The sequence below is a fragment of the Mobula hypostoma genome, chromosome 12, assembly GCF_963921235.1.
Source record: "Mobula hypostoma chromosome 12, sMobHyp1.1, whole genome shotgun sequence".
In the NCBI taxonomy this organism is placed as follows: domain Eukaryota; kingdom Metazoa; phylum Chordata; class Chondrichthyes; order Myliobatiformes; family Myliobatidae; genus Mobula; species Mobula hypostoma.
The window spans coordinates 99,273,307-99,850,022 of record NC_086108.1 but is presented as its reverse complement, the minus strand read 5'-3'; positions in this window follow the sequence as shown (position 1 = coordinate 99,850,022).

Below are 576,716 nucleotides of genomic sequence, written 5' to 3'. Positions count from 1 at the left end.
GGGAGCTCTAAGTTTGATCCTTTTTACCTGTCGCAGAGGTGTCAAAACCAAAAGGGATAGATTCAAAGCAATTAGGACTGGAAGGCAAAAGGGCACTTTTCTCCACTCAGAGGGTGATACAGTCTGTAACTCACTGCTTAAGAGAAGAAAGAAGCAAAAATCCTCCTTGCATTCAAACAGGAGTATGTTAACAGGGTGCCGAATTCATAGTGTCCGCAAACTGATCCTTTACTTCCAGTTGAAGGGAGCTCAGCAAGCCCACAAGACCATAAGAGCATAAGACATAGAGGCAGAATTAGTCTATTCAGCCCATCAAGTCTGTTCCATCATTCCACCATGGCCAATTTATTATTTCTCTTAAATTTATTCTCCTTCCTTCTCCTTTTAATCTTTGATGCTCAGAATGATCAACATCCACTTTGAATATACTCAATGAATTGGACTCTACAGGCATCCATAACAATGAATTCCTCAGATACCCCACCCTCTGTCTAAAGAAATTCCTTCTCACTTCTGTTCTAAATGGATGTCCCTCAATTCTGAGGCTATGCCCTCTAGTCTTCAACTTAACCACCATAGGAAACATCCTCTTCAATTCCACTCTATCTAGGCCTTTCAATATTCAAAAGGTTTCAATGAGATCTCCCCTCATTCTTCTAACCTCCAGTGAGTACATAGCCATTAAACACGTCTTATACATTAACCCTTTCATTCTTGGATTCATTCTCCAATGGACTCTCTCCAATGCCTGCACATTTTTTCTTAGATAAGGGGCCCAAAACTGCTCACAATACTCCAAATGTGGTCTGACCAATGCCTTATAAAACCTCAGCATCATATTCTTGCTTTTGCATTCTAGTCCTCTCAAAATCCGGTTGGCTGCCTGTGATTAGGCCCCAATTGTTCCCACTCTTTGCCTCCTGCCTGTCAGCCAATCTATCCAAGATGGCATTTTTCCCATAATACTGGGCTCTTATCTTGTTAAGCAGCCTTATGTGCAGCACCTTGTCCAAGGCCTCTGAAAATCCAAAATAACAACATCCCTGATTCTCCTTTGTCTATCTTTCCTGTTATTTCCTCAAAGAATCCCATCAGATTTGTCAGGCAAGATTTCTCTGAAAGAAGCCATGCTAACTTTGGCCTACTTTAGCATGTGCCTCCAAATACTCTGAAAACTCATGCTTAATAATCAACTTCAACTCTTCCCAATCACTGCAGTCAGACTAACTGGCCTACAATTTCCTTTCTTCTCCCTTCCCCCCTTCTTAAAGAGTAGAGTGACATTTGCAATTTTCCACTCCTTAGGAATCATTCCAGAATCCAGTGATTCTTGAAAGATCATTACTAATGCATCCACAATCTGTTCAGCTACCTCTTTCAGAACCCTGGGGTGAAGTCCATCTGGTCCAGGTGACTTATCTACCTTCAGACCTTTCAGCTTCACGAGCACTTTCTCATTAGTAATAGCAACTACACTCACTTCTGCCCCCTGACATTCTCGAATTTCTGGCGTACTGCTAGTGTCTTTCCAAAGTGAAGACTGAAGCAAAGTATTTAATGTTCATCTGCCTTTTCTTTGCTCCCCCCCAATTACAATGTCTCCTGTGTCATTTTCTTGCGGTCTGATATCCACACTCACCATCCTTTTTGTCTTTATATGTTTGTTGCAGGAAAACAGCATCCATCATAAGGGTCCGCTCCACCACCCCACAACTCAGGACATACCCTTTCTCACTGCTGCCATCAGGAGGAAGGAGCAGAAGCCTCCTGACTTACACCACCAGGTTAGGGAACTGTACTTACCCCTCAAACATCAGGCTCTTGAACCAAAGGGGTAACTTCACTTAATTTTACTTGCCCCATCATTGAAATGAAATGTCCACAACCCACGGATTCACTCGTCATCTCATGTCCTTGATATTTATTGTTTATTTATTTATTATTATTATTTCTTTCTTTTTGTATTTGAACAGTTTGTTGTCTTGCACACTGGGTGAATGCCCAAGGTAGTGCAGTCTTCCATTGGCTCTATTATGGTTATTATTCTATTATGGATTAAATGAGTATGCCCACAAGAAAATGAATCTCAGGGTGGTATATAGTAACATATATGTACTTTGATAATAAATTTACTCAGAACTTTGAAAATACTTCTTGTATCCTCATTTATATTATAGACTATTTCATCTTCTTTTCTTAGGGCTTTTTAGTTGCCCTCTGTTGGTTTTTCAAAGCTTCCCAATTCTCTAATTTCCCACTAATTTTTGCTGTATTATATGCTCTCTTTTTGCTTTCATACTGTCTTTAACTTCATCTCCTTCTGAATTGCGTCCAGAAACTCCAGCCATTTCTGTTCTGCCATCATGCCCGATAGCGTCCCCTATCATGTGCCAACTTTTCTCTCATGCCTCTGTAATTCCCTTTACTCCACTGTAATACTGAGAAATCTGACTTTAGCTTCACCCTCTCAAACACAGGGTGAATTCGATCACATTATTATTACTCCTCCTAAGGGGTTCTTTACCTTAAGCTCCTTAATCAAATTTGTCTCATTACACAACAACACCCAATCCAGAATTGTCTTTCCCCTAGTGGACTCAACCACAAGCTGCTCTAAAAACCAGACTTCTAGGCATTCTATAAATTCATTCCCTTGGGGGTCCAGGGCCAATCTTATTTTCCAAATCTGATCACATATTGAAATCCACAATAACTATTGTAATATTTGCTTTTTACATGCCTTTTCTAGCTCCCATTGTAAATTATATCCCATATCCTGGCTACTGTTTGGCCTGTATATACAGTAACTCCCATTTGGGTCTTTTTACACTTGCGGTTTCTTAACTGAACTCACAAAGATTCTACATCTTACGATCCTACAGCACCTTTTTCAAAGGATTTGATTTCGTTTATCGACAACAGAGCCATACCACCCACTCAGTCTACCTGCCTGTCATTTCGATGCAATATGTATCTTTGGATATTAAGGTTCCAACTATGATCTTCTTTCAGCCATGATTCAGTGAAGCCCACAATGTCATACCTGCCAATCTCTAACGCTGCTACAAAATCTTCTACCTTATTCCAGATACTGCGTGCACTCAAATAAGTCCATAAGACGATAAGACATAGGAGCAGAATTAAGCCATTCAGCCCATCGAGTCTGCTCCGCCATTCCTTCAGGGCTGACCCTGGATCCCAGTCAGCCCCATACACCTGCCTTCTTGCCTTGCCATATCCTTTAATATCCTGAGTGATCAGGAAACGATCAACTTCCACCTTAAGTATACACACGGGCGTCACAGCAGTCTACAGCAGAGCATTCCACACATTTACTACTCCTTGGCTAAAAAAATTCCTCTTCCTCCTTACCTCTGTTCTAAAGGGTTGCTCCTCAATTCTGAGGCTATGCCCTTTAGTTTTGGACACCCCTACCACAGGAAACATCCTCTCCACATCCACCCTATCTAGTTCTCTTATCTAGTGATTTTGCCCCCATGTTACACTTCACTAATGTTGTCACGTCCTTTTCAGGGCGGTTAGTCCACCTTTGGTCCCCACCTGGCACGCAGCTCTCACCTGTGGCTCCCCGTAGCTGTTTGCATGCGACAGCGGCCACACCCCGGGCAACGGCTTCGACAAGCCAGTTAAACCAGGTGAGGGTAGCCGACGGGTCTCAAACCGTCACTGAGATAGGGAGTTGTCTATCCCAGCATGTGAAGACAGACTCCGGCGGATTGAGCGGACGAGACCAATGGAAGGTCCAACGGTCAAGAAGGCGGTCTCTGCAAGCGTCGTGGAACGTGTAGAGCAGGATAAGACACAGAAGACGTCCTGGTCATCCACTGCGCCTAGACACATCTCCAGCCGTCTAGACTCTGTCTTGCCACTGGATCCAGATGGGAATTGGGAAGAGAGAGTGAGGCTGACGCTGCGCAGCTCTCCCTCACTTAAATCCAAATCACGCGCTAGTCTCGACACCATCATAATGGTGTCGAGGTCCTCATCGACGTCAACGATGGACGAACAACCAACACTTCACTGACAGTAATTTTGCCCTATCATCAGCCTGTCCTTCCTCACAGCTTCACTACACAACATATCAACTTGTATACCAACTGTCCCATCCTCAGCCTCATCACTCCCATTCCTACACCCCTGCCAAATTAGTTTAAGACCTCCTGAACATTGTTAGCAAACCTGCCCGCAAGCTTAGGTTCAGTTATAACCCATCCTGGTACAGGTTATACCTTCCTCAGAAGAGATCCCAATGATCCCAAAATCTGTAACGCTGCCCCCTTCACCACTTCCTCAACCACTCATGCATCGGCCAAATCATCCGTTTCCTGCCCCTGGTGGGCAAAGGAAACGCTTCAAAGATAACATCAAAATCAGCTGGAAAAATTTAATGTTACATCTAAAAACTGGGAAGACATTGCACTTGATAGCTGCACTTGGAGGAAATCTGTTGAAGAGGGAGCTGCATTATATGAGAATGATCTCCGCTGTGCCACAGAGAACAAGTGGCAGCTGTGAAAGGAGAGACTGAACGACCAAAAGACTCAGTCACTGACCACAGCCACCACTTACTCATGTCCTACTGCATCGGAATAAGTGGACCCCGGATCAGCCACTACAGCCAACTGAGTGAGGAGTCACCAACAGACAACCCATTAGGAGAGCATCATTCTCGACTTGAGTGATTACACTACTATTTCTACTCATCTCCAGGTCCACAGTTTGCAGGGAGGATACAGATGGTGCTGACATGATGGTTAAAATAGCTCCCTGTGAAAATTCTATGATTCAAAGCAATTATTGGTGATCATTATTGCTGGTTTCGTAGTCAAAATTTTACCCCAATAATAAATAGATTTGTAATATGAAATGACAGCATGACAGTGCTCAAACGTTACTTCCGGTAATATAGGAATATTAATTTGCCTCTCAAAGTGCTCTTCTTGAAACATCAGACAGTGACACTGAGGGAAGTGAATGGGTGTTAGGACCAGCTCCGCGGGCTGGATTGACGAATTGCATTGTAGAAAACACCTCAAAGGAGAAGGGGTGGTGAGACATACGGATGAGAATTGCGATGAGGAGGAATTTATTTACCCTGAGCGAGGTGAATCTAAGCAATTCATTGCCACCGATGGCTAAGGAGGCCAAGTATTGTGCATAATTAAAGCAGAGGCTGATAGGTTCCTAGTTATTCATGGTGTTATTGGTTACCGGGAGAAGGCAAGAGAATGGGATTGAGAGGGATAATAAGTCAGCTATGATGAAATGGCACAGCAGACTCAATGGGCCGAATGGAGATTAGACCCTGAAATTTAGAGACTGACGCTGAAGGCACAATTGAGAATGGGCTTGGTCAAGTGTACAGAATTCAGAGCACCCCAGAAATAAAAACCTTGCTAAGCAAAATGCTTGAATTAAAATGGATTGCATGGGATTGAGAAGTGAGATTCACAGTTGAAGCATACAAAATTCATTGCATTTAAAAGAAATATCCATTGGGATGCTTCTGTAAAGTCATCAGTGAATGGTGCAAAATGCTAATTATATAGAGGTGAAAGGGTTTTTTTAGTTTTCAATCAGTAGCCTTCAGGAGAACAGATATTTTCTCACAGCCAGAATCTTCAATGCAACTGAAGGCTTTGTTTCGGCAAGTTGATCAATAGCTTGTTGTGGGTTCTGATAGGGTTTTATTACCTTCTGTATCCAGGTCAACAAGCACTTGTGATGAGCAGCTAAACTCTTGCAGTCGCAATACCGTAGCAAGAAATCCCGGTCTGTCACCTCCTGTTCTCGACAGATGAAGCACTCGAGGGGTTCGTCTGAAATTTTTTAAAAAGTGAAGGTTATAATGAAACAGCTTCACGGATTAGTCAGCATCAATCTAGCCAAATAATTAATACCTGTATCGTTGAAACAATAAAGACGCTTAAATAGGATTATGTCTGAGATATGCTAACCAAGGGCATGTGTATCTCATACTCATTGTATGCGTATTGCATAGCAATCAGATATGTAAGCACATTTATGTCACACAGGTATACTGCATGTCTAATTGGATGCTTGTAACGTGTATAACCTCATTAATTGAAAACAGGCTGGATCACCCTGGAAGCTAGTTATATGCAACAGTAACTTTCATTTCCCTGTCATAATGTACCTGAAGTTTTAAAAAAAAGGTGCAGTAATCTGCACTCTGCTTAACAATTCAGTGACTGTGAGCAAGCTAATTTTCCTGAAATGACCAAGTGGCAGAGAGAAATTTCTATCATGTCTGCTCAGAGGTATCCCAATCTATTGCTCAGTGGCACAGACATATTCTAAACTGGGAACACACACAGATTGCTGGAGGAACTCAGCAACTTAGGCAGCATCTATGAAGGGGAATAAATAGTTGCCGTTTCAGTTTGACACAGTTCTAGTCGAAGCATCAACTGTTTATCCCCCTCCACAGATGCTACCTGGCTTGTTGAGTTTCTCCGGCATTTTGTGTGTGTTACTCAAGATTTCCAGCACCTGCAGAATCTCTTGTGTTGATTCTAGACCAGCAAACACTTTCAACCAGAGGAGAAAAAAGTTTCACAAGCATGAGAAAATCTTCAGTGCTGGAAATTCAGGTAACACACACAAAATGCTGGAAGAACTCAGCAGGCCAGGCTCCATCTATCGAAAGGAGTAAACAGTCGACTTTTTGGGCTCAAAAAAAGACAAAACTTTGTTGTCTAAATTGAGGGGGGGGGAATTTCTCTGGATTTGAAATGAAGCACTATAAAAAGTGGGAAATTGCAAAAATGTGGATCGGTTCTAGTTTAACCAAGCTTAGTAGTTCAATGAGGCCTAGTTCCATCAGGCCCAGCTCTATCACTCCCTTTCTCATCTGACATTTAAAAATTGTAACAAAGGCTTTTTAATGACACTGAAAGGATGCAGCTGTCACTCCATTTTCTGGACTCCATGCAGAGCCTGATCTTGCTAGGATCCTCAGCATTTCATTCGGTTACTTCCTCCCTGATCATGTGCCAATCAGATTTGGCATGTCATCAAACAATCTCTTTGATATAAATGGAGATTCTGACAGGTTAAATGGGGAAAGGTAAGTACTTAGTTATTACATATTTTACTTTATTTTAAATTATACTTTTTAATTAATAAATCAGTTCTAAGAAATTAAAATGGGATCAAAAATATAAGTAATCGCAGATGCTGGAAATCGGAAATAAAATCAGATTTATCAGGAGGGAGGAGAGAGAGCAGCGCAACGAGCATGCTCAGCCCTCCGGTGAAAAATGATATTGTATCCATTAAATAGGGGCCGTGGACAATTCTGATTTGATGGAGATGGACGTGAAAGTACAGAGGAACATCTGGAGAAATTTCTGAAACGCTCGTTCACCACTGTCATTACTGCATGGTCGGGAATCTTTCGTAGGGTAGACCTCAAAATCCCCGACTTTGCCTGCCGTTGGCAACTGAGATTGAGGTCAAATCGTTTGGACAGAGATGGCACTCAGTACTCGGTGTTGGAGGGCTGATCAGGGTTCAAAGTTTTCGGATGACTCAGAGTCGGACTGTGGTCGGCACGACAGGGAGAGTTCTTCCTTCTCCCGTCTGCGTGAGATGTGGGACATTTGAGAGACTTTGAACTTTTACTGTGCTCATGGACTTCTTCATCAGGTTATGATATTGTTGCACTGTTGTAACTATATGTTATAATTATGTGGTTTTGTCAGTTTTTTCAGCCTTGGTCTGTCCTGTGTTTTGTGATATCACACTGGAGGAAATATTGTATCATTTCTTAATGCATGCATTACTAAATGACAATAAAAGAGGACTGCATGTCTCCATAATCTAAATCAAAAAGACTGCTGGAAAAATACAGCATATCATCCAGTATCTGTGGAAAGAGAAACAGGGCCATTGTTTCAGGTAACACACACAAAACTATGGAAGAAAGGATTAGATGCTGCTTGACTTGCTGAGTTCCTCCAGGATTTTGTGAAAGTTGTTCAATATTTCCAAGATCTGCAGAATCCCTTGTGTTGATGTGACTTTTAGGATGTGACTTTTCAGCAGAACTGGATTGCAGTGTTGCCTCTCCCAGGTAGCAGGTTTCACCTCAGAGATGTGTGCTACATTTGGTCTTCAACTGCGGGGTCAAGAATTTCAACCACTTGATTCCCCTGTCCATAGAGTCATAGAGTTATTCAACACAGAAACAAACCCATTGTGATGAAGGTGCGAGGCTGAGCTGTACTCCCATTCCCTACATTTGGCCCAAATCTCCTTAAACCTTTCCTATCTATTTGCCATTCCCAATGTCTTTTAAGCATTGGAATTATTCCTGACCCTACCATGTACTACATAAGAGCATAAGAACATCAGAAATAGGAGCAGGAGTAGGCCATCTGACCGGAGAAATAATAACGGGGGACAAGGAGATGGCTCATGAACTAAATGAGTATTTTGCATTAGTCTTCACTGTGGAAGACACTAGCAGTATGCCTGATGTTGTAGTGTGTGAAGGAAGAGAAGCGGATGCAGTTGCTATTACAAAGGAGAATGTGCTCGAAAAGCCAAAAGACATATAAGTACATAAGTCACCCATACCAGATGCAAGCTAGGGTTCTGAAAGGCGTAGTGTTAGAGATTGTGGCGGCATTAGAAATGATCTTTCAAAAATCATTGGACTCTGGCATTGTGCCAGAGGACTGGAAAATTGCAAATGTCACTCCACTCTTTAAGAATAGAGGAAAGGAATTTATAGACCAGTTAGCCTGACCTCAGTGGTTGGGAAGATGTTAGAGTCAATTGTTAAGGACAAGGTGATGGAGTACTTGGTGACACAGAACAAGATTGGAGAAAGTCAGCATGGTTTCCTTAAGGGAAAATCCTGCCTGATGAACCTGTTGGAATTCTTTGAGGAGATTACAAGTAGGATAGATAGAGGGGATGCGGTGGGTGTTGTACATTTGGACTTCCAGAAGGCCTTTGACAAGGTGCCACACATGAGGCTGCTTACCAAGTTAAGAGCCCATGGTATTATAGGAAAGTTACTAAGATGATCAGAGCATTGGCTGATTGGTAGGAGGCAGCGAGTGGGAATAAAAGGATCCACTTCTGGTTGGCTGTCAACGACTAGTGGTGTTCTGCAGGGGTCAGTGTTGGGATCACTTCTTTTATGCTGTATATCAATGATTTAGATGAAGGAACAGATAGCTTTGTTGCCAAGTTCGCTGATGATACGAAGGTTGCTGGAGAGGTAGGTGTTGAGGAAACAAATAAGATGCAGAAGGACTTAGATTGATTAGGAGAATGGGCAAGAAAGTGACAAATGAAATACGATGTTGAAAAATGCATTGTCATGCACTTTGGCAGTAGACGTAAATCTGCAGACTATTTTCTAAATGGAAAGAAAATCCAAAAATCTGGGATGCAAAGAGACTTGTGAGTCTTTGTGCAGAACACTAAAGGTTAACTTGCAGGTTGAGTTGGTGGTGAGGAAGGCAAATGTCATGTTAGCATTCATTGCAAGAGCAAGGATGTGATGCTGAGGCTTTAAAGGGCACTGGTAAGGCTTCACCTTGAGTATTGTGAACAGTTTTGTGCTGGCATTGAAGAGGGTCCAGAGGCGGTTCACAAGGATGATTCCAGGAATGAAAGTGTTTTCATACGAGGAACGTTTGATGGCTCTGGTTCTGTACATACTGGAATTCAGAAGGATGGGGGTTGGACTTCATTGAAACCTTTTGAATGTTGAAAGGCCTAGACAGAATAGATGTGGAAAGGATGCTTCCCATAGCGGGAGAGTCTAGGACAAGATGGCACACCCTCAGGATAAAGGGCATCCATTCAAATCAGAGATGCGGAGAAATTTCTTTAGTTAAAGGGTGGTGAATTTGTGGAATTTGTTGCCACATGCAGCTGTAGCAGCCAGGTCATTGAATATATTTAAGGCAGAGATTGATATTGATGGGGTCTCAAAGGTTACAGGACAAAGGTCAGGAAATGGGGTTGAGGAGAAAAAAAAGCAGATCAGCCATGATTGAATGGTGGAGCAGATTCGATGGGCCAAATGGCCTAATTCTGCTCCTATGTCTTCCGTTCTTATGGTCTTATGTGGTAGCTACCCCCCATGCATCAACCTTCCCAGGTTAAACAAAGTCTTACAGAGGTGTCTCCATTAAAGGAGAACTTCACACTCAACTCGAGGGATCACACTTCTCACACACTACTGCTCCTATATACATATTTACATTTTGTTTAGAGATACAGTGCAGAATAGGCTCTTCCAGTCCTTTGAGCCACACGAATTGCCTTTTATTCTCCTTATACAAGTAGATATTTTCCTTTTCCATGTCCATTCATACAACTCCTGCCAGATTCTAGCACTAAGCCTCACAATAAGAGAAATTTACAAGGGACCATTAACATACATGGGACATAGAACAGTACACCACAGGAACAGATCCTTTGGCCCACAGTGTCTGCGCTCAGCATGATGTTGATGTAAACTAGTTTTTTTCTGCCTGTACATGATCTATATCCCTCCATTCCCTGTATATTCAATGTGTCCGTCTAGCAGTCACTTACAGTATACACCATTATCATATCCTCTTCCACTACTACCTCCTGGCAGCCTGTTCTTGACACCTATCACTCTTAACATAAGTTAACTTGTCCCACACATCTATAATATTTTTAATATTTACTATTGATTTATAATCCAGGGAGCGGGAAGCGCAGAGTCAAATATCGCTGTGATGATTGTACGCTCTGGTATCAATTGTTTGGCGACAATAAAATATAAAGTATAAACATTTCGCCCTCACCTCAAGTTCATTTTTTTCATATTTGATCCAGGAAAATGATGCTGACTGTTTATCTTATTTATAAATCTCATAATTTCAGAAAATCCTGTTAAGTCTCCCATCAGCCTTTGATGTCAAAGTACAAAGTAAATTTAATTATCAAAGTACATATATGTCACCATATATAACCCTGAGATTCATTTTCCTGTGGACATACTCAATAAATCTATGGAATAATAACCATAACAGAATCAATGAAAGTCCGCACGACTAGGGCGTTTAACCAGAGTGCAGAAGACAATAAACTGTACAAATACAAAAAGAAGAAATACAGCAACAAACAAACAAATAAATAAATAATATCAAGAACAGGAGGTGAAGGGTCATTGTGGCGAAATGACTAAACTTCTCGCTGCTGCCATCACCTGCCATGGAAGGTGATACAGGATGCCTGGGACTTACACCACCAGGTTCAGGAACATTTATTACCCCTCAACCATCATGGTTCTGAACCATTGTGGAGAACTTCACCCACGTCAACATTGAAATGACTCTACAACCTATGGACTCTCTTTCAAGAATTCAAAAGCTCATATTCAAATATTTATTTATTTATTCGTTGCTTTTTTTTTGCATTTGCACTGATTGCGTTACTTTGCATCTTTGCTTAGGCGTAGTCTTTCATTGACTCTATTGTGTTTCTTTGTCCTACTATGACCGTCTGCAAGAAAATGAATCTCGGCGCAGTATATGGTAACGTGTACTATGATCAGAAATTTACTTTGAATTTTGAAAGAGGAAGTTACTGGAGTTAGATTAGGTGTTGCAGCATTGGGAAAAAAAGATGCTTCAGTTCCTTTGACAGTGAAGCATCAGATCCCAAGCTCGTACCAAGAAGAAAAAGTCTTCATTGCTGAAAGTCATTTCCCATTTATTAGCAACAAGATTGGTGTAGAATACAATTAATCTGCTGGGATGGTACCTTTACAGGAATCTACAGTGATAAAAAAAATATCACTGCACTCATGTAGTATAGCATGCAGAATCAGATTGAGTATAATTAAGAGATGCAAACCCAAACCAACGTGACAAAATATTTTCACTCAATGGAGAGTTTAATTTTGAAGGAATTTTAGGAACACGTAGAATGGGCACATCTGAAAATGTGGTTGTGGCCACGGTCTTTTGCTGAGCCCATGATTCCTTTGGGAGGTATTTTACTGTGGAATGCTATGACCATAGAACATTACAGTATAATACAGGCCCTTTGGCCTTTTAAGATCAATCTCACCTTTGCCTCCTACACAGCCCTCTATTTTTCTATCACAAGACCAGAAGACATAGGAGCGGAATTAGGCCATCTGGCCCATCAAGTCTGCTACGTTGTTCAATCATAGCTGATCCTTTTTTATCCCCCTCTTCAACCGCAGTTCCCAGCATTCTCCCCGTAACCTTTGATGCCATGTCCAATCAAGAACCTATCAAATCTCTGCCTTAAATACATCCAACAACCCACATTCCACAGCTTCATGTGGCAACAAATTCCACAAATTCACCACCCATTGGTTAAAGCAATTTCTCCTCATCTCTGTTTTGAATGGACGTCCCTCTATCCTGCGGCTGTGCCATCTGGCCCTAGATTCTCCCACCATGGGAAACATCCTTTCCACATCTACTCCGTCTAGGCCTTTCAACGTTCAAAAGGATTCAATGAGATCCCCCCTCATCCTTCTGAATTCCAGCGAGTACAGACCCAGAGCCATCAAACGTACCTTGTATGATAACCCTTTCATTCCTGGAATCATCCTTGTGAACCTCCTCTGGACCCTCTCCAATGCCAGTATATCCTTTCTAAGATGAGGGGCCCAAAACTGTTCACAATACTCAAGGTGAAGCCTTACTAGTGCCTTTTAAAGTCTCAGCATCACATCCTTGCTCTTGTATTCTAGACCTCTTGCAATGAATGCTAACATGGCATTTGCCTTCCTCACCACCAACTCAACCTGCAAGTTAACCTTTAGGGTGTTCGGCACAAGGACTCCCAAGTCCCTTTATGTCTCAGATTTTTGGATTTTCTTCCCATTTAGAAAATAGTCTGCAGACTTACGTCTACTACAAAGTGCATGACAATGCACTTTCAAACATTGTATTTCATTTGCCACTTTCTTGACCATACGCCTAATCTTCTACGTCCTACTTGTTTCCTCAACACCTACCCTTCCACCAATCCTCGTATCATCTGCAAACTTGGCAACAAAGCCATCTACTCCTTCATCTAAATCATTGATATACAGAATAAACGAAGTGATCCCAACACTGACCCCTGCAGAACACTAATAGTCACTGGCAGCCAACCAGGAAAGGATCCTTTTATTCCCACTCGCTGCCTCCTACCAATCAGCCAATGCTCTGATCATCTTAGTAACTTTCCTATAATACCATGGGCTCTTAACTTGGTAAGCAGCCTCAAGTGTGGCACCTTGTCAAAGGTTTTCTGAAAGTCCAAATATACAACATCCATTGCATCCCCTTTATCTATCCTACTTGTAATCTCCTCAAAGAATTCCACTGGTTCGTCAGGCAGGATTTTCCCTGAAGGAAACCATGCTGACTTTGTGCTATCTTGTCCTGTGTCACCAGGTACTTAACGATTGACCTTAACATCTTCCCATTCACTGAGGTCAGGCTATAGTTTCCTTTCTGCTGCCTTCCTCCTTTCTTAAAGAGCAGAGTGACATTTGCAATTTTCCAGTCCTCTGGAGCCATGCCAGAGTCCAATGATTCTTGGAAGATCATTACTAATGCCTCCACAATCTCTACTGCTACCTCTTTCAGAACCCTAGGGTGCAGATCATCTGGTCCAGGTACTTTTAGGTCTTTCAGCTTTTTGAGCACCTTGTAATTGTACCTGCACCCACTTGTGTTCCTTCACACACTACAACATCAGGCATACTGCTAGTGTCTTCCACAGTGAAGACTGATGCAAAATATTCATTTAGTTCATCAGCCATCTCCTTGTCTCCTGTTATTATTCCTCCTGCCTCATTTTCTGGTGTTCTTATATCCACTCTCATTTCTCTTTTATTTTTAACATACTTGAAAAAACTTTTACTCTCCGTCATCCATGTGCGTACCCAAGAGTCTCTTCAATGTCCCTAACGTATCTGCCTCTACGACCACTTCCAGCAGGCTATTCCTTGCATCCACCACTCCCTGTGTAAAGAACTTATGATGCATCATAAGTACATCGTTAACTGATTGTTTTATAGTCTTGGTTCAGTTTGGAGCTAAAAAAAATTAGCTTTAGGCAAAATGGATTCAGTTTGTATATGAGAGATACATCAAGTTTCGATCTCTATTAAGAGCAAATAAATTGCAATTAGTAAATACAAACTGATGAACAAGTGAATTCATGACAATATTGTGACATACCACAATCTACCAGATCACCATCTGGAGGGCTCATAAGCAGGCACAACTCACAAATGGGATTGCTCGGTGCATTTTGAAAATAATTTGTAGCATTCTTAAATCAATATGACAGTGTGCATTCTGCATGATCGATACATGAGTCTACCGAGTTTTATTGGTTAAAAAATATAGAAAACAATTGGTATTGGTTTATTAGTGTCATACATGAAATACAGTGAAAAGCTTGTCTTGCATACTGTTCATACAGATCAATTCATTACACAGTGCATTGAGTTAGAATAAGCTAAGACAATAAAAATGTGGAATAAACTGGAAAAGCTATCCATAAAATGCAAAGTAGGTAAACGATAAAGTTCAAGATCATAATGAGGTAGTTTGTGAGGCCAGGAATTCATATTATTGTAGGAGAGGTCTGTTCAAGAGTCTGATAACAGTGGAATAGAAGTTGTCTTTGAACCTGGGAGTGCACAATCTTGGGGTTTTGTATCTTCTGCTTGATGGGAGAAGGGAGAAGACAGAATGCCCAGGGTGGGTGAGGTATTTGATTCCACTGGCTACTTCACTGAGACAGCAAGCAGTCTAGACAGAGTTCATGTAGGGAAGCTGGTATCAGTAATGTGCTGAGTTGCATCCACAAATCTCTGTAGTTTCTTGCAATCACGTGCAATGCAGCTGCCATAACAAGCCATTATGCACCTTTCTATGGTGCATTGGTAAAAATTTGGTAAGAGTTGATGGGGACATGTCAAATTTCTTTAGTCTCCAAAGGAAGTAACCCTGTAACTGGATCTTGGACTTCTTGATGCTGAGGCTCAGGAAGTTCGTGCTGGCAGCAACATCTCTAGTTCCATCACACTTGGCACCATTGCTCTCAAGAACCGTATGTCAGTCAGTTGCTGTTCACACTTCTGACACACAACCGTACTACTAGATCCAGCTTTAACCATGTCATTAAATTCACTGATGACACAACAGTGGTTGGCCTCATAAGCAACAATGATAAGATAAGTCAGCAAACAGAGAGGAAGTAGGTTAGCTCGTGGACTAATGCAAACATAGGAACTTGAACCTTAACGTGGACAACACTAAAGAGATGATTGTGGACTTCAAGAAGATACAGGCTGATCATTTGCTACTGCACATCAACGGCTCTTCTGTGGAGACAGTTAACAATACCAAGTTCCTTGGACTGCACGTCACAGATGATCTCACTTGGTTCAGCAGTACCACCTCTTTAGTCAAGAAAGCACAACAGTGCCTCCACCTCCTGAAGAGGCTGAGGCAAGAAAGGCTCCTCATCTCCATTCTAACCACATTTTGCCGGAGAACCACGGAGAGTGTCTGCATCGCTGTCTAGTACGGGAGCTGCAGCTGCCCATCTGAACATAAGACCCTGCAACTGATTGTGAAGATTGCTGCACCATCAGGGCTTTCTCTCCCTTCCACTGAGTACGTACACCAGATCCACAGTGTTTGCAGAGCCCAGTGTTGTCAAGGACCCTTCCTATCCATTCCGTAATCTCTTCAACATCCTACCATCAATAGTCATAGTCATACTTTATTGATCCCGGGGGAAATTGGTTTTCATTACAGTTGCACCATAAATAATAAATAGTAATAAAACCATAAATAGTTAAATAGTAATATGTAAATTATGCCAGGAAATAAGTCCAGGACCAGCCTATTGGCTCAGGGTTTCTGACCCTCCAAGGGAGGAGTTGTAAAGTTTGACGGCCACAGGCAGGAATGACTTCCTATGACGCTCTGTGTTGCATCTCGGTGGAATGAGTCTCCGGCTGAATGTACTCCTGTGCCCAACCAGTACGTTATGTAGTGGATGGGTGACATTGTCCAAGATGGCATGCAACTTGGACAGCATCCTCTTTTCAGACACCACTGTCAGAGAGTCCAGTTCCATCCCCATAACATCAGAGGCCTTACGAATGAGTTTGTTGAATCTGTTAGTGTCTGCTACCCTCAGCCTGCTGCCCCAGCACACAACAGCAAACATGATAGCACTGGCCACCACAGACTTGTAGAACATCCTCAACGTCGTTCGGCAGATGTTAAAGGACCTCAGTCTCCTCAGGAAATAGAGACAGCTCTGACCCTTCTTGTAGACAGCCTCAGTGTTCTTTGACCAGTCCAGTTTATTGTCAATTCGTATCCCCAAGTATTTGTAATCCTCCACCATGTCCACACTGACCCCCTGGATGGAAACAGGGGTCACCGGTGCCTTAGCTCTCCTCAGGTCTACTAAGCTGTCAAGCTGCAGGTATCGCATTATAAGAACAAGGACTGCTCGGCTGGGTAACAGCTTGTTTCCTCCCAGACTGTGAGACTTCTGAACACCCTGCTACCACCCAGTACACATTATTTATGACAGCGCCAGTGGCAGTAATACTGCTGTATATTTCACCATATGTCGTACATGCACTTTATGACAACGTACATCTACAGAGTACTTTTTTATCTGTCAGTATTATTGTGTTAATATTATTTTATGTGCTGCGTGTGATATACTGCACACTCTGTGTTTTGCACCTTGGTCCCTGGAGAACTTTGCTTTGTTCAGCTGGATACGTGTGTGTGGCTGAAGGACAATAAACTTGAACTTGAGGTGTTGGTGAGTTTTCTCATTAATGTGGTTAGACCAAACCAGGCTACTGATGATGTTCACACTTAGGAACTTGAAGCTGTCAACCTCAACACCGCGATGTGGTAAGGAGCATGCGCTCTTCCGTCCCCACCACCTTTCTAAAATAAATGACCTGCACCCTGTGCTTTGCTGACTTTATTAGAAAGGTCGTTGTCATGACACCGTGTCACTATGTTTCTATAGGTGCAGGGTGGAGAGTAGCATGACTGGTTGCATCATGGCCTGGTATGGAAACTCCAATGTCCAAGCATAGAAAAGCCCACAGAAAGTGGTGGATGCAGCCCAGTTTATAATAGGAAAAACCCTCCCCCACCCACCACCCTCCCCCTCCGCCATTGAGCATATCTACAAAGAGCACTGCCATAGGAAAGCAGCATCCATCATCAAAGACTTTCACACCCATCTGGACAATGCTCTCTTCTTACTGAAAGCATAGGAAAGAGGTACAGGAGCCTTAGGTCCCTCATCACCAGGTTCAGGAATGATTATTACCCCTCAACCATCAGGCTCCTGAACCAACATGGAAAACATCACTCACCTCAACACTGAACTGATTCCGCAACCTGTGAACTCATTTTCAAAGACTCCACAACTCGTGTTCTCAGTATTACTTATCTATTTACTTATTTATAATTATTACTATTATTGTTATTTGCTTTCTTTGTATTTGCACAGATTGTCTCCTTTTGCACGTTGGTTGTCAGTCTTTGTGTGTAATTTTTCATTGATTCTATTGTATTTCTTTGTTCTACTGTGAATGCCTGCAAGAAAATGAACCTCTCAGTAGTATATGGTGACATATACAGAGGATTTCAGGTAATTGGGACATATTGGGACCCAATAGGGACCCCATTTTAGCCCCAATTAGCTGAATTTTCATGGAAAGAGTTAAAAGGACAAACTACTGTTTAACTGAGTAACAAACTATGAATATAAATGAAATACAGAACGTTAGAACACTACCAATACTACTGGAGGCTGTCTGATGTAGCCCATGGTAACAGGAAACCTATGTGGGAGAGTTTTTAAACTGGAGAAGCTGTTGCATGGGGCGGTTCCACTCTCTCAACCTTGGAAGGCTAGGTCCAGTAGTACGAGTAGATATCACAACTGGGGTTTTCCCTGGTTGCAAGGGATGGCTCCTGTCTTCTCCTGTCACTTCGGATCTCCCCCCCCATTTTCAAATCTCTTATTATCTCTTCTTTCAGTTAGTCCTGACGAAGGGTCTCGGCCCGAAATGTCGACTGTACCTCCTCCTATAGATGCTGCCTGGCCTGCTGCGTTCACCAGCAATTTTTATGTGTGTTGCTAAAATTTTAACGTATGTGTGCTGGAGAGTATTATATAGACTAGTTGCAACACAGCCTGGTATAGAAGGTCCTTGATTGGAAAATCCGACAAAAAGTAGTGAATTTGACCTAGGTCATCATGGCTAAAGCCCCCCCCCCCCACCATTGAACACATCTACATGGAGTGCTGTCGCAGGAAAGCAGCATCTATCCTCAGGGACCCCATGATACCAGTTTATGCTCTTTTCTCTCTGCTTCTATCAGGGAGACAGCACAGGAGTCTCAGGACTCATACCACCAGGCTCAAGAACAGATATTTACCCCTCACCCATCAGGCTCTTGAACAAGAGGGACAAATTCACTCAACTTCCAATGACCCATCACTGAACTGTTCCCACAGCCTATGGGCTCACTTCCAAGCACTCTTCATCTCATGTTCTCGATAGGCATTATTTATTTATTTATTACTATTTCCCTTTTTTCCTTAGTATTTGCACAGTTTGCTGCCTTTTGCACATTGGTTATTTGTCTATCCTGTTGGGCGAAATCTTTCATTGATTCTATTATGGTTCTTGGATCTACTGAGTATTCTTGCAAGAAACCAAAACTCAGAGTTGAATACGGTGATACATATGTACTTAGATAAATTTACTTTGAACTTGGAACTTTGAAATTCTGTGCATTGTCATGCTCTTCACTCTCTATGGAGTGCCGCAGAGCCGTCTTCCTGGGGTTGGATCTTACCGTGGATCTCAACCGGCCAGTTTGCCCAATCTCTTTTTGTACGTTAGATCAGGCATGTCCCTATCTCACCGGGGTATGAGATCTGTCAGCTACCCTCACCTGCCGCATAGAAACAGCTACTTAGAGCTAAAGATAAGGGATGTGCGTTTATTGGAGACTAAAGGTAGCATTCAAAATGATCGTTGATTCCTTCGAAGTCTTCGTAGTCCCTAACTTGTTGAAGTAAGGAAATTGTTTCATTGTCACTCCCGGCTCTTTCTGGAATTGCCAAGTCTCAATGCTTGAAACAGCAGTGAGCAAAACGGTTCTGAATTGTCTTACTGCTTATTTCTTGCCAACTACCAGTGACAAAGATCACTGCCTATTCAACACAAACGCACACAATTGACACTACTTAAAAGCAGATTGCTCTATGCATGGCGTAGCACCTAACAGCCACAAGAATGCAGACAACTGACACTAGTTGGAACTTGTTTGTCAAGTCTCCTGATCCAGTTAAGCCACATAGTATCCCAAATAAATAAACTGAAACCCGGCAATTTTCCTGATTTGTTTTTCTTAAGACCGTAAGATACATGAGGAGAATCAGGCCATTTGGCTTATCAAGTCAGCTCTGCCATTTCATCATGGCTGATCCATTTTCCTTCTCAGCCTCAATTTCCTGCCTTCTCCCTGTATCCCTTCATGCAATGACTAATCAAGAATCTATCAAACTCTGCCTTAAATATACTCAATGACTTGGCCTCCACAGCCACCTGTGGTAACATATTCCACAGATTCACCACTCACTGTCTAAAGAAATTCCTCCTCATCTGTTCTTTAAGAGTCGTCCCAGCTAAGTGGCTTCCCCAATTAACCGATGGCCCAATTAACTGGAATTCACGGTACATACTTTAATAATAAATTTACTTTGAGATTTGAACTCTATCTCCAATTTTTCTAAGTAATCCTTTAAGTTTTGATTAATAAAAGTGCAGGAAGCATCCTAGTTGTCTATAGGATCACAACCCTGTTCTCATCCCCCACCTACCTGCCATTTTTCTGACTGGTAAAAGTTAATGAATAGTGCTATTTAATGAGTCTTTTCTGTTTCAGCAACTATACTGTAGTTACTGAGTAAATATGGAAGATGGGATGGGGTAAAAACTTGAAAATGGCATCTGATTTACACGGTTTGGGAAATGAGACTTACAGTTAACCTTGATAAAGAGCAGGGGTTTCCTACCTGGTCTCCATGGGCCACTTGCTTAATGGCATAGGAAAATTTGGGAACCCTTGCTATAGAATCTTACAGAATGGGATCAGGCTCAACTCATCCATGCTGAATGTGTTGCCCAGTAAGCTAGCCCTCATCTCTCTGCATTTGATCCGTATTCTCTAAACCACTCCCTATGTACTTATCTCAATGGCTTTGAAGTATTGCAAATGTGCCCACCTCAACCACTATTTCTAGCAGCTCATTCCAAAGATGTGCCACGCTTTGTGTGAAGATGCTACCCCTGATGTCCCTCTTAAATCTCTTGCTTTGGACCTTAAACCTTTGCCCTCTTGGTTTTAGCACCCTCTTCCCAGGGGAAAAAATTACTACGGGCTTTCACTCTGCTAAGGCTTATATACTTCTATCAGGACACTCTTCAACCTCCCATGTTCCATGCAATAAAGCCCTTGTCTACACAATACCTCCTTGTAACATGGGCCCCAAAGACCAGGCAACTCATGCACTGAAGGCAGAAGATGGTCAAGGATAAAAATATTGCATTTGGGTCACATTCATCGACAAAGCGCAACAAAGACCATTTGCCCAAATGGAGAAGGTACAGGGGCCTGAAAACATGCAATTATTGTTTTAGGAAAAGCTTCTTCCACTCTGCCATCAGATTTCTGAATGATTCATGAACCCATGAACACTACATCTCTATTCTACTTTTGCACTATTTTTTTTTATTGTACTTATAGTAGTTTTTAAATGTCTTGCATGATACTACTGTGGCAAACCAACAAATTTCCAAACATATCTGAGTGATTATAAACCTGATTCTGATCCTGAAATTGAGAAAAAAGCACTAGGAATTATCCTTGGACAAAATGTCTTTCATTAGATCGTATTGTGCAGACTTTGGTCACCAACCATAAATCTTTCGGAGGAATTCTTGGTTTGCAGTCAACAATACTGATAAAAAAAGTGTGTCGAAGATGCCAAGGTAACCCATTTATAAATGGAGAGAAAATACAAAAAGCAGGTGCAAAGGGACGTAGGAGTCCTTGTGCAGGATTCCCTAAAGTTAATTTGAAGGTTGATCCTGTGGTACAGAAGGCAAATGCGATGTTAGCATTCATTTCAAGAAGAGTAAAGTATAAAAGCAAGGATATAGTGCTGAGACTGTTTAAAGCACTCGTGAGGCCTCACTTGGAGTATTGTGAGCAGTTTTGGGCCCCTCATTTTAGAAAGTATGTGCTGAAACTAGAGAGGGTTCAAAGCAATTCACAGAAATAATTCCAGGTTTGAATGGTTTGTCATATGAAGAGCGTTTGATGGCTCTGGGCCTATATTCACTAGAATTTGAAAGAATAAGGGGCGACCTCATTGAAACCTATCAAATGGTGAAAGGCCTTGATAGTGTGGATGAGGAGAGGATGTTTCCTGTGGTGGGAGAGTCTAAGACCAGAGTACATAGTCTCAGAATAGAGCTGCACCTTTTAGAACAAAGATGAGGAGGAATTACTTTAACCAGAGAGTGGTGGATCTGTGGAATTCTCTGCCACAGGCAGCTGTGGAGGTCAAGTCTTTCTGTATATTTTAGGCAGAGGTTGATAGATTCATGATTGGTCAGGGCACGAAGGGATATGGGGAGAAGGCAGGAGATTAGGGCCGAGAGGAAAATTGGATTAGTGTGATGAAATAGGCCAAATGGCCTAATTCTGCTCCCATGTCTTATGGTCTTATAGTAACCCATTCTCTTTTGTCAATATGATACCAATGCAGTCTCAAGCCAACAGTAACTCAGATAAGTTTATGTTACAACAATAGTGTGCAGAAGAGCATCTGTGAATGCTCACGTCAAACCTTGAAGTGGATGGTCTACAACAGCAGAAGACCATGTACGTACATTTAGTGGCCACTTTATTAGGCGCAGAAAATACCTAACCAGTTGACAACTGAATGTAGTTTGATGGCGTTCCAGGGTTCAAATGGCCTAATTCTGCTCCTGTATCTTATGGTCTTACGGTCTTAAAATTAAAAGCCTCTGCCATTGTAGGCAGAGCTTAGGAAGGATAATGTCACATAATGGTGACTGTTTTGCTTGCACCTTCTGAAACAGCTCTATTTCCACCTTTAATATCTCTATTTTTTCCTTTCAAGGCTCTTTTGAAGACCCTGACCTGGAGTTACACACAGACTTTAGCTCTTTGTGGGAGTGGGACCCATTCTCAGGGTTCCACGACTGGCCGTTATTTGACATGCTAAGGGTTCGGTCTGAGAGTCTCACTCGTGTTTGGAAGCCTCAGATCTCGGGGCTCTGGAGATATGCGGATCGAGGGTTGGTGTCATGGCAGGAAACTTGTGTGTCGTCAGGCAGGTCAGAAAATCTTTTGCTGTGGGCCTGAAGATCCGAGGTCTTTGCGATCTTTGGACGCAGCTCAAAAAAAGCGACAAAACAGACTTTTAACGTCATAAACCAGCGGGTTGTTGTTATGTCTCCCACTCGCTGTGAATATGAGGGACACCTCCCTCTCCCTTGCCAGGGAGAAAGAGAACCTGTGGTTTGTCGAATGTCGGATGAAATGCGAAGCCTTTGGGGTAACTTTGGTCTGTGTCTTTGCTATTGCTTAGCACACGCTTGGGCTCAGTGATGGTACTGATGCGCTTTTTTTTTTGCTGATGGGGGGAGGAGGGATCATTGTTTGCCGCCGCTAACGTGCGGGAGGAGGAAACTGGGGAGGGACTTTGGGGTTCGCACGTTTAACTGTCGTTCATTCTTTGGGGCACTTCTCTGTTTTCATGGATGTTTGTGAAGAAAAAGCATTTCAGGATGTATATTGTATACACTTCTCTGACATTAAATTGGACCTTTGCACCTTTGAACCTTTGAAAACCTACAGCCAGATGTTGATCTAGAGGTGACCACAGAAGAAAAAATAGTTGCTTCAACTATAGCAAGTTGAGAAATAGATATTGTGAGTTCCTTGGAGAAGATTAAAGAGAGAAATGGTCTGTAAATGGTATGATTTATACCTTTACTGGAAAGGGGAAAGCATCGTTGTGTATGTAAATGTATGTATACATGCCCAATGTAGATAGAGTGCTGAATAAGTCAGTTTCACATGCTTAAGCAGTTCAATATTACCTCCATTCAATATTACCGTTCAATATTACCTCCATTGTTCACAGTCACGGGTAAGAAACCTATAGCAGCGAGAACTCCTTCCTTAGAATGATGTCCTGGGATCATTGACATAATTCAAGGACATCTCATCTGAAGGACGGTTCAATACTCCCTCAAGCATTGGAGTGACTGCAGATATCTGCAGTCCAGGGACTCTGGAGTAAGACTTGAACTCACAACATTCAGATTCAGAGATCAACGTGACATTCACAAAACCACAGCCGAAACAAAGACAATTGCTTAATCAAGTCGCCACACAGCAGCTCCCATTTGAACACAGAACATAGAAAAGTACAGCACTGGAACTGGCCCTTCAGCCCACAATGTTGTGCTGAACTAATTCAGCTAGAAAACTTCATCACGTCTTTCCACACATGTCCATGTTCCTGCATTCATATTCATTTGCTTCAAACTAAGGCATAGGACTAGAATTAATCCACCTGGCCGATCAAGTCTACTGCACCATTTGATCATGGTTGTATGTTGCCACTCCATCCCATTTGCCCGCCTTCTCCCCACAACCTTTGACACCCTTACCAACTAAGTACCTATCAATCTCTGCTTTAAGTATACTCAATGATTTGCTCTCCACAGCCACATGTGGCAATCAATTCCACAGATTCACCACCCTCTGGCTAAAGAAACTCCTTCTCATCTTCATTCTAAAGGAACGTCCTTCTATTCTGAGGCTGTGCATCAAGGATCAAGGAACTTTATTCACCATACACTTTCACATGTGTAAGGAATTTGCTGTGGCGTGTTGGACAGAGAGCAACATACAACAAAAACAAAACCATTCAACAATTATAAAGAATGAAGGATTACATAAACAATAAAATTAGAGGCTAAAGGGCAGATAAAATGAGCATAAATACATAAATACCTGTATGTATTTACAACGTAAATAGTTTATAAAAAGTAGTGATAAGTATATCAAGATGAATGCCTTTAACAGGTGTAAGAATGTAATGAAATATGGAGCAAATGTTTTGAAATTGATACAGGATTTGCTATGTTATCACTGTAGCACCAAGACTGATTTGCACTGACCCCGCAGACTGCTGTTATAAAGGCACATATTAATGATTTGCAATGATTCAATGATTTGCACTTATATAGAAAGAGAAAGCACTTACAAAGCCTCAGTCTTTCTGTTTTGTTATTGAGCTATTTATGAGCAAAACTCACAAAGTTACGTTGCCACAGAGTTGCAACCCTGCCGGAACTCTGGCTTGACAAACGATCGGCTTCAGAGTGACTATGCACGGCAGTTTCTCCAGGGCAGGTTGCCTTTTGATGTAAATAGGTAGCTCCCTGGCAGTGCCAGAGATGGGGAATGGGCGCTTCCACTAAGCAGGGGCCACAGCCATATCAAGGAATATGTTGGGCAGAATATAACTCATGGACACACCCTACCAAAGAGTCAAAATAACCTTCAGAGTTTCGTGATTGACTTCAGCACATTAAGGGTCAATGTCACCCATCTGTAATGTTGAATATCTGGTTGTATTCCAAAAGAATGGAACTGAGTATAACTTCCTGCTTCTACTATTACCCCTTGTGAAAAATGCCTTAATGTTAGCAGTGGGTGTTGTCCAACAATGCTGTATAGAAATATTGTGAGAAAGGGCATACTAAACCATGTCATGGTACTTGGATAAGCAAATGTGATTTAGTGGTGTACTGAGAAGATAATCCAAAGTCGCTTTGGGCTGAAGTATACCTATTTCTTCTTCCTAGATATTGCTGGCGAGGACAGAATGTATCAGTTTTGCCAAGAGTCAATCTATCTGCTGTCACTTGTCGATCAGATCAGGGTGGTAGGTTTCATTCAGTAATGGACATAGGACAGCCAGCTGCACATGCATACTTAATACAACACACAAAGAGGCCATTCAACCCCCTGGGTCAATGCCAGCTCTGCAAAGATAAGGAACACACTCAAAATACTGGAGGACCTCAGCAGGCCAGGTAGCACCTATGGAAAAGAGTAAACCTTCGATTCCAGATTGTTTAATGTTATTTCCTGTACAGAAGTGCAATGGAGAATAAAATAATTGTTACTCCAGATCTAGAGCAGCACAAAAAATATACAATAAGATAAAGAACATAATAATAAAAACACAGTAAATATAAGTACATAAGATTATATATATATATATATATATATATATATATATATATATATAGATTGATTGTATGTTCATAAAGTGATGCTAGGCACATGAGTGTAAGATAGTAACTGGTTTTGGGTCTGGTGGTCTTGGCATGGTTGCTACACATCTTCCTCCCTAGTGAGAATGGGGCAAGCAGTCCATGAGCAGGGCGAGGTGGGATCATTCATGATGTTTCTAGTCCTTTTCTGGAACCTTTCTACTTATATGTCCTGACGGTGGGTAGGCTGATGCCGGTGGTGCTTTGGGCAGTTTTGACTACCCATTGTAGAGCCTCCCTGTCTGTTGCAGCGCAGTTTCCATACCATGCAGTGACACAACATGTTAGGATGCTCTCTGCTGCATGTATGTAGAAGGAAGTGAGTATGGATGTGCATAGTCCAGCTCCCTTCAGCCTCCTCAGAAAGCAGAGGCGTTGGTGCGCTTTCCTGATTGTGCAAGGACCATGAGAGGTTGTGTGAGATGTACACTCCCAGGAGTTTGAAACTGTTCGCATTTTCCACTACTGTGCCACCAATTTAAAGAGGGGTGTGAGTGGTGTGAGTTCTCCTGAAGTCGATAACCATCCCTTTTTTTCTTGTTCATATTGAAGAAGAGGTTGTTGGTTGGTATAGAAGTAGTGGGGCTGACTGATGTAAGATCAACAATCTTAAATGTGAACTGTTTATCTCTCCACATATGCTGCCTGACCTGCTGATTATTCTCTGTATCTTCAGTTTTTGTTTTATATTGTGCTGCCTTTCTCTGGTGCCATTGGTCACTGTCCCTTGGGACAGATAGACCAATAAATCTTCAGAATCATGAATCCAATATTCTTAGCAGTGTGGATGAACAGAGGGATCTTGGGTTTAAGTCCATACATCCCACAAAGTTGCCACACAAGTTGATAGAGTGGTTAAGAAGAGGTGTGGCATGTTGGCCTTCATTATTTGAAGGACTGAGCTTAAGAGCCACGAGGCAATGTTGCAGTTCTATGAACCTATGGTTAGACCATCGTTATAGTTCTGTGCTCAGTCTAGTTGCTTCATTATAGGAAGGATGTGGAAGCTTTAGAGAGGATGTAGAGGAGATTTACCAGGACGCCTCCTGGATAAGAGAACATGCCTTATGAGGGTAGGTGAGTGAGCTAGGGCTTTTCTCTTTGGAGAGAAGGAAGACATACAGTAACTTGATGGAGGTTGTGGATGCCTGAAATCAATTGCCAGGAATGATGGTGGAAGCTGATACATTAGGGATTTAAAAGACTATTAGACAGGCACATAGACGTAAGAAAAATAAAGCGTGATGAGTACTGTGCTGGACTGCTAATTATTTATTTTATTGAGACACTGTGCAGAATAGGCCCTTCGGCTTAATCCTAGACTAAGCACGGAACCATTTACAATGACCAATTAACCAACAAACTAGTACGTCTTTGGACTGGGGGGAGAAAACCAGAGCACCCAGAGGAAACCCACATGGTCACGGGGAGAACGTACAAACTCCTTACAGGGCAAGGGCAAGAACTGAACCTGGGTCACCTGTACTATGAAGTATTGTGCTAACTACTAGGCTACCGGGCACCTGTCCTGTTCTATGCTCTATTATATGTTCCAACAGACAAAGATAGCCTTGTAAAGTTACAATTTGCCTTCTGCTTCCTCTAGATTAACTGAGATTTTACCAGTTAGTGCAATCCTAGCCTATTACAAGCAGAGCAAAACCTACAAAAGGCTCTATTCTTTCACAGCATTGCTGCTTTGTTTCACACAGATTCATAGAACATAGAGGAGAACAGCAGAGGAAAAGGCCATTCAGCCCTCAATGTTGTGCTGAGCCAGCTAAAAAGCAAAATAAAAATGCCTAAACACAAATCCCTCCTACCTACATCTTGACCATATCCCTCCATCTTCCTTATGTTCATATGCCTATCCAGATGTCTCTTAAAAGCCTCTATTGTGTTTGCCTCTACCACCATACCAGGCAGCATATTCCGGACATCCAAGACTCTCTAAGTAAAAAAATGTACCCCTCCCATCCTTCTTGAACCCCTTCTCACCTTCAATGTATGCTATTAATGATTATGATATAGTTGGGATCACAGAGACATGGCTCCAGGATGATCAAGGATGGGAGCTCAACATTCAGGGATATTCAATATTCAGGAGGGATAGACATGAAAGAAAAGGAGGTGGGGTGGCATTGCTGGTTAGAGAGGAGATTAACGCAATAGAAAGGAAGGACATAAGCCGGGAGGATGTGGAATCGATATGGGTAGAGCTGCATAACACTAAGGGGCAGAAAACACTGGTGGGAGTTGTGTACAGGCCACCTAACAGTAGTAGTGAGGTTGGGGATGGTATTAAACAGGAAATTAGAAATGTGTGCAATAAAGGAACAGCAGTTATAATGGGTGACTTCAATCTACATGTAGATTGGGTGAACCAAATTGGTAAGGGTGCTGAGGAAGAGGATTTCTTGGAATGTATGCGGGATGGTTTTTTGAACCAACATATCGAGGAACCAACTAGAGAGCAGGCTATTCTAGACTGGGTATTGAGCAATGAGGAAGGGTTAATTAGCAATCTTGTCGTGAGAGGCCCCTTGGGTAAGAGTGACCATAATATGGTGGAATTCTTCATTAAGATGGAGAGTGACATAGTTAATTCAGAAACAAAGGTTCTGAACTTAAAGAAGGGTAACTTTGAAGGTATGAGACGTGAATTAGCTAAGATAGACTGGCAAATGACACTTAAAGGGTTGACAGTGGATATGCAATGGCAAGCATTTAAAGATTGCATGGATGAACTACAACAATTGTTCATCCCAGTTTGGCAAAAGAATAAATCAAGGAAGGTAGTGCACCCGTGGCTGACAAGGGAAATTAGGGATAGTATCAATTCCAAAGAAGAAGTATACAAATTAGCCAGAAAAAGTGGCTCACCTGAGGACTGGGAGACATTCAGAGTTCAGCAGAGGAGAACAAAGGGCTTAATTAGGAAGGGGAAAAAAGATTATGAGAGAAAACTGGCAGGGAACATAAAAACTGACTGTAAAAGCTTTTACAGATATGTGAAAAGAAAATGATTGGTTAAGAAAAATGTAGGTCCCCTACAGACAGAAACAGGTGAATTGATTATGGGGAGCAAGGACATGGCAGACCAATTGAATAATTACTTTGGTTCTGTCTTCACTAAGGAGGACATAAATAACCTTCCGGAAATAGTAGGGGACAGAGGGTCCAGTGAGATGGAGGAACTGAGGGAAATACATGTTAGTAGGGAAGTGGTGTTGGGTAAATTGAAGGGATTAAAGGCGGATAAATCCCCAGGGCCAGATGGTCTGCATCCCAGAGTGCTTAAGGAAGTAGCCCAAGAAATAGTGGATGCATTAGTGATAATTTTTCAAAACTCTTTAGATTCTGGACTAGTTCCTGAGGATTGGAAGGTGGCTAATGTAACCCCACTTTTTAAAAAAGGAGGGAGAGAGAAACCAGGGAATTATAGACTGGTTAGCCTAACATCAGTGGTGGGGAAACTGCTAGAGTCAGTTATCAAAGATGTGATAACAGCACATTTGGAAAGCGGTGAAATCATCGGACAAAGTCAGCATGGATTTGTGAAAGGAAAATCATGTCTGGTGAATCTCAGAATTTTTTGACGATGTAACTAGTAGAGTGGATAGGGGAGAACGAGTGGATATGGTATATTTGGATTTTCAAAAGGCTTTTGACAAGGTCCCACACAGGAGATTAGTGTGCAAACTTAAAGCACACGGTATTGGGGGTAAGGTATTGATGTGGATAGAGAATTGGTTGGCAGACAGGAAGCAAAGAGTGGGAATAAATGGGATCTTTTCAGAATGGCAGGCAGTGACTAGTGGGGTACCGCAAGGCTCAGTGCTGGGACCCCAGTTGTTTACAATATATGTTAATGACTTGGACAAGGGAATTAAATGCAACATCTCCAAGTTTGCAGATGACACGAAGCTGGGCAGCAGTGTTAGCTGTGAGGAGGATGCTAAGAGGATGCAGGGTGACTTGGATAGGTTAGGTGAGTGGGCAAATTCATGGCAGATGCAATTTAATGTGGATAAATGTGAAGTTATCCACTTTGGTGGCAAAAACAGGAAAACATATTATTATCTGAATGATAGCCGATTAGGAAAAGGGGAGGTGCAACGAGACCTGGGTGTCATTATACACCAGTCATTGAAAGTGGGCATGCAGGTACAGCAGGCGGTGAAAAAGGTGAATGGTATGCTGGCATTTATAGCAAGAGGATTTGAGATCAGGAGCAGGGATGTACTAATGCAGTTGTACAAAGCCTTGGTGAGACCACACCTGGAGTATTGTGTGTAGTTTTGGTCCCCTAATCTGAGGAAAGACATCCTTGCCATAGAGGGAGTACGAAGAAGGTTCACCAGATTGGTTCCTGGGATGGCAGGACTTTCATATGATGAGAGACTGGATGAACTAGGCTTATACTTGTTGGAATTTAGAAGATTGAGGGGGGATCTGATGGAAACGTATAAAATCCTAAAGGGATTGGACAGGCTGGATGCAGGAAGATTGTTCCCGATGTTGGGGAAGTCCAGAACGAGGGGCCACAGTTTGAGGATAAAGGGGAAGCCTTTTAGGACCGAGATTAGGAAAACTTCTTCACACAGAGAGTGGTGAATCTGTGGAATTCTCTGCCACAGGAAACAGTTGAGGCTAGTTCATTGGCTATATTTAAGAGGGAGTTAGATATGGCCCTTGTGGCTAAAGGGATCGGGGGTATGGAGGGAAGGCTGGTACAGGGTTCTGAGTTGGATGATCAGCCATGATCGTACTGAATGGCGGTGCAGGCTCGAAGGGCTGAATGGCCTACTCTTGCACTTATTTTCTATGTTTCTATATTTCTATGTCCTCTTGTATCAGACATTTCAACCCTGGGAAACAGACACTCTCTCTCCACTCTATCTCATAATCTTCTAAGCCTCTACATCAGATCTCCCCTCTGCCTCCGACGTTCCAGAGAAAACAACCCAAGTTTATCCAGCCTCTTATAATAGCATATACCCTCTAAACCATCCTGGTAAACCTCTTCTGCACCCTCTCCAATGGCCCAACATCCTTCCGAGAGTGGAGCAACTAGAACTGGGCGCAATACTCCAGATGTGGCCTAACCAGAGTTTTATAACGTTGCAACTTAGCCTCTTGACTTTTGAACTCAATGCCTCCACTCAGTGCTTCAACTTAGTGTCCCAATTCACACTGTCAAGTCCACCAACCTACCAATCACATTTCCATTCTTGTAAACTTTTAACATGAAAAGAATATATTTCAGAATACATACCATTTGTTAACTAACACTGTAAAGTGAGAGCAGTACCACAACGCTCTCTTTCTGCCTGTGATATGATATCCGTCTCAATTTAACATTATACTCAACAGAATGAGCCAAGACCATCTGGGTGTCACAATGAACAATAACAAGGCGTGCGTCATTGGGAGCTGCCCAATATATCATCAACACTTGACCTGTTGGAGTGGAACTCGTTTTAAGAGGCATGCATGCCTGACTGTGACACAAATAACTGCAGCTGTATGATCTAGTGTGAGGTTTTGAGAGATAGATTGTGAGAAACTGATTCTGGGATTTAAAGGTCTGCCATGTGAGGAGCATTTGATGGCTCTGGGCCTCTACTAGCTGGAATTCAGAAGAAAGAGGGGTAACCTCATATTGAATATTAAAAGGCCCTCAACAGAGAAAGGGTGTTTCTTATGGTGGGAGAGTCTAAGACACAGCCTAGGGATAGTGGGACACACTTTCAGAATAGAAATGAGGAGGTATTTCTTTAGTTTAGTCATGAGTGGTAAATCTGTGGAATTCATTGCACAGGCAACTGTGGTGACCAAGTCATTGGGTATATTTAAGGTAGAGGGGTACGTTTTTTATGCGGAGTGGTGAGTGCGTGGAATGGGCTGCCGGCGGCGGTGGTGGAGGTGAACATGATAAGGTATTTTAAGAGACTTCTGGATGGATACACGGAGCTTAGAAAAATAGAGGGCTATGGTAATAAGCCTAGGTAGTTCTTAGGTAAGGACATGTTCGGCACAGCTTTGTGGGCCGAAGGGCCTGTATTGTGCTGTAGGTGTTCGATGTTCTATGTTTCAGAGGTTGATAGATTCTTAACCAGTCATGGCATGAAGGAATATGAGGAGAAAGTATGAGACTGGGGCTGAGAGGGAAGATGGATCAGCCTTGATCAACTGACTTAATTCCGCACCTATATCTTATGGTCTAAACTGTTGTGTTAGGTGGAGTATCAGTAACCAGAGGCTTTAGATATATGATCACTTCTTAAGGAGCCAGAAGAGGATTAATTTTTCCGCTGGATTCACAATGATTGAGAATGCACTTGCTTGAACTAGTGGCTGAAGCAGGCTCCACAACACAATGAACTGAATAAAAATGGGGACGTCTGCAGGGTTGTGAAGAAAGAGGATGGGGGGGGGAGGGAGAGGGATTAATTAAACAGCTACTTCAATGGATAGTCACAAGTCTGCCATACGATCCTTGCGATCTGCATATTTCCTTTCAGAAGGTGAATTGATTGAGTGAAAGCCTAGTCTTCAATATGCGATTGTAAAAGAAATGTATATTGATCCCTCCATTTATTTTGTAATTAATTTTGTACGGCATTTGAGGTAATGTGATTAAAATCCACTATAATCATTTCCTTTGGACACTGACTCTTGCAAGAGTCACCATCCTTCTGAATTCTTTTGGAAGTTGCCCTCATTCAGACATGATCTCAGATACTGTGGTCCTAGGGTGGGACTGTTGCACGGTGACTAATGTGCAGAGTGGGTTTCTACTACCCTAAACCCAGCGTAGAGATACCTTTCCAAATGTAGGTATGGGGTTGGACACCACAGAATCTAGAAATTCCTTTTCAAATTTTTGATGGTGCTAAAATGGTAACAGTCTTTAAAAATCCCCATTAAGATTATCATCATCTAATGGCAGGTTCCCAGAATAGTGCTATTGACTTTCTTTAAGTAATACCATACTTCATCATTTTCAGAGTGCATTATTGTAATGATCTATTGCAAGGTCATGCAGCCAGCAGCACACAGAAAGGTCATTGACCTGCTAAGTTAATGCTGGTTCACTCTCTCTCTCTTCCCCTCTCCGCTCCACCCCCACCCCTCTCTCTCTCTCTCACACACACACACTCTCTCCCCCTCTCTCTGTATGGAGACTGCCTGACCAGCCAGGTACTTCCGAAGCCTTCTGGCTTTATGGAAGCTCGAAGGGTTCAACAGCTGAAGAGCACTGGAGAAAGCACACAATATTTCAATCACCGGCCTGCTCGAAGTTTCATATCCCACTTCAGAATCAGAATCAGGTTTATTATCACTGACATTTGTTGATTTGTGGCAGCACTGAAGTACAATACAGAACATGGACTATAAATTACATAAAAATACATAAGAGAAATAGAGAAATAACTGAGAGGCTGATAAAACAGGGACATTTAAGAGACTCTTTAGATAAGCAGATGAATGAAAGAAAAGTCAAGGATTATGGGCTATTTAGGAGGGAAGAGTTAGATTGACCGTGGAGAAGAGTAGGGTAGTGGGTTAGCACAACATCATGGGCCAAAGGGCCTGTACTGTGCTGTAATATTCCATGTTCTATGTTCTAGTTTTTATTCAAATCATTCTTCTGTGTGGGCAAGTTACTCACACTGAGATCAACATTTCCAGATAATCAATACTATTCCAGATTTTCATACAATCAAGGCACATTTTCAGTGCCTTCACACTTTTAGTATTTTACATTTATCACTGTCAAAGCCAGTATTTATTGCTTTGAGAAGGAGAGATGTACGTTGGGACCGATTGTTCAACTAAAGTTTGCTAGACCCTTGCTGGTAAATTGCAGCTATGATATGTGTTTGTCAAGCCTACGTTCTCCTGGTTGATCTGGCAAGCTGACATGGAAACTCCAAACTGTCAGAACATGAGTCAGTCTATTTCCCTTCAATACTGATTAAATGGAAATAATTGTTCCTCTTCCTAATCTGTCATAGGTTTTCTCTTTCGCTGTCTCCTCCACTCTTCTCCTCCTCTGCACCTGGTTTTTCTCCTTTCTCAGTTCTGATTTCCAAAATATTAATTCTAGAATTCTCCTTTTCTTTCCACAGATGTGACATTTTGTGCTTTTAATTCACAGCATAATACCAATGCTTCCAAGTCTCCTTGGATTGGCTAGTCAAAACCAATTCCTTGCTTAAGGTACATACAACTGCTCTGAATACCGTTAGGCTATCAAGGCATATATTCTGCCCAGTGGCCCATGCAGTAAAGTATACAATAGAATTTAATTTATTTATTCATGTTTGAAGAGCTTACTGTCAGTTAGGCCACAGTTGGAGTATTGTGTGCAATCCCTGTCATCAGAGTATAGGAAAGAGAGAGTGCAAAAGAATTTTCACAGGATGTTGCCTGGGTTAGAGGACTTCAATGATTTGATAGGCTGTACTTGCTTTCCCTGGAGAAGAGGTCCCTCAGGGATGACTTGATAGAAGTATGTAAGTTTATGAGAGACACATAGGGTAGACAGTCAAAATCTTTGTCCCCTGGTAGAGGTATAAAACATGAATGCATTGTTTTTAATTATTTCATTTAATTTTAAAGTTCAAAGTAAATTTATCAAAGTACATATACTGTATGTTACCATATACAACGTGAGATTCATTTTCCTGCAGACATACCCAGAAAATCTATAGAATAGTGATTATAACAGGATCAATGAAAGATCAACCAGAGTGTAGAAGACAACAAACAGTGCAAATGCAAATATAAATAAATAGCAATAAATAACAGGAAAGTGAAATAATGAGATAGAGTCTTTAAATGAGATCGTTGGTTGTGGGAACATTTCAATGATAGGGCAAGTGAATGCAGTTATTCCATTTTATTCAAGAGCCTGATGGTTCAGGGATAGTAACTGTTCTAGTTTTAATAATTTACTTTAATTATTCTCACATGTTTCGAGATAACATTAAACGCTTATCTTGCATATTGTTCGCACAGACGAAGTCATTACACAGTGCATTGAGGCAGAACAAGGTAAAATAATAACAATGCAGAACAAAGTGTGAATTTACTGAGAAAGTGCAGATGGAGGCATGATCTAAGGAGAAGGAGCTTTAATAATGATAACAAAAGTTTTAAGGAGGAAATCACACCAACGGTTATATTTTATTGGGGGTTTGAGGAAATTTGGTTTGCCATCAAAGACACCCACAAATTTCTACAGATGTAACATGAAGTGCAATCTCACTGGTTGCATAACTGTCTGATATGGAGGGGCCACCGCTCAGTTTAGGAAAAAGCTGCAGGAATTTGCAAACTCAGCCACCTCCATCATGGGTCCTTTAAGGACCCCCCCCCCCCCATCGCCCAGGACATGCCCTCTTCTCATTGCTACCATCAAAAAGGAGGCACAGGAGCCTGAAGACACACACTCAATGCTTCAGGACCAGATTCTTCCCCTCCACAATCAGATTTCGCAATGGACAATGAACACTTCCTTAGCATTTTCAATCTCTTTTTGCACTACCTATTTAATTTTTATATATATATACACTTCTTATTGTAATTTATAGATTTTATTGCTACATTTATTCTATCCTGACTCACAGAAGTGAATGCTGGACCATTTCTCCAGCAATGGAAAAGAGACTAGAAGCAGCTGAATTATGGTTCTACAGGAGAATGTTAAAAATATCATGGACCACAAACACCCATCAAATGAAGAAGTTCTCAGACGAGCCCAAGCAGTTCGATCACTCATACCAACAATAAGAGAAAGACAACTCAGATTCCTAGGACACATCATGGGGAAATATGAACTAGAAAAACTCATACTCTCTGGAAAGATTGAGGGGAGCAAACCTAGAGGAGGACCTCGGCTTATGTACATCAAAAGCATAGCCAGGTGGCTACACATCGAGGAAATGGAAGTCATCCAAAAAACGAAGGATAGATCTATATGGAAAACCATGGTCATCAAAGTCTGCATCGGATATGGTACCTAGACAGACAGACATTATACTGTATTGCAATGTACTGCTGCCACAAAACAACAAGTTTCATGACATGTGCCAAAGATATTAAACCTGATTCTGATTTTAAAACACAGAGAGCAGTTGACGTCCGGAATGTGCTGCCAGAGGGCTTGATGATGAAAAATTAGCTTTACTTATGTGATGCGTATATAGTACATTGAAACACTGAAAGATGCATTGATTTGTGTCAACAATCAACGTAGACCGAAGATTGTGCTGGGGGCAGCTCGCAAGTGTCGCCACACCTCTGGCACTAGAATAATATGTCCTTAACTCACTATCACTAACCATATGTCTTTGGAATATGGGAGGAAACCAGAGCACCTGGAGGAAACCCACGTGGTCACAGGGAGAACGTAGAATCCCCTGTCAGTTACCAGTGGGAATCAAATCCCGATCAGTGATCGCTGGCATTGGAAAGCAATCGTGCAAACCACAACACTACTATTGCCGCCTTGCATGCTAATGTGCCTCCACTTATGCGGCCCTGCCACCAGTTCCTATGGTGGAATCAGACACATTCGCTATGTTTTAGAGACACTTAGAGAAACAATTAAATAAGAAAGGCAGAGAAGGAAATCATCCTAATGATTTCAAATGAGATTAGCATAGAGGGGCAAATTAATCAGCATGAATGTGATGGGCTGAAGGGCTGCTTCTGTGCTGTACACTGTATGACTCTGTGAGCCCCTGTATAGAGTAGCCAAGGCATTGAACAATAAATTAGATCCAAGAAAAGGTAAATAGGTTAGGGAGAGGAATTATTTTATTTATTTTTAATTGATTTAGAGATACAGTGTGGAACAGACCTTTCCAGCCCGAAGAGCCGCATTGCCCAGCAACCCACCTATTTAACCCTAGCCTAATCACAATGACATCTTTGGACTGTGGGGGGAAACCAGAGCACCCAGAGGAAACCCTAGCACACATGGGAAGAACGTACAAACTTTCTCACAGAAGACGCTGGAATTGAACTCTGAACTCTGATACCCTGAGCTGTAATAAAGTCACACTAGCCACTACGCTGCCATGACAGATTGTAAAACTTGATGCACTTGGAGTTGGAGCTATGCTGGTTGGAGTAAATGATTCAGAGGGAAGAGGATGGGACAGAGGAGTTCCACTGCGCGACCAACTAACCCAGGTACGAGGGTGGATCCCTCTAAGCACTGAGCTGAATTGGAAAGGTCAAGAACAGCTTCTTCGGCAGTGAAATCCAAGTCCAAAGCGAATCGTTGGGGGGTGTGTTCAAAGCCCAGAGTGACTCACCTTGGCGAGGTCTAACACTAATGTGAGGTACAATCTGGTTTGGACAATCTAAATGCCTGCCCATATAGACTAGAAAGGCACGGTGTCGAGTATCAGATGAGTTTGGATCCCTCTAGGGAGCCAAACTAACTTGGAAAGGTCGAGAATGGCTCCTTTGGCAGTAAAATCTAGGCCCAGAGCGATTCGCCAGTGGCGGAGCCCAGGTCCTAGTGCGAGGCTTGGAAAATTTAAATGCCTGGAACAGATAACCTGGGGTCTTCTCCCTCCATGATGGTAAAGTGTGAGACTGCTCCAGGCTGCTGTGCTTTGTGTCTGCGACTTTGTGGTGATTTGCCCTGCTAATATGATGAACTGAATACCAAGGCTTCGGGCCTACACTGGGCTGCTCCGGGGATTTTGATCTAAGGATTCAATCTACTTCAGAATGCTGTTGTTGTTTCTTGCTTCTATTGTTGATATGATTTGTTTTGTGTTTTTTTCCCTCTCTTTGTCTGTGGGCACTTGTGGTTGGTCTTGTTTTTAAATTGGGTTCTTTCAATTTCCTTGCTTTGCGACTGCCTGTTAAGCCAACAAATCTCAAGTTCGTATAATTTATACATTCTTTGATAATAAATGCATTTTGAAGCTTTGTACTTTGAAAGTCAGCAAAATCTTATTTCTTCCCACTATCCACACTTTCAGGTTTAGAGTGTGATAGTGAAAACACACCCTGTCCTTCCAAAACTCCAATTAGGAAACAGTAATACTCAAAGCAGATATAAAAGTTTTGTGCCTACAATGTACCTCCCACATCAGACATATCATTTCAAAGTGTCATACCTTGTCGTAAATCTAAACCAGTCTTTAAAGAAAGAAAATCAATTATCAACACCAAGCCTGAAATTTATAAGCAGATACAATTACCCTCTCATTCATCTCAGGAGTTTAGAGGCAGAGTTAGTTAGCTGGGTTTAGTGGGTAAGGTATTGATTGGCTCTGCAGTGCTTACGATATTGGACAATTGTGCTTTAAATCCCAGCAGGGTGAGATGTTAAATTAATTTAATAAATCTAATTATTTTGTCAGCCCACTCCAACAACTGTTGGATAATCTTCCGGAAATGAATCAGAAATTGCATATGGTTTTAGTGCAAGACCCTCATGCATTCGGTTACCACTTCATTAGCAACAGGACATACCTAATAAAGTGGCCACTAAGCCTGTCAGTTGTCTTCTGCTGTAATCCATCTGCTGCAAGGTTCAACATATAGAGCATTCAGAGATGCTCTTCTGCATACCACTGTTGTAACTTATTGAGTTACTGTCACCTTCCTGTCAGCTTGAACCAATATAGCCATTCCCTCTGACCTCACTCATTAACAAGATGTTTTCACCCACAGAACTGCCACTGGGTGTTGTTTAGTTTTCACACCATTCTTTGTAAATGCTAGAGACCATTGTCTGTGAAAATCGCAGATCAGCAGTTTCTGAGATACTCAAACCAACCTGTCTGGCACCGATAATCATTCATTCCACAGTCAAAGTAACTTAGATCACATTTCTTCCAGATTCTGATGTTTGATTTGAACAATGATTGAACCTCATGCTTTTATCTATTGAGTTGCTGATTAGATATTTGCATTAACGAGCCCATGTGCAGGTGTACCTGTACCTAATAAAGTGACCAATGAGTACTTCTGCAACAGGTGGGGTCAAGTCTGACTCCAGTACCTAGGGGAATACACCAAGGAAGACATCTTGGTGCAAATTGAAGGGATGCTGTACAGCTGGAGGTGTAGACATCCCAACAGCACATTAAAAAGACGACTTGTTTACCCTACCTCTAGGATCAAGGATCAAATTTATTTATCATATGCATTTGGAATTTGCTGTGGTGTGCTTGTTAGAGTATGAGATGCAGCAAAAGAAAAAACAAAATGTTCATCATTGAAGAAGAATTATAAAAAACCAAGTTGGAGGTTAAAGTATGCATATGGAATAAAATGTACATAAATACATAAATACATAAATATCAGGATGTACTTACAAAGTAAACAGCATTATAACAAGTGGGTAAAAGCATTTGTAGTGCAGTGCAGTGACAGGGTTAATAGATAGAGCATTGTGGGGAGGTGGCTAACTAAAGTGGTTGAACAGATTAATTGCCTGGGGGAAGAAACTTTTAAAATGACTTGAAGATTTTTGCTTTAATAGTCTTAGAGCACTTTCCAGAAGGGAGCTGCTGGGAAAGGCAGTTTGCAGGATGGGGATTGTCTGCAATGATTTTTCCTGCCTATTTCTTTGTCTTGGAAGCATACAAGTTCCGCAATCACGGTAGACTGCATCGAGTGACCTTTCCAGCTGATCTGACAATTGGTTTGCAATTGGTTCCAAAGCTCTACATGGGCTCACAGCAAACACAACGTGTAAAGATCCTGCCTTGTGGCTCTTATAACTCTGTTCATTCCTGACCTCCACTGCTGTCTGCACGGTGTTTGCATGTTCTCCCTGAGACCTCAGGGGCGTCTTCTGGGTTGTCCGGTTTATTCCCAGAAGTGTCCTGGTTCATAGTTTAATTGGCTGCTGTAAATTGTCCCTAGTGTGTAGGTGAGTGGTACTGTCTGGGGGAAGTTGTCACTAGTGTGTAGGTGAGTGGTTCTGTCTGGGGGAATTTGTCACTAGTGTGTAGGTGAGTGGTTCTGTCTGGGGGAATTGATGTGAATGTGGGAAGCAAAAAATGGTACCAGCGTAAATGGATGGTAGATGATTAGTTAAGATTTGATGTGCTAAAAGGCCTATTTCAATGCTGTTTCTCTCTATGACTCTAAGCAAAGAGGGGTAGCAAATTTAACTTTGCATCGCTGCATTCTTTAATCCCAACAACATGAAAGTGGTGTTGTTCAAAGAGCTAATGCCTCCCAGCACCAGGGACCCTGTTCATTCCTGATGCCAACCATTGTTGGTAGAATCTTAGGTGGTGACGAGAGAGCGTACAGGAGTGAGATATGCCAACTAGTGGAGTGGTGCCACAGCAACAACCTGGCACTCAATGTCTGTAAGATGAAAGAGCTGATTGTGGACTTCAGGAAGGGTAAGATGAAGGAACTCATACCAATCCTCATAGAGAGATCAGAAGTTGAGAGAGTGAGCAGCTTCAAGTTCCTGGGTGTCAAGATCTCTCATATATCCTAACATATGGTTGTAGTTCTAAAGAAGGCAAGACAGAGGCTATACTTTATTAGGAGTTTGAAGAGCTTTGGCACGTCAACAAATACACCCAAAAACTTCTATACTTGCTCTGTGGAGAGCATTCTGACAGGCTGCATCACTGTCTAGTATGGAGGGGCTACTGCACAGGACCAAAAGAAGCTGCAGAAGGTTGTAAATCTAGTCAGCTCCATCTTGGGCACTAGCCTACAAAGTTCCCAGGGCATCTTAAGGGAGTGGTGCCTCAGAAAGGTGCGTCCATTTTTAAGTACCTCCAGCACACAGGGCATGCCCTTTTCTCACTTTTACCATCAGGTAGTAGGTACAAAAGCCTGAAGGCACAAACTCAGCGATTCAGGAACAGCTTCTTCCCCTCTGTGATCCAATTCCTAAATGGACATTGCATCTTTGGGCACTACCTCACTCTTTTTTAATAAACAGTATTTCTGTTTTTGCATGTTTTTAAAAAAATCTATTCAATATACATAACTGATTTACTTGTTTATTTATAATTATTATCAGTTTTATTTTATTTATTATTTTTTTCTCTCTGCTAGATTATGTATTGCATTGAACTGCTGCTGCTAAGTTAACAAATTTCACGTCACCTGTCGGTGACAATAAACCTGATTCTGATTCCGATTCTGTTGGCACATTCCCCATGTGACTGTCCGAGTTTCTTAAAGGGGCTCTGGTTTCCTCCTACGTACTAAAGCCTTGCGGGTGTCCATATGTTTCGTTGAATGGTAGAGTCGGGAGAGGGGGGCTCAATAGAAACATGGGGAGACTAATATAGGCTTAATTGCAGGGGGAGGGTAACCAGAGTGTTAGAGCAGATAGTGAGGTGGAGGAGGATAAAGGTCATGCGAGAACTGCAGGTATAGTGCATGGAGTAAAGCCAGATCTAACATACAAAGAGGCTTTGAGGAAAGAGAAGCAGAATAAAGGGTGTAAAGACAGTAAGGTAGACGGGCTGAAACGTGTCTACCTCAATGCAAGAAGCATCAGGAACAAAGGTGATGAACTGAGAGCTTGGATACATACATGGAATTATGATGTAGTCGCCATTACAGAGACTTGGCTGGCACCAGGGCAGGAATGGATTCTCAACATTCCTGGATTTCAGTGCTTTAAGAGGGATAGAGAGGGCAGAAAAAGGGGAGGAGGGGTGGTATTACTGGTCCGGGATACTATTACAGCTACAGAAAGGGTGGGTAATGTAGCAGGATCCTCTTTTGAGTCAGTATGGGTAGAAGTCAGGAACAGGAAGGGAGCAGTTACTCTATTGGTAGTATTCTATAGGTCCCCTGGTAGCAGCAGAGATACCAAGGAGCAGATTGGGAGGCAGATTTTGGAAAGGTGTAAAAATAAAAGGGTTATTATCATGGGTGACTTTAACTTCCCTAATGTTGATTGGCACCTGAATAGTTCCAATGGTTTAGACGGGGAAGAGTTTGTTTAGTGTGTCCAGGACGGATTCTTGTCACAGTATGTCGACAGGCTGACTGGGGGAGTGCCATACTAGATCTAGTATTAGTTAACCAACTGGGACAGGTCACAGATCTCTCAGTGGGTGAGCATCTGGGGGACAGTGACCACCACTCCCTGGTCTTTAACATTATCATGGAAAGGATAGGATCAGAGAGGACAGGAAAATTTTTAAATGGGGAAGGGCAATTTATGAGGCTATAAGGCTAGAACTTGTGGGTGTGAACTGGGATGATGTTTTTGCAGGGAAATGTACTATGGGCATGTGGTCGATGTTTAGAGATCTCTTGCAGGATGTTAGGGATAAATTTGTCCCGGTGAGGAAGTTAAAGAATGGTAGGGTGAAGGAACCATGGGTGACAAGTGAGGTGGAGAATCTAATCAGGTGGAAGAAGGCAGCATACATGAGGTTTAGGAAGCAAGGATCAGATGGGTCTATTGAGGAATATAGGGAAGCAAGAAAGGAGCTTAAGAAGGGGCTGAGGAGAGCAAGAAGGGGGCTTGAGAAGGCCTTGGCAAGTAGCGTGAAGGAAAACCCCAAGGCATTCTTCAATTATGTGAAGAACAAAAGGATGACAGGAGTGAAGATAGGATAGGACCGATTAGAGATAAAGGTGGGAAGATGGGCCTAGAGGCTGTGGAAGTGAGCGAGCTCTTCAATGAATACCTCTGTTTGGTATTCACCAATGAGAGGGAACTTGATGACAGTGAGGACAAGATGAGTGAGGTTGATGTTCTGGATCATGTTGATATTAAGGGAGAGGAGGTGTTGGAGTTGTTAAAATATATTAGGACAGATAAGTCCCCGGGGCCTGACGGAATATTCCCCAGGCTGCTCCATGAGGCGAGGGAAAAGATTGCTGAGCCTCTGGCTAGGATCTTCATGTCCTCGTTGTCCACGGGAATGGTACCGGAGGATTGGAGGGAGGCGAATGTTGTCCCCTTGTTCAAAAAAGGTAGTAGAGATAGTCCGGGTAATTATAGACCAGTGAGCCTTACGTCTGTGGTGGGAAAGCTGTTGGAAAAGGTTCTTAGAGGTAGGATCTCTGGGCATTTAGAGAATCATTGTCTGATCAGGGACAGTCAGCATGGCTTTGTGAAGGGCAGATCGTGTCTAACAAGCCTGATAGAGTTCTTTGAGGAGGTGACCAGGCATGTAGATGAGGGTAGTGCAGTGGATGTGATCTACATGGATTTTAGTAAGGCATTTGACAAGGTTCCACTCGGTAGGCTTATTCAGAAAGTCAGAAGGCATGGGATCCAGGGAAGATTGGCCAGGTGGATTCAGAATTGGCTTGCCTGCAGAAAGCAGAGGGTGGTGGTGGAGGGAGTACATTCGGATTGGAGGGTTGTGACTAGTGGTGTCCCACAAGGATCAGTTCTGGGACCTCTACTTTTCGTGATTTTTATTAACGATCTGGATGTGGGGGTAGAAGGGTGGGTTGGCAAGTTTGCAGACGATACAAAGGTTGGTGGTGTTGTGGATAGTGTAGAGGATTGTCGAAGATTGCAGAGATACATTGATAGGATGCAGAAGTGGGCTTCTCACGGCTGCTCCATCAAATCAGGATTGTGCACGGCCCCCTAGTTAACACATACGATATCATTCAGAACAGCAGCGTGCGCTGCGTTGCGCCGTCATCTTCTTCTCCCTCATAAGTCGAGGGATAGAGTTTAAGAGTCGCGGGGTAATGATGCAGCTCTATAAAACTCTGGTAAGGCCACGCTTGGAGTACTCTGTCCAGTTCTGGTCACCTCACTATCGGAAGGATGTGGAAGCATTGGAAAGGGTACAGAGGAAATTTACCAAGATGCTGCCGGGTTTAGAAAGTATGCAGTATGATCAGAGATTAAGGGAGCTAGGGCTTTTCTCTTTGGAGAGAAGGAGGACGAGAGGAGACGTGATAGAGGTATACAAGAAATTAAGAGGAATAGATAGAGTGGACAGCCAGCGCCTCTTCCTCAGGGCACCACTGCTCAATACAAGAGGACATGGCTTTAAAGTAAGGGGTGGGAAGTTCAAGAAGGATATTAGAGGAAGGTTTTTTACTCAGAGGGTGGTTGGTGCATGGAATACACTGCCTGAGTCAGTGGTGGAGGCAGATACACTAGTGAAATTTAAGAGACTACTAGACAGGTATATGGAGGAATTTAAGGTCGGGGGGCGGTTATATGGGAGGCAGGGTTTAAGGCTCGGCACAACATTGTGGGCCAAAAGGCCTGTACTGTGCTATTCGATGTTCTATTAATGTAAATGATTAGTATGGTCTCAATATACCAAGGTACTGGAGGATAAACTGGACTCTAGAAAAGATAAATCCTCCAAGAGGACCACTACCTTGTCGTGGTTTGGAGGCTTGTGTGCCTCAATGACCCGGAGAGCCATGCCGGCTGGAGTCAGGGCCTTGTGCTTTGGCTCTTGGTAGGGGCACCCATGTCAAACACTACTGACATGATGAAAGCTGTGAAGGACACCAGAGATGGAGGACCTTCATTGCTGCCAGAAGAAGAAGAAGAAGAAGAGATAGAAGAGATAAACATGTTAGGGAGAGAAATGGACTGTGAAGCCCATCAAACATTTACTTCCTCACACTGTCCACTTTCTCAAAATGGATTGCGATGGTCAAAATCCATTTGCAATCACACACCCTGTTCCTTTCAACAGCCTGATTGGGAAACACAGATATGAAATCTTTGTGTTTGCAACGTACCTCCCGCATCAGATATCACATTCCAGTGTGACATCTTTTTGCAAATCCAAAGCAGTCTTTAAAAAAATATCAGTTATCAGCACAGAGACTAAAATTTATAAGCAGATACAATTAACCTCTGATTGATTTCATGAATTCACAAAGTTACTTAGATGGATTCCAAGTGTGCAGTGCAAGGTACGTTTTCTGTTTGATTCTCTCTCTCCTCTCTGTCTCTCTCTCCCCCTCTCTCTCTCTCTTTATCTCTATCTCTATCTGTATCTGTCTCCCCTTTCGCTGTCCCACTCTTTCCCTCTCTACCCCCTTTCCCTCTCTCTCTCTCTATATAATATCATTATAATAGATTATTAACACAAAGAATTCTGCAGATGCTGGAAATCCAAAGTAACATATATAAAATGCTGGAGGAGCTCAGAAGGTCAGGCAGCATCTATGGAAAGGAATAAACAGTCAATGTTCATCAGGACTGAATGGTCTTTACCCAAAACGTCATTTGCTTATTCCTTTCCATTGATCCTGCCTGACCTGCTGAGTTCCGTCTGCATTTTGTGTGTGTTACACAAGAGCATTGTGTTACTTACTGCTTGTCAGAGCTTGCTGTATTAAAAATTAGTTCTGTCATTACAGAGGGAAGCAGGGTTGGCATTTCAGGTCGATGGCCTCTGCAATTCTGATGTTAAAGTCTAAAGATGACGTTAAGAAATTGGGAGAGTATTTATAGTCTCCATAAATACTCCCCAAACTGTTGACAATTTCCTGTTTGAAATCATGTGTTTTATTACCAAAATCGAGTGAACATGCTTTAGACAGGGGTCTTCATCCATTTTCATGCCATGGACCCCTACCATTCACTGAAAGGTTCATGAACCCCTGCTTTAGATGTAAAGTATCTCACTAAATCTTGAGTAGCACACAAATGCCCAGCCAATATGAAAATTAACTGCATTGATAGCATTGAAGTGAAAGGTTTCCGCTGTGCCTGGAGAATATTACCCAGGTTTTCTGCATTTTGGATATGGACTTGGACTATAGACTTTATTTCAGTCTTATAGTTTTTTTTATATTCTATGTTTTACACCAGATCTTCTCACGTTTGTGTGCAGGGAGGGGGATTGTGTGTCGATGTGCTTGTTCTGTTTTTGATTCTCTTTTGTGCGGGGAGGAGGGATTTGGGGGATTTCTGTTGTTTTCTTTCATGGATTCGTGGCTACCTGGAGAAGAAGAATTTCAGATTTGTATACTTTGATAATAAATGAAGCTTTGAACCTTTGATTGTTCAGAAGATTAAATCTTGCTTTTTGAGCAGCAGGCTGGGATTCAATATCTACAGGATAAATCGGTAAATTGGTTTATTATTGTCAAATGGACTAAGGTACAGTAAAAGTATTTGTTTTGCATGCCATTTTCATGGATCATTTCATCAGATTAGTACATCGATGAACTACAAGGGAAAACAAGAAAAGAATACAGCATAAAGTGTTATGATTGTAGCTGCAAAGAAGAGTCATCAGAACTGTCAGAGGCTGCTGAACAAGCCTCCAGATTGGTATGGATCAAGGGGTGCGACCCATGTACCATTGCTGCTGGGACTCAAGCCAGGGCCTGATCAACCCTGGCTGGGTCGCCTGGGTGACAGTGTCTGATGTCGAAAGACATGAAACTCTGGTAACCTCACGATACATCACTGATTATGTGTTGCGCATCCTAGGATGCATCTCAGCACCAAAAGAGGCAGCTTAAAAGATTCAAGGCCATGGTGAGTTAGCTGGCAAGGTTAAGAGTCCATCTTATCATACAGGGGACCATTCAATATCCTTCTAACTGCAGGAGAGAAGCTGCCCTTGAGCTTGGTGGTAAGTGCAATCAAGTGTTTTTGTCTTCTGCCCGACGGAAGCGGAGAGAAGAGGGAGTGTGCTGGGTGGGTGGGTTCATTGGCTATGCTGGCTGCTTTAGTTAGATTAGCCTTTGATTAAGCCAATCACCACATTCATGCTACATTCCTGCTAACAATCCTTTACAGATATGGGTAATGGAGAAATATTGCGGCAAATTTACCCTGGATTTTACTCAAGTAGCAGCCCATGATCTTTAATAACCACACTCAGGGTTCCTACTAAATGCATTTTGGATGAAGCACTGAGGTCCTTCCTTGTGCTCTCAGCTGGATGTAAAAGATTCCATGCAGAGGGGAGACACTCCCAAAATCTGGTCAATATTTCTCTCTCAGAATAAACCATTACATTCATCTCTTTGGAAGGGTGCCATATTAATATCATATGCCACAGATCCTATTTTGTAACCGGTTTGACAATTTGCAAGTACTTCATTGGTTCTGGCCTTGGATGGAATATACTGACAGCGGTGCCATATTTACATAATTGTTCCTTTGTATGCAATGAGATCGAGAAACGGGATTTAACGGAAGAGAATTTTGGACATGTTAGACACTTGGCTCCTCTCTATAAAGATATGCTGCAAGTGTGAGAGGAAATGGGATCCAGGTGGATTTGAATAGAACAGAACCTGGAAAAGAACACAGCAACAGACACAACATTCAAGGAGAGCTGAGCAGTTCAGGCAGCGTCTATGAAGAGGAATAAACAGTCGACATTTCAGATTAACACTCTTCATCAGGACAGTCCTGTCGCAGGGTCTCAGCCTAAGATGTTGACTGTTTATTCCTCCTCATAGATACTGCCTGACCTACTCAGTTCCACCAGCATTCTGAGTGTGCTGCCCAAGACTTTCAGCGCCTGCAGATCCTCTATGTGCGTCCGAGTTAACCATAGATTTGTGAGGAATTTGGGCTTCCTGAAACTGTTGGTCTTCCATTGTAACTGAACGTTGGGGAGAAGCCCAATCCAAGGTGCAGGGGTGACACAGTAGTGTAGTGGTTAGTGCAAAACTTAGCAGTGCCAGTGACCACCAGTCAGGGTTCAATTCCCGTCACTGTCTTTGAGGAGTTTCTATGTTCTCCCAGTGACTGTGTTGGTTTGAACATTCCAAAAATATATGGTTAGGGTCATTAAGCTGTGGGCCTGTTGTGGTGACACTGGCGGGCTGCCCCCAGTACAATTCTTGGACTGTGTTGGTTGTTGACACAAAGCGAAACATTTTACTATATGTTTCGCTGTTTCACAGTACATGTCACCAATAAAGCTAATCTATTCACCGGAGAACATGCAGAGGCACAGCAACTGTAAAGGCTCTGTGGGGAAAGGCTACATTCCAGCGTCCTCTTGCCACTGTACGCTGAGGGGCTGGGTCCTGAGTCAGAGCCTCACAAAATAACCGTTGAGAGGATATTTGAGATTAAAATAGTGAAAATATATTTACATACTATAAATATTGTAAATGTATATAATGATATGCTTGGCAGAGTGAATGAAGAAAATGCCCTGCCTGTGTTGTCGAACTGTATACTTTATGAATAACTGATGTTCTTGAAGGTAATCGGAGGAATTCCTGCAGTGTTTTGACCCTAATCATTTCCATTTTGGAATTAGAATCAGAATATTATGATCACATGTACCAAGATACAACAAAAAGCTTGTCTTGAGTACTGTTCACACAGATCAAATTACACAGTGCATTGAGATAGAACAAGTTAAAACTATGACAACGCAGAATAAAGTGTTACAGCGACAGAGGAAGTGACCATGAGATGCAACATCATAATGAGGTAGATTGTGTGGTCAATATTCCATTTTATCGTACTAAGGAACCATTCAATAGTCTTATGACGGCAGGTTCTGTATCTGTCCTTGAGACTGGTGGTGTGTGCAATCAGCTTTCATATCTTTTGCGCGGTGGGAGAGGAGAGAAGAGAAAATGTTGGAGTGGATGGGGGACTTTGATTATGTTTCTGCTTTACTGAAGTAGTGAGAAACGTAGACAGAGTCCATGGAAGGAGGTTGGTTTCCATATGATGTGCTGAGCTGTGTTTACAACTCTCTATAGTGTCTCGTAGTCATGGGTGGAGCAGTCACCTTTACCAAGCCGTTATGCATCCGGATAGGATGCTTTCTATAGTGCACCGATAAAAGTTGCTAAGGATTGACGAGGACGTATTAAGTTTCTTTGGCCTCCTGAGAAAGCAGAGACATTGCTGAGCTTTCTTGGCCATAGCATCTTCATGGTTGGGCCAAGACAGGCTATTGGTGATGTTTGTTTGCTGTTGTGTGCTGGGGCTGCAGGCTGAGGGTAGCAGACACCAACAGAATCAACAAACTCATTCGTAAAGCCAGTGATGTTGTGGGGATGGAACTGGACTCTCTCACAGTGGTGTCTGAAAAGAGGATGCTGTCCAAGTTGCATGCCATCTTGGACAATGTCTCCCATCCACTACATAATGTACTGGGTGGGCACAGGAGTACATTCAGCCAGAGACTCATTCCACCGAGATGCAACACAGAGCTTCATAGGAAGTCATTCCTGCCTGTGGCCATCAAACTTTACAACTCCTCCCTTGGAGGGTCAGACACCCTGAGCCAATAGGCTGGTTCTGGACTTATTTCCTGGCATAATTTATATATTACTACTTAACTATTTATGGTATTATTACTATTTATAACTTATGGTGCAACTGTAACGAAAACCAACTTCCCTTGGGATCAATAAAGTATGACTATGACTATCTTAATGCCCTCAACCTCAACACTTTCAATGTAGACAGGATTGTGTGCATTGTCCGTTTCCTTTTGTTTTGCTGACATTGAGGGAAAGGTTGTCATGACACCATGTTACTAAGCTTTCTATTTCCTTCCTTTATTCCAACTCAGCTTTCCTTGAGATGCAGCCAACCACACTGGTATCATCTGCAAATTTATAGATGGAATTAGAGCATAGCCTGCCCAATCATTTATGAGCGTATAGGGAATAGAGTGGGAGGCTGAGGACACAGCTTGTGGAGCACCAGTATAGAGGATAATCAATACTGGAGGATCCAGTTTTTGTTGGTCAGGAAGTCAAGGATCTAATTATTTGCAAATTTGTTGACATTGTGTACAAAAAAGGTGATATGGGTTTAATAAAAGTAAACTGTGAGAGAGCTTTTAGGGGAAAAATAATGGTTTCAAAAACAGTGACTAACAAACAGAATTCAGATCCACAAGTGGAATAGACATTCCTTCCTATATTACTCATGGTCTCAGCTAGAAATTCCTTTTGATTACAACACCGTACAATTTAAATTTCCTCAAGTTACTTGAGTAGTGTGACCACTTTAACCCTGGAAGATTATTTCAAACCTATATAATAACAATATTGCAGAGTGTGTTTTTGTTAATCATAATGGAATGGAGGGATTGCTGGCAAGGTCAGCATCTCTTAACCCTGAGCAAGTGTGGGAGAGTCAACTCCTTGAATCATTGTAACCCATCCAATGAAGGTGCACTTGGTGCGTGGTTGGGTGTGGATCTCCAGGAATTAGCCCCAGGATCAAGTCTGGACGGTGTGAGGTTTGGGATGTGTTGCAAATGGTGAGGTTCTCCTGTGCCAGTTGCCTTTGTCATTCTTGGTGATAGAGGGTGTGAGGTTCTCGAAGTGTAGATGGACAACTGGAAATCCGAAATAGGCTTACCAGAAAATCAAGCAATCCCAGAGCTGAGGTAAGGTGAGCAGGGAGGACATTTGCTGGAAAAGTGACCTTCAGTACCAGCTTGAAGCATGCTCATAAAGATGCATTGTGAAATCTTACCAGAGTATTGAGTGCCAACCAATTCTCCCCAAGTTATTAATTCAGAACTTCCACAACATGAGAGGAAAGGATCAAGTCTGCACACAATCATGTTCTTTAACCACGTATGATCATGTGCCTGCAATAGTGAGGCCACATGTGACAACCTCATTGGTGCCAGTGATGGTGTGACATACATCCCAACCTGCAAAAACTCACTTCAGGGAAGTAGCACCATCAATTTGCGGGAGACTTCCGGGAGAGGTGGAATGTCTGCAATAGAGTAGCTCCTTAGCAGCTAGCCAGCTAGTTTAAATAACATTAGCTATGCTAATGAACAAATGACACCTGTTAAACTCACCTCAACATGTCTTTTACAGTCTTAACCCACCATGGGCAATAGAAAAGTCACTGTTGCAAACAGTGCAGCTAGCAACACTGTCATTATTTTGACCCCTATTAGGCAGGGGTACACTTTAGTGTAGTCTGGGGCGACGTACATTTTATATTTTTTGGAACACTCTGCCATGGCGTGCTCTCGCACTCTCTCTTGCTCTCGTTTGCTTTTTCTCTTGCTCTCGTTTGCTTTTTCTCTTGTTCTCTCACGCTCTATTTCTCGCTTGTTTTCTCTCTCTCTCTCTCTCTCGCTTGCTTTCTCTCTCACGCTCTCTCTCTCGCTCGCGCACTCTCTCTTGCTTTCTCTCGCTTGCTCGCTCTCAAAAAAATTGATTTCCGTGATACTGTATATAATTTGCTGGCATCAGGAAATCACTATTCATATGTGGGAGACTTCCGGAACTTCCGGGAGAGGTGGGATGTCTGATGTGAAATGGAGAGCACCGTTGTTCCCCCTGCTGGTTCATCCCAAATGCAAATGGTTAGATTAATTGTCCACTGCGGTTTGTGTGTACACTGGAATCACTCGCTCAATGGATTCAATGGCATGGATGTTGTATTTAATACAATTGACATTGTCGTATGACCTCCTGCCAAAGGTGACAACAGGACCAAGGTCAACTGGCAAAAAATGGCAAATGGAATTTAACTCATACAATTGTGAAGTTATGCATTTTGGGAAATTAAACTCAGGCAGAAATTGGGCAGTAAATGACAGGGCACTGGGGAGAAATCCCCAGGGAAACAATCACATCAGGGCTACAGGTCATGCTCTACTTTCACTTTTACCTGTGGGCAGGAGGTACAGGAGCCTTAGGTCCCACACCACCAGGTTCAGAAACAGGTAGTTCCCTTCAACCTTCAGACCCCTGAACCAGCATGGATAACTTCACTCACCTCAACTCTGAACTGATTTCACAACTTACAGACTCACTTTCAAGGACTCTACAACTCAATGTTCTCAGTGTTATTTATTTGTTTGTTTGTTTGGTTATGCACAATTTGTCCTCTTTTGCACATTTGTTGTTAGTCTTCATTTGTGTATAATTTTCTTGTAAATTCGATTGTATTTCTTGATTTTCGTGTAAATGTCTGCAAAAAATGAATCTCAAGGTAGTATTTGGTGATATATATGTAATTTGATAATGAATTTACTTTGGCTTTGAAAGGGCAACACGGGTAGACAGGGTAGCGAAGAGAGGGAAAAAATACTGGAAGGGAAAATCAATGATCAAGCTATCAGGTTGGAGGCTACCGAGAAGGAATATAAGGTGTTATTTCTCCTCCCTGAGAGTGACCTCATCATGGCAAAAGAGGTGGCCGAGGACTGACATGTTGGAATGGGAATGGGGATAGGAATTAAAATGGTTGGCCACTGGGAAGTTCCACTTTTGGTGGATGGAGCGGAGGTGCTTGACAAAGCGGTTCCCCAATTTACGTCAGGTCTTACCTATGCAGAGGACACCACACTGGGAGCACTGGATACCAGAGACAACCCCAACAGATCACAGGTGAAGTGTTGTGTGTGTGTGTGTGTGTGTGTGTGTGTGTGTGTGCGTGCGTGTGTGTGTGTGTGTGTGTGTGTGTGTGTGTTTAAGAGATTGCTTCACATGGACATATCTTGTAATATTGTTTGTAGCAGTTCAAAATGGAGACAAACTGCCTCAGTAACAGTTGTTTTTGTTTAAAGCATCACGTCTAAATGAGTCAGTGACAGACAATGATAGTCTGCTCCAGAGGCCAGCTCGGAAAAGCTCACACCACACTACAAAGCCGTGCTAATGACTCGCTACAAAAGCACTTCTCTAAGGTCTTTTTGTTCCACTGATTCTGAGCTACAACTTAAAGCAGGACTGATGAAAGATCATTGACCTGGATCATTAACTGATTCCCCAGCCACAGATGCGGCTTGGTCTGCAACTTCTAGATCTTTCTGCACTTATTTCAGAAGAGAATGTTGTTGTCGCTACAGCACTGTGCACAAGTTGGCAAACGTCATGTTGCGAAATAACTTTCTGAGATGCTGAGTCATGCGTGAAGAAAGTGAAACAGCAGTTCAGCAGGGACTCTTTGCCAAGTAATCTCTGGTAAACAGTGCAGCCCATAAAAGATTCTATTCACCACCCAGGTGACTGTGCCTCTCTGCCCTGTTCTTGTTTAACTGTCCGATATGTTCCTGCCTTTTTTTTACCCATCCCCTCCTCCCCTCTTCACCCAAATCCTGAGTCACAGTGATCTGTGTTGCCTTAAACAGCCAGTCCTTAAACGCAAGGGACTGAAGAGGGTACTGGCCACAAGCCTCTCCATAACAAGTGCAGCCCACTCCACCACTGGACGAGACGCTGACTCAAGAAGGTGGCGTCTATCATTAAGGATCTTCACCATGCGAGGCATGACTTCTTGTTACTACAATTTGGCAGGGTATACATATATAAATAAACTTAAAATCCCACATCACCAGGTTCAGGAACAGCTAACTCCTCGCAACTACGAGGTTCTCAAACTGACCTGACCAATCCTAACCCTACCTCAGCAACAGAATAAAGACCATAGAACAGTAGAACACCATAAGGGTCTTTTTGCCAACCTTTAAGTTACTGTAAAATTAATCTGAGGGTGGCGGGGTGGAGATATGTCTCTACCAAAGGATGTGTAAGGCGCTCTTGCCCTTCACTAGACTGCAGGTCACACTTAGGCGAGACGTGGCACCTGCTTAGCCAACCCAAAACACCTATCCTGCCCTGGTTCAGGGCTATGGAAGCCATGGGAACAGGTAGTGGATAGCTGTATGAGCACTTGGCGCATATCACCTGGACTGGGGAGCATGTCGTATGAGAATAGGTTGAGTGAACTCGGCCTTTTTTCCTTGGAGTGACAGAGGATGAGAGGTGACCTAATAGAGGTGTTTAAGATGATGAGAGGCATTGATCATGTGGGTAATCAGAGGCGTTTTCCCCAGGGCTGAAATAGCTAGCATGAGAGGGCACAGTTTTCAGGTGCTTGGAAGTAGATACAGAGGAGATGTCAGGGGAAAGTTTTTTATGCAGAGAGAGGTGAGTGTGTGGAATGGGCTGCCAGTGACAGTAGTGGAGGTGGATATGATAGGGTCTTTTAAGAGACTCCTGGACAGGTACATGGAGCTCAGAAAAACAGAGAGCAATGGGTAACCCTAGGTAATTTCTAAGGTAAGGACATGTTCGGCACAGCTTTGTGGGCCGAAAGGCCTGTATTGTGCTGTAGGTTTTCTATGTTTCTATGTTTCTATAATCACAAATCCTGGTTATGTAACCACTGATACCAGGCAGACAATCTCTGAAGGGTATTGACAGTGGCTTGGCTCATCTGTTTTGTAATGTCACTGTCCAGGAGAAAGCAATGGCAAACCACATCTGCTGAAAAATTTGCCAAGAACAATCATGGTCATGGATGGAGCAACAGCATGAGGGGGTCTTCCTACAGGCAACAATCCCTCGTTCAGTAGACAGATGAAAGACTATGATCACTCACATCAAATGTCTCAACACATAATGATGATGATCATGATGAAGATTAATCTAACCCTTCCCTCCTGCAGTCCTTCACTTTTATTAACTATTGACTACCTCTTGCATGGCCACGGACATGTACAATGTCGTGTTTGTACAGTTCCCTCCCCCCACTCTCTCTTCATTGCAGAACAGAGAACAACGCAACACAGAAACAGGGCCTTCGGCCCAATGTTATGCCAAACTAATTAAACAGTAATTAAATGCCAAGCCGAAATAATTGCTCTGCTCACACAATGTCCTTATCTCTCCGTTCTTTTCACATTCATGTGCCTAGGAGCCTCTTAAACACCATCTTGTATAATTTATGCATAATCTATATTTGTAGAATTCTGTATACTTCTATATAGAATTCCATATAATTTATAGAATTAATGTCCTAGTTAGAACCCTCCCCCGCTCACTCTATCTGTGACCTCACTCACATTCTGTATTGTAAACACTTAAACTACTTTTTATAGTGTTGTTTACATTATATTGATGTAATGATGCTAATTTTATTCAAGATTCATACTTGTAACTTTATTTTTATGTAAATTCTTTATTCTTTTTAATTGTTGAATGTTGCTTTTTGTTGCATTGATCAACACATCACAACAAGTTCCTAATACATGTAAATCTACACTAAGTGACATTTTATTAGCCACCTCCTCTCAGCTTGCCAGTCTGGCCATTCTCCTCTGTCCTCTCTCATTAACGAAGTGTATTCATCCACAGAACTGCCACTCTGTGGAAAATACCAGGAGGGCAACATTTTCTAAGGTACTCAAAGCACCCTGTCTGGCACCAACAAATCATTCCACTGTCAAAGTCAGTTAGATCACATTTCTTCCCCAACCTGAAGTTTGGCCTGAACAACAACTGAACTTCATGACCATGTCTGCATGCTTTTATGCATTGGGTTGCTGCCACACAATTGGCTGCTTGGATAATTGCATTAACACGCTGGTGTACCTAATAAAGTGGCCACTGAGTGCATATGGCATATAAAGTTGATCGTTGGTTGTTGATCCATATTCAGTGTGCAGACTGAACCTACAAGCCTGTGACATTGCTCAATGTTTTTCTTTGTACTTGTACCTCATCATAATTATGTATAAGACGACAAATTTGACTGAAATCTCCACACGGCAGGCTATTCAACAATTGGTGGCATCACTATAACGTCGTCACGCAAAGTCAGCAGTTGTGGAGAAGGAAACTTGCCTGTATTTCTTCATCATCTTTCTCCGAACTCACAAAGCTAAAATCAGTTAGGCAATTTCTGACAAGTAACGGTTAAAGATCCGGCTTATCTCTGTTCAAAGGTAAATCCAGTCTCTGTTCTTCTGCTGTGTCATCTCTGATGCCATGACTTGGCAATTCGAAAAGGCTCAGCTACAGATAAGCAGAGGATTCCTGGAATTCAGTCTATCACTAAATGAAAATACTGTGGTGCTAGAAAGGTTATGAACCCTGTAGAATTTTCTCTATTTCTGCATAAAAAAACAACCTAAAATGTGATCAGATCTTCACATAAGTCCTAAAACTAGATAAAGAGAACCCAATTAAATAAATAACATAAAAACATTATACTTGTCCATTTATTTATTGAGAAAAATGACCCAATATTACATGTATTTGTTGGAAAAAGTATGTGAACCTCTGGGGTAATGCCTTCTACAAAAGCTATTTGGAGTCGTGTGTTCCAATCAATGAGATGAGATTGGAGGTGTGGGTCATATAAGGTGCTCTGCCCTATAAAAAAGACACACAAAGTCAGGTTACTGATAGAGCCTTCTCTTCTCAAGAAAGATCTGTTTATGTGCACCATTCTTCAATCAAACAACTTTCAGAGGATCCTAGAAAAAGAATTGTAGGGGTGTGTGGAGCTGGAAAAGGGTACAAAAGCATTTCTAAAAACCTGAGCATTCATCGGTCCACAGTAAGATGAATTGTCTACCAAATGCAGGAGCTCAGGACTGTTGCTACTCTCCCCAGGAGTGGGCATCCTGCAAAGATCACACCAAGAGCACAATGTAAAATGCTGAAGGAGATGAAAAAGAACCCAAGGAAAAAGCAAAAGACCTGCAGAAATCTCTAGAACTTGCTGAAGTGTCTGTTCATGTGTCCACTATAAGAAAAACGCTGAACAAGAACAGTGTTCATGAAAGAGCACCATGGAGGAAACCACTGCTCTCCAAAAAAAAAGTAGCTACATGTCTCAAGTTTGCAAAAGACCACCTGAATGTTCTACAATGCTTCTGGGACAATGTTCTGTGGACAGATGAGATAAAAGTTGAACTTTTCACGGGAAATGCACATTGCTATGTTTGGAGGGGAAAGGGCACTGCGCACCAATACCAAAATCTCATCCCAACTGTGAAGCATGGTGGAAGGACCATCTTGGTTTGGGGCTTCTTTGCTGCCTCAGGGCCTGGACAGCTTGCAATCGTTGAGGGAACAATGAGTTCAAAATTGTATCAGGACATTTTACAGGAGAATGCTAGGGTAGCAATTTGTCATCTGAAGCTTAATAGAAGTTGCTTAATCTGAAAGACAAGAGTAAATCAACAACAGAATGGTTTAAAAAGAAGAAAATTTGTGTTTTGGAATGGCTGAGTCAGTCCTGAACTTAATCCTATAGACATGCTGTGGAAGGAGTTCATGGAAGCAAGCAGTTCATGCACCAGCATCTCAGAGTTGAAGCAGTTTTGCAAGGAGGAATGGTCTAAGATTTCTCCAAGCCAGTGTGCAGGATTCATCAGCAGTTACTGAAAACGTTTGGTTGAAATTATTGCTGTACAAGGGGGTCACACCAGTTACTGAAAACAAAGGTTCACGTACTTTTTCCAACAAAAACATGAAATATTGGATAATTTTTCTCAATAAATAAATGAACAAGTATAATGTTTTTGTGTTTTTTATTTAATTCAGTTCTCTTTATCTAGTTTTGGGACTTATTTGAAGATATGATCACATTTGAGGTCATATTTATGTAGAAAAATTTATAGAGAATTCTCAAACTTACTAGCACCACTGTAACTTAGAACATAGAATATAACAGCATAGTACAAGCTCTTTGGCTCGTGATGTTAAGCTATATGTTTAACCTACTCTAAGATCAATCTAATCCTTCCATCACACATAACCCTCCATTTTTCTATCAGCTTTCCAAGTGGCTCTTACATGTCCCTAGTATATCTACCTCTATCACCAATCCTGACTGCAAGTTCCACAAACCCACCATTCGCTGTGTAAAAATAATTACCACTGACATTCCCTTTACAGTTTTCTACAATCACCTTTAAATTATGCCTCCTCGTATTAGCCACTTCTGCCCTGAGAAAAAGCATCTGGCTGTCCACTCCATCTGTGCCTCTTATCATCTTGTACACCTCTATCAAGTCACCTTTCATCCTCCTTTGCTCCAAAGAAAAAGCACTGGCTTACTCAACCTATCCTCATTAGGGAAGCTCTCTAGTCCAACATTCTCAGAATTCAGTCCACCAGTAAATGAGAATAAAGTGGTATTCATGGTGGTGTACATTGCTAGACATACTCAGTTGGTCAGGCAGCAGCTGTCAAAAAAGAAATAGCCAGTTCTTTTTTCTGCTTTGTGACTCCGTTCCATGATGAGATAGTTTGGGACATAAAGAATTCATCACTTAGTGAAGGCTTTGATAACAGAAGGACAGAAGTATTCCTTAAATCTGATGGTGCATGCCCTCAATCTTTTGTATCTTTGGTCTGATGGGAGAGAAGACTAGGATGGGTGGCATTTTCCTTTTTTATTTCAGGTTTCTAATATCAGCAGTTTAAAGTAAAATGGTTAATGTTCAGTACTTTTGCCTAACATCAAAATGCCTCACAATCTTTCTCAGAAGCCTGCGTGTTTTTCAAAGTATCCAGGGATTTAGGTATTGGTCCAGAACTAAGAATAACGTTATATCCATTTGAATAGAGATCTGCTCTGATACCTCCTCTGAAAAATACATGGAATCAGCAATGGATCAGCTGGGGTTGTCTACAATGTCCGGTGCTCCCAGTGCAGCCACCTCTACATTCGTGCGACTTGTCGTAAATTGGGGGGGGGGGCACTTAATTGAGCAAAACTGCTGCATCCATCCATCACAAGCAGGACTTCTGGGTGGCAAAGTATTTTAATTCCCAATCCCATTCTGCCATGTAGGTCCATGACCTCCTCTTCTGCCAAGATAAGGCCACCTTTAAGGTGGAGGAGCAACATATTCCATCTGGGTAGCATGAATTCCAACCTGATAACATGAATATTGATTTCCATTCCAGCAAAAAAAAATCTTTCCCCTCCTCCTTCCCTCTTCTTCTTTTCCCCATTCTGGTCTTTCATCTCTTCTTACCTCCCCATCAATTCCCCTGGGTCCCCTCTTCCTTCCCTTTCTCCCATGCTCCATTCAGTTCTCCTATCAGATTCCTTCTTCTCCAGCCCTTTACCTCTCCCACCCACCTGCTTCACTTATCGTTTGCTTGCTTTCCTCCTTCCCCTACCCCCAATTTTTTATTCTGGTGTCTTCCCCCTTTCTTTTCCGTCCTGAAGAAGGAATTCGGCCCAAAACGTTAACTGTTTATTCATTTCCATAGATGCTTCCTGACATGCTGAGTTCCTCCAGCATTTTGCTTGTGTTGCTTTGGAATCAGCACAGAAACAGGCCTATCAGCATACCCCGGGCCTGCCACCTATCATGCCTATCTATACTGATCGCATGTGCTGCATTAGTTCCACTAGGCCTTGCTCATCAGGTACCCTGTACAGATGCTTCTTAAATGTTGTTACTGCTCCTTCCTTTATCATCTCTACTGGCAGATCTTCACTGCCTCAGTAAAGCAGCCAGCATAATCATAAACACCTACCCTGGAAATTCTCTCTTTTCCCCCTCAGCCCATGAGCAAAAGACACCACAGCTGAAAGCACGAACCACAAGGCTCAACTGCTAGCCCACAGTTATAAGACTATTAAATGTTTCCCTAGTAAAATAAGTGGGTGGTGGGATGGAGCTACGTCTCTCCCAAGGTAGGTGCAAGGTGCTCCTTCCTTCCACTAGCCTGCAGGTCACCCTTGGGCAAGGTGTAGCACCTGCTTATCCCCCCGATCAGGGTCACGTGAAACCATGGGAACAGGCGGTGGATGGTCTTATGAGCAGCTGGTGCACATCACAAGTCCTGGCTATGCGACCACTGATGTCAGGTAGACAATCTCTGAAGAGTATTAATAATGGCTGAGGTTACCTGTTTTGTAAAGACACTGCTCAAAAGAAGGCAATAACAAGCCACTTCTGTTAAAAAAAATTGCCAAGAACATCCATGGTCATAGAAAGACCATGATCACCCATGTCATACAACAGGGCACATAACAAATGAATACAATAAGGTAGATGAACCCCACAATTACAGTTTATTCTGTTATTGTTATTGTTTTATCTTGTTTGATCTCAGTGCACTACGTAACAATTTGATTTTAGGAAGAGCATGCAACAGCAAACACAAGGCCTACAATCCAGGCGGCATCGCAGTAAATCTTTTCTGCCTTCTCCTTAGCTTAATCACATCCCAGAGGGTGCAGCTCTGGACATCTCACCCAAAATACCGTTCAAGGAAGGAATGGATTGTTAATGAGGAAGCTGCAGGAAGAGAGTAAGGTGATCCTTCAATTGCTGCCTCGTCAGACCTTGATTAGATGGGTCAGTTGAGTGCTGCATTTACCACGGTATACACTATATCAGTAAACCTGTACACCTACTCGTTAATACAAATGTCTAATCAGCCAATCATGTAGCAGCAACTCAATGCGTAAAATCATGAAGACATGGTCAAGAGGTTCAGCTGTTGTTCAGATCAATCATCAGGATGGAGAAGAAATGTGATCCAAGTGGTTTAACTGTGATATGATTGTTGATGCCAGTCAGGCTGGTTTGAGTATCTCAGAAACTGCTGATTTCCTGGGGGTTTCAGGCACTACAGTCTCCAGAGTTTACAATAAATGGTGTGAGAAACAGAAAGCATCCAGTGAATGCTAGCTCTGTGTGTGAAAATATCTTGTTCATGAGAGTGGTCAGAGAAGAATGACCCGACTGCTTCAAGCTGACAGGAAGGTGGCAGTAACTCAAATAACCATGCATTACAACAGTAGTGTCAGAAGAGCACACAATATGCTGAACCTTGACATAGATGGGCTGCAGCAACAGAAGACCATGCCAGGTTCTAATCCTGGACCTAAAACAGTGGACACTGAATGTATAAGTAAGATGATTCCACCATGATGCCTCAGGTTCAGGCCTGACAGGGACTATATGAATATAAAGACGCTGACAGGTTCGCGATCAGAATCGGATTGATTATCTCTGACATAGGTTGCGAAATGTGTTGTTTTGCAGCAGCAGTACAGTGCAATACATAAAAAAAATTACTCTAAGTTTCAAAAAGCTTACTGAATTACCTGTCACTGTGACTGTGGATTTCAAAGGCCCTCAGATTCACCGAAACACTGCTTTCTATGCACTAATGCTTTGCTACATCATTGCTCAAAGAAAGGTATTTGGATGGGGACATGGATAGGAAAGTCCTTGAGGGATATGAACCAAACATGGGTAATGTTTCTGGCATCTTCCCCCTTCTTTTCCGGTCCTGAAGAAGGGCCTTGGCCTGAAATGTCGACTGTTTCTGCATTTCCATAGGTGCTGCCTGACCTGCTGAGTTCCTCCCGCATTTTGTGTGTGTTGCATTGCATTTCCAGCATCTGCAGACCCTCATGTGTTTATGGGTAAAGCTTAGGTGGGCATGGACCAGTTGAGCTGAAGAGCCTGTTATTACGCTTTATGAGTCTCGGAATCTACAGCTCTATAAACCATTATTTCCTTCTCTAAACCCAGCTAAAAGATAACTTGTATACGCTTTTTTTTTTCGAGACACGAGAGAGATGTCCGATGCTGGAAATCTGAGTTAACGCACACAAAGCACTGAAGAAACTCAGAAGGTCAGGCCTATGGAGAACAATGAGAAGTCAATATTTCAGACCAAGAACCTTCAGGAGGATCTTTGTTGATCTAATTTTCTTTTAATCTCGTTGCATTATTGTACAAGTTAAGATTTTTCTTTGATATTTGTGTCCCTAATTACCTGTGCCTGAGCTATTGCTGCAAATAGGTTTCTCACTGCACCTGTGCATACGATAACAAACTTGACTTTGGCTCTGGAGCTGAATGTTTATACCATCAGAAAAGATGAAACGGGCTGGGCCTGAAGATGAAGAACTGATTCTGAAGGGGCTCGATGGGGTAGACATACAATTCTATTTGCAAGTGATACTAGATCTGGATGGTACTTATACAAGATTTTGGAAGTTACTTCACTAACCAAAGCCCGTGGAATTTGTTATCACAGGAAACTGTTAAGCAAAGGAAATTCTTTCATTTAAGTAAAAGATGAGTAAACAGGAAGCATAAAGGATGAGGGAGGGAGGGAGCGAAAGAGGAACCATGGATCATAATCTCTTGCATAGTTGATAGACCCAAAACCTGAGTGAAGTTTATTGTACATGTTCACATGGGTGCATTGAAAAACTTGCTTACAGCAGCATCACAGCCACTTAGCATTATATCAGCATTATATTACTCCATAGATTATACGTAGGCTTACCATGGGTGGGACGGTAGTGTCGTGGCTAGCATAATGCTTCTACAGTGCCAGGGTCGTGGGTTCAATTCCACCACAGTCTGTAAGGAGTTCGTACATTCTCCCCATGATCTCGTGGGTTTCCACCGGTGCTCTGGTTTCCTCCAAAGACGTACGGGTTACTAAGCATTAATAAGTTGTCGGCACGCTACGTTGGCAACACTTGCAGGCTGTGGACAGCGCATCCTTGTACAGTGTTGACCACTAATGCAAATGACACTTTTCACACTGTGTTTCAATGTACAAGTGACAAATAAAGCCAGTCTTTCATCTATTTTTTCACGTTTTGCAAGAGCCAATGACTAGTAGTTGTGCATTCCAAATAATGTACAAAATGATTTGAATTGTGAAATGATAATACACTGTTTAAGAATGAGACTGTGAAGTGTGGGGTGCTGGGAGGAGGGGTGGAAAAATCTGCTGAAATTCAGTGTGCCAATTCAACATCCTGTGTTTGGCAATAATCGTTGAGGGAGACCTCTTTCTAAAATGTTCTGAGACCACATTACCTGTAACAAGATCGTTCTGACCCCCCTCCCACTCTGCCAGATGATGACCATTTGTTTTTAATGACTCTTCATGGAGAACAGACACGGGTTTCTGGCATGCCCCCTCACAATGTGCTGTTGTACAGCTTTATATATCTGCTGTGTCATTCTGAGTTAACCTTCAGTTTCATGGCCAAAAATATTTCCAGAAGTGCCCTCCTTCAATGTCTAGTTCCAGTTCATTCCATTTGCTCTCATTACCAATTCCTTCCTCCATTTCTCCAGCTTGTTACTGTTTAGTTTAGTTTGTACAACAATAACAAATTGCATTTTTATAGCACCTTAATGAAGTCATAGAGTACTACAGAACAGAAACAGGCCCTGCCGTCCCAATCACCTTGCCTAATCCCATCGACCTCCAAGCACCTCCCGTCCACATACCTACTCAAACTTCTCTTAAATGTTACAATTTAATTTGGCAGCTCATGCCACACTCACACCACCCTCTGAGTGAAGAAGTTTTCCCTCAGATTCTCTGTGAAAATTTCACCTTTCACCCTAAACTTGACTTCTAGTCCTAGTCTGACCCAGCATGTCAAAGAAAAAGCTGGCATACTTTCCCCTATCTACACCCCTCACCCCAGCTAAATGTCCCGATGTGATTCCTAGACATCTGGTCCAACAGATTAAAAACTACACGACCACATAAAGGAGGTCAAGCAATGGTGGGCAATGGGCACAGCCAGAGACCTCGAGTCCAAGAGGGGAGGATTCTGGGGAGTGAATTCCCCAGGTTGAAAGCTCTTTGCCTGTTGGGGGGAGGGCAGGGTAATAAACAGCTGATTCGCTCTCTCACTGGCACGGGACCACCACTGTCGCTCCAGCTGCTTTTTGACCCATTAGACCATAGAACACAGAACAGTACTGATTCAGATTCAAATTAATCTATCACATGTGCATGGAAACATACACTGAAGTGTCTCGCTTGCAGTAACAACCAGCACAACGTAGGGATGTGATTGGGGCAGCTTGCAAGTGCGCCACACATTCCAGCGCTGACAATCCAGGCCAACCATTGAACCTACTCCAGGATCAGCCCAGTGCTTCCCTCCCACATAGCGCTCCAAGCTAAAAGTCTGTCTTAAAGTCTCTTAAATGTCTCTAATGTACCTGTCACTACCACTACCCCAGGCAGTGCAATCCATTCACCTATCATTGTGGAAAAAAATAACCTCTGACTTCCCTCCCTATACATTCCTCAATAATCTTAAATTCCTTTCTTTCTTTCTTTCTTTCTTCCTTTACTGAGATACAGCATGGAGCAGGGCTTTCAAGCCATGCAGCCCAGCAAACCCACAATTACAGCCTGAGCTTAATCACGAGACAATTTACAATAACCAATTAAACTATCAACCAGTAGATCTTTGGACTGTGGGAGGAAACCACAGCAATCGGAGGAAACCCACTCAGCTACATGGAGAACGAACGAACTCCTTACAGGCAGCAGTGGGAATTGAACCCAGTTTGCCTGCACTGTTATACATTGTGCTCACCACTATGCTACTATGCCACCTCATAATAGCCATTTCTGCTGCGGGGGGAGAAAGGTGAAAGCTGTCCACTCGACCTATGACTCTTATCATCCTGTACGCCTCTGTCAAATCCTTTTCCTCTGCCTTCGCTCTGAAGAGAAAAGCCCAAATTTAGCTTCTCCTGAGAACCCATCGCAGGGTAGGTTAAGTTGACAGGGGACCACTGCTTGTCTGCTTTAAGAATTCAGACATCCTCTCTCTGAGAGTAAACAAGAGCAACGAGCATGCTGTTAGTTAACAATGCAGGGTTACCTGGAGTCATGGCTGGTGCCACAGGGCTGTTGCTACAGGCTCTCTCCACTCCACTCCTCTTCTCCACCCTTTGACGCTAGTCACTTTCTTCTCAGGTTCTTGAAAGACCTGTCGTACCTCAGAGGGCAGAGGAGCGATCTGCTTGCTCTCCTCCCCACTTTCTCCGTTGTAAACTGAATTGAACTAGTTCTCACTCCAGAAACAGAAGTTGAAGTCACATTTCCAGTAAATCAGCAGTGTTTTCATAACTGATGGGGGGTGGGGGGGAGGAGAGGTGGCAGTGGTGTGCCCTGTGTATGTCTGTGAGTGTGTGTGCGGGAAAACAGGGAAGAATGACTATGGCAAGTCTGGACAATGATCAGTGTTGATGTTGTCACTCAAAACTACCAGAGAATCTGACCGCACACACTTAAAAGGGAAGGAAAGGGGGAAACCCATACGAGACGTTTATTTGTTTTGACAGGAAGTTCAAGCATATTAGCCAATCAGCTGATCAGAGTGAAATGAAAACAGGATATTCTGTAGTTTTAAACTGTAGGCTTCACAAGCAGGGCCCATTTAAGGGGTCCATGGGAATGCCTGACCAGCTAAAAAATCTCAACAGCTTTCCTGGATGAATAAATACAACTATTCTGTGTTTCTTTAATTTGCTTTGCTCCTGCTGTTTTTTTTCTCTTCTCCCTTTTTGGCCTTTTGCTGTGTGCCAGCCTCGAATGGACTGTACATCTGGAAGTCATTCCCACTGACATTCCTGGCAAGACAATCCACGATACTCACAAAACTTCAATATCCAAAGAAAACACAATAAAAACAAAAAACAAGTTATCGCACAGGCAGAAACCTCACCCTGATTTTTATCTGTCAATGTTATTGCGAGATCACACTTACTTTTTAACTTAATAACTTTGGAAGATTATTAAAAAAAAGCAAAAGGATTAGTTTGGTATTTAATTTGTTATTTAAGAAGGGGGCAAGGGAGCAAAAAGGAAATTATAGACCTGTTAGCTTGACATCGGTGGTTGGGAAGTTGTTGGAGTCAATTGTCAAGGATGAGGTTACAGAGTACCTGGAGGCATATGACAAGATAGGTAGAACTCAGCATGGAATTAACAAGATAAGAGCACATGGGATTATGGGAAAGTTACATACGTGGATAGAGCGTTGGCTGATTGGCAGGAAACAGAGAGTGGGAATAAAGGGATCCTATTCTGGTTGGCTGCCGGTTACCAGTGGTATTCCACAGGGGTCCGTGTTGGGGCCACTTCTTTTTAAGTTGTACATCAACGATTTGGATTATGGAATTGATGGCTTTGTGGCTAAGTTTGCTGACAATACAAAGATAGGTGGAGGGGCCGGTAGTGCTGAGGAAATGGAGAGTCTGCAGAGAGACCTGGACAGATTGGAAGAATGGGCAAAGAAGTGGCAAATGAAATACAATGTTGGAAAGAGTATGGTTATGCACTTTGGCAGAAGAAATAAACTGGCAGACTATTATTTAAATGGGGAGAGATTAAAGTTCAGAGATGCAACAGGATTTGGGAGTCCTCGTGCAGGATACCCTTAAGGTTAACCTTCAGGTTGAGTCGGTAGTGAAGAAGGCGAATGCAATGTTGGCATTCATTTCTAGAGGAATAGAGTATAGGAGCAGGGATATGATGTTGAGGCTCTATAAGGCACTGGTAAAGCCTCACTTGGAGTACTGTGGGCAGTTTTGGTCTCCTTATTTAAGAAAGGATGTGCTGACGTTGGAGAGGGTACAGAGAAGATTCACTAGAATGATTCCGGGAATGAGAAGGTTAACATATGAGGAACATTTGTCCGCTCTTGGACTGTATTCCTTGGAGTTTAGAAGAATGAGGGGGGACCTCATAGAAACATTTCGAATGTTGAAAGGCATGGACAGAGTCGATGTGGCAAAGTTGTTTCCCATGATGGGGGAGTCTAGTACGAGAGGGCATGACTTAAGGATTGAAGGGCGCCCATTCAGAACAGAAATGCGAAGAAATTGTTTTAGCCAGAGGGTGGTGAAGTTATGGAATTTGTTGCCACGGGCAGCAGTGGAGGCCAAGTCATTGGGTGTATTTAAGGCAGAGATTGACAGGTATCTGAGTAGCCAGGGCATCAAAGGTTATGATGAGAAGGCGGGGAGTGGGACTAAATGGGAGAATGGATCAGCTCATGATAAAATGGTGAAGCAGACTCGATGGGCTGAATGGCCGACCTGCTCCTTTGTCTTATGGTCTTATGGTCTAAAACTTACAGAGGATTTTGGCATTAGACACTAGACACCAAAATACTACAGCACAGTACAGGACCTTCGGCCCTCGATGTTGTGCCGACCCATATATTCCTTTAAAAAAACGTACTAAAACCACATTACCCCATAACCCTCTATTTTTCTTTCATCCACATGCCTGTCCAAGAGGCTCTTAAATACCCCTAATGTTTTAGCCTCCACCACCATCCCTGGCAAGTAATTCCAGGAACCTACAACCCTCTGTGTAAAAAAACTTACCCCTGATGTCTCCCCTAAACTTCCCTCCCTTAACTTTGTACATATGCCCTCTGGTGTTTGCTATTCGTGCCCTGAGAAACAGGTGCTGGCTATCCACCCTATCTATGCCTCTCATAATCTTCTAGACCTCTATCAAGTCCCCTCTCATCCTTCTACGCTCCAAAGAGAAAAGTCCCAGCTCTGCTAACCTAGCCTCATAAGACTTGTTTTCCAATCCAGGCAACATCCTGGTAAATCTCCTCTGCACCCTCTCCATAGCTTCCACGTCCTTCCTATAATGAGGTGACCAGAACTGAACACAACACTCTAAGTGTGGTCTCACCAGAAATTTATAGAGTTGCAACATGACCTCTCTACTCTTGAACTCAATCCCCCTATTAATGAAGCCTAGCATCCCATAGGCCTTTTTAACTATCCTATCAACCTGTGCAGCGACCTTGAGGGATTTATGGATTTGAACCCCAAGGTCCCTCTGTTCAATCACACTCTTAAGTAACCGACCATTATCCCTGTACTCAGCCTTCTGGTTTGTCCTTCCAAAATGCATCACCTCACACTTATCCGGATTGAACTCCATCTGCCACTTTTCTGCCCAACTCTGCATCCCGTCTATATCCTCTTGTAACCTTCAACAATCTATAGCTCCATCCACAATTCCTCCAGTCTTCATGTCATCTGCAAACTTACTCACCCATCCTTCCGCCTCTTCGTCCAAGTCATTTATAAAAATCACAAAGCGCAGTGGTCCCAGGACAGATCCTTGTGGCATTCCACTAGTAACTGACCTCCAGGCAGAATACTTTTCTTCCACAACTATCCTCTGCTTTCTTCCTTTAAGCCAATTTTTTATCCAAACAGCCAAGTTTCCACTGATCCCATGCCTCATGACTTTCTGGATGAGTCTCTCATGGGGGACCTTGTCAAATGCCTTGTTAAAATCCATGTAAACCACATCTACCGCCCAACCCTCATCAATTTCTTTTGTTACCTCCTCAAAAAACTCAATTGGGCTTGTGAGACATGACCTTCCCTTCACAAAGCCATGTTGACCATCCTTGAGTAGACTGTACTTCTCCAAGTGCTCGTAGATCCTATTCTTAAGAATCCTTTCCAATAGTTTGCAGACTCACCGGTCTATAGTTCCCAGGATTCTCCCTATTAACTTTTTTAAACAAGGGAACTACATCTGCCTTTCTCCAATCCTCCGGCACCTCCCCTGCAGCCAAAGAGGATTCAAAGATCATAGGTACTGCTCCAGCGATCTCTTCTCTCACTGCCCACAGCAACCTGAGGTATATCACGCCCGGCCCTGGGGACTTATCAATTTTGATGTTTTTAAGAAGATCCAACATTCCTTCTTCTTTAATCTCCACATTGTCCAGCACACAGGTCTGTTCCATGTTGACCTCACCCTGATCCTTTTCACTTGTGAATACTGAAGCAAAGTATTCATTTAGGACCTCCCCAACCTCCTCCGCCTCCAGGCACATGTTGCCTTATTTGTCCTTTAGCAGCCCAACCTTCATTCTTGTCATCCTTCTGTTCTTCACATACGCATAGAACGCCTTGGGATTCTCCTTAATCCTACATGCCAAGGCCTTCTCTTGCCCCCTTCGAGCTCTCCTGAGTCCTTTCTTAAGCTCCTTCCTGGCTGCCCTATATTTCTCATGAGCCCCTCCTGCTTCCTGCTTCTTATATCTAACATATGCTTCCCTCTTCCTCTTGACGAGTTGCTTCACGTGTTTCTTCAGCCACAGTTCCCTTTTCCTACCACTTTTTCCTTGTCTCAGTGTGGCAAACCTATCCTGAACCCAGCACAAGTAGTCCCTAAACTTCCTCCACATTACTTCTGTTCTTTCACCCTTGAACATCTGTTTCCAATTTACCCTCGTGAGTTCCTGCCTCATCCCTTCATAGTTAGCCCTTCCTCAGTTAAGCACTTTCCCATTTTGTCTGTTTTTATCCTTTTCCATAGCTATGCTGAAGCTAAGGGAGTTGTGGTCACTTTCACCAAAATGCTCCCCTACCAAGAGGTCTGCCACCTGACCAGGTTCATTACCCAGAACTAGATCCAGTATGGCCTCTCCTCTCGTCGGCTGGTCCACATACTGTGTCAGGAATCCTTCTTGAACACACCTGACAAATTCAGCCTCATCTATCCCCCTTGCAGTCAGGAGGTGCCAGTCAATATGAGGGAAGTTGAAATCACCCATAACTACAACCCTGTATTTCCTGCACCATTCTAAAATCTGCCTGCTTATCTGCACCTCGGTGTCCCGAGGGCTATTTGGGGGCCTATAGACTACTCCTAGCACAGTGATTGATCCTTTCCTATTTCTGACTTCCACCCACACCGACTCAGTGGACCCTCCCTCTGCAGCATCCTCCCTTTCTATAGCCATGATACTATCCCTGACCAGTAATGCTACTCCTCCCCCCTTTTCCACCTCCCATCCTATTCCTTTTAAAACACCTAAACCTCGGTACCTGCATCAGCCAATCCTGCCCTTCCTCCAGCCAAGTTTCGGTAACATCCACTACATCTTAGTTCCACGTACTGATCCATGCTCTAAGTTCATCCCCTTTATTCCTAATACTCCTAGCGTTGAAATAAACACATTTCAACCCTTCTAACTGGCTACATTTATGTTTTGTCCCCTGCCTGTCCTTCCTCACCAACTCAGAATGCATAGCATCATGCCCTTGTCCTTCTACCCTAATCTCTGCACTCACATTCTGGTTCCCACCCCCCTGCTAAACTAGTTTAAACCCTCCCCAACAGCTCTAGCAAACCTGCCCGCCAAGATATTGGTCCCTTTCCAGTTCAGATGCAGAAAATCCTTTTTGTACAGGTCAGACCTTCCCCAGAGGAGATCCCAATGATCCAGAAATCTGAACCCCTGCCCCCTGCACCAGCTCTTCAGCTACGCATTCATCTGCCATAACCTCCTGTTCCTACCCTCTGTCTTGTGGCACAGGCAGCAATCCCAAGATTACTACCCTTGAGGTCCTGCTTTTTAAATTCTTTCCTAACTCCCTATATTCCTTCTTCAGGACCTCATCCCTACTCCTATCTATGTCATTGGTCCCCACATGGACCACGACATCTGGCTGCTCACCCTCTCTCCTGTGAATACCGAGAACTCGATCTGAGATATCATGGACCCTGGCACCAGGGAGGCAACAGACCATCCGGGATTTTCGATCTCTCCCACAGAACCTCTTATCTGTCCCCCTAACTATCAAATCCCCTATCACAACTGCTCTCCTCTTTTCCCTCCTTCCTTTCTGAGCTGAGGGTCCAGTCTCGGTTCCAGAGACGCAACCACTACAACTTGTCCCTGGTAGGTCTTCCCCACCAACAATATCCAAAACAGTATACTTAATTGTGGATGGGAATGGCCACAGGGGTGCTCTGCTCATTCTGTCTATTCCTCTTCCCTCCACTGACAGTCACCCAGTTACCTATCTCCTGACTTTTAGGGGTGACTGTCTCCCTGAAACTCCAATCTATTACTGCCTCTGCCTCCCGAATGAGCCGAAGTTCATCCAGCTCCAGCTCCATTTCCCTAATTCAGTTTGACAGGAGCCTGCAGCTGGATGCACCTTTTGCAGGTGTAGTCATCAGAGACAATGTGCTGTCCCTGACTTCCCACACCCTACAATCAGAGCACTCGACTGCCCTATCTACTGCCTCCATTACCAACTCCTAAGTTAATGAAATTAATTAAAGAAACTTACCCGGCCTTACCTCTCTGGGAGCAAGTTCGTCCTCCGCCTCTTCTCGCCGAAGCCTCTCGAGCCAAAGCCTCAAAGCTCCACTCCTTCACTGACTCCAGACTTTCGAGGTCGAGAGAGTAAAACTGCCCCAATGCAACTGCTTTTCAACTTTAAAAACTTTACTGCACAGATTTCCTGTCATCCTCAGATACGATTAACAGCCACCAACAAAGATAACAAATTTAGCCAGTGTATTTGAATAAGTTCCCCTCAAAGTCTTCACACTGATCTGTGACAATTTGAACTATTGATTTGCAATGACTCTTCTCCAACAAAAACTGGTAAAAAAAAATTGGAAAACATATAATTAAATATACTTCATAATTAGAATAGAAATATGGACATCTGACTTACCTCATGACAATCCATTCTTGGAAAGGAAGAAATGGATAATACATTTTGAGCAAAAATGGGAGAATGCTGATGGTTTGCATAAGTACTGATATATTAAAGAACGAACAAGCTAACAGTTTTCACCTTGTACGGAGGAGAAATGTCTTGGAACTCTTCAGTACAATTTGTACTTTAAAAAACATTTTTATAAAGTTCTTTTCTCTATATAATTGTTGAATGTTGTTCCTTTCTGTTGTACGAGGGGTGATTGATAAGTTTGTGACCTAAGGTAGAAGGAGTCAATTTTAGAAAACCTAGCACATTTATTTTTCCTACATTTACACACTTAGTCCAGCGATCGTGGAGCATACGGATCCCCTTTTTGCAGAAGTCGGCATCTTGGACCTCCAGGAAGTGGTCCACAGCAGGGATGATTGGTAAGTTCGTGGCCTAAAGTAGAAGGAGATGAGGAGGAACTTCAAACTTTCTGCATTTTCACTCAAGAAGTTGAACTGCATGTGTATGTAACAAGAGCTGTATAACTCATCTCCTTCTACCTTAGGCCATGAACTTGTCAATCACCCCGGCTGTGGATCACTTCTACAAAGAAGGGATCTGTATGCTCCACGACCGCTGGACTAAGTGTGTACATGTAGGAGGGGACTATGTTGAAAAAATAAATGTGCAAGGTTTTCTAAAATTGAGTCCTTCTACCTTAGGCCACAAACTTATCAATCACCCCTCGTATGTTGCACCAACACAGCACAGCAAATCCCTAATTCATGTAAATGTGCAGTATATGACAAATTAAATGCACCCTTGATCCTTTCCAAGTAACCCATGTCGTACAATTTCAGTGGCCATTTTTTTCATGCAACCAGATCCCACAATAGCAGTCAAGGGAATGAATGGCTAACAAGAGAGAAACTGCAGATGCTGGAAATCCAAGTAACACACACAAAATGCTGGAGAAACTCAGCAGGCCAGGCAGCATCAATGGAAAAGAGTAAACCGTCGAAGTTTGGGCCGAGATCCTTCAGCAGGACTGGAGAGAAAAAGATGAAAAGTCAGAGTTAGAGGGTGGGGTGGGGGGGGGGTGCTGTCTAGACCCTAAAACACCTAAACCGGCATGGATAGCTTCAATCACCACACCTCTGAACTGAGTTCAAAACCTACTGGCTTACTTGCCAGGACTCCTCAACTCATGTTCTTTATATTATTTATTTTTATTTGCAGAATTAGTCCTCTTTTGCGCATTGCTTAGTTTAGTTTTTCATAAATACTATTGCAGTTCATTACTTTTTTGTAAATGCCTGCAAGACACTTAATCTCTAGTTAGTATATGGTAACAAAAGACCATAAGACATAGGAGCAGCATGAGGCCATTTGGCCCATCAAGTCTGCTGTCTACTCCATCATGGCTGATTTATTATCCCTTTCAATCTCATTCTCCTGCTTTCTCTCTGTAACCTTTGATGTCCTTACTGATGACAAACCATCAATCTCTGCTCTAAATATACCCAGTGTCTTGACCTTCACACCCATTTGTGGCAAAGTACTCAACAGATTCACTGTCCTCTAGCTAAAGAAATTCCTCCTCATCTCTTTCCTAAAAGGAAGTCCTTCTATTCTGAGACTGTGCCCTCTGGTCCTAGACTTCCCCACTTTAGGAAAAATCGACTCTATCTAGGCCTTTCAATACCTGATACATTTCAATAAGACCTCCCTCATTCTTCTAAACTCCAGCGGTCCAATCAGTAGTAAGAATAGAGCACTTCGAGGAGGTCACTTGCATCGTTGGCGAAGCTTGTATAAAAGAAGAGCTCCACGGGCGTTCAGACATTACGGAGGCCCAATCAGCGTCGGGAACAGAGCACGGCGAAGTAGATAAAAGTACAGAGGGCCTCTGCTGGGAGTGGGCCAGCAGTGAGAATAGGAGTGTCAGGCTTTGACTCAAGAGGCTTCGCCAAGAAAAGACTGAGGCCAAAGAAACAGGTTAGAAGATTTGGCCTTTGTTGCCCAGTGTACAGTGCAGGCAGGATGGCAGATATGGCAGTGGAATGCTCCTCCTGTAGGATGTGGGAATTCATAGAACCTGACTGTCTCCCTGAAGACTACACTTACAGGAAGTGTAGCCAATTCCAGCTCATGGAAGACTGCACTAAGGAATTGGAGCTGGAGGTGGATGAACTTAGGATCATATGGGAAGAAGAACGATTGATAGATGTGACTTTTGAGCAGTTGGTGACACCTAGAGTGCAGAATTCGGGAAGTAGATGGGCGAACACTGACAGAGGTAAAGGTCCCCCTGTGGCCATTCCCCTCAGCAACAGTATACCCTTTTGGATACTGCTGAGGGGGACGACCTATCTGGGCAAGGCAGTGGCAGCCAGACCAATAGAATTGTGGTCGGTTCTGAGCCTCAGAAGGGCAGGCTGAAGTCAGGCGGAGCAATAGTCATAGGGGACTCGATAGTTAGAGGGACCCAAACAGGAGATTCTACAGAGGCAAAAGAGATGCCAGGATAGTGTGTTGCTTCCCAGGTGCTAGGGTCCGGGATGTCTCAGACAGGTGGCAGAATATTCTTGAAGGGGAGGGCGAGGAGCCGGAGGTCGTGGTACATGTTAGTACCGATAACATAGACAGGATAGGGTAGAGGTCCCGCGCAGTAAGTTGAGGGAGTTAGGAAGGAGGCTGATGAACAGGACTTCCAAGGTGGTAATCTCTGGATTCCTCCCGGTGCCACAAGCAAGTGAAGGTCAGAACAGGAACATAGTGCAGATGAATGAATGGCTGAGGAGATGTTGCAGGGAGTAAGGCTGCAAGTTCTTGGATCATTGAATTTTTTCTGGGGAAGGGGTGACCTGTACAAATGGGACGGGCTGCACCTGAACTGGAGGGAAACCAATATCCTGGGAGGGAGGTTTGTTAATGCTATCAGGGAAGGTTTAACCTAGATTTGCTGGGGGTGGGAACCAAAGTGAAGAGGCTGGGAATGGAGCGGTTGGCGCACAAGTAGAGATAGCTTGTAAGGAGTTTGTGAGGAAGGATAGGCAGATGAGAGAGCAAAGATGCACTCAGCCTGATAGTTTGAGATGTGCCTATTTTAATGCAAGGAGTATCATAAGCAAGGCAGATGAACTTAGAGGGTGGATCAATGCATGGCACTATGACATTGTGGCCATTGCAGAGACTTGGATGTCTCAGGGGTAGGAATGGCTGCTGAGTGTGCCGGGCTTTAGATGTTTCATTAAGAACAGGGAGGGAGGCAAAAGAGGTGGGGGAGTGGCACTGCTAATCAGTGTTAGTATCACGGCTGCAGAAAAGGAGGAAATTATGGAAGGATTGTCTACTGAGTCATTGTGGGTGGAAGTCAGAAAAAGGAAGGAGGCAATGACTCTACTGCAAACACCAGGAATTCTGCAGATGCTGGAAATTCAAGCAACACACATCAAAGTTGCTGGTGAACACAGCAGGCCAGGCAGCATCTATAGGAAGAGGTGCAGTCGACGTTTCAGGCCGAGACCCTTCGTCAGGACTAACTGAAGGAAGAGTGAGTAAGGGATTTGAAAGTTGGAGGGGGAGGGGGAGATGCAAAATGATAGGAGAAGACAGGAGGGGGAGGGATGGAGCCGAGAGCCGGACAGGTGATAGGCAAAAGGGGATACGAGAGGATCATGGGACAGCAGGTCCGGGAAGAAAGACAGGGGGGGGGGACCCAGAGGATGGGCAAGAGGTATATTCAGAGGGACAGAGGGAGAAAAAGGAGAGTGAGAGAAAGAATATGTGCATAAAAATAAGTAACAGATGGGGTACGAGGGTGAGGTGGGGCCTAGCGGAAGTTAGAGAAGTCGATGTTCATGCCATCAGGTTGGAGGCTACCCAGACGGAATATAAGGTGTTGTTCCTCCAACCTGAGTATGGCTTCATCTTTACAGTAGAGGAGGCCGTGGATAGACATGTCAGAATGGGAATGGGATGTGGAATTAAAATGTGTGGCCACTGGGAGATCCTGCTTTCTCTGGCGGACAGAGCGTAGATGTTCAGCAAAGTGGTCTCACAGTCTGCGTCGGGTCTCGCCAATATATAAAAGGCCACATCAGGAGCACCGGACGCAGTATATCACCCCAGTCGACTCACAGGTGAAGTGATGCCTCACCTGGAAGGACTGTTTGGGGCCCTGAATGGTGGTAAGGGAGGAAGTGTAAGGGCATGTGTAACACTTGTTCCGCTTACACGGATAAGTGCCAGGAGGGAGATCAGTGGGGAGGGATGGGGGGGACGAATGGACAAGGAGGTTGTGTAGGGAGCGATCCCTGCGGAATGCAGGGAGAGGCGGGGAGGGAAAGATGTGCTTAGTGGTGGGATCCTGTTGGAGGTGCGGAAGTTACAGAGAATAATATGTTGGACCCAGAGGCTGGTGGGGTGGTAGGTGAGGACCAGGGGAACCCTATTCCTAGTGGGGTGGTGGGAGGATGGAGTGAGAGCAGATGCACGTGAAATGGGGGAGATGCGTTTAAGAGCAGAGTTGATAGTGGAGGAAGGGATGCCCCTTTCTTTAAAAAAGGAAGACATCTCCCTCGTCCTAGAATGAAAAGCCTCATCCTGAGAGCAGATGCGGCGGAGACGGAGGAATTGCGAGAAGGGGATGGCGTTTTTGCAAGAGACAGGGTGAGAAGAGGAATAGTCCAGATAGCTGTGAGAGTCAGTAGGCTTATAGTAGATATCAGTGGATAAGCTGTCTCCAGAGACAGAGACAGAAAGATCTAGAAAGGGGAGGGAGGTGTCGGAACTGGACCAGGTAAACTTGAGGGCAGGGTGAAAGTTGGAGGCAAAGTTAATAAAGTCAACGAGTTCTGCATGCGTGCAGGAAGCAGCGCCAATGCAGTCATCGATGTAGCGAAGGAAAAGTGGGGGACAGATACCAGAATAGGCACGGAACTTAGATTGTTCCACAAACCCAACAAAAAGGCAGGCATAGCTAGGACCCATACGGGTGCCCATAGCTACACCTTTAGTTTGGAGGAAGTGGGAGGAGCCAAAGGAGAAATTATTAAGAGTAAGGACTAATTCCGCTAGATGGAGCAGAGTGGTGGTAGAGGGGAACTGATTAGGTCTGGAATCCAAAAAGAAGCTTAGGGCTTTGAGACCTTCCTGATGGGGGATGGAAGTATATAAGGACTGGACATCCATGGTGAAAATAAAGCGGTGGGGGCCAGGGAACTTAAAATCATCGAAAAGTTTAAGAGCGTGAGAAGTGTCACGAACGTAGGTCGGAAGGGATTGAACAAGGGGTGATAAAACAGTGTCGAGGTATGCAGAAATGAGTTCGGTGGGGCAAGAGCAAGCTGAGACATTAGGTCTGCCAGGACAGGCAGGTTTGTGGATCTTGGGTAGGAGGTAGAAATGGGAAGTGTGGGGTGTGGGAACTATAAGGTTGGTAGCAGTGGATGGGAGATCCCCTGAGCGGATAAAGTCGGTGATAGTGTGGGAGACAATGGCCTGGTGCTCCTTAGTGGGGTCACGATCGAGGAGGTAAATAAGAGGAGGTATCCGCGAGTTGTCGCTGTGCCTCGGCAAGGTAGAGGTCAGTACACCAGACTATAACAGCACCCTCCTTATCGGCGGGTTTGATAATAAGGTTAGGATTAGTGCGGAGGGAGTGGAGAGCAGAGCGTTCCGAAGGAGTGAGGTTGGAATGGGGACAAGGTGCGGTAAAGTCGAGACGGTTGATGTCCCGTCGGCAGTTAGCGATAAAGAGATCCAGAGCAGGCAGAAGACCAGAGCGGGGTGTCCATGAAGAAGAGGAGGGTTGAAGACGGTAGAAGGGGTCATCGGTGGGGGTGGAATGACTCTACTGGGTGTTTTTTATAGAAACCCCAAGAGTAACAGAGTCATCAAGGAGCAGATAGGGAGGCAGATTCTGTAAAGGTGCAATAATAATAGGGTTGTTGTAACGGGTGATTTTAACTTTCCTAATATTGACTGGCATCTCCTTAGATCAAAGGGTTTAAATGGGGTGGAGTTTATTAGGTGTGCTCAGGAAGGTTTCCTGATGCAATATGTAGATAAGCCAACTAGAGGAGAGATGGTACTCGGTCTGGTATTGGCAAATGAACCTGGTCAGGTGTCAGATCTCTCGGTGGGAGAGTATTTTAGAGGTAGTGTTCACAACTCTATCTCCTTTACCATAGTGCAGGAACTTGGGAACTTAAACTGGAAGCAGTCATGTTTCGGGAAACGCATGGCAGAAATGTGGCAAATTTTCAGCAAACATTTGCATGGCGCTCTACATAGATGTGTTCCATTGAAGTAGCGAAAGGATGGTAGGGTAAAAGAACCATGGTGTACAAAGGATGTAGAAAATCTAGTTAAGAAGAAAAGAAAAGCTTATTAAAGGTTCGTTAAAGAAGGTACTGTTAGAGTTCTAGAAAATTACAAGGGTGCCAGGAAGGAGCACAAGAATGAAATTAGGAGAGCTAGAAGGGGACATGACAAGGCCTTGGTGAGCAGGATTAAGGAAAACCCCAAGGCATTTTACAAGTATGTGAAGAACAAGAGGATGAGCCTTGTGAGAATAGGACAAATCAGGCTCAGAGCTATCAAACGCTCCTGATGAGTTAACTCTTTCATTCCCAGAATCATTCTCGTTAACCTCCTCTGGACCATGGCCAATGCCAGCACATCTTTTCTTAGATAAAATTGCTCCCAGTACTCCAAGCGCCATCTGTCTAATGTCTTACAAAGCTTTAGCATTACATCCTTGCTCTTATATTCTAGTCCTCTCGAAATGAATGCTGACGTGGTATTTATTTTCCTCACCACCAACTCAACCTGAATGTTAACCTTTAGTTATCCTGCACAAGGACTACCAAGTCTCTTTGCACCACTGATTTCTGAAAATTCTCCCTATTTAGAAAATAGTCTATGTCTTTATTGCTTTTATCAGAGTGCATTACCATACACTTGACTACATTATATTACATTGCCTATTATCCTACTCTAAGTCTTTCTGCAGGCTACCTGCTTCCTTAACACCACCTGCCTCTCCACCTCTCTTTAACCAACTTAAACATATCATCAGCTCTCTGCTTGAAGTTTCGATTAACTTTAACACCTCTATTTTGAATGGTGATTGATCTTGCGAGTAAGGAATTCAAACATTTACAATTTGCAATAATCAATATCCATAACTGATAAGCCAACTCTGTATTAAGACGGCAGTTTTCTGCTCAGACTTCAGAAGAATGTGGGTGACAGGGCCCCATGCTGTTCTCCTCGTGCACAAGTAAAATAAAAACAAGAACGCTTGAGTCATAAGAATTTATCCGCTGTGGGCCCAGTTATTTTAGTTATTTTATTTTACTATCAATGACAATAATTACTTTGAAACCACCCCATGATCCTTGCACCCAATACATCATTTTCTGCAACTTCCATCATCTGCAATGGCATCATACTACCAAACATACTGTATCTTTACCTACACCTCATTCTCCACTTTCTGCAGGGGTTGTTCCCTTCTTTTCATTCATCCCTCCCTGCTAATCTTCCACTTGGCACATATTCCTGCCAGTGCCAGAACTGTGGCACCTGCGCATTCATCTCCTCCCTCACCTCCATTCAAGGCCCCGAGCAGTTCTTCTAGTTCAGGTAACACTTCAGCTTCAAACTTGTTGGGATCGTTTATTGCCTCCTGTGCTCCCAGTGCAGCCTCCTCATGATTGGTGAGACCCATTGTAAATTAGGGGACTGCTTCATCTACCAAAAGTGGAATTTCTGCTGGCCAAACATTTTAATTCTGATTCCCATTCTGCCATGGCTTCCTCCAATGCCACAATGAACCCAATATCAGGTTTGAGGAGAAACACTCAAATTCCAACTAAGTAATTTCCAACCTGATGGCATGAACACTGATTCCTCTTTCAGGTTTTTTTCCTTCTCCTTTCCCTTATCTTCTCTTCCCCACTCTGGCCTCTTACCTCTTCTCCTCACCTGCCTATCACCTTCCCTTAGTACATAGGACATAGAACCTGGAAATCTACAGCACAGTACAGGCCCTTTGGCCCACAATGTTGTGCTGACCATGTAACCTACTCTAGAAACTGCCTGGAATTTCCCTACTGCATAGCCCTCTATTTTTCTAAGCTCCATGTATCTATCGAAGAGTCTCTTCAAAGACCCTATCGTATCCACCTCTACCACTGTTGATGGCAGTGCATTCCATGCAACCAACACACTCTGTGTGAAAAACTTACCTCTGACATCCCTCTTGTACCTGCTTCTGAGCACCTTAAAACTATACCCTCTCATGTTTGCCATTTCAGCATTTCATTAGTGTTCCTCCTTCTTACCTTTCTTCCTTGGTTCATTCTTCTCTCCTGTCAGATTCCTTCTTCTTCACCCTTTTGCCTTTTCCACCCATCACCTCCCAACACCTCACTTCATCCCCCCGCCCCCACTCACCCGGCTTCACCTATTACCTTCCAAACTAGTCCTCCTTTCGCTACCCCCACCTTTTGATCCTGACATCTTCCCCATTCCTTTGATGTCTTGATGATGCATATTGGCCTGAAAAGTTGACTGTTTATTCATTTCCATAAATGCTGCCTAACCTGCTGATTTCCTCCAGCATTTTGTGTGTGTTGTTCTGGATTTCCAAAATCTGTAGCATCTCTTGTGTTTATGACATGCTTCTCTGCTGTCTTCACCCTTCCCCTCTCTGCAACTTAAAACACAATTGTCTCCAAACTTCTCCCGTTCTGAGGGAGAGTTGTTGACTTGAAACATGAATGCAGTTTCCCGATCCAGGGAAGTTGCCTGACCTCTGCAGTGTTTCCAGCATTCCCATGTTCCAAAAATGTACGGGTTTGGAAGTTGCCGGCATTTTACGTTGGCGCTGGAAGCATGATGACACTCGTGGGCTGCCCCCAGCACATACTTAGACAGTGTTGGTTGTTGACACAAATGATGCATTTCACCATGTGTTTCAATGTACAGGAGACAAATAAAGCCAATCTTTATCTTTAAAAGTGCAGGTTTGTGTAAGGATTCAGGACGGCACATTGTGCTAATGTAGGGAAGGGAAATAAACCAATATTGCAGATAGATGATTTGAAACAGAAGGGATGGCTTCTAATAGAGGCAGAAAATGCAGGTTGCCTGAAGTTGTTGGCCTAAGTAGTTTGCAATTGTTACAATGTGCTCAAACAGATGATCAGCTACTGAATGCTTCCAGAATGTTCTGTTTTTATCTGCAGTTTTCTTTCTTTTCAGCAGGATGCACACGTGTTTTTCATAAATGAAATTTTACACCTGCTCCATAATTATTAATGAAGGTATTATATATGCAAGAGATGGAGGTTTATTGATTCCTAAGCCAGAAACTCAAATCACCCCGTCAATTATTAAGAAATATAGAGATTCTACGAAATCAAGAGATAGAATAGTAGGTCTGAGTTTACAGATTTCTGGGATCATAATTGAAGATGTAATTCATCTTATGAAAGATATGAAAGGTTAGAGTTATCGGTTACCAGAGTCTCAATACTGGCTGCCAAACAGCTGATGATGGGGGCAGATAATGGCTGCCAGTGCATAGGTATGCCAAAATTAAAATGTGGTGTGTTGAAGAAATTCATTGATCTAGACAAAGCACATTTCTGATCCACGTCACTAACACAGAATCTTAAATCCTCTTAATCGGGGAGAAAAAAATCAGCACCGGTGTTAAATATCTTCAAAGGTATATGGTGGGTGGATGAAAAGTATGGGCAGACACAATTAAACAAAGAATAGACCATTGCTTAGTCTGTAGCATGGAAGGAGATACTGATTAGAAGACAGCTAAGCACACAGTGTTCTTAGGTGTAGCAGGGTCAGCATTTGTGTACAATACTGTATAATAACGTATTGGTTCAAGTACAGACAGGTTAACGAGGTACCCAATGGAAGTGGAATTAAGTGCATGAGTCACCCACAGCCTACGTGGCAAAGTTCTTTCTGGCCAGTAAAATTCTTGAGGTAGAGGAGAACAAAGAATGTGCATCCTTGAACGTTTATGTCAATAACTTTAAATTCCTTGGCATTATCATGTGTCCAGGGTCCCACATATAAATCCCATTACAAAGAAGGCACAACAGTGCCTTTACTTTCTTAGAAGTTTGTGTCAATTCAGCATGTCATCCCAAACCTTGACCAGCTTCTATTTCTTTCTATGCAGAGCGAAGAATGTCCTGACTGGTTGCACCACAGACTCGTATGGAAACACCAATGCCCAAAAACAGAAAAGCCCACAAAAAGTAGTGGATACAGCCCGGTCCATCACAGGAAAAGCCCTTACTACCACTGGGCACATCTACAAGGAGTGCTGCCACAAGATAGCAGCATCCATCATTATAGAACACTCACCGTCCAGGCTATGATCTCTTCTTGCAGCTGCCATCGGGAAGGAGGTACAGGAACCTTAGGACCCACACCACCGGGCTCAGGAACAGTTATTACCCTTCAGCCATTAAGCTCCTGAACCAGCTTGGATAACTCCAACACCTCAACACTAAAATGATTATACAATGCATGGACTCACTTTCAAGGACTCTACAACTCGTGATCGCAGTATTAGTAATTTATTTATTATTACTATTATCATTATTTGATCCTGCACAGTTTGTCTTCATGGGTTGTGCGTCAAAATTTGTATACTTGCTCTAATGATAAGCATCTAATTGTGTCAGCCTCCAGTGTTTAGACACTCTGATTTGCCGGAGTATGAATAGCTCGCACAATCCTTTTAAAGATGCTGGCTCTTTCCACTAATTGGTGGCCATGTTTTGGCACCAAGATTTGGATATTTAAAGAGCACCTGAACTCAGGTTCAGTGCTCACTCGTCAGCTCAACTTTGGTCCTGTCTGCAATTGTGTTTAGGACTTTTGTCTTGTTTGAATTCTTGTCTAGTCTCATCAGGTTCTCATCTAGCATCTGGTTAAGAAACCTGTTCTTCTCTCAGTCTTGAAATCATTTCTCAATTCTAATATTGGATACTACAGCATTTGGGTCCTTACCCATCCTCAACTCGCCTCTCGTCATATTTAAACCAAGCTGTTCCTCAGCCAGTGCTCCACCAAAAGTAATCCAAGTTTGTCCATCTTTTCCTTGCAGTTAATACTCTCCAATCCAGACAACATCCTGGTGACCTCTTCTGCACCCTCTCCAAATCCTCCACAGCCTCCTAGCTGCGTGGCAAACAGAAATGCACACAATACTCCAGATGTGGCCAAACAAAATTCTGTACAGCTGCAACATGATTTCCCCACTTTCATACTCAACGCCTTGATAAATGAAGGCAAACATGCCATATGCTCTCTTTGCTATCCATTCTACATGTCTTGCTACTTCCAGGGAGTAATAGACTTGCTCACCTGATCCCTCTGTACAGCAATACCATTTACTGAACATTTTCCTCATATTCTTCCAAGTTGATGGTGAATTATTGAATTTGAATTGAAATTGGTTTATTATTGGCACATGTATTGAGAAGCAGTGAAAAGCTTGTCTTGCATACTGTTTGTACTGATGAATAGATCACACAGTACTTTGAGGTAGAATAATAGCAGAATGTAGAATGAAGTGTAAGAGCTTCAGGGAAAGTGCAGTGCAGTAAACAATAAAGTGCAAGATCAGAACAAGTTACTTTGTGAGGTCAGTAATTCTGCCAAAGGATATGGACAGAAGAGAGGATGTCCGCGGTAAGTAGGGTCTTTGATTAGGCTACCTTATATTCTGTCTGGGTTACCTCCAACCTGATGGGATGAACATTGATTTCTCAAACTTATGCTAATGCCCCCTCCCTCACTGTTCCCCATTCCATTTTCCCTCTCTCACCTTATCTTCTTGCCTGCCCGTCACCTCCCTCTGGTTCTCCTCTGCCCCTTCTCTTTCTTCCATCCCTTCTGTCCTCTCCTATCAGATCCCCCCTTATACAGCCCTGAACCTCTTTCACCAATTGACTTCCCAGCTCTTTACTTCATCCTTCCCCCTCCTCTCGGTTTCCCCTATCACCTGCCACCATGTCCTTCTTCCTCCCCTCTCCCCACCTTATTATCAAAGAACATAGAAGTCTACAGCACATTAAAGGCCCTTTGGCCCACAAAGTTGTCCTGACTGTTTAACCAACTCTAGAAACTGCCTAGAATTTCCCTAGTGCTTAACCTTCTATTTTTCTAAGTTCCATGTCAGAGGCTCTTAAAAGACCCTGTTGCATCCACTTTCACCACTGCTGCTGGCAGCACATTCTACGCACTCTCCACTCTCTGTGTGACAAACTTACCCCTTGGTACCTATTTCCAAGCACCTTAAAATGATACCCCCCTCTTATCCTGACTTCTCTTCCTTTTTAGTCATAATGAAGGATCTTGGCCTGAAACGTCAACTGTTAACTCTTTAGATGCTGCCTAGCCTGCTGAGTTCCTTCAGCATTTTTGTGCATGTTGCTTTGATTCTGCTGGCTGCTTTATCGAGGCAGTGAGAAATATAGACAGAGTTCATAGAGGGGAGACTGGTCTCTGTAATGTGCAGCTTCTTGCGATCACGTACAGAGCAGTTACCATATCAAGCCATTTAGCATCAAGATTGGATGCTTTCTTTGGTGTATTGATAAAAATTGGTGAAGGTTGAAGGAGGAATGCCAAATTTCTTAAGCCTTGTGAGAAAGTAGAGCTATTGGTTAGCTCCCTCTATATTCAATCAGAATCAGAATCAGATTTAATATCATTGGCATATGTTTTGAAATTCATCAAGAACAAAGCAATACCTATACTACCACATGATCCACTCCAGAAGAGCTGTTAATGAAATATAGACTTCAAATGTTTTTTATTTTGCTGTGATCTAACTTGGAGAGGGGAGTGTGGTGTGTCAGCAGTTATAGCTAACACAATAACATGATTTACATCCATCTAATTCATTGGACAGAAGCAAAATGAAGGTGATGCAGTAAGCACGAGATGATGAATTAATATGGAGACTTTCTTTCTTTTTTTCTTTTCAAATCTTTTTATTATTATATTATTCAAAAAAAATAACACAAGTACATCGAAGTAACAACACTTACAATGTCTCAAGGAAAAAGCATTATCTTAAAGATTGAAAAATTTTGTGATAATTAAAAAAAACCCTACTAAGCAGAAAAAGTGGGGAAAAAAAACCCATTAGGTGTTCAACCTCGGAGCCATGCGTCATACAAGAAGCTTCTAAAAATAAACATCAAACTGCCAGCAAGAAAGAAAAATATACCAAAAAACTTACAATTAGATCATGGAGAAAATCTATCAATTAGCTCAAATGATAATAATGAGCAAATGAGCCCCATCTTTTCTCAAAATCAAATAAAGGTTCAAAGGTTCGACTTCTAATTTTCTCCAAACTAAGACATAGCATAAATATGGAGACTAATAGACCGCAGTGGATAGCCTCCTCTACTGTAAAGATGAAGCCACACTCAGGTTGGAGGAACAACACCTTATATTCCGTCTGGGTAGCCTCCAACCTGATGGCATGAACATCGACTTCTCTAACTTCCGCTAATGCCCCACCTCCCCCTCGTACCCCATCCGTTATTTATTTTTATACACACATTCTTTCTCTCACTCTCCTTTTTCTCCCTCTGTCCCTCTGACTATACCCCTTGCCCATCCTCTGATTCCACCCCACCCTTGTCTTTCTCCCCGGACCTCCTGTCCCATGATCCTCTCATATCCCCTTTGCCAATCACCTGTCCAGCTCTTGGCTCCATTCCTCCCCCTCCTGTCTTCTCCTATCATTTTGGATCTCCCCCTCCCCCTCCCACTTTCAAATCTCTTACTAGCTCTTCCTTCAGTTAGTCCCAACAATGGGTCTCGGCCCGAAACGTTGACTGTACCTCTTCCTGGAGATGCTGCCTGGCCTGCTGCGTTCACCAGCAACTTTGATGTGTGTTGGTTGAAGGAGAAATGGATATTGTTTAATTAGATTTCCAGAAGGCCTTTGACAAGGTGCCACACATGAGGCTGCTTAGGAAGGTAAGAGTCTATGGTATTACAGGAAAGGTTTTAGCATGGATTGGTTAACTGGCAGGTGGCAAAAAGTGGGAATAAAGGGGATCTTTTCTGGTTGGCTGCAGGTGACTAGTTGTGTGCTTCAGGGACTCATGTTGAGACTGATTCTTGTCATGTTATATTGTCAATGATTTGGATGAAGGAATTGATGGCTTTGTGGCCAAGTTTGCTGACAATACGAATATAGATGGAGGGCAGGTATTACTGATGAATCAGATGTCTGCAGAAGGACTTTTATTGGGAGAGTGGGCAAAGAAGCGGCAGATGAAATATAGTGCAGGAAAATGCATGGTCATGCACTTTGGTGGAAGGAGTAAAGGCGTGGACTATTTTCTAAACGTGGAGAAAATTAAAAAATCAGTGGTGCAAAGGGATTTGGGAATCATTGTGAAGGATAACCTAAAAGTTAACTTGCAGCTTAATTGGTGGTTAGGATGGCAAATGTAATGTTAACATTCATTTTGAGAATACTAGAATACAGAAGCAAGGAAGTAATGCTAAGGCTTTATAAGGCATGAGTCAGACTGCACCTGGAATACTGTGAGCAGTTTTAAGCCCCTTATCAAAGAAAAGGTGTGCTGGTATTGAAGAAGCTCCAAACGAGGTTCATGAGAATGATCCCAGGAATGAAAGGTTTAAAATAAAGTACGAAAACAACAGGAATTCTGCAGATGCTGGAAACTCAAGCAACACACATAAAGTTGCTGGTGAACGCAGCAGGCCAGGCAGCATCTCTAGGAATAGGTACAGTCGACGTTTCAGGCCGAGACCTTTTGTCAGGACTAACTGAAGGAAGCAAGTACAATAAAGTACGAGAAGCTTTTGATGGCTCTAGGCCTGTACTTGCTGGAGCTTAGAAGAATGAGGGGGCATCTCATTGAAACCTATCAAACATTGAAAGGTCTAGATAGAGTGGATGTGGAGAGGATGTTTCCTATAGTGGGGGAGTCTAGAACACAGGGCACAGCCTCAGAATAGAGGAATGACCATTTAGAACAGAGATAAAGAGGAATGTCTATAGTCAGAGGGAAATGAATCTGTGGAATTCATTGCCATAGTCGATCATGGAGGCCAAGTCATTGAGAATATTTAAGTTGGAGGTTGAATGGTTCTTGATTAATCAGGGCACCAAAGGTTTCTGGAAGAAGGCAAGAGAATGGGGTTGAGAGGGATAATAAATCTGCCATGATGGAATGGCGGGGTGGACAGAATGGCCTAATTTTGTTCCTATATCTTAAATTGGAGGCGAATTGAGATGTGTCCAATTAACCAAATGATTGCAGCAAGAAATACATCTGAATATGCAAAAGGAATATGTGATGTCAAACTTATGTAGCCTTAGAACCAACTACAGAGAAGAAGGCATGTCAACAGTGAGGCTTCAAGATGTAACACATTATCCATAGCATTAGCAGCAAGGCCTGAAAAGCAAACACAGTTAAGAAGAACAAGTCTTTGTGAAAGTAGGATAACTTATCCAACGTAGGACTGTTGAATGTTTGTAAAAAGTTCTCCCCACGCTTTTTTTTTTACTAAGGAACAGCTGGGTAATTTACCCATAAGTGAATATGTAAATATATCCCATACATATAGTACTGTGCAAGAGTCTTAGGCACATATTGTATATATAGCTAGGGTACCTACGACTTTGCACAGAGTTGTATTTGTCAATTGGAGAGCATTTGGAAATCTGGTGGGAGGAAAGGAGGTTTGGAATGCTGAATGTGGAGCCCTGCAGGAGGGATGTGGGACAGGTGGTAGAGAAGGAGTGCCGGGGCAGAGGGTAGCGCAGGTGTAGACACACCCAGCCCTGAAACACTAGGTAAGGTCATTAGATTCCAAACAATTGGTTTATTGATCATTACAGAATGTCTCTCTGATGCTTCCCTCTCTCTCCCTTCCCCTTTTGCCAACCATGATTACCTTCTCCCTGTCCTATTCCCACTTTCAGTCCACAATAGAGACCCGTATCAGAATCGGGTTTATGATCACTCACTTGTCATTTAATTTTTTTTTTGCGGCAGAGTACAGTGCAATAGATAAAATTTCTACAGGCACCCTAGTTGTACACTGGATGTGTGCCGAGGACTTCTGCACAGTACTGTATGTGCATGAATTATTTACAGCAGCTTCTCAGGCACATAGCATCTGATAATCAGCATTCACAAACAAACCGAAGTAAACATAAACTATACACACTTTTAACAAAAAAGAACACAAAATTAGAACAAAAAAAAAAGAGTCCCTTGTAGGGAAAAGTGGTCATAATTTTGCTGTAGCAGTAGTGATTTAGGGTTGTGTAGGTTGGTTCAAGAACAGAATGGTTGAAGGGAGGCAGCCATTCATGAACCAGGTTGATGTGATACTTCTTGCCTCTCTACCCCCTGCCGGACACATGATGGCAACTTTGGTGATGTAAGCACACTTGCTTTTTGCTGCTAGTCTGTAATAAATTCCACAATCTTGTCTTAAACATCTGGTACCTCTTGGAGATTATTGTAGTCAGAACTTAAGTAGGTCTTTAAGAATGGCTGACTGACCATCTGAAAATACATCTCACTTCCCATATAATGAGCCTATATTACCTATGACAACCACTTTGTGTGACAGGCCTATTTGTCTCACCACTCTCCATCTCCTCCTCATGTGCCTAATGCAAAGAGTGCAATCCACTTGATTAAAACACATCTCCCTTTCAGAAACTCTGCTGATCACTTTTTAAAATTATATCCTCTATCTTTTGAAGCTCAATCATCTCAGCTTTTTAGCAAAGGTTCTAATACCTTTTTCTACCATTAACTGGAAAATAAATGGTCATTGTTCCCTGGATTAGATCTATCTCCCTGTTTAAAGATGGGAAATGTAATCACAGTCTTTCACGGTCCTCAGGCACTGCTCTCTTCTCATTTGACTTTTATACATGAAAAATAGTGTCTCTGTGATCTCTCTCTCTCACTCTCTCTCTCTTTCTTTTAGCAGCTTGTGCACTTTGTATGAGGGCAGCTTACTGGTTAAGTTACTGAAATAGTATCCGGAAGCCTGGTCTATTGATCCATAGTTCAAATCCTACCAAATAATTACGGAGCTGAGAGGGGGGAAATGAGCTAGGCTCAGTAATGGGTCTCATGGGGATCATGGAATGGGGATCATGAAATAATTGGATTGTCTAGAAAATTCAGCAATCCTTGATCTGGCCTTTCTAGACTCCAGATAGTGTGCCTTTCTTCAGATATAATTAGGGATAGGCAAAGTGACACAATGCAGGGCTGTCATGTCTGGTACAGGAATTACAAGGCATCCGACCACAAGACCTTATGAAGAATTGTGAGGACTGCTGAGAGGTCTCTCATCCACCCATACAAGATATTTATCAGGAGTGCTGTGTACTCAGGGGCCTCACTATTGTGGGTGATCCCTACTATCCGTCCCACAACTTCTTTGACCCCCCCCCCCCCACCATCAGACTGGAGGTACCACAGCATTAGGACAAGGACTGTTAGGATGGGAAACAGCTTCTTCCCCTAGGCTGTAAGACTACTGAACTCCCTGCCACTACCCAGGTCTCATCACGTATGAAGCACCAATAGGATGTACTCTTTACAATTTTACTTCTGTCACAAATACACTTTATTATTTGTTAATTTATTTGCAGTAATATTACTTTAAGTGTTGTGTGTGAGTTATATGTACTGTGTTCTGCACCTTGGTCTGGAGAATCATCGTTTCATTTTGTGGTAAACATGTGTATGGCTGAATGATACTGAATTTGAACTTGAACTTTTTCACTTGAGATGGAATGAAGAAGAAATTTTTGTTCCAGAACATCATGAATATTTAGAATTTTCTATTTTATGGTTGAATCATTGAATAACTTCAGACTTTTTTTTAATTTTAGGGAATTTAAAAGTCAACAGACAGGAAAGAAAAGTTGAGGCTAATATCAAACCAAACGTGATCATTTTTAATGGCAGAATGGACTCAAACATCTGCACTAGCTCCTACAGCCTGACCTGGGGCAGCAGAGTAGTGCACCAGTCATCGTAATGCTTTTACAGCGCCAAAGCTTGGGAATCAGTTCCCATCACTGTCTGAAAGGAGGTTGTACACTCTCCCCATGATCTTGTGCTTTTTCTATGGGTGCTCTTGTTTCTTTTCATATTCCAGAGTTGTACAAGTTAGAATTAGTGAGTTGTAGGTATGCTATGTTGGCACCAGAAGTATGGTGGAACTCGAGGGCCACCCCCAGCACATCTTGGACTGGTTTGGCCTTTAATACAAACAATGGATTTCTCTTTATGTTTCAATGGAAATTTGCCAAATAAAGCTAATCTTTTTTTGTCTTTTTCCTACTTCTTTTTGATTTATTTGTTGAGATACAGTGAGGAATAGGCCCTTCCGGTCCTTCGAAACATTAGTGATAATTTTTCAAAACTCTTTAGATTCTGGGCTAGTTCCTGAGGATTGGAGGGTGGCTAATGTAACCCCACTTTTTAAAAAAGGAGGGAGAGAGAAACCGGGGAATTATAGACCGGTTAGCCTAACATCGGTGGTGGGGAAACTGCTGGAGTCAGTTATCAAGGATGTGATAACAGCACATTTGGAAAGCGGTGAAATGATCGGACAAAGTCAGCATGGATTTGTGAAAGGAAAATCATGTCTGACAAATCTCATAGAATTTTTTGAGGATGTAACTAGTAGAGTGGATAGGGGAGAACCAGTGGATGTGGTATATTTGGATTTTCAAAAGGCTTTTGACAAGGTCCCACACAGGAGATTAGTGTGCAAACTTAAAGCACACGGTATTGGGGGTAAGGTATTGGTGTGGGTGGAGAATTGGTTAGCAGACAGGAAGCAAAGAGTGGGAATAAACGGGACCTTTGCAGAATGGCAGGCGGTGACTGGGACCCCAGTTGTTTACAATATATATTAATGACTTGGATGAGGGAATTAAATGCAGCATCTCCAAGTTTGCAGATGACACGAAGCTGGGTGGCAGTGTTAGCAGTGAGGAGGATGCTAAGAGGATGCAGGGTGACTTGGATAGGTTGGGTGAGTGGGCAAATTCATGGCAGATGCAATTTAATGTGGATAAATGTGAAGTTATCCACTTTGGTGGCAAAAATAGGAAAACAGATTATTATCTGAATGGTGGCCGATTAGGAAAAAGGGAGGTGCAACGAGACCTGGGTGTCATTATACACCAGTCATTGAAAGTGGGCATGCAGGTACAGCAGGCGGTGAAAAAGGCATATGGTATGCTGGCATTTATAGCCAGAGGATTCGAGTACAGGAGCAGGGAGGTACTACTGCAGTTGTACAAGGCCTTGGTGAGACCACACCTGGAGTATTGTGTGCAGTTTTGGTCCCCTAATCTGAGGAAAGATATCTTTGCCATAGAGGGAGTACAAAGAAGGTTCACCAGATTGATTCCTGGGATGGCAGGTCTTTCATATGAAGAAAGACTGGATGAACTGGGCTTGTACTCGTTGGAATTTAGAAGATTGAGGGGGGATCTGATTGAAACGTGTAAGATCCTAAAGGGATTGGACAGGCTAGATGCAGGAAGATTGTTCCCGATGTTGGGGAAGTCCAGAACGAGGGGCCACCATTTGAGGATAGAGGGGAAGCCTTTTAGGACCGAGATTAGGAAAAACTTCTTCACACAGAGAGTGGTGAATCTGTGGAATTCTCTGCCACAGGAAACAGTTGAGCCCAGTTCATTGGCTATATTTAAGAGGGAGTTAGATATGGCCCTTGTGGCTACGGGGGTCAGGGGGTATGGAGGGAAGGCTGGGGCGGGGTTCTGAGTTGGATGATCAGCCATGATCATAATAAATGGCGGTGCAGGCTCGAAGGGCCGAATAGCCTACTCCTGCACCTATTTTCTATGTTTCTATGTTTCTATGAAACCACATTGGCCAGCAACCCCGATTTAACTCAAGCCTAACCACGGAGGCAAATACAATGACTAATTAACCTAACAACCAGTATGTCTTTGGAATGTGAGAGGAAACCAGAGCACCCAGAGGAAACCCACTCGGTCATGGGGAGAATGAACAGACTGCTCACGGACAACAGCAGGTATTGAACCCGGGTCACTGGTAATGTAAAGCATTATGTTAACCATTACGCTACTGTGTATCATGGTAGTAAAAAGCTCTTGACTTTTCCTACTCATCCATTGTATTCTAAACTGAGAAAATATTAATGAGAGGCAAAGTCTCAAAACAATTCTTCTGACTAATTTTGTAATGCAAACTGCTCACGTTGCATTTTAAGCTCAGTGGTCACATTGTGCAAACCAGGTCTCCAAAGAAGAACAAGGGAAATGGCAAGCTATTTGTTGTGTTTGTGAAGGTACTCTAGATTTTGAAATACTGGCTTGATAAACATTAATTGTGGAAACATTCACTTATTTTCTCAATAGAATAGCAGAACCTATGTCACATTGTGGAACAGATCACCCTCATTTCCACACAGTCCAGACATTTTCTCACTGGACACAAGATACAAAAACCTGAAAGCTGGTACCACCATTTCAAGAACAGATTTTATCCCGTTGTATGTTATACGACTATTGAATAGTTTCCTATCCTGAGTAGTGTTAGTAGATCCTGTGCAAGATTAAGGAAAGGTCTCTGAAGATCATGACCTACAGGTCTAAACAAAACTTCTAGTTTATAGAGCAGTCATTAATCCTATATTAATGTATGGAGTTGAATCATAGACCTCCTTCAGTAGGCACCTGAAAGCCCTTATGGAAGAGTTTCAGGAGCAGTTGGAAGGACAGACACAGTAACACCAGTAGAATGAGGAGGCCAGCATGGAACAAAATCTCCACCACAATACAGCAAAACCAACTCCAACGGAGAGGTGATGTCATTGAGATGCCTCACTCGCATCTCCCAAACTGATCCTTTACTCCCAGTTGAAGGAAAGTCAGCAGGCCCCTGGTGGACAAAGGTAATATCAAAATCAGCCTCCGGACAGGAACAAGGGAAATGGCCAGAAATTCATCATTACATCTAAAGAAATGGGAAGTCAGTGCACTTGGAGGAAATCTTCTTGAGGCAGAGCTACCCTACATGAGAGCAACTTCCGCTGTGCCACAGAGAACAAGCAGCAGCTAAGAATGTAAAGACTGAACAACCAAAAGACCCAACCGCTAATCACAGCTACCACACCTCTTAGCCACACTGCATCAGAATATATGGATCCAGATCGGTCTCTACAGCCACCTGAGGATCCACCAATAGACAATCCCTTAGGAGAACATCACACTCGTCTTGAGTGATTGTACTACTACTACTTCTTGTACAATGAAATGGAGTTTTGATCTCACAACCTACCTTATTGTAATCTTGCATCTTACTATCTACCTGCATTGCACTTCTTCTGTACTATAGCACTTTATTCTGTGTTCTCTTATTATCTTACATGCGCTGCATTGATGCATTGTTGTAATGAATTAATCCGTATAGTTGGTATGCAAGACAAGTTTTTCACTGTACCTCGGTACATCTGACAATAATAAATCAATTTAACGATTTACCATTCACAGTAAGACAAGGAACGTTTTCAACTATTGTCTTCCAAAGACCTTCAGAGAAGCCCAATGAGAACTAAAATCTGTGAAATAAAAACAGCATTATTATAGGATGAATTTCCTTGATCTGCATCTAAAGGTCATTTGATTCAGTTTGATTCCTACCACATCCACTCGGGAATTCAAAGCTTAATGTAATCAAATCACTCTGAAATAAAAAAGTCAGTGTCAGTAATTGTATCCACAAAATTACTGATTATCTTAACAACCCCTCCCTGAAGAATATTAGCAAATATCCTTTAGGGAAGGAAATTTGCCTTCCTTGCCCAGTCCAGCCTGTTTGACTCCAGAGATATCTAGCAATCGGCATCATAAGACCATAAGACATAGGAGCAGAATTAGGCCATTCTGTCCATTAGCTGCTCTTTGGACTCATCAGCAATACCTCATAGTTGAGTATGATTCTTCTCCTGGTGGTTGATCTGTTCACTTGTGGGTCTTGTGATGATTGAAGAGACCGAAACGTGATCCTCAAGTCCTATTACAGTGTTGGCAGGTGTAGGCCATTGAAGTGGTGGTGGATGTGGCCAGGTTGGGCCTTTCCCAGTCTCTCCTTACATTGAAGCCACCTAGTCTCACCAGCACAGTAGGACTATTCTTTGAGCTGATAGGCAGTCCTCCTCCAGCTTTCCCTGTCCTGAGCTAATTTCTCCCATCCATTCAGGTTGGTGTGGCACTTCCTCAGGTGGGTCCTGATATTGTCTTTGAACCGCTTTATCTGCCCTCCAGGAGCTGTTTCAAGAGGAGGGAGTCAGGCATACAGATGATGTGGCTGACCCTTTGATTTAAAAGTTCTGTACCACCTTCCTTGAGGATGTCTGCTGGAAATCCACAAGGTCCAGTGGCCTTGTTGTTCCTCAATTTCTTGCAAGCCATCTGCACCTCTTTGATACTAGAAGGCTCACTCATGTCCTCCTTCAGTTGTCGTTGTGGGAGCTGGTTTTTGACTTCAATGTCAACAGTGGTGTTATGATTAAGTAGCTCCTGAAAGTGTTCCTTTCATCAAGAGTAGATGACATTATTGTCCTTTAGCAGCCTTTGTCCACCTTTGGAGCGAAGGGGAGTTAGGCCACGATAGTTTGGGCCAGACACTGCCTTGGTGGCAATAAAGAAACCCCTGATATCACCAGAGTCAGCAAGCTGCTGTATTTTTAGGACCCCCTCAGATCACCACTGATTCTTTATTTTCCTTACTCTACTCCCAACCTTAGCTTGGGAGTGGGCTTCTCGTTTTGCCTTGCAGTTCATGTCCTTCTGCCAGGCACAGATAGCTTTCCTTTTGTTGATTAGTCCTTCTATTTCATTGTCATTTTCATCAAACCAAACTTTGTTTTGCATGTTCTTGTATCTAATGATGTCTTTACAAGTATCAAAGGTGGTGGTCTTCAGTGTAGTCCAGTGTGCTTCAAGGTCCTGCGGATACTGCTTTGGGATTCTTTCAGAAAGGGCAGCCTGGAGATATTGTACCTTTGCTGTGTCTTTTAGACTCTCGATGTTGAACCTGGGACAGCTCAGCTTCTTTTGCACTCTACTCTTCCGCATGATTTTGATGGTTGTTTGTGACTGCGTAAGCCGATGGTCTGTCCAGCCATAATCAGCACTGGTCATGGCTCTTGTATTCTTTATGTCTCTGTAATGTCTCTTCCGAACAATGAGATAACCTATAAGATACCAAGTCTTTGAACAGGGATGCATCCATGAAGTTTTCACCTTATTTCTCTGGCGGAACAGGGTGTTGGCTCCTGGAAAGGCACAACTGGGAAGGAAGATGTTGGCAGATCAACTCCCGTGGAGTGTTCTTGCTCACCAAGTGTGTTGAATGTTATCTGACCATCACCAACACCCTGGTTTGTCAGAGAAATAATATGAAAACTTCAGGTCCTATTCAGGATGGACAATAACAAGCAGCGATGTAAGAAAAGATTTTTCCAACTTTCATAAAACCTTAACAGATTGAGCCTTATCTTACTGGCCTTTGGAGTCATTAAATGTCACCCAGATCACTCACACCCCAGCCCACACGCAGACTTAGAGCAATGCGAGTACTAGAAAATAAGTTAAGCTCATTGTCTTTCTTTAAGGGCAAATTTTCCATAATTTAAACATAATTTGACCTTTCATGGCTTTCCTCAACTAATTATGGCTAATTGGTTTGGTGTCGTTAACTCTTTGCATGCGGTTGTTATAGATTTTTCTTGAATCGTTTGGCAGACGCCCCTTGAATGTTATTCCATTTTGTGACACCATTTAGGCAAGGCTCCTTTATGACTGTTTCAGTGGTGTGCAAGAACACACAAGAACACAGAAAACAGGAGGAGGAACATACTACCTGACTTCTTAATTGTGCTTCCCTATTCATTATGCTCATGATTGATCTGCCGAGGGTCTCATCTCCTCTCTTAAAGCAGTTTTTCACAGCACTCAGTTTCCTCAGTGCTGAAAAATATAACCACCTCCTCTTTAAATACCGCCAATGATCTGGACTCTGTACCTTTCCTTAGTAGAGAATTAAACGGGTTGATCACTCTCTGCAGGAAGAAATATCTCCACACCTCAGTTTTGATTGACAGTCTCTTTACATTGCAACTATGTCCCTTGATCAAGACTCTCTTGCATGTATTTGTGAACTAAAATGAAAACCTAAAAGGAATCCTTGCTCTTTACTGTGTCTTCTTTCCTGTCTCTTCAATCTTAATATTGTTAATCCCTGTAAACAGAAGAAATTGTATCAGCTATAAAACATTTCTTAAATCACCTCTCCTCTGTCCCTATGAACATCCATTAGCAATAGAATATCTTGCAGTTCACACCTTCTTTTTACTTATTTTCATAAGTCCAACCACATCCTTGACTTGTCCCAGTCGCTTGTCGCCTGTCTCCATATGACCCAATTTCCCACTAAAGTTCTTAGCAGGTCACACTGCATTAATAGGGTGCAGAGCTGTCATTTGATACAGAGACTCCTTGACATCTTTTCACTTCCAACATTTGTGGGTTTTTGTCCTGGATTTCCAGCATCTGTGAGGTTTTGTCCCAAATTTCCAGCATCTGCATTATTTTGTCTCATACTTACAGCATCTGCATTATCTTTAGCAATATTTCCATCATTTGTGTTATTTTGTCCCAAAGTTCCAGCATCTGCATTATTTTGTTCCAAATTTCCAGCATCTGCATTATTTTATCTCATATTTCCAGCATCTGCATTATTTTTTGCCATATTTCCAGCATCTGCATTTTTCTGTCCCAGATTTCCAACATCTGTGTTTTTCTGCCCAAGTTTCTTCTATCCACTGCTCACTGAATTGGGATGAGGTTCCTCTCCCCTGGTGTTGTTGCATTGGATTTTATATACCAAGACCAAGAGCCCCCTCAATAAGCCTACCACAACCCTTATTCAATATAACCACCCATCATAGGTCTGTGCATGGATATATGCAGCCAAACGCTGTTTTTTATTTGACTTTAAAATTCTTGAACAAGATGTCTCTTTTCTAAAAGGGTGCCAGTGTTGTGTCTCACTGGCTAAACGAGCCCAATCACTGTAAACAGCGCGAATACGATTCAGGAGCCAATAGTTTGCACTCTCCTCTGTTTTCTCAATAGCACCCTCATCCTCAGCCCCTGAACCCAATGACACTTTACTGCAACTGGCTTTGGTCAGAGCTTTGTGATAAAGTGAATAGAGAAAGTCCTAACAAAGAAGAATTAGAGTAATCAAAAGTGACATTTTAAGGCACAACCATGTCCAATGGCTAGAGGGAACCTACGGAGAAAATATGTGATTAATGGGTGAGGGGTAGGGTTGGGAATGAGGATGGGAATGGGAATGGGATTGGGACTGGGGATGGAAATGGGTTTGGATTGAGGAGAGGAATGAGGTTTGGATTGGGGATGGGAATGCGGTTGGATTGGGGATAGGAATGGGGATGGGGATGGGGATTTGGGATGGAAATAGGGACGGGAATGGGGATGGGAATGGGATTTGAATTGGGGATGGGGATTGAGGGTGGGAATGGGGTGAGAAAGGAGATAGGGAAGTGAGAAAGGAGTTGGGAATAGGGGTTGGAATGGGGATGATGGGGGAGGAGGGGGAAGTGTTGCATGAAGATGTACATTGGACTGAGAAGGTGAGGGAGAAATCTCCGAAGACTGATAGCTAGGGAGCTGAATTTTCCACTGCCCAAGAGAGGGCTTCGAGGAAAACTGCAGCCAACTCCGAAATGCAAATCAAAGTATCAGCTGGCACAAAAGGAGGCAAGTCAGTCTATTAAATCCCTGTTGGCTCCTCACTGAGTAATCTCTTTGGTTCTATTCCCCTGCCTCTTCCCCATAGACTTCACTGAGTGCCTACCTGTTTTCAGAGAGTTTTAACCAGCGAGTTTCTGATTATCAGCATTTTTTTTGAAAGAATTGTGGAAAATTAATGACCAATCCTTTGACGGTGGAACCAAAAGCTGGGGAGATAGTGCTGAATAATGGATTGCTCTCTTGTGATAGTATGAAGAATAATTTTTTTCTCTCAGAGTGGTGTTACAGCAACAACCTCATTCAACAGCAGCAAGACCAAAGAGCTGATTGTAAACTTCAGAAAAGATAGGACGAGGGATCATGAACCAATTCTCATAGAAGGATCAGAAGAGGAGAGAGTGAGCAATTTCAAGTTCCTGGGTATCAAGATCTCTGAGGATCATTATCAACGTCTAACATGGTCTTACGATCACAAGAGAAACGTCCAAGCTAATCACTTGCTGTTAGACTGCAGATCGTGTTCATGCTCTGGCACCTTTCTGTAGCAGGCAGCAACACAGTCTGCATCATGACCAGCTCCTCCAGCTCCCCCGCTATCACACAACTCATTCATGGGTAGACCTGCAGTACTTGACGTTCTTAATATCCAGCAATGCCCTTCAATTGTGAAGAAGATGTTTTAAAAGGACAATTACACCTTTTGTTGGACCCAGAGAGGCCACTGCATGTTACTGGAAGATTTGATATATTGGCCGCACAAAAGTTCATACAGTATTGACTTTGAAAATCCAACACAAATAAGTGATAAAGGAAGGGTTAAGAATGGAGGCAAAATTCAAGCTTCTTCCGTTCATTCACCAAGATAGAAACATAGAAAACCTACAGAACAATACAGACCCTTCAACCCACAATGCTGTGCCGAACATGTCCTTACTTTAGAAATTACCCAGGATTACCCATAGCCCTCTATTTTTCTAAGCCCCTAGCATGAGATGGTCAAAGTAAATTTATAATCAAAGTCACCATATACTGTACTACCTTGACATTCATTTTCTTGCAGGCATTTACAGGAAAATATAGAAATACAATAGAATTTATGAAAAACTATACAAAAATAAAGTGACAAACAGCCAATGTCCAAAATAAGACAAACTATGTAAATAATTAAATAAAATATCAACAAAATGAGTTGTAGAGTCCTTGAAAGTAAGTCTTTAGGCTGTCGAGTCAACGCACAGTTTAGGTGAATGAAGTTATCCGTGCCATTTCAGGAGCCTGCTGGGAATAACTGCTCCTCTACCTTAATGGCATGGGACATAAGGCTGTCGGGTCTGTACACGTAGGCTCCTCCCAGACTCTACCCAACTAACGAGAATCATCTGCCACTCATTTCCAGCTCATCACCTGCAGCCTATTTAAACCCAACTCTCATCCGTAATCCTTGTTCACTCATACGAACCAACTAGCCAGTCCTAGCCTTCAGTTACCTTGTTGAGTTAAGTATTTGTTCTCTCCTGTTTTGTGGCTCCTAGTGGCTTGTTATTTTGCAGTTTATTATTAAAGTTATTGATCACTGCTAAATCATCTCCACTGCTCTGCATTTGGTTCAAGCCTCCTCCACATTTCCTAACAAAGGCTGCTGTACCTCCGGTGTGGTTGTAGTAGCCAGAAGAGAGCATGGCCTGGATGGTGGGGGTCCATGATGATTTATAGAAGATGACCTATGACTCAGATTTTTGGGGTTATGAAAGATCAATTACAGAATTAAAATTGAACTTTGGGCTAGTCCAGACTGCTGCCTGCAGAAGAAATTTTAAACAACTTCTCTCTACATGAACAAATGCTTCCTAAGTGCACTCTTGAGGGACCTGGTTTTAACTTTGAAACCATGTTAATGGTTGGCAAATGAATCGATTCATGGCCCCAGAATGTGCATACAGGCTATTTACGCCTTTACACCCAAGACACAGAGCTAGATATATTCAGTGCTTCAAACCCTCAGTTTCCTGCTCATGACAGTGGCTGCAGAGTTAGCTCCTCTATCATGATGGTCATATTGTACAAAGTAGGTCTCCAAACCGGACCAAAGGAAATGACCAGAGAGTGGTGAGTGGTCGGAATGCGCTGCCTAGGGTGGTGGTAGAGACAGATACATTAGAGACTTTTAAGAGATGTTTCCATAGGTATATGAATGTGAGGCAAATAGAAGGATATGGACATTATGTAGGCAGAAGGAATTAGTTTAGTTAGCCACTTGATTCTTTATTTAATCGATTCTTCATAGACATTGTGGGCCAAATGGCTTGCTCCTGTGCTATACTGTTCTGTGTCATAGTCATAGTCATAGTCATAGTCATACTTTATTGATCCCGGGGGAAATTGGTTAAACAACCAATCCTGTGTTAGGTGTTCTAAAACTTGCAAGGTCTCTGTTCACAGTTTGTACTGTGCAGAATAACACTGCATAAATTCCCAAGCTTGCAGATGACAATAGGTGTTAACATGGACAGTGGAGAATGCCATCTGCATCTACTGCAGTATGTTGATTAGCTGCATAGTTGCACTGAGCAATAGCAAGTGGAGTTTAATTCAGATTAACTGTAATGTGTTGCCTTTTGGGAAGTCACACCATGTGATAAATCCTGAAGACTTCTGGTATTTACGGTGGATATTGATGTTGGTAGCATTGTTATACAAGGTGTCTGAGAATTTTATTATCTTCTCTTCTTTGCACTTTGTAGAGAATAAGTCCACATCCCAGGAGGTAGAGTCTATGATTGGAGTTGGTGTTGGTTTATTATTCTCAAATGTATCGAGATACAGTGAGTAGAATGACAGGTCATACCACACTTAAGTACAGCGAGATGGTAAAGAAGAAAACAGAATGTAGAATATAATGTTACTGTTACAGAGAAGTTGACAGATAAAGTGCAAGGGCCAATCTGTCTACGCTTTCCAACATATTGATGCAGTTACAAAGAAGCCATGACAGTGGCTATATTTCACGAGGAGTTTGAAGAGATTTGGTATGTCACCAAAGACATTTGCAAACTTCTAACATGTACTGTGGAGAGCATTCTAACCGGCTGCATCACCATCCAGTAAGGAGAGAACGGGCTACTGCACAGGATCGAAATAAGCCGCAGGAAGTTCTGACCTCAAGTCAGCTCCATCATGGGCACTAGCCTCCCCAGAATCCAGGACTTCCTCAAGCAGTAATGCCTCAAAGAGGTAGTGTCCATCACTGAGGACCTGATTCACCAAGGACATGCCCCCTTCTCATTGTTATCATCAGGAACGAAGTACAGGAGCCTGAAGGCACACACTCAGCAAATGAGGAACAACTTCTTCCCCTCTGCCCTCAGATTTCTGAATGGATATTGAACCCATAAACACTAACTCACCACGTTTTTGCACCACTTACTTAATTTAACTATTTAACATATATGCATATATATAAAACTATTTAATATATGTACTTACTGTAATTCTCAGTTTTCGTTATTGCGCATTGCATTGTACTGCTTCACTTTATACTTTATTGTCGCCAAACAATTGATACTAGAACATACAATCATCACAGCGATATTTGATTCTGCGCTTCCCGCTCCCTGGATTACAAATCGATAGTAAATATTAAAAATTTAAATTATAAATCGTAAATAGAAAGTAGAAAAATGGAAAGTAAGGTGTTGCAAAAAAAAACCGAGATGCAGGTCCGGATATTTGGAGGGTAAGGCCCAGATCTGGGTCTGGATCCGTTCAGCAGTCTTATCACAGTTGGAAAGAAGCTGTTCCCAAATCTGGCCGTACGAGTATTCAAGCTCCTGAGCCTTCTCCTGGAGGGAAGAGGGACGAAAAGTGTGTTGGCTGGGTGGGTCGTGTCCTTGATTATCCTGGCAGCACTGCTCCGACAGCGTATGGTGTAAAGTGAGTCCAAGGACGGAAGATTGGTTTGTGTGATGTGCTGGGCTCTGTTCATGATCTTCTGCAGCTTCTTCCGGTCTTGGACAGGACAACTTCCATACCAGGTTGTGATGCACCCTACTGCTGCTGCAAAATCAACAAATTACAAGACATATGCAAGTATTATTAAAACTGGTTCTGATTCTGACTTCCCTCTGCTTTGGGGAAGACTCCACTATTCCTGGACATATTCCCTTCTCTCCCCTCTTGTCAGGCAGAGAATACAAAAGTTTGAGGGCACGTACCACCAGGCTCAGGGGCAGCTTCTCTCCCACTGTTGTCAGCCTCTCAAATGGACCTCTCATACACGGTAGCACAGCTGATAGCATAATGCTATTACAGTGCTAGTGACCCAGGTTCAGTTCTGCCGCTGCTTGAAAGGAAATTGTACATTCTCCCTGTGACCGTGTTTGTTTCCTCCGAGTGCTCTGATTTTCTCTCACCTTCCAAAGACATGCAGTTTAGATAGATAGATAGATAGATATACTTTATTGATCCCGAGGGAAATTGGGTTTTGTTACAGCCGCACCAACCAAGAATAGAGCATAAATATAGCAATACAAAAACCACAAACAATCAAACAACAAAATGCAAACTATGCCAGATGGAAAATAAGTCCAGGACCAGCCTATTGGCTCAGGGTGTCTGACCCTCCACAGGAGGAGCTGCAAAGTTCGATGGCCACAGGCAGGAACGACCTCCCGTGCCGCCCAGTGTTGTATCTCGGTGGAATATGGCCGGAGTCCAACAGCAAAAAGTTCAATATCTGGTCTACAAACACGTTCCTCGATCGTAATATGACCCGGATTGCACTATCCGTTGTTAGCTAGTTAATTGGTCATGTGTGTGCAATTGGGTGGCCCAGGCTCATTGGGCCAAAAGGGCTTGTTATCGTGACACATCTCTAAATAAGATAAAAGATGAGCTGTTGATCTCCCAATCTAGTGAGGCTTCAGAATGATGGGTTGGTAAGCAGCTTGCTGCTGGCCTCTTGCGTCTACTCTCTGAGTCCCCTCATTACCAAAACAGTACAATGGCCACATTAATGGACTAATATCTAGAAGTCTGGACCCATTGTTTGAGTGACAGGTGTTCAAGACCTACAAGGGCTTTGGGAGTATTCTAATTCAATTAGATAAAAAATAAATTAGCAATTATGACCACTTCATTATCATAAAAACATTTTAGATTCACTAAGGTGCATTAGAAAAATGAAATATGACAACCATATCCCATCTGATCAATGTGCAACTCCAAAACCAGCAGAGTAGTTGACCCCTGCCTGGCTACAAGGATACCTGGAGATAGCCAATCAAAGCCAGTAACTTCCACATCTTTTGCGTCACAACTGAGGGCACTGCCGCGGAGTCTGGACGTTCTTGCAGGTGGGCAGCTGAAGGAAGGCGACAACCCTGCACCTGAGAGTGCACACATTCCAACCAATAGGGTTTTGTTGTAATTGTATTTCACTCTCTGCCTTTTGCTTCAGTCTTGTCAGACCTTGATCGAAGCACAGCGACAACAGCCCTCCTTAGTATACATTCCGGGAAAGAAGATAGGTGCTGTTTAAGGAGTGTTATTAAGTTAGTTCTAGGTCGCTGCTTTTAATCCACAGTGAAGGTATTGGTTTTTGGTTAGTTTAAGAGCTTTTAGGTAACGGCCCTGTTGGCCTAACATTTATTATTTTCCTTTGTTCTGAACAGTTCTTATTAAACCTGAGTGAATTGGCCATTCCATGTCTGTGTCTCTCGCTCTGCACTTGGGCAATCAGTAAACTCTTGTCCATTTGACTTACTAAAAAGGAATGGATCCAGTTATGATGTCTGCGGTGGGGAGGGTGATTTCATTGAGGTCGGAAGGAAGGTAGTGATGAAAATAAAGAGAGGCTGTTTTCACAGAAAGTACCACCAGCATTCCGAGGCCTCTGCTGGTCAGAGTCAACCTAGCTGTCTAGATACACAAGCCTGGGCAGTACGATGTGGACACCAAGCAAGCTCCCCCTCTCCATGCATCTGATAAACCCAAAGGAGCGTAGAGACCAATCCAATTTGGCATCAACAGCTTTGCAGGAGTTGCCAGTCAGTGTTGAACTCAACATAGGACTGCCTTAGGGACTCCAGTTTTGGATTTTTCCCTCGGGGTTTACTCCTGAAGCCTTCCCCATGCATCAGTATAACCGCAAGGCAGCGGAGGTTTGCGATCAGAGTTTTTCCTCCCCTAAATGAGCTGCCAACCATGGCTGAGGAGCCCCATCTGCCTGAATCGACTGGTTTTAAGGCGCCAGTAACCTACCTTTTGCTCCTTCTCCTGGCAATAGAAAAGATTCTGCCGTGCTTAGTGTCTAAGCCACACATGAAGGCCAGGAGCTGGACTGCTTTTCAGAGGCTATTTGAGGTGCACGCCATTAGGAGCATTTTATAGATAGTGGGAGCTTGTCCCCATAACCATCCCTGGCTATAACAACATTAAGGAACCAACCATCAGCAAAGATACAAGATAATTGGAAGTAAAAAGCAGAAGGAAAATGTGGTGAATTTTTTCTTTTATGCAACAAGTTTTATGATTTGGAATGTGCAGCAGGAAGGCAGTGGAATCAGATTCAATAGGAACTTATAACATGGAATTAGATAAATACATGAAGGGGAAAACTGTCCAAGGTTGTGGGAAAAATTGGAGGCGAGAATCAGGAAATTCTTTACGGTAACAGATAGACTGATAAATTATTAATTGGGAGCCAAAGCTGGAACAACTAACCATTCAGCTAGCTGATTTTAATGTAAATATTTCCTTTGTGCAGTGATATATGGTGACTAATGCTACATAAAATATATTCTTCTAAAACATGGGCCACCATTCAGGCCATGCTCTATTCTTAACCACAAAATACTCTGCAGATGCTGGGATCAAAGCAACACTCACAACACGCTGGAGGAACTCAGCAGGTCGGGCAGCATCCGTGGAAACGATCAGTCGACGATTCGGGCCGGAACCCTTCGTCAGGACTATAGAGGGAAGGGGCAGAGGCCCTATAAAGAAGGTGGGGGGAGGGTGGGAAGGAGAAGGCTGGTAGGTTCCAGGTGAAAAACCAGTAAGGGGGAAGATAAAGGGGTGGGGGAGAGGAAGCAGGGAGGTGACAGGCAGGAAAGGTGAAGAAGGAATAGGGGAAAACACAATGGGTAGTAGAAGGAGGCGGAACCATGAGGGAGGTGAAAGGCAGCTGGGGGAGGGGCAGAGTGAAATAGGTATAGAGGAAGGGAGGAGGAGGGAATTACCGGAAGTTGGAGAATTCTACGTTCATACCAAGGGGCTGGAGACTACCCAGACGGTATATGAGGTGTTGCTTCTCCAACCTGAGTTTAGCCTCATCATGGCAGTAGAGGAGGCCATGAATGGACATATCCGAATGGGAATGGGAAGCAGAGTTGAAGTGGGTGGCTACTGGGAGATCCTGTCTGATGTGGCATACGGAGCGGAGGTGCTCGATGAAGCGGTCCCCCAATCTGCAGTATCTCCCAGTATCCGCCTATCCCCTCCCTGCTTCTCCTCCCCCACCCCTTTATCTTTCCCCTTACTGGTTTTTCACCTGGAACCTACCAGCCTTCTCCTTCCCACCCTCCCCCCACCTTCTTTATAGGGCCTCTGCCCCTTCCCTCTACAGTGTTGACGAAGGGTTCCGGCCCGAAACGTCGACTGATCATTTCCACGGATGCTGCCCGACCTGCTGAGTTCCTCCAGCGTGTTGTGAGTCATGCTCTATTCTTGCTGTTGCCATTAGGAAGAAGGTACAGGAGCCACAGGACCTATACCATCAGCTTCAGGAACAGTTATTACCCCTCAAACATCAGTGTCCTGAACCAGCATGGATAACTTCACTCACCTCAACTCTGAACAACCGATGGACTCACTTTCAAGGACTCAACATCTCATGTTCTCAGTTTTAATTATTTTTTTATTTGCACAGATTGTCATCATTTCCACATAGGTTGTTAGTCAGTCTACGTGTGTAATTTTTCATTGATTTTATTGTATTTCTCTGTTTTATTGTGAATGCCTGCAAGAAAATTAATCTCAGAGTAGGATATGGTGACATATACGTACCTTGATAGTACATTTACTCTGAACTTTGTTTGAAATATTCACCTTAATCTAAACTTTAAACCCCAATGTTACCTCCTCCTTACAACCCCTTTGTCTGCATTCAGATATTCCTCTTCTCCACCCCCCATTCTCACTAAGATTACATATTATATGCCCTCCAACATTTGTTGCTTAAAAACAAGTCCAAAGTGCTCGTGCTTCATAAGCAAACCAGCAACTTCATCAACCTAGATCTAATCTTAAACTTCACTCCTCAGATTAATCATTAAATAATGAGCCCCCAATAAAATGACTTAGCTCCGTTTGCAGTGTTTCAGGCAAGATCATGCGACCAAATGGAGTTTCTCTCAGCTTGGCTGATCTGAATTCTTTAAAATGTGATTCAATGCTTCTGTCCAGCCAAATTCAGCAATTTACTTTTAGAGAATAGCTGACAAAAACTCTTTTGCTTATTGCAGTGAATTGGAGTGGTAATCACTATAATAAGCCCTGATAAAATGTAGACTGGTTATTTTAAAACTGAGGAATAACCACAAAATGCCAGAGGAACCTTTGACTCCGTTACTAAGTAAGAACCTGTCAATATTTGCTTTAAATATACCTAAATACTTGGCCTCCTCAGCTATCTGTGGTAATGAATTGTAGTTTCTCTGCCCTTTCACTCAAGAAATGCCTCCGCATACCTGCTCGAAGGGATCCCAGCCTGAAACGTTGACTGTTCATTCCTCTCCACAGATGCTGCCTGACCTGCTGATTTCCTCCAGGATTTTCTGTGTATTCCTCTGGATTTCCAGCAACTGCAGAATCTCTTGTGTGTATACTTTTAAACTGGAGCATTGTTTCTTTATTGCGAAAATTCCCGACTCATTAAAGGCTGAACAAGTTCCACTTTTTTGCAAATATCGTGGTGTCTCATGCATGCACGGACATTGATTGACAGCTCAGTCCCTGTTGCTTCCTTTGCTGATGTTAGTTCCGACCACATCCTCCTCCCAATCACTGCTGGCATTCCACACCCGATCCCTCTTCCTTCCACCTTCCTCTGGGTAGGAAAGACACACAGATTAGCATCACTTTCAAAATCCCAGCCCTCCAGCTTTTGGTCTTCTGCTGGTCACAACAGCCCTTGATTCATCCATCCATCTCTGATGCCTTAATTCCCAGTGATACCTTGACCTTTCCATCACTGCCCTATGGTCTGCATATAATGCCTAGCACAGAACCAGCCTTTCCCACCCAGGTATTCACTGCCAGGTTTATGCACGGCACAGGTTTCCTCACAATGAACAAGTCTTTCAGCATCACCCACCGAGTACTGAAAGACCGAGACAAAGTGGACGTGGAGAGAATGTCTCCAGCAGCAAGGGAAGTCTGGCACCAGCGAGAGCAGCCTGAAAATAGCAGGGCAAACCTTTAGAACAGAGATGAGGAGGAGATGGGGAAAAGGCAGGTAGGTGGAGATGAGTCCATGGCCATATCAGCCATGATCTTATTGAATGGTAGAGCAGACTGGACGAGCTGGATGTCCTGGTCATAGAAACATAGAAAACATACAGCACAATACATTGGTCCTGCTCCAATTTCTAATGTTCTTATGTTCATAATTACATTAACAGATAAAACAGAAGTGTTCTGTAGATGTGCAAGTTGGCATAATGTGCAGATATGACATATACAACAGTATAATGCTACTGGCACTGTCATAACTAAAGTGTACTGGGTGGTAGCAGGGTGTTCAGAAGTCTTACAGTCTTGGGGAAAAAGTGTCACCCAGCCTAAAGGTCCTTGTTCTTACACTGTGTTACCTTCTGCCTGATGGTAGGAGGGTAAAGAGATTGTGTGGCAGATAGGAGGGGTCCTTGACAATGTTGAGGGCCCTGTGAATGCGATGCATCCAGTGTATGACCTTAATGGGAGGGAGAGACCCAATGATTCTATCTGCAGTACTTACAATTCATTGCAGGGTCTTGTAGCCAGATGCCTTGCAATACCCATAGCAGATGGTGATAAGCTGGTCAGGGCACTCTCAAGGGTGCTCTGGTAGAGTGTGGTTAAAGTGAGAGTGAGGAGCTTCACTCTCCTCAATCTCTTCGAGAAGTGGAGATGCTGCTGTACTTCCTTGAATAAAGAGGCGGTTTTAAGGGACCAGGTGAGATCATCCACAACGTGCACTCCAAAAATCAGGTTGAGAGGAAAAGCAAGTCAGCCATGATTGATGGCAAAGTAGACTTAATGGGTTGAAAGGTCTAATTCTGCTCCTCTGCCTTATGGTCAGTAGCAGTGGTGGGAGGAGCAGGCTTTCAGTCTTCACTGCTGACATCTATGCCAACTGTGAAAGTTCATACCAGGTGATGAGATTCACCAACTTTTCCAATCCTGACATTTATTTTAATATGCTTCAGTTGATGGAGTAGAGGCAATAGGGATGGAGGTCTTCAATGAGAGGAATTTGTCACCCCAGCAATCTTCCTCATCTGCACGGACATGAAGTTGAACAACCTCCCATATGCAGGACCTTACCACATCTATTAGGTTCTGAAGTACTCATCACTATCAATGAGTTGTAGCCACCCTTATTTGTTCGGCAACTAGTTTTATGAAAGAAGGGATCCACAGACGACAAATGGAGAAGCGTGATGCAGTAATTCATTTGGTGGTGGTGCTAACTGAATAGTGACCAGGATGATGGAAGAGCTCCCTCTGCTGATTCCCACTGTGGGGTCCTTTAAACCAGCTCGACTATGCTAGCGTTCGAGATGGAGCAGTATCGGGGCACCCGCAGTACTGCATGGGCCACTAACTCATACAAACTGTTACCTCAGAAACAAACGGTATCAGCCTACAAGGAACAAGTAAAGCCAGCTCTCCATAACTTAAAAACAGATCTACAAAAAAAAAAATTATCTGTAAAATTAGTGCAAGCTTAATGATACTGATCAGGGACATAGTGACAAACATTTCACTGATAAATTTACCCATGACATCTACAGTACATCCCCTTTCCTTCCTCCAACTGTGTAGATCTGAACATCCGTGTTTATATTGGATGCAATACCAGGATGCTACCTGGATTAGAAAGCATGTCTTACAAGGATAGGTTGAGCAACATAGGGCTTTTCTCTTTGGAGCAGAGGAGGATAAGAGGTGACTTGATAGAGGTGTATAAGATCAGACACCTCTGAGCATGGAACAAGATGGCAACCCGAGACTTTTTTTCCCAGGGTGGAAATGCCCACCATGAGGGGGATTAATTTTAAGGTAGTTGGAGGAAAATATAGGAGGGATGTTAGAGGCAAGATTTTTACACATAGAGTGGTGAGTGGGTGGAACACACGCCCAAGGGTGGTGACAGAGGCAGGTACGTTAGGAGCTTTTGAGAAACTCTTCTTGTAGATAGACACGTGAGTGATAGAAAAATGGAGGGCAATGTGAGAGGGAAGGGTTAAAAGGATGACACAATGTTGTGGGATGAAGAGCCTGTACTGCTCTGTCATGTTCTATGTGCTATATTGAGCCAAGGTGCTGTATGTCTGTAACTGAAACTCACTTGGCATCCTCATGCAGTGAAAGTATTCTGGTGATATTATGATCAATCTTTCTCGACACTTATTGACTTGGTCTTTTCAGGGCCAAGGATAACATCCCATTTGTCCAGGGCTATCGATATCTGTCTGCACTGATTTGGACACCAATTGTCTCTCAAACAGGGATTTACTACAGCGCAGCATCATCGCCGGCTCTCAGGGAAATGGGTGGTCGTGACTGAGTCCTTGTTCATCCTGTGTCCTGGACTTTGATGCGATGCACAGTAAGTATCCTCACACGTACTTGATGAAGAGATTTAGTCTGTGGGTGAGCTGTTCTCATTATTGATTACTATATCCTATACATAGGATAAACCTGCATATTGTGTGCAGTTCTGGTCATCTACTACGGGAAAAATATCAATGTGATTGAAAGAGTGCAGAGAAAATTTACAAGGATGTTGCCAGGACTTGATGATCTAAGTTACAGGGAAGGCTTAAATAGGTTAGGAGTTATTCTCTGCAGCAGCGATTCCCAACCTCTTTTATGCCATGGACCCCTATCATTAACCGAGGCGTCCGTTGTCCCCAGGTTGGGAACTCCTGCTCAAGAGCATAGGAAAACGAAGGGAGATTTGATAGAGACATAGCAAATTATGAGGGGTATAAACAGAGTAAATCAAGCAGTATCGCAAACACGAAAGAATCTGCTGGAAACCCAAAGCAACATACACAAAATGCTGGAGGAACTTAGCAGGTCAGCCAGCATCTATGGAAAAGAGTAAACAGTTGACATTTCAGGCCAAGACCTGAAGTCCTGAAGAAGGGTCTCGGCCAAAAACATCAACTGTTTACTCTTTTCCATTGATGCTGCCTGGCCTGCTGAGTTCCTCTAGCATTTTGTATGCATTGCTGTTTCGTGCAAGCAGGCATTTCCCACTGAGGGTGGGTGAGACTAGAGCTGGAACGTAGTGGTTAAGGGTGAAAAGTTAAATATTTAAGGGGAACATGAAGGGGAACTTCACTCGGAGGGTAGTGAGAGTGTGGAATGGGCTGGTGGCAGAAGTTGCGAATGTGGGTACGATTTCAACACTTAAGAAAAGTTTGGACAGGTATATGGATGGGAAGTTTGTGGAGGGCTGTGGTTCAGGTACAAGTCGATGGAACTAGGCAGAACAAGAGTTCAGCATGGACTAGATGGGCTGAAAGGCCTGCTTCTGTGCTGTAGTGTTCTATGACTCTATATAAAGAATTAAAGGGAAAACGAGAGTTACTCATTTTGAAAGTGGAACGAGAATGTTGGAACTGGGACGTAATTGAATCCTTTGTGGAAGAAGAGTAAGTATGGTGTGATTAGGATGAGCTATTTTGTACTTGTTTTTTTCTGTAATATTAACATTTGCCGTAATTAATTGTGAGTCTGTTTACGTTCACCAGACAAAGTGACACCATGCCTCAATATATTGTTCAGAATGAGACCAGCTGGCATTTAAAGAGCCTCACTGAAGCGCAACTTACAATGCTTTTTAGATGCATTAGTGAGAGATATTTAAATGATTTTTGTTTAGCATTTAGTTCGGGAAATCATTGGAAATTACAGTTGAATCAATCATTTCTGAACAGGTAGTTCTTCATTTAACTTAACAGACGACAGTTACAAGTTTTCATATAAAACACGCATCTGTTAAACGTATTGTAGTAAATTTGATTGAGGAGGTCTGTGAAGGAAGAATTGGGTCTGCTTCGACATGCTCAATACTAAACAGAATCTGCGACATACTTACCAGTGCAGTTCCATGTAATTTCAACCTTGTGAATTTCAGCTCTTTGGTCCATCTCCCCTGGATACGGACCCTGGTTGATCTCTGCCGGTTGGCAACGAGGAGAGGAAGATTTGCATTTAATGCAGTACCTTTCCTGCTATGTTCTTCCCTCTGTGTGCTCTGGTTTCCTCCTACATCCCAATAAGCCGTAGAATGGGTTAGAGTTATTAAGTTGAGGGCATGCCATGTTGGCACCAGAAGTGTGGCAACGTAAGTGCGTGCTACCCTGCCCCTACACATATTCGGACAGTGCTGGTCGCTGACACAAATGGCACTCTTCACGTATGTTAGATATACATGTGACAAGACTAACCTTTGATCCTATTGTGTGTCTTTGATAAGACTGCAAAGTGCCTTACAGTGAGTGAAGTGTATAAACACGGTTGTAACAGAAGAAACTCAAATTCGATACAGCAAGCTCTTACAGACTGCAATGAGACACGTTAGAATCAGAGAGAGACTTCCCATTCTCTATCAGAATGCTGTCTGGATTAGAGAACTTGCCTTTTGAGGATAGCTTGAGAGAGCCAGGTTTGGAGTGAAGGAGGATGAGAGGTGACTTACTTGATAGAGGTATACAAGATGATAAGAGAATTAAATCGAATGGACAGCCAGAGAATTTTTCCTCCGGTGGAAATGGCTAATACCAGGGGCACAGATTTAAGATGATTGGAGGGAAGTATAGCAGGGGATGTCAAAAGTAGGTTTTATTTACACAGAGATTCACGGGTGTGTGGAGCCCCCTGCCAGGGGTGGTGGTAGAGGCCAATACATGAGTGACATTTACGAGATTTGCAGATAAGCACATGAATGAAAGAAAAATGGAGGGAGATGTAGGAAGACTATGTAGAATAGTTTAAAAGGTTGGCACAATATCGTGGCAGAAGGGCCTATACTTTGCTGTAATGTTCTATATTACAGTGGTACGTGAATTCTTGGTTTTACCGGAGAGGTATGATAGAAGTTCATGTGAGAGAGAGCTCCTCTGACACCAGGCTCTCCATTCGCACTGTACATCAGTGTCAATCTAGACCAGAGATACTCAACCTTTTTTCTGCCATGGATGCTTACCATTAACTAAAAGGCCTGTGGGCCCCAGGTTGGGAACCCCTGACCTAGACTCTTGCACTCGAGCCTCCGGAGCTGGACTTGGGCACTCAATGTTCACAATACAGAGCTGAGTTTGTAGTGACTAACAGCAACGAACGGTTAGGTGTAAGCTAAGCAGATCTAGGTCTATCAGAGGTCCGGGAGCTAAGACCCAATGGCCAGATCACCAGCCTGCAAATCTCGGCGACTCTGCTTGGGAAGTCAGGGCCCAGTGCCTGCAAGTGCACAAGTGCGCTGGAGGCTGGAGCGTAAAGTCTGCCTGTCCTGGGATTAGAGGACTGCCGATGTTTGTGGGAGGGTGGAAGGAAGAGCAGGTCTTGCTTCACTGTTGTTGCTTTGTTGCTTGGTATGATCTGTTTTGTTTAAAGTTCAAAGTTCAAAGCAAATTTTATTATCGAAGTACACATATGTCACTGTATATAACCCTGAGATTCATTTTCCTGCAGGCAAACTCAGCAAATCTATAGAATAGTAACTATAACAGGATCAATAAAAGATCAACTAGAGTGCAGAAAACAACAAACTCTGCAAACGTAAATATAAATAAATGGTAATAAATAACAAGAACATGAGATAACTAGATAAAATTATTAAATCTTTGTTTGGCCATCAAGAGAATCAACACCTGATTGAAGAATCTATTATTCAGTTTATACATGAGACTAGGTTGTATTCGAGAATTTGAGTCCCTTGAAGTTCTATAATTAATTGTACATCCTGCGGAGGGCTGTAATACGCCTAGATGCGTCTAAACAGCTGGAAATAGAAGAAGAAGAAGAAGAAGAACTAGATAAAGAGTCCTTAAAGTGAGATCATTGGTTGTGGGAGCATCTCAATGGATGGACAAGTGAATGTAGCTATCCCCTTTTGTTCAAGAGCCTGATGGTTGAAGGGTTGTAACGTTCTTGAACCTGGTGGTATGAGTCTTGAGGCTCTTGTACCTTCTACCTGATGGCAGCAGCGAGAAAGGAGCATAGTCCGGGAGGCGGGGATCTCTGATGATGGATGCTGCTTTCCTACAACGGCGTTTCATGTAGATGTTCTCAATGGTTGGGAAGGCTTTATCCATGTTGTTGTGGGCTAAATCCACTACCTTTTGTAGGACTTTTGCAGGAATTCATTGCCACATGCAGATGTGGAGGCCCAATCATTGAGGGTGTTTAAGGAGGAGATTGACAGGTATCTAATTAGTCAGGGTATCAAGGGATATGGGGAAAAAGCTGGTAATTGGAACTAGATGGGAGAATAGTTTAGCTCATGGTGGAGTGGCGGAGCAGACTCGATGGGCCGAATGACCTACTTCTGCTCCTTTGTCTTGTGATCTTGTGTTCTTTCCATTCAAAGGCATTAGTATTCCTATACCAGGCCATGATGCAGCCAGTCAATATGCTCTCCACTGCACATCTGTAGAAATATGTCCAGATGTTGCTTTCTGTCTTCTTCTGCCGAGCATTGTGGGCATGCTATGTCAGCGCTGGAGTGTGTGGAGACGCTAGCAGGTTGCCCCCACCACATCGTTGGGTTGTTAATTTCACTGTATGTTTGTACGTGATAAATAAGTCTGAATCAGGTCCTCAAAAATAATTGAAGACCAATTTTTGGATAGTATCTTCCATTCCACCAACTGCGCTGTGCAGGATCTAGTGTCAGATGGAGTCCTAATTTCTTTCTTCGCTACGGCTTTTCGAGTGCTCATATAAATGTCTCTGAAATGTTGTTAGAGTACCTGCCTTTATCAACCCCTCAGGCTGTGTTATGTGCTGTAAATTCCAGCAAATCTTCAGCTGAATGAATTCTTCTATGATCTTGATGTATTAAGTGATGATGTGTGATCTAATAAAGAATGTCCCTTTAGCCATTTATTTAGAGATACAACACAGCAACATCGAGTCCTCACAGCCCAATAACACTTAAGTGGCCAATCTCAGAGTGGAGGAGCAACACATATTCTGTCTTGGTAGCATCCAATCTAATGGCCTGAACATAGTAAGACCATAACATAGAGAAGCAGAAGTAGGCCTTCTAGCCCTTCGAGCTGCTCTGCCAGTTTCTCCTTCTGGTATTTTTTTTTTGTCTTTTTTTCTTTTCCCCTCCCCCTTCCCTCTTCTTCTATTCACCACTTTGGCCTCTCACCTCTTCTCCTCACCTACCTATCACCTCTGCCTGGCGCCCCTCCTTTTCACTTTCCTCCATGGTCCACTCTTCTCTCCCATCAGATTCCTTCTTCTCTAGCCCTCTACCTTCCCTAACCACCTGGCTTCACCTATCACCTTCTAGCTAGTCCTCCACCCCTCCCCACAGCTTTTTATGCTGATGTCTTCCCCCTTCTTTTCCAGTCCTGAAACGTTTTGGCCCGAAATGTCAACTGTTTATTCATTTCCATTGATGCTGCCTGACCTGCTGAGCTCCTCCAGCATTTTGTGTGTGTTACTCTGGCAAATGAAACTAAATTGGTAGGACCATGGACATTAGGCCAAAAGGCTGCTTTCATTCTGCATTACTCTATATATCCAGAATCACTATGTGTGGGCTTGTATACCATCCCTACGTGAAACCAAGTGAATTTTTTAGATTAGATTAGAATATGAGGACATTCAGTCCTAGGTTATTGTCGTTTAGAAATGCATGCATTAAAAAATGATACAACATTCCTCCAGAATGATATCACAAGAAAACATAGGACAAACCAAGACTAAAACTGACAAAACCACATAATTATAACATATAGTTACAACAGTGCAAAGCAATACCATAATTTGATAAAGAGCAGACCATGGGCACGGTAAAAAAAAATCTCAAAGTCCCGATAGACTCATCGTCTCATGCGGGTGGCAAAAGGGAGGAACTCTCACTGCCATGAACCTCCAAGCGCCGCCAACTTGCTGATGCAGCGCTATTGGAAACACCTGACCGCAGCAGACTGAGTCCGTCCAAAAACTTCGAGCCTCCGATCAGCCTCTCCGAGCACCATCCTCTGCCGAGCGCTTCGACCCCGCCCTGGCCACCGAGCAACAAGCAAAGCCAAGGACTTGGGGCCTTCTCCTCCGGAGATTCTGGATCACACAGTAGCAGCAGCAGCGAAGCAGGCATTTCAGAGGTTTCTCCAGATGTTCCTCCGAGCTCTCACGTCTGTCTCCATTAAATCGGGATTGTGCACGGCACCCTACTTGACAAATAACAGACATCACCACCGGAGTGGCCGCTGCGAGCTGCGTCACGCTGCCATCTTCTCCTCCCAGATAATGGGAACTTGGGAATTTTTTTAGCTTAAGTACATAATAGATAGGGACACTCATTTTAGGACCTGGTGTGCAAGTCTCAGAATCTCTGAAAGCAGCAGGCAGATGGACTTAGCTTCGTTTGCCAAGTACAACATATAAGAGCAGGGACGTTAGTACCATAACTTCCCTGCTTTATAAACTTTTGGCTGGCTAAAGTTGGATATCTGTGTACGGTTTTGGTCACCACAATACGAGGAGGAGAGGTTGCAGAGGAGGTTCAGCAGTTCATTCAGTTATGATACGAGAGTGGATAGGCTGTTTCCCCTGGAAGCAGAGGAAGCTGAAGGTATGCAAACCTATGAGCAGCATAGACAACATAGAAACTTTCCCCGTAACATAAAACAACACAGCAGTGAACAGGCCATTTGGCTCATGGTTTAATGCTGATCTTGATGCTTTAACAGAGATGTTTATAACCAGACAGCATAGATATCGAGCAGCGATTCCAAACTTGAGGTCCACGTACCCCCTGCTTAACGGTATTGGTCGATGGCATAAAAAAGGTTGAGAACCCCTGATGTAGAGTAAGAGACAGGTGATTTAGAAGGCATTTGAGGAAGAGGGTTTTTATCACCTAGACGTTGACTGGAATCTGGAACATACTGCCTGACGACTGGAGAGCTCAGCCTAAGAGTACAGGGATTTCCCGTTAGATGAAGATGAAGAGGAATTTCTTTAGCCAAAGGGTGGTGAATCTGTGGAGTTTATTGGTATAGATGGCTATGGAGGCCAAGTCATTGAGTGTATTTAAAGCATAGGTTGCTAAGTTCTTGATTAGTAAAAATGTAAAAGTAACCAAGTGAAGGCAGGAGAATGGATAATAGCTATGATTGAATAGCAGAGCAGACTCGATAGGCTGACTGACCTATTTCTGCTCCTACGTCTTATGGTGACTTTGAAATGAAGAAATATTGATAGGAACACTTGAAGTGCTGTGAATGAAAGGTTACAGGCTGAGTGCTGGAAAATGGGATTAATGTAGATTGTTACTTTACAGCCAGCAAAGGCTTTGAACGCCATGGTAATGTAGTGTTTAGTGCTACTTGGGGCATCAGAGTTTGAAGTTAAATCCCAGCATCCTCACTAAGGATCTCATACATCCTCCCCATGGAATATGTGGGTTTCTTCCAAGTGCTCTGGTTTCCTCCCACAGTCTAAAGATGTACCGGTTAGTAGGTTAATTACTCATTATAAATTGTCTCCTGATTAGACTAAGGTTATATCAGTGGGTTGTTGGCGGAGCAGCTCGAAGAGCTGGAAGGCCTATTCCGTGCTATATCTCTGAATATATATAAATAAATAGACAAACTGGGATGTTTCTGTGCTCTAGTCATAGTCATAGTCATAGTCATACTTTATTGATCCCGGGGGAAATTGGTTTTCGTTACAGTTGCACCATAAATAATAAATAGTAATAAAACCATAAATAGTTAATTAGTAATATTTATGACTTATGACTCTGTGACTCATAGCAACTGTATTTAGTGTTGCGTAAACTAACATGTGTGGGCATGTGGCCAAGTGGTTAAGGCTTTGGACTAGCGACCTGAAGGTCGTGAGTCCGAGCCCCAGCCGAGGCAACGTGTTGTGTCCTTGAGCAAGGCACTTAATCACACATTGCTCTGCGATAACACTGGTGCCAAGCTGTATGGGTCCTAATGCCCTTCCCTTGGACAACATTGGTGTCGTGGAGAGGGGAGACTTGCAGCATGGGCAACTGCTGGTCTTCCATACAACCTTGCCCAGGCCTGCGCCCTGGAGAGTGAAGACTTTCCAGGCGCAGATCCATGGTCTCGCAAGACTAACGGATGCCTTTTTTTAAAAACTAACCTGTCTTAACAGAATCTTGATACACTTAGTGAATTTGATATTTATATATGGAACCACATTCACTGGAGATATCTCCCTCAGTTCCAAATTAATTCTTTTATATTGAATACCGGTAAATTAATAACTTATATGCTCCTATCATTTATTAGAGAACATTAACATTTACAGCTGCAGCTGAGCAGATCCTGTGACCAAGGCTCGAGTCTGACCTTGACTGCTGTCTACACAATTTATGTCCTCCCAGTGACCAAGCGGGCTTCACATAAACGCTACAAACTCCTCCCATATCCCAAACATGCCAATAGGATAATGGGCTGTGCTGGATTGCCATTAGCTTAGGTAGGTGTTGGGAGAATAGGGGTGAATTAATGGGGAATGGGAGCATGAGAGAAAATACTACAGGGAAATAAATGGGAGAAGTGGGGTCAACGAGATTACTGGCATGGATTAGATGGACCATGTTTCTATGTTACAGTACAGGAAGATACTAAGAGATTAAACCTTTGCAACCTTGCATTTGTTCAGAATCAGAATAAGGTTTAATACCTCCAGCATATGTCATGAAATTTGTTGTTCTTGCGGCAGCAGTACGATGCAATACATAATAATAGAAAAAACTGCAAGTATATATATATATATTAAATAGTTAAATTAAATAAGTAAGAAAATATAGAAATAAACAAGTAGCGAGTTAGTGTTCATGGGTTCAATGTCCATTCAGAAATAAAACGGCAGAGGGGCAGAAGCTGTTCCTGAATTGATGAAGCTTCTGTAGCTGCTTCCTGATGAGAACAAGGCATGACCCAGGTGATGGGTTCCTTAATGATGGGCATCACCTTTTGCAGGACAGAGTTCACATCCAAACACATATTCAGGTTATATTTGTAGCTTTTGGCCCTGGTTATGTTGGAGGTGATTGACTGGTTACACTACTTACTGTGCCACAGAGTGATGCCATTTGGTTCATTGGTCTCATGCCAGCTCCCAACAAAGCAACCTCATCAGTCCCTTTCCTTTCCCTATTCCCATAGAGCCCTGCAATTTAATACCTTTCACATGGCCATTATCTCCACTTTGATTTGTTTGCTACTTAATAATTGGTAACAATTAGCTTACCAGGGTACCTTTGGGATATGGCTATTAACACTGGACAACAAAGATTTTGCTTCCTGAATACTTTTGGGTGCAGCTTATGGACTTTGGGCTGCTGATTAAGAAAATCACCATGAAATTTTTCTATCACGAACCATTGTTTTTAGATTGTCAATATTTGTTATTTCAATTCATAATTCAAGTCAGAATAATAGATGCCAAGCTTAAGGAAGGCATTTTTGTTGGTCCACAAACCAAACAGGTCATCAATGTCAGGCAATTCAAAGAATTCCTAGTGGGACCGAAGAAAATCGCATGGAAGGCATTCAAGGGTATTACTGAAAATTTTCTTGTCAACTGCAGAGCACCAAGCTACGTGCAGCTGGTTGACAACATGCTTCATGCATACAAAACCATGAAGTGCAACAAAAGATTCATTCTCTGCATTCCCATTTTGACTTCTTCCCTGCCAATTTTGGTGCTGTCAGTGACAAGCATGGAGAAAGGTTTCACCGGGACATTGTGGTCATGGAAAAACGGTATCAGGGCAACTGGAATCCATCAATGCTGGCTCATCATTGTTGGACACTTGAGCGAGGAGCCTCAGACACTGAGTACTAATTAAAATCATCAACAAAACATTTTTGGCTTAGATGAACTATTGCTAAGCATTAGCACATTATATTCAGTAAAAAATGATATCTTGTTTCTCCAAATTCCGAAAATTCAAGTACACTCAGCTCCAAGTGGTCTATCATAAACAAAAAAAATTCTGAAGAAGGAACACTTTTCAAAGAAATTTGCTTTCCGGTGTAATCAACACACACAAAATGCTGAAGGAACTCAGCAGGCCAGGCAGCATCTATGGAAAAGAGTACAGTCGACATTTCAGGTCCAGATCTTTCATCGGGACTGAAGAGAAAAGTAAAGATGCGAAGTCCAAGTAAGAAGGTAGTGGGGGAGGGGAGGAAGAAACGCAAGGTGATAGGTCAAACCGGGAGGGGGAAGGGTGGAGTAAAGAGGTGGGAATTTGATTGGTAAATGAGATATAGGGCTGTGGAAGGGGGAATCTGATAGGAGAGGACAGAAGATCATAGAAGAAAAGGGGGAGGAGCACTAGAGGGAGGTGGTGGGCAGGTAAGGAGGTAAGGTGAGAGAGGGAAATGAGAATGGGGAATGGTGAAGGATGAAGGCATTACCAGAATTACAAAAAACTGATGTTCATGCCATTGGGTTGGAGGCTACCTAGACGGAATGTAAGGCCTTGCTCCTCCAACCCGAGTGTGGTCTCATTGTGACAATACTGGAGGCCATGGACTGACATGTCAGAATGGGAATGGGAACTGGAATTAAAATAGGAGGCCACTGAGAGATCCTGCTTTTTTTGGCGGATGGAGCACAGGTGCTCAGTGAACTGGTCTCCCAATCTACATTGGGTCTCACCGATATACATGAGGCCACACTAGGAACACCAGATACTGTAGATGACCTCAAAAGATTCACAGGTGAAATGTCGCCTCACCTAGAAAGACAGTTTGGGGGCTCCGAATGGTAGTGAGGAAAGGAGGTGTAGCATTTGTTCCGCTTGCAAGGATAAGTGCCAGGAGGGAGATCAGTGGGCAGGGCCAAATGGACAAGGGAATTGCATGGGGAGCGATCCCTATGGAAAGTAGAAAGTTCGGGGGAGGGAAAGATGTGCTTGGTGGTGGGATCCCTTTGGAGATGATGGAAGTTACGGAGAATTATGTGGTGGACACAGAGGCTGGTGGGGTAGTAGGTGAGGACAAGAGGACCATATTCCTGGTGGGGTGACAGGAGGATGGGGTGAAGGCAGACACGCGTGAAATAGAAGAGATATAATTGAGGGCAGCGTTGATGGTGGAGGAAGGGAAGAGCCTTTCGCTTCGCTCTGGACTGAAAAGCCTCATCCTGAGAGCAGATGCGGTGGAGAAGGAGGAACTCTGGAATGAAATGATTCTCTTTTGTTTGTGTCCGGTGTAATCGGATCACTTTTTGGACCCCACGTGGTGAGAGAGGCAACACATTGTATAAATCCCTCAAAGAGAGGACCTAATAAATGTCAGGTTTATAACTAAGACTGGGTTCCCACTACCTTGTTGTACTACCCTGCCACAATGTTGGAAGTGATTGTGTTAGAGATGATCTTTCTTGGCTGCACTGGAGAAGTTTTGTTTTGCTTACACTGGAGATGATCTGTTTCCATTATATTGGTGGCATTCCCTGGTCATGTTGAGGTGGCTACATTGGAGACGATGTGCTTCCCTGCCCGGACTTTGTACGAGTGCCTGACAATAATTTGAATAAAAGATAAAGGTTAGTTTTATTTGTCACAAGTGCATTAAAACATAGAGTGAAATGCATTATTTGTGTGAAATCAAATCGTCTGGAAGGCCGCAAGTGTTGCCATGCTTCTGGTGCTAACATAGCACGCCCACTACTGATTGATGTAGACTAAACTGGATTTAAGTCCTCCAGCACATCCTTAGGCTGTGTTGATTGTTCATGAAATCAACACATTTCACTGCATGTTTTGATGTATATGTGATAAATTAATGAATCTGAATCTGAATCTAAAAGTAGTTATATTTGAGTGCTGTTGAAGGATCTCGGCCTGGAACATTGACTGCTTATTTCTCTCCATAGATGCTGCCCGACCTGCTGAGTTCCTCCAGCATTTTATGAGAGTTGGTCTAGATTTCCAACATCTGCAGAACCTTAATGGAATAAATAGTGTTTCCAAACTGGAAATGATTTTTTTTCTGTATTGACTACACTTTAAAATGGAAAAAAATTAAGTGCATTGAAAACCCAAGGGAGATAACTTGCTCAGAACTGATATTCCCAAAGTGAGGAGCGGAGGGGTGGAGGATACACAGAGGTGGGGCGAATATGTTATGAATCATCTTTTAGTAAAGCAAAGTACTACAAATGCCAGAAATCTACAACATAAAAGCCAAAACAAAACACGCTGAAGATAGTGGCTTCAGTAACATCTGTGAAAGGAAGTAATAATGTTGGATCATGGAACCAAAACCATACTGCCAAATATCCAGCAATCCAGCAGCAGCTACACTCACTTTTGGACTCACCTACAACATTACCTAGGGCAGTTCCCAGGTCACAGAGGAGCACACTTACAGCGTGGAGAGAGCAGAAGAAGAACTGTAGGGGATTTCAACTCCACCAACATTTCCTGTTATCGCTATTCATGTGAAAGTCTCAGAGGAGGTGGAATTTCCAAAGAGTGTCCAGGAGAATCGTTTGAGGCAGAAATGAAGAAATTCCTACTAGAGACAGGGCAGAACTAAACCGAGTCTTAGGGATGGTAGTTGTGAAATTTGTTGAGAGGTCAGTGGGGAATCTCCAGAGACAAAGGCCCCAAATCCTCAGCTTTGCCTATTGCTTGTTGCCGGGGCTGGGGTCGAAGCGCTCGGCAGATATGGTGCTCGGTGCTGGGGTCGGAGAGCTGATCAAAGGCCCGGAGTTTTCGGACAGACTCAGAGTCGGGCTGTGGTCGGATGCTTCCAGTATGCTGCATCAGCAAGTTTGCGGCGCTGGAGGTTCACCGTCTGCGTGAGATGATGGGACTTTCGAGAGACTCTGAGACTTTTACCATGCCAGGGTCTATTCTTATCAAATTACGGTATTGTTTGCACTGTTGTAACTATATGTTATAATTATGTGGTTTTTGTTAGTTTTTAAGTCAGTTTGTCATGTGTTTTCATGATATCATTCTGGAAAAACATTGTATCATTTCTTAATGCATGCATTACTAAATGACAATAAAAGAGGACTGTGTGTCCTCATAATCTAATCTAACCTAAATCTTGAAGATGAGTCACCATAACTCTAATTTTCGAGGTGATTGTGGATCAAGAGCAAGATGGTCTGGAAGCTAAGGTCACAAATTATCGGAAGCCCAATTTCACTAACAAAAGCCAGGACCTGACAAAGTAGACTGGGAGCAGTTACTTGAAAGAGGGCTGACAACCAAAAAGTCAAGATATTGAAAAAAGTGAAATGGGAATTAATAGACACAGAACATTACATCCACAATGTGCCAACCAGTAAACCTACTCTTAGATCAATCTAGTGCTTCCCTCCTACATGGTCCTGCATTTTAAGTTCATCCGTGTGCTTTTCTAAGACTTTCCTAAATGTCCTTAATGTGTCTGCCTCTTACACCATCTCTGGCAGCATGTTCCATGCACCCAAAACTCTGTGTACAAAAATACCTACCTTTGACATGCCCCTTATATTTTCCTTCAAGCACCTTAAGATTATGTCCCTTTGTATTAGACAGTTCTGACCTGGAAAAAAAAGATTCTGACTCTACACTCAACCTATGCCTCTTACCATCTCTATCAATTCAATACTCAATCTCTTTCACTCCAAGGTGAAAAGCCCTGGCTCACTAAATCTGTTCTCATAGGACATGCTCTCTAGTCCAGGCAGCATCTCAGTAAATCTCCTCCACACCCTTGGGTAATATTTAAGCGCAGGCCATATAGAAAAGGTCAGGTACCAGCCAAATCATGGCAGCAAGGTCCAGCCCCAAGAGCGCAATGAAGCAAAAGAGTCCAATGTTTAGATGATTAAAGCACTGGGCCATATTGAAAAGGTCAGGGTGTCAGAGCAAGTTCAGCTCACTGTTCCACGATGCTTACTTGGCTCTGTGCTGAATTCAAAATCAGAATCAGAATCAAGTTTATTATCACCGGCACGTAACGTGAAATTTGTTAACTTAGCAGCTGCAGTTCAATGCAATACATAATCGCGAAGGAAAAGATAATAAGTAAATAACTAAATCAATTACAGTATACATATATTGAATAGACTAAAAATTGTGCGAAAATACAGAAATACTATATATTAAAGACGTGAGGTAATGTCCAAGGGTTCAATGTCCATTTAGGAATCAGATGGCGGAGGGGAAGAAACTGTTCCTGAATCGCTGATTGTGTGCCTTCAGGCTTCTGTACCTCCTACTGATGGTAACGGTGAGAAAAGGGCATGCCCTGGGTGCTGGAGGTCCTTAAAAATGGACGCTGCCTTTCTGAGTCACCGCTCCCTAAAGATGTCCTGAGTGCCTTGTAAGCTAGTATCCAAGATGGAGCTGACTAAATTGAGGCTGTGACTTTGCGTCTGTGGATGGAATCTCTTTCGTACGCTATTTGAATGCTATTTGCTTGCTTTTGTTGTTTGTGCGACTTGTTTTTTTTCTCTCTGTACATTGGGTGTTTGACAGTCTTTTTTATTACTGGGTTTCTTTGTTTTGTGGCTGCCTGTAAAGAGATAAATCTCAAGGTGGTATAATGTATACATACTTTAATGATAAATGTATTTTAATGCTCCACATTCTTCTTACAATGAGGTGATTAGAACCGAACACAATATTCTAAGTGCAGACTACCTAGGCCTTTATAGAGTTGCAACATTATCTTACAGCCAGCTTGTTTCCACAGGATGAAATGTATGGAGAGCAAGTCCAGGAAATTCTGTATGTCAAGGGGTTGAGAGGGCTGGATTAAGAAAGGTATTAGAACATATCTGTTACATTCAGAGAACTGAAAACAGGGGTGTCCTTTCAGGAGTAATTGGAGGGCGGTTTGGAGAACGAACAGGAGACACAAGATATCACTAATGGGCAAGACTAAGGAAAAACCCAAGGCACCAGCATATTCACGGCAAGAGGTTAACAAGGGAACGAATACCCTTTAGGTACTAAAGAGACAAACCACGCCTGGAGCTGGACGATGTACGTGAGCTCTTAAATAAAAAATTCCCCACAGTATTCACTAATTGGAGCATTCAAAAAGGGGGTACAGAGATTTTAAATCATGCTATTATTAAAAAGGAGGAGGAATTGTATGTTTTAGTATGCAAGGTGGATACGGTTAATCCCCAGGGCCTGATGAGAGGCATCCCAGGCTGCTGAGGAAGGGAAAAGAGGAGATTGCTGAGTTGTTGGTAGAAATGTTTAAATCTTTCCTAGACACAGATAAAGTAACAGATATCTGGAGGAGGCCAAATAAGATACCATTATTCAAAGGCCATCTGTAATCAAAGCCAGTCTATAGGCCTCTAGTAGGGGGATTGATTTTTTTCAAAATCTCACGAAATGTTTGATGAGGTAAATGCATTTAATGTAGACTCCATAGAGTCAAAGAGCAATACATCACAGAAACAGGCCCTTCAGTCCATCTAGTCCATGCCAAACTGTTATTATGCCTAGTTCCATTAACCCACACCTGGGACATACTCTTCCACGTGCTTACTATCCACGCTTACTTATCCAATCTTCTCTTAAATGTTGAAATCATACCCAGCTTGGTCACTTCCGCTGGTAGCTCGTTTCACTCGCTCACCACCCTCTGAGTGAAGAAGCTCAGCTTAAATATTTCACCTTTCACCCTTAACCTATCACTTTTAGTTTTTGTCTCACCCAACTTCAGTGAAAAAGCCGGCATGGATTTCAGAATGGCCTTTGACAGAAGTTCTCGCGGGAAACTGGTCCAAAAGATTATAATTCTATGGGATGCAGGACAAGTTGGCAAACTGCATCCAAACTTGGCTCAATAATAGGAGGCAAAGGAATGTGGTGGGGCATTATTTTTGTTCTTGGAAGGCAGCGGCTAGTGGTGTACCATGGGAGTCAGTGCTGGGGCCCTGCACATATTTTCCTCTGGCTGTAGGAAGTATGATTGGCCAGTTTGCTGATGACCTGACAATTGAAATGGTTGATAATAGTGAAGAGGATTGCTATTGGCTGCAGGATGAATGTGATCAGCCAATAAAATGGGCAAACCAGTGGGAGGTGGAATTTAATCCTGATAAGAAGTAAAGCAATGTGGGAGGATGAGTAAGAGTGGGGCATACACAATGAATGCGTAGTGAGGAATAAAAGGACCTCAATGCACATGCCCAAGGATTCCTGAAAGTGGGAATATGGATAAGTCAAGTGCTCAAGAATACACTTCCTTATCCACAGCAAAGAGAGCAGGTAGGTTATAATACAACTTTATGAAACTTTGATTCAGACACAGTTTCACAAAATTATACTATAACCTTCCTGCCAATAGTGTGAAAACTTGAACTATAGGTAGCTGGAATATTGTGTACAGTGCCAGTTGCCACACTAAAAGAATGAAGTGTTTGTAATGGAGAGAGTGCAGAGGAGAGCTACCAGAATGTTGCTTGCATTTGTTTTCAGAAGAGACAGGAAGCAGAAGGAGAAGTTGGAGGAGGTAGCAGTGGTGTGGGGTGGTGGGGGCAGGGATGGAAGTATACAAGATTATGAGAAACACAGAGGGTAAGCCCCAAGAAACATCTCTCTGTAGCAGTCATGTCCAGAACTAGAGACCCAAAGGAATAAGAGATTTGGTGGGGGATCTGAGTAAGTTTTTCCACCAAGTGGGTGTTTGGAGTCAAGAACACATTGTCCATAGTGGAGACAGAGACTCTAATAACCTATAATTATCCAGATGAGAAGAGGCATAGATTTAGCGGTGAACCAGAGACCACCCCGTCCCCCGCTCCAAGGCAGTAATGGCTAATACAAGGGGGTATAATTTTAAGGAGGAAAGTATCAGAGGTTTTGGTTTTCAGGCAACACACACAAAATGCTGGTGGAACGCAGCAGGCCAGACAGCATCCATAGGAAGAAGCACAGTCGACGCTTCGGGCCGAGACCTTTCGCAGGACCAACCGAAAGAGGAGATAGTAAGAGATTTGAAAGTGGGAGGGGGAGGAGGAGATCTGAAATGATAGGAGAAGACAGGAGGGGGAGGAATGGGGCTAAGAGCTGGAAAGTTGATTGGCAAAAGGGATACAAGGCTGGAGAAGAGAGAGGATCATGGGACAGGAGGCCTAGGGCGAAAGAAAGGGGGAGGGGAGCACCAGAGGAAGATGGAGAGCAGGCAAGGAGTTATTGTGAGAGTGAGAGAGAGAGGGAAAAAAAAGGAATAATAAATAAATAAATAGGTAGGTAGGTAGATAGATAGATAAATAAGGGACGGGGTAAGAAGGGGAGGAGGGGCATTAACGGAAGTTAGAGAAGTCAATGTTCATGCCATCGGGTTGGAGGCTACACAGACGATTTCCTCTGCAGATTTCCTCGTGTTTTGGTTTTCAGGTCTTTGTTTTTTACGCAGAGAGTAAGAGGTGTGTGGAACATCCTGCTGGGAGTGGAGGTAGAGGCAGATACATTAGGGGCATGTAGAAGCTCTTGGAGAGGCACATGGATGGATATTGAAAATGGAGGGGTATGTAGGAGGGAAGGGTTCGATGTATGTGTCAGACGTTTTCTCTTGTGATTAAAAGACCATGATGGACATCAGTAATACAAAAACTGTAAGACTGGTTTGTTGCTACATCTGTGAGACCACCAGCAGGGGAGCCGCATGACCTCAGTTGTTGCACAGACCAGGCCCTCATGCCATGACTTTGTGGTACAGCCACCCAGGGAAGGGGTGCTGGAGGTGGAGTGGGAGACGACAGATGCACAGCAGGCACTCTGGAATCCATGCTGGCTTGGGGGGCTGGCTCCCCCATCGGTGCTGCTCTCCAGTGTTCATTCCCTGGAAGATTCAGCTGGATTGCTTTCACCTGTGACAGACCCAGAGTGACACGGAGAACTGCTGCGTGCTTGTTCTCGCAGAAACCAGGCTCCAGGACAACATCCCATCAGAGGGGAAGAAGCTGTCCCTGAATCACTGAGTGTGTGTCTTCAGATTTCTGTACCTCCTTCCTGATGACAGCAATGAGAATAGGACATGCCCTGGGTGATGGGGGTCCCTAATGATGGACACTACCTTTCTGAGACACCGCTCCTGGATAGTACAGAGGCTAGTGCCCATGATGGAGCAGACTAAGGTTACAACTCTGCAATTTATTTCAATCCTGTGCAGTAGCTCCACCTATACCGTACCACACCATCAATCTTTAGGCCATGCCATTCAAGAACTTGTGTTCATATTATTCGGTGACTATATGTCCTATCGTTACTATATGTGCTGTGTGTACTGTGTGTTGTACATTGACCCCGGAGGAAACGCTGTTCCATTAGGCTTTATTCATATGTATGGTTGAATGACAATTGAACCTGAACTTGCTTGATCAAATGGGCCGAAGGGCCTGTACTGTGCTGTAGCATTCCATGTTCTATGTTCTATGAGCACTTGAATTGGCAAGGCATTGAACTCTGCAAGCCAACTGCTAGGAAATGAAATTAGTATAGATGGGTACTCGCAAAACTGGGTCTGGAGGGCCTGTTTTTAGTAATCCATGAATGATTGAGGACCCCCCACCTTCTAGAGTCCCTTCCACCAGCTAAGCCCAAAAGACAGAGAGGGTAGAATTCTGCTGGAAGGTATAAATCAGGCAGACGTCCCACAACATGGATACAGCAGATGGAGCAGCATTGCATAGACTGAAACATGCCTTCGCAATCATCAATCATTGCTGTCTGTTGCAGCAACACTGTGATTCAAAGGCAGGAAACCCTTCAGCCAGAGCACCATGGAGTGCAAGCCAGCTGCTTTGGCAGGGCAGAAGCAAGAGGAAAATGTGGAGACCAAAATAGTTAAGTCTGCAAGCTGTGAGGATGCACTATCAATCATCCACTGACCGAATTTCCATCTACGAAAGAGAAGACGGGCAATTTACCTAACAAAAATCTGTGCAATTATTACAGGGATTGAGAGGTAGGTGTAGAAAAGACCTGCCCATTTAAGTCCAAAGTAGTCATAAATGTTATATAATCACTGAAATACAAAGCATGGAATTAAGCCCCGAAATGTCCACTGTTTATTTCTTTCCATAGATGCTGCTGAATTTCCATAGATGCTGCAGAGTTCTTCCAGCATTTTGTGTGTTAATCTGAATTTCCAAGAACTGCAGAATCTCCTGTGTTTAGAATTAGGGAGACTCCTCTTTAGCCAGATAATGATTAATATATGAAGTTTAGATACAGCAAATGGCTGCATTTAAGAGAAAGTTGGATAAATTTGCAAGTGAGGAAAGAATGGGTTAGGGTCAGTTTTATTTGGAATGAAGGATATTAAAATGAGTTGAATGAAAGTGAGCTATTTTGACAGGTCAAACATAAAGGTCCACTTAACAGAGAGACCAGTATCCAGGGGCATAGATTTCGGTTGTTCGGTAAAAAAGATTAGAGAGATAATAGAATTTTTTTCACTCTCCAGCGCAGGTCTGGAACTCACTGTCCAAAAGGGTTCGGGGGCAGAAGCCCTAATGCCATTGAAAATCTTAAACACAAGAAATTCTTAAGATGTTGGAAATCCAGAGCAACACACATATAATGCTAGAGGAACATAGTAGGTTAGGTAGCATCTATGGAAATGAATAGACAGTTGAAGTTTCAGGTTGAGAACCTTCTTCAGGGCTGGAAAGGAAAAGGGAAGACACTGGAGTAAAAATGTGGGGCCAGGGAGAGGGGAAGGAGAACAAACTAGGTGATAGGTGAAGCCAGGTGGGAAGGAAAGGTAAAGGGCTGGAGAGGAAGATATCTGATAGGAGAGGAGAATAGATCATTGGAGAAAGGGAAGGAGGAGGGGACCCGTGGGAGGTGAAAAGAAGGTGAGAAGAGGCAGGAGGCCAGAGTGGGGAATAGAAGAAGACATTTAAAATCTCTCTACATGACCAATTTAGGAACCACAACCTGCTGATCTCATATGCAATGAGATCGAGAAATGGGATTAAACTGACTAGAATTTTGGACATGTTAGACATTTGACTCCTTTCTATAAAGATATGCTGCAAGTGTGAGAGGAAATGGGATCCAGGTGGATTTGAGTAGAACTGAACCTGGAGAAGACCACAGTAACAGACACAACATGCAAGGGGAGCTCAGCAGTTCAGGCAGTGTCTACAAAGAGGAATAAACAGTCGACATTTCAGCCTGACACTCTTCATCAGGACAGTCCTGATGCAGGGTCTCAGCCTAAAATGTAGACTGTTTATTCCCCTGCCTAGATGCTGCCTGACCTACTGAGCTCCTTCAGCATTTTGTGTGTGGTCCTCTGGATTTCTAGCATCTGCAGAATTTCTTATGTTTATTTGTCTGGGTAAACAAGTTTATTAGTAGACTGTTTCAGTGCTACAACTTCCACATAATTTGATATTGTAACTTGAATGAGCTCATTGTATCGCTTTCAGAAGCAGACCGGTGGCATTCAGATTTGGTGACCAAGTTAATTACAAGGGGTTGAGGTATAACTTGCAGAAGTAACAAGGTAGCAATTCCAGACCAAAATATTACTTCCTGCAAGGTGAAACCAAGCAACAAAGGTGACAACAAATTTTCGCTCCCTGATGAGCTCATCGTCTTTTATGCTCGCTTTGACCATCAAAACATGAACGCACCTTCAAGAACTCCCACAGCTCCTGATGACCCTGTGATTTCAGTCTCTGAGGCTGACGTGAAAGCATCCTTGAGAAGGGTGAACCTACAGAAAGCATCCGGCCCAGACAGGGCACCTGGCCGAGTACGAGGGCCCTGTGCTGATCAACTGGCTGGAATCTTCACCGATATCTTTAGCTTCTTGCTTCTGTAGTCTGAGGTATCCACTTGCTTCAAATAATCTTCAATTATACCAGTGCCTAAGAAGAACGTGGTAACCTGCCTCATTGAATATCGTCCAGTAGCATTTGCATCCACTGTGATAAAGTGCTTTAAGAGGTTGGTGATGAAACATATCAACTCCTGCTTGAGAAGCGACTTGGAGCGGCTCCAATTTGACTATTGCCACAACAAGTCTACAGCAGATGCCATTTCATTGGCTCTTCACTCAATCCTGGAACATCTGGACAGTAAAGATGCCTATGTTAGGATGCTCTTTAATGAGTACAGCTCGAAGTCATACCATCGTTTCCTTAAAACTAATTAACAAGCTTCATGTCCTAGGCCTCAATACCTCCTTGTACAACTGGATCTTCAATTTCCTCATTTGCAGACTCCACTCAGTTTGGATTGGCAAGAACATCTCCTCCACAATCTCCCTCAGCATGGGTGCACCTCAAGGCTGTGTGCTTAGCCCCCTACTCACTTAATACCTAAGACTGTGAAGCTAAGCATAGCACCAATGCTATATTTAAGTTTGCTGACGACACCACTGTCGTGGGCCAAATCAAGGGTGTTAACAAATCAGCATATAAGAGGGAGATTGAAAAACTCTCTCTCAATGTCAACAAGACCAAGGAGATAATTCTTGACTTCAGGAGGAGGAAACCAGAGCACTGTGAGCTAGTCCTCAGCAGGGAATCAGAAATAGAGCGGGTCAGTAACTTTTATTCTTTGGTTAACATTTCAGAGGATCTGTCTTAGGTCCTGCACGTAAGTGCTATTATGAAGAAAGCATGGCAACGCCTCCACTTCCTTAAAGTTTGTGAAGATATAAATGTTCAAAGGTTCAATTTAATGTCAGAGAAATATATACAATATACATCCTGAAATGCTTCTCTTCGCAAAACATCCACAAAAACAGAGAAGTGCCCCAAAGAATGAATGACAGTTAAACGTGAGAACCCCAAGGTCCCCCCCAGCTACCCCCCCCACACGTAAGTGGCAGCAAGGCAATGATACCCTCCTCTTCCACCCCCCCCCGGCAAAATACGCACCCGCTACCGAGCACAAGCGTGAGCTAGGCGATAGCAAAGACACAGACCTTGCAGTTACCCCAAAAACCATTGCATTTCATTTGGCATTCGACAAACCACAGGTTCTCTCTCTCCCTGATAAGGGAGAGGGAGGTATCTCCTTTTTCACAGCGAGCAGGAGACATAACATCAACTCCCTGGTTTACGATGTTAAAAAGTCCGTTTTGTCTCTTTTTATGAGCTCTGTGCCCGAAGATCACAAAGATCTCGGGTCTTCGGGCCCACAGCAAAAGATTTTCCGGCCTCCCCGACGACACAATAGTTTCCAGCCATGACACCGACCCTTGATCCGCCCTTCTCCAGAGCCCCAAGATCTTAGGCTTCCAAACACCAGGCCATCTCTCAGGCCAACCCCTTGGCATGCTGAACAATGGCCGGTCCTGAAACCCCGAGAACGGGTCCCATTCAGGTGTGGTGGAGAGTATACCAACTAGTCGCATCATGGCCTAGTATGGAAACACCAAATCCCTTGTATTATTTTTATTTGTACAGTTTGCCTTCTTTGGCACTTTGTTTGTTCCACTCTTTGTTTGTGTAGTTTTTCATTGATTCTATTGTATTTCTTTGTTCTTCTGTGAATGCCCATTTAAAAAAAAGAAACTCAAGCTTGTATATGGTGACATATATGCACTTTGATAATAAATTTACTTTGAACAAGCCGCATATTTAAATGACATCAAGGAAACTAACATCATCAGACAAGGTTGAAACTCCAAAGGACTATCAACCGCTTGACATTGAGCAATAATAACGAGATGTTAGATTCTGCTGAGGAGGCAGCTAGACTTTGCTCACTGCAGCAGGAATTATTTTAAACTCTCATCCTTGCATTCATTCCTCTGGGATGTGGGGAAAAGGCCAGTAATATGGAGCTCAGTCGCAGATGAACAGCAGAACAGCATCGACGGGCAAAGCGAGCAGCTGCTGCTCCTGTGTTCCTATGGTTCGTGTGCAAGGATGATTGAGGATTGAGCCAATATCAGTCGTTTACACAGCGATGACTGAAGGGCAGGTTTGGCCAGTGAACTACACATCCCTCTATTAGATAAAAGGGAAGGCTGTTTAAAACAGAGAAGTTTTTTTTATTTTAGATATACAGCTTAGTAACAGGTCCTTCCAGCTCAACGAGCTCTCACCACCCAATTACACCCACGTGACTAATTAACCTACTAACCCATATTAGCAGCTGATAAAACAATCCTGAAAATTTAAAGATTAGTTTTATTTGCCATGTGTAGATTGAAACATACAGTCAAATGCGTTGCTTTTCGTCAACGAACAACACGATCCAAGGATTGTGCTGGGGGCAGCCTGCAAGTGTCACCATGCTTCCAGCACCAATATACCACATCCTTACCAGCCCTTCTTTCAGTTAGTCCTGACGAAGGATCTCGGCCCGAAACGTCGACTGTACCTCTTCCTGGAGATGCTGCCTGACCTGCTGCGTTCACCAGCAACTTTGATGTGTGTTGCTTGAATTTCCAGCATCTGCAGATTTCCTCGTGTTTGCGACATCCGCAGCTCACTAACCCTATCTTTGGAACGTGGCAGGAACCGCGAGCACCCGGAGGAAACCTATGCCGTCACGGGAAGAAGGTACGGACTCTTTACTGACTCCTTACAGACAGCAGCGAGAATTGAACCTGCATCTCCGGCGCTGTAATAGTGATACATTAACCACTACGCCACCACGCCTCCCCTTTAAGGAAAAATCTATTCATGTGAAGTGTGGAAAACCTTCGGAATTCTGCATTTCAGAGAGAGTGAAGGCTCTGATGTTGCTTTCATTCCAAACAATAGATTTCCAGACATCAACCAAATAAAGACAATGAAGGGAGACAAGGAGTCAGGAATCAAAGAGCAAAGATATAGTTGTGTCCAGGTTTACAGAGGTAGGTAGCTGGGAGGCTGGTGACTGGAATGATTCAGTCTAGAGGTTACAGTAATGCATTTTTAAAGGCATCCATTAGTCTTGCGAGACCATGGATCTGCACCTGGAAAGTCTTCACTCTCCAGGGTGCAGGCCTGGGCAAGGTTGTATGGAAGACCAGCAGTTGCCCATGCTGCAAGTCTCACCTCTCCACGACACCAATGTTGTCCAAGGGAAGGGCTTTAGGACCCATACAGCTTGGCACCAGTGTTGTCGTAGAGCAATGTGTGATTAAGTGCCTTGCTCAAGGACACAACACGTCGCCTCGGCTGGGGCACAAACTCACGACCTTCAGGTCGCTAGTCCAATGCCTTAACCACTTGGCCACGTGCCCACACAGTAATGCATACAAACCTATGAATATGCAAGCATATGAATTTATCATCATCGTTTTGCGCTGTGTCATATGATGTTGGTGATCATGGTCTCCTGACCATGATTGTTCTTGGCAATTTTTTCTACAAAAGTGGTTTGCCATTCCTGTCTTCTCGGCAGTGTCTACAAGGCTGGTAACCCCAATCATTATCAATACTCTTCAGAGATTGTCTGCCTGGTGTCTGTGGTCGCAAAATCAGGACTTGTGGTATGTACCAGATGCTCATAAGACCATCCACCAAATGCTCCCAAGGCTTTACATGACCATGATCTGCGATGGGAGGGGGGAGTGTTGCTAAGCAGGTGCTATATCTTGCCCAAGGGTGACCTGCAGGCTAACGGAGGGAAGGAGCACCTTACAGATCCTTTGGCAGAGATATGTCTCCACCCTGGCACATAGCATTTGAGCTAGAAGTGGCATTAGACCATTCAAGAACCTAAAATCAGTGTCTGGATGCAAGTTTCCTGGATGGCCCTGCAGGGACCTCTAATAACATCATCAGCTCTATAATCCCATGAGGTTCTGACCTATCATGTGTCCTTTTGTTGGTGCCCATTCCTTCAGCTGTATAATCCAGGGCCTCAGCAATTTTCTCAATAAATCTCAATAACTCTCTATCTCAGTCTACTTTGTTAAGCGTAAGAGGTATCAGACTTTATTTAACTTGCTATGAAGGAACTTGGCAAGTTTCAGTATGATAAGACTACATAAATGAAAGTTACAGCTATTTTTAAGTCCAATCATGAATAAATCAATACCACTTCAATCACAACTTAGTTCATGGAGTCATAAAAAAGTACAGCACAGAAACAGAGTCTTTGGCCCATCTAGTCCATGACGAACCATTCAAACTGTCTACTCGCATTGACCTACACCGGGACCAGAGCCCTCCATGCCCCTAACATCCATGTACCTATCCAAACTTCTCTTAAATGTTGAATTCGAGCTCGCATGCACCTCTTGCATTGATAGGTTGTTCCACACTTTCATGACTCTCTGAGTGAAGAAGTTTCCCCACGTGTTCCCCTTAAACTTTTCACCTTTCACCCTTAACCCAAGACCTTCAGTTGTAGTCCCCCGCAACCTCTGTGGAGAAAACCTATTTGCATTTACCCTGTCTATACCCCTCATAATTTTGTATACCTCTATCAAATCTCCTCTCAATCTTCTATTTTTTTGAAGAGTATAGTCATAACCTAGTCAATGTTTCCTTATAACTCAGGTCCTCCAGTCCCAGCAACATTCTTCTAAATTTTCTCTGTACTCTTTCAACCTTATTTGTATCTTTCCTGTAGGCAGGTGACTAAGACTGCACACGATACTCCAAATTAGGCCTCACTAATGTCTTATACAACTTCAACATAACATCCCAACTCCTGTACTCACTACATTGATTTATGAAGGCCAATATGCCAAACACTTTCTTTACCTCTTAAAATTATTTCTAATTTAATAGATTGGAAGTACAATGCTGAACCAAGCAAACACATTCTATTTCATCATTTATAACATTATACAATGCCTAGCAGACCATTCAGCCCATTGCCCCTCTGCTGGTTCTTTGCAAAGCTCAAGTCGAAAGTAAGTTTATTACTGAAGTGCCTACTGTATGTCAACATATACTGCATTGAGATATTGACATATACTTTACTGTGTATTGTACCAGCAGTTATGGTCTAAATGACAATAAAAAGTGACTTGACTTGATTTGACTTGATTTTTTACAGGCATCTAAGGGAAAAAAGTACAATTGAATTCATGAAAAACTGTAAATAGCAAAGACTGACAAACAACCAATGTGCAAAAGAAGACAAATTGTGCAAATAATAAAAAAAATGTGAGTAAATAATACTGAGTTGTGGAATCTATGAAAGTGAGTCCACAGGCTATAGAATCAGTTCAGAGCAGAGGTGAGTAAGTTATCCATGCTGGTTCAGGAGTCTGGTGGTTGAAGGGTAATAACTGTTCCTGAACCTGGTGGCATGGGACCTGAGGTGCATTCATTTTGTCCCATTTTACCTCCTCAATAGCCCTTCGTTCCAAGACTAATGAACAGTCCCTCGTACACTAGGATGAACTTTTGACTTCTTTGTCTACCTTGTTATGGCCTTGTACCTTATTGTCTACCTGCATTGTTCTTTGTTCCCATAACACTTTGTTCTGCATTTTGTTATCGTATTCGCTCAATGTACTGTTACAATAAAATGATCTGTACAACAGGCATACAAAGCAAAGCTCTTTACTGCACGTCAATGTACATGCGATTGCAATACATTAACTTACCAAATTTCTTAGGCTCATAACTATCCAAAGGTTCAAAGGTTCATTTATTATCAAAGTATGCGACTCTGAAATTCAGATCAAAAAAGAAAAGAGCGGTAGACGATCATGAACCCCAAACCTTCCTCCCCACACAAAAAGTGATCAAAAATGGAACAGGTAAAATTGACCTGCAAGTCCCCCTCCCTACACGCAAAAAAACAAGAAAGATTGGGCAAAAGGCACAGATATAGAAACACTATAACACTGAAAGAAAGCCTATAGTCCAAGTCCATTTCCAAAGTGCAGAAACCTGGGTAACACTCTCCAGGCACAGTGGCAGGCCGTTCCCTCCCTGGCAGCAAGTGATCTCACCAGCGATCAAAAGGATGACTTCACTCTTCGATAGCAGAGCGATCCTCCAGCGATCAAATGGCAGCATTCCCTCTCTGGCAGCAGAGCGAACGCGCAGCGTTAAAAAGGCAGGCAGTCAGCGCTCACCTTCCGCATTCACCTTGACGTTTCAATCTCCCTCGATGCTTTAATTAACGAACAACATGGAAGCTTTAAACAGCGAAATAGAGTCAAACGTTGGATCGCGCCCCATCCTGCAGCCTTCTCACTGCGAGGTTCCCACACGCTGCCTCCGCCTCCTAGAATCCGCTCAGAGACTGCAGAGCGCAAACAATCTCCAAACAGCAAATCACAGGCTGCAACAGCTCCAGAATCACATTCAAGACAAAAAACAAATGTAAAAGACATAAAAGAAATGAAATATATAATTTCCTGATCTATCCAAAAGATGTTGACCAAAGGTGTATTGTAAGCAGGTGCCATCTTGACTAGAAGATCCAATTTCCAATTTCCATTTGGAAGCTACCATACAATCTCTTAGCAATGCCTTCAAGATCAAACAATTTACTTTTTGGGAATAATCATAAAATCATTGATTCAAAGATTCAAAGTACTTTTACAGTATTATCAAAGAATGGATATATTATACAACATTGAGATTTGTCTGCTTACAGGCAGCCACAAATCAAGAAGCCCAAGAGAACTCAATTTAAAAACAAGAAAGACCAACATGCAATGCACAGAGAAAGAGAAAAAACACAAATCATGCAAACAATAGAAGCAAGCAATGGCCTTCTGAACCAAATTGAGTCCATAGACTCAAATCCCCAGAACAGCTGGAGTAGGCCCAAAGACTCTGACTCGGTTAGAGGCTTAGAGGGCTCTGCCTAGAGGGGCAAATTGCTGTGAAACTCTGATGCTCTTGGCCATTTTCCCTGAACAATTGCTTCAAGCTCTTTCTCACATTGATTTATTCATCTGCGGTTATCTATCCCTAGAACAATAATTTCCTTTAGATGAATTGGAGGACCTATTTACTGATTAATATTTATTGTTAATCTTGCAAAACGCACAGTTCTGGAACAGTGGGGCTCAGGGATTGTATAAAGTAACTTTCACGTTGATGTAATGATTGAGAGAAAAAAAGACAATTCTGTTAAACACCCTCACAATTGTCTCAAGTTACTTAAATGATTCCAATTTATACTCAACCAAAATAAATCACCTTGGTTAGCTATTTTATCACTATACTCCTAACATGGAGTATTGTTTACAGCTTTGGTCACCTACCTACAGGAAAGATGTAAATCAGGTTGAAAAAGTACAGAGAACAAGGATGTTGGTGAGTCTGGAGGGCCTGAGTTTGAATGGGATAAGACTTTATTCCTTAGAAACATAGAAACATAGAAAACCTACAGCACAATGCAGTGTTGAACACCTACACTCTGTCCGCCAGAGAAAGCAGGATCTCCCAGCGGCCACACATTTTAGTTCCACATCCTTTTCACATTCTGATATGTCTATCCACGGCCTCCTCTACTGTAAAGATGAAGCCACATTCAGGTTGGAGGAACAACATCTTATATTCCGTCTGAGTAGCCTCCAACCTGATGGCATGAACACTGATTTCTCTAACTTCTGTTAATGCCCCACCTCCCCGTCGCACCCCATCTGTTATTGCCCATCCTCTGGGCTTCCCCCCTCCCCCTTTCTTTCTCCCTGGGCCTCCTGTCCCATGATCCTCTCATATCCCCTTTGCCAATTACCTGTCCAGCTCTTGGCTCCATCCCTCCCCCTCCTGTCTTCTCCTATCATTTTGGATCTCCCACTCCCTCTCCCACTTTCAAATCTCTTACTAGCTCTTCTTTCAGTTAGTCCTGACGAAGGGTCTCGGTCTGAAACGTCGACTGTACCTCTTCCTATAGATGCTGCCTGGCCTGCTGTGTTCACCAGCAACTTTTATGTGTATTGCTTGAGCACAATACAGGCCTTTTGGCCCATGAAGCTGTGCCAAACATGTCCCTACCTTAGAACTGCCTAAGCTTTACCCATACCCCTCTATTTTTCTAAGCTCCATGTAGCCATCCAGGAGTCCCTTAAAAGACCCTATTGTTTACACCTCCACCACCATTGCCAGCAGCCCATTCCACGCACTCACCACTCTGCATAAAAAAAACTTACCCCTGACATCTCTTCTGTACCTTCTTCCAAGCACCTTAAAACTATGCCCTCTCGTGCTAGCCATTTCAGCCCTGGGGAAAAGCCTCTGACTATCCACATGATCAATGCCTCTCATTATCTTGTACACTTCTATCAGGTCACCTCTCATCCTTCATCTCTCCAAGGAGAAAAACCGAGTTCACTCAACCTATTCTCATAAGGCATGCTCCCTAATCCAGGCAACATCCTTGTAAATCTCCTCTGCACCCTTTCTATGGTTTCCACATCCTTCCTGTAGTGAGGTGACCAGAACTGAGCACAGTACTCCCAGTGCGGTCTGACCAAGTCCTATATAGCTGTAACATTACCTCTCGGCTCTTAAACTCAATCCTATGGTTGATGAAGGCCAATACACTGTATGCCTTCCTAACCACACAGTCAAACTGCACTGCAGCTTTGTGTGTCCTATGGACTCGGACCCCAAGATCCCTCTAATCCTCCACATTGCCAAGGGTCTTACCATTAATGCTATACTCTGCCATCATATCTGACTTACCAAAATGAACCACTTCACACTTATCTGGGTTGAACTCTCAGCCCAGTTTTGCATCTTATCAATGTCCTATTGTAACCTCTGACAGCCCTCCACAACACCCCCAACCTTTGTGTCATCAGCAAATTTACTAACTCAACCCTTCACTTCCTCATCCAGGTCATTTATAAAAATCACAAAGAGTAGGGATTCCAGAACAGATCTCTGAGGCACACCACAGGTCACCAGCCTCCATGCAGAATATGACCCGTCTACAACCGCTCTTTGCCTTCTGTGGGCAAGCCGGTTCTGGATCCACAAAGCAATGCCCCCTTGGATCCCATGTCTCCTTACTTTCTCAATAAGCCTTGCTTGGGGTACCTTGTCAAATGCCTTGCTAAACTCCATATACACTACATCTATAGCTCTACCTTCATCAATGTGTTTAGTCGCATCCTCAAAAAATTCAATTGGGCTCGTGAGGCACGACCTGCCTTTGACAAAGCCATGCTGACTATTCCTAATCATATTATGCCTCTGCAAATGTTCATAAATCCTGCCTTTCAGGATCTTCTCCATCAACTTACCAACCTCTGAAGTTAGACTCACTGGCCTATAATTTCCTGGGCTCTCCCTACTTCACTTCTTGAATAACGGAACAACATCCGCAACCCTCCAATCCTCCGGAACCTCTCCCGTCCTCATTGATGATGCAAAGATCATTGCCAGAGGCTCAGAAATCTCCTCCCTCACCTCCGACAGTAGCCTAGGGTACATCTCGTCCGGTCCCGCTGACTTATCCAACTTGATGTTTTCCAAAAGCTCCAGTGCATCCCCTTTCTTAATATCTACATGCTCAAGCTTTTCAGCCCACTGCAAGTCATCCCCATAATCACCAAGATCCTTTTCCATAGTGAATACTGAAGCAAAGTATTCATTATGTACCTCCGCTATTTCCTCCGGTTCCATAACATTTTCCACTGTCACACTTGATTGGTCCTATTCTCTCACATCTTATCCTCTTCCTCTTCACATACTTGTAGAATGCTTTGGAATTTTCCTTAATCCTGTTTGCCAAGGCCTTCTCATAGCCTCTTCTGGCTCTCCTAATTTCATTCTTAAGCTTCTTCCTGCTAGTCTTATAATCTTCTAGATTCCTATCAATACCTAGTTTTTTGAACCTTTCCTAAGCTCTTCTTCTTGACTTGATTTACAACACCCTTTGTACACCACGGATCTTGTACCCTATTATCCTTTCCATGTCTCATTGGAACGTACCTACTCAGAACCCCATGCAAATATCCCCTGAACATTTGCCACATTTCTTCCACACGTTTTCCTGAGAACATCTGTTTCCAATTTATGCTTCCAAGTTCCTGCCTGATAGCCCCATATTTCCCCTTACTACAATTAAACTTTTCCCTAACTTGTCTGTTCCTATTTCTCTCCAATGCTGTGGTAAAGGAGATAGAATTGTGATCACTATCTCCAAAATGCTCTCCCACTGAGAGACCTGACACCTGACCAGGTTCATTTCCCAATACTAGATCAAGTACAGCCTCTCCTTTTGTAGGCTTATCTACATATTGTGTCAAGAGACCTTCCTGAACACACCTAACAAACTCCACCCCATCTAAACCCCTCACTCTAGGGAGATGCCAATCAATATTTGGGAAATTAATATCTCCCACCACAACAACCCGGTTATTATAACTCCTTTCCAGAATCTGTCTCCCTATCTCTTCCTCGATGTCCCTGTTACTATTGGGTGGTCTTTTAAAAACACTCCTTAGAGTTGTTGACCCCTTCCTATTCCTCACTTGCACCCACAGAGACTCCGTAGACAACCCCTCCATGACCTCCTCCTTTTCTGCAGCCGTGACACTATCTCTGATCAACAGTGCCACGCCCCCACCTCTCTTGCCCCTCTCCCTATCCTTTCTGAAAAATCTAAAGCCTGGCACTTGAAGTAGCCATTCCTGCCCCTGCACCATCCAAGTCTCTGTAATGGCCACAACATCATAGCTCCAAATGCTGATCCACGCTCTAAGCTCATCCACTTTATTCATAATACTCGCTTTAAAATAGACACACCTCAAACCATTGGTCTGAGCGCGTCCCTTCTCTATCACCTGCCTAACCTCCCTTTCGCACTGTTTCCATGCCTTCTCTATTTATGAGCCAACCTCCCTTTCCTCCGTCACTTCAGTTTGGTTCCCACCCCCAGCAATCCTAGTTTAAACTCTCCCCAATAGCCTGAGAAAACCTTCCCGCCAGGATATTGGTTCCCCTCTGATTCAAGTGCAACCCATCCTTTTTACCCATCCTGCCCCAGAAGAGGACCCAATAATCCAGCAATCTGAATCCCTGCCCCCTGCTCCAATCCCTCAGCCACGCATTTACCCTCCACTTCATTCTATTCCTAAACTCACTGTCATTGCGAACGGTATGCTGGCATTTATAGCGAGAGGATTCGAGTACAGGAGCAGGGAGGTACTACTGCAGTTGTACAAGGCCTTGGTGAGACCACACCTGGAGTATTGTGTGCAGTTTTGGTCCCCTAATCTGAGGAAAGACATCCTTGCCATAGAGGGAGTGCAAAGAAGGTTCACCAGATTGATTCCTGGGATGGCAGGACTTTCATATGAAGAAAGACTGGATGAACTGGGCTTGTACTCATTGGAATTTAGAAGATTGAGGGGGGATCTGATTGAAACGTATAAAATCCTAAAGGGATTGGACAGGCTAGATGCAGGAAGATTGTTCCCGATGTTGGGGAAGTCCAGAACAAGGGGTCACAGTTTTAGGACCGAGATTAGGAAAAACTTCTTCACACAGAGAGTGGTGAATCTGTGGAATTCTCTGCCACAGGAAGCAGTTGAGGCCAGTTCATTGGCTGTATTTAAGAGGGAGTTAGATATGGCCCTTGTGGCTACGGGGATCAGGGGGTATGGGGGAAGGCTGGGGCGGGGTTCTGAGTTGGATGATCAGCCATGATCATAAAAAATGGCGGTGCAGGCTCGAAGGGCCGAATGGCCTACTCCTGCACCTATTTTTTATGTTTCTATGTTTCTATGTCATGTGGCACAGGCAGTAATCTTGAGATTACTGCCTTTGAGGTCTTGCTTCTCAACTTCTTTCCTAACTCCCTGTAGTCTGTTTTCAGGACCTCCTCCCTTTTCCTACCTATGTCATTGGTACCAATATGTACCACGACCTCTGGCTGTTAGAATGTAGAAGATTGAGAGGAGATTTGATAGAGGCATGCAAAATTACGAGGGGTATAGAAAAGGTAAATGCAAGCAGGCTTTTCCACTGAGGTTGAGTTGGACCTCAACCAGACGTCATAAGTTAAAGGTGAAAGTTTAAAGGGAAACTTCACTCAGAGGGTCATGAGAGTAAGGAATGAGCTGTCAGCACAAGTGGTGCATGTGAGCTCGATTTCAATGTTTACGCGAAGATTGGATAGGTACATGGATGGTAGCTGTATGGAGGGCTACGGTCCCCGTGCATGTCGATGGGAGTAGGCAGTTGAAGTGGTTTCGGCATGGACTAGATGGGCTGAAGGGCCTGATTCTGTGCTGCATTTTTCTAAGGTTTATGACAAAGAAGAAGTTCTGCAATGCAGTATAGGATTTGAATTGAGTGATTTCCTTTTCATATAACTGTTGCAGTATTCCAACATCATTCTTAATAATGCTGTCAAAAATCAAACTACACTCAATAGCCTTCAAACTAACTCTGCCCACAATGCTTCCTTTATAATAAAAGTAGAGGACCTCAAGGGATGAATGGACTCCTTCTTTTCCTTGGACCAGTTCATGCATAGATAAATCAGTAATTCAAGGACATTGATTCAGAATCCAATATTGAATCACTGAGATTAAATATATAGCATGCTTCAACATATAATGTACAATCTGTCTGAAGGTGTAACACTCAATCATCACCTTTGAGCTCTTTTTGAGTATTTTCATGGCATTGGTATATGTTTATTTTCCAAAACAATATTACAAGCACCTTGAGGTTCTTTTTTTTTAAAGTTCCAGGTGGAGTTGATAAAATGAGAACTAACTTTAAAAGTGTCAACGTTTGGTGCAATGTTTATATAAATGAATTCCTGTGTTCAGTGTTTAATATGATGCCAATCTCATGGGTCAACATATCTTGAAGAAATTACTGCAGTCTGCTCTACACTGAGTGGCCTACAGATGGATGAAAGTCCATCTTAAGAGATTTCAAGCCATTTCTGTGCTATAGGCAGCATTGTATCGTGGTACACAAATGTTAAAAATTAAAAACATTGATGACAGAGGATGTGGACAAGTGAAGAAGTGGACAAAGGAAGAATAGGAAAGGACATGAGGAATGTTCAGGGATTAATCTGGATACCCCAGTATAAAACTTTGACATAAAGCAATTAATATTTTATACTGTGGCGACCCACTTTCTAGCACACACGAACCGGCTCACGAAACAGCGCGTGCAGGCAGAGGGCCGGCCCCAAAAAAGGGCGCCAGGCCATCTTCACCAGCGGGGGAAAATCCCGCGCACGGAAAGGGTCTGGGAATATGCATTCCCCACAGCAGTCCCGCCCCAGGGAGGGCGGGAACGGGAAGGCTTTAAAGCAGGCCGCGAAGTTTGAATAAATCTCTTTATCGCAACTCCAACTCACCAACTCCGTGTGGTTATTCTAGCGCTGTGTGTAGCACACCGCTACATTTGGTGACCCCAACGGCCCAAACGATATTTGGACCAGAGATGACCGACGCTGCATCTGTTCACGCAGTTTCGTTAAAACTGCCAAGCTTTTGGCCGCTGAGACTCCATCTGTGGTTCGAACAAGCAGAAGCTCAATTCCACATTCAGCAGATAACCTCGGAGTCCACTCGCTACTACTATGTGCTGAGCTCCCTCGACCAGGAGACAGCTGCACAAGTTGAGGAGTTTATACAGTCGCCCCCGGAGGACAGCAAATTCACAGCATTCAAAGCCCTGCTCAGAAGGACTTTTGGACTCTCACGGCGCGAACGAGCACACCGCTTAATGCACCTGGATGGTTTGGGAGACAGGCTGCCGTCGGCATTAATAAACGAAATGCTGGCCCTGGCTGAAGGACACAAACCCTGCCTCATGTTTGAGCAGGCGTTCCTAGAGCAACTGCCCGAGGACATATGCCTGCTGCTGGCCGACACAGATTTCAGCGACCCACGGGAGGTGGTGGCCCTGGCAGATGTCCTGTGGAATGCCAAGAAGGAGAGAGGGGCATCCGTTGCACAGATCACCAAGCCACGTGCCCAACGACAGACCAGACCAGGCCCGGCAGCAGAGCCCAACGAACAATGGTGCTTCTACCACTAGCGGTGGGGCACAGAGGCCTGCCGCTGTAAACCACCCTGCAAATTCCCGGGAAACGCCAGGGCCAGCCGCCGCTGATGGCTACGGTGGCTGGCCATCAGGACAGCCTCCTGTACATCTGGGACAAGCAGTCGGGACGCCGATTTTTGGTCGACACCAGAGCGGAAATCAGCATTTTACCTCCAACGAGTTACGACACCCGAAACAGAGAACCGGGACCCACCCTGAGGGCCGCAAATGGCAGCACAATATGAACCTACTGCACCCGCACGGTGCGGCTACACGGCTACAGTTCAGCTCTAGCCGGTTCACGTGGGACTTCACACTGGCCGCCGTGGCCCAACCACTCCTGGGGGCGGATTTTCTGCGTGCCCACAGCCTGCTGGTCGACCTGCAAGGGAAGCGATTAGTCCACGCCAAGACTTTTCAAACGTTCTCCCTGGGTGAAGCAAAGTTGCCAGCCCCACACCTGGACTCCATCACGCTGTCCAATGATGAATTCACCAGGGTCCTGGCGGATTTCCCATCAGTACTGACACCGCAGTTCACGGCAGCCATGCCCAGACACGGAGCACAGCACCACATCCCGACCCAGGGACCACCCCTCCACGCCCGTGCTCGAAGGCTTCCCCCGGACAAGCTTCGACTGGCGAAGGAGGAGTTCAAGAAGATGGAGGAATTGGGGATCATATGACGGTCCGACAGCCCATGGGCCTCCCCCCTGCACATGGTGCCCAAGGCAACGGGGGGCTGGAGACCATGCGGTGACTACCGCAGACTGAACGAGGCTACAACGCCAGACCGCTACCCTGTGCCGCACATTCAAGACTTCGCAGCAAACCTACACGGCGCAAGGATCTTTTCCAAGGTAGACCTCATCCGGGGATACCATCAAATCCCGGTACATCCGGACGACATTCCCAAAACAGCACTCATCACCCCATTTGGACTTTTCGAATTCCTCCGAATGCCGTTTGGCCTGAAGAATGCCGCACAGACTTTCCAGCGGCTAATGGACGTGGTGGGACGCGACCTGGACTTTGTATTCATCTATTTGGATGACATCCTCATAGCCAGCAGTAGTCGTCAGGAGCATCTATCCCACCTCCGCCAGCTCTACTCCCGCCTGAGTGAATTCGACCTTACAATCAACCCAGCCAAATGCCAGTTCGGACTCGACACCATCGACTTCGTGGGCCACAGGATTACTAAAGATGGGGCAACCCCTCCGCCCGCCAAGGTAGACGCGGTCCGCCACTTCCCCCGACCCAACACAATCAAAGGCCTGCAGGAATTCGTGGGTATGGTGAATTTCTACCACCGTTTCCTCCCCTCAGCAGCCCAAACCATGTGCCCCCTGTTCACTCTGATGTCAAGGTAAGGGCAAGGACATTACCTGGGACGAAGAGGCCGCAGCCGCTTTCGTTAAAACCAAAGAAGCCTTGGCAAACACCGCGATGCTAGTGCACCCCAGAATGGACATTCCTACTGCCCTCACAGTGGAGGCATCTAACACAGCAGTCGGTGGAGTGCTGGAACAACTCATCGAGGGTCGCTGGCAACCCCTGGCGTTCTTCAGCAAACACCTACGACCACCCAAACTCAAATACAGTGCTTTCGACCGGGAGCTATTGGCACTATACCTGACAATCCGGCATTTCAGGTACTTCTTAGAAGGTAGGCCCTTCACCGCGTTCACGGACCACAAAGCGCTTACCTTTGCGTTCACTAAGGTGTCCGACCCCTGGTCGTCCCGCCAGCAGCGACATCTGTCCTACAACTCTAAATACATGATGGACATCCGGCATGTCTCGGGAAAGGACAACGTCGTGGCGGACGCACTTTCCAGACCTACCATACAGGCCCTGTCCCAGGGGGTGGACTATGCAGCGCTGGCAGAAGCACAGCAGGCAGACACTGAGATCCCTAGTTACAGAACTGCAGTCTCCGGTTTGCAGCTCCAAGACCTCCCCGTAGGCCCAGGTGAGAGGACCCTACTATATGACATAGCTACTGGCCAACCCCGCCCCGTCGTCCCAGCAGCCTGGCGCCGGCGGGTTTTTGAATCCATTCACAACTTAGCGCACTCCTCCATCAGGACAACTGTCCGGCTGGTCTCCAACAGGTTCGTGTGGCATGGACTGCGTAAACAGGTCAGTGAATGGGCCAAAACGTGCATGCAGTGCCAAACGGCCAAGGTGCAGCGGCACACCAAGGCTCCGCCGCAGCAGTTCGAACCCACCCGCCGGAGGTTCGACCACATCCATGTGGATATCGTGGGGCCCCTGCCAGTGTCACGAGGAGCGCGGTACCTCCTAACTATGATAGACCGGTTCACCAGATGGCCAGAGGCAGTCCCGCTCAGCGACACCACCTCCGAATCCTGAGCCCGAGCACTGATCGCAACCTGGGTAGCACGCTTCGGGGTACCGGCCCACATTACCTCCGACAGGGGCGCCCAGTTTACCTCCAGCCTGTGGACGGCTATGGCCAGCCTTTTAGGGACACAGCTACACCACACAACTGCCTACCACCCACAGTCGAACGGACTAGTGGAGCGCTTCCACCGTCACCTGAAATCGGCTCTCATGGCCGGCCTGGAGGGGCCTAACTGGGTGGACGAGCTTTCCTGGGTCCTGCTCGGAATCCGCACAGCGCCCAAGGAGGATCTGCACACCTCGTCGGCCGAGTTGGTGTATGACGCACCCCTGGTAGTCCCAGGAGAGTTCATACCAGCCCCAAGGGGGCAAGAGGAAGAACCCACAGCAGTCCTGGACAGACTACGGGAGAGGCTCGGTAACCTGGCCCCCATACCCACTTCACAGCATGGACAGAGCCCGACCTGCGTACCCAAAGACCTGCAGAACTGTAAGTTTCTTTTTGTACAACGGGGCGGACACCGGGCACTGCTACAGCGGCCCTACAAGGGGCCGTTTAAGATGATCAGGAACAACGGGTCCACGTTCGTGCTGGACATTGGGGGGAGAGTGGAGGTTTTCACGTTGGACCGACTCAAACCGGCCCATGTGCACTTGGCGCAGCCGGTCCAGGCTCAGGCACCACGGCGCAGGGGCAGACCTCCCAAACAGACGCCGATCCAGACTGTGGACATTGGGGGAGGTATCGCCGGTTCTGGGGCGGGGGGGTGCGGTTATGTGGCGACCCACTTTCTAGCACACATGAACCGGCTCACGAAACAGCGCGCGCAGGCAGAGGGCCGGCCCCAAAAAGGGCGCCAGGCCATCTTCACCAGCAGGGGGAAAATCCCGGGCGCAGAAAGGGTCTGGGAATATGCATTCCCCACAGCAGTCCCGCCCCAGGGAGGGCGGGAACAGGAAGGCTTTAAAGCAGGCCGTGAAGTTTAAATAAATCACTTGATTGCAACTCCAACTCACCGACTCCGTGTGGTTATTCTAGCGTTGTGTGTAGCACACCGCTACAATACACTCAGTAGCCATTTTATTAGGTATCTCGTTCTGTCCAGCTACTTCATTGTTTAATGTGTTCTGCACCCAGAGATGCTCTTCTGTGCACCACTGTTGTAATGCATCACTATTTGGAATAGTATCACCTTCCTATCAGATTGAACCAGTCTGGCCATTCTCCTCTGACCTTTCTCATTAACAAGGCATTTTCACCCACAGACCTGCTGCATGCTGGATGTGTTTTTTTTGTTTTTTGCACCATTCTCTGTCGACTTTAGAAATAGTTGTGCATGAAAATCCCTGGAAATCAGCAGTTTCTGAGATAATCAAACCACCCCATCTCGCACCAACAATTATTCCATGGTTAAAGTCAATTAGATCACATTGTATCCCCATGCTGATGTTCGATCTGAACAAGAACTGAACCACTTCACCGTGTCTGCATGTTTTTATGCATTGAGTTGCTGTCACATGATTAGCTGATTAGATATTTGCATTAACGAGCAGGCGTACAGATGTACCTATTTTGAATAATTTGTTGTCTTTGGCACATTGGTTTTTTGCCTGTCTTTGTAATGTGCAGTTTTTCATTGATTCTTTTGTGCTTAGAGTCATAGCACAGAAACAGGCCTTTTGGCCCACCTAGTCTGTGCTGAACTATTAATCTGCCTAGTTCCATCGACCTACATTCAGACCACAACCCTCCATACCTCTTCCATCCGTGTACTTATCCAAGTTTCTCTTAAATGTTGAAATTGAGTCCACATCCAACCCTCATATCCCCCTTAAATATTTCGCCTTTCACCATTAACCCATTTGCTGTGAATGGTGATAGATACGTACTTTGATAACAATTTTACCTTGAAATTAGAAATTTAATGAAGTTGTCACTGAGTGCAAGTTGGCATTCTGAAAATTGAAGACCTCAGCACAAAAATAAAACTTTACAGTCAGGATGGACTCGGTTACAGAGTACTTTTTAATGTCTTTCTTTTGCACTGTGTCTCTTTGTTCTGCTTGTTACATTTCAGCCAGATGTTGCCCATCTCTCTTCAAGTCCATTCTCATGTCTTACCTCCACACTGTAGACTGGTGCTTTTGGCTGCATCTTGCTATCCTGAGGCCTCCACACCATGCTCAGTCAAGTTCTTTGATATCGATCCAGAGTGGTACCATTAAGGTTGAGCAGACTTTACTAAGCAGCTATATCAACAATCACCAAATAACTTTCCATAGGAGATTTCAAATAATAAATTACCTCAGAGGAAACTAAGCCTTAAAGATGAGGCCCCAAAGCCATTTTCTAAGCTGTACGGATCTGAAGTGGATCAGTTCTGATCTCCTCAGAAGGACCATTATTGACCCAGGTTGGGATGGATTAGTACATCAGATTGGAAAGAAAGAATAGAAAGCTGTATCTAGTGTGCCAATAGCAGAGTGCTGGATGAGTTTCCACTGACTGTGTATACTGTTTTTTCTGGCAAAGGTTCATGCATGACATGTTTTGAGCCTTCCTATTGCTGGAAGCTGCCTTATGAGAGCTCCCAAACCCTGGACAGAGAGTTTTAAAATGACTAGTTCAATTAATTCAAATGTTTCTATTTAAAATGGAATATTGGAGCTTTGCACCATTGTGCGAAGAGCTGTTAAGTTTCTGCGGTCTGATGCAAAATCTCTCATTAGAATCCACTTTTGCACTAAATAGTTGAAAATACAATGACCCTCTGCCATAAAGATTAGCTTTATTTATCTCATGTACATTGAAACATACAGTGAAATGTGTTGTTTGTATCAAATCAACGGAGATTGTGCTAGGGGCAGCCCGCAACTGTTGCCATGGTTTTAGTGCCAAAAGCGTGCCCACAACTCAGTAACCCTAAACATATATCTTTGTAATGTAGGAGGAAACCAGAGCAGCTGGAGAAAATCCAACTGGTCCTGGGAAGAACATACAAGCTCCTTACAGACAGCAGCAGGAAGTGAAGCATAAATGCAGGATGTGGAAGACCTATCAGAAGGAAATCGATTTAAGCACTTTGGCTTTATTCTGATGAAATGTCACAGACGTGAAAACTTAATTCCGTCTCTCTTCACGGATGCTGCTTGGCCTGTTGAGTATTCCAAGCACTCTTTGCTCTTAGTTCAGACTTCCAATTTCTTTGCTTTACAAGTACCTCAGGATGGTTTATAATGGCAGCTAAGTGTAAGGACACAGTGAAATTTCAAAGGGACTTTGCACTGCAAACCTCAACAAGGAGCCTGGGTTGTATGGTCAGCTTCACTTACCAAAGGTAAGCAAGTCCATTAATAGAGTCATGCAACACTGAAACTGGCCCTTCAGTTCAAATGGTCCTGTCATGATTTGGTATGTTTGGTATGCTGGCCTTTATAAATCAGAGCATTGAGTATAGGAGTTGGGATGTAATGTTGAAATTGTACAAGGCATTGGTGAGGCCAAGTTTGGAGTATTATGTACAGTTTTGGTCACCGAATTGTAGGAAAGATGTCAACAAAATAGAGAGAGTACAGAGAAGATTTACTAGAATGCTACCTGGGTTTCATCACCTGAGTTACAGAGAAAGGTTGAACAAGTTGGGTCTTTATTCTTTGGAATGTAGGAGGTTGAGGGGGAACTTGATAGAGGTATTTAAAATTATGAGGGGGAATAGATAGAGTTGATGTGGATAGGCTTTTTCCATTGAGAGTGGGGGAGATTCAAACAAGAGGACATGAGTTGAGAGTTAAAGGGCAAAAGTTTAGGGGTAACATGAAGGGGAGCTTCTTTACTCAGAGAGTGGTAGCTGTGTGGAACAAGAAGTGGTTGAGGCAGGTTCGATGTTGTCGTTTAAAGATAAATTGGACAATATATGGACAGGAAAGGAATGGAGGGTTATGGGGTGAGAGTAAGAGTTCGCCACGGTCTAGAACAGCTGAGATGGCCTGTTCCCGTGCTGTAATTGTTATATGGTTATATGGTTATATGATGGTCAGTGGCAGGACTGGACCCAAGTGTAGAGGAATGGCAGACCCTCTCATAATGGGCACTGGCAATGACTCAACCTAGGTGAGAAGGATCAGCAAAGTCTGTCACGGTGAACGCAGGCAACAATTCAACCCAGAGCGGAGGAACGACAGACTCCCCATGAAAAGACAGAAACAAGAGGTTGGACACAGGAATACCAACAGAGCACTGGAGGCACAACCAAGTAATGCTGCAAGACAAATCATTCTCCACAAACGCACACATGGACACCGCTCCAGTGCTGAACAAGAGAATCATAGAACGGGGGGAATCTGTACCAATCACTATTGACTTGACAAGATTAAAGAGATAGTTCCAGGCCTTAACGGCTATAACAATTAATACATACGGGTGCTCACGAAACCAAGAAGCCCGAGCTCTGCTGCAGGTGACAGAGGTACGCAGGGCTCATGACAGGTCCATGCCAACCAAGAAGCCCATTTAAGAAGGTTAAGTCTTTTTAACCTGCTGAGTGTCTAAGCTTTTTCTCTGCTCATAAGAGATGAGCTAATGATCCAAGAAAGTCCAACCCATGATACTTCTGACTTTTCCTTCTTAGATGATGATCATGCTCATTTTAGCTCAAATAGGATCAAGGAAGCAGGAATTACAGAGGTGAAAGCTTCCCGGAATAGTCCAGTCCTGCTCCTTTGGCACACTAACACCAGGTAGCGAATGTCTTCTGATTTTTTTTAGATTTATAGGAACACTCAGTCCTCTTTTATTGTCATTTAGAAAAGCATACATGCATTAAGAAATGACACAATGTTTCTCCAGAGTGATATCACAGAAAACAGGACAGACCAAAGACTAACACTGACAGAACCACATAATTATAACATATAGTTACAGCAGTGCAAAACAATACCATAATTTGATGAAGAACAGATCATAGGCACAGTAAAAAAAAGTCTCAAGGTCCCAAGTCGATCAGCTGCTGAGTCCCCGATAGCAGGCGGCAAAAGGGAGAAACTCCCTGCGATAAACCTCTAGGTACCGTCAACTTGCCGATACCTTGAAAGTATCCGACCACAGCCGACACTGAGTCCACCCGTCCAAAAACTCTGAGCTTCCGACCAGCCTTCCGATACAGCCTTCCATGCGCCATCCTCTGCCGAGTGCCTTCAACCTCTCCCTGGCCGCTGAAACACCCAAAGCCAAGGATTTCGAGGCCTTCAACTCCGGAGATTCCGGTTACCACACAGTAGCAGCAGCAGCGAAACGGGCATTTCAGAAATTTTCCCTATGTTCCTCCATGCTCTCATGTCCATCTCCATCAAATCAGAATTGTGCATGGTCCCCTACTTGACAGATAACAGATTTTGTCCATAAGTCAGAAAATACACAAAAATCACTCATTCTGCTAACCAGACTTCAACATTATTGTAACAGTTGGCATCTGTCTATCTCAAAGGACAATGGGTGATGGTGATCATCAGCACAAGCCTGGGCAGAAGATATGGAGATCTTGAGAGTTGTCAAGATCCCCCTATTGGCCTCACCAGTGTGGTCCAAAGGAAAGCTTATGAAGCAATACATTTGGCACCTGCTTGTCTGCAGGAGCTGCTGGAAAGATGTCCGGCCGTCTTCGGCACCAGATTTGCAGTCTGGGTTTACTCCCAGAGCCTTCATCTTTCCCAAAGTTGCCCACAAGGCAGTGGGGCTATGTACCCATAGCTGAGGATCTAGTTCACGAGCACCAGAGCGTGTCAATACACCAGTGTACAGTGGTGAGACCTCCTCCCCATCCTCTGTAGATCAGCCTGAGCCCGAAAGGAACTCAGTTTCTGTGTGTCACCAGCAAGGAGGCACTACATGAGGCTTGCTGTTGGAGGGGTGAGTACCGACAGGGGAAAAACTTACATATTCAGCTCTCCTTTTCGCAAGACTGCGAGCTAGCGATGGAAGCTGAAGGTGAGAGCAGCAAGCACTACTCACTAAGCTACCACACTAGAAGTATCACAAAAGCCATTTTAACACCAAGTATTGTAATGACTGGCATCAAAAACATACAAGGCTATTACATAAGAACATAAGAACACAAGAAATAGGAGCAGCAGTAGGCCATCCGGCCCATCGAGCCTGCCCCGCCATTCAATAAGATCATGGCTGATCTGTTTGTAAACTCAGCTACATCTACCTGCCTTTTTCCCATAACCCTTAATTCCCTTACTATGTAAAAACATATTTGTTTCTTAAATATATTTAGTAAGGAAGGCTCAACTGCTTCCCTGGGCAGAAAATTCCACAGATTCACCACTTTCTGGGAAAATCAGTTTCTCTTCATCTCCGTCCTAAATCTTATCCCCTGAATCTTGAGGCAATGTCCCCTAGTTCTAGTCTCACCTACCAATGGAAACAACTTTCCTACTTCTATCTTATCTATCCCTTTCAAACTTTTGTATGTTTCTATAAGATGTTTCTCATTCTTCTGAACTCCAGAGAGTACAGTTCCAGGCGATTCAATCACTCCTCATAGCTTAACCCCTTTGTCCCTGGAATCAACCTGGTGAACCTCCTCTGCACTGCATCTAAAGCCAGTATATCCTTCCTCAAGTATGGAGACCAGAACTACACACAGTACTCCTGTATAGTTGCAGCATGACCTCCCTGCTCTTGAATTCAATCCCTCTAGAAATGAAGGCCAACATTCCGTTTGCCTTCTTAATAACCAGTTGTACCTGCAAGCCAATTTTTTGCGATTCATGAGCAAGCGCTCCCAAGTCCCTCTGCACAACAGCATGCTGCAATCTTTCACCATTTAAATAATAATCTGTTCTTCTATTATTCCTTCCAAAGTAGAATATCTCACATTTACCAACATTGTATTCCATCTGCCAAACCTTGGCTCACTCACTTAACCTATCTATATCCCTCTGCAGACTCTCCACATCCTCTGTACAATTTGCTCTTCCACTCAGTTTAGTGTCATCAGCAAATTTTGCTATGCTACACTCAGTCTCCTCTTCCAAATCATCAATGTAAACGGTAAATAGCTGCGGGCCCAGCAGCAACCCCTGTGGCACCCCACTCACCACCGACTGCCAACCAGAGAAACACCCATTCATACCAACTCTCTGCCTTCTATCAGTTAACCAATCCGCTATCCATGCCAATACATTTCCTCCGACTCCATGCATCTGTATCTTACTTATAAGTCTCTTGTGCGGCACCTTATCAAACGCCTTCTGGAAATCCAAGTATATGACATTCCACCTGTTCCCCTCTATCCACTGCACTCATTATGTCCTTAAAGAGCTCCAGTAAGTTTGTCAAACAGGACCTGCCCTTTCTGAATCCATGCTGCGTCTGTGTAATGGAACCACTCCTTTCTAAGTGTTTTGCTATTTCTTCCTTAATGCCAGCTTCAAGCATTTTTCCAACTACAGATGTTAAGCTAACTGGCCTAGAGTTGCCTGTCTTTTACCTACATCCTTTTTAAAAAAAGTGGCATGACCTTTGCTGTTTTCCAGTCCGCCGAGACCTGCCCAGAGTCTAGAGAATTTTGGTAAATGATTACCAACATGTCTACTGTAACCTCTGCCAATTCCTTCAGCACCCTGGGATGCATCCCATCAGGACCAGGGGACTTATCTACCTTCAGGCCCTCTAGTTTGCTCATCACTATCTCTTTAGTGACAGTGATTTTATCGAGGTCCTCACCTCCCATTTCATCCACAACATCAATCTTTGGCATATTAGACGTGTCCTCCACTGTGAAGACCGACACAAAATAGTCGTTCAGTGCCTCAGCCATTTCCTTATCACCCAATATCAATTTCCTCTTCTCATCTTCCAAGGGACCTACGGTGACTTTAGCCACCCTCTTCCACTTTATATATTTATAAAAACTTTTGCTATCCGTTTTTATATTTTGTGCTAATTTACTTTCATACTCTATCTTCCCTTTCCTTATTTCTTGCTTAGTTGTTCTCTGTTGCTTTTAAAGTTTGCCCAATCCTCCAGTCTCCCACTAATCTTTGCGACTTTGTACACATGAGCTTTTAATTTGATACTATCTTTTATTTCCTTAGTTATACAAGGCCGGCTCTCCCCACACTCACTGTCCTTACTTTTGACTGGAATATACTTTGATTGAGCACTGTGAAGAATCTTTTTGAAAGTATTCCACTGTTCCTTAGCTGTCCTACCAAATAGCCTGTGCTCCCAGTCCACATTAGCCAGCTTCTCCCTCATTCCATTGTAGTCTCCCTTGTTCAAGCATAATACACTAGTTTTCGATCCAACTATTTCATCCTCCATCTGTATGTGAAATTCAATCATACTATGATCACTCTTTCCAAGAGGATCCCTGACTACAAGATAGTTAATCTTGTTGTCTCATTGCACAGGACTAGAACTAATATAGTATTTTCCCTTGTAGGTTCACTAACATGCTGTTCAAGAAAGCCATCATGGATTCATTCTATGAAGTCCTCCTCAAGATTTCCTTGACCAACCCAATTCACCCAATCTACGTGGAAGTTAAAATTCCCCATGACAACTGCCGTTCCATTCTTACAAGCCTCAGTAATTTCTTGGTTAATTGCCTCTGCCACTGCAATATTTTTATTAGGTGGCCTATAGACAACACCTACCAGTGATTTTTTTCCTTTATTGTTCTTAATCTCTAGCCAGAGGGACTCAACATTCTGCTCCGTAGATCTTATACCGTCTCTCACAATCACTCTGATCTCGTCCCTAATCAAGAGCACCACCCAACCTCCTCTGCCTTCCTGCCTATCTTTCCGTATTACCTGATACCCTTGGATATTTAATTCCATGCAACCAGGTTTCTGTAATGGCCACTAAATCATATGCCTTGGTACTGATCTGTGCCACAAGTTCACCAGCCTTGTTTCTATTACTACGGGCATTTAGATGAAGTGCTCATTGCCCTTTTAGAATCTAGTGACCTATGCGATTTTTGCTTTTTACTTTTATGCACTCTACGCTTACTTTTTTCTTCACTAACTCTAGCTTTGGTCTCTGCATCACTTTCCTCTTCTTTTCTGTGTGGGTTCCCATCCCCCCCGCCATATTAGTTTAAAGCCTCCCCAGCAGCACTAGCAAACAATCTCCCTAGAACATTGATCCCGGCCCTGCCCAGATGTAGACCATCTGGACGGTACTGGTCCCACCTCCCCCAGGAGCGGTTTCAATGCCCCAAGAATCTGAAACCCTCCCTCCTGTACCACCGCCCAAGCCACATATTCATCCTAGCTATCCTGCTATTCCAACTCTGGCTAGCACATGGCACCGGTAATAATCCTGAGATGACGACCTTTGAGGTCCTACTCTTTAATTTATCGCCTAGCTCCCTAAATTCAGCTTGTGGGACTTCATCCCGCTTTCCTCCTGTATTGTTAGTACCTACATGCACCACGACAGCTGGCTGCTCACCCTCCCCTTTCAGAATGCCCTGCAGCCTCTCCAAGCCATCTCTGACCCTTGTACCCAGGAGGCAACACACCGTAACCCCACTTTTTAAAAAAGGAGGGAGAGCGAAACCGGGGAATTATAGACCGGTTAGCCTAACGTCGGTGGTGGGGAAACTGCTGGAGTCAGTTATCAAGGATGTGATAACAGCACATTTGGAAAGCGGTGAAATGATCGGACAAAGTCAGCATGGATTTGTGAAAGGAAAATCATGTCTGATGAATCTCATAGAATTTTTTGAGGATGTAACTAGTAGAGTGGATAGGGGAGAACCAGTGGATGTGGTATATTTGGATTTTCAAAAGGCTTTTGACAAGGTCCCACACAGGAGATTAGTGTGCAAACTTAAAGCACATGGTATTGGGGGTAAGGTATTGGTGTGGGTGGAGAATTCGTTAGCAGACAGGAAGCAAAGAGTGGGAATAAACGGGACCTTTTCAGAATGGCAGGCGGTGACTAGTGGGGTACCGCAAGGCTCAGTGCTGGGACCCCAGTTGTTTACAATATATATTAATGACTTGGATGAGGGAACTAAATGCAGCATCTCCAAGTTTGCGGATGACAAAGCGGTATATCTGTTTTGGAGGGAGATGACCACAGGAGACTCCTGTACTACCTTCTTGCAACTACTCTTCCTGTTGGTGATCCATTCCCTATCTTTCCTTAGATCTTTAAACTGCGGTGTGACCAACTCACTCAATGTGCTATCCACAACATTCTCAGCATCTCGGATGCTCCAAAGTGAGTCCGTGCGCAGCTCCAGTGCTGTCATGCGGTCTATCAGGAGCTGCAGCTGGACACACTTCCTGCACACGTAGTCTTCAGGGACACAGTCAGCCTCCCTGAGTTCCCACATGGCACAGGAGGAGCATGGCACGGGTCTGAGCTCACCTGCCATGTCAGAGCAATGGATGTTAGCGGAAGGACCATGGGTACAAAGGGAAGAGCCCGCTGGGGACGTCGAAGACTGTTATGTGTGAGTCTCTGCGAATCAGTTCTTCACTGAAGCCCCATTTGAACCAAAGTCCTCTCACTCTGCTACCCTCTCACTCCACTGCCCACTCCAAACACTGCCCACTGTATATGAAAAAAGTTAGATTGTGTGGTCAAGTGTCCTGAACCATCATGGATAACTTATATGTATTACGAAAGAACTATTGCTAAAAGTGGAGAGAGTGAAGAACCTCATTCTACTGACTGTATGAACAAACATATGTATGAGCATAATACTTTTCAATTTAATATTATTATGGTATTACTCTCATATGCAGGGGTGTCCACAATTTGGGCATTCTTAACTCGATGAGAGTCAATACCTATAAAATCATTTCACTGTGCCATAGTAAACCGTTTCTTAGGGGCCTGAAACAGTACATGGCCACAAGTAACTACAGAGAGTTGTAGGTACAGCTCAACTCACAGGAACAAACGTCCCCTTCTTGGATTCTGTCCATACATCCCACTGTCTCAGTAAAGCAGAGAGCATGACCAAAGACTCCTCCCAAGCTGGACATTCTGTCTTTTCCCCTCCCAACAGGCAGAAGATGCAAAAGTCTGAAAACACAGGCTCAGGGATATCAGACTGTTGTCAGACTCTCGAATGGACCTCTCTTACAATGAAATCAAAGTTCAAAGTGAAGTTATTATCAAAGTACATATAGCACCCTGAGAATCATTCTTCTGCAGACGTTCACAGTAGAACAAATAAATACAATGGAATCAGTGAAAAACTACACACAAAGACTGATAAATAACCAACGTGCCAAAGAAGACAAACTGTGCACATAAATAAATAAATAAACAAACAAACAAATAAAAAAATAATACTGAGAACATGAGTTGTAGATTCCTTGAAAGTGAGTCCATAGGTTGTGGAATCAGTCCAGTGTGGAGGTGAGCGAAGTTATCCATGCTGGTTCAGGACACCTGACCACACAATCTAAATTACTATGATCTTGCACCTCATTGTTTACCTCCGATGCATTCTCCGGTATCTTTCGCACGATACCGTGCATTGTTATTGCTTTACCTTGTTCTAGCTCAACGTACTGTGTAATGATTTGATCTGTACAAGCAGTATGCAAGACAAGTGTTCCACTATATGAGACAATAATAAACCAACACCAATGCCACTGCTGACAGTTTGGAAGACGGGATGGCCATGCCCCTCAATCAAAGGAGGTGCAAGGTGCTCCTTGCCTTTACTATCCTGCAGGTCACCCTTGGGCAAGGTGTAGCACCTGCTTAGCCACCACCCCTCCCCCCTCCCCAACACGGGTCACGTGAAGACATGGAAGCAGGTGGTGGATGGTCGTACAATAAGCCGGTGCATATCACAAGTCCTGGTTGTGCGACCACAGACGCCAGGCAGACAATCTCTGAATAGTATTGATAATGACCGTGTTTACCTGTCTTGCAAAGACCCTCCAGAAGAAGGCAATGGCTCAAGCCATTTCTGGAGAAAAATTTGTCAAGAACAATCACGATCACGGAAAGACCATGATCACTCACGTCCTACAAGAGAGCACAGAGTGAATGAACAAACTGTCAGCAGGTGGCTCCTGAGCAGGCTAGCTCCTTGCAGGACTCTGTGCTGTTAACAGATACATATGGGGAGACGTACATGTTGAATGTGTGGAGACCATTGTAGAAGTGTCAATGTAGCCAGTATCAAGAACCAGATGGAACTGTCAATGGAGCAGCAGCAACTGCTACCCAGATGGTCTAGTCTGTGATACCAGTGATGCCCTTCAGTTTGAACAGTCCAGCAGTGTGAGGAATTTGGACAGCTTTGCCATACAACTATTGCTTTCCAAGGCGTAAAGAGCAAGCGCTGGCCCTGCCTAACACCAAGACATCTGTTCAATCCATCTTGTGCAAGCAAAATTCATTGGCACTGAATACGTTCTCTAAGCCGAGTTGGAAGGAAGGGGAGGGCTGATGTTAGCAATCCCATCCGTCCATAGAAAAAATAGTTGCAGGCTCCTTGCAACTGGTCTCCCATGCCAATGCGATAAATGTTCCTTCATTTTGATAGTCAGGTGTGCATGGTCTGTAGAGATGCTAGGTGGCATAATACTGGATCAGTGCAGATTCCATCCTCTGTTCTCCCAGGTGCACATCCTTTTATGAAGGGGAATAAACAGTCAATGTGTTGAGCTGTGACCCTTCATCAGGACTGACAAGTTCCCAGGAGGAACACCTTCCATGGCCATGGAGTTTCTGGAAACTGGGAAGAGATCATATTTATTTAGTTCCTTGGAGAGATAGCATGGTAACAGGCCCTTCTGGCCAATTGAGTCTGCACCACTCACTTATACCCATATGGCCAGTTAACCTACAATGCCAGACGTCTTTGGAAGATGGGAAGAAACTGTTCCTAAACCATTGAGAGAGAATGTATAAACTCCTTTCAGACAGTCAGTGGTGGGAATTGAACCCACGTTATGGGCACTCTGATCAAAATTTAAAAGTTCAAAGTAAATTTATTATCAAAGTATATATATATATATATATATATTTATATCACCATATCCAAACCTGAGATTCATTTTCTTTCAGGCATTCTCAATAAGTCCAATAGCTATTATAGATTCAGTGAAAGACTCCTTCAACAAGGCAGACATCTAGTGTGCAAAAGACAGCAAACTGTGCAAATACAAAAAGAAAGATATAATAATAATAATAATAATAATAATAATAATAGAATTGGAGACCTGTTCCCAGAAACAGAAAGTTTCCCTGTGGCAATAAAGGACCAGGTAAGCAACACAAAAACTTATCAAAAACACACAAAAAGTATCAACAAATTCAAAAAGATAAATGCAGACAATGCCAAGAGAAGCCAGAAACAATTCAACACATACAGGATCCTGCAACTGCTTAACTCGATCTGATTGCTTACGCAGGCACATACAACTAACAAACATCATTCAGAAATATCTTGCTTAAAATACAAATTCCGCACACACATAACTTACAGAAATCAATGCAAAACTTCAGAATTGTGCTGAATCAAAAGAGGAAATTGAAAGACTATGGAACATTTTGATTGTGGGCTTCAGGGAGGGTAAAATGAAGGAACACATACCAATCCTCATAGAAGGTTCAGAAGTGGAGAGAGTGAGCAGTTTCGGGTTCCTGGATATTAGGATCTCTGAGAACCTAACCTGGTCCCAACATATTGATGCTGCTCCAAAAAAGACAAGACAGCTTCTATACTTCATTAGGAGCTTGAAGAGATTTGGTATGTCAACAAAAACACCCAAAAACTTCTATAGATGTATCATGGAGAGCATTCTGACAGGCTGCATCACTGTCTGGTATGGGGCAGGGGGGTGGGTGCTACTGCAGAGGACTGAAAGAAGCTGCAGAGGGTCATAAATTTAGTTGGCTCCATCTTGGGAACTAGCCAAAAAGGACCCAGGACATATTCAAGGGACAGTGGCTCAGAAAGGCAACGTCCATTATTAAAAACCCCAGCACCCAGGGCATGCCATTTTCTCACTGTTGCCATCAGGTAGGAGGTACAGAAACCTGAAGGCACACACTCAGTGATTCAGGAACAGCTTCTTCCCCTCTGCCACCCGATTCCTAAATGGACATTGAACCCGTAAAAGTGACTACCTCACTTTTTCAATATATATTATTTCTGGGTTTGTGCGATTTTTAATCTCCAATATGCATATACTGTAATTGATTTACTTATTTATTAAATATTATTATTTTTCTATATTATATATTGCATTGAACTGCTACTAAAAACTTAACAAAATTCATGAGACAGGCCAGTGATAATAAACCTGATTCTGATTCTAATGAACAGGGTATTCCTTGTCTCAATTGTAATATCTACAACTGGTATCATCTTGAAGTCACTACGTAGAACATAGAAATCTACAGCAAATTACAGGCCCTTCGGCCCACAATGTTGTGTTGACCATATAACCTACTCTAGAAACAGCCTAGAATTTCCCTAGGGCCTAGACTTCTATTTTTTTAAGCTCCATGTACCTACCTAAGAGGTTCTTAAAAGACTCTATTTTATCCAAATAGGGATGTACAATAACATTAAACAATTAAGCCTACACGGCAATATTTATGTAAATCTCCATAAAGCCACAATACTAAACACCACTAAAATAGTCTAGAATTCCTAACAATTGAGAAATGAGTGTGCTTGGCTATGCCCGTACCTCAGGTTTTACCAGTTTAAGTTGAAAAAAAAACAACAATAATAATAAATAAATAAGCAATCAATATTGAGAACATGAGATGAAGTGTCCTTGAAAATGAGTCCTTAGATTATGGGAACAGTTCAGTGATGGGGCAAGTGAAGTTGAGTAAACTTACCCCTTTTGGCTCAAGAGCCTGATGGTTGAGGGGCAATAGCTGTTCCTGAACCTAGTGGTGTGAATTCTGAGGCTCCTGTACCTTCTCCCTGATGGCAGCAGTGAGAAGAGATGACGGTGAGGGTCATTGATGATGGATGCTGCTTTCCCGTGACAGGGCTCTGTGTAGATGTGCATAATGAAGAGGAGAGATTTACCAGTGGACGGGGGCGTATCCACGACTTTTTGGAGGATATTCCATTCAAGGGTATTGATGTTTCTATACCAGGCTGTGATGCAGCCAGACAACATACTCTTCACCCCATGTCTACAGAAATTTGTCAAGGTTTTGGATGTCATGCCAAATCATCACAAACTCCTAAGGAAGTAGAGGCATTGGCGTGCTTTCTTCATAATTGCACTTATGTGCTGGGCCCAGGACAGGTCCTTTGAAATGATAACACTGAGGAATTCAATGTTGCTGATCCTGTCTACCTCTGATTGTCCAATGAGGACTGGCTCATAGACCTCCTGTTTCCTCCTCCTGGACTCAATAGTTACTCTCCTCCATCTAGCAGAATTAGTCCTTACTCTTAAACATTTTTCCTTTGGCTCCTCCCACATCCTCCAAACTATAGGTGTAGCCATGGGCACCCGTATGGGCACCAGCTATGCCTGCCTTTTTGTTGGCTTTGTGGAACAGTCCATGTTCCAAGCCTATACTGGTATCCGTCCCCCACTTTTCCTTTGCTACATCGACAACTGCATTGGCGCTGCTTCCTGCACGCTCGTTGACTTCATTAACTTTGCCTCCAACTTTCACCCTGCCCTCAAATTTACCTTGTCCATTTCCGACACCTCCCTCCTCTTTCTAGATCTTTCTGCCTGTATCTCTGGAGACAGCTTGTCTACTGATGTCTACTATGAGCCTATGGACTCTCACAGCTACCTGGACTATTCCTTTTCCCACCCTGTCTCTTGCAAAAATGCCATCCCCTTCTCATAATTCCTCCGTCTCCACTGCATCTGCTCTCAGGATGAGGCTTTTCATTCCAGGACGAAGGGGATGTCCTCCTTTTTTAAAGAAAGGGGCTTCCCTTCTTCCACCATCAACTCTGCTCTCAAGCGCATCTCTCCCATTTCATGCACATCTGCTGTCACCCCATCCTCCTGCCACTCCACTAGGGATAGGGTTCCCCTTGTCCTCACCTACCACCCCACCAGCCTCCGTGTCCAACATGTAATTCTCCGTAACTTCCGCCACCTCTAACAAAATCCCACCACTAAGCACATCTTTCCTCCCCCACCCCCTTTCTGCTTTCCGCAGGGATTGTTCCCTACACGACTCCCTTGTCCATTTGTCCCCCCCATCCCTTCCCACCGATCTCCCTCCCGGCACTTATCCTTGTAAGTGGAACAAGTGCTACACATGCCCTTACACTTCCTCTCTCACCACCATTCAGGGCCCCAGACAGTCCTTCCAGGTGAGATGATACTTCAGCTGTGAGTCGGCTGGGGTGATATACTGCATCCGGGGCTCCCGGTGTGACCTTCTATATATTGGCGAGACCCGACGCAGACTGGGAGATCGTTTCGCTGAACATCTACGCTCTGTCCACCAGAGAAAGCAGGATCTCCCGGTGGCCACACATTTTAATTCCGCGTCCCATTCCCATTCTGATATGTCTATCCACGGCCTCCTCTACTGTAAGGATGAAGCCACACTCAGGCTGGAGGAACAACATATTATATTCCATCTGGTTAGGCTCCAACTTGATGGCATGAACATTGATTTCTCTAACTTCTGTTCATGCCCTTCCTCCCCTTCTTACCCCATCCCTTATTTATTTCTATTCCTCCCCTTTCTTCTTTTTTTTCTTCTTTCTTTGTCCCTCTCACAATCACTCCTTGCCTGCTCTCCATCTTACTCTGGGCTCCCCTCCCCCCTTCTTTCTCCCTAGGCCTCTTATTCTATGATCCTCCCCCTTCTCCAACTCTGTATCCCTTTTGCCAATCAACTTTCCAGCTCTTAGCTTCTTCCCTTCCCCTCCTGTCTTCTCCTATCATTTCAGATCTCCCCCTCCCCCTCTCACTTTCAAATCTCTTACTAGCTCTTCTTTCAGTTAGTCCTGACAAAGGGTCTCAGCCCGAAACGTCGACTGTACCTCTTCCTATAGATGCTGCCTGGCCTGCTGCATTCCACCAGCATTTTGTGTGTGTTGCTCAAATTTCCAGCATCTGCAGATTTTCTCGTGTTTGCGTCAATAATCAGCTCCTTTGTCTTGCTGACATTGAGTAAGAGGTTGTTGTAGTGGTACCACTCAGCCAGATTTTCAATCTCCCTCCTATATGCTGCTTCATCGCCACCTTTGCTTTGGCCAACAACAGTGGTATCATCAGCAAACTTAAACATGGCTTTGGACCTGTGCTTACCCTCAAAGTCATAAGTATAATGTGAGTAGAGCAGGGGGCTACGCACACAGTCTTGTGGTGTACTTGTGCTGATGGTTATGGTAACCACTCAGTTACCGTGACGACCCAAGTGTGAGGCATCTTGTTGAGTTAATATTACTCGGAGCCTCTCTAAGTAACTCTGTAACCATTCCCCAAGTACTTCTGTCGCAAGTTGCCAAGTGCATTCAAATTAAGTTTCGTAGTCCAGCATGATGTTACCATCTTGCTAAATATTACAGGACAAATCTGATGAGACCAATTTAAAGTCACATGTGTTCATCAGTAGATTGATTCATTTAATTATTTCCAAATGTCAGCTTTCACAGATGTAATAAAAAGGGAAAGCTTGTCTCACTCCCCCTCACCACTGATATCTTGTCCATTAAGTACTTTCATTCCCATCCATTTCTGGTTTATCAGATTTACTTTCAAGGTCTATCTCCCAGTCAAATTGAAGATTAAAAGCAAAGATTAGCTTTTGGCATTGGTCTGGGTCTGGATTAACTCATTTCTGGAGTTAATGGAGTAGAAGTGGTATTATTTTCTGTTCTGTCACCTTCAGAGGGCAGTGAGTGTGCACGTTGGTGGGAGATGGGCAAATGGAGCTGCTTTTTCCATCGGTATTAGAAAGTGAATATGGATTTTAAGACCATAAGACCATAAGACAAAGGAGCAGAAGTCGGCCGTTTGGCCCATCGAGTCTGCTCTGCCATTTTATCATGAGCTGATCCATTCTCCCATTTAGTCCCACTCCCCCACCTTCTCACCATAACCTTTGACGCCCTGGCTACTCAGGTACATATCAATCTCTCCCTTAAATACACCCAATGACTTGGCCTCCACTGCTGCCCGTGGCAACAAATTCCATAGATTCACCACCCTCTGACAAAAAAAACTCTTTGCATTTCTGTTCTGAATGCGCGCCCTTCAATCCTTAAGTCATGCCCTCTCGTACTAGACTCCCCCATCATGTGAAACAACTTTGCCACATCCACTCTGTCCATGCCTTTCAACATTCAAAATGTTTCTATGAGGTCTCCCCTCATTCTTCTAAACTCCAAGGATTACAGTCCAAGAGCAGACAAACGTTCCTCATATGTTAAACCCCTCATTCCCGGAATCATTCTAGTAAATCTTCTCTGTACCCTCTCCAACGTCAGCATATCCCTTCTTAAATAAGGAGACCAAAACTGCCCACAGTACTCCAAGTGAGGTCTCACCAGCGCCTTATAGAGTCTCAACATCACATCCCTGCTCCTATACTCTATTCTTCTGGAAATGAATGCCAACATTGCACTCGCCTTCTTCACCACCGACTCAACCTGAAGGTTAACCTTAAGGGTATCCTGTACGAGGACTCCCAAGTCCCGTTGCATCTCAGAACTTTGAATTCTTTCTCCATTTAAATAATAGTCTGCCCGTTTATTTCTTCTGCCAAAGTGCATAACCATACACTTTCCAACATTGTATTTCATTTGCCACTTCTTTGCCCATTCTTCCAATCTATCCAAGTCTCTCTGCAGACTCTCCATTTCCTCAGCACTACCGGCCCCTCCACCTATCTTTGTATCATCAGCAAACTTAGCCACAAAGCCATTTTGGGGAGGAATTGATCCAGTAACCATTAACCTTTCTTACAAAGATACATCTGGTTTTGGAATGTTGAAACCCACTTGTCTCTGCTTCAGATTCAGATTCATTTATTTGCCACATGTACACAGAAACATACAGCGAAATGCCTTGTTTGCGTTAACAGCCAACGCAACCTAAGAATGTGCTGGGGCAGCCTGCAAGTGTTGCCACTCATTCCAGTGCCGACATTGTATGCCCACAACACTTGGCAAAACAAATTCAGAACACAACAAGCAAGAAAACAACAGCAAAACAAGTCCCGTTCCTCCCTTCCAACCACCCACCTACATACACAGAGAGTCCTCCCATCCCAGATTAGCCTCCAGGCCTCCTGCCTCCAGATATCAGGCCCTGGAACTTCTACTCTCAGCATTTTAATCAACCTTTGATAGCAAGCCCTGAACTAGCCAATGATGGGATCCCCTTTCCTTTCCAACTGTCTGGAGATGTCATACAATATCAAGGATATCAGCAGCTCATTCGAGTCTTTAATGGAGGAGGAATGTTTCCATGGTTATTATAGTGTTACTCATGACTGTCACCAGGTGCAGACATGGCCCAAGTACGGAGTGAGAGACACTGAAGGAGGTCGATATTTCACAGACTTTAATACGAACAGTGTTATGGGGAAAGTAAACAATAAACACTGAGCCAAACAGGGCCGTTAACCGAAACACTCAAATGAAAAACAAAGCCTGCAGTAAATAACTAAGAATAAAACGAATACCACCAGTCTTCACAGTCAGTTAACTCGACAGTCCAATTTCCCAGGCAAGGCGGAATGGAGATAAAAAAGCGTGGTTATATCCATGTCCAAGTCTCGACAAGTACTATGAAAGAATGAATGGAGTTAAATACTATCACAATGAAGTAATAATTAGCTGACATGTGCATATTCACAAGCGCAATTGCCGAATCTGATGTGCTGCTGATTATCTGGTTGTGACAATGATTCATTCTGATAAGAACTTAAGAAATGGGACCAGAGATTGGCCACCCAGATCCTCATGTTTTCCGTACGCACTGAGGTCACTGCTGATCCATGTGCTCATGCCAGCCCCAGTCATCTCAATTGATTTGTATAAATGATCCTTCAGGCCTGAGTTGCATGTAATCGTGCTCCAACACCTACTGCGCTGGAGAAGAGAATTCTCATTTCAATCTTAAATGATGGATCTCTTTCCATGAGGTTGTGACCTTCTTATGAGTTTGCACGTTCTCTCATGTGGGATTCCTCCAAATGCTCCAGTTTTCTCCCACATTCCAAATGGGTCAGTGAGTTGTGGGCATGCGATGTTGGCGATGGAAACATTGCAACATTTGTGGGCTGCCCAGCACATTCCTCACTGATTCGATTTGACGGTAGTGGAAGCTGATAGGTTCTTGTTTATTTAGTATCAAAGATTACAGAAAGAAGACAGGAGAATGGGGTTGAGAGGGATAATAAATCAGCTATAATGGAATAGCAGACTAGACTCAATGGAGCAAATGGCCTAATTCTGATCCCATGGCTTATGGTCTTATGACCACACCTCTCTGCTATGCTCTTGTCCTCTCCATTACATTGGTACTGAGAGTTTCTTTGTAAGCCAGAACTGCAAATGCCTCCATCGGCAAGACTGAAATCTTTGTCTCCCGCCCACCCTTCAAATGAGTTAGCTTGTTGCTTAGAGTGAATGCTAATCATACTGAATGCTTTCCCTAATCACGCTGTGCTTGTGGACATTTTTCATTTTGTATATTTTATGCTTTTATCTGTTCGATGTTAATTACTTTGGACATCCATATTAACCCCTGTCTGTTGCTTCCTGCCTACAATTCATCCTTAATGGAGTTAAACTAGAAATGAAAATTGGTTTCCATCGTCTTTGCTTTCACATAACACAGTTAAGGATGATTGTTTGGAGCAGGCAAGAGATAAAATATGTGCTTGTGTGGATCATTAAGCTGTGGCCCTTTAGTTACCTGTTGATAACAACCAATAGGGGGGCTGATTGATTGTCCGCTGGCCTATTTAGGGCTAACCACAGGACTGTGGAATCCAATTTTCCCATTTAAAAGGCTGGAAACTCTGCACCATGGGGGTGGTTGTTAGCAGAGTAGAAATCAGGCCAATCTGTAGGAACCTGTAAAATGGATTGTTTCAGGGCAATTGGTTGCCTTCTCTTGGAAAAAAAAGAGCAAGCAAGTCAGGCCAAGAAGAATGGAAATGTAGTGATCAGAAAAAGACAGATAGTGCAATGTAGAGAAGAGCATTTGATGGTTCAGGTCCCATACTCACTGGAGATTTGAAGAATAAGGGGGAAGATCATCAAAACCTATCAAATATTGATAGTCCTAGGTAGAGTGAATGTAGAGAAGATGTTTCCCATAGTGGGGTAGTCTAGCACCAAAGAGCACAGTCTTAGAGTACAAGTGTCCCTGTAGAACAGAGATAAGGAGGAATTTCTTCAGTCAGAGAGTGGTGAATCTGTGGAATCCATTGCCACAGGTGGCTGTGGAGGCCAAGTTATTTGTGTATTTACAGCAGAGGTTGGTAGGTTTTTGATTAGACAGCATGTCAAAAGTTATGGGGAGAAGGCAGGAGAATGGGGTTGAGAGGAATAATAAATCAAATCGGCCGTGATGGAATGGCAGAGAAGACTTGTTGGGTCGAACGGCCTAATTCTACTTCACTGTTGAAAACAAAAGAGGTATGCCATGTGAAATAAAACTGTACCAATATAATGCCATAGGAAATAGAAGAGTACAGAACAGGATATTCAACCCACAATGTTGTGCTGAAGCAGCTAAAAAAGCAAATCACAGAGAAAGCAAACACAGAAATGTTAATCCTTCCTACCTACACCATGTCCATATTCCTCCATCTTCCTTACATCCATGTGCCTATCCAAACATCTCTTAAAAGCCTCTAATATATTTGCTTCTACCACCATACCAGGCCATATGCATTAAATGCAGCATTAGAGGCTTGGAAGGAATTAAATGGAAATGAGGAAGTAATGGGTACTATGCACATGCAATTGGCTATCTTATGATGTGGAATTTTTGTTAAACATTTCCCTTTTGCTATGATGTTGCCTGGATTGGAGAACATGTCTTCTTAGGATAGATTGAGTATGTGAAGGCTTTTCTCTTTGGAGCAAAGGTGACTTTACAGTGGTGTAAAAGATGGTAAGAGGCATAGTTCAAGTAGGTATCCAAAGCTTTTCTCCCAATGCAGGAATTACTAATATGAAAACAGGTAATTTTAAGGTGATTGGAGGAGAGTATAGGGTTGGATATCAGAGGTAAGCTATTTTAAACAGAAAGTGTTGGGTGTGTGAAACGGGCAGATACGTTGAAACAAAGATGATCAAAAATTAGAGGGCTATGTCGGAGGGAAGAATTAGATTAATCTTAGAGTATGTTACAAGTTTAGTACAAGGGCTGGTACTGTCCGATAATGTTCTATATTCTATGTACACACTTCCCCTGTTTTTGTGTGTTATAGTGGGTAATAATGCAGCCAGAGCAATGAGGAGCAGCATTTAATCCAGGTTAGTATACTTCCTCCAACACCATGTGCTCTATATTCACCAGCTTTTTATTTGGTAGCTTATCAAATGCCCTCTGTGTATCCAAATGCATATACAGGTCGACCTTCACTAATCCGACTACCTGTAATCCAGTTCCTTCGACAATCCGGCACTGATTATGCTTAATGTGATCCTTCTGTAATTCGGCATTTTCACTAATCTGGCACTCCTCAGGTCCCAGTGGTGCCGGATTAGTGAAGGTCGACCTGTACTACATCTACAAGATCACTGTTATTGTGTCTCTTGTTTTATTCATGAAAAATTCAAGCAAATTTATTAAAAATAATTTCGATGTCACACTGTCCCGGTGCTAGCCCACAAGAGCTTTTGTTTTTGTATTTCATTCAGTTTTATGTTCTCAGACCAATCACCATGAGAACTTACAGAGGTTATCAGTGGTTGTTTGAGGTGTATGGGTGTCTAGGGAGGGGTAGCATCACTGGAGAAGGGGCTTGTCATGTCCACGCTGGGGCAGCTCACTCATCTTTGGTCTCCACTGGAAACTCAGCTCTCACCTGTGGCTCCAAGTAGCTGGTTGCATGCAACAGCGGCCACACCCTGGTACACCAATTCGTCAGGCAGGCTAAACCCTGGTGAGATAGGGACATGCAAAGTCATCTCTGACAGACTGGGTGGATAATATCTACAGTGAGAGCCAATGGCGAGGCAGGTGGTTCTGCAGTGCTACGTGGAGAGTGAAGGACATGACAAGGCACAGAAGATGTCATGGTCATCCACATGGAAGACCCCAGTTTGTGATGCTCGTTCTTATCACTAGTCCCAGACTTCTGAGGTCGAGAGATTGGAGCTGTCCCAGTGCAATGGCTTTTCCATTTTAAAAGCTTTCCTCACAGGTCTCCTGTCATTGTCGAGCATGACAGATAACCACTATTATATTGATGTGAGGACGGTGTTCGGCATTCTGATCTTTAGCAGTCAGGACATTGAGTATAAGAGCTGGAATGTTATTTTCAAAGTTCACAGTAAATTTATTATCAACATGTTGTTGTTGTTGTTCGTCCATCGTTGACATCGATGAGGACCTCGACACCATTATGATGGTGTTGAGACTAGCGCGTGATTTGGATTTAAGTGAGGGAGAGCTGTGCAGCGTCAGCCTCACTCTCTCTTCCCAATTCCCATCTGGGTCCAGTGGCAAGACAGAGTCTAGACGGCTGGAGATGGGACTAGGCGCAGTGGATGACCAGGACGTCTTCTGTGTCTTGTCCTGCTCTACACGTTCCACGACGCTTGCAGAGACCGCCTTCTTGACCGTTGGACCTTCCATTGGTCTCGTCCGCTCAATCCGCCAGAATCTGTCTTCACATGCTGGGATAGACAACTCCCTATCTCACCGAGGGTTTGAGACCCGTCGGCTACCCTCACCTGGTTTAGCCGGCTTGTCGAAGCCGTTGCCCGGGGTGTGGCGGCTGTCGCATGCATACCGTGTATGTCACCATTTACAATGCAACTCTGAGATCTCATTAAATCCAAGAACCATAATAGAATCAATGAAAGACCGCATCCAACAGGGCAGGTAAACAATCGATTTAGAAAAGACAACAAACTGCAAAAATGCAAAAGAAATAAGAAATATAAGTAAATAAATAAGCAATCAAATTTGAAAACATGAGATGAAGAGTCTTTGAAAGTGAGTCAGTTGGTTGCGGGAACAGTTCAGTGATTGGGCAAGTGAAGTTATCGCCTTTGGTTCAGGAGCCTGATGGTTAAGGGGCAATGACTGTTCCTGAACCTGGTAGTGTGGGACCTGAGGCTCTTGTACTTTCTTCCTGATGGCAGCAGTGAGAAGAGAGCATGACGTGGGTGGTGGGGGCTCTGATGATGGATGCAGCTTTCCTGCAACAGTGCTCTGTGTAGCTGTGCTCAATGGTGGAGAGGGCTCTGCTCTCAATGAACTGGGCCATATCCACTGCTTTTTGTAGCATTTTTCCATTCAAGGACATTGGTGTTTCCATACCAGGCTGTGATGCAACCAGTCAATATATTCTCCACTACACATCTATGGAAGTTTATCAAAGTTATGGATGTCATGCTGAACCTTTGCAAACTTCTAAGGAAGTAAATGCACTGCCTCGCTTTCTTTATATCTGCACTTACCTACTGGACCCAGGACAGATCCTCCGAAATGATAATACTGATGATCTTAAAGTTACTGACCCTCTCCACCTCTGATCCAGGGGCTGAGGACTGGCTCATGGACCTCTGATTTCCTCCTCCTGAAGTCAATAATCTTAGGCTTGCATACATTGAGTGGTATGCTGCTGTTTCAGTCTCTCTCCTATAGGCTGATTCATCACCACCTTTGGTTTGGCCCATGACAGTGGTATCATCAGCAAACTGAAATACAGCATTGGAGCTGTGTTTAGCCACACGTTCATAGGTGCAAAGCAAGTAGAGCAGGGGCTAAGCACATGACCTTGTGGTGCACCCGTGCTGGTGGAGATTGTGGAGATGTTGTTGCCAATCAGAACTGACTGGGGTCTGTAGGTGGGAAAATCGAGATAAACAGGACATTGACGAGATTGCATTTAGCGTATGGTGCAAAGATTTGGTCCAATATTATAGGGAAGATGTCATTAAGCTGGAAAGAGTGAAAAGATTTATTGAACTTTTGCCTGGACTCAGGGCCCTGAGTTACAAGGAGAGGATGGGCAGGCTATGATTTAATTCCTGCGAATACCGGAGGCTGAAGGATGCTTTACAGAGGTGTTAAAAATCATGAGGAGAATAGATAATGTCCAATGCATGTAGTCTTTTCCCCTAGATAAAAAATCAAAAACTAATCTAAAACTAGTAGAAAGCATTCCTCTAGGGTGCATCACAACCTGGTATGGAAGTTGTCCTGTCCAAGACCGGAAGAAGCTGCAGAAGATCGTGAACACAGCCCAGCACATCACACAAACCAATCTTCCATCCTTGGACTCACTTTACACCGCACGCTGTCGCAGCAGTGCTGTCAGGATAATCAAGGACACGACCCACCCAGTCAACACATTTTTCATCCCTCTTCCCTCCGGGAGAAGACTCAGGAGCTTGAAGACTCGTACAGCCAGATTGGGAACAGCTTCTTTCCAACTGTGATAAGACTTCTGAATGGATCCTGACCCGGATCTGGGCTGTACCCTCCAAATATCCGGACCTGCCTCTCGGTTTTTTTTGCACTACCTTACTTTTCATTTTTTCTATTTATGATTTATAATTTAAATTTTTAATACTTACTATCGATTTGTAATCCAGGGAGAGGGAAGCGCAGAATCAAATATCGCTGTGATGATTGTACGTTCTAGTATCAATTGTTTGGTGACAATGAAGTATAAAGTATAATCAGGATATGTTTAAGGTATAGAGGGAAAGATTTAAAAGGGATCGGAGGGGCAACTTCTTGATGAAAGGGGTGGAACATACATGGAACAAGTTGGTGGAAAGGGTATCTGATGCAGGTATAATAAAGACATTTGGACATATACAGTATATGGTGGAGAGGTAAAGGCTAAACATGGCCAAGTGGGGCAAGATTGTGTGGGCATCTTGGGTGGCATGGGCAAGTCGGGCTGAAGGGTTTGTTTCTGTGTTATATTACCCTACGGCTTCAACACTGGATTTCAGAAAGTCACAGTGCTGAGCACAAAAAGAATCTTGAAATCATAGAATTGTTACGGGACAAAGTGAGACCATTCAGTCCATCAAGTCTCCGTCAGTCTCAGCCAGAGCAATCACATCACTCCCATTTTTTCCACGCCTTCACTGTAGCCCTGCAATTTACTCATCTGGAGATTCCATTTTGAAAACTGTTCCTGGTCCAATCTTCCACTGAGTTCTAGATCATTGCCGTTCTGTTCCTGACTGCTGTTTTTTTGTCCAAATCTAAAATCTGTACTTCCAGTACTTGAGGTGGCACGGTAGCATTCTCCCCGTGATTGTTTGTACATTTTCCCTGTGACCGAGTGTGTTTCCTCCTTGTTCTCCAGTTTCCTTCCACATTCCAAAGTCGTATATGTTAATAGGTTAATTGGTCACATGGATGAAAGTGGGTGGCGCGGGCTCATTGGAATAGGCAAGCCTCTTACTGTTCTGTATCTCTAAAATAAAGAAATAAAAGGCCTTAATTCATCTGAAAACATCAACAGCCTGTTGATATTTACCAAAATTAAATTAATGGTGATTTTGGCTGAATAGACCTTGAAAAGAGACATTAAATGCATTAACATCCAATACTTCCACTTCACCACATACTCTCTACATAATGTACCTCTCAAGGCTTCTTTTGATAGTCCTGACCAAGTTGGTGGCCTTTACTTGGATACAGGTGTATGGAAATGTCACCCTCTGAAAATTGCTTCACAATTCACACCCTATCTTGAGTTGGAAATACATTGAGTAACATACACACAGAATTCTAGAGAAACTCAGCAGGTCAGACAGCATGTACGGAGGGCAATGACACTCGGCATTTTGGCCTGACACCCTTCACCAGGACTTGGGACTCGGGTCCCTCTGTAGATGCTGCCTGATTTGCTGAGTTTGTCCACTATTTTCTGTGTATGGCTCAAGATTCCCTGCATTCGCGGGATCTCATGCTTTGGAAGTATATTACAGATTTTTCATTATTGTTCATTTTGTTATGTACCATGACCTATGATGTAGGTGATCTTGGTCTTTCCATGACATGATTGTTCTTGGCAAGATGTTCTGCAAAAGTGTTTTGCCATTGCCTTCTTCTGGGCAGAGTCGTTTCAAGACAGGTGATTCAAGTCATTATCAATACTCCTCAGAGATTGTCTGCCTGGCATCAGCGGTCACATAACCAGGACTGTGATATGCACCAGCTACTCATACGACCATCCACCACCTGCTCCCATGGCTTCACGTGACCCTGACCCAGGGGCGAAGCAGGTACTACCCCTTGCACAAAGGTGACCTGCGGGCTAGCAGAGGGAAGCAGTGCCATACACCTCCTTTGGTAGAGACGTACCCCAACACCCTATATGCATTATCACTGGGTTAAAATCCAGGAATTGCAATGTTTTAAAAATACAATTCAATTATCCTTCAATACTCATAGTTCTGCAATCCAAAATGGTGGCATTGACAGCAATTAGCAATGGGCAATAAACGCTGGATGTTTTGAAGGTGTTCATTTGGGACAGCATGGTAGTGTAGCAGTTAGCATAACATTGTTACACCATCAATGACCCAGGTTCAATTCCAGCACAGTCTGTAAGAAGTTTGTACTCTATCCCCATGACTAAATGAGATTCTACTCATATTCAAAAGACATGTGAGTTATTACATTAATTGGTCACATGGGTATAATTGGGTAGTGTGGTTCTTTGGGCTGGAAGGGCCTGGTACTAAAACATATCTCTAAATAATAAATAGTAAATACCACGTAATCCAGGTCCCTTACAATGAACAGAAAGGGGAAATGACATTTGGATTAAGAGAGAAGGATGGAAAGGAGACAAATAAAAAGATTTTGGCAGTTTGAAATTCAAGCCGAATCTCTTCCTACCTCAATTTAATTAGTGTATCGAGCAAAACAGCTTAGGAAAGTAAGAAACATGAAGAGGAGTCATCCACATGGCCCCCTGAGCCTTTTCTCTAGAAATGCCAGATGAGATCTTGGCCTCAACTCTACTTTTCTGCCAAGACCACGTCAACCTCTATTTTCCCCACAATGTAAATAGCTGTCACAGACTTTGATATTCTCAATCACTCAGCATCCATAGCTCCTTCAGAAAAGAAATTCCTGTTCAACTCAGTTTTAAAGGGGCAATGTCTTATTCTGGTTCTGGATCCCTCCACAAGGAGAAGGCCTTCCACCATCTACACAGTGAAGCCCACATGGAAGTTTATATGTTTTAATAAAAGTACATCTCATCCTTCTCAACTCCAGAGAATATAGTCCTATGTGGTCAATCTTTCCTTATAGGACAACCCACTCCACTCTACCCAAGAATCAATCTGCTAAATTTCTGAAGAAGGCATACAGGCATGAGATATATCAGCTAGTTGAGTGGTGTCACAGCTACAACCTTGCACTCAACATCACTAAGACCAAAGAATTGATTGCAGACTTCAAAAAGGATAAGACGAGATGACACACGCCAGTCCTCATATAGTATTCAGAAGTGGATAGGGTGAGGAATTTCAAGTTCCTGGGTGTCAGTATCACTGAGGTTCTATCCTGGGCCCAACATATTGATGCAATTACAAAGAAGACAAGACAGGAGCTAGACTTCATTAGAAGTTTGAGGAGATTTGGTATGTCACCAAAGACACTTTCAAATTTTTACAGATATACTGTGGAGAGCATTCTAACCAGCTGCATCACTGTCTGGTATGGAGAGAGGGAATCATTGCACAGGATTGAAATAAGCTGCAGAAAGTTGTAACCTCAGTTAGCTCCATCATGGGCATTAGTCTCCAGAGCATACAGTATATCTTAAAGAAGTGATGCCTTAAAAAGACCATCCATTATTAAGGACCCCCATCACCCAGGACTTACGCTCTTCTCATTGATATCATCAGGGAAGGAGTACAGGAGCCTGAAGACACACACTCAATGATTCAGAAACATCTTCTTCCCATCAGCCATCAGATTTCTGAATGGGCATTGAAACCATGAACTGTCATGGTCCAGTCCGTGAAGTCCGTATTCCGGTTCACGGTCCGGTCCATCAACCTTTGCTCCAGATTTTCCTGTTTACCCTGTTTCAGTTCTTCTTTAGCTCTAATTGACGCAGCCGATGCTCATTGAGGCTGGCTGCATAAATACCTCCAGAGACCAGGGCATGGTTGCTGGATTGTTCTTGTCCTTACTCCTTGTATCCCTTGTTCTGCCTTCTGTTTCCTCGCCTGAAGCCCTGCCTTGTCTTGCCGGTAAATCTCGCCTCACCTGAAGTTCTCATCCGCCTTGCATTGCCTGAAGCCTTGCCTTGTCTTGCTGGTAACTCTCGCCTTGTCTTGCCTGTAGTCTTGACCTGGAGCCACCCTGTACCTAGCTCCCTTCCTGTCCCTTGCCTCCGCCCAGGTAGGCCAGGCCGTCTTGCCATTACCTGTGGTTGGTTCTGTCCCTTCCTGTCCCTTGTCTCTGTCGGGTGGTGTACCGCGCCCTGCCCAGGTGTACCGCGCCCTGCCCGGGTGGAGCCTGCCTAGCCTCTAGCCTCTAGCCTGAAGACTCCAGCCTCCTGCCTAGCCTCGCCTCAAGTCTTTAAGACTCCAACCTCGTCCTGTCTGCCAGCCAAGACTCGTCCTTGCCTAGTTCTGGGGTCTGAGCCAGAGGCAAGACCCAGGTACTGGGTCCTTGTCCAGTCTCTGGCTTGGAGTCCAAGCCCGAGCTCCTAGCTCTCTTGTCCAGTCCTGTTCCTGGTTCCCGGTTTTTCTGTCCAAGTCCTTGCCATCACCCTGTATCCTAGTCCTGTCCCTAGTACTTCAGTGTCTGTGTCTTGCACTTGGGTCCGTTCCCAACCACCACCTTATGACATGAACACTATCGCACTACTTTTTTTTTTACCTCTTTTTACACTTCTTTTATATATGTATGTACACACTTACTGTAACTTACTGTTTTTATCAATATGTAGTGCAATTTACTGCTGCTGCACAACAACACATTGCATGATATATGCCAGTGATGTTAAAACTGATTCTGATTTATGCTTCATTAGTCACAGATGTCCTTTCTTAAAATAAGACCAGGACTACTGCTAACATTTCATTCATCTACCTGCGTGCAATTTCTCTGTGAATGTAACACTATTTTCTGCATTCTGTTTTTCTTTTTACTACTTCAATGTACTTATGATAACACTGATCTGTTTGGAAAGTATGTAAGCAAAAGCTTTTCACTATCGATACAGGGAACAATAGTAACCAATTCCATTTTCCCCTGTATGCTATATTTTAGGCATCATCCTTTATTAAAACCCAGTAAAACTTCCCTATGTAATAAGACCGAAAGACATAGAAGCAGAATTAAGTCATTTGGCCATGACTGATCCTTTATTCCTCTCAGCCCCAATCTCCTGCCTTTCCCCTCCCCCCATACCCCTTCATGCCCTGACCAATCAAGAATCAATCAACCTCTGCCTTAAATATACATATTAATAGAATCTTTCCTGTAATACCATTGGCTCATAGCTTGATAAGCAGCGTCATGTGCGGCACCTTGTCAAAGGCCTTCAAAATCCAAGTAACACAACATCAACCAATTCTCCTTTGTCTATCCTGCTTGCCATTTCTTCAAAGAATTTCAACAGATTTGTCAGGCAGGATTTTTTCCTTGAGGAAACCATGCTGGCTATGGCCTATTTTATTATGTGTCTCCAAGTACCCCGAAACCATACCCTTAACAATTGACTCTAACATCTTCCCAACCAATAAGTTCAGACTAACTGGCCTATAATTTCCTTTCTTCTGCCTCTCTCTCTTTGTGAAGAGTGGAGTGATATTTGCAATTTTCCAGTCTTCTGGAACCATTCCAGAAGCTAGTGATTCTAGAAAGATCCTTATTAAAGCATCCACAATCTTTTCAGCCACTCCTTTCAGAAATCTGGGGTGTGCACCATTCGGTCCAGGTGATTTATCTACCTTCAGACCTTTCAGTTTCCAAATAACCTTCTGTCCAGTTATGGTAACTTCACACACTTCATGACCCCTGACACCAGGAACTTCCACCATACTGCTAGTGTCTTTCAAAGTGTAGATTGATGCAAAATACTTATTCAATTCATCTGCCATTTCCATGTCTCCCATTATGACCTCTCCACCATTGTTTTCCAGCAGTGGGATATCCACTCTCGCCTCTCTTATATACTTTCTGAAGAAACTTTTGGTATCCTCTTTAATATTGCTGTCTAGCTTACTTTTGCATGTCATCTTTGCCTTCTTAATGATGTTTTTAGTTGCCTTCTGTTGGTCTTTCTGTAACCATGATTGTTCTTGGCAAATTTTTCTACAGAAGTGGTTTGCCATTTTCTTCTTCTGAGTAGTGCCTCTACAAGATGGATGATCCCGGTCATTATCATTACTCTTCAGGGATTGCCTGGTGATGGTGGTCACATAACCAGGACTTGACTTGTGACGTGCACCGGCTGCCCATTCAGCCATCCACCACCTGCTCACATACCTTCATGATCAGGGGCAGGGTGCAGCTAAGCTACACCTTGCCCAAAGGGTGACCTGCAGGCTAGCAGAGGAAAGGAGCGCCTTTGGTAGAGGCGTATCTCCACCATGCCACCCAGCTGATAGAATAGTGACATTGAAAACATTCTTCGATAGGTATAAGGATGTAAGGAAAATGAAGGATTATGGGCTGTGTAGGAGGGAAGGAATAGATTGATCGTGGAATGGGTTTATATAGATCAGCACAACATCATGGCCTGTATTGAGTTATACTCTTCTACGTTTTATGTACCTGCACTTCAAGTATCTACCACTTACCTACATACTAACAGCAATTCCTAGTGGTCAATTGACCCATTAACTGCTATTTAAAGTATCCGTCCTGGCCCCATTTCTCTGTCCTTCTAAGTTTGGTTTTCCTCAGATAGACATCTAGATCCGTCATCAATGATGTTGTAATGGTCAAAATAGAAATGTTTTACCTACTAATGTTCAAGATCAAAAGTTTCATTTTGCCTCATACTTAGAACATAGAACAGTAAAGGAAAGGAACAGGCCCTTCCGCCCAGAGTGTTGTGATGAACTAATTATTAAGTTATTAAATGCTTACTTATATGGAGCAGTACGGTGGCATAGCAGTTAGTGCAATGCTTTATAGTAGCCCTGTGTAAGATCAGGGATCGATTCCCGCCACTCTCTGTAAAGAGCTTGTATGATCTCGCTGTGGTCGTGTGGGTTTCCTCTTGGTGCTCTGGTTTCCTCCCACATTCCAAAGATGTATGGTTGGGGTTAGTGTGCTGTAGGCATGATATGTTGGCACCACTTGCAGTCTGCCCAGCACAATTCTCACTGATTTATCACAGAACAATGTATTCCTCTGCATGTTTTGCTGTACCTGTGACACATAATGCTAATCTTTGCTCCTTGAAGGTGCAGGAAAGTTGCAGTGTGGTGTATGTGGGCCCAAATGAGGCAGCAGGGCCTGGGCTCGATCAGAAAGGTCACATATGGGCTGAATCGAAGTGCAATGTCCCAGGACTAAGAGTGTATTGAAGCATGGCCGGGGCCCGGAAGTGAGGAATGAGAAGCTGTTTGGCTGATTTAAGCGCTAGGTCAGATTGAAAAGGTCAGGGTGTCGGGGCCCGAGGCAACAGATGGGCCAGTGTTCAGTTGGCTGCTTGGTGAGGTTTACTCGTCTCTGCACTGAACGGAAGCTGTAGCCTGCTACTAACAGTCTCCTGGACCTGCTCTGTCTGGCTTCATTGTTGTGGACTCACTTTCGTGAACTTCAGTTCTGAATGTTATTTGCTCACTTTTATTATTTGCACGAGCTGTTTTTTTTCTGCACATTGAGTGTTTGATGGTCTTTATTTTTTAATGAGTTCAACTGAGTTTCTTTATTTTGTGGCTGCCTGTAAGGAGACGAATCTCAAGATTGTAAATAGTATATGTGCTTTGAAAATAAATGTACTTTGAACTTTGAAATGCCCAGCTAACTTAATCCCTTCTATTTTTATAATGTCCATAATCATTCCATTTGCTTTACATTCACGTGCCTAAGAGACTCTTAAATGCCCCCTGTCATACTTCCCTTCACCACCAACCCTATCATAAAATTTCTGGCACCCACCCCACTCCATAAAAAAACTTGACCCACTCATCTCCTTGGCACCTCATCCTCTCATCTTAAATGCATGCTTCTGATGTTAGGCATTAAAAACTGGGATAAAGATACTGACTGTCTATTCTCCCTGCATTTCTTCTAATTACCACTGTTGTAACAAGTCCTTGCATTTGTCTCCACTGACCCAAGCATTCCAATTGATGACATTCCCTGTTCCTGTTAAAACAGTCCAATCTCCAAACCTGTCGGTTTCTGCTGCTGTTGTGAAAGGCCAGCATTGTGTTGTAGGGGCACGGAAGACGAGGATATCGTGATACTTACACTTGCAAGCCTCAACCTGTGCCCAACAAGAGCAGGTACCAGAGAACATTCCAACCTGCATTCCTGTTTTGAATTATGAACGTGCAGAGTTTTGGGACTCAGACTGGGCTGCTGAAGGGCAGTTTCATATGTTTTAACTGGCTGCACATGTGCCGTGATTTATTTTTGGTGTCATATAAATTTCATTTTAAAAGAGAAGTTACAGCAATTTATTTGCATTGTTAAAAAAATCTCTTTGAAGTGTTAATTTCCCCAGGGTTTTCTCATTCATAGGCATGTATAATGTATATCAGTTACCAAAGCGCAAATATTTCATGTAAATGTAGATTCGATTGGCTGCGATACACTTTTGAACATTTTGACTTGTGAGTAACACTTTTAGCGATCCATGACACAGTTGGTGTAAGTTCTAAACAATGACTTGAGTTAAAATTTCATTGCTGTTCTATAGGAGTACTATAGCATCAATACTATACTGTCTTTTAGAAAGAATCAGAAAGTACCACATTGGACATAGAGTGCTAAAGCACGGAAGCCGGCCCTTCAGCCCATCTAGTCCATGACAAACTGTTCTTCTGCCTAGTTCCATTGACCCACACCTGGACCACAGATGATAACTTAATCCAGGATCTCCCAGGAGGACGTAAGATGCTGTAGCATTGCTTTGAAGGTGAGCAGAAAGTTCACCTAGATACCGGAATTCATATTTGATTCCCAACATGACTAACAAGCCAGATTTTAATGGTTGTGTGAAGATTTTACTAATAGCGATCACATTATAATGAAGTTTAATAATAAAGAGTAGAAAACAATTTCATACACTTATTTATTTTTTATTTGTTGGGAAACAACATGGAATAGGCCCTTTCGGCCCTTCGAGCCACTCCACCCAACAATTCCCGATTGAATCCTAGCCTAATCATGGGACAATTCACAATGACCTATAAACCTACCAATCGGTATGTCTTTGGACTGTGGGAGGAAACCAGAGCACCCAGAGGAAACCCATGCGGTCACGGGGAGAACATACAAACTCCTTGCAGGCAGTGGTGGGAATTGAACCTGTACTAATAAAGCATTGTGCTAACCACTATGCTACCGTTCCGCCCCATTCTCCAGGGAATTGGAACTATTTAGCAGGCCAGGCAGTATCATCCTGGAAAGACACAGAAGTTGTTTCTGTTCAAGCCTCCTTCATTTGAATGGGTCAAGTGATAAGTGAAACATCTCCACTGATGCTGCCTTGCTTGTTGAGACTTTCCAGGATTCCTTTCTTTCAACTCAGATTTCCAGAGCCTGATTTTTTTTATGCTGTGACTAAATTACGTAAAGGTCATGGGCATCAGCTTCCTTGGCATCAAGGACATCTTCAGAAAGGCAATGCCTCAAAAAAGACATTAGGAATCCTTAGCACCCAGGACAAAAAGTTCCTCCACATACCTGTTCTAAAAGGATGTCCTATTCTGAAGCTGTGCCATTTGGTCCTGGATTCCTTCACCATAGGAAACAATCACTCTATCTAGACCTTTCAATATTCGATAGGTTTCATTGAGATCCTCCCTCATTAACCATATAACCGTATAAACATATAACAATTACAGCACGGAAACAGGCCATCTCGGCCCTTCTAGACCATGCTGAATTCTTACTCTCACCTAGTCCTACCGACCTGCACTCAGCCCAAAACCCTCCATTCCATTCCTGTCCATATAGCTATCCAATTTAACTTTAAATGACAACATTGAACTGCCCCAACCACTTCTGCTGGAAGCTCATTCCACACAGCTACCACTCTCTGAGTAAAGAAGTTACCCCTCATGTTACCCCTAAACTTTTGCCCTTTAACTCTCAGCTCATGTCCTCTTGTTTGAACCTTCCCCTACTCTCAATGGAAAAAGCCACGTCAACTCTATCTATTCCCCTCATAATTTTAAATACCTCTATCAAGTCCCCCCTCAACCTCCTACACTCCAAAGAATAAAGACCCAACTTGTTCAACCTTTCTCTGTAACTTAGGTGATGAACCCCAGGTAACATTCTAGTAAATCTTCTCTGTACTCTTACTATTTTGTTGACATCTTTCCTATAATTCAGTGACCAGAACAGTACACAATACTACAAATTTGGCCTTACCAATGCCTTGTACAATTTCAACATTACATCCCAACTCCTATACGCAATGCTCTGATTTATAAAGGCCAGCATACCAAAAGCTTTCTTCACCACCCTATCCACATGAGACTCCACCTTCAGGGAACTATGCACCATTATTCCTAGATCCCTCTGTTCTATTGCATTCTTCAATGCCCTACCATTTACCATGTATGTCCTATTTTGATTAATCCTGCCAAAATGTAGCACCTCACGTTTATCACCATTAAACTCCATCTGCCATCTTTCAGCCCACTCTTCTAACTGGCCTAAATCTCTCTGCAAGCTTTGAAAACCTACTTCATTATCCACAACTCCACCTATCTTAGTATCATCTGCATACTTACTAATCCAATTTACCCCCCCATCATCCAGATCATTAATGTATATGACAAACAACACTGGACCCAGTACAGATCCCTGAGGCACACCACTAGTCACCAGCCTCCAATCTGACAAACAGTTATCCGCCAGACTCTCAGGCGTCTCCCATCCAGCCACTGCTGAATCCATTTTACTACTTCAATATTAATACCTAATGATTGAACCTTCCTAACTAAATTTCCATGTGAAACCTTGTCAAAGGCCTTACTGAAGTCCAGATAAACAATATCCACTGCTTTACCCTCATCAACTTTCTTAGTAACCTCTTCAAAAAATTCAATAAGATTTGTCAAACGTGACCTTCCACACACAAATCCATGTTGATTGTTCCTAATCAGACCCTATCTATCCAGATAATTATGTATACCAGCTCTAAGAATACTTTCCATCAATCTACCCACCACTGACGTCAAACTCACAGGCCGATAATTGCTAGGTTTACTCTTAGAACCCTTTTTTAAACAATGGAACAACATGAGCAATATGCCAATCCTCCGGCACCATCCCCTGCTATTTCCACACTAACTTCCCTCAAGGTCCTAAGGAATATCCTGTCAGGACCCGGAGACTTACCCACTTTTATATTCCTTAAAAGCGTCAGTACTTTCTCTTCTATAATCGTCATAGTTTCCATAACTTCCCTACCTGTTTCCCTTACCTTATACAATTCAATATCCTTCTCCTCAGTGAATACTGAAGAAAAGAAATTGTTCAGAATCTCCCCCATCTCTTTTGGCTCCACACATAGCTGCCCACTCTGATTCTCTAAGAGACCAATTTTATCCTTCACTATCCTTTTGCTATTAATATAACTGTAGAAACCCTTTGGATTTATTTTCACCATACTTGACAAAGGAACCTTATATCTTCTTTTAACTTTTCTAATTTCTTTCTTAAGATTCTTTTTACATTCTTTATATTCCTCGAGCACCTCATTTACTCCATGCTACCTATATTTATTGTAGATATCTCTCTTTCTCCGAACCAAGTTTCCAACATCCCTTGAAAACCATGGCTCTCTCAAACTTTTAACCTTTCCTTTCAACCTAACAGGAACATAAAGATTTTGTACCCTCAAAACTTCACCTTTAAATGACCTCCATTTCTCTATTACATCCTTCCCATTAAATAAATTGTCTCAATCCACTCCTAAATCCTTTTGCATCTCCTTAATGTTAGCCTTTCTCCAATCAAAAATCTCAGCCCTGGCTCCAGACCTATCCTTCTCCATAATTATATTGAAACTAATGGCATTGTGATCACTGGACCCAAAGTGCTCTCCAACACAAACCTCCATCACCTGACCTATCTCATTCTTCTGAACTTCAGTGACTACAGGCCCAGAGCCATCTGCTCCTCGTACATTAAACCTTTTCGTTCCCAGGATTGTTCTCATGAACCTCCTCAGGACCCTCTCAAATGCCAGCACATCCTATCCCTCTGCTCATGACTACCATCAAGGAGGAGGTACAGAAGCCTGAAGACACACACTCAACATTTTAGAAACAGCTTCTTCCCATGCACCATCAGATTTCTGAATGACAATGAATCCATACACACGACCTCATTTTTATTATATCTGTATTGCTTATTGTAAGTTATAGTTTGTATTATGTATTGCAGTGTATTGCTCTCACATCAAAGCAAATTTCACAGCATATGCCAGTGATATTCAATCCGACTCTGATTCTGTTTGATAAGGCCAAGTCTGATAGTAATGTGTTGAGAAATAGAGATTGAAGCAAAGTAGCTGATGTGGTTAGCATGACACTATTACACCTTAGGGCATCAGAGTTTGGGCATTCAGTTCAGACATTGTCTTTAAAAAGTTTGTACATTCTCTCCATGAACTGCGTGGGTTTCCTCCAGGTTCTCTGGTTTCCTCCCACAGTCCAAAGATGTACCAGTTAGTAGGTTAATTGGTCATTATAAATTTTTCCATAATTAGGCTAGGGTTAAATAGGAGGGTTGCTGCCCAGTGTATCGCTAAATAAATAAATATATAAATGAGTGTCATGTTTCGGGTGGCAGGGTGGGGATCCGTCTCTACTAAAAGAGGTTTAAGGTGCTTCTTCCCTCCACTAGCCTGCACTACATAATGTACTGGGTGGGCACAGGAGTACATTCAGCCAGAGACTCATTCCACTGAGATGCAACACAGAGCGTCATAGGAAGTCATTCCTGCCTATGGCCATCAAACTTTACAACTCCTCCCTTGGAGGGTCAGACACCCTGAGCCAATAGGCTGGTCCTGGACTTATTTCCTGGCATAATTTACATATTACTATTTAACTGTTTATGGTTTTATTACTATTTAATTATTGATGGTGCAACTGTAATGAAAACCAATTTCCCCCGGGATCAATAAAGTATGACTATGACTATGAGGTCACCCTTGGGCAAGGTGTAGCACCTGCTTAGCCCCCAGATCAAGGTCATGTGAAACCATGGGAACAGGTGGTTGGTGGTCGTATGAGCAGCCAGTGCACATCACAAGTCCTGGTTAACGTGACCACTGACACCAGGCAGACAGTCTTTGAAGAGTATTGATAATGATTGAGATCACCCGCCTTCCCCAGAAGTAGGCAATGGCAAACCACTTCTGTAGAAAAAGCTGCCGAGATCAATCATGGTCATGGATAAGACCATGAATGCCCATGTTATGATGATGATGCTGGCATGTAGAACAAGTTTAAAAGAACAAGAGTTTCACATTGCAAAAATTAAGGGATGAATGACTAAAGAGATAAGGAAAAGCAGAAAATTAGAAGAAACTGCATACAAAAAGACCAATATCACGCAGAGCCTAACACTTTTGACAGGTATAAAGGGTAATAAATAATGACAAAACAGATGGCAAGAACCATGAAATGAAAATGCAAGTGATGTCAAAAGCAAAATAAAGAAAGCTGTAGATGTTGTTTTTGAGGTAGAAAGGGAATGTGGAACTTAGTTTTACTTACATTCAAGGCAGTCACTGGTGAGGCCTCACCTTGAGTATTGTGAACAGTTTTAGGCCCCTCATCTTAGAAAATATATGCTGGCATTGGGGAGTGTCCAGAGGAGGTTCACAAGGATGAATCCAAGAATGAAATGGTTATCATATGAGGAACATTTGGTAGCTCTGGGTCTGTACTCGCTGGAGTTCTGAAGGATGAGGGGGGATCTCATTGAAATCTTTCGAATGTTGAAAGGCCTAGACAGAGTAGATGTGGAAAGGATGTTTCCCATGGGGGGAGAGTCTAGGACAAGAGGCTGAAGCCTCAAGATAGAGGGGCGTCCTTTCAAAACAGAGATGCAGGGACATTTCTTTTGCCAAAAGGTGGTGAATTTGTGGAATTTGTTGCTACACGCAGCTGTGGAGGCCAGATTGTTGGGTGTACTTAAGGCAGAGATTGATAGGTTCTTGATTGGACATGGCATCAAAGGTTATGGGGAGAAGTCCAGGAACTAGAGTTCAGGAGGAGTTAAAAAAAAAAGGATCAGCCATGAATGAAAGGCGGAGCAGACTCGATGGGCCAGATGGCCTAATTCTGCTCCTATGTCTTATGGTCTTATAATCCTTTACAGGTGTAGATTTTGTTTGTGTGGCCTATTTCCATTATTTGCTTTTTCTCAAATATGTCTGGTCTGTTTTAATTGAACTGCTATATTTTAAAGCAGATGCTTCTATGACTAAGTGAGATTTGCAAGGTTTCTCTTTGCCATTAGTTGTTAAGATACTATTCACTGCAAGGGATGCCGAGGGAAGAGGTGGGGTGCATAGAAACCAAAATCATATCCTATCCTCAGTCATACCCTATCAGGCCCTTTGACCTTTGATACCCTTGGATTATCGTGAGCAGTTTTGGACCCCTTGTCTAAGAAAAGATGTGCTGCTGTTGGAGCATTGCCAGAGAAAATTCTTGAGAATGAAAGGATTTAATGTATGAGTAGCTTTTGATGGCTCTGGGCCAGTACTTCTGATATTTAGAAGAATGAGGGGAGATCTCATGGAAACCTATTGAATATTGGAAACCCTAGACAGAATGGGTGTGAAGTTGATGTTTCCTATAGTAGGGCAGTTTAGAACCAGAGGGCACAGCCTCAGAATAGAAGCCTTTAGAACAGAGATGAGTATTTTTTCAGCCAAAGATTGGTGAATTTGTGGAATTCATTGCCATAGACAGCTGTGGAGAGCCACTGACTATATTTAAAGCAGAGTCTGATAGGTTCCTGATTAATAACAGTGTCAAAGGTTACAGGGTAAAAGGTAGGAGAATGGGGTTGAGAGGAATAATAAATCAGACATGATGGAAAGGTGGAGCAGACTTCATAGGATGAATGACCTAATTTTATTTGTATTTCTTATAGTCTTTTGGCAGTCTTATACTGGACCATCTTAAGGCAGTTTTTGACATTCACTGCTTTAGGAGGACTGAGGAGAATGCACTCACTGCTACTTCTACCCTACATGAGTAAACAGGTCTTTCAGCCACTCCTTGGGATAATGGACCTGGAAAATCAGGAAAGCCCACGTTCCCTTCTTCAGCAAATAACCTCAGCCAAAGATATTCTAACGAAAGCAAGCTTTGAGCAGCAAATTGTGGTGGAAAGTTTCAAGATAAACTAATCATTGTTGCTGGTCAGAGCAGCAAGTTGGGGAAATGACCTGATGGTAGCTGACAGACACGCTGGTGGCATGGTTCGAAGATGTGTGCGTAGGCGAAGCGACAATGGGTCTCCCTTTCTGCATCTCCCTCTCCAACATGGTTCTTTTCTTCCTGTTGATTACAATATCAGCCACTGTCATCGCTCTCAGTGCATTAGCATGTCAAATGTAAACATATGTCTCTCCCGATAGCATTAAAGACAAGCCAGGAAATGAGTTCTGTTATTGCAGGAAACTAGGAACTCCAAGATAAATGTTTCTTCTGCTTTCAAAAAGAGGCTGTTTAGGAAACTCATATTGAAATATTATCCAGCAGTTATGTTGTGATTAATCTGAGAACATAAAACTGAATGAAATATTAAAACAAAAGTACTTGTGGGCCAGCACTGAGACGGTGTGGCATTGAAACTATATTTAACAGATTTGCTAGAATTCTTCAAGGATACAACAGGCAGACTCAATAGAGAGGTTCTTGGCGATGTAGTATATTTGGATACACAAAAGGCATTTGAAAAGGTGCCACATTTAAAGCTAATGCATTTAAGAGCTCATAGTGTTGGAGGAAGTGTGCTAACATGGATCTCACAAAGGAACAATTAGTGGAATTTTATTTGTTTTTCTTTTATTTAGAGATGCTGAATAGTAACAGGCCTTTCCAGCCCAAAGAATCCGCGTCACCCATGTGATCAATTAGCCTTCAAACCCCTACGTCTTTGGAATGTGACAGGAAACTGGAAAACCTGGAAGAAACCCATGAGGCAATGGGGAAAGCATACAAACTCCTTACAAACAGCAGCAGAATGGAACCAGGGTTGCTAGCATTACACTGACCGCTATGCTACCATTACTATCCCCCTCTTTGGAATGTTCCAAGGGCCAAACCTTGACTTTCAATTATTTTCCAACTCCATTAACCACTTGGAGAACAGGGAAGAGTGTGAGGTATCCAAGTTTGCTGGTAATGAAAATAGATGGGACAGAATGGTGCAATGAGGACATTTGAATTAGCTGGGCAACGGGATATAGACCAAGTGAATGAGCAGAAGTATGGCAAATGGAGTTGTCTGTGTTCATGCATTTTGGCACAAGGAATCAAAATATGGACTATTATCTAAACAGTGAGACTTCAAAGGAGTGAAGAGTGATCTAGGCCAGTGGTCTAAATGCGAAGCATGCAGGGCTGCAGCGGTAGCCAGAACGCACCCAACACATCTTTAAGAGAAAAGCCGAAATAAACAAGATAATTAATTAGGTGCCGCCCGGCATATAAGTGTCGGCCCAGATCAGAGACGATTGCTGATTTCACTTGCTCTACACGATGTTCACTCCTCTTTCCAGGGCGCTGGAGCCTTTAGCTGTTCCATTGTTTGGTCAATTTAAACGCCAGCCCAGACAGGCTGAAAAGACAGGGCTGTCAGGATTGAGGTGACATGTTGAATCTACACAAACTTCTAATAAAGTATAGGCGCTGCCGTGCTTTCTTTGTAATGACAGTTACGCGCTGGTACCAGGACAGATCCTCTGATACTTTTCAGAGAGAGAAACGTCGATCCTTAATGCCGAAGAATTTAAAGTTATTGACCCTCTCCACCTCAGTCCCTCTAATGAAGACTGGCTTCTGAGTGGCACCTAATTAATTAGCTTGTTTATTTTGGCTTTTTTCTTAAAGATGTGCTGGGTGCGCTCCGGCTACCGCTGCACCTCTGCATGCTTCGCGGCTCGGTATCGGTCCGTGGCCCGGTGGTTGGGGACCACTGATTTAGGCACATGAAGAAAAGCAAACAAGCAGTTAGCATGCAGGTATAAAACACAATCGAAAAGACAAAGGACATATTAGCCTAAAGGGAACTAATGTATGTAAGATCTAAAAGTCGGGGGCGGGGGCATGATAAATGAAAATGTGAAGATGTTTTCACTAGTGTGAGGGTCCTGAAGAAGAGGACATAGTTACAAGACAAGGGATTGGTTATTTAAAACTCAGGTGCATAGACATTTCTCCTCATAGAGCAGAGGTTCCTAACCTGGGGTCTATGGACCCGTTGTTTTATGGTATTGGTCCATGGCATAAAAAAGGTTGGGAACCCCTGTCATAGAGGATGGTAAATCTTTGGAATCCTCTACCATGAAGGGTTATGGTAGCTAGAATACTGGAAGTAACTTAAATGGAAGCATCATCATTTAATCATGACAGGTATTTTTTCAACCCCATTCTCCCACCTTCGTCCTGTAACCCTAAAGCCCCTTACCACTCAAGAATCTACTGACCTCTGCTTCACGTGAACCCCATTACCTGGACTCCTCCGCCCACTGTTGCAACAATTTCTACAGATTCACCACCCTCTGGCTGAAGAAATTCTCCCCATATTAGTTCCAAATGAACATCTCGTTATTCTGAGGCTTTATTCAAAGCTAACTTGCTGAGTATCTAAAGAAAATACTCCTCATAATTTCAAATATTATAATTACAACTGAATTCTTTGAAACCTACTTGATGTTGAAGCTGCTTTAAATGTTCAAAAAATGTATTGGATTTGCAAAAGTTCACGGGTCTGGATATTTCTTATCAAGGTCTATTCCATACACTGTGTTAATTGGCAATAGATTGGGCAAGAACTAGATCGAGTAGACAGTCAAAGTCTTTTTTATGAGGTGGAAATGTTCGATACTCAAGGCATAGATTTAAGGTGAGGGGGAGGGAAAGATTAAAAGAGATATCTGAGGCAATTTTGTATTATACAGAGTGCTAAGTCAATGGAAAGGTCAGCCAAAGGAAGTGATGGAGGCAAATACAATCAGAAACAAGAGAAAAGCAGCAGATGCTGGAAGTCTGAGCAACACACACAAAATGCTGGAGGAACTCAGCAGGCCAAGCAGCATCTATGGAAAGAGTACAGTCAATGTTTCTGGCTGAAAGTCTTTGGCAGGACTAGAGAGAAAAAAGCTGAGGAGTAGATATAAGAGGTGGGGTGGGGGGAGGAGAGAGAAACACCAGGTGATAGATGAAACCTGGAGGGGGAGGGATGAAGTAAAGAGCAGGGAAATAAATTGGTGAAAGAGACAGAAGGCCATGGAAGAAATAAAAGGGGGGGAGGAGCACCAGAGGAAGGCTATGGACAGGCAAGGAGATAAGGTGAGAGGGCACAAGGGGATAGGAAATGGCGAAGGAGAGGGGGGCATTACCAGAAGTTTGAGAAATCAATGTTCATGCCATCAGGTTGGAAGCTACACCAACAGAATATAAAGTGTTGTTCCTCATCATGAACCTAAGTGTGGCCTCATCACGACAGAGGAAGAGGCCATGGATAGATGTAGTGGAATGGAAATGGGAAGTGGAGTTAAAATGGGTGGCCACTGGGTGATCCCACTTTTACTGGCAGATAGAGCGTAGGTGCTCAGAGAAGCAGTCTCCCAATCTACATCCGGTCTCACCAATATACAGGGGACCACACTGGGAGCACTGGACATAGTATATGATCCCAACAGACTCACGGGTGAGGTGTCACTTCACTGGAAGCACTATTTAAGGCCCTGAATGGTAGTGAGGGATGGGGTGTAGGGGCAGGTATAGCACCTGTTCCACTTACAAGGATAAGTGCCAGGAGAGAGATCAATGGGGTGGGACAAATGGACAAGGGAGTCATGTCGGGAGTGATCCCTGCAGAAAGTAGAAAGTGGTGGAGGGAGGGGAAGGTGTGCTTGGTGGTGGGATCCCACTGGAGGTAGCAGAAGTTTCAGAGAATTATGTGCTGGATGCGGAGGCTGGTGGGGTGGAAAGTGAGAATACAATAGTAATATTAAAAAGGCATATAGACAGGCACATGAATACATAGGGAATTGATAGATATAGACCAAGCAGATGGCATTAGTTAAAAGTGATAAGATCAGCACAGATATTGTGGGCTAAGGGGCCAGTTCCTGTGCTGGTACTGTTCCATGTAAGACCTGCTACTTATAAACAAATAACCAAGAATTTTGGGTTAACAATGGAGTTACTAATCATCATAGAAACTGACAATGATATTGCCAGGACACGAGGACCTGAATTATAGAGAAAGGTTGAGTAGGTTAGGACTTTATTTCCTGGAAAGTAAGAGAAAGGAGGAGATTTGATTGAGGTACAGAAAATTATAATAGGTATTGATCGGGTAAAGCAAGCCGTTTCCACTGAGGTTGGGTGAGACTCATAGGTTAAAGGTGAAAGTTGAAATATTTGAGGCGAACCTCTTCAGTCAGAGGGTGGTGTGAGTGTAATTTGAGTGTCCAGTGGAAGAGGTAGATGTAGGTTCAATTGAAACATTTAAGAGACGTTTGGATAGATACATGGATGAGAGAGGTATGGAGGGATATGGTCTGGGTACAGGTGGATGGGACTAGACTGAAGATCAGGGTGGCATGGAATGGATGGACCTAAAAACCTCTTTCTTTGCTATAATACTCTGCGACTGACTCTGTGACTCTCATTTACCAAGATTCCCTGGATTCATGAATGTGAAGAGGCAGAGGACAGGAACCTGTAGACCAGTTTGCCTATTATCTGTCATCAAGATCCATTAATCAAAAGGTCATTATAGGACATTGAAACAGAGGCAACATAGTTTATGAAATGGAAATGGCTTTTGACAAATTTTTCCACTGAGGTTGGTTGAGACTAGAACTAGAGGTTATAGAATTAGCGGGAAAAGTGAAACATATAAGGGGCACCTAAGGAGAAACGTTTTCACTCAAAGGATGGTGCGAATATCAAGCAACCTGCCAGGGGAAATGGTGGATTGGAGTTCAATTGCAAAATTTAAGAGAAATTTGGATGAATACATGGATGGGAGAGGTATGGAGGGCTACAATCCAGGTGCAGGTCGGTGCGACTAGGCAGAATAACAGTTTGGCACAGACTAGATGGGCTGAATTACCTGCTTCTGTTCTGTAGCACTCTACAACTTCATCACATGTGTGTTCGTTTCTGGAGGACATTACCAAAAGGCACTGCCAACAAGCCAGTTGGAGTTAAAATAGGGGAAATTAATTTTTGGCTTGAGCAACAACAGTGAACCTGTAGGTGTTTAACATTGATACCACAATGTGGTACTCATGATTCCACAGTCATATTTTACATTCCTGGCTCCCATTCCCACTGAATGGAATGCTGTGACACACTTTACCACTGTTAAGGATCAGTTCCCCAGGACTGATGGAGGGTTCCAACTGTTCTGCACAGGACTGTGGGCCAAAAGGGGCCTGTTTCCTATGCTCTACTGTACTATGTTCTATGTTCAAACTCTTTTCTTCCAAGAGATGCTGCTTGACTCACCGAGTTTGTCCAGCAAACTATTTGTTGCTGAAAGTATCAGAAGCTTTGGAATTAAAGAAAATGGAACAAAGGCAGGATAGAGGAGCCAGGTATGGATCAACCATGATGTAATTCAATAGCAGTATATCTCACAAAAGCACAAATGAACTGGTTTGTTCCTATTGAAACATCCAGCTTATCAGCCAAGGTTGTACTAGAAACTGCTACGACAGGATAAAGGCCCTGGGCTGTTGCCAAGTATTCCAGGTCAGGCCAGTAATGGTACAATCGGCACTCTAACAGATTCTGGCTTCATATGTTCATTCAGCCCGTGGAAGTAATTATTATTACTGGCTTTTCCCTGTTTAAATGATGAATTGTTTTGCCAAACCAAACTAGAAAACCAATTAACCTAATCCTATTTGGAGACGTACTCAGTATTAGTGAGGCTCCTGATTAACTTAACTTGGGGGTCAGGCGTGCTATAGTTTAATTTTAAACATAGCCAAAGCCCACCCAGCATAACAGAGAACCTATCCTCTAAACGGTTCCCTCGAGCTCCTGACACAGTCACTCAGTTAACTTCTGAATTCCCACTGGTGTACTATTGCATAGGGAAGAGAAAGCAGTATGAACCATTGAGGACGTATAGATTTTGTACTGTCTGCAACAAGCAGAATTTCCTAGCGGCCAACCATTTAAATTCCAATCCCGACATCTCAGTCTGTGGCCTCCGTTAAGACCATAAGACATAGGGGCAGAAATAGGCCATTCAGCCCATCGAGTCTGCTCCACTATTTCATCATGGCTGATCCCGGATCCCATTCAACCACATACACCTGCCCTCTCAACATATCGTTTGATGCCCCGACCAATCAGGAATCCATCAACTTCCGTCTTAAAAATACCCACAGATTTGGCCTCCACCGTAGTCTGTGGAAGAACATTGCACAGATTCAGCACTCTTTGGCTAAAGACATTCCTCCTTACCTCTGTTCCAAAAGGTCAGCCTTCAAATTTGAGGCTCTGCCCTCTAGTTCTGAATACCCCCACCATAGGAAACATCCTCTCCACATGCACCTTATCTAGTCCTTTCAACATTCAGTAGGTTTCAATGAGATCCCCATGCATTATTCTAAATTCCAGTGAATACAGGCCCAAAGCTGACAAATACTCCTCATATGTTAACCCGTTCATTCCCAGAGTAATCCTCGTGAACCTCCTCTGCACTCTCTCCAATGACAATACATCCTTACATCATTTCTGAGATAAACTTTTGACAATACGCCAACGTTGCATTTGACTTCTTTACCACTGACTCAACCTGTGAAATAACCTTCTGGGAGTCCTGCATAAGGACTCCTAAGTCTCTTTGCACCTCCGCCTTTCACCTCCCTCTGTCACCCCTCCTTTTTCTCCCATGGTCCACTCTCCTCTCTTATCAGATTCCTTTCTCTTCAGCCTTTTACCTTTTCCATCTATCAGAATCAGAATCAGGTTTATTATCACCGGCATGTGACTTCAAATTTGTTAACTTAGCAACAGCAGTACAATGCAATGCATAACATAGAACAGAAAAAAACACAAAATAAAATAATAAATCAATCAATTACAGTACACATATATAGAATAGATTAAATCACACAAAAAACAGTAATACTACATATTAAAAAATGTGAGGTAGTGTCTAAAGGTTCAATGTCCATTTAGGAATTGGATGGCAGAGGGGAAGAAGTTGTTCCTGAATTGCTGAGTGTGTGCCTTCAGGCTTCTGTACCTCCTACCTGATGGTAACAGTGAGAAAAGGGCATGTCCTGGGTGCTGGAGGTCCTTAATAATGGACGCTGCCTTTCTGAGACACTGCTCCTTGAAGATGTCCTGGGTACTTTGTAGGGTAGAACCCAAGATGGAGCCCACTAAATTTACGACACTCTGCAGCTTCTTTCTGTCCTGTGCAGTAGCGCCGCCCCCGCCCCCCACCACACCAGACAGTGATGCAGCCGGTCAGAATGCTCTCCATGGTACATCTATAGACTTTTTTGAGTATATTTGTTGAAATACCAAATCTCTTCAAACGCCTAATGAAGTATAGCAACTGTCTCCTTCTTTATAACTACATCGTTATGTTGGGACCAGATTAGATCCTCAGAGAACTTGACACCCAGGAATGTGAAACTGCTTACTATCTCCACTTCTGATCCCTCTGATGAGAATTGGTATGTGTTTCCTCGTCTTACCTTTCCTGAAGTCCACAATCAACTGTTTCATCTTACTGGTGTTGACTGCTAGTTTGTTGCTGTGACACCACTCCACTAGTTGGCATATCTCACTCCTGTACACCCTCTCATCACCACCTGAGATTCTACCAACAATGGTTGTATCATCAGCAAATTTATAGTTCGTATTTGAACTATGCCTAGCCACACAGTCATGTGTATACAGAGAGTGGAGCAGTGGGCTAAGCACACACCCCTGAGGTGCACCAGTGTTGACCGTCAGCGAGGAGGATATGTTATCATCAATTTGCACAGATTGTGGTCTTCTGGTTAGTAAGTCAAGGATCCAACTGCAGCGGAAGGTACAGAGGCCCAGGTTCAGCAACTTCTCAATTAGGATTGTGGGAATGATGGTATTAAATGCTGAGCTTTGTCGATGAACAATATCCTGACATAGGTGTTTGTGTTGTCCAGGTTCTCACCTCCCAGCTTCTCACATCATCATCCTCCCCCCATCTGCCTACGTTCCCCTTCACCTGGCTTCAACTATCACTGTCTAGTCTGTGCTTCTTTTCTTCCCCCATCTTCTTATTTTAGCTTCTTCCCCCTTCCTTCCCAGTCTTGATGAAGAGTCTTGGCCCAAAACATTGCCTCCTTGATGCTGCCTTGATTGCTGAGTTCCTCCAGCATTTTGTGTGTGTTGCTCTGGATTTCCACAATCTGCATATTCTCTGAGTCCTTGTTTGTCATCTACAGCAATGACCAGGATGATAATGTGGTTAACCAGAACAGCAAATTTGTGGACAACACCAAGATTGGGGGTGTAGTGGACAGCAAGGGAGGGTATCATGGCTTGCAGCGGGATCTGGAGTTGCTTGGAAAAATGGGCTGAAAAATGGCAGATGGAATTTAATGCAGACAAGTGGGAGGTGTTGCATGTTGGGAAGACCAACAGGATAGGTTTTACACAGTGAATGGCACTGCTCTGAGGAGTGTGGTACAGCAATGGGATCTGGGAATACAGGTCCATAATTCATTGAAAATGGCGTCACAGGTTGATAGAGTTGTAAAGAAAACTTTTGGCATGTTGGCCTTCATAAAACAAAGTACTGAATACAGGAGATGGGATGTTACGTCGAAGTCATATAAGACATTGGAGAGGCCTAATTTGGAGTATTGTGTGCAGTTTTGGTCACCTTTCTACAGGAAAGATGTAAATAAGGTTGAAACAGTACAGAGAAAATTTACAAGAAAGTTGCCAGAACTGGAGGACCTGAGTTATAAGAAAAGATTAAATAGGTTAGGACTTCATTCCTTGGAACATAGAAGATTGAGAGGAAATTTGATAGAGGTATACAAAGTTATGAGGAATATAGATAGGGTAAATGCAAGCAAGCTTTTTCTGCTGAGGTTGGGTGGGATTATAAGCAGAGGTCATGGGTTAAGAATGAAAGGTGAAAAGTTTAAGGGGAATATGAGGGAAAACTTCTTCACTCAGAGGGTTGTGAAAGTGTGGAATGAGCTGCTGGCACAAGTGGTGAATGTGAGCTCAATTTCAATGTTCAAGAGAAGTTTGGATAGGTTCATGGATGGTCGGGATATGAAGGGCTATGTTCCCGTGTAGGTCAATGGAAGTAGGTAGTCTAAGTGGTCTGTCATGGACTAGATGGGCCAAGGACCTGTTTCGGTGCTGTACTTTTTTATGACTCTGTGACACTATAGTTCTTGTGTTTAAATTTAAGAGGAGAGAAGGAGGGTTTAAAAGGTAATTTATGGGCAACCTTTTCATTCCAAGGTTTCTGAGTACATGGAATGAGCTGCTACTGGGAGTGGGCGGGGAAGGTACAAAAACATAATTTTAGAAGGACTTGGATAGGCACATGGAGGGGAGGGGTCTGGAGGAATATGGGCCAAATGCAGGAAATTAGGGCTAGCTGGATGGACAATAAGGTCGGCATGGACTCGTTGGGCTGAAGGGTCTGTGTCCATGATATGATACTATGCATCTCCACATCTATGTTTACAAACATTTCCAGTTGAAGTATTTCATCCAACATCTATTTGCATGCATACAAACTGCAAACATTTCCACAGCTCAATGAAGGTAGCTAATTTTTCAAACTATCACGCCCCTTTTTACTATTTTCTTCCCATAAAGTATAAAAACTTTGCAAAATCTGTCTACCTTCTTATCCCCTGGAATCTGAATTTTGGTCTTGTATTCAGTTCAAGGCGTGGCCTCAAGCAGCCTTGGAGACAGAGACTGTAGGTGCTGGAATCTAGAATAACAAGAAACAGGAAGATCTCAGCAGGTCAGGCAGCATCTGTGGAGGGAAATACAGAATTGAGGTTTTAGATCAGGACTTTTCCTCTGGACTGAGACACAGAGATACTTGTAGCTGGTAAAAAGGGGAGAGGGGAAGGGGTAGAGCAAGAGTGGGCAAGTGATGGGTGGATTCGGGTGAAGAGGGGTGATGGACAGATGGAGAAGGGAGGAGCAGAACTAGTGACAAAGGCTTGAATGTTGTAGGGGAAGGCAATAAATGACTGCAGATGATGGAATCTGATACAGGTTATAGCTCTAAACCTGAGAAAACCTGCTGATGCTGGAAATCAACACACACAAAATGCTGGGGGAGCTCAGCAGGTCAGGCAGCATCAATGGAAATAAATAAACAGTCGACGTTTCAGGCCACGACCTTCTTCAAGTCTGAAGTGGAAGGGAGAAGAAGCTAGAATAAAAAGTTGGGGGTCAGGGAAAGTGGATAGCTAAAAGGTGACAGGTGAAGCCAGGAGGGTGGGAAAGTTAGAGGACTGGAAAAAAGGAAGCTGAGAGGAGAGAAGAGTGGACCATTGGAGAAAAGGAAAGAGCATGGGACCCAGAGGCTAGAGTAAGAAAAAGAAGAAGAGGGGAGGAGGAGGGAAAATAATTAACAGAAGGAGGTATCATATAACTATTCTGTAGTTCTGTGAAGGAAAGGTTCTTGCTTACACTTTGGCCAATATTTATTCCTCAATCAGCATTAAAAGGTTATCTAGTCCTTATCACACACTCAACATTTTAGGAACAGCTTCTTCCCCACTGCTATCTGAATGGACAATGAACCCACGTACACAAATGACTATTTTAGTTTCCTTTTTGGCTCTCTTTTTGCTTTCTATAAACTGGCTGCAGTGTTTTACTATCTATGGCAGTGACCACAATAAAAGCACATCAGTGGTTGTAAAGCACTTTGGAATGCCACAGCCAATGACATGCAGAGCGCAAGTTCCATTTACACATTCACATCGAGTCAGATAAAGTGCTTGATACCCATATGTTTATCTTTTTCCGGTACGATCTTTCTCAGCCCACCCAAATACTGTACACAACAGTGCAGAGGTAAATGCCTGAACTTTTCAGCGAAGTGTGATGTGGCTCATAGCAGGGCCAAGGATAGAGTCAGTGGTTACTTTTTTGCTGCAATTGATGTGAAGTTTCTGGTTTTTCTAAGTTGGATCAAGCCTCTGTTTTGCTTCAACAGCTCCAAAGTCAGAAATTGCCCAGAACTTTTAAACAATGTGCCTCTCTTCCCTATGAGCAGAGAAATCTCATTATCGTTATGCAAGAAAGGTTCGATTTAAATTCGGGAGCAATTCAGAGAACCTAATCAAATTTAATATCCTGGGGAAATTGTCACACTCCTAACAGCTGCATCAGAGCTTAATTGTTAAAAGATTCAAAGAGCTGGGTTATCTGCAGTTTCTGAAAAAGCCTTTCTAAACTAGTTCCCCACCTCCACCGGACCCTCAATGTCATAAGTCTCCATTCTAATGAAGACAATTATGCTTGTCCCATGCCATGAATTGTTTCTGAACTTGTGTTATTCTACAATGGCAAGGAAGGAAGACAATTGAATGAAATTTTATAGGCCTAGCATTCTGACAAGTACCTCACAAACGATGCTTTTGAAGTGTAGTTAATGGCTTTAAGAAGGAACTATTCTGCACACACATATATATGTCTCTCAACAACATGCAGTTAAAGAATTATGTATACAGCATGGAAGTAATCCCTTTGGCCCAACTTATCCTTGCTGACCAAAATATCAATCAATAAGTTTGAAAGGGTGCAGAAAAAATTTAGAAGGATGTTTTCGGGACTTGAGGACCCAAGTTATAAGGAAAGGCTGATCAGTTTGGCACTTTATTCCCGAGAGGTATATATAGGGTAATTGCAAACAGACTTCTTACACTGAGGTTGGGTGAGATTGGAACTAGAAATCACAGGTAAAGAGTGAAAGGTGAAATGTTTAAGGGGAACCTGGGGAGGTGGTACTTGATGCAGAGGATAGTGAGGGTGCGGAACAAACTGCCAGTGGATCTGTTGGATGAGGGTTTGATTTCAGCATTTAAAAACGTTTTGAATAGGTACCTGAATGAGAGGGGTATGGAGGACTATGGGCTGGATGGAGGTTGATGGGACAAGGTAGAACAATAGTTTGGCATGGACTAGAAAGGACAAAGGGCTGTTTCTGTGCTGTAGTGTTCTATGACTATTCTGAGTCTCTAAGATGCCCACTTAAGTCCCATATCCCTGCATTTGACCCAACCCTCTTAACCTTTCCTATCTATAACTGGGACAATGAATGTATAAAGGCATCTTATTCACAAATGCAAGAGAGTCTGCAGATGCTGGAAATCCAGAGGAGCACCCAAATTTCTGGAGGAACTCAGCAGGTCAGGCAATATCCATGGAGAATAATAAACAGACATTGTTCTGGGACATGACTCTTCATTAAGCAACTTATTGCTGTGACTGAGGAATAACCACAGGCAGGGACACTGTGGAGATCTCCAATGATCTCTTTGAAGAGTGCCACGAATATATTTTTTTAGAGATACAGCATGGTAACAGGTCCTTTTGCTCCAATGAGCCCGTACTGCCCAATTACACCCATTAAACCTACTAATCAGTACATCTTTGGAATGTGGAGTCAAGCCAGGACACCTGGAGGAAGCCCACACGTTCGCGGGAAGAATGTATGAACTCCTGACTGGTAGTGGTGGGAATTAAACCTGAGTTTCTGGCACTGTCCTCCAAGAGGACCACAACCTTGTTGGGTTTGGAGGACTGCGTGCCTTAATGACCCGGCGAGCCATGTTGGCTGGAATCAGGGCCTTGTGATTTGACTCTTGATAGGATCACCCATGCCAACCAGGTCAAACGGTAGAGGCCAGACTAAGAGTGGTCCACCAGTCCTCCAGGTTCAGGGCTTCCGCTCAAGGCTAACAACCCAGACTGGTCAAACAAAACAGTTCCAGAAACAACAATGAAGAATCCTTCTGTATCTGTCTGAGGCGGTATGAAGATGGCCGAAGACAAACAAAGGTAAAGGATCTTCCTTGCTGCCCAAAGCACCAATGGCTTAATAGGTAGTAAGTGAATAAGTAAAGATGGCACTGCAATACTATTAAACTAACCAGTACAGAATTGTGCTGCCTCATTTTTATCCCTTCCAAGAGGCACCTGAATATGAATCACTCTGATCAGTCTGCCAACTGTGCATTGATAGACCCATCCCATCAACTTAGAATGAAAATTAAAAACCTGCAGTTACTCAAAACCTGAAATAAAAATAGGAGCTATTAGTCAGGCAGCATCTGTCGATGGAGAAATACTTCAGACCTAGGACCCTTCCTCAAACCCTCACCTTTCAGAGTGCTGCCAATTAATCCTCAGCAGATGCGTCCCATCAAACTGATGTCAGAGTTGCCAGCACGGGACTGATTCCACCCCAAACAAGCTCATTTTCAAAGACTCTACAACTCATATTCTCAATATTATTTTTGTATTTGCACAGTTTTGCACATTGGTTGTTTGTTAACATAAACGCAAGAGGATCTGCAGGTGCTGGAAATCCCAAGCAATGCATGTAAAATGCTGGAGGAATTCAGCGGGTCAGACAGCATCTATGGAAGAAACAAACAGTCAACATTTTAGCCCAAGACCGTTCTTCAAGACTGAGAAGGAAGGGGTAAGTCCTGAATTTTTGTCTTGGCCTAAAATGTCGACTGTTTGTTCTCTTCCATAGATGCTGTTTGACCTGCTGGGTACCTCCAGCATTTTTCAAGTGTTAGTTGTTTGTCAGTCTTCATTTGTGTGTGTTTTTTTCATTCATTCTATTGTATTTCTTTGTTATGACTTGAATGCTCTGGAGGATGAACAAGTGGCTGAGGAACTGGTGTAGGGGGCAGGGTTTCAGATTTCAGGATCATTGGGACCTCGGGGGCAGGTGGGACCTGCACAAGAGAGACGCGTTACACTTGAACTACAGGGGGACCAATATCCTTTCAGGGAGGTTTGTCAGTGCTATTGGGGAGGCTTTAAACTAAATTTGCAGGGGAATGGGAACCAGAGTGCCAGAGCTGACAGTGTGGCTGGGGTGAAAATAAATGATGTTAAAAGTTCAAGCAAATCCGCTAATAGAAAGGTTGTGAGTGGTGGTAAAAATCTTCTGCGGTGTATATATTTCAATGCTAGGAGTATTGCGGGGAAGGCGGATGAGTTGAGGGCATGGATTGACACGTGGAATTATGACATTATAGCAATTAGTGAAACTTGGCTACAGGAGGGGCAGGACTGGCAGCTTAATATTCCAGGGTTCCGATGTTTCAGATGTGACCGAGGCAGAGGAATGAAAGGTGGGGGAGTGGCATTGCTTGTTAGGGAAAATATTACAGCAGTGCTCAGGCAGGACAGATTAGAGGCCTTGTCTACTGAGTCCTTATGGGTGGAGCTGAGAAACAGGAAAGGTATGGCCATATTAGTGGGATTGTATTACAGACCACCCAATAGTCAACGAGAATTGGAAGAGCAAATCTGCAGAGAGATAGCAGGCAACTGCAGGAAACATAAAGTTGTGGTGGTAGGGGATTTTAATTTTCCATATATTGATTGGGTCTCCCATACTGTTAGGGGTCTAGATGGTTTAGAGTTTGTAAAATGTGTTCAGGAAAGTTTTCTAAATCAATATATAGAGGGACCAACTAGAGGGGATGCAATATTGGATCTCCTGTTAGGAAACGAGTTAGTTCAAGTGACAGAAGTCTGTGTAGGGGAGCGCTTTGGTTCCAGCGATCATAACACCATTAGTTTCAACTTGATCATGGACAAGGATAGATCTGGTCCTAGGGTTGAGATTCTTAACTGGAAGAAGGCCAAATTTGAAGAAATGAGAAAGGATCTAAAAAGAGTGGATTGGGACAGGTTGTTCTCTGGCAAGGATATGATCAGTAGGTGGGAAGCCTTCAAAGGAGAAATTTTGAGAGTGCAGAGTTTGTATTTTCCTGTCAGGATTAAAGGCAAAGTGAATAGGAATAAGGAACCTTGGTTCTCAAGGGATATTGCAACTCTGATAAAGAAGAAGAGAGAGTTGTGTGACGTGTATAAGAAGCAGGGAGTAAATAAGGTGCTTGAGGAGTATAAGAAGTGCAAGAAAATACTTAAGAAAGAAATCAGGAGGGCTAAAAGAACACATGAGGTTGCCTTGGCAGTCAAAGTGAAGGATAATCCAAAGAGCTTTTACAGGTATATTAAGAGCAAAAGGATTGTAAGGGATAAAATTGGTCCTCTTGAAGATCAGAGTGGTTGGCTATGTGCGGAACCAAAGGAAATGGGGGAGATCTTAAATAGGTTTTTTGCGTCAGTATTTACCAAGGAAACTGGCATGAAGTCTATGGAGTTAAGAGATCAAGTTGTGAGATCATGAAAACTGTACAGATCGAAAAGGAGGAGGTCCTTGCTGTCTTGAGGAAAATTAAAGTGGATAAATCCCTGGGACCTGACAGGGTGTTCCCTCGGACCTTGAAGGAGACTAGTGTTGAAATTGCAGGGGCCCTGGCAGAAATATTTAAAATGTCGCTGTCTCCAGGTGAGATGCCGGAGGATTGGAGAGTGGCTCATGTTGTTCCGTTGTTTAAAAAAGGATCGAAAAGTAATCCGGGAAATTATAGGCCAGTAAATTTAACGTCGGTAGTAGGTAAGTTATTGGAGGGAGTACTAAGAGACAGAATCCACAAGCATTTAGATAGACAGGGACTTATTAGGGAGAGTCAACATGGCTTTGTGCGTGGTAGGTCATGTTTGACCAATCTATTGGAGTTTTTCAAGGAGGTTACTTGGAAAGTGGATGAAGGGAAGGCAGTGGATATTGTCTTCATGGACTTCAATAAGGCCTTTGACAAGGTCCCGCATGGGAGGTTAGTTAGGAAAATTCAGTTGCTAGGTATACATGGAGAGGTGGTAAATTGGATTAGATATTGGCTCAATGGAAGAAGCCAAAGAGTGGTAGTAGAGAATTACTTCTCTGAGTGGAGGCCTGTGACTAGTGGTGTGCCACAGGGATCAGTGCTGGGTCCATTGTTATTTGTCATCTATATCAATGATCTGGATGATAATGTGGTAAATTGGATCAGCAAGTTTGCTGATGATACAAAGATTGGAGGTGTAGTAGACAGTGAGGAAGGTTTTCAGAGCCTGCAGAGGGACTTGGACCAGCTGGAAAAATGGGCTGAAAAATGGCAGATGGAGTTTAATACTGACAAGTGTGAGGTATTGCATGTTGGAAGGACAAACCAAGGTAGAACATACAGGGTTAATGATAACGCACTGAGGAGTGCAGTGGAACAGAGGGATCTGGGAATACAGATACAAAATTCCCTAAAAGTGGCATCACAGGTAGTTAGGGTCGTAAAGAGTGCTTTTGGTACATTGGCCTTTATTAATCAAAGTATTGAGTATAAGAGCTGGAATGTTATGATGAGGTTGTATAAGGCATTGGTGAGGCCGAATCTGGAGTATTGTGTTCAGTTTTGGTCACCAAATTACAGGAAGGATATAAATAAGGTTGAAAGAGTGCAGAGAAGGTTTACAAGGATTTTGCCGGGACTTGAGAAACTCAGTTACAGAGAAAGGTTGAATAGGTTAGGACTTTATTCCCTGGAGCGTAGAAGAATGAGGGGAGATTTGACAGAGGTATATAAAATTATGATGGGTATTGATAGAGTGAATGCAAGCAGGCTTTTTCCACTGAGGCAAGGGGAGAAAGAACCAGAGGACATGGGTTAAGGGTGGGGGGGGAATGTTTAAAGGGAACATTAGCGGGGGCTTCTTCACACAGAGAGTGGTGGGAGTATGGAATGAGCTGCCAGATGAGGTGGTAAATGCGGGTTCTTTTTTAACATTTAAGAATAAATTTGACAGATACATGGATGGGAGGTGTATGGAGGGATATGGTCCGTGTGCAGGTCAGTGGGACTAGGCAGAAAATGGTTCGGCACAGCCAAGAAGGGCCAAATGGCCTGTTTCTGTGCTGTAGTTTCTATGGTTCTATGGTTCTAAGAAAATGTGTCTCAGGGTGGTATATAGTGGGATAATAAGTTTACTTTGAAATTTGAACTTGAAATTAGATCTCCTCAGCTAGCTACTATAACAAATACATCTTGAAGCTGTGTTTAGAACACCTTGTCGAAAGTGCAGTGTTGAGTGTTGTTTTAAACGGAGCTATTCAGATCCTGATCTTTGCCGTACACTTTATCAGACCTGCTCCAGTCTAAATGGGGCTATATATTAGGTGTATTTAAAGGCATTTGCCTTAGTCTTCATCATTCTGGATGGGTGATTCTTTGCAGTCTCTAATGATGTTGTAAGATAATTATTCCCCGCTGTGTGCTTGATAACACATCTGTGAAAAAAAGAAATTAAATTTAAAGTCAGTGACCTTGTAAGAGCAGAACCTTTTAAATTAAAACAGCCAAGGGAGATAAAAAAAAGTTCACATGTGATTGTATTTTAATTGATTTCTTTTTTATGTTGATTGTATTTAAAATAACGATGTGGCAACTTGGCAGAAAACTCATTTTTAAAATAATAGGGGACAGATGTAATGAAAGAAAGATTGAAAATACAACAAAATCCTGAAGGAATAAGCCTTCTAATTCTATAGTGTTACATTCCTGTACAGGCTGCCTTTACTTTTCAAACTGATGTGTAAAAATGACTGGAACCAAGGAGGTGGATGTCCAGTAGCATGATGCAAAACCACTCATAAAATCCATGGCAGAATTACTCTGAATAATAGTAGAGTGATCACTGGAGTTGAGTATGATGTTCTCCTAAGGGGTTGTCAATTGGTGGGTCCTCAGCTGGCTGTAGAGACTGATCCAGGACCCAGATATGCAGGTGCAGTGTATCCAAGAGCTAAGTGGTGTCTATGGTTAGTAGTTGGGTCTTTTGGTTATTCAGTTTCTCTTTTTTCAGCCCCTTCTTGAACAGGTTTCCTCCAGGTGTGCAATGTCTTTCCAGTTTTTGGATGCAATCTTGAGCTTCTTCAGACAGATTTTGATGTTATCTTTGAAGCATTACCTTTGCCCACTGACCTTCCTTCTACTGGGAGTAGAGGATTTGTTTGAGGAGATGTGAATTAGGCATTCAGGTGACATCACCTATCTATAGGAGCTGGTGTTGGTTATCGTGGTGGAGATGCTGTTCTTGTTGGCTTCCTCCAGTATGCTGAATAAAAACGATATTAGTGAAGCCTTACTCAGAGACAGAAGTGTCTGACGATATTCTTATTTTGACAACGCAATGCTCAGGCAACAGCAACAAGAGCCAGTCATACACACAAGAGATTCTGGGAGATTTTTGGGGGCTTTGCTATTGCTTGCTTGGTGGGTGGAGGGTGCTGCTCATTTTTTCGTGGGGGAGGGTCATTGCTTTGAGGCTGCTTGTATGTGGGAGAGGAAGACTGGGGGGGACTTTGGGATTCTAACGTTTTACAGTCACTCATTCTTTGGAGCACTCTTCTGTTTTTGTAGATGTCTGTGAAGAACAAGAATTTCAGGATGTATATTGTATGCACTTCTCTGCTGTTAAATTGAACCATTGACCTACTGAAGAGATTCTGCAGTTGCTGGAAATCTTGAGCAACAGACATATAATGCTGGAGGAACTCATGGGATCAGGCAGCCTCTAATTGAGGAGAATGGACAGCCGGTACCTTTTTCCCAGAGTGACAATCGCTAATACCACAGGACATCCTTTTAAGGCGAGTGGAGGAAAGTTTAGGGGAGATGCCAGAGATGGATTTTTTTATATACACATCCTCAAGTGTCCAGAATGCACTGCTGAGGGTGGTGGTAGAGGGGACATTTAAAAGACTCAAGTAGGCGCATGGATGAAAGGAAAACAAGAGATTGATAGTACAGTAGGTTAAAGGTCGAATAGGCCCATAGTGTTCTATGTTCTGTACATTTCCCCAGCTGCTGCCACATCAAAAGTTCAGTCTCTCAGAATCAGCCCAATTCCTTCCTGTCCTAAGTTCACTGGCCCTTTAAATACCTCTGGCATAAGGATTCTTCCTGTTGTGTAGAACTGTTTTCGCACCCACACTCCACACTGTGTACAAATTTGTTAGGGCAGGTGCCATTGCACAATTACTGACATCAGCACTGACCGTACAGAAAGGTGCACTGTCATACCTTCTGATACCATGGGATGTTTCAATATACAAGTGGCATGCTATAATATACCGTTTGCCAGTCCTGAGCAATCCTGTGTAAATATTGTGATTTTACACATTGGAGGTTCTCATACGACACATACAAAATGATAGAGGAACTCAGCAGGTCAGGCAGCATCTATGGGCGAGCAAAAATAGCTGATGCTTCAGCCTGAGACCCTTCATCAGAATTGGAAAGGAAGGGGGGCAGAGGCCAGAATCAGAAGGTGAGGGATGGGAAGGAGTACAAGCTGGCAGGAGATGGGTGAGACCTAACGAGGGGGATGGTGTGTGGGAATAAAGTAAGAAGCTGGGAGCTGATAGAACATAGAAACCTACAGCATATTACAGGTTCTTCGGCCCACAATGTTGTGCCAACCATGTAACCTATTCGATAGGTAGATAAGGTAAAGGGTTGAAGAAGAAGGAATTTGATAGGGGAGGACAATGGACCATGGGCAAAGGGGCAGAATGAGGGGAACCAGAGGGAGGCGATTGGCAGGTAAGAAGAGAAGGGGTGAGTGGGTAACTAAAAATAGGGAATGGAAAAAGAAAGGGGGAGTGGGGGAGAAATTACCGGAAGTTGGAAAGACTGATGTTCATATCATCAGGTTGGAGGCCACCCAAACAGAATATGAAGTTTTGCTCCTCCGACTTAAGTTTGGCCTCATCATGGCAGTAGAGGAGGCCATGGAATGACATGTTGGAATGGGAGGTTGAATTGAAATAGGAAGCGACCAGGAGACCCTGCTTTCTGAGGTGGTCAGTGATTAGTATAGCAACACTTCAGCCGCAAGTCACTGCATGGTGAGTCACATAGAACACAGAGCAGTACAGCACTAGAAAAGTCCCTTCGGCCCACAATGCCTGTCAACCATGGTGTCAAGTTAGATGACTCCTCTTAGCCCGTATGTGATCTACATCCCTCTGTTCTCTGCATATTCATGTGCCTGTCTTTAAAAGCCTCTTGACAACCACTATTGTATCTGCTTCCACTACTACCTCTGGCAGACCATTTCAGGCACCTACCATCTTCTGTGTAAGATAAAATGCCTTTTAAACTTTCCCTATCATATCAAGGGTTCTAATCAGAGAAAACAAATGTGGCTGTCTAGTCTGTTGATGCCTCTCAGTTTTACAAGCTTCTAACAATAAGGAATGTCACACCAAGTCATGTGAAAATGTATCATGGCAGTGAGGCATTGCAGAGCTTAGGACCTTGGAAATTGTAGGGACACCCACTAATGGTGCAATTATGACCTTTGGGGAGAAGAAAGAGGCTTTAACTAGATGACTGAATGGTTTGGAGGGTTTACAGGACTATAGAGAAGACAAGAATATATGGAGAGAGTTGTGGAAAAGGATGTTAGCGAAGCTGGTAGAGCCACAGATCTTTGCTTATAATGTTGCCAAAAAACCTGCCGCCCATTCTTCATTGGTCAACAGGCATAAGTGACCTATGTGAAACATTCCCCCAGATTCTTGTCTATTTTCCTTTGTGATATCATTTATAAGGTGATTACACCATCTTTTTCCCAGTGGTAGACTTCCAGTTGATAAAGACACTGAGGAGCCCATCATTATAGAAAAGATGTGGAACCTTTAGAGAGGGTGTATAGGAGATTTACCATGACGCTGCTTGGGTTAGCATGTCTTATGAGGATAAGTTGAGTGAGCTAGGTCTCTTCATTTTGGTGTGAAGGAGGATAAGAGATGACTTCGTAGAGCATTATATGACAAGAGGCATAGATAGAGTGGACCGCCAGAGAATTTTTCGCAGGGTATAAATAGCTAATACAAAGGAGCGTGATTTTAAGGTGATTGGAGGTAAGTATAGGGGGAAGTCAGAAACAGTTATTTTTTTACAGAGAGGATGGTGGTTGCATGGAGCATGCTAACAGAGATGATTGGTAGAGGCAGATGCAACAGGGACATTTAAGAGATTCCTAGGTGGGCCCATGGTTGATAGAAAAATGGAGGGCTATTTAGAAAGGAGAAGGTAGATTGATCTAACTGGTGAGGCCTCACTTGGAGTATTATGAGAAGTTTTGAACCCCTTATTTAAGAAAGGGTGTGCTGACATCGGAGAAGGTTCAAAGAAGGTTCACAAAAATGATTCTGGGATTGAAAGGTTTGTCATATCAAGAACATTTGATGGCTCTGGGCCTCTACTCACTGGAATTCAGAAGAATGAGGGTGACCTCATTGAAACTTACTGAATGTTGAAAGGCCTTGATAGAGTGGATGTGGAGAGGATGTTTCCTGTGGTAGAGTCTAAGACAAAAGGGCACAGCCTCAGAATAGAGAGATGTCCTTATAGTACAGAGATGAGGAGGAATTTCTTTAGCCAGAGAGTGGCGACTCTGTGGAATTCTTTGCCACGGGCTAGCTGTGGAGGTCAAGCCTTTATGCATATTTAAAGCAAAGGTTGATAGATTCTTGATTGGTCAAGGCATGAAGGGATATGGGCAGAAGGCAGAAGATTGGGGCTGAGAGGAAAAATGGATCAGCCATGATGAAATGGTAGAGCAGACTCGATGAGCCAAATGGCCCAATTCAGCTCCAATATCTTATGGACTTATGGTCTTATGATCATGGAATAGGTTAAACAGTCAGCACAACCTTGTGGACTGAAGGTCCTGTACTGTGCTGTACTCTTCTAAGTTCTTATGAACATCATAGTATCTCTCATGGCACTCAGTGCAAGGAGATTCAAGCTATCACTTACAAAATCAGTGCGTTGCTAAACCAGGAGTTAGTGCAGATCCACAAGTGCGAGGTAATGAGTGAATGCAACTAGAGTCATTGGAATCTAGACAGTAGAGTCCACAGAAGATGTTTAAGTTGATGAAGGGAGAAGCAAGGAATAACAGCCAGTACTACACTGGACTGGTCAGGTCTCAAGGTAACAATGACTTGGAGGATTGCACTGAGCACAAGGGAAATTCTTTTTACAGTGATAAAGACAAACCTCCATGTGTAAGAAAATATCATGATGTTTTAATATTGGATGGATTATGGACCTATTCAGCATATTTTAACTGAGTGCATATTCAGGTCAGCATATCGGTATGGCTTGTTCTAACTAGATACTGTGTTCAGTGATTTATATAAAACCAGAGTCAATATACTCATTATTGCAGTCTCATGAATACATTGCTATAATTCTGCTGAGGGAATTGTGTCACAGAAAAAAAAAATTAAAAACCTATTGATTGCCTTTAATGTTCTAATAATATCAGGTAATGATCCTTACCAGCATGACTGGGAAGCTATTGCCTGCAGGCACCTGTAATCAGGAGATTCCAGGCCACAGTCAATCACATTCCCAGAGGCAGACAGGAATAGCAGACTGTGTCAGAGCATACAGAGGCCGAAAACTTCATTTAACCCCTTGGGGAAATAAAGTTTTCTCACTTCTAATTTCTTTACTTTCCACCTTCTCTTGTTTCTTTACTGGAGGAATGTGACAGAATAGCTCTCAGATGTAATCAGCACCAAATGTGAATTTACAGATGATGAGGAAATTAGTGGACTTCCTTTCTTCACAGGGTAATGAGTGCACACAGTAAGTAGATTAACTCTGGGCTGGTCTAAACTCCCATGTGTGAGTGCTCTCCCAGACCAGCACTTTAAACTGCTCACCAAGCCAAAGCCAAAATACTGCAGATGCTGGAAATCTGAAATAAAACAATCAGCAGATCAGATCAGCATCTGGAGAAGGAGAAACAAAGTTAACATTTTAAGTGGAGGATCCTTTGTCAGAATTTTTTTGACAAAGGAATATTCTCCTGAAATATTAACATTATTTTTCTTTCTGCAGACGCTCTATGACCTGTTCACGTTTGCTGTTAATATTATAGTAATTTGGATTTATTATCGCTACCTCACTACTTCTTTATTTCTGTTTTTTTTGCACTACTTAGTTTAACTTAACAATTTAATAGGCATACTGTGTATATACTTACTGTAATTCAGTTATTTTTCTCTATATTTATTTATCATGTATTGCATTGTACTGCTGTCATAAAGGTAACAAATTTCATGATATATGCTGGCGATATTAAACCTGATTCTGATTCTGATCTGGGGACCATAAGCTCGGAGGATCAGGTGGGGACAGTGATCATACCCGAATAAAACCACCTCTGGTCAAAGGGCTTAATTTTGATATTTTTTTCTCTCTGTCTTAATTTTCTTTCAGATAAGTTCCTCGAGACTTTTCTCTTGAAAATGCACACAGTGGCCACTTAATTAGGTGCACCTGTACGCTGGTTCATTAATTCAAATATCTAATCACATGCCAAGAACTCAATGCATAATAGCATACAGATGTGGTCAAGAGGTTCAGTTGTTGTTCAGGCCAAATATCAGCATGGTGAAGAAACATTGAAATATAGAAAACCTAAAGCACAATACAGGCCCTTCAGCCCACAAAGTTGTGCCAAACATGTCCCTACCTTAGAAATTACCAGGGTTACCCATAACCCTCTATTTTTCTAATTTACCTATCCAAAAGTCTCTTAAAAGACCCTGTTATATCTACCTCCACCACTGTTGCCAGCAGCCCATTCCACACACTCACCACTCTCTGCATAAAAAAACTTACCCCTGACATCTCTGTACATACTCCCAAGCACCTTAAACGTGTGCCCTCTTGTGGCAGCCATTTCAGCCCTGGGGAAAAGCCTCTGACTATCCACACGATCATGTGGATCGAGAAATGTGTTCCAAGTGGCCTTGACTGTGGAATGATTGTTGGTGCCAGATGGGGTAATTTGAGTATGTCAAAATCTGCTGATCTCCTGGGATTTTCATGCCCAACAGTTTCTAGAGTTGACATTCTGGTGCGAGAAACAAAAATCATCCAGTTGAGTGGGCAAAAATGCCTTGTTAATGAGAGAGGTCAGAGGAAAATGGCCAGACTGGTTCAATCTGACAAGAAGGTGACAGTACCTCAAATTTCCACACATTTCAACAGTGTTGTGCAGTAGAGCAGCTCTGAATGCACAACATGTCAAACTTTAAAGTGGATAGGCTACAGCAGCTGAAGACCACTTCATTAAGTACCTCAAACCAATAAAGTGGTCACTGAGAGCATTTCTTCTGATTAAACTATAAATAAATATTTAGAGTGGCAGATATTGGAACTGCCTTTAAAATAAATTCTACATGATGACAAGACTTCACTGGTTAACATGACCAGGGATAGAAAAAAGGATTAGTTTTATTTGTTACAAGTACATCAAACCATTGAAATGTGCAGTGAATTGTGCTGCTTTGCATCAACGACCAACATAATCCGAGAATGTGCTGGGGGCAGCCCCCAAATGTCACATGCTTCCAGCACCAACATAGCATACCCACAACTTACTAACCCTAACCCTAACCCTAACCCATATATCTGGAAAGTGGGAGAAAATGGGATCACCTGGTGGAAACCCACGCAGTCAGGGGAAGAACTCCTTACAGACAGCTATGGGCATTGAACCTCTAATCAGTAATTGCTGACGCTGCAAAGAATTGAGCTAACCACTATGCTACCGCACCAGGGGTAGTGTAATGATCAAAAATCTCCAAATGACGGAAACCTGAATCAAAAACACAATGCTGCAAAACCTCAGCATGTCAGGCAGCATCAGCAGAGAAAGAGTAACAAGTCAAGACAAGTTTACTCTCATTTAACTATATACATGTATTTAATGTATATAACCATATAATGAAAATAGAAATGAGACAACGTTTCTCTGAACCAGGGTATAATGCACAGTAGTACATATAACACGTATTACATGCAATAACTTATGAAGGTAAAGGTAAAATCTACAGATGAATGATATATAAATAACAAACTGAAGTGCATAAAAAGCCAGTGAGTCTTACTTCAGTGGTTGGTAAGTTGATGGAGAAGATCCTGGGAGGCAGGATTTGTGAATATTTAGAGAGGCATAATATGATTAGGAATAGTCAGCACGGTTTTGTCAAAGGCAGGTCGTGCCTTACGAGCCTGATTGAATTTTTTGAGGATGTGACTAAACACATTGATGAAGATAGAGCAGTAGATGTAGTGTAGATGGATTTTAGCAAGGCATTTGATAAGGTACCCCATGAAAGGCTTATTGAGAAAGCAAGAAGGCATGGGATCCAAGGGGACATTGCTTTGTGGATCCAGAACTGGCTTGCCCACAGAAGGCAAAGAGTGGTTGTAGATGGGTCATATTCTGCATGGAGGTCAGTAACCAGTGGTGTGCCTCAGAGATCTGTTCTGGGACCCCTACTCTTTGTGATTTTTATAAATGACCTGGATAAGGAAGTGAAGGGATGGGTTAAGAAAATTGCTGATGGCACAATAGTTGGGGGTGTTGTGGATAGGGTAGAGGGCTGTCAGAGGTTACAGCAGGACATTGATAGGATGCAAAACTGGGCTAAGAAGTGGCAGAAGGAGTTCAACTCAGATAAATGTGAGGTGGCTCATTTTGGTAGGTCAAATATGATGACGGAATATAGCATTAATGGCAAGACTCTTGGCAGTTTGGAGGATCAGTGAGATCTTGGGGTCCAAGTCCATAAGACACTCAAAGCTGCTACGCAGGTTGACTCTGTGGTTAAGAAGGTACACAGGGCATTGGCTTTCATCAATCATGGGACTGAGTTTAAGACCCAAGAGGTAATGTTTCAGCTATATAGGACCCTGGTCAGATCCCACTTGGAGTACTGTGTTCAATTCTAGTCGCCTCACAACAGGAAGGATGTGGAAACCATAGAAAGGGTGCAGAGGATATTTGCAAGGATGTTGCCTGGATTGGGGAGCATGCCTTATGAGAATAGGTTGAGTGAACTCGGCCTTTTCTCCTTGGAGTGACAGAGGATGGAGGTGACTTGAGAGAGGTGTACAAGATATTGAGAGGCATTGATCGTGTGGATAGTCAAAGGCTTTTTCCCAGGGCTGAAATGGCTCGCACAAGAGGGCATAGTTTTAAGGTTCTTAGAAGTTGGTACAGAGAAGATGCCAGGGTAAGTTTTTTATACAGAGAGTGGTGAGTGTGTGGAAGGGGCTGCTGGCGGCGGTGGTGGAGGCGGAAATGATAGGGTCTTCTAAGAGACTCCTGGATGGATACATGGAGCTCAGAAAAATAGAGAGCTATGGGTAAGCCTAGGTAGTTCGAAGGTAAGAATGTGTTCCGCACAGCTTTGTGGGCCGAAGAACCTGTATTGTACTGTATGTTTTCTATGTTTCCATGTTTCTACAAATTAAATATTGTAAGGTAAGAAACAGATTAACAATTGAATGTTCTATGTTTACAAGCCTTCCTGTGAACAGATGGCGATGAACTGAATTTCTATGACAGGATTTTTTGTGAGATATTATGGCGTTCTGCTGGTATTTTATTATTTATAAGTTCAGAGACAAGAATCTGATTTCACAAGGAAGTCCGAAGCAGCATATACAAAATGCTGGAGGAGATCAGCAGGGCAGGCAGCATCTATGGAAAGCACAAAATAGTCGATCTTTTTGGGCCAAGATCCTTCTTCAAGTCCAGGAGTTCGCTTATGCATTCTGACCAATAAAGTGTGAGTGCTAAGCCTTTGCAGCATATGGATCTACCAACCTTACCAGCCAGGTGCCAACCCATGGACCTGGCAAAATCAGATTTATGATTCTCATGGACTACGCTGTCTAAGGTGGCTCTCAGGTTCTCTTTCCCATTGGTGTAACCTTTATCAGAAACCAATAACCACACCAACCTCCAAACCAAAACAGACATTAAAATTGAGAAGAAATGGAATCAGCACCAAGTTTATCATCACCAACATATTTGTCAGGAGCATTCGTTGTTTGTGGCAGCAGTACAGTACATTCATTGCAAATTACTATCATTCATAATTACAAATAAATAGTACAAAAGAGGAATAGTGAGTAGTGTTCATGGGTTCATGGACTATTCAGAAATCTAATGGCAGAGGGGAAGAAGCTGAGAGTCGTTCGATTCTTGTACCTCCTCTCTGTGAAGAGGGCAAGTCCCATATGGCAACAGTCCTTCAAGTCAACTTCATGACGCACCGCCTTTGGAAGATGTCCTTGATGGTGAGCAAACTTGAGACCATGATGGAGCTAGCTGGGTCTGCAAACCTCTGAAGCCTCTCAGAACCTTGTGTACTGGCGCCTCCACATGAGACGGTGATGTAACCTCTCAGGATGTTCTCCATGGTACACCCGTAGATATTTGCTAGAGTCTTTAGTGGCATACCCCTGATGAAGTATAGCTGCTGTTGTGCCTTCATCATGATCACTTCAATATGGTGGGCCCAAGATAGGTCCTCTGAGATGTTCACCCAGGAACTTGAAACTGCTCACCCTTTCCACTGCTGGCCCCTTCAATGAGGACTGCTGTGTGCTTCAGACTCTATCAGCCTGATTGATATCGCTGTCTACATCTGGGAATCTGAATAACAGCAGTCTGAAACCTTCTGGTTACCCGGGCCCCTTCCTGCTCTGTCAACAGTGTGCAATCCCAACATATCCTAAGCTGTGGATTTTTAAGCCAGTTATATTGGTGAAGTGTAATTAGGCAATGCCTCATCGCCATGCTCAGAAATACATGAGTTTATAATTAATGATGATAAAATAACTGTTATGTAAGCAAATGCAGCAATTAATTTGCACACAGTTTGATTTTGCAAACAGCAGAGTCCTCAATAACCAGTTAATTTTGTTTGTAATGAACACAGGAAATCACTATATCTCCTCACCATGGAATCTTTATTATTTACTTATTTAATACAGATATGTAGGTTGCTCCCAATTCCCCAGTCATTTAGTACCCTTGTAGACTGTGGCTTATCACACACCTACCTGGGTTTTTGTAAACATGATGAGAAAATTTCTGTCTCCATTCCAGTGAGTTTCAAGCTCTCATTACTCATCAGGTTTAAAAAATAATTTTCCTCATCTCCCCTAATTAATTTAGAAATGCTGTCTCTTAGCTATCAACCATCCTGCTATGGGAAATGATTCCTTCTGAGGTCTCTCAATGTTGTAGCCCAGAGTCTCTCATGTTCCTAAGAAAACAACCTCAACCCATATCAATCACTTTTCATAACTATATTTTTTCCAGATGCGCTCTCAATGTTTTAGAGACAGACTCTTCCCCTCCACCATCATATTTCAAGATGGTCCATAAATGCATGACCGCTATCAGACTATTTTGCTCTCTTTTTGCATTATTGACTCTTCTATGACTCTGTTTGCTTTAAGCCTCTTTCCTCTCACCATAAAATGTTGTCCTCTGCAATTGGTGATTTTCAGTATGGTTGACAATTACCTGCCCTCTAACATCAGCTAGCAAACTTCGGTCTAAGTCCTGGAACTCCCTACATTAATGCACTCTGCAGTGAAGTTTGCAACTGTTCATGAAGGTAGCTCACCACCACTTTCAGGCCATCAGGTATGACAATGAATGCTGTGACAATCATGTCCTGAAAAGCAAACTTCAAAAAAAAAGATAACTATTCTGGTTCAAGATTCAAGATTGTTTAATGTCATTTGCCAGTACTCGAATGTAAAGGAGAACAAAATGATTGTTACTCTGGGTCCAATGCACTGATCTGAGGGTGAGCAAAGTCAAGATGGCGTTAAACAGCAACTCCTTTGCTTGCGTCTTCAGAACAGCTCTATTTCTATCTTTGATATCTCTTTTTTTCCCCTTTTCAGAGTGTGGGAGGTTCTCTTGAAGACCCTGACCTGGAGTTACATTCTGACTTCGGTTTTTTGCGGGAATGGGACTTGCACTCGAGGCCTCACAACCGGCTGCTTTTTGTTATCTCACTGCCTGGAGGATGAATGCACCCTTAGGGTTCCGTGTTTTTGTGTCTCAGGAAATGTGCTGATTCTAGGCTGGAGCCCCTGACTGAAACGTCGCGAGAGATCACAGAACACCAGGAGCAGTGGGTTAGCTGCCGGGGATTGTGTGTCCGGAGAGCTGTGTATTATTGGTGCCAACTCTCTGGGTGCAGAGCTCCGAAAAAGTGACACAACAGACGTTTAACATCGTAAATCAGTGAGTTGTTTGTTATGTCTCCCCTCTCGCTGTGAAATGGGGACACCTCTTTTTCACTTATTGGGGAGAGAGAGAGAGCCTGTGGTATGTCGAATTACCGGGTGAACAAGTAATTGAAGGGTACTGCAAGTCTGTGTCTCTATTGATGCTTTGCTGCATGCCTGAGTGCTTGGTAGAGAGTGCTGATGCTTTTTTTGCTGGTTGGGGTGTGGATGGGGTGATTGCTTTGGTGCTGCTTGTGCGTGGGAGGGGAAGTTGGGGGGGGCATCTTTGGAGTTCTAACATTTTAACTGTTAGAACCATTCATTCTTTGGAGCACTTTTCTGTTTTCGTGGATGTCTGCAAAGAAAAAGAATTTCAGAATGCATATTGTATACATTTCTCTGACATTAAATGTACCTATTGAACCTATTGAACAAATTGAACCAAAAAAGAAGCACCCAATAAACATAAAGAATACCATGAAACACACAATAAATATAAATATGTTAAGATATGTAGACTTGCTGTATATACATAAAGTGACACTAGGCACAGGAGTGTCTGTAATAAAGCGACAATGACTGGAAATGATAAAGTAGTGGTGATGGCGTGTGTTAGTGGGTGAAGGTTGGAGATTAATGATAAAATAAGTCAAAGTGAGCAAGGTTTCTATAAAGGGAAATCTTGCCTGACAAATCTGTTAGTGTTCTTCGAGGAAGTAACAAGGAGGGTGGACCTGATTGTGTAGGATGTGTTCTGGGACCTTGGGAGGTTGTGTGAGATGTGCACTCTCAGGAGTTTGAAACCACTCGCAGTTTCCAAGGGTGCACTGCCGATATAAAGAGGAGTGTGAATGGTGTGAGTTGTCCTGAAATTGTAAAGTGAACAGCTACGGTTATGGACTCCCAGAGAGAAGAGTCTTCCAAGGAACAGCAACTCCCAAGGATGAAGGAAGACAACTTCAGAAGTAGAGGAAAGTTTTATTGAAGCTAACTACACGGAAGGAGGACATTCAGCCCACCTTGACCTTATTTCCAGCTCTCTTAAGCCTCTTCAGAAAGTAGAGGTGAGCTCTCTTAACTGTGTTGGATATGTTCTGGGACTATGAGAGGTTAATCCTGTTCCAAAATGGAATACCCATAGCTTTTCTTCCTAACACAGAGTGCATTGAGTTATTTATGTATGCACGATAAGCTCCATAGACAGAGAAGTTGTTGTTGACAATCTTGGTTGCACTCATCGTAGTTATTGTTAATACAATCACGATGATCATGAAGTATGTTTCAAAAAGGGAAAATTAGCACAGTGCTTGAAGGAAACACAGGGATATTATAAAACCTGAATAAATAATTACAGGCATTGTAAATTAAAATCAAACTAATCACAAACAATGCTTTTCATTTCCAGCTCATATACTTCCTATAAATCATGTTATTTTTTTGATCAGATTGTGCTGGTTAATTAACCTGTAAATATAACATTCTCATTACTGCTTCACCCTGTTGCTTTTTAATTACTTTTACAATATTAGTCTTTACTTGCAGCTATTTTTCCCACACAGTTCGCTGTACACACGAAGCAGGTTCAAGGGGAAAAAAAGAACATTGATTAAGCTCCAAAGACTAGTCAATTATTAAAATTTTTTTCCCACTGACAGTTCAAATCAGTAAGGGAGTTGGCTTGATTAATTAAATTCTTCTTGGGGACCGAGCAGGGCAGAATTTCTCCTTTAATTGGTGCCAGTGTGTGATTCTGAGAGCAAAATACAACACAAATGTACTTTTGTTTGCGTAGGGAATCAAAATGGAAATCTCTTCCCCTGTGTAGCATGTTAACCAAGCCACAGATGTGAATATTTCCTTTCTCAGAGAGTCAAGATCTTCTGGGCAACAAGTGTGGTTGTTGAGTTTGGATTTGCTTAAGACTTTCACTAAATGAGCTGCCAGAGGAAGTGGTTGAGACAGGTACAATACCAACATCGGACAGTACGTGGATAGGAAGGACTTAAAGGGATATGGGAAAAACTTGCTTAAATGGGCACCTTGGTCGATATGGATAAGTTAGGCCCATGCCCAAGGGCCAGTTTCCATGCTGTAGTACAATGACTCCAAGATGAATGGTTTTTGACCAAACTTTTGAATGTTGAAAGGCCTTGACAAAGTGGATGCAGAGAGGATGTTCCCTCTGGTGGGAGACTCTAAGACCAGAGGATACAGCCTCAGAATAGAGGGACGTCCATTTAGAACGGAGATGAGGAGGAATTTCTTTTGCCAGAGAACAATGAATCTGTGGAATTTGTTGCCACAGATAGCTGTGGAGGCCAAGTCATTGGGTATGTTTAAGGCAACGGTTGATTGATTCTTGATTAGACATGGATAAGGGCAGAAGCAGGAAATAGGGGCTGAGAGCGAAGTGGATCAGCCATGATGAAATAGCGGAGCAGACTCAGTGGGCCAAATGGCCAAGTTCTGCTCCTATATTTTATGGTCTTATGGTCTAAAATTGTAGAAACTTGCAGATCAGAATTTTGGGTCAGTCAAGAAGATGCTAGCTTTGAGAATAGTTATGCCCAATTGCATTTTCCTTGATTATCTTATTATTTATTCTCAAATACTGGTCCAACCCTTGCCAATGATATCCAATCAAAACCATCCTGCCAATGGTGGATGGCCAATATGAGCACCCTTTACCCATTTTGGTTTCAGACCTCAATGCAGTGACACGCCAAAGTTATTTCCCAATCTCAGTAACTTAATATTTGCTTTGACCCCCCCCCCTCGCCCCCATACTCCACAGCTTTTAAGGTCTGTCGACATGGTCAAAGATTGTACCCATAAGATTGGTGAGGCAGGTAGGAGTGGATGATAAACAATGTACAGCCGTCCACTGTCAGAGCTTGGCAATAATTATAGGGAATAGTGGTAGGGTGGTGGGCTAGAAGGGTTGGCAGATTATTGGTGGACTACTATATGACATTGATCCTCAAGTGTAAATGTACAATACGCAGTTCACATTGAATGGGTGGTTGGAGAGGGAAGCTTAGAATGAAGGGTGAGGTGGGTGGTTGCAGCAGAAATTAACCTTGCATTGGTATGCAGCTCCTGACTGTGCTTCTCTTCGATAGCTTATGCTTAGAATGGGAATAACCAGTACGCCTATGAACTACAGAAGGTAGTTGTTACAAATTCTCTCAACCAGTCAACTTCATCATTGACAGTAGCCTCCCCAGCATCCAGGACGTCTTCAAAGATCGATGCCTCAAAAAGGTGGCATCCATCAGTAAGGACCCCCATCACCCAGAACAGGCCCTCTTCTCATTGCTTCTATCAGGGTGGAGGTACAGAAGCCTGAAGGCACTCAATCAATGACTCAGGAACAGATTTTTCCCCTCTGCCATCAGATTTCAGAATGGATATTAAATCCATGAACACTACCTCACGACTTCATTTTTCTCTTTTTGCACGATTTATTTAATTTAACTTTTTAAAATACTGTATATGCATGTATTTACTGTTATTCACAGTTTTTAATTATTATGTATTGCATTGTACTGCTGCTGCAAAACAACAAATTTCATGACATATGCCGGCGATATTAAACCTGATTCTGATTCTTTGTTTCTCAGGTACTCTGTGAACTAAAATGTTGACTTTGTTTAACACTCCATTGATGCTGCCTGACCTGTTGTGTATTCCCAGTTTTTTCTGCTTTATTTCAGACTTCTGCAATCTGTATTGTTCTGCTTTTCAATTACTTTCCAGATTAATATGATTTTTTTCCCACTTTAACAATGAATTGGATGGCAAATAAATACAATGGATGAATAAATACAATAAATATTAATTTGAATTTGTATGGAACTATATATTGTACAACCTGATGAAACACTTAAAAAGACATTTGGAAAAGTATATAGATAGGAGGGGTTTAGAGGTATATGGGCCGAACATTGGCAAATGGGACCAGCTTGCTGGGCACCACGGTCAGCATGAAAGAATTGGGCCGAATGCCCTGTTTCTATGCTGTATCACTCTATGGTTCTGAGATCATGCCCTACTTTTAAGTAGAGGTAGTACAGAAAGGAAAACAGAATGCAGGGGAGTGGTACAGTTACAGAAAAAGTGCAGTGCTGATAGACAAGTGCAAGGGCCACGAGGAGGTGGATTGGGAGTGGAAGAGTTGTTCTTCAGCATATGGGGAGAACGTTCAAAAATCTGATGACAATGAGATAGAAGCTGTCCGGTGGTACATGCCTTCTACTTTTTGTGCCCTGATGCGAGAACGAATGCTGCTTTAATTGATATATATCCCAATATAAAATATCTGCAATTCCTATCCAACCCCACAAATGCTAGTCAACGAGCCAAGTTTGTGGATTTTTCTGCAGATTCTAGCATCTGCAGTCTCTTGCATACTGGAAGGAGACTGCAAACCTTGACTCATCACGTCAGGACAATATTTAAGAAAGGGTGTGCTGGCACTGAAGAAGGTCCAGATGAGGTCTACAAGAATGATCATGGGAATGAAAGGGTTAATTTATGAGTAGCATGTGATGGCTTTGGTCTTGTATTTGCTGGAGTTAAGAAGAATAGGGCATGGGAGTAGAGGGGGGATATCAAACATTGAAAGACATAGATAAAGTGGATTTGGAGAGGCTGCTTCCAATAATGGAAGAGTCTGGGATCCAGAGGACAAAGCCACAGAATAGAAGGACAGAGGTGAGGAGGAATTTCTTTAGCCAGATGGTGGTGTATTTGTGGAATTCATTGTATAGGTAGCTGTGGAGCTCAAGTTATAAAGGATTTTAAAAGCAGAAGTTGATAAGTAAGCCCATCAAAGGTTACGAGAATAATGCAGAAGCATAGGATTGAGAGGGGAAGTAAATTAGCCATGATTGAGTGGCAGAGCAAATTTGCTGGGCCAAATGGCCTAATTTTGCTCCTATATCTTATGGTCTTATGAACAATGACTAAAGATAAAAATGTTATTGACCTAAGGAACCAGAGTTGGTGGTTGTGGGGGGGGAGGAGGAGTGGGGTGGGAATGTGTGGGACCACAGCCCTGTCCTCCTCAATGGAACTAATGTGGAGGTGATCAACAGCTTCAAGTTCCTTGGCACCTGTATCATCATCAATTTGCTCCTTCCATACTTCTGTGGCAATCAAGGAAACATGTCAGCCCATTTGCTTTCTGAGCCATCATGCTCTCTTCTCACTGCTGCCATGAGGAAGAAGGTATAAAATGCTCAGGGCCCACACAGCCGGGTTCTGGAACAGTTATCATCCGTAAGCCATCAGACTCTTGAACCAGAGGAAATAACTTCACTCAGCCTCACCCGTCCTACCACTGAACTGGACTCACTTTCAACGACTCTTCATCTCATGTTTTCGATATTTATTGCTTATTTTTTATTGTTTCATTTTTCTTTCTTTTATTTATTTGTACAGATTGGGTTTTTTTTTGCACATTGGCCATTGTTGGTCTTGCTGGGTGTGATCTTTCATTGATTCTGTTGCATTTCTTACATTTACTGTGATTGCCCGCAAGAAAATAAATCTCAGGATTGTATATGGTGATATATATATATTTTGATAATAAATTTTACTTTGAACTTTGAAAAGATTCAGCATGTCCACGAGGATTCTGTTGAACTGGTACTCATAGAAAACATCTTGACAGATTGCATCGCAGTCTGGCGTGGCAATTGCTCTGCTCTGGACCATCAGAACCTGCACTGCCCTGTCGATCAGAGTCTCATCACCACCTTCCATCATTCACTCCTCCTTCACAGTGTATTGCTTCAGAAATGGTCGTGGTATAATCAAGGATACCTACCACTCTGCCCATTTCCCATGTACATTCTGGAAGATACAGGAGCTTGAAAGCCCAGATGACCAAACTCAAGAACAGCTTCTTCTCCACTGCTATCAGACACCTGAACCAATCATCACTTTCAACCTTACTTCCATTGGAGTTGCCCTGTCCTTGAACCTCTAATGTCACTTTGTCTATTATATCACTGTATTATTATGTGTGCATAATAAAGAACTTCAGTTCCTGGTGGGAAATGCGAGAGCTTCACCCAGAACTGGAAGCTTTGATGGTGACATTAGTTGGTGTTACTATACATTGCACCAATCCGTTGTTTTGGTGTTTGTTGTTTTTATTATTAGCATGTATACTGTTTATATTGTGAGCTTCATGCTAACATGGAATATTTTTCAGTGACTACTTTGTTAGATGCATCTGTACACCTGCTCACTAATACAAATTTCTAATTAGCCAATCTTTCTGCAGCTCCTTCTGCAGCTGTACAGGGCCCTGGTGAGACCACACCTGGAGTACTGTATGCAGTTTTGGTCTCCAAATTTGAGGAAGGACATTCTTGCTATTGAGGGAGTGCAGCGTAGGTTCACAAGGTTAATTCCCAGATGGCGGGACTGTCATATGTCGAAAGATTGGAGCGACTGGGCTTGTATACTCTGGAATTTAGAAGGCTAAGAGGGGATCTTATTGAAACATATAAGATTATTAAGGGATTGGACACGCTGGAGGCAGGAAGAATGTTCCCGCTGATGGGTGAGTCCAGAACCAGGGGCAACAGTTTAAGAATTAGGGGTAGGCCATTTAGAACGGAGTTGAGGAAAAGCTTTTTCACCCAGAGAGTAGTGGATGTATGGAATGCTCTGCCCCAGAAGGCTGTGGAGGCCAAGTCTCTGGATAGTTTCAAAAAAGAGATGGATAGAGCTCTTAAAGATAGCGGAATCAAAGGTTATGGGGATAAGGCAGGAACTGGATACTGATAGTGGATGATCAGCCATGATCACAGTGACTGGCGGTGCTGGCTCGAAGGGCCGAATGGCCTACTCCTGCACCTATTGTCTATTGTCTAATCTTGTGCCAGAAACTCAATGTATAAAAGCATGCGGGCATGGTCAAGAGGTCCGATTCTTGTTCTGACCAAGCATATGAATGGGGAGGAAGTGTGACTGTGGTATGATTGGAGGTGCCAGACGGAATGGTCTGAGTATCTCAGAAACAGCTGATCTCCTGGAATTTTCACAGTTACAAAGAACTGAGCGAGAAACAAAAAAGAAATCCAGTGAGTGGCAGTTCTGTGGGTGCAAACTCCTTGTTACTGAGAGAGGTCAAATGAGAAAGGCCACACTGGTTCAAGCTGACAGGAACTGAAATAACCACACGTTATAACAGCGGTGTGCAGAATAACATCTCTGAACACACAACACGTTGAATCACGAAGTGGATGGGCTACAGCTATGAGTTCCACTCCTGTTCCTAACAAAGTGGCGACTGAGTTAAATATTACTGCTGCTATTTAATATAAAATTTGCACTCTTAGCCTGTAGGTGTGATGTACTGGGCCACTGTTCATTGACTTTTGTAGTCTGCAGGACTGTGTGATATGAAAAAAAATCTCTAGTGAAAAATGTAGTTGAACTTGAACTGCCTCCTCAGTTCAGAAGCTATTAGAGATGGACAGTAAATACCGGCGTTTCCATTAATGCCTTTATCTTGGACGGCAGAATAAGCACGTTGACTTTGGACTGTCCCAGTCAGTGTGCCCAGGACTGGATATCCATGCAAGGAGGAGGCACAAGGATTGTCAGCACACCCGGAGTTCGAGCCTGGAGTCAGGGATGCTGTCATTGTCCTGTCTGGGAGTGAATACTAAAGATTAGAGCCCGAAGGCTAATTGGCAGTCCAGACGTCGAAGCCCAATGGCTGAAGCCTAGAGGCCTGTCCTGGGACTGGAGGACTTTTAGGAGCCGAGAGGTAATGTTGCAGCTCTATAGGACCCTGGTCAGACTCCACTTGGAGTACTGTGCTCAGTTCTGGTCGCCTCATTATAGGAAGGATATGGAAACCATAGTAAGGGTGCAGAGGAGATTTACAAGGATGTTGCCTGGAATGGGGAGTATGCCTTAGGAGAATAGGTTGAGTGAACTCGGCCTTTTCTCCTTGGAGTGACGGAGGATGAGAGGTGATCTGATAGAGGTGTATAAGATGACGAGAGGCATTGATCGTGTGGATAGTCTGATGCTTTTCCCAGGGCTGAAATGGCTAGCACGAGAGGGCTCAGTTTTCAGGTGCTTGGAAGCAGATACAGAGGAGATGTTAGGGGTAAGTTTTTTACGCACAGAGTGGTGAGTATGTGAAATGGGCCGCTGGCGACGGTGGAGACAGATACAATAGGGTCTTTTAAGAGACCCTTGGATAGATACATGGAGCTTAGAAAAATAGGGGGCTATGGGTGTGCCTAGGTATTTTCTAAGTCAAGGACATGTTCGGCACAGCTTTGTGGGCCAAAGGGCCTGTATTGTGTTGTAGGTTTTCTATGTTTCTATGACTGTCTGCCTGTGTGGGTGGTTGGGAAGGAGGAAAGGGGCTTGTTTTTTTGTTGATGTTTGGTTGCTTATTGTTGAATACTGTGGGCATGATATGCTGGTGCTGAAATGTATGCCAACACTTGAGATCTGCTCCTCGCACATCCCTCGGGTGTGTTGGTTGTTAATGCAAACGATGCATTTCACTGTATGGTTCGAGATATAGATTTGATGAATAGATCTGGATCTGAATCTGAAACAGAATAAATGAGAAATATCTTTGCTTATGGGTTCCCTTGCCTGACTGTGCATTCCTATAAATAAGACAGAAAAGACATTGCCAAAAGATTTTAATCGAGTCACAGACATACTGAAATGTCAGGCTAGAAAAGGACAAACTGATCCAAACCTACAACACACTTGTGATGCCTGTTGCATTATGAGCTAAGATTTCTTAATCACAAACTTAGCCCCTGCATCCCCACCCCTCACACTTGCATGCACACACACACAAATGGGCAATGAAAAGTATCCTAGGGACTTTCCACTCCAAATGGACGCCAGTCTATCTGCTATCAAGGACATAGAGCATATACAGAAAGATGCCAGGAAAAGCCAGCAATATCATGAAGGATCCCTCCCACTGTTTGTCCCTCTCCCAACAGAGAAGAGGCCAGCACCACTAGATTCAGAAATACTTACTTTCCCCAAGCATCAGGCTGATGAACACCTCTACCCATTAACCCACTCCCACCATCACTACTTACTGTATCCATCACCTAGCGACAATTAATGTACATACAATATAGTTACTTGTACATGATGTTTTAAGGGACTTCTTCAATACTTTTTGTATTTTTAATTGTTTTGTTATGCTTATTGTGTTTTTTATGCTGCGTGGAATTGGGAATAACAATCATTTTGTTCTCCTTTATACTGGTGCACTGAAGGATGAATAAAACCATCCTGAACCTTGAATGTTGAAATTCTTCTAATGATTAAAAACTGCTGCCGAAGATCTTATTGACCAAGTGTGTACCTACTGCTAACCTGCCAAGCACCGTATGGCATAATTTCTGCCCTGGCAAAGAAAGAAAGTTGCTAATATTGTGTTTTCAAAGAAAAAGTTAATGCTTCTGCCAATCACTATCCTGCCAGGCCAATATCTTAAATCCTAATACTTCGGTGAGATTTGAATCTTCCTTGGAACAGAAAGTAAAATGGTGTAATCAAGATATACCTGCCACCCTGCTCATTCCCTTTCGTCTCTTCTACATTCTAGAAGTTACAGGAGCTAGAAAAAGCAAGTTAGTTTAGGTTTCAGGATTACTGAAAGTATTCTCTGCACACCACCAGGAAATATCATGAGCAGGCAATACATAAATTAACTCCTGGTGCAAGTAAAATAACATTTCAGTTTATTGCAATAACACACACAAAATGCTGGGAGGAACTCAGCTGGGCAGGCACCATCTATGGAGGGGAATCAACAGTCCACATTTTGGGCTGAGACACTTTATCAGGACACAAACCTTATGCTTGTGCTTATGAATTTTTTGAATTTTTGATTTTGTATAAAAGTAGCAGAAGACCTTAATTGTGGTGATGTTAGGAAGCTTTCTTTTGGAAGACATTTAGTAAGTGATTGTAAACACAAGAGATTCTGCAGGTGCAGGAAATGCAGGCTAAAACACACAAAATGCTGGAGGAACTCACCGGTCAGGCAGCTTCTATGGAGAGCAATAAACAGTCAACATTTTGGGCTGAAACCCTTCATCAGGATCTTGTATGTGATCATATGAATGATTCTCTCTCTCTCACCATCTCCCTCTTCCCCTCCCCCCTCCACTTTTGGTCAGAGGGTTACTGACCACATTACTAACCCTTAGAATCAGCACTAGGTTTAATGCCACATCTTCCACATTGAGAAACTTGATGTTTTGTAGCATCAGTACAACGTAAAGACATAAGATTGCAATAATTGAAAAATAAATAAATGGTGCAAAAAATGGAATAGTCAGATAGTGTTCATGGGTTCATGGGAAGTTCGGAAGTCTGAGAGTGGAGGGGAAACAGCTGTTCCTGAATCGTTGAGTGTATGTCTTCAGGCTCCTGTACCTCCTCCCCGAGTCCTGATGAAGGCTCTCGGCTCAAAACGTCTGGACTTTATTTCTCACCACAGATGCTGCCTGCCCTGCTGAGTTCCTCCAGTAATTTTGTGTGTGTTACAATAGTAAGTGATTGTGATGTGAAAGGAAATTCTCTTTGGTCAGGGGAATTACAGTAAATTGGATAACCAACTATAGAATAGAGAACAAAGGCCAGGGATCAATGGGAATGGGTCTATTGGGGTGCTATGCCTATTAGAATACCCAGGAGTCAATTATGAGTCTTCTGCTTGAAATATACGTTAATGTTGGATGTGTTCTAAATGCCCATCTTAATCAATGGTCTTAAAATGACAGGATTCAGCAGCAAAGGCTGATGAATAGCAATTCATCTGTGAATTCGTGGGATTAGGTTGCGACTACAGTGAAGTTTGACAAAATTCTTGAACAGCAGTTCCGAGTAGCTTGAGAAAAGTCTACCTTTGCTGAAGTCAGTGACAACTGGTGCAGATGGGTCCGTGCGGATTTCCCTGCCGAGTGTTAGTACAGCATGACTGTTTCACTTTTCTCTTGATTGAAATGTCACTCAATGAGAATTCTTTGGAGAAATCTTTCAGCTAATTATTTCCATCAAAGAAAAGTTAATTGTGAATTAAGGAAATAGATCACAAGAATAGCTTTGGGCTGAAACCACTTTCTCCTCTGGTTAACACTGTCATTGTTAAATTCCCCTGCATTGTGTGTGTGAATTAACTTGGACAGTTATGTTCATTCCACACCCTCTCCTTTGCAAGACGTACCAGAAGTAGAACTGGATGAAACTATTGATTCAAGATGGAAATGTCATTGAAAACCTATCTGCAATCATTAGCTTCATTTCCACACACCTTTGCCGCAAATAGCGCCTATGACTTATAGTGAGTGACCACTTTATTAGGTATCTCCTGTAGCTAATAAAGTGGCAACTGAGTGTATGTTCATGGTCTTCTACTGCTGTAGTTCATCCACTTCAAGGTTCGGTGCGTTGTACATTCAGAGATGTTCTTCTACATACCACTGTTGTAACGTGTGGTTACTTGAGTTAGTCAGTTTCCTGTCAGCTTGAACCAGTCTGGCCATTCTTCTCTGCCTTCTCATTAACACGACATTTTCGCCCACAGAACTACAGGATGCCCTTTGCTTTTCGCACCTTTCTCTGGAAACTTTAGAGTAGGGGTTCCAACCTGAGGTCCATAGACCCCTTGGTTAAAGGCATTGATCCATGGCATAAAGAAGGTTGGGAACCCCCGCTCTAGAGACTGTTGTGGATGAAAATCCCAGGAGATTATCAGTTTCTGAGATACTCAAACCATTCCGCCTGGCAGCAGCATGTCAGGCATGTAAAAGGGCAATGTTGCGATATTATTGGGGATTTCAATATTAGATTAGATTAGATTATGAGGACACTCAGTCCTCGTTTATTGTCATTTAGAAATGCATGCATTAAAAAATGATACAATGTTCCTCCGGTATGATATCACAGAAACACAAGACAGACCAGGATTAAAACTGACAAAAACCACCTAATTATAACATATAGTTACAACAGTGCAAAGCAATACCGTAATTTGATAAGAGCAGACCATTGGCACGGTAAAAAAAAGTCTCAAAGTCCTGATAAACCCAACATCTCACGCAGACGGTAGAAGGAAGAAACTCTCCCTGCCATGAGCTTTCAGCGCCACAAACTTGCCGATGCAGCATCCTGGAAGCACCCGACCGCAGTCCAACTCTGAGTCCGTCTGAAAACTTCAAGCTTCCTACCAGCCCTCCGACACCAAGCATCGAGCACCATCTCTGCCGAGCACTTCAACCCCAGCCCCAGCCGCCAAGCAGCAGGCAAAGCCAAGGATTTGGGGCCTTCCCCTCCGGAGAGTTCAGATCACACAATAACAGCAGCAGTGAAGCAGGCATTTCAGAAGTTTCTCCAGATGTCCCTCTGTGCTCTCACGTCTGCCTCCATCAAGTCAGAATTGTGCATGGCCTCCTACTTGACAGATTACAGATATTCATCACCGGAGAGGCCACACGCACTGTGTCGCGCCCGCCATTTTCTCCTCCTCCCAATATGCAGGTAGATTGGAGAAATCCATTCACTGCTGCATCCCAAGAGAGGGAATTGTAGAATGCCTATGAGATGACTTTCTTGAGCAGCTTGTGGTTTAGCCCACTATGGGAATGGTATTTCTAGATTGGGTGTTATGTAATGATCTATATTTGGTTAGGAAGCTTAAGGTGAAGGAGACCTTAGGAGAGAGTGAACATTGTTGTTTCCTTTCGCAACTTTTGGCACATCAGGAGGTATTTTTTGCCATTTCGATAGCATTTTGCCTGTTTTTTCCAAGGCCGAGTTGCTACCTTGATGCTCATCTCAGTGTGGATGGAAAGCATACAAGGACCCAAGCGAGACAGACTCAAACCTGGGACAATTTTCCTCGAAGTCCGTTGCAGAAGCCACTACACCACCGGATGGCCGAGGCTGTGAACGTAGTATGATAGAATTCACCCTGCAGTTTGAGAAGGAGAAGATAAATCTAATGTACCAGTATTAGAGTGAGATAAAGGGAATTACAGAAGCATGAGAGAGGAGCTGGCGAAAGTTGACTGGAAGGCAACACTAGCAGATATGACAGCAGAACAGCAATGACTGGTGTTCATGGGGAAAATGCAGGAAAGATACATCCCAAAATGAAGTTTTCTAAAAGGAAGCTGACACAACTGTGGCTGATAAGGGAAGACAAAGACAACATAAAAGCAAAAGGGAGGGCATATAATATAAGAAAAAATAGTGGGGAGGTAGAGTATCGGGAAGCTTTTAAGAACCAACAAAAGACAAGTAAAAAGCCATAAAGAGAGAAAGGATGAAATAAGAAGGTAAGCAAACTAAGCATTAATATAAAAAGGATACAAAAAGTTATTTTCAGATATATAAAGAATAAAAGGGAGACAAGAGTGGATATTGAACCAATGGAAAATGACACTGAAGAGGTAGTAATGGAAAACAAAGAAATCACAGTCAAAATCACTATCCATTTCTTCCCCATTCTGATGCTTGGTATAAACTACAACTGAATCTCTTGACCACGTCTGCATGCTTTAATGCCTTAATTTACTGCCACGTGATTGGCAGATTAGATATTCGCAATAACGAGCAGGCATACAAGTATACTTAATAAAGTGGACACTGAGTGTATGCTCACACCCATTTTTTTTTGCAGAACGAGACAGTTTTTCAATATACTGTTGCATAGTAAGTTACCATCATTTTCAACATAGAGAGTCCCCTTCAACACAATTTAGTGTTCAAAACTCCTTCATTCCTGGGACACAATGTCAGCTCTTTCTTGGGTACTAGCCTCTGTAGTATCCAAGACATCGTCATGCAGCGGTGCCTGAGGAAGGCAGTGTCCAACATTAAGGACTCCCATCACCCAGGACATGCCCTTTTCTCACTGTTACCATCAGGTAGGAGGTACAGAAGCCTGAATGCACACACTCAGCGATTCAGGAACAGCTTCTTCCCCTCTGCCATCAGATTCCTAAATGGCCATTGAACCCATGAATACTACCTCACTTTTATTGTACTATTTTTAATTTAACTATTTAATACACACACACAGACATATATATATATATATATATATATTTACTATAATTGATTTACTTATTTATTTTTTTCTATTTTATCATGTATTGCATTGTACAGCTGCCACAAGGTTAACAAATTTCATGACATGTGCCGATGATATTAAACCTGATTCTGATTCTGATGTGGAATGCGTCAGCTCTACTTCATGGGGTACATTGGTCGCCTTAAATTGAGGCTAGATGAACAGTCTCTACAACGAGTTCAACCAGCCAAAATAGCTGACTTTGTGGTTCACAGTTATACAGTGCATTCATCTTCCTAAAATATTTTCTCCTGATTTGACCTAACAAACTTCGGCTAATCTTTTACTACTTATATAGAAGTTTATTAGGTTTTATTTTGTTTTTGGAAGATTACATTCATCTCTACATCCTCTTTGCTTATCAATATTTTTAGGCTTCAATGTCTTCATACTATGTAGATTTAAATGTCAATAAACTAGTCATATAAAATAGGATATTATACCGAGGGATCAGAAAACTTATTGGCAGTCGAGCAGTAAATGGGACATTGATCTTTATGGCAAAGATGTTGGAGTATAAAAATAAAGAAATGTTACTAACAAAAAATGCATTTTCCTTGAAGTCTCAGAGTTATCATGGAATATATCACGGCTTTGTATGGAAACAACTCCAGCCAAGACCACAAGAAACTATAGGACATTGTGGAGACAGCCCAGCAAGTCAAGGAAACCAGACTTCACTCTGCAGTTTTTGTCTACACTTGCTGCATCAGTAAAAAAGCCAGCAGAATCAACGATCCCACCCACTCCAGATATTCTATCTTCTCCCCTCTTCCAGCTGACAGAAGATACAAAAGCCTGAAAGAACATACCACCCAGCTCAAAGACAGCTTCTATCCTCCTGGTATATTGAATGGCCTCCCAATACAGTAAGATGGACTGTTGACCTCACAATCTGTTTTGTCATGTCCTTACACCATATTGACTGTCTGCACTGCACTTTCTCTGTGACACTTTGTTCTGCATTCTGCCATTATTTTCCCTGGTACTACCATAACACCATAAGATATAGAAGCAGAAGTAAGCCATTCGGACCATTGAGTCTGCTCCACCATTCAATCATGGGCTGATCCAATTCCTCCAGTCATCCCCACTCCCCTGCCTTCTCCCCATACTCTTTGATGTCCTGGCTAACCAAGAACCTATCTATCCCTGTCTTAAATGCACCCGATGACTTGGTCTCCACAGCCGCTCGTGGCAAAATATTCCACAAATTTACCACCCTCTGATTTCCACAGATTTACCACCCTCTGACTAAAGTAATTTCTCCGCATCTCAGTTCTAAAAAGGACATCCCTCAATACTGAAGTTGTGCCCTCTTGTTCTAGAATCCCCTACCATGGGAAATAACTTTGCCATATCTAATCTGTTCAGGCCTTTTAACTTTCGGAATGTTTCTATGAGATCCCCCCTCATTCTCCTGAACTCCAGGGAATACAGCCCAAGAGCTGCCAGACATTCTTCATATAGTAACCCTTTCAATCCGTGAAGCGTTCTTGTGAATCTTCTCTGAAACCTCTCCAATGTCAGTATATCCTTTCTAAAATAAGGAGCCCGAAACTGCACACAATACTCCAAGTGTGTTCTCACGAATGCCTTATAGAGCCTAAACATCACATCCCTGCTCTTATATTCTATACCTCTACAAATGAATGCCAACATTGTATTCACCTTCTGCATCACCAACTCAACCTGAAGGTTAACCTTTAGGGTACCCTGCACAGGGACTCCCAAGTCCCTTTGCATCTCTGCATTTTGAATTCTCTCCCCACCTAAATAATAGTCTGCCCATTTATTTCTTCCACCGACGAAATAAATTACACTTTCCAACAATGCATTTCATTTGCCACTTCTCTGTCCATTCCCCTAAAATATCTAAGTCTCTCTGCAGGCTCTCTGTTTCCTCAACACTACTTGCTCCTCCACCTAACTACCTATCTTTGTATCATCATAATATACATTTAACTCCTTTTAAAAATACTTCTTCATTTTTTGCACCAAAGTGGATGACCTCACATTTTCAACATGATTTTCCATCACTCGTGTCCACGGCCATTCACTTAATTTAACAGACATTTTTTCTCTATCCTCTTCACATTTTAACCATCCTCAACACTACCCACTCCTCCACCTATCTTTGTATCATCGGAAAATTTAGCCACAAATCCATTAATCCAATAGTCCAAATCATTGATATACATTGTAAAAAGCAGCTGTCCCAACACCGATCCTTGTGGAACTCCACTGGTAACTGGCAGCCAGTCAGAATAGGATCCCTTCATTCCCACTCTTAGTTTTCTGCTAATCAGCCAATGCTCCAGCCATGCTAGTAACTTCCCTGTAGTTCCATGGGCTCTTACCTTGCTAAGCAGCCTCATGTGCGGCACCTTATCAAAGGCCTTCTGAAAATCCAAGTACACCACATCTCCCTTATCTACCCTGCTTGTAATTTCCTCAAAAAATTGCAGTAGGTTAGTCAGGCAGGATTTTCCTTTCAGGAAACCATGCTGGCTTTGGCCTATCTTGACATGTGCCTCCAGGTACTCAGTAATCTCATCCTTAACAATTGATTCCAACAACTTCCCAACCGCTGATGTCAGGCTAACAGGTCTATAGTTTCCCTTCTGCTGCCTCCCCACCTTTCTTAAATAGCGGAGTAATATTTGCAATTTTTCAGTCATCCAGTACAATGCCAGAATCTATCAACTCTTGAAAGATCATTGTTAATGCCTCTGCAATCTCTCCAGGTTCTTCCTTCAGAACCCGAGAGTGCACACCAGGTGGTCCACAGTCAAAGGTCAGCAATCCCGAAGGTTAAATTGGCAGGCGCTGAGGAGACCAGCAATCGCCAAGTTGGTGAATCCTGGGTACAGGTGCAAATCATGAGCGAGGTAATGAGGTTAGAGGTCCATGTCCGTTCAGAAGTCAAGCCCGTGATCGGTGAACCCTAGAATTGATACCCAGAGGTTAACAAAGCTGAAGGTCAAAGTCCAGAATTTGACAGGTCCAGAGGTAGAGACCCAAAGGTTGAATTAGGTTATGAGAACTCTCAGTTCTCGTTTATTGTCATTTAGAAATGCATGCATGTATTAAGAAATGATACAATATTCCTCCAGAAAGTGATATCACAGAAGAACAGGACAAACCAAAGACTAACACTGATAGAACCATATAATTATAACATATAGTTACAGCAGTTCAAAGCAATATCATAATTTGATAAAGAGCAGACCATGGGCACGGTAAAAAAAAAGTCTCAAAGTCCTGATTGACTCCTGAGTCCCCGATAGCAGGCGGCAAAAGGGAGAAACTCCCTGCCATAAACCTTCAGGTACCGACAACTACCAATGCATTGGAAGCACCCGACAACAGCCAACACTGAGTCCGTCCATCCGAAAAACTTCTAGCCTCCAACCAGCCCCTCCGATACAGCCTCCCGAGCGCCATCCTCTACCGAGTGCCTTCGACCTCACCCCAGCCACCAAAACAAGCAAAGCTGAGGATTCTGGGCCTTCTCCGGAGATTCTGGACCACACATTAGCAGCAGCAGCAGCGAAGCAGACATTTCAGAAGTTTCTCCAGATGTTCCTCTGTACTCTCACATCTGTCTCCATCAAATCAGAATTGTGCACGGTACCCTACTTGAGAGATTACAGATATCATTCACCGGAGTGGTCATGCAAGCTGCGTCACGCCGCCATCTTCTCCTCCTCCTCCGGATAATAATGTTGTTAATAATGAGGCATGATGTTTGAGAATCTGGGACCAAGGACTGGAGGTCTGAAGACAGCCTGCTCTGGGGTTGTGAGTGTGAGTGGGTGGATGGGTGGTATAGTGGGAAAGGGCCGGTTTTGCTATATTTGTCGTGCTGTCATTGGTATTGTCATTGTCATTATGGCTGTTTGGGTTGCTATGCTGAACATTGTGGGCATGCTATGTTGTTGCTAGATTGTGTGGCTACACTTGCAGGCTGCTCCCCCCCAGCACATCCTTAAGTGAGTTGTTTGCTAACACAAATCATGCTTTTCACTGTATGATAAAATGTACTATTCACGTGATAAGTAATCTGAATCTGAACCACAATTTACTGTTGTAATGAAATTATCTGTATGGAGGACATGACTTTGGTATATCTGTCACCAATAAACCAACTCAGCTGTTAAGGGGAATTTTCAGGTTTAAAGCCTCGGGAGCTAATGCTGTTAGCTCAGACTCAAACAGACTCTGACCAGCATACTCCTGGTCAAAGCAGAAATGATCACTTGAAAATTAATGTAACTGGTGTTAATACATTCAAAAATGGGACTATGAATGAGAAAATTCCAAATCAATGTCAAGGGCCTAAACCTGACAAAATGTACGGTGGTTGCAAAGCTACTCTCTGTTGGGAATATGGACTTGGTCATCTTCCACGAAAACCCATCTGGTAGACACAAGATAAGAGGTAATCTCCTTGAAGCATTAATTTGGTGTCTCTGACTTTCCAATAATGCTGCCTGATTGGCTAAGTTCCTCCAACATTTTCTGGTTTGATTGCAGATTTCCAGCATCTGCAGCTTTAGTTTTGCTTTTTCAAACAGAAGCTGAAATAGATTATTTGGCCCATCACTCCTGCCCTGGTATTCAATGATCAGAACCGCATTCCTGTGCTAACCCTCCACCCCTTTCAGATCCAAGAATCTATGAAATTGTCTTGAATATTCCTCAGTGAGCTTCCTCGGCTTTCTTGGGTAGACGGTTCCAAAGATTCCCAGCTCTCTGAGTGGGCAACACGGTGGCATAGCAGTTACCAGAATGTTATTACAGTGCCAGTTACCAGCGTTCAATTGCCACTGCTGTCGGTAAGGAGTTTGTACGCTCTCCCTGTGAGCATGTGGGTTTCCTCCGGGTCTTCTGTTTCCTCCCACATTCCGAAGGTTAGTAGTTTAATTGGTCACATGGATGTAACTGGGCGGTGCAAGCTTGGCGGGCCAGAAGGACCTGTTAGGTAAAAAGAAGTAAAATAAATACATTCCCTCCCAACTCAATTCAAATGGCACCTCTTAGTTTGAGACCTTATGGCTTGTAGTAAAACACCCTAAAACCAGGCAAAACAGAATCCCTACCTCTAAATGTTAAGTCCCAAAAGACATGTAATGTTTTAACAGGACACTCAGCTTCTAATGCATTGGGAATAGAGTATAGAAACCTGCAATAGAGCTCCTATACCTTTGGATAGGTACATGGATGGCAGGGGTATTGAGGACAATGGTCCTGGTGCATGTTGGTGGGTTTAGGCATGCACTAGATGGGCCAAAGGCCTTGCTTCTGTGCTGTACTTTTCTATGACTCATTGCATAAACTTCACCGTGCTCCTTGATTACCGGCCATTCCCAAATAAGGCCGTTAAAGAAAGATAAAGATTAAAAAGATTAGCTTTATTTGTCACTTAAACATCGAAACATGCAGTGGGTTATTCATTTGAGTTAATGACCAGCATAGTTCGAGGATCTGCTCTGAAGAGTCGACGAGTGTCTTTGTGCTTCCCGCACCAACATAGCATGCCCACAATTCACTAACTAACCATACATCTTTGGAATGTGAGAGGAGACCAGAGCATGGGGAGGAAACCCACACGGTTACGAAGAGAACATACAAACTCCTTACTGACAGCAGTGGGGATTGAACCCCAATCTCTGGCACTGCAGGACTGCTATGCACACTGAAGTCCTGCTGCGTCGTTTGGCCGAGTTCTCCGACTCGAGGGCTGACAGACACTCATGAGAGAAAGAGAGAGAGATAATTCCTTTCAAATCTTTTACCTCTCATCTTAAAGCTAGTCTATTCCTTTCCGATGCACACAAAGTGCTGGAGGAACTCAGCAGGTCAGGCGGCATTTACAGAAAGGAAAAAAGAGTCGTTATTTTGGGCTGAGATCATTCACCAATAAGTCCAAAATGTCGACTGTTCATTCCTCTGCATAGATGCTGCCTGACCTGCTGAGTTTCTTCAACATTTTGTGTGTGCTGCCCTAGATTTTGAGCTTCTGCAGAGTCTCTAGTGTGTTTATTCCTTTTCAATCAGCTGAGAGAGTGAAACTTCCTCCCCAAGCACAGGGGCACAGACAGAGCTGAGACAGGTCTTCACGTCTAAGATGATAGGACACAGCCTCAGAATAGAGAGGGCTGTCCTTTTAGAATGAAGATGAAGAGGAATTTCTTCAGCCAGAGAGTGGTTAATCTGTGGCAGCCATGGAGGCCAAGTCACTGGGTGTATTTAAGGCAGTGGTCAATAGATTCTTGATTAGTCAGGGCATGAAGGGACATGGGGCGAAGGCAGAAGATCGGGGCTGAGAGAGAAAATGGATCAGCCATGATGAAATGGTAAAGCAGATTCGATGTGCCAAGTGGCCTAATTCTGCTCCTATGTCCTATTCATATGGTCTTTTGCTATGTTGGCTGTTTTACTGAGGCAGCAGGTATGAAGAGGAGTGGGTGGGAGCTAGTACTATGCTGTGCTGAGCTGCGTCCACAGCTCTCTGCAGTTTATTGTGGTCAAGAGCAGAGTTCGGGAGGAGTTCACTTGATGTGCTGGGATTGTAGCTTGCGGGGTGTAGAGGGCTTTTATTAGACACTTTCAGTAACTGTAACAGCACCTTCCAGAAGGTGACATAATCTAAGAAACGGAAAATGTCCTGAAATATCATTTAATGACTTACTTAAGAGTTGCGCTTTCTATTTAAATCAAGTTAAACTACATTCTTTAAAGTTATTCAATGTATTTATCATTTTAAAGAGATAATCAATTCTCCCGTTAAACTATATTGTTCACAGTTAATTAACTTTAACTCTCTGTGGCCTCAGTTTAGTTAAAGCCACGTTGATCTCCCTCGACAGCATCATTATCCATCAGCAGATGAGAACCTCAGGCTGGGCGCAGTAAGACACAACAAAGTCTTAGGGAAACAAGGTGTAGTATGCTTGGCTTAGGGGTTTCCTCCAGCACTTTGCATTAATTATTGTGTTGATGTCATTTATTGTGAGGACAATTGAATACAAAAACAGTTAAGTTATATGAGGCATTGGTGAGTCCACATCTGGAGTACTGTGTACATTATTGCTTCCCTTATTTCACAAGGGACTTCGTAGAAGTGCACAAGATGATAAGAAGAACTCATCAAGTGGATAGCCAGAGACTTTTTCCTGGAGCAGAAATGGCTAATAATACAGAACATAGATCATAGAACATAGAAGAGTACAGCACAGAAACAGGCCGTTTAGCCCACGGTGTTGTGCTGAACCAGCTAAAAAGTAAACTTAAAACACCCGAACACTAATCCCTCCTTCCTATTTGGGTTGCTTTTGCTGGAACAGCAGAGGCTGACAGGAGATCTGATAGAGGTTTATAAGATTATGAGAGGCACAGACAGAGTAGTCAGACAATATCTTTTTCCCACGGTTAACATGCCTAATACCAGAGAGCATCCATTTAAGGTGAGAGGGGATAATTTCAAAGGAGATATGAAGAGCAAGCTTTTTTACACAGGGAGTGTTGAGTAGCTGGAATGCACTGCCTGATATGGTGACAGAGGCAGATACACTAGAGACTTTTAAGAGATGTTCAGATAGGCACATGAATGTGAGGAAACTGGAATGATATGGACATTCTGTAGGTAGAAGAGATTGGATTAGTTGGCTATTTCAGACCATAAGATGTAGGAATAGAATTAGGTCATTTGGCCCATCAAGCCATTTCATCATGGCTGATCCAATTTTCCTCCCAGCCCCAATCTCCTGTCTTCTCCCTGTATCCCTTCATGTCCTGACCAATCAAAAATCTATTGACTTCTGCCTTAAATATACATAAAGACTTGTCCTGCATAGCTGCCTATGGCAAAGAATTCCACAAATTCACCACTCTCTGCCTAAAGAAATTCCTTCTTATCCCCATTCTTAAAGGACGCCCCTCGATTCTGAGGCTGTGTCCTCTGGTCTTAGACTCTCACACTATAGGAAACATGCTCTCCACATCCACTCTATCAAGGCCTTTCACCATTCCATAGCTTTCAATGAGATCACCCTTCATTCTTCTGAATTCCAGTGAATACAGGCCCAGAGCCATCAAACACTCTTCATACGACAAGCCATTCAACCCTGGAATCATTTTCGTGAACCTTCTTTGAAACCTTTCCAGTTTCAGCACATCCTTTCTAAGATAAGGGGCCCAAAACTGCTCACAATACTCCAAGTGAGGCCTTACCAGTGTTTTATAAAGTTTCAACATTACATCTTTCCTTTTATATTCTCGTTCTCTTGAAATGAATGTTAATATCACATTTGCCTTCTTCACCACAGAGTCAACCTGCAGTCTGCAAATCTGATTATTAATTTAATTGGTCCAGCACAACATTGTGGACTGAAGGGTCTGTTCAGAGCTGTACTGTTCTATGTTCCATGTCTTATGGAAGCAGAGGCATGGAATGTTTTTAACACAGAGGTAGAAAGGCACTTGACAAGCAAGGAATTGGAAGGCTAACCTGCGTGTACTGGAATATAGAGAAATACTGTTAATGAAAGGTGTTTGGTCAAGCCCAATTTACCATATAAAATAACACAAAGCATAATATGAGGAATCTAATGTAAATTAGCATAAAAGAATGATATGTTTCACCAGGCAATAAAAATCTGATATCCAGATATCTAGCTCAATATTTGACCCAAAGTCCCTCCAAAGGACTGTGAGAATGGCTGAGAGGACCATAGGGGTTTCCCTATCATCTATCGACGACATTTATCAGGAGCACAGTATATGCATGTCCCTTAGCATTATCAAAAATCCCACCCGCCCATCCATCCGGCATCCTTTTTAACTTTCTGCCATCAGGCAGGAGACTCTGATGCATAAAAACAAGAACAGTCTGAATGGGAAGTGATTTCTTCCCTCAGGCCATTAGTCTTCTGAACTGGCTGCCGCATCACATTCAAAGTGTCACCAGTCGATCTGTTCTGTACCTTACAATATTTAATTTATGCCCTTTACTTTGTTTATCTGTGCATAATTCATGTGTACATTTTATCATTACTAAGTTATTGTGTGTTATATGTACTACTGTGCTTTTACATCCTGGTGTGGAGAAACGTTGTCTCACTTGACAGTATACACGTATATAGTTAAATGACAATAAAGTTGACTTGATAAAACTCCTGAAAGTCAGGGAATTCCAAAGTTATGTACTGCTTCAGGCAAAGAGGCTGCACCAAGTCACTTTACAACACTGAACGACTCCATTCCTAGTTGAGTCAATGCAATTCTCAGAGCACACCCGCCAGTCATATCCTCCTCACTCAGCCCTCCTACGACCTATTCTCTACATCTCCATCAACCCCCTCTGATTCTTCTACCATCCACCTCCACCAGGGGTATTTTAGTAGCCAGACAAAATATCTCTGACATGTTTGGGAGGAACCAGAGTACACAGAGGAAGCCCATGAAAACTCCACATGAACAGCAACCAGAATTTCAAGTAATGCTCCAAATGCAGCCCAACTAAAGTTTCATAAAGACATCGAATATATTCTAGGCCCCTGATAAGGAAGACAAGCAACCTTTTTTCCTTTGTCATCATCTTATGCACCTGTGCTGCCATCTTCAGATATATCGCTTTCATTGACCTCACGAAGGCTTTCGACCTTGTGAGCAGAGACAGCCTGTTCAAAATCCTCGCCAGGATTGGTTGTCCCCCGAGGCTCCTCAGGATAGTTCAGTCATTCCATACAGACGTGAAGGGCGTCGTTCAGTTCGACGGCTCTTCTTCGGAGGCCATCAACATCCGCAGCGGTGTGAAGCACCCACCCTGTTCGGCATCTTCTTCGCAGTCATGCTGAAGCACGCCTTTGGAACATCAACTGATGGTGTTTACCTCCACACCAGATCGGACGGGAGGCTGTTCAGTCTGTCCCGGCTGAGGGCGAAAACCAAGGTTCATGAAGTACTCATCAGGGACATGTTGTTTGCAGACGACGCGACATTGGCAACACACTCTGAAGAACAACTGCAACGCCTCATGGACAGCTTCTCAAGAGCCTGCTAGGACTTCAGCTTGACCATCAGCCTGAAGAAGACCAACACGTTGGGCCAAGGCATTGAGCACCCCGCTGCCGTTACCATCAACAACTATGAGCTGGAGGTAATTCACGAGTTTACATACCTTGGCTCCACCATCACAGACAGTCTCTTCCTAGACCCCAAGATCAACAGGCGGATCGGACGAGCAGCCTCAACATTAGCCAGGCTGACAAAGAGAGTCTGGGAGAACAGAAAGCTGACGACGCACACCAAGGTTGCAATCTACAGAGCCTGCATCCTCAGCACACTGCTTTACGGCAGTGAGACCTGGAGCCTCTACTCCAGACAAGAGCAGCGTCTCAACGCCTTCCACCTTCGCAGCCTGAGACGCATCCTGGACAGCAAGGGGACTGACCGAGTCACCGACAATGAGGTCCTGGCCCACGCCCAGATACCCAGCCTCTTCACCCTGCTCCAACAACGCCGTCTCCACTAACTGGGCCATGTACACCGCATGTCAGACGGGAGGATCCCAAAAGACCTGCTGTACGGGGAACTGGCCTCCAGCAAGAGAGCACAAGGGCGGCCCCATCTTCGTTTCAAAGATGTCTGCAAGAGAGGCATGAAGTCACTGAACGTGAACGTCGAGAGGTGGGAGGACATTGCAAGCGATCGCTCTCGCTGGAGGCTGGAATGACGCAGAGGTGTAAAAAGAGGAGAAGAGAAGCAGAGGCTTGCTGCTGAAGAAAAGCGCACTCACTGAAAAGAAAAGCACCAAGACAACACCGGAGGACAACGCCTTCAAGTGCAGTCGCTGCAGCGGAGACTGTCACTCCCATGTGGGACTCTACAGCCACAGCATACGCTGCTCTACCGACACAGACTGAAGCAAGACTTTCCAGGCGCAGATCCATGGTCTCGCGAGACTAACAGATGCCACACACACATTATCCCAAAGTCCTTTCATCTCTCAATGCTCTTTAACGTCCTAGTATTAATGGTATATGCCCGACTATTATTAGATTCCCACAAAATGCTTCTCTCTTATTATCAGGGTTACATTCCATCTGCCTATGCTTTGCCTAATTAACTGACTAGCCTCCTTATCATCAACAACACTACCAATTTACATGTCATCTGCAAACTTACTAATCATACCTCCTACACTCACATCCAAGTTGTTAATGTACTTTACAAATCTGACTTTTCATCAGAACAGGTTGTGCGAAATTACATTTTGTGTTGAGATGGTTGGGAGGTGAGATAATTGAGGTGTTTACAATGATAATAGAATCTCATGGACTAGATAAAGAGAAATTATGTCTTTCAGTGAGTGCATAGAAGGTTCATTAGTTTGAATCTTTTTCTTATGAGGAAATATTGAATGGAATGAGACTAGACAGTGAAAAAAAAATCAAGAAAAAATACTGAAGCAACACACACAAACACCTGGAGAAACTGAGCAGGTCAAACTACATCTATGGAAATGAATAAACAGTCGACGTTTTAGGCCAAGACCCTTTTATCAGGAAGGGGGAAAACACCAAAATAAAAAAAAAAGTGGAGGAGAGGTTACTTGAGTTACTGTCACTGTTTTGACCCAAGATCTTTCCTGTCCTGATGAAGGGTCTCGGCCCAACATGGTGACAGTAACTCAAATAACCAACACATTAGAACAGTGGTGTACAGAAGATCATCTCCAAACACACAACACATTGAACCTTGAAGTGGATGGGCTACAGCAGCAGAAGACCACGAACGTACACTCAGTGGACACATTGCTAGGTACTTGTGGTACCGACTATAGTGAGGAACTGAGCGTAATTGGCTTGCCACCAAGACTGAAAGCCAGGAATAAAAGCATGGGCGCAAGAATAAAGAGAATTGGAGTGGAGAATGGGGGTGGAGAAGGAAACATTTATCAATTGTTGAAAGCAAATTGCAAGTTGTTAACTTGGTTTACTACTGTCACATGTATCGAGCAACACTGAGATGCTTTGTTTCACATGCCCTTCACACTGATTGTTTCATCACATCAGTACGCTGAGGTCGTCAAAGAGAAAAGCAATAACATTAAAAGCAACACATTTGGAGAAAAAATTGCAGAATAGACAATCACAGAGAAAATGCAGGCATGAGTTGCAAGGCCACAGCCAGGTAGACTGTGAGGCCACCTTTTCCAAATTCCAGGACACACGCGATTGTTAGGTGGACTGTAGTTTATGTTGGTCTCCTTCAGTTTTCTGTGTTTTCTTTCTTGTTGCCGATTGGCGGCTGCGCAATATATTGCTTTTTGGGTGAGTGAGGGGTTGGGAATTTGGGGTCTGATACTCTTGTTGGTGTTTTTCTGTGTGGGCAATCTGTTGGTTTTTAGTTTGCGGGGAGGGGTGTGGAGTTGGGGGTTTAATGTTTTATCTGCGGTTTTCTGGTTGGGTAATCTGTTAATTTTCTGTTAGCTTCTGTGTGAGATGGGGGTTCGGGGTTTGCGATTTGCGAGTTTTATTTCTTTTTCTTTTTACGTGGGGGTTGGGGGGGGATTGATGTCTTTTCTTTCAATGAATTCCATGGCTATCTGGAGAAGTTGAATCTCAGAGTTGTATTCTGTGTACAGACTTAGATAATAAAATGAGCATTTGAACCTTTGTACCTTTATCGTACGAGGTCCATTCATTAATCTTTGGTTAGGACTATCAGGATAAAGGCTGTTCTTACACACGGTGGCATATGCCTTCATGTTCTTACATCTTACACTTGATTGGGGGGAGGAGAAGGGGTTGGGGAAGAAGAAAGAATGTCTAGTGGGAAGTGCCTTTGATAATACTGGTAGCTTCACTGAGGCAGCAAGAAGTGTATCCAGAGGCAATGGAGGAGAGGTTGGCTTTCATGATGGGCTAAGTTGTGTCCGCAACTCTCTGTTGTTTCTTGCAGTCTTGAGCAGAGCAGTTGCCATACCATGCTATGATGCTTCCAGATAGGACTCTTTCTATGGGGCATCTATGAAAATTGACAAAGGTTAAAGGGAACATACTAAATATATTTAGCCTCCTGAGGAAGTAGAGGTTCTAGTGTGCTTTCTTAGCCACGATGTGGTGTCTAAATGCCTGGGTGGATTGCGAAAGTGGATATAAAAAGCATATCAGATTTGGGCTTTACAGAAGCGCACATGCAGAAATAAGGAAATCACAAGCTTTTCTCAAACATCTGTTCAACCACAATTCGGAGTATTGTGTACAGTTCTGGCACCACATTTTAGGAAAAATAAAGGCTTTAAACAGAATGCAGAAGAGATTTACTAAAGTTATTCCATGGATGAGGGGCATAAACACCAGTGAAGCTGGGCTGTTATCCTTGGACAGAGGGGCATGCAAGTGGCATTTAAAGTCACATAGGCTCTGGGCAGAGTAGATGGAGAGAAACTGTTCCCATTGTTGAAAGGATCAAGGACCCAAAGACATTGGAGAAAGGTGTTTGGCTAAAGAAATCAAAACTAACAAGAATTGTTTTTAATATGTAAAGACAGTACGTGGTTAGTACCCGAAAGGCACTACTATGGTAGTAGTGAAGGCAAATTCAATAGGAGCTGATCAAAGATAACTAGCAAAAGAGCAGAGTAGAAGGACTGGTTTGAGCCGCTAGTTGTAATAACATCGTGCTTACTTCCATGCTACCATGGCGGTCCAAGATGTAAACACTTGATACTCTTTACTCCAGAGCTGTAGATGCAGAGTCATGAAATATTCAAGAACTGAGACAATTCTTTTGTGCTATTTTAGACTCAGGAGGGATCTGAATCAGGCAGTTCAGACGAGGTGAATCAGATCACCCATAGATGCAAGAGATTCTGTAGATGCTAGAAATCTTGAGCAACACACTCACACACACAATGTTGGAGGGACTGATCAACTCACTTTATGGGACGGCACGGTAGCACCTCTATTATCATAATGCTATCACCGTGCCAGTTACCTGGGTTCAATTCCCTGTAAGGAGTTTGTATGTTCTTCCCGTGACTGTGTGGGTTTACTCTGGGTGCAATGGCTTCCTCCTAAAGGCATGCAGATTAGTTGGTTAATTGGGCAGCATGGGCTCGTTGGGCTGAAGGGTCTCTACTGTACTGTTTCTCTAAACAAAACAAAACTCAGTAGGTCAGGCAGCATCTATGGAGGGAAATAAACAGTTGACGGTTTGGACTGAGACTTTACATAACCCATAATTTTGTTGTACAGTGGAGCAAGTTTTAATAACTGGGTTGGGGAGGGGAATTAGCCTTTACATTTGAGATCTAGTCATCATTCACAAGGCCAACACTTATATTTAAAGTGGAGATTGATAGGTCAGGGTGTCAAAGGTTACAGGAAGAATGGGTTTGAGAGGAAAAACAAATCAGTCTTGATGGAATGGAAGAACAGACTCGATGGACAGAATGGCCTAATTCTACTCCTTTATCTTATGTTCTTATGATCTTATTGCCCATTATTAATTTCCTTTGCCAAGGCTGTGCTAAGAGAATTCTAAGATGTAGACCCCAGTGATATTAGGTGACATTCTTCCATGCCAGGTTGGTGTGCACCTTAGGTGGGAATCTGCAGGTCATGTTCTCAAGGGACTGCTGCACTTTAACTTCTTGGAGGCAGGTTTAGGTGGTGCTGGGTAAGTAAATGCAGGATATTTTCTCTGTAGTTTTACATCACAGCCACTGTTGCTGGAAGGAACCTTAAAACCTATGCCCTTTAGTTATTGATTCCAGTATCCAGGGAAAAGGACTGTGAACCTATCTATGCCTCTTGTGATTTTATAACCTCTGTAGGATCACTCCACATTCTCCAATGCAACATTAAATAAAGTCTCAGCTTGCTCTACCTCTCTCTGTAACTCAGTCCCTTGAGTCCTGGCAACATTCTCAAAAGTTTTTCCCCTGGAGGGCTTCCAGACCGTTCGGGCTGACCAGAAGTGCACTGAGAGCGGTAAGCGTAAAGGAGTTGGGGGCTTGCTGTTCTGGTTAACAACGGACGGTGCAATCCTGGTCATATTACAATCGAGGAAAATTTTTGTAGCCCGGATATTGAACTTTTTGCTGTTGGACTCCTGCCATATTCCACCAAGATACAACACTGGGCGTTCCTGCCTGTGGACATCGAACTTCACAGCTCCTTGCGTGGAGGGTCAGACACCCTGAGCCAGTAGGTTGGTCCTGGACTTATTTCCATCTGGCATAGATTACATTTTGTTGTTTGATAGTTTGTGGTTTTTGTATTGCTATATTTATGCTCTATTCTTGGTTGGGGCAGCTGTAACGAAACCCAATTTCCCTTGGGATCAATAAAGTATGTCTGTCTATCTATCTACCTAAATCTCTTCCGCACTCTTTTCACCTTAGTGGCATCTTTTTTACAGCAGGATGACCAAAACTCAATTTGGTATTCCAGATGAGACATCACCAAGCTTTTGGTGAAGATGGTGGAGCAGAGGGCTTTGCTCTATGTCATGGTCCCAACTGAACAGCAGCAAGCATCCCAGTTTCGGCACTCCAATTCCCTGGAGTGTGGTTAGCTGCCACCGTCCCTTTAAAACTCAGACTGCCAAGTATTGCCTGCCACATTCCTTCATGGAAAATCTGTACTTAAAGGCCTCGTGCAGAGCACTCAGTGCTCAATCATAGGGGTTCCATTTCTAGTATCCCTGCTTGTGAGTTTTGTGTTCGTTTGTTGAGTCTGAGTCAATTCTAGACCTTATTCTGTGCTTGAGTTCACCACTATCTCTTGTTACGCCCAAAGGATATCCTACTTCTAAGTCTCTGTTTTAGTGTTCCAATATTTTTAAATGGATTCTCAATCAAATCTGTTGTGAGAGTAATCCATATTTCCCCAGTTCCTCCACAAGGTGACATTTCAAGACCCAATTTTGGGACCCGGTATCATACCTAAGGCCCGGCTTGTGATTTAATAAAGCCCTACTATGGGTTCCTCGAAGTCTGCTCCAACTGGTGGGTGAGATCAACAGTGAGGTCAAACAGCCTGGGAGGTGGTTCTGCAATGCTTTGTGAAGAGCGAAGGGCATGACAAAGCACAGAAGAAGTCATGGTCATCCACTGCAACCAAGGATGATCCCAGTTCTGATGACCACTTGTACCATTGGACCCAGACTGCCATGGCTGAGAGAGTGGAACTGCCCTGGTGCAATGGCTTTTCAACTTTGAAAACTCCTCTGCACAGCACTTTTTGTACATGTCCACGTGCTCCACATCGATGTGCTCAATCCCTATAAGTTCTTTTCATTTGTACTCCGCGCCTCTACTCAGATAGACAAGTATCCAATTTACATCGGTGGTGCGCAAGTGGAACAGGTCAAAAGCTTTAAGTTCCCAGGGGTCAATGTCACAAATGACCTGACTTGGTCCAACCAAGCAGAGTCCACTGCCAAGAAGGCCCACCAGCGCCTTTACTTCCTGAGAAAACCAGAGAAATTTGGCCTGTCCCCTAAAACACTCACTAATTTTTATAGATGCACCGTAGAAAGCATTCTTCTAGGGTGCATCACAACCTGGTATGGAAGTTGTCCTGTCCAAGACCGGAAGAAGCTGCAGAAGATCGTGAACACGGCGCAGCACATCACAGAAACCAATCTTCCGTCCGTGGACTCACTTTACACCGCATGCTGTCAAAGCAGTGCTGCCAGGATAATCAAGGACACAACTCACCCGGCCAACACATTTTTCGTCCCCCTCAGCTCAGGGAGAAGGCTCAGGAGCTTGAAGACTCGTACGGCCAGATTTGGGAACAGCTTCTTTCCAACTGTGATAAGACTGCTGAACGGATCCAGACCCGGATCTGGGCCATACCCTCCAAATATCCAGACCTGCCTCTCGGTTTTTTTGCACTACCTTACTTTCCATTTTTCTATTTTCTATTTACGATTTACAGTTTAATTTTTTAATATTTACTAATTTTTACTATTTTTAGTATTTAATATCTGTAATCCAGGGAGCAGGAAGCGCAGAATCAAATATCGCTGTGATGATTGTACGTTCTAGTATCAATTGTTTGGCGACAATAAAGTATAAAGTATGTCCTTTGAAGAAATTAAATATCATTAAATACTGTTAATACAGGGCAAATTTTAAGTCTTAGAGTATCTGAAGAGTCACCAGGTGGCATCCATCATTAAGAACCCCATCACCCAGGACATGCCCTCTTCTCATTACCATCAGAGGTGAGGTACAGGAGTCTAAAGATGCACCCTCTACATTTTAGGAACAGCTTCTTCCCATCCACCATCACATTTCTGAACAGACAATTAACACTATCTCAAAAATTTTGCTCTCTTTTTGCATTACTCACTTAATTTATATATATTGTTTATAGTAATTTATGGTATTTTTTATGTATTGCACTGTACTGCAGCCACAAAGCAACAAATGTCATGACATAGAGTACCAGCTCTGTCTGTAAGGAGTTTATACATTCTCCCTGTGAGGGTATGGCTTTCCTCCACATGGTCCAATTTCCTCCCACAGTCTAAAGACGTATCTGTTACTAGGTTAATTGGTCATTGTAAAATGTCCTGTGTTTAGGCTGGTGTCAAATAGTTGGGTTGCTAGGCAATGTGGCTTCTTGGGCCAGAAGGGCCTTTCTGTGCTGTATCTCAAAATATATCAGTGGCATTAATCTTACTTCAGATTCAGATTATCAAATATCAAACATTGTACAGGATGTGGCTGGTTCTCCTGATCTGTTTGCTCAGTTTCCGATCAGCAGACACTTTGTCATGATGCTATCTGTGGTTCCTTCCAGGCTGGGAAAATCAGCTGAATTGCAGGGAAACTCCCGCGTGAACCTGCTGCTTAATGCTGGTGACTAAATCTCCAGATGCGGAACCATTGTGGTTGTGAGTATGAGGGGTTATACTAACCTCATGCAATTGGGAAACTCCATTAACATGAGTTCGGTCAAACCAGTGACAATAGGAAAATCCAGAGTCATTCTGACCACTGAGCCTAATTCTCTCAGTATCTATGTTTGATTGTTTCAAGTTTCAAGTTCCAGGGCATCAACATCTTGAAGGATCTATCCTTGGTCCACCAAACTGATGAAATCTTCTATTTTTTTATTTATTGACACAGCGTGGTATAGGCTCTTCAAGCCAGGCCGTCCACCCTGCAAACCCCTAATCTGATCATAGCCTAATCACAGGACAATTTTACAATAACCGATTAATCTACCAACCAGTATGTCTTTGGACTGTGGGAGGAAGCCATGGTAGCTGGAGGAAACCCACATGTTCACCGGGAGAACTTACAAACTCCTTACAGACAGCAGTGGTAATTGAACCCAAGTCGCTGGTACTATAAAGCATCGTGCTAACCACCACGCTGCCATGGCACCCCAATCTTGATGAAGGCACGCTAGCAGCTATATATCATTAGGAGTTTAAGGAGGTTTAGTTTGTCACCATAGCCTATAACAAATTTCTACTGATGTACCATGCAGAGAGAGAGCATGTTGACTGGTAAGCATCACCATCTGATATGGAGGCACCAATGAGCATGATTGGAATCAGAATCAGGTTTATTATCACGGATATGTTGTGGAATTTGTTAACTTTGCATCAGCAGTTCAATGCAAAACATAATGTAGAAGAAAAAAAAATAAATAAGTAGATCAATTACAGTACAGATGTATTGAATAGATTGAAAATCGTGCAAAAATAGAAATAATAGATATTAAAAAAGTGAGGTAGTGTCCAAGGGTTCAATGTCCATTTAGGAATCAGATGGCAGAGGGGAAGAAGCTGTTCCTGAATCACTGAGTGTGTGCCTTCAGGCTTCTGTACCTCCTACCTGATGGTAACAGTGAGAAAAGGGCATGCCCTGGGTGCTGGAGGTCCTTAATAATGGACACTGCCTTTCTGAGACACCACTCCTTGAAGATGTCATGGGTAATTTGTAGGCTAGTACCGTAGATGGAGCCGACTAAATTTACGACCCCCTGCAGAAGTTTTTGAGTGTATTTGCTGATATATCAAATCTCTTCAAACTCCTAATGAAGTATAGCCGCTGTCTTGCCTTCTTTACAGCTGCATCAATAGGCCTCAGAGGTTTGTAAACTCACCCAGCTCTATCATAGTCTCAATCCTCCCTAATGAGGATACCTTCAAAAGGCAGTGCTTCTAATAGGTGGTATCCATCATTAAGGGCCATACCATCCAGGACATGACTCCTTCATTACTGTCATCAGGGAAGACGTGCAGGAGCCTGAACACCCACACTTAACACTTCATATCTTCCTCTCTGCCATCATATTTCTAAATTGTCTGTGAATATTACTTTGCTATTCTTCTTTTGCAATAATTTTTGTCATAACTGGTAGTAATTTGTTATGCTTGCGCTGTACTGCTGCTGCAAAACAACAAATTTCACAACCTGTGTCATTGACAGTAAAGCTGATTCTGGAACTCCTACCTCCTACCTTCATCCTATACGCCTCAAAAAAATCTGGAGTGCTTACATCTCAATTAACTTTAATATCTCCCCAACAAATATTAAATCACATCATTTCAAAAAGGGCCACCTGACAATAAAGGAGTCTCCTTCCCCTATATTTATGATATTATAAGGTATCAAGGCACTTTCTGTGTAAAGAACATAGAACCTAGAACATAGAATAGTACAGCACAGTACAGGCCCTCTGGCCCACAATGTTGTGCCGACCCTCAAGTCCTGCCTCCCGTATAACCCCCCTACCTTAAATTCCTCCATATACCTGACCAGTAGTCTCTTAAATTTCACCAGTGTATCTGCCTCCACCACTGACTCAGGCAGTGCATTCCACACACCAACCACTCTCTGAGTAAAAAAACTTTCCTCTAATATCCCCCTTGAACTTCCCACCCCTTACCTTAAAGCCATGTCCTCTTGTATTGAGCAGTGGTGCCCTGGGGAAGAGGCGCTGGCTATCCACTCTATCTATTCCTCTTAATGTCTTGTATACCTCTATCATGTCTCCTCTCATCCTCCTTCTCTCCAAAGAGAAAAGCCCTAGCTCCCTTAATCTCTGATCATAATGCATATTCTATAAACCAGGCAACATCCTGGTAAATCTCCTCTGTGCCCTTTCCAATGTTTCCACATCCTTCCTATAGTGAGGCGACCAGAACAGGACACAGTACTCCAAGTGTGGCCTAACCAGAATTTTATAGAGCTGCATCATTACCTCGCGACTCTTAAACTCTATCCCTCGACTTACGAAAGCTAAGACGCCATAAGCTTTCTTAACTACCCAATCTACCTATGAGGCAACTTTCAGGGATCTGTGGACATGTACCCCCAGATCCCTCTGCTCCCCCACACTACCAAGTATCCTGCCATTTACTTTGTACTCTGCCTTGGAGTTTGTCCTTCCAAAGTGTACCACCTCACACTTCTCTGGGTTGAACTCCATCTGCCACTTCTCAGCCCACTTCTGTATCCTATCAATGTCTCTCTGCAATCTTCGACAATCCTCTACATTATCTACAACACCATCAACCTTTGTGTCGCCTGCAAACTTGCCAACCCACCCTTCTACCCCCACATCCAGGTCGTAAATAAAAATCACGAAAAGAAGAGGTCCCAGAACAGATCCTTGTGGGACACGACTAGTCACATCCCTCCAATCTGAATGTACTCCCTCCACCACGACCCTTTGCTTTCTGCAGGCAAGCCAATTCTGGCCAAACTTCCCTGGATCCCATGCCTTCTGACTTTCTGAATAAGCCTACCGTGTGGAACCTTGTCAAATGCCTTACTAAAATCCTTATAGATCACATCCACAGCACTACTCTCATCTATATGCCTGGTCATCTCCTCAAAGAACTCTGTCAGGCTCGTTAGACATGATCTGCCCTTCACAAAGCCATGCTGACTGTCCCTGATCAGACCATGATTCTCTAAATGCCCATAGATCTTATCTTTAAGAATCTTTTCTAACAGTTTTCCCACCACAGACGTAAGGTTCACTGGTCTATAATTACCCGGACTATCCCTACTACCTTTTTTGAACAAGGGGACAACATTCGTCTCCATCCAATCCCCCAGTACCATTCCAGTAGACAACGAGGACATAAAGATCCTAGCCAGAGGCTCAGCAATCTCTTCTCTCGCCTCGTGGAGCAGCCTGGGGAATATTCCGTCAGGCCCCAGGAACTTATCCGTCCTAATGTACTTTAACAAATCCAACACCTCCTCTCCCTTAATATCTAATTATTTTCAGATTATTGTACATATATATATGAAAATAGTTTTAGTAAAATTACATATAATATACTATTATAGTGTCCCAAATAAAGGAAGGAAATCCCAGCTATTTTCTCTATTAGTTTTTTGTTCCTTAACAGTTTTCCCAAATAAGCAGCTCCCTAATTAAACAATAGTCCAATTAACCGGAAGCCACCATATTTTCTTTGTTATCAGTTCTGCCCCATGAGACCTGAAACTTGCAAAACCTTCACTGAAATTCTAACTCTTCTAAAAAGTAAAGTTTGACTGGTCACATCAATACGATCAACCCAAGAAGATTTCAGTTCCATCGTTTGTTCATTATGTGCCATGTCATATGAGATGGGTGATCATGGTCTTCCCATGACCATGATTGTTCTTGGCAAATTTTTCTACAGAAGCTGTTTGCCATTCTCTTCTTCTGGGCAGTGTCTTTACAAGAAGGGTGACCCTGGCCATTATCAGTACTCTTCAGAGATAGTCTGCCTGGTGTCGGTAGTCGCATAATCAGGACTTGCGATAAGCACCAGCTGCACACAAAACCACCCACCAAATGCTCCCAAGGCTTTATGTGACCCTGATTGGGGGTGCTAAGCAGATGCTACACCTTTCCCAAAGGGTGAATGCAGGTTAGTAGAGGGAAAGAGCACCTTACATTTCCTTTGGTAGAAACAAATCTCTACCCCACCACCCGTTCATCTCCATACTCAAGTGTAGTACAACATTGTAGGCAGTTCCAGTTGATTATGTGATGGTCCGATCATCTATCTATAAGAATGTCTGAGGCTGCAGGAAAGACTTAAGGATGTTACTGGGACTGGGAAGCCTTTTGTTATAAAAAGCTTGATAGGCTAGGACTTTTTCCCTGGATTATGTTAGGCTAAGAGTGACCTTATAGAGTTATATAAAAATCATGAGAGACATAAAGAAAATGAATGGTCACAGCCTTTTTCCCATGGTAAGCAAGTCTAAAACTGGAGGATGCACAGTGCCTATAAAAAGTATTCACCACCCCCCTGAAGTTTTCATATTTTATTGTTTTACGATATTGAATCACATTGGATTTAATTTTGCTTTTTTGACACTGATCAATAGAAAAAGACTCTTCATGTCAAATTGAAAACAGATCTCTACAAAGTGATTTAAATTAATTACAAATAATAAACAGAAAATAATTGATTGCTTAAGTATTCACCTCCTTTAATAAGACACATCAAATCATCACTGGTGCATCCAATTGGTTTTAGAGGTCACATAGTTAGTTAAATGGAGATCACCTGTATGAAGTTGTGGTGTTTCAATTGATTGTGGTAAAAATACATCTGTATCTAGAAGGTCCAACTGCTGGAGAGTCAATATCCTGGCAAAAACTACACAGTGAAGGTAGAAGAACATACTATATAAAGGTTATTGAAAAGCACAAGTCAGGAGATGAATACAAGAAAATTTTCAAGTCACTGAATATCCCTTGGAGTACTGTTATTAATCATCAAGAAATGGAAAGAATATGGTACAATTGTAATTCTGCTTAGAGCAGGCTGTCCTCAAAAATTGAGTGACTGTGCAAGAAGGGGACAAGTGAGGGAGGCCACCAAGAGACTTATGACATCTCAGGAGGACTTACAAGCTTCAGTGGCTGAGTTGGTAGAGACTGTGCATACAACAACTGTTGCCCAGGTACTTCACATGAAATCTCAGTTAGAGATTGCCAGAGGCACATGGGAGACTCTGAAGTTGGCGGGAAGAAGGCTTTGTGATCTGATGAAACCAAAATGGAAATTTATGGCCATCAGACTAAATGCTATGTAGGCATAAACCAAACACAGCACATCATCAAAAACGCACCATCCCTACAGCTGGCCTTGGAAGGCTTGTGAAGCTGGAGGATAAAATTAATGCAGCAAAATACAGGGAAATCCTGGAGGAAAACCTGATGCAGTCTGCAAGAGAACTACAACTTCGAAGAAGATTTATTTTCCAGCAAGACAATGACCCCAAGCATAAAGGCAAAGCTACATAAGAATGGCTTAAAAACAGTGAAGTTAATGCCCTGGAGTGGCCAGGTCAGAATCCAGACCTCAATCCAATTGAGAATTTGTTGCTGGACATGAAAAGGCCTGTTCACTCATGATCTCCATTCAATCCGATAGAGCTTGAGCAGCTTTGTAAAGAAGAACGGAGAAAAATTGCAGTGTCCAGATGTGCAAAGCTGGTAGAGACCATCTGGACCAGCACACAGATTCAAGGCTGTAATTGCTGCCAAAGGTACATCTACTAAATACTGATTTGAAGGGTGGGGGAATACTTATGCAATCAATTATTTTGTTTTATATTTGTAATTCATTTAGATCAGTTTGTAGGGATCTGTTTTTACTTTGACTTGAAAGAGTCATTTTCTGTTGTTCAGCGTGAAAAAAGCCAAATTAAATCCACCGTGTTTCAATGTTGAAAACTTGGGGGTAAATACTTTTTATAGGCACTGTGGGTTTAAGTTGAAAGGGGCAAAACTGAAAATGGAGTTGAGGGACAACATCACATAGGGGGTTGTGAATGTGTGGAACAAGGTGCCAGAGGATGTGATAGAGATGAGTACAATTACAAAGTTAGAGACGCATTTTGTCAGTACAAGAATTACAAATGTTCAGAAGGATGTGGGTCAAATGCAGGTAAGATTAAAGAGATCTTAATTTTAAGATTAGCTTTCTTTGTCATGCATTCATCAAAACATACAGCACAATGTATCATCTATGCCAAATCAAACCAGCCAGGATGTGCTGGGCAGTCCACAGTGATGCTAGAACATAGTATGTCCACAACTTACTAAGCATAACCGTACAGATTTGTAATGAAGGAGGAAACTAGAGCTCCCAGAAGAAACCCGCACCATCAAGGGGAAAATGCATAAACTCCTTAAGGATGCAGTGAAATTGAACCACAATCTTCCAGCTAGCGCTGTAATGGCATTACGGTAAGCGCTACGTTATCGTGTCGCCTCATTAATGGGACCTGCTCAGGTAGTCAACTTGGTCAGCATGGATGATCTGTTTCTGTGCTGTATAACTCTATGACTCTAACATTCATACCGTGAGTTAAGTATCACGAATCGCCTTAACATTCTTCATTGGACCACTTATCAAAAAACATCACAAAGAAGAAAATAAGGAAGGTGAACATTAGCTTGAACAAAGGGTGGGGCTTTGAAGGAAAATACGTGTTGGCACATGGCCAAGTGGTTAAGGCATCGGTCTAGAGATCTGAAGGTCGTGAGTTCGAGCCCCAGCTGAGGCAGCGTGTTGTGTCCTTGAGCAAGGCACTTAACCACACATTGCTCTGCGATGACACCGCTGCCAAGCTGTATTGGTACTAGTGCCCTTCCCTTGGATAACATCGGTGACGTGGAGAGGGGAGACTTGCAGCATGGGCAACTGCCGGTCTTCCATACAACCTTGCTCAGGCCTGCGCCCTGGAAACCTTCCAAGGCGCAAATCCATGGTCTCACGAGATTAATGGATGCCTATTGGGAAAAGGGAAGGATAGGAGATGAGGGGTTCAGAACCACATTGAGTGATGAGAAGCAGAACCACTGGCAATATCAGTGAAGACAGCGTGGACAGGATTTAGGTTGCAGACAGTTGTGAAGGCTGAATCATTGGGTATCTTTAAACTGGAGGTTGATAGATTCTTGATTAGTAAGAGCGTCAAAGGTTATGGAGAGAAGGCAGGAGAATGGCATTGAGAATCAATTCTATCGTCATTTAACTATATACATGTATATCATCAAATGGGACAACGATTTTCTGGACCAGGGTGTAAAGCACTGTCGTAACACACATAAGTAATTTTGTGTTATGAAAGTAAGGATGAAATCTACAGATGGAACAAACTAGTGTTCATAAATTAAATATTGTATGATACAGAACAGATTAGCCACTGGTACTTTGAATGCGGAGTAATAAATCAGCCAGGATGAAATGACAGATCAAACTTGATGAGCCAAATGGCCTAATTCGATGCCTGTGTCTTGTGGGAAAGAGTAGACTCACAGAAGGCTTTGAAAGTTGCATGGAAATGAGCAAAATTTTACCACTCTACAACTTGTGGAAAGGCAGTAAGAACCCAAAGGCTTCAAAACTGAAACTTCAGTTGACTGGTGACTGACCCACCAAAGGCCAGGAACATCTGCACTGACCCTTTCCCAAATTGATTTTGTTTAATAAATCAATGTCACCATTTTTGAGTGAGGAGAAAGCCCCACCTGCTGCTTGGCCGGGGAGCATTGGCTTGCTGGATGACCTCATCTTATATGTACTCATGAGTGTCTCTTACACACACAGAAGAAAGTCCCAAAGCACTTCACAGATAATGAATTATTCTTGAAGTATATTTGCTATTGTGATTCAGCCAAACTCCAGATCTGCCCAGGAGAGAGCTCTATATCTAATTGCCGGCCGATGAAAAATTCTTCATTCAGCAGTTGCTGACATTGTGTTCAACCAGATTTAGTATAGAGTCCACATCCTCAAGTTAAACTTCAACTTAAGTCACAGTATATCTTGAGTTAGCTCTGATATACCACTGAGTTACACCATTAGATTTGAGGTCTACAGTCCCTCCATGTACTAAGAAACCTTGGAATAGACTTGCGGTCTTTCAGAGTTGCCCTGTCCGTTGATGTGCCTTCCCTGCTGGAATTCAATACTTTCTACTGGTGTGCAACTCCCCCTGTTGGAACTATTCAGATTCTCTGCTGGTCTTCCACCTCCCTACCCTGACTAGAGTTACGCACTCTGCTGGTCTTTCACAACCCTTACTGGAAGCAGACCGCCCCCCTGCAGGTTTTTGACAACACCTGCTGGTGTGTGACTTCCCTGCTGGTATTAACACCAGAGATTCTGCAGATGCTGAAAATCCAAAGTAACACTTCCAGAATGCTGGAGGAACTCAGAGGTCAGACAGTCTCTACGGTGAGGAATAAACAATCAATGTTTCAGGCCAAGACACTTCCTCAGCAGGTATTTTCCCACAAAAACAAAGTGCTGGAAATACTCAGCAGGTCAGCCTGGGTCTAAGAAATGAGACACGTTTAATATTTCAGGGCTGAGTCCCCCTCGGTAAACTGGGAAATTGAGAAAGGAAACTGGGTTTTAGTTGTGGGGAGGTTGGGAAGGAGCAGATAGAAAATGGCAATAATTCTGATAGCTGAAAGTAAATAAATGAATACATCAGTAAAGCAACATGCCAGGTTTTTCACGGATTCATTCTGAGGTATTAAATTGAACCTTTGAACTGAAAGTTGTTGACGTGATGGAGAGCATGTGAAGTGTCACTAGAGTGGGAGCAACCCGAGGGGGACAAAGTGGAACCGAGGTTTGTGGGCACGAATTCAGTGGGGCAGGAGCAGGCAGAAGCGATGCACCTACTGGGACAGTTAGGTTTGTGGTTTTTGGGTAGAAGGTACAAACAAGCAGTATGGGTTACAAGAACTATGAAGTTAGAGGCAGTAGATGAGAGATCTCGAGAGGTAATCTCAGGCCAAAATGTCGACTGTTCATTTCCCTCCATAGATGCTACATAGCTCGTCCAGAACTTTGTGTGTGTTGCTCAAGATTTCCACCATCTGCCGAATCCCTTGTGTATCTATCTAAATGTCTCTTAAACTATCTGCTTGCACCACCACCACCCCGGGAGATGAGCTCCAGGTAATTACTTCTCTCTGTTTTTAAAAAAAAATCTTATTCTGCACATTTCCTTTCAACTTTCTCCTCTTACTTTAAAGTGATGTCTTCTAACATTTAATATTTCCACCCTGACAAAATAAAGCATTTATGCCCCTCATAATTTTATAAGCCTCTGTAAGATCTGCCCTTTCAGAGAAATTGGTCCAAGTTTGTCCAACATCAAAGTGCAAAATTCAAAGTAAATTATTATCAAATTGCACGTATGTTACCATGTACTATCTGGAGATGAATTTTCTTGCAGGCACACAGGAAAAGAAATAGATTAGAAGCTATGAAAAACTATTCATAAATGAAGAGAGACAAATAACCAATGTGCAAATGAAGATAATCTGTGCAAATGCACCTTCTAGTCTGGGCAGCAAGCTGGTGAACGTTGGCAGCCTCTGTATCCTTCATGCAGTGGGCACCCTGGGTCTGGTGTCCTTGTGCTGGCAACAGTGGCTCTGCACGACTTGCATTCTCTCTCAGATTTGCACTCCACTAGAGTTCCATTGTTCATCTTATCGTTACTCATCCATGTTGTAACTAGAGTTTGTGAACAAACATTATAATCTCTACAATGGTGTTACCCTGTTTGCTGGGATAATGCCCTATTTGGAGTTAACTCTTTAGGCTGGAATCAGACTTTATGTATGATGTTAGATCACCTGCACATTACTTCACCTTAACATCTGAAAGCCATTTCCACCTTCTCTGGTGATCTTAGCCTCTCTCTGCTGGATTCAGATTTTTTCTGCTGCAGCTGGACAAACCCTTTTAGAATTTAACCCCCTTTGCTGGATTTCTCTTCATTCTACTGGGTTTACCCTCCCTGCTGGTGATGTTCTCTCTGTGCTGGCAGAAGACTTCCTCTGCTGGAGATACCCCCTCTCTGTTGGAGTTAGAGAACCTGTGCTGGAGTTCTGTGCCAGAGTTACCCTCCTCTCTGCTGGTGTTAGACTTCCTAGGCTGGAGGTATCCACAATCTGTGCCAGAGTGAGACTTCTCTGCTGCAGATAGCCTCATTTCACTGAATTTAGACCACTTCTGCTGAAGTTCGACTACTTCTACTACAGTTAAAAACAATTTGCTGGAAAAGCTCAGCAGATCAATCAGCATCTGTAGAGGGAAAAGATTTGCAAATATTTCAATGTGAAATATTGACAACCATATTCCTCCCACAGATGACCTGATAAGTTCCTCCACCAGATTGTTGACACTTTAGATTCCAGCATTTGCAATCTCTGTATCTCACCTGGAGTTAACCTCCTTTGACCTAGACTATTTGGCTTGACACCCCAGACTCCTCAAGGACTCACCAAAGGATTTGAACAAATAACCACAGTTGTTATCGTCTTTATAAAAAGAACAGCAGATAAGTATATATCCACACTAAATTTTTCAGAGTTTTCCCCAACCAGAAGCCCTGAATTATCTATGAGAGCCATAATCTGCTGAAGGCCAGGTCAGTGACATTCAGGAATGATGTCCAAGTACAGTATGAGGTTCAGGTACGACCCCCAGAAAGCATCTCACACACGAAGTAGCAATTCCAGACCAAACTTTAATCGCTGAAGGATGCTGATCAGCTTTGGCAAGGCTTGAATATTATCACATCCCACAAAGAGAAACCAAGCGACATAGGTGACAACAAGGTTTCACTCCCTGATGAGCTCAATGCCTTTATGTTTGTTTTGACTGTCAAAAAATGGAGGTACCTTCACAGAATCCCACAGTCCCTGATGGCCCTGTGATTCCAATCTCTGAGGCCGATGTGAGAGCATCCTTCGGAGGGTAAATCCACGGATCCAAATGGGGTAGTGGGCTGAGTACTAAAGACCTATGCTGATCAACTGGCTGGAGTGTTCACCAATACCTTTAAGCTCTCACTTCATCACTTTGAGGTACCAACCTGCTTTAAGCAGGTTTTAATTTCATTTTGATTTAGTTATTGATGCAGCACTGAATAAGCACTTTGGGCCCTTCCAGCCACACTGCAGCTCAGTCCATCATGGGTAAAGCCCTCCCCATCTTTGAGCACAACCACATGGAGTGCTGTCATAGCCATCATCAGAGATCCCCAACATCCAGGCCATGCTCTCTTCTCACTGCTGCCAAGGGGAAAAAGGTACAGCAGCCTCAGGACTCACACCACCAGATTCAAGAACAGTTATTACTCATCAATCATCAGGCCCTTGAACTAGAGGAGATGACCTCTCTCAGCTTCACCCACCCCATCATTGAAATTTTCCCACAGCCACTTTCCAGGACTCTTCATCTCATGTTCTCAATATTTATTGCTTATTATTATTTTCTTTTTTCTTTCTTTCTGTATATGTCGAGTTTGTTGTCTTTTGCACATTGGTAGTCTGTCCTTGTTGGGTGCGATCTTTCATTGATTTTATTGTGTTTCTTTTATTTACTGTGAATACCTGCAAGAAAGTGAATCTTAGGATTGTATATTGTGACATACATATATACATTAATATTAAACTTACTTTGAACTTTGAGCTTTGAATTTCAAACTCCATGCATGTCAAACATAGGAGGACACAAAAGTTGCATTAAGCAATGTCCACACTATATGGTCACATTCACATTTTGTTATCAATTTTACATTTGAAATCAATCAGGAAGCACTTAAGAAACAAACACTTTATGATTAAATTTCTAGGTCATAGCGTCCGTACTGTAGTTGCTTCAGAAGGCCAGAATTACTTCTGACATATTCAAATCACGAGAAAGTCCATGAAAGACAATCTATTTCTCTTCAAAATCAACTTCACAACTAACTCCAAATTTGGATTGCAAATTAATGCTAATAATGCAGAGTTAACCTTTCGGTTTCTTGGTGGTTCACTACAGATTGGAGTTCAGCCAGTCAATCAGTCCAGACTGGTCTCTGCTCTCTGAAATGCTTAATGTCTATATAAATGAACTTTCTAAAAGAAAGTCAAGCAAATAGTTCACATCTTTGAAAAGCATGTTAATTTGCAGAACACAACCATCATTGGCCAAGCTTCCATTGCTCATTAACAGGCCTTAATCAGGAGATGGTTGGGAGTTGAACCATACGGCTGAGACTGGGGTCACAGGTCATGTAAGGATAGCAAATTTTCTCTGCAGGCCTGGCCAAGGACTTTAATGAGCCAGATGGGTTTTCATGTTTTCCATTACACTTATTCCAGGTTTATTTAATTACTTGGATTTAAATTCCCCAGCTGTCACTGTGGGATTCAAAGTCCACGCTTCCAGATCATAGCCCAAAACTCTGGACACTAGTCCGGCATTTCCCTTCTCTCCCCTGCCTATATAATTGCATTGCTTTTGGAGGCTCAGTTGCACAAGTTAGCTGATTGCAATGTTTGAGCAAATGGAGAATTGGCACCAGCTTCACTGGACACAGGCAGCAGAACTGTTTTGTAAAATGTGAGAAGGAGCAAGAACGGGAACCCCATGTACTTTGAATCAAAACAAGAATTAGAAGCGGGTTTATGATCACTGACATATGCCATGATATTTGCTGTTTTGTGGCAACAGTGCAGTGCAAGACAAAAACTATAAGCAACAATAGAAAATAATAAATAGCGCAAAAGAGGAATAGAGAGGTTGTGTTCATGGACCATTCAGTAATCTGATGGTGAAGGAAAGAGGCTGTTCCTAAAACATTGAATGTGGATCCTCAGGTTCCTGTACCCCCTCCCTGATGGTTGTAATGGGAGGAGGACATGTCCTAGGTGGTGAGAGTTGAATTCATCATCATGGGTGATCATGGTCCTCCATCTGTCTTTAATCTGTCACTCTGTTGTTCTTATTCTTTTCTCTATCCATGACCATGATTGTTCTTGGAAAATTTTTCTATAGAAGTGGTTTGGCATTGCCGCCTTCTGAGTGATCCACAGCTATTATCAGTACTCTTCAGAGACGGTCTGCCTGGCATCAGTGGTGCCATAACCAGGACTTGTGATGTGCACCAGCTGCTCATACGACCACCCACCAACCTTTTCTCATGGCTTCTCATGGTCCAGATCGGGGAAGGGGGGCTAAGCAGGTGCTAGGCCTTGCTCAAGGGGGACCTGCAGGCTAATGAAGGGAAGGAGCACTTTACACTGCCTTTGGTAGAGACGTACTTCCACCCAACCGCTCAGTGTTGGATTAGGTGGTAGAATTATTATTTTTCTTATATTTTTCTTGCAGTTTAACTTTCTACTTTTTTTGTATTTTTATATAATCATCTATATTCTTGTCCAGAGAATTTTCCAATAATCACAGTATAGCTGCTTCTGTATTTTTCTAGAAGCTTCTTAGATTTCCTGTAAGCAGGAGTCATGGCACCTGAATGTGGCTGTTTTACAGCTTAATTGTAATCACTGGAATGTTGTTAGCATTTTAGGCAGAGTTAGTTTTTGTATCAGACAACCAGATTATTTGTCCTCTTCTTTCTGTGTTCACCTTTGCTCTTGTAATACTTCTAAAAACAGCCATAAGCAACAAGTTTTATGCCTCTGAACCTCTGGATCACAGAAGCACCAAGATCTAATATGACAGCCCTTAATGATAAATTTTACCCTCATGATGAAGGGTCTTGTTATGCAGACACACTTGGTAATGAAAGACCCGATTAGTTCAGCTGTGATTGTCCTGAGGTTAAGCCTTTCACAACCTCAGAAGGCCCTGTTGGTGCTTTGCAGTCAGTGAAGTACTTTTGAAGTGTAGCCAGCTGAGATGCAGTGATAGCACTTCTGTTATCATATGTCACACTGTTGATTTTCTTAATATCCACACTGTGAATAATCAGTCTGCACTTTTATGGATAGTAAATAATATCACAAAGAATAAAGAGACACAATGTGACATAGATAATTTATTGGTATGCAATGAAGGCCCCAGGAGACAAAAAAATGGAAGCCAGATGGTTGCACATGAATAAACGCACAGGGGTTTTATACTTTGTTTATTATTTATTGAGATACAGATCGGAAAAGGCCCTTCCAGCCCTTCAAACCACGCTAGTCAGCAGTCCACCGATTTAACCCTTAGCCTAATCATGGGACAATTTGCAATAACCAATTAACCTACCAACTGGTACGCCTTTGGACTTTGGGAGGGAACCAGAGCACCTGGAGGAAACCCACATTGCCATGGGGAGAATGTACAAACTCTGTACAGACAGCGGCAGGAATTGAATCTGGTCGTCTACATTGGAAGGCATTGTGCTAACCACTACGCTACTGTGCTCCCCTAATATACATATCAGATATCAAATTATTCTGGACATGGGTGATGCTTTGAGATTCAATGGTGTTTTGTTATTAAAATATTGTTCAATAACAATTCTAGGCATATTTAAAGAGTGTGCTTTATAACTTCAGTAGGATACATGGAAACAGTGGTATTGAAAACTAGATCTGCTGGTCCAACCAGCATGATGGGACACAAATAGGAATAAAAAGCTCATCATACGAGGAACATTTGATGGCTCTTGGCCTTTACTCACTGGAATTTAGAAGAATGGGGGGGGAGGGTATATTTAATTCATTGGGTATATTTAAAGCAGATGTTGATAGTTTCTTGATTAGAAAGGATGTCAAAGGTTCCGGGGAGAAGGCAGAAAAATTGGATTGAGAGGGATAGTAAATCAGCCATGATGGAATGGCAGAGCAGACACAATGGGCTGAATGGCCTAATTCTATTCCTATATATTATGGTCTATGGCTGAAGGATAGCATCCATCCCACTGTTTTCAGACTCTTGAATGAGATTCTAGTCCTTTAAGATGGATTCCCATCCTTACAATCTATTTCCTCATAACTTTACCTGCACTGCACTTTTCAAGTAACTTTTACCTTAATCTAGCTCAATGCACTGGGTAATGATTTTCCGCTCACAGGCTTTGGTGTTCCCATATCAAGCTCCCTTGTGGCTATGTATGGAGTCAAACTCTGTTGTCAATTCCTCCTTGCCAGCCATGCTGTTCTCTAAGTTAGAGAAGCCTGGGACTTCAAAAAGTTTGAGTTTTGTTTTGAAAAATTCCGTCAGAATTCTAAATCAGATTAGGAGCGTTCTGAATTTACCAGAGACCTCTGTACACACACCAATCTGTTTCAATCACTCATTTCTACCCTCATGGTCAGATAAAACCTACCATGCTTGTAGGGAGAAGGGTCTAGTTTCTATTGAAGACCTGCACATAGAGGGATGGTTTGCAACATTTAGTCTGCTGAAAGAGAAATTTGAGCTGTCTCATTCGCACTTTTTTCATTACTGACAAATTAGACACTACATTCAACCTAAGATTTGTAATTTTGAAATCCTTCCAGGGAAACATATTTTTTGATATTTTAAAGAACCCTCCTAACTCCAGGCATCTCATATCTAAGTTTGTATGTTTGTTTGATAATTGCACTGTAGCATCGACTGTGAAGATTAGATACGCCTGGAGAGAGGAGTTGGACATTGAATTATCTGAAGCTGCCTGGGACAAGTGTTTGTCTATGATACAGGCTTGCTCTGTTAACAGCAGACACCAACTGATCCAGTTTAAAGTTGTTCACCGTCTCCACTACTCTAAACTTAGACTGCACAGGATTTACCCTTCTGTCTCGCCAATGTGTGATAGATGCCAAGGGGCTGAAGCCACGTTGTCACACACCTTTTGGTTTTGCCCATTACTGACTAGATTTTGGTCCAAAATATTCGACTGGTACTCAAAGGCCTATAAAAGATCCTTCCCCTTGGAAGCTGGTCTCGCTGTATTTGGCTGCTCGCAATCTATTATTTGTTTCCCTGCAGCCATACAACAGTCTCTGATGCTGGGGATGACTGTTGCCAAAAGACTTATCTTGAGGGAATGGAAATCACCCTCTCCCCCTTCCTTTCAGAGATGGATGGCTGGTATGATCTCAGTCATACAGATGGAGAAACTTAGGTTCTTGAGAACCAATTCAATTAAAAAATTTTCGGCTATCTGGGATCCATTTCTTGCCTACCTGGACAAGGCCGGGGGCAGATGAACAAATTCCCCCCAGCTGATTTCTCACGGCCCTCATTTGAGATATAATGTTTAGTATTTTTGAGCACTTTGTACAATAGGCAACTCTCTAATGTTATGTCCCTTTTTTTTGATTATTTCATTTTTAAACATGTCTGAGCTGGTATGTTTTTGTTGATTTTCATTGCTTTTTTTTTTGAAAATTTTGAAAATAAGGTATTAAAAAAAAGCAGCCAGTCAGCACACTTTCCACTGCACATCTATAGAAGTTTATCAAGGTTATTGATGTCATGCCAAATCTCCGAAACTCCTAAGGAAGTAGAAGCCCTGTCATCTTTTCTTTGTAATAATATTTATATGATGGATCCAGGACAGGTCCTCTGAAATAGCGACACCCAGGAATTTAAAGTTACTGACCCTCTGGTAAGTACTAGCTCATGGATCTCCGGTTTCCCTCTCCTGGAGTCTACAATCAGTTCCTTGGTCTTATTGACATTGCGTGAGAGGTTGTTGTTATTACACCACTCAGATTTTCAATCTCCCTTCTGGGTGCTGATTCTTCATCCCCTTTGTATACAACCCACAATAGTGGAGTCGTCAGCAAATTTGAATATGGTGTTAGGGCTGCATTGTAATAGGTGTAAAGCAAGTAGAGCAGAGGGTCTACAGAAGCTAATTGATTCATCCCAGCTCATCATGGGTAAGGCCCTCCCAAATATTGAGTAAACCTACATGAAATGTTGCTGTGGGAAAGCAGCATCCATCATCAACAGCCCTCACCACCCAGGCCATATTCCTTTCTCACTGCTGCCATCAGGTAGAAAGTACGAGGGCCTCGGGGCTTGCGCCACCAGGTTCAAGATCAGTTACTACCCCTCAACCTCTTTACCTTTTCTTTTCAAATCTTTTTAATATTAATATCCAAGATTTACAAGAGTGCATCGAAGTAAACAACACTTACAATGTCTCTAGAAAAAAAACGTTATTATTAAAATTTGGGTGATTGGAAAAAAAAGAGGGAAAATAACCCCTACTGAGCAAGAAAAGTGAGGGGAAAAAAACCCCATTAGGTGCTCAACTCCGGAGCCATGCGTCATACAAAAGCTTCTAAAGGTAAACATCAAACCGCCAGCAAAAAAAAATGTACCAAAAATTTACAATTAGATCGTAGAGGAAATCTATCAATTAACTCAAATGATAATAACGAGCAAATGAACCCCATCTTTTGGAAAGATATTGGAGTCAATCCTCAAGGACGAGGTTATGAAATACCTCGAGGTGCATGACAAGATAGGCCGAAGCCAGCATGGTTTCATGAAGGGAAGATCCTGCCTTACCAATTTATTGGAATTTTTTGAGGTAATCTCGAATAAGATTGACAAGGGAGAGGCTGTGGATGTTGTGTATTTGGATTTTCAAAAGGCCTTCGATAAGGTGCTGCATATGAGGCTGCTTAATAAGATGAGAGCCCATGGAATTACAGGAAAGATATTGGAATGAGTGGAGCATTGGCTGATAGGCACAAAGCAAAGGGTGGGAATAAAGGGATCCTATTCTGATTGGTTGCCAGTTACTAGTGGTGTTCCGCAGGGGTTGTTGTTGGGGCCTCTTCTTTTTATGATGTATATCGATGATTCAGATTATGGATTAAATGGTTTTGTGGCCAAGTTTGCAGATGACACCAAGATAGATGGAGGAGCAGGAAATGTTGAAGAAACGAAAAGGTTGCAGAGAGACTAGGAGAGTCAGTTTAGGAGAGTGGGCAAAGAAATGGCAGATGAGATACAACGTTGACAAATGTACGGTTGTACATTTTGGAAGAAGAAATAATCGGGCAGATTATTATTTAGATGGGGAGAAAATTCAAATCGGAAGTGCAAAGGGACTTGGGGGGTCCTCGTGCAGGATACCCTAAAGGTTAACCACCAAGTTGGATTGGTGGCAAGGAAAGCGAATGCTATGTTGGCATTCATTTCAAGAGGAATAGTGTATAGTGAGGCTCTATGGGGCATTAGTGAGACCTCATTTGGAATACTGTGTGCAGTTTTGGGCCCCCTATCTTAGAAAGGATATACTGATGTTGGAGAGAGTTCAGAGAAGATTTACGAGGATGATTCCTGGAATGCAGGGGCTAACATATGAGGAGCGTCTGTCGGCTTTTGGATTGTATTCATTAGAGTATAGAAGAATGAGAGGGGATCTCATAGAAACGTTTCGAATGTTGAAAGGGTTGGACAGAGTAGATGTGGAAAGGTTGTTTCCCTTGGTGGGTGAGTCCAGGACAAGAGGCCATAGTCTTAAAATTAGAGGGTACCCAGTTAAAACAGAGATGAGGAGAAATTTTTTTAGCCAGAGGGTCGTGGATTTGTGGAATTCGTAGCCACGTATGGCTGTGGAGGCCCGATCATTGAGGGTGTTTAAGGAGGAGATTGATAGGTATCTAATTAGTCCGGGTATCAAGGGATATGGGGAAAAAGCCGGAAATTGGAACTAGATGGGTGAATAGTTTAGCTCATGGGGGAGCTGCGGAGCAGACTCAATGGGCCGAATGGCCTACTTCTCCTTTGTCTTGTGATCTTTTCTCAAAAATCAAACATAGGTTCAAAGATTCGACTTCTAACTTTCTCCAAACTAAGACATAGCATCACTTGAGAGAACCGTTGTGACAAAGTGGGAACAAAAAAGGCTAACTACACTCATTCTATGCTCATTCTGCTTCAGGTGTTCTCACTACCAATGATCTCACTTTAAGGACTCTTTATGTTGTCATCTTGTTGCAGGGCAGACTCAATGGGCCAAATGGCTTAATTCTGCTCCTATATCTTATGGTCATTGGTCTTATTTCATACCCGTTATTTATTGCTATTTATTTGCATTTGCACAGATTGTTGGTCATTGATCCTGTTTACAGTTACTGTTCTATCAATTTGCTGAGTATGCCCACAGGAAAAAGAATTTCAGGAGTGTATGTGGTGACATGTATATACTCTGATTTCAACTTTTACTTTGAACTTTGAACTCTTTGAACATTAATGATTTGATCTATATGAACAATATGCAAAGACAAGCTTTTCATTGTATCTTGGTGTATGTTAAATAATAACTTCAATCCACTTCAGTGGTAACATTAATACTCACGGATATCAAAGGCTTTCGATGGATGGGAAGATGACTCGAGCAGAAACCATGTACAGTTTCTTTTATTCATTTACGGGGTGAGGGCATCGCCAGCTAAGCCAGCATTTATTGCCCATCCTTCGTTGCCTTTGAGAAGGTGGGGATGAGCTGCCTTCATGAACTGCTGAAGTCGCTGAGGTGTAGGTACACCCACAGTGCTGTTAGGGAGACAATTCCATGATTCTGACACAGCAACAATGAAGGAATGGTGATATGTTTCCAAGTCAGGATGTTGAGTGACTTGGAGGGGGATTTCCAAGTGGTGGTGTTCCCAGGTATCTGCTGTTCTCGTCCTTCTAGATGGTACTGGTCATGGGTCTGGAAGGCATGGCCTTAGGAACTTTGGTGTGTTGTTGCACTGCATCTTGTAGATAGTACACACTGTTGCAACTGTTCATCGATGGTGGAGGGACTGGATGGTTGTGGAAGGGGTACCAATCAAGTGGGCTGCCTTGTACTGGACGGTGTCAAGCTTCCTGAGTGTTGATGGAGCTGCACTCATCCAGGCGAGTGGTAGGTATTCCATTACACTCCTGACCTGAGACTTCTAGATGGTGGACAGGCTTTGGGGAGTCAGAAGGTGAGTTACACATTGCAGGATTCCTAGCCTTTGAGCTGCTCTGGTAGCCATGTGTTTATATGGCTAGACTAGTTCAGTTTCCTGTAAATGGCAACCCCCAGGATGTAGATAGTAGGGGATTCAGTGATGGTGATGCCACTGAATGTCAAGGAACGATGGTTAGAGCCTGTCTTGTTGGAGATGGTTATTGCCTGACACTTGCGTGGCTCGAATGTGATTTGCCACTTGTCAACCCCAGCCTGGATGTTGTCCAGGTCCTGCTGCATTTTGGGTATGAACTGCTTCACTCTCTGAGGAGTCACAAATGGTGCAGAACATTGTGCAGTCATCTGCGAACATCCCCACTTCTGACATTATGATTATATCTGGACATTGTATTCTGTTACAGGATCAGCCATCCAGCATGGAAGAAGGTCCTTTGGCCTACATTTTTTATTTTAATATTGTTCACAGTTTCATGTTGAGTAGTAGCGTGACATGGCTTACTTTTATTCCTATTAATTAATGTTTTCACATTCTCAATGCTCTTCTCTATACCTGTAACAAAGCAAACTGATCATTCTACCGTGGGTTGGATACTGAGGCCTAGAAACATAGAGAATGGAAGCTGAGGTATAATGGTCCACAAGACCATAACCACAAGACATAGGAGAAGAATTAGTCCCATTGAGTTTGCTCAACCATTCAGTCACGACTGATTTACTTTCCCTCTCAACCTCATTGTCTTGCCTTCTCCTTGCAACCTTAACAAGTACAGGAGACTGCAAACATGAAAAAAAATGTGCAGATGCTGGTAATCCAAGCAACACACACAAAATGCTGGAGGAAGGTCATGGGTCAGGCAGTAACCATGGAAAAGAGTAAACAATCAACGTTTCAGGCTGAGACCCTTCATCGGGACTGGAAAAAAAGATGAAGACCACAACTCAGTGATAATGACGTGTATCTAATAGTTGTAGTAAGGTCCCATACAATCGAAACTCTTTTGACTTCACATTGATGCAAATCAGAAAGATTGCTGGGGTGAGAAAGTCCACTCATAGGAGATGTTGGGCCCTATTACCCCTACTCCACTAATTGTAGCACTCAGATAAACACCAGGATTGGAAAAGAGGGTGAATCTCAACAACTTATGTGAACTTTCCGGTTGACATAGACATCAACAGTGAAGACTTATTGAGATTGTTTCTCCCACCACTGGGACTGACACAGACTCTGACCCCCTGTTAAATCATAACACAGCGGAGTAGAATTAGTCCAACAAGTCTGCTCCACCAATCCTTCATAGCTGATTTATTATCCCTCTCAACTCTATTCTCTTGCGTCCTCCTTATAACATTTGATTCCCATACTAATCAAGAACCTATCAACCTCCATTTTATATATACACAATGATTTTGCCTCCACTGCCTTTTGTGGGAATGAATACCAGCAATTCATCATACTTCAAGCTCTCTCTCTTAGCAATGGTCTGCCTCAACCTCTAGTCCAGAAACCTATCCATCTCCTGAAATATATTCAGGTACATTTGTCACCTTCTAGGGCAGAGATTCTAAAGTTCACCACCACATGATTGAAGAATCTTCCCAAACTTTTGAATACTACATGTATCATGTCACTTCTGGTGAGGGGAGGGGGGATAGAGACTGGGGACATGGGTGACTCAACAGGGGCATATGGTAGTGTTATTTGTTACATACATAGTGCACTTAAAAAGTACTAAGCCCCCCCCCCCCAGAAGTTTTCATATTTTATTGTTTTATAACATTGAATCGCAATGGATTTAATTTGGCTTTTTTGAAACTGGTCAACAGAAAAATATTGATTTGTGTCAAGGTGAGAACAGATCTCTACAAAGTAATCTGAATTAATTACAAACATGAAACACAAAATAATTTGTTGCATAAGTGCTCACTTCCTTTAATATGACACACCAAATCATCACTGGTGCAGCCAATTGGTTTTAGAAGCCACATAATTAGTTAAACAGAGATCACTAGTGTACAGACAAGGTGTTTCAATTGATTGTAGTAAAAACATTCCTGTATCTGGACGGTTCAGCTGCTGGTGAGTCAGCATCCTGGCAAAAACTACACCATGAAGACAGAAGGACACTCCAAGCAACTCCGTGAAAAAGGTTATTGAAAAGCACAAGTCAGGAGATGGATACCAGAAAATTTCCAAGTCACTGAATGTCCCTTGGAGTACAGCTAAGTCAATAATCAAGAAATGGAAAGAATATGACTCAGCTGTAGATCTGCCTAGAGCAGGCTGTCCTCAGACTAGGTGACCATGCAGGAAGGAGACTAGTGAGAGAGGCCACCAAGAGATCTGTGACAACTCTGGAGGAGTTACAAGCTTCAGTGGCTGAGATGGGAGAGACTACACATACAACAACTGTTGCCCAGGTGCTTCACCTGTCGCAGCTTTGTGGGAGAGTGACAAAGTGAAAGCCACTGTTGAAAAAACTCACATGAAATATTGGCTAGAGTTTGCCAGAAGACATGTGGGAGATTCTGAAGTCAGCTGGAAAAAGGTTCTATGGTCTGATGAATGCAAATTGAGCTTTTTGGCCATCAGACTAAACGCTATGTTTGGTATAAGCCAAACACCACACATCATCAAAAACACGCCATCCCTTCTATGAAGGTGGATGCTTCACTGCATCAGTCCCTGGAAGGTTTGTGAAGGTAGAGGGTAAAATTAATGCAGCAAGATGTAGGGAAATCCTGATGCAGTCTGCAAGAGAATTGCAACTTGGCAGAAGACTTGTTTTCCAGCAATGCAATGACCCCAAGCATAAAGCCAAATCTACACAAGAATGACTTAAAAACAATAAATTTAATGTCCTGGAGTGGCCAAGTCAGAGTCCAGGCCTCAATCCAATTGAAAATTGGTGGCAGGAATTGAAAAAGGCTGTTCACTCATGATCCCCATGCAATCTGACAGAGCTTGCGCAGTTTTGTAAAGAAGAATGGGGAAAAATTGCAGTGCCCAGATGTGCAAAGCTGATGGAGACCTATTCACACAGACTCAAGGCTGTAATTGCTACCAAAGGGGCACTTACTAAATACTGACTTAAAGGGGGTGAGTAATTAAGTAATAAACTATCTTGTGTTTAATAATTGTAATAAATTAGGCCAATTTGTAGAAATTTGTTTTCACTCTGACAGGAAAAAGTCTTTTCTTTTGATCTGTGCCCAAATTAAATCCATTGTCATTCAATGTTGTAAAACAATAAAACATGAAAACTTCGGGGTGGGGTGAATACATTTTGTAGGCACTGTACATCAAAACCTACAGTGAAATGTGAAATTTGCATCAAAGTCCAACGCAGTCTGAAGACATGCTGAGGGCAGCCAAACGTTTTACTATGCTTCTGTTGCCAACATGGCATGCTCACAATTTACTAACCCTAACCTTTGGAATATGGGAGGAAGCCAGATCACTTCCAGGAATCCCAGGCGGTCATGGACAGGGATTTGACAACTCCTCAAAGACGGGAGCAGGAATTGAGCCATGGTGGGTGATCGCTGATGTTGTGAAGTGTTGCACTAACGGCACCCTCCCTCCTGTGTCCTTCACCTCTACTATTGGTAGGAGTTAAGAACATAGAACAACACAAGAAAGGCTTTTGGCCCCTAAATTCTATGCTGACCATGATATCAAACCGGTTGGTGGTGTAGTGGCATCAGCACCGGACTTCAAGGCGAATGGTTTTGAGTTCAAATCCAGCCAGCTCCTTCCATGCTTTCCATCCATGCTGGGTTGATTATCATTTTTAAAAAAAAAAGCAGTCAAATGCTATGGAAAGGCAAAAAAGCTACCCGTTGTGCCATACCATGTGAAAAGGTACAACAACATGATGTCAACTTAAGCTCAACGTGATGTCAAATTAAATACTCTCATCTGTCTGCACGTATTCTATATCCCTCTTCGTTCATGTACCAGTCTAAATGCGTCTTTAACACTACCATTGCATCTGCTTCCAAGACCTAGCTTGCTGTGAACAAAATGGCTGCTGTGTTTCTTCAAAACAATTGCAATGTGCTTTGCTTGCGAAAGACACCAGACCAGATAAGTGCAAGTTAATTTGCAGATGAAGCAGCAGGATCACAGTTTAATTTATGGATTTGTAGAAGTGGGAATAGACCAGCTTGTCCAGCAGATGCTGAATTGTCCCAAGTTCAGCCCCCAACAGTTCAACAAACCCAAGCTCACCTCCCAACAGTTCAACAAACCCAAGCTGATTGACTCACTCTTTGCCCAAACAACCAAGAGTTAAGTCTGAATGTACAAAGAGAAAATTATATTATATTCATACAAGATGTTAAGCCCCCATTTTACAAGATGTTGTTTGAGATTCTGATCACCCTGTTAATAAGAAAGATGTTATTAAGATGGAGGGAGCAGTGAAGATTTGAGGATATTCAAGCCTGAGTCTGCTGGAGGCTGAAGAAGATGTGCTGGCTGGGAGTTAGAGGTCCGTGGGTAGGAAAAATGAACAGGGCTTGTTTGGTTGCTGTTGTTTTATTGTTTGTTGTGCTGTATGTTGTTCTGCTGAGCATTGTGGGGTTGCTATGTTGGCACCCGAATGTGTGAAGACGCTTGCAGACTCCTCCCAACACACCCGAGGGTGTGTTAGTTCTTATCTCAAATGGTATTTCGGTGTACGCATGATAAATAAATTGGAATGTTGAATCTTGAGGATGTTGGGACTTGAGGGATTGAGTTTTGGAGGGAAATTGAGCAGGGTGGGACATTATTCAATGGAACATAGGAGAATGAGGGTTCATTTTATGCAGGTGTCGTATAATCTTAAAAACATACTACGATAAGATATAAGTGCAGAATTAGGCTATTTGGCTTTTTGTGTCTGCTCTGTCATTCCATCATGCCTGATTTATTATCCCTCTCGACCCCATTCTCCTGCATTCCCCCTCCCCCCCCGTAATCTTTAATGCACTTACTAATCAAGAACCTATCATTTAAAATATATTCAATTACTTGGCCTCCATAGACAACTGTGGCAACTACCACAGACTCTCCATTCTCTAGCTAAAAAAATCTTCCTCACTCTGTTCTAAAGGAACGTCCTATTCTGAGGTTATGCCTTTTGGCCCTAGATCCCCCCACTATGGGGAAAAATCCTCTCCTTGTCCACTCTATCTAGGCTTTTCAACATTCAATAGATTTTCACAGATCTCCCCACACCCCCAGCATCAGGGAATCAAGAAATAGAAGCAAAGGTTCAGGGTGACTAGGAAAAGACTTAATAAAACCTGAGAGGCAAGCCTTTCCCCCAGAAGGTGGACAATATATTGAATGAACTGCCAGAGAGAGTGGCTGAAGTAGGTACAATAACAACACTTAAAAAGCACTTCAACTAATACATAGGAAAGATTTAAGATATGGGCCAAACAAGGGTTAATGAGAACAGCTTGGATGGGAATCTTAGTCTGCATGGGTCCTTGGAGCCAAAGGGTCTATTACCAAACTGTATGATGGTTTCTTCACATATTCATTCATGCCATCACCAGTTGAATGGGGTGGAGTAGGAACATGTACAATTACACCTTGGGACTTTCAGGAATTAGGCGATCAATTCTGGTGCCATTCTGTAAGGAGTTTCTGTACGTCCATTCCATGGATGCATGGGTTTCCTTCGGGTCTTTGGGTTTCCTTCCACAGTCTGAAGACTTGCTGGTTAGGCTAATTGGTCATTGTAGGTTGTCCTGTGATTAGGTTAGGGTCAATCTGATTTGTCAGGGTGCTGGGGCACTGTGGTTCAAAGGGCCGGAAGCACCTACTCCATGCTGTGTCACGAAATAAAAGCTGAATAAAATATACTCAGTGCTCCCTTTATTCGGTCATTTGTACATCTTGTTAATGCAAATATCTAATCAGCCAATCATTTGGCAGCACCTCAATGCATAAAAGCATGCAGATATGGTCAAGTGGTTCTGTTGTTATTCAGACCAAACATCGAGAATGGAGAAGAAATGTGATCTAAGTGATTTTGAAAACACACACAAAATGCTGGAGGAACTCAGGAGGCCAGGCAGTATCTATGGAAAAGAGTACAGTCAATGATTCGGGACGAAACCCTTCAGCAGGACTAGGGAAAGAAAAGCTGAGGAGTAGATTTAAAAGGTGGGGGGTGGGGAAAGAGAAACAGAGGGCAGCCATGGAAGAAAGCCAAAGGGGGGAGGAGCACCAGATAGAGGCGATGGGCGGGCAAGGAGATAAGGTGAGAGAGGGAAAAGGGGATGGGAAATGGTGAAGGGGTGGGGGTGGAGGAATTACCAGAAGTTTGAGAAACTGATGTTCATGCCATCAGGTTGGAGGTTACCCAGACGGAATATAAGGTGTTGTTCCTCCAACCTAAGTGTGGCCTTATTCCGGCAGTAGAGGAGGCCATGGATGGACATATGGGAATGGGAAGTGGCATTAAAATGGTGGTCACTGAGAGATCTCTTTTGTTCTGGCGGATGGAGTGTAGATGCTCGGCGAAGCGATCTCCCAATCTATGTCGGGTCTCACTGATCACTGAGGTCAGGTCACAGATCTCTCAGTGGGTGAGCATCTGGGGGACAGTGAACACCGCTCCCTGGCCTTTAGCATTATCATGGAAAAGGATAGAATCAGAGAGGACAGGAAAATTTTTAATTGGGGAAGAGCAAATTATGAGGCTATAAGGCTAGTACTTGCGGGTGTGAATTGGGATGATGTTTTTGCAGGGAAATGTACTATGGACATGTGGTCGATGTTTAGAGATCTCTTGCAGGATGTTAGGGATAAATTTGTCCGGTGAGGAAGATAAAGAATAGTAGAGTGAAGGAACCATAGGTGACAAGTGAGGTGGAAAATCTAGTCAGGTGGAAGAAGGCAGCATACATGAGGTTTAGGAAGCAAGGATCAGATGGGTCTATTGAGGAATATAAGGAAGCTAGAAAGGAGCTTAAGAAAGGGCTGAGAACAGCAAGGAGGGGGCATGAGAAGGCCTTGGTGAGTAGGGTAAAGGAAAACCCCAAGGCATTCTTCAATTATGTGAAGAACAAAAGGATGACAGGAGTGAAGGTAGGACCAATTAGAGATAAAGGTGGGAAGATGTGCCTGGAGGCTGTGGAAGTGAGTGAGGTCCTCAAAGAATACTTCTCTTCGGTATTCACCAATGAGAAGGAACTTGATGACGGTGAGGACAATATGAATGAGATTGATGTTCTGGAGCATGTTGGTATTAAGGGAGAGGAGGTGTTGGATTTGTTAAAATACATTAGGACGGATAAGTCCCCGGGGCCTGCGGAATTTTCCCCAGGCTGCTTCACAAGGCGAGGGAAGAGATTGCTGAGCCTCTGGCTAGGATCTTTATGTCCTCATTGTCACACGGGAATGGTACTGGAGGATTGGATGGAGGTGAATGTTGTCCCCTTGTTCAGAAAAGGTAGTAGGGATAGTCCGGGTAATTATAGACCAGTGAGCCTCACATCTGTGGTGGGAAAGCTGTTGGAAAAGATTCTTAGAGATAGGACCTATGGGCATTTAGAGAATCATGGTCTGATCAGGGACAGTCAGCATGGCTTTGTGAAGGGCAGATCATGTCTAACAAGCCTGATAGAGTTCTTTGAGGAGGTGACCAGTCATATAGGTGAGGGTAGTGCAGTGGATGTGATCTACATGGATTTTAGTAAGGCATTTGACAAGGTTCCACACGATAGGCTTATTCAGAAAATCAGATGGCATGGGATCCAGGGAGGTTTGGCCAGGTGGATTCAGAATTAGCTTGCCTGCAGAAGGCAGAGGGTCGTGGTGGAGGGAATACATTCAGATTGGAGGGTTGTGACTAGTGGTGTCCCACAAGGATCTGTTCTTGGACCTCTTCTTTTTGTGATTTTTATTAACGACCTGGATGTGGGGGTAGAAGGGTAGGTTGGCAAGTTTGCAGATGACACAAAGGTTGGTAGTGTTGTAGCTAGTGTAGAGGATTGTCGAAGATTGCAGAGAGACATTGATAGGATGCAGAAGTGGGCTGAGAAGTGGCAGATGGAGTTCAACCCGGAGAAGTGTGAGGTGGTACAGTTTGGAAGGCCAAACTCCAAGGCAGAGTACAAAGTAAATGGCAGGATACCTGGTAGTGCGGAGGAGCAGAGGGATCTGGGGGTGCATGTCCACAGATCCCTGAAAGTTGCCTCACAGGTAGATAGGGTAGTTAAGAAAGCTTATGGGGATGTTGGCTTTCATAAGTCGAGGGATAGAGTTTAAGAGTCGCGATGTAATGATGCAGCTCTATGAAGCTGGTTAGGCCACACTTGGAGTACTGTGTCCTGTTCTGGTCGCCTCACTATAGGAAGGATGTGGAAGCATTGGAAACGGTACAGAGGAGATTTTCCAGGATGCTGCCTGGTTTAGAGAGTATGCATTATGATCAGAGATTAAGGGAGCTAGGGCTTTACTTTTTAGAGAGAAGGAGGATGAGAGGAGACATGAAAGAGGTGTACGTGATATCAAGGGGAATCGATAGAGTGGATAGCCAGCACCTCTTCCTCAGGGCATCACTGCTCAATACAAGAGGACATGGCTTTAAGGTAAGGGGTGGGAAGTTCAAGGGGGATATTAGAAGAAGGTTTTTTACTCAGAGAGTGGTTGGTGCGTGGAATTCACTGCCTGAGTCAGTGGAGAAGGCAGATACACTAGTGAAGTTTAAGAGACTACTAGACAGGTATATGGAGGAACTTAAGTTGGGGGGTTATATGGGAGGCAGGGTTTGAGGGTCGGCAGAACATTGTGGGACGAAGGGCCTGTAATGTGCTGTACATATGTTCTATGATATACAAGAGAGGTCACACCAGGAGCACTGAACACACTATATGACCCCAACAGACTCACAGGTGAAGTGTTGCCTCATCTGGAAGGACTGTTTAGGGCCCTGAATAATAGTCCAACCAATGTCAACTGTACTTTTTTCCAAAGATGCTGACTGGTCTGCTGAGTTCCTCCAGCATTTTGTGTGTGTGGCTCAGATTTCCAGCATCTGCAGATTTTCTCTTGTAAGTGATTTTGACTGTGGAATAATTGTTAGTCCAGACAGGGTTGTTTAAGTATCTCAAAAACTGCTCATCTGGGATTTTCAATCTCTAGAATTTACAGAGAATTATGCAAAAAACAAAAAAAGAAATCTTATGAGCGGCAGTTTGGTGTCGGGGGAGAATGGTCAGACTGGTTCAAGCTGATAGGAAGGTGACAGTAACTCAAATAACAACATGTTACAACAGTGGTGTGCAGAAGAGCATCTCTGAATTATACATCAAACTTTGAAGTGGATAGACTACAGTAGCAGAAGACCATGATGATACATTCAGTGGCCATTTCATTAAGTACAGGAGGTACCTAATAAAGTGGCCACTGAGTGTATATTACTATGTTCAATTAGATTATAAGATATATGAGCAGAATTAGGCCATAAAATGCCCATATATTAATGATTTCATTCCTAGAATCACTCTTGTGAACCTCCTCTGGGCACTCTCCAATGCCAGCACATCTTTTCTTCGATAAGGGGCCAAAAGCTGCTAACAATACTCCAAGTGTGATCTGATCAATGCCTTATAAAGCCACTTAGATCATATTTCTTCCCAATTCTGATGTATGGTCTTAACAATAACAGAACCACTTGACCATGCCTGCATGCTTTTATGCATTGCATTGTTACCACATGAATGGCTAGTTAGATGTTTGCATTAACGAACAGTCGTGCTGATGTACAGATGTATTTAATAAAGTGTCCACTGTTTGTATTTGGACAGGTTATTTTGCTACATTGGGTTAGTTAATTTCCAACCTGGCATGTGAATTCTTAAATGCAGAAGTAAAAGAAAATCCAAGTTTCTTGAATTAATTAGAGACACAACCAGATACAACCATCATTCTCAACTGCAAGAGCAAAGCAGGCTCAAGTCAATGAATTCCTAATTCAGAAGACTGATAGTTGATAGACTTATAGATTTTTGGTTCTGCTTATTGTAAACAGCAATCTCTCAAACTTCCATAGTTTATGTACGATACTTCTTTGCACTGACAAGCTGTGCAACCTGGGTACATTACCTCACATGAAAGAGTGATTCAAGATTATTCAAAGTCATTTCCCAATATACAACTGTAAAGGAGAAGGAAATAACTGGTGCTCTGGTTCTAACACTGGTCAAAATAAAATAAGATAAAGGACACAGTAATAATAAAGAATATACAATAAACATAAATACATAACAATACGCACTAAATGCTAGAGGAACTCAGCAGGCCAGGCAGCATCTAGGAAAAGAGTACAGTCAAAGTTTCGGGCCAAAACCCTTCGGCAGGGCAACCCTTCTGTACTCTTTTACATAGATGCTGCCTGGCCTGCTTCATACCTCCAGCATTTTGTGTATGTTGCTCGGATTTCCAGTGTCTGCAGATTTTCCCTTGTCTGTGACATAAATACATAAGATAGCTTATATACACAGATTGATCATGTGCCCATAAAGAGATTCTAGGCACAGGAGTGTCTGTACCTTAGGCGAATCTGACAGGAGATGATAAAGTAGTGGTGATGGGTGGGTGGGTTCATGGGTAGAGGTGTTGATCGGCCTTAACTGCCTGGGGAAAGTAACTGTTTTTGAGTTTGGTGGTCCAGGTGTGGTTGCTACGTAGCCTCCTCCCTGACGGGAGTGGGACAGGCTGTCCACGGGCAACGTTCTCTGACGCAAGCCTTTCAAGGTAGTAGGAAGACGAACCTGTTCCCTTTACACATGGAGAGCAGGGGTGTAGAGATGGAACATTGCTCTTGGGAAAAATTAACAACTTAAACATCAATTTTTCAGCCTGTGCATAAAGGTAGTAAGTAAAAGAGTTAAGTGAAGAGCAGCTCTCAGGTTTCAATGATAACCTTGTTAGCGCTCCATATAACTGCGTGTAGCCACTCAGCATGACATCTCTCCCCATTTCATTTTATGAATAATTTTGTTATACTTTATCCATTTAAAAGTACTTTGTGTTGTAACATTTACTGCTGCATTAGAAGTACATTTATTAGAGATCCTTTTATAGGCTGCATGTTTCTGCAATATACCACCAACTCCTGTTTGTAAATCTTCCCTTCTCTTCAATTGCAATATCCCTTTTCCAATTATCTACTTGTCAATTTCGAGTCAATTTCATAAATTCAAAGCCAGCCAACCAGAGGCCTCTCTCGGCTCGGGAATGCTTAGAAGCGCAAACTCATTGCCTTACAGATTGCAGCAATAAAACGTAAATACATTTTAACAGGAAAGAAAAAAACGTGAATAAATAATTATGCAAATTCTCAAGGAAATAATGTGCTTTTATTGTAATAGAACAACGTAAATAACCCAGAGAAGTGAATATTGCTGGCTCAACGGGAAAACCTATTTAATGGACTAAATTGCACAAGAACCCTTTGACTGTTTCGAAGACCAAGGAAGGAGCAGGGTGTAAAATCTTTCTTTTTCACCCTATTTTAAAACCAACATCGCATCTTCAATATTCTAATTGCTCTGAAGCAGAATAAAAGTTAACTTGCATAACACACACAAAATGCTGGGGGAACTTAGCAAGTCAGGCAGCATCCATGGGGATGAATAAACAGTCAAGGCCGAGACTAGACCTAGAGGTCAGTAGTTTAGGGTGAAAAGTGAGATATTTAAGGGGTATCTGAGGAAGGACCTTCTTCACGTGAAGAGTGGTGTGGAATGAACTGCCAACAGAAGTGGTAGGTGCAAGTTCAATTGTAATATTAAGACAAAGGAGCAAATTAGGCCACTGGGCCCTTCAAGTCATCTCTGTCATTCTATCATGGCTGATTTATTATCCCTCTCAACTCCATTCTTCTGCTATTTCCCTCTAACCTCTGACACCCTGAGGATCAACCTCTTCTTTAAATATACCCAGCGACTTAGCCTGCACAGCCATCAGTGATAGTGAATTCCACAAATACACCACCCTATGGCTAAAGAAATTCCTCCTCATCTCTGTTCCAAAGAGAACATCAATTACCAAAAATTTGGATAGGTGCACAGATGAGAGGGAAATAGAGAGCTCTGGCTGGGCTGGGTGAAGGTAGATATAACAAGGCAGAAAGGCAAGCCAGCATGGACTATATGAGCTAAAGGGTCTATTTCTCTGCTTAGTGCTCTATGATCAGCAGTTTGTAGTCTTAAGATTTTGTATCTTCTGCCCGATAGTAGATGGGTGAAGAGAGAATGACCCAAGTGGGAGGGTCCTTGATTATGTTAACTGCTCCCGTGAGGTACCAGGAAGTATAGACAGTCTATGGAGGGGAGGCTGGTGTGTGTGTTGGACTGTCTTGCATTCACATCTCTCTGCAGTTAATTGCCTTTTTTCAAATGACTTAGTAAAATTTTACCTGACCTATTATTTAAACTCTGATCTATACCTTTTCTGTGTCCATTCTGGGACCGCTCATTCACCTTTGGGCACCACAGGACACTCAGCTCTCCCCTGTGGTTCCAAGTAGCTGTTTGCATGAGACAGTGGCCACACCCCAGTACACCGCTTTGACAGCCAGCCTAGACCAGAAGAGGGCAGTGGGCGGGTCTCATACCCCAGTCAGATAGGGACACGCCCGTCCTAGCATGTGAAGTCAGCTCCAGAGACTGGGTGGACGCTTATCCGTCAGAAGGTGGTTCTGCAATGCTCTGTGGAGAGAGAAGGGCATAACAAGGCACAGAAGTCATGGTCATCCACTGCAACCAAGGAAGACCACAGTTATGATGACTACTCATACGCTGGGCCTGGACTTCTGAGGTCAAGTGAGTGCTTTTCCACTTTAAAAACTCTCTCACTCAGGTCTCCTGTTACTGTTTGATAAGATGGACAAGCAACATCCTTTGTAAACGTCACGCAAGGCTCAGATACCTAGGGTCTTGTCTCACACCAAGCCCCGAAATCCTCGAGTTCAACTAAGGTTTAAAATCTACACTGTTCCAAAATAGAGAGGAAAAAGCATAAAGCTCCCAAAAATTTCCTTTCTGAAGTTCTCCAGGTGTATGTAATGTATCCGTCATGTTGCTTGGGAAAACTAGTAGGGCCGGAAACTCAATTTATGTAACAAGTAGGAATCATTTATTACCTCATAAACGTAACTATGTCAATGTATATCATCAAATTAGTGTAACTTGTAACAAGCTGTCAGTGATAGTTAAAATTATTCTTATTATGTACAACTCTTAATGTCAGGTTTGTCTCAAAAACTAATTGAGCTTTTTTCTAGATTTAGCTACTTGATCTATAAAGCAACCAGGCTCCTGCCCTGAGTGAACTGGTTAAGCTGACAGAACTGCTCTCACAATAATGAATGTCATATTTGTACATCATGTTCTTGCTTGCTATAAATCTCTGCTTTTTGTTGTAACACAGTAAGGTCATGGTTTAAACAGATTGGACATGATGACAGAAAACAGTCGCAGTTAAAGTTGGAAGTAACTCATTATGAGCAATGCCAAAGAGTAAATGTGCTTAAATAAATAATACTTGCTTTTCTTTATTATCTGGGAGTTGTCGAAAGAATAAGCTTAAGAAAAATCCCTTTGGAGAAGCAGACGATACACAGATAGGTGTTGGGGCAGGTAGTGTTAAGGAAGCAGGGAGTTTGCAGAAGGACTTGCTTACACGGATTAAGAATACGAGCAAAGAAGTGGAAGATGGAATATAGTATAGCGAAGTATATGGTCATGCACTTTGGTAGAAGAAATGTGTAGACTATTTTCTAAACAGAGATTGTATGCAGAAATCAAAAATGCAAGTGAGTCCTAGGATCACATCAGATCAAGCAGTATCGATGAAGATGAATTAACAGTCAACATTTAAAGCCAAAACTCTTTTCAGAAAAAGAAATAGTCAATGCTTCGGGCATCAGAACAAGAAATAGTTGATGTTTTGTCTAAGAACCTTCATCAGTATTGAGAAAGGGTCCGGACACTAAATGTCAACTGTTTCTTCATTTCCATAAATACACTCTGAGCTGCTGAGTTCCTTCACTATTTTATATTTGCTTGTCTGGATTTCCGGTATCTCTGTTTAGGAGTCCTAGTACAGAATTCCCTAAAGTTAAGTTGAGGGTTAGGTCAGCAGTAAGGAAGGCAAGGCTGGTACATGTGACAATATTAAACTAGTCCATTTGCTCTCCATTTTCCTGGTTGAGTGCAAAGTTCAAAGGTAAAAGCTCAAAGTAAACTTATTATCAAAGTGTATATCTGTCACCATATACAACCCTGAGATTCATTTTCCTGCAGGCATGCTGACTAAACCCATAACAGATTAATAACCATACCACACAGGGTTTTTGCATTCAATCACTTTTTTTTTTTACTAACCCTGAGCTGGGAAATCAAGAGCTAAGGGACACAGGATTAAGGTGAGAAGCAGGAGAGTTAGTAGGAAGGAGTAGGGCTTTTTTAAAATACAAATTGTGTTACACATGTGGAAAGAATGGAAGTTGCTGAGGCAGGTGAAAAAACAACATTTAAAAAGATATTTGAATGGCTACAGAGATAGGATAGGTTTAGAAGGATGTGTTGGCAAATGGGGTTAGTTTGAATGGGTGCCTTGGTTGACATTGACCAGTTGGGCCACAGAACCTGCTCACATGCTGTATAACTTATGACAAAGGCTGCGGGCATTTGGGAACATCATCACCTGCAAGTTCTCCTCCAAATTAAATGTACATCATCCTGACTCGGAAATAACTCCACCATGCCCAACTCTGAAAGGAGGAGGGTTGAACATGGAGCTAGTAAACTCATCCTGTAAAATCCCAGAGCTATAGAAATGCCAACAGAAGCTACAAAGACCTCATCCCTGGGAGAGGTAGGATCTAACACCAAGATGGGCAGCACCTGGAGACATCTCAAAGGACTGGCCCAGGACAGAGGATTCTGGCAAGCTGTTATTGGTGACCTATGCCCTAGTAGGGGTAAAGGGCTTAAGTAAGAAGGCCTACTTCATCATCACTGGGCATATGTCCTAGAAGATTCTCACTGGGCCTATGTCCTAGAACTCCCTCCCCAGAACCACTGTGGAGCAGGTTTTACCACAAGGCCCACTGTGGCTCGAGATGATAGCTCTCGGGAAATTAGTGATCTGGCTACACAACGTGAGCTCTGGGAAAGATCAGTAATGTGAAAGGTTGCCAATGTGGCATGCAATTTCTCTACACTTTTGGAAAAAAAATATGAATGAACCTGCCAGTGTATCTCAGCAGTGCATCTGTCACCCCTTGACTACAGACAGACATGGTGCCTTGAACAATGTGCCTGTAGTCTCTTCCAGGTGCCTGGAAAGAACGCTTGCCATGGAAATGGATGACTACTTTCAGCTGCACAACACCTTGTTGTTGCCTCTCTACTTACCTCTGCTTTCCTAAACAACTTGTCTGATGACAAACCTGTGAATTATTTTTCGTTCTTTTTTCCCTGTTTTGATGATGCCAGATAACTAAAGGTTGTTATTTATTTATTGAGTTACAGTGCAGAATAGGCCTTTAAACCACGTCGCCCAGCAATTCCTGATTCAATCCTTGCCTAACGACAGGACGATTTACAATGACCAATTAGCCTACCTAGTACATCTTTAGATGTGGGGGGTGGGGGAATGGGAGCACCCAAAGGAAAACCACACATTCCATGGGGAGGGTGTTCAGACTCCTACAGATGATGTCAGTTAAACTCTGAGCTCTGCCGCCCCAAGCTGTAATAACGTTACGTTAACAACTACGCTACCATGGTGCCCATGCTATTGTTGCTGGAGTTAAATCTACCTTATTCCAGTGTAAGGATTTAACCCGATTTATTACTTGGTATAGAGTTAACCTGCCTCGTTCCTGGGAATGGTGGTGCAAACTCAGCCTAAGCAGAAGTTTGTCAGTACCAAATGCAACGGTAAGGTAGTGGTCAGTAGGATGCTTCACAGCACCAGCAACTGGGGTGCAATTTCCGCCACTGGCGGTAAGGGGTTTATACAGACTGCGTGAGCTTCCTCTGGGTGCTCAGGTTTCCTCCCACATTTCAAAGGGGTACAGGTTAGGATTCATAAGTTGTGGGCATGCTACGTTGAGGATGGAAGCATGGAAAAAAACATGTAGGCCACTCTCAATAAATCCTTGGATTATGTTGGCAGTTGATGCAAATAACAATTCATTGTATGTTTCAATGCATATGTGACAAAAAATCTTTGATCTTTATCTCTTTTGTGCGGAATTGAGTGCTCCACTCAACAGTATCTCCTTACTTGTCATAGATGTGTCCTCATCCAGTCCAAATTCAATGGGAAGTCTTTTATTAAAATTTTGAAGCAAAATTAACTGCCTCCAATGATATCAAATCTATTTCTCCTGTGTAATTTTCCCAACTCAAGGACAGTAGACTTAAAGACTGAGTCCTGGACCAGGCTTGGAATGAATAATTCAGAGATTCGATAAACAAGTGGCCTAAGGTTCTACTGTTGATGCCCAGTACCATGGTGTCACTGTCTAGCTCCCTAAATACACTTCATCCTATCTGCAGCAATCCAATCAGCAGGAGCTCCAGGAACTTGGGTAGATAGATTGGCTGGCTGAGTGGTTTCACAACAACCTTGCACTCAGTGTCAGTAAGACCAAGAAATTGATTGTGGACTTCAGGAAGGGGAAATTATGAGAACAAATACTGATTCTCGTTGAAGGGCCATCAGTGGAAAAGGTGAGCAGCTTCATGTGCTTGGCATCAACATCTCAGAGAATCTATCCTGGGCCCAACATATTGATGCAATCACAAAGAAGGCATGCCAGCATCTATGATATATATGAGACTGGTCTGTCAGGAAAGACTCTAGCAAACTTCTACAGATGTAGGGCATTCCGACTGGTTTCATCACGGCCTGGTATGAAGCCTCCGTTACACAGGATTGGAGAAGCTGCAGAGGGTTCTAGACTCAGCCAGCTTCATCGTGGGCAGGAGCTTCCCCGGGTATCGAGGACGTCGTCAAAAAGGTGGTGCCACTTGAAGGTGTCGTCATCATTGAGCACCCTCACCATCCAGGATGTGCCCTTCTCTCATTGCTACCATCAGGGAAGGGTTACTGCAGCATGAAGACATAAGCTCAACATTTTAGGAACAGCTTGTTACCTTCACCATCAGATTTCTGAATGCTCCATGAACCCATCGACACTGCTCACTAATTTTGCTCTCTTTTTGCACTACTTAATTATACTTATTATTGTAACTTACAGTAATTGTTATATGTTACACTGTACTGCTACCACAAAGCAACAACTTTCCCGACACGCGTCAGTAATAATAAACCTGATTCTGATTTTGAACTGCAGCGTAGAATCCTTCGCAGGGAGCTGACGTTGACCCACAACAAACCCAACTCATAACCTAATTTGCCAGCTGGCTAAATCACACCCTTGTCAGATATCAGATTGATCACATTAGCCCGTAGCTTGGGGAAATCTAACCTGTAAGGGCTGAATCATGAATGGAGATTCATGAATAAGCTGCACAAGTCCCAGAAGTCAACAAGGGTTAAGAAGTTTGATTTGTAAGGATAGACTGGACAGGTTGTGACTTTTCCCCCCCGGAGTGTCAAAGGCTGATAATGACCCGGTAGACATATATCCAATCCTGAGGGACACAAGAAAGGTGAATGGTCACAAGGTATGCGGAGTTTAAAACCCGGTGGCAGTGGTTTAAGGTTAGAGGGGAAAGATTTAAAGGGAATCTGAGTTGCTATTTTTTCTACATGGAGCGAGGTGGATATGTAGAATGAGATGCCAGAAGAAGAAGTGAATGCAGTTTAAATTACGATGTTTGAAAGATAATTTAGACAGGCACTTGGATAGGAAAGGTTTTGAGGGATAGGGGCCAAGTGCAAGTAAGAGGAACTAACTTGGTTCGGCACCTTAGTCGGCATGGATGAGCTGAGCCAAAGGCCCTCCTTTCAAGCTGCAGAACTCTGACCTGAAGAAACGATCCCTGGTCTCTGATGGGTGAGTGAGCTCGAGTTACTTCTAACTTACTTCTCCATTCTTCCCCAGTAGGCCAAGGCTTCCAGACATGACACACCTTTGAGCCCATACAGTTCCCAGCCGATGGATCAGGCACTCACTTCCTCACTCCACAGACACCTTTATAGCTCCTTCTCCAAAGATTGGCATGATGACCTAGGTAAGGTTACTCCATGGACATTGGAGTCGAGTCACTGGTTTAAAGCATAGGGGGTAGGGTACTGGTGCAAGTTCAGCACCCATTACTGGCAGATTGGGCCCAGGGTCTTTGATGTCCTTGTTACTAACATCTAGCACATTATCCACAAAGCGATCTGTAGGTAGCCAGGAGGTAGCGAAAATCGGTGGAATTAATTACCACAGACAACTGGAGGCCAAGTCATGGGGTATATTTAAAGAGGAAGTTGTAGGTTGTTGATTAGTAAGGCATCAAACGCCACAGGGTGAAGGCATGAGAATAGGGTTGAGTGGGATAATAATCAGCCATGACTGAATGCTAGAGCAGACCTGATGGGTCAAATTGCCCAATTCTGCTCCCGTGTCTTATGGTCTTATGGGTAGAATCTGAATATTTTCCTGACACCTTCCATCTCAAGTGCGGTCACCTAATTTGTACTGAAATTGGTAAATTTATGGAGGATGGGAGTAAACAGTTGGCATTTCAGACCGAGAACTTTCATCAGAAGTGTTGGCCTGAAATGATGACTGTTATTCGCATCTATAGATGCTGCCTGACCTGCCGAACTTCTCCAGCTCATTGTATGTATTACTCTAGATTTCCAGCATCTGCAGTACCTCTTGTGTCTGTAGCAGTGAAAATTTTGTCTTGCATACCATAAGCACAAGAGATCAATTGATTATAATGGTGCTTTGAGGTAGTACAAGGTAAAAATACAGAACATAAACACGAGGAATTCTGCAGATGCTGGAAATTCAAGCAACACACATCAAATTTGCTGGTGAACGCAGCAGGCCAGGCAGCATCTCTAGGAAGAGGTACAGTCGACGTTTCAGGCCAAGACCCTTCATCAGGACTAACTGAAGGAAGAGCTAGTAAAAGATTTGAGAGGGGGAGGGGGAGATCCAAAATGATAGGAGGCGGGGGAGGGATGGAGCCAAGAACTGGACAGATGATTGGCAAAAGGGATATGAGAGGATCATGGGACAAGAGGCCCGGGAGAAGGAAAAGGGGGTGGGGGGAAACCCAGAGGATGGGCAAGGGGTATAGTCAGAGGGAAAGAAGGAGAAAAAGGAGAGAAAAATTACAGAATACATAACAGAGCGAGTATTCCACAGTTCCTGTGTCTTGTACAATTAGTTGTCACATGTTAAACTCATCATCTGGATTAACACACACAAAATGCTGTCGGAATGCAGCAGGTCAGGCAGCTTCAGTGGAGAGGAATAAACAGTCGATATTTGGATTGAAGGAATTTTTTGGGATCTCCATTGTAAAGTATGCAAGTGCCACATTTGGTCATCTAATCTGGCAAGATATTGGTCACAGTAAGTGCGAGAGGGTGAAAGTCAAAAATAAAATTAGATGCTGGAAATCTGAAATAGAAATAAAAGATGCAGGTGAAACTGTAAAGATGTGGCAAGAACAGGAAGGTAGATTACTATCTGAATGGTGTCAAGTTAGGAAAAGTGGAAGTACAATGAGATCTAGGTGTCCTTGTTCAGCAGTCACTGAAAGCAAGCATGCAGGTACAGCAGGCAGTGAAGAAAGCTAATGGCATGCTGGCCTTCATAACAAGGGGAATTGAGTATAGGAACAAAGAGGTCCTTCTGCAGTTGTACAGGGCCCTGGTGAGACCACACCTGGAATATTGTATACAGGTTTTGTCTCTAAATTTGAGGAAGGACATTCTAGATATTCAGGGAGTGCAGCGTAGGGTCACAAGGTTTATTCCCGGGATGGCAGGATTGTCATATGTTGAAAGATTGGAGCCACTGGGGTTGTATACACTGGAATTTAGAAGGATGAGAGGGGATCTGATTGAAACATATAAGATTATTAAGGGATTGGACACGCCAGAGGCAGGAAACATGTTCCCGATGTTGGGGGAGTCCAGAACCAGAGGTCACAGTTTAAGAATAAGGGGTAGACAATTTAGAACGGAGTTGAGGAAAAACTTTTTCACAGAGGGTTGTGGTTCTGTGGAATGCTCTGCCTCAGAAGGCAGTGGAGGCCAATCCTCTGGATTCTTTCAAAAAATAATTAGATAGAGCTCTTAAAGATAGTGGAGTGAAGGGATATGGGGAGAAGGCAGGAAAAGGGTACTGATTGTGGATGATCAGCCATGATCACAGTGAATGGTGGTGCTGGCTCAAATGCTGAATGGCCTACTCCTGTGCCTATTGTCTATTGTCTAAAACTTGTCGGGAAGAAGTCCCAGTCTCTTGTCGGGAAAGCAGAGCACTCATATTGTGAAACAGGTTGAAATCCATCTGAAATCAAATGGATGAGAGTGAATCAGCTGCCCACTAGATACTGGGCCATTTAACACGACTGCCCATAAATGAGTTTTTACCAGCTTCACATTATCCCAGAGCATAAACAAGTGTGTAATTGCATCGAATAGGTCAATTGCAGTCTCTGCTGATGTTCTTTAAAAGCTAATTCATCAGGATCAGATTCTGCGCTTAATTAGAAATCTGAAAACAAAACCTTTTGCATCTAACTTGGCTTGTGGATTCAGTTAGAAGCCATTTCCCATTGCTACAGAATCCCTTGTGGTTTATAAATCGCAGTGTTTTTCTCCAGTTTCTTTATTGTGGGACCCAAAGATTTGGTTATCTGGCAAATCGATTTCCTTGTACAGAGTTATAACATTTCATCCATCCAGAAAAGGGAAAATGTAAATATGAAATCTCTAGTTTATGCATATTTACCTTGAAAATCATGGTAAAACTCTAGATATATAAACAGTTGTGCCTGGGTACAACAATATGAGTCATGGTGTCAGAGTTCTTAACACCCTGCTGCCACCTGGAACACCCTGTTGCAACCCTCACTCTTACCACCTGCCGGCGATCTGACAGGAAGTCCAGGATCCAGCTACACAAGGCCGAGTGAAGGCCAAAGTCTCTGAACTTGTTGTTGAGCCTGGATGGAATTATGAGGTTGAAAGCTGAACCTGTCATCCAAGAACAGCATTCGTATGTAAGCATCCTCCTCCTCCAGATGTGCATGGATGGTGTAAAGAGCTGTGGCTATTATGTCGATCGGTTGTGTCGGTAGGTGAATTGTAGGGGGACCAGTGTGGGTGGTAGCATGCTGCAGATGTGGTCCTTGACCAGCCTCTCAAAGCTTCTGCTTATTATTGAGGTGAGTGCGACAGGACGCCAGTCGTTCAGACATGTTACCTTGGTCTTTTTAGGTATATGAACAATGGCGGATGTTTTGAAGCACTCTACGCTGGGAGGGGGAGAGATTAAAAATGTCTGTAAACACACCTACCAGTTGTGCTGTGCACATCCTAAGTACTCGCCCTAGGATGCTGTCCGGTCCCGCAGCCTTGTGACTGTCCACCCGTTGGAAACACCTGCATATTTCAGCCTCAGGGATGACCAAGGTGCAGGTCGCATCAGTGTCTCGGTGTTGGCAATATTAAATCAAGTGTAAAAAAGATTTAGCTCATCTCGGAGCAAGACAGTGATATTGGAAATTCCACTGTGTTTAGACCTGAAGTCTGCGATGGTGTGCAGACCTTGCCATAAGCTACGTGTGTCGTTGGTGGAGAGTTGTGTCTGAATCTTGTCCCTGTATTGTTGCTTCACTGTCTTGATAACTTTACGCAGATCGTAGCTGCATTTCTTGAGTTCCTGTTGGTCACCGGCAACTAGAGCTCTGTGCTGCGCGGTAAGTGTTGCTTGCGTTGAACTATTGATCCAGGTTTTCTAGTTTGTATAGAACCTGACTGACTCCTGGGGACAACATCCTCGATGCACATCCCGATGAAACCTATGATTGTATAATTATTCACCCCCCTTTAATATGACACACCAAATCATCACTGCTGCAGCCAATTAGTTTTAGAAGTCACATAATTAGTTAATATGGAGATCTGTTTTTAGTGACCACTGTGCAGTCAAGGTGTGTCAACTGACTGTTGTAAAAATACACCTGTATCTGGAAGGCCCAATTCCTGGTGAGTCAGTACTGAGGCAAAAACTAAACTATGAAGACAGAATAATACTCTAAGCAACTCCACAGAAAGGTTATTGAAAAGCACAAGTTAGGAGATGGATACAAGAATATTTCCAAGTCACTGAGTATCCCTTGGAGAATTGTTTTGTCATGGATAGAATATAGCGCGGCTGTAAATCTGCCTATAGTAGGCCATTCTCAAAAACTGAGTGACCGTGCAAGAAGGGGACTAGTGAGGGAGGCCACCAAGAGACCGATGACATCTCTGGAGGAGCTACAAGCTCTAGTGGCTGAGACTGCACGTACAACAACTCTTGCCTGGGTGCTTCGCTAGTCGCAGCTTTATGGGAGAGCGGCAAACAGAATGCCACTGTTGGGGAAAAAACACACATGAAATCTCAGCTAGACTTTGCCAGAAGGCATGCTGTAGACTCTGAAATCAGCTGGAAGAAAGTTCTATGGTCTGATGAAGCCAAATTCTGCTTTTTTTGGCCATTAGACTAAACACTATGCTTGACGTGAGCCAAACGCTGCACATCAAAAACACACCATCTCAGCCGTGAAGCATGGTGGTGGCTGCATCAAGCTGTGGGGATGCTTCATTGCAGCAGGCCCTGGAAGGCTTGTGAAGGTAGAGAGTTGTCACGGTCCTGATCGGTTATTCCCTGGGTCCCTTTAAATTTACTTTGTGTCACGATCAGGACCCTTGACTCCATGTTTTCCTTTATTCATTGTTTCCCCGTGTTTCTTGGGCTCTGTAATTAAAGGCACTTGAGTCTCAGCTGAACGAGTAGTATTTAGTATCGGGCTTACAGCTACTCAGCACGAGATCGTCATCGGACGTCACCGAAGCAAGAGCGAGCAAATCACCCTCTCGGAGCGAGCCAAGTTACATCACCAGAGCTACTCGAGTCTTCTCCCCGAAGCGAGTGCCAGTAAGTCGCGTCTCCTCACCGGAGCCAGCCTGTTAAGTTACCTTGCCTGATCGAGCCACTAAGCTACCTCGCTGGGGCGGTTCTGTCAAGTTAATCCGCGGGAGTGAGACTAGAGCCGCTGTCTGTAGTTCCTGGGCCACTTCAAGGGCTTGCCACTACTTGGAGCCATTTCGTGTCAAGGTATGAACTGTCTATTGTTGTGTGGTACCATCTCTTTGTGTCTTCCTCTCCGCTGAGTAGGTCCGGCCATTTGCCGCTACTCTGAGTTGGGGAATCCTGTCTCTCAGTGTTCCATGTCCTGTGTCTAAGAAGAGTCTCGACTCTATGTCTTGATCCAAGGAGGAGTCCTGGCTCAGTGTTCCATGTCCTGTGTCTAAGAAAGGTCCAGGCTCTGATGTCCCAAGTTCCAAGTCCAGGTCCCGAGTTCCAAGTCCAGGTCCTGAGTTCCAAGTTACGAGTTCCAAGTCCAAGTCCGAGTCTAGCCACGCTTATTCCCGCTTCTGTTTTGCTCAGTCCTTGATCTCCCTCTGAACTATCCTTGCTTCCCTGCTTTCCTAGTAATGATTAATAAACTCTATTCTTGTTAATGCTACAAAACGTGTTTGTGTCCTGCTTTTGGGTCCACCAGTGCTCCACACTTGTGACGAGTAAAATGAATGCAGCAAAATACAGGGAAATCCTGGAAGAAAACTTGTTGCTGTCAGCAAGAGAACTGCAACTTTTATTTTCCAGCAAGAAAATGACCCCAAGCATACAGCCAAAGCTGTCCAGGAATGGCATAAAAACAACAAAGGTAATGTCCTGGAGTGGCCAAGTCAGAGTCCAGACCTCAACCCTACAGAGAATTCGTGGCTGGACTTGGAAAAGGGCTGTTCACTCTTGATCCCCATGCAATCTGACAGAGTTTGAGCAGTTTTGTCGAGAAGAATTGGGAAAATTGCAGCACCCAGATGTGCAAAGCTGGTAGAGACCTATCCACACACACTCAAGGCTGTAATTGCTGCCAAAGGTGCATCTACTAAATACTGACTTGAAGAGGATGAATGCTTTTTATAGGTACTATATGTGTATGTTGTGCATATGCACACATCTCGGTACATGTGATAATAATGAACCAATAAAAATACAGTATCCAACATATACAGTTGCAAAATAATATTAGCATAAGTGCCTGAATCAGAATGTTTATCATTGCCAGCATATATCATGAAATTAGTTGATTTTGTGCCAGCGGTACAATGCAATACATAACGATAAAAAAACTGAATTACAGTAAGTATATATATATAGCAATTACTGTATATCTGCTGGACTGTAACTATATTGTGCTGTGTGGGACTATCTGTACTGTGCTTTTCACATTAACCACAGAGGGACAATGTTTCATTTCACTGTATACATGTGTATAGTTGAACGACAATAAACTTGAACTTTTACGAATAAAAGATGCCCCGTTTATAACACCTTTCTGTTTATTTGCTCTACCAGCAAAAACAAGGCAACCTTTAGGCACTACAATTTTATTTAATCTTGGATAAGTTAGAAAAGAACTTTGAAATTAATCTTATTGTGTTTGATTGGTTTATTATTGTCACATGTACTAAGATACAGTGAAAAGCCTGTCTTCTATACCAGTTATACAGATCAAATCATTACACAGTGCACTAAGCTAGAATAAGGTAAAACAATAACAATGCAGAATAAAGTGTGAAAGCACCAAGTAACTGCAGTGCAAGGGAATGATAAAGTGCAAGTTCACATGAGGTAGATTGTGAGGTCAAGAGCCCATCACCCAGAGGAAACACTGAAGGTGTAAGTAGAGATATAATGTGGTGAGTGTAGAAACTGCTCTGCTCTTGACCGATGGGATCTGCAGAGATTTGGACTGGGCTCTGTATACTTCACAGGCTTGTCACTTCCTTCTAGGCGGTCCTCCTTCAAGGTACAGTGCGTCAGGAAGGCTAATGGTTTGCCTGCCACCTTGGTCAATTCCTTTTCTTCCTTCTACCTTCCAAGAGGAGATACAGAAGTTTGAAAGCCAGGGCATCCAGACTTGAAAGCGGTTTATTTCCCACTGCTATCAGACATCTATCTGAACCAATCACCTCCTTCACCATCCCCTTCCCTGTGGTGCAATCACATTCTCAGACTCTGAACTCTACCTCTGTTATTCCTTTATAGTCACTTCATCATTTCTTTTTGCACATTTTCAGACTGGATCACAATATTGGCACTGTTCTGTTGTCCTTTGCTGATTATTGTGTTTATTGTTGCATTTATTATTATAATGTGGAGTGTATTCGGTGTCCCTTCACATTTGGTGAAGGGGCTCGTCATGTCCATTCTGAGACAGCTCACTCACCTTTGGTCCCCACCAGACACTCAACTCTTACCTGTGGCTCCAAGTAGCTGTTTGCGTGTGACAGTGGCCACACCCCGGAACCCCGCATCAACGGGCGGGCTAAACCAGGTGAGAGCAGGCGGCAGGCCTCATACCCCAGAAAGACAGGGATATGTCTGTACTCGTACGCAAAGTCAGCTCTGGCAGGCTGAGCAGATGATCCAACAGTGAGATCCGTTGGCCGGGAAGACAGTTCTGTAACACTTCATAGGGAACAAAGGGCCTGAGAGTTATTACCCTCAACCATCAGCCTCCTGAGACAGCGTGGGGAATTTCACTCACTTCAGCACTGAACTGATCCCACAACCTATGAACTCACTTTAAAGGACTCTACAACTCTTGATCTCAGTATGATTTATCTTATTATTATTATTATTATTTATATTTGCAGTTTGTCTTCATTTGAACATTGGTTGTTTGTCAGTCTTTGCGTGTAGGTTTTCATTGATTCTATGATGTTCCTTTGTTCTGCTGTGAATGCCCATAAGAAAATGAATCTTAGGGTAGTATATGGTGACATATACATAGTTGGATGATAAATTTTCTTTGAACTTTGAACATTGGACAAGGCACAGAAGAAGTCATGGGTGATCCACTGCAATAAAGGAAGATACCAGTTGTGATGACTACTTGTAACACCAGAGAGAGTGGAACTGCTTTCCCACGTAAAAAATCCTCCCGCACAGGTATCTGTGAGCAGTTTACAGCATCTAAAGAAGAACTGCATAAATGTCATTGTCAGACAACCAATCAATCAATTATTACAATGTATACAGTTTACACTGCGAGCTTCTTACAAGCAAAGAATTTCATTGCACAGTAGTGAATATGGAATAAACTAATCTAATCTTAATCAGAAGTCACACAGAATGTTCTCCCACTTAATCATCAAGAGAATTTTTTGATTCGATTTTAAAGTGAATTAACTTGCAGCTCAGTAGCCAGTGAAGGTATATGCTTTGGCTTGTAGGCTGCAGTAAGTACCATTTCAAAGAACGTATGGCAGTACCTCTACTTTTTTTTTAGAAGTTTGCCCAGGTTCAGCATGTTATCTAATATATCTAGCAAACTTCTACAGCAGAGAGTATCCTGACTGGTTGCATCACAGTCTGGTATGGAAAATCCTACAAAAAGTTGTGGATACAGCCGCAGTTCATCGCAAGAAAAGCCTTTCCCATATTGAGCTCATCTAGAAGGTGTGCTGTCACAAGAAAGCAGCATTAGTCATCAAGGACCACACCATCCAGGCCATGCTCTCTTGCTGCTGCCACTAGGAAGGAGGTACAGGAGCCACACCACCTGATTCAAGAACAGTTATTACCCTTTAACCATCAGGATCCTGAACCAGCGTGGACAACTTCTGTCACCACAGCACAGAACTGACACTAGAACACAAACTTTGGACTCACTTTCAAGGACTTTACAGCTCATGGTATCAGTATTATTTATTTATTATTTTTTAAAAATTTCTTTCTGCATTTGCACAATTTGTCCATCTTTGTTTATCAGAATCAGGTTTAATTTCACCGATGTGTGTCGTGAAATTTGTCGTCTTTGTGGCAGCAATACAATGCAATACATAATAATACATTAAAAAAATGGAAAAGAATGTAGATTTTTATTGATTCTATTGTGCTCTTTAGTTCTACTGTGAATCCCTGCAAGAAAATGAATATCAGGGTAGTTTTTTGTGACATATAAGCACTCATGATAAATTTACTGTGAACTTTGGTCTGTCCAAGCCATTTTGCTGCTCACTAACACTGCAAGGCACTTGCCCAGTATAAGCATTCACCTCAGGTAGGCGAGGCTTTTAAAAGCGGTCACTGAACATTTGTTAAACAGACTTAAAGATTTGTCAAAAGAAAGCTGATCATGATATAGATAAAAAAGGGTTGCAAGAATAAATGAGTTTTATCAAGGGAAGGTGATAGATTTAGCAACACAAAAGAATCACTTTGAAGCAATAAAAATAAGTGAACTGACAATGATTTGAGAAATTATTGAAGATTGACAGATATGTGAGGATGCTACATTTGGGCAACACTTAACTGTTTACTATCTGAGCCACACTGAACTCAATTTCCTATTCACCTATTCAGCCCTGCATTTATCTATCAAGCAGCAGTTTTGATGTGGTGTGGTGGTAGAGGCAGATACACTGGAGATGTTTTGAGGGACTCTTAAATAGGTATACGGATGATAGAAAAATCAAAGTTCAAAGTAAATTTATTATCAAAGTACATATATGTTACCAGTGTTGGCGCCTAGCCAAGTGGTTAAGGCGTCGGTCTAGTGATCTGAAGGTCGCTAGTTCGAGCCTTGGCTGAGGCAGTGTGTTGTGTCCTTAAGCAAGGCACTTAACCACACATTGCTCTGTGACGACACCGGTGCCAAGCTGTATGGGTCCTAATGCCCTTCCCTTGGACAACATTGCTGGCGTGGAGAGGGGAGACTTGCAGCATGGGCAACCGCTGTTCTTCCATATAACCTTGCCCAGGCCTGCACCCTGGAAACCTTCCAAGGCGCAAATCCATAGTCTCACGAGACTAACGGATGCCTATCCCATATGTTACCATATGCAACCCTGAAATTAATTTCCTTCTGGAAATGGAAGTCTCTGTAGGGGGAAATGGTTACATTGATCTTGGAGTAAATTAAAATTTCAGAACAGCGTCACAGGCTGAAGGGCCTCTACTGTACTGAGCTGAGCTGTTTTATGTTCTATGAACATTACAAAAACTAAGCGTTTCCACATGGTCTGCAAATGAAGACGCTCACATATAATAACAGTAAGAAATGGACCTTTAAGTCCGAAATCACAGCAAGCAACAAACAACAGCAGAAACAAGAAAAAATATTTAGGAGCCAGAGCAGATTTGCGGTGTGAAAGGCTGGAAGTTGCATGAATGGTTTCAGAACTCAGCAAGTGTTGACTTAAACCCATACGAAAGCTTGCGCTTTTAAAGACCCATATCATAACAAAAGTTTACTTTGATCTAATTCTCACAGAAGCCTCACAGAGATGTCTAAAAGACCTACACAATCTAGTCAGGAAAATTGCAAAAGGCATTTTCCATTTCTCCCATGACATATAAGAAGGATATGCAAGGAATAGGAATGGTGGTCTAAGTGTTCCAAAGTTGGAAACAAATTCTAACTGCAGTGGATGGAAAGAGGTAATCACTTAAACTCTCTACAGATATGATCACTGAGGTATCACTTAAGATGGCCAGTGGGACATAGTTCAAAGACTGAAGAGTCGCAAAGTTCATAAAGTCAGCAAGAATTTCCAAAGATTTGGAAGATGGTCATTCCACTCACTATACCAGCCAACCAGCTTGTGGAAGAATTAGAAATGGAATTTGAGCATGAAGGATGAGAGATCTAAACCACAAACCTAATACTCAGAATGAAGATCTGGGGAATTTGAAAATGGACAAATTTACTTGACAGGGTTGGGGCATCAAAGAAATCAAGGACAAAATAATATCAAGCTCTTGGATCATCTTTAATAAGCAATAGAAAGGGCATCAAATCACCAATGCCCAATTGCTATAATGTGACCTACACATGGAGTCACAGTAGACCCAATATTGTGAAAATCTGCAGGTGATATAAGATAATAGAGACACTTGCATACATCGCCAAGTGCTGCCCTAGTGTTAAGAAAATTCATCTGAAGTGTGATAATACAATAGCAGAATGTCTAAAAATCAAAGCCAACCATTATGGAGGGACACCATATGTTGAACAACAGCTTCAGTCAGAAATCATCAGGTAGACAGAGACAGGTAGAAATCATCTTTGTGAAAAATAGCAGAGTAGCAGGAGTCGATGATGCAGTGCGATCCGTGGAGAATAACCAATCCATCAAAAAGAAAGCCAACTGGTGGTGTAATGGCGACTATACTGGACTTAGAGGCAAGTAGTCTTAGGTTTGAATTCAGTTGGCTCCTTGCATGCTTTCCATCCGTGCTTGGTTAAGCATTGAGTTAGCAACTCGGCCTCATAAAAAAACAGACAAATGCTAAAGAAATGTCAATGATGCTGCCCGATGCACCACAAGGCGCGCAGGAACAACAATCACTAACAAAGGTAAATAACTGCTGTGAGAGACAAACTTAGGAACTAACTGGGGGGCCAGAATATACAATTGATTTTGATTTTGTAGGAGTGCCAGAGGCCCATGACCCAAGGACAATGATAAAGTAATGAAGGTCCTGGGAATGAAAGGGACATCTGCAATTGTATTATATGATTTGCAGTCAATATCATACAGATGTTATTTGACAATTGCTTACCGATTTGTAGAACAATGGCCTATGATTATTTGATTGATGTTTGATATTTGTTGTTGACATTATATATTTAATGTATAATTTCTGTCTGTGATTATTAAATAAAGATCTCCTCACAATCAGTGCAGTCCACTGCACTCTAGATCCTGCACCAAACTAGACCAGCCTACACCATTTGATTCCTACTACAGTAGTAGTTATGGGCCCATAAATGAGAGGACATAATGCATTAAACGACAAAAAGTGCAACCAGTTTTGAGCATTTCCAACAACTCTATGCTCACTGTAATACCTTCATAAATATTAAAGAACTCTTAGGGTTTCCTGCATATATTGATATGTTCCCAAGAACTTTCTGCAAATATCAGACAACTCCCTGGGAATAAATAATGAAACACTCCTGAGAACTCCTTGCAAATATCAATTTGGACCTGGAGACTCCCTGCAATTATCAATAGACTCCTGGAGGCTCCATGCAAATATTATCACACCACTGGGGACTCCCTGTAACTATAGATATACTCTAGGGATTCCCTGCAAATATCAATACATTCCCAAGGATTTGCTGCAAGTATCAATGATGGCTCTTTAGTAAGTATAATGTCCTGAATGAATACACCAAGTCTTGACATACATAGTGCTAGAAGGTTTGTGAACCTTGTAGAACTTTCTCTATTTCTGCATAAATATGACCTAAAATGTGATCAGATCTCCATGCAAGTTCCAAAACTAAATAAAGAGAACCTACTTAAATAAATCACACAAAAATATTATACTTGTTCATTTACTCATTGGGAAAAATGTTTTATAATCATATGGTCTTAGCCCCTGATAACGTCTGATGGAGATAGTGAAAGCTTTTGCTTATCAGAAGTTAGGTTGAGGATGTGACAGCTGCTAGTACCTTGCAAACAGTTTCCCAGTTTATAGTGGGTCAAAGTAACAGGTCAATGTTCTCATACAGAGAACAGCACTGTTGACACCGGTCCTTTTAAAGACAGAGAACTACAAAGTTCAGCTCAAATAATAAACCGCTACATCCTTTGCAGATGATGGACCAAGAATTGGTGCTCTCCAGTGAGCATCAGAGCAGGAGGGCATGTTAACGTAACTTTATTATAACGGCAACAATTATGGGTCAATTCCCAACACTGTAAGGAGTTTGCACATTCTCCCGTTGACCGTTTGAGTTTCTATCAGGTGCACCAGCTTCTTCCCACATCCATATTTGCATTAATTTAAAGTTCAAAGTGAATTTATCATCAAAATACATATACGTCACCATATACAACCCAGAGATTGATTTTCTCACAGGCATACTCAATAACAATGACAGACCACATCAACTTGAACGTTCAACCAGTATGCAAAGGACACAAACTGTGCAAATATAAAAAGAAAGAAATAATAATAATAGATAAATAAGCAATAAGTATTAAGAGCATGGATGAAGAGTTCTTGAAAGTGAGTCCGTAGGTTGTGGGAATATTTCAGTGATGGGTCAAGTGAAGTTGAATCAATGTATTATTCCCTTTGGTTCAAGAGTCTGATGGCTGAGGGATAATAACTCTTCCTGAACCTGATGGTATAAGTCCTGAGGCTCCTGTACCTTCCTCACAATTTACTAAGGTTATTAAATTGTGGGCATGCTATGTTGTCACCACAATTATGGCAACACTTACAGACTACCCCCAGTGCAACCTTGGACTATGTTGGTCGTTGACACAAACGACGTATTTCACGGTACGTTTCAATGTACATGCGGCAAATAAAGCTAATTTTGTAACCTGTGGTGTCACGCCATGTACAGTCTCTGTCTATTGGCTATCAAAGATGGAGGTCTGTCAGTGTGGGTTGGCGTGGTGGGTATAGATCAGAGTTGGGAGATGATTGCTGAGTCCCACAGAGAGCACAACTTTTGGCCACAACACATTCTCTTTTGTCCTTGTTTACTCTTTTTTGTGAGTTACTAGGAATAGAGCATGGGTAGGCCATTCAGCCCATCTGTCTAACCCCACCACTTGATAAGATAATGCTGATTTGTTTGTAATCTCAACTCTGCATAGCCTGTCGACCCATATTTCACAGTCTTATAAAGATTAACTTTATTTATCACATATACATCAAAAATGACAGAGAAGTGCATCATTTGTGTCAACAGCCAGCGCAGGATGTGCTGGGAGAAGCCCACAAGTGTCACCATGTTTCTGATGCCAACACAGCATACACACAACTTGCTACCCCTGACTGATATGTCTTTGTAATAGGGGAGGAAACTGAAACACCCGGAGGGAATCCACATGGTCATGAGGAGATCATACAAATTCCTTTTAGACAGCAGAGGGAATTGAGAGAGTGAGAAGCATTGAGAGGGAAAATAAGTCAGTCATGATGGAATGGAGAAGCAGATTTGATGGACCAAATAGCCCAATTCTGCTCCTACAATATGTCTTATGGTCTTATGGAATTGAACTCTGATCGCTGGTGATCTAATTCCTTACATAAGCTGCTACACTACCCTGCCACCCAGTTATCTTATTTATCACTGTTATTTATCAATAATCTATCTCTCACTGCTTCAAAACACGCAGAGGTTCTGTTTGATGTTGCAGTATTCGCTAAACTTGGCAATTAGCTTGCTGACATTTCATCCCCAGTCGAGGTGACATCCTCAGTTCACAGTTGTTGGTGTTTCTCGCTGGGAGTGCTCGCATTTATATAGGCCTCTGTTCACTTGCCTTGGCCCAGATTGGCCACCCCTTCAGTTGACCTTTGAATTCTATTGGCTTGCATTTCTTTGGCTCTTAGAGGTTCATAGATGGCATCTATTTTGATACGTTTGTTGACGGAGTTATTAGAAGAGAACCATGCTTCTAAATATTCTCATGCCTGCTTCGTGTTTGCCTGTGCCAAAACCTCCGTGGTGTCCCAGTTAGAGTGGTGTCCTTGGTCTTCATGCACCGAGATCAGCGACAGTGGATGATGTCTCTGTAATGCCATTTAAACGAGTTGAAGGTTTACGTCTTGCCTGGCTGACATAGTTCTTGTTGCAGTCTCCACAGGTGATCCTGTACACCATATTGCTTTTTGTTGGTTGTCTTTACTGGTACCTTGGTTCTTGTCTCAAGAACATCAAAATGCCTCAACCCAAGCTACCAATATTCACCACAAACCTATTCAAAGATTCTATTTCCACCACACTAACAAAGAGTGTTCCAAACAATCACAACCTTGTAAGAGGAAAGAAAATTGCTTCATCTCTCAGTGAGTGACCCTTATTTGTTTTTAAACAATGTCCGCCTTGATCGGGATTCTCACACAAGAACATCCATGTTCACCCTGTCAATTCCCCTCACGATACCGTATTCATCAACAAAGTCCCGTTATACTCATCTAAACTCCAGTGGATACAAGCCAAGCCTTTATTTGTAAGGCAACCTGTCCATCTGAGATATGTCCATAGAAAGCATCTTAATCGGATGCATATCGGCTTGGTATGGCAACTGCTGTGCCCCTGACTGCAAGAAACTGCAGAGAGTTGTGGACACAGCACAACACTGAAAGCGGACTCCCCTCAGTGGGTTCTGTTTATACCTCTTGTTGACTCCGTAGATCATCCAGCATAATCAAAAACCCACCCACCCCGGACATCCTCTTTTTCCCTCCTCTCCCATTGGGCAGAAGATACAAAAGCCTGAAAGCATGTCCCACCAGGCTCAAGGACAGCTTCTATCCCACTGTTATTAGAGTCTTGAACAGGCCTTTTGTAGATTTCACAATCTATCTCCTTCTGATCTTGTACTTTATCATTAACCTGCACTGTACTTTTTTGGCAGCTTTTACATTTTATTCTGCATTCTGTTATTATTTTACCTTGTTCTATCTCAGTGCACTGTGTAATGATTTCATCTTTAAGTAGATAAGTTTTTCACTGTATCTAGATACATGTGACAATAATAAACCAATTCCAATTCCAAATTGCAACACCATAACATCCTTCATCTAATAAGGAGACTGATAATTGTACATAAGAAAGGTTTTATTTGGCGCAAGTTGCAATTTGAAGTGTGTTTTGTTATTATTTAGGTTGTTTGCATATAGGATGGCACAACATTGTGGGCTGAAGGGCCAGTACTGTGCTATAATGATCTATATTTCATGTCCCATGTTGCCAGCCTTATTCTTCTACGTGGTTCCATTTCAAGACATCTTCATAAGATTTCCTATACCTTCTGCAACCCCTCTTACCAAGAAGGAGTTGAGATGAACTTTGGAAGACCGATATGATCCCCAATTCTGACATCACAATAAGGTCAATCTCTCAATCTCCCATTATTACTTTCACTCTGTTCAGTGACTAACTACCCCAATCCCAAGCAGATGGTGTCAACATCTGGGAAAACCATATCACCTACATGTCTGACAATCCTATTGGCCTTGCAACACAGCTACTTTCAGAGCCCAGGAGTACACAGCATGGTAACAGGCCCTTCTCTCCCACCCAAGCCTGGGCCACCCAATTACACCAATGTGACCAATTAACTTACCAACCCATACATCTTTGGAATGTGGGAGGAAATCGGAGCACCCAGAAGGATCCTACACAATCACGAGGAGAATGTACAAACTCCTCAAAAATAGTGGCGGGAACTGGACCCGGGTCGTTGGTGCTATAACTAACTGCTACGGTACCATGCTGCTCCTTTTCAGAAACTATAAATTGTTCTCAATCTTCAGCGTGCTATGATTTAAGAATGTAGGTATGACATGCCCCATATCTAACTCCAGGTTCAGAACTGTGATGCATAAGGTTTACTGATGAGCTATGCTGTAATAATATTTATAAAGGGCAAAAGTTTAGTTTATATGAAGTGTAAAGCCTGAGAAAGGTGCAAAGCTGCTCAGTAATAATAATAGTCTCAGCCACCTGGAAGTACTTCCATATTTCTTGGAAAGGAACCCCAGGCCCTGTCAGCCAAAACCAAATTAGGCACAATTAGGAAATTGTTTGTAATTGCTGTGAGAGATTTGAACCCACCATCCGAAAGAAGCCAGCAGCTGAAGGTTGCTTAGCAACGGAAACCAGGTTAATGTTCTTCTAACATCTGGTAAAGAAGTTTTGCCCCACTCTGTCTGCCCTGTTTGGAAATTAAATGTTCACCTCTGGGACGCAGATAAACGAGCCCTAGAAAACAGAAGCAATGTCATGTGGTGTGTCAGGGGTGGGCTAGGGTCAACACTGTTTCACAGAGGAATTAAACACAAAAGGGTGCCTGACGCTGTATGAAAAGTTTTTGTCAATACATATCGAACAGAACCAGCTCATCATGAATTGGATTTTCACAGACAGTAGTTGTAGCGCGATCGCTCGAGTCGAGTGTGATGTTCTTCCAAAGGGTTAATCCCTCAAAGGAGATTACCTGTGCGAGACATTGTTTTAAGTGTAGAGGCTGATGCACGGACAGTCAACAGCCAATCCTTGACAAATCAAGCCAAGTCAAGTCAAGTCACTTTTTATTGTCATTTCAACCATAATTGCTGGTACAGAACATAGTAAAAATGAGACAACGTTTTACAGGACCATGGTGCTACATGAAACAATACAAAAACTATACTGAACTACGTAAGAAAAAACACAAAAACTACACTAGGCTACAGTCCTATCCAGGACTGCATAAAAGTGCACAAAACAGTGCAGGCACTACAATAAATAATAATAAATAATAAACGAGACAGTAGGCACAGTAGAGGGTATAGTATGTTGGTGTCAGTCCAGGCTCTGGGTATTGAGGAGTCTGATGGCTTGAGGGAAGAAACTGTTACATAGTCTAGTCGTGAGAGCCTGAATGCTTTGGTGCCTTTTTCCAGATGGCAGGAGGGAGAAGAGTTTATATGAGGGGTGCGTGGAGTCCTTCATAATGCTGTTTACTTTGCGGATGCAGCGTGTGGTGACCCAGATGATCTTCTCAGCTGACCTCACTATCTGCTGCAGGGTCTTGCAATCCAAGACGGTGAAATTTCCAAACCAGGGTCAGGGTTCAGTGGCATAGAGTGCAAGACAGCTGGGGACCCATCTCTGCTGCAGCCTTTCTCCCCCTTCATTGCCATTGTAGTGTGTTATCATCTTCTACCAGCTCCACGGTTGAGGTCTTGATAAGATTGCTCTTTGTCTGGAACCCTCCTCTTGACCTAACTGGCACGGCTGACCCGACCAGGAGCTAAGCATTTGAGTCAAAGACAAACACAAGGATTGTGCTGAGGGCAGCCTGCAAGTGTCGCCATGCTTCCAGTTAAGCTCCAGGTGGCGCCACCCTCGGTATCTCAGGAACTCACAAGCCTCTCCCCCACAACAAGGTGGCAGGCCTCCGAGAAGTTTCAATGTGGCTTCAAGCTGGCAGTGTAACCAAGCCAAGGAGAGGGGAGTCACAATTTCACAGTGAACTTTGCCCTAATGAAGTAAAAGGTGCAAAACTGAACTCACGGCAATGATTGCACAAAGTGTAACAAAAAAGAGCACAAGTAAATACCTGTGAGTCGACTGGGGTGATATACTGCGTCCGGTGCTCCCGATGTGGCCTTTTATATATTGGTGAGACCCGACGCAGACTGGGAGACCGCTTTGCTGAACATCTACGCTCTGTCCGCCAGAGAAAGCAGGATCTCCCAGTGGCCACACATTTTAATTCCACATCCCATTCCCATTCTGACATGTCTATCCACGGCCTCCTCTACTGTAAAGATGAAGCCACATTCAGGTTGGAGGAACAACACCTTATATTCCGTCTGGGTAGCCTCCAACCTGATGGCATGAACATCGACTTCTCTAACTTCCGCTAAGGCCCCACCTCCCCCTCGTACCCCATCTGTTACTCATTTTTATGCACACATTCTTTCTCTCACTCTCCTTTTTCTCCCTCTGTCCCTCTGAATATACCTCTTGCCCATCCTCTGGGTCACCCCCCCCCGTCTTTCTTCCCGGACCTCCTGTCCCATGATCCTCTCGTATCCCCTTTTGCCTATCACCTGTCCAGCTCTCGGCTCTATCCCTCCCCCTCCTGTCTTCTCCTATCATTTTGCATCTCCCCCTCCCCCTCCAGCTTTCAAATCCCTTACTCACTCTTCCTTCAGTTAGTCCTGACGAAGGGTCTCAGCCTGAAATGTCGACTGCGCCTCTTCCTATAGATGCTGCTTGGCCTGCTGCGTTCACCAGCAACTTTGATGTATGTTGCTTGAATTTCCAGCATCTGCAGAATTCCTGTTGTTCACAAGTAAATAATGTTCAAAATATATTTGGGTAAGTACATGAAGAGGAGCGATTTAAAGGGATATGAGCCAAATGTGACCAACTTGGTGGGCACCATAGACAATGTAGATGAGTTGGGCTGAATTACTCTATGATTATAGGGGGATGTCAGAGGAAAGCTTTTTGATGAGTGGTGATAGACTATATCAGAGACATTTTAAAAACTTTTAGATAGGCACATGGATGATAGACAAATGGAGGGCTAAGTAGGCGGGGAGGGTGAGATTGATCATAGTCATAGTCATACTTTATTGATCCCGGGGGAAATTGGTTTTCGTTACAGTTGCACCATAAATAATAACTAGTAATACAACCATAAATAGTTAAATAGTAATATGCAAATTATGCCAGTAAATTATGAAATAAGTCCAGGACCAGCCTATTGGCTCAGGGAGTCTGACCCTCCAAGGGAGGAGTTGTAAAGTTTGATGGCCACAGGCAGGAATGACTTCCTATGACGCTCTGTGCTGCATCCCGGTGGAATGAGTCTCTGGCTGAATGTACTCCTGTGCCCAACCAGTACATTATGTAGTGGACGGGAGACATTGACCAAGATGGCATGCAACTTAGACAGCATCCTCTTTTCAGACACCACTGTCAGAGAGTCCAGTTCCATCCCCACAACATCACTGGCCTTACGAATGAGTTTGTTGATTCTGTTGGTGTCTGCTACCCTCAGCCTGCTGCCCCAGCACACAACAGCAAACATGATAGCACTGACCACCACAGACTCATAGAACATCCTCAGCATCGTCCGGCAAATGTTAAAGGACCTCAGTCTCCTCAGGAAATAGAGACGGCTCTGACTCTTCTTGTGGACAGCCTCAGTGTTCTTTGACCAGTCCAGTTTATTGTCAATATGTATCCCCAGGTATTTGTAATCCTCCACAATGTCCACACTGACCCCCTGAATGGAAACAGGGGTCACCGGTACCTTAGCTCTCCTCAGGTCTACCACCAGCTCCTTAGTCTTTTTCATATTAAGCTGCAGATAATTCTGCTCACACCATGTGACAAAGTTTCCTACCGTAGCCCTGTACTCAGCCTCATCTCCCTTGCTGATGCATCCAACTATGGCAGAGTCATCCGAAAACTTCTGAAGATGACAAGACTCTGTGCAGTTGTTGAAGTCCGAGGTGTAAATGGTGAAGAGAAAGGGAGACAAGACAGTCCCCTGTGCATCTTGGAGTGGGATGCCACGGCATCGTAGCCGTTAGCACAATGTTATTACAGCTCGAGACATCAGAGTTAGGAGTTCAATTCCAGTATCCTCTGTAAGAAGTTTGTACGCCCTCCCCATGGAATGAATAGGTTTCCTCTGAGAGCTCCACTTTCCTCCCACAGTCCAAAGACGTACCAATAATAGGTTAATTAGTCATTGTATATTGGGCCATGGTTAGGCTAGGGTTAAATTGAGGGTTCTGGGCAGTGCAGCTCCAAGTGCTGGAAGGGCCTATTCTGCGCTATATCCCTTAATAAAATTAAATAGATAAATTTAAAATGTCAGCACAATATTGTGGACCAAAAGGCCTGTAATAGTCTATGATTAATAAAACTGTTGGGGTGATTCAACCAGCAAAGAAAGAAGTGCTTTTAAGACATCTCATAGATATTGTAGCCAGGAAGAAAAATTAAATATTTAACTTGCTGCAAAAAGAGATCACCTGTTACAGCCTTCTCCAGTTTATGATTTCTGACTGCTCGTCTACAATCCAAACAGCTCTTGCAGCCCTGTTCACCTGCTCCCATTTCTGACCTCCCTCTTTTAAAGCGTTGGAGCAAAAAGAGATCTAGAGGTTCTTCTGCATGAGGTGCAAACCCTTGGTATGCAAGAACTGCACGTAACTCAGAAGGCTGATGAGATAGCAGTTTGGCATGGGCCAGGTGGGCTGAACGGCTTGTTTCTGTGCTGTAGTGTGTATGGCTCCATGCACAGAGCCAACCTCACTTTTTTACTCTCTTGTTGCCACTATTTTTCGTACAGACTGTATTTTTTATCATTTATAGTAAGTTTTATGTACTGCACTGCACTGATGCCACAAAGCAACTAATTTCACAACATAATAAACCTGATTCTGATTTCAGAACTTGCAATGCAATTCCACAGAGTGCTGGTGAGACAGCTCAGGAAAGTGCTGCAGATCGCTTTAGATTCCACATTTAAGGAAGGGTTAGTACACAAAGTCATTGTAGAGAAGGAACACCGGGTTGAATCCCAGGATATAGGGATTGAACACAATGGGATTCCTCTCACCGGGTCAGAAGAATGAGCAGAAGTGATCGAAGCAGGTATAAGTAACACTTAAAAGTCACTTGGACAGGTACATGGATAGGAAAGGTTAGCGGGATATGAGCATCACGGTCAGGATGACTGGTTGGGCTGAAAGGCCATTTCCATTCTGTATGATCCTGAGGACTTAGTAACAGCTTGGGGCTAACAAACAGCAGGGAAGCAATGGACGATAACTTGGAAGCAACTTCTCAAGCATGGCCCAAATAGAAAGAGTTGCATTTCTGTATAACCTTTCACGTCCCTTTGCACAAGGTGCTTTATGGCCAAAGGTTTAATTGATGAAAATTTTCCTGAGTCACTTCACACCTACTCCAAACTTAATGTTTTGGCACAGGTTTCAAGTTTCAGTCCAGGACGAGTTGGAGAGTGTGGGGTGATCACTCCCACCCCCTTTACCACCTCCCTCTAACTCTGTTTGAAAATATTCTGTTAATTCAATTTTACAGTGCTGTTTGAGTCAGACATTGCCGTAAGACTGTAAGGATTTTATCCTGTTAACAGGATCCTTTAAGACCAATTGGATTTAATCTTGTTAAGCAGTTTCGTGTGAGGCACCTTATCAGAAGCCTTCTGAAAATCCAAGTAAATGTCATCCACTGACTCTCCTTTGTCCACCCTGCTAGATAATTCCTTGAAGAACTCTGTAACAGATTTATCAGGCAAGATTTCCCTTTACAGAAACCATGCTGACTTTGATTTAGTTTATACTCTCCAAGTATCCCGAAACCTCACCCTTAACAATAGACTCCAACACTCTTCCACCCATTAAGGTTAGGCTAACTGTCCGATAATTTCCTTTCTTTTGCCTTCCTCCCTTCTTAAAGAGTGGAGTGACCTTTGCAATCTTCCAGTCCTCTGTATACATGCCATAATCAAGTGGTTCTTGAAAGATCATGACCAATGCATTATAATCTCTTTGCAACCACTGTCAGGGCTCTGGGATGTAGTCCATCTGGTCCAGGTGACTTATCCACCTTTAGACCTTTGAGTTTGCCTAGTACTTTTTCCTTCGTAATAGTAATGGCACTCACTCCTGCTCCCTGACACTCACGGATCTCTGGCACAATGCTAGTGTGTTCACAAGTGAAGACTGTTGTATAGTACCCATTAAGTTCACCTGGCATTTCTTTGTCCCTCATTACTATCTCACCAGCATAATTTTCCAGTGGTCCAATATCAACTCCTACCTTCCTTTTACGCTTTATATAACTGAAAAATCTTTCAGTATCCTGCTTTATATTATCAGCTAGTTTGCCCTCATATTTCATCTTGCCCTTCTTATAGCTTTTTAGTTGCCTTTTGTTGGATTTTAAAAGCTTCCAATCATCCAACTTCTCATGCACATTTACTACCTTATATGCCATTATTTCCTTAACTTTTATGCAGTCCTTAGCTTCCCTTCCCTGCCATTTGAGAACTTCTTCTATGGGACATACCTTGTGAACTATTCCCAGAAACTTCAGCCACCTCTGCTGTGCCATTATTCCCACCAGCATCCTCCTCCAATGCACCTGGGCAAGCTCCTCTCTCATGTCTCTGTAATTCCCTTTATTCCATTGCAGTAGTGATACATGTGAGTTATGCTTCTCCCTCTCAAAGTAGAGTATGAATTCAATCATATTACGATCACTGTCTCCTCAGGGTTCCTTTACATTAAGCTCCTGATTAAGATCTGGGTTGTTACACAACACCCAATCTAAGATAACATTTCCCCAAGTAGGCTCAAGCACAAGCTGCTCTAAAAAGCCATCTCGTAGGTATTCAACAAATTCCCTCTCTTGCAATCTGACACCAACCTGGTTTTCCCAATCCCCTTGCGTGTTGAGGTCCCCCATTACAATTGTGACATTACCCTTATTACATGCCTTTTCCATCTCCCTTTGCAATCTCAGCTCCACACCTTGGCTACTATTTGGAGGCCTATATATGATTCCCATAATGTTTTTTTCACCCTTGCACTTTCTAAACTCCACCCACAAAGATTCAACATTCTCTGATCCTATGTCACCTCTTTCAAAGATGTAATTCCATCTCTTACCAGCAGAGCCACACCACCATCTATGCCTTCCTGCTTGTCCTTCAGATGTAAAGTATATCCTTTGACGGTAATCTCCCTCGTGCATGCCTCTACAATGCTGTTGGTACAATGGCTAAGCACTTTCAATGACCTGAGCTGGACTAGCATGCCAATCCTCCAGAGGATTCGGAGGCCAATATGGACTCCATTACAGCAGAGATTGTCTTGCTTGTGAAAGAACCTTCCTTGTCCTGGGTGCCCAGTGCATCCATCATATCCAGCTAGACCTTCAGCGATGGGGCAAGGACCGAAAACTTGAGGCAAATGTCTGTGGGACACCTGCCAGTTGTAAGGGATGCGTGCACTTCGCCTGAGGAAGCCCTTCTTAGGATCCAGAATGACCAAGGTACTTCTCATGAAGACATAAGTCCACTAGTTCCCAGAATATTCATGTCTACCCACCAGTAACTTCCAGAATTACTGTTTACCTCATAGATCCTACTGCGGTTGTTAGCCCCCTTCACCATCCATACCTCGGAGACCTGGATGAGGCCTTACGAAACTCACATATGGTACTGCGCTCATTGGTCTATGCATTTCAGAATCAGAATCAGGTTTAATCACTGGCATATGTCATGAAATTTATTGACTTTGTGGCAGCAGTCCAATGCAATTCATCATAATAGAGAAAAAAACTGTGAATTACTGTAAATACATAAAAATATGGTTAAATAAGTAGTGCAAAAATAGAAATAAAAAAGTAGTGAGGTAGTGACCGTGGAATTCCAATGGAGTTCCAATGTCCATTTGGAAATCTGATGACAGAGGGGAAGAAGCTGTTCTTGAAATGTTGAGTGTCTGCCTTTAGGCTTCTGTACCTCCCTCCTGATGGTAGCAATGAGAAGAGGGCATGTCCTGGCTGATGGGGGTCCTTAATGATGGATGCCACCTTTTTGAGGCATTGCTCCTTGAAGATGTCCTGGATGTTGGGGAGGCTATTACCCACAATGGAGCTGATTGAGTTTACAACTTTCTACAGCTTATTTCTATCCTGTGTCGTGCCCCTCCCCAAACCAGGTGATGCTGCGTCCAGTTAGCATGTTCTCCACAGTACATCTGTAGACGTTTTCGAATGTTTTTTCCTACTCCAGAAGAAAATATAGATGTGTTATTTCTAAATGAAAATGATTAAAACAATCTCAATGCAAGCAGAGTAAAATCAATCACGTTGAGGGCTGACTCACAAATGGATATTAATTTTAAATCCCTGCATTAATGAGAATGTTTTTACAATGAATTCGGCTTAGTTGCTGTGGATTAGTGTCGAATTATTGCAGTATCAATTATATCTTAAGTGCCATGCCACATTGCTGCTTGTTGTTTCCTGTACAGCTGCATTTTATAAGCTTTGCCTCATCAACACCACACAAGAGAGAAAAAACATGAACTTATTATAGCCACCTGATCGAGTTAATAAGCGCCTCGAACCTGGACCTGGCATGCTAACCCAGCACGGGCCATTGTAAACGCTCAGCCAGTGTGCCAACAGCATTGTAGAAGCGTGCACAAAATGACGGGGCGAGACAAGGCAGAGTCTGACTCAAACGGGACTGCAAAATAGAATTAACATCGCACAGAGCTATAGGGAGGTGGCGGAGGGGATTCACCCCACACTTTCTGACTCATCCTGGACTGAAACTTGAAACCTGCGGCAAGACAATAAGTTCAGAGGAGGTGTGAAGTGATTCAGGAAGATTTTCATCAACTAGGTCTCCCGGAACAGCCATCATTCAATGCAAATGGAAAATAAGGACAGCGTTTGTTTATATTTAGACCGAGTGTGGAAAGTGATGTCAAAGACTTGCTAAACAAACACCCTGGACCTGAACTGATTTCATTCAAGTACAATACAGTGAATTATTCATGCCTCCTTCATTTTGAGTGCCAGAGTTAATACACCCGGAATGTGCTTTATGACGTTAGATGTGCCAGGTTAGCTTTTTAAGTGCTCACTGTGGTATGTAACTTCTAATTTTTCTCTTATATATTTTTGACCTTGTCATCACTTCTACCCTGTCTCAGTTTCAGTAATCTAAGATGATCCAAATAAAAGCCTTTTATTGTCTATTTGGATCTGATCCACCTTAAAAGCAAGAATCTAATGGGTTCTATGGCACTCACTTAGTCATAATTTATCTAGGGTAAATGGTCATAGAATTTTTTCTTAATATTAAAATGGCTGTGGAAACCTTTGAACTGCCATTTAACTAAATGAAAGACTTCAGTTCTTTCTGTCAACATTAGGAGAAATGTTTTACTCCTGAGTTAGTGCAGATTGCCCCTCTAAGCTATTGCTTTCTCAATATACAGTAAAACATGGTCTATAAGTCTACTTTTAATTTACTTATTCTTATTACTTGGAGATACCCTTTGGGCCATGCTGCCAGCAGCCCACTTACCCTAATCACTGGACAATTTACAATGACCAATTAATCAACTAACCAGCACAACTTTGGAGTGTGGGAGAAAACCGGAGCACTCTGAGGAAACCCACGTGTTTCGTGGAGAGGACATACAAATTCCTTACAGAGGATGCTGGGATTGAACTCTGAGCTCTGATGCCCCAAGCTGTAATAGCGTCATGGTAACTGCTACACTCCTGTTACCACCATGCTCTTTGCATGATTTGTCTTCTTTTGCACAATGGTTGTTTATCAGTCCTTGTTTATGGTTAGACCATAAGATATAGGTGTGTGGCGAGGTGGTTAAGGCGTTTGTCTAGTGATCTGAAGGTCGCTAGTTCGAGCCTTGGCTGAGGCAGAGTGTTGTGTCCTTGAGCAAGGCACTTAACCACACATTGCTCTGCAACGACACCGGTGCCAAGCTGTGTGGGTCCTAATGCCCTTCTCTTGGACAACATCGGTGGCGTGGAGAGGGGAGACTTGCAGCATGGGCAACTGCCGGTCTTCCATACAACCTTGCCCAGGCCTGCGCCCTGGAAACCTTCCAAGGCACAAATCCATGGTCTCACGAGATTAACGGATGCCTAAAGAAAGAAGATATAGGTGTAGAATTAGGCCATTTGGCCCATCGTGTCTGCTCCACCATTTCATCATTTCCCTCAGCTCTAATCACCAGCTTTCTTCTTGTAAACCTTCATGCCCTGACCGGTCAAGAACCTATCGACCACTGCCTAAATATACCCAATGACCTGGCCTCCACAGCCACCTTGGCAATGAATTCCACATATTCACCATCTTCTGGATAAAGAAATTCTTCCTCATTCTAAATAGGCATTCCTCTATTCTGAGGTTGTGCCCTCTGATCCTAGACTCCTCCATCAGAGGAAACACCCTCACCATATCCATTCTATCCAGGCCTTTCAACAGAGCTTTTCATAAATTCTACTGGAATTAAGGAAAGGGCTGTAAATGGTAGGAAGGTATCTACACACTAGTGCAATTTGTATTATGGAGGGTTCATCTAATAAAATGGAATTCAAGATTTAATTTTTAAACATTACTTTTGACACCTGTGTTTTAACATTTGTTTGAATTTTCCAGCTTATACTCTGATGCAATATATAAATTTTTGCAGTATTTTTTACTCTACACGGAATCAGTGACATAGACCCAGAGAGCAATACAGCAGGGATAAAGGCCGTTCAGCCCATCAATATCATGCTAACCATGGTATCCACTCAGTTAGTCCCATAGTTTCTGTGCTTCCTCCAGTTTCTCTTGTTACTGCAGAGCTACTTGGCTTTGAGATTGTCCAATCAATGCACTGGATTCCTAGTGATGAGTCTCACTGCTAGTTCCATAGAACTTATTTTTGTAGGTTCATGGAGATGGTTTTGGTGACAGAGAGGGGAGTTAGGAATCAGATTAAGGTTTAGGGACAGGGGTGTATGTGGGGAAATTCAAGGTCAGGCCAGAGTCTAAGCATCCTCTCCATGTTTGAAGGCCAGAAATGTGGACATGCCACATTCATCGTCAGCTGTCAATCTGGCTGACCAGCAAGGGGAAGGGCTAGTATTCCAACCCACCCCTCCCACCCACTGGGTTAGCGAGGTGAAGGCAGATCCCTTAATAGGATGTTCAAGCAAGTAGAAGAAAAAGGACGGTGACTCCCCTCCCCCCAGGTATGTGACACGGCGAGAGGCCTAGTGTTCAGGGTTCTGTCATTGCTGACTCCAGAGTTCAAGGCCTAGAGTTCAGTGTTCCGTTATTGCTGAGTTCAGAGTTCAAGGCCTAATGTTTGGTGAATCCTGATATCAATATTGAAGATCAAAGCCCAAAGGTCGATCAGAAGTCTGGAAGTCAAGGCTCAAAGTCCTGAATTCCCTGGAAATGTTTCAATGTCTGTGAGATCATGTCTGCTGGAGGCCGAAGATGGCCTGTCCTGCCATTGAAAGACTATGCATGTGTGTGGGTAGGAGTGAGGAATTGTTTTGCTGATGTTGTTTCGTCATTTGTTGTGTTCTGTGCTGCCATGATCTAGAAGGCACAAGAGCCTCAGGACTCACACCACCAAGTTCAAGAACAGTTAATACTCCACAACCATCAGGCTCTTGAACAAAAGGGATAACTGCACTCACTTGCCCATTCATTGAGATGTTCCTACAAACAATTATCTCACCTTAAGGACTCTTTATCGTATTATTTCATGTTCATATTATTTATATTTGCATTTGCACAGTTTGTTCTTTTCTGCACTCTGGTTGATCCTGTTATATCTACTATTCTATAGTTTGCTGAGTATGCCCACAGGAAAACGAATCTCAGAGTTGTATATGGTAACATTTTGTACTTTGATAATAAAATGTACTTTGAACTTTGAACTTTTGCTGCTCTGTGTTGTTCTGCTGAGCATTGTGATTGCATGGTGACATTTGCTGGCTGTCCCCAACCACATCCTTGGGTGTGATAGCTGTTAACACAAATGATGTATTTCACTGTATGCTCCCATATACATGGGAAAATAGATCTGAATCCTAAATCCTGGGAATCACGTGAAGAAGTTTGACCTGAAACATTGACTGTTCATTTCCTTCCATAGATGCTGCCTGACCCACTGAGCTCTTCCAGCACCTCTGTGTTTCTCCACTGAACTTTATTTTCAGTCACGTGATGCCAGATCTCCTTTGGACACTTAGTTGAAGTGCTTAGAGTATTACATGTCTGAGAGTTCCTGACTGTGTCAGTGGTTGGGCGGGAGATTAGGTCAATCCCCCATGCCGGGCAATTATATATTTTTTGACAATAGCAAGCATGAAGGGAATTATAGGAAGGAGGAAGGTGCTGAGTTAGAAAAGACACCGCAACACAAAAGCTGGATCAACACCAAACTCCAAGCTGAAGCAAAACTCCAAATCTATGGAATGTGTTTTATCCACCCTTTCGCATGCATTGGAAGCATGGGTAACTCATAACCAGCAGGTATGCTAAATACCTTCCATTTCAGCTGTCTGCGTGCAGTTCTTGGAATAAGTTGGCAAGACATGGCAGCAAATGGTAGCACCGTGGTCACCGCAACACTATTACAGCTCAGGGCGTTAGAGTTCAGAGTTTATTTCCGGCATCCTCTATAGGGAAGTTTCTACCCTCTTCTCGTGTCCAAATAGGTTTTCCCTGCGTGCTCCAGTTTCTTCCCACAGCCCAAAGATGTGCCAGTTCGTAAGTTAATTGCCTTGTGATTAGGCTAGAGTTAAATCAGTGGGACGCTGGACAGCACAGCTCAGTGGGCCAGAAGGGCCTGTTTCGTGCAGTATTTGTAAATAATAAAAATAATAATTAACAAATATTGAGTCCTGCAGCCCCATCACTCAGATGATTGTTTATTTATTTATATTTGTATTTGCACAGTTTGTTGTCTTCTGCACTCTGAACACCCTAGTTGGGTGGTCTTTCATTAATTCTGTTACAGTTATTATTCTACAGATTTGTTAAGTATGCCCACAAGAACTTGAATCTCAGGGTTGTATATGGCGACATATATGTACTTTGATAATAAAATTTACTTTGAACTCTGAAATTATAGGTCAAGATTTGGCTGGAATGGTCACATCAAACAAATTCCGAATTCCGGGGTCTTGGGGAAGTATAATCTTAAGCTTGCAAGGGTCCCCGAATGAGATACTCAGATGTCCAGATACTGAGAATTGCAAGCTTTGCATCCTCTAGAACAGGGGTCTATGGGCCCCTTGGCTAAAGGTAGGGGTCCATGGCATAATAAAGTTTGGGAACCCTTACTCTGGAAAATCTGTGGGCGTCAGGGGAAGTGGCCAGAAGTCTGAGGAGGACAGCTGCTGTGAAGCAGACTGGAACAAGCTCTTCCATGACCAAAGGGAGAAGGAAGGAATCCGTTGCTGAGATTTGGATTCTGTGGTAAACACTCCAGGCTCCAAAGAGCAAAGGAGCCATGATGGTACAGTGACCTTTGAAAAAAACTTGTGAACAATGAAGAGCAAATACACCACTGAAAAAGAAAGGATTGTTAAATTCACACAAGGTCCAAAAGTCTGAACACATCATGCAATCGGTACCTAATGCTAAAGTCATTAAGACGAAGATTAGAAATTGCTGTATTCTATTATACATCACCTTAGAAATATGTAATGTATTGAGCAGGGACATATTGTCAACCTTTATGATTCCTGAAACATTACACGACTAAGCATTTACTGCCAAAATTTGAGTCAATACACTGTTTTCTTTCTGGAACATTGTCAGATCTTTCCATCTTTGTACCACATGCACGGATCACTCCTGCAGTGGTTTATGACCATTTGTTTTATGATTCTCATTAGACTTAAAGCTGGAACAATTGGAAAATTCTGGTTTGATTCCCGACTGTTGAGCGGGTAGCATAAAAATTAAAGAGACTGCCAACTAATGCTGGACAAGCGTTCAACATCACTTATTCAACCAGTCCATGGACTGGTTTCACATCACTTTCCACACTGGGAGCCGGTGGTAATTCACTCCATGTGGCTTTATTGGAGCCATGCTTGGGCTCTGTGTCTAATCAAGATTGTTTTTTAACATCCACATTATTAATATATTACATTAGCCGCTGTCTCTTGTGCTGATAGGAAAAGAGGAAAGTACATCTGCACACACAGAGAAAAGCAAGATGACTCCAATAGGTTTTTGTTTAATCCATTGCTACATCAACCAAGAATTTTTATATGCAATTTTTATATGTCCATTAGATTAAGTACATAAAACAGGATTGCACCATTCAGCAAATCAAGTCTACTCCACCATTTAATCATGGCTGATTTACTTTCCCTCCCAACCTGATTTTCCTGCCTTCTCTCCATAACTTTTGATAGTCTTCCTAATTCAGAATCTATCTACCTCCACTTTAAATATACCTTATGACAATAAACTCCACAAATTTGCCACCTTCTGGCTCAAGAAACTCCTCCTTACACCTGTTCTAAAGAGGCGTCCTTGTATTCTGAGGCTGTGCCCCCTGGCCCTAGACTCCCCACTGTTGGAACCATCCTCTCTGCATCCACTCTATCAGGCCTTTCAATATTCAATAGGTTTCAATGAGATCCCCCTCATTTTTCTAAACTCCAGAGAGTGCTAGCCCAGAGCCATCAAATAATTCCTTAAAAATTAACCCTTTCATTCCCAGGATCATTCTTGTGAACCTGCTCTGGACTATCTCCAATCCCTGCTCATCCTTCCTTAGGTATAGGGCCCAAAAGTGCTCACAATATAAGGCATATGACTAATGCCTTAGAAAGCCTGAGCTTGACATCCTGTTCCATCAGAACTCTGTAAACTTTCTCATTCTCAGGTCTTTCAATATTCGATAGGATTCAATGAGACCGCCCCCCCCCCCGCCCCCCATTCTTCTAAACTCCAGTCAGTACAGGCCAGACAGTTCTGTTGAATTGCACAATGTTGCTGCATCACCTGCACACGAATAATGCTTACAATGGCACTGTGAGGGAGCAAGAACTGCAAAAACAATGCCGATTAATTCTCAGTAAAGACAAATGCTGAGGGAAGCGAATAGAGAAACTCCACTCCTTGGAGACAATTTGACAGTGTTACATCAGGAGGAGGGGCAGCCTAGCGAAATTCAAAGTAAATTGATTACCAAAGTACATGCATGTCATCATACCTGACCCTGAGATTAATTTTCTTGCAGGCATGCACAGTAAATACAAAGAAATAGAATTGAGCCAATGAAAAACTACACACAAACAAAAAATGACAAACAACCAATGTGTGAAAGAAGACAAACTGTGCAAATGCAAAATAAACACATAATAATAATAATAATAATAATAAGTACTTGGTAAATAAATAACACCGAGAACATGAGTTGTAGAGTCCTTGAAAGTGAGTCTCCAGGGTGTGGAATCAGTTCAGAGCTGAGGTGAGTGAAATTATCTACGCTGGTTTAGGAGGCTGTTGGTTGAAGGGTAATAACTGCTGCTGAACCTGGTCGCGTTGGACCTAAGACTCCTGTACCTTCGTCCTAATGGCAGCAGTGAGAAGACAGCAGGGCCTGGATGGTGGTAAGTCTGCTTGTGTTGGCTGTTATTATTACAAAGCACCTAGACATCTGTTTTCTGATAATATTAATTGCCTATTACTCGCAGTACTACGAGATAATCACAGAACATCATAATTACTAGACTCCAATATATGTGGCCCTCAAGATTCACTTCTTATAGCAACTGGTAAACTGCCAGAGGATGCTGAGCTCAGTCAGAGACAGCTGCAGAACAGATCCAGCGACAATATTTTTCTATCACAGTGACAAAACTTTCCTTTAATTTGGCCCATGACAAACACCAAAACCATACGGAACACAATTTTGATCACTCTATCTATGTGGTGTAATAGAAATACAATGTTTGATTGATTTATCCAATAAACCACAGTGATATGGTTCATTAACTCACACTGTTGGCTTAGTGACCACGAATTATGACAGCTATTATCCATCTTTGTGTATTCTATGTGTAAACACTGCATTGAGTATCTAAGATCTTGACTTGACATTAGACTCACAGGACAGTATAATGTAGAGGGAGGTTCGTCAGCCCACTGTGCCTGAAGCAATGTTTGCAGGAGCTCCTGTGCTTTTTCACCACTGCCTTGAAGTTTTCATTTTCCTTCAAGTATTTATCCAATTCCTTTCTGATAGTTGCATTTGAATCTTTTTTCAACTCTCAGTGTGCATATTCCAAATGTTCTTACGGTTCTCTTGCCAACCAGTTTAAATATATATTATCTGGAATCCTTCTGCAACGGAGAACATTTTTTGTTACTTATTAGACCATAAGACAAAGAAGCAGAATTAGGCCATTCAGCCTATCAAATCTGCTCCATCACCCCATCATGGTTGATTTTTATCCCATCCAATCCTATTCTCCTGTCTTCTCCTCATAACCTTTGACCTTCTTCCTAATCAGGAGCTTATCGAACCCCACTTTAAATATACCCATTGACTTGGCCTCCACTGCCATCTGTGGCAATGAATTCCACAGACTCACCATACTCTGGCTCAAGAAATTCCTCTCATCTCTGTTCTAAAGGGACATCCGTGTGTTCTGAGGCTGTGTCCTCTAGTCTTGGACTCCCCCTCTATTGGATCTCATTGAAAGGTATCAAGTGTTGAGGGCCTAAATAGAGTGGAGGTGGAGAGGATGCTTCCTGTAGTGGGTGAGTCTAGGACCAGAGGGCACAACCTCAGAAGAGAGTGATGTCTATTTAGAACAGAGAAGAGGAGGAATCTCTTCAGCTAGAGAGCGGTGAATCTGTGGGATTCGTTGCCACAGGCAGCTGTGGAGTCCAGGTCATTGCATGTATTTAAAGCAGGGGCTGATAGATTCTTGATAATCAGGCCATGAAAGGTTACAGTAAGAAAGCAGGAGAATGGGGCTGAGAGGGAAATGGATAAGCCATGATGAAATGGCGGAGCAGACTCAATGGGTTGAATTGCCTAATTCCACACCAATGTTTATGGTATACAAGAAACATTCTTTGCAAGTTCTCTCTATCTGGGTCTTTCAATAGCAATGGGTTTCAATGAGATCGCCCCCCCCCATTCTTCTGAACCCCAAAAAATACCAGGCTAGAGCCATCAAATCTTCTTCATATATTAGTTAATTAGTTAGTTAGAGCCTAATTGTCATTGCTGAGGACAATGAGATTGCAGTGCTATGCTATTCAGTGCAAAACAGCATACTGACAATTACTAAAAACACAATGACTAAATTTAAAATAAAATCGGAGCTATTTAGAGTGACCACTAATTAACCCTTTCCTTCCCATCTGGGCTTCTTCGATCCCAGCATAGCTTAAATAAGGTGCCCAAAACTGCTCACAAAACTCCCCTAGTGCATATGACCAATGCCTAATAAAACCTTAGCATTGCACCCTATTCTATCAGAACAGTTCATAACTTTGTGAACTTTCTCAGTCTCTTCCAGGAATAACATTACCTTTTCCAGAGTCTCAATGTAACTGAAGCTCCTATTCCTGGCAGCAAACTTTACACATAGTGAAGTCTCAATACTCTTTCCCAAGAATGAATATGTTGGATTGAATATTCCAATTAGTGAAAAGTTTCTTCTGTCACCAGCCACTGCAAAAAAAGCTTCAAGCTTAACCTCACCAGGACCACTTGGACAGCTTGCTCTTATTTGTCAAGCTAATTTTGAAGAATGATGGCGTGCAAGGATCCCTGGTGCTGATGCGTTAAGAAATACCATGTGTATGATGATGGTTGATGGGAGCATGATGGAAGAAGGCAGATCAAGCCATACCCATGGAGCTGCTGAGAAAATTTTGAAGAGTGCTAAGCTCCATGGTCCTCTGTTCTCTCCTATCAGATTTCCCCTTCTCCAGCCCTTTATCTCTTTCACTAATCAACTTCCCAGCTCTTTACTTCACCCCCTCCTCATCTCCCAGTTTCATCTATCACCTACCTCCTTGTACTTCTTCCTCCCCTCCCTACACCTTCTTACTCTGACTTGTCCTCTTTCTTTCCAGTCCTGATGAAGGGTCTTGGCCCGATACATCAACTGTTTACTCTTTTCCATAATACTGCCTGACCTGCTGAGTTCTTCCAGCATTGTATGTGTTTTGCTTTGGATTTCCAGCATCTGCAGATTTTCTTGTGTTTGTGAAGCCACATCTCCAGTTTAGTTAACTGTTAAACTTTCCAAAAGCAGTAAATGTTTCTGAACACCTTTGACATTCAAAATACTTCAATTAGTAAATTCAAACAACACAAAACTTCTTTTTTAATTCTTATATATTTCAAAGAATAAACCAAACTAAAAACATTCCCAAGAAATTCACATTTGAAAACATTATTGCTTCATTAGACCTAAGCTATTAAAGGTTTATTGGACATACTCTCCAGGATTTACATTAGGGAAATACCTCAACCTCATGACCTATCACTAAACTCTGCATTGGAATCAAATGACGGAATTCATAGCATAAAGCAGCCAACGGGTTCAAGACTTACACAGTTGTGCTTGTGTCTTTAACTCATTTGTACTCTCTCAAAGGAATGCCAGAAGATCCATGTGGGACCATTTGCATTTCCAAACAAAACTCCATCCAATATTCCAACTTAAGCCAAACCTGCGTCTGATAAAAATTTAACTCAACTTCCTTGTTGTTCTGTTTTAAATTTCTATTTAAAAGGATCATTTTTGATTTTTTTTATAGAAACAACCTTGCTAACTTATCCTGCCACTCTTCAAGTGTTTGCATGTATAACCCCTCAAGACTAGTCTTCAAGCATACCCTTTAAAACTCGACCATTACTTCACATCCTTCCCCCTACCAACAGATAATAGGATAGAGGATAAATTGACTGCCATTTTGATGTTCAAAGTACGAAAGAAATGTATCCCAAGTCATTCATTGCCAATTATGGGTGGGTGAAGTTCCATCCATCAGGAAATTGACTGAGCAACTCTTGTGCATAATTTGCCTTAACATTGTCAATGTTAAGAGTTATTATGAGTAATTATGAGTTCAGTTGTGCCTACAGTCACGTCACAGCTAATAGAGGGCACGTTTCTTTGTATTCCCTGGAGTTTAGAAGGACACATCTCTTTGAAACTTACAAAATTCTGACATGGCTTGACGTATTATACACAGGGAAGACATTTCCCCGGTTGAAGAACCAAGAAATTACTTATTAAGAGATACAGCATGGAACAGGCCCTTCCGGCTCAGCAAGAGTACAGGCCTAATCACAGGACAATTTACAAGGATCAATTAACCTAATTGGTACGTCTTTGGATTGTGGTAGGAAACCCACATGTACCACAAGGAGAACATACATCCTTACAGATGGCATCAGAGCTGAATGCCAAACTCCAAAACGCCAAGCTGCAAGAGCGTCACACTACAGTGGAGCCTGTCAAATCACAATCTCAAAACAAAAGGTTGGTCCTTAGGATTGAGATGAGGAAAAATCTTTTGACTCAGTGTGATGTATCTTTCCAATTATCTACCCTGGAGGATTGCAGAGACTTACTGAGTTCATTCAAAACACTGAACAATAGATGTCCAGATATTAAGGGAATCAGGGGTTAGGATATAGTATAGGAAAATAGGACTGAGATAAAAGATTAGCCAGGATCTTGATGAAGATTCAGGCAGATACGGAGAAGATAAATGAACTAAACCTGTTCCTATTTCTGATGAATTAAAAGAAACTTACTTATTGTCCATTACTCCGCTGGTGTTTAGGGCAGCCGTGAAGGTCCTCCGTCACTGGCAGGGTTCAGGGCTTCCTTCATCATGTCAGTAGCTTCCAATTAGTTTTCACTACTGTCATGCAAGTCCCAGATAGAGTCTCAGGAATACCATGGCATTCAGATGTAGAAGGTTTCTTCATTGCTATTTCTATAACAGTTTTATTTGACCAGTCATGGTTGTTAACCCTGAAAAATTAAATTTAAAGTCTGTCCCGAGCCTTATAGGCTCATCAGGCCGGTGCTTATGCTGGTCTCCGTGGTGTGAAGTGACTGAGAGTGCAAGACTCCCACCGTGCCCCCCCCCCAGATAGGACACCAGTCTATCACAAGGTTAGCCCCCAGCATTTTTCCCTGGTACCCATTTTCAGCTGGGTGGACTGGAGCAGTGTGTGATTAAGTGCCTTGCTCAAGGACACAACACGTTACCTCAGCTGGGGCTCGAACTCACGACCTTCAGATCGCTAGTCCAACGCCCTAACCACTTGCCCACGTGCCACACTTGTTAGCCCTGAGCTGAATCCCCAAACCTGGAGGACTGGTGGACCACTCTCAGTCTGGCTTCTACCCTTTGACCTGCTTGGCTTGGGTGACCCTACCAAGAGCCAAAGCATAAAGCCCTGACTTCGAGCAACACACACAATGCTGGAGGAACTCAGCAGGCCGGGCAGCATTTTGTGTGTGTGTGTGTGTTGTTCAGATTTTCAGCATCTGCAGATTTCCTCTTGTCTGTGATTGATGCCCTGACTCAAGCCAGCAAAGTTCTTCGGGTCACTGAGGCACAGAGTCCTCCAAACTACAACAAGGTTGTGGTCCTCTTGAAGGACTTGAAAGAAAGCTCAAAGTAAATTTATTATCAAAGTGCAGCTATGTCTCCATATACTGTACTACTCTGAGATTTATTTTCTTGCAGCCATTCACAGTAGATACAAAGAAACACAATTGAATCAATGAAAAATTACTCACAAAGATGGACAGACAGCGTGCAAAAGAAGACAAACTATGCAAATATAAAAAATAATCACAATAAATAAATAAGTAATAAATAACAGTGAATATATGAGTTGTAGAGTCCTTGATAGGGAGTGCATAGATTGTGGACTCAGTTCCGTGTTGAGGTGAGTAAAGTTATCCATTTTGAGTCACAAGAACCTTCACTCAGACGTTGTTCTCAACCTTTGAAGTGTCATACAAGAGCACACCAATATTGCCTATGAACCTTTCAGGAGGACATTCTATCCGATGCCTGGGAAGCTTGTAGGATGACAAATAATCACATCAGGCTGCCATGTCAGCTGGTAATTTAAAATAACGGAGACTGTGATTTGCATGTCATAGTGTGCCAGTGGTAAGAAGCTCATGTTATTCTGCCAGCATAAAGTACTGCAGTGACACGACTTAATGTAATCTGTCATGTCATATGCTAATCTTCATCCATTACTTGAGTGCTGAGTGTAAGTGAAAAGAATTAGGATAAAAACATCGTTTATCAGCAGCTACTTTTCAAAAATAAATGTAGATGGTTAAACAAAGGTGCACTTTTATTAGTTTGGGGCATTGTTTTTGAGTTCAGTGGAAAAATAGGCACTGCACGGAATCTGGTTGTTCACTGTTGCTATCAGTCGCATAATAGCCATGTGTATAATTTTCAAAATACTGAAGCGTTAAGAATCCCAAACTTGGACTGGAATTAATCAAAAATAATTAAGGAGTTAGAATTAACATTGACAGTAGTAGTAGTGTGAGTACATTCAGGATCTGCAGATCTACAGGAGTACATTCAGCCAGAGACTCATTCCACCGAGATGCAGCACAGAACGTCATAGGAAGTCATTCCTGCCTATGGCCATCAAACTTTACAACTCCTCCCTTGGAGGGTCAGACACCCTGAGCCAATAGGCTGGTCCTGGACTTATTTCATAATTTACTGGCATAACTTACATATTACTGTTTAACTATTTATAGTTCTATTACTATTTATTATTTATGGTGCAACGATAACGAAAACCAATTTCCTCCTGGGATCAATAAAGTATGACTATGACTACTATCACTCAAGTCAAGTATGATGTTCTCCTAAAGCAGGGGTTCCTAACCTGTTTTATGTCATGGACCCTGACCATTAACTGAGGGGTCCATGGACCCATGGTTGGGAATCCCTGTCCTAAAGGGATGTGTCCTAGATGTTAGGGTCGATTCCCCTAATGGAGAATGCCAGTGCATGACTTTGTTCAATATGGGGAGGTTGATGCACGGGATCAGGGTCAGGGTCCAGTGCAATGAAATGCAAGATGACTGGGGACCCTTCACTGCTGTAGCCTTCTACCACCTTCATTGCCATTGTGCTGGTTCATCACCTTCCACCAGCCCCACCACTGAAGTCTCGGTTGGACTGTTCTTTGTCTGGAACCTCTCCCTTTGACCTTATGGCCATATGTGACCCTATCAGGAGCTAAACCTCAGGTGGCATTTGCTCTCATGATCTCAAAAACTCACAGGCCTCTGCACCATGACAAGGTGATGGTCCTGAGAGAAGAGAATTTACAACAAACCTGGGATGGCACAGTGGTGTAGATAGTAGAACCACTACCTCACAGTACTAGAAAACCTGATCCAATCCCAAATTCAGGTGACTTTTCTGTGGTGCTTGCATATTTCCTGTGTTTCTTTCAGATAAAGATGCGCGCTTTTTTTTCCACATGTACATCAAAACATACAGTGAAAAACAATATTTGTGTCAATGACCAAAACAGTCTGAGGACAGTGCTGAAGGAAACCCATGGGTGTTGCCCTGCTTCCAGCACCAACATAGCATGCCCACAACTTACTTACATCTTTTTTTCAGAATATAGGAAGAAACTTGAGGAAAGAGTGAGGAAATATGGCACCAGCGGATTCAGCCGACTTCTCATTTCTCTTCTCTTATGTGTCTTTCTTTTCTTTTCAAGGTGGCTGTGGTTCTGTCGGTGATCTACAGTTCAAACTATGGTTCTCCACAGCGGCAGAATTTTGGACCGAGTGTGCGGCCTACTGCTTCACTATCTCCAGGTACAGCTTGGAAGACTGGGCGTGGGACTGGGAATGTCTGGGAGGTTGGAAGTTGTGGATGGCCCTGTTCCTCACCAGTTTTGCTGTCTGAAGCGTCGTGGGAGACTGGAACACCGAGACAGCAGGTGGTGTGTTTGCTGATCGCTGGCTGCTGTCAGAGGACGGCTCCTGTACTCAAACAATCCCCCCCCCCCACCCCTTTCGATGGTGAATGAGAGCCTGTTGGTCCTCGAGACAGGGGTCCTGCAGAAGCGACATGGATGATTGTAACATTGGAACAGCAATCTGCTGCTCTCCACTCTCGTTGATTCTGGAGTGACCTCTCTTTCCCTCACTGGAGAGAGAAAACCAGTCTCAGGTACTGAAGAGCTGGTTTGCGGACTGTAGTTTATATGGACTCTAAGTCAAGGACGTTTTGGGGGGGGCTTCCGCTGTTGCTTGGATGTTGGAGCAGGGGAGTATGGGAGATCTGATGCTTCTGATGGGGCAGGTTGGGGAGGAGGAGGGTCGATGTTTTCGCTGCTGCTTGTGTTAAGGGAGAGGGGAGGAGGGGCTTCGGGCTTCGATGTTTCTATCGTTCATTCTATGGGGTTTCTTGTTTCGTGGATGTCTGTGAAGAGTACGAGTTTCAGGCTGTATACTCTATACATTCTCTGATATTAAGTGAATCAAGAGGTAAGGCATGCCGTCAAGTGGAGAATGTGCAAACTCTTCACAGACAGCAACGGCAATTGCCCCATGTACATTAAAACATACAGTGAAATATGTCACCGGTGCCAATGACCAACACGGTCTCTTCCTTCCATACAGTATCCCAAGACCTACAGACTGCTAGGGTAACTGACAACTGGAAAGCATCCCACGTGTTGACAATTGCTGAAACTGGTACTAAATTCATTTATTGTCACTTGTTCCAAGGCACTGTGACAAGTTGTTCTGCATGTCACCCACACAGATCAATTCATCACATCAGTATTTTGGGGTAAAACAATAATGGATTGCAAAATAAAACATTACAGTTATGAACCGGAGTATATACCATAACAAGATGGATTGTGATGTCGAGAGTCCATCTTATCATACAGTGGGATAGAATCTGTCCTTGGGCCTGATCGTACGTGCTTCCATGCTTCTGTATCTCCTGCCCAGTGAGAGGTGGAGGAGAAGAGAGATCTGTTCAGCTGGGGTGGGTCTTTAATTATGTTAGCTGCTTTACTGAGGCAACGAGTGTGGACAGAGGAACAGAGTGGTGGGGGTGGGAGTGAAGAAAGCATAGGGAATATTAAAAAAGAGGATTAATATAGAATTAGTGGAAATGTGTGTGTGTGTCTGTTTAGGATTAGTGTGGGCTCAGTAGACTAAAGGGCATTTTTCTATACTGGGTGCCTTAATAAGTCATTGATTCTATGAAAGTAAACACCAAAACTTTATCTGCTAGCCCACTAATTATAATGTATATTGTCTCTAAAATATTGACTGATGCCCATCACAAATTTGGACATTAAAATTTCATTCTGCCTGCTCTCCCCGTTTCCTTGATAACTGGAGGAGAGGTAGTTGAGAGAAGCATGGGTATTTAAACAACTCCATAAATAGTCAGCTGTAATGGAAGGTGGGGCGGGGTTTACATCAAACAGCAAAGTGTTTATTGCACATCAGAAGACAAAATTACACAGAAAGTGTATTTGAAGGAATGCAGAAATGACAAATCCTTTCCTGTAAAAATAAGGGAGATTTCCCAAAAAAAGGCAGTGTGTGGAGGACATTCACATGCAAATTATGCAAATGAAGTCAATCTAAATCAATTACAACAGTGTGGTCATCAGGGGAATTACCCAAATATCTCCACTCTGCCTGGATAGAGGATTGTCACTATATCCACTCTTTAAACAGTGTTGCCATCCACAAGGGAGGCTGAAGGAGGTTGTAAATGTAATCTCAAGCCTCCTTTGACAGTCTCCCAGGTATTGATTAAATTATGTAGCTTGTATAAAATGCCAAATTCTATTGTAAGTAGAGTCATTTGCTTTATGTGCAGTATCTGTGATACAGATTACACTGTGCTGCATTGACTAACGTGTGTCATGCTATAATGTAACAATGAACACTCTCTGTGTCTTACCACTTGTAAGCCAATGCTCAAAACTAATACTCTATGGAAACACCAATTCCCAGGACTGGAAAATTCTACAGAACGTGATGGATACAGCCCAGTCCATCACAGGAAAAACCCTTCCCACTATTGAGCACATTTACAAGGAGCGCTGTCACAAGAAAGCAGCATCCATCATCAAGGACTCCCACAATCCAGGCCATGCTCACTTCTCTAGGAAGAGGCGCAGTCGACGTTTCAGGCCGAGACCCTTCGTCAGGACTAACTGAAGGAAGAGTGAGTAAGGGATTTGAAAGCTGGAGGGGGAGGGGGAGATGCAAAATGATAGGAGAAGACAGGAGGGGGAGGGATAGAGCCGAGAGCTGGACAGGTGATAGGCAAAAGGGGATACGAGAGGATCATGGGACAGGAGGCCTAGGGAGAAAGACGGGGGGGGGGTGACCCAGAGGATGGGCAAGAGGTATATTCAGAGGGACAGAGGGAGAAAAAGCAGAGTGAGAGAAAGAATGTGTGCATAAAAATGAGTAACAGATGGGGTACGAGGGGGAGGTGGGGCCTAGCGGAAGTTAGAGAAGTCGATGTTCATGCCATCAGGTTGGAGGCTACCCAGACGGAATACAAGGTGTTGTTCCTCCAACCTGAGTGTGGCTTCAACTTTACAGTAGAGGAGGCCGTGGATAGACATGTCAGAATGGGAATGGGATGTGGAATTAAAATGTGTGGCCACTGGGAGATCCTGCTTTCTCTGGCGGACAGAGCGTAGATGTTCAGCAAAGCGGTCTCCCAGTCTGCGTCGGGTCTCACCAATATATAAAAGGCCACATCGGGAGCACCGGACACAGTATATCACCCCAGTCGACTCACAGGTGAAGTGATGCCTCACCTGGAAGGGCTGTTTGGGGCCCTGAATGATGGTAAGGGAGGAAGTGTAAGGGCATGTGTAGCACTTGTTCCGCTTACACGGATAAGTGCCAGGAGGGAGATCAGTGGGGAGGGATGGGGGGGACGAATGGACAAGGGAGTTGTGTAGGGAGCGATCCCTGCGGAATGCAGAGAGAGGGGGGGAGGGAAAGATGTGCTTGGGATCCCACCACTAAGCACATCTTTCCCTCCCCCCCTCTCTCTGCATTCCGCAGGGATCGCTCCCTACACAACTCCCTTGTCCATTCGTCCCCCCCATCCCTCCCCACTGATCTCCCTCCTGGCACTTATCCGTGTAAGCGGAACAAGTGTTACACATGCCCTTACACTTCCTCCCTTACCATCATTCAGGGCCCCAAACAGCCCTTCCAGGTGAGGCATCACTTCACCTGTGAGCCGACTGGGGTGATATACTGCGTCCGGTGCTCCCGATGTGGCCTTTTATATATTGGTGAGACCCGACGCAGACTGGGAGACCGCTTTGCTGAACATCTACGCTCTGTCCGCCAGAGAAAGCAGGATCTCCCAGTGGCCACACATTTTAATTCCACATCCCATTCCCATTCTGACATGTCTATCCACGGCCTCCTCTACTGTAAAGATGAAACCACACTCAGGTTGGAGGAACAACACCTTATATTCCGTCTGGGTAGCCTCCAACCTGATGGCATGAACATCGACTTCTCTAACTTCCGCTAGGCCCCACCTCCCCCTCGTACCCCATCTGTTACTCATTTTTATGCACACATTCTTTCTCTCACTCTCCTTTTTCTCCCTCTGTCCCTCTGAATATACCTCTTGCCCATCCTCTGGGTCACCCCCCCCTTGTCTTTCTTCCCGGACCTCCTGTCCCATGATCCTCTCGTATCCCCTTTTGCCTATCACCTGTCCAGCTCTCGGCTCTATCCCTCCCCCTCCTGTCTTCTCCTATCATTTTGCATCTCCCCCTCCCCCTCCAGCTTTCAAATCCCTTACTCACTCTTCCTTCAGTTAGTCCTGACGAAGGGTCTCGGCCTGAAACGTCGACTGCGCCTCTTCCTATAGATGCTGCTTGGCCTGCTGCGTTCACCAGCAACTTTGATGTATGTTGCTTGAATTTCCAGCATCTGCAGAATTCCTGTTGTTTGCATGCTCACTTCTCGCTATTACCATCAGGAAGGAAGTACAGGAGCCTTAGATTCCAAACCATCAGAATTAGGAACATTCATTACTATTCAACCATCAGGCTCCTGAACCAGCATGGATAACTTCACTCATCTCAACTTTGAATTGATTCCACAACCTACAAACTAACTTTCAAGCATTCTACAACTTGTGTTCTCAGTATTATTTATTTTGTTTTGTACAATTTGTCTTCTTTTGCACATTAGTTGTTTGTCAGTCTTTGTTTATATATAGTTTTTCATAAATTCTATTATATTTCTTTATTTTCCTGAAAATGCTGCAGGAAAATGACCTCAAGGTAGTATCTGGTAACATATACGTACTTTGATAATAAATTTACTTTGACTTTACTGGATGCTGAAGTTAAAGTAGTTCTGGATGTAAAACACTTTTTATCCTTTCTTCTAGTAATTTCAGACTCTTCTGCCCAAGTTGTTCCTCTTTACTTCCTTCAGTAACTAAACTCTATTGCAGGGGTCCCCAACGTGGGGTTCTCAGACCCTTCTGTTAACAGTATATGGCACAAAAAAGGTTGGGAACCCCCAGATCTTTTGTGTAACCTATCGCAGGTTTACCATTGGGTTCCCTTACTTTGAAATTGGTTTATTATTGTCACACGTGCTGAGATACAGTGAAAAGCTTGTCTTGTGCATTGAGCTAGAACAAGGTAGAGCAATAGCAATGCATAGTAGGATGTAACAGCTACAGAGAAAGTGCAATAAGGTGCAAGCTCATAAGAGATAGATTGTAATGACAAGAGTCCAACCTATTGTACTAGGGAACCAGTTAGCAGTGGGGTTGATCGTGGTGGTATGTGCTTTCAGGCTTTTGTACCTTCTACCAAATAGGAGAGAGGAGAAGAAAGAATGTTGAGGGTGGATGGGATCTTCCAATTATTTTGGCTTCTTTACAGAGGCAGTGAGAAGTAAAAACTAAGCAAATGGAGGTGAGGCTGATTTCTGTGTTTAGCTGTGTGCACAGGACTATCTGCAGCTCCTTGCAGTCTTGTGCAGAGCAATTGCCATACCAAACCATGATGCGTCCAGATAAAGTGTTTTCTATGGCGTATCGATAAAAAGTGGGTCAGGTTGACAGGAATATGCCAAATTTCTTTAGCCTGTAGAGGAAGGAGAGATGTCAATGTAATATCTATTTTGTTGGACCAGAACAAGTGATGTTCCCACCCAGGAATTTGAAGCACTCATCCTATTCCTTGTATTAAATATGATTTATCTCTCACGTTTCTTGAACCAATAGTATTCATACAACAACAACCGGATGATAGCATGAATGGTGTGTTCAAATTAGTGGTCATGTGACCAATCACATCATTTGATGCATTTCATTAGGATAATCTGGCCCATTAACTCCTTTCCTCTCCCTACAGATGTAGTTTGAGTGGCTAGTTCTTTTCAGCATTCTCTATTCTATTTAGGCTGCATTTGGGATGTTTTGCCAATTATAAAGTGGGGCTGCTCATTGCTACAAGATGCAAATGAATATTAATACTTCGGTCTTAGCATATGATTTGGCCTCTGTTTAACCAACATTGGAAGAACTTCAACGGTAATAATGCAGCTGGTGCTCGAGATGACATGTGACACACCCCGGCTCTTCTAGTGGCAATGAAAATGTATTTGGGACATCTCACTGTGTTACCAATATGTATTTGCATGTGCGTCACCTTGCATTTTGGCAGATATCTAAAACCAGAGGCCTCATGTTTAAGGTAAAAAGTAGGAGAATGAGGGGATCTGAGAAAAAATACTTCTGTGGGGGCAGCTGTTAGATCGAGTCCAGGTAAATGAGATTGGTATGAATGGACAAGAGATTGACCCAGGGGGTGAAAGAGCCTGTTTCAGGAGAGTTTCTTTTCATACTGGAAAACTTTTGAAACTCTACCTCAGAGGAATTTGATTGTGTAAGGGTTCAATTCCTGCCACCATCTGTAAGGAGTTTGTACATTCTCCCCATGACGACGTGGGTTTCCTCCAGGTACTGTTCCAAAAGGCAGACAGGTTAAGGTTAATAAGTTGTGGGAATGTTACGCTGGTGCTAGAAACATGACGATACTTATGGTCTGCCCCCAAGCACATCCTCCGACGTATTGGTCATTGAAGCAATGCAGTATTTCACTGTGTATTTCAATGTACGTGTGACAAATAAAGCTAATATTTAATCTTTATTTATTGAATAAATTCAAAATTGAGATTGTGTTTTTTTTTGAAGATGAAAGGTTTTAGAAGATTTGGGGATCAGCTGAAAAAACTAATGAGGCAGAGGAGTAATAATCATATCGGACAAGATTAAGGATCTAATTTCCTAATGCTGCCTCTATTAAGACCTTGCAATGGTATTTTTAAATGCATTTATGGCCCTTGTAATATAAAGATGTGGTTTCAGAATCTGAAATGTTGCATCCAAGAACGAGCCATGGGATTCCTCCAAAATATTTCTCCTCTGCTCAGATTTGATGACAGTTTCATGAGGTTTGCAAGTTGAGGTCATAAACCACAAATTAAGTGATTTGAAACAGGAATGTACTGTGGAAAAGTGTCATTCAGTAGACTATTCTCAATTAACAATTAATGGAAAATTTGCGAAAAGATGGATTCTTGAAGGGAATCCTAGAAAGAGGAAGCTACTAATTATTGCATGTAACTACTCTGAGACTCTCTTGCCTCTGTAACTCGACGCTTCTATTTATAACGCCCAACATCCTAAATACTTTGTTTGGCAACTATCTTCTCAACTTGACCTATGACCTTCTTCTCTAGCTGCTGCCATCAGGAAAAGGCACAGGAGCTTTAGGTCCCACACCACCAGGTTCAGGAACAGTTATTACCCCTCAACCATCATGCTCTTGAACCAGAGTAGATAACCTCACTCATCTCAACTCTGAACTGATTCCACAACTTTTTTTATTATTAATAGTACTTCTTTTGTATTTTCACTATCTGTCTTCTCTTGCACGTTGGTTGTTTGTCAGCCTTTGTATGTGCGTAGTTTTTAATTGATTCTATAGTATTTCTTTGTTCTTCCATGAATGCCTGTAAGAAAATGTACTTCGATAATAAATTTATTATATAGAGTTCTGACAAAGGGTCGCAGCCTGAAACGTCGACTGCACCTCTTCCTACAGATGCTGCTTGGCCTGCTGCGTTCACCAGCAACTTTGATGTGTGTTGCCGTTATTTTAAACTATGACCATTTTACCCAAGATCGGTGTAGTCCTGTATCATATTTAGAATCATGCCCTCTGGTTTACATTGCTTCTGCTTGCTGTTCCTACCAAAATGAAAAACTTTAGTTTCAATTCAACATTAAAATTAATCTGCCATGTGTCTGTTGATACCGCCAGGCTGTCTATATGATCTTGAAGGATATTGCAATTTACATGCCTTCAACTTTACAGTTGTCCACAAATCAGTGGCCTGTGCATCCATTAATATGCATTAAGGGAAGCAGCAGCCGTTGTCCCAATCCTTGGGGAACACTTGTGTATTCTCTTTTTTATTCCAGATTTCCAAGATCAGCAATATTCTGAAAATCAAACAAAATAATCTGCAGATGCTGGAAATAAAATCAGAAAACTTTTAAATCACTCATCAAGTTAAGCAGCATCTGTGGAAAGAGGAACAGTTAACATTTCAAGTCAAAGTTATGTTTCTTTCCACTTTGTACTACCTTGATATATTTGTTATGGAGTGATCTGCATGGGCATCATTTCATTTCCCGCTGTATCTCGGTACAAGTGACAATGATAAACCTATTACCAAAGACTCTTTACTTGCATGTGGACACATTTAAAACCATGAGAACTACATGACATGACATTAATAATTTTGTCATATTTGCCAATGGGAGTAATTCCTCTCTATCTATGAAGGGAAACTGAATACAACTTTTGAAGAGGATCTAGGTAAATATTATGTCATCTCTGTAAACTTACATGGGGAAATCAATCTGTTTCTCTTTTTATTCAAGCAGTTCATTGAATTTTTGTTCATTTAACCTGGGAATCTTGTGAATGGGGTGGGTGCGTGGTGAGTGAATACAATTACTTATTGAGATACAGCATGGAATAGGCCTTTCCAGGCCTTCAAGCCATGCTGCCCAGAAATCCCCCGATTTAATCTTTGTCTAATCACAGGACAGTGTACACTGACTAATTAACCTGCCAACCAGTACATCTTTGGACTATGGGAAGAAACTGGAGCACCCAGAGGAAACCAGCACAGTCAATGGGAGAACATCCTTACAGACAGTGATGGGAATTGAACCTGAGTTGACTGTACTATGAAGCCTTGTGTTAACCACTACGCTACCGTGCAACCCCACAGACTCAGATCTGTGAGTCTGTCACTGGTTGTTATCCTGCTAGTTCTGCTCTGTGTTTAACACTGCTGCAGTGTGAGGTGGAGATGAATCAGTACTGAGTAATGGCCACGAACAAGCATGTACATTTATATTGTGCTGTTACGATGGTCAGGTCGCAATGTATTTCACAAGAGTGATAGACTGTCACAAATGCCAAAGTAGGAGAGAGATGGAAGAGAAAATTTGCTCCAGAGCTCGTCACAGAGCTTCTTGACTGATACTGGAGCAATGAAAATCCACGGCAGACTAGAACTAGAGGAGCCCACAGGAATTGGAGTGCTGCAGGGCAAGAGGAATTTGCAAAGGGAAGGATGAAAGACTGGAGAGGTTTGAAACAGAACTAATAATTTAAAAGAGAAGTGGTGATTATAGGGGTTAGTGCATGGGCCATGTCTGGAAGCGTTGAACATCAGCATCTGAGCAGTGGACACTTGCATGAAGAGGTAGGAAGAGGAGCAGCAATGGGACCTAAAAATTAATCAAAACTGTGCACATGAAGTGGGGAGGGGAGGGAATACTTACAACCTATTAGCAACTTAGAGAGAGTTACATGTAATTAATTATACAAGCAAGACAGAGTGCAGACAAGAATTACCAGGATGCTGATGGACTAGAGAACATGGATTATGAGAATACATTGAGCAAGCTAGGACTTTACATTTTGGAGCAAAGGAGGATGCGATGTGATTTGATAGAGGTGTACAAGATGACAATAACAAAAACGCAAGATATTCTGCAGAGGCTGGAAGTCCAAAGCAACACACACAAAATGCTGGAAGAACTCAGCCGCTCAGGCAGCACCTATTGAAATGAATAGATAGTCGCTGTTTCAGGCCCAGACCTGAAGAAGGTTCTCGGGACAAGATATTGACTATATATTAATTTCCACAGATGCTGAGTTCCTCTAGCATTTGTTTGTGTTGCTCAAGATGATAATAAGCATAGATCAAATGGACAGCCTTTTCCCCAGGTTAATACAAGGGGCATAATCGTAAGGTGATTGGAGGAAGGTGTAGGAGGTGGGATGTCAGAGGTACGTTTTTTATACAGAGAGTTAATTTAAAATAAATAGTGCAAAAAAAAGAAATAAAAAATGAGGTAGTGTTCATTTAGAAATTGGATGGCAGAGTGGAAGATGAGAAGAGGGCTGGTCCAGGGTGGTGGTGGTGATTCTTAATGAGGGACACCATCTTTCCGAGACACCGCTCCTTGAAGATGTCTTGGATACTATGGAGGCTAGTACCCATAGTGTAATTTTGCAAGTCTCTGCAACTTTCTTCAACCTTATGCAGTAGCCCCCCGCCACCCCTCCCCCAACCCAGTCAGAATGCTCTCCATAGTAGAAGTTTTCATAAGACCGTAAGATTTAGGAGTAGAAGTGGTCCATTTGGCCCATCGAGTCTGCTCCGCCATTCAATCATGGGCTGATCCACTTCATCCAGTCATCCCCACTCCCCTGCTTTCACCCCATACTCTTTGATGCCCTGGCTAATCAAGAACCTATCTATCTCTGCCTTAAATACACCCAATGACTTAGCCTCTGCAGCTGCTCAGGGCAACAAATTCCACAGATTTACCACCCTCTGACTAAGGTAATTTCTCCGCATCTCAGTTCTAAAAGGACGTCCTTCAATCCTGAAGTCATGCCCTTTTGTCCTAGAATTCCCTACCATGGGAAATAACTTTGCCATATCTAATCTGTTCAGGCCTTTTAGCATTCGGAATGTTTCTATGAGATCCCCCTTTATTCTCCTGAACTCCAGGGAATACAGCCCAAGCATTGCCAGACGTTCCTCTTACGGTAACCCTTGCATTTCTGGAATCCTCCTTGTGAATCTTCTTTGAACCCTCTCCAATGTCAGTATATCCTTTCTAAAATAAGGAGCCCAAAACTGCACACAATACTCCAAGTGCGGTCTCATGAGTGCCTTATCATCACATCCCTGCTCTTATATTTTATACCTCTAGAAATGAATGCCAACATTCTTCACAACTGACTCAATCTGCAGGTTAACCTTCAGGGTATCTTGCACAAGGGCTCCCAAGTCCCTTTGCATTTTGAATTCTCTCCTCATCTAAATAATAGTCTGCTCATTTATTTCTTCCACCAAAGTGCATGACCATGCACTTTCCAACATCGTATTTCATTTGTCATATTTCTTTATCCTTTCCCCTAAACTATCTAAGTCTCTCTGCAGGCTCTCTGTTTCCTCAACAAGTTTTTGAGTGTTTTAGTTGACAAATGAAATCTCCTCAAGCTCCTGAAGGAACACTGTCACTGCCTTGCCTTCTTCATAGCTGCATTAATATATTGCGTGCAGGTTAGATAGGCACGTAAATTATGGAAAAATGGAGGGCTACGTAGGAGGAAAACGTTAGATTGATCTGGGAGCAGGCTAAAAAGGCAGCACAACATTATGGGCCGAAGGGCCTGTACTATGCTGTACTGTTCTATGTTTTATGTTCAAGTGGATAGACTTTGTACTCTGCATCCGGGATCACAGTCACTTTGCATTTAGCTGCAGAGAAGCAAATATTTATATTGATGTAAATGGAAAACTTTTAACTGGTCTGTGCCTCTCAAATAAGAGCCTTAGAACAAGATAATTTGCTTTACCATCAATGAGTCATGAGCTAAACACTAAAGCCATTATCCATCTATTTTTTATGGACAGTATACTCCTTGCTTTTTTTGTCCAGTGTATATAATTTTGAAAAATAGATCAGCCTAATACATCTTGATAAATACAAACAATCTAGTTCACCACTGCTGTGGGATTCAATTCGTATCATAAATCTTCCCGAGTCCTGTCAGCCAGATGCCACTCACAATCCAAATATAGCTAAAATATAAATATAATACCTTTATACACCACCTATGAGTCAGTCAGATGTTCAATACACTTCAAGTAGTTTCTATACTTAAAGTACATAACATCAAAATAATATTTAAGATGATTGAAAAGCTTTGATGTGGGAGTGTATACTTTTAAGCTAAGTGCTCTGCGCGACCAGCTAGAAATTCAATTGTTTAATTTTAATATGTTCTCTGACCAAAATTATATCAAATCTTTGCGTCTCAATAGAAAAACATGGAATTGGATTGTTGACCGGACCCCCTAATGTCAGGGCCAAATCTAATTTTCTGATGGCATCTCCACATCCTGTCTCTCAAAATATAAAAATATTGATACAATTGTAATGGATAATTTTCAGAAGTAGAAACCCGCTACGCATGCAGTAACAAGAAGTGCCGATTGTGAGCTGTATCTCTGCCTCTGCTATCTTTTCTTTCCTCTTTGGTGTCCTGAATACAACTGAGATTTTTTTAACTATTTGGTAGAAGAAATAAAAGGGTTGACTGTTTTCTAAATGGAGAGAAAATTTTTAAAAAATTGAGGTACAAAGGGACTTGGGAGTCCTTGTGTAGGATTCCCTAAAGGTTAACTTGCTGGTTGAGTCTGTGGTGAGGGAGGCAAATGCGAAGATAGCATTCACTTCAGGACGACTAGTATATAAGAGCAAGGATGAAATGTTGAGGCTTTAAAAAGCACTGGTGAGGCCTCACTTGTTGTATTGTGAGCAGTTTTGCGCCCCCTTATCATAGAATGGACGTGCTGGAGAGAGTTCAAAGGAGGTTCACGAAAATCATTCCAGGATTGAATGGTTTGTCATATGAATAATGTCTGGGCTTGTATTCACTAGAATTCAGAAGAATGAGAGTGACCTAATTGAAACCTATTGAACGGCATCGACAGTATGAACGTGGAGTGGATGTTTTCTGTGGTGGGAGAGTCTAGGACCAGAGGACACAACTCAGAACAGAGGAGCGTCCCTTTAGAATGGAGATGAGGAGGAATTTCTTTAGCCAGAGAGTGGTGAATCTGAGGATTTTTTTGCCACGGGAGGCTGTAGAGGCCAAGGCTTTATGTATATTTAAGGCAGAGGTTGATAGTTTCTTGATTGGTCAAGGCATGAGGGAAATGGGGAGAAGGCAGGAGATTGGGGCTGAGAGGGAAAAATGGATCAGCCATGATGAAATAGTAGAGCAGACTGGGCCAAATGGCCTAATTCTGCTCCTATATCTTATGGTCTTAATGTCAGGGTTCACCTACGTGAGCGGCGCTTCTTCTAAATAAGCATTGTCAACCTTTTTCTCCCCGATGGATAAAGCAATTAGGTGTTATAGCTCGGCTGAATTTTCAGGTTTAGTATCTGCTAATTCTTAATGAACTTTAAAGTCCAGCTGTTTTACTGGTGGTCCATGTTTGAATGAATTAATGGCCTGGAATCTGCAGGCAAAGTAACAGCTATTTTAATAAACAACACACATCAAAGTTGCTGTTGAACACAGCAGGCCAGGCAGCATCTCTAGGAAGAGGTGCAGTCGACGTTTCAGGCCGAGACCCTTCCTCAGGACTAACTGAAGGAAGAGTGAGTAAAGGATTTGAAAGTTGGAGGGGGAGGGGGAGATCCAAAATGATAGGAGAAGACAGGAGGGGGAGGGATGGAGCCAAGAGCTGGACAGGTGATAGGCAAAAGAGATAAAAGAGGATCATGGGACAGGAGGTCCGGGAAGAAAGACAAGGGAGGGGGGACCCAGAGGATGGGCAAGAGGTATATTCAGAGGGACAGAGGGAGAAAAAGGAGAGTGAGAGAAAGAATGTGTGCATAAAAATAAGTAACAGATGGGGTACGAGGGGGAGGTGGGGCCGAGCTATAACACCTAATTGCTTTATCCATCAGGGAAAAAAAGGTTGACAATGCTTATTTAGGCTCTTGGCTCTATCCCTCCCCCTCCTGTCTTCTTCTATCATTTTGGATCTCCCCCTCCCCCTCCAACTTTCAAATCCCTTACTCACTCTTCCTTCAGTTAGTCCTGACGAAGGATCTCGGCCTGAAACGTCGACTGCACCTCTTCCTACAGATGCTGCCTGGCCTGCTGCGTTCACCAGCAACTTTGATGTGTGTTGCTTGAATTTCCAGCATCTGCAGAATTCCTGTTGTTAGCTATTTTAATAGCATGTACTGATACTGATCAATGAGTTACCCAGTGACTTGTTTTGAGGCAGGATGACCCCTGGGCATTTCTGCATTGCCATGGTTTCTGTTGATTTGTGCCATGCCTCTGTTAGTTTCATAAATATGACAACTTATCTCTCAGCTACTTTTGTAATTTTACAGTGCCTTATCCTCTACCTGCACTGCACTTCCTCTCACACTATTCTGCTCTTTGTACTAACTTGTTATTTCATACTCATTATTTTTTTGCTATTTATTTATAATTGCATTTGCACAGTTTGTTGTTCATTGATCCTGTTTACAGTTACTATTCTATAGATTTGCTGAGTATGCCCGCAGGAAAAGGAACCTCAGGGCTGTATGTGGAGGCATGTTTGCACGCTGATAATAAATTTTACTTTGAAAATTTCCTTTGACTTTGATGCATTGGTATTTTTAAATGATTTGTATCAATGTTATGCAAAAGCAGTTTTGCACTGTGTCTTTGTGCATGTGACAATAATAAACTAGTTAATTTACAGAACCAGTCTATTTTTTAAGAATTAGCCTTCAAATTAAATCCATTGCATAAACTTATTTATTTATTTATACCACAATACAGTGCCAAGTAACGAGCAGGCCCTGCAGGTCCTTTGAACCTCACTATCCCAATGTAACCCCCTTACCAGGCTCGTATGCAAACTTGGCTCAACAGCGAACTCTGCTATCAGCCTCCTGACTCAGCAGTGTGAAGGCCACCTTTCACAAAAAATACACGGCCAGGGTCGGTATGATTTGGGGTTCAACCAAACAGGAATGTTATGATGTTCCGATTAAAGAAACTTCGATTTGAGCAAATGCTGTGTATATACTACCCGTACACAATTATCAGTCTGCAAGAAGTAACAGATCGTACACCACATAAAATCATGAAGAAGTATATTTGCTAATTTCAGCTTTATCAAATAGTAAAAAAAAAGAAAAAAATAAAAGGGCCCATTACAGTTAATCCAGTCTAAATGTGCACACGACCACTGGAGTTTGTATCTTCCAAATGAGTAACCATTACTCGTGGCACTGAATTTCCATCACGAATGACCAGTAAAGTTTTCCATCTTCGACACCTTCGTCTCGCGAAGCATTCCTTGCAATCTCATCTGCCTGTCAGATGGAATCCTATGGCCATCTCACCTGATCTTCTCTTCTCTGCATCTTCCACCAAAAGACCACAAACCCCACCAGTGTCCATCACAAATCTCTTTCCGTCCAGCTCTCTCAGAATCTTCCCCCGATTTCATCTTCCTGATTGGTTGCCACCACTTTCCTAAGTTGAACAACATGTCTCCTTATCTTTAGCCAAAACCAAAACATCCTATCAGCAGGACACACTGCTTCCATAGAAAGCTACTAAATGAAATACCCCACAGCATAGCAGTAGAAAGCTTAACCAGGGCATTACACCAGCATCCCTGAAAAACCTAATTAGCGTTAACTTAATGATGGGACAATTTATAATGACTAATTAAACTACCCAGTAAGTCTTTGGACTGTGGGAGGAAACTGGAGAACCCGGTGAAAATCCATCATTCCACAGGGAGGACGTACAGAGATTCCTTGCAGAATGACGTTGGAATTGAACTCTGAACTCCATAATGCCCAGAGCTTTAACCGCATCGCGCTAACTGCTACGCCCAAGTACTTAGGCCTTGTACTTTACTTTGCCAACAACATCCTATCTCAGGTAGGAAACAACTTTTGACTCATGTCCCTAGATGTGGTAAGTTACTCCAGGCAATCATGTTTTTGTTCTTTAAAAATGTCCAAATTTATCCTCTGTACGTGTTAAAAATCCAATCTGCATTGCATTGTGTAATTCTATTGTGATGACTTCATTGAATCTTGCCCTTCAGATGTGAAGTTTAATATGTGGACTGCTACAATGTGTATTTATTGCATACAATAGAACAAACTTTTACCCTCAAATATAATTTTTTCATTTACTTATAATGCATCACTTTTCTGCCTAGATCCAACCATCTCTTTGAATTTACTTTAATGCAGCATGGGGCTGCAACTAGTAGACAAGGTTTGATCCAGACTTCTGAAACTGTCTGCTTGCAGTATGCACAATCTCCTCTGACTGTGTGTGTTTCCTCCTACATCCCAAGGATATATGGCTGAGAAAGTTAATACCCAAGTGCAAATTGCTTCCAGTACGTAGTTTAGTGGCAGAATCCCGACAGATCTGATGGGAATGAAGGGAGAAAATAATGGGGTTAGTGAAAGTGGTACTTAGCGTGGCCTCTGGGCTAAAAGGCTTGCTCCTTGTACTGTGTAAGCATGACTTCAAAGCTCAAATTTCAAAGTTCAAAGTTATTATCAAAGTATGTACAACCTTGAGATTCGTCTTCCTGCAGGCAGTTACAAAACAAAGAAACATAGAAACATAGAAAATAGGTGCAGGAGTAGGCCATTCAGCCCTTCGAGCCTGCACCACCATTCAGTGTGATCATGGCTGATCATCCAACTCAGAACCCTGTACCAGCCTTCCCTCCATACCCCCTGATCCCTTTAGCCACAAGGGCCATATCTAACTCGCTCTTAAATACGGCCAGTGAACTGGCCTCAACTGTTTCCTGTGGCAGAGAATTCCACAGATTCACCACTCTCTGTGTGAAGAAGTTTTTCCTCATCTCGGTCCTAAAAGGCTTCCCCTCTATCCTCAAACTGTGACCCCTCGTTCTGGACTTCCCCAACATCGGGAACAATCTTCCTGCATCCAGCCTGTCCAATCCCTTTTAGGATTTTATATGTTTCAATAAGATCCCCCCTCAATCTTCTAAATTCCAGCGAGTATAAGCCTAGTTCATCCAGTCTTTCATCATATGAAAGTCCTGCCATCCCAAGAATCAATCTGGTGAACCTTCTTTATACTCCCTCTATGGCAAGAATGTCTTTCCTCAGATTAGGGGACCAAAACTGCACACAATACTCCACACAAAACACATTAGATACATGATAAAAACGCACACAACAAAGACTATCAAGCATCCATTGTGGGTAAAGAGGACCAAATTGTGAAAACAATAAAAAAAAAGTAAGCACATAAATGCAGATGTCCCTGAAACTGCGTCCACAGCCACTGAGCCAGTTCAGTGCACAGCCGGTACAAGAGCCCAGATGCTGCAGGCCACAGCTACAGCGTCAGTTCAGCACCGAGGCAAGTGAAACTTCACAGAGTAGTGAGCTGAACACTGGCTTGTCCTTCACCCTTGGCCTCAACGCCTTAATCTTCTCAACTTTACACCTACTGCCAGTTACGCCACTGGTGTTTAGAGCAACAATGAAGGTTCTCCATCTCTGGCAGGGTTCAGGCTTCCTTCATCGTGTCAGTAGCAAGGTTTTCACTGCTGTCACTCACGTAAGTTCTGGGTGGAGACGCAGGAAGACTGTTGTACTTAAATGTAGAAGGACTCTTCAATGCTTTGTTTGACTAGTCAGGGTTGTTAGCCTAGAGCTGAACCCCCACTCCGAACCTAAAGGAGAGGTGGACCACTCTTAGCCTGGCCTCTACCCTTAGACCTGTTTGACATGGGTGACCCTACAAAGAGCCAAAGAATAAAGCCCTGACTGCAGCCAACAGAGCGCTCCAGGTCACTGAGGCATGCAAGCCTCCGAACAACAAGTTTGTGGTCCTGTTGGAGGTTCTTAACTTTATCACTGATGAAAAATCTAAGGTTGCCCATGTTGCTTTGAGCTTTTTCTTTTCACCTTGCAATACAATAGTAGGCACTAAAGTAGTCTGCACAACATAACTCAGGTTCTGCAGACTACCTTGTGGAAGTAGGTTACGGTGAGAAGGTGGGGGAGTGGGACTAAATTGGGAGAATGGATCAGCTCATGATAAAATGGCGGAGCAGACTCGATGGGTCGAACGGCCGATTTCTGCTCCTTTGTCTTATGGTCTTATGGTCTTACGTAAAGGCTGTCCAGGCATTGGTCTTAGGAACGTTTCTCCCTGCGGAAGCTGTGGTAGTAAAGGGTTTTTGCTCATCCTGGGATGTGCTACACATGTTACCAGGATGCAGTGGAACATCAGGAAAAGGGGAATGGGAATCTAGCATGATTTATGGGCACTGGTGTTACTGAGATGTCACATGTCAACCCTGAAGTGCAGGGTCGAGTCCAGACAAACGGGCACGAGAAGCCTGGTTGGTTACAGCGATGTCTTTGTGGTTGCGGTGTTCGGTATGAGTAGTGTTGAAAGTGAACTGCGAGCCTGCAGACTGATGTGTAGTAGCTGCACATTTAATGTGATTGCTTCATAAAGTAAAGTTACTTGTGAGCCTCAGCATCAGTAAAAGCCAGTCCCAAAGCCATGAGTGAATGGTGATTGTCATTATTCAGATCAGTCTGGTTATTTATCACACATACGTCAAAACATACAGGGCAATGCGACAACCAACACAAACCGAGGATGTGTGCTGGCAGCAGCCCCTAAGGTTTGCCACACATTGTGGCAGGAACATAGCATGCTCACAATACAGACATTTACACCACACACTGCACCCGTAAAGCCAAAAGCATTGTGAAGGACCCACACACCCCTCATACAAACTCTTCTCCCTCCTGTCATCTGGCAAAAGGTACCGAAGCATTCGGGCTCTCGTGACCAGACTGTGCGACAGTTTCTTCCCCCAAGCCATCAGACTCCTTAACACCCAGAGTCTAGACTGACATCTACATCATTTATTATTATATTGTAATTTGTCCTCTACTGTGCCTATTGTCTTGTTTATTATTTATTGTACTGCCCTGCACTGTTTTGTACACTTTATGTAGTCCTGTGTAGGTCTGTAGTCCAGTGTAGTTTTTGTGTTGTTTTATGTAGTCTAGTCTAGCCTTGAGTTGTCTCACTTAGTCCAGTGTAGTTTTGTGTTGTTTCATGTAGCACCATGGTCCTGGAGGCATATTGTTTCACTTTTACTGTGTACTCTACCAGCAGTTTGTGGTCGAAATGACAATAAGAAGTGACTTGACTTGACTTGACTTAACTTGAGAACAACACAGAGTATAATGAGACAGAATTGAAAAATCAACAGAACAACAACAGCAAAATAAGCCCCTTTCTTCCATCCACCTACACACACAGACAGTGCTCCAAACGAAAATAATTTGTAACTTATTAATTTATAGCATATTTTATGATTTTCCCTCTACTGCTGCCACACACAACAAATTTCATGTCATACTGTGTATCAGTGACAATAACCCGATTCTGATTCTGATTCAGAGGGACTAACCAAATAATACCCAATCACACTGAGAATGCTACCACTACCTATAAATAACACTTCTCTCTTGTGTTTGAAAGAAAAGTTTTCATCCTACTCCTGTTGGCTCAGATCCACAGACAGAACCCTGTGTAACAGGGAAGTGCTGTTCTGCGACAGCTTTGATGAGGTCAAAGCTGGACGCATTCCAGGTATTATAGTGGTTGGTGGAATGGAATATTGGAGTCGGGATTAGAGGGAGGTGCAGCTGTCTCAGTGGGTCCTGAATCCCTCTGCCAGGCATGGATGAGAGCCAAGTATTTTAATTACAAAGCTACAGTCACCATCAGGAACCCTCATAGTGCACAAACTATTATAGAGCTGTGACTTGCTGTAGCAGTCTCTTGATTTCTGTCACCTGATCGAAGGGAAGGTTGGAACATTCTGGTAAACTGTGATGACATGACCACGATTTAACATCTCACTGAATCTAATTCAGGCTCCAGTCCTCTTGCAGTGAAAATATTAGCATTACCAGTTGCTAGAGTTCATCTGACATGAATACTGCTCAGCATATCATGATTAACAGGCTCCCCTGCACGAACGATGTCTTAAATTCTCGCTACCAAAAAGCAGCATCCATAATCCACTGTGCAAGTTCTGAAAACACTTGCAACCATGCTGAAGGACACTTCTATCCCACTGTTAAATTCAAAGTGCATTTATTGTCAAAGTACATTTATGTTACCGTATACAACCCTGAGATTCATTTTATTGCAGGCATGCTCAATATATCTATGATAGAATAATAACCATATTAGAATCAATGAAAGATCGCACCTACTTGGACCTTCAACCATTGTGCAAAAGACAGCAAACTGTGCAAATACAAAAAGAAATAAATAAGCAATTAATATCAAGAACATGAAATGAAGAGTCCTTGAAAATGAGTCGATAGATTGAACATTTCAGAGCTGGGGCAAGTGAAGTTGAGTGAAGTTCTCCCCTTTGGTTCAACGACCAGATGGTTGAGGAGAATAAGACTATTGAAAGGTTTCCCAGTACGATGAGAAGGACTCTTGACCTCACAATTTGTCTTGTTACGGCTTTCTACCTTATTGTCTGCTTGTGCTGAATTTTCTCTGTAAATGGAACACTTATGGAAGGCTTGATTATGGGGAGCAAGGACATGGCAGACCAATTGAATAATTACTTTGGTTCTGTCTTCACTAAGGAGGACATAAATAATCTTCCAGAAATAGTAGGGGACAGAGGGTCCAGTGAGATGGAGGAACTGAGCGAAATACATGTTAGTAGGGAAGTGGTGTTAGGTAAATTGAAGGGATTGAAGGCAGATAAATCCCCAGGGCCAGATGGTCTGCATCCCAGAGTGCTTAAGGAAGTAGCCCAAGAAATAGTGGATGCATTAGTGATAATTTTTCAAAACTCGTTAGATTCTGGACTAGTTCCTGAGGATTGGAGGGTGGCTAATGTAACCCCACTTTTTAAAAAAGGAGGGAGAGAGAAACCGGGGAATTATAGACCGGTTAGCCTAACGTCGGTGGTGGGGAAACTGCTGGAGTCAGTTATCAAGGATGTGATAACAGCACATTTGGAAAGCGGTGAAATGATCGGACAAAGTCAGCATGGATTTGTGAAAGGAAAATCATGTCTGACGAATCTCATAGAATTTTTTGAGGATGTAACTAGTAGAGTGGATAGGGGAGAACCAGTGGATGTGGTATATTTGGATTTTCAAAAGGCTTTTGACAAGGTCCCACACAGGAGATTAGTGTGCAAACTTAAAGCACACGGTATTCGGGGTAAGGTATTGGTGTGGGTGGAGAATTGGTTAGCAGACAGGAAGCAAAGAGTGGGGGTTCTGAGTTGGATGATCAGCCATGATCATAATAAATGGCGGTGCAGGCTCGAAGGGCCGAATGGCCTACTCCTGCACCTATTTTCTATGTTTCTATGTTTCTATGTTTATTCTGAATTTTGTTATTGTTTTACCTTGTACTACTTTAAAGCATTGTTGTAATGAATTGATTTTTCATGGATGGTATGCAAGACAGGTTTCTCACTGTACCTCAGTGCATATAATAGTAAACAAATTTACAGACAAACGTACAAAATAGATGCAGAACTGGGCTATTCAGGTCCTCAAATGTGCTCCTCCATCCAATAAAATCGAGTTGTAACTTCTACTCCACCTATCAGCAATAACCTCTCACCTCCTCTTTAACTCGACCTTAAAGTTCAAAGACTCTGATTCCAACACCCTGAGGAAGAGAATTCCAAAATCTCTGAGACAGAGGGAGAAAGAAATGGACACAACTGTCTTTAGGCAGTGATTCCTTATTATTAAAAAGTGATCCCTGTTCTCGATTCACGTACCAGAAGAAACATTCTCTCCATATCCATCTTGTCAACACATTCAGGATCTTGTATGTTTCTACTCAGGATGTGTAGGTTTTAGAGTATTACAGCAGGGAGACATCTCCTGCTCAGGTGAGAGGTGGGGGAGGGGAAGAAGTGAGAAGCTGGGAGGGGATAGACCTTTTTTTTGCCATGGGCCCCTATCATAAACTGAGGGGTCCATGGGCCTCAGGTTGAAAACCCCTGAAATAGATGGAGAGGTAAAGAACTGAAGAAGAAGGTATCTGCTAGAAGATGAGAGTGGACCATAGGAGAAAGGAAAGGAGGAATGGCACTGGGGGAAGTGATATCAAGTGAAGAGAAAAGAAGAATTAAGAGAGAAGCTAGAAAAGTGAATGGAGAAGAGAGAAGGGGACGGGGGTAAAATAAGTTGAAATCAAAGGAATTGATGCTCATGCCAATTGGTTGGAGGCTACTCAGACTGAATATGAGTTGTTGCTCCTCCAACCTGAGAGTGGTCTCATGACTCATTTCCCAATGAGTCATTACACTTGCGAAGCCCTGAGGCTCCATGTACTTCTGACTGTCACCAGAAATCTACAAGGAAAAGTAAGTCTGCTTCTGCCTTTGGTAGGTATCAGAGTTTGACCCATTCACCAACCCTTAAATGCTGATGACCTCAAACCTTTACAACCTCAAGGTATTTTTGTTGATATCAAGCATTTCTATGTCAGACATCTCATGGATTTCGTGGTCTTGCAATTATGTAATCAGGACAAAGACGGTAAAAGTCGAACTATATATCAAAGAATTTGTTATGGGTATTTTTTTTATCATTGTTAAGTGCCATGTTGTATGATGTAGGTGATCATGACCACCAACATGAGCAAATCTGCAGATTCTAGGAAACCAAGGCAACACACACAAAATGCTGAAGGAAATCAACAGGTCAGAAAGCATACAACAGGAATTCTGCAGATGCTGGAAATTCAAGCAACACACATAAAAGTTGCTGGTGAACGCAGCAGGCCAGGCAGCATCTATAGGAAGAGGCGCAGTCGACGTTTCAGGCCGAGACCCTTCGTCAGGAAAGCATGTATGGAAATAAAGTTGATTTTGTTTATTAATTGGAAAAATGTTTATTCAATTCCATTGATGCTGCCTGACCTTTTGAGTTCCTCCAGCATTTTCTGTATGTGTTGTCTTTATGGCCATGATTGCTCTTGACAATTTTTTCTGCAAAAGTAGCTTGTCATTACCTTCTTCTGGGTGGCATCTTTAGATGGATGACTCCAGCCATTATCAATTCTCTCCAGAGATTGTCTGCCTGGCTTCAGTGGCCACAAAACCAGGACTTGTGATATGTACCAGCTGCTCATATGACCATCCACCACCTGCTCCCATGGTGTCTCATGACTCTGATTGGTGGAGGGGGTGTTGCTAAGCTGGTGGTACACTTGCCCAGGGGTGACCCACAGGCTAGCGGAGGGAAAGAGTGCCTTACACCTCCTTTGGTAGAGATGTATCTCCTCCCCACCACCCAGCTTGCTACATTCTGACCAAGCATCAGGGTAAATTATTTCCAAAATCAACTAGAGATGAGAATGTTAAACTTAAAGGGCCCCTTGCAGATGATTGTGGAATATAAGGTATTGCTTCTCCAACCTGATTGTCACCTCATTGTGGCAATGGAGGAGGCCATGGACTGACATGTCAGAATGGTAATGGGAATGGGAAGTAGAATTGAAATGGGTGACCACCTGGAGATTTTTGAGGTGGATGGAGCGGATGTGCTCAATGAAGTTAAGGAGCAACACCTTATGTTCCATCTGGGTAACCTCTAACCTGATGGCATGAACATTGATCTCTTAAACTTCTGGTAATTTGCCCCCTGGGCATGTGCTGTAAGGAAAGATTAAATAGGTTAGGACTTTATTATTTAGAATGTAGAAAATTGAAAGAAAATTTGATAGAGATATACAAAATTATGAGGGATATAGATAATACAAGCATACTTTTTCCACTGAGGCTGGGTGGGACTACAACTTGAGGTCATGGGATAAGGGTAAAAGGTGAAAAATTTAAGGGTAAGATGAGGGGGAAACTTCTTCACTCAGAGGGCTGTGAGAGCATGGAATGAGCTGCCAGCGCAAGTGATGCTTGCGAGCTCGATTTCAATGTATTAAGAGACGATTGGATATTTACATGGATGGTTGGGGTATGGATGGCTATGGTCCAGGTGCATGTTGATGGGACTAGGCAGTTTAAATGGTTCAGCACAGACTAGATGAGCCGAAGGGCCTGTTTCTGTTTTGTACTTTTCTATGACTCTATGACTAAATTGTTCCTGAGGTGTTGAGTGTGTGTCTTCAAGCTCGTGTACATGTTTCCTGATGGCGGTATTGAGTAATGATTGTAGTAATGAGAAAGAGTGGGGCACTTTCTCATTTTTATTGAACTTTTTAAGAGTTTGGAGTCATGCTGCTGTGTGAGTGTTGACTACTGATAATCTACACAGCAGTGTTCTTGTAAAAAAATCAGAGTAGGACTATGAGAGAAAACTCACTCATCCTATGGACTTTTTTTCCATCTTCAGCATGGTGAGCAGGCTATATTGGCACCAGAATGTGTGACAACGCTTGTGGGCTGCCCCAGCACATCCTTAGGCCGTGTTGGTTGTTAATGCAAACCACGCATTTCACTGTATGTCTCAATGTACATTTGATAAATAAATGAATTGGAATCTGAGTCTTCCCCGTGCACCTCGTTGTTCTTTTTGTACTATTTAATTACTTTTGTAATTTATAGATCTGCCTTTACATTGTACTACTGCAACAGAACAACAAATTTTCTGTCATATGTAAGTGATGAACTTATTCCGATCTTCAAAAACCTCTGCTGTTGTTTGTGTAACATTATTTAAGCAGATGTGATTTTAACAACCTGTTCATGAGTTCGGGTTATGCATATACAGCCCCTCATTTCCAATTGGACGCCAAGTATTTCTTCCATTGAGTTTTGAGCAAACATGGACTTTCTAATTAGAATTCCAGTGAATTTTAAACCATTGATTTGATAACTCTGAAATTTATTTGCGTTGCATTGCCGCAGTGTCCTTTATGTAGGAGTAAAGGATATACATGGCACCACTGTATCACTAAATGGGAACGATTTTATGATTTCTAGACCCCATTGAAACATAACTGAGCAATTTTCCTTATTGTTTTGGAGATGTCAGTGCTGTAAACATAGTGGAGGCTACCTGGTTCTGGACAATAAGTCTTTAGCACAATAGCTGAAATGTTTTCAGGACCAAGTAATGCTTCCAGTGCACTCGATTATTTCTTGATGTGATTTCAGCAGAAATAAATGAAGCTCAAGCTTTTGTCTGAATCAGAATCAGAATCAGGTTTATTTTCACAGACACATGTCGTGAAATTTGTTGCTTTGTGGCAGCAGTACAATGCAATATGTAATAAAAAATACCACGTTACAAAGCAATAAATACTAGTGCAAAATGAGAGCAAAATTTTGAGGTAGTGTTCATGGTTTCATGGACCATTCAGAAATCTCATGGCAGAGGTGAAGAAGTTGTTCCTAAAACATTGGGTGTGTGTCTTCCAAAATCAAGCTGAATTTATTATCACAGCGTATATGCAGTATGTCACCAGATACTACTCTGAGATTTATTTTCTTGCAGGCATTTTCTTCTGGGGGAGGTATGACCAATACAAAAAGGAAGAGTTACATCCGAACCCAAAGGGGTCCAATATCCTAGCAGGCAGGTTTAATAGAGCTGTTAAGGAGGGTTTAAACTAATTTGGCAGGGGATGGGAACCAGAGTGATAGGGCAGAGGAAGGGGAAAACAGAAATAAATCAAAGATAGCATGCAACAGAGATGATAGAAAGGACAGGCAGGAGATGAGGCTTAATCACAGTCATTGGGATGAGTTACAGGATCAATAGAGGCATGGTGCAGTTAAAACAGAAAGCGACAAATACTGGACTGAAAGTGTTATATTTGAATGTATGCAGCATAAGAAATAAAATGGACGATCTTGAAATTCAGCTACGTTTCAGCAAGTATGACATTATGGCTTTCTCTGAAACTTGGCTAAAGGCTACCATTGGGAGTTGAATGTCCCAGGATATACGGTGTATCAGAAAGATAGGTTAGTAGGCAGAGGGGGTGGTGTGGCCCTGTGTATAAGAAACAATATTAAATCATTAGAAAGGGATGACATAGGATTGGAAGGTGTAGAGTCTCTATGGGTTGAGTTAAGAAATAACAAGGGTAATGGCAGTTATATACAGGCCTCCAAACAGCAGCCACGATGTGGATTACAAATTACAGCAGGAGATAGAAAAGGCGTGTCAGAACGGCAATGTCACAATAACCATTGTGGATTTTAACATGAAAGTGGATTGGGAAAACTAGGCCAGTACTGGACCTCAAGAGAGAGAATTTGTAGAATGTCTAAGGGATGGCATTTTAGAACAGCTGGTTGTTGAGCCCACTAGGGGATCGGCTGTGCTGGATTGGGTGTTGTGATAAGAGAACTTAAGGTTAAGGAACCCTTGGGGGTCAGTGATCACAATATGATCGAGTTCACTTTGAAATTTGAGAGGGAAAAAATAAAATCCAGTGTGTCGGTATTTCAGTAGAATAAAGGAAATTACAATGCATGGGACGGGAACTGGCCAAGGTTGACTGGAAAGGGACAGTAGCAGGAAGGACAGCAGAGCAGCAATGGCTGGAGTTTCTGTGAAAAATTAGGGAAGTGTAAGACAGATATATTCCAAATAAGGAGAAATTTTAGAATAGAAGAGGAACACTACCGTGGCTGACAAGTGAAGTCAGAGCCAAAGTAAAAGCAAAAGAGAGGGCATATAAGGAAGCCAAAGCTAGTGGGAAGATAGAGGATTGGGAAGCTTTTAAAAACTTGCAGAAGGAAATTAAGAAGGTCATTAGAAGGAAAATATGAATTATGAAAGGAAGCTGGCGACTAATATCAAAGAAGATATTAAAAGCTTTTTTAAGTATATGAAGGGTAAAAGAGAGTAGAGGGTAGATATAGGACCAATAGAAAATAATGCTGGAGATATTGTACTGAGAGACACAGAGATGGCAGAGGAACTGAATGTGTATTTTACATCAGTCTTTCCAGTGGAAGACATCTGCAGTATACCGAACATTCAAGAGTGTCAGGGAAGTAAAGTATGTGCAGTGAAGATTACGACTGAGAAGGTGCCAGGAAGTTTAATGGTCTGAGAGTGGATAAATCTGCTGGACCTGATGGAATGCACCCTTGGGTTCTGAAGGAAGTAGCTGGAGAGATTGTGGAAGTGTTAATAATGAGCTTTCAAGAATTGATAGTTTCTGGCATTGTGTCAGATGACTGGAAATTTGCAAATGTTACTCCACTATTTAAGAAGGGTGGCAGGCAGCAGAAAGGAAACTATAGACCTGTTAGCCTGACATCAGTGGTTGGGAAGTTGTTGGAATTGATTGTTAGGGATGAGATTAAGGAATACCTGGAGGCATATGACAAGATAGGCCAAAGACAGCATGGTCTCCTGAAAGGAAAATCTTGCCTGATGAACCTACCGCATTTTTTTCAGGAAATTGCAACCAAGGTAGACAAAGGAGATGCAATAAATGTGGTGTACTTGGATTTTCAGAAGGCCTTTGACAAGGTACCACACATGAGGCTGCTTAGCAAGATAAGAGCCGTGGAAATACAGGGAAGTTACGAGCATGGGTGGAGCATTGGCTGATCGGCAGAAAACAGAGAATGGGAATAAAGAGATCCTATTCTGGCTAGCTGCTGGTTACCAGTGGAGTTCCACAGGGGCTGGCGTTGGGACCGCTGCTTTTTATGATGTAGGTCAATTATTTGGACTATGGGATTAATGGATTTGTGATAAATTTGCCGATGATACAAAGATAGGTGGAAGAGAGGGTAGTGTTGAGGAAACAGAGAATCTGCAGAGAGATCGTTCGGGGAAATGGGCTAATGGGTAAATGAAATACAATGTTGGAAAGTGTATGGTCATGCACTTTGGTGGAAGAAATAAACAAGCAGACTATTATTTAGATGGAAAGAGAATTCAAAATGCAGAGATGCAAAGGGACTTGGGAGTCCTTGTGCAGGATACCCTAAAGGTTAACCTCCAGCTTGAGTCGGTGGTGAAGAAAGTGGATGCAATGTTGGCATTCGTTTCTAGAGGTATAGAATAGAAGAGCAGGGATGTGATGTTGAGGCCCTAAAAGGCATTCGTGAGACCACACTTGGAGTATTGCATGCAATTTTGAGCTCCTTATTTTAGAAGGGATATACTGACATTGGAGAGGGTTTACAGAAGATACACAAGAATGATTCCAGGAATGAAAGGATTACTGTATGAGAAACATTTGGCAGCTCTTGGGCTATATTCCCTGGAATTCAGGAAATGATGGGGGATCTCATAGAAACATTCCGAATGTTAAAAGGCCTGAACAGATTAGATATGGCAAAGTTATTTCCCATGGTAGGGGAGTCTAGGACAAGAGGGCACAACTTCAGATTTGAAGAATGTCCATTTAATGCGAAGAAATTACTTTAGTCAGAGGGTGGTAAATCTGTGGAATTTGTTGCCACGAGTGGCTGTGGAGACCAAGTCACTGGGTGCATTTAAGGCAGAGATAGATAGGTTCTTGATTAGCTAGGACATCAAAAGGTATGGGGAGAAGGCAGGTGATTGGGGTTGACCGGAAAAATGGGATCAGCCCATGATTGAATGGCAGAGCAGACTCGATGGGCTGAATGGCCTACTTCTGCTCCCATATCTTATGGTCTTATGGCATTCATGAACAAAGAAATACAATTGAATCAATGAAAAACTATTCCATTTTAACAGCATCTGCCAATCATAAATTGGAACAATTTGATTCATACTGGGAAAAATGGTTTAACTATATAACACCCCATAGGCCTAATTTTATTCTCACAAATCAAAGATTATGTTGTAAGAAAAAGATCACTCCCTACTTATACACAATTTTCTTCTTGTTTGTTCTTTCTTTCTGTAAGTGTATACCTCAGATAAATGCTATGTTGAGATTTGTGGCAAACATGAATATGAATACAGTATCTGAAACACATCTTATGGAAATGTTTGTATGATGTTGAATTTCAATAAAAAATAAATTACAAAAATAAAAGAAAAACTACTCACAAAGACTGACAAACAGACTGTCAGCCTGACTTCAAAGTTTCAAAGGTTCAAAAGTTCCTGACTTCAGTCTGACTTCAGGCTCCTGTACCTTCTCCCTCTTGATCATAGTGAGAAGAGGCCATGTCATGCGTGGTGGGATCCTTAATGACGACTGCTACTTTTTGAGGCATTGCCTTTTGAAGATGTCTTTGATATGAGTGAGGATAGTTTCCGTGATGAAGCTGTCTGAGTTTACAAGCTTCTGTAGCTTTTCTGATCCACAGAGTGATGCAACCAGTAAGAATGCTTTGCATGGTACATTTACAGAAAGTTGCTAGACTTTTATGATGCTCTAAATCTCCTCAAGTTCCCTTAAAATGTAACCGCTGGTATACCTGCTTCATAATTGGATCAATATTTTGGGCCCAAGATAGATCTTTAGAGATGATAGGAGGTCAGGGTAGATCACTCAATTGGTACTTGTAGTCAAAGGTGACCGGAAACATGACATCCTGATCTTAAGCATGAGTACAAAAATGATGATAGATGTTAGAAATCAGAAATGAACAGAGAATCAGCAGGTCAGGCAGCATCTGTTCAAGTTTAATTGTCACTCAATCATTCATATACATACAGCTAAATGAAACAATGCTCCTCCAAGGACAAGATCACAAGATCACAAGACAAAGGAGCAGAAGTAGGCCATTTGGCCCATCGAGTCTGCTCCGCCACTCCACCATGAGCTAAACTATTCTCCCATCTGGTTCCAATTTCCAGCTTTTTCCCCATATCCCTTGATACCCTGACTAATTAGGTACCTATCAATCTCTTCCTTAAACACCCTCAATGATCGGGCCTCCACAGCTGTATGTGGCAACGAATTCCATAAATCCACAACCCTCTGGCTAAAATTTTCTCCTCATCTCTGTTGCAAATCAGAGTTCATACAGTCACACGCAGTACCAGCACAAACTGTATAGTTACCATAGCACATAGCGTTACAAAATAATATTGCACAAGTCCATAACTAGCTTGCCAGAAGGCTGAATGTGCATCGGACATTGCCCTGGAGGCACGTTTCTGCAAGAACAAACATGTAGCAGCTCCCTATCTCACACTGGGTCATCCCCTAGTGAAGGAAAATGAGCTTGTTGTCCAGGGAGCAAACACTGGAGAGGAGCACCAGCCTGAGAGTCAGCCTGCAGGGCAAACTCCCAACCCCAGCAAGAATTCCAGTGTGCCCTCTGTGTCTATGTTCTTTCCCACATGACTTCCAGCAAATCCTCCCCTGGATGGCTATCACAGGAAATGCCATGGCACGAGGGCCTGGTCCACTCAATGACCAAGGCCACTATATTTCAGATTTCTAGTAGTGGCAGTCAGCTTTCACTTTCATATTTCGTATTTTCTTGTAAAAGTTAAGGAGGTCATTTGGCCCCTCAAGTCTGTCCACTGTTGGAGCATTCTCAATCTAATTCCACCGCTTCTTACCCGAAATCCATGAATGGCTCCTTGGTTCTCCTACACCCAACAACACTAGCAGTAATTTGTTTACTTTTTTATTACTATTTGCGCAATTTGTCTTTTTTTTGCAGATTAGATGTTTGTCGGTCTTTATTGTGTGTGGCTTTCCCTGTATTCTGTTGTGTTTCTTTGTTTTGTGGCTGCCTGCAAGAAGATGAACCTGAAGTGTATATGGTATACATACTTCAATAATAAATTTATACTTTGAATTTTGTATGTTGATTAACCCACTAAGAACTGAGCTATGCCAGACTCCTTGCAGTAGTTTAATTGGAATGATTTGATGTTGCAGAGCTGCAGTATTCTGACTACGGATCCCCTAATTGTGTATAGCTCGAAGCCTACTAGCTTCACTGGGTTGGTATTCCTCATCGAATCAGAATTGGTCTCTTGATGACAGTGGGAAAGGAAGTGATGTCGCTGGCATGAGGTTATTGTCTGATGCAAAACTGATAGGATAAAAAGGGGCTAAGATAGCCTTACCAGATAATATAAAGAATTCTCATATATTTATTAAGTATATTAAGAGTAAAAGACTTGCTAAGGAAATATTTTATTTTCGAGATAGAGCAGGGTAACTGGTCCTTCCAGTCTAAAGAGCCTGCACCACCTAACTGGGCCCATATGAGCAAATAATCTACTAATCCACACGTTTTTGAAATGTGGAGGAAACCAGAGACCCTGGAGGAAATCCAGAGTAACAGACACACAAAATGCTGGAGGAACTCAGCAGGTCAGGCAGCATATATGGAGGCAAACAAACAGTTGACGTTTCAAACCAAGACCCTTCATCGGGTGTGGAGGAAACCTTACAGATTCCTTACAGACAGTGATGGAATCGAACCTGGATCACTGGTGCTAACCGTTACGTTACCGTGGCGTCCTTGTGTCTATTTAAGGATCACTGTGGAGACACAGGAAAAGGCTTTAGAGAGGGTACAGAGGATGTTACCAGGATGCTCCCTGGATCAGACAGCATGACTTATGAGGATGGGATGCGCGATCTAGGGCTTTTCTCTTTGGAGAGAAGGAGGAGGAGATATGTCCTGATGGAGGTGTAAAAGATGACAAAAGGTATATAAGGTGGAAATGGTTAATACAAGCAGGCATCATTTTAAGGTGTTGGAAGGAAAGTATTTGGGGAATGTCAGAGGCAGGTTTTTTTTTGCACAGAGAGTGGAGAGAGTAGTGAGTGCATGGACCATAGGGGCTATGAGCGAGGCAGATGTATTGAAGACACTTTCAGAGGCAAGGTGATTCTGAAGTGAACTGCAGAATCATAACTGTGTATGAAAGGAGTGCCACAGTAGCACAGCGTTAGTGTGTCACTATTACATCTCGGGACGTTGGAGTTCAGGGTTCAATTGCAGCACCACCTGCAAAGAGTTTGCACAGGCTCCCCGTGACCGTATGGTTTTTCTCTGGGTGCTCGGTTTACTCCCACAGTCCAAAGATATACCTGTTAGCAGGTTAATTGGTCATTGTAAATTGTCCTGTGATTAGGCTAGGGTTAAATAGATGGGTTGCTGTATGGGCCATCCTGGTTCTCTGAATATATAAATAAAGCTGCTTTCTTAGCAGGAAGGTAATGTAGGAATATAGAAACACAGTTCAAAGTAAGTTTATTATCAATAGGTTCAACAGGTACATCAAATGGCAGAGAAATGTATACAATATACATTCTTTTTCTTTGCAAACATCCATGAAAACTGAGGGATGCCCCAAAGAATGAATGACGGTTAAACATTAGAACCTCAAACAACCCCCCTCCCATATCACTATATACAGTCCACAGATTAACTTTCTTATAGCAGTTAAAAAGCAGTTAATAGCAGTTAAAAACAACAAACTGTGCAAAATCAAAAAAAGAGAAAATAATAATAAATAAATAAGCAATAAATATCAAGAACATGATATGAAGAGTTATTGAAAGTGAGTCATAGGTTGTGGGAATAGTTCAGTGTTGGGATGATTGAAGTTGAGCGAAGTAATTTTGTCTGATTCAGGAACCTGATGGTTGAGGGGCAATGATGGTTCCTGAACCTGGTGGTGTTCATCCTGAGGCTCCTGTACCTTCTTCCTTATGGCAGTAGCGAAAAAACTTGGATGGTGGTAGTCCTTGACGATGGATGCTGATTTCCTGAGATAGTGCTCTGTTTAGATATGTTCAATGGTGGGGAGGGCTCTACCCGTGATAGACTGTGCTGCATTCAATACATTTTGTATACTTTTACATACAAGGGGATTGGTGTGTCTATACCAGGTGGTAATGCAACCAGCTAGTATACTCTCCACCACACATCTATAGAAGTTGGTCAAAATTTAAGATGACATGCCAAATCTTTGCAAACTTCTAAGAAAGTAGAGACACTCCTGTGCTTTCCTTGTAATGGCACTTATATCCTGGATCCAGGACAAATCCTCTGAAATGATAACACGGAGCAATTTAAAGTTGCTGACCCTCTCCTTCTGTGATTTCCCAATGACGAGTGGCTCATGGACCTCAGGTTTCCTCCTCCTGAAGTCAATAATTATCTCCCTCATCTTGCTGAAATTGAGTGAGTGGTTATTGTTGTGGCACCATTCAGCCAAATTTTCAATCTCCCTCCTACATGTTGATTCATCAACACCTTTGAGTCGACCAGTGACAGTGGAGCCATCAGTAAACTGAAATATGGCATTGGAGGTGTACTTGGCCTCCAGTGTAAAGCAAGTCGAGCAGGAAGCTAAGCAGCATCCTTGTGGATACCAGTGTGGAGGCAGGTTGTGGAGGAGATGTTGTTGCCAGTCCAACTGACTGGAGTCTGCAAGTGAGGAAATCGAGGATCCAGTTGCATAAGGAGAAATTAAGACCTAGGACTTGAAGCTTATTGATTAGTTTAAGGGGATGGTAGTATTGAATGCTGAGCTGTAGTCAATGAAGAGCATCCTGATGTATGCTTTTTCACTGTCCAGATATTTCAGGATTGAGTGAAGAGCCAATGAAATGGCATTTGCTGAAGAACTGTTGTGATGCTAGAATAATTGGACTGGAGCCAAGTCACTTCTTAAACAGGAGATAATATACATATTTCAACACCAACTTCTCAGAGCACTTTATCACAGTGGATGTAGGTGCTTCTCAATGACAGCCATTGAAGCAGGTTACTGCATTCTTTTTAGGCAATAGTAGACCTTCAGCCCGCAATGTTCTGCTGTCCTTTTAACCTACTCCAAGATCAATCTAACCCTTCCATCACACATAGCCTTCCAATTTTCTTTTATCAATGTACCTAGTTATGAGTCTCTTAAATGTCCCTAATGTATTAGGCTGTAGAACCTCTCTGGACAGTGCATTTACCACTCTCTATGGCTTACCACTCTGACATCTCCTCTAAACTTCTTGTCTACTCACCCAAAAAGGATGTCTTCCTGTACAAGCCATTGCTGCCCTGGGAAATAAAGGTGCTGTGTGTTCCCTCTATCTATGCCTCTTATAATCTTATATAGCTCTATCAAGTCACCTCTCAACCTTCTTCACTCCAAAGAGAAAAGCCTTTGATCACTCAACATCTATCTTAAGTGGACGCTCCCTTATCAGTAATCCCTGGTTCAAAAGCAACACATACAAATTGCTAGAGAAACTCGGCAGGTCAAGCAGCATCAATGGAAGCAAATAAACAGCTGACTTTTCAGGATAAGACCCTTCATCAGGACTTATCAAGAAGGGGGAAGAAGCCTGATTCTAGATTCTCCGGCATCGACGTTGTTGAGACCTCTTGGGACCATTTTTCAATCAGGTCACGTCTCACTCTCCCTTAACTGGTCTGTCCAAACTTGACCACTGGTTCAATATCCTGGAATTCTCCATACAATCCCAGTCTGGGGGCACTATAATGGTCTAAGTCCTGTTATGATAAACACAGACCTGGCAACATCACCTATATTTGGCATGAACTAATTTTTTTTTTACCAATTTTGGTATGTGGAGCTTAGAAAAATAGAGGGCTATGCAGTAGGGAAATTCTAGGCAGCTTCTAGAGTAGGTTACATGGTTGGCAGAACCTTGTGGGCCGAATGGCCTGTAATGTGCTGTAGATTTTCTGTTTCTATGCCTCAATGTTTTAGACTGCTACTGTTACTGAGAGAGGACAACTTTACTGTTTTGTTTTGCCTTAAAACACACTTTATGCCTTTAAGCAACACTCCCACAAGATAACTTCCTCCTCACAAATTATGATAAATTGCTCTCCATAACATTGCTCAGTAGAACAATATGATGTAGTGAGTTTACATGTAAATATGTTTTAGTTTCTGAATTTCAATTAAGGATTTAGTAGAGATAGTAGCGGAGAAAGCAAATCCTACTAATTATATACTTAAGTATTTCATTTACCAACACATTTCCTTCCGTAGATGCTTATTCAACACCGCCCTATTTAACTGAATCTCTATGGTTGATCTGCAATGCAGAAATTTAGACATTATCCCGCAATCTTTCAGACTCAGATTTACTTACTTATCACACATACAGTGAAATGCATCGCCTGCATTAACAACCAACACACTGAAGGATGTGCCCGAGGTGGCCCGCAAGCATCACCACACATTGCAGCGGCGTGGCCTGGTATAGTCGCGGTTAGCACAATGCTTTATGGTACCAGAAACCTGGGTCCAGTTTCTGCCGCTGTCTGCAAGGAGTTTGTACGTTCTCCCTGTGATCGCGCGGGTTTTCTCTGGGTGCGCCGGTTTCCTCTCTCAGTTCAAAGACGTACTGGTTGGTAGATTAATTGGTCATTGCAACTTGTCCTCTGATTAGGCTCCGATTAATTTGGGGAATTGCCAGGTGGTTTGGCTCAAAGGGCCAGAAAGGCCTGTTCCATGGTGTATCCCAGTTTTAAAAAATAGCATGCCCACCGTGCTCAATAGAACATCACAGAACTCAACAAACCAGAACATTTTAAGTGACAAGCAACAAGAAAGAAACAACCCCCACTCCTTCTTCCCATCCACCCATGCAAATACACAGTCCTCTAATCCCAGGACTGGCCGTACTTGGCCTTCAGTTTCCAACAGACTCATGGACTTTCGGCCTTCATCTTTCCCTGCAGACTCACAGAGATTCACAGACTCAGCTAAGTTTAAAATGGACAGTAGTTCCCATCACACCTGTTCCTCCTAGATAAACATTTTTGGTTGTAAAAGGCTATGGAATATCCTTAGCTGCTATATAATTGAAAGTAATTCTAATTCTTCATCAGTAACGGGGGGACCAAAACTATTATGATAGGGAGGAGGGATATGATCACAATCCAATTTACCAGGTTCTGCAAACTGGAAGGGTTTCAAGTTCTGAAACATTAACTGTTTATTCCCTCCATTGATGCTGTCTGACTTGCTAGGATCCTCCAGCATTTTTTTGCGTGTGTGTGTGTGCGCTGCTCAAAATTTCTAGCATCCACAGAATCGCTTGTGTTTAGGGTTCTAATTTCGCTTTCATTTCTCCATCCTTCTGTGCTTCAGTAAATTCTTAAGGTTGTCGCTCATTTGTCCACAGTGTCGTCATGATCCTCATCAATTTTCTTTCTAACTGCTGCATTTTATAACACACGTTCTTGAACAGCCCAACTTCATTACCATCAATCACGTTTTTCTGTTCCACGTCTGGCAAACTTTATAAACAGATGTAGTTTTGTTTGGATTTAGCTCTGTTCTTGGCTGATACAATTCAGAAGACTGCACACATTTATGTCATGCAAGTGGCAGCTCCCAGCACTGCCATCCCTAGCAGTCCCATTCACCCTCCCCATATTGCCCGGCAATCATTCTCACAGGCCACTTTGATACACTTAGAGAAGTGCACAAAATTAACCCACAATCATGTCTTTGGGATGTGGGAAGGAACTGGAGCTCCCAGGGCAGACACAGTTGATCAATGGACGATCACACAAATTCCATACACCGCACCCAAGGCTAAGATCGAACAGGGCTCCCCAGAAAATGCTAGAATGGCATAGTAGTGTAGTGGTTGGCACAGGGGTTTACAGTACCAGCAAAACGGGTTCAACTCCGCTGCTGCCGATAAGGAGTTTGTATATTCTCCCCATGACGGTGTGGGTTTCGTCCGGGTGCTCTGGTTTTCTCCCATAGTCCAAAAACCTACCAGCTTGTAAGTTAATTGGTCATTGTAAGTTGTCACGTCATTAAATCGGGGGATGGCTGGGTGGCATGGCTTGAAGGCCCAGAAGGGCCTATTCTGTACTGTATGTTAATAAAAGTTTTAAAAACTCAGTGCCAGAATTTTTTTTCATGAATGCCTGCAAGAAAATGAATCTCAGCATTGTAGATAGTGAAATGGTGGGCACGTGGCCAAGTGGTTAAGGCATTGGGCTAGCAGCCTGAAGGTTGTGAGTTCGAGCCCCAGCCGAGGGAACGTGAGCAAGACACTTGATTACACATTGCTCTGCGACGACACTGGTGCCAAGCTGTATGGGTCCTAATGCCCTTCCCTTGGACAACATTGGTGTCGTGGAGAGGGGAGACTTGCAGCATGGGCAGCTGCTGGTCTTCCATACAACCTAGCCCAGGCCTGCGTCCTGGAGAGTGAAGACTTTCCAGGTGCAGATCCATGGTCTCGCAAGACTAACGGATGCCTTAAATATAGTGAAATATATATACTTTGACAAAAAATTTACTTTGACCTTTGAACTTTGAACCTTTGACCTGAGAGACAACAGCACCAACAGTTGCACCACTGTGAACCATGTAGTGTCTTCCCAAAACTCTATTCTATTAGAGCTTAAGACCATAAGTTATAGGAGCAGGATTAGACCAGTTTGCTCATCGTCTGCTCTGCCATTTCATCATGGCTGATCCAATTTTCCTCTCAGTCCCAATCTTCTGCTTTCTCCCTGTATCCCTTCATGCCCTGACCAATCAAGAATCTATCAATCTCTGCCTTAAATATAAATAAAGACTTGGCCTTCACAGCTGCCTGTGGCAAAGAATTCCACAGATTTACCACTCTCCTCATCTTCATTCTAAAAGGACAGCCCTTTCTTTTGATATTGTGTTCTCTGGTCTTAGACTCTCCCACCATAGGAAGCATCCTCTCCCTATCCACTCTATCAAGGCCTTTCACCATTTGATAGGTCTCAATGAGGTCACCTTTCATTCTTCTGAATTCCAGTGAATACAGGCCCAGAGCCTTCAAATACTTTTCCTAGAGCAAGCTATTCAATCTTGGAACCATTTTTCCTTTGAACCCTCTCCAGTTTCAGCACATTCTTTCAAAGATAGGGGCCCAAAACTGCTCACAATACTCCAAGTGAGTCCTTTCCAGTGCATTATAAAGTCTCAACATTACAACCTTGCTTTTATATTCAAGTCCTCTTGAAACAAGTGCTTAAATTGCATTTACCTTCCTCACCACAAACTCAACCTGCAAATTAACGATCCTGCACAAGGACTCCCAAGTCCCTTTTCACCTCAGATTTTTGTATTTTCTCTCCATTTAGAAAATAGTCAACTCTTTCATTTCTTCTACCAAATTGCTTGACCATACACATCCTGACACTGTATTCCATTGGCCATTTCTTTGCCCATTCTCCTAATCTGTCTACATCCTTCTGTAGCCTCTCTGCTTCTTCAAAACTACCTGTCATTCCACCTAGCTTCATATTGTCTACAAACTTTGCAACAAAGCAATCAATTCCATCATCCAAATCATTGACATATAAAGTAAAATGAATCGGCCCAAGGACAGACCCCTGTGGAACACCACTAGTCACTGGCAGCCGTTCAGAAAAGGCTCCCTTTATTCCCACTCTTTGCCTCTTGCCAATCAACCACTGCATTATCGATGCTAAAATCTTCCCTATAATACCATGGGCTCACAGCTTGTTAAAAAGCCTCATGTGTGGCACCTTGCCAAAAGCCTTCTTAAAATCCAAGTATACAACCTCAAGTGATTTTTCTTTGTCTATGCTGCCAGTTATCTCTTCAAAAAATTCCAACAGATTTGCCAGGCAAGATTTTCCCATGAGGAAACCATGCTGACTACGGCCTATTTTATCATGTGCCTTCAGGAACCCTGAGACCTCATCCTTAATTAACTCCAGCATCTTCCCAACCACTGAGGTCAGACTAACTGGTCTATAGCTTCCTTTCTTCTGCCTCTCTCCCTTCTTAAAGAGTGGAGTGACAGTCTTCTGGAACAATTCCAGAACCTAGTGATTCTTGAAAGATCATAACTAATGCCTCCACAATCTCTTCAGCCACCTCTTTCAGAACTCTGATGTGTATATCATCTGGTCCAGGTGACTTATCTACCTTTAGATATTTCAGTTTCCCCAGAATCTTCTCTCTAGTTATGGTAAATTCACACACTTCATGACGCCTGACACCTGGAACTTCCATCATACAGCTAGTGTCTTCCACCATGAAGACTGATGCAAAATACTTATTCAGTTCATCTGCCATTTTGTTGTTCCCCATTGCTACCTCTCCAGCATCATTTTCCAGCATTCCGATATCCACTCTTGCCTCTCTTTTGCACTTTATGGATCTGAAGAAACTTTTGGTATCCCCTTTAATATTCTTGGCTACTTACTTTAGTATTCCATCTTTACCTTCTTAATGACTTTTTGGTTGCCTTCTGCTGGCTTTTCAAAGCTTTTCAATCCTCTAGCTTCTCATTAATTTTTGCTCTATTATATGCTCTCTCTTTGGTTTTTATGTTGGCTTTGACTTCTCTTGTTAGCCACAGTTGTGTCATCTTTCCTTTAGAATACTTCTTCCTCTTAGGCATGCATATATCATGTGCCTTCCGAATTGCTTCCAGAAATTCCAGCCACTCTGCTCTGCTGTCATCCTAGTCAGTGTTTTTTTACCAATTGATTCTGGCCAACTCCTCTCTCATGCCTCTATAATTCCCTTTACTTCACTCTAATATTGTTACATCTGATTTAAGCTTCTCCTTCTCAAATTTCAGGGTGAATTCAGTCATATTATTTTCCCAAAGGATCCCTTTACCTTCAGCTCTCTAATCAATTCTGGTTCATTGCACAGCACCCAATCCAGGATAGCTAATCCTCTAGTGGGTTCAACCATGAGCTGCTCTAAGAAGCCATCTCATAGGCACTCTAAGAATTCCTCCTCCAAGAATCCAGCGCCGACCTGATATTCCCACTCTACCTGCATATTGACGTCCCCCATGACTATTACAACATTGCCCTGTTGGCATGCATTTTCTATCTCCCATTGCAATTTGTAGACCACATTCATAATACTCCTTGGGGGTCTGTATGCAATTCCGATCAGGGTCCTTTTACCCTTGCAGTTCCTTAACTCTATCCACAATGATTCAACACCTTCCAACCCTATGTCACCTCTTTCTAATGATTTGATTTCACTTTTTAACAACAGAACAACACCACCCCCTCTGCCTTCCATCCTGCCCTTTCAATACAATGTGTATCATTGGACATTATGCTCCCAGCTGTAATCTTCTTTCAACCATGATTCAATGATGCCTACAACATCATACCTGCCAATCTGCAACTGTATACAGTAAAGATGAGCTTTTCTTTCTTTTACTTTCTCTGAGTGAAACTTCTCTTCACTGAAGCCTCGAAGGGCTAAAGCCTAATTAAGATCACCACTTGGACTTTGTCCACTCAAAGTCCACTGTGCTTGCCCCTGCCTTCCTTTCATTTTCTCTTACCAATCAATTAATCAATCCCAAATGCTGATTGTTCAATGGCCAAAGCTCTATTACGCTACTGCAACCCACTCCTGCCTTTTACCCTCGGACAGTGGACGTGATTGAAGTCCCCTCCTTTCCAAGTTTCCAATGTCTGGATTGGCAGCTGGTCAAAACTCTGTTTCTGATGTTCCTATCAGAATCAGGTTTATTATCACTGAGATATGTCATTAAATTTGTTGATTTGCAGCAGGAGTATATGCAGGGCATAAAAATTACTGTAAGTTACAATAAGCAGTGATTTAAAAAGCACAATTTTTCTGTGTACTCTTGAAGCAGTATACCACCACAGAAGGCCACATGAGTGGCTACAGCACTATTGGTTTGAAGGAATGCAATAGAATACTACTTAAAGCATCAGCTAGCAGTCTAAGAAAGAAAAGGCATTGTAGTTTATTATGGCAAATGTTTTTATATGAATAAAGTTCATATATAAAAATGGAGTGGGAAAAGTTAGCTCTCCTCCTTATATGACGGGAGGAGAAGATGGCGGCGCGACGCAGCGTGTGCGGCCTCTCTGGTGAAATGATATCGTATTTGTTAAATAGGGCCGTGAACAATTCTGATTTGATGGAGACAGATGTGAAAAGCACAGAGGAACATCTGGAGAAACTTCTGAAATGCCCGGTTCGCTGCCGCTGCTACTGTGAAATCAAGAATCTCCGGAGGGAAGGCCCCAAATCCTCGGCTTTGCCGGTTGCTGGCAGCCGGGGCCGGGGTCGAAGCGCTCGGCAGAGATGGTGCTCGGTGCTCGGTGTCGGAGGGCTGGTCGGAGGCTCAAAGTTTTTGGACGGACTCAGAGTCGGACTGGGGTCGGGTGCTTCCAGGATGCTGCATCGGCAGGTTTGTAGCGCTGGAAGCTCATGGCAGGGAGAGTTTTCTTCCTTCTCCCGTCTGCGTGAGATGTTGGGACTTTTGAGAGACTTGGAACATTTTTTTTACCGTGCCCATGGCCTGTTCTTCATCAAGTTATGGTCTTGTTTGCACTGTTGTAACTATATGTTATAATTATGTGGTTTTTGTCAGTTTTTCAGTCTTGGTCTGTCTTGTTTCTGTGATATCACACCGGAGGAACATTGTATCATTTCTTAATGCATGCATTACTAAATGACAATAAAAGAGGACTGCGTGTCCTCATATTCTAATCTTTTATGTGAGGTAAACCTCAACTGTTCACTCAAGGCCTGCCCGTCCTGAATGCTTGGTTCTGCGCTTGGAAGTTTGGAAGAATGAGGGGGGATTCCATTGAAAGCCATCGTATATTGAAAGGCTGAGATGGAGTAGATGTGGAGAGGATATTTCCAAAACAGTGGTATCTAGGGCCCGAAGAACAGCCTCAGAATAGAGAGACATCTATTTAAAACAGAGAAGAAGACGAATTTCTTTAACTAGAGGGAGGTGAATCTGTGAAATTCATTGCCACAGACAGCTGTGGAGGCCAAGTCATTGGGTATATTTAAAGTGGTGGTGATAAGTTCTTGATTAATCAGGGCATCAAAGGTTATGGGAAGAAGAATGGGGGTGAGAGGGATAATAAGTCAACCATGATGGAATGGCAGGGCAGACTCGATGGACCAAATGGCCTAACTCTGCTCATACGTCTAATGGTCTTATGGAAAATAGAACATCACAGCACAGTAGAAGCCACTCAGTCCACAGCGTTGTGCTGACATTTTAACCCACCCCAAGACCCTTGCCAACCACATCACCCTCCAGTTGTCTTTCATCCATGTGTCATTTCATCCATTTGTGGAACTTGGTCAGACAAATGAATTTTGCGCAAGTGACATCAAAAACAGTGTTGCACGGCATGACCTTATGCATAGAAGCCCCTGGCCACGGACATCATGTGCATAGAGAACCAAGAGGAAGCCAAGCAAGGACAAACACAAGAGGATTCTGCAGATGCTGGAAATCCAGAGTAACACACATAAAATGCTGGAGGAACTCAGCAGGTCAGTCAGCATCTACGGAGAGGAATAAACAGTTGATTGGACTGTTGAGGCAGGAGAGTTAAAGAAATCATTGTTCATAAGATCAGGTTGGAGGCTACCCAGACAAAATACAAGGTGTTACTCCTCCAATGTGAGAGTAGCAGTAGAGGAGGCCATGGACCAACATGTTGGATTGTGAATGAGAAGTCAAATTGTAGTAGGGGCCGGGCACAATTCTGATTTGATGGAGACAGATGTGAGAAACAAGGAACATCTGGAGAAATTTCTGAAATGTCCGGTTCGCTACCGCTGATACTGTGCGATCGAGACTCTCCAGAGGGAGGGCCCCAAAATCCCCGGCTTTGCCTGCTGCTGGCGACCGAGGCTGGGGTCGAAGCGTTCGGATAGAGATGGTGCTCAGTACTCGGTGTCGGAGGGCTGACCAGAGCTCGAAGTTTTGGGACGACTCTGAGTCGGACAGTGGTTGGGCATGGCAGGGAGAGTTTTCTTCCTTCTCCCGTCTGCGTGAGATGTGGGACATTTGAGAGACTTTGAACTTTTTTACTGTGCCAGGGTCTGTTCTTCATCAAGTTATAGTATTATTGCACTGTTCTAACTATATGTTATAATTATGTGGTTTTTGTTAGTTTTTCAGTCTTGGTCTGTCCTGTGTTTCTGTGATATCACACCGGAGGAATATTGTATCATTTCTTAATGCATGCATTACTAACTGACAATAAAAGAGGACAGCGTGTCCTCATAATCTAAAAAAAAATTGAAATTGGTTTGCTGTGTACTTGTTCTTGCAGAAACATGATTACAGAACACCATGCCAAGCACCATCAGTCTATATGCCATGGTACTAAGGGACTTGAGCGAGCTATATTATTTCTTTCCTGATTGCATGATTTTCTGCTATCAGAACTGTATGGGCTGTATGTTTCTTGTGTTGTGTGTGATTGCCGATACTGTGTTTTGCACCTTGACTCCAGAGGAGCATTATTTCATTTGGTTGTATTCATGTATATGGCTGAATAACAATTAGACTTGATCTTGAACTTGGCACTGGAAAACCCGCCTTTTGTAGTGGACAGAGTGAGGGCACTCAACAGACCAAGTTCCCCAGTTTGCGTCATGTCTCAGCAACGTCGAGGAGATCACACCACACTGAGGCAGTACAATGTGCATGTGGAAAGAGAGTTATTAACAATTAAACTTTCAGTCGAAGTACCCATATGGAAATTATTAACTAGAAACCAGTCCAGGATGTACTGCCATCTATTCATGCATGAAACTCAAAGCATTGACTGTGCAAGGAACCAGCTAATGGGACGATTTACAGCAGCCTTGAATGTAAAGGTATATTGGTCTGAAATTGCTGTCTGTGCTCATTTACGTTGGAATACCTTCCTCTTCAATTACAGGGAGCTTGTTTGTACAGCTCTATTGTCTTCAGCTTGGGAAATGAATGGGCAGACTGTCTCAGTCCTGCTCATGTGACATGTAGCAGTCAAATGTTGTCCTTTTTATCTGCCGAGGGAGTTTTCCACCATCATCCTGGTAGTGATGTCTGTCCCACCTCAGGCAGGCAGGCACTGAAGGGGATGAGCCCCATAATCAGCAGGCATGCAGTGTACTGCTGCCACAAAACAACAAGTTTCCCGACATATGCCAGAGGTATTAAATCTGATTCTGATTCTTCAGCTCACAATTAGCCAGGGTGTGAGTGCTGTATATACTAAGGGTGATTATAATGGGCTGCCCAATACCTTGAGCAACATTGCCAGTCCAAACATTTTATGTTTAGTCATGAAGATACTTTGATTATCACCTAGTAATAGTGTATCTACTAAAGCAATTATGGAAAGCAGACCAGCCAAACTGAAAATGGCCCTACTTAACTACAATTTTTATTTTACATTGGAAGTGTGCGGACCTGGGGGTCTTTTGAATTGGCATTTTACCTTCCCCAAGTAACTAATGGCCAAAATTCAATCTGGCCTAAAAGTAAGGAAAGGACTTCACACTGATAAGTCTGCACGTGTCATGTTACCCACTAATTATAATGAATCCAGTTTCCCTCCCTGCTTGCCTTCATCAGGGAACCAAAGTAGTGAGAGTTTAATGCCAGTTCAAGACTAGTAGTGATGTTTACAGATAGTGGCATCCATAGAAACCAAAGAAGACATCCTGTCTGGATACATCACAACTTGGTATGGCAACTGCTTTGCCTGAGACCACAAGAAACTCAAACTGTGGACACAGCTTAGCATATCAACAGAAACCAGCCTCCGGGAGCTTTGTTTACACTTCTTGACGCCTCATAAGCAGCCAGAATTATCAGACTCTCCACACTTCTATAGTTGTGCAGTGGAGAGTGTATTGATGGCAGCATCACAGTCTGGTACGGAAACACCAATGCCCTTGAATGGAAAATCCTGCAAAAGTTTTAGTGGATTTGGTCCAGTACTTCACAGGTAAAGCTCTCACATCTACATGAAATGCTGTCGTGGGAAAGCAGCATCCGTTATCAGAGATTGTCACCACCCAGGCTTTGCTTTTTTCTCACTGCTGCCATCAGGTAGAAGGTACAAGAGCCTCAAGACTCACATCACCAGGTTCAAACACAATACTACCCCTCAACAATCAGGCCCTTGAACAAAAGGGGATAACTTCACTCACTTGCCCATCCACTGAGATGTTCCCACAACCAATGATCTCACTTCAAGGACTACTCTATCTTACTATCTCATTTGTTCATTATTTATAGCTATTTTTATATTTGCATTTTAACAGTTTGTTGTCCTCGAACTCGGTTGATCTTTCATTGATTCTGTATCGTTACTATTCTATAAATTTGCTAAGTATGCCCACAGGAAAATGAACCTCAGGGCTGTATATGATGGCATATATGAACTTTGATAATAGAATTTACTTTGGAGGAATTCTCCTCCTCTTTCTTACGGTCTAACATGAAGGTAAGATCACATTCTCATTGTGAGTACAGTTCAGGTCGCCCTGCTATTAGAAGGATTTTGGAGATGGTGAAAAGAATATCTTGAGCATTCACAGGAAAACAAAGAAACACAATCATATCAATGAAAACCTACACACAAGCAAAGACTGATAAACAATCAATGCGTAAAAGAAGAAAAACCATATAAATAAAAATAATTAAATGCAAAACATTGAGAGCATGGTTTGTAGACTCCCTTGAAATGAGTCCACAGGTTGTGGGATCAGTTCAGTGTTAAAGTGAATGAAGTCATGGTTGAAGGGTAAGGGCTGTTTCTAAAGCTGGTTGTGTGGGACCTCAGGTCCTTCCCAAAGGGAGCAGTGAGAAGAGAGGGCATGGGCTGTATGATGGCAATCCCTGATGAAGGATCAACCAACATACATCAAAGTTGCTGGTGAACGCAGCAGGCCAAGCAGCATCTATAGGAAGAGGCACAGTCGACGTTTCAGGCCGAGACCCTTCGTCAGGACTAACTGAAGGAAGAGTGAGTAGGGGATTTGAAAGCTGGAGGGGGAGGGGGAGATGCAAAATGATAGGAGAAGACAGGAGGGGGAGGGATAGAGCCGAGAGCTGGACAGGTGATAGGCAAAAGGGGATACGAGAGGATCATGGGACAGGAGGCCTAGGGAGAAAGACGGGGGGGGGGGGTGACCCAGAGTATGGGCAAGAGGTATATTCAGAGGGACAGAGGGAGAAAAAGGAGAGTGAGAGAAAGAATGTGTGCATAAAAAGGAGTAACAGCTGGGGTACGAGGGGGAGGTGGGGCCTAGCGGAAGTTAGAGAAGTCAATGTTCATGCCATCAGGTTGGAGGCTACCCAGACGGAATATAAGGTGTTGTTCCTCCAACCTGAGTGTGGCTTCATCTTTACAGTAGAGGAGGCCGTGGATAGACATGTCAGAATGGGAATGGGATGTGGAATTAAAATGTGTGGCCACTGGGAGATCCTGCTTTCTCTGGCGGACAGAGCGTAGATGTTTTTGCAAAGCGGTCTCCCAGTCTGCGTCGGGTCTCACCAATATATAAAAGGCCACATCGGGAGCACCGGACGCAGTATATCACCCCAGTCGACTCACAGGTGAAGTGATGCCTCACCTGGAAGGACTGTTTGGGGCCCTGAATGGTGGTAAGGGAGGAAGTGTAAGGGCATGTGTAGCACTTGTTCCGCTTACACGGATAAGTGCCAGGAGGGAGATCAGTGGGGAGGGATGGGGGGGACGAATGGACAAGGGAGTTGTGTAGGGAGCGATCCCTACGGAATGCAGAGGGGGGGGGAGGGAAAGATGTGCTTAGTGGTGGGATCCCGTTGGAGGTGGCGGAAGTTACGGAGAATAATATGTTGGACCCGGAGGCTGGTGGGGTGGTAGGTGAGGACCAGGGGAACCCTATTCCTAGTGGGGTGGTGGGAGGATGGAGTGAGAGCAGATGTACGTGAAATGGAGGAGATGCGTTTGAGCAGAGTTGATAGTGGAGGAAGGGAAGCCCCTTTCTTTAAAAAATGAAGACATCTCCCTCGTCCTAGAATGAAAAGCTCATGCATAATGTACAATGCAAATCATCCAGGAAACTCTGAACCTCAGGGCTGTATATGGTGACATCGATGTACTTTGAAATTTGGACAAGTTCTTCTCCTATGTCCTATGGTCTAACACAATGGTAAGATCAAACTTTCAATATTGTGTACAGTTCAGGTCACCCTGCTGGAGAGGGTTCATCTGAATGAACTGAGTCCACATTAGAACTGTTCAGAGTAGATGGAAGATGAAATTTAAAAGTGGGTATATCTCATCTGAAGCCAGTGCCTTTGTTCCCCACAAATGTTCAGCTGGTGTGTGGCTACACACCTAGACCTTTCATCAGCTGGGCCACAATGAACAATGCAGTGAAGCACCAAGCCCTTAGAGCAATATATTACCACCAATATGTCCTCTCTATTAGACAAATGCTACGTCTCAACATCTGTAATATATGTCTTGCAGCATCTGAACCCACAGTGATTTATAGAACCATTGGGATTCATTATCTTTGATTAAAATGCAGTCAGAGGAGAGATTTACAACACTTAAGCAATGTTTGATTTTATGATTGCATTATATTGCATAGTTTACTTAAAGGCACAGTGACAAATGCAGCATAAATTGCATTCCATCCAACTGTTTAATCATTTAGCAGGTATGAAGCAAGGCACTTTCTAGAGCCATGCGGTAAGGAAGCAAAGACCCTCAGAAAGGAGACAACTGAATTGTCAGAATATGTCAGAGAAGTGGCAATGTGAGACACCCAGTCTCCTTCACAGCACAGCGGGTGACGTAAAGCATCGAGCTATGTTGGGAGAGGGGACAAAGGAAGCAAGCAGAGCACACAGTGACTTGGGGAAGCAGATACCGGAATGATATTACAGGCACAGGAAATGGGGTTCAACTTGTTATGTATTGCAACTCTAAAATATAAAACTAATTGAAAGGAAAATAAGGGGCCAAGGACAACTCGTGTACATTTAGTTGTTTAGTGAGGCATACACTTATGACGTGATGGCATATTGACCTATTCATGTACTTTCACAAATAACCCATAATTAATAATGTAAACAAACAAAGAATGCTTCATCAAACAATATATTTACAATATTACCCAAATATCACTGTATTTGTGTTGAGTTAAATACACAAAACTCCTCCCTGCTTAGACATAACTCAATACGCAATGCATCTCAATTCAAGTATATAATATATTGCTCTCTAGTGATCATATATACTGTGAGACTTGTGGCTGTGAAACAATCTCAGTTTCCAGAGCCTCCTCTGTGGTAGTTGTAGGGCTCAGCTCTGGGACTGCAGGAGGACTATTGGAACTGGAGCCCCAGATCAGTAAGGGAAGGATCGGACCAGAAGGTGGATGTCAGGGAAAGTATTGAAAGGCGAGAAACGAAATAGCAGGTATGATGGGTCAGATAGTGTGTATATTTTAATGCTAAGAGTATTATGGGTGAGGGTGATAAACTTAGAGCATGGATCAGCACACAAAACTACGATGTTGTAGCCATTAAGGAAATCTGGTTGAGAGAGGGCCAGAATGGGTGATTATTGTACCAGGTTTTTGAATTTTAGAAAGGATAGAGGAGAAGGTAAAAGAGTGGCTGGAGTTGTACTACTAATCAGGGACAATATCATAGAAACATAGAAAATAGGTGCAGGAGTAGGCCATTCGGCCCTTCGAGCCTGCACCGCCATTTATTATGGTCATGGCTGATCATCCAACTCAGAACCCCGCCCCAGCCTTCCCTCCATACCCCCTGACCCCTGTAGCCACAAGGGCCATATCTAACTCCCTCTTAAACATAGCCAATGAACTGGCCTCAACAGTTTCCTGTGGCAGAGAATTCCACAGATTCACCACTCTCTGTGTGAAGAAGTTTTTCCTAATCTCGGTCCTAAAAGGCTTCCCCTCTATCCTCAAACTGTGACCCCTCGTTCTGGACTTCCCCAACATCGGGAACAATCTTCCTGCATCTAGCCTGTCCAATCCCTTTAGGATCTTATACGTTTCAATCAGATCCCCCCTCAATCTTCTAAATTCCAACGAGTACAAGCCCAGTTCATCCAGTCTTTCTTCATATGAAAGTCCTGCCATCCCAGGAATCAATCTGGTGAACCTTCTTTGTACTCCCTCTATGGCAAAGATGTCTTTCCTCAGGTTAGGGGACCAAAACTGCACACAATACTCCAGGTGTGGTCTCACCAAGGCCTTGTACAACTGCAGTAGTACCTCCCTGCTCCTGTACTCGAATCCTCTCGCTATAAATGCCAGCATACCATTCGGCTTTTTCACCGCCTGCTGTACCTGCATGCCCACTTTCAATGACTGGTGTATAATGACACCCAGGTCTCGTTGCACCTCCCCTTTTCCTAATCGGCCACCATTCAGATAATAATCTGTTTTCCTATTTTTGCCACCAAAGTGGATAACTTCACATTTATCCACATTAAATTGCATCTGCCATGAGTTTGCCCACTCACCCAACCTATCCAAGTCACCCTGCATCCTCTTAGCATCCTCCTCACTGCTAACACTGCCACCCAGCTTCGTGTCATCCGCAAACTTGGAGATGCTGCATTTAATTCCCTCATCCAAGTCATTAATATATATTGTAAACAACTGGGGTCCCAGCACTGAGCCTTGCGGTACCCCACTAGTCACCGCCTGCCATTCTGAAAAGGTCCCATTTATTCCCACTCTTTGCTTCCTGTCTGCTAACCAATTCTCCACCCACACCAATACCTTACCCCCAATACCGTGTGCTTTAAGTTTGCACACTAATCTCCTGTGTGGGACCTTGACAAAAGCCTTTTGAAAATCCAAATATACCACATCCACTGGTTCTCCCCTATCCACTCTACTAGTTACATCCTCAAAAAATTCTATGAGATTCGTCAGACATGATTTTCCTTTCACAAATCCATGCTGACTTTGTCCGATCATTTCACCGCTTTCCAAATGTGCTGTTATCACATCCTTGATAACTGACTCCAGCAGTTTCCCCACCACCGACGTTAGGCTAACTGGTCTATAATTCCCCGGTTTCTCTCTCCCTCCTTTTTTAAAAAGTGGGGTTACATTAGCCACCCTCCAATCCTCAGGAACTAGTCCAGAATCTAACGAGTTTTGAAAAATTATCACTAATGCATCCATTATTTCTTGGGCTACTTCCTTAAGCACTCTGGGATGCAGACCATCTGGCCCTGGGGATTTATCTGCCTTCAATCCCTTCAATTTACCTAACACTACTTCCCTACTAACATGTATTTCACTCAGTTCCTCCATCTCACTGGACCCTCTGTCCCTTACTATTTCTGGAAGATTATTTATGTCCTCCTTAGTGAAGACAGAACCAAAGTAATTATTCAATTGGTCTGCCATGTCCTTGCTCCCCATAATCAATTCACCTGTTTCTGTCTGCAGGGGACCTACATTTGTCTTTACTAGTCTTTTCCTTTTTACATATCTATAAAAGCTCTTACAGTCCATTTTTATGTTCCCCGCCAGTTTTCTCTCATAATATTTTTTCCCCTCCCTAATTAAGCCCTTTGTCCTCCTCTGCTGAACTCTGAATTTCTCCCAGTCCTCAGGTGAGCCACTTTCTCTGGCTAATTTGTATGCTACTTCTTTGGAATTGATACTATCCCTAATTTCTCTTGTCAGCCACGGGTGCATTACCTTCCTTGATTTATTTTTTTCCCAAACTGGGATGAACAATTGTTGTAGCTCATCCATGCAACCTTTAAATGCTTGCCATTGCATATCCACCGACAATCCTTTTATTTTGTCCGCACCTAGGCGATTGGAAAGTATTGCAGCTCCTCTAACACTTTAGCTCTCAGCTTGAATGACACAACAGCTCTCAATCCCCACATAAGGCAACCCCCGTCAAGGGCAAGTTCATCCTGGCACTGGAGTTTCTGCTGTATATTCTAGCCATTTTGGGCTGTTGTGTAGACCTGAGAGAGAGTGTGGTCTTTTCTACTTTCCGTTTGGATAACCTCTGCCGTAATAGGGAGACTTTTGATTTGCATTAGGGAGAATACAGTATGTCAAGAGGTGAGTCCTCTTTTGTAGAATTTTCCACTATTTCTTTTTCCAAGGGTAGACGGGACAATCCATTAGCGTTTCCATGATTAGTTGTCCTCTTGGATTCAATCATGTAACTGTGTCGTCCAAGAAAAAGAGCTGATCTCCATATCCATGCCGCTACCATTGGTGGAACACCTTTTGTGGATTGAAAATGGACAGCAATGATTAGTAATGAGGGTAAACTCTCTCCCATATGGCTACTGGTTGAAATATTTTACACCCCAAACTGGACTCAAGCTTACTCTATCAATATAGTTATAATTTTTCTCTGCAGCAGTAAGGGAACGTGATGCAAAGGTTAGGACGTTCACATCCATCATTCATAACATGACGTGACTGCACCTATACCATAAGGTGAGGCATCACAGGCAAGTTTCACTGGACAATGTGGATCATAATGTGTGAGTACTGTGCCTGACGTCACCATTTCCTCTACCTTTTGGAAAGCAACCTCACGCTGCTTTGTCCATTGCCATTTCTTCCCAAACTGTAGTAGTGAGTTCAAGGTGCAGAGCACAGTAGCCAGGTTTGGCAGGAACCTATTAGAGTAATTGACAAATACTAAAAAGAATCACAACTGTGACATGTACTTTGACATTGGAGCATCCACCATTGCTTGAGTTTTCTCAGCACATTTGTATAAACCTGCTGCATCAATGGTGTGACCACAGAAGTGATGCTTGGTTTAAGGAATTCACACTTTTCGCATCGTGCTCTGAGCCCATAATCCTTCATGTTTTTAACACTGTCTTGAGGTTTTGGAGATGTCCCTTGTCATCCTTACTGGTAACAATGATGTCATCCTGATAACACTGAGTTCCTGGGCAGACTTCAGCACCTGGTCTATAGCTTCCTGCCAGTTTGCAGGTGCAGATGCTATTCCAAAAATAAACCTCTTAAAATGATAATGCCCCTTGTGCGTGTCTATGGTAAGAAGCACTTTGGGCTCTTCCATCTCCATCTGTTGGTAAGCTCCAGCTAAGTCCACTTTGCTGAAGTGTTTCCTTCCAGAAGGGTTTGCAAATAGATCCTCTGCAGAGGGCATCGATCGACTTTCAGTACCGGGTCAATAGTGACATTAAAATCACCACTGATCCTGACAAACCCATTCTTCATGGCTACTGCGACCACTGGCTTTATTCATGAGCACCACCTAATCTTGGAAAGAACTCCTTCAGTCTCCATGCGTTCTAGCTCACTGGTTAATTTATCATGAATGGTATAAGGAATGGTATGGGCTTTTCAGAACTTGTGTGGGGCATTTTTATTTAGCATTATTTTAGCCTTAATATGTTTGAATTTTCCCATGCTATCTTTGAACACAGCTGTGGCATCATCCAGTACCTTTCTTAATTTGCTTTCAGTTGACTCTGTTAGAAGGGATGTGACATGCAAATAGTGGGTGGATCTCCAATCAAGTTGTAGTCTCAGCAAATCATGTCCACTCACCACTGACTCCTGGGTTTACCACATACAATTCCAATGTGGTTGTTAGGTTTCACTGTTATGTATGTCATCCCCACAGCAGTTATCTTTCTCCAGTATAAATTCTTAGTTGAATATTTGCAGTCTTCAGTCTTCAATATCTTTGAAATGCCATTCAAACTCATTTTGTGGAGACTGAAGCATCTGAGCTAGTGTTCAATTCTATTTTAATTAATTTACCATTCACTTCAGCTGTAAGCCATATTGATTGTCTATTGTTAGTTTTCACATTGTGAATCTCAAGGCTACTCAATCTTTGTCACTCTTATTACTATGGGTTTTTTCATCAACAGCATGCAGATCAGTGCTCTTTTCGAAACTGCAATTTGATTTTTTAAAATCTTTATCTCTTCCCTGTGCAGTCCATTTTTTTTCTGTCTGTCCAATATGCTTTTTCTACATGTCCTACGTTGTTAAGTTTTCTGCAAGTTTCACCTTTAAACCAGCATTGGTCTGGTGCAGCCTTTCTCAAACATTTTGCCCTGGAGGAGCCCTTGAAATCATTTTAAGGTCTTAGGAACCTTCTGCATAAAATCATTATATCTACAGCTCACGGTACCTTAGCATGATCAATAAGTTGTAGATATTAATCAGCATAACCAATCAGCAAAAAGCAATCAGCATAACCAGAGACACCACACACCCCGGCCACTCCCTGTGACCCGCTGCCATCCAGCAAAAGGTTCAGGACACTAAAAGCCAGAACAAATAGACTGAGGAACAGCTTCTATCCCAGAGCTGTGGCCTCCATCACAGCACTCCCACAAAACAATGACTGAAACTGTGAGCACACACATGCACACACAATGACTCAAATACTTGCACTAACGGCACTTTGTGCATTCCTGTGATGTCCTGGTGCTGCTGCAACTTATTTTCTGCTACTTATCTATTTAATACTGTTTTTCTACTACTGTCTTGTTTTTATCTACTGCTGTATTTCATTACCTGAGAGGAAGCCAAACAGAGTTTCATTGTACGTATGTATAATAACAATAAAGATCATTCAATTCAATATATTAATTCAAAAATAATTGTCAATGATCTTTTAAGTAGAGAATGAATTTTTAGCCAACTATTCTTGGAATTAATCTCTTTCTTTCCCTTTCATAAATTTTAAAGACTCATAAGACAAACATGACAAATTTCTCAATTCTGGGCCAAACTTGCGATAAGCACACATGGATTTCACCTTCACCTGCAATGAGATGATTTCTATCTGTGCTCTTGGTGCTTGTTAAACAAGAAAATGCTTTCTCACACATGTAAGAAGTTGAAAACTGCAGCAAAATATTCACTGCTTTCTTATGAATGGCAGAATACTCTTCACAGAAATCCAGAACTTGTCCAGGGGCAGGTCAGTAAATTTCAATGAGTGGATAATCAGACTGCAGCTCACAAAGTTCTTCTTCTTCTCTCAATGCCAAGTTCTCAGGCAGAGCAGAAGATTCAGAGAAAGGGTCCCTCACCTAGTCATACATTTCTGTTACAAGGGAGCAAAAATACAGTTCAAGTCAAGTCACTTTTTATTGTCATTTCGACCATAAACAGTTGGTACAGTACACAGTAAAAATGAAACAACGTTCCTCCAGGACCATGGTGCTACATGAAACAACACAAAACTACACTAGACTAAGTGTAGTATACTAAGTGCACGAGACAAGGCTACACTAGACTACATAAGACAACACAAAAACTACACTAGACTACAGATCTACACAGTTAAATTTGTTCTGCAGTTGTTCTAAGTGGTTTTCAATAAGACTCGAGACTTTTTGATATCCTTCTTCAGTCTAGTTCAAGCAACTGGAGATGCTGCCTGGCCTGCTGCGTTCACCAGCAACTTTGATGTGTGTTGCTTGAATTTCCAGCATCTGCAGAATTCCTCGTGTTTGCGTTTTTAAAAACATTTCAAGATTTCCTTTTGCAACATGATCATTCCAAAGATTCTGTTTCTTTTTAAATTAAAGTCAAAATATTTTCTCCAGGGTCTTGCAGAGACTTGTTCAACGGGCTCATATGATGAAAAATGTCTGTTAAGAAGGTCAGTTTGTGCAGCCCTTCTTCATCTTCAAAGCACTTAGCAAAATCTGGTCTATTATTTTCTTGAAATTACTCCCGCAATTCACCATTCTGCTCAAGCATCCTGCCGAGAACTCTTCCTCTACTAAGCCATCAGCTTTCTCTATGTAGCAGGAGGTTGGAGTGCTCTTTGTCCAGGTTTTTTAAACATTCTCTAGGGAACTGGTCTTAAAGCTACTATATAACTTGCTTCCTGAATCACTTACTGACCCCGACCTTATTTTCAAAAGTTTTAATCTGTTTGTTTTAGATTCCAATAGCCTTTTAAAATAATCAGCACTTTTACATGTCATATGGCTGTGATCTGTAGTTAAGTGTCTCTTCAATTTTGCTGGAGGCATTGCTACATTTGTAATTTGTTTGTCACAGACTAGGCACAATGGAAGTAGGACAACTTGGATCACCAGTCCATGTAAAACGAATTGACAAGTAGCTTTCATTGTAAACATGGACGTTTTGCGTCCATTCTTGCACTAGTGCTGTGAAATGATTCAGAAGATTGTAATTCTTCATCATTAACCTTTTCAGAATTTTCCTAGGTCTAGAATCCTTCTCTTCCATCTCATATCTCCTCTTCAGAAATCGCCATACTGGACTGTCTTTAGAAGGAAAATTTCTCTCCAATTTTCTACTACACTGGTAGTTTATTCACTCCGGTAAGTCAATCAGCAGCATGTAAGAGGAAGTTGTGGGAGGTAATTTGGGAGGGAGAGGCTGACATCACAGCCCAAGTTGGGTGAGTCCTTTCAACACTTGGAAAATGTACCTCACGCTCATCAGCCTACTGTCCTCCCCTCCGTGCAATACAGCACTCACCAATTATCAGCATACCTTCCTCCCCTCAGTGCATATACAGTGCTCACCAATTATCAACAGCCTCCTCTATCTCACATCAAAATCTGAGAATGGACTCAACAATATAAACATGGTCCTAGTGTGCACTGCCATACTGGTAACTGAGTTGAGATTGCTATCTGGGCTGCTAGGTCACTGTCCACCATTGCAAGCACTAGCATCACACATTGTGCAAAGTTCAATAAATTATGTTAATTTTTTAAAATCACAATCTCTCGTTAAACCCCTAATGACCTCTCACAGAAATCCAGTTAAGAAACCCTGGTCTGGTATATATGAGCCCCTGCCACAATGGCAACACAATTTGATTGGCTAGGCTGGTTTCTGATTAAACATTGCAATTAAGTTCATGCTCACTTTCATTCCATCGATTTCAACTGATCTGTGAGTTGTTCTTCAATTGGGATCCATTTTTGAATGTCTTCTTATAAGATTCCACAAACTAAGTGATCTCTCAGTGAATCATTAAGCCTATCATTGAACTGGCAATGCTCAGCCAATCTCTTCAATTTAGCCACGTAAGCTGAAATGGACTCCCCCGCCTTTTGATTCCATTTATAAAACCTAAAGCATTTTGCAATCAACAATGGCTTTGGTTCTAAATGTTCCTGCATTTCTTTTACAATATCAGCAAAGCTCATTTCAGCTGGTTTCATTGGAGCAGTCAAGCATCTAAGCAAATTGCACCTGTTGCGCTCAGCTATAGTTGCACATATTTCTTATTGGCTGTTTCAAAGTACTGCTCAATTTGATCAGCGTACAACTGTTGTGCAATGGAACATATCTATCTTTTCAAAGTAGCTAGACATCTCTACTATTTTTATTATTTATTATTATTATTAGCAGCCAGTTCTCACTGTTATGAACATATGAATTTTGTCCATTTTCTGCCTATTTTTCAGCTCAGCTTTCTCTCTCACTCTTCTGAAGAGACACGTGCTGTGCTTTTTTTTTTAACTCAAATATCTCACTCCTCTTGCAAAGAAAAAAATGTGCTGTACTTTTTCTTTCACCTGACCATTTCTCTCCTCTCATGAAGAAAACGCACAGGCTTTATGAAAAAAATCTGAACATCTTGCTGCGCCTCATCTTGCTAGTCATCTCGGGTTTGTTTTAAAACCTCTTCATTGCCATGTTATGTTTTGTAACTGCAAGACATAAAACTAATTGGAAAAGAAACACAGAGCTGTGGATAACATGTATATGTTTTTTTTTACTTTAGGGAGGCATGCAATTATGACGTGATGGCATAATGACATTCACCATTCACTTACTCTTACATATAACCCATAATGAATTATGTAAAGAAACAAAGAATACTTAATCAAACTATATATTTACACCATTACTCAAATATCACTAAAATATTAATTAGAGAGCACAGACACTTAGAAACATAGAAGCCACTCAATACTGGAGCTCCTTTCAGATGCAGGGATACCTCCTAAATTGCTTAACACATACAAAATGCTGGAGGAACTCAACAAGTCAGGCAGCATCAATGGAGGCGAATACAGAATTGAAATTTTAGGCTGAGACCCTTCTTCAAGACTTAAATTATTTAATTCTGATAATTTTAAAGTGATATTAAATAGTGGATTCCGAATGGCAGGGGAAAGAGATGAAGGTAATAGTTATGGTGAATGAGTAGGGTGTTTCAGAGGGTAGTAGTTTGGTGGTTGAGTGACAGGTACAGGCATTTGGGATGGTCATCAAGGATATAAAAACAAGGGTGTAATACTGGACTTTTTAAGGCATCGGTCAGACCACACATGGGGTATTGTGAGCAGCTTCGGGCTCTATATCTATGAAAGGATGTGCTGGCATTGGAGAGGGTCCAGAGGAAGTTTAGGAGAATGCTCCTGGGACTGAAAGGGTTCATGTATGAGGAGCATTTGATGGCTTTAGGCCTGTCCTCACTAGAAGAATGAGGAGGGATCTCATAGAAACCTATTGAATATTGAAAGGTCGAGACAGAGTGGACATGGGGAGGATATTCCCAATAGCGCAGAGGCTAAGACCAAAGGGCACAGCCTCAGAATCGAAGGACATCTCTTTAGAATAGAGATGAGGAGGAAGCCAGAGGGTGGTGACTCTGTGGAATTTGTTGCCACAGATGGATCTTCATTTAGTATATTTAAAGTGGAGTTTGATAGATAACACAAAATACTCTGCAGATGCTGGGGTCAAAGCAACACTCACAACACGCTGGAGGAACTCAGCAAGTCAGGCAGCATCCATGGAAACAATCAGCTGACGTTTCAGGCCAGAACCCTTCGTCAGGACTGAAGAGGGAGGGGGCAGAGGCCCTATAAAGAAGGTAGAGGGAGGATGGGAAAGAGAAGGCTGGTAGGTTCCAGGTGAAAAACCAGTAAGGGGAAAGATAAAGGGGTGGGGAGGAGAGGCAGGGAGGTGATAGGCAGGAAAGGTGAAGAAGGAATAGGGGAAAGCACAATGGGTAGTAGAAGGAGGTGGAACCATGAGGGAGGTGATAGGCAGCTGGGGGAGGGGGCAGAGTGAAGTAGGGATAGGGGAAGGGAGGGGGGGGGTGGAATTACCGGAAGTTGGAGAATTCAATGTTCATACCAAGGGGCTGGAGACTACCCAGACGGTATATGAGGTGTTGCTCCTCTAACCTGAGTTTAGCCTCATCATGGCAGTAGAGGAGGCCATGTATGGTCATATCTGAATGGGAGTGGGAAGCAGAGTTGAAGTGGGTAGATTCTTGATTAGAAAGTGCACCAAAGGTTACAGGGAAAGAGCGGGAGAATGGGATTGGGAAGCATAATAAATCAGCCATGATTGAATTTCAAAGCAGACTCAATAGGCCGAAATCTCTAATTCTGCTCCTATGTTTTATGGCCTTATAGTTCCAAAAATCGACTGTTTCTTCCCCTCATAGCTGCTGTCTGAACTGCTGAGTACCTCCAGCATTGTAAGCGTTTTGCTCAAAATTTCCAGCATCTGCAGAACTTTTGTGTCGTTGTTTTCAGCCAATGTTTTGTCCATGTTCTCAATGTTCCCTCTAATCCATGGGTTCAGCGATACTAATCAGCCTTTGATGTGGGACATTGTCAAATACCTTCTGAAAAATCCACATAAATGACACCTACAAACCATTCCTTCATCAACCCCTGATACCTCATCAAAAAATTCAATCAGGTTAGTCAAACACAATTTACCTTTAACAAATCCTTGCCTGCTCTTCTGTATTAACTCAAACTTCTTCAAGTGCCTTTTTAATTTTTTTCTTTGATTATTGTGACAGAGGGTCAGAGAACCACAATGCATCTGATGGGAAGCTCACTGACAGTTCAATATGGCTGACTTTGGTGTATTCGCCCAGCTAAGTAAGCACCACCAGCGTTTCCCTGCCACACTCCCTCTCCAGTGCACAAATCAGCCTCCTGTTTATTCCTGTTTGTTCTCTGCTCTATTATTTATTTAGTACAAAATTATTATTTACATTTAATTTCTTCCACTCATCCACTTCAATTGATGTTTGCTGATAGGTTTCACTTTTACTGTTTCCAGGGCACCACATTTGTCATGTTGGAGTAATTTTGCTTGCCACAGGTTTGACCCATCCAGTCTGTTGTCTGATTTTGTCTTACTTTTCGCACATGTGCTTCACCGACATGACCAGGCCTTGAAGATGGGGGTAGTGGCTTGCATTCTTGATCTGTAGTTCAGGAGTTAGGCCCAGTCACAATGAAGGATAATTTACTTTCAGGATGGGTTGTGGTGAGGTTTGGAGGTGGACATGCAAGGGTGGTGCTTTCTCATGCATCTTCTCCTCTACCAGGTGCTACAGAGTCAACTATACATTGGCCATGCTGGCCGTGTTGTACACCAACTAGTCCCATTCACACGTATTTCAAAGCTCAAAGTAAATTTATTGTCACAGTATGTAATGGCATCAGTTAGTCTGGCGAGACTATGGATCTGCACCTGGAAAGTCTTCACTCTCCAGGGCTCAGGCCTGGGCAAGGTTGTATGGAAGACCAGCAGTTGCCCATGCTGCAAGTCTCCCTTCTCCACCACACCAATGTTGTCCAAGGGAAGGGCAAGGGCCAATACAGCTTGGCACCAGTGTCGTCGCAGAGCAATGTGTGGTTAAGTGCCTTGCTCAAGGACACAACACGCTGCCTCGGCTGGGGTCGAACTCACGACCTTCACGTCGCTAGTCGAATGCCTTAACCACTTGGCCACGTGCCCACACAGTACGTATTATTAAAGTATTTAAATTCATGTTTAATTTTGCCGACACCACTGTCGTTACTCAAAGAAAAGGTGGCGACAAATCGGCATATAGGAGAGAGATTGAAAGTCTGGCTGAGTGGTGCCAAAATAACCACCTCTCCCTCGTCAGCAAGACCAAGGAGCTGATTACTGACTTCAGGAGGAGGAAACGGGAGGTCCATGGGCCAGTCCTCAGTAGGGGATCAGAGGTGGAGAGGGTCAGCAACTTTAAATCCCTCAGTGTTATCATTTCAGTGGATCTGTCCTGAGCCCAGAATGTAAGTGCAATTATAAAGAAAGCTCGGCAGTGCCTCTACTTCTTTGGAAACTTGCAAAGATTCAGCATGCCATCTAAAACTTTGACAAACCTCTGCATATGTGTGGTGGAGAGTATATTGGCTTGTTGCATCAAAGCCTGGTACAGAAACACTATTGCCCTTGAACAGAAAATCCTACAAAAAGTAACGGAAATGGCCCAGTCCATCATAGGTAAAACCCTTTCCTCCACTGAGCACACCTACATGGAGTCCTGTCGCAGGAAAGCAGCATCCATCATCAAGGAACCTACCACCCAGGACATACCTGCTGCCATCAGGAAAGAGGGACAGGAGCTTCAGGACCCGCACCACCAGGTTCAGGGACATCATTGCCCCTCAACCATGAGACTCTTAATCAAACGGGATAATCTCACTCAACTTCACTCACCCCATCACTGAACTGTTCCCACAACCTATGGACTCACTTTCAAGGATTCTTCATCTCGTATTCTCGATATTGATTGTTTTTTTTTGTATTGGCACAGTTTGTTATCTTTTGCACATTGGTTGTTTGACCATCCTGTTAGGTGGTCTTTCAATGACTCTATTATGGTTCTTGAATTTACATTCAAAACAAATCTCAGTGGTGTATACATCGACATAAATGTCCTTTGATAATAAATTTACTTTGAACTTTGAGGTACGTATACAGTATGTCACCAGATACTACCCTGAGATTCATTTATTTGCAGACATTTACATGAGAACAAAAAAATAGAATAGAATCAATGAAAAACTACACACAAAGGCTGATAAGCAACCAATGTGCAAACGAAGACAAATTGTGCAAATACTTCAAAAAGAATAAGTAAATAATAAATAATATTGAGAACAAGAGTTGTGTTCTCGAAAATGAATCCATAAATTGTGGAATTATTTTGGAGCCCATGCTGGTTCAGGAGTCTGATGGTTGAAGGGTAGTAACTGTTCCTGTATTTCATGATGTGGGACCTAACTCTCCTTACCTCCTCTCCGATGGCAGCAGTGAGAAGAGAGCATGCCTGAATAGAGGGGGTCCTTGATGATGGGGAGTGCTTTTCCCATGATGGACAGGGCTGTATCCACCAGTTTCTGAATGCTTTTCTGTCCTTGGGCATTGGTGTTTGCATACCAGGCTCTGATGCACCCAGTCAGGATACTCTCCACTGTGCATCTGTAGAAGCAACATTACACACGTCTCTCAATACTCCTCCTTTCCATGTAATTACCCAAGTGATCTTTGAATTTTGGTGTAGTACCTACCTCAGCCATGTTCCATATGCCCCATCTCTGGATGAAGCAGTTTCCCCTTGGATCCCTTTTAAAACTTTCACCTCTTGCCTTAAACACGTGTCCTCTTGTTTATAGATCCACTTCCCTAGGGAAAAAGACCAGAAGAAACAGGAACAAAAGTAGGCCATTCGGCCAAGTGAGTCTGATGTGCCATGGTTGACATTATCCCTCTCAACCTTATTCTCCTCACATCTCCCCACAACTTTGATTCCTTTAATAATCAAGAACCTATCAACCTCCACTTTAAATATACCCAATAACTGGGCCTCCACAGCATCTGTGGTTATGAATAGCACAGATTCACAGCCTTCTGGCCAAGAAATTCCTTCTCATTCTCCAAATTCAATGTGTTCACGCTGTCCATTACCCCTTATGATTTTATACACATCTTTAAAGTCACCATTATGCTCGAAGGGATAAAGTCCTAGCCTGCACACCCTCTCCCTGCAACTTGAACTGGTAGATAAGGAACTGCCTCAGAAGCGTATTAGTGTGGAGTGGTGGAGGGAGTGAGTGTTTAAAAGAAAATATTTGCTCATGGATTTGAATGCAAAATACTGCCATATTGGCTCTGCTGCCATTTATTTTATCATGGAACTCCCTCTTTCTAGGAGCTCTTGGGGAGTTTTCCACCACACCTTCCTCCTTCTTCCTTTCCTTTGCAAACCTGAGCTCACTACAGCTCTGTGTCTCTACGCTAATTCGTACCGAGTATTGCCTACCTTGGCCAAAGGTCTGACCATGGCACTATGGTAATACTCTATGTCCAAATCCTTCCTCATGCACCTTCCCTCCTTACATGGCCATAATGATCCCAGATCTCTATGCCTCTCTAATTTAGGGCTCTTTTTTACATTCCCTATCCCCTCATTCCACGACTGACACTAGTCCCTTTAAGTAGTCTAGGTCACGAGCTCTGAAATTCTCACCCTATCCCTTGTGTTCTATATATATATTATTTAGAGATAAAGCATGGTATCAGCCCCTTCCTACCCAACAGGTCTAAAAGTAAAGGCATCCGTTAGTCTTGCAAGACCATGGATCTGCGCCTGGAAAGTCTTCACTCTCCAGGGCGCAGGCCTGGACAAGGTTGTATGGAAGACCAGCAGTTGCCCATGCTGCAAGTCTCCCCTCTCCACATACAGCTTGGCACCAGTGTCGTCGCAGAGCAATGTGTGATTAAGTGCCTTGCTCAAGGACACAACACGATGGCTCGGCTGGGGCTCGAACTCACGACCTTCAGGTCTACACCACACATTTACACCATGTGACCAATTAAGCTACTAACTCAATCGTCTTTGGACTGTGGGAGGAAACCGGAGCACCCAGAGGAAACCCATGTGGTCACGAGGAGGATGTTCAAACTCCTTATTGACAGTGGGGGGGATTTGAACCCAGGTCGTTGGTTTCTGTAATGGCGGTACGCTACTGTGCCTCACCACTTTAGTTCACTAAAAGCTGGGAATGTAGGAAACACTTATCAGGTCTGTCAGGTTCTGTGAAAATGGAAACTGCTTCAGTCTGATAAACCTTCTGACCTAGATCATTAACTCAGAGTCAGAATCAGAATGTCGTGAACTATGTGTTGTTTTGAGGCAGCAGTACATTGCAATACATAACATTACAATAAGAAGCATATTTATAAAAATTAACTTAAAGTAGTACAAATAGAGAGCAAAAATAGTGTTCATGGGTTCAATGTCCATTCAGAAATCTGATGCTGGGTGGGGAAGAAGCTGTCCTGAAATATTGAGCATGCATCTTCAGGCCCCTGTACCTTCTCCTTGATGGTAACAATGAGAAGAGGGCATGTCCTCGGTGATGGGAGCCCTTAATACCTCTTTGAGGCATCATTTTTTGACGATGTCCTTGATGCTGGGGATGCTAGTGCCCATGATAGAGCTGGCTGAGTTCACAACTTTTTACAGCTTTTCCCAGCTGATCTGGCATGCTCTTACAGCTTTTTCATTTTATACTTCTGATGTCTAGCATCTTCAATTATTTTGACTTATTTCTCCTTGTTGACACCAAATTGTTCATTAAAATGTCCTTGACTACTCCTTCTGGCCACTCTTAGTATCTTTCCACAGGCATTGGTGTCTTCTGTAGAAACGTGGGCTTATCTTACAACTTAAATGCAGGCTGCCAAAGCCCCTTGCACTGTCATCAGAATGAATATGATGAGAAATATTTCATGTCAGAATAATCACCTTGTGAAATCAAAGATTTTGAGTGGATCTGCCAGCCATACTGGTGTATGAATTGAAAGTTTCGGCACATTGTGTTCTCCAGAACTCATTAATCATTGCTAATTTTTTCAAGTCGTAAATCTCCAATACACAATGCAAAATAGTTTTTGTAAAGCAGCCAAGATGAGACATGCACCACAGAACAATAGAATTCTTAGGGTGTTGAAGGGAGCCATTTCATTTCTTAGGTTTATGGTGGCTCCTTCTATTTACCCAAAGCAAATTATTCCTTAGCAGCAATACACACAAAGTAAGACCATAAGATATAGGATCAGAATTAGGCCATTCAACCCATCAAGTCTGCTCCTTCATTCCATCATGGCTGATTTATTTTCCCTCATAACCTGTCAGTACCTCCGGTTGAACTCTGGTTTTTTGTGTGTTTTCCCCCTAGCTGTCAGTCCGTGGTTTTGTGTTGCCGTGTGCTCTTGTTTGCTTTCATGCCCCATGTACTCCTGTCCCCGCTCCTGCTCTACTCTGGCCCCTGTGTTACTGAGTACTCCGCCTCTCACCTTTTTCTCATTATTACCTGTTTTGCTGCCACTTCTGTCTCATTGTGCTCCACCTATCATCTGCCTCTCTGTTTATTGTTCGGTGTATTTTAGTCCTGTGTTTTCACCTGTTTGTTGTCAGACTGTGCCAGTGAGTTGTCCTGAGCCTTTTGAGCATTTGTAGCTGAACTCTGTCTGTCTGTTGATTCTAGATTTCTCTGGATGTTTTGATCTCTGCCTGAACTTTGATGTCGACTTTGTTTGCACCTCGGGATTTGTTACTCAAGTAATCTCACTGAGTGCACAGTACTGGGTCTGCGATTGGATCCCTGCTCCAGCGTCCTGACACAACCCCAATCTCCTGCCTTCCCCTCATAACCTTTACCACTTTTCTAATCAAGAACCTATGAACTTCCACTATAAATAAACCCAATGACTTGGCCTCCACAGTCTGTGGCAATGAATTCCACAGATTCACCACCCTTCGGCTAAAGAAATTCCTCCTCATCTCTGTTCTAATGGGATGTTGTTGTATTCTGACGCTGTACCCTCTGGTTCCAGACTAAAATGCAGGAGGAACTCAGCAATCCAGGCAGCATCTATGGAGAGGAATAAGCAGTTGACGTTTGGGACCGAGATCTTTTAGCAGAACTCAGTATCTGCAGAATCTTTTGTGCTTAATCCTTCTCACACCAAAAGGACCACAACCTGTCATTAGGTTTGGATACTTGTGTGCCTCAATGAACCAGAGAGCGTTGATGGCTGGAGTCAGGGCTCTATGCTTTGGTTCTTGGTAGGGTCACCCATGCCAAAGGATAGAGGGTGGAGGCAAGAATAAGAGTGGTCCACTGGTCCTTCAGGTTCAGGGATTCAGTTCAGGGCTAACAACCCTGACCGATCCAAAAAAAAACATTTGTCGCAGAAACAGCAATGAAGAACTTTCCTGTATCTGAGTGCAACAGTATTCCTGAGTCTATGCTGAGGACTTGCATGTCTGACAGGAGTGAAAACCGAGAGGAAGCTACTGGCACAATGAAGGAAGCCTTGAACACCACCAGAGATGGAGGACCTTCATTGATACCCTAAAATGCCAGCGGCGTAATGAGCATTAAGTAGTAAGTTATTCAATCTTGAGCCTTGGGGGATTGAGGATAACTTGCTTCCGCTCCGGTTCTGGGGATTCTGAAACTAGGAAATTATTGTTTCCTTCCCCATGGCGTTAATCATGAGTTGCCACTGAATAAAGAGATTGCATTAAGTGTTTATTTAAATAATAATTCTGAGCAATTGCCAAATGACTATGAAATAACAAACTTCCACTTAAGGACCGAGCGAGTGCAACCATTAGCACCAAGTTAGCACAGTGCTAATTGCACTTGCAGTGATGTGCCATTGTGCAATAATCCTTTCGATTCTCTAGACAAGACAGTTTTAATAATGGAAAGCAGTGGAAGCATGGATTATAAATATAGTTCTGATACACTTATTTCATAACTCTGATATAAAAGCAATAAAGTCATGCAAATCTATACCTTCTCCTCACCTGCCTATCACCTCTCAATGGTGCCCCTTCTCACTCCATTTCTCCCATTGTACGTTGTCCTATTTGATTCATTCTTCTTCAGCCCTTTACCTATTCCACATATCACTTCCCGGATTCTCACTTCAATCCCTCTCCACCACCCACACACCTTCCCCTCAATTGGCTTCACCTATCTGCTCTGGATTTCCCACATCTGCAGAATCTTTTGTGCATCTAGTTTGGTTGTTATGTGTTAGTCTCCTTCAGAAGATAGAGAAGCTCTAAAAGGGCTTCCGATGAGTGGAGTCATCTTTTCTTTGTCTTCACCTTGAGCTTCCTTTCCTCGTTTACCTTTCCTGCTGACTCAAGTTGATTGCTGGATCGTCCATCTCAAGCAGTTCTTGAGTATCTGTGCTATCAGAAGCTCAACACTTTGTCAGTGGAAGTTGAAAAGCAAAATGCTGCAGGTTCTGCAAACCTGAAGTAAGAGGTGATGCGAAGAATGCGATAGAGTCATAGGATCATAGTACAGGAGAGAAACAGACCCTGTAGCTCATCTAGTCTATTCCGAACTATTTAAACTGCTGACTCCCATTGACCTGCATCAGGACCATCACCTTCCATGCCCCTACCACCCATGTACCTATCCAAAATTTTCTTAAATGTTCATATGACCACTTGCACTGGCAGCTCATTCCATGCTCTCACCATCCTCTGAGTGAAGGGATTTCCCTTCGTGTTCCCCTTAAACTTTTACCTTTCATCCTTAACTCATGACTTCTAGTTGTAGTCCCACCGAACCTCAGTGGAAAAAGCCTGCTTGCATTTATCCTATCTATACCCCCCAACTTTGTATGCCTCTATCAAATCTCCCCTCAATATTCTACGTTCCAAGGAATAAAATCTTAACCTAGAAACATAGAAAACCTACAGCGCAATACAGGCCCCTCAGCCCACAAAGTTGTGCCGAACATGTCCCTACCTTAGAAAAATAGAGGCCTATGGGTAAGCCTCGCAATTTCTAAGCTCCATGTACCTATCCAAAAATCTCTTAAAAGACCCTATCATATCTGCCAATTATCTCCTGATAACTCAGGTCTTCCAGTCCCACTAACATCCTTATACATCTTCTCTGTACTCTTTCAATCTTATTTACATCTTTCCTGAAAGTCAGTGACCAAATTGCACACAATACTCCAAATAAGGTTTCACCAATGTTTTATACAGCTTCAACATAACCTGACAACTCCTGTACTCAGTACCTTGATCTATAAAGGCCTATGATCTGATGCATTAACTCAGTTTCTCTCCCTACAGATGTTACCTTCATCAGAATCAGAATCAGGTTTATGTCATGAAATGTGTTGCTTTGCAGTAGCACTGCAGTGCAATACCTAATAATAATTCTAAAAATTACTATAAGGTACAATAAGAAATATGAGAAATAAATAGGGCTACTACTATGTCGACTCAGGCCTAGGGGGCTGGCATCGGGCACGATGACGGACCCTCCACTTCTCCCTCTCCTTCATCAGTGTGTTCAGTTCATCTACATTAGCCGTGCCAATGTCTTCTAGAAACGTGTTGACCATAGTCTTGGGAGGGCGCCCAGGGTTCATCCTCCCGTGCTTGGGCTCCCATATGATGACTAGGCTGGCAGGTAGCTCGGGGTGGCGTAGACAGTGCCCCGCTAGTTGCAGTCTTCTCGCCTCGATTTTAGTGGTGAGCATCAGTAGGACGTCACAGAGCTCGATGTTCGACAAAATAGTGAGGTAGTGCTCATAGGTTCATGAACCGTTCATAAATCTAAAGGCAGAGGGGAAGAAGCTGTTCCTAAAATGTTGTATGTGGGTTTGACTGTGGGACTACAAGCTCCTGTAACTCCTCCTTGATGGTAGCAATGAGAAGAGGACATGCCTTGGGTGATGGGAGTCCTTAATTATGGATCCCGCCTACTTGGGACATTGCCTTTTGATATGCCTTTTGGAAGATATCCTCGATAGTGGGGAGGCTGGTGCATATGACAGAGCAGACTGAGTCAGCAGCTTTGTCTGATCCCGTACGTTGACGCCTCCGTATCAGACTGTGATGCAACCAGTCAGTATGCTCTCCATGGTACACTGTGCACAGAAAATACTGTAATTCATATTCCCGGCAACTATTTCTGCTCAATAGACCCCTGATGCCTGGTGGCCTCTCGGGCTCCAGTCCAAGAGCATATCAAAACGCCAGGGCCTGGGTCCAAGAGCCACGAATGACCCGAGGTTTGGACAATTTTTGCGGCGAGCCAGATTGAAAAGGTCAGGGTGTTGGGGCCAGAGGTGAGGGAAGGAGCCAGCTCAGCGTGCTGCTCCATGAGGTTTACTGAGGCTGCGGCCTGCTCCTGAATCAGTTGCAGTGACACCTGGCTTCATGAACTTCCGTTCTAAATGCTATTTGTTTACTTTTATTGTCTGCATGATTTGTTTTTTCTGCACCTTGGGTGTTCAGTCTTTTTTTTAAATGGGTTCTCTTGGCTTTCTTTGTTTCGTGGCTGCCAGGAAGGAGCCAAGTATCAAGGTAGTACATAATATGCATATTTTGATAATAATGCACCTTGAACTTTGAAATAAGTGCTTATTTCCAGTTTAAGAAGGGCAATTTTTTCAAAATACTCTGATAGAGTATTTGGAAAAGACCATTCCCAGAAAGATTGGTAACCAACAAAAACATACTTGAGACATTTAAGTCAGCAAACTTACCAAAGATGAACACACGAGGAATTCTGCAGATGCTGGAAATTCAAGCAACACACATCAAAGTTACCAAACTTTACCAAATCTTACCAAAGGTGAGGCAAGTTGGCTCCATGCAGTGAGTTGTTAAGGTTTGACCTGCTTTCTAAAGGACTAATACGAGGGTTTGGAAAAATGACTGTGAGGGAAAGGGAATTGTGATGTTTGTGTAGGTCTTTTAGCTTGACAAAAGGCCAATTGAGAACCGTCTGTGGCACAGGTTTGCAGTTTGGGCTTTTTGGAATGTTTCTTTTGGTTTTCTGCCAGTGTTTGGCAAGTTGGAATATTCTTCAAAGATAAATGTAAATTTATTATCAAATATGTATATGTTACTATGTACTAACTGAGATTTAGGTACATGGAGCTTAGAAATATAGAGGGCTATGTGCTAGGGAAATTCTAGGCAGTCTCTAGAGTACAACGTGGTCGGCACAACATTGTGGGCCGAAGGGCCTGTAATGTGCTGTAGATTTCTATGTTCTATGTTGTTTATTTTCTTACAGGCATTCACAGTAGAACAAAGAAACACAATAGAATCAATGTAAAACTGCACACAAAGACCGACAAACAATCAATATGCAAAAGAAGGAAAACAGCGAATGTAAAAACAACAAATAATAGATAGAGAGATAGAAAAATAAATAATACTGAGAACACAAGTATAGAATTCCTGAAAGTAAGTTCATAGTTGTGGAATTAGTTCAGTGTTACACCGTAAGACATCAGAGCAGAATTAGGCCATTCAGCCCATCGAGTCTGCTCTGCCATTTCATCATGGCTGATCCTGGATCCCACTCAACTTCATACACCTGCCTTCTCATCATATCCTTTGATGCCCAGACCAATCAGGAAACAATCAACTTTCACCTTAAATATTTGACCTCCACTGCAGTTTGTGGCAGAGCATTCCACAGATTTACTACTCGCTGGCTAAAAAAATTCCTCCTTACATCTGTTCTAAAGGGGCACCCCTCAGTTTTGATTCTGTGCCCTCTAGTTCTGGATATCTCCACCATGGGAAACATCCTCCCCACATCCACCATATCTAGTCCTTTAAACATTTGGTAGGTTGCAATGAGATCCCCCAGCATTCTGCTAAACTCCTGTGAGTACAGGCCCAAAGCTGCCCAAGTGCTCCTCATATATTAACCCCTTCATTCCCACAATCATCCTCATGAACCTCCTCTGGACTCTCTCCAATGACAACACATCCTTTCTGAGATATGGGGTCAAAAACTGTTGTCAATACTCCAAGTGCGGCCATGTTCAGTGTCTTATAAAGGCTCAGCATTATCTCCTTCTTTCATATTCTATTGTTCTTGAATTAAGTGCCAACAATGCATTTACCTTCTTTACCACAGGCTCAAACTGTGGATAACCTTCAGAGAATCTTGCACAAAGACTCCTAAGTCACTCTTCATCTCTGATGTTTGAATTTTCTCCCATTTAGACCATAGACCATAAGACCATAAGACAAAGGAGCAGAAGTAGGCCATTCGGCCCATCGAGTCTGCTCCGCCATTTTATCATGAGCTGATCCATTTTATCCTATTTAGTCCCACTGCCCCGCCTTCTCACCATAACCTTTGATGCCCTGGCTACTCAGATACCTATCAATCTCTGCCTTAAATACACCCAATGACTTGGCCTCCACTGCTGCCTGTGGCAACAAATTCCATAGATTCACCACCCTCTGACTAAAAAAATTTTTTCGCATTTCTGTTCTGAAAGGGCGCCCTTCAATCCTGAAGTCATGCCCTCCCGTACTAGACTCCCACATCCACTCTGTCCATGCCTTTTAACATTCGAAATGTTTCTATGAGGTCTCCCCTCATTCTTCTAAACTCCAAGGAATACAGTCCAAGAGCGGACAAACGTTCCTCATATGTTAACCCTCTCATTCCCGGAATCATTCTAGTGAATCTTCTCTGTACTCTCTCCAACGTCAGCACATCCTTTCTTAAATAAGGAGACCAAAACTGCCCACAGTACTCCAAGTGAGGTCTCACCAGCGCCTTATAGAGCCTCAACATCACATCCCTGCTCCTATACTCTATTCCTCTATAAATGAATGCCAACATTGCATTCGCCTTCTTCACTACCGACTCAACCTGGAGGTTAACCTTAAGGGTATCCTGTACGAGGACTCCCAAGTCCCGTTGCATCTCAGAACTTTGAATTCTTTCCCCATTTAAATAATAGTCTGCCCGTTTATTTTTTCTGCCAAAGTGCATAACCATACACTTTCCAACATTGTACTTCATTTGCCACTTCTCTGCCCATTCTTCCAATCTATCCAAGTTTCTCTGCAGACTCTCCGTTTCCTCAGCACTACCGGCCCCTCCACCTATCTTCGTATTGTCAGCAAACTTAGCCACAAAGCCATCTATTCCATAATCCAAATCGTTGATGTACAATGTAAAAAGAAGCGGCCCCAGCACTGATCCCTGTGGAACACCACTGGTAACCGGCAGCCAACCAGAATAGGATCCCTTTATTCCCACTCTCTGTTTCCTGCCAATCAGCCAATGCTCTATCCACGTATGTAACTTTCCTGTAATTCCATGGGCTCTTATCTTGTTAAGCAGCCTCATGTGTGGCACCTTGTCAAAGGCCTTCTGAGAATCCAAATATACAACATCCACTGCATCTCCCTTGTCTAGCCTACTGGTAATTTCCTCAAAAAATTGTAATAGGTTTGTCAGGCAGGATTTTCCTTTAAGGAGTCCATGCTGAGTTCTGCCTATCTTGTCATATGCCTCCAGGTACTCTGTAACCTCATCCTTGACAATCGACTCCAACAACTTCCCAACCACCGACGTCAAGCTAACAGGTCTATAATTTCCTTTTTGCTTCCTTGCCCCCTTCTTAAATAGCGGAGTGACATTTGCAATCTTCCAGTCTTCCGGAACCATGCCAGAATCTATCGACTTTTGAAAGATCATCGCTAATGCCTCCGCAATCTCCACAGCTACTTCCTTCAGAACACGAGGGTGCATTCCATCTGGTCCAGGAGATTTATCGACCTTTAGCCTATTCAGCTTCCTGAGTACTTTCTCTGTCGTAATTGTGACTGCGCACACTTCTCTTCCCTGCCACCCTTGAGTGTCTGGTATCCTGCTGTCTTCCTCAGTGAAGACTGATGCAAAATACTTGTTCAGTTCCTCTGCCATCTCCTTATCTCCCATTACAATTTCTCCAGTATCATTTTCTATTGGTCCTATATCTACACTCACCTGTCTTTTACTCTTTATATACTTGAAAAAGCTTTTAGTATCCTCTTTGATATTATTTGCTAGTTTCCTTTCATAGTTAATCTTTTCTCTCTTAATGACCTTCTTGGTTTCCTTTTGTAAGGTTTTAAAGACTTCCCAATCCTCTGTCTTCCCACTAATTTTTGCTTCCTTGTATGCCCTCTCCTTAGCTTTAACTTTGGCTTTGACTTCTCTTGTCAACCACGGTTGCATCCTTTTTCCACTAGAAAATTTCTTCTTTTTTGGAATATACCTGTCTTGCACATTCCTCATTTTTCGCATAAACTCCAGCCACTGCTGCTCTGCCGTCTTTCCCGCCAGTGTCTCTTTCCAGTCAACTTTGGCCAGTTCCTCTCTCATGCCACTGTAGTTTCCTTTACTCGACTGAAACACCGACACATCAGATTTCGGCTTCTCTTTTTCTAATTTCACAGTGAACTCAATCATGTTATGATCACTGCCTCCTAAGGGTTCTTTCACCTCAATCTCTCCAATCACCTCTGGTTCATTACACAATACCCAATCCAGTACAGCCGATCCCCTAGTGGGCTCAACAACAAGCCGTTCTAAAAAGCCATCTCGCAGACATTCTACAAATTCTCTCTCTTGAGATCCAGTGCCGACCTGATTTTTCCAATCTACTCGCATGTTAAAATCCCCCACAATTATCATAACACTGCCCTTCTGACAAGCCTTTTCTATTTCCAGTTGTAATTTGTAGTCCACATCCCTGCAGCTGTTTGGAGGCCTATAAATAACTGCCATCAGGGTCCTTTTACCCCTGCGATTTCTTAGCTCAACCCATAAAGATTCTGCACCTTCCGATCCTATATCACCTCTTTCTAATGATTTAATATCATTTCTTACTAATAAAGCCACGCCTCCCCCTCTGCCTACCTTCCAATCCTTCCGATACACTGTGTATCCTTGGACGTTCAGCTCCCAGAGACATGCATCCTTTAGCCAGGTCTCAGTGATGGCCACAATATCATACCTGCCAATCTGTAGCTGTACAACAAGATCATCCACTTTATTTCTTATGCTGCGTGCATTTAAGTACAACACCTTAAGACCAGTATTTGATACTTTTTGCTTTGATTTCACTGCAATTTTATTGCACTGCAACTCATCCCAATGGCTACACATTTGCCCCATCACCTGCCTGTCTTTCCTGACATCTTTACTGCTCACTATCTTAGATTTATTTCTGTTTTCCCCTTCCTCTGCTCTATCATTCCAGTTCCCATCCCCCTGCCAAATTAGTTTAAACCCTCCCTAACAGCTCTATTAAACTTTCCCACCAGGATTTAGATAACAGTCCACACTATTGTTCCTTTTACCAAAATGCATTATCATACATTTCCCAACACTCTATTCCATCTGCCACTTTTTTACCCATTCTTCCATTTTATCCACCTCCTGCTGAAATCACATTGCTTTCTCAGCACTACCTACCCTTCCACCTATCTTCTTATCATCCACAAACTTTGCCACAAAGCCACCAATTCCATTATCTGAATCATTGTTAAACAATGTGAAAAATAGCGGTCCCAATACTGACCCCTGAGGAACACCATTAGTCACTGGCAGCCAACCAGAAAAGGTTCTCTTCATTCCCACTCACTGCCTCCTGACTGTCAGTGTTGAGGTGAGTCAAGTTATCCACACTGGTTCAGGAGCCTGATGGTTGAGGGGTAATACCTGTTTGTGGACCTGGTGGTATGGGACCTAAGGCTCCTGTTCTACCTTCCTGCCTTCCTGATGTCAACAGTGAGAAGAGAGCATGGCCTGGATGGTAGATGCTGCTTTCCTGTGACAGCGCTCCTTGTAGATGTGGTCAACAGTGGGGGGGGGGCGCTTTCCTTGTGATGGGCAGGGCTATATCCATCATTCTTTGTAGGCTTTTCCATTCTTGGGTATTGGTGTTTCCATACCAGGCCATAACATGCAACTTTGGTTAGTAAACACCTAAGAAATGCTATTACTAATAGGCATCCGTTAGTCTCGTGAGACGATGGATTTTCTCCTTGGAAGGCGCGTGGCCAAGTGGTTAAGGTGTCGGTCTAGTGATCTGAAGGTCGCTAGTTCGAGCCTCAGCTGAGGCAGCGTGTTGTGTCCTTGAGCAAGGCACTTAACCACACATTGCTCTGCGAGGACACTGGTGCCAAGCTGTATCTGCCCTAGTGCCCTTCCCTTGGGCAACATTGGTGGCGTGGAGAGAAAAGACTTGCAGCATGGGCAACTGCCCGTCTTCCATACAACCTTGCCCAGGCCTGTGCCCTGGAAACCTTCCAAGGTGCAAATCCATGGTCTCACAAGACTAACGGATTCCTATTTATTACTAATCTCAATAAAACACAACTAATCTAAAATTGCAACCACCAGAATTAAAAGCAGGTTTGAGTTTTCCCTTAATTATTCTTTGGATCTTCATTACCCCTCTCACTATCACAGGTCCTTTTTGCATTGCGCCACACTTTGGCTCACACATTTACTCTTCCATCTTACTCCCACCTCCCTCATGGAACCTACCAACACATCCCACAAATAAATGCGTTTGGTCAGGAGTTTACGCAAACAGTTCAACACCAAATGTAGCACTTTTAAAACAATATGAATTAAATTGTAAACTTGGCATGGTTAACATTTATTGATGGCATGCAACTGCATAGACAAAAATTATTCTGTAATGATACACTCAGTGACAACTTTATGAGGTACCTAACCTCCTGTACCTAACAAAATGGCCACTGGGTGTATGTCCATGGTCTTCTGCTGCTATAGCCCATCTATTTCAAGGTTCAACATGTTGTGTGTTCAGAGATATTCTTCTTCACACCACTGTTGTAACCTATGGTTATTTAAGTTACTGTTGTCTTCCTGTCAGCTTGAACCAGTTTTGTCATTCTCCTCTGACCTCTCTCTTTAAGAATGCATTTCATCCACAAAACTGACACTCACTGGGTGTTTTTTTTTCCCCTCTTTTTTCACAGCATTCTCTGAAAGCTCTAGAGACTGCTGTGAGTAAAAATCCCAGAAGATCGGCAGTTTTTGAGATACTCAAACCACCCTGTCTGGCACCGTGGTCAAAAGTCACTCAGATCACATTTCTTCCCCATTCTGATGTTTGGTCTGAACAACAATTGAACCTTTTGATCCTGTCTGCGTTTCTGCCTCATGATTGGCTGTTTAGATATTTGCATCAATGACCAGGTGCACTTAGTAAAGTGACCCCTGAATGTATTTTTTCAAGGAGGCCTTCGAGAGTATTTCTGCAGTTTATGAAATCAAAATGTTCAAGTTGTGGTGGTATTATTCTGTGATCCCCACTGACTGATCACGTTTGTATCCACTTCGGTGGTAAATTCAGCCTATCTCTTAGCTTGAGTCTGACTAAAGTTGTATAAACAACTGACTACTCCATTTGAGAATTTTTTCATCTAGACAGAGCCAAAGCACACAGAAGACGATATTTGATAACAGCAGAAAACTACAAAACACTCTGTAAAGGCAGTGACAGTGATTAGCCTAGTTAGGGATGGGAGAAGTCAACATACTTTAATAATATCACAGATGTTTTCCTTCTGAAGTGAAGTAATATTATAAAGAAACATGAATTTACTGCTTTAAAATTTACTCTTAAAATAAACAAAGGCTTATGTTTATGAGCTGACAGACAGAAAGAAGCCAAGACTTGGAAACAGCATAGCAAAACCAGACCACCAATTTTACACAAAAGGATCCTGCAAAAATGCTATCAAGTACACACACAAAATGCTGGAGGAACTCAGCAGGTCAGGCAGCATCTATGGAAAAGAGTACAGCCGACATCTGGGGCCGAAGGGTTTTGTGTGTGTTGCTTGGATTTCCAGCATTTGCAGATTTTCTCTTGTTTGTAATGTAAAGGCTGTGAGGTAGTTGGTTTGCCTGCTCTTAGAAATGTTGTAACATTTTTACACAATTAGCACTGGGAATGGGAATGCTTCTTTCCAGTGAAAGGACATTCAGAGGGAATTTCACTGGGAAGTATACAGATGGTTTTTCTTGCAGCAACTAAGGATAAGCTACTTCCAGAACAGGGGTGCAGTAATCGAGCACAAAGGGATAAGGTGCTAATGGTGGTGTTTCAGGATTTCTACAGGATTGAACCTAGCATTCCAAGTTCAAAGTCCATCCAATTTTTTTTATTATAAAAGTATGTGTTTATCATCGTATACTACCCTGAGATTTATTTTCCTGCAGGCATTCATAGTACAACAAAGAAATGCAATATAATCAATGAAAAACTTCACAGAAGCAAAGACTGACAAACAACAAGAAGACAAATTGTGTAAATACTTTAAAGTAATTAAAAACAAAAACAAATTAATTAATTAGTAATGCAGAGAACATGAGTTATTTTCAACATGACTCTGAAAATAAGTCTATAGGTTGTGGAATCGATACGGTACTGAGGTGAGTGAATTTATCCACACTGGTTCATCAGCCGTTTGGATGTTGGGTAAAAACTGTTCCTGAACCTGGGGGGTGTTGGACCTGATGCTTCTATACCTTCTTCCCAATGAAGCTAGTGAGGAAAGTGCATTGCCTAGATGGTAAGGGTGCTTGAAGACAGATACTGCTTTCTTGTGATCAGCAAACATGGTGGAAAATGCCAAATTGTGTCACTGAGGGAGGATGTTTGTGCCCAAAGGTCAGTATAGAAAAGGGTCACTGGAGTAGGTCCAAGGATCAAGGGTTTCAGTTAAAAGGAATATCTGGAGAATCTGTCCTGTTCTTCCTGGAAAAGAGAGATTTGACACAGAAGCAGGACAAGTTTACATTGAGTTGAGACATTAGTAGTCCGTGAGAAGAGAGGACAAGGACCAAGGTATTGGGAAAAGATCGAGACAGAATGTAAGGAAAACATATGTTTTTGGTTTAAGATGGCAGTGGTGAAGTACAGTGAAGACTTGCTGGCCGCAGCAGAACTATTAACTACTTTATCAATCACACTTTTTTGCAAAAACAATCACTGCGATCAATAGGTAACTTTTGGAATTGAGTTTTTGATCCACCTGCACAACATGGCATTTTTGCGATGTCAGCTGAAGTCTCGAAGATGCAGGATGCTTGTGGTTGGGCCTGGGCCCGAGAGCATAAAATGAGCTAATATGTTTGGCCAATGCTGGAACAGACTTGGAGGCCATTCAAAGCAGCAGAAGCGAGGCGAGGCGAGGCAAAGTCAAAGTGGCAGGGCCTGGGCTTGAGAGCGAGGAACAAGTCGATGTTTAGCAGATTAAGGTGCTGGGTCAGATCGGAAAGATCGAGTGCAGGCAGAATCGAGGAGAGAGGTCCCAACCTGAGAGCATATCAAAGTGGCAGGGCCTGACTATGAGAGTGGGGATCGAGTCATGGTTTGGCCAGTTTAAGCACCGGGCCGGATTGACAAAGCCAGTGGCGAGGGACGGGCCAGCATTCAGCTTGCTGCTCATGAGGTTTACTCATCTCTGTGCTGGACTCAGGCTGTGGCCTGCAACTAACAGGCTCCTGGATTAGCTGTGACCAGATTCGTGGCTGTGGACTCACCTTTGTGAACTTCCGTTCCGAATTCTATTTACTAACTTTTATTGTTCGTATGATTTGGTTTTTCTTCTGCACATTGGGTGTTGATGGTCTATGTTTTCAAGTGGTTTCTATTGGGTTTCTTTGTTCTGTGGCAGCCTGTAATGAAGTAATGCCTGTAAAGAGATGCATCCTAAGGCTGTAAGTACTCTGAACTTTGAACTTTAACCCGCAAGTGGTCGTAACCAGAATGCTTGGCCTGGAACCGTGGTTCACACAAATCCAGTTGCAGTTTTCAAAATGCAATAAGATAAAGATGTGTAGGAAAAATAATTCCAGGGCTCAGATATAACTTTGGAAGATTGGAACTAACAGAATTACTTTGTAACTGTCTAAGAGTCATACAGCATGGAGACATGCCCTTTGACCTAACACATCCATGCCGACCAAGATGTTGATCTAAGCTTGTCCCATTGCCTTGCATTTGACCTATATCCATCCTATCAAGAACTTATCGGATCACTCGATGGGCCAAATGTCCTGTTTCCATGTGGAAGTGATCCATTAACTCCCCAACATTTCTTTTGTAAAGGAAATGGAATAATTACCTGGAAGGAAAATATTTCCAGGCTATGGGAGAACATTGGGATATGGCATGAATTGGGCATCTCTGTCAAAGGCAGGCATGTCCAGGGAATATTGTTGCTTCTGTGCTGTATAAACAGAGAACATAGAAATTTACAGCCCTTTACAGGCCCTTCGGCCCATAATGTTGTGCCATCCATGTAACCTACTTTAGAGACTGCCTAGAATTTCCCTAGTGAAGAGCCCTCTATTTTTCTAAGCTTCATGTACCTCTCTAAGAGGCCCTTAAAAGACCCTATTATATTTGCTTCCACCACCGCCGCCAGCACCCACCACTCTCTGTGTGAAGAATTTACACCTGGCTTCCCCTTATAAAGATAAATATTAACTTTATTTGTACGTCAAAACATACAGTGAAATGTTTTGATTGTGTCAAATCAGAGGATTGCACTGGGAGAAGCCCACAATTGCCACTACACTTTGAACATCTTTGGAATGGGGGAGGAAACCAGAGCACCCAGAGGAAATCCACACAGTCATAGGGAGAAGGTACAAACTCCTTACAGACAACGGTGGGAATTGAAACCTGATTGATGATCACTGATGCTGTAAAATTATTGTGCTCCCATGCTGCCTTCCCTGGTTCTACAAAAATTATTTATTTATTTATTGAGGTAGCACAAAATAGGCCCTTCAGGCATTTCAAGCCACACTGCCCAGCAACCCCCGACTTAACCTTAGCCTGATCAAGAGACAATTTAAAATGACCAATTATCCTACCAACCGGTCCATCTTTGGACTGTGGGAAGAAATCAGAGCACCCAGAGGAAACCCATGCAGTAACAGGGGGAACTTACAAACTCCTTGCCGGTAGCAGCAGGAATTGAACTGGGTTGCTAGTACTGTAAAGTGTAGTCGTTAGCACAATGGGCTTGGAAGAAAGTAGGGAAGATATCTCAGCAAAAATACTGAGCAGCTCGTTAAAATCCCAGGACCATCCATAAACCAATGTTAGTGCTGTGATAAATAGCCACCCTGCGTTTAAATTTACCCTTTTACGCAGCAGGGTGAAGTGTGAGTTGGTGAGAGTACACCCTTCAAGAAATACGATCGAGGCAGCAAGTTTGTTCAGTAACAAAGCTGTTCAAAATATGGCTTTTAAAACACTTTCCCTATTTGAGCTCATATCTCAAGAAAGAGGTACAGTCAGGCAAGCCAGACAATAAAAACTGGAAGATTTGATGGGCCAGCCTGTGACAAATCATATCAAACTATTATTAAAGCAGGAAGACTGGTATTGATCTTGGACAGAATTTCTCATAACCAAAGGCTTGCAATCAAAACACAGACTTCTCTCAGCCTGATACACTAACTAATGGCAAGACTGTTAGATAGCAGCAGTATATTAGTTTTCCCTGAGAGCTGTGAGCTAGGGGGTCACAAAGGTCACAGAACTGTGGAAGCCAATCAGAGATTCAATCCTTGCGGCCTAGCAACAAGAACTGCTGGTAGTTCTTTCTTGAACTAGTGCTGTAAACAAAGTTTCTATGCTAGTTGAAACTCAGCAGGTCAGGCAGCACCCGTGGAAAAGAATAAACAGTCAACATTTCGGGCCGAAACCCTCCATAAGTCCTGATGAAGGATCTTGGCCCGAAACGTCAACTATTTATTCCTTTCCATAGGTGCTTCCCGGCCTGCAGCACTTTGTGTGTGTTGCTCTGAATTTCCAGCATGTCTCGTGTTTTGTATGTTAGTTGTTACTCCACAGATGTGTTCTCCAAATGAATTCTTGAACCCCTGTTAAGGAATAAGGACACACCTCCATTAGTGTCCATACTTTAACAGCAAGGAGGCTGACACTGTCAACTGAAGTGACAGGGTGATAAATATAAATTCACTATTATCAATAAGCCCTTGAATGTAAAAGCACTTAGTTTCTGCCTAAGTAACTCGCAGAAAGTTTGGTTTCGCAAACTGTAGCATCATCCGTCATGGCTCTCAGTCCCATTGACAAAATAATGTAGGTAATGTGGAAAAAGGACTCAATATGAACTGACATATTGCAAAGCAGGAATTGTGCATTGTACTTAGTTATTAACGGTATTTTCCCCAGCTATGAGCAGTTCTATTTTGAGTGCATGTATGACTACGTTTAACATAAGTTCTCCTGACATGTACAATTTACATTTCACTACGCTGATTAATCCACAGACCTCGAGTTGGAAGATGTATTAGCAAAAAATGCAATAATGTACCTTTTATTACAATTCTTGAAAGCCTTTTAGAAACTGTGCTTTATTTAAAAGCAATAACCAGACTGAGGAGGATAATCTATAATGACAGCGCTAATGGATACCTTTTAATTTTTAACTAAGTTACATCTATTGTAATTATGACAACCAGGGCTTGACAACTAATCTTTCTTGTTGGTAGTGTTAAATTCTCATTGATTAACTGGTCATGTTTGTTAAGTGGTCTTGCTAACATTAGCGCTCTGTATGAGCTGCAGACAAACGACATCCCAATGAAAGATTAATGGAAGCTACTTAACCGCGTTGATTAGAAACAGGCAGTTTAATATAAGACTGTTTGTTTAAGACCATTCTAATGCATTTACACACTGTAAGTGGACCTGTGGTCAGTATGGAGTTATCAATGGATCACTTGGATCAGCAGATGAAGAAATGTTGCATTGTATGAGGTAATTAGTGCTGTGGTGCGGGGAACAGGCCAAATCCTATGTGCATTCATGGTCGTTGAAGGTACTACATGCAGCTTTCGTTAAGGCAGAATGACGTGTCATCGCCGCAAATATCCATTTTGACTTTCTGAATTCTTTGATTAGAAGGTGAGGCCTCTGATCCATTCAGATCCTTGGGCTGAACGCAGCCGAACAATTAGCGAGGAGGGGAAAATCTCACTGCGCACTGTTAAACGTTTCATCACAGTTTCTAAAAAATGCCGAGGTAAAGAGCAGAGGAAAGAAGTCACAATTAAGTTGGGAGTTCAATTCTGACATCATATGTAAGGAGTCTGGACATCCTCCCCGTGGAATGCATGGGCTTTCTTCGGGTCTTCAGGTTTCTCCCACAGTGCAGCGACATGCCGGTTAGTAGGTTAACTGGTCATTGTCAATTATCCTGTGATTAGGCTAGTTGTTAAATCAAGGGTTGTTGGGTGCCACAGCTTAAAGTGCCTGAGGGTCCTGTTCTGTTCTGTATCCCAATAAGTAAATAAAAACAAATTAACCCATTATTATACCTTAGTGGGCACTTGATTAGGTACCTCCTGCACCTAATAATGCGGCCACTGAGTGTATGTCATGGACTCCTGCTGCTGTAGCCCATCTACTTCAAGGCTCGATATGCTGTGCACCTTCTGCATGCCACTGTTGTAACATTTGGTTATTTGAGTTACTGTCACCTTCCTGTCAGCTTGAACCCCGTCTGGCCATTCTCATTTGACCTCTGTCATTAACCAGGTGTTTTCTACCACAGAACTGCCACTTCCTGGGGATATTTTTGTTTTTCACGCTGTTCTCTGGAAACTCTAGAAACTGTTGCCTGTGAAAATCCTAGGAGATCAGCACTTTCTGAGATACTCAAACCACCCTATCTGACACCATTATCATTCCACAGTTAAAATCACTTAGATCATATTTCTTCCCTATTCTGATGTTTGGTCTGAACAACAACTGAACCTCTTGATCATGTCTGCATGCTTTTATGTATTGCTGCCACATGATTGGTTGATTAGACTAATGAACAGGGATTAAGGTTTACCTAATAAGGTGGCCACTGAGCATATGTAAACAAAGACTGACAAACAACCAATGTGCAAAAGAAGTTCCATTGTGCAGATAAAAAAAAAATGAAACTGAAATGAGTTGTAGGGTCCTTAAAAATGAGTCTGTAGGTTGTGAAATCAGTTCAGAATTGTGATGAGTGAAGTTGAGGAAATAGATAAGGCTTGTTTCACTGAGGTTAGGTGGGATTACAACTGGAGGTCATAGGATAAGGCTAAGTGATGAAAAGATTAAGGGGAACATGAGAGGAAATTTCTTCATTCAGAAGGTCATATGAGTGTGGAACACATTTCCAGTGCAAGTGGTGCATGTAAACTCAATCTCAACATTAAAGAGTAGTTTGGATAGCCACATGAATGGTAAGGGTATGGAGGCTATGGTCTGGATGCACTTCGATGGGAGTAGGCAATTCAAACAGTACAGCATAGACAAGATGGGCTGAAAGGCCTGTTTCTGTGCTGTATTTTTCTATGATTCTATGACTGTAAGTTACCTGTGCCAGTTTGGGAGCCTGATATCTGTAGGGTGATAACTGTTCCTGAAACCTTGATGCTGTACGACCTAAGTCCCCTCTACCTCCTGCTTGATGGCAGCAGTGAGAAGAGAGCATGGCCTGGATAGTGGGGGTCCTTGTTGCTGCTTTCTTGGGGCAGTGCTCCATCTATATGTATTTAATGGTAGAAAGGGCTTTGCCTGTGAGGGACGGGGCTGTATCCACCATTTTCTGTGTTCTATGTTTTAGTACTCTCAAAGTGAATACTAAGATTTTATTTTCCTTTATTACTACCAACTCTTCATGCATGTTCACCTTCTGTAAATCCTGAACTAGATTTCCCAAGCCCCTTTGTGCCTCTGATTTCTGAATTGTCTCCACGTTAAAAACGTATCTGTATAAAACTCAATCTTACAAAAAAAAATTAATATCTAGTTGATATCTCGGAAACTTGTATCTGTTCTCCTCAAGGCAGAAGAATTACCTGAGTTGGGATCCACCTGCCATAACACGTTCAGGCAGATACCCCGCAGGAGTGGTTGGTATCTCCTCAACTTCATACAGCTCTGTTGAACTCCACAAGGACTATAGTCCGGGGGGAAAAAAAAACACAGTTAACAATGACTTCAGGCTTTCTGCATTCTTGAGAAAAGAAGTTATTTAATCGATCTCACAAAGCTGTTTATGGTAGCTCACTGTGTGCAATTGTTCAGTGTTTCCTGTCTCATACAATGAATCAGAACCAGGTTATTATCACTGACACATTTTGTGAAACTTGTTGTTTTGTGCAGCACATAAAATGTGATAAATTATAATAAGAAATATATATATATAAAGATAAATAAGTAAAGCACAAGGAGAGCAAAAATAGTGAGGCATTGTCCACGGATTTATTGTCAGAAATCTGACAGCGGAGGGGACGATGCTGTTCCTAGAACATGTGTGTCTTCAGGCTTCTCCTATACCTTCTCTCTGTTGGTGGTAATGGGAAGAAGGCATGCCTTGGGTGATGGGATACCTAATGATGAATGCCGCCTTTTTGAGACATTACCTTTTGAGGATGTCCTCGATGCTGGGGAGGCCTGTGCCATGATGGAGCCGGCTGAGAGAACGACCCTCTGCAGCTTTCTCCCCCCAAATACAAAGTACATTTTATTACCAAAGTACACAGAGGTCACCATATACAACCCTTCATTTTCTTGTGAGCATACTCAACAAATCTATAGAATAGTAACTATAACAGAATCAATGAACAACAGCCAAACCAGGGTTTTCAACCAAAAAGACAACAAACTGTGCGGATGCAAAATTAAGAAACAATAATATAAATAAATAACCAATAAATATCATGCTCTCCATTGTACATCTGTAGAAATTTGCGAGAGTCTTTGGTGACTTACCAAATCTCATCAAACTCCTAATAAAGTATAATTGCTGGCTTGCCTTCTTTGTAATTGCATTAATATGTTGTATCTGTTGTACTCAGCAATATCTGCAAAGATCTATTCACTCAAAGCTTTCCCTTTGCTGAACAGTGGATATCCTTGTTGAGTTTTCACCCAGGATGTCCAGCTGCAGAGAAATACCATCTTTAGCAACCAACCCTACATACCCTTACATAAGAACTAATGTGTGCGTGGCCTCCGTCGGTCGCGGTCGACCATGGGTACTGCGCCTCTGGTAATCACTGGTTTGTCGAGCAGCGTCGACTGTAGCTATTGAGGCCAATCCTGGAACGGCCGGCTCTGTCACAGTTGCTGCATGTGCAGGGCGTTGTGGAATTGTTGAGCGCTGTCCACTGTCCGCTGCGCTCTCCAGGAGTGAGGAATTTAGCCTACCAGGCTTGGTCCACCATTCAACGAAATCTGCTTGATTCTTTTCCACAGTACCACTTGTAGTATCTCTTGGTTCGTTAAGGTTGTTATGGGATAAGCTCCCACTACCAATTAAATATTCCCAATGGCGTGCACCTCAAATAGCCTCTGACAACCAAATCCAGCCCCTGGCCTTCATGTGTTTCTTAGCTACTAAGTCCGGCAGAACCATTTCTACTGACAGGAGAAGGGGCAAAGGTGGGTTACTGGTGCCTTAAAACCAGTCTCTTTGGGCAGATGGGGCTCATCAGCCGTGGTTGTCAGCTCAGATGGAGAAGGAAAACTCTGATCTCAAACCACTGCCTTCTGTCTATAAACAATCATGGAGAAGGCTGTGGGAGTAAACCCAAAGGGGAAAATCTGGAAAGTCCCTCAGGCAGTCCCACGTTGAGTTCAACGCTGCCTGCCAACTCCTGCGACGCTGCTGGTGCCAAACTGTATTGGTCTCTGCCCTTCCTTTGGGTTCATCCGATGTATGGAGAGGGGGAGCTTGCTCTCCATATTGTACTGACCAGGCTTGCATATCTAGACAGCTGGGATGTAACTTCCATGACCAACCCTGAGCAGTGGAGGCCTCAGACTAACCTGCACTAGCAAGTGGATCCTTCAACCCACTGTAGATACAGTATATCCTGTCATCACGTGAGCCTCCGTACTACACTGCTTCACTAAGAGCACGAGGTTAGACTAAATGTTTCCAGTACAGGTCGTTACCAGTTTAGGCAGCTTTCTCTTCCTGTGAATTGTCTGTAACTTGAGTTAACCTGTGGTTACATGGAAGCATAGCCAAAACCTAGTTTCCAGGCAGCAGAAGATGCCTTCAGCGGTGCAACAGATTTGAAGTCCAGCAGTCGCCCAATCTTAAGTCCAAGCATTCTTACCTATGGAGGACTAGTACCTTGAAATTATTTACTTACTGCCCATTATGTCACTGGTGTTTAGGGCAGCAATGAAAGTTCTCCATTTCTGGTGGTGTTCAGTTCAGGGCTTCCTTCATCGTGTCAGTAGCTTCCTCTCGGTTTTCACTACTGTCAGTCACGCAAGTCCCAAATAGAGACTCAGGAATACCACCGCACTCAGATGTAGAAGGATTCTTCATTGCTGTTTCCGTAACAATTTTGTTTTAGCAGTCAGGGTTGTTAACTCTGAGATGAACCTCCAGACCCAGAGGACCGGTGGACCACTTTTAGTCTGGCCTCTACCCTTTGACCTGTTTGACATCGGTGACCCTACCAAGAGCTAAAGCATAAAGCCCTTACTCCAGCGGACATAGCTCTCTGGGTCATTGAGGCACACAAGTCTCCAAACCCTATGACAAGGTTGTCATTGTCTTGGAGCTGGACCTGGAACATGCGCTGCTTATTTGTAAGATCAAGGCTGATCTAAAATCTCAACCCCATTATGCCAACTTTAAAATAAATGTTCATTCACAGGATGTTGCTGATTTGATTTCGTCTCAAATCAAATCAGCAGGGATTGTGCTGGGGGGCAGCCCGCAAATGTCACCACGGTCCCGGCGCCAGCACAGCTCCCTGCCCCTAACTGTGCAGCTTTGGAATGTGTGAGGAAACCTAAGCAAGAGGAGGAAACCCACGTGGTCACAGGGAGAGTGTACAAATAGCTGGGACTGTAAAGGTGTTTCGCTTTTCACTACGCTACCGTGATGACATTATTGTCCATTACTATATTAATGGGTCCAGAGTCAAATTTAGACCAGGCCCAGATACAGGTAATAGATCGCCCTCCCTGAAGGAGTTTACTGCAATAGATTTTCTTTACAACAATCCAATAGTTCCATTGTTACCATCACTGATACTAGTTTTTTTTTATTGGAGGTTTATCTAATTAATTGAATTTAAATCCAGAGGGATTTGAACTCATATCCCTCAATAAAAGAGTCAGACTGGCTGCTGGTTCAATAGGTTTCCCACTGTGTTACTGATCTGTATTTCCCTCGATTCCTTCAGCTGACAAATCTATCACTCTGTGCTTCGAAGGCACTCATTAACTGAGCATCCAAAGACATCTGGAACAGAGAATTTCAAAGGTATAAAACCATCTGACTGAAGAGAGTCTCCTCATCTTCATCCTGAATGGCTGGCCCCTTATCCTGAGACCTCAGAATCAGAATCAGCTTTATTATCACTGATCTATGTCAGAAAATTTGTTACTGTTGTGGCAGTGGAACAGTGAAATCCTTAAAAATTACTACGTTACTATAAGAAATATAAAAACCAAAACAGAGCAAAATAGTGTGGTAGTGGTCATAGGTTATGGACTATTAAGAAATCTGACAGCAGAGGGGAAGTAGCTGCTCCTAAAACATTTGAGTGTGTGTCCTCAGGGTCCTGCACTTCCTCCATGATGGTAGTAATGAGAAGAGGCATGTGTTGAATGTTGAGGGCCCTTAATAACGGGTGGCACATTTTTGAGGCATCTCCTGGTGATAGAGGGGAGACTGGTGCCCATGATAGAGCTGGCTGAGATTGCAACCCTCTGCAGCTTTTTCCAATCTTGTGCACTGGCACCTCCACACCAGACATTGATGAAACTCGTCAGAATACTCTCTGTGGTAAATATTTAGAAATTTGCTGTTCTTTGGCTCATACCAATTCTCCTCAAATTCCTAATGGAAGAAAGGAACACACACAAAATGCTGGAGGAACAGCATGCCAGGCAGCATCTATGGAAAAGAGTAAACAGTCGACGTTTCGGGCCAAGACTCTTCATCAGGACTGGGGGAAAAAAGATTTCAAAGTAAGAAGGTGGGAGGGAGGGGGAGAAAGAAGTACATGAGGGCAGGTGATAGATGAAACCGGGAGAGGAGGAGAGGTGAATTAAAGAGCTGGGAAGTCAACTGGTGAAAGAGATAAAGGGCTGGAGAAGGGGGAATCCAATAGGAGAGGACAGAAGGCCATGGAAGAAAGGGAAGGGGAGGAGCACCAGAAGGAGGTGATGGGCAGGTAAGGAGATAAGGTGAGAGAGGGAAATGGGAATGTGGAATGGTGAAGGGGGAAGAGCATTACCAGAAGCTTGAGAAATCAAAGTTCATGCCATCAGATTGGAGGCTACCCAGAAGGAATATACGGTGTTGCTCCTCCAACCTGAATGTGGCCTCATTGCGGCAGTAGAGGAGGCCATGGACTGACATGTCAGAATGGGAATGGGAAGTAGAATTAAAATGGGTGGCCTCTGGGAGATCCCGCATTTTCTGGTGAACAGAGCGTAGGTTCTTGGCGCAGCAGTCTCCCAATCTACATTGGGTCTCACTGATATACAAGAGGCCACACCAGGAGCACCCGACACAGTATATGACCCCAACAGACTCACAGATGAAGCATCACCTCGCCTGGAAGGATTGCTTGGGGTCCTGAATGGTAGTGAGGGAGGAGGTGTAGGGGTGGGTGTAACACTTGTTCCACTAGCAAGGGTAAGAGTCAGGAGGGAGATCAGTGTGGAGGGACAAATGCACAAGGGAGTTGTGTAGGGAGCGATCCCAGTGGAAAGGAAAGGAGAAAGTGGAGGGGGGGGAAGGGAAAGATGTGCTTGGTGGTGGGATCCCATTGGAGATGGTGAATGTTCCAGAGAATTATGTGCTGGACGCAGAGGGCGGTGGGGTGGCAGGTGAGGACAAGAGGAAACCTATCCTTAGTGAGGTGGTTCCTAACAAAATGTATCCGCTGGCATAACCTTTTCATAATTGCACCAATATGTTGGACACAGGATAGATTTTCAGAGGTGTTGTCCTCCAGGAATTCGAATCTGACCACATTTTCCACTGTTGACCCTGCGATGAGGACTGGTTTGTGTTCCATCATCTACCCCTCCCTAAAGGCAGCAAGTCTCTGTCTGTCCCTGGCCACCTAGATGTAGAAGGATTCTTCATTGCTGTTTCCATAATAGATTTTGTTTACCAGTCAAGGTTGTTAGCCCTGAGCTGAACCCCTGAACCGGGAAGATCGGTGGACCACTCTTAGTCTGGCCTCTACCCTTTGACCTGTTTGGCATGGGTGACCCTCCCAAGATCAAAAGCATAAAGCCCCGACTCCAGCCGACACAGATCTCATGGTCATTGAGGCATGCAAGCCTCCAATCCACAAGATTGTGGTCCTCCTGGAGGGGTACTTGTGCAAATGACATAAAATTTGACTCGGACTTGAACTTTGAGTTTTTTTCTGGACTCTACAAACTGAGGGAACATCTGTGAGCATAGACTCTTCTTACAAACACAAGAGATTCTGCAGATGCAGGAAATCCAGAGTGACACGTGCACAAAATGTTGGATGAATTCAGCAAATCAGGCAGCATCTATGGAGAGGAAAAAACAGGTGATATTTTGGGCCGAGACCCTACATCAGAACTGGAAAGGTAAGGGGAAGAATCCAGAGTAAGAAGGTGAAGGGTGGGTAAGGAGTACAAGTGGCAGGTAATAGATGAAGCCAGGTGAGGGAGAAGGTGGGTGGTGGGGGAGGAGAGGTGAAGTGAGAAGCTGGGAGGTTTAGGTCGAAAAGGACAAGGACAGAAGAAGAAGGAGAGGAGAGTGGACCATGGGAGAAAGGGAAAGAGGAGGGCACCAGAAGGAGGTGATAGACTGAAGGGAAGAACAGAAGGGGTAAGAGGGGAGCAGAATGGGAAATGGAAAAAGGGAGAAGTGGTAGGGGGAGAAATTAACGGAAGTTAGAGAAATTGATGTTCATGTCTTCAGATTGGAGGCCAATCAGACAGTTTTTGAGGTGTTGCTCCTCCATCCTGAAAATGACTTCATTGTGGCAGAAGAAGAGATAGACTCCTCTATCTTTTTGGGATTGCATATATTTCAGTGAAATCATCTCTCATTCTCTTAAAGAGCACCATTTTAGGAAGCTTTATTTTACATCAAAATTGTACCATCAAAAGTATCTTATGTAGGAACTGGCGAAGCAAGCCACAGTTTTATTTCTATGTACTGCAGTACAAGATCAGTGTTCCAGCAGTCAACCAATTTAGGTTGATTCATAGATTCTGAATGGGTAACAGATGGTCCATATACACAATGGATAAGTCAGAAGCAGAGATATCCATAAAATATTAAAACAATAAAATTTAAAAGCTAGCTTGTTTTAAATTTAAAACAGTATGGATGAAATAAATGTAAGATGCAAGGCAATTTTTATTCAATCCTTCACAGGATAGTGGCTCACTGGCAACACTTACATTTATAGTCCAGCCTGCACTCAAGCAGCCACATTGGTTGATCTGGAATCAACAGAAAAATATAAGAAATTGATGCAGGTGTAGGCCATTTGGCCCATCTTTCCTGGGTCAATCACTCTATGCGATCATCCCACCCCTTCCCCTCTTCTTCCATTCCCTATTGTGGCCTCTTACCTCGTCTCACCTGGCAGTCACCTCCTCCTGGGTCCCCTCCTCTTTCCCGTTCCCTCTCCTGTCAGATGCCTTCCTCTCTGGCCCATTCCCTTGTCCAGCCACCTGGCTTCGCCTATCACCTTCTAGCTATCTCCTTCCCCTCCTCTCACCTTTTTATCCTGCCATCTCACCCCTTCCTTTCCAGTCCTGATCAAGGGTCTCAGCCTAAAACGTCAACTGTTTATTCATTTCCATAGATGCTGCCGGACTGGCTGAGTTGCTCCAGCATTTTGTGTGTGCACTGCTTTGGATTTCCAGCATCTGCAGGATTCCTCGTGTTCATGATTTTCTGCTCCAAGGCAAAGTCTCTTCGAGGGATGCCAACCCTGAAGAAGTTTAGATCTTCTCTTCAACAGGAGTTCAGTGAAACACTTTCTCACTGCTCCCCCTCTATGCTCTCTGCTGCCCTCCAACTCTTTGACCATGTACTCACCCAGGTCCACTATCACAGCCACATATCCTTCCTAGGAACTTGCTTCACTGCCATCTTGTTCCACCTGGTTTCCAGCTCCGTTTTGAGGTCTCTCAGTTTGGACTCAATAAGGATCCCAGGTAATTATGCTCAATTGATTGTTTCTCCCGTGGCTTCTCACTCCAAATTCTATGTGCCTCTCTCTCTCTACTGTGCTGAGGTACCTGGTGACCCTGCCTCAGTCTCTGCCATAGCTCTGGGCCTCTCTCCCTCCGCCATCTGTCATGTACCTCTCCAATATTTCATCGTCCACCAGGTCCACGCCTTCAACCATCAGTTTTTTACATCCAGTAAACATCAGATCGCCCATCTCCAGACCGCGGATCTTGCTGTCTCCAAATGCAGTTCTACTAGTCCTGGACACCCCCAGACTCAACAAATCCAACCCCAGCTCCTACAGCGCTGGTTGCCTATGGACTGGTGACACAGTTGTCACCAACTCTAATTCCAATGGCCCCGAGCAGATCCGGATCCCAGATTCCTCCACCACTAACTCTAGTTCCTATGGCCCAGATCTCTTCAGGCTGCAAGTTGTGTGGCCATTGGCGCCAGCACTGGTCTGGTTCTTGACCACCAGCACCTCAAGGCTGAGACTTTCCTCACTGCCGCTGGGCCCCCAGGTTCCCCTTACCTGACCACCACTCCGCAACCCAGGTCTCTCAGGCTTTACCATCACCTCTTGGGTCCTCAGCTCATCCATCTTCCTCCCAACCCACCTTCCCTGTACACCCCAACCCTCCCTCTCCTCTCTCACCACCAACTCTCTTTCCACCCACCCCGAACCCCTCTCTGATCCCAGCTCTATTCCTTGCCCTATCTTCCCTCCAAGCTTTCCCTCTCTGAAGCGAAAAGTTCTGTCCTCAGCAAAGGCCTTACCTTTATTCCCCTTCACCTGCACCTCAGTGAGTTCTGAGCCCATTACAACACCAAGTTCTTCTTCTGTCACCTTCATCTCTGAGACCACTTCTTTGGCAAGAATTCCAACCCCCCCCCCCCAACACTGATTATCCCTTCTCCCATCTCCAGCCCTCCTCCTCTTCTTAGACACCCCACTCTAGTTCTCTGTCTGCTCTGGATCTTTTCATCTCAAATTACCAACAAGACATCAATCAACTCAACTTCAGCACTCTTCTCTCCTCCTCTGAATGCACTTCCCTCCAATTTCTCTGCACCAACCTCAAGCTTTACCATCAAACCCACAGACAAAGGGAGTGCCATTGTAGTGTTGTGGGTTGACCTCTACCTTGTTGAGGCCAGACAGCAACTTTCAGACACGTTCTCATACCTACCCCTTGAAGATGACCCCACTTCAGACTATCAGAAAACTGTCTCTGACACCATGACTCACCTCATCAACTCTGGAGAACTTCTGTCCACTGCCACCAAACACATAGTTCCCTTACTCCGCACTGCTCACTTCTACCTCCGAGCCAAGATCCACAAACCTGACTGTCTGGATAGACCTTTTGGCTCTGCCTGCTCCTGCCCCACTGTATTCATGACCTCACACCTCAACTCCATGATATCCCCCTTGATTCAATCTCTTCCCACATCCGCAATAATTCTCATGATCTCGATATCCTCAATAGCTTTCAATTCACTGGCCCAGACTGCCTCATTTTCACCATGGATGTCCAGTCCCTATACACATCTATGCCCCATCAAGAAGACCTTAAAGGTTCTTTTCTCTCAATAAAAAAAACAGTTCTTCTCCACCACTACCCTCCTCCATCTGGCAAAACTGGCCTTCACTCTCAACAATTTTTCCTTCGGCTCCTTCCACTTTCTCCAGACTCATGGGGAAGCCATGAGAACCACATGGCCCCAGCAAGGCCTGCCTTTTCATTAGCTGCGTAGAACTGTCCATGTTCCAGGCCTTCCCTGACTCTGCACTGATGTTGCTTCGTGCTCATAAATTTCATCAGCTTTGCCTCCAACTTCCACCCTGTCCTTTCATCCACATGGTCTATTTCTGACACCTTCCTCCCCTTCCTCAATCTCTCGGTCTCCATTTCTGGAGACAAACTGTTGATCAACGTCTTTTGTAAACCTACCAATTTTCATAGTTACCTTGGCTGTACCTCTTCCCATGCTGGCCCCTGTAAAAATGCTATTCCCTTTTCTCAGTTCCTTTGTCTCCGCTGCATTTGTTCCCAGGATGTAGCTTTCCTCTTTCCTCAAAGAATAGGCTTTCTCTTCCTCCACCATTGATGCTATCCTCAACCGTATCGCTTCCACTTCCAAAATTCCCACCATATTCCCACCATCTTAACAGTGATAGAGTTCCTCTTGTCCGTACCTGCAGTGCCATGAGCCTCCAGATCGAACACACCATTCTCCACAACCTCTACCATCTCCAAGGGGATCCTACCATCAAGCACATCTTTACCAGCCCCCCTCCACTTTCCACAGGAATCACTCCCTCAGTGATTCCCTCGTCCATTCATCCCTCCTCAATAACCTGCCTACTGGGACGTATCTCTGCACGCAGCCAAACTGTGCCACCTGTCCATTCACCTCCATTCAAGGCCCCATACAGTCCTTTCCGGTGACGCAACACTTCACCTATGAATCTGTTGGGGTCATCGATTGTATCCTGTGCTCCTGATGCAGCCTCCTCTACACTGGTAAGCCCTGTCCTAAATTGGGGGACCACTTTGGCAAACACCTCCGCTCCATACGCCAAAAGTGGAACTTCCCGGTCCCCAAATGTTTTAATTCTGATTCCCATTCTGACATGTCGGTCCATGGCGTCCACTTCTGCCACGATGAGGCCACCCTCATTCCATCCGGGTAATCTCCAACCTGGTGGCATGAATATTAATTTCTTCTTCTGATAAAATAAAGTTTCCCTCTCCTTCTCCTCTTCTTTTCCTCCTTATTCTGGCCTCTTACTTCTTCTCACCTACCTATCACCTCCTCCAGGTCCCCTCCTGCTTCCCTTTCTCCTGTTGTTTACTCTCCTCTAGACCATAAGACCTTAAAACATAGGAGCAGAAGTAGACCATTCAGCCCATCGACTCTGCACCGCCATTCTACCATGGCTGATGCCGAATCCCATAAAACCTCATACACCTGCCTTCTTGCCATATTCTTTGATACCCTGACTGATCAGGAAACAATCAGCTTCCGCATTAAATATACGCACAGACTTGGCCTCCACCACAGTCTGTGGCAGAGCATTCCACAGATTTAATACTCTCTAGCTAAAAAAATTCCTCCTTGCATCTGTTCTAAAGGGTTGCCCCTCAATTTTGAGGCTGAGCCCTCTAGTTTGAGATATCCCCACCGTAGGAAACATACTCTCCACATCCCCCCTATCTAGTCCTTTCAACGTTCAGTAGGTTTCAATGAGATCCCCCCCACATTCTTCTAAATTCCAGTGAGTACAGACCCAAAGCTGCCAAACGCTCTTCATATATTAACCACTTTATTCCCAGAATCGTCCTTGTGAACCTCCTCTAGACTCTCCAATGACAACACATTCTTTCTGAGATATGGGGCCCAGAAGTGTTGACAATACACTAAGTGTGGCCTGACTAATGTCTTATAAAGGTTCAGCATTATCTCGTTAATTTTATATTCTATTCTCCTTGAAATAAATGCCAACATTGCATTTTCCTGACTCAACCTGAAATTAACCTACTGGGAGTCTTGCATAAGGAGTTCAGGAGTTCTCAGTTCCTCTGCACCTCTGCTGTTTGAACCTTCTTCCCATTTAGATAATAGTCCGCACTATTGTTCCTTTTACCAGATTGTATTACCATACATTTTTCACCACTATATTCCATCTGCCACTTTTTTGCCCGTTCTTCCAATTTGTCCACTTCCTGCTGCAATCACATTGCCTCCTCAGCATCACCTACCCTTCCACCTATCTTTGTATCATCCACAAACTTTGCCGCACAGTCATCAATTCCATTATCTAAATCATTGACAAACAATGTGAAATGCAGCGGTCCCAATACTGACCCCTGAGGAACACCACTAGTCACTGGCAGCTAAACAGAAAAGGCCCCTTTCAGTCCACTCTCTGCCTCCTACCCATCAGCCATTTCTCTATCCATACGAGTATCTTTCCTGTAACGCCATAGGATTTTATCCTTTTAAGTAGTCTCATGTGTGGTACCTTATCAACCACCTTCTGAAATCTAAGTAAATGACATTCACTGCCTCTCCTTTGCGCACCCTGCTTCTTACTTCCTCGAAGAACTCTAATAGATTTATCAGCCAATATTTCCCCTTACAGAAACCATGCTGTCTTTGACTTACTTTATCATTAATCTCCAAGTACATCGAAATCTCATCCTCAATAATAGACTCCAGTACTTTCCCAACCACTGAGGTTAGGCTAACTAGCCTATAATTTCCTTTCTTCTGCTTTCCTCCTTTCTGAAGGAGTAGAGTGGCATTTACAATCTTCCAGTCCTCCGGGACCATGCCAGAGTCAAGTGATTCTTGAAAGATCATGACCAATGCATCCGTAATCTCTTCAGCAATCTCTCTCGGGACTCTGGGATGTAGTCCATCTAGTCCAGGTGATGTATCCACCTTAAGACCTTTGAGTTTGCCTCACACTTTTTCCTTTATAGTAGCAATGACCCTCACTCAATGCTCCCTGACGCTCATCGACCACTGGCACACTGCTAGTGTCTTCCACAGTGAAGGCAGATCCAAAGTACCCATCATGTTCATCTGTCATTTCTTTGTCTCCCTTTACTACCTCACCAGCATCATTTTTCATTGGTCCAATATCAACTCCCACCTCCCTTTTACTCTTTATATATCTGAAAAAAACTTTTGGTATCCTGCTTTATATATTATTGGCTAGTGTGCCCTCAAATTTCATCCTTTTCCTTCTTATAGCTTTTTTAGTTGCCTTTTGTTGGATTTTAAGGGCTTCCCAATCATCCAACTTCCCACTCTCTTTTGCTACCTTATATGCCCTTTCCTTAGCTTTTATGCAGTCCTTAACTTCCCTTTGTCAGCCATGGTTGCCTGCCTCTGCCATTTGAGAACTTCCTCTGTGGGACGTATCCATGCTGCACCTTGTGAACTATTCCCAGAAACTTCAGCCATCTCTGCCGTCAGCCCCGCCAGAATCCTCCTCCAATCCACCTGGGCAAGCTCCTTTCTCGTGCCTCTGTAATTCCCTTTATTTCATACACTGATACATGTGGCTTATGCTTCTCCCTTCAAATTGCAGAATGAATTCAATCATATGATCACTGCCTCCTAAGGGGTCCTTTATATTAAGCTCCCTAATAAGATCAGGGTTGTTACACAATACCCAATCTAAGAGTGTTTCCCTGAGTAGGCCCAAGCATAAGCTGCTCTAAAAAGCCATCTCATAGGCATTCAACAAATACCCCCTCTTGCGATCTGACACCAACCTGGTTTTCCCCATCCCCTTGCATATTGAAGTCTCCCATTACAATTGTATCATTACCCTTATTACATGCATTTTCCATCTCCCTTTGCAATCTCAACTCCACACCTCAGCTACTATTTGAAGGCCTATATATGATTACTGTGTGTGGCACGTGGCCAAGTGCTTAGGGCGTTGGGCTTCACGATCTGAAGGTCGTGAGTTCGAGACTCGGCCAAGGCAGCGTGTTGTGTCCTTGAGCAAGGCACTTAACCACACACTGCTCCAGTCCACCCAGCTGAAAATGGGCACCGGCAAAATGCTGGGGGTTAACCTCACGATAGACTGGCGTCTTATCTGGAAGGGGGAGTCTTGTACTCTTGTTGCTTCACGCCACAGAAAACAGCATAAGATGGGCCACAAGGCTCAGGACAAACTTTAACATATATGATTCCCATAATGGTTTTTTACCCTTGCAATTTCCTAACTCCACCCACAAAGATGCACCATTTTCTGACGCTATGTCACCTCTTCCTAAAGATGTAATTCCACCTTTTACCAAGAGAACCACACCACCGCCTATGCCTTCCTGTCTGTCCTTTAGATACACAGTATATCCTTTGATGTTAATCTCCCAAATGTGGCCTTCTTTCAGCTACATCTCAGTGATGCCCACAATGCCATATCGACCAATCTCTAATTGCTCCACGAGTTCGTCCACATTATTCCGAATTCTACGCATTTTTATAAATACTGCTTGAGTTTCTCCAGCATTTTGGTGTGTTGCTATAAGATCATCATTATGATGAACTGCTTTGAGAGCTTGATGATAAAACATATCAACTATTGGATCCTACCATCACAACAGCAGATCAACAGCAGTTGCCATTTCGTTGGCTCTTCACTCAACTGCCAGTGAGGAGGTGCTCTTCATTGGCTACAGCTTTGCATTCAATACTATCATCCACTCAAAGCTAATCAATAAACTCCAAGACCTTGGGCTCAATACCTCCTTGTGCACCTGGATCCTTAATTTCCTTCCTTTCAGACCCTATTCAATACAGTTGGGCAACAACATCTCCTTCACAATCTCTCTCAGCACAGGTGCACCACAAGTCTGTGTGTTTCACCCCGGCTCTACTTACAGTATATCTGTGTGACTAAGTACAGCTCCAATGCTTGTTGATGACACCACTGCCATAGGCTGAATCGAAAGGCATGACAAATCAGCATATAGGAGGAAGATGGAAAATCTGGCTGAGTGGTTCCACAACAATTTCTCACTCAATGTCAGTAAAACCAAATAACTGACAGTATCTGTCAGCGAGTTGCAAACTTCATGACAGGAAGGAAGCAGTGTTTAAGGATGGGCTCCTCCCTGTCCGTTTCAATATCTATAGACATAGGCTCTCCACAGGACTGTGTTCTTTCACCTTTTCTGTTCTCCAGTGATTATACAAATCATTGTGCCTCCACAGACAAATCCATTAAAATCCTGAAGTTTTTTTGTATGACACAGCTGTAGTTGGTCTCATCTCTAATGATGATGTCAAAGAGAAGTAGACTGTTTTGCAGTGTGGTGTATTCATAACAACTTGGAGCTCAATGTTATCAAACCAATGGAAATAAGAGTTGACTTCCGCCAACAACCACCCCCCTGCTGCCCCCACCTCACTGTGTCTGTGGTCGAGGCATTCAAACTACTGGGGACTACCATTCCCAATATATTGAAGCGGGCCTAGCATGCTTTTCTCATCACCAGGAGAGGTGCCCAGCAGAGATTTTTCTTCCTACGCCAGTTTTGGAAACTTAACATCCCAGGGCATATCCTGATGAAGTTTGTCAACAACCTGTGGACAACTATCCTGTCAACTACCAACATTTAAAGACCTGTTCACTGCCAGAGTGGTGAAAAAAATTACTGCTGACTCTATCCACACTAGCAGTCACCTATTCACCAAATTGCCATCAGGGAGATGCTACAAGTCTAACACCACCAGAACTATGTGTCATTTCCCTGTAGGTATCCAGCTTCTCAACAAAACTCATTCAGGTGTAATACCCTGACTGTCCCTGTATAACATCCACTAAATTTCTTTCCTGCTCTCCTTGTTCTGTTGATAATTAGTTAGCCTGTTCGTATGTTCACATTTATTTAAGTTTGATTATTGATATTTGTGCATGACATTCTGCTAACTGTTGATTGCTTATGGCTGTTTGCACAACAGTCTTGTAAATTGCTGGTTGCTATTATGTTGTCCTGTGTTTTATGCTTGGTACTGAACCATAGTCAATTCTGCTATGTTTCACACGTTGGTAATAAAATGATTCCGATTTTGATTCTGAATAGTCCATGAACCCATGAACACTACCTCGTTATTCATCTTTTGCAACTTATAACAATTTTTATGTCTTGCACCGTACTGCTGCTGAAAACTAATGAATTTTGTAGCATACTGTGTTAGTGATTATAAACCTGGTTCCGATAAACTGTTTTTCCAAAGGCAACCCCTTATTTTGAGACTGTGTCCCCTGTTTCAAGACATCCCAACCAGGAGTAAGTTTAACCTTACCTCTACCCTGTTAATCCCCATAAGAACTGAGGATGTTCCAAAGTGATGGCTTCTTATTCTCTATGATTATGAAAGTACAGGCTCAATCTGCTTAGCAGGTAAGAAACCCTTCATCTTAGAAAGCTCCTCCAATTCCCAGACCTCTGTTCTCACCCTATCTTCCCACCACCTTAACAAGGATAGAGTTCCTCTTGTCCTCACTATCAGCCTCATGTCTGACACATCATTATCTGCAGTTTCTGCTATCTTCAACAGGACCCTGCCAGCAAACACATCTTTACCTCCCCCCACTCACTGTTTTCCACAGGATCACTCCTTTGTCCATTCATTCCTTCCTACAAAACTCCCTCCTAGCACTTTTCTCAGCAAGCCGCACCTGCCTACTTACTACCTCTCTCATCTCCATTCAGAGCCCTAAACAGGGTGAGGCCAGGTGAGACAACACTTCACCTGTGAACCTGTTGGGGTCGTCTACTGTATCCGGGCGCCCAGTGCAGACTCTTCTTCATTGGTGAGACCCAACGTGGTTTGGGGGACCACATAGTCGAGCACCAGCACTCCATCTGCAAAAAGCAGGATTTCCCATTAGACTAAAATCAAGGAGCAGTGTCTCAGAAAGGCAGCATCCATTATTAAGGACCCTCATCACCCAGGACATGCCCTCTTCTCATTGTCACCGTCAGACAGAGGTACAGACGCTTGAAGGCACACACTCAATAATTTAGGAACAGCTTCATCCCCTTTGCCATCCAATTCCTAAATGGACATTGAACACCACCTCACTTTTTTTTCTGATATTACACTACTTTTAATCTAACTATTTAATATACATATATACTTATTGTAATTGATTCACTTACTTTTTTCTATATTCATTATGTATTGCATTGTACTGCTGCCGCTAATTTAACAAGTTTCTCAACATACACCGGTGATATTAAACCTGATTCTCATTCTCATTCCCATCTGATATGTCAGTCCATGGCCTCTTCTACTGCCACAATAAAGAGCAACACCTCCTATTACGTCTGGATAGCCTCCAATCTGATGGCATGAACATGAATTTCACCAACATCCGGTAAAATTTCCCCCTCACTCCTCCCGCTTTTCAATTCCTCACTCTGCACCTCTCCTCCTCCTTTATTTCTTCTCTTTTCCTTGTCTGCCTATCACATTCCCCCCATACCCCTCCTTATTTACTTTCGCCCATGGCCCCACTACTCTCCTATCAGATTCCTTTTTCTTCAGCCCTTTTCCTTTTCCACCAATCACCGCCTAGCTTCCTACTTCATCCCCATCCTCCATCCACCGGGCTTTACCTATCACTTGTACTATTTCCCTTCACACCACCTTCTTATTCTGGCTCCTTCCCCCTTTCTTTCCAGTCCTAAAGAAGGATTTTGACTCGAAGCATAAACTATTTATTCATTTCCATAGATGCTGCCTAACCTGCCGAGTTCCTCCAACATTTTGTGTCTGTTGCTCTGGATTTCCAGCATCTGCATAATCTTAGAATTCAGCCTGGTAAACTTTTCTTTCAATCCCTTTATTGCCAGAATATCCTTCGTAAATTAGTGTGACCAGAATGGCAAGCAACACTCCAGGCACAGATACACCTGGGCACAATGTCATTGGTTAGTGTGATCAGACTAGCAAGTAAAACTCTAGACATAGTTATACCCGGGCACAATGTCATTGGTTAGTGTGACCAGACTGGCAAGCAAAACTCTAGACATAGTTATACCCGGGCACAATGTAATTGATTGGTGTGACCAGACTGGCAAGCAACATTCTAGTCGTAGTTACACTCGGGCACAATGTAATTGAAGAAAGCTTCTGTATTCTTACACCCAAATATTTCTATAATAAAAGCCAGCATACTATTTCCCTTCTTCATCAATTTCTGTCCCTTTATGCTAAATTTCAGTGATTCCAACACAAGGTGTCTCTAATCACCAACTCCATAAGTTGACCATAAGACCATAAGGTATAGGAGCAGAAGTCGACCATTCGGCTCATTGAGTCTGCTCCACCATTCATTCATGGGCTGATCCGATTCTTCCAGTCATTCCCACTCCCCTGCCTTTTCCTCATACCCTGGCTAATCAAGGACCTATCTATCTCTGACTTAAATGCACCCAATGACTTGGCCTCCACAGCCGCTCATAGCAACAAATTCCACAGATTTACCACCCTCTGATTAAAGTAATTTATCTGCATCTCTGTTCTAAATGTACATCCTTCAATCCTGATGTCCTGCCCTCTTGTCCTAGACTCCCCTACCATGGGAAATAACTTTGTCATATCTAATCTGTTCAGGCTTTTTAACATTCGGAATGTTTCTATGAGATGCCCCCCTCATTCTCCCAAACTCCAGGGAATACAGCCCAAGAGCTGCCAAAGGTTCCTCATATGGTAACCCTTTAATTCCTGGAATCATTCTTGTGAATCTTCTCTGAACCCTCTCCAACGTCAGTACGTCCTTTCTAAAATAAGGACCCCAACACTGCACACAATACTCCAAGTGTGGTCTCACGAATGCCTTATAGAGCCTTAACATCACATCCCTGCTCTTATATTCTATACCTCTAGAAATGAATGCCAACATTGTATTCACCTTCTGCACCACCAACTCAACCTGAAGGTTAACCTTTAGGGTATCCTGCACAAGGACTCCCAAGTCCCTCTGCACCTCTGCATTTTGAATTCTTTCCCCATCTAAATAATAGTCTTCCCATTTATTTCTTCCACCAAAGTGCATGACCATACTTTTCCTATATTGTATTTCATTTGCCACTAATTCATTTGTCCATTCCCTTAAACTATCTAAGTCCACCTCCACCTATCTACTTACCTTCGTATCATTATGATATAAACTTAACTCCTTTTAAAAATACTTCTTCACTTTTTGCACCAAAATGGATGACCTCACATTCTCCAACATCATTTTCCATCACTCGTGTCCATGGCCAGTCACTTAATTTAACAGACGTTTTCTCTCTATTCTCTTCACATTCCAACCTCACACAGTTTAGTACCATTAACAGATCTGGCTATATTGTATCTGATCACACCGACAAATCATTGTGAACAGCTGGAGCTGCTATCCGTGCAGTTCTTCATAATGACAGCTCCCCAACCTGACAATGGCCCATTCGTTCCTATCACAAACAAGGGAAAATCTGCAGCTGTTAGAAATCCGAAGCAACACACACAAAATGCTGGAAGAACTCAGCAATCCATGCAGCATCAGTGGAGAAGAGTACAGCCCGAAACGTTGACTGTAGTCTTTTCCGTAGATGCTGCCTGGCCTTCTGAGTTCCTCCACCATTTTATGTGTATTGTGTTCATTCCTATTCTCTGTTTTTATTTATTAATCAATTCTTAATCATTATATAACCCTGAACTACATACCCTCTAACTTCATTTGAAACTTCTTGTATGGCACCTTATCCTTTTCACTCCTTCTGAAATTCCAAGTATACTACACTAACTGTTTCACAATTCACTTTTATGTCAGTTACAATTGCAAAAAAAATCCAATTGATCTGTCTAATATAATTTCGTTTTCATAAATCTTCATTATCTCTGCCCAGTCCTATTCTTACTGAGTGTCTTTTTACCACTTTAATAATCATACTTTCCAGCAATTTTCCTTCTTGCTGGTTTCAACTAACTGGTCAGTGATTCCTAACTTTCACGTCTTTCCTTTGTATAAATACTGTGATTTCATTTAGACCAAATGGCCACAAGACATGGGAGCAGCATTAAAACATTGAGTCTGCACCACCATATCATCATAACTGATTTAGTTTCCTTCTCAACCTCATTCTCCTGCCTACTCCCTGTAACTTTTGATGCCCTGACTCATCAAGAATATATCAACCTCCACTTTAAATACACCCAGTGACTTTTCCTCCACAGCCATTTGTGGCAATGAAATTCACAGATTCACCACCCTCTGACCAAAGGAATTTCTGCTCATCTCTGCTCTAAAGCGATGTCATACTCTGAGGCTATCTCCTCTGGTCCTGTACTCCCCCATCTAGGAAATGTCCTACATTCCATTTGAGGGAACCATTTTTGAATCTGGAATTTTGATTACCTCCATTTCCACCTCCCTTAAAACATCTTAGGATGAAAATCGCCAGGGTTGGGGGATGTCCTCCAGACTTTTTAAAAATAATTTCTTTGGGGTTGGTTGGGGGTTTGAACATACATCTCCAGCAAAGGAGGTGTAAGGTGCTGCTTCCCTCCTCTATCCCGTACTTCACTCTTGGGCAAGGAGTAGCACCTGCTTTGTCCTCCTGATCAGGGTCGCATGAAGCCATGGGAGGAGGCAGTGGATGGTCATATGAGCAGCTGGTCCATTCACAAGTCCTGGTTATGTGACCACTGACGTCAAGCAGACAACCTCTGAAGAGTTTTCATAATGGCTCAGGTCACCCGACTGTAAAGACAATTACAAACCACTTCTGTAGAAAAAATTGCCAAGTACAATCATTGTCATAGAAAGACCATGATCACCTATGTCATACGACACAGCACATAACAAACAAAACACATTTCTTTGAGTTCTCATTTAGTCTAGAATGGGTAAAGATGGCAGATTTATTTCTGTGAAGGACATTACTGAGCTTTATGGAATTTTACATCAGTCCAATCATGGACATCATTGCCAACACCAGATATATTTCATTAATTAAATATACATTCCCCACTGCTGTGATTGGGATTCACTGGTTCAGGCCTCTGAGTGCTGATCCAGGAACTTGCTGTATACTGTATATTCCTGTGACCTGGCTTCAGCAAAAGGCAAAAACTTTGAAAGGTATTGTTCCTGTAAAGAATGCATTCCAAAATCCAGGAGGAGGGCAGATAGTATGTTAGTCTTTAAAATGATCGAATTAGATTACAGTATGAGGGAATTCTTATTGCAATTGTCTTTGGAGAAATCATACCTGGACCACCATGCACATTTATAAGACATAGGAGCAGAATTAGGCCATTTGACCCAACGAGTCTGCTCCACCATTCAATCATGGCTAGTTTATTTTCCTTCTCAACCCATTCTCCTTTCTTCTCCACATAACCTTTGACACCCTTACCAACCAACTACCTATCAACCTCTGCTGTAAATATCCCCTATGATTTGTCCTCCACAGCAATTTGTGGCAATGAATTCCACAGATTCATCACCCTCTGGTTGAAGAAGTTGCTCCTCATCTCTGTTCTAAAGAGATATTGTTGTATTCTAAGGCTGTGCACTCTGATCCTAGACTCTCCCACTACAGGAAACATCCTCTCTGCATTCACTCATAAAGCCTTTCATTATTCCATAAATTTCAATGAGAACCCACCCATATTTTTCTAAACTCCAGCAAGTGCAGGCCCAAAACTATCAAACACTCATCATGTATTTGTGGTCTCCTTATCTACTTTGTCATAGAGGGAGGGAAGCAAAGGTTCACTAAACTAGTTCCAGACAAGAAGGTCGATTGTATATGATTTAGCAGACAAAACCAGTATTCTCTAGACTTTAGAAATAATGAGAAGAGACACATCAAATCTTACAAAATTCCGAAAAAGCATGACAGATTTGATGCAGAAACGATGTTTCCTCTAACTGAGGACTCTAGAGCCAGTGGAGCACATTTTTAAAGCAAGCACAGGCCATATACGATGAAAAATTTCTTCACCCAAATAATCTTTGAAATTCCCAACCCTGGACAGTTGCAGAGGCTTAGGCATTGTGTTCACTCAGACTGAAGATTTTTGTAAACACAAAATACTCTGCAGATGCTGGGGTCAAAGCAACACTCACAACACGCTGGAGGAACTCAGCAGGTCGGGCAGCATCCGTGGAAATGAACAGACAACATTTCAGGCTGGAACCCTTCATCAGGACTGTAGAGGGAAGGGGCAGAGGCCCTATAAGGAAGGTGGGGGAGGGTGGGAGGGAGAAGGCTGGTAGGTTCCAGGTGAAAAACCAGTAAGGGGAAAGATAAAGGGGTGAGGGAGGGGAAGCAGGGAGGTGATAGGCAGGAAAGGTGAAGAAGGAATAGGGGAAAACACAATGGGTAGTAGAAAGAAAGCAGAACCATGAGGGAGGTAGTAGGCAGCTGGGGGAGGGGGCAGAGTGAAACTGGGATAGGGGAAGGAAGGGGTAGGGAATTACCGGAAGTTGGAGAATTCTACATTCATACCAAGGGGCTGGAGACTACCTAGATGGGTTATGAGCTGTTGCTCCTCCAACCTGAGTTTAGCCTCATCATGGCAGTAGAGGAGGCCATGTATGGACATATCCAAACGGGAATGTGAAGCAGGGTTGAAGTGGGAGGCAACCGGGAAATTCTGTCTGTTGTGGCGGACGGAGCGGAGGTGCTCGACGAAGCGGTCCCCCAATCTGCATCAGGTTTACATGGCCTCCTCTACTGCCATGATGAGGCTAAACTCAGGTTGGAGGAGCAACACCTCATTTACCGTCTAGGTAGTCTCCAGCCCCTTGGTATGAACATTGAATTCTCCAACTTCTGGTAATTCCCTCCCCCTCCCTTCCCGTATCCCTATGTCACTCTGCCCCCTCCTCCAGCTGCCTACTACCTCCCTCATGGTTCTGCCTTCTTCTACTACCCATTGTGTTTTCCCCTATTCCTTCTTCACCTTTCCTGCCTATCACCTCCCTGCTTCCCCTCCCCCACCCCTTGATCTTTCCCCTTACTGGTTTTTCACCTGGAACCTACCAGCCTTCACCTTCCCACCCTCCCCCCACCTTCTTTATAGGACCTCTGCCCCTTCCCTCTTCAGTCCTGACGAAGGGTTCCAGCCCGAAATGTTGACTGATCGTTTCCATGGATGCTGCCTGACCTGCTGAGTTCCTCCAGCATGTTGTGACTGAAGATTTTTGGATATTAATAGAATCAAGGAAAATAGGGATCATGCAGGGAAATAGCACTGAGGTAAAAGATAGGTCATGATCTTGATGCATGACAGACTACCCTTGAAAGGCTGGTTAGCTCACTCCTGCTCCTGTCTCTAATGTTCTTATGAATTATAGGATTATGTGTGAGCTGGCACTGAGGGCTATAGACCAAAGATGGAACAATCTAAGATTAGTGTTACTGAGACAAACAGAGATGTTTTGAATCTACCACTGAGCCATAGAGTGATAGAAAAATATAGCACAAAAACAGCCCTTCAGACTGTCTAGTCCATAAAGAATTATTGATATGCCTAGTCCTATCAATCTATCTCCAAACCATAGCTGCCCATAGTCTTTCCATCCATGTACAAATCCAAATTTCTCTTAAATGTTGCAAACAAACCCAAATCCACTGGCAGGTTGTTGCACACTCTCGTTACCTTCTAAGAGAAAAAGTTTCCCCTCATGTTCCCTTTAAACTTTTCACCCTTCACCCTTAACCCATGACCTCTAGTCTTACCCACCCTCAGTGGAAAAAGCCTTCTTGCATTTACCCTAATCTATAGCCTCATAATTTTGTATACCTCTATCAAATTTTCCTCGTTCTTCTGTGCTCTCGGGAATAAAGTCCAAACCTGTTCAAACTTTCTCTGTAACTCAGCTCCTCAAGTCCTGGCAACACCCTTGTAAATTTTCTTCACATTCTTTCAATCTTATTTAAATCTTTCCTGTAGGTAGGTGACCAAAACTGCGCACAATACTCCAAATTAGAACTCACCAATATCTTCTATCATTTCAAAATAGCACCCCAACTCCTGTACCCAATACACTGATTTATGAAGGCTGATGTGCCAAAAAGCATTCTTTACAAACCTATCTACCTGTGACGTCACTTTCAAGGAATTATGTATCTCTACTCACAGATCCCTCTGTTCTAAGACACTCCTCAGTGCCCTACCACTCTCTGTGTATTTATAGTCAACCCTATTTTGGATGACAAACCCTGGTTAGACTCCAAAAGTGTAACACCTCACATTTGTCTACATTAAATTCCATCTGCCATTTTTCAGCCTATTCTTCCAGCTGGTCCAGATCCCATTACAAGCTTTGATGGTCTTCCTCACTGTGTATTACACCCCAAATATTGATGTCTTCTGCAAATTTGCTAATCCAATTGACCTCATTATCATCTAGATTGTTGATAGAGATGACAGACAACAACAGATCCAACACAGATCCCTACACCACTCCACTAGTCAAGGGCCACCAGTCCGAGAGGCAGCCATCTACGACAACCACTCTCTGGCTTCTTCCGTGAACCCAATATCCAATCCAATTTACTACTTAATCTTGAATGCCAAGCGATGGAAGTTTCTTGTGAAACCTCTCATGTAGGACCTTGCCAAAGGCCTTGTTAAAGTCCATGTAGACAACATCCACTGCCTTGGCTTCATCAACTTTCCTGGTAACTTCCTTGAAAAGATTTATCAGACACAACCTGCCATGAACAAAGCCATGTTGATTATCCCTAATCAGTCCCTGTCTATCCAAATACTTATATATCTGGTCTGTTAGAATACATTCCAATAACTTCCCCACTTCGTATGTCAGGCTCATCAGCCTATAACTTCCTGGCATATTCTTAGATGCTTTCGAACAATGGAGCAACATTAGATATCCTTCACCCTCTGATGACTCACCCACGGCTAAGTACGCTTTAGGATGCTGGAAAACAAAATTGAGAACATGAGGGCAGGATTGCTGTATCAGAGAGAAATGAGGGATTGTTGTGTTCTATGTCTGACATGGCTTGCTCCAGGCACGCCAGATACAGCAATCAAACCAGAAGGCATCTTGATTTTGCATATGGGTTGAACTGCTGATTCAGAAAAGGCGAAAGGTGGAGATGAGCATTTCATGATAAACGCTCAGTGCTCCACAGTGGTGGTTTTGTTGAACTATGTTCCCCTGACCTTGAACACCGAGTGATCCAATACCATCCGTTCTATTTACCTAGGGAGTTCTCCTCCATAATCATGACTGCATAACATCCGACTATAATCAAGGGCCTGAGATACTGCATGATGCCATATCCAAACCGGAAAAAGTCCATCCCAATGAATTTCAAATCATAGACAGAGATTTCAACCAGGCTTGTTTAAAAAAACCCTGTCAAATGATCATCAGCATATGACCTGTAGCACCACAGGTCCTAACACACTAGACCACTGTGGTTAAGGAATTCCTACCATTCCATGTCCAAAGTGCATTTCAGTAAATCTGATCACTTGATTGTCCTTCTCCTCCCTGCATGCAGACAAAGGCTAAAGAGCAAAGCTCCAGTGATTAAGACAATAAAGAGGTGGCCACAGGAGGCAGAGGAGCAGCGATGGGATTGCTTTGAGTCAGTGGACTGGGCCATGTTCAAGGACTCACCTGTGAATCTGAATGAATGCACCATGGTGTCACTGAGTTTATTAAAACAGTTGTTGACAAGTGTGTCCCTACAAAATCATTCAGACTCTTTCCCAATCAGAAACCCTGGATGAACCGTAAGATCCACAATCTGCTGAGAGTCAGATCAGAGGCATTCAAGTTTGCTGACCAGGAAAGTCACAAGAGGTCCGGGTACAATCTCCGGAAAGCCATCTCGTGGGCAAAGTGACAATTCCAGACTAAACTTGGATCAACTAAGGATGCTCGACAATTGTGGTAAGGCTTAAATACTATCATTTCTTACAGAGTTAAATTAAGCAACAGAGGCGACAGCAGGGTTTCACTTCCAAGTATGCTCAATGCCTTCTATGCTTGCATTAACTGTAAAAATGTGGAGGAACTGTCACAAAAACAGACAGTCCCCAGTGATCCTGTGATTTCATTCTCTGAGACTGACATAAGAGCATCCTTTGAGAGGGTTAACCCACATAAAACATCCAGCCCAGACAGGGTATCTAGCCAAGTACTAAAGACCTGTGCAGATCAACTGGCTGGAGTGTTCAATGAGATCTTTAACCCTTTCACTTTGGCAATCTGAGGTACCCAACTGGTTCAAGCAGGTTTCAGTCATACCGGTACCAAAGAAGAACATAGTGACCGACCTCAACCATTATCCCTCAGTAGCTCTTACATCCACAGTGATGAAGTGCTTTGAGAGGCTGGTGATGAAACATATCAACTGTTGCCTGAGAAGCAACTTATATCCACTCCAATTTGCCTATCGGAGCAACATGTCTACAGCAAATGATATCAGTTTGGGTCTTCACTCAACACTGGAACATCTGGACAGCAAAGATGCATACATCAAGATACTCTTTATCAACTGCAGCTCAATATTCAATATCATTCAATAATGATATGAATCTAGAAGATTATAAGACTAGCAGGAAGGAGCTTAAGAATGAAATCAGGAGAGCCAGAAGGGGCCATGAGAAGGCCTTGGTGGACAGGATTAAGGAAAACCCCAAGGCATTCTACAAGTATGTGAAGAGAAAGAGGTTAAGACGTGAGAGAATAGGACCAATCAAGTGTGACAAAGGAAGTGTGTATGGAACCGGAGGAAATAGCTGAGGTACATAATGAATACTTTGCTTCAGTATTCACTACAGGAAAGGTGATTGTAGGGATGACTTGCAGTGGACTGAAAAGCTTGAGCATGTAGATATTAAGGAAGAGGATGTGCTGGAGCTTTTGGAAAGCACCAAGTTGGATAAGTCACCGGGACCAGACAGGATGTACCCAAAGCTACTCTGGGAAGTGAGGGAGGAGATTGCTGAGCCTCTGGCAATGATCTTTGCAACATCAATGGGGATGGGAGAGGTTCCAGAGGATTGGAGTGTTGCGGACGTTGTTTCCTTATTCAAGAAAGGGAGTAGGGATAGCGCAGGAAATTATTGGCCAGTGAGTCTTACTTCAGTGGTTGATAAGTTGACGGAGAAGATCCTGAGAGGCAGGATTTATGATCATTTGGAGAGGCATAATATGATTAGGAATAGTCAGCATGGCTTTGTCAAAAGCAGGTCATGCCTTATGAGGCTGACTGAATTTTTTGAGGATGTGACTAAGCACATTGATGAAGGTAGAGCCTTAGATGTAGTGTACATGGATTTTAGCAAAGCATTTGATAAGGTACCCCATGCAACACTTATTGAGAAAGTAAGGAAGCATGGGACCCAAGAGGACATTGCCTTGTGGATCCAGAACTGGCTTGCCCACAGAAGACAAAGAGTGGTTGCAGATGGGTTATATTCTGCATGGAGGCCGATGACCAGTGGTGTGCCTCAGGGATCTGTTCTAGGACCCCTACTCTTTGTGATTTTTATAAATGACCTGGATGAGGAAGTGGAGGGATGGGTTAGTAAATTTTCTGATGACACAAAGGTTGGGGGTGTTGTGGATAGTGTGGAGGACTGTCAGAGGTTACAATGGGACATTGATAGGATGCAAAAGTGGGCTGAGAAGTGGCAGATGGAGTTCAACCCAGATAAGTGTGAGGTAGTTCATTTTGGTAGGTCAAATATGATAGCAGAATGTAGCATTAATGGTAAAACTCTTTGCAGTGTGAAGGATCAGAGGGATCTTGTGGTCTGAGTCCAGAGGACACTCAAAGCTGCTGAGCAGGTTGAATCTGTGGTTAAGAAGGCATACGGTGCATTGGCCTTCATCAATCATGGGATTGAGTTTAAGAGCCGAGAGGTAACATTGCAGCTATATAGGACCCTGGTCAGACCACACTTGGAATACTGTGCTCATTTCTGGTCGCCTCACTATAGGAAGGATATGGAAACCATAGGAAGGGTGCAGAGGAGATTTACAAGGATGTTGCCTGGATTGGGGAGCATGCCTTATGAGAATAGGTTGAGTGAACTCGGTCTTTTCTCCTTGAAGTGATGGAGGATGAGAGGTGAGTTGATAGGGGTGTACAAGATAATGGGAGGTATTTATCATGTGGATAGTCAGAGGCTTTTGCCCAGGGCTGAAATGGCTAGCACGAGAGGGCATAGTTTTAAGGTGCTTGGAAGTAGATACAGAGGAGATGTCAGGGGTGAGTTTTTTTATGCAGAGTGTGGTGAGTGAGTGGAATGGGCTGCTGGCGGTGGTGGTGGAAGCAGAAATGATAGGGTCTTTTAAGAGACTCCTGGATGGCTACATGGAGATAAGAAAAATAAAGGGCTATGGGTAAAGCCTAGGTAGTTCTAAGGAGGGGATATGTTCAGAACAGCTTTGTGGGCCAAAGGGCTTGTATTGTGCTGTGTGTTTTCTATGTTTCTATCATCACCTCAGAACAAATCAAAAAGCTCCAAGACCTTGACCTCAATACCTCCCTGTGCAATTGTAGACCCCAGTCAGCTCAGATTGACAACATCTCCTCCACGACCTCCATCAGCACAAGTGCACCTGAAGGCTGTGTGATTAGCCTCCTGCTCTGCTTGCTTTACCCTTATGACTTTGTGGCTAAATACAGCTCCAATGTCATATTCAAGTTTGCTGATAGCACCACTATTGTGGACCAAGTCAAAGATGGTGATGAATCAGGTGGTGAAGAAAGCACAACAGTGCCACTACTTCTTTTGGCATGACATCTAAAACTTTGACAAACTTCCATTGATGTGTTGTGGAGAGTGTATTGACTGGCTACATCATAGCCTGGTATGGAAACACCAATGCCGTAGAACAGAAATCAGTATCTATCATCAGGGAACCCCTCCACCCAGGACATGCTCTCTTCTCGCTGCTGCCATCAGGAAGGAGGTACAAGAGCCTTGGGTCTGGCACCACCAGTTTTAGGAACAGTTATCAACCATCAGCTGCTGAACAAAGGAGATAACTTCACTTGCCCCATTATTGAAATGTTCCCACAACCAATGGACTGACTTTTAAGGACTCTGCATCTCAAGTTCACCTTATTTATTTATATTATTGTTTCTTCTTTTTGCATTTGCACAGTTTGTTGTCTTCTGCACTCTGGTTGAAAGTGCTAGTCTGGTGGTCATTCACTGATTCTGTTATAGTTACTATTCTATAGATTTGTTGAGTCTTCCCACAAGAAAGTAAATCTCTGGGTTTGATATGGTGATATTTATGTACTTTGATAATAAATTTATTTTGAACTGTGAACTTTGAAGGACCTCATCACCCTTTCTACCCATGTCATTGGAAAACGACCTCTATCTGCTCACCCTCCCACTTAAGAACGCTATGGACTTGATCAGAGATATCCTAGACCCTGGCACCTGAGAGGCAACATACCATCCAGCAATCTCATTCTCATCTCACAGAACCTGCTATACGTTTCCCTAACCAATTAATCCCTTATCACTACAGCTCACGTCTTATCATCCCTTCCCTTCTGAACCACAGAGTCAAACTCAGTGTCAGAGACCTGACTGCTGTGACTTTCCTCTGCTAAGTTATCCCTCCCAGCAGTATCCAAAGTGGTGTACCTGTTACTGAAGGGAACAATCACAGGGGTACTCTGCACGGGCTGCCTATCCCCTTCCCCCTCCTGACAGTCACCCAGTTACCTGTGTCTTTTACCTTGGGTGTAACTACCTTCTTGTATGTCCTGCCTATCAACCCCTCAGCCTCCTGAAAAATCTGGAGCTCATCGAGTTCCACCTCCAACTCCTCAGCACAGTCTGAAAGAAGTTGCAGCTGGATGCACTTCTTACATGTGTAGTCGTCATGGACACATCCCTGCCTTTCCACATCTCACAAGAGGAGCAGTCCAATATCCTGCCTGGTGTCCCTACTCCTCTAAATGTGCAATAAGAAAGAAAAAAATATTGAATGAAAAAAATCTACCTACCACCTCTGCCTCTCCTTGCTGTAGCCTCTATGAGCCAAAGTCTAACTCCCCACTCTAACACAGGCCCACTCATACTATGGCCATTCCCACAATGGCCACTTCAGCTTAAACCTAACTTATTTTTATTGACCCTTGCCAAGTGCCTAATTATGCACACCTCAAAGAATCCTATGGATCTGTAGCACACAGAATGCCCCAACTGCTTCAGTCATTTCTTTTGAAATCTCCCTTCTGCTACACCTCCTGGGAAACTCTGGAACATAGATTGTCCTGACTGCTCCACTCGCTTCTTTAGAAATCTCTCTCCAGTTACTCAATTCTCATGTCACCTCAGGAACTGTGGCATGCAGAGGATTAACCAAATCTTCAGCAATTTTTCTGAAGTTAGTAAAGAAATTGAGGTGCCCATTTTCCTGAACAATTTTGTTTTAGAATTGAATTATCGCAGCTCCAGTAAATTCCAGAGTTACACAAGACACAAGCATTGAGAATATTAACTCATTGCACATTCCTCAAAAGCAGTGATTTGTGGTGCATTAGAAAACCACAATTTTATGCTTTTGATCAAGTTTTCTTCCCAATTTTAGTCTATTTTTTGTTTACCTCAAATGCAGGGTTCAAATTTCATCTGAACATCAACACACTAATTGAAAAGTTCTTGTGTGTCTTGGCATCAAATTTTGTTTGTTAACATTCTTGAGCAGTGTTTCAGTATGTTTTATCATGCTGTTGTGAGTTAATGTTGATGTTGTAACAGAGATAGAGAGCGATGCACAAGTCATCCATCTCTCCTTTTCAAACCCCAGGGGAACTCTCTGACCCTTCTCAACCATCTGAGTGAGAATAGAAGTGTAAAATCAATATCTTAAAATCACTACAAGAGGATTTGTATTGGCTATTGGAAGAACTATCTATTTTGTCCTTGTCTTCATGCTTATCAACATCCTTGATATTCTTTCATTTCAGCTATTCCTTTCACCTCAATCTGTCATTAATGAAATCACTGAACTGTAATGGTTCATAGCTCCAATTACATCAACATTATAAACAGGCCTCGCCCTAACTAGAAATAGTGAGAAACGGCCCTTGTCACTAATCCCCATTAAACTCAAGAACAATGATGCCATTGGGTGTTCTGGCATTGTTGTAGTTAGGTATATACTTTCATAATAGACTTGAGTACATCAGAGAGTATCTTTAATGGGAATGGGAATGGGAATCAGTGATTTTTCCAGACTGCATCTCCCACAATCTTCTGCCTTGCTTCACTCTTCTTCCCCCATCAATTCTCAGCTGACCTTCTCTCTTTTCTGGCCCAAGCTATTTATTTATTTCATTTAGAGATTCAGCGCAGAATGATCCCTTCTGGCCTTTCACGCAGCACAGCCCAACAATCTCAGTTTAACCCTATCACCATCACAGGACAACTTACAATGACCAACTAACCTACTAAACTATATGTCTTTGAACTATGGGAGGAAACCGAAGCACCTGCAGAAAACCCGCACATTCAACAGGGAGGCCGTACAAACTCCTTATAGATGATGTTGGAATTGAATTCCGAACTCTGATGTCTCGAGCTGTAATAGTGTTGTACTAACCACCAGACTACCACGGCATATCTATGTCCATGTACAAATACATTTAAAAAGCACACATAAACACACACAAAATGCTAGAATAACTCTACAGGTCAAGCAGCATCTATGGAGAGGAATAGACAGTCAACATTTCAGGCCAATTCCCTTCACCAGGTTCAGATGCAGTGCAATCATAAATGTCAGGCCATCCCAGATCCATGGGTCTTGGGACTGGATGTCACTGCGAGCAGAAGGCACGTGGAGATGCCAGGGTCAGCAAGTTGGTGAGCCCGGAGTTTAAGTCTGCTATTTGGGTATCCTCTTATCAACTAGTCCAGAGCTTAGCAGCAAAACTCATTTCTCGATGGTCAATCAGAAATCTGGAAGTTGAAATCTGCTATCTGATGGCTGGAGCCCAGCTCTGGAGTCTGGGGACTGTCCGTGTTTGTTTGTTATGTCTCTGCTAAGTTAGTACTAGAATGTGTGACAACACTTGCAGGCTGCCCCCCGCACATCTTTAGGTTGTTGGGGAGGGTGTTGTTTGTTAAAACAAACACCCATATACAATCTTATCTGATGAAGATGGCGCCAGCAAACAATGCAACTAAAGGAGACATCCTTCAGAAAGTTCACAAAACTACTTCTTTTACTTCTTCTTTCGAATATGATTCTGCTACTTTTGGAACCTATGATTTACATTTTGATGGAGTCTTTTCCAGCTGATTGAGTGATCTAGAGCTTTGCTGTTCTCAAAGGAATTCAGTGAGGTTTCGAGTGAAGTGTGCAGCTTGAAGGCCAAGAAACCTGGCGACAGGGCGCAGGCCCATGATCAACACTATTTCTTGCCAATTAAAGTGCTGAGGAAGACTGAAAGAAATGAGGACAGAGTGGAAGACAAGCAGGTATCTCTCCCTCTCCCCTCCCCCTCTCCCAATGCCGCAGGAGTCTTGGGTCCTTGGGTAAGGATTAATCAATGTGGTTTGTGGATTGGACTCTAGTTCATGTTATGATATGTTTCTGGTTTGTGGTTACTCCTTATTTGTTGCTATTTTGTGTGATTTTGATTGGGCTCTGTGGCCTAAAGTCAGTGAATGACACAACGCTAAATTAAACTGAACTGAACTAAACTGAATATTCCTAGACTGTCAATGACTTTGTGGTTTGTTTTTTTTAAATTCTGTGGTTTTCACTCCTTTTTCCCCATTTGCGTGATCTGTTCTTTTTTTGCACGTTGGGTAATTGAAGTTTTCTTTGAACCGGTTCCATGGTGTTTCTTTGTTCCATAGCTGACTGTGGGAAGATGAATCTCCGGGTTGTATACTGCATACATAGTTTGATAATAAATATATTTTCAATCTTTGAATTTGAATTTCACTGTCTGTTCTGAAGTACACATGATAAATTAAACTGAATCTGAGTCACAAAATGGAAAGATGCTCTAGAAACCTTCAAGTATGACCAAACTTCCTCAGGCTCAGTTCTGTGATAGAAACCGGAGTCTGGAACGTGGTTTCTGCGAGAAATGTGTGATGTCATTAAGCTACAAATGTACCTTAAAGAAAAGGGAAAAACCTCCTGAACCCACGATTAGACTTGACAACAATAATGGAGTGTTTTCATTAACTCTGACCAGCTCTCAATGAAGCAAGATTTAACTGCTTTTAAAACACTTAAAACCAAGCTGAATATTTTTCAAGAAGTCAAGTTTAAAGAAAAGAATCTATTGCAGAAATCTGAATAACTGCAATCTTCAGCCGGAGGCCCGTCTTGGTAACCTTTGCAATCAAATTAGACCATAGGGATTTAATTTATGTGGCTAATAATGCAGCCGGACCAGATAAAAGTTCAACGTGTTGAAGAAGTATGACCCTACCCTTAATCAGGAGGGTGTGCAGCTGGAGTGTAGCTCCTCTTTTCCCCTGAGAATCAATTTTGCATCCTCACATGGTGTCTGGGGAAAGAGAGAAAGGCAATAAGTTTACTGGCCTTGCAACTCTCTTATTGAAAATGCCACAGAACCACACCTAACTAGGACAGAAGCCTCTGCTTTGACAAAGTGAATCATGTTGATCTTTCTTATTATTAATTTTAATAGCTGTTCCTGTCAAGGGGTGGGATGACAATGTCAGCTGCGCGAATGGTTTATTTCTTTCCAGTCGACAGTAATAACAGCATCCAGAAGTACAGGTGTGATACCATGCCGGACACTTCCAAGGCAATGTTTTAACAAAAAGCTCCACAGGAGCACTCTGTTGCCTCACTCTTCACAATTGTCACTACAGCAGGCCCCTCGAAATGGGTTTTACACACTTGGTGTTGACTCAGCCAATTCGCTGACAGAGGCAGAGCCAAAGCACATTATTTCCCTCAGCAACCCTTCCATGCGTGCCAAGATTGAGTGAAAATATTGTCGTGTAAAGCTTTCAGGCCTCATCATTACACCTATAAACTGGGCATTGCTGCCATTGTCAAATGCAGCTCATTTGATAACACTTTTACCTCCGAGTCAGATAATTGTGGGCTCAAGTCCTGTTCTGGTCTTTTAGAATGAGGTTTAATATCACTGGCATATGGCATGAAATCTCTTGTTATGCACCAGCAGTACAGTGCAAAACTACAAATTACAATAAAAAAAAACTGTATATAATTAAATGAACAAGCAGTTCAAAAAGGGAGCAAAGTAAGAAAATAATAGTGAAATAAGAAAATAATAATATATTGTCCTAGGGTTTATTGAGACTATGATAAGAATAGCGTTTTACTTTTTTTTAATGGATACACGTGCTTTGGAGGTTGTTAGAAGTAGAATCAGAATCATGTTTAATATCACTGATGTGTATATTGTGAAATCTGTTGTTTTCCAGCAACAGTACAGTGCAATATATTAAAAATACAATAGGATACTGGAAGAAATTTACATATAAAAATAAATACAGTAATTAGTTCAAAAAAAGAAAGAAAAAAAGTGAGGTAATGTTCATGGGTCAGTTTGTGGACTGTTCAGACATCTGATAGCAGAGGAGAAGAAGCTGTTTCTAAAATGTTGAGTCTTCGGGCTCCTGTAACTCCTCCCTGATGTAGCAATGAGAAGAGGGTGTTAGGGGTCCTTAATGTGGAGATTTATTGGGTTGAATCCGAGGGTGAGAATGTTGCCTTATGAGGAAAGATTATGTCCACAGTCTTGAAGATTTAGAACAATGAGAGTTGACTGTATTGAAATTGGTATTGATCAGGGCATGAAGGGACACGGGGAAGAGACGGGAGATTAGAGCTGAGAGGGAAAGCTGGAGAGCAGTCTCAACGGGACAATGGCCTAATTCTGTTCCTATATCTTATGGTCTTATGGAAATATGCATTTGAGGTTAAATAAGGGTAGGACATCCACAATGGGTGGTAGGGTAATAGGAAGTACTGATAAACAGAGAGAATTTGGCATACAGGTTCGGAAGATCCCGAATTGGCAACACGGATAGAGAGGGGGCAAAGAAGACAAACAGGATTCTAGCCTTCATCAGCAGCAGAACAGAATATAATAACAAGAGATTTGCAGTACAGCTTAATGAAGCATTGTAAGACTGCAACTAGTATATAGTATGAAATTTTAGTCATCAGGGTATAGAGAGGACATGATTGCACTGAAGAGCCTACTTGGTGCCTGAGTTGTGAGAAGCAACTAAAGCTGGGTTTGCTTCACTTTGAGTAGAAAAGGTGAGGGAGAATATGCTAGAAGTGGACAAAAATATGAGGTAAAAGATAGTAAATTTTTCCCCATAACAGAGATATTTATAACCATTAGCCATTGATGTGAGATGAGGAGTAAAGGATTCAGAGGAATAAAAGGAAGACATCTTCTTTACGCAGATGATGTTCAGAATCTGGAACGCACTGCCCAAGTGCGTGTGTTACTGCCTCTTACGGCACTGGTGTTTAGGGCAGCGATGAAGGTCCCCATCCCTGGTGGTGTTCAGGGCTTCCTTCATCATCTCAGTAACCTTCTCTCGGTCTTCACTACTGTCAGTCACGCAAGTCTCGGGTGCAGACTCGGAAATACCGTCTCACTCAGATGTGGAAGGATCCTTCACTGCTGTTTCTGTAAATATTTTGTTTTACCAGTCAGGATCGCTAGCCCTGTGCTGAACCCCCGAACCGGGAGGACCAGTGGACCACTCAGTCTGACCTCTACCCTTGCACTTGTTTGGCATGGGTGACCCTACCAAGAGCCAAAGCACAAAGCCCTGACTCCAGCCAACAATAGCACTCCAGGTCACTGAGGCACGCCATTCTCCAAACCACAAGGCTGAGGTCTTCTTGTTGGACCATTAGCGGTGCAGGCAAAAACTCTCACAGTATTTGGCAACTCTCTAGGTAACCACTTGAACTGCAAAGATATAGAAGTCTCTGGACCAGGAGTTGATAAATGGAATTTACCAAGAAAGCCCAACAGCACCTCTACTTCATCAGGAGGCTAAAGAAATTTGGCATGAACCTATTGACCCTCACTAATTTTTATAGGTGCACCATAAAAAGCATTCTGTCAGATGATTCAAGGTTCAAGATTTCAGGATTAGGTTTATTGTCACATGTACATCGACTCATATAGTGAAATGTGTTGATTGCGTTAACAACCAACACTGTCTAAGGTTATGCTGAGGGCAGCCCATTAGCGTTGCCATACTTCTGGTGCCAAAATAGCATGCCCACAGAGTTCAACAGTGTTATGGTTTTGTAATGTAAGAAACTGCAGAGAGTTGTGGAAACAGCTCACCATATCACAGAGACCAGCTTCCCCTCCGTGGATTCTGGCTACACTTCTCCCTGCCACAGCAAAGCAGTCAATATAATCAAAAACTCGTCCAAACCTTAACATGCACTTTTTCTCCCTCCTTCCATCAGGCTGAACATAGAAAAGCCCAAAAGCATGTACCACCAGGTTCAACAACAGCTTCTGTCCAACTGTTGTAAGACTAGTAAATTCACTTCTTGTACAATGAGATGAAATCTTGACCTTACAGTCTAACTCATCATGGACTAACACTTACACAAGAAAATCTGCCGATGCTAGAAATCCAAGCAACACACACAAAATGCTGGAGGAACTCAACAGGTCAGGCAGCTTCTCCAATCAACTTCCCAGCTCTTTACTTCACCGCTCCCCCTCCCAGTTTCACCTATCATCTTGCGTTTCTCCCACCACCGCCCCCCCCCATAACCTTTTAACTCTACTCCTCATCTTTTTATCTCCAGTCCCGCTGAAGGGTCTCGGTCCGAAACATCGACTGTACTTTTTTCCATGGATGCTACCTGGCCTGCTGAGTTCCTCCATCATTTTGTGTGTGTTGCATGGACCTACACCTTACTGTCAAAGTTCAAAGTAAATTTATTAACAAAGTGGGCAAATATCGCCAGATACTATCCTGAGATTATTTTCTTGCAGGCATTCACAGAAAGAACAAAGAAATACAATGGAATCATTGAGAAAGTGCACATAAAGGCAGACAAGCAACCAATTGTCAAAAGAGAAACGGTGCCAATATAAATGATAAATAAATAAATAAAGTGTACTGAGAACGTGAGTTGTAGAGCCTTTGAAAGTGAGTCCACAGGTTGTGTTTGATGATCAGTTCAGTGTTGCGGTGAGCGAAGTTATCCACGCTAATTTAGGAGCCTAATGGTTGAAGGGTAACAACTGTTCCTGACCTAGTGGTGCGTGACACAAAGGCTCATGTACCCACTGCCCGTTAGCAGCAGTGAAAAGAGTGTATGGCCTGGATGGTGGGGGTCTTTGGTAACTGACACTGCTTTCTTGCAGCACCACTACTTGTAAATGTGCTCAGTAGTGGGAAGGACTCTTTTTGTGACAGACTGAGCTGTATCTACCGCCCTTTGTAGGTGATTCTGTCCTTTTGCACCGGGGATTCCATGCCAGGCCGTATGCAGCCAGTCCGTATACTCATCACTGCACATCTACACTCAGTGGCCACTTCATTAGGCAATCCTGTACCAATTAAAGTAACTATTGAGTGCAGACTTGTAGTCTTCTGCTGCTGTAGCCCACCCACCTCAAGTATTGATGTTCTGTGAGTTTAAGATGCTCTCCTGCACACCACTGTCAAAATGCATGGTTAGTTGAGTTACTGTCACCTTCATGTAGGCTTGAACCAGTTTGGCCATTCTCCTCTGACATCTTTCATTAACAAGGTATTTCTTTCCCACAGAGCTGCCACTCACTGGGATATCACAAGCAAGAGAAAATCTGCAGATGCTGGAAATTCAAGCAACACACAAAATGCTGGAGGAACTCAGCAGGCCAGGCAGCATCTATGGAAAAGAATACGTTGACTGTACTATTTTCCACAGATGCTGCTTGGCCTGCTGAGTTCCTCCAATATTCTGTGTGTGTTACTCCCTAGGAATTTTTTTGTTTTGTTTTTTGCGCCATTTTCTGTAAACTCCAGAGACTGTTATGTGTAAAAATCCCAGGAGGTCAGAAGTTTCTGAGATACTCAAACCACCTTGCCTGGCACCAACAATCATTCCGTACTCAAAGTCACTTGGATCACACTTCCTCTCCATTCTGATGTTCAGTCTGAACGACAACTGAACCTCATGACCATGTCTGCATGTTTTTATACATTGAGCTGCTGTCACATGATTGACTAATTAGCTATTTGCATTAATGAGCAAGTGTACAGGTGTACCTAATTACGTGTCCAGAGTGTATATTGTCTACTCTTTCTCTGTTCTTTAACACTTTACTCTGCATTCTGTAATTGAATTTCCATCACACCAAGTCAATGTACTGGTGTGATGAAATGGAAGGCAAGCAAAACAAAGTTTTTCACTGTACATGTGACAATCATAAAACAATTTCCCAATTTTAGTCTGGTTAGATATTTGGTGATCATCAACGATAGGGTGGGTTGAGGGGGTTGTTTCTATTCTGTAGACTCTGTGACTCTCTGAATTATACAAGATTCTGAGAGGATTTGATAAAGTGGATCCTTGGTGGAAAAGTGTAGAACGGGGGCAATTAAAAGACTGGCCACTTTAGGTGGATATAGGGTGGAACTTCTTCTCACAATGTGACATGAATTAGGGCTGCAATGGATATTTTTGTCTATGATGAAATCAAGGGTTATAGAGATCAGGCAAAAAAAATGAAGATAAAGTTAATCAGATTTGCCACAATCTTATTGAATGACAGATTTGGCTTGAGGGAGTGTCTGCCCTAGTTCTTAGACTTTCCAAGGTGGTACTACTATGCAGAAATGAGGAGGAGCTGCTCTGTTGGCAGCACTGCCTTTGAGAAGAGATTTGAAACAGGACACCGCCCAAATTCTCAGTGCCCTGACAAATATTTATCCACTGTAACAAACGTAATCTGATTGGCAGCAGCTGCTTTCAAGGAAATCCACATTTGATGTTGGAATATTAAAGACCAGTTCAAGACTAGTGTGAAAAATTCAGGAGACTTGGATGACAAGAGATACTATAAATTTAATCAAAAATAAAAAAGAAGCAGGTGTAATATCCCAGAGGGCTGAAATCACTTAAGACCCTTGAGGAATATAAAGGAAGCAAGAGAGAGTTTAAACATGGAATTTGGAAGGCTAAAAGGGTTCATGAAATGCCCTTGGCAAGTATCCCAAGGCATTTAATACATATATTAGGAGCAAGAGGTTTGCTAGGGAAAGAGTGGGACCACTCAAGGACAAAGGAAGGAAATTATGCTTGGAGGCAGAGGAAGTGGGTGAAGGTCCTGAATAAATATTTCACATCAGTATTCACTAAGGAAGACATAGATAATGGTGAGATCAAGGACAGCTCTGTTCATATTCTAGGGCATTTTCATATTAACAAGAAGGGGTTAGATATCTTATGAAATATTAAGGAGGATAAGTACCCAGGGTCTGATGGAAACTATCTCAGAATACTGACGAAGGCAAGGGAGAAGATTGCTGAGGCCTTAACAAAGATTTTTCTGTCCTCTTTGGATAGGTGAAGTTGGTATAAGAATCAAAATCAGTTTATTATCATTGGCATATGTCATGAAATGTGCTTGTTTTGCAACAGCAGTACAGTGCAATACATGAAAGTCATTATAAGTTTGAAAAATAAATAAAGTGTAAAAGATGAATAATGAGGTGGTGCTGTGGGTTCATGAACTGTTCAGAAATTTGATGGCAAAAGCAAGATGTTCCTAAAATGTTGAGTGTGGGCCTTTAGACTCCTGTACCTCTCCCCGATGCTGGGGGAGAATAACCAATGTTATTCCTTTGTTTAAGAAACAGGGAAATTCCAGGGGCTAGTGAGCCTTACAGTTATTGAGAAATTACTGGAGAACACTTCTTGCTGCCTCAGTAAGGCAGCCAGCATAATGAAAGAGCCCCCCCCCCCCCACCCCCGCCGATACTCTCTTTTATCCTCTCTCCTATCGGGCAGAAGATATAAAATCCAGAAAGCACATACCACCAGGCTCAAGGACAGCTTCCATCCCACGGTAATCAGACTCATAAATGGACCTCGTGTATGGATTAGTTGGATTTTTCGCTTCACAAACTACCTCTTTGATATTGCATTGTTACCATTTACCTGCACTGCTTTTTTGGTAGCTTTTACACATTATTTGGGGTGTATGGGGTGTCAGGGAGGGGTAGCACCTCTGGTGGGGTAACATGCCGCGTCCTTTTCAAGCAAAACACATCAAAGTTGCTGGTGAACGCAGCAGGCCAGGCAGCATCTGTAGGAAGAGGTGCAGTCGACGTTTCAGGCCGAGACCCTTCGTCAGGACTAACTGAAGGAAGAGTGAGTAAGGGATTACTCACTCTTCCTTCAGTTAGTCCTGACGAAGGGTCTCGGCCTGAAACGTCGACTGCACCTCTTCCTACAGATGCTGCCTGGCCTGCTGCGTTCACCAGCAACTTTGATGTGTTTTGCTTGAATTTCCAGCATCTGCAGAATTCCTGTTATTTGCGTCCTTTTCAAGGTGGTTAGTCCACCTTTGGTCCCCACCTGGCACTCAGCTCTCACCTGTGGCTCCCTGTAGCTGTTTGCATGTGACAGCGGCCGCACCCCGGGCAACAGCTTCGACAAGCTGGCTAAACTAGGTGAGGGTAGTCAACGGGTCTCAAACCCTCAGTGTGATAGGGAGTTGTCTATCCCAGCATGTGAAGACAGACTCCGGCAGATTGAGCGGATGAGACCAATGGAAGGTCCAACGGTCAAGACGGTGGTCTCTGCAATCTTCGTGGAACGTGTAGAGCAGGACAAGACACAGAAGACGTCGTGGTCATCCACTGCGCCTAGTCCCATCTCCAGCCATCTCGACTGTCTTGCCACTGGATCCAGATAGGAATTGGGAAGAGAGAGTGAGGCTGACGCTGCGCAACTCTCCCTCACTTAAATTCAAATCACACGCTAGTCTCGACACCATCATAATGGTGTTGAGGTCCTCATCGACGTCGATGATGGACAAGCACACACATTATTCCATACTGTTATTGTTTTATCTTATTCTAATGTACCTCAATGCATTATGTAATGATTTAATCTGTATGAACAGTGTGCAAGACAAGCTTTTAACTATATCTTGGCACATGAGACAGTGATAATCCAATACCATACCTGCATTTGGAAAATGCACTTATTAAGCTTGGTCAGCACGACTTTGTGTAATGGAGGTCATCTTCCAAATTTGCTCAAGTTTTTAGAAGAGATAACAAAGATGATTAATGAGAGTAGGGCAATCCACGTGGACTTTGGTAAAACATTTGTCCCCCCCGAAGGCTGTTCCATGAGATTAAGTCACATGGGATCCACGGTGAGTTGCGAGGTTGAATACAAACTTGATCTGGTCATGGGAATCAGAGGGCACTGACAGAGGGGTGGTTTCCGAACTGACGGTCTCTGACCAGTGTTGTTGCACAAGTTTCAACTGTGATGGGCAGAGAGGTGGCACCTTTCAATTCTCTTTGTCATTCAAGAGTCCTATTACTTCCTCCACCCCCTCAACCTAAGCTGATGTCCTCAAGTTCACCCTGTTCACCCTTTCAACAGATACCCTCTCCTTCTACCCTTGGTCATCCTGAAATGGCATGACCCCCCCCCCCAATCAATTATCTCCCTATGTGATATCCCATCTTCTTTTCAAGCAGAGAGAGCAACTGAAAAACAATGCTCCAAAGCCAAATGTATCTCCCAAATGACAGACAGACAGACATACCTTATTGCTCCCAAGGGAAATTGAGTTTCGTTACAGTTGCACCAACCAAGCATAGAATATAAATATAATAATATAAAACCATAAATAATTAGATAATATGTAAATTATGCCAGATGGAAATAAGTCCAGGACCAGCCTATTAGCTCAGGGTGTCTGACCCTCCAAGGGAGGAGTTGTAAAGTTTGCTAGCCACAGGCAGGAATGACTTCCTATGACGCTCAGAGTTGCATCTCGGTGGAATGAGTCTCTGGCTGAATGTATTCCTATGCCCAACCAGTACATTATGTAGTGGATGAGAGACATTGTCCAAAATGGCATGCAACTTGGACAGCATCCTCTTTTCAGACACCACCGTCAGAGAGTCCAGTTCCATCCCCACAACATCACTGTCCTTACGAATGAGTTTGTTGATTCTGTTGGTGTCTGCTACCCTCAGCCTGCTGCCCCAGCACACAACAGCAAACATGATCGCACTGGCCACCACAGACTCATAGAATATCCTCAGCATCGTCCAACAGATGTTAAAGGACCTCAGTCTCCTCAGGAAATAGAGACGGCTCTGACCCTTCTTGTAGACAGCCTCAGTGTTCTTTGACCAGTCCAGTTTATTGTCAATTCATATCCCCAAGTATTTGTAATCCTCCACCATGTCCACACTGACCCCCTGGATGGAAACAGGGGTCACTGGTGCCTTAGCTCTCCTCAGGTCTACCACCAGCTCCTTAGCCTTTTTCACATTAAGCTGCAGATAATTCTGCTCACACCATGTGACAAAGTTTCCTACCGTAGCCCTGTACTCAGCCTCATCTCTCTTGCTGATGCATCCAACTATGGCAGAGTCATCCGAAAACTTCTGAAGATGGCAAGACTGTGCAGTAGTTGAAGTCCGAGGTGTAAATGGTGAAGAGAAAGGGAGACAAGACAGTCCCCTGTGGAGCCCCAGTCTCTTCAAAATATCATTCTATCTGAACAGTGAGGGTGGAGTGTCCCAGTATATGCTTGTGACTTTGCTTTTATACCACCAGGTTCAGGAACAGTAATTACCTAGGCTTCTGAACCGGTGTGGATATCTTCACCCATCTCAGCACTCAACATTTTCCACAACTTGTAGACTCCTTTCAAAGACTCGACAACTCATGTTCTCAGTATTATTTTCAGCTGCACAGTGTATCTTCTTTTGCATATTGGCTGTTTTTCAGTTTTTGTTTGTGTATAGCTTTTCATTAAACATTAGCTTTATGCGTCACTTGAACATCGAAATAGACAGTGAAATGTGTCCTTTGCACCAATGACCAATACCGTCGGAGGCTGTGCTGGGTGCAGCCCACAATTGTAACCATTGTTCCACCACCAGCATAGCACGCCCACACTTGCTAACCCTAATCAAGATGCCTTTGGAATGCGGGAGAAACTGGAGCACCCAGAGGAAACCCATGCAGTCGCAAGGAGAATGTACAAACTGCTTACAGACAACAATTAGAATTAAAATGGTCAGAGGAGGCTTATGAGGCACTCCAGGGTTGTTTTGAGGTGACAGACTGGCAGGCACTCTGTGAGCCACATGGAGAGGATATTGATGGGCTCACAGAGTGCATCACTGATTACATCAACTTCTGTGTGGACTGCAATGTTCCGACAAGAACTGTCCTTTGTTATTCAAATAACAAGCCATGGGTGACAAAGGACATTAAGGACATCCTGAACGCTAAAAAGAGGGCGTTTAAGAGATGGAAATAGGGAGGAGCTGAGGACAATACAGAGGGACCTGAAAGCCAGGATCAGGGAGGCTAAAGACAGGTACAGGAGGAAGCTTGAGTGGAAACTCCAGCAGAACAACATGAGAGCAGTCTGGAGTGGGATGAGGACCATCACTGGGTTCCGGCAAACTAGCAACAGAGGAGTGGAAGGCAGTGTGGACAGGGCCAATGAACTTCTTTAACAGATTTGACATTGTGGCCCCTGCCCATCCCACACGAGCCATCTGTTGTCGGCCCCCAAACCAACACATATTCCACTCTCCCCTCCTACCCCTCCTCACAGTCCCCCACCTTGCTCTCATGACTATACCCCTTCCCCACACGAAATCACCACGGTGGCCTTCTCAGCTGAACAGGTGAGAAGACAGCTGAAACATCTCAGCCCAAGCACGGCTGCAGGACCAGATGGTGTCAGTACCAGGGTGCTCAAAGCCTGTGCCCCTCAGCTATGTGGAGTACTTCACCATGTATTCAACCTGAGCCTGAGGCTCCGGAGGGTTCCTGTGCTGTGGAAGACGTCCTGCCTCGTCCCTGTGCCGAAGATGCCACGCCCCAGTGGCCTCAATGACTACAGACCGGTGGCATTGACCTCCCACATCATGAAGACCCTGGAGAGACTTGTTCTGGAGCTGCTCCGGCCTATTATCAGGCCACACTTAGATCCCCTCCAGTTTGCCTACCAGCCCCGACTAGGAGTTGAGGATGCCATCGTCTACCTGCTGAACCGTGTCTACGCCCACCTGGACAAGCCAGCGAGCACTGTGAGGGTCATGTTTTTTGACTTCTCCAGTGCGTTCAACAACATCCGCCCTGCTCTGCTGGGGGAGAAGCTGACAGCGATGCAGGTGGATGCTTCCCTGGTATCATGGATTCTTGATTACCTGACTGGCAGACCACAGTATGTGTGCTTGCACTGTGTGTCCGACAGAGTGATCAGCAGCACTGGGGCTCCACAGGGGACTGTCTTGTCTCCCTTTCTCTTCACCATTTACACCTCGGACTTCAATTACTGCACAGAGTCTTGTCATCTTCAGAAGTTTTCGGATGACCCTGTCATAGTTGGATGCATCAGCAAGGGAGATGAGGCTGAGTACACGGCTACTGTAGGAAACTTTGTCACATGGTGTGAGCAGAATTATCTGCAGCTTAATGTGAAAAAGACTAAGGAGCTGGTGGTAGACCTGAGGAGAGCTAAGGTACCGGTGACCCCTGTTTCCACCCAGGGGGTCAGTGTGGACATGGTGGAGGATTACAAATACCTGGGGATACGAATTGACAATAAACTGGACTGGTCAAAGAACACTGAGGCTGTCTACAAGAAGGGTCAGAGCCATTTCTATTTCCTGAGGAGACTGAGCTTCTTTAATATCTGCTGGACAATGCTCTACAAGTCTGTGGTGGCCAGTGCTATCATGTTTGCTGTTGTGTGCTGGGGCAGTAGGCTGAGGGTAGCAGACACCAACAGAATCAACAAACTCATTCGTAAGGCCAGTGATGTTGTGGGGATGGAACTGGACTCTCTCACGGTGGTGTCTGAAAAGAGGATGCTGTCCAAGTTGCATGCCATCTTGGACAATGTCTCCCATCCACTACATAATGTACTGGGTGGGCACAGGAGTACATTCAGCCAGAGACTCATTCCACCGAGATGCAGCACAGAGCGTCATAGGAAGTCATTCCTGCCTGTGGCCATCAAACTTTACAACTCCTTCCTTGGAGGGTCAGACACCCTGCGCCAATAGGCTGGTCCTGGACTTATTTCATAATTTACTGGCATAATTTACATATTACTATTTAACTATTTATGGTTCTATTATTATTTATTATTTATGGTGCAACTGTAACAAAAACCAATTTCCCCCGGGATCAATGAAGTATGACTATGACTAAACCTGGGTTGCTGGCGTTGTAAACCATTACCAGCCAACAAATAAAATTCTGTTGTATTTCTTTTTTCCTGTAAATGCCTACAAGAAAATGAACTCAGGTAATATACTCTACTGTATATGTACTTTGCTAATTTACTTTGAATTTTTATAGTAGCCTAGAATTTCATGAGTGCCCATTCAGACATCTCAGTCTGCTGCTGTACAACATGTCACTAACTATTGTAGTCGTGGGCCTGCATATGAAAGCTGAATCAATAACTAAACAATAATCAAAACTAATCAATAAGCTCCAAGACTTTGGCCTCAATACTTTCTTATGCAATTGGATCCTCGATTTCCTCACTTGCGGACCCCAGTCAGTTCGGATTGGCAACAACACCATCCTCCACCATCTCCTCTGGAACAGGTGCAACAAGGCTTTTTGCTTAGTCCCCTAAAGCTCTCCTTGCTTTACACGTATGACTGTGTGGCTAAGCACAGCTCCAACACCATTTGAAAGTTTGCTGATGACACAACTGTTGTGGGCCCAGTCAAAGGTGGTGATGAATTAGCATACAGGATGGAAACTGAAAAATCTGGCTGAGTGATGCCATAACGACAGCCACTCACTCAATGTCAGCAAGAGCAAGGAACTGATTGCAGACTTCCGAAGAGCAGAGTATGCCCGCAGGAAAATGAATCTCTGGGTTGTATATTGTGACATATACGAGGGGTGATTGATAAGTTTGTGGTCTAGTAGAAGGGGTCAATTTTAGAAAACCTAGCACATTTATTTTTCAACATAGTCCCCTCCTACATTTACACACTTAGTCCAGCGGTCGTGGAGCATACGGATCCCTTCTTTGTAGAAGTGGTCCACAGCCGGGGTGATTGATAAGTTTGTAGCCTAAGGTAGAGGGAGATAAGTTATCAACTTCAAACTTTCTGCATAATCACTCAAAGAGTTGAACTGCATGTACATGTAATGAGAGCTGTATGACTCATCTCACACATTCTTTTTCTCTCTCTCCTTTTTCTCCTTCTGTCGCTCTCACTATACACCTTGCCCATCCTCTGGGCTTTTATCCCCCCTCCCCCTTTTCTTTCTCCCTTGGCCTCCTGTCCCACGATCCTGTCATATCCCTTTTGCCAATCAACTGTCCAGCTCTTGGCTCCATCCCTCCTGTCTTCTCCTATCATTTCAGATCTCCCCCTCCCCCTCCCACTTTCAAATCTCTTACTAGCTCTTCCTTCAGTTAGTCCTGACGAAGGATCTCAGCCCAAAACGTCGTCTGTACCTCTTCCAATAGATGCTGCCTGGCCTGCTGCGTTCACCAGCAACTTTTTTGTGTGTTGCTATCCCATCTCCTGTACTCAGTACTTTGATTTATGAAGGCCAATGTGCCAAAAGCTTTCTTTACAACCCTATCTACCTATAACACCACCTTCAATAAATTATGAACCCATATTCCCAGATCCCTTTGTTCTTCCACACTCCTCACGCCCTACCATTCACGGTGTAAGACCTACCATGGATGGTCCTACCAAACTGCAAGACCTCACACTTGTCTGCATTAAATTCCACCTACCTTTTTTCAGCCCATTTGTCCAGCTGATGCAGATCCCTCTGCAGGCCATGATAGCCTTCCTCTCTGTCCACTACATCACCAATCTTGGTGTCATCCACAAATTTGATGATCCAGTTAACAACATCATTCAGAAGGTTGATACAGATGACAAACAACAATGGACCAAGCACCGATTCCTGCGACACACACTAATCACAGAATTCCAGTCAGAGAGGCAACCATCTACTACCACTTTCTGGCTTGTCCCACAAAGCCAATGTCTAATCCATTTACTTCCTCATCTTGAATGCTGAGTGAATTGCCTTCTGGACCAGCCTCCCATGTGGGATCTTGACAAATGTTTTACTAAAGTCCATGTAGACAACATCCACTGCCTTGTCTTCACCCACTAGTCTGGTGGCTTCCTCGAAAAACTCTGTAACATTGGTTAGACATGACCTACCACACATAGAGCCATGCTGTCTATCCTTAATCAGTCCATGTCTATCCAAATATTTATATATCTGGTCCATTAGAATATCTCTAATAAGTTACCCACAACTGATATCAGACTCACTGGCCTATAATTTACAGGTTTATTTTTTGAGTCTTTCTTTACCAGCGGAACAACATTGGCTATCCTCCAGTCCTCTGGTAGCTTATTTGTCACCAAAAAATGATTTAATTATCTCTGTTAGGGCCCCAGCAAATTCTGTACCCGCCTCCCGTACGGTCCAAGGGCAGTCACACCTTGTCAAGTCGCGGAGATTTATCCACCCTGATCTGCCTCGGGATAACAAACACCTACCTCCTCCTCTATAATCTGTACAGCATTCAGGAAGTTAATGCTGCTTTGTCTCACTTCTATAGGCTCTCTGTCTGTCTCCTAAGTAAATAAACATGCAAAAAAATTATTTAAAATCATCCTCTTCTGTTTTGGTTCCACACGTAGATTACCATTCTGATCTTACAAAGGACAAATCCCTCAGGATTTTCATTCACCTTGACTGCTTGAGGAACATCATATCTTCTTTTCGCCTTCCTGATTTCCTTCTTGTGTTCTCTTGCATTTCTTAACTTCATAAGACATAGGAGCAGAATTAGGCCACCTGGCCCATCAAGTCTGCTTCACCGTTCAATCATGGCTAATTCTTTTTTCTTCTCTTCCTCAACCCCAGTTCCCAGCCTTCCCCGCCTAACCTTTGATGCCATGTCCAATCAAGAACCTATCAATCTCTGCCTTAAATACACCCAATGACTTGACCTCCACAGCTGAATGTGGTAATAAATTCCACAAATTCACCACCCTTTGGCTGAAGAAATTTCTCTGCATCTCTGTTTTAAAATGGACACCCCTCTATCCTGAGGCTGTTCCCTCTTGTCCTAGACTCTCCCACCATGGGAAACATCCTTCCCACATCTACTCTGTCTAGGCTTTCCAACATTTGAAATGTTTCAATGAGACCTCCCCTCATCCTTCTGAATTCCAGCGTGTACAGATCCAGAGCCATCAAACGTTCCTTGTATAATAACCCTTTCATGCCTGGAATCATCCTAAGGAACTTCCTCTGGGACTCTCTCCAATGCCAACATATCTTTTCTAAGATAAGGGGCCCAAAATAATACTCACAATATTCAAGGTGAGGCCTCACCAGTGCCTTATCAAGCCTCAGCATCACATCCTTGCTGTTGTATTTTAGAACTCTTGAAATGAATGCTAGCATGGCATTTGCCTTCCTCACCACCAACTCAACCTGCAAGTTAACCTTCAGGGTGTTCTGCACAGGGATTCCAAAGTCCCTTTGCATCTCAGATTTTTGGATTTTTTCCCCATTTAGAAAATAGTCTGCACATTTACTTCTACCACCAAGTGCATGATCATGCATTTTCCAACATTGTATTTCATTTTCCACTTTCTTGTCCATTCTCCAAATCTATCTAAGTCCTTCTGTATTCTACCTGTTTCCTCAACACTACCTGCACTTCACCAATCTTCGTATCATCTGTAAACTTGGCAACAAAGCTATCTATTCCATCATCTAAATCATTGATATACAGCATAAAAAGAAGTGGTCTCAACACCAACCCTTACGGAACACCACTAGTCAGTGGCAGCTAACCAGAAAAAGATCCTTTTATTCCCACTTGCTGTCTCCATGTTAGTAACTTTCCTGTAATACCAAGGGTTCTTAACTTGGTAAGCAGCCTCATGTGTGGCACCTTGTCAAAGGCCTTCTGAAAATCCAAATATGCAACACTCACTGCATCCTCTTTATCTATCCTACTTGTAATCTCCTCAAAGAATTCCAACAGGTTCATCAGGCAGGATTTTCCCTTGAGGAAACCATGCTGACTTTGTCCTATCTTGTTCTGTGTCACCAAGTACTCCATCACCTCATCCTTAACAATTGACGCTAACATCTTCCCAACCACTGAGGTCAGGCTAACTGGTCTATAATTTCCTTTCTGCTGCCTTGCTCCTTTCTTAAAGAGTGCAGTGACATTTGCAATGTTCCAGTCCTCTGGCACCATGCCCGAGTCCAATGATTTTTTGAAAGATCATTTCTAATGCCACCACAATCTCTAACACTACCTCTTTCAGAACACTAGGGTGCAGTTCATCTGGTCCAGGTGACTTATATACCTTTAGTTCTTTCAGCTTTTTGGGCACCTTCTCTCTTGTAATAGTAACTGCACCCACTTCTCTTCCTTCACACACTACAACATCAGTCATACTGCTATGTGAAAACTGATACAAAATATTCATTTAGTTCATTAGCCATCTCCTTGTCCCCGTTATTATTTCTCATTTTCTAACAGTCCTATATCCACTCTCATTTCTCTTTTATTTTTTAATATACTTGAAAATACTTTTACTATCCACTTTGATATTATTTGCTAGCTTGTTTTCATATTTCATCTTTTCCCTTCTAATGATTTTTAATTGCTCTCTGTAGGTTTTTAAAAGCTTCCCAATCCTCTATATTCCAACTAATTTTTGCTTTGTTGAATGCTCTTTCTTTTCTTTTACAATAGCTTTGACTTCCCTGGCAGCCATGGTTGTACTATTTTACCACTTGAATATTTCTTCATTTTTGGCATACACATGTCCTGCACCTTTCTCATTTTTCCCAGAAACACACCATTGCTGCTGTGCTGACATCCCTGCCAGCAAATCCTTCCAATTTACTTTGGCCAATTCCTCTCTCATACCACTGTAATTTCCCTTACTCCACTGAAATACTGCTGCATCAGACTTTACTTTCTCCCTGTCAAAATTCAAGTTGAACTCAATTGTATTGTGATCACTGGTTCCTAAGGGTGCTTTTACTTTAAGCTCCCTGATCACCTCTAGTTCATAACACCCAATCCAGTATTACTGATCCCCTCATAGGCTCAACGACAAACTTCTCTGAGAAGCCATCTCTTAGGCATTCAACAAACCCACTCTCTTGAGATCCATTACCAGCCTAATTTTCCCAATCGACCTGCATGTCCCATGACTACCATAACATTGCCCTTTTGACACACCTTTCTATTTCCTGCTGTAATCTGTGGTCCACCTCCCAGTCACTGTTGGGAGGCCTGTATATAACTGCACCAACGTCCTTTTATCCTTGCAGTGTCTTGTCTCAACCCATCCTATATCACTTCTTTTTTCTGTTGTGATAATCACCTCATTTGTTCCTACCTACTATGCACCTCTTCTTTTCTCTTAATCAGGGCCTCAATATCTCTTGAACACCAAGGTTCCCTACATTTGTTCTCTTTACCTTCTTATCCTGACAGACACATAGAAACTTTGTACTCTCAAATTTCCACTTTTGAAGGTTTCCCACTTTCCAAGTGCACCTTTGCCAGAAAACAACCTGTCCCGGTCCACACTTGTCAGATCATTTCTGCCACCATCAAAACTGGCCTTTTTTCCACTTTAAAATCTCAACCTGTGGACCTACCTTTTTGCATATTTATGGCATTGTGGTCACTAGATGCAAAGCATTCCCCTACACAAACTTCTGTCACCTGTCCTGTCCCATTCCCTAATAGCAAGCTCTCTCAGTGTGACTTCTATGTACTGATTAAGGAAATTTTCCTGAACACATTTGACAAACTCTAAACTACCTAGTCATTTACACTATGCAATTCCCAGTCAATATGTGGAAAGTTAAAATCACCCACTATAACAACCTTATGTTTCTTACAACAGTCTGCAACCTCTCTATAAGTTTGTTCCTCTAAATCCCTAGGATTGTTGGATGGTCTGTAATATAGCCCCATTAATGTGGTCATACCTTTCTTATTTCTCAGTTCTACCCATAACACCTCACTAGACAAGTTCTCCAGTTTGTCCTGAGGGAGCACTGCCATGACATTTTTTGACTAGTAACGTCACCCCTCCCCATTTAATCCCTCCTGCTCTGTCACATCTAAAACAATGGAACCCCAGAATATTGAGCTGTCAGTCCTGCCCCTCCTGCAAACAAGACTCGGTAATGGCTATGATATAATTCCAGGTGTTGATCTATGCCCTGTGTGCATCCACCTTTCCTATGATACAGTACTTCTTGCTTTGAAATATATGCAGCTCAGACACTGTGGGAACGTGGGAGGAAACCAGAGCACCCAGAGGAAACCCACGCATTCATGGTAAACCCCTTACAGACAGTGATGGAATTTAAACTAGGTCACTCTCATCGTAATATTGTTATTCTATTTGCTCTGTTATGATGTCCCTTGTAATGTTCATCAGTCTCCTCTGCTACAAGGAACGAGGGGCTATAATTTTAAGGTAATTTCAGGAAAGTATAGGGGGTATGGCAGACATAAGTTCGTTACGCAGAGAGTGGTGTGTGCCTATATTGCTCTGCCAGCAGATACATTAGGGGCATTTAAGAAACTCTTAAATAGGTTCACGAATAAGAGAAAATGGAGGACTATATAAGAGGCAAAGATTAGTTTGATCTTAGAGTAGGTTAAAGGGTCAGCACAACATCACGGGCCAGTGTTCTATGTTTAAGATGACAAACCGGCCTATCCAGTCTCACCTCAGCTCGTTTCCCACCTTCGTGCTTCAGAACTCTAAGCATCCAGGCTCAGAGAGACAAATCATTCTTGTTACTGCAGCCAAATCCATTTTTTTCAAGCAGTTTATAATTATTATACCAGCTTTATTTACAGTCTGTTAATGTAAACACACTGAAAGCTGACAGAGAAACAAACCTCATGTCTTAATTCAATTTAATTTGTGTTTTTTTTATACAGGTTAAAGACTAGCAAATTGAATTTTGAAAGCTGAAACTACTACCTATGTTTAGTCCTGATGCTGAACTTGTTTACATTTTCTACTGTAAGTGTACAAGAATGTGGGAGAGGGGAGCAGTGACACAGAGACTAAAAGAATTAGGCACAAATATCCAAGGCTGGCAATGAATCATGAAAGATCTGATTACAAGTTCACACAACCCCCTTAGAAAGTCATAAACTGATTCGGTGATTGGTTGACAATGATGACAGGAAACCTGTGTGGGAGAGTTTTTAAAGTGGAAAAGCCACTGCACTGGGGCAGTTCCACTCTCTTGACCTTGGAAGTTTAAGTCCACTGGTATGAACAGTTGTCACAACTGGGATCTTCCCTGGTTGCAGTGAATGACCCTGACTACTTCTGTGCCTTGTCATGCCCTTCGCTCTCCACAAAGCGGTGCGGAAACACCTTCTTGGCCATTGGATCTCACTGTTCATTGCACATGACTTCACATGCTAGAACAGACATTTCCCTATCTCATCGGAGTACGAGGCCCACTGACTATCCCCACCTGCCAAAGCAGTATACCGGGGTGTGGCTGCTATCACTTGCAAACAACTACTAGGAGCTACAGGTGGGAGCTGAGACTCTAGTGGGGGCCAAACGTGAGTGAGCTGCCCCAGAATAGACATGACAAGCCTCTTCTCAGAGATGCTACCCCTCCCTGAATACCCCATACATCCCTCTCATAAACTAGTATTTATGTAGATAAAAGCACGTCAAGGCCACTGGCCCATTGCCAAACAACTGCTCTCAGGCCTCCTCTCAATGTTGGCAGACACCAGGAGCCCAGAGGGAAGCCGAACCTCATGTCCAGCACACCAGTCTGCCACATCACTTTCTTCCTCTACAATAAGATCTTAGTGTCCCATATCCGACTCTGCTGTTCAACATTGTGCCCACAAACTACACCAGACCTCAGAATACATCTGTTCTACCAACATTGCAAATAGAAACATTTTTCTCCTTCTTAGACAGTCCCTTCGGATCAAGGAAGTATTATTTCCACACTACCTCCATCGTTTTGTGGATATTACAAAGAATGGGATGATATACTTGACGGGACTCATAGTTCAAAATTCAAAGTAAATTTATTATCAAAGTACATATGTGTCACCATATACAGCCCTGGGATTTATTTTCTTGCAGGCATATTCGATAAATCCAATAACCAAATGACAAGAAACTATATAAATGCAAACAGAATGAATGAATGAACAAATAAATAATCAATCAATCAATCACGAGAATTTCTCCAATGTCAGCACATCTTTTCTAAGATGAGGGGCCCAAAGCTCTTCACAATACTCAAGGTGAGGCCTGACCAGTGCCTTATCAAGCCTCAGCATCACATCCTTGCTCTTGTATTCTACACCTCTTGAAATGAATGTTAACATAGCATTTGCCTTCCTCACCACTGACTCTACCTGCAAGTTAACCTTTAGGGTGTTCTGCACCAGGACTCCCAAGTCCCTTTGCATCTCAGATTTTCTGATTTTCTCCCCATTTAGAAAATAGTCCACACATTTATTTCTACTACCAAAGCACATGACCATGGGAATTATGGAACTGTATTCTCAGATTCCCCTCTGTTCTACAGACTCCTCAGTGCCCTGTCATTCATTAAGTTCTACCCTGACTTGTCCTCTTAAAGTGCAACATCTCACGATTGTCTGCATTAAATTTCATCTGCCATTTTTCCAGTTGGTCTAGATCCCATTGCAAGCTGTAATAACTTTTCTCATTGTCCACTATACCCCTAACCTTGGTGCCACTCACAAATTTGCTGATTCAATTTACCACGTTGTCATCGGGTCCCAGCACTGATTCCTGCAGCAAACCAGTATTACAGGCCTCCAGTCAGAGAGGCAACCATTTACAACCACTTGCTGCCTTCTCCCGTGAGTTCAATTTACTATGTCATCTGGAACGCCAAATGACTGAACCTTCTTAAGCAACCTCCCATGTGGGGCCTTGTCAGAGATCTTACTAAAAAGTCCATGTAGACAACATCCACTTTCTTCATCAACTTTCCTGGTAATCTCCTCGAAAAACTCTAAGATTGGTTGGACATGAGCTAACGCACACAAGTCAATGTTGACTATCCTTATTCAGTTCCTACTATCCAAATACATTTCTATCTGGTCCCTTAGAATACATTCTAAAACACACCAACTACCAATGACAGGCTCACCGGCCTGTAATTTCCTGGTTTGCTCTTAGAGTCTTTCTTAAACAACAAAACAACTTTAGCTATTCTCCAGCCCTATAGCACTTCACCTGTGGCTAAATCTGCTTTAAATATCACTGCTAGGGCCCCTGTAATTTCTGTAATATCTTCCCATAAGGTCCAAGGGGACACCTTGTCAGGCCCTGGAGATATAGCCACTCTAATTTACCTCAGGGCAGCAAGCACTTCCTCCTCTGTAATCTGTATATGGTCCACGACCTCATCACTGATTTGTCTCATTTCTATAGGATCTGTGTCTGTCTCCCAAGTAAATACAGATGTAACCATCCATTTAAGATTACCTCACCTTATCTCCTTTGGTTCCATGTATACTGTAGATGACCATGTTGATCTTCACAAGGACCAATTTTATCCCTTGCTATCCTTTTGCTCTTAACTTATCTGCAGAAGGCCTTAGTATTTTCCTTCACCTTGTTTTCTCAAGCTTATGCCTTCTTCTAGTTCTCCTGATTTCCATCTTAAGTGTTCTCTTGCATTAATTATATTCCTGAAGTGTCTCCTTTGTTCCTTGCTGCATATACCTCCAATGCACCTCACTCTTCTTTTTAAACAAGGCCTCAATATCTCTCAAAAACCTAAGTTCCCTAACCCTGTTATCCTTGCCTTTTATTCAGAGAGGAACACACACTCAGTGGCCACATTATTGGTTACATCTGTACAGTTGCTTATTAATGCAAAGATCTAATCAGCCAATCACATGGCAGCAACTCAATTCATAAATGCACGTTGACATGGTCAAGAGGCAAGTTGCTGTTCAGACCAAACATCAGAACAGGGAAGAAATGTGACCCAAGTAACTTTGTGTCAGGGGCCAGATTGTACCATCAGGATGCTGGAGCGGGGACCCAATCGCAGACCCAGTACTGTGCACATAGTGGTATTAATTGAGTAACAAATCCCAAGATGCAAACAAAGTCAGCATCAAAGTTTAGGCAGAAATCAAAACATCCAGAGAAATCCAAAAACCAGGATCAGGAACCAGGCAGAGTCAATATAAATGCTGGAAAGGCTCAGGAAAATTCATTGGTACAATCTGGCCACAAGCAGGTGAAAACACAGGACTGAAATACACTGAGCAATAAACAGGGAGGAAAATGATAGGTGGAGCACAATGAGACACAGGTGGCAGCAATACAGGTGATAATGAGAAGGAGATGAGAGATGGAGTACTCAGTAATACAGGGGCCAGAGTAGAGCAGGAGTTGGGACAGGAGTGCATGGCAATAGAAAACCACAGACTGACAGCTAGGGGGAAACACACAAAAAGACAGAGTTCAACTGGAGGTACTGACACTTTGACCATGGAATGGTTGTTGGAGTCAGACAGGGTAATTTGAGTATCTCATAAACTTCTTATCTCTTAGGATTTTCAAGTACAACAGTCTTTAGAGTTGACAGAGAATGGCGCAAAAGAACTAGAGACATCTTGTGAGTGGCAGTTCTGAGGACAAAAGTGCCCTGTTAATGAGAAAGGTCAGAGTAGAATGGCCAAAGTGTTTCAAGTTGACTGGAAGGTGACAGTACCTCAAGTAACCATGATTTATAACAGTGCTCTGCAGAATAGCAACTCTGAATGCACAGAACATTGAACCTTGAAGTAAATGGCTCCAGAAGCAGAAGGCCATGAATATACACTCAGTGGCCACTCTATTAGGAATAGAAGGTACCTAATAATGTGGCCATTGGGTGTACAAGCTCTGCACTTTCAAAATTTTGCTTTTGAAGGCTTCCCATTTACTAAGCACGCACTTGCCTGAAAACAGCCTGCCCTAATCTACACTTGTCAGATCCTTTCTGATCCAGCGGAAAGTGGGTTTTCCTCCTATTTAGAATCTCAACCCAAGGACCAGGTCTATCCTTCTCCATAATTATCTCGAAACACTTGAATCAAATCAATGAGGATCGCACTGAGCGGACTGCAAGTGTCACCACACTTCGGGTGTCAACATCACATGCCCACAACTCACTAAATCTAAGCCGTATGTCTTTGGAATGTGGAAGGAATCCAGCCACTTGTGTTGTTCTGCTGACCACTGTGGGCCTGCTACGTTGGCGCCGGAATGTGAGGTGACACTTGCGGGCTGCCTCCAGTACACCTTTAGGCTGAGTTGGTTGTTTATGAGAATGATGTATTTCACTGTATATTTTAATGTACATTCAAGATCAGGACTGCTGAAGGGTCCCAGGCCTAAAACATCAGCTGTACTCTTCTCCATAGATGTTGCCTGGCCTGCTGAGTCCCTCCAGCACTTTGTGTGCTCTGCTCGGGGAAAGTAATTGTTTCTGAGATGTGATAAATAAATGAATCTGAATCTGAATTTTCTTATCTTGGTGCTAATGCAGTGCTTAGCAGTTCCTGACCTTCTTTACACAAGAGAGGAAATCGGAGCTGCTGAGTTTTAATTCAGGGTAATGTTTCCACAGAAATGAAATGATTCCTTGTAATGGAGGACTGTTGGCACTGATATCCCACATTCCATGCCTTTGCTGACAAAGTCACATGTGATTGATCTTCCACCATGTCACTCTCCCTCCTTAAGATCATTATTAAGCAGCTCTTTAAGCAAACTTTAAATATCATCCTCCCACCACTAACATCTTCATCTTAAACACAAAGTAACACTCACAGCATGCTGAAGGAACTCAGCAGGACGGGCAGCATCCGTGGAACCGAACAGTCAACATTTCGGGCCGGAACCCTTTGTCAGGACTGAGGAGGGAAGGGGCAGAGGCCCTATCAAGAAGGTGGGGGGAGGGTGGGAACTCCATCTTAAGCTGAGCACTTGTATTGCCGATTGAACTTCTGTAGAGTGGTTTAGAGGCACCACGTGGACACAAGAGTTCTTTAGTTACCTGTGGATTGGTGTGCATCAGCACATGATCGACAGAATGGTGAATTCTGGGAAAAATGATGAACAATAAGAGTCATTTGCATCATTCAGCTGCCGCTGTTATCTATGTGTCCATTTAAACCAGACCCCAACTTGTAAAGCCGATAACTGTAATAAGAAGCTAAAGCGTGATTAACCAGAGCAACTTGTAATCTTTATGCCAGATACTTTTTCCTTGTTTTCTGCATTCTGATTGCTTTGAATCAGCAAAATAAATGATCCCTCTACTCTAATCTGGGTACTTATATCTTAAGGTTACGGAAGAATATGTACTAATAAAACACATGATGTGATGATTAATAGACAATATTTCATGACCAACGCTAAGATTTGATAAATATCTCCGGCGTGGCTGACCAGATAATGAGATGGCTGGCCTCATGAGTGGAGACATTTATCATATTGTATACTGTCCATGATAAGTTCTATTTATAAACTTTTACAATGTTGTCCATTGTAAAAAAAAATGAACTCTCGTGAATTCTTTATCATCTTATTTTACCCTAAATAATAGAGGACACTGTTTTATGGTTTCACTTGATCTTTTGATGCAACACTTTGAAAATGTGTTTATCTACTACTGTGAGAATTCTGCATCAGTTTGCATTGCGTTGGAAATCTCCGGGACAGAAGTTCCAACTTAACCCTTTCATTGTCAGTTGGTTGAATCACATTCCATGTTCTTCCTAACTCCTTCTTCCCTTACAGGTCAGATTCCTGGAAATTCAGCTGAATTGCTCTTTAGCCCTGATGCAGTGTTTCAGCCTGAAACATCAGCAAACCCTTTCCTTTACAGATGCTGCTCAACCTGCTGAGGTCCTCCACAGATTGTTTATTACTCTGGATTCCATCTTCTGCCGTCTCTGATGTCTCCTCGAATCACACTTCTTGTCAGGTTCTGGGTCTTTTCATGTAATTCCACCATCAAAGACATGGATACAGAAAGGTGTTGAAAAAAGCCCAGCAATATCATAAAGGATCTCACCCACCCTGCTCATGGATTGTTTGTCCCACTGCCATCAGGCAAGAGGCTACACAGCATCCACGCCTGGATCACTAGACTCCAGTTATTTCCTGCAAGTTGTCAAGCTGATCAACACCTCCGCCCATTAAACTACCCCACCAAACCCCACCGCCATTACATACACATCACCTAGCGTCACTTTATGTGCATACAATCAATCTATGAATGTAACTGTTACTTATACATTGTGTTTTATACAATTGCTTACATTTCTAGTATGTTTTATTTGGTTTTGTTTTATTTTGTTCTCTATGCCGGTTGGTCCAGACGTGCCACTTTGCACGTGAGATGGTTTCTGGATGTCATACCTAACTGCTGCATCACAATCTGATATGGGAGGGTGGGACAGAGGGCTACTGCACGGGATCGAAGTGAACTGCAGAGAGTTGTAAATTTAGTCAACTCCATCATGGGCACGAGCCTCTGTAGTATCCAGGACACCTTCAAGGACCAATGCCTCAAAAAGGCGGCATCCATCATTAAGGACATGCCCTCTTCTCATTGCTACCATCAGGGAGGAGGCACACACACAGCAATTCCGGTACGGCTTCTTCCCCTCTGCCATCTGATTTCTGAGCAGACATTGAACACATGAACACTACCTCACTCCCTTTTTATTTTCAGTTTTTGCTCTATTTATTTAATTTAATTATTTAATATGTATATATTAAATTACTTACTGTAATTAATTTTTCTCTTTTCTATCATTATGTATTGCATTGTACTGCTGCTGCAAAGTTAACAAATTTCACAACATATTAAACCTGATTCTCTTGTACTTTCCTGAGTGACCCACTCCTGAATACCATTGATCTCGCCCTCTCCTGGTTTATCCAGTGTTTATTGATTGAGGAAGTCTCTGAATGATATTGTGGGGACACTACTGTCCTGGGGGCAGGCAGCAGAATAAAATGAGACCGAATTCAGATCTTACTGAATGACAGATCTTCTCCTTTTCCCAAGTTTCTTAGTGTTAGTATTGTGTTCAGTCAGATTTGTTCACGTTGTTGTATGTTTATAAAGTACACTTATTATCGAAGTATGTATATGTTATTCAACCTTGAGATTCGTCTCCTAGCAGGCAGCCACGAAACAAAGAAACCCAAAAGAACCCATAAAAAGAAGACCGTCGCACACCCAATGCGCAGAGAGCAAAAAAAGTGAGCTCCAGCTCACTTAACCTATCCTGCAAAATCATGCAGGCGATAACTGTAAGGAAATAGCGTTCTGAACTGAAGTCCACAAACGAGAGTCTGAGACCCATAGTTCAGCACAGAGCTGAGTAAATGTTGCAGAACAATGAGCTGAACCAGCCCATCCCTCGCCTTGGGCCCCAACAGCCTGACCATTTCAACCTGACCCAGTGCCTAAATTACCATCCAAACATCGGGTTAGTCACCTCAATACGCTCTGGGGCCTGGACCCCACCGCCTCAATTTAGCACGTACCTGACCTTTCCAGTCCGGTACGGCGCTTAAATCGATCTGCAGGTTCACAGGTCTTCCTCACTCTTGGTGACAGGCCCGTCCCCTTGACTCACCTCAGTTCTGCCACATCAGACTGCGTCCAAGTCCAAAGGGAAGTGACAGACTATTACTTGCGATGGTCATTTGCCTGAAAAAGTGCGATTAACAAAGTATTCACTTGCTTTCCTTGTTTCATTAGCTACCAGCCAAAAGTCACCGAGATTCATCAGCACCATTGCAAAAGCCGTAGACACATTATACGTTAGGGGTATTTAAGGAACTCTTAAATATGCTCATGGATGATAGGAAAATGGAGGACTATGTGGGAGGGAAGGGATATATTGATTAAGCGAAAGCCAACCATTTTGAAAATTTCTGCCTTTTACTGGCCAGAAACAAATGGGCTGGCATGCCATGTCAGTGACACGAGGCGTGTTCTGAGCGTGATGAGTCACCCAGTTTGTCATCTATATATTGCCCATTAACCAGATGGCTATCATCAAGATAGTCATTTTCTCATTTCCATTGCCCACTTATATCTCAACTTTAGCCTTCTGCTGCTATAATTTTCAACCTCATCACCTCTTGCCAAGTGCTTTGAGACGTTCTTTTATTGGAAAAATGCTGTACAAGTATAAGTTATTATTGTATTGATCGCACAAAGTACGGGTTAGCAGAGTGTGTCATCGTTCCCGTCTTCCTCGGTACTTCCAAACAGAAGCTCTGTTCACTGAATTCTTTCTAAAAGGAGCTGAGTAACCTCACTAAATCAGAGAGAAACTGGTGTGTTTCTACTTTCTATCTGTAAAGGGTGAATATAGAAACATAGAGTTACACAGAATGGAAATAGCCCCTTTCGACCAACTTGGCCAAGCCAACCAAGGATGTTTACCTGAGGTAGGTCCAAGTGGAAACATTGGGCCCATAACCTTTTAACCCTTCCCTATCCATGAACCTCTCGAAATGGCTTTCAAACACTGCAATGTTACCCACCTCTCACACTTTCTCTGGAAATTCATTCCAAATACCATAATATCATAAAATGTAGGAGCAGAATTAGGCCTTTCAGCCCATCTAGTCTGCTCTACCATTCAACCGTTGCTGATTTATTATCCCTCTCAACCTCATTTTCCTGCTTTCTTCCCATAACCTTTAATGCCTTTTCTAATCAAGAATCTATCAAACTGCTTTAAATATGCCCACTGACCTCTGTATGAAAAACTTTCCTCTCAGATCCCCTATAATTCTTTCCCCTCTCACTTTAAACCTATGCCTTCTAGTTTTAGGCTCGCTTACTCTGACAAAAAGACTGTAACCGTCCACCTTATCCACACCCTTCATATATTTTATAAATCTCTATAAGGTCACTACTCAGTCTCCTTCACTCCAATAAAAAGTAGTCCCAGCCTATCCATTCTCCCAGCTCAAATGCCCTTCAGTCCTGGCAACATCCTTGAAAATCTTTTCTGCATTCTCTCCTTAAACATATCCTTCCTGTAGATCATTCGTTATGTGCCATTTCGTACGATGTAGGCTATCATGGTCTTTGCATGGCCATGATTGTCCTTAGCAAATCTTTCTACAGAAGTGGTTTGCCATTGCCTTCTTCTGGGCAGTGCCTTTACAAGATGAGTGACCCCAGCCATTATCAATACTCTTGCAAAACCAGGGCTTGTGATATGCACCAGCTGCGCATACGACCATCCAGCTCCTGCTCCTATGGTTTCACAAGACCCTGATTCAGGTGGGGATCCTAAGCAGGTGCTACACCTTGCCTAAGGGTGACCTGCATCTAGCAGACAGAAGGAGAGCCTTATACCTGCTTTGCTAGAGACGTACCTCCACCCTACCACCCGAGAAGAGAGTCAGTTTTATTCTGATGTGAATATGTTGAATTGGTTTATAAATCTGCAGTCTACTACCTGAGCATTATGCATGTCAGTACATGTCAGATTCAAAGATTCAAGATTCAAAGTACATTTATTATCAAAGAATGTATAAATTATACAACCTTGAGATTTGTTTCCTTACAGGCAGCCACAAAGCAAGAAACCTGAAGAACCCAATTTGAAGAAAAAGACCACAACTGCTACATTGAGAAAGAGGAAAAAGACAAACACAAACACACACACACACACACACACACACACACACACACAATAGGAGCAAGCGACATCATTCTGAACCAGAGTGAGTCCTTAGCTCTGCTCCTTTTGGAGTAGTCAGAGTAGGCCCAAGCCTCGATCTTCAGCCTCAAGTTAAGGTTCACTGGAACAGCACCACAAATGATAGGAATCAGAAATTATTCATCTCAAACAAAGATGATTCAGTGGAGATTTAATAGATGGATGCAAAATCATAAAAGACCTTTCACGAGTGAAAATGGAGAGCCTAAATAAGGAGATACTGCTTCCACTGGCAGCTGAGACTATAATACATCAAAGATAATTGACTGAGAAGATGGGAATAATTTAATCTAGAGAGTTGTTATGAGCTAAAATGCACCTCATGAAAAATTTGTGGCAGAGGTTCAATACCAACCTTTAAGAAGGAATTGGTTAGCAAGCTGGCTCGTAGCATAGTGAATTACTATTTGTACTGGATTAGTACTGAGACCACTGATTTGGAGAATGAGTTCAAGTCCCACCCTGGTAGCTGCAGAGCGTAAATTCAAAAAATTTGGAATAAAATTCTTAAAATAATAATGATAAACTACTGGATTTTTATATAATGTGGAGGATGATAAGTGCTATCCTTCCAAAGTTCTGAAGCTGATTGTAAGATGAGAAATAAAACATTGCCAGAGAAATTAATAACAACATTTTAAAGACACTTGGACAGTACCTGGATAAGAAATTGCTTTGCATAACCAAGGGCTTTTTGAATGTTGTTAATGTACCTGCCTCACCCACCTTTTTAGTAGCTTATTCCATATACAGACCATCCCCTGGCTGAATATATTTCCCCTCAGTTCCTTATTTAACCTCTCCTACTCACCTTAAATTGATGTCTTCTAGTTCTTGATTCCTCGATTCTGTGGTAAAATATTGTGTGCATTCACCCTGTTATCTATGCCCATCATGATTGTCGACACCTCTATAATAGCATTCCTCATATTCCTATGTTCCAATGAATAAAGACCCAATTTGCTCAGTCTCTCTCCATAACTCAGTTCCTTTATCCTGGCAACCTCCTCATAAATCTCTACGTTCTTTCCAGTTTCATGGCATCTTTCTTAAATCGGAATCAGAATCAGAAGCAGATTTGATATCACTGACATGTGTCGTGAAATTGGTTGTCTTTGCAGCGGCAGTACAATGAAATACATAATAATAGGGAAAAATACTGAATTACAGTATAAAAAATTGTTAAATTAAATAAGTAGTGCAACACTGATTTTTTTTTAAAAAAGCAATGAGGTCGTGTTCATGGGTTCAATATCCATTCAGAAATCAGATGGCAGAGGGGAAGAAGCTGTCCCTGAATCGCTGAGTGTGTGCCTTTAGGCTCCCGTACCTCCTTCCTGATGGTAACAATGAGAACAGGTCATGATCTGGGTGATGGGGGTCCTTAATGCCACTTTTTTCAGGCATCGCTCCTTGACTATGACCTGGATACTGGGGAGGATAGTGCCCATGGTGGAGTGGACTGAGTTTACAACTCTTTGCAAATTATTTTGATCCCGTGCAGTAGCCCCCTCATACCAGACAGTGAGGTAGCCAGTTAGAATGCTCTCCATTGTACACCTGCAGAAATTTGTTAGGGTCTTTGGTGACATACCAAACCTCCTCAAAATCCCAATAGAGCTACTATACATTTCTCTGTAGTTGCATCGATATGTTGGGTCCAGGTTAGATCCTCAAAGACGTTGACACCCAGGAACTTGAAGTTGCTCACTCTTTCCACTTCTGATCCCTGAGTGAGTACTGGTGTGTGCTCCCTCATTTTACCCTTTCTGAAGTCCACTGAGTGCCTGCTCAAACCACTCATCAGCTTGCCCATCATGTTCGATGGTGAGAGGTGCCTCATTTCTCGGCCTTTCAAGAGGCCATTAAGTTGACTGGCAATCTGTGAAGTTTTTCTTGACTAAGTGTAAGCAAAAGAAAATCTGTAGCATTGCACTTGTCTGTGCTATTCTTCAGAGTGGCTCTGCACTGCTTCTTATAGAAGGGACGCTCAAACCTGCATATGATAGTTCCACTCTACCACACAATAGTTTGATTTGAAGCAAAACTTTCCTAGTGCACAATCAATATAAGAATTATCCCTGCCAGTATCCATGGTGACAGATGGCAGTTAATATTCATCAATATTTCCATTTGTCAGAAATTTTGCCAACCTCCTGCAATGGCAAGGATTTAGTATTTTTATTTTCATGACCAAATATTCCAAGAGTAGCTATTTAATGTTATAAAGCCCCACCATGGCTTTTTTGTGTTCCTGCATCAGTGATCCCTGGACATGTGGTGGAGATTGAGAGTCGCCAACAGATCATTTGCTCTCCCAAGAATGCCATATGGTTTTGTTATGATTCATGGAGTCTGGAGCTCAGTCCCACTCTATCCTTAGGCACTGTTAGTGCTGACAGACCACTTTTTGGGCATCTGTCTCACTAAAATAAACACAGAGACAAAATTATTGATGGTTTTACAGGGACTCTCGTGAAATAACACTCTCAAAAAACGTCAGGTCACTCCCTACCTGTGATTTTTCACCAATTCAAAGTGTTAACCACAGAAAATCTTAAAGGCAGATCTTGAAATTCCTCCGACAATCAAAATCTATCCATCTGCGAGTGCTCTAATTTATACTGACGTCACTGAATGAAGACAAGGTTCTATGTTCTTCTCTATGCAAAGAAGACATCTCGTTCACACTTCCTGCTGGTAACCACAAGAGGTTCTGCCGATGCTGGAAATCCAGAGTAACACACACAAAATGCTGGAGGAACTCAGCGGGTCAGGCAGTATCTATGGAAATGAACAAGCAGTAGATGGTTCACATCCTGATGAAGGTTCTCGGCCCAAAACATGGACTGTTTAATTTTTTTTAAGGTTTTACTATACGTTTTCTGCATTTATTTTGAACTAAATTCAGAATGAATATGGAAGGCTGAGCTATCAGCAGCATACAATACGCGGGCATTGCTGGTAAAGCCAGGCGTTTAATGCTCAACTTAAGTTGCTCTAAAAAGCAGCTTGATACAACTGAATGCCTTGCTAGTCCAATTAAAAGGAAGCAGGTTGGCTTTTAGCAACAATCAGGCAGCATCATGAACACTTAATGACACTCATTTACAGATATTTTAAATACTGCATTCAAATTCTCAAACTGCCATGGTAGCTCTTGAACTCACATTTCCATGAACTAATATTCCAAGTTTAGTAGTGTGGTAACATAATTATTCCATTACTGTGTAGCTGAGTATAGAATAGATTAAATTAAATAGTTTGTTTCAGTAAGCGACGTTCACTTTTTTAATTAAACCATAAAATATTGGTGCAGAATTAGGCCATTCAGCCCATCAAGTCTCTGCTATTCAGTCACAGCTGATTTTTTTTTTCGCTTCGACACTATTCACTCTATAATCCTTAACCTCCTTACCAATAGAGAAGCTACTAATTGCTGCCTTAAATACACTCAGTGGTCACTCTATTAAGTACCGGGGTAGAACCCAGTGTGGTCACTTCAGTGTTCAACACGTGCATTCAGAGTTGCCCTTCTACGCACCACTGTTGTAATGTGTGGTTATTTGAGTTACTGTTGCTTTCCTGACAGCTTAAATGAACCTAGTCATTCTCCTCTGACTTCTCTCATTACCAAGATATTTTTGCCCACAGAATTGCCGCTTACCAGATGCTTTTTTGTTTCTAGCACCATTCTCTGTAAACTCTAGAGACTGTTGTCTGTGGAGATCAGTAGTCTCTGAGAGACTCAAACCACCCTATTGATCACATCATCACGGAGCGCTGTGGCAGGAAAGCAGCATCCATCATCAAGGAACCCCACCATCAAGGTCATGCTCTCTTCTCACTGCTGCCATGAGGAAGAAGGTACAACAGCTTCTGGAGCTGCACCACCAGGTTCACAAACATTTATTACCCCTCAACCATCAGGCTCTTGAACCAGAGGGGCTAACTTCACTCAACTTCACTCACCCCATCACTGAACTGCTCCCACTGATCTGGAGTCACTTTCGTAGACTCTTCATTCATGTTCTCAATATTTATTGTTAATTTCTTCTTATTATTATTATTATTATTGTTGTTATTATTATTATTATTATTATTATTATTATTATTTCTTTTTTCCCTCTTTCTTTTTATATTTGCATAGTGGTTGTTGTCCGTCCTGTTGGGTTTGGTCTTTCATTCTATTGTGTTTCTTGTATTCTCTGTGATTGCCCACAGGAAAATGGATCTCAGGGGTGTGTATGGTGGCAATTATGTACTTTGATGACAAATTTATTTCGAACTGTGAACTCTGCCTGCCACCACCAATCATTCACAAAGTCACTTTGATCACATTTCTTTCCCCATTCTGGTGTTCGACCTGAGCTGCAACTGAACCTTTTGACCATGTCTGCATGCTTTTATGCACAGAGTTGCTGCCACATGATTGGCTGATTAGATATTTGCATTAATAAGCAGGTGGACAAGTGTACCTAATAAACTGGCCACTGAGAGTGTACCCAATGACTTGGCCTCTACAAACGGCTCGGGAAAGAATTGCAGATTCACCACCATCTTGCTGAAGAAATTCCTCCCCATCTCAGATTTAAAGGGACATCCCTTTATTCCAAGGCTGTGTCCTCAGATCCTAACTAATGGAAACATCCTCTCTGCATCCACTCTATGGGAAGCAGAGGTCAGAGGCAGCCTGTCTGCGTGTGTGAGTGTGTGGGTGGGCGGAAAGGGGCTTGTTTTGATGTTCTTGTTCCATTGCCGCGCTCTGTCGAACACTGTGGGTGTACTCTGTTGGTGCCAGAATATGTGCCAGCTCTTGCCCCCAGCACATCCTAGGTTGTGTCGGTTTCTTAACTCAAACTGCACATTCCACTGTACCTGTGATAAATAAATTAATCTGTTTCTGAATCTGAATATGGAGTATCCATTAGGATTCAATGAATTCCCCCTGCATCTTTCTGAACTCCACTGAGTACAGGCCTAGAGACATCAAATGCTCCTCATATGTTAACCCTTTCATTACTGAGATAATTCCTGTGAACCGTAATAAGCTGAGCCCATTGAGACCTAGTATTAGATGGACCTTGAGAGGTTTGTCTCTCAAAGTCCAACCCTACGTACCCATTGTGAGAGATGAAAACGGATAAGCCTGGCCAACAAGGCTCTAGTGAAACTGTATAGGCCAATCCCCCTGTACAGTGGACACAATGGATTGGTGAACTCCAGCCATACCATCGACTTCGGAGAATGATGGAGACGGGAGGCCATAGATGGCCTATGCTCCACTTAAGAGTTAAGGGTCCAATTGCAAAAAAATTGAGAGGTCTCCAACTTATTCAGCTTCTGACTGCCATTTTGACAATTTTCATGTTTAGTATGCAAGGAATGCTTTTCACTACATCTCAGCACATGTGACAATAATAATCCAATTCCAGCACTCCGGCCTAGGTAGCAAGATAAACATAAGAGATTGTACAGATGCTGGAAATCTTGAACACGCACAAAATGCAGAAGGAACTCAAGTCAGACAGCGTCTACGGAGGGTGAGATCCTTAATATGGACTGGAATAGAGGGGAGCAGATGCCTGAATCAGAAGGTGGGGAAGAGGAAGCTGGCAGGTGATAGGTGAGACCAGGTGAGAGGGACGGAGGGTGTGTGGGGCGGGGAGAGGATGAAGAAAGAAGCTGGAAGGGTAGATATAGGAGAGGTAAAGGGGAGAAGAAGAAGGAAACTAATAGGAGAAGGCAGTGGACCATTGAAGAAAGGGAAGGATTAGGGCAACCAGGGGAAGGCAATGAACAGGTGAGGAAAAGAGAAAGGGTGAGAGGATAACGAGAATGGGGAATGGAAAAAGAGAGAAGGGTGGGGAAGGGGAAGAAATTGCCGGAAGCTGAAGAAATTTATGTTCATGTTATCAAATTGGAGATAGTATAGGGCACTTCATTCAATTTCATTATATTTTGAGTTTACGAGAAGGGTAATAAATTGGAACTTGCTGGCTTCAGACCCACGGTGACTAGCTGAGCAGGCTTGGGAGTTTCTTCCTGTGGAACTTCAGTCAAAATATCTGCAGAATCACTGACAGATGGCCACGATAGCTTCATTTTAATTCTTGGAGCTTTTTGGGGACAGTGTGGAGAGTTAGTGGTCAGGTTAGGGGTAGGGACAAAGGTAAGGGGAGGGAGAGGTTGGAGCAGTAAATCGAGAGTCAGGGAGAGGAGCCAGAGGGCAGAGTTCAGGTCAGATCACTCCAAGGTCAAAGATCAGTGATTCCCAAGGATCTCAAGTGATCCTCAAGGTCTGAGGGCCCCAAGAATGAGGGCTGGTATTCCCTGAGGTTGGAGAGTCCTGGGCTCAAATGTCCAAGGGCAGCAAGTCCTGGGGTTGAAGGACCAAGGTCAGTCAGCAGGCTGGAGGCCTGTGATTGGACAGCCTTGAGGTCGAAGCCCCCAGGTCGGCAAGCTCAGAGGGTGATAAGTGATGTCTGGTCTGGAAGTCTGAGGTTGATCCTGCGGTTGGAAACCGATCAATATTTGTGGATGGAGGTGGGAGGGGAAAAGGAGGCTTTGTTTTTACTTGTTGTATGTTGGCTGTGTGTTGTCCAGCCAAATATTGTGGTATGTTATGTTGGTGCCAGAATGTGCAGTCATACTTGCAGGCTACCCTCAGCACAACCTCGCATTATATATTGGTCATAACAAAAAAAAAACACCTTTCAATGTACATGTGATTAATAAATAAATATAATCTAACTTCATCTCCAGACACTGGCCACTTCGGAGACAGTCAGAGGATCACAGAGTTATGCAACACATCATACAGTCCCAGAGTGATACAGGAGGGGAACAGGCTCTTTGGCTCAACTCATTGATGCTATACCAACTGTGTGCCTAGTGAGCTAATCCCATCTGCCCACATCTAGCTCACGTAGTGTCCCTGTCCATGGACTTATCCAGCTTGTTTTTAAATGTGGCGAATGTTCAACTACTGTTTCTAACAGCTTGTTCCAAATACACACCACCCTTTGTGTGAAGGAGATGCCCCGATATCCTTTTTAAATCTCCCACCTATGATCATAAACCAATAGCATTTTTTTTAAAACACCCTCCTTAGGAAAACGATGTAAAAACTCCTTTGGCTCAACTTATCCATGCTGACAAAGTTGTCTATTTGAGCTAGTCCCATCTCCTTCCTATCCACGTACCCATCTAGAAGTCTTTTAAGTGCCTCCATCACATCCTTTAGCAGCTCATTCCATATACCCATCACCCTCTGTGTTTAAAATGACCTCATTAAATCTTTCTCCTCTTACCTTAAACCTATGTCTTCTAGTTTTAGTCTTCCATATCTGGGATAAAATGGACCACGACCATTCACCTTATCTAAGACCCTCATGATTTTATTTCCTCCTATATAGTCACTCCTCAGCTTTTTTCAGTCCAGGATAGAAAAAAGCCTGGCAGTCTCTCTGGATAGCTCAAGCCCAATAACATCCCTGTGACAGTGTAGACACAAGAGCAAAATTGAATCAACTATTCAGGCGTCATCATCATTTAATATGCAAAATAAATTAATTCCAGTCTACATTAACTCTGAAGATGAAGATCTAATATAGACATTATTATGTCACTCATTGAAACCTATCAAATATTGAACAGCCTAGATAGAATGGATGTAGAGAGGATGTTTCCAAAGTGGGTAAGTCTAGGGCTAGAGGGCACAACCTCAGAATAACGGGACATCCATTTAGAACAGAGATGAGAAGGAATTTCTTTAACCAGAGGGTAATGAATCTGTGGAATTCATTGCCACAGACAGCTGTGGAGACCAAGTCATTGGGTATATTTAAAGCAGAGGTTGATAGGTTCTCGATTATTGAGGGTGTCAATGGTTATGGGGAGAAGGCAGGAGAATGGGTTTGAGTGGGATAATAAATCAGCCATGATGGAACGGCAGAGCAAACTCAATGGGCTGAATGGGTTTAATTCTGCTCCTGGTCTTATGGTCTTATGTTAATTGTTAAATATTATTGTCAACCACCCTTGTCCTATGTGATTGTGCTCAGAAAACCCTTTTGGTATACTACTTACTTAACTTGCTTCTTTTTCCACTTCAGAGGTGTACAAACTGATCAATCAATTGTGCGAAGTGAGACAAAGTAAAAAATGTCAGATGAAAAGATGGCTGAGCGGAAGTGGTATCAACTTACTTACGGAGCTGGAGAACAAATGTAAGAATTTTTTGCATTCCATCCCATCAAAAACTTTGTTTATAGGGACAACATGCTGAATTGAAAACCTTGAGGACATGCATCACGAGCACACAGAAATCTCATGTAAAATGGTGGGTGGATGGAACACCCTACTGTTGTATACAGAAGCCTGAAGGCACACACTCAAAGACTCACTACTTTTGTTTTTCCTTTTTGCAGTACTTATTTAAGTTAACATTTTTTAAAAAAATTAAATTTGGAAAAAAATATATACAGTATACAACTCTCTCACTGGATCTTGTATACCAACTTTTCTTGTTAGCTAATTCTGCTAATAGCCACAAGTCTTAGTGGTGAGAATATATTTATAATTATATATACTTAACATAATTTACCGTTTTTAAAATTATTATGTATTGCAATGTACCACTGCCGCAAAACAACAAATTTCACAACATATGCCAATGATATTATACCTGATTCTGATTCAGTATTTCAGTAACATTTGAGTAATATTGTAAATATATTGCTTGATTAAGCATTTGTTGTTTGTTTACATAATTCATTACAGATCACACGTAAGAAGTACATGAATATCATACATCATTACCCCACCATATCATATGTGCATGCCTCAATAAAGTATAAATGAGGTAGATACATTATCCCAGACTCCTGTGTCTTTCTTTCAAATAGTTTCTGAAGTTACAAAACATAACAACTAACTCCTCACTTCCTGTCCCAACCATGGCCGAGTCTTTGGACACCTTAAAGTCTGCAGAACTTGACCGGAAGCGTGTAGTCCTTCAGTCCACGGGACTGCCCCAGTAGATGAGGACACAGGGTAGTGTAAGCATGGACAAATGAATGAAAATACATACACCATCTTCATTTGGGACCACATCACCATTCCTTCATCTTACTAACAGGGAGGTTGTCTGAGACATTGCCACAAAGATACAGCACAGAATCGGGCCCTTCAGCACACCTTTGTACTTATCCATACCAGCTCCATTGACCTGCATTTGCTTTGTAGCCTTCTAGACCTTGGCTTTACAATAAAAACATCTTCCTGCCAGAGGTGCGTTGGCGTCGTTGGCTCCGCACCTTTCCTGCAAATCCAAGTGCTTGTGAAAGAACTAACTGTTCACAACCTTGCAAGGCATTATCATATTTCTACCACTTAGAGATAATGGCAATAGCTGTTCAGTAGCACAAATTGATCGGTGATTTTTGTCCATCTGTTCCCTGCTAAACTTAACTGGCATTTAAATTTATATGGATGTTGCCAGGACATAAGGAGCTGAATTACAGGAATAGTTTTATTCCTGAACATAGGAAGAGGAGGGGAGGTACTACAGGGGTATAGAAAATTATGAGGGTTATGGATAGGGCGAATGCATGTAACCTTTTACCTCTCAGGTTGTGCAAGACGAGAATTAGAGGTCAAAGGTTTAGGGTGAAAGGTGAAATATTCAAGGGGAATCTATTTCACTCAGTGGGTGGTACAAATGTGGAGCAAACTGCCAGCATAAGTGGTAGGTGGAGGTTCAATTATAAAACAAGAGGGGTAGATGTGGGTTCAATTGTAACACTCAATCCTTCTCTTAAATGGATGGGAGGACCTTGGAGGGATATGGTCCAGGTGCAGGTAGTTGGAAGTTTGCAGGAAAACAGGACGGCTTAGACTAGATGGGCCAAAGGGCCTGTTTCCTTACATAGAACATAGAATAGTACAGCACAGTACAGGCTGTTCGGCCCACAATGTTGTGCCGACCCTCAAACCCTGCCTCCCATATAACCCCCCACCTTAAATTCCTCCATATATCTGTCTAGTGGTCTCTTAAACCTCACTAGTGTATCTGCCTCCACCACTGACTCAGGCAGTGCATTCCACACACCAACCACTCTCTGAGTAAAAAACCTTCCTCTAATATCCCCCTTGAACTTCCCACCCCTTACCTTAAAGCCATGTCCTCTTGTATTGAGCAGTGGTGCCCTGGCTATCCACTCTATCTATTCCTCTTATTATCTTGTACACCTCTATCATGTGTCCTCTCATCCTCCTTCTCTCCAAAGAGTAAAGCCCTAGCTCCCTTAATCTCTGATCATAATGCATACTTTCTAAACCAGGCAGCATCCTGGTAAATCTCCTCTGTACCCTTTCCAATGCTTCCACATCCTTCCTATAGTGAGGTGACCAGAACTGGACACAGTACTCCAAGTGTGGCCTAACCAGAGTTTTATAGAGCTGCATCATTACATCGCGACTCTTAAACTCTATCCCTCGACTTATGAAAGCTAACACCCCATAAGCTTTCTTAACTACCCTATCCACCTGTGAGGCAACTTTCGGGGATCTGTGGACATGTACCCCGAGATCCCTCTGCTCTTCCTCACTACCAAATGACTCTATGGCATTTTGAAAGCTAAACTCTAAACTGTAAAACTGAATTTGAGTACCCATAGAAGAGTGGCCAGACAAAGTGCATCACCGTGCGTCTGCTTTGCACCTTCTCTGTGCCAGCTCTGCAGGTTTGCAATTTGCCACATGTATTCTTTTAACAGACAGACACTTAACTCAAGCTTGACAGAAGTTCTCATTGACTTGTCCAGCAATTATGCGTGGAGTAAAATGTTTCATTTCAGTTCAGCTGCTGTAGAACGTTACTTTCAGAGGAACTGAAAATAGGGAGCATATTGTGGTGGCATCGTCATTACTCTGCAAGATGGACTGGGATGTTTACATAGTAGATCGTTCTATTTGTCCTCGAGATACGGTGACCCTTGCACAGCTATGCTTTTTGTCTATCTTTAGTGGACATTAAATGAGACTTTCAGACCAAGTGTTTCAATAAGGGTCCAGTGACAGAGAGCACTTGGAAAACACACTCCTTATACTGGTGAATTTACACACACACACCCCTTGACGTTCCGCCAGCATTATGCTGAGTGTCCACACTTCAATGTCTTCCCCAGTGTATTTTTATAATGGGTTTTAAACCGAGTTGTTGCGCTGTTCTCGGGTTTGCTTTGTGGTATTCTGGATGCCCTGAAAAGTACATTCAAATCCTGAGTCTCCTCCATGATGGCATGCTTGCCACAGTCTGCTGAAACAAATCTTCTACTCCCAGCTTAAAGAAGGCAAACGTAAAAGAGGCGGACAACAGAAGAGATTCAAAGACATCTTAAAAGCCAACATGAAGAAATGTAACATCGATATCAACAATTGGGAAACCAATGCCAAGGACAGGAAACTCTGACAAGCCATCATCCGAGAAGGAACAGCAACTCTCGAAGCCAACAGATGTGCAGAATTAGAAGAAAAGAGAAGAAAATGGAAAGAGAGACAGCAACAACCAAAGCCTGATCTGCCATCTGGAACTACCTGTCCTGAATGCGGAATAACTTTCAAAGCCAAGATTGGACTCCTAAGCCACTTGAGAGCCCGTAAGTAGATCAACAGAATGAAGACCATCATCCTCGACCTCAAGGGATAGCCACGACGACAATGACGATCTTTCCCACCATACTGAGAGGAATGTTCCATTTCTTTAGTAATGGAGTAATGTGTATATGTTGGTTGTATTTAAGGTAGATTTCTTGTTCCTCTCTCCGCTATTTGTGGTGCATCAGGTGGCAACCTTGACGTTTCTTTAGCGTTTCTCTATTTTTTCATGAAGCCAAGTTGCTTGCTCGACACGCAACCCAGCACGGGCGGAAAGTGTGCAAGGAGCCAGCCAGGTTCGAACCCAACACCCTTCGCCTTGAAGTCCAGTGCGGATGCCACTAGACCAGCGGCTAGCTGTATTTAAGGTAGATACTTCTGTTTATTTTGTAATATGATTGTAACTACATTGTGGACTGCATCATATTCTGATTCATGTCCTAAGTTAGCTTTGTGGCTGATTAAAGTTAGTATTTCCTGATGCCAGATAAACGGGGCTCATCACTCCCAGTACGAGAGTGAGATTAAGGCTGCCAGGATTTCACACTGGACAAAAACAGTATGAGCTACTGTTCTGTTTTCTGGTGGATAACTTTTTGTAATTATCGGCGGTTTTCTTGTCGCTACTATCGCTGACTCTTGTAAGTTTGATTTCTGACGCATCTAATAAATACCCCTGCAAAAAAGTTCTAAGCGACTCCAGCCATTTTCCCTTTGGTCGTAACCCGTGATCTAACAGGCTCCCTTGAGATAACGGTGATTCCACAGGGGTAGCAGAAAGGGAATTCCAAGACATTGGCTCAGTTATAACATTAAGTCCATTTTTATTCCCCCCTCCCAATTTCTCATCAACTTCATTCAAGTTCTACCACTCACCTGAAGATTAAAGGTTAAAAGATTCGCTTTATCACTAATATATAGTGAAATGCATTGTTTGCATCAATGACCAACACAGTCCAAATATGTGCTGGGGACAGCCCACAAGGTGCACACATCCGCCACCAATATAGCATGCCTACAACTCACTGATTTTAACCAGATGCATTTGGAAAGTGGGAGGAAACCAGAACACTTGGAGGAAACCAGTGCAGTCACGGGGAGAACATACAAACTCCTTACGGACAACAGCAGGAATTGAATCCCCAATTTGAACACTAAAGGTAATTTGACCATTTAATCCACCAGCCCATGCATCTTTGGGGCATGAGAGAAAACCGGATCACCTGAAGAAAATCCACGTGGACACAGGGGGAATGCAATGTGAGCATTCATTTCGAGAGGACTAGAATATAAAAGCAAGGATGTAATTTTGAGGCTTTATAAGGCATTTGTAAGGTCTCACTCAAAGTACTGTGAGCAGTTTCTGAGCCCCTTAGCTAAGAAAGGATGTGCTGACCTTGAAGAGGGTTCAAAGGAGGTTTATAAAAATGATTCCCGGAATGAAAGGCTTGTCATATGATGAGCATTTGATGGCTCTGGACCTGTACTCGCTGGAATTTAGAAGAGTGAGGAGGGATCTCATTGAACCTATTGAATGTTGAAAGGCCTAGATAGAGTGGATGTGGAAATGATGTTTCCAATAGTGGGGGAGTCCAGGACCAGAAGGCACAACCTCAGAATAGAGGGACGTTCATTTAGAATGGAGATTGGGAGGAACTTAGCCAGATGAGAAGGATTTCCTTTAGCCAGAGGGTGGTAAGTCTGTAAAATTCATTGCCACAGGTGGCTGTGGAGGCCAAACCATTGGGTATATTTAAGGCAGAGGTTGATAGATCTTTGATAAGTCGGGACATGAAAGGTTATGGAGAGAAGGCAGGAGAATGGGGTTGAGAGGTAAATTGATCAGCCATGACGAAATGGTGGAGCAGACTCGATGGGCCGAATAGCCTCAATCTTCTCCCATGTCATATGGTCTTATGTGCAACCTCCACAGAGACAGCACCCAAGCTGAGCACTGAACCCATGTTTCCTGCTTACTCTTTGTGTTACTGTGTCATTTCACAAGTCACCTGGTAGTGTTGGGCAGGTGGGTGGGGGTGGTGTGGGAGGTGTGAGGAATGGAACACCGACAGAGCAGTTTAAAAATCCTATTTGAAATGGATAGTTATTTGTTTCATCTAGAAAACGATACCCATTAGCAACTTGTCCTGACACCTTTCGTAACTGCCTGTTGTAATGTCGAGGGGTCTGTTTACTTCAGCTAAAAGCAACTGCACTGATTAATGTGTTCACACCTTGTTAATAAGCTTGAAATGTAAATGTGCTGAAATGTTGGTTTCTTGATGCTTCAGAACCTCATTCCGTTTCAGTGCTCCCTTGAAACTTAGTTGCTTTCGCTTCCAATGCTCCTTTAAAATTTCACAGGCTCTTATAGAACATGGAATGTGGAACACAGAACAAATGTGCTATAGCACAGTGTTGTCCCTTGGTCCATGATGTTATGCTAGCCTTCATAAACCTATTCCATGATCATTCTAATCCTTCCCTCCTACACAGCCCATAAACCTCAATTTTCTTACATCTATGTGGCTATCGGAATGTTCCTTAAATGTCACTATTGTATCAGTGTCTTCCACCACTCACCACCCCTCACCCACAATGCTTTCCAAACCCCTACCACTCACCATCATCATCACCATGTGCCATGCTGTACGACGTGGGCAAACATGGTCTCATGGCCTTGCTTGTTCCTGGCAAATTTTTCTACAGAAGTGGTTTGCCATTGCCTTCTTCTTGGCAGTATCCTTACAAGACAGGTGAACCCAACCATTATCAATACGCTTCAGAGGTTGTCTGCCTGGCGTCAACAGTCGCATAACCAGGACTTGTGATGTGCTCCAGCTGCCCATACGACCATCCACCACGTGGTGGTAATGCACCATTAAGCTGGGTGCCAACCGCCATAAAACAAGAAGGAGAAAAAGAGAAAGACTATCCACCACCTGCTGCCATGGCTTCACGTGACCCTGATCGGGAGGGGGGGGTGCTAAGCAGGTGCTACACCTTGCCCAAAGGGTGACCTGCAGGTTAGTGGAAGGAAGAAGTGCTTACTCCTCCTTTGGTAAAGATGTATCTCCACCCCGTCACCTACCACTACCTGTGTAAAGCACCTGCCTCTGATATTTTCCCTAGGTTTTCCTCGACTCACCTTTATCGGACGTCCTCTGGTATTGGCCACTGTTGCCCTGTGAAAAAGGTGCTGGCTGTCCACTCGGTTTCCCACACTCTCTTTAATAGTACCGACTTTACTGGGAATTTTATTATTCTGTGTGTGACATCTTTAAAAAAAGACTTGTAAGTGCGTTACAGTATTAATAGAATAGCATCCAATCAGAAACTCTGCTAATCGAGCACCATCAGGTGGACCATGCCAGATTAATGGAGTTTTACTGAGTACCTTGTACAATTTATGTTAATTACATTTCTGTGATTTATGTTTGTTATGTAGTGTCCTGCTGCTACAAAGAAACTAATTTTCATGGCATTTATACTTCGAATGCATGTGCACACGTCTCTTTCTCTCTCTCAGTCTCTCTCTCCCTCTTCCTCTTCACCCTCTCTCTCCCTCTCCTTTTTTTTGAATCCCTTCCAGGAAACCTCCACCACTTGGTAGTCAGAATGGAAATAAAGGGGCAGCTGTGAGCTCAGTGTTGAAACAGCTAAGGAGGAGTTTTACCAGATGATATAGGATGGAATTTGCCCTATGATATTTTGCACCCATTCTTTTGCCAATGACCATAATAATCTGCTGTACCTTCATACTGGCCCCTTGTAAACATGGTACAAGGACACACGGTACCCCTTCCATTTCACAACTCTCTGTACTCTCCTCACCACCTCAAAAATAAGCTTATTATTAGTCCCATTGCTCTCTTCCCTCCCTTGCCCTCTTTCTCTCTCCCCCTCACCCTCTCCCTCTGTCCCTCTCTCCTTCTCTCTTCCCCTATTTCTCTCCTTCCTCTCTCTTACTGCTCCCTCTTCCTCTTTCTCTCTCTCTCTCTTTCTCTCTGAAACATTGACTCTCCTTTAGCCTCCACAGACGCTGCTTGACTCACTGAGTTTTTCTAGCGTGCTTTTTTTTTCATTTCAGATTCCAGTCAGAGGTTTTTCATGGCTAAATGGATTATTTTACATTTCTCAACGTTATTGCTTTTTTTTTTAATTCCTGATTTTAAAACGGGATGGGAAGTGCTCATAACAGTCTTTAGCCAGGATAAGATGAGAGAGACACATCGTAAATGTCCCAACATCACATCACACTCCTAAAGCTGGTTCTATTATTTAATGTGCTAATGCCATAAATTTGACTCTGTATCTGAAATCACAGTCAAGGAGCCCTAAGTAATTTGATTATCTCAAATGTGCTTCTCAGCTGATTGCCAAGAAATCCATCAATGAGCCGAAAATTTCTGCTCCCAAAAACATATCCATTCTCCAGTTGTCAGCCTCAACACGGAGCATGTCTTTTAAATACTTTTTAAAGTTCTATTTATCATTTTATTTAAGAAAAGAAGCAGGATTGATATCTTTGGTAAGTCAGCATAGAGTCACAGAGTGCGGAAGCAGATCGTCCATGTTAACCCAGACACTCTCTAAGCTAGTTTCATTTGCTCACATTTGGCCCATTTCTTGTCCATGTACCTGGTAATGTGCCTTTAAGATGCTGTTAATATACCTGCCTCCACCATTCCATATACTGACCACTCTCTGGGTGAAAACGTTGCCCCTCAGGTTTCAGTTAAATCTCTCTCCTCTCACATTAAACCTATGCCCTTCCCCAACCCTGAGAAAAAGAGGGTGGACATTCACCCTAGGCATGCCCTTCGTGATGTCACATACCTCCATAAGAATGCCCCTCATTGTCCTTCCACCCGCCCCCACCCAATAGTAATGTTCTTACCTGTTCAAGCTCAAAATGCAATTACAAAGAGGTCATGTCAGTTGCTAAGTTTCATGAGGAGTTTAAGGAGATTTGGTATGTCACCAAAGACTCTAGCATATTTACTGTGTAGAGCACTCTGACTGGTATGGCGTGGCAATTGCATAGGATCGGAAAAAGCTACTTTGGGTTGTAAACTCAGCCAGCTATATCATAGGCACTAGCCTCCCCGCCATCAAGGACAGTGGTCCCCAACCACCGGGCCGCAAAGCATGTGTTACCGGGCCGCGAGGAAACGATATGATTTGGCAATTTGAAACGATATGAGTCAGCTGCACCTTTCCTCATTCCTTGTCACGCACTGTTGAACTTGAAATAACCTATCAAATCATACCAAATAACACATAAAACCTAAAATAACACTAACATATAGTAAAAGCAGGAATGATGTGATAAATACACAGCCTATATAAAGTAGAAATAATGTATGCACAATGTAGTTTCACTTAACAGAGTTGGGAAGACAAAGCCAAAACCGATCTGTAGGAAAAAAATTGGCACGTCACGCATGTGCACACAGGTGCCCGTGCAAGGCTTCATGGTCATGGTAGTCTTTCTCAGGGTAAACAGAAGTGTCCCATATTTGACCGCTACTTTTGTTCCTTATTTGGGAGTGAGAGAGAAATTTGGCAACCCTATTTGAACACCACCCCCCCACTCCATCGCCTTGTCCACAAGAATATTGTCAATATTAAACCGGTTCACGGTGCAAAAATGGTTGGGGACCCCTGATCAAGGACATTTTCAAAAGGTGATGCCTGAAGAATGTGACATTCAACGTTAAGGTCCCCACTACCCAGAACATGCCTTCTTCTCATTGCTACCAACAGAGAGGAGGTACAGGAGCCTCATGATATAATCAACAGTTTAGGACAGCTTCTTCCTCTCAGCCATCAAATTTGTGAACGGCAGTGAACCTGTGACCACTACTTCTCAAAGTTGTTCTCTCTTTTTGCACTGCACTGCATAGACAGTGGATTCCAGTTAATTTGGCCATCAGTTAATCCAGAGGTCCCCAATCTTTTTTGCAACGCGGACCGGTTTATTATTGACAATATTCTTACGGACCGTCCGACCGGGGGGGGTTAGGGTTGCCAATGGACAAGAGTAGCAAACAAATACATTGTTTACCCCAGAAAGACTACAATGACCATGAAGCCTTGTGCGGGAACCAATGCGCATGTGTGACTTGCACATGCGTGTACGTGCCAATTTTTTTTCTACAAATCGTTTTTGGCAATTCTGTTCAGGGGGGCGGTGTTAATCACAACTGGAATATAGGTGACAAGTGCCTAATACACTCAATTTCATTTCTAAAACGGTTTATCTAGTGAATTTAATATTAAACACACAGCGCGTATTTTCCTCACATGAATATAGTGATAAATCAATTATCAGGGAGGACAGGGGAGCTTGAAGTAAGTGTTGAACGAACTTCCAGTAGAAGTGGTAGAGGCAGGTTCAATATTATCATTTAAAGAAAAATTGGATGGGTATATGGACAAGAAAGGAATGGAGGGTTGTGGGCTGAGTGCAGGTCGGTGGGACTAGGTGAGAGTAGCGTTCAGCACGGTCTAGAAGGGCGGAGATGGCCTATTTCTGTGCTGTAATTGTTATATGATTATATAAGTCAATAGCATCATAACATTTTAAGTAACATTTGGATATCAAACACACAACGTATATTTTCCCCGTATGAACATATGAAATCATTGCAACACACCAATATCGCTGAATCAGTGGGAGCCCTGGGCTTGTTTTCCTGCAACAAGACGGTCCCATCGAGGGGTGACGGGAGACAGTGATACTCGAAGGGGGTTCCTTATGTCCCGTCTATTCCGCAATTTTGTTTTCGTTGCATTCATTGCAGAGATATGTTGGAAATGGAAGCAACATTTTCAGTGCTTTCGTGGCTATCTCAGGATATTTAGCCTTGACCTTGATCCAGAATGCCGGCAGGGATGTTACATCAAACATACTTTTCAGCCCACCATCATTTGCAAGCTCAAGGAGTTGATCTCCTTCCCGCACTGACATTGATGACGCATGGGTAATGACCTCGCGTGCGTTCAAGTTCAACAGTGCGTGACAGGGAATGAGGAAAGGTGCAGCTGACTCATATCGCCAAATCATATTGTTTCCTCGCGGCCCAGTAGCACATTTTGCGGCTCGGTGGTTGGGGACCGCCGAGTTAATCGAGCCAGCTGCTTATTTCAGACAACTCTTAGGGAACAAAAAAAAAGTTGAGAAAAGAGCCAGGATTCACTTTGTTTATTTGGGACACTGTGCCACTTAATTGGGTCAGGAGACTATTTCCAAACAGTTTCTAACTAGTGTCAGTTGTATGGCCGTTAGACCATCCTGAGAGCAAAGAGTTTTTAAGTAGCATCAATTGCATTTGTTTGTTTTCAAAAAAATAGAGAACTTTGCCACTGATAATTGGTGAGTAATAAACAGAAAGACAGTTCAGAACTGTTTTGCTCACTGCAGTTTCAAGCATTCAGGCTTGGAGGTGCTGTGCTAGAAACAGTCGGAAGTGAAAGTGAAATGATCTTACTTCTTCAGGAAGTTAGGGACAATGAAGAATTTGAAGTTATTGACAATCATCTTTAATGTTACAATAAAATGAAGATTTGGGGAATGCAATCATTAGAACATTGCTTGAAGACAGTACATTATCTGCAATAGGTATCTGTGCTGACTTTGTTCACTTACAATCAAAAGAACACAGCAGCATGCACTAGTTGAATTCCTCCTTTGATAAATATTCGGAACTAATACGCACTTTTATAGTACTGTAGTAGTATCGAGAGTGGTCAAATTTGTTCTGTATTTCATTGACATACATAATTTGATACTCGGTTAAGTGGCAGTTTGTACCATTTTTATACCTTTTTAACTAATTCTATGAAACTTCGGCTAACTGGGTCAGCCACTTACTTGGGCCAAAATGTACTGGTCCCAATGTTATTTAAGACAATAAAACCCCAAGACCATAAGACTTAGGAGCAGAATTAGGCCACTTGACCCATCAAACTATTCTGTCCCGGCTGATTTATTATCCTTCTCAACCCCATTCTCCTGCATTCTCCCCATAACCTTTGAAGCCCTGATTAATTATGAACCTATCAACCTCCACCTTAAATATACCCAGTGACATGGCCTACACAGTTGTCTGTGGCAACGAATTCCACAGATTCACTATCCTCTGTCTAAAGAAACTTTTTCTCATCTTTATTCTAAATGGATGTCCCTCAATTCTGAGGTTGTGCCCTTTGGTTCTAGACTCATCTACTATACAAACATCCTTGCCACATCCACTCTATCTAGGTCTTTTAATATTCAATATCTTTCAATTACTCCTTCCCTCCCGCCCCACCTGGCTCTTTCTTCTAAACTCCAGGCCCAGAACCATCTAAAGCTCCTCATATGTTAACACTTTAATTCTCATGAACCTCCATTGCCAGCACATCTTGTTTTAGAAAAGTGGACCAAAACCAGTCACAATACTCGAAGTGTGGTGTGACCAATGCCGTATAAAACCTTAGCATTACATCCTTGCTTTTATATTCTAGAACTCTTGAAATGAATATTAACATTGCATTTGCCTTCCTGACCACTGACTTTACCCACAAGTTAACCATTAGGGAATCCTGCACTTGTACTCAAAGTCCCTTTGCACCTCTGATTTTTTAATTTGCTCCCCATTTAGAAAATAGTCTATGTCTTTATCCTTCTACCAAAGTGCATGACCGTGCATTTCCCTACACTATATTCCATCTGCCACCTTTTTGCCCGTTCCCCCAATCTAAGTCCTTCTGTAGATACCCTGCTTTCTCAATGCTACCAGCCCCTCCACCTCCCATTATATGGTCTATATTACTGATGTCAAAGCCATCAATTCCTTCATCCAAATCATTGACATATAATGTGAAGAGAAGCCAACACCTACCCCTGCGGTACACCACCAGTAATCGGCAACCAAGCAGAAAAGGCTCACTTTATTTTCACTCTTTCCCTCCTGCCAGCTAGCCAATCTTCTATCCATGTTCCTAACTTTCCCATAATACCATGGGCTCTTATCTTGTTAAGCAGCCTCGTGTTCAGCTACTTGTCAAAGACCTTCTGAAAATCCAAATAAATAACATCCACCAACTCTCCTTTGTCAATCCTGCCTGTTATTTCCTCAAAGAATGCCAACAAATTTATCAGGCAAGTTCTTCCCTTAAGGAAACCATGCCAACTTTGGCCTATTATATCATGTGCTGTCAAGTACTCCAAAACCTTATCCTTAATAATTGTCTCCATCACCTTTCCAATGACTGTGGTCAGGCTAATTGGCCTACAATTTCCTTTCTTCTGTCTCCCTCCTTTCTTAAAGAGTGGAGTGACATTTGGACTTTTTCAGGTGTCAGAAACCATTCCAGAATCTAGTGATTCCTGAAAGATCATTACTAATGCTTCCACAATCTCCTCAGCTACCTCTTTCAGAACCCTGGGGTGTAGATCACCTGGTCCAGGTGACATATCTACCTTCAAACTTTTCAGCTTCCCAAGCATCTTCTTCTTCGTAATGGCAATGACACTCACTTCTGCCCCTGGATGCCCTCACATTTCTGATTTCTGGAATTCTGATAGTATCTTCCAAGTAAAGACCAATGCAAAATACCTATTAAGTTTGGCTGCCATTTCTTTGTCATCTATTACTACCTTTCCAGCATCATTTTCCACTGGTCTGATATCCATTCTCATCTTTCTTTTACTCTTTAAACTGCATATCTGAAAAACATCCTGTATCCTCATTTGTATTATTGGTTAGCTTACCTTCATATTTCATCTTCTTTCCCTTTATGGCTATTTTAGTGGCCTCCTGCTGGTTTTTAAAAGCTTCTCAATCCTCTGCCTTCAATTTAATTGGAATCTACATTGTGTGTGTGTACCGCTGCTGCAAAACAATAAATTTTGCAACATATGTCAGTGATGATAAACCTGATTCTGATTCTCTTAAATCTTTTTGGTGCCCTTTCCAATTTAAAGGCATCTTTCCTATAGCAGGGTGACCAAAGCCAAACACAATATATTCCAAATGAGGCCTCAGCAATGTTTTGTACAATTGCGACGTAACTGACATACTCAATGTCCTGAATGATGAAGGCCAGCATGCCAAAAGCCCTCTTCACCACCTTTCTAACCTTTGATTCAGACAGCTGTGGGCCGAGGTTACTAAGTAATTAAGTTGTTGTAGAGCTCTCGGCCATTGTTCCAGAGTCATGGGTTCAAATCTCACTCCTCAGCTGGAGTGTTTAACTTTAAGTGATTCAATAAATCTGGAATTTCAGCTAAACAAAACAAGACTCAGTAAGAATAACCCTGAAACCTCTGGGCTGTCATTAAAACCCCATCTGGTTTATTAATGCTCTTCAGAGTACAAGTTGAAGTTTTTTGTCACAAGCATACATACCCTGGGTATAAATGCCATGAAAGTTATCTTTTTGCAGCAACAGCACAATGCATGACAAACTTCAACTAACATAAATTATATGTGATGTACACAGCAAAATAAACAAACTGACACTAGTGCAAGGAGAGAGAGAGAGAGAGAGAGAGAGAGAGAGAGAGAGAGAGAGAGAGAGAGAGAGAGAGAGAGAGAGAGAGAGAGAGAGAGAGAGAGAGAGAGATAGTCTGAGGTGGTGTTAGAGTTTTGCAGGCCGGTTTAAGAACCTGATAGCAGTGGGAAAGAAGCTATTATTGAACCTTGAGGTGCATGTCTTCCTACTCCTCCACCTCCTGCCTGTTGGCAGCAGCACGTTAGTCCTTCTATGAGGAGTACTTTCAGAGTAAGAAGTACTGTTTAAGTACTAAGCATATGAAATCTGCTAACCTTATCTGGACTGGGATCCATGTGAATCCAAGACCTCTCAGGGTTGTATATGGTGATATATACTGTATGCAATTTGATCATAAAATTTACTTTGAACTATTACCTATTTATGGTGATCACAGATAGACAATAAGAGTCACAAATCAAAACAAGATACTGCATGGAAACCAGACCTTTAGCTCATTAAATCCACACCAGCCACCAATTACACATTTATATTAATCCAGTCTTAATATCATTTTTTTAAATTATATCCACATTTGCATCAACTTTCACTAGATTCCACCACACTCTAGTAAATTGGGAGCAATTAACAATGACTAACCAACCCACCAACCTGCACATATTTGGGTCAGCAGTGGATAGAATGAGCAGCTTCAGGTTTCTGGGTGTTAGCATCTCTCAGGATCTATCCTGGGCACAAAATATTGATGCAGTCATGAAGTCTTCATTAGGAATTCGAGGAGATATGGCGTGGCACCAAAGACTCTTTCAAGTCTCTACAGATGTACATGGAGGGGGTTCTGACTGGTTGCATCACTTTCTGGTATGTGGTCTCCATCACACACAATCATAAGAGACTGCAGAGGCTTGTAGCCTCAAGTACTTCATCATGGGTAGGCACAACCTCCCCGTCATGGAGAACATCTTCAAAAGGCAGTGCCTTAAGAAGGCTGCACGTTTCACCGAAGACCTTGACCATCCAGGCCACACTTGCTTCTCATTACTACCACCAAAGAGGAGGTACAGAGGGCTGAAGACCCTCACTCAGTAGTTCAGAAACAGTTTCTTCCCTTCAGCTATCGTATTTCTGAATGGTCCATGACCCATGAAAACTGTGTTGCTATTCCTCTTTTTTTGCACTATTTATTTCTTTTGTGATTTATAGTAATCTTATGCCTTTGTCACTGTACTGCTGCCCAAAACAGTAGATTGCACATAAAGCCTTCATTCATCTCAGGGTCACTGTCAGTCAGCGGTCATGTGGAGAAGCGAATGGGACTGTACACATTAGGACACAGGCAGGCCCAGTATTTTTTAAATGGCTACCCATTTACAGGGTTAGTGTGAGGGACACAAGTGAGGGCGCACTGGAACCATTGAGGATATCACTGAGGATTTATAAGACATTGGTCAGACCACACCTGGAGTATTGTGAGCAGTTTTGGGCCCCTTATCCAGGAAAGGATGTGCTGGCATTGGAGAGAGTCCAGAGGAAGTTCAAAAGAAAGATCCTGGGAATGAAAGGGTTAATATATGAGAAGCATGTGGTGACTCTGGGCCTGTACACGCTGGAGTTTAGAAAAAATGAAGGGGGGTGTGTTTCTTTGAAACCTATTGAATATTGAAAGCAACACACATCAAAGTTGCTGGTGAACGCAGCAGGCCAGGCAGCATCTCTAGAAAGAGGTACAGTCGACGTTTCGGGCTGAGACCCTTCATCAGCACTAACTGAAAGAAGAGCTAGTAAGAGATTCGGAAGTGGGAGGGGGAGGTTAGTCCTGACGAAGGGTCTCGGCCCGAAACATCGACTGGACCTCTTCCTAGAGATGCTGCCTGGCCTGCTGCGTTCACCAGCAACTTTTATGTGTGTTGCTTGAAATTCCAGCATCTGCAGATTTCCTCGTATTTGAATATTGAAAGGCCTAGATCGAATGGATGTAAAGAGGATGCTTCCTATAGAGCTGGAGTCTCGGACCAGAGGGCACAGCCTCAGAATAGAAGGCTGTCCCTTCAGAACAGATTTGAGGAGGAATTTCTTTAGCCTGAGAGTGGTGAATTTGTGAAATTCATTACTACAGACAGCTAAGGCAGCCAAGACATTGGGTATATATAAAGCAGAAGTTGATAGGTTCTTGATTAGTAAGGGCAAGAAGGCAGAAGAATGGGGTTAAAAGGGAAAACCAATCAGCCATGATCAAGTGCCAGAGCAGACTCAATAGGCTGAATGGCCTGATTCTGCTCCTATGTATTATGGTCACATGGTCATAAGGAAAAGACAGGCCTAGAGTTGGGAAACACTAGATGGCAGCTTCAACGCTGATGAGCTGAGGTAAAAGTGATTTTGTCTTGCTTAATGTGCTACATGTGGGCACGTGGCCAAGTGGTTAAGGCATTGGACTAGCTACCTGAAGGTCGTGAGTTCGAGCCCCAGCCAAGGCAACGTGTTGTGTCCTTGAGCAAGGCACTTAATCACACAGTGCTCTGCGACGACGCTGGTGCCAAGCTGTATGGGTCCTAATGCCCTTCCCTTGGACAACATTGGTGTCGTGGAGAGGGGAGACTTGCAGCATGGGCAACTGCCGGTCTTCCATACAACCTTGCCCAGGCCTGCGCCCTGGAGAGTGAAGACTTTCCAGGCACAGATCCATGGTCTCACAAGACTAACGGATGCCTTTACTTTAATGTGCTACATTTTGAAGGAGACCATAAACTTGGGTCCACCTCCCTCCTTGAGTAAATTTTTCCAGAGAACCGTTGTAAAGAAAGGAAGCTAGAGGAAGCATATTTAAAAGCAAAAAGGAGAAGAAAAGATCATACATGAAGGTAAGCTGGCCAATAATGTAAAAGAGAATAACCAAAAGTTTTTCCAGATAAAGAGTAAAAAGAAGGCAAGGGTGGTTGGTCATTGGACTGTAGGAAAATGACGCTGGAGAAATAGAAATGGGAACAAAGAAATGGATTCTGTGGAAGACTTGCACCCGCTGGTAGGGTGGACAAAGAAGGGACAATTCTAATGTTTCACAGGGAAGTGTATGGACATGCACTTTGGTAGAAGGAATAAAGGTGTAGATTATTTTCTATTTGGGGAGAAAATTTGGAAATTGAAGAGGCAAAGAATTTTGCAATGCAGGATTCCCTAACAGTTAACTTGTAGGCTGAGTCAGCAGGAAGGAAGCCAAATGAAATGTTCGCATTCACTTTGAGACGAGAACATTATAGCAAGGATGTAATGCTGAGATTTTATATGGAGTTGGATAGACTATATTGTGAGCAGTTTGGAGCTCCTAGATTTCCTGAAGTGCCAATCTAGAGATCCTACCCTAATTAGCTGGACACAATATGACGGACTGAAGAGCCTGTTCTGTTCTATGTTCTAGATATTCTACAGCAAACATCACCCATAAAAAGATTAACTGAGTTTTTCATTCTCTTTTCAGGTCTCTGTGAAGGCTCACTATACGTAGTTAAGCAGACGCCTTTTTCAATTTCTCTCTCCTTCTCTGAATTACTTTCAACAGATATTTACAATAGTGTTACACAGTACAATGCCGTTAGCTTAGTGAGAGAAATGTTAGGGAAAACAGCCACGCCTTCTAAGTTGAAGAAGTACACTTCGGTTGCATAACACATAGAAGCTAGAGTAGGCCATTCAGCCCCTCAATCTTGTTCAGCCTCCCAAGATCAAAGCTGATGCCCTAGATCAATCTCCCAGCCTACAACATATCCTATCATGCTCCTCTTCTATCGAGCTCAGCTGCTGACAAGATTCTGTTTAATTCTGTTAAAGGGTCTCTGACCAGAAATATTAACGGTGGTTAGTCGCCACAGACTTATTGGGTGTTTTCAGTGCCAGGTCAGGGAGTTGCCAGAAGGTTCTGGAGCAGAGTTCCACGCAGACAGGAGGGACAATTTCTGATGACCCTCTGGGTTCATGAATCGTGAAATTAGAATTTGAGGCCTGGTGTTCGGTAATTGGCAGGCCCTGGGATTGATGCTAAAGATCGAAATCCAGAGGTTGGGGCCCATTGGCTAGAGCTGAGTCTTCAAATCTCTGTGAGTCCACTGGAGAGGGCAAGTCCATGTCCGCTGGAGGCCAGTCCTGGGGTTAAAGGACTATATATGTGCGTGAGTGGAAGGGGGGAATAGGGTTTCCTTTTGCTTTTATTGTTTGGTGCTTGTTGTGCTCTGCCAAGCATTGTGGGGGTGCTATGTTGGCGGCAGAATGTGTGGTGACACTTGTGTGCTGTCCCCTGCACGCCTTATGTTGGTTGTTAAAGCAACCGATATATGTCATTCTACATTTCAATGTACTCATATCTTGAATTTAGTTTTTTGATTTTGTTTTGGATTTCCAGCATCTGCAGTTATTTTGGAACTTTCGCCCATACTGCTCTTTGTTGTACTCAGTGGCCAAGTACAGTCCAAGCAGGGAAGGAAATCAAACACACGATAAAGGAGATGCAATTGCAAAAATAAAGTGAACGAATGATAACCCACTGCAGGTAAGTCAGACCATAAACATAATAGATTGGTTGATGTTTTTCAGCTCTGGTTGTTCATCAAAGTTGAAATTTCAAAGTAAATTTATTATCAAAGTATATAAACATCATCATATACAACCCTGAGATTCATTTTCTTATGGGCATTCACAGTAAATACAAAGAAACAAAAAATAATTAAGTAATAATAAATAAGCAATAAATATCAAGAACATGAGATGAAGAGACCTGGAAAGTGAGTCCATTGGTTGTTTGGACAGTTCAGAGCTGGGGTGAGTGAAATTATTAGATTAGATTAGATTATGAGGACACGCAGTCCTCTTTTATTGTCATTTAGTATTGCATGTATTAAGAAATGTTACAGTATTCCTCCGGTGTGATATCACAGAAACACAAGACAGACCAAGACTGAAAAACTAACAAAACCACGTAATTATAACATATAGTTACAACAATACCATAACTTGATGAAGAACAGGCCATGGTACAGTAAAAGAGTTCAAAGTCTCTCGAAAGTCCCACATCTCACGCAGACGGGAGAAGGAAGAAAACTCTCCCTGCCATGCCTGACTACAGTCCGACTCTGAGTCGTCCAAAAACTTCGAGCTCCGATCAGCCCTCCGATGCCGAGCACCGAGCACCATCTCTATCCGAACGCTTCGACCTCAGCCTCGGTCGCCAGCAGCAGGCAAAGCCAGAGACTTTGGGGCCTTCCCTCCGGAGATTCTCGATCACACAGTAACAACGGCAGCGAAACCAGGCATTTTAGAAATTTCTCCAGATGTTCCCCTGCTTCTCACGTCTGTCTTCATCAAATCAGAATTGTCTACGGCCCCTATTTAACAGATACAATATTTCACCGGAGAGCTGCGTGCACTGCGTCACGCTGCCATCTTCTCCTCTGCTTCAAGAGCCTGATGACAGAGGGGTAATAAATGTTCCTGAATATGGTTGTGTGTGGCCTGAGGCATCTATATCTTCTTCCTGATGGCAGCGCGAAAAGAGAGCACGGCCTAGTTGGCGAGATCCTTGATGATGGATACGGTTTTCCTGTGACAGCGCTCTGTGTAGATGTGCTCATTGGTGGGGAGGGCTTTACCGTGATGGACTGGGCTGTATCCAGTACTTCTTGTAGGCTTTTCCATTCAAGGGCGTTGGCGTTTCCGTACAGACACTCTCATGAGGTCACACAGATGTAACACTGGCCCATCATTCCTTTCTCTTGCACATCCTTACTGGTTAAAGGTGATGCAGGCTTTCCATAGTGTTAGTAGGCAAAGAATCAGTACTTCATGTGCCATTTTCTATGAAGATACAGCCAGATGTAATCTAGCCAAATATAATCAAACTGATTTCTACATTAATCGGAAGCAATTCCTCCAATGGTTGCAAAGAGACCCTGGTGTTCTAAAGGGTCCATGAGTTCCTTCACCTGGGCCACAAATCCCTGGGTAAGATTGTGGAAGAGGCCGGCAACCGTAGTCAGTCCAGTTCCAGAGCAACAAACTCAGCAGATCAGGCAACATCCATGAAGAGGAATAAACAGTAGACGTTTCAGGCCGAGACCCTACGACAGGACAGCAAAGGTAAGGGGGAAGAAGCCAGGAAAAGAAGGGAGGGAGGGGAAGGAGTACAAGCTGGCAGGTGATAGGTCAGACCTGGAGGGAGGGAGAAGGTAGCTGGGTGGGGAGAAGGGGATTGAAGTGAGAAGATGGGAGGTGATAGGTGGAAGAGGAAAGCACTGAAGAAGAAGGAACCTGAGGAGAAGCACAGTGGACCAGGGGGAAAAGGAAGGAAAAGTGGCACTAGGAAGAGGGATGTGATTGGGTGGGTGAGGAGAAGAGAAGGATAAGAGGAGAGCCAGAGGGGTAATAGAAAATGTGAGAAGGGGTAGGGAGAGAGAATTTACCAGAAGCTAGAGAAACCAATGTAAGGCTGGAGGCTACCAGACAGACTATGAGGTGTTGTTCAAATGCACAAACCCTCCTCACTATCTCAATTTTCCCTCAGTCTATGGGACATGCACATCCTGATCATCGTGAGACTAATGAATACCCTGCCACCACTGAAGTCTTGTCGCTAGGCCAGCATACTGTTTACTGGTGCCTCTGCTGAATGCATTTTGAATTATATTTTGTTGGTAATATTTAGGTTGATGTGCTGTGTGTGTTACATGTTTCGTGGGTGCACTATAGTCTGGAGGAAAGTTGTTTCGTTTGGTTATATACATGTACAGTCAGATGACAATAAACTTGAATATGAATCGCAACCATACACACACACACACACACACACACACACAAACACACACGCACGCGCACACACAAACGCACATGCAGGCACGCGCACACATGCACACAAACACACACGCACACACAAACACAAACACACATGCACGCATGCGCACACACACACACACACACACACACACACGCACACACATACAGACACTCTTTTAAGTTCTGCCGAAGTTCAAAACACAGACGTAGCTGAACATTGCCAGATTCATTAGCTCTGCTCAGCTGCACATAAAAATAATTTAGTAATACATTTGATTTTATAAAAAACTAAGCGTTAATGAGTAAATTGCTTGGCTTGCAACACCCTCTCTTGCCGAATTAAACAGGTTTGTTTTATGAATTAATTTAGATATTAAAATTAAATTTGAATGCAAAGCTCGGTTATTAGTTTCACAAAATAAATGTGAGCACTCAAATTAAATATTCACTGTAGGCTGTCTTCCAATAAAATCGACTTTGGCCTTTGAAGTATTTTTATTAATCTTCCCTGATATGTGGGTTCTTTAAATTCCAAGAATGTGCAATTCTACAGCTTGTTCAGTGCCTAACTTGGTTTAATTTATTTTCAGAGCATAATTCTATTTATAATGAAAATCTTATTAAAAACTGGACAAGAAAAATTAGTCTATAGCTTTGCATTGGTGGGATAAAAACAAAATGACTGACCTAACTTGAAGTGACATTTACAAATTACCTGCTAATTTAAACTGGGTTGAGGGATGACGGAGTTGAGTTAGAGTGACAGTAAGTTCCCATGGACTGACAGCTGTGGCCCAGTGGCTGTATAGCTCCCGCAGTTAGCACATTCATCCACATTGACAAGAAAAACTTCATTTGCAATAAATCGCAAATTTTGCAAAGAAGAGTTGTATCCAATCCCACGCCTGCTTGCCCCTCATTGTAAGCTTGCCCTCTGCTCTAAGCCAAGTCAAAGTTTCCCCAACCAGAGTTACCCCAAAGTAACAGCTCAGGAGCCTGGCTCCTTAATGCCCCTGATACACGATCTGACAAGACCTCTCTCTGCTTCGTCTCGCAACAGGACACAAGTAAATGCCCTTCGCTCCCTGTGCTCAAACTCCTGGGCCAGCCATCATAATCAAAACCATATCCCACTGATGGCAATCAGTCAAGAAGGATACCCTGAGGGAGAGGGCAGTACAATGTGGTGTGCAAACCGTTACCCGTGTAGCAAGTTACCTCACTCCATGCATCTGAAGATCCCGAAGGAATGGTCGAGACCTACGCAGTTGTGGCACCGGCAGTACCACAGGAGTTGCCAGTCAGCACTGAACTCAACGTAGGACTGCCTTAGGCCTTCCAGCTCTGGATCTTTATCTTGGGGTTTACTCCCGAAGCCTTCCCCATGAGTAGGTACAGCCACAAAGCAGCAGAGGTTTGAGATCAGAGTTTTTCTTTCTCCTAGGTGAGCTGCCAACCACAGCTGGTGAGCTGCATCTGCCCGAAACGACTGGTTTGCCCCTCCTCCGGGTTCCACCGGGTTTAGTACCTAAGCCACACATGAGGGCCAGGAGTTGGTCTTGGTTGTCGGAGGCTCTTTGAGGCATACACCATTGGGAGCATTTAATAAGTAGTGGGAGCTTGTCTCCATTACCACCCCCGGCTATAACAACCTTAAGGAACCAATATTTCTAATTGTATTTTAATAAAAGAGCTTGGTGCACTAAATCTGCATAGCAATAAGTCTATCCAGTTAATTTTACCTAACAGAAACAAAACTTACTGGGCAAAGGCAGGCCATGTAGTATGTGCTTGCATGTCAAACTCACACCTAGGTCACAGCACAATCTATATCCTGATGCCTTAGCCTATTCTTCACTCTATCATCACAAATCAAGACAAGCAGGGACTGGCCCTGGATCACTGAGGACAATAGGAAGGCATGTTTCACCTCCTTGCAGGAAAGATATCAATACGCTTGACAAGTGCTGAGAAAATTTTCAAAGGATGTTGCTAGGACTCGAGGACCTGAGTTATAGGGAGAATTTGAATACGTTATGGCTTCATTCCCTGGAGCGTGGGAGAATGAGGGGAGATCTTATAGAGATACACGAAAATTATGATGGTTATCGATAAGATGAATGCAGGCTGGGTGAGTCTGAATTAGGGGGCATAGGTATAAAATGAAGGGTGAAATATTTCAAGGGAATCTGAGCAGGGACTACTTCACTCTGAGAGTGACTCCAGTGTAGGGCAAGCTGCCAGTGGAAGTAGTAGATGTGGTTTCAATTGCAACGTTGAAAAGAAGTTTGGATAGGTACTGTACATGGATGAGGGGGATATAGAGGGATATGTTCTGGGTACTGGGAGATGGGACTAGGCAGAAGGCCAGGTCGGTTCAGACTAGATGGACCGAATGGTCTGTTTCTGAGCTGTAGTGCTCTAAGACTCTATGACAAGGGCAGCAGCATACACACCACAAAGTGGGTGCCAACCTGGAAATGTGTTACACATGAAAACTGTGCACTAAACAGTGAAAAAAAAGTAATGAACGATGGTTTAAAGATAAAGGTTCACTTTATTTATCATGTGCATGTGTGTACATTGAAACATTGAGACATACAGTGAAGTGTCATTTGTATCCACGATCAACGCAGTCCATGGGTGTACTGCAACATAGCATGCACAGAACTTGCTAACCCAAACCCATAAGACATAGGAGCAGAATTAGGCCGTTCAGCCTATGAAGTCTGCTCCGCCATCCCTCATGGCTGATTCATTTCTCTCTCAACCCCATTTTCCTGCCTTCTCCCCACAACCTTTCATGCGCTGACTGATCAAGAAGCTTTCAACTTCCGTCTTAATACAGCCAATGACTTGGCCTCCACAGTCGCCTGTGGCAACGAATTCCACAGTTTTAACACCCTCCAGCTAAAGAAATTCCTCCTTATCTCCATTCTAACAGGACATCCCTCTATTCTGAGGCTGTGCCCTCTGGACTTAGACTCCTCCAATATAGGAAGCATCCTATTCACATCCACTCCATCTAGGCCTTTCAACATACGACAGGTTTCAATGAGATCCCACTATATTCTTCTAAGTTCCAGCGAATAAAGGCCCAGAACCATCAATTGTTCCACATACAGTAAGCTTTTCATTCCCAGAATCATTCTTGTGAACCTCTTCTGATCCTTCTCCTATATCAGTACATCCTTTCCTAGATAAGGAGCCCAAAACTGTTCACAATACTCCAAGTGAGGCCTCACCAGTGCCTTATAAAGTCTTAGCATTTCATCCTTGCTTTTAGATCAGATTCAGATTAGATTCAACTTTATTGTCATTGTGCCGAGTACAGATATAAAGCCAATGAAATGCAGTTAGCATCTAACCAGAAATACAAAGAATAGTATTATTTACAAAATAACTGCAAATAAAAAGTAAGTTTTACAGCACACAAATATAAAAGTATTGAGACAGTACAATATGGGTGCAATATTACTTAGCACTAGGATGTGAAGTTCAGCAGGGTCACAGCCTCAGGGAAGAAGCTCTTCCTGTGCCTGCTGGTGCGGGAGCGGAGGCTCCTGTAGCGCCTACCGGATGGGAGGAGAATAAAAAGTCCATGGTTAGGGTGAGATGCATCCTTGATAATGCTTTTCACCCTGCCCAGGCAGCATTTATGGTAGATGTTCTCAATGGTGGGCAATTGTGTGCCGATAAGCCGCTGGGCAGTTTTCACAACATGCTGGAGTGCTTTGTGGTCTGATACAGGACAATTGCCATACCAAACTGGGATGCAGTTGGTGAGTATGCTCTCAATGGTACAGCGGTAAAAGTCCATCAGTATCCTGGGACAGAGATGAGCTTTCTTGATGCTCCGCAGGAAATGAAGGTGCTGTTGCGCCTTTTTGATCAGGATGAGGAGTTCAGGGACCAGGTGAGATCCTCGGAAATGTGGGCACCAAGGAATTTGAAGCTTGATACACGCTCCACTACAGCTCCATTGATGTAGGTGGGGACGTGAGTGAATTTACATTCTAGTCCCCTTGAAATGAATGCTAACATTGCATTTGCCTTCCTCACCACCAACTCAATCTGCAAATTAATCTTTAGGGAATCCTGCAAAAGGATTCCCAAATCCCTTTGCAACACGGATTATTAAATTTTCTCCCCATTTAGAAAACAGTCAATGTCTTTTTTTCTTCTACCAAAGTGCATGACCACGCACCTTCGGAAACTGTATTCCATCTGATACTTCTTTGCCATTCTCCTAATCTGTCCAAATTCTTCTGCAGCCTCTCAATTTCCTCAACACTACTTTCCCCTCCACCTATCTTTGTATTATCTGCAAACTTGGCTTCAAAGTCATCAATTCCATCATCTAAATCACTGACATATACTGTAAAAATAATTGGTCCTAACAAGACACCTGTGGAGCACTACGAGTCACCAGCAGCCATTCAGAAAAGGCTCCTTTATCAATAGTAATTAATAAAAAGATTTAAAAATGAGAAAAGTCTCCTTTTATTCCCACTCTTTGCCTCCTGTGAATCAGCCAATCCATGCTGGCATCTTTCCTGTAATATCATAGGCTCTTATCTTGTTAAGTAGCCTCTTGTGCAGCACCTTGCCAAATGCCTTCTAAACATCCAAGTACACAACATCTGTCCTGTTTATTATTACCTCAAAGAATCTCAACAGATCTGTCAGGAAAGATTTTCCCTTAAAGAAATGGTGCTGACTTTGGCCTATTTTATAATGTGCCTCCAAGTACCCCAACACGACATCCTTAACAATCAACTCCAACATCTTCCCAACCACTGAGATCAGGCTAACTAGCCTATAATTTCCTTTCTCTGCTTCCCTCCCTTCTTAAAGAGTGGAGTGACATTTGCAATTTTCTATTCCTCCGGAACCATTCCAGAATTTACTGCACTAATTCTTGAAAGATCATTACTAATGCCTCCACAATCTCTTCAGCTACCTCTATCAGAAGCCTGAGGTGTGGACCATCTGGTCCAGGTGATTTATCTATCTTTCAGTTTCTCAAGCAACTTCTCCTTAGTAATAACATCTGGACTCTCTTCTCAAACACTCTGGAACTTCCAGCTAGTGTCTTCCACAGTGAAGACAGATGCAAAATACTTATTCTGTACGTCAACCATTTCCTTGTCCCCCGTTACTACCTCTTCAGTGTCATTTTCCAGCAGTCCAATATCTACTCTAGCCTCTCTTTTAACCTTTATATATCTAAAAAATATTTGGTATCCTCTTTGTTATGATTAGCTTGCCTATCCTCATATTTCATCTTCTCCCCTCTATATCTTCTGTTTGATTTTAAAAGTTCCTAATCTTCTAACTTCCCACTAATTTTTGCTCTATTATATACCCTCTTTTTAGCTTTTATGTTGTTATTATGTAATAATCTCCATCAAAGCCCCACCTATCCATTCTTCTGCTTTATATTGCAACCTGGCCTGGGGATTTATTAACTTTAATGTGTCTCAGGACATGTAACAGCTCTTTCTTCTTAATAATAATAACCTTTTCCAAATTTTCCACATGCCGTCCCACTCTGAACTTACTACCCTCCAAGCCCTTCTCCTGGTGCAGATGTGGTTATCTGGGAAGCTGGAGGTCTCCCCGAATTCCCACATCTCACACAAAGAACACAATGCAGCCCCTGGAGCCATCCTCAATGCTCTAACTATGTACTAATAGATGGAGAATGAAGAATGAAGAAGAAACTTACCAGATACTTACTTCACCCAAGCCTATTCTCACCGAAGCCTGACGAGTCAAAGCCTCTCCACTCCAACACTGGTAGCTCACAGAATGCCCACTCTACTTGTCCCGACTTTATTCTTATTTGCCCTTCCTAATGAATTGCAACTGCACTGCCAAGAAAAGCTCTTGCTCTCGACCTGTGTGCAGACTTCTGTGCCAATTCGACAAGTGCACCGCTGAAGACAAAATCCCTTGAAAGATCCCTTTTTAAATCTCTCTCTCTCAAGAGCCTGCATGAGGCCTTCTCTGCCTATTTGACTTTGACCACACGACCGAAAAAAGCTGAAATCCTGTTAAAGCTCCTTTATTAATTCTCGTGTGCCCTGACTTGCGTGAGGCCACCTGTACGTCTTTGCATCACCTGGAGAACCAAGTGAAGCCAAGACCAGTAGATCAGACAGTTTTAGAGAGAAAATGATCAGCTCTTTGGCCGAACAAGTCCTTACTGACCCTTAAGCACCTACTTATACTCATCTGACATTAGTTCCATTTTTAACATTCTCTACTCATACTCATCAGCTCTGCTGAGATTCCACCACTCAACTGCACAACGTATCCTGGCCAATTACCTTACACATCTCTGGGATGTGGGAGGACACTGAATCAACCAGAGATAAGTTCATATGGTCTTGGAGAATATGCAAACTCCATATAGACAACACCCAGGGTCAGAATCAAAGTTGTGAGACATCAGTTCAACTAGATCAGATCAGAGCTCTGTAATTCCTGTCACAACCAAACTTGAATAGACAATTAAACGGCTGACATGATGAGGAGATTCCAAGAATATCCACACGGATGACGAGGCACAAACTGTGAATGCTAAAGACAAGGCTGAAGTAATCGTAACCAACTTCTGCCTCCTCAGCTTCCTTCTGATATTTGTTCCATCACAAAAGGCAGTAGTCAGCCAACTTTGCTCCTCCAATCAAAAAAAAATTAAAGTCAAATTTGAGTTTATTGTCAGATACACAGGTGCAATGAAAAACTTACTTGCACCAGCATCACAGGTACCTTGCATTATGTAAGCAGAATTCACATGAATAAAACATAAATTATATCCTATTTTTAGAAGGGAGAACAAAATCAGAACAAAAAAGCAACGTCCAATTAGTGCAAGTATTCAAAGTGTTCTAAACTGTAATAGTTATTAGGGTTCAAAGATTCAAAGTATATTTATTAGAAAACAATGTATGCTGTATACAACTCTAAGATATGTGTTTCCACAGACAGCCACGAAGCACAGGAAGAACACCATGGAACCCGTTTAAAGAAAAATATCGAACATCCAATGCACAAAAAAAAAACAAATCACACAAACGCCAATAAAATGAGTGTGTGACCCTCACTGCACAATTCTTGTTAAACTGGCTTCGCTGCAGGATCCTTGTTTCATAGAAAGTCTCTGTGGTCCTGCTCAACATTACATGGTCTGCTCTGTTTCCATTTCGTAAGTGTAGATCACGCACGGTTGAGAAAGACTTCTGTTGCCGAGGACAGCGTGCAAAGGAAATCTAGGATAATCATTCTACTGAAGGGTTAAGACAATGCTCTGTCGACTTTATGATGCTGCGGCTCTCAGTTAAATACCTCGTTGTCCCCCGTAAAGCAGGTCCAATTCCGTGAAAGCTAATATTACGTTGCTGAGTCATTAATGATTTTTGGAAGATTTAATTTAAAAGTCTAACTGGAAATCTCAGACTTTTTCCTCTTAAATGTTTTCTCCATCCATCTGCTAACCTGTTTTTTTTTAAAATCAAAACAAAGGAACTTCTGTATAGAAAACTGTTCCCTTCATTAGAAGAGGTTGAGGTCCAGCAATGCTTTTAGTGGGGTCACTCCTACAGGGATTAAGTGCAGTAATTTAGACCCTTCCTTTGCACATGTTACTTCTGACCTGTAATGCCATTAAAAGTAGATTGCAGGAATGAAAAGGAACTTCTTATTCTAACTAAGCTATGCAACAGAATTCAAGTCACTAGTCCGTAGACCAAATTCCTCTCGTCTATCGCCAGTTTCTGGGCACCAATTGTGGTGCGTGATCCATCCCCTTTCCGGCTTTGCCAAGAGCTTCCTTTCCACAGGGTGAGAGATGCGACGGACAACGCCAGCTGTCCTCATCGGAAGAGCCACCTCAGGAAAGTTGCAGCTCGTTGAACTCTAATAAACTTGCAGCAGCAAGAATTGTTTTAATATTCTTTAGAATGGCCGAGATGTGGTTGCTCAGCAACTGGGGTCACATGTTTGCAGGATTCATGCCTGAACCAGTTGTGAAGCCACAATGTGTTTGCCGATGATTTATTCAAGACAAGCTTTAGGCCTCCTGTTTGCTCCCTTGTTGCCGAAACGTAGCCAGGGCTTCATTCATAACTGTCAAAAACCTATTCATCTGGACTCATGCTTATTAAGTCTAAAATTGTATGTAAGATGCATTTTCATGTGTGTGTGCGGACTGGATGGCTCCCGATTTACAAATACTCATCATTCTAAGTGTCCGAGGAGCCGGCAAACCCAGAGTTCTGCGAGCATTTGTTCTGCTGAACTGTTTCCTTAGTGTAGGAGTCGCGCTCATATTCCGAATAAGTTGCTTACCAACATAATTGAGTCATCAAGCTGTGAAAGTGACAGCTGATGCAAGCAAGGAGCAGAATCCACAGAAAAAAAAAATCAAGCGTCAATTAGTGCAATCAGAGAGGGGCACTAATAGAGTCAAATGGCAGCCAGACACACCTTCTAATCAACCGTCTCTCAGAGATAATGGGAAGAAAATGGTATCATTTCATTTTTGCCGACAAGCCTTTATTAAAATACTTTGCAGTGTTTATTGAGAAAGATTATGGGCTGTATTTATTACATTAATACCAGCCACAAAATAAAAGTGGACTATAAAAATATATTGGTGTGTATACTAATGAGTCTGCAACCTTGAATCATTCATGGGTTATATTTTTCCTGAATGTTCATGCTGAGATGGATTTCTCAACAGATCAGGAAGAGACAAGGGTTACCTACAAATTATGGATGGTTCAGTTTCCTCACTGATCATAGGTCCAAACCGCTAAGGGGGGTTCTGAGCTCTGTCTATACTTTGCACAGTGTACATCGAAACATCTTTACCACATGTACATCGAAACATGCAGTGAAATGCCTCGGTTGCCTTTGCAACCAACTCAACCCAAGGGTGTGCTGGGGGCAGCCCACAAGTGTCATTATACACCAGGTGGCAAACTAGGATGCCCACAATGCCCAGCAGAACAACACAGAACACAACCAGGAACAAAACAACGACAGCAAAAGAAGCCTTTTCCTCCCTCCCACCCAGACACAGATAGTTCTCCAACCCTATTCTCCAGGCTTCAGCCATCGGACTTCTGATTGACCTTCAAGCTTCAATCTTCAGTGTTGACCCCTGACTAGCCGATAACAGGACCCCAAACTCCATCCCTTGAACTCCAGGCTATCCAACTCAGTCCAACCCTTGTGCATTCTCCTCACTGGAAATCCAGTCCCAGGACCCACTGACCTGGGACAGCTCAACACCCACAAATGCCCTTTATCATCCATTCATGTTGATGTCCCTCGAACCCAGAGCGCAGAGCAAAGGCCTGACCACTACTTACCCAACCTCCTTGTCCTTAAACCCTAACCTGACCCCGAACGCCCCTCTCTGTCCCCAAAACCATCTCTACAAACTGAGTGAACAACGTAGTCTGAGTCATGACCCCTATGGAGACCGCAGGTCAGCAACATCTTAACCAGCATTGTAATCGAATTTCCTCTCCCACCCCGGCTCCATTATGTGCACTATCCTCCATGGACGATATCATCAAGACGTGTGCCTCAAGAAACCTACATTCATCATTAAAAAACTCTTACCATGACCTTATTGCTACCATCAGGGAGGAGGTGGAAGAACCTGAAAACCAACACTCAGTAATTCAGAAGCAGTTGCTTCCTCTCCCCCATTAGATTTCTGAATGGTCCATGAACGAACGAGCACTTCCTTTCAGGTGTAGATCAAGTGGAGAGCCAGAGACTTCTTCCCAGCATAGAAATAGCTAATCTAAGGAGGCAAAACATCAGTGTGATTGGAGGAAAGTACAGGGAGGAAGTTAGTGGTCGGTTTTTACACAGAGAGCAACGGGTGTGTGGAATGTGCTGCCAGGCAGGTGGGAGATGCAGTTATGTTGGGGAGATTTATGTAACTCTCAGATGTACATGTCCTCCAAGAGGACCACAACCTTGTTGTAGGGTTTGGAGGTTTGCTTGCCTCAGTGACCCAGAAAGCTAGGCTGGCTAGAGTCACGGCCTTGTGCTTTGGTTCTTGGTAGGGCTACCCTTGAGATACAGGTCAAAGGGTAGAGGACGGACTAACAGTGGCCCACCAGTCCTCAAGGTTTGGGGATTCATCTCAGGGCTAACAACCCTGACTGAGAGAATAAAATTGTTTCAGAAGCAGCAATAAAGAATCCTTCTACATCTGTGTGTGACAGTATGGACAGACAGAGATGGAGGATATTCATTACTGCCATAAAACCACTGGCAGGCATATTGGGCAGTAAGTTAGATATACTCATGAATGATAGAATGATGGAAGGTTATGTAGAAGAGAAGGGTTAGATTGCTCTTAGTGTAGGTCAAAAGGTCAACACAACATTGTAAGCCAAAAAACCTGTACTGTGCTGTCATTTTCAATGTTCTACATTTATTTTCTTCTGCCATCAGCTGTGATGGGGAGGAGGGTCTCTCTCTTCATGCCTCATCTCAATAAGAAATGAATTCAAGTGTTTCTCTCTTTATTCATTCTTCAGCAACAGAAAGTTCAAGGTTAAAGCAAAGTTGTCATTCTTGACTGCTGACGCGGTGAGAATTTATGAAGAGTGGAGAAACGGGCTGGTAAAATATGAAGACCAGGTACTGATAGCTCATGAGAAATGTATTTAAGAGGCAAAGGTGATTTGCTCTTAAAAGCATTTGTTAATTGGAGAGCTGTCATGATTTCGTTTTTATGCTTTTTTGTTGCTCCTATGTGAAATCATGCTAACGATCTTTTTGTTTTAAGGAAGATATTGTGAAGTGAGCATCACTAAACTCCCTGGTCCCATTATGGGCCAAGGCTCCCGGTAGAGGGGACAGATTCTGTGGTTTCCAGACCAGGAAGAGCTGGTGATACAACTGAACATCTCTGAGGCACCTGCGGCATTTTCGTTTATCAGCCAAGGCAGAAGAGAGACATGCCATGTTGATAGTGTATAAAGCATGAGTTAGTTATTTAATTTATTTATTGAGATACAGAACGGAATCGGCCCTTCTGGCCCTTTGAGTCATGCCACCCAACAATCCTCCAATTTAATCTGAGCCTAATCACTGGACAATTTATAATGACTAATTAACCCACCAACCAGTAGATCTTTGAACTGTGAGAGGAATCCAGAGCACCCAGAGGAAACCCACATAGTCACAGGGAGAACATACAAACTCCTTTACAGGCAGTGGAGGGAATCGATCCCAGTTCGCCTGTACTGTAGAGCGTTATGCTAACCTCTACGCTGCCGTGCCGCCCCAAGTTAGGTCAAGGCTAGAACACAAAAATCTCCAGGGGCTAGCCAAGTAGCTGTAGAGTTAATATTTCCCCTGGATGGACTGTCTTTGAACCAGTGGGGCGGGGGGTGTCACAATTCTGAAGTAAGATTTTGGCCCTTGAGGAATGTGATGAGAAGAAGTTACTTCATTTGGTGTATCTCTGCAAATCTCAACCCAAGAGGTATCTGGGCATTCTCAATGGAGAGACTGACATATGTTTAGATATTGGAAGTATAAACTGATATGGGATTAGCAAAGATGGGTGTCACTGACTACATCATCAGCTGTGATAGTATTTAATGGGAGAACATACAGAGGGCTGAACGGCCTACTTCTGCTTATATTTAAAGTAACACATACAAAATGCCGGAGGAACCTCAGCATGTCTCGCCCCCGAAACGTCAGGATTTTATTCCTCTCCACAGATCTGCCTGACCTGCTGAGTTCCTCCAGCATTTTGTACGTGTCACTCTGGATTTCCAGAATCTGCAGAATCTCTCGTGTTTATGACCCGCTTCCTTTTTTTTCCTGTCCTCACGTGCTGTGTACACTGCTGGACTCCATGCGTCAAGAAGCATGTAATACCACAAAAGAGGGTGTGGAGCAGATTTGCAAGAATCTTGCCAGGGATGAAGATTTGTTACCATTGGCCAGGCCGGGAGTTGATTTTGTTCAGAACAAAAGCACTTTGTCCGAGGATGACTTTGGGATCCCGGTGCTGTCTCCAGGGAAATCAGGAGAAAGGTGGGGAGCTCCAAACTGTGGCAGTGGGTAGCCTTCTCCCCATCCTCCTCTCAAACTGAGCAGAGTCCCTGTTAGTCATGCATTCAGCAGGGAGAAGGGTGTGTTGGTGTGGGCAGTAATGACCCATTCTTCCAGCATACCAGGCTTCCTGCTGGGAGTGGGGGGAACACAAGCAAAGGACAGACTGAGAAGGAGACAATATTGAAAGATGAAAATGTGTTCTTCTAAAACGAATTTGGTAAAATTTTAAATGAAATAAAGAGCAAAATGTTGTTTTGATGAGATTTAAAATTGCTTTTGCTTCTGTACAAGAATGATATTTTTGAATGTAATTTACTTGAAATATGAAATATTAGAGTTTGCGTTGAAATGGCTCCCACATATAAAGAAAATTAGGTATTATATATATGCCTAAATATATCAGGATTGACCTTTCTCAAAACAATTTAGAAATGGATGCTGAAATACCCTACTAAATTAACCTCCACACTGAGTGAAATCATTGTGTAAACTGTCGGAAAATATCTTATCCTTGCTTATCTCTGGCAAGTTTTACTTCATTGCCAGAGTTGTTCAGGGTTGGCGGGGGGAAAAGGAAGTGATGGGGGCGATGGTGATTAATAATGAGCCTCTGAAGTTGTCAGGTAGATCGTTGCGTTTCAGCAGTGGGAGCGTTGAACAGCTGGATCTGTCTGGAGCAGGGGTTCCCAACCTTTTTTTAGACCATAGACCATTGCCATTAAGGAAGGGATCTGTGGACCCCACATTGGGAACACCTGGTCTGGAGAATGTTAGTAAGTGAACCATTGTGAATGCCTGCAAGAAAATGATGCTCAAGATGGTAAATGCTGACATATACGTACTTTGATAATAAATTTACTTTGAACTTTGAACTTTTGAACCAGGCTGACTTAAGCCCTGCATAAGATGATGAGGGGCATTGATGTATTTATAAGGTGATGAGGGATATAGATCACGTGGATAGTCAGAGGCTTTTTTCCTAGGGCTAACACGAGGGGGCATAGTTTTAAGGTGCTTGGAAATTGGTACCGAGGGGATGCCAGGGGTAAATTTTTCGCACAGAGAGTGGCGTGTCATGGAATGCACTGCCGGTGGCGGTGGTGGAAGCGGGTACAACAGGGTCTTTTAAGAGCCTCTTAGATAGGTACATGGAACTTAGAAAGATAGAGGGCTATGCGCTAGGGAAATTCATCTCATCTTGGCACAAGAGGAAGCCATGGACCAACATGTCAGAATAGGAATGGGAATCAGAATTAAAATGTTTGGGCTCCGGGAAGTTCCACTTTTGGCGGATGGAGTGGAGGTATTTGTCGAAGCAGTCCCCCAATTTACGATGAGTCTCACCAACGTAGAGGAGGCCGCACCGAGAGCACTGGACACAATAGCTGACCCCAGCAGCTTCACAGGTGAAGTGTTGCCTCACCTGGAAGGGCTGTCTGGGGCTCTGAATAGAGGTGAGAGAGGAGGTATATGGGCAAGTGCAGCACTTTGGCTGCTTGCAGGGATAAATTCCAGGATGGAGATTAGTCGGGAGGGACAAATGGATAAGGGAATCCCGGATGGAGCTATGCCTGCACAAAGTGGAGGGAGGGAGGGAAGTAAAGATATGCCTGTGGGTAGAATCCCTTTGGAGATGGTAGAAGTTGCAGAAAATGATGTCTTGGATGCAAGGGCTCATGGGGTGATAGATAAGGACTAGAGAAACTCTATCACTGTTAAGGTGGTGGGGAAAAGGGGGTGATAGCAGATGTTCAGGAAACAGAGGAGATGCAGGTGAGGGCAGCATCAATGGTGGAGGAAGGGCAACCCTGTTCTTTGAGGAAAGAAGACATCTCTGATATCCTGGAAAGGAAAGTCACTTCCTGAGAAAAGATGCAGCAGAGACAAAAGAATTGAGAAAAGGGAATAACATTTTTACAGGAGACAGGGTGGGAAGAGGTATAGTCACGAACTATTTACTATGGACAGACATGTTAGTATGGGAATGAGAAGCTGAATTAAAATACGTGGCCATTGGGAGATCCTAACTATGGATTCCATGGGTAATGCTTGGTTGCTTTCATCGCTATGGGGCATGAGTCAGGAAGTCTTGTTGCAGTTGTATAAAACTTCAGTTCGAACGCATTGTGTAGCGCTCTGATTACCCCATTACAGGAAAGATAAGGAAGCTTTGGAGAAGGTGCAGAAGAATTTTACTAGGAAGATGCCTTGATTAGAGAGCATGAACTATAAGGAGAAGCTGGACAAACTTTGCAGCACTTGGAGGCTGAGGGGGAGAACCTCACAGAATATTATAAAATAATGAGAGGCAGAGATAGAGTAAACAACCAGAATCTGTTCCCTAGGGTGGAACTGTTGAATACTGAAGGACATCGCTTTATGGTAAGAGGGAGCAGGTTTCAGGGAGATGTTTGGGGCAAGGGGAGGGTGCCTGCCACTCACCGCTATGGGTGGGAGCGAAAGCAGATATGATCTTGGTGGACAGGCACATGAGTAGACAGGGAATGCAGGGATCTGGATTATATGACCATGTTTGGCCAAAAGGCCTGTCTATGTGCTGCATATGTTCTACATAATTGCTTCCAACACAATGCACGTGGTTCTGAAGGAACAGGATTGACCAATCAGGCCAATGATATTACTGCCACATATTTGGACCCTCAGAGCCAAAACATCCCCACCATTAAGATGGCTGATCCATTCTTACAGACTCTACCCTCACATGGCTTACAACCCCTCCCACAATATTTGACTCCTTCTGAATGAAGGTTGATTCCCCCTCAATATTCAACACCCTTTCAATGCTTGATCCCCTCCCAGAGTTCAATTCCACCCCCCCTCCTAATTTTGTATTTCATCTTCTCGCAATCTACAGCCATAGGACATAAGGAGCAGAACTAGGCTATTCAGCCCATCGTGTCTGCTCTGCCATTCGATGACAGCTGATTTATTATCTCTCTCAACCCCATTCTCCCACCTTCTCCCCATAACCTTTGATGTGCTTGCTAATCAAGAACCTATCAACTTCTGCTTTAAATATGCCCAATGACTTGGCCTCCACAGCCTTCTGTGGCAATGAATTCCACAGATTTACCTCCTAAAGAAATTCCTCCTTGTCCCTGTTCTAAAGCCCCTTCCTTCTATTCTAAGTCTGTACCCTCTGACCCCACACTGCCCCATTATTGGCAATATCTCCCCACATCCACTCTATCAGGCCTTCTAATATTCAATAAGTTTCAATGATATCCACCTCATTCTTCTAGACTCCTGCAAGCACTGGCCAGAGCTACCAATCTCTCCTCATATGTTAACCAGTCCTGAAGAAGAGTCTCTGCCCAAAACGAAGACTGTTTACTCATTTCCCTAGATGCTGCCTGGTCTGATGAATTCCTCCAGCAATTTGTGTGTGTTGCTTTGGATTTCCAGCATCTGCAGACCTTCTCATATTTGTCATACATTAACCCTATGCCTCACTCACAACACACTGGAGGAACTCAGCAGGTCGGGCAGCATCCGTGGAAAAGATTGGTTGACGTTTCGGGCCCTTCATCAGGACTCCGACCCGAAACATCGACCGATCTTTTCCACGGATGTTGCCCGACCTGCTGAGTTCCTCCGGTGTGTTGTGAGTGTTGCTTTGACCCCAGCATCTGCAGATTATTTTGTGTTAACCCTATGCCTTCTGGTCCTCGACTCCCCCACCCTTCTATGAAATGTGCCCAGCCCCTCGAAACACATAGTAAAATCCCAACATTTAAAAAGCATTTGAACAGGTAAGTGGACAGAAAATATTCTGTCACGGCATTTAGAAGTGACCCAAGCGCGGATAAAGAGACATTGAAGCGGATTACGGTTCATAGACTTTTAATATGAGCGGGACTTTAAGGGAAAGGAACACAATAAACACTAGGCCAAACAGGGCCGTTAACTAAAACTCTCAAACGGGAAACTAAATGCCAACACTGCGGCTGAAAGGAATAGTTAAATATAAAACGAATACCGTTAGTCTCCAGCATCAGTTGACTCGACTGTCCACTTTCTCAGGCAAGGCCGAATACAAGCGGTCAGTGTAACATTGTTGTGCTTTGCTCAAGTCTCGACAAGCGCTACAACGAAAAGAAAGGTGTTAAATGCCGCTATAACAAAATAGTAATTAGCTGACGTGTACATATTCGCGAACGCAGCTGCCAAGTCTGCTGCGCAGATTGCCTGCGGGGGCACGTAGACCCTGAAGCAGCATCCGTGGTTGTGACATATTCAGAGGGACATGGGCCAAACAAAGAGAAATGGGACCAGCTCAGTTAAACAACTTGGATTAGACAGACAAAAGGGCCAGCTTCTGTGCTCTATAATTCGATGGTTCTCTGTCTGTGGGAATGCACACTCTTTGTACATTATTGAAGTGTAATTAAACATAATTCCCACTGACCATTTCTCAAAATGACATGATGTTAATATTACAGTTGCCAGTCTATAGGTTTATTACTTTAGATGTATTGCACATCCATTAGACTCAGGGTAAAATATGTTACAATCCATACTTCATTTGTACTTGGAACTCTTCTCCTTAAGCTGTCTCATTAGCCACAGAAACAGAAGACAAGTGGGAACAGATGGAAGCCAAGATCCTTATTGGCCACTGGACTTGTGGTGTCAGTACTTAGATGAATTAAACAATGGTTCAAGGTCAGGTTCAGTGAAACAGTACTGATATGTAGCCTTAGTCTGAATGGATGTAGAGGAATAGACTTACTACCACTCATAGTATAATAATTAACTCTCAACTGTACTTTGTAAATGGCTGCTGAAAAACTGTTATGTGCTAAAGCTCACTTATGCTTAACGGAAAGTGATAATTGTTACCAATGCAGCATCTCCCTTTCAAACTCTTGAATGGCCTTTGCAAAAAGGCTTCAAATTTATCACATTCCGCAGAATAATTAGTAAAATAATTTCCACTCCATTAACTATGTGCACTTCCTGCGGGAGCTGCTTCAACTCAAAAAGAAATAAATATGACTTCTATAATGATAAAAGCTCGTGAGTGAATTTATTTAAATGGTAAAATTAAAATTAACTCCGTCTAAAATAACAAAAGATTTTTGAATTGTCTTCTCCACATCAGTAAGACGTAGCGCTACATTGATTAGAGATTTCATTCAATATCCTTTTCAGCTTCCCATTATTTTATACCATTTCAGTCTCTGACATAATTGCAAGATTAAAAATTTATTCAGGAATAATAATTACCATTGAAATGTAAAACAATTGTCCATGACATTATGCCCCTGAATGCAATGGGTAGTGTTCAATATATTTTCGCACTGTGAAGAAATTATCCCTTTGATTGTAAAAACTAATAAATCAATTCCAAACCTCTTATTCTTTTATTTAAAGGAAATTAACTGTACTAACGGGGCTGACAAACCATTGTGTCCGAACCTCCTTCATCACATGTAATGAGCGAAATAAATACTGTAAAGTGGAAATATTGGGTCCAAGTGGATTGGTCTCTGCCTGCACAATTTTACATAATTAACTTTCCACATAGAAAACTTTCACATCCATTTAAAAATGCACCTTTAAAGTTTTGTCATTGGCAAATTGGTGGTGGAGGAGTATCAATTAGATTTGAGCATTCCTCACAATAGTCGTCATTAGACTGAAAGACATAGGAGCGGAATTAGGCCATCAAGTCTTCTCCATCATCCCACAGGAAGTCCAACTAGATAGTCCTTAGTCATTTATCATGTAGTAGTTTCTTTGTTCCAATGTTACATCTGTGAAGATCACATCAGGGCAGAAATGGGGATTTGCATGAAACATTAAACATCTTCACTTGTGTTACAGTTAAGCAGAGGGACAAACGAAAGGAAGTGATGGGAAGGTTTGAATTTGGATGACTTCCTGAGTCATCATCTTTAAACAACACCTAATCAAAAGGAGTTGAGCTTAACCCTCTGATGAGACCTTTAATTATTTATTTTTATTTAGCGATACAGCACGGTATTAGGAACTTCTGCCTCTCAAAGTCCAACCTACGTCACTATCGTGAGAGGTGGAATCGGGTAAAGCTGGCCAACAGGGCTCTGGTGAAACTGTATTGACCAATCCCCTGTACATTGGTACAATGGATTACAGAAACGTCGACTTTGGATGATGCAGACAGGAGGTCATCAATGGCCTATTCTCCACTGGGAGCTAAGGGCCCAGAAAGATAAAGAAACATGCTCTTCTGGCCCTACAAGCCCATGCTGCCAAATACACCCATGTGACCAATTAACCTACTAACCCAGACATCTTTGAGATGTGGGTGGAAACCAGACCACACAGTGCAAACACACACAGTCACAGGGAGAACTTGCAAACTCCTTACAGACAGCGATGCGAATCGAACGCTGGTTGCTGGCACTGTAATAACATTATGCTATCCACTACGTTAAAGTGCCCCATGATATAGGATATTAGGATAACATGAAGCAGCTTTGTATTGCCTTTATTTTCCCCAGGAGATAAAATTGAAGTTATAATGGGAATGTATTGACTGTGGGAGTTCTGACAATAGTGTAAACAGAAAGACTTGCATCGATATAGTGCCTCGGTGCAGTTAGGATGCCTTTAAGTGTTTTACAGCCTCTGATTACAGTTACCAGCTTTTGCAATTATTGAGAAAAAAGGCCATTTAATGCTAATCTCCATGCCAGTTCTCTGAGTTCCACCCTTTCCTTGGAGCCTTGCAATTTTTTTCTCAAACAACAAAGAAAGGAGAAGTTCTTGTAGTAATTGTATATAAGTTATACTCAGTGGCCACTTTATTATGTATATCTGTACACCTTCTTGTTAATGCAAGTATATAATCAGCCAATCTTCTGGCAGCAACTTAATTCATAAAAGCTTGCTGACATGGTCAAGAGGTTCAGTTGTTGTTCAGACCAAACATCAGAATGGGGAAGAAATATGATCTAAGTGACTTTGACCTTGGAATGATTGTTGGTGCCAGATAGGGTGGTTTGAGTATCTCAGAAACTGCTGGGATTTTCACACAAAATAGTCTCTAGAGTTTACAGAGAATGGTGTGAAAAACAAAAAAACATTCAGTGAGTAGCTGGTCTGTGGGCAGAAACGCTTTGTTAATGAGAGAGGTCAGAGAAGTGGCGCGCAGCAGAGCATCTCTGAACACACAACACGTCAAACGTTGAAGTGGATGGATTACAGCAACAAATGACCATGAACATACAGTCAGTGGCCACTTTATTAGGAAGAGGAGGTGCATGTGCGTGAGAAAATACCAGAGACACGTGGGGCAGTTCCTTCACCCATCTATTTTTTCCACGTGCTCTCACCAATGTGTACAGGTGAATGTGCAAGGGAAAAGTTATCCGTAGTGAAAAGTACTGGAAGCAAATGTATGGCTTGCAGAAAAAAGTTTGCTCTGGATCCACAAGTAGTCGCTCAAGTAATAAGAAATGTTATTTCTTCAAATTAAACGATTAGTTATTTTTGACCCTGTGTAAAAATCTCAGTCATTGGTGAAAATGGTCTTTACACTCAATGGCTTGATACATAATTCTTGCAGTTCCCTTTATCAGTTCATTTTTAATTGCATTTGCAAGAGCTTCAATACCCTCCAATGCAATTGCCTGATAAACAGAGCATTTTCTAAATGGACACGAAGAAAAAACAAAGCAGTTACCATGAGCAACATCTGCACACCGTCACGTAAGCTAACACTAATTTTCTGAAGATTGTTCCATTCATTATACCTTATTGTTACTCTCTTCCTGGCATAGTCCTTATTTCCACGCATTTAGGAAATGAGGCAAGGAGTGGGAAATGAGAGTCTAATCAATACCACTTTTCATTTTGCCTCTAATGGGCTTCCTCCTCTTTTCTTTTCTCATGCAGGGATTGAGAAAAGGTACTGACGCTATAGTCATAAAATGTAATTCTCCTGCAGAAACACAGACAATAACGCTTTCTGTACCAAGGCTTATTGCATATTTTAATGGCATTTGGCTAAATTGAGTATGGATTTAACATCAAAGGCTTCATGAATTTTTCAAATAAGAAATTAAAGTCAATATTTCAAGTGAAAGATATTTCAATTTAGTTACATACATAACAATAAAGACTTCTACAAGGCAAAACTACTAGGGTATGTAGCAGTATTAGTTTGTTCTTGATGTTATTAGTTAATAAGAAAATCAAACACAAGGTTGTGATATGGCTGTGACGCTGAATAAATTAGACTAACAGATAAGGTTTCTGTGTACTTTATCTTCCAGACTCCAGTGCTACGCACTCTTGCCAGTGGCATGCTGAATGTTTCTACTTTCCTTCCAGAGCTTAACCCTGCTGATTAGCATAAAGCTTTTGAGTTCCCACAGCATAAAATCTACTTATATTTATCCTTAAGAAATGGTAAGCTTGCTCCATGGCACCGAAGACCTGTGTACCTTTTTACAAGCAACTTCAGTGGATTTGTTCACATGCTGTATCAAAGGCATTGGATAATTGAGAATTGATGGAATCCTTGTGACAGGTGATTTACTCTGTGCTGCTTTCTTTAAGCTAGATGAGACATTGCTCGATTGCGGTGACCTCTGTAAAGAAACAGAATCAGTGATAGTTTACATTCTTTAAAATGTAATTGGTCTTTGACTGCACTAAGCCTCACACCAGAAGTTCTAATATAGCATAGGCTGACATAGCTGGACTGGACAATATTCCTCCCCTTAAAAAAGGAATAAGTTCCTGACATTGTTGCCATTGTGCATACTAACATTGGTGTCTGCACAGAATTCACATTAAGCTTTGTAGATATTTAGTGGCGTTTTCACACTGAAGTGCATATCTACACATCTTTAACGTTACAGAGTACTTATTGACAGTACTTTGTCAGGCAACAAATTGGAACTGGGATTACTCACAGCAAATAGACTATTTTACCGCAAATAAAGTCAATTTAAGCACATTTTTAAGAGTAGAGGAAACAGATACCACAGCTACCTCTTTATGAAATGACAGCTGACAAGTGGGAGTTCTTTAGAAGAAAGTTAGTAGGAGTTCAAGGCCAAATATCCCGGTTAGAATGAAAGGCAAGGAAGACAGGATTAAGATTTGGATGACAAAGGATATTGAGGGCTTGATCAAGAATAACAATCAAAACATCCTGCAAGTAGGGGCAACTAGGCTCAAGGGAGTCTCTCTTGAAGAGGATAAAGTGCATTGGAGAGGACTTAAAAAAGACATTAGAAAGACGAAAGGGGGCCATAAAATATCCTTACAAGTATGAACAAGGAAAATCTTAGGACATTCTATAAATACAGTATATGAGGAGCAAGAGGGTAGTCAGGGAAAGAGCAACCAAAGGAGTAAGAAACACAAAATGCTGGAGGAACTCCTTAATTCAGGCGCATCAACTGAGAGGAATAAGTAGCTGATATTTTGGAATGAGACCAACAGATTCAGGAACAGTTATTACTCTGCAACCATCAGGGCCCTGAACCACCATGCATGAGTTCACTCACCCCAACTCTGAACTGGCTCCATAAATTATAGACTTACTTTCAAGGACTCTACAAATCATGATCTCAAAATTGTTTACTCAATTTTTCTTCTTTTGCACGTTGGTTGTTGGTCAATCTTTGTTTATGTGTAGGTTGTATTGTATTTCTTTATTTTCCTGTAAATGCCAGCAAGAAAATAAATAGTACATGGTAACATATACATACTTGGATAATCAAAACATAGAAACATAGAAAATAGGTGCAGGAGTAGGCCATTCGGCCCTTCGAGCCTGCACCGCCATTCAGTATGATCATGGCTGATCATCCAACTCAGAACCCTGTACCTGCCTTCTCTCCATACCCCCTGATCCCTTTAGCCACAAGGGCCATATCTAACTCCCTCTTAAATATCGCCAATGAACTGGCCTCAACTGTTTCCTGTGGCAGAGAATTCCACAGATTCACCACTCTCTGTGTGAAGAAGTTTTTCCTCATCTTGGTCCTAAAAGGCTTCCCCTTTATCCTCAAACTGTGACCCCTTGTCCTGGACTTCCTCAACATTGGGAACAATCTTCCTGCATCTAGCCTGTCCAATCCCTTTAGGATTTTATACATTTCAATATACAAAATCCTAAAGGGATTGGACAAGCTAGATGCAAGAAGTAATAAATATTACTTTGACTTTGACCCTACCTGACTTGAGGAATTCCTCCAGCATTTTGTGTATGTTGCTCAAGATTTCCAGCATTTGCAGAATCTCTTGTGTATACATCTCTATCAGTATTCACCAAGGAGAAGAACTTGGAGGGTAATGAGATCATGCAAGGGAAGGGTACAGAAAATGTGGAGAAGATGATTATTGAAAAGAAGGAGGTGTTAGATGTCCTGAGATATATTAAGGTTAATAAGTCCCCAGGCAAGGTTGCAATGTGATGCAGAGGAACAGTCAGCTGGGGCTCTGATGGAGATTATTGCAAAAATAGCAACATAAAAGCCAAAGAGAGGGCAGCAGAAGGACTTAGACAGATTAGGAGAATGAGTAAAGAAGTGGCAGATGGAATACAGTTTTGGGAAGTGTACAGTCGTGCTCTTTGGTAGAAGAAACAAAAGCTTAAACCATTTTGTAAATGAGCAGAAAATTTAAAATCTGAAGTGCAAAGTGAGTTGTGAGCCTTCATACTCCCAAAGGAACACACATAAAAGTTGCTGGTGAATGCAGCAGGCCAGGCAGCATCTCTAGGAAGAGGTACAGTCGACGTTTCGGCCAAGACCCTTCGTCAGGACTAACTGAAAGAAGAGCTAGTAAGACTCTTACTAGCTCTTCTTTCAGTTAGACCTGACGAAGGGTGTCGGCCCGAAACGTCGACTGTACCTCTTCCTAGAGATGCTGCCTGGCTTGCTGTGTTCACCAGCAACTTTTATGTGTGTTGCTTGAAATTCCAGCATCTGCAGATTTTCTCGTGTTTGCGTTTTTATACTCCCTAAGGGTTAACTTGCAGGTTGAGCTGGTGTTGAGGAAGGCAAATGCAATGTTAGCATTCATTTCAAGAGGACTAGAATATAAAAGCAAGGATGTAATACTAAGACTTTATAAGGCATTTGTGGGACCTCATTTGGAGCACTGTGAGCAGTTTTGGGCTTCTTATCTAAGAATGGGCTGGCATTGGAGTGGGTCCAGAGGAGATTCATGAAAATAATTTCTGGAATGAAAGGATTATTGTATGAGGAGTGTTTGATGACTTTGAGCCTGTGCTTGCTGGAATTTAGAAGTATGAGATGAGATCTCATTGAAATCTATCAAATATTGAAAGGCCTAGGTAGAGTGGATATGGAGACAACACTACCTATCATGGTGGTGTCTAGGACTAGAAGGCACAGCCTCAGAATAGATGGATGTCCATTTAGAATGGAGATGAGGAGGAAAATCTTTAGCCATAGGGTGGTGAATCTGTGGAATTCATTGCCACAGATACCTATGGGGGCCTGGTCATTGGGTGTGTTTAAGGCATAGGTTGGTAGGTTCTTGATTATTCAAGGCATGGAAGATATGGAGAGAAGGCAGGAGAATGGATTTGGGAGGAAAATGGATTAGCCCTGATGAAAGGGCAGAGCATTCCCAAAGGGCTGAAAGACCTGTTCTGCTCCTATTTCCAATGGACCTTTGGTCTTATTTCATCCTTGTTAGCCACAGGTGAGATCAAAGTCATCAAAGTTATCAAAGAGAATTTTATTACAGGAAAATAAAGGAATACAAAAGAAAAATTACATATAAACAAAAATTGACAAACAGTCAATGTGCAAAAGCAGACATAGTGCAAATGAATGAAGAGTCCTTGAAAATGAGTCTATAGAATGAGTTTGTGGAATCAGTGAGGAGTTGAAGCGAGTGAAGTTATGCCCACTGGTTCAGGGGCCTGATGATAATAGAGTAATAATTGTTTCTGAACCTGGTGATGTGGGACCTAATACTCCTGCACATCTTGCCCAATCATAGTAGCAAAAAGAGAGCATGCACAAACACAAGCAAGTCTTCAGATACTGGAATTCCAAAGCAACACACACAATCCGCTGAAGGAACTCAGCAAGTCAGGCAGCCTCTATGGAAATGAATAGACAGTCGATATATTGAGCGGAGACCCTTCTACAGAACTTCTGATCTGCTGAGTTCCTCCGGCATTTTGTGTGTGTTGCTAAGAAGAGAACATGGCCTGGATTGTGGGAGTAATAATGGATACTGCTTTCTTGTGGGAGTGCGGCACATGAATGTGCTCAATGGTGGGAGGGCTTTGCCTGTGATGGACTGGGCGTATTGATGACTTTCTGCTGTCTTTTCTGTTCATGGGCTTTGGCGTTTTCCTACCAGGCCGTGATGCAACCAGTACGGATACTCACCACCGTGCATGTATAGAGGTTTAATAAAGTTTTAGGTGACGTGGTTGAACACTTGAATGTTGTTCCTTCATTTAAGAAGTGAAGCAGGGATAAGCCAGCTAACTACAGGCGAGGGAGCCTTATTGTCAAGGGCAAGGTATTTACTGGAGTAAATCCCAAGGGAGATAATTTATGTATATTTGGGCAGTCAGAGGTTAATTAAGGATATATAGACATCACTGTCACCATGAACAAGGTGGGCTGAAATGGCTTGCTTCTGTGCAGTACTTTCCTACAATTCTATGAAAAGTTGGGATGATATTTTGCAACTTTCCAAACCACTTATTAGACCACACTTGTGTTACGTGCACTTCTGTTCATGACACAGTGAGAAGGATGCAGTTGCACTAGAGAGAGTGCAGAGGAGATTCGCCTGGATCGGAAGACTTTAATTTTGGGGAGAGACTGGACAGGTTGTGGCTTACTTTCCCTGGAGTGAAGGAGGCTGAAATATGACCTGAAAGACATATATAACATTTTAAGAGGCTTAAATAGGGTAGATAGTCCAAACCTTTTTCCTTTTAATCATGGTATGGGTCTCAAAAACAGGAGAGCATACAGTTAAGTCAAGCCAGGTAAAGTTTATTGTCTCTTAACTACATACATGTATGCTGTATACTGAAAAACATCCACATCCTCCCAGTAGTGAGGTGATCAGAACTGCCGCAGTATTCCAAGCGTGATCCAACCAGGGTTTTATGGAGCTGTAATATTACCTCATGGCATTTGAACTCAATCCCCAACAAATGAAGGCCAACACACCATAGGCCTTCTTAACTACCCTACCCTGCGGAAAAATTATTAACAAATCCTCTAGAAAATTTGACACGTCTGAAGAGTTGCTTACTTAGTTTGTAAAAGAGTAAAGAAAGCTGACCCTTATGGAAACCTTTCTGGAAATAGTACCAAAGTCCTTACATCCAGCCCTCTGTGGATTACCACCGAGTTGTGGTGGAGATGCGGTAGCAGTGAAGTGAAGCAGCTTCTGATTTAGACTCTCGAACTCTTCAGAATATGGAGAGCCGGTGTAGCCCTTTTTCAAGATTCAGGGCCTTTTATGCTCATTGGCTATCATGTTTTGGGTGCCAAGAATGGAGTATTTAAAGAGCACCTGAAGAGAGGTTCGGTGTTCAATTGTAAGCCCTACAAGAAATATCATCTAGCATTTGTTTTGTGCTCAGTTCTCGATCCAGTTTGATACCGTGTCACAATTCTTGCTTCGGATTCTCCAGCATTTGGAAACACACTATCCCTGTCATGGACTCTGGTCACAGTACAACTGAGCCAGTATGGACCCAATGGAGTATCAGCGTCTTTCAACCGCTGTGGCCAACCACAGCGAGAAAATTTCCTGACAGACTCTGGAGATTCATGACCTCCAGGTAGCCATTTGTCAATGTTCACAAGAAGGAGTTCAGAGTCGCTCAGGAGAGACAGTAAGTCACTCAGCGGAGTCAGTACGTCTTCCAACCCAGAGAGATTTGACAGTAAACTGGGTTCTTGCCACGGCTTCCTCATATAATGCTCACTAGTGTTTCAACTCCAGCTGGCCCAGTTCCCGTTGGAGCGCAGAAAGTTGGCCTTCGTTATCTCTGCTCTGACTGGAAGAACCCTCGTCTAGGTCATCGCGTATTCGGCATGCAGGTCGGATACTTGCTCAGGTTCAGAGGAATTGATGGCTCAGAAATCTATCTCTCTGCTGGAGCCAAGCAAGCCTCAGACCACCTGGTGAAGATCTGACACTGTGGACAGACAGCGGCCGAATATGCGATCGAATTTCGAACCTTGGCCCACGAGGATGGCTGGAACAGGGAGGCCTTGGCCACTCTATACCACCACGGACTCCGAAATGAATGGATGGAGGCCCTCACCTTAGGAAAACCAGCAGAGGACTTACAGGTTCTGATAGAACAATCCATTCGTCTCGATAATTGTCTGGCAGAGCTAAAGTGCGACTACATCAAGAGCCCAGCTTCAACGCATTATAGTTCCACCCCTCAATCTCAGAACATGCCCACCACATCTCCTGCTCGGGATAGAAACATAGAAAACCTAAAGCACAATACAGGCCCTTTGGTCCACAGAGTTGTGCCGAACATGTCCCTACCTTAGAAATTATTAGGCTTACCTATAGCCCTCTATTTTTCTAACCTCCATGTACCTATCTAAAAGTCTCTTAAAAGACCCTATCATATCTGCCTCCACTACCGTTGCCGGCGGCCCATTCCACGCACTCACCACTCTCTGAGGAAAAAACTTACCCCTGACTTCTCCTCTGTACCCTCTCACCAGCACCTTAAACCTGTGTCCTCTTGTGACAACCATTTCAGCCCTGGGAAAAAGCTTCTGACTATCCACACGATCTATGCCTCTCATCATCTTATACACCTTTGTTAGGTCACCTCTCATCCTCCGTCACTCCCAGGAGAAAAGGCCAAGTTCACTCAACCTATTCTCATAAGGCATGCTCCCCAATCCAGGCAACATCCTTGTAAATCTCCTCTGCACCCTTTCTATGGCTTCCACATCCTTCCTGTAGTGAGGCGACCAGAAATGAGCACAGTACTCCAAGTGGGGTCTGACCAGGGTCCTATATAGCTGCAACATTACCTCTAGGCTCTTAAACTCAATCCCACGGTTGATGAGGACCAGTGCACTGTATGCCTTCTTAACCACAGAGTCAACCCGCTCAGCAGCTTTGAGTGTCCTATGGACTTGGACCCCAAGATCCCTCTGATCCTCCACACTGCCAAGAGTCTTATCATTAATACTATATTCTGCCATCATATCTTGTCAAGCCCATGCAAACCAGCTGCATAAAAATCTCCACCATTGAGAGCTTCCTGTGTCGGAGTCGAAGTTGCTGCTGTTACAGCTCACCTGCTGACTACTGAATGTCCGAAGCTGCCGCTGTCCGGAGAACTGTTAAGAACACCCAGTGTCGGGGGGATTGTGACAGTAGCGGCCATTACCCCCAACCTCACAGATTTTGGTGTCACACTGAGGGCGGAGATCTCCTGTGGTATGAACCGATGAGAGTTGAAAGCCTTTTCTGGACCCTGGGGCAGCTGGAAATTTCTTAGACTTGGGGACTGCCCGTCAGCTCAACATACCACTGCAGGAGTTGAACCAGCCCACGCCCCCAACTGTCTTTATCAGCGCTCCGCGTGGTTCCGCGCAGATCCAGCAGCAGACGTTGGTCTTGCGGATGTGGATAGAGGATCATACGGAGGACATAAGTTTCTATATCACAGAGTCTCCTCACATGTCCCTGATCCTCGGGCACCCGTGGGTATCTCAGCATTACCCTTCCGTGAACTGGAAGGAAGGGAGGATCATTGCATGGTCTGTTTGCTGCAAGAAGGTATGTTTTTGGCTTGGTGTTCCGACACCCCGACTCACCCAAGATCAGCAGCCAATGGAGGGGCAGACTTCTGTTCAAGGTAACCTGGAGCCTTCAGGGAACATAGTTCTGCCTTCAAGGGAAGACAAACCAGCTCCAGCCAAGAGGCCCATGTGAGTCCCGATCCTGTCCAGTCAGATTTGTGCTGGGACCAGATCTCTAGTTCAGGAGCAAACCAAAAGGTGTCCAAGCAGTTCTGGAACTTCAGCAGCTCAGCCAAAGGGCTCCAGTTGCCAGGAGAGATTCAAGACAGAGACCATTTGTCTCACCTCACTATGCATGTCTGAGGATAAGGACAAGGATTTTGACTGTGATTTGCCTTCTGTTTTCACTAAAGACTCTTTTGAACCAAGAGAGGAGACTCTGGGGTCTGCTAAATCACCCCCACTACCAAAGGAGCCTCAGAAGTCGACCTCAGAGGAAGGTTTGGGAGGAATTGCAGCACCCACAAGCCGGTAGGGATCCCTTCTGTCTACAAGGATTTGGAAGAGGTCTTCAGCAAGGGAAAGGCATCAACCCTTCCACCTCACCAACCCTACAATTGTGCTATAAACCTACTGCCTGTTACTTGTACTGTGTGGGGTCTATTATACATACTCTCAGGACGGAGCGAAGCACTTTGGTGCAGTATCTAAAGGAGGCTTTTCCCATGGGATTCATTCGGCCCTCCACCTCACTAGCCAGTGCCGGCTTCTTCTTCATACGGAAAAAGGACAGGAGGCTGTGGCCATGCGTTGACTATAAAGGGCTGAGTTGCATAATGGCCAAGAATCGTTACCCCCTTCCACTCATGAACACTGCCTTTGGAATTCTCCAAGGTGCAAGAGTATTCTTGAAGCTAGACTTGCGAGTGCATACAATCTGGTCTGTATAAAGAAGGGTGACGAGCGAAGAGTCTGAAATCAACTTGTATTCCATGCTACTGGACCCTGACCCCGATCTGTGCAGGACTGTGTGATGGATGCCCATGCATCAGCCTTCCCATGAAGACAACGTCGTGCACATACATTCTGCAGGAAGGGAATCCACTCTAGCACAACAGATTAGATCCTGTGAGTGTCAACAAGTGGTGGAGGGAAAGAGTTGTGAGGCTTTGAAGCCACTAGTCATGATCAGAATATGTGGATCCCAGATTGGCCTCTACAGACACCTGAAGACCCTTGACAGATAACCCCTTAAAAGAACATTGTACTTGACTTGTGTGATCGCACTACATCCAGTGAGGTCCTAATGAAAATCATTCCATTGTTGTATTGGAGAGAACAGGATGGTCAATTTTTATACAGCAAACACTAACATCTATCAGTGTGAAATGGTCGAATAATCTGATATGTAATGTTGATTAAGGATAAACGTGCTAGAATACTGAGGAGAAACACACATTCTTTAAAGCATTGCCTTGAGATATTTATGTTCACTTGGTAGAGAACATCTCATCCAACAGGGAGCAACTCTGTAGCAGCATCTTCAGCTGAACAGAAGACTTAGCTGAGGATTTTATGCTCAAACCTTTGACTGCACAACCATCTGAATGAGACACTAAGAGGTCCACCAGTAGAGACACAGCTGACAATGAAAGTTGAACAGAAGAACAGAAATGGATCCAGATCTTTGCCAAGTGCTGTTATCTCCAAAAGTCTCACTCATCCTCACTGAAATGAAAGCACATCATCACCACCCAAAGGCTTTCATCTTCACCATCCAAAGGTTTTCTTTCTTTTTAAATCTTTTTATTAATTTTCCAAAATTATAAACAGAATAACAATGTTGATACAGAGAGATTGGAATACTCTTATTATTGATAAGCATATACAAAAAAGATTTCCAATAATACAAATATAATAGACTTCCAAACTGTTGATATACAAACGTAGTTAATCATAGAGAAAAAAGAAATAAAAAGAAAAAATACAAAGAAAAACCCCAAAAAGAAACAAAAAAAAACCTAAATACTAAACCAAAAAAAAGCAAAAGGAATAAAACAAGGCTAAACCATTATCTTGAATCGAACACGTTCAATAATGTCATCAACTCCGCTCCTCTATTCATATATTTTAAGTTAATAAGAAGGATTCGGAAAGGTCAAATTACATCATATGAAAACGTTGAATAAATGGTTTCCAAAAAGGTTTTCATCATCACCTCTCAAAGGCTTTCATCATCACCATCCCATAGACTCTGAAAGCTGTTGTCACTTTTAGTAAAGGGACAAAGCAATGAAAATCTGTCTGTAAAACAGGCAACAGAAGGAGGAACAGGCCTGCATTTATATAGTTCCTTTCACTACAGCACAGGAAAGTCTACTCAAAGTGCAAGAAATATATACCATTTCACACATTATATTCATGAATAGAGGAGAAGTATTAGCCAGAAATGCACAGTGAACTTTCTGGCCTTTTGCAAGGATTAAGGACGACACAGTAGCATAGCAATTAGCATAACACTATTACAGCACTCAAATACATAGGAGCAGAATTAGGCCATATTCCTCTCAACCCCATTCTCCTGCCCTCAAAGATTCAAAGTACATTTGCTATCGAAGTATATATCCCATTCTCAATCCTGAGATTCGTCTTTCCGCAGACAGCCATGAATCATTGAGTGATTGACACAGGATATTAAACATCGAACCACAGAGTCATTGAAACAGTCTGGGACTGTTCAGTTTTCCTGTAACCTTTGAGGGAGTAGATTGTGAAGTCAGGAGTCCAACTGATTATATTAGGGAGCTTTCTAATAGCCTTATTACAGCAGGTTAGAAGCTGTCCTTGAACCTGATGAAACATGCTTTCAGAGTTTTGTATCTTCTGCAAAGAATAGAGAATGCCCAGGGTTGTTTGGATCTCCTGGTTCATCTGTTGTTTGCCTAATTGGCTTTTAGACATAATTGTACCCACCTCTACCAATTCTTCAGCTCATTCCATGCACCCAGCACGCTCTGTATGACAAAAAAAAGGTTGCTCCTTAGATCCCTTATAAATCTTTCCTCTCTCACCTTAAACCTCACGTTTCAGACCCCTCTACTCTGAGAAACAGACTCCACAATATTTTTTGTCCATAATGCTTTTATGTACCCCTGTGAGTTCACCCATCAGTCTCCTGTGGTCTAGGGTAAAAAGCCCAAGCCTATCCAATGATATAAAAGGTTTCATTACACTGGTCAAACAAGAGTAGGAAAACTCCAGTTGACTGGCATTCACAAATCAAAGTATTGAGTACAGGAATTGGGATGTTATAAGATGATGGTGAGGCCTAATTTAAAATATTGTGGGCCGTTCTGGTTACCAACCCACAGGAAAGATATCAATAAGATTGAAAGAGTGCGGAGAAAATTTACAAGGATTTGAGAACCTGAGTTATTGGGGGAAGTTGGATAGATTAGTATTTTATTCCCTAGAACGTTGAAGATTGAGGGGAGATTTGACAGAAGTATACAAAATTATGAGGGCTTTGGGTGGGGTAAATGCAGCAGGCTGTTTTCATTGAGATTGGGTGAGACTAGAACTAGAAGTCATCGATTAAGGGTGAAAGGTGAAATGTTTATGGGAAGCGAGTGGGAAATTCTTCACTCAGGTGTTGCGAGTGTGGAACGCACTGCCAGCGGAAATGGTGGATGCGGGCTCAATTTCAACATTTACGAGAAATTTGAATAGGTACATGGATGGGAGGGGTACGGAGGGCGTGGGTCAATGGGTCTAGACAGATTAATAGTTGGGCATGGACTAGATGAGCTGAAGGACCTGTTTATGTGCTGTAGTGCTGTATGACTCTGTTACTATTTTTTATTGCTCAGTAAAAATCACTAAAAGAAATTTATTATTTGTTGTACTGTTACTTGTGGCTCTGCTGTGAGCAAGTTGGCAACATTACAACAGTGAGCAAGCTTCGATGGTTCTGAAGTGCTTTAACTTCCCCTCTGCCATGAAGGTTCAATAGAAATGTATTTCATTTTTACATCAGGATCTCGATTTCTGTACTTCTTAACGAATTTGAAGGTACTTCAGCATTGAGATAAATGGCTCAGCACGTCACAGGAACCAGCCTCCCCTCCATATGGACTCTCAATACTTCTCACTGCCTTGGTAAAGCAGCCAGCATAAACAAAGACCCCACCCACCACTGACATTCTCTCTCACCTCCTCTCCCCCCAGGAAGAAACCACATCCCATCAGGCTCAAAGACAGCTTCTATCCCACTGTTTTACAACTCTTGAACAGAACCACTTGTGCAATAAGATGGATTGTCCACCTCACAATCTGCCTCGTTATGATATTGCACTCTTTTATTTACCTGTACTGCACCTTTCTGCAGCTTTTAGACTTTGCTGTGCATTGCTCAATGCACTGTATAATTCAAGATTCGAGATTGTTTAATGTCATTGTTTGTACACAAGTGTAAGGAGAATGAAATAATCATTACTCCAGAACATATGCAGCACAAAAAAAGCACAAAATATAAAGAAACACAGAAATCATTTAAAGACACAATAATTATAAATACATAAAGTAGCCTACAGTGGCTTGTAAAAGTATTCAGCTCACAACCCTTTGTTCACATAAATGAGAATCATAACCAGAGATTTTGGTCAATTTAACTGAGGATTTTTATTTTTGAATCACATGCTCTTTTTTGTCCCAGTAGAGCCCGAAGAAAAACAGGGAGACTGGTAAACCATGAAACACAAAAAATTCAAAACCTGAGATGTAAGCAGTTCAAAAGTATGCATCCCTCTTTGCTCAATACTTGGTTGAACCACCTCTCACAGCTACTACAGCCAGTAATCTTTTTGGATAAATTTCTATCAGCTTTGCACAACATACTGGAGAAAGATTTATCAATTCCTTCTTGCAAAATCGCTCAAGCTGTGCCAGGTTTGTTGGGGAGCAATGGTGGACGGCAATCTTGAGGCTTTGCCAGAGGTGTTCAATTGGGTTAAGATCAGGACTCTGACTGGGCCACTCAAGGGCATCAGTTTTCTTCATTTGAAGCCAAGCCACTCCATGGTTGCTCCGACAGTGTGCTTTGGGTCGTTGTCCTGCTGAAAGGCAAAATTCCTCCCCAATTTAAGCTTTCTAGCAGAGGCTAGCAGGTTTTATCCAGGATCTCTCTGTATTTAGTAGCATTTATCTTCCCATTAATCCTGATCAAATTTCCAGCCCCTGCATACTCCCTCTACAGATGGGATGGTGTTACTTGGCTGATGCACAAAATTAGATTGACGCAACATGAACTGCTTAGCGTTGAGGACAAAAAGTTCCACTTTAGTCTCATCCGACCACAAGACTTCCTTCCACAACTTTATTGCATCTTCCACTGTAAGAGACATTGTGCAAAGACTTTACAGGCAAGGGCATGCTTTTTTTTCAGCCTTGCCACTCTTCCAAAAATATCCTTTTTGTGCAAGGTCTTAGAGATTGTGTGACTTGGTCTGTGTGAACAATATGCAAGACAAACTTTTCACTGCATCTTGATACTTGTGACAATAATAAACCAATACCATTGCTAATCCTGCGCTCCTATTCGCGTTTATTGTTCAGATCCCACTAACAAAGTTGGACAATTTATTCACGTCGTCCCTGACCATCAGGAACGGCGACAATGAAACTATGGGCTCTCATTTATTATTTCTTTCTTTCAGAGAAATGAGGCAAGACCTCCAGTTTCCAGATCCATAGCAAAGTTCCCGACTCTTATTAATGAGTATTGGTGATAAATAGCTTAATGGCAGATAAGAGATGACCCATCCAGCCTGGCCCCAATCCTGAGAACAATTCTTCCTTTCAGAAAGGAGGAGAGGACCAAAATACTTCACAGGAGCAAAAATCAGACCAAAAAAAACAGAGCATTTTCAGAGACTGAAGAAATTTCCCAAGATCCAAATAAGATCTTCAAGCTATAAGTCAAAGTTCAAAGTAAATTTATGATCAAAGTACATATATATCATCATGTACAACCCTGAGATTGATTTCTTGCCGGCATTCACAGAGAAGTACAAAAGAATCAATGAAAAACTACACACAAAGAAAGACTGGCAAATAACCAATGTGCAAAAGGAGTCATCCTTTAGTAGGTCAAAAAAGTCAGATTCGTGTTTATTGTAATCTGCATAAGACCATCCTCCAAGAAGACCACAACCTTGTCGTAGCGTTTAGAGGCTTGTGTGTCTCAATGACGCGGAGAGTTATGCTGGCTGGAGTCAGAGCTTTATGCTTTGGCTCTTGGTAAGGTCAACCATGCCAAACAGGTCAAAGGGTAGAGGCCAAACTAAGAGTGCTCCAGCGATCCTCCAGGTTCAGGGGCCCAGCTCAAGGTTAACTATCCTGACTCCTGACTGGTAAGACAAAATTGTTATGGAAACAGCAATGAAGAATCCTTCTGCATTTGAGTGCGACGGTATTCCTGAGTCTCCATCTGGGACTCGCATGACTGACAGTAGCGAAAACTGAGAGGAAGCTACTGACATGAGGAAGGAAGCCCTGAATATCTGCAGAGAAGGAGGACCTTCATTGCTGTCCTAAATGCCAGCGGCGTAACAGGCCGTAAGTAAGTGTAAGTCCATGTGTGCGCAGGTGCAATGAAAATCTTCCTTGCAGGAGAATCACAGACATGTAGCTTCGTGTTAGCAGCACACACAAGAGAAACATAAATGTAAATAAAACAATTTTTACAAACAAGAACACAGACATCAAAAAGCCATGAGTCCACGTTAGTGCAAAATGGTCAAAGGTCAAACTGGACATAGCGTTGCCGGGCTGCACTGATTAGGGTTTTGCCAGTGGGTTCACGAACCGAATGTCTGAAAGCTGGTCCTATTGGTGATGGGCTACAGGCTTCTGCACCCTTCAATGGCCACCGTGAGAAGGCGGTCTGGAGATTGGGAGAGGGAAGTAAATTACTCTGGTTTTATAAAGTAAGAACAGGAGAGAAGAAAAAGTCTCTGTTCACCTGCACAGAATCGGGTGTAATATCGTTGACTTATATAATATGAAATGGGTTGTGATGCAGCAACAGTAGAATCAGAATCAGCCTTAATATCACTGGCATATGTCGTGAAACGCGTTGTATGCTGCAGCAGTACAATGCAATACATAATAATAGGCATCCGTTAGTCTCCTAAGACCACGGATTTGTGGCTTGGAAGGTTTCCAGGGCGCAGCCCTGGGCGAGGTTGTATAGAAGACCGGCAGCTGCCCATGTTGCAAGTCTCCCCTCTCCATGCCACCGATGTTGTCCAAGGGAAGGGCATTAGGACCCATACAGCTTGGCACCAGTGTCGTCGCAGAGCAATGTGTGGTTAAGTGCCTTGCTCAAGGACACAACACGCTGCCTCTGCTGAGGCTCGAACTAGCGACCTTCAGATCACTAGACGAACGCCTTAACCACTTGGCCACATGCCAACACATAATAATAATAATAATAATACATAATAATAAAACACTGTAAATTACAGTAAATATATATACTGTAAATAGTTAAATTTTTAAAAAGTGCAAAAAGAGAGAGAGAAAAAAGTAGTGAGGTCATGTTCATGGGTTCAATGTCCATTCAGAAATCTAATTGCAGAGGGGAAGAAGCTGTTCCTGAATCATTGACTGTGTGTCTTCAGGGTCCTGTACCTCTTTCCTGAAAGTAGCAATGTGAGGAAGACCTCTCCCAGGTGATGGGGGTCCTTAATGATGGATGCAGCCTTTTTGCGGCATCGCTCCTTGAAGATGTCCTGGATGCTGTGGAGGCTGGTGTCCACGATGGAGATAACTGAATTTACAACTCTCTGTAGCCTATTTCGATCTGGTGCAGTACCCCACCACCCACTACCCCCTACCGCCACCCCGTACCGGACCGTGATGCAATCAGTTAGAATGCTCTCCAGGGTACATCTGTAGAGATCTGAGACATACAAAATCTCCTCGAGCTCAACAGTAATGCAAAGGAACATTAAATTGCTTTAAATTACAAAAATAAAATAAATAATTCTCAGGATAGGGAAGGCGTTAGCTCTGTCCCAGGAGCCTACACAGCTCATCTTTCATCCACACGGCTCATCTTGTACCATCTCTGCTGCAGTTACACCTGAATACTCTGTTGCTGCCAAACACCTGGCTCAGTGCTTCAGTGTCCGAGTGAAAAATCAGCATAATCTGCTTTTCTGAAGATGCAGCGAATGAGGAAGGAGGTAGGGAGGGCTCAAGAAAAATGGGGCATGTTTATGCAGAGCGCAGATAATAGGATATATATGAGGGATTCTGCATAGCAAATTAGAATAATTGTACTTTCATTTATATTTCAACCCCATTGCCAAGTTAATTATCTGTATTAAATGTACCAGCAGATAACAAAATAAATATGCTTTTTTATGTGATATTAAAGCTTTTATGTTAAGCGGAATGAATGTTGATAACCTTCCAAATTGGCATTTTCAAAGCGTGAAGGAGCCAAAAGAAAGTGCAAGGGAGCCTTCTCCCACAGTCGCTGCACCTCACCTACACTGAGACAGTGTCAGCCCAGGCTGTCCTTTTACACAATCAATCATTTCCCCATCGGCTTCAGTACACAGACTCTTGCCCTGGTGCCTGGAGCCACAAAACTGGCGCTCACCTGCCCAATGGCAAATACTCAAAAACAATGGCAAGAGATACAAACGGGCATGGAGTGGGGGGGGGGGGGCTGCTGCCCTGTGGTGTACGGGGGCTTGCAAAGCCCAGTGACCAATGTTCCCTCAAATTTTTAGTAGTCAGTGTGCACAAAAATCTTATATTGCGCAATTTTTTTCCTGTAACAAAAGTATGTGCGCACTGAATGTACATATGACACAATTTATGTAGGTTTACAAAATATTTGACATAAAATTGCACAGAATAACAACAAAATAACATACATATTTAAGTCACTCAGTTATTTTTTCTCTCTCCGGTCTTTGGCATTTACCCATTCTTTGTAAACTCTATCTAGACTATTAGAATTATTAATTACTACATTATTTTAGGTAACTAACCTTTTGTGCGCACATTAATTTCCTTTGCGCGCTGGTTGAAAAACATGTGTGCGCACGCACACAGCTTAGGAGGAACATAGCCAGTGACTATCCTGGCAGCCCAGGTCAATGCTCTGGATTTCTGTTAACGAAGGTTTGCCTTGTCAAACCGAACGTACTGTGCTCCGCTTACAATTACGTGTGTTTAAGGACGGGCTTCCGAATCAGGATGGGGTTATTACCACCTGACATCTGTCGTTAAATGTGTTGCTTTGTGGCAGCAGTACAGTGCGAAGCATAAAAAGATTACTAAAAGTTACCATAAAACTAAAATAAATAGCATGATCATGAGGAATAGCAAAGTAATATCCACGAACGAACAAGTCCTGCAGAAGGGTCTTGGCCCGAAATGCCATCTGTACTTTTTTCCATAGGTGCCGCCTGGCCTGCTGAGTTCCTCCAGCATTTTGTGTGTGTTTCATGGGTTCATAGATGGTTCAAATGGCGGAGGGGAAGAAGCTTCCCCTAAAACATTGATTGAGGGTCTTCAGGCTCCTGTACTTTCCTCCCGATGATAGTAATGAGAAGAGAACGTGACCCTGTTGGTGAGGGTCTTCAGTGTGTAAGGTTGTGAGTGTGATGAAGCCAACTGAGTCTCAAACCCTCGGCAGCCGCTTTCAATCCTGTGCATTTGAGCCTCCAAACCAGGGAGGTATTCTGTGCTTTAGACACAGGCCCATTCTCCGTGAAGAATACATCACTGCAATCTTCCTCAAAAGCAAAGATCCCAACCTTCCATTCCCCACTTTGGCCTCTTGCTTCTTCTTAGCTGCCTATCACCTCCCCCAGGGTCCCCTTCTCTTCTTTCTCCCATGGTCCACTCTCCTCTCCAATCAGATTCCTTCCTCTCCAGCCCATTACCTTTCCCACCCACCTGGCCTCACCTGTCACCTTCTAGCTAGCTTCCTTCTCCTCTCCCCATCCCCCCCGCCCCCCCCCCGGCCCACCTGGCATCTTCTCCCTTCCTTTCCACTCCTTATCAAGGGTCTCAGCCTGAAACTTCAACTGTTTATTCACTTCCATAGATGCTGCCTGACCTGCTGAGTTCCTCCAGCATTTTGCGTGTGCCACTCAAGACACAGTTATGGGAATTTTGCATAACAGGGTGTTGTGGGGAAAATGTGGGTAGGTGGAGCTGGCTCCATGGTCAGATCAGCCATGATCCTATTGAACGACAGAGCAGGCTCGACAGGCCAGGCGGCCAACTCCTGCTCCCATTCCTTTCATTTCCTGCGTCCTTATTTTACATTTACTGAAATACAGTGAAAAGCTTTTCTCACATACTCTTCATACAGATCATATCATTACACAGTCCACTGAGGTAGAACAAGGTACAACAATAACACTGGAAAATAAAGTGTGATTACTTTCCCTCCTCTCGCCTTCGGTAATTACTTCCCACTCATCTCTTTTTTCCCATTCCCCTTTCTCTTTACCCTCTCACCCTTTCTCTTCACCCCCATCTGGTTCTCCTCCTTCTCTCCTTTATTCCTCCTTCTCCTCTCAGATTCCTTTTTCAGCCCTTTACCTCTTCCACCTATCACCTCCTGGCTTCTCCCTTCATCACCTCTCCCCCACCCACCTACTCTCCCCCTTTACCTGGTTTCACCTGTCACCTGTCAGCTTGTTCTCCTTCCCTTCCCCCCACCAGCTTATTCTGGCTTCTGCCCCCTTCCTGATGAAGGTTCTGGCACAAAGCATTGTCTGTTTATTCCTCTCCATAGCTGCTGCCTGACCTGCTGAGTTCCTCAACATTTTTGTGTTGATTGCTCAAGATTTCCAGCATCCGTAGACTGCCTTGAGTCTTGATTTGCTGAACTTAGACCAGCATCCTGAAGGCCCTTTCGCTGTGCTGTGTGACTCTAACGTGGTTGGACAAAGGCAGATGCAGGAGCTGAAGTTTGCTGGTTTCAGAGGGGACACAAATATGTGCATAACCTCATGTTAAATCATTATTGTGGGAACCACGTATCTATCTAGTGCTCACCTTCCACATTCCAAATCCACCCTACGCCCAAGCTGTAACTAACAGACCATTGGTGGGTTTGGTTACATTAACACACCAATCCATCAATAAGGACCCCCTCCACCCAGGATAAGTCCTCTTCTCATTACTACCATCAAGGAGGAGGTACAGGAGTCTAAAGCTACACCTTCAACGTTTTAGGAACACCTTCTTCCCTTCCACCATTCAGATTTCTGAAAGGACAATGAACAAACCCATGAACACTACCTCACTCAAACACGAGGATATCTGCAGATGCTGGAATTTCAAGCAACACAGATAAAAGTTGCTGGTGAACACAGCAGTCCAGGCAGCATCTATAGGAAGGGTCCTGACAAAGGGTCTCGGCCCGAAATGTCAACTGTACCTCTTCCTAGAAACACTATCTCACTATTTTGCTCTCTCTGTGCACTACTTTATTAATTTATTTTTAACATATATTGCCATTTCAGACCATAAGATCCATAAGATACATGAGCAGAATTTGGCCCATCGAGTCTGCTCCCCCATTTCATCTTGACTGATCCACTTTCCCTCTCAGCCCCAGTCTCCGGCTTCTCCCCACATCCCTTCATGCCCTGACTAATCAAGAGTCGATCAACCTCTACCTTAAATACTCTACTGCAGTTGTACAAGGCCTTGGTGAGACCACACCTGGAGTATTGTGTGCAGTTTTGGTCCCCTAATCTGAGGAAAGACATCTTTGCCATAGAGGGAGTACAAAGTAGGTTCACCAGATTGATTCCTGGGATGGCAGGACTTTAATATGAAGAAAGACTGGATGAACTGGGCTTGTACTCATTGGAATTTAGAAGATTGAGGGGGGATCTGATTGAAACGTATAAGATCCTAAAGGGATTGGACGGGCTAGATGCAGGAAGATTGTTCCCAATGTTGGGGAAGTCCAGAACGAGGGGTCACAGTTTGAGGATAGAGGGGAAGCCTTTTAGGACCGAGATTAGGAAAAACTTCTTCACACAGAGAGTGGTGAATCTGTGGAATTCTCTGCCACAGCAAACTGTTGAGGCCAGTTCATTGGCTATATTTAAGAGGGAGTTAGATATGGCCCTTGTGGCTACAGGGGTCAGGGGGTATGGAGGGAAGGCTGGGGCGGGGTTCTGAGTTGGATGATCAGCCATGATCATAATAAATGGCGGTGCAGGCTCGAAGGGCTGAATGGCCTACTCCTGCACCTATTTTCTATGTTTCTATGTTTCTAATATACACAAAGACTTGACCTCCCCAGCCACCTGCGGCAGCAAGTTCCACAAATCCGCCAATCTCTGGTGAAGAAATTCCTCTTCATCTCCAATCTAAATGGACATCCTTCTATTCTGAGGCTGTGTCCTTTTGTCTTGGACTCCCCCCACCATAGGAAACATCCTCTCCACATCCAGTTTATGGTTTTTTTTAGTGTATTGCACACTATTGCTGCCGCAAAACAACGAATTTCATGACTTCTGTCAGTGATACTACAGCTGATTCTCAGTCGAGTAAGTCAGGTAGTGACTGAAGGATTTTGCCTCTAGCTGAATCCAGAAGCCACGAGAGACTGTAGTTGCTGGAATCTGGAGCAGCACACTCAAAGCTGAAGGAACTCAGCAGGTCAGGCAGCATCTTTGGAGGGAAATGGACATTTCAGGTTTTATCCTCTGTAGGGTCTCGAGGAAACTCCCATCATGGTGACCAAACTGGCAGTGAAATAACTCCAGCACAACTTTGTTGCATTAAGATCCTGGCATGTAATGTGTAGCTTCAGCAGACCCAGACTAAGGTTGTTTGACTGGAACTGAAGCATAATACAGCTGCTAGAAATCAATTGCCCGTGAAATTTTTATTCGAAAGCCATCGTGAGACAAGCAGTAAATAAATATTAGCTCTCTCAAGACAAAACAGTGAGCCATGGTGAAATGCATTGCAAAGTTAAAAGTGCAGAGATAGGAAATGAATAAGTATGTGTGTGTGTGTTTTTAAAACACCCAGTGATCTGAAAGAAAATAGTGTTTAATGGGCCATTCATGAGCAGCTAAACTGCAAAATGTCTCCACCTGCTGTTCAACCCCTGAACTACAGATGATGATCTGAAGCTTGAACCTCATTGCTCTGAATTAAGGTTTGTGTGATTTCCAATCGTCATTGAAAGGAAGGCAATTTAGAAAATTGTGCCTGAGTACAATGCGGCCAAAAACCAGATGACAGGAGTTAATGGAGCTGACGTTAACAGCCACGGATTCAAGAGCTAATCCAGTTAGAAGGAGCAAATGCTGCTTTAAAAAATTAAAATGCCATTTCACAAAAAGCCTCTTTTATTTCGTCAATGCTTCTACTTATTCTGTGATCTTCCAATCAGGCCCAATATGTAAACTGGCGCTTAGATAACAAAATAGGCATTAAAAATTAAATGTAGCCATGATGCTTTCTCAGGGTTGGGCTTTGTTCTATACAGAGGTAAAGCAATTGTGCAGATTCACATCCATTACCCTTAAAGGTATTGTTGTACAAGCTGTGTTCATTTCAATGGAATTACTAGTATGTTGGTCTCCTACTGAAACTGAGTCGGTCAGGGTCAACTATGGATATTGCGTCATAGCTATCTAAATACCATAAGATCGTAAGACCATAAGATATAGGAGCAGAATAGGGCCATTTGGCCCATCGAGTCTGCTCCACCATTTTATCATGGACGATCCAATTTTCTTCTCAGCCCCAGTCTCTTTCCACCTCCTCATATCCCTTCATGCCCTGACCAGTCAAGAATCTATCAACCTCTGCCTTAAATATACATCAAGACTTGGCCTCCACAGCTGCCTTTGGCAAAGAATTCCGCAGATATACCATTATCTGGCTAAAGAACCTCCTCCTCATCTCCATTCTAGAAGACGCTCCTCTATTCTGAGGCTGTGTCCTCTGGTCTTAGACTTTCCCACAATAGGAAACATCCTCTCCATATCCACCCTATCAAGGCCTTTCACTGTCCATTCAGTCAGTCAGTCAGTGGGTGCCGTCCCGAATCCGGGGTTGGTGGCTATGCACCTCCATCTTCTTCGATCTTGCGACAGCACCGAGTACAGCCTCTCCTCCAGTTTTGTTCTCGCTGGCCGCCTTGGCACCGCCCACCAAACTCGAGCCCGAGGCCGTGTCGGCCTCCAGCCGTGGCTGCTTCTTCGAGCTCGGTCCTTCCTTAGGTGGAGGCCTTGGGCAGGTCCAGGCACACGGTGCAGCACCCAAGTTCATCATGTCTCTTCTAACTAAATACATAGCAGACGATTCGTAGATACGTGGTGAGGCTTTAACCTCTTCCACGGAAGATGGCCGTTGGCTCCCAAGGAGCTCATCTGCCCTTTGTCAGGTTTTGTTTTTCAGTCCTGCTGGGTGTCCTCACACCCTCCTCACCAGACTAAGTCCGGTGGGGGAGCCGGCCCAAGTCGCCGACCACTCGACCACGCATGGCCCCCATTAAGCCCTCCCTCATTCTTCTGAATTCTAGTGCATACGGACCGTGCTCTTCATATGACAAGCCATTCAATGCAGGAATCATTTTTGTGACAAACAAGAGAAAATCCTCAGATGCTGGAAATCCAAGCGACACTCCAAATGCTGGAGGAAATCAGCAGGTCAGGCAACATCTATGGAAAAGAGTACAGTCGACGTTTCGGGCCCAGACCCTTCAGCAAGACTGGAGAAAAAAGATGAGTAGATTTAAAAGGTGGGGGTAGGGGAGGGAGGAACACAAGGGGATAGGTGAAACCGGGAGGGGGAAGGGTGAAGTAAAGAGCTGGGAAGTTGATCGGTGAAAGAGATACAGGGCTGGAGAAAGGGGAGTCTGATAGGAGAGGTCAGAAGGCCATCAAAGAAAGAACACAGGGTAGGAGCACCAGACGGAGGTGATGGTTGGCAAGGAGATAAGGTGAGAGAGGGAAAAGGGGATGGGGAATGGTGAAGAGGGGAGCATTACCAGAACTTTGAAAAATCAATGTCCATGCCATCAGGTTGGAGGCTATACAAATGGAATATAAGGTGTTGTTCCCCCAATCTGAGTGTAGCCTCATCGCGACAGTAGAGGAGGCCATAGAATGGGAATCGGAAGTGGAATTAAAATGGGTACTCGCTGGGAGATCCCACTTTTTCTGGTGGATGGAACGTAGGTGCTCGGCAAAGTAGTCTCCCAACCTAAGTCTGGTCCCACCGATATAAAGGAGGCACTGGACGCAGTATATGACCCGAACATACTCACAGGTGAAATGTTGCCTCACCTGGAAGGACAGTTTGGGGTCCTGAATGGTAGTGAGGGAGGAGTTGTAGAGGCATGTGTAGCACTTGTTCCGCTTACAAGGATAAATGCCAGGAGGGAGATCAGTGGGTAGGGATGAATGGACGAGGAAAAGCAGAAAGTGTGGGGGAGGGAAAGATGTGCTTGATGGTGGGATACGTTGGAGATGGCAGAACTTGTGGAGAATTATGTGCTGGACGCAGAGGCTGGTGGGGTGGTAGTTGAGGAATAGAGGAACCCTTTGTTGAGGGGGATAGCCACAGGGGTACTCTGCAATCTGTTTTCCCCTTTCCTTTTTTTGACTGTCACCCAGTTTCCTGTGTCCTGCACCTTTGGTGTAACTCCCTCTCCATATATCCAATCTATCATCCCTTCAGTCTCCAGAACGATCTGGAGTTCAGCCAGTTCCAGCTCCAACTCTTTAACGTGGTTTGTTAGAAGCTGCTGCTGGATGCACTTCTCACAGTTGTAGTCCTCAGGGAAACTGGAGGTCACACCGTCTTCCAACATCCTGCAAGAGGAGCATTTCACTATCCGACCTGGCAACTCTACCATCCTAGCTGAGCAGATTTAAAGAAGAGAAGGAAAAATACTTGAGCCTTTCTTTCCTTTGCTTTCTCTGATTGAAGCCTCAAAGAGCTAAAGCCTTAAGGTCACCACTCTTACAAGCCTCTTCGCCATAACATGATGATGATCCTCGGAGAAGAATTTTGACACCAAGTGTCCAAGACAGCAAATGCTCTATACTGCGGCACTTAACATTCTCCACTGTGACAACGTGACAGGTTTTTAATCATAAGAGCTTTTTAAATCTATTCCTCCTTTTCCGACATAACCATCAGATAAAAGGCTGCTCTAAAAGGAGAGGGATGATAGAATGCATTGGCTTTGCCCGTGGCTCAGTCTAGAAATGTATTTGTCCTTTCTTCCTCTTCTGAGTCTGCAGTCAGGGCATCAGCTCCTGCTCACCAGGATCTCAGTCCAGCGGGAGACAGAGTTGGGGACACCGGCTCTTTTTTGGTGAGTGGGGAAGAGGGAAGATCGGGTGGGAGTTGGGGGGAGATCATGATTACCCAGTTTCTTGACCTTCTGCCATTAGGAACAGTTTCTCTCCATCTAATCTATCTACACCTTTCATGCTCAAGGACATCTTCAGTCTTTTCTTGTAAGACTATTGAATGGTCTCCTAATACTCAACAATTGAGGAACAGCTTTCTCCCCTCTGCTGAATGGACATTGAACCCATGAACACTACCTCATTACTTTTTGCACCACTTATTTAATTTAACTCTTTTATATATATACATATAGTTCTTGCAGTGGGCACGTGGCCAAGTGGTTAAGGCATTGGACTAGCTACCTGAAGGTCGTGAGTTCGAGCCCCAACCGAGGCAACGTGTTGTGTCCTTGAGCAAGGCACTTAATCACACATTGCTCTGCGACGACACTGGTTCCAAGCTGTATGGGTCCTAATGCCCTTCCCTTGGACAACATCGGTGTCATGGAGAAGGGAGACTTGCAACATGGGCAACTGCTGGTCTTCCATACAACCTTGCCCAGGCCTGCGCCCTGGAGAGTGAAGACTTCCCAGGCGCAGATCCATGGTCTCACAAGACTAATGGATGCCTTTAATACTTCCTGCAAATCACTGTTTTTTTATTATTATGCATTGTATTGTACTGCTACTGCAAAAATAACAAATTTCACAACATACGCCGATGATATTAAACCTGATTCTGATTCTGATCTGATAAGGATGGACTCTTGACCTCACAATCTACCTCATTATGATTTTGCAAATTATTGTCTGCCTATGGTGCATTTTTCTCTGTAACTGTGACTTTAATCTGCCTCTGTTATTGTTTTCCCTTGTACTCCCTCATTGTACTAATGTGATTAAATGGTCTGTGTAGATGACAGACAAAACTAAGGTTTTTACTGTACCTCAGTACATGACAATAACAAACTAATAATAACAAACCAATAATAAGGATAATTTCAAACGTTAGATCCCTCAAAATCTCCTCTGTTCCAAGGAGAACATATCCCAACTTCTCTGCCTCAATCCATCTAGCTATAAAGTCAAAGTAAAATTTATTATCAGGGTACATACATGTCACCCTGAGATTCTTTTTCCTGCGGGCATACTCAGCAAATCTATAGAATAGTAACTGTAAACAGGATCAATGAACAACAAACTGTGCAAATGTAAATATAAATAAATAGCGATAAATAATGAGCATGAAATTAAAGAGAATAAAATAATAAGATAAAGAATCCTTAAAGTGAGACCATTGGTTGTGGGAACATCAGAAATAGAATGAGCTATTAGTAGTTATCCTCTTTTGTTCAAGAGCCAGATGGTTGAGGGGTCGTAACTGTTCTTGGACCTGGTGGTGTGGGTCCTGAGGCATTTGTACCCTCTATCACATTGCAGAAGTGAGAAAAGAGCATGGCATGGGTGATGATAATTTTTGATGATGGATGCTGCTTTTCTACTGCAACATTTCATGTAGATGTGCTCAAAAGTTGGGAGGGCTTTACCCGTGATGTAGAAGGCCGAATTCACTACCTCCGACCCAGTACATCATGACCAAAGATGTTCAGCCCACTATAACCTCTCACCACTGAAGTCCTTCTCACTAATATATTCTTAGATTCAGATTTGAGATTCATTTCTTTAATACATGTACATCAAAATATGCAGTGAAATGCATCATTTGTGTTAACAACCAACACTGTCCGAAGATGTGCTTGGGGTAGCCCACAAATGTCACTACATAATTCTGGTGCCAAAATAGCACGTTCACAATGCAGATCAACATGGGACACCTAAAACAAAACACAACAACAACGAGACAACAGCAAAACAACCGCCATCCCTCCCTCCCACCCATCCACATACAGATAAATAGCCCTCCAATCCCAGGGCAGGCCTCTGGGCCTCCATCTCTAATCTGCAGGCTTTGGCTTTGAATCACCTTTCCTAAAGGGTGCTGCCCAGAGCTGGACAGAGCACTCCTCTTATGGCCAGATCTGGAAGTCTTGGCAACGCAAACAAAATGCTGAAGGAATTCAAGAGGTCAGGCAGCATCTACAGAGAGGAATAAACCGCCGACATTTTGGGCCGAGATTGGAAAGGAAAGGTCTGTTCATCATGGCTTCCTTGCACTTGTAAGCTTTACTTCTCCTGATAAATCCCAGATACTATCTGTACAGAGTTTGTGCATTTTCCCCGTGACCACATGAGCTTCCTCATTTCCTTCCTTATTCCAAAAGGGGTAGGGCTTAGGGTTGTGGGTTGCATGTTCTGGGCGTGTTATGTTGGCACCTCAAGCATAGTGACACTCTGTTGATCATTGATGCACACAACATATTTCACTGTAGGTTTCACTGTTTTGATGTACATGTGACAAATAAAGCAAATCTTTCATCTTCAATCATTAACCTTACCTTTACCACTTCCTCACACAACACCACGCGTCCTAGTGTCATATCCCCTAATCTGAGGAAAGACATCCTTGCCATAGAGGGAGTACAAAGAAGGTTCACCAGATTGATTCCTGGGATAGCAGGACTTTCATATGATGAAAGACTGGATCAACTTGGCTTATACTCACTGGAATTTAGAAGATTAAGGGGGGATCTTATTGAGACGTACAAATTCCTAAAGGGATTGGACAGGCTAGATGCAGGAAGATTGTTCCCGATGTTGGGGAAGTCCAGAACAAGGGGTCACAGTTTGAGGATAAAGGGGAAGCCTTTTAGGACCGAGATGAGGAAAAACTTCTTCACACAGCGTGGTGAATCTGTGGAATTCTCTGCCACAGGAAACAGTTGAGGCCAGTTCATTGGCTGTATTTAAGAGGGAATTAGATATGGCCCTTGTGGCTAAAGGGATCAGGGGGTATGGAGGGAAGGCTGGTACAGGGTTCTGAGTTGGATGATCAGCCATGATTGTACTGAATGGCAGTGCAGGCTCGAAGGGCCAAATGGCCTACTCCTGCACCTATTTTCTATGTTTTTTCTATGTTTCTATATCATCTGCACATTTTGAGACCTTGCTCGAGCCAATGTCTGAGGGTGTGGAGGGAGTAAAGGCCTGTAGAATAGGGAGAAAATGGGAAGAGCAGCATTCTCCAAAGAGGGTGGTCAAATGAGAATCAGGGATACCAGTGCTGATGTTACGCAGCGGCCACTCCAGTGGTGATGTCTGTTATCTGTCAAGTAGGGTGCCGTGCACAATCCTGATTTGATGGAGACGGACTTGAGAGCACGGAGGAACATCTGGTGAAACTTCTGAAATGCCTGCTTCGCTGCTGCTGCTACTGTGTGGTCCAGAATCTCCGGAGGAGAAGGCCCCGAGTCCTCGGCTTTGCTTGTTGCTCGGCGGCCGGGACGGGGTCGAAGCGCTCGGCAGAGGATGGTGCTCAGAGAGGCTGTGTTGGAGGGGCTGGTTGGAGGCTCGATGTTTTCCAACGGACTCAGAGTCCGCTGCGGTCGGGTGCTTCCAATGTTGCTGCATCGGCGAGCTGGCGGCACTTGGAGGTTCATGGTGGGGAGAGTTCCTCCCTTCTGCCACCTGCGTGGGATGATGAGACTATCAGGACTTCGAGACTTTTTTTTCCCATGCCCATGGTCTGCTCTTTATCTAATTATGGTATTGTTTTGCACTGTTGTAACTATATGTTATAATTATGTGGTTTGTCAGTTTTAGTCTTGGTTTGTCCTGTGCTTTTCTTGTGATATCATTCTGGAGGATCGTTGTATCATTTTTTAATGCATGCATTTCTAAATGACAATAAACGAAAACTGTACTGAACTGATGCAGTGGCAGGAAGCAGGAAGAGTTGGAGGTGAGGAGACTGTCCAGGAGTAGGGATTCACTGGGCCAGCTGCTCGGATCAGAAGTTCAGAAGATGGATGGATAGTGGAGTGTTCAGAGTCTGGTTTAATATTACTGGCACATGTCTGCAGCTTTTTCCCATCCTATGCATTGGACATACCACACTGTGATGCAAAAAGTCAGAGTACTCTCTGAGGTACATCTTTAGAAATTTGCTAGTGTTTGGATCGTACTAAATCTCCTCCAAATTCCTATGGAAATATACCTGCCAACATGCCTTCATAATTGTATCAATATGTTGGGCCCAGTATAGATCTTCAGAGATATTGACTCCCCAGAATTTGAACCTGTTCATCCTTTGCACTGCTGATCCCTCGAGGAGGGCGGTGTGTGTTCCCTTGACTTCCCCGTCAATTCCTTGGCTTTACTAACATTGAGCGCAAAGTTTTTTGCTGCGATAACACTCAACCAGCTGACGTATCTCGCTGTTGTGAGCGGTAGTCGGATTAGACAAGCATAGTGATGAAATCATCACTTGTACACAGAAAAACTGTTCACGTTAACAGTTAGCTGGATGTCCCTCTGGAAGGCAACTGAAACTTGAGAACATAGAACATCATACACACGTAATGCCCTGGTTAAGATCTTTACTGCTATGCTGTAGGTATCTCATTTTAGCAGTTCTGTAAGAGCAGTCTGTTTGGGCTTGAGCTGAGATAAGGGGCTTTGTTGTTCAACTTAGGAATGTTGTGTCAGCCAGTCAGGATGGTGGACTAGGGAGAAGGTTCGAGCGAACGCTAGGTGGAGAGGTTTTGTGAGGGACACTAGTGCAGGTCGAAGACTTTTTTTGGTGAGAGCTGGGAGAAGACAGGAGGGAAAATGGCTAAGGATATTATCCCTATTGCACAAGGTGCATTGTGCAGATGAATGGTTTCAAGGAGAAAGGATCAATACTCCTGCGGGAGAGGTCATTTGTTTAAGGTGGATTTCGAGTGACACTTGGAAGGTGGTGTGTGCTGTCACGCAGACCACGGTCCAACGTGTGAGTTACCAATAACTTCAACGTGAGCTCCAAATTATGCACACGTTTGACTGTTTAATTATAACGGGCCTTTTTTAGGTTTTCTTCTTTCTTTTCTTTACTAACTCTTTGGTTAAGTTAACATTTGTAAATATGCTTTCTTTATAATGGTATGCAGTGTACAATCTGTTATTTCTTGCCGCCGGGCGATTGCAGGGGCAGTAAATCACACAGCATTCACACAAACTGGGCGAGACACCCCAACCTCCTGGATTTGGCGTGACTAAAGTCATATGCACCCTGGACGTACGAAGCCTGAGAAAGGTGGGTTTCTTTCCGTGGAAGTCTAGTGGCTGTTAATGAAGGGCTAACGAGCCGCATTTCCAGAGACACCCAGTAAAAAGGGTTTCCACACACAACATAGAACAGCACAGCACAGTACAGGCTAGTCAGCCCAAGACGTTGTGCTGACCTTTTAATCTACTCCGAGATCCACTAACCGGATCTAACAATCTAATGTGTGTCCTGAAGAAGGGCCTCAGCCCAAAATGTTGACATTCCTCTCCACAGATGTTGCCTGATCTTCTGAGTCCCTCCAGCATTTTGTGTCTGCTGCTTTGGATTCCCAGCATCTTCACAATTTTATATTTACTCCTGTCGTTATACCTGCTTGTCCTCCTTCCCACCCACCTAACCTTTTTATTCTGGCATCTTCCCCCTTCCTTTCCAGTCCTGATGGAGGGTCTCAGCTGTAAACATCGACTGTTTATTCCTCTCCACAGATGCTGCCTGACCTGCAGTGCTCCTCCATCATTTTGTCTGTGTTGCTTTGGATTTACAGTATGAATTTCTCGTGTTTACAATCTAACCATTCCCTTTTTTTCTCGTCATCTTATGCTGGTTTGTATTTTTATATAATCACCTATAAGCATGTTATTGTTCAATGAATTTTCAATAATAGAGTTATAGCTGATTCTGCATTTTTCTAAAAGCTTCTTCGTATTTTTTCTCTGCAACAGATGTCATACCATTTGACCCTGACTATTTTATCAGCTGTTTGTTATTACGGAACGCCTTGTTACTTTTCTAGTTTCAACTATTTTTGAGTATAAAACAACCACAACTGGCTTGCTTATTTTCAAAATCTCTTTTTTCACTTCCTCTCTCTCCCCGATAGCAGTGTGAGTTGGTTACCATTATTTTTTATTGTCATGAACATGTAATAAAGGCATTAGTCATAAGGCATTTAGTGACACTCAGAACCGCACTATAGAAATGCATCTTCCTTTATTGGTGTCGTCTAATGGCACTGCAGCATATATAGGATATATATTTGGATGCCACAAGACAGGTAAAGTTGATAAGCTGATGGTACATTTATTGTCAGAATCATCTGAAAGTGAGCAGGCAAGTGGTGTTATTTTCAAGGTGTTATTTTCACCGAGTTCCTTAGACCATAAGACCATAAGACATGGGAGCAGAATTAGGCCATTCAGCCCATTGAGTCTGCTCCACCATTCCATCATGACTAATCCCGATCCCACTCAACTCATGCACCTGCTTTCTTGCCATCTTTTTTGATGCCCTGACTGATCAGGAAATTATTAACTTCCACCTTAAATATACGCACAGATTTGGCCTCCACCGCAGCCTGTGGCAGAGCATTCCACAGATTCATTACTCTCTGGTTTCAAAAGATTCCTCCTTACCTCTGTTCTGAAAGGCTGCCCCTCAATTTTGAGGTTCTGCTCTCTAGCTCTGGATACCCCAGCCATAGGAAACATCCTCTCCACATCCATCTCATCTAGTCCTTTCAACATTCAGTAGGTTTCAATGAGATCCCCCTGTATTCTTCTAAGTTCCAGTCAGTACAGGCCCAATTCTGCCAAACGCTCCTCATATGTTAACCCCTTCATTCCCAGAATCATCCTTGTAAACCTCCTCTGGACTCTCTCCAAGGGCAACACATCCCTCCTGAGATATAGGGCACAAAACTGTTGACAATATTCCAAGTGACGAGTGTCTTATAAAGCCTCAGCATCAAAAACTTGCTTTTATATTCTATTCCCCTTGAAGAAAATGCCAACATTGCATTTGCCTTCTTTACCTGTAATCTTAGAAACATAGAAATATAGAAGACCTACAGCACAATACAGGCTCTTCAGCCCACAATGCTGTGCCGAACATGTCCTTACCTTAAAAATTACCTAAGGTTACCCATAGCCCTCTATTTTTCTGAGCTCCATGTACCTATCCAGGAGTCTCTTAAAAGACCCTATCGTATCTGCCTCCACCACCGTCGCCGGCAGCCCATTCCACGCACTCACCACTCTCTATGTAAAAAACTTACCCCAACATTTCCTCTGTACCTTCTTCCAAGAATCTTAAAACTGTGCCCTCTCATACTAGCCAATTCAGCCCTGGGAAAAAGCCTCTGACTATCCACACGATCAATGCCTCTCATCAACCACTCTTTGCCTTCTGTGGGCAAGCCAGTTCTGGATCCACAATACAATGTCCCCTTGGATCCCATGCCTCCTTATTTTCTCAGTAAACCTTGCATGGGGTACCTTATCAATCTTGTGTGATCTATTTTGTTTTCAGTTCGTAATCATAGCTCTTATTTCATTTTTGAATGAGAATCAGATTTGTGGCATATCAGACCGGCATATGTCGTAAATCTTGTTGTTTTACAGCAGCAGACATAAAATATACTATGAATTATCGTAAGAAATAAATATATATAAAAAAATAAGTATTCATAAATAATGAGGTCGTGTTCATAGTCTTACTGTCCATTCAGAAATCTGATGGTGGTGGGGAAGAAGCTGTTTCTAAAACATTAACTATGTATCTTCAGGCTCCTGTACCTGCTCCCTGATGATAGCAATGAGAAGAGAGCATATCCTGGATGGCTGGGGTCGTAACGTTGGATGCCACATTTTTGAGGCATTTACTTTTGAAGATGTCCTCGATGCTGGGGAGGCTAGTGCCCATCATGGAGCTGGCTGCGTTTACAACCCCCTGCAGCTTTTTCCGATCCTGTGCAGTGGCCCCTCCCCGTACCAGATAGTGATGCAACCAGTCAGAATGCTCCACGCACAACACGCTGAGGAACACAGCAGGTCGGGCAGCATCCACGGAAACGAACGGTCAATGTTTTGGGCCGAGACCCTTCGTCAGGACTGAAGGGGGAGGGGGCAGGGGCCCTATAAAGAAGGTGGGGGGAGGGTGGGAAGGAGAAGGCTGGTAGGTTCCAGGTGAAAAGCCAGTGTAGTCCCCCTGGCCACCCTCAGGGTCGCTCGGCTCGCTGTTGTCTAGGGAAACAGCCTCGGCCCCGCCAAACTGGATAATTCGTTTGTGTGGATGCTGTGTGAGGTACCCCACCCCGCCCAAATAACAGACAATTCACCAGATGCAATTAAATTATTTACAGTTTATAGATATTACTGGAACTATATAATTAAAAGAGAATAAAATATAAAAGGAAAATAAAAGGTGCCACACTTATCAAAGTTCAACCTCTTTGTGCACAAAAACCGTTGGAGCTCAAGACCTTCTTCTTCACCCTGCGACCCCCTCGGACCACCTCGACCGGCCGCCTGGGACCAACAACGGTGGTCGACCAGACACTCTACACGAGTCCGTCTCCGTCTCCTCGCCGAACGTCCCGCTCGGGGTCCGACCCCATTAGCGGACTCACAGCACCTCGTCCATCCTCTGTCTCGCTCTCCCGCCTTCTCCCCCAAAACCCCGCGCATACAGTATCTTCAAATACACCAAAACCATAACAACTATCCCAATTGGTTAATAACGTATTTCTTATCACCTTCTAAACCACAACAAGCTGCTAGCGCAAACTTTCTCAGCGTTTAACACAACAAAGCCGCATTCCCCAGATTAACATAACAAAGACGCCATTTTAATTAGCCTCCGCAGTAACATAAAAGTCGAAACCCCCTTACACCAGTAAGGGGAAAGATGAAGGGGTGGGGGAGAGGAAGCAGGGAGGGGATAGGTAGGAAAGGTGAAGAAGGAATAGGGGAAAGCACAATGGGTAGTAGAAGGAAGCAGAACCATGAGGGAGGTGATAGGCAGCTGGAGGAGGGGGCAGAGAGTGAAACTGGGATGGGGGAAGGGAGGGGGAGGGAATTACCGGAAGTTGGAGAATTCCACTACTTCAGAATACTCGCCACAGTACATCTGCTGAAGTCTAAACTAGCGTCCTAGAGAAATGTCCCTGCATGTGTCCTTCAACCCGTGTGTCCGCACCAACCATCGAAGTCAAAGTCAAGCAAATTTATTATCGAAGTACATTTATGTCCATATCCTACCTTAAGATGCATTTTCCTGCAGGCATGTACAGGAAAATAAAGAAATACAATGACATTTATGGAAAGCTATTCAAATGACTGACATACAACCGATGTGCAAAAGAAGACAAGTTGTGCAGATAATAAATTAATAAATAAATAATCCTGCGAGTTTGAGCTGCAGAGTCCTAGAAGGTGAGGCTGCAGGTTGTGGAATCAGTTCCGAGTTGAGGTGAGTGAAGAACACAATTACGCACATCTGACATCAACTCCATTTCTTTATTTCCCCTACACATTCTTATCCTAACACTCACCTACACACGAGGGGTAATTTACAATGGCAAATTAATCTTCCAACTCGTACGTCTTCGATTTGCGGGAGGAAACCAGAGCACTCGGCGGAAACCTGCATGGTCACTTACTCCTTTCAGAGGGCACTCGAGGTCAAGACTGAATCCAGGTCACTGGCGCTGTGAGGAAGCACTGCTACCAGCTACACCGCTGTCACCCTGTTGAGTTGTATTTATTTTATCTTATTTAGAGGTACAGCATGGTAATTGGCCCACTGACCCTGTGCAGCCCAATTGCATGCATTAGACAATGAACCTACTAATCCATACATCTTTAGACTATGCGCAAAACCAGAGGAAACCCACCCAGTCACAGTAAGAGCTTATAAACCCCTTACAGACTGCAACAGGAGTTAAAGCCGTTGCACTAACTGCTATGCTACCGTACCGCCCCAGTTAAAAAGGTGCTGCATGTTACCTCTTCTTCACAATCTCACTGTTGAAGTGAACCGCAGAGAAACGGGTCCTTTTGGCCCAACTTCTCCATGCCAACAGTGACGCCTGTCTACCCTGGTCCCATTTGCCCAAATTAAAGCAAGAAGATGTAAAGATTAGCTCTCTTTGACACATGTACATTGAAATATCAAAACATACAGTCAAGTGTGTCAAATCAAATCAACGAGCATCATGCTGGGAGCAGCTCGCAACTGTTGCCAGTCAGAACCCACAGCTTCCTATCCCTTACAACCTATATGCCTTTGGAATACAGACGGAAGCCAAAGCACCTGGAGGGACCCCACGCAGTCGCGGGGAGAACATACAAAGTCCTCTCGGACAGCATCGGGAATTAAACTCTGATCGGTGATTGCTAGCGCTGTAAAGTGACTGCAATAAACACTATGCTACACTGCCGTTCACGTCCACCTACACCTTTCTGGTCCAAGTACCTCTCCAAAATCTTTTAAGCAGTGCAGTTACATCGGTCTCCACTAGCATCCCTGACAGCTCATTCTATGTATTCACCTCTCTTTATGTGAAGAACTTACCCTTTGGTTACCCCTCTACCTGTCCCTCACATATTCTGTTCAGGAAAAATGTCTTCTCATTGGAGGAAACATATTCCTTGTCACCATGTCCTACTCCAGTATCAGGCCTTCTGTATCTCATAAGTCATCCTCATCAGCTTCTGTCTGACCGTACATTGTTTGGTTTATATATCAGTCGGTTCTAAATACCTCTGGAGATCTTCTCAGCCTTCCTCTGAGGAAGGTAACACCTCACCTATGTTTTCATTCTCCAACAAAATGTACTTAGGATTCCAGGCTGTGACAAGGAGTGATTTCAGTCCTGGTATGTTACCCAGGAATTTCAATCTACACCAAGCTATGCCAAAACAAAATTAAGCCTAATCACTGTCTGTTCGGTCTTGATGTTGACTGTTTTTTCCTCTCCATAAATCCTACCTGACTTGCTGAGTTCCTCTAGCATTCTGAGTGTGTTGTTTGCCATTATGTATTTGCTACATTAGTGAGGCGCACAACTTTGTTTACATTTTACTGCTTATTATCAACATCTGCAATTAAATCTGAAAAGGAATAAGAACAGAAAATGCTGAAAAAAAAACATAATCAGATAAAAAGGACTGGGGTCAGAAAATCTAAATCACAGGCTCAGGGAGGTAAACATTGCTTGAGTTGGGACAATGGAGGAGTCAGTGGACTGAGGTGCTTAAAATGAGAAAAGGTAGGAGAGTTAATAATGCACAGAAACAGGCCCTTCAGCCCAACCTGTCCATCCTGGCCAAGTTGCCTTATGAGCCACAAGGTATTCTGCAGATGCTGGTTCTCTTGAGTAATACGCACAACATGCTGGAGGGATTTGGCAGGTCAGATAGCATCCATGGAGGGATATAAACAATCAGTGGATCAGTCTGAGGCCCTCATCAGGACAGGAGAAGGGTTCTGATGAAGGGTCTTGGTCAGAAACATCGATTGTTTATTCCCCTCCGTCAATGCTGCCTGAGCAGCTGCGTTTCTCCAGCTGTGTGTGTTTTCTCCAACTGAGCTAGTCCCACTCTAAACCTTTGCTATCCATCTCACTTTCCAAGGTCTTTTATTGTTGCTATTGTATGCACCTCTACCATTTTTTCCCTGGGAAGCTTCTTCCATATACCCACCACCCTGAGTGTGAAAATGTGGCCTTCAGATTACTATTGAAAACATCCTCTCAACGTCCACTCTATCTAGGCCTTTCAATATTCAAAAAGTTTCAATGAGATCCCCCCTGACCACTATCAACCTTCAAAACTCCAGCAAATTCGGGCCCAGAGCCATCAAACACCAGACATACATTAACACAAGACAATCCGTAGATGCCAGAAATCCAAGGCAACACACACAAAATGCTGAAGGGTCTCGGCAGGCCAGGCAGCATCTATGGAAAAGAATAAACGGTCGATGTTTCAGGCTGAGACCCCTCATCAGGACATTTTCCTGGCCTGCCGAGAGTTCTGCCAGCATTTTAGGTTACTAGTCATACATTAACCCTTCCGTTCCCAGGATCATTCTCGAGAACCTGCTCTGGACCCTCTCCAATGGCAGCACATCCTTAACGTAATAGCATTACGCTATTTCTTTTGGTAGGAGAATCAAAGGAAAACAGGGAACCACTGAAAAACAAGCCAATCTTAATCTGAAACTCTGCACAGTTGTCCCAGGTTCCCCCGACATCAGATTTAGCTTCCTGTTTTTCTTGAGCTCCATCTTAGATAGGTCCTTTGTTTGTGCTTCTCCTACCAGAACGAACATATTCCGTGATTCCATGATTTTACGACCAGCCGTCACTCTTATTTTAACGCACAGTTAGCCAACCCACCTGCATGTGCTGGGAGTTATCAGCATCCGTTTCATTGACCAGCAGTAGGATTTGAGTGTGATTGATGTGGTTGACGTGGTTCCAGTTGGAACCTCATTAGTGTCCTGTTCTATAAGAGTAACTTGCTTTGCATGGCCTACTCATTTTAAACAGCACCATTTCAATGGGGGGGAGAGGGAATACGGAATCCGTCACTAGTTTAGTCCCAGAATGCACGTCTCAGCACTTTCCAGCAAACATCCCTTCTCACTGATATCAAGTCAAATCAAGTTTATCACCATTTAACTAGATACATGTATACCGTCAAGTGAGACAATGTTTCTCAGACCAGGGTGTAAAGCACAGTAATACATATAACACACATAACCCATAATAACTTATGTTAGTAAGGATGAAATCTACAGATGGATTACACAAAATAAACAAACTAAAGTGCATAAATTAAATATTGTAGGGTACAGAACAGATTAACCAGTGAGACTTCGAATGCGATGCAGCAGGGAGTTCAGAAGCCTTGGGGAAGAAACTATTTCCCATCCTGACTGTACTTGATTTTGTGCAAAGGAGTCCCCTGCCCTCATGGTAGAAAGTCAAAAAGGATACTGGATGGATGGGTGGGATCCTTAATGATACCAAGGGCCCTGCATACGCAGCGGTTCTGATAAATGTCCCCGATGGATGGAGAGAGACCCCTATGATCCTCTCAGTTGTTCTTACAGTCCTTTTTAGTGACTTCGATGCTCTGCCGCTCCCATACCAGATGGAGGTGAAACTTGTCAAGGCACCTTCGTTGGTGCTCCTATAAAATGCAGTTGACATGGGGATGGGGGAGCCTTATTTGCCTCAATATCCTTAGGAGGTGGAGGAGATCAGGGAGGTGATACTGAAGGACCAAATGAGGTCATCCGTGATGTGAACTCCCTGGAACTTGGTGCATTTAACTCTGTCTACGGAGGAGCCGTGTGCTCACAGAGGGGGAAGATTCACCTGCAGCTTCCTGAAGCAGTTTTATCAGTACATGAAGCGGTTTTTGTTCAATGCAGTACTGAATCTCAGTAACAATCAATGGACATGCCGGGGATCACACTATTGGAGCACACGCACGCACACACACCACTGTAAGGAGTTGTTGTGTAACATCATAGTGACCTCAGTCTCATCTGTGTTACCTTGAACAATAAGAAGGCCGGTCACATTTTTTAGAGATGTGTAACATCCTCTATCTGGTAAGTTAAAAAAAAAGTCTTTAGAAGTAGCTCTCATTATACGTTCCCTGAAAACCAGTATGCTCTATATATCACAAAAGATTATAGAAAAGACCCCCAAGCATTATAATCGAGAGCCCTGTAATGAGAGTGGGATGCCTATTTATAATCTAGTCTATTTTCCTGTTTTGTATCACTTTGGTTTTGTGTTTTATTTTGATTCACCTCAAGTTTCGTGTTTCTTTCATCATGCTACCCTTTTTCATTCTGCGCTTGTTCTACTTGGAGCTGTTGTTACCTGATCTTCAGATCAGGAGAATAGGTTTCAAATCCACAGACTTCCCGTCCAGAGCATGGCACCACTAAGCTCCCCCTCAGGTGCTGGCTGCCTCATTATGTGAAAGGTAATAGGCCGATACTCCTGTGCAACACTATAGGAGTGCTATTCTGTTGGAGGTGCTGTCTTTTAACTGAGACATTATGCCCCCATTGAAATCATTTGGACTCGACACGCAGTGGTCGATAGCAGGACCTGAGAGGCAATTAAACGTTATAAATGAGAATGTAAGAACAAAAGAAATGGTAACACAAGAGATGCTGGAAATCCAGAGTTACACACACAACGTGCACGGTAGCGTAGTGGTTAACACAACGCCTTACAGCACCAGCGACTCGGGTTCAATTCCCGTCACTGTCTGTAAGAAGTTTGTATGTCCTCCCTGTTACTGTGTGGGTTTCCTCTGGGTGCTCTGGTTTCTTCCCACAGTCCAAAGATGTGCCAGCTGCTATGTTAATTGGTCATTGTAAACTGTCCTGTGATTAGGCTAGGATTATATCGATGGGTTGCTGGGCATGTGACGAGAATACACATAGATTAAGATGTTAGCTGTCCTGTGCTGGCACCAGTGGGATCAGCAGTTGGTCTGCCACCTGTCTTCAGGAGAGAGAGAGATAAGGAAAACAATGGAGCAGCATTTGGAGATGTTAATGAAGGGACGGGAGAGTTTAACAGAAGGAGATCTGTCAAGATCGGCTCCCCCTTTGAACCCTGAACTGTTTGAAGTGATGGACAGGCGATACCCCAGCAGGGGGATAAGAAGGGACAGGTTCGCTAAGGCAAGACACACACGACACCCCGATTTAATGAGACCCTGGAAGCGATGCATCTCCCATAAGTCGGTGAGGAGTTTTGGAAGGCTGGTCGCGGGACCAAGCCATAGATACACAGGGTGGAAAGGCACGATCAACAGGAACCTGGTGTGTGTCCGCCCTTGCCTGGGTGCCAGGTTCACCGCAGAGAAACGATCGTAGCTGGAAACGGAGGGGTCACGGTCGGTGACCTCAGAAGACATCACAAAGGGCTCGCCCGAAAGCTGACTGCGAAGGATATCAAAGGTCTGTGTGGAAGCCGTTTGAATATACATTCGTTTTGCTCTCTCTCTCCTTCCCCTCGCTGTCCATCTCCCGCGGCAGTGATTACGGTGAACGGAACTGAACTAAATTGAACTGAACTTTGCGTCACTTTGAAACTGGTCATTTACCCCTAGACAACGATAGAGCTTGGTTGATCCTGTTATCCTAATTCTGTGTACATGTGTGTTTATTATTGCTGAACTGTTGCATTTATTACCCTTTTGATTAGAGTACTGTGTTGCTTGTTTCTTTAATAAAACTTTCTTAGTTCTCGTAATCCAGACTCCAACTGAGTGATCCATTTCTGCTGGTTTGGCAACCCAGTTACGGGGTACGTAACAGGCAGTACAGCTCAAAGAGCCGGAAGGGCCTAGTCTTCTTGATAACTAAACTCAACAAGTCAGGCAGCATCTATGGAGAAGAATTAACAGTTGACATTTCAGGCTGAAAGAAATAGGAGTAGAAGTCAGCTATTCAGCCCCTCCATAAGACCACAAAACACAGGAGAAACTTCAGAGTGTACAGGCCCAGAGGCATCAAACACTCCTCATACCATAAGATCATAAGATATAGGAGCAGAATTAGGCTATTTGGCCCATTGAGTCTGCTCTGTCATTTCGTCATGGCTGATTTATTATCCCTCTCAACCCCCCCATTCTCCTGCCTTCCTCCTGTAAACTTTGACACCCTGATTAATGAATCAACCTCTGCTTTAAATATATCCAAAGGCTTGGCATCCACAGCCACCGATGAAAATGAATTCCACAGATTGGAAACACCTTGGCTAAAGAAATTCCTCTTCATCTCAATTCTAAATGGACATCCCTCTACTCTGAGGCTCTGGTCTAAGATTCCCCCACCACAGGAAACATCTTCTTCCAATCCACTCTTTCAACATTCGGGAGGATTCCAGGAGGTCATTCTTCTGAATTCCAGTGAGTACAGGCCCAGAGCCATCAAAAGTTCCTCATATGGTAAGCCGTTCAAACTTAAAACCATTTTTATGAACCTCCTTTGAACCCTTTCCAATGTCAGCACATCCTTTCTTAGATAAGGGGCCCAACATTGCTCATGATACTTCAAGTGAGGCCTCACCAGTGCTTTATAATGTCTCAACATTACATCCTTGTCTTTATACTCTAGTCCTTGAAATGAATGCTAACATTACATTTACCTTCTTCACCACCCTCAACATTTTGGGGATCCTGCACAAGGACTCCCAAATCCCGTTGCACCTCTGATTTTTGAATTTTCTCTCTATTTAGGAAACAGGCCACTCTTTTATTTCTTCCACCAAAATGCATGACAGTACACTTCCAGACACAGTATTCCATGTGTCACTTCTTTGCCCATTCTCCTAATCTGTCTAAGTCTATCTGTAGCCTCTCTGTTCCCTGAACACTACCCGCCCCTCCACCTATCTTCGTATCTTCCACAAATCTGGCCACAAAGTCTCAATTCCATCATCCAAATCATTGACATGTAACGGAAAAAGAAGAAAATGCATTAACCCTTTCATCCACAGGATTATTCTTATGAATCTGCTCTCCAATGCCAGCACATTGTTTCTTCATGTCAACTTGGTCTATCTCCTAACATGTTCTCTTGTTGGCCATTTTCCTGCCCTTTCACCTTTCATCTGAGTCCTCTAATAAGCAGAATCTAACATGCCCGGTCCTGAATGTAGCCAATGAATGAGCCTTGAAGGACCTCCAGGGTGAAGAAATGTTTACCTTGTTTATTCCCAAAGAGCTGAACATTTATTTTGAGTCTGTAACCATTATCTTTTAGTTGAATAAATCTGTCCATACATCTGGGCTTTCCTCATTTAGTAGCTTAACTTTTGTCTTTTATTCAGCCGATGTTTCATCTTTTATCGCTGCTGTTTCATATAGTTATACGACTGCTTGTTTTATTATAATAGTGCCAGTAACATTATACTGTCTTACATAAACATGCACCTCACACTTTATGTCAACCTGTCGATCTTCAGGCCAGGCCACTTGAGGACTTGTGCTAATATTATTTTATGTCTGTGTGTGCTGTGTGTGACTCTACAGTACGTACAGTGTTTTGCATCTTAGCCCCAGAGGAAAGATGTTCCATTTAACTGCATACATGTGTGTAATTGTCCGACAATAAACTTGAACTTGAATTATTTCAAAGATTCATTTATTATCAAAGTTGGTATGCAGTATACAACTCTGAGATTCTTCTTCTCCAGATAGCCATGAAACAAAGAAAAAAGATTTAAAAATTATCGTCAATTGTTCAGCCATGTGTCGGCAACCCTGTTTGGAACCACAGCGATATTTACACCACTGAAAGATACAATCGAAGGAGACAGGCTAGAACATGCACTGTCTCCTTCCAGTGACAACAAAGAAACTACACTCAGTGGCCACTTTATTAGGTACACCCGAACACCTGCTCATTAATGAAAATATCTAATCATGTGGCAGCAACTCAATGCATAAAAATATGCAGACATGGTCAAGAGGTTCAGTTGTTGTTCAGACCAAACATCAGAATGGGAAAGAAATGTGATTTAAGTGACTTTGACTATTGATTGTTGATACCAAGCATGGCTTGAGTATCTCAGAAAATGCTGATATACTGGGACTTTCATGAACAACAGTCTGTAGATTTTTACACAGAATGGTGCAAAAAAAAAACAAAATAAAAACATCCAGTGAGCAGAAGCTCTGTGGGAAAAAGTGCCTTGCTAATGAGAGAGGTCAGAGGAGAATAGCCAGACTGGTTCAAGATGACAGGAAGTAACTCAAATAACCACACGTTACAACAGTGGTGTGCAAATGAGCATCTCTGAACACACCAACATGTCAAACCTTGAAGTGGATGGGCTACAGCAACAAAAGATCCCAATCATACACGCAGTGGCCAATTTATTAGGTACAGAACGTACCTAATACAGTGACTACTGAGTGTAGAACAAATGCCGGTGATACTGGACCAGATTGCAGTGGAGCAGACATGCCCCACGGTCACACCTCTCTAAGTCAACCCTACAGTTATGCTTGCCTTCTGCAAGCACACAGCATTGCTAGTCTCACGGCTGCATCACTCAAAGGGAGAAGGCCTATGAGTGGAAGTAAAGCAACGAACAAAATGCTGGAGGAACTCTGTGGGTCAGGCAGCAACTGCGGAGGGAAATGGACAGTCAACGTTTTGGATTGAGACTCCTCATTGGACTGCAAGATAGAGGGGGGATTGCTAGTATAAAATTGTAAGGGGGAAGCGGGGTAGAGCAAGAGCTGACAGATGACAGGTGGATCCGGGAGAGGAGGGATGGTGGGCAGATGGGAGAGGGAAGAGTGGGAATCGCAAAAGAGGCTGGGAGGTGAACGGTGGAGGCGACAAGGTGGACTGCAGATAGTGGAATCTGATAGGGAAGGAAGGTGGAGCAAGAAGGTGGGGTGGGCAGTAGGAAGCAATACTGGGAGGAGTGTGTGGGTGTCGGGGAAATGGAGTGCTGAGAGGAGAGGAAAGAAGGAGAAAGAAAAATGGTGTAAGGAGAACTGGGTAGATCAAAAGGAGAGAGACAACTGGGAATTAAGCCACTGGTTAATGCAATTAAGATCCCACTTATAAACAACTCATAGAATCATGAAATCATGCAGCATAGAAACAGGCCATCCAATGGGCACCCATCCATATTAATCTCACTTTCATCATCTGACCCATGGCTCTCATATGCTTATGCAATTCAAGAACTCATTTAACTTCTTCAAAAAGCTGTCATGTAATCAATAGCCTTTATAATATTTCTGATAATCAGAATTCTTAAAGATCATAAGGCACAGGAGCAGAATTAGGACATTTGGCCCATCATGTCAGTTCCACAACTTCATTGTGGCTGATTTATTATCTCCCTCAACCCCATTCCTCTGCCTGCTCCTCATAACCTTTCAAGAACCTATCAACCTCCATTTCCTTGTCAACACTATTCTCCTGTCTTCTCCTTGCAACCTTTCAAACCCTGACTAGTCAAGAAGCTATCAACCTCTACTTTAAATATACCCAATGACCTGGCCTCCACAGCCATCTATGGCATCTAATTCCACAGATTCACCACCCTCCGGCTAAAGAAATTCCTTCTCATCTCCATGCTAAAGCGACATCCCTCTATTCTGAAGCTGTGCCTCGTTATCTTGTTGAAAGAAAGAAGGGGGGCAATGAGGGAAGGAAGAGTTAGGTTGATCTTAGTAACACACACAATATACAAGTGTCCTGATGAAGGTTCTTGGCCTGAAATATTAATTGTTTATTCCTCCCCATTGATGCTTTCTGACCTCCTGAGTTCCTCCAGCTGTTTGTCTGTGTTTGTCTGGATTTCCAGCGTCTGTGGATTCTCTTGTGTTTAAATTGATCTTACAGTAGGTTAGAAAGTCGGAACAGCATCAATGGCCAAATGGCCTGCACTGTGATCTGTCTGCCAGTCCTATCCAGTCTGCTACATAGTTTAGAACTTGACTCTGGTCCTGCTTGCAAAACAAAAACTGTTTCCTCACCTCACGGGCTCACAGTGTAACTCCAATAAATTATGCACAGCGACGGTTTATCCAATCATTAAAAGTCGTCTTAATAAGCCTTTGACCCCTAACAGGGCTCATGAATATTAATGAAATCAATTTGAAGTTATTGGTGATAAAGACAATGAAAAGATTATTGAGGCACAACGAGGACACTGTCACAATAAAATTGATCATTCTCAGTTAGATAACCGTAATGAGTTAGAGTCATAGAGCTGTAGAATCATACAGTGTGGGAACTGCCGGGAAATGTAGAGGACACTTGTCCCAAAAGCAAAGCAACTGAGTCGATTCAGCAGTGAGCGATAACTTTAATAATAGACCTCAAAATAATAAGCCACGAGAGGCCACAAGGCAAGACAGAACAGTTTCTAAACACAATAGGCAACAAGGCAGCTGAAGGCTGAGTCTGGTTGAGCTTGGCTGGGTCAGTGAGGGAACAAGGAGTGTGAGTGAGAGCTGGGGCTAAGTAGGCTACAGGTGATGAGTTAGAAATGAGTGGCAGTCGGCTCCTGTCAGCTGGGTGCAAGCTGCTTGTGTATGCAAGCCTGACAGACACAGGCCATTCACTGAGCACCACTCCGTATTAATCCCATTGCTCAGCACTTTGCTCCAAACCTCTCGCTGAACCGATTTCAAGTGATCACCCAGACATTTCTTAATTGCTGTCAGCGAAGCTTCTTCAACACTCTGAGGCCATGCATTCCTGTTTTTTGTTCCTCTCTGGGTGAAGAACGACCTTCTCAAACCCCCGCCCCATCTGTTCCCCTTTTCCTTAAATCTGTAGTTCTGAAGAGAAAAGGAGGAGTTTCCTGTAGACTAGAATGAGAATCAGAATCAGGTTTAGTATCATTGACATACACCATAAAAAGTTTTCACCCCGCCCCAAGAAGCTTTCATATTTTATTGTTTTACAAAATTGAAACACAGTGGATGTAATTTGGCTTTTTTGACACTGATCAACAGAAATAGACTCTTTCGAGTCAAAGTGAAAACAGATCCCTACAAAGTGATCTAAATGAATTATGAATATAAAACACAAAATAATTGATTGCGTAAGTGTCATAGTCCGGTCCGTGAAGTCTGCATTCCGGTTCACGGTCCGATCCATTGACCCTTGCTCCAGGTTTTCCTGTCTACCCTGTTTCTGTTCCTGTTGAGCACTAATTGAGGCAGCTGATTCTCGTTGGGGCTGGCTGCATAAATACCTCCAGAGACCAGGGCGTAGTTGCTGGATTGTTCTTGTCCTTACTCCTTGTATCCCTTCCCCTGCCTTCTGTTTCTTCGCCTGAAGCCCTGCCTTGTCTTGCCGGTAACTCTCGCCTCGCCTGAAGTTCTTGTCTCACCTTGCACTGCCTGAAGCCTTGCCTTGTCTTGCTGGTAACTGTCGCCTCGTCTCACCTGAAGTCTTGTCTTGGAGCCACCCTGAATCTAGCTCCCTTCCTGTCCCTTGCCTCCGTTGGGCAAGCCAGGCCAGATTGCCGTTACCCTGCGGTGGGTCCTGTCCCTTCCTGTCCCTTGCCTCTGTTAGGTAAGTCTGGCCAGATTGCCATTACCCTGCAGTTGGTTCTGTCCCTTCCTGTCCCTCGCTTCTGTCGGGTGGAGATCCGCGCCCTGCCCAGGAGGAGCTTCAAGACCCCAAGCCTCCAGTCTCTGGTCTCAAGCCTCACCTCAAGTCTGAAGACTCCAGCCTCGTCCTGCCTGCCAGCCAAGTCACATCCTTGCCTAGTTCTGGGGTCTGAGCCAGAGGCAAGACCCAGGTTCTGGGTCCTCGTCCAGTCTCTGGGTCGGAGTCCAAGCCCGGGCTCCTAGCTCTCTTGTCCAGTCATGTTCCAGGTTCCTGGTTTTCGTGTCCATGTCCTAGCCCTCACCCTGTATCCTAGTCCTGTCCCTAGTACTTCAGTGTCTGTGTCTTGCACTTGGGTCCGTTCCCAGCCACCACCTTATGACAGTAAGTATTCATTAATTTAATATGTTAATTAATTATCGCAAAAAGAGAGCAAAAATAGTGAGATAGTATTCATGGGATGGTTCATTGGGTTAGAAATCCGATGGTGGAGGGAAAGAAGCTGTTCCTAAAATGTTGAGGCATACATATGATCAAATACATCACAAAAGTGCCATCGCATAAACGAATTACTTGCTTCCCTGCTTGAAAAAAAGTGAAACTTGTATAACAATGTTTACAGACTTGGATGTTACCTAATAAATAACTTGAAGCTATTTATTTATTTACTTATAGTTTAGTTTTATTTAGAATTACAGCATGGTATTTTAAAAAAATTAAAATGGCATTGGGTTTCTTTTAATTACTCTGTTTTTAAATTTCCTTTGTTTCATGGCTGTCTGTGGGAAGACAATCCTCGAGGTTGTATACTTCATACGTACTTTAATGTACTTTGAATCTTTGGTAACAGGCCCTTCTGGCCCAATAAGCTCACAATGTCGAATTACATCCATCCGACCAATTCACCTACTAACCCCATTTGGACTGTGAGAGGAAACCAGAGCATCAGGAGGAAACCACATGGTCACGGGGAGAAAGTACAAACTCCTTACCGACAGCAGTGGAGTTGAACCCAGGTTGTAGTACTGGGCCGCTCCGTAGTTCGCTGATCTTAGAATTCTTTTCAACCTTCCTAACTGAATCAGTGTTGCTTCTTTTAATACCTGGAGTCTCAAATGAAGTTATTAATGGAGTATATACGTCTGTACTCACTGCAGATGTCACTTCATCCATTCTCTTCAGTCAATTCTTCAGTAGGATACACCTCTTGAGTGTATACAAACTTATTGTCCTCCTCATTATTTTCTTGGACATCTTGTACTAATCCTCATGAGCTTTCTGACTCTTATTTTTAAATCTTGTAAGGGTTCTTGGAAACATCTGTCTCTACAATCTTTCTAATATACTGTTTCTTTGCTTCCAACTTGACAGGAGGTTTCAGCACATGAAGTTTATCACGCAATATGAATCTCTGCCTTTTGTAACAGCATGATATATTCTCATTTTCAATTGCCTTTCTTTTGCCTTCCCTTCCAAATGTGGCTGAACCAGACTCAGACAGATGTAAGGTCTCCTTTGCACCAGTTTTTGCATGTGTATTCCTAGCAGTGATGTTGATCTAAAGCCCAGACACCTGGGAAAAATCAAGATCCAGAAACACTTCTGCTTTTTCTAGGCTTGACAATAACTTTCATCTTCTCCTTCCCTGGCAGTAGATTGTTTGCAACACCCTTAGGTGTAAATAAAGAACTCCCTTTCTGCAGAATGGTGCAGTTATTGAGAATTTAGAACTGTACAACATTGGACAGGCCATTCAGACCACAATGTTGTGCCAATCTTGATGCTAAATTATAGCAGATATCCTTTTCCTATTTATCATCCATATCCTTCCATTTCCTTCATATTTATTGCCTACCTAAAAGCCTTTTAAACTCTACCAGAGTGCCTGCTTCCACTACAACCCTGGTAACCCATTGCAAGTACCTTTCTGGTTGCCTTTCACCTTCTCCCCACTAAGCATAAAAGCATGCCCTCTGGTGTCTGACATTTCTACTTTAGGATTAAAGATTCTGGACTGTCCCTCTTATCTCTTCTCCTCACCTGGCCATCACCTCCCTCTGGTTTCTCTCTCCTTCCCTTTTTCCCATGATGCACTCTCCTCTCCAATTAGATTCCTTCTTCTTCATCCCTTTACCTTTTCCAACTATCACCTCCCAACTTCTCAGTTCACGCCCCCCCCCCACCCACCTACCATCCCCCTCACCTGGTCTCACATATCACCAGCTTGCCTGTACTCTTTCCCTTCTGCCCACCTTCTTATTTGGCTTCTTCCTTCTCCCTTTCCAGTCCTGATAAAGGGTCTCGGCCCAAAATGTTTTCTGTCTATTCCTGTCCATAGTTGGGTGGGCCTGACCTGCTGACTTCCTCCAACAGTTTGTCTGTGTTAGTCCACATGAGTTTCTCACAATCTGTCAGCTCTCCCCTCAGCTTCCGACTTGTGAGAACATCCAAGTTTGTCCAACCTTTCCTTGCAGCTTATACCCTCTAATCAAGACAAACCTCTTCTGCATCCTTCCCACCATCTCCACATCCTTCCCACCATCTCCACATCCTTGCTATTATGCCTTCCTTTGGTCGGTGGTGACCATGGATATTGGGTCCTAGTTGTCTACGTGATGTGCAAGTCAGGGATCTATGATACCGAGAGCAAGCTGGTGCCCGTGCAGTAGACTCCCCCTCTCCCCACAGCTGATGAGCCCAAAGGAACATCAGACTTGGCACCAGCAGTGTTGCAGGAGTTGCCAATCAGCATTAAGCTCAACATAGGAGTGCTTTAGGGACTCCAGCTCCAGAGTTTTCCCTCAGGGCTTACTCCCGAGGCCTTCCCCATGAGTGAGTACAGCCAGAAGGCAGCGGAGGTTTGAGATCAGTGTCTTCCTTCATTTGAGCTGCCAACCATGGCTGATGAGCCCCCATCTGCCCGAAATGATTAATCCTAAGGCACCAGTAACTGGCCTTTGCCCCTTCTCCTCTCAGTAGAAACAGTTCCGCCAGTCTTAGTAGCTGAGCCACACGTGAAGGGCAGGAGTTGGACTCACCTGTCAGAAACTTTTGGAGATGCACACCATTAGGAGCATTTAATACATAGTGGCAGCTTGTCCACACGTCCACCATGTTCTCACTACTATTTTTTTATTGCAGATTTGGCCTTCTTTTGTATACAGGTTGCTAGTCAGTCTTTATTTTGTAAATGCAAACAATGGGCCTTAGTCTATAGAAATCTGTGGAGTGAGAAACGAAGGTAACTGACCTGATGCTGCGTGACTCACATGGTATTTCCAGCTCTTTTTGTTTTTATTTCAGACTTACAGAATCTACAGGAATTTTCTATGATTCCTGTCTTATCAAGAATGTATCAACCTCCACCTTAAATACACTCAATGACCTGGCCTCCACAGCCGCCTGTGGGAAAGACTTCCATAGACTCACCACCCTCTGGCCAAAGAACTTCCTTCTCTGTCCTAAATGGGCATCCCCCTATTGAGGTTGTGCCCTCAGGTCGTAGATTCCTCACCATTGGAAACATTTTCTTCACATCTAGGCCTTTCGATGGGTTTCAATGAGATTTCCCTTCATTCTTCTAAATTACAGCGAGCACAGGCACAGAGCCACCAAACGGTCCTCATATGGTCAGCCTGTCAACCCCGGAATCATTTTCATGAACCTCCTTTGAACTTTCTCCAATGTTAGCATGCCCTTTTTTAGATAATGGGCCCAAAACTGCTCATGATACTTCAAGTGGCCTCACCAGTGCCATATGAAGCCTTAACATAACATCTTTGCTTCTATATTCTCGTCCTCTTGAAATGAATGCTAACATTGCACTTGGCTTTCGCACCATCAACTCAAACTGCAAGTTAACCTGTAGGGAGTCCTGCACAAGGACTCCCAAGTCCCTCAACACCTCAGGTATTTGAATTTTCTCCCATTTAGAAAACAATCTACATTTTTATTCCTTCTACCAAAGTGCATGACCGTACACTTCCTGACATTGTATTCTATCTGACTCTTATTTTGCCCATTCTCCTAATCTGTCTAAGTCCTTCTGCATCCTCCCTGCTTCCTCAACACAACCTACCCCTCCACCTATTTTCATATCCTCCACAAACTTGGCCACCAAACTCAACTCCTTCATCCAAATCATTGAGATACAATGTGAAAAGAAGTGTTCCCACACAAACTCCTGCAGAACAACACTAGTCACCAGCAGCCAATCAGAAAAGGCTTCCTTTATTCCCACTGTCTGCCTCCTGCCAATCAGCCACTGCTAGTATCTTTCCTGTAATACCATGAGCTCTTATCTTGCTAAGCAGCCTCATGTGTGGCACCTTCTCAAAGGCCTTTTGAAAATCCAAGTTAAAAACATTCACTAATTCTCCTTTGTCTATCCTATTTGTAATTCCTCATAGAATTCCAATAAATTTGTCAGGCAAGATTTTCCCTTAATGAAACCATGTTGACTTTGGCTCATTTTATCATGTGCCTCCATGTATCCAAAACTTCATCCTTAACAATCAACTCCAACATCTTCTCAAACACTGAGGTTAGGCTAACTAGGTTATAATTTCCTTCCTTCTGCCTCCCTCCCTTCTTGAAGAGTGGAGTGACACTTGCAATATTCTAATCCTCTGGAAACATCCCAGGATCTAGTGATTCTTGAAAGATCAGTACTAATACCTCCACAATCTCTTCAGCTGTCTCTCTCAGAACCTTTGGGTGTAATCCATCTGGTCAAGGTGACTTATCTACCTTCATACTTTTCTGCTTCCTAAGCACCTTCTCCCTAGTAACAGCAATTGCACTCAACTTTTGCCCCCTGACACTCTCGAGCCTCTGGCATACTCTCCCTGGGAGGGGGGAGAAGATGGCGGTGCAACGACAGCGCGCGCGGCCACTTTGGTGATGAATATCTGTTATCTGTTAAGTAGGGGACCGTGCACAATTCTGATTTGATGAGACAGACGTGAGAGCACAGCGGAACATCTGGAAAACTTCTGAAATGCCCGCTTCGCTGCCGCTGCTACCGTGTGGTAACCGGAATCTCCGGAGCTGAAGGCCCCAAAATCCTCAGCTTTGCGTGTTTCAGCGGCCGGGGAGAGGTCGAAGGCGCTCGGCAGAGGATGGTGCTCGGGAGGCTGTATCGGAGAGGCTGGTCGGCAGTTCGCAGTTTTCGAACGGATGGACTCAGGGTCAGCTGTGGTCGGCTGCTTCCAAGGTATCGGCAAGTTGACGGTGCCTGGAGGTTTATGGCAGGGAGTTTCTCCCTTTTGTCGCTGCTATCGGGGACTCAGGAGTCGATCAACTCGGGACTTCGAGACTTTTTTTATATTGTGCCCATCATCTGTTTTTTATCAAATTATGGTATTGCTTTGCACTGCTGTAACTATATGTTATAATTATGTGGTTCTGTCAGTGTTAGTCTTTGGTCTGTCTTGTTTTCTGTGATATCACTCCAGAGAAACATTCTATCATTTCTTAATGCATATATGCATTTCTAAATGACAATAAAAGAGGACTGAGTGTTCTCATAATCTTAATCTTAATCTTACTACTAGAGTCTTCCATAGTGACGACTGATGCAAAATACTTATTCAGTTTGTCCAACATTTCCTTGTCCCCTATTACTACCTCTCCTCTCATAATCCCAATCGTTCACTGCCATTTTAACCAACAAATTCTGCCACTTATCATTGTACAGTGACACACACAAAATGCTAGAGAAACTCAGCAGGTCAGGCAGCACCTATGGAAAGGAATAAACAGTCACCTTTTCATGTTGAGACCTTCAGTCCTGGCTTGCTGAGTTCCTCAGGATTTGTGTGTGTTAATCACAATTTCCAGCATATACTCTGAATGATCCTTAATTTAGAAAAAGTGTGCAGGCCAATTCTTGCTAAGCATGAAAAGCTCTGAAAAGTGTGTGGGTTTATTCAATTTTTATGTCAAAACACACACACACACACACACACACACACACACACACACACACACACACACACACACGCACCAGTGACCCTGAGGCACACCACTGGTCATAGCCCTCCAAACCTGTTTGACTACATTCCATCTCCTACCACCTGGACAATGTTCTATCTATTTGGCTTCTTCGTCCCTGATCCCATGTGATTTAACCTTCCAGATCAGCTTACCCATGTAGTGCGATCACTCGAGTCGGGTATGATTTCTGTTGGGGTGTCTGCTGATGGGTCTTCTACTGGTGGCTGTAGAGACCAGTCCAGGATCCACATATCCTGGCTTCCAGAGCTCACAGTCCTGCCCCCTTCACCATTGCTGATCGCCAAGGGACAATTTGAGATGTAGAGTGGGTTCCCTTAATGAGGAACACTTGTGTGTGACTTTGTCTAATGTGGGGAGACTGATGCACGGGCAGCCACTGCAATGTCCTTGACAGATTGGGACCTGGGTCCAGTGACGTGGAACGCAAGATGACTGGGGACCCTTCACTGCATCAGCCTTCCTCCACCTTCACTGCCGTTGCGATATGTCGCCATCTTTCACCAGCCCTTCTGTTCAAGTCTTTGTGTGGAATTTCCCCCTTGACCTTACCTGCAAGGAGCTAAGCACTAAATGGCTAAACTCCAGGCGGCATCACTTTCAGATCTCGGGAGCTCATAAGCCTCTCCACCATGACAGAGTGACAACTCTCAGAGCCTAACATGAGCAGAAATGCACTCACGGTCAAATGCATCACATATGACCTAGCACACGCAGCATCATGACTGTTGAAGTATGAAAGCTCTGCTCCATTTTGTACAGTAACCGATTATGTGGTTATTTCCAGCTCTACTTTGACTTTCCATTTCACTTAAACTCTTAATTAGCCATTGTAGGCAGGATTAGCACTGAATGTAACCTTACATTGCTTCGAGGCCATTAAAAGGCATGCAAAAAATAATTGAACATTAACAGGACCTTATTTACTTATAAACATCCTTACGTTTGTTCTTACATTTCATGCACATTAACAACGTGTGAACCAGCGTGTAAGTACAGTTGTTTTGGCTTGAAGTAAATAGACCACTTATGATGCTATAGGATGGTGGTGTGGAGGTAGGTCTCAAGCAAAGGCACTCCTTCCCTCTGCTATCCTGCAGGTCACCCTTGGGTAAGCTGTAGCACCCGCTTAGCAACCCCCGCCCCCTGCGATCAGGGTCACGTGAAGCCGTCCAATCAGGTGGTGGGTGGCCGTTGAACAGATGCTGCATATCACAAGTCCTGGTTAAGTGACCACCGACACCAGGCAGACAACCTCTGAAGGGTATTGATAATGGCTGGGGTCACCTCTTTTGTAAAGACACTGCCCAGAAGAAGGCAAAGGCAAACCACTTCTGTAGAAAAATTTCCCAAGAAGAATCATGGTCATGGAGACCATGATCACCCAACGTCATAAGACACGGCACATAATGAACGAACAAATATGATGCTATAACAGGCATCAATAAAAATGGTCAATTTTGGCTGGAACAAATAATTGTCCATCTTAAACAAGGTTTTCCGAACAGTTCTGTCTGGGCTCAATACTATCTGCGTCACAGTCTTCTTCACATCAGAACAGATGGTTTGCTCAAGGTCCCTCTTGGCAGGCTGATCCGAAAGGTGAGATCACAGGGATTCAGGGTGATCCAACCAAATGGACAGGAAATTGGTTTGGTGGAAGGAAACGGAGGTTGGTGGTGGAGGGCTGTGACTTGTGGTGTGGTACAGAGATTGGTGTTGAGTCTGCTGTTGTTTGTCATACACGTTATTGCTTTGGATGAGAACATAGGTGGAACAATAAGTAAGTTCGCAGATGGTATGGTGGAGAATGAAGAACGTTGTCTCAGGTTATGACAGGATTTAGGTCAACTGGGAAAGACCATGGAACAGCAGATGGAATTTAACTGGGAAAAGTGCCAGTTAATGCATTTTGGAAAACTGTTAAGGATCCAGCCTGAACACTGGGTCGAAGGGCCTCTGCTGGTAGCTCTGGATCACGACAGTCTTTAATTTCTGTTTTCTTTCACCTGGCTATGTTGGTTCTGGCCCAGCTCCTTCCCTTTTTGGACTTCCTCCAATTACCTGCTTGTCTCCTCATTTGCACCCACCTGTTTCTAATTTTCACTCATTACACTGTCTATTTAAACCCTGCCTTGACTAATATTCTCTGTCAGTTTGTCTTAGTTTTGACCTGTGTTGTTCTAGTCTGTCATTGAGACTTCTGCCAACCAATTTTGCCTGATTCTGTGTTTTGGATTTTGCCTGTTCTTGGACCTGATTTTTGCCTGTGTGCTCTGGATTGTCTGCCCTCGCCTGACTGCCTTTCCTGGTAAGACCTCTGCCTGCCATTTTGGGTTCGTGCCTGCCTTCTGGTTTTGACAGATTGTTGCCTTTGGCTCCCTAATAAACCCTGGTGAAAAAGTATTTGTTGGTCTGCACTCAAGTCCTGCCGAAACCTGACAGAACCCAACAAAAACTAAACTAAGGCAGAGATTACGTGGTGAGTGAACAGACCCTGGCAAGTGTGGTTGAATAGAGACTGAGGAGCTCAAGTATGTTGTCCCCTGAAAGAGATGACACAGTAGACAGAGTGGTGAAGAAGGCAGACGGCATGCTTGTCTTCATTGGAAGGAACATTCAGCAGAGTTGGGACATCATTTTAGAGCTGTGCAAGATGCTGAGACTGCCTCTGGGTCTTGTGAACAGCTCAGGTCACTGTACTGCAGGAAGGATGTGATTGAGCTGGAGAGGATGCAGAAAGTATTCAGACCATGCTGCCAGGAGTGGAGGGCTTGAGTTACAAGGAGAGAATGAATAGCAATGGGAATAGCAACACACATAAAAGTTGCTGGTGAACGCAGCAGGCCAGGCAGCATCTCTAGGAAGAGGTGCAGTCGACGTTTCAGGCCGAGACCCTTCGTCAGGACTAACTGAAGGAAGAGTGAGTAAGGGATTTGAAAGTTGGAGGGGGAGGGGGAGATCCAAAATGATAGGAGAAGACAGGAGGGGGCGGGATGGAACCAAGAGCTGGACAGGTGATGGGCAAAAGGGATACGAGAGGATCATGGGACAGGAGGACCGGGAAGAAAGACAGGGTGACCCAGAGGATGGGCAAGAGGTATATTCAGAGGGACAGAGGGAGAAAAAGGAGAGTGAGAAAGAATGTGTGTATAGAAATAAGTAACAGATGGGGTACGAGGGGGAGGTGGGGCATTAGTGGAAGTTAGAGAAGTCGATGTTCATGCCATCAGGTTGGAGGCTACCCAGACGGAATATAAGGTGTTGTTCCTCCAACCTGAGTGTGGCTTCATCTTTACAGTAGAGGAGGCCGTGGATAGACATATCAGAATGGGAATGGGATGTGGAATTAAAATGTGTGGCCACTGGGAGATCCTGCTTTCTCTGGCGGACAGAGCGTAGGTGTTCAGCAAAGCGGTCTCCCAGTCTGCGTCAGGTCTCGCCAATATATAAAAGGCCACATCGGGAGCACCAGACGCAGTATATCACCCCAAATGGGAATATTTACCCTGGAGTGAAAGAGGCTGAGGGATGACCTTACAGATACTTATAGATTCATGAGGAGCATAGATAAGATGGATTTATAGTCCTTTCCCCCTCTGATCTCATCATGTCTGAACTGTAAGGACAAATATTAGGACCAGAGTTAGGAGGATAGTTTGAGTAGGTTAGGATATTTCACTGGAGTTCTGGAGACTGAGGGGAGATCTTGCTGAGGTATACACATCATGAGGGGTATAGAATGCTTCCAGGCTTCTTCCTCAGAGGTTCAGTCACAAGGGTCACAAGTGAAAGGTGGAATATTTACTGGGAATATGAGGAGAATCTTTTTCTCACACAGGGTGGTGTGACTGTGGGCAGAAGTGGTAGATTCAGGTTCAATTGCAACATTTAAGAGAAGGTTGTGTTACAAGAATCACCCCTTGTAATAATGATTAGTGAGGCACAGCGAATCTGTACTTGCCATCAAGTAACTTTTATTATTTCAACTAAAAATCAAATGGGTTCACATCCTTTCTACATGTAAGTGCTGTACTAGAACTCCTGACCATCCATGAACAGTCAATAAAGAGAAAAGGTATTACCCAGGAAAGGAGTCTACTCCGGCCAGGTGTTCCTTGTGGTCCTGATCTCCATGTGTCCGTGGGGTCCTCCTTACCCGCGATGGTTGGTCTCTGGCTGCTGGAGTGTTGTCGCCCCTGTGTATTTGGAGTTCCTGAGTCTTATACTGTTCCTCATCAATTGAACTGTTGGAATCTCCATCCCACTGGCTCAAGGTCACCTGACTTACCTGGGTCACCTTCTCGCTGGTCATTGTACAGTAAGAGTACAGCTACAACCAACATTGTTTCATGGTTCTGCCCACTCTAGCCTTGTGTATTTGTGCCTTTACACTGACTGGTCCAAACCAGTTAAATGAGAACTGGTCTAACAGAGTCTAACAAGATTACAGATTGCTTCTTTATTCTGGCATTTTACATAACAAGTAGCCACTCCTCTGAGAATGGTCTCAGGTTCAGCAGATCATTACCTGAACCTTTCTGTGCCCACACTCAGTTGCTCTGATTAGATTACCCAAGAGCAAGAATCAGCTCAGAGTCCCCAAAATGGGGGGAAACAGAGATCTGGCTTGTCTGCTTCCCCTGCCCTTGCTTAGAATGTAGTTTCTTCTGGTCAACAGTTGGATATGGATTGGAGAGGTATTTGGGGATAGGCAGGACTAGATGGGCTGAAGGGCCTATTTATGTACTGTAGTGCTTTATGACTCTACAAGTAATGCTCAATTACATCTAATTGTCAATGTGCTCTGAAACACTTGTTTCAGATAAGCCCAGAATTCTGTTGCTGTATTATTTTTAACGGTAGACTCTGGCATAATTTAGTTGACTAGCAACTGTTGACTGAGTCCTAATGGCATTAAGCAAAAGAAGACTAACAAATTATGATTCAGCCACCACATGTTTACGTAACATTAAAGAAAGTTTGAAACCAAGTGATTAACAAATCGTCACTAATATAATGCATTAACATTATGTCATTATTAAATCACTAAATTATTATATTAGTGATTTAATCATTTTGAATTCTTTTTCTTTAAGGCTGCATATTCTCAGCAGTGTAAAGTTCTTCTGCACATTGGGTGTATGATGGACTTTTTTTAAATGGGTTCTACTGGGTCTTTGTTTTGTGGCTGCCTGTAAGGAGATGGTTGTATATAGTATACATACTTTGATAATAAATGTACTTCAAACCTTTGAACTTTGAACAGAGGGATCTAGGTGTCCAAGTACACTCAATGTTGCCCTGCAAGGTGATAGGGTGGTTGAGAAAGCATATAGTGTGTGGGTCTTCATTGGTCAATGGATTGAGTTCAAGAGCTGTGATGTAATGTATCAGCTTTATATTACTCCGATCAGATATTGTTCAGTTCTAGTTGCCTCATTATAGGAAGGATGTAGAAGCTTTAGAGAAGGTGCAAAGGAGATTTACCAGGTTGCTCCCTGGAATAGAGAGCATATCTTATAAGGAACATTTGAGAATGTTACACTCCATATAGCAGAGCATGTTGTCTTGGTCATCTTGCAGGAAGGTATGGGTACATTTGCTAAGGAGTTCAAACGACAGGAGAAATACCTGTTAGCATCGACAGCCCCAAACAAAACTTCAGATTTATAGAGTAGTTCATCCTTCCTACATTACTGTATGGAGCTGAATCATTGACAATTTGCAGTAGACCTGGAACAATACCACCAAAGATCGTTTCAAAAGATTGCGGATCAGTAGGAAGGACAGGCGCACTAACATCAGCGTACTGGAGGAGGCCAACATGAACAGCATCCCCACTATGATAAAGCAACACCAAAAAGGATCCAGTACAGATGGATCAGCCCTGATGAATGCCATGCCATCCAGATGCCTAACCCACATCTCCCAAAAAGGTCCTCTATCCCCAGTTGTAGGAAGGTCAGCAATCCCTTGGAGGGCAAAGGAAACCCTTCAAAAGAAGACATCAAAATTAGCCTGAAAATATTCAAACACTACATCTAAAAACTGGGAAGACACTGCACTCAATAGGTACACCTGGAGGAAATCTGTTCAAGAGGGAGCTGTGCTACATGAGAACGACCTCCGCTGTGCCACAGCGAACAAGCAGCAGCTGAGAGAGGAGAGACTGAACAACGAAAAGACCCAAACACTTATGTTTTGCAGTTTCCGAAATTAATTGGGAGGGAAAAAAAAACCCGGAGCCAGGATACTTGCCTACTTTTTCTTTGCTTTTCTTCTAGTGAGACGCACACATGATGTGGTGATGTAATAATATAGGCCATCCATGTACCGTACTTCTGACATATAACCCATACTGAATAATATAAACAGATAAAGAATGCTTAATCAAACAAAATATTTACGATATTACTCAAATATTACTGAAATGTTACATAGAGTATAGCCACCACCTACTCGCCCACACAGCACCAGAGTATGTGGATCCCACATCAGCCTCTACAGTCACCAATAGACAACCCCTTGGAGGAACATCACACTCGACTCGAGAGATCACACTACTATTCCAGTTTTGATCTCATGAAGGAATGAAGGTCCCTTTGAGCCAAGGGTAATTCCCTGAGGAACTCCAGCACTGAAATCCTGAGGGTGGGATAATTGATCTCCCATGACAAAAATCATCTTCCCCTTTGAAAGATGTGGTATTCCACGGCTGTCTACTGATTTCAGTTTTACCAGAGTTCCTTGATCCCACACGCAGTGAAGCCCTGCCTGGACACCGAGGGCAGTCACTCTCACCTTATTAATCACGAATGGAAATTTGGTATTTCATCTAAATTATTTGAGGAGATTTGGTATGTCACCTAAAACACAAATTTCTGCAGATGTGCCCAGCACTGTCTAGTATGGGGGGGGGGGGGTTGCTACTGTGCAGCGTGTAAAATTAGTCAGCTCCATCATGGGTACTAGCCTCTGTAGTATCCAAGATGCCTTCGAGGAGCAGTGTCTCAAAAAGGCAGTGTCCATCATTAAGGACCCCCACCACCCAGGACATGCCCTCCTCTCATTGTTGCCATCGGGAAAGAGGTACAGAAGCCTAAAGGCACACACCCAGTGATTCAGGAACAACTTCTTCCCCCTGCCATCCAGTTTCTGAGTGGACATTGAACACTACCTCACTACTTTTTTATTTCTGTTTTTGCACTACTTATTTAATTCAACTATTTAATATTCATATATATACTTACTGTAATTCAGTTTTTTCTATATGATCACGTATCGCATTGTACTGCTGCCGCAAAGTTAGCAAATTTCGTGACGTATGCCGGTGATGTTAAACCTCATTCTGATTCTGAACGATGAGTAGTGGCATTACCACCGAAATCTGAATTCTCTGAATGAATGAAAAAGAATGCAGTCAGAGGTGAATAGGCTGGCAAGCTTCAATGAATGAATGGCTCTTTTCTCATCTTTCACTAATATTTGTGGGCTCTCATTTTAAACATCCAAAGGATTAAATGATTATAGAGCCACTGTCATCTTAGCCTATAACACAAATTCAATATAAACTTGTTAAGCTATTATGCTTCTGGTCTTTTTCATTTATGAAGTTATTTCTGTAAAATTATATATCAGTTTCATTGTGCAATCAAAATCATTAGGTCTAATTTTTGCTATTTGTGCAGAAGGACATCATATCTATATGCTAATTCCCATTTATCCAGTGGAGTGCCCTGCATACTATTTAAATATTCAAATAGAATGGAAATAGTGTGCATCACGAACTGTCTTGAAGGTTTTGGGGAATTGGTTTAGGTGCATTCAAAATGGAGAAACTCATTTCTGTCCTCAAAAGGCTTTTAACTGTATAAAGTAGTTATTGTAACCATTGATCAGATATGATCAACAATAGTAACTTGTATTTATATAGCACTTTAGCATAGTACTATACCCCAGGTTTGTTATCAAACAAAAGATGTAATTGGGGAAGCAACGCAGTGTGGCAGTTAGCATAACACTTTATAGAGCCAGCAATATGGGGTCAATTCCTGCTGCTCTCTGTAAAGAGGTTGTACATTTTCTCCATGACCGTGTCGGTTTCCTCCAGGTGCTCTGGTTCCCTCCCACATTCCAAAGATGTACAATTAGTAAGTTAATTGGGCACATCGGTATAATTGGGCTGTGTGGGCTTGTCTGAAAATACTCATGTCAAGCAGCATCTGCAGAGGAAAAAGCATAGTTCGTGTTTCGTGTCAATGACCTTTCTAATCTTGGTTTCTCTGTTCACTAATGCTTTTAGACCTATTGAATATTCATAAGCTACTTGTTCAACAATTTTAAGTATTAAGGGACATCTTGCAGGAGGAGAGTCAGAGAGCACAGCAGAGAAATTTGCTGAGGAAATTGTTAACTTAAGCAGCTGAAAGTCTAGCCACAATTGGTGAAGCAAACAAAATCACTGGCAGAGAAGAGGTAAAATAAAGATCTTGAATATAAATGTGGTGATTTATTAATGTATGTGAAATAAGAGTAGGAGTGGGCCACTTGTCCACTCAAGCCTGCTCCACCACCCAATAAGGCCGTGGCTGATTGATCTGACTAACTTCAACCTTGCATTTCTATCTGCCTCCAGTAATCTTTCACCACTTTACATATCAAGTACCTGTCCAAAAATTACACCTCATTTCTGACTCAATGTCAACAAGACCCAGGAGCTGATTATTGACTTCAGGAGAAGGAAACAAGAGGTCCATGAGCCAGTCCTCATCAGGGGATAGATGTGGAGAGGGTCAGCTACTTTAAATTCCTTGGTGTTATTATTTCAGAGGACCTGTCCTGGGCCCAACATGCAAGTGCAATTACAAACGTTTGTACAAAGAAATCACAGCAGCACCTCTGCTTCCTTAGGAGATAGCTAAGATTCGGCATGCCCTCTAAAACTTTGACAAATCTCTATAGATGTGTAATGGGGAGTGCATCAATTGGCTGTAACATAGACCGGTATGGAAATACCAATGCCCTCGAACGAAAAATCCTCCAAATGTAGCGGATACGGTGCAGCCCATCACAGGTAAAGCCATTTCCACACGTCTACATGGAGCACTATCGCAGGAAAGCAGAATCCGTCATCATGCTTCCCACCCCCGCCACCCTCAACACAGGTCATGCTCTCATCTCTGCTGTCATTTGGAAGAAGGTACAGGAGCCTCAGGACCAGCACCTCCAAGTTCAGGAACAGTTTTTACCCCTCGACCATCAGACTCCTGAACCAAAGGGGATAACTTCACAAA